This window comes from Thermobia domestica, chromosome 6 (genome assembly GCF_964235325.1).
Source record: "Thermobia domestica chromosome 6, izTheDome1.hap1.1, whole genome shotgun sequence".
In the NCBI taxonomy this organism is placed as follows: Eukaryota; Metazoa; Arthropoda; class Insecta; order Zygentoma; family Lepismatidae; genus Thermobia; species Thermobia domestica.
The window spans coordinates 127,258,238-127,834,953 of record NC_137459.1 but is presented as its reverse complement, the minus strand read 5'-3'; the positions used below and the strand labels follow the sequence as shown (position 1 = coordinate 127,834,953).

The following is a 576,716-nucleotide window of genomic DNA, read 5'->3' as shown; positions in this document are numbered from 1 at the left end:
CAGGAAACATGTTGCAAAGATAGCCCGTAGTTCATTTCGTAATAAAAACATAAATCAAGCGGCGGGCTATTCCCATCGACCGTCCCACTAGACAAAAGTTCCACGAGGATATAGTCCATCGATCGTCCGGAAAGCGAGAACCTAGAAGCGTAGGAGATTCATGTCGTCTTCTAGAAACAAAAATGAGTAAATTAGGAACTCAAATCTGGAAATGAAATTAAACGAAATCTTTGAGTTTTACGTCCTACGATTATGCCGGCTAGGCTAAAGGAGACGATGATGAGAAATGAATGAAATGATGGAATGAATAAAGTGAGAGGAAACGGAAGAACCCCGAGGAAACCCACGCACACGAACTGAAATCTGGAACATATTCCACATCCACTGGCACGTTAATAGAATCTAGGCATAAAATAATTACTATGTTCTTTAACCGATTTTCATCGATTAGTTTTTTTTTTTTTTTTAGATATATCCCATTTTATGTCGTTCCATCAATTTTTAGCGAGCTATTAGAATACACAGAAATGACATTTGTGCACCAATTTTAGACTCTTTTTTAAAATAAATATTTTCGTATAATTTATCATTTTCTAAAGCTTTTTTTGTTGTTGTTGTTGTTGTTGTTTCCAAATACATTGAATACATAAGGGTACAGGTGAGAGACACGAGGATTAAAATTATGCAGTTTAATTGGATTCTAATTGCATGTACTTCCACAGGGAATCGAAACCAATTCTTCCCAATGAAAGGTAAAAGCGCCAATCATGTAGTCATGACGAAACTTAACAAAGAGCTTGTGAGCAGAATTGTAAAATAAATTAAAAGAAAATGCATTGTAAATAAATGTAATACAACTAGCAGTGTATTCATTTTTACGACAATATTGATAATGTATGACAAAGCAATCAATATCGTATAATGTATTTACTGTAGTATCTTACAAATGTATGATATGTATTCATTATCATATTTCATTAAAATTTCATTTTTTTTGTATGATATATTTTATATACACCAAACTTTCCATGCTACAAACCTTCCGAAATATCGTTGCCTTCCGTAGAGCAAATTTTCCGTACACCAAAATTTCCTAGACCCATTTCCCTCCGTTTTTACCAAACTTACTTGACCTTTCTTAAATTTTAAAATAAAGAAGATTACATCGAACGGAATTTGGAATAGAACACACACACACACACAAACACACACATACACACATACATATATATATATATATATATATATATATATATATATATATATATATATATATATATATATATATATATATATATATATATATATTCTTTTCAATGGCTTCGGCAGGAGACTGATCAGCTTCAGCCTTCCTTAATATTGGTGCAGGGCCGGATGAAGGAGGGCTTAGGGGGGGCTATAGCCCCGAACCTCCAGTGGATATGGGCCTCCACTCTGATTAAAATCTGAACTGACTATCTGAAAGGAATCATACACTCATCATCATCAAAGAAAATAGTCATCATCATAAAATAAAGATGACCAAAAATATGAAACATATTTCCTTACTTTCCTACTGTACAGAAATATATTAGGTGAAGTCAGCAGGGGCCACATATTTTCTTCTAGCCCCGAGCCTTCAGATGGGCTAATCCAACCCTGTATTGGTGATATAGAAAACTGATGCTGCTTACATGCATTAGCTTACATACATTATATTCCATTTATGATTCCCAATGTTATGTTGATGTTTATAATTTCTCTCTCTCTTATAGACATGCGATAAGAAACGTAAAGCCACGATCGATAAAAAATAGCTGGATCTTTAACCCTACATAAGATTTCGAAAAATTGTTATATAGCTGTACTGTGTTGTTAATATTTTTGTGCTCTTTCTTATTATCATATACGTCAAAATTTACCATCTGTGGGTGCGAATACAGACCATTAAAGAAAGAAAGTAAGTGTTTAATTATGGTAAAAATATACATCACCGAGTTCTCGTTAGCCACAGTGTTAACGCGCACGACTTCGATGTGCGTTGTCGCTGGTTCTATTCCCAGTGTGAGAACTAATACTTTCCAATCAACTCAGCAACATCCAGCCTCTCATGAGGCGATGGAGAGATGTCTAGATTAAGAGGAGGTAAACTCCAATTTAGAAATCCAAAAATAATGGTATCTGGTAGCCGATGCTCTGGTTATACATCATTCAGTTGAACCAGCGCTCTCTGGCCGACCCCATTTCCTCACATTTCTTTCGTTCATTACATTATCACCATACACTGCGTTTAGTCACCGATTTCACCTTTCAAGCGTTCGGAAATCGAATCGTACTCCTTACTTCACAGTCGGCAGGATTTTCAATCACAGTTCATTTTGACACCCCAACTGTAATGCATAAAGGCGACTTCTTGCAACCTCTACTCAATGAGAAGTGAGCTCCGCGGCTGAAATGCGCGAGGGGTCTTTTGATTGAATGCAGTAACCTGGTTTAATGAACTGGCGGCAGCAGAGTATGACATGAGAATTCTGAAGTTTCTGAGTAGATACGAGAAATTTAAAGGGGAAGGTGTTGATTAGGTAGAGAAGTGTTGGAAGCTTCAGGTATGTAACAGAATCGTTTATTCCAATAAATGTGTTTTTCATTTGTGTAACTAAACGGTCTTCATTTTCCGGATGACCCTCGTATATACATAGTTGATTAATTCGTGTGGCAATTTCATTTATTCACTGTGCAAAAGTGGTATGAGATAAAGCCGTGCAATTTGGTGTAACTTTAGACGAAGGACATAAGTTTTGTTTCGCCATAGAAGCATGTCACTTGTACTGAAGATTGAAGAGATATAGGGTCAAAGGTCAAATTTCGATTTTTTTTTTTCCTTATGGGTTTGCAATGGTAAATTCTGAAAGAGCCTGAAAAAACGTAAATCGAAGTGATAACAAAGAAAAAGCTGTATGGTATGATTCTATGTCGCAAGCCGACCAAATATGCGTCAATCAAGTGTCATGGTCAGAGCTCACTGTCAGATCTAGGTCACAGGTCATCTTGAGAACCCATTTGATATGATAAGGTATGGGCATTGCGTTGTTTTCAGTGTATTCAAATGGGTTGGTTGCCATACAAGGGGGATTTTCCCGAATTCAAGTATTTGTTCTTACTTTGAGCGTAGGCGTGTGAAAGCTACGATAACTTTCGAATGAATTGTCCGATTTTAAAGGGGATTGGTCTAAATGCATATGTCAGGTATCTGTTGCTCTTGCTTACTTTACCATATTTGATTTTGTATATACATAAGATGCTGTGCGGCTCTGGGGCATTACTAACCTCAGATTCAATGCGTACCTGTGAGGGGGAATGCGGCCGAAGCGTGGTGCCGACAACACCACATTCATCCACGACTGAGATCAAGAAAGTTTGGAGAATTAACTCCACACTCCTTATATGCAGGGATGTAATGGAGGGTATACGCGGACATATGGCGTATACTCACCTCGAATTTTTGGAAACTATCGTATAGCCACCTAAAATTTAGGAAGTACGCGGGTATACGCTACATTCGATCAATAGTATACTCACAACAACAAACAACAACTGGAACAAACAACAATTGCTTTTCATGTACTTTTCAAGATAAAAATACCTCACTAAACAGCTGGTCGTCAGGCTGTTACCGCGAATGATGTCTAAATTCTTTTAAAATATTTGGGTTTTCGGGACGTGGGAATCAAATTTTCTGAGAATGTCTTCTATAATGGAAAACAGCGCTCTGAGCACGCAGTGATTTTTCCACAAGATGTCACATGCGTTGTCCCTACTTTCCAAATTCCAAATTCAATTCGAAGTCTGTCGATTGGATACAATTTGAGCAAGGCAATATGAAATAGAAAAAGTTCCTTTCTAATCGCGGAAGGAGGTTCCGAAAAAATGTGGTCTTTTCTTTGAGAGTTAAGAGGGAATTAAATGAATGTATATGCGCCAAGATATCGTTGGCCTCCACAAATGTAACAAAACATATCACCTATCGTTTAGTTTGAAGCATTCACCGTCGTTCCCAATACTACCAAATACAACAGCAAACCTCGGATCAGTACTGTTTATTTGTAGCCGCAATTGACATCAAAGAAAGGAGCGATTGATTTCGATAAATACTCAGCAGCTAGTACTAGTAATAGTTTTTCATCAACCTACTGAACAAAAGAAGGGACGGAGTAAAAATAAACATTTTTCTTTGTTGTTTCATTTTCTTTCAGATAAAAAAGAATATTGAAGAAAATTTGTTAACAGGAAGGGGTAGAAAACAAAAGTCAGGAAAGACTTGTAGCGTATGAGCATGTCACACCAATCTTTAATCATTTCGATGAAGTCGTCACTTCGAAAATATTTTCTTAGTAGTGTTTAACCCTTTGGGAATTTATGGTACGAATCGGTACCATGGAATAGTGTTGTGTTTAAACGCTTATTAACCCCTTACCACATGTTGTGCCATATATGGCACATACCCTTTTTTCACTTTAGCTTTTTTTTATTTATCAAAGGCACCAAATGACTGTTTTGTTTGCTGTGTGAGATATTGACGTGTATGAATAAGAGATTTTGGTGTCATCTGGCATGTTCTTTGAGGCACCTACTTATTTCTCGTCGGAATTAAGTGAAAAATCTGAAATTCAAGTTTTAATTCATTTTTCAAGTTCCCATATGAGGATTTCCAATACTGATTTTTTTTTCGCTAAAGCAGAAAGGGATTAAGCTCATATAACACGTACTCAACATTTTAACTCAAACGAGATATGTGTATTTCTCTGTACATTAAATGCATCCTTTGAAAGTGTCACAGTGATAAATAGGACCAAAGGAATGAGCAAGGTGGCGGAAAAAAACATTGGTCCAAGTCATTTTTTTTTTCTTCTTATAGTTATCAGTCACACAAGTACAACCACTTCTAGAGCCTGACCTACTTAACGCCGAGAGCTAAATAAGGTTTCAAATTAATCTATAACATAATAGGTAATCTTTTTCTTAATCTCTGGTTGATAGGTTAAGTGGTTCGGTAACTGTTCTCCAAGACATAGCTTTCCATTCAGACTTCTCTTGCTATTTCATATGCATATCCTACTTGTTATGTAACCGTTACGAGCAGAGAGCTAGTGTGAGTTGCCTATAAGCATGGACATTCCACCATAACTTTTTTTATGAACTTTGAACTTTAAATATTAATAGTGCAAAGACTAATAGTATTGAACACCCTACCAACCGTGTGTGTGTGTGTGACAAGGGATGAAGCGTATACGCACCTAAAAAATTAGCATTACATCACTGCTTATATGCCCTTATGGCATGGCGCTATGCACAAGGGAGAACTTTACATATGACATAACAAAGACTAAAGGAAAATGAAATGAAATGAAATCTTCCAGTTTAATGACCTACTATTATTTCTGTTAGGCAAAGGGAGAAGTATGATTAAGGCAAGTGAATGATGATGGAATAATTGGTGGAATAAAAATGTAGGAGTAAACGGGAGTACGCCGAGAAAACCCACGGACACGATGTTGCCCACCACAAACTTACTTGGTCGGGGATCGAACCAGGGAGGGACAAAAGGGATGAAGAGGAAAGGGGAGAAAAATATACATGCTCTGGCTTACATTTCAATTGCTCTGATTCAATTTCCATATCAAATTAAAATAACTTCCGATCAGTTCTTAAGGACAAAATGAAAAATATTGATTCCTCAAGAGTTCTCTCAACTGCTTCGTATATAGTTGCAAACATCCTTTCAAAGAAAGATGGTCGTGCAGTTACTTGCTTTGCAGTTGTTGAAAGAAATATTAGACCCTATCTCTCCTGTCGTGTCCTGCATACAATAGACTACTTATCACTGTGTCCTTCTTTTACGAAACAAGAAGCCAATGTCTTTGAAACCGATTGCGATTACATTGCACTTCGGTTGTAATCAGATTTTTTTTAATGGGAAATGAGGTTATACTGCTAATTCAAGCTGAAACGGTGCTGGAAAGTGTGTTTAAGTTACTGTAGTGAAAATGTCAGCGAAAAGGTCATATGGGATATTTGGATCATTCTGAAACTTGGATATTTCGATAGGGCACATACTAGTTCCTAAATAAAATCTTGACCCGACTACGGTAGATCCTATAGTATTGGAGCTATGGACCTATAAAGTTCATTTATTCATGTTTTCGGCAGCCTATAATTCCAAAAGGAAGCATTTGTGCACCCAGGTTGGTTTATACTTTTTGTTTTATCTTGGTCTCAGAATAGGGTTGCCATATTTTGAAATTAGAAAAGCGGGGGATTCTAAACCGTAAGTACTGAAGTGAACTTGTGTATTACAAATACTGACGATCCTTCTGACCATTTTTTTTTTTTTTTAGTGATTTCTTTGTTAAGTGACACTTCCAATGTACTTTTCTAACAAAACTAAAGCAAAGCAAATTTAGTTTTTGCCTTTAATGTTTTATTAAGTTCAACAAATGTGACTCTAGAATTGTAAAGTAAATATTAAGTAAGTATTATAGTAAGATATCTCTAATAAGGATATCTGTAAGACAAGTTGTTTTCAAAAAAAAAAAAAAAAAAAAAAAAAAAAAAGCAATACACGGCAGATGTTCATACGGTTTTCTCTCTAAGAAATACAAAATAATTTCTAAACTTTTATCGTAAGAAAGTTAAAACATATTTAGGAGTCTTGGCCCATCTCTTATATAAAATTTCTAATTATAATCAAAGATTTCTACTTGAAATCATACTAACATACGAAATTACCACAGTTTCACAATATATGAAATACAGTATAAACACTTTAAAAGAAAAAAATACTAATAATGAATCTAATCTAAACAAAATGCTAAGGATACCGTAGTTCAATTTGCAATCATTTCTGAATATATAAAAACTAATTGAACATATAGATTACGTAACAACATAGACTTGTTCAGTTGAACTGAACAGAATGTTATGAAAGAAATACGCACCCATGAGATAATACATTAGTATTCATGGGTTGAACCAAAATGTGGATGATTATGCCATTTTTTTTTTTTTTTTACATTTTTCATTCCCTTTAACTTTCTTTAAAAAATCTCGCTTCCATAAAATATTATCATAAAATTCTACACATAACACGTCTTTCATAATGTACAAAACCAATAGTAATAATTTGACAGTTTCTACGTTCATCTTGTGTCTGTCATCTGTCCACTCGCGATTGAGATTGACACAGAAATGTAGCGGTTTACGTCGAATATAACAACACTTTATCAACAATGTCGTCTTAGCTTTTTCTCCAATCCAAAAAAGCGGATCGCTTTTCGTGATTGAGATATGATTAAGCGGGGGACGAATATAAGACGTGAAAATCTGGTGGTATCCGCTAAAATCAGGTAATATGACAACCCTGTGTCAGGAATCGCCTCCCAAACGTCCTCCTGAACAACCCCCTGAAATCACCACTGATTTGACTAACACTTATTTTACTGAAAGGCTAAAGGGGGATTTTGCGCCCAAAACACCATCATATCTGATTGCGGCAATGTGTAAACTAATGGCCACTAAGAGAAAGCAAACGCGACAGAAGATAACACATTTGGCTTAAAAATAAAATTTTGCTACAACATTTTAGCAACACCGTACGTGATTGATATGGTTGAGGTTTTGGCCATATACTACATGGTGTCCAATATACAATGCAACCCTGAGTTTGAGATAGTAGAACTTTTGAACCTGAAGTGACACGAATAATGGTTATACCAAAATGAAGCCTTGTTCATGCATATATTTTTAAACTACGAAGCAACGATTGAAGTACACTAGGAACCACACAGTGTTTCCAGATGTAACCAAAGGTGTAAATATATATATATATATATATATATATATATATATATATATATATATATATATATATATATATATATATATATATATATATATATATATATATATATTTACAAAACATGTAAATTGACTCATAATTCATACGTGTGGATGTTCTGTCGTTAATATTCAGTTCGTTTAGTTGGAGTAGCTTCGAAACTATGGAGCAGAAAAAAGATTTTTTTTTTTATTTTCACCGAAACTAATCGGATGAAGCCTCTGTAAGAGGTAACAAGAGAAATCGTAGTTTTCATAAATTAACACTCTGAGCTGGCAACCCTGCTGGTTTCAGTGCATCAAACGGTGTGTTAAGGAACTGTCTACATTATGCAATTCCTGAAACAATGAAAAGCAAACTTTGAAATTAGCATGATAAAATTTTTACTTACATGCACCCGGCAACATTGATATTCATTTCTATGGGGCTATTTAAAGCAAATGGTATACAAGAACGATTCTCGAACTATTCAAGACCTGGAAACGAACATTTCGCAGTGCCATTGAGAACATTAACACTTCTAATCTTCGTAAAGTTGCTGCCAGCCTGATGAAACGTGTGAACCAGTGTTTGAATCAAAACAGGGGACACTCCCAGCACCCGATGTAGAGCTTGTAACTCATTTCTGATAGTAGCAGTGTTGCCGGGTGCATGTAAGTAAACGTTTTATTATGATAATTTCAAAGTTTGTTTTTCATTGTTTTCAGGAATTGCATAATGTAGAGAGATCCTTAACACACCTTTTGATGCACTGAAACATCAGCAAAGTCGCCAATTCAGAGTATTAATTTATGAAAACTACAATTTCCCTAGTTCCCCCTTACAGAGGCATAATCCGATTAGTTATCGGTTGAAATGAAAAATTCTTTTTCTGCTCCATAGTTTTCAAGCCACTCCAACTAAACAAACTGAAAATTAACGACAGAACATCCATACGTATGAGTTATGAGTCAATTTACATGTCTTGCAAAAAAATTGATTTACATCTTCGGTTACATCTAGCAACACTGTGTGGTTTCTAGTGCACTTCAATCGTTCCTCTCTAGTTTAAAAATATATGCATGAACAAGGCTTTATTTAGGTATAACTATTATTCGTGTAACGCAAGCACAAGCGTACGACACAGACTGCTGTCTCCAAGAATGAAGCAAGGTGGTGGTTCAGTGATGAGTTGGGCAGCCTTATCCTGGTATTCTGCCGGATCCATCATCATCATGCGTGGAAATGTCACTGCAAGGACTACGTAACCATTTTGAGTGACGAGTTGTATTCCATGGTGCAAACTTTTTCCCAGATGGTAATGCCGTGTTTCAAGATGACAGAGCCCCTGTTCATGCAGCTCATATTTTCCAGGACTGGTTGGATGAACACGAAAATGAAGTGTCACATCTGCCATGGTCTCCACAATCGCCAGAACCCAATATCATTGAACACTTGTGGTTAGTTTTTGATATCAAGGTGCGGGAACCTAGCCACCACCGTCCTTTCTGCAACAACTTGCGGCTGCTTTAGCAGAAGAATGGTACGACATCGCTTTGACAATCATTCGCGACCTGTATTTCTTAATTTCCGCTCAATTGTATATATATATATATATATATTAATTTGTCTTCTTGCCTTACGGCCACTTTCAATCAAGCGTGGACGGCGGTTGAGATATGAACGTAAGTTTCTCTGTGAGCGAGATCATTTTGAAGCTAAAAACTAATTTTCTGTGGATCAATTTTAGTTGCTTTTAACAAGTAAGAGACGTTCTTAGCATTTTCTGCGCGGTTTCAACTGCATTTTTTTTGCTTCGTGGAGAAACAGAACCCGTTTCGCTCTTGAGCTTAAGAATTTACTTACAGCACTTTGAGTAACAACACACTTAGCGGCAATCTCTCTTTGTGTTAGGGAGGTGTTTTCGTTCAAAGTCACAATAGCTTGCCTCTTTCTTAGACTAATATCCCCCTTGTAAAATGTATCATGAAATGAGAATGTGATCTTTCACATACAAAACTATCAAGTGTACCAAAACTCGCCTACAACCACATCTAGCTACAACACATCGTTCTTACAAATACTACTCAACTTCCAGTTTTCTGAAGCAAACAAAATACTAACGAATAACAGCGTTGTCAGTTGCGAGAATCTGATAACGATGCAAACTGAAGTTTGACTCCATTAATTTGTACAACGGTGTATCTTTCGTTAGAAAAATATTCCATTTGCACAATAAATTAGGGTTATCAGGCCAAATTAACCGGAGACATCTAAATGTTCGATATTAATTTTAAAGAGAAAAAGTAAAATACCTATGCCCCCTAGTTCGCTATGTCCATGGATCGTTAAGGTGGATCACCACCCGGAAATCAGTACATATTTTAGCTCATTCCTTTTACTACTGCGCAATGAAACGTTACATACTATAAAATATTGTACTATAAGATAGTGTTATTTTTTAGCTGCAACACAAGACACTTATTCATTTGGTTATGTCTTCTGATATCGAAAAAAGTACCAAATAAAATAAAATATTTGTTACGTTTTACAATGAGCACATAAGATGGCACTTGCTGCTAGATTTCACTAGAAGTGCTCAGTTTTATGAAATGTTTGTTTGTATGGATAAAGTATTTTAAGGTAACCACCTTATTACGAAGTAGATATATTGTTTGACCGTTTTTCCTGTTAAGTTTCACATTTTATTTAAAAGTTAATTTGCATTTAAGGAAATAGATTTTGAGAAGAAACTTGCGCAGAACGCTATAATGCGTTGTTGCCAAATTTGTACGAGAAGCGGAACTTAGCTGTGAATTGCGGTAAGGGTCGAAAACTAATTCCTCCCATAAATATCCAAGCAGAATTCCATGATTCCATGATTACGCCGCACTATCTAGCATAGCACCGAGAACACCTAGTGATCTACCTTAAAAATTCCTTGGACATAAATGGGTTATTTATTTTCAGTTTATCAAACAATTGTATCGTACCGGTATGGCAACTTTCAGAATGTAATCGCCTTATGACGGTATTTGCAATGAAGTATGTATGTATGTATTATTATTATTATTATTATTATTATTATTATTATTATTATTATTATTATTATTATTATTATTATTATTATGTTTTCTATAAATGTTATTAGTTTGCATTTTAGTCATCTATCTTTCATTTTCCTATTATTTTTTTCTTTTCTTCTAGGTTTAAGCTTTTACTTCTTTTGGGATACTGCACTTTATTATTTTTAAAATTTTAGCTACGAGTCTTTACCTACATGTCATATGTAATCTTTTTAAACCTTTTGTATGTTGAGTTTATTATTGTTATTACTATTACTTTGTGATGTCGATTGCATGTATACCTTGTATTGCTGGTGTATTCTGATTCCTGTTAAATATAATCTAAGATTGTTGTATATGTAGGATTGCATGTATCATGGGCCTACTGTCTGGGCGTACTACTGGCTATGTATGCTGTTTGCTGCCTAATAATAATAATAATAATAATAATAATAATAATAATAATAATAATAATAATAATAATAATAATAATAATAATAATAATAATAATAATAATAATTATTATTATTATTATTATTATTATTATTATTTATCATTATTATTATTATTATTATTATTATTATTATTATTATTATTATTATCAGTGGCGTATTTAGGATTTTGTTTCGGGGGCTATACGCAACACGAGGAAGCAAGAAGGCTATTGACAATCTGAGTTTGAGAATTAAATATATTTTAATTGATTGTCTACTAATATACTAGGAAATAACGTAAAATTCGTATGTCAGTGGAGGATATTATTACCCACAGGCAAATCTGAAATGACACTCCTGCAAATACACGTTGAATATTTGTAATCTCATTTCAACTTAACTAATAGCATTTTAGAAAAATATCTCTGTACATTTTTACCTGAAAGAAAATGTTGAGACAAGTTGAAGCTGAAATATACTGATTGCAGTTTTAATGGCAAGAATTTCAGACTGGTGAATCTTATGTGATATGATACAAAAATTTAGCAGTAAATCTTATCTTTTATTCTATTCATAGAAGAAAAAGGAAGCATCCTCTTGGCCTATCTAATTTTCCGAGCTACTTATTTCCGCCTCTTGATTTTTTAAAGTTCAAACATTTACCTTTCTTTATAACTAAACGATGTAAAAATATTCCTTTGATATAATAATCCTTAAAGTCCCGTTATGTTGATATCTGTGCAAGTTGGTATGGAACTCCAGCTTCAGTTATCAACTTCTCTTACAAGGGACATGTTTGAGTTCGAACGCGAGCATCAATATAACAAAACTTGGCATATATATACAGGAAACTCACCTGACCACTATAGGGTGAGTCATTCCCGTGTAAAATTTGTTTTGCGCAGGCAGCACCACCTACAGACAAATAAAATCAATTTAGTTCTGAGGCAGGAAAACAAGAAGTTTGTGTGCGCACAATGACAAGTATAGTAATTGAACAAGACGAGTAATTACAGAAGTTCGTTATGTTGTTAAGAAAACAAATGGGAATCAACAATAGTGTACATGCGGGTCTAGAATGAGATGAATGAAACGTAACGTAACTTTGCAGTACGAACACCTCAATAAAAGCCAAATCTTCGCACTGCATTTGTTCTTCACTTTCATGTCCACAAAGATCAAGTCCAAAGTTGAACGCTACGTCAATCACGTTTCGGAAGCTACCAACTAGAGATTCAACCTGATACCCCAATTTTTACTAGGCATAGCGAGGCTTCGGTTGATAAGCTGGAGCTGACAGTTGATTATAGATTACACAGTGAATGTTTATTATGAAACACTTATCATGCAACTTCACTAGGGGCTTATCAAAAGCGTAAGCGAACATGGTCGGTGATTGTTCTGTAGCATCGAGTGGCTGAACATATTTGGTGGTCTTGGAAGAAATTATTTTCAAATCAATATGCTTCTCGGGAATAGTCTCTACGAGCAAAGTGACATCCTTACGGCCAGACCACGAATCACAAAGTAATAGAGAGTGTTTGTCCATGTTTTCTGAGAGAGCACTTTCATAAATTGCTTCAAATCCTCTTTGGTCATTTTACTAATACTCCTAGCGTCGACAAACAGATTTTGGGGATATCGTTGGTGCACATTCACTGACACCTGTGGACCAAAGTGTTCTTGCGGCTTCTGAAAAGAAATGTATAACTTCTTCGCAAGTTTCCCATCCATGTATATCACAACATCAATGGTATAGTTAAGATTCATGCTGGACATTGCCTGGATAGTTCCAACAGTGTCTTTCTCCCCTTTTTTCGATAAAGTAGCACGAGATGACAGTTCATAATTGAACTCACTCTGGTCACAATTCTATACACTGGCTGCAGGCAAACGATGCATATGTATGTAATGTTTTATTTCACAAGTGAACGCCTCACCACTTACACGAATATCTGCATCTTATGCAATGTCCTTTTTTGTTTAAAAGGTTTTAGTCGTTCGTGAAATAATTCCTGCTTGTTTCTTAAGATTTTCAATGAAAGTCGGCGACGCTTTGAAATCCGATAAGCCCATTTCTTTTGCCGCTTGGAGAGCTCAGCACTGTAAATGCCAGTAATGCTTTGATGCTCAATGCTCTCGTGCTTCGTCAAATAATCTGATGTCTTCACATTTCACTGTTTGGAGTTTCATTTCCCGATTCCCGTAGCGGAGTTCGCAGACAGCGCGTGCTCATAATCCAAAATAGTTTTGCAAATACTTAACGAAATAATTTTCTTGTGTCGGGCTAGAAGCTTTCTATACGAGTTTTATCGTTCTTCATGATAATCTTCGTAGATACTGCGGATTTCCTCGTCCGTAAACTGCGATAAAACATCTGTTCTTTTCAGTGTTCGTGCTGGAGATACGTCGTATTCGCTTCTTATTCCTGCTCTGGACTGCTGTCTTGTTCCAGCTTTGAACTGCTATCATACAGATGGTGATCAGAAAAATGGAAACACCTGCACGAAATTGCAACTTACCAGATTAATATGGTGTCGGGCCACCTTTCGCCTTCAGAACAGCCTTGATACGACGTGCGATGGAGGCATAGAAGTCGTGAATGGTAGCAAGTGGAATTCTACACCATTCCTCGTGCAGGGCATCGGCCAGTTCTGTGAGAGAGGATAGAGGTGGAAATCGTGGCCGGAGTCGTGTTTCCAAGACGGACCACAGATGTTCAATTATGTTGAGATCTGGGGATTGGGTGGGCCAGGGGAAATGTTGAACTTCATCCTGACGTTCCTCAAACCACGCTTCAACAACGCCAGCTGTGTGAATCGGTGCATTATCATCCTGGAAGATGGCGTGATTGTCCGGGAACAACATCTGGACCATAGGATGCAAGTGGTCTCCTAAAATTGCGACATAATCGTTGGCAGTGATTCGTCCGCTAAGTGTGACCACAGGACTCAATGAAAACCATGATATGGCGGCCCGCAGCATCACCGAGCCATTGCCATGTTTCACAGTTGGGCGGTGACACTGCAGATCATAAGCTTCTTTGGGCGTTCTCCACACATAAACACGGCCCGTGGTTGGGAATAGGGTGAAGGATGACTCATCCGACCATATCACACGTTTCCAGTCCTCAATGGTCCAAGTTGCATGGTCGCGGCACCATTTGCGGCGTGCGAAAGCGTTATGGTCCCTGATGAGCGGTTTGGCTCGTGCAACACAACCCCGTAAGTTCATCTCATGTAATTCGCGGCGGACTGTGATTGTCGAAACAGGGTGGGGGAGGTGCTGATTGAGTTCCTCCGTCACTTGCTCCGCAGTGGCACGACAGTTCTGCGTGACAATGCGCTTTAATACCCGGCGTGACCTGTCACTCATGATTTTCTTCCGCCCACTGTTCCGCTTCCCCGATGTGGTTTTCCCGTGTGTTGTGTAGGCCGTCATCACCTTCGACACTGTCCCACGCGACACACCTCACACAGTAGCCACTGCCGTCACACTCACTCCATATAACCGCGCACCAACAATTTGCCCTCTTTGAAAATCTGAGAGGTCTCCCATTTTACACTACCTCCATCTGCTGCAGCCACTGGACACTGCTGTTCCACTGCGCCTGACGTAGTATGGAGACCGACCTAACACACCATCACCAGCGGTCCGGCGCTGCGAACGCCACGACACCACTGCCAACCCATACATCTGACGGGTTGCCAACTATAGGTGTTTCCATTTTTCTGATCACCATCTGTACATGTCTTCCTGTGCCGTGTCATTTTCTTCATCATCTCTGTCGAAGGTCGATGTGTGTATCATTTCTAATGATTCATTTTCGTTCTCACTGATAATTAAATTGCTAAAAAAAAAAAAAAAATCGCAAATGACTCATCTTCCTCTCCAACTGACGTTTGATCCTTAAATCTGCGCCTTAGTTTGCCTTTTAACAATTCAACTACATGAAGGAAGTTAATGCCAACAGCTTGCACCATTTTTTCCACACTGACTACAACACCTAATACTAACCAGAGCTTACTACCTCACACTAACCACTGACGTACCTGACTGATCTTCACTCAGCTCCTATAACGCGGAATCTAACTGCTAGTGTTTCAAAGGATGGGTGGCGCTGTCGGCAGGAAACGAGTTTTACACGGGAATGACTCACCCTACAGTGGACAATACTTAGTCCTGTATATGTCTACCAAGTTTAATGTTGAGCCTCGCGTTCGAACCGAAATGTGTCCCTTGTTAGTTTCGGTGTTACTGACGACGCGACTTAAATAACAACTAAACGGTTGAAAGTATGATAGGAGAAACGAAAGAGTCACAACTGAGGAAAAAGAAACAGAAAGGAGAATTGACGAAAGATTTAAAATAATAAAATAAGAAGTTCTTACATGGAATGAAATTTGAAAATACAGTATTATATCTGAACAAAGGCCATAAGAAAATTGAAAGTCAATGAAGTTCTTCGAAATGGTAAGAAGGATTATAGTACGTGAACTGTGAAGAACTAACTAATTTATTTCGGGGAGGCTTGTGCCCGATAGCCCCTAAATACGAAACTTACTATTATTATTATTATTATTATTATTATTATTATTATTATTATTATTATTATTATTATTATTATTATTATTATTGTTTTATTACAAAATATTGGGAAATCGCATACACATATGTCCTGTACTGTGATCCGCTAAAAAAGGTCGCATATACTGTAAGTTCCAGATTTTCATTAGTAATTCAGTTTTCTTCATTTATAATATACCTAGGTAGCTTCTTTGTGCTTTCTTTAACAAAGCAGTGTAGTAATGAATAATTATTGATGATTTTTGAGAAAAATAAAGCAAAATAAGAAAGCAAAAAAACTTTGATTGTTATGAAACTTTAGTCTGTCAGAGAATTACGCGAAGAATATTCCGCGGGAAATTTAAGGGAAAATGACTCCACACACTGCACAGATATTAGAAACACTCACAAATACGTAAAATTAAAATGTATTTTTGAGATTAGCATAAAATTCACACTTCACGCAAAGTTCCAACATGTGAAATCAATCAATATCTTAAGTTGAAATTACTGAAAAAGACAGAAAAATGGCTATTTAAAACTTCAAAGTGTAAACCTGCGCTTGAACGATTTTTTTAGCAATATCACAATCAGGGATGAAAATTTTCCGGAAAATTTTGAAACGGAAAATTTTCCGATTCATAAAAGCATACTCCACTTATTCCTACATCGTTGTTTAGTCGAGATGTGAGGTGGAAAATTTTCTTCTATATTTTTCCGGAAAATTTTCCGTTCTTAACAAATATCAGTGATTAAGTAACAATTCGTCAGTATTCATAAAATTGATTGAATTCATATATGGAAATGTTAAAAAGTGAAAGATCGTTTAAAGGATCTGAAAATTTTCATGGCTTAGACAATTTTCAGTATGATGTAGGAACTAGTGGAACAATTTTTCATTAATTGAAAAGTTGTCCGTCCTGTACAGTGATGAAAATTTTCCGGAAAATTTTCCGATTCATAAAAATATATTCCACTTATTCCTACAACGTTGTTTAGTTGAGATGTGAGTTGGAAAATTTTCTTCTATATTTTTCCGGAAATTTTTCCGTTCTTAACAAATATCAGTGATTAAGTAACAATTCGTCAGTATTCATAAAATTGATTGAATTCATATATGGAAATGTTAAAAAGTGAAAGATCGTTTAAAGAATCTGAAAACTTTCATGACTTAGATAATTTTCAGTACTATGTAGGAACAAGTGGAACAATTTTTCATGAATCGAAAAATTGTCTGTCCTGTACAGTGATTAAAATTTTCCGGAAAATATTGAAACGGAAAATTTTCCGATTCGTAAAAGAATAGTCCACTTATTCCTACATCGTTGATGTGAGGTGAAAAATTTTCTTCTATAGAGAGAGAGAAAAACTGTGGTAAAATTTTATTTCCCAACTTAAAATACAAAATTTTCCGGTTCCCGAAAGCTAATTGGAAAATTATAATTTGTTGCTGACTAACTTTCCTCTACTGAAATTCAATTTCGTAGCTCTATGACAAGTTAAATATAGTGGAAAATTTTCCACCTAACATCACTATACATAATATCCAAGTTTGTCAGGCCTATGAAAAGTGTTTTCCACTTGTTTCTACATCGTGATTAAAATTTTCCGATCTATGAAAATTCCTCTCACTTGTTTCTACAGAGCAATAAAACTTTCCGATTTAGAAAACAGTTGTTTTACTTCTTGCTTCGAAATGATGAAAACTTTCCGACTCATAAAAAAATCTTCAATTTTTCTATATAAGGCAGGAAATATTTCGATTCATGAACAATTGTTTAACTTGTTCCTACATAGTACTGAAAATTGTCTGAGCCATGAAAATTTTCAGATTCTTTAAACAATCTTTCAGTTTTTAACATTTCTATACATGAATTGAATCAATTTCATGATTGCTGAGGAATTGTTACTTAATTACTGATATTCTTTTAGAACGGAAAATTTTCCGGAAAAATATAGCGGAAAATTTTCCGAAATGGAAAATTTTCCGCGGAAAATTTTCCGCCTCACATCACTAATCACAATTCATCTTCGTACGTTGCATCCGTGGTCAAGCGTGTTTAATAATGCTATTGAAGTTCAAGAAGCAAAGGGCAATGGTTAGAGCCTGAGTACAGTAAGTTCTTTTCTTTCTTTTTTTTTTCAATATAGGAATGGGTTTCTCGATATGTAAACTCCCAAAATATAAACTTCTATTTTGAAGTGCTTGAAAAAATAAAAATCAGATGACCTGTCACGTTTCAAAGCTCAGTCTTATTTATTCGCTATGCCCATCAAATTTATTATACGAAGACGTTAAAATAAGGAACGTTAACATTCTTATAATGAGAACAGATTTCGATTCCCGGCAGGAGCTCACGTGGTTCGTTTTTTACGTTAATCAATACGTCCACGTTTCATATAGCCTTGCTGTTGAAAGAAACGTTAAACTTCAAATCAACTCAACTAACTGAGAACATATTCATGCTATCCTCCTGATACCCATTCCTATATTCAAGTATATATATATATGTTAGGGTGGAACGAAAATGGCCTTTTTTATAATTTATTTTTTTTAGTGTTGTAATAGTAGAAAAAGTAACATTTTACGATCAAAAAGAAGAAAAAAATTGGTTGTTATACCACAACATCTTGTGGTGCAAGTAGTAATGCAAGTAGTAGTGCAAGTATTGCCCTACCAGCCTTGCAAGAGTGGACACTTCAAATTGTCAATCCCATCATCCTAATTATTTCGCTTCAAGGTTCATGGAAACCACTGTTCATGTTCATATTCCAAACTGGTGCCCGAAATGCACTGATATACCAGGTGAAAGCTAGCAAATAGTCGTTGCTCAGACGGTAAAGTTATTGGAATACTAACGTGGGTGTTCGAATCTCGCTGTGGTCCTTTATTATAATTTTTCATAGTAGTTGGGATTCAACTGTTACGAAGCATATTTTCACTTCTCCTGAAGCATTTGAATCTCTTCTATTACTAGCAGTAGCTTCTATTTCTATCAGTATGTGAAGTTGTTTGCTCCAACAGCTCATAAAATGGTAGTTTTTATTTGCTAAGAACCAGGAACAACTCCTTATTTCGATATATATTGTTTGATATAAATTGAGCACTGCTCAGCTGTTTAGTAAGTGATAAGATCTAATGTAGTATTCTGTTCTATTTCCCTTCATGCAATTTCTACACGTTAACAGACAATATTGTACTGACCGTGTAAGTGCCTCTAGGTATAAGACAAAATTAATGGAAATGTTTTACTACAACATACTGTTCTGTGACTCCTGGTTAGTAGAAGTAACTCGTAAAGGTAGTTCAACCCTTTAGGTCCAAATTGAGACTTCTGGCGTTAAGAGAAGGTCATTTGACAATAGGTCTTTGTTTACAGGAATGTTGTTTATCCTTGAATGTTCACGTACGCAGGTGGGAACAATGCCGCAGATGTGTGTATAATGTAATAAATTATTGTTAATGACATGTCGGTTTCCTTTATTCTTTGTATTTAGGAAGGTGGTTGAAGAATCTGGTGGGTGGGGTCAGAGAAGTGCATATTGTTTATATTATTTTTATTGTTTACAGAGTAGTAGTTTGACCTTGCCCATATACATGAACAATAGATGTTTTTGGAATTTCTAAGAAAATCTTATGTTGATTGGGGGAGAGGTAGAACAAAGGTGTGTGTTAAAATTTTTCTATTGTACTCAAGAAGGTAGTTGAAGAACGTTGTGGGTAGGGGTGAGAGAAGTGTACATTGTTTTCATTATTTTTATTGTTTACAGAGTAGTAGTTTGACCTTGCCCATATAAATGAACAATAGATGCTTTTGGAATTTCTAAGAAAAGCTTATGTTTGTTTGGGGGAGAGGTAGAACACAGGTGTGCGTTAAAATTTTTCTATTGTACTCAAGAAGGTGGTTGAAGAATCTTGTGGGTGGGGTGAGAGAAGCGTATATTGTTTATATTATTTTTTATTGTTGACAGAGAAGTAGTTTGACGTTGAATAGCCACGTACGCATGGGAAAAATTCCAAGATTTTTTCTTTTAATGATCACGTGATAGGGAGACTTGTATGAACTTGTTGTTGTTAGGACGCCATTTTGTTGTGACGTAAACGCTTAAATACAGAGTTTGAGGAGAGTGTTTTATGTATTTCGCTATGGCTCCCGTACGAAAGTTAGTTTTTAGCGAACTTGACGACGAGGAGACACTATCATCGCCTCCTGCGGGAACTAAGAAGTTAAAGACCGACAACAGGTCGGACTCTATTGAAGTAGTCTACATATCATCTTCGGATGATAAAATTTATTCATCATCTTCGGATGAAGAAGGCGAATTGGAGGAACCAGAGACACCATCTCCAACGGTGTCGCCAACGCTGCATGCAACACCATCGCTGTTAAGCCGATCAAGTTCAAGATTTTGGAGTTTAAACTGTACATGTTCTACTGAAAAAGTGGATCGTGATTGTGTAGTTGATGCAATTCTTAATTGGGACACTGACAAAATATTAATTTGTGGTGGATGCGCAGAAGCACTGGCTAATCAAATGGGACATGACTGTTTGTTTTTGAGTCCAGGGAAACTAGAAGATCGCGCCTTGAAATCTCTGCTGGACGTCGAAGTGGAGGACTTATTTTATGTATATGCAAGAACGCACATTATTGGCATATTTACGCAAGAACTCTTTTATGAAGCCTTTTTTGATTTAATTGAAGAAAAGGACCCTATTTTTTTTGAGTGAGTTAGTTAAAATTTTTGAAAGTAAAGACAAAAAGAAGGGTTTTGCAAAGTGATTGTGTGTATGTAAATAGTGAAAAAATTGTATGCAAACTGAAGTGACAGTGTTTGAAAAAAGATGTATTCTCATATCAGTGGTGGTGGTGATTATATTTGTGTATCTTGTAGTGACAATAATATTAATGAACTGTGTGTTTTAAAAACTATAAATGTATACTTACGTTTAAATATTATTTCCTGTGAACAATGCACGTTGAATCTTCAAGACCGGTGTTTGCTTCTACATGATAATGGAACTTTTGCTGTACAGCATTTATCCAATGAAATAACTCTTATTGATTTGTTCCAAATGTTTGAAGAACATCATAGTGAAATCTCAAGTATAAACTTTATACGAAAAACGCGAGAATGTTTAAACAACATGGAATTTGTAGGACAAATAATTCCGTTTTTGTTGAATCGTAAACATGAAATTTCACCATGTGTTAATGAATACATTATGGACATACAAGGTTTTAAGATTTCAAATAATGAATTTGTTATTCGTGAATTTTTTAATTGCATGTGATGATACAGTAAATTTCCATTGTTTAGTAAAATCTCCGATTGAATACAATCAATTATCTTTAGGTTGTCAGAAACAAGTTGGTTGGTTAACATCAAACTTACATGGACTTGCCTGGAATAATAAAAACGGATATACTGTATCACATATACGTAACCTTGTATATCAATTATGTGTGCAAGATGCAACTTTTTATTGTAAAGGTGCAGAGAAATCCATTTGGATTAAGAAACTATTTTTGTTAGATAATGTTATTGATCTTGAATCAAAACAATGTCCACCATTAAATGAATTATGTGCAAATGTTATTAACGAATATTGTTCTTTTCATGAACAAAATATACAACTTGAGAAAAAATCAGGTTGTGCATATCGAAATGTCCAACAACTTAATTTATGGTGGAAGTTTCAACGATCAACAGCATTAACTAACACGTTTTCAATGATGTAACTTTACTTTTTTGTTTCATGTTTGTGAAATGAAACATACGAAGCAAAATTTGAAACTTTTATTTTAAAAAATCTTTTTTATTTATATATTTATGTACATAAAATATGCAAACAATAAACTTATTAATTCAGATAAATATGTATTTTTCTTTTTAAAAAATTATTTACATGGTTATATACAATTTTATCATTCTTTTTTAATTTTGTCTTATGAAATAAACTTAGTTTTTTTTCAAATGAATTATTGCGTACTATATGATAAATGAAAAATAATAAAAAATATCCACACAACACGGATTCTTCGTGTTGGTATGCTTGACTATTTACATAATAAACTTTAGTATTTTTACATAAGAATGAATGCATTTCTTTTGGGACAGGCATTCGTAAAGTATCGAAATAAAATCCTTCATGATTTTTGTTTATGAATAGTTCAACCCAATGACTTCCTGTGGAATCTGATGTATCAAGATTAATGATTAGTCCAACAGGAGTTTGCACTGTTTGGGGAATTGTATCAATGGAATAGATTCTATTCACATATGATACAATTTGTTTATCATTGGGAAGAACTTTTAAAATTTCGTCTGTATACATGATTTTTATTTCTTTAACGGAGTAGGAAAATATTTATCACTGGAATTGTTCACAAACAAAACATAGTCATACACTTTTAGATATTCACTGTATAATAAGGCTTCATGCACACTGCACTTGTAATGTCCAAAGCGATGATTATAATGAGCACACTTTGACACATGAAATCCTAGTGATGTATACCGTGGACAGTCCAAATCCTCGAGATTGATAATATCACGTTGAAGAATTTCCTGCAGAAAGTTCTGACGAGTTTTGCCTTAAGTGTAAACAAATGAAATGTTTGTACAATATTTGCGAAGAAATTCTTTAAGGTGCGAGAATTCGACATCTCCTTCATGCCATTGGGTTCCATAAAACTTATCACACAGGTATTTGTTTGCTTCTATTATTATTTCACACAGTTCAGTAGTAGCGCACGGAGGTTTAAATATCCAGCTTTGAATGAATGGCATATCTGGATTAGCTATTGCTAACTCTTTAACAATAAGTTCATCGTCGTCTTCCCCACGGTAAGCAGAGAAGTGAACAACAACCCTCATGCTACTCAACTGCTTTAAATTTAAAATTAATTATCGCTATATACATTTCTATCTTTATCTATTTGTATGAGTGAGTCTAATTGGGCATACACAATATAAGTGATTGGTTGTTTTAATGATTCTTTGAATGATACTTTTAAATTAACGGGAGCATCGCGCACAACATCCCATGTAGAATCATCCAATGTAGCAGTAGGGGATAGAATAAATGCGTAAAGAGTGTATATATATGTGGATATTCATCATAGGTAACAGTATAGCCATCATCTTTATAAAATATTCCTGTACCGGAGAACAGTCTGGTAACTTAGAACGTATAAATTATTTGAAAAATCAGGGGATAGGGGGTTGGGAGGAAATGATTTTGAGCCAACTTGTAGTTGCAACTTGTTAACGTTAAAGTTTTGGAATTCAAAAAGATTAATTTCTGATTTCCCATTAAAGGCCGCGTTAAAGACAAATCCGATAACGATTGCTTTAAGTACATTTCCAAGGAACAGATTATCAAGATTGTATAAATTTACTTGTTGAGGTATTGTATATGATCGAGTTTCAACTCTTGTAAGAGGAAATTTGGCCGTTTCATGCACCATACCTGAATTAATTTCCATACCAAAATGTGCAGATGTGTCAACACGTCGTTCATACATCGTAACTTCTTGAAGCACTACTTTTTAAGATGCATTTGGAGCGTGCATTAAACAAAACATATCTTTTGTTCAGTGTAATTTAATACGAACACCAACTTTGTTTGAAAGCACACGATCTAAACTTGCAATATCAACATGAATACGTCCGTACATTTTAAATGGCGCACTATTGTTAACAAACGCAGCACGTTTATTAAATCCTGTATTTGTTTCATCTAATGTATTAAATTGTTTTGCGGTATCTTTGTACCATAAAGAAGATGTAAGATGTGTTTGCGAAGCATCGTTTGAATAATTTAACAAGGTTTCAATATATGCGCGATAATGATAAGATCCAGATTATGAACTAATTAATTTATCATTTAATGAAATATCAACTTGACTAAATAGTGAATGTAAAAAGTTATTTACTGGTGCAACTACATCGTTTGCATCTAAATTATTACCATTCGATTTTGTAATTTTACAACTTAAATAAAGATAAGTAGGATGAATAAATTCACCTGTTTCACCAGGAATAACAAATTCAATAGATCCTTCTGAAGTTAGTGTAGAAATAGGGCGATATTCCACATGAGAAGTTGCTTCTATAGCAGTCTGTGTCATTGAAACGGAAAATAAGTCAAATTCTGAAGTACAACACTCATGGCTATTTGAATTAAGTAAAGCCATTATGAAAATATATATCTTTAGTCTTCCTTCTTTTCGTTTTACGTTTAACAGTACGATAACGTTTACGTTTGATTGGTGGTCCAATTCGTATTACAGGAGCTTTACGTTTTCGTGGCCGTCTCTTACCGCTACCAGATAGTAACTGACCAACTTTATTAACAGCTTTTGTCTTTAATGTTTCACCAGCCTCTTACACGTGCGCGAACGGATTCTTTTAATGGACGATTTTCTAATACATCGCCTGCAACTTTTATACCTGTTTGTAATGCTTGACGACCTAATGCTTTTGCACCGTGTTTAAGAAATGTTAATGCAATACGTGCTAAACCCTTGAAGAAACTCCCGACGTTGATGAACTGGTCCTGAAAAATAAGGTATTCCACGACCACGTTGATAACATATACGTCTAGATTTCATTTTTTATTTAGGAGCAGCGCGTTTAAAATGAAGTGTTACCGTCAATGTCCCGGAACGAAATGGCAAATTTCGCCCTGCATGGTCCCTTAGTAGTACCTCGATATTGTTAAAACAAAATTTTGAAACTGGTAAATAATGAATATCTTGAAATGTAATTTTTTGCACTTTACCGTATTTCACATTGCAAATTGTTGCAATACGAATTAATGGTGCTTTGGTATCACCTAAATATTGATATTGCACAATATCACTATACACAAAAATTTGATGTGGATAACCAATATCAATGTAAGATTGTTTAAATCCACGTTTATGTAAAACAATATCTTTATTTTCGGGAAATCCTAATTGTAAAGACAATGTTGGTGAGAACGTAAGTGATTTAACACGTGGATCACAATCTGCGAATACTGTATTTGACACATTAAATCTTATGAATTTGGAAACTTTATTTAGTTCTTCGATTAAATGGTACACGGTTGGATAATATCCCGGTGTAATTTTACTTTTCTGAGGTTCCCCATCTTTTAATGTAAACCAAACAACATTTTCACAATCGATAACATTATGACATGTTAGCGGAATGTGTATTTCACTTAAACCAACATACCAATCGGATTCAGATAATCGAATAGTATTATTTAATTCATTAATAAAATGTGACGGAGTATTTTTTTTATTTACATCAGTACTAGCATTTGAAACGAGTGTAATGTTAAAACTATCATCAATACTATCAGAAATCATTTCTGCTTAAAGTGTAGTGTTAAGTTTGAAGTTCCAAATTGAAATGGTAGTTTTTGCTCGTGTTCATCTTTTAAGTTTACTTCTATCGTGTCAAAATACTTTTTCTCTACTTTAACAGTCTTTAATTTCATCACCATTGCAATCGTTTAATTTATAAGTTACTGGATTTGATGTAATACATCGATCTACAACGAATATTTCTTGCGACCATTTTGGTAAATATCCTTTCTCTAACTTGTGGTTATATTTACTGACACGAACATAACCACCCGGATGGAATTTACATTTTTATTTCTTTTTCGCGGTTGATGTTCCATATAATGTATTCCATAATTGATTAATGTTTGAATCATTTACTTCTGCAGGTGCCATTTTATAACTTCTGTGATACGAATGATTATAGTTATGTACAATTTTATCGAGAACATCAATATAACAATAAGAATTATTTTGCTGTAAAGTATCGATACCATCTTTCTTTTAATGTTCGAATAAAGCGTTCTGCTAATGCACACTTAATTTCCGAATGCAGACTATAATGATTAATTTCATTTTCTTTAAATAAACGTTTTAAATGTTGATTATAAAATTCACCACCTAAATCTGTTTGTACATGAAACACGGATTATTTTAACTGTTTAAAAATTTTTGTGATAGCTTTAACCATTTCACGACCCTTTTTTGTTTTTAATGGAACGCAATACGCATACCGTGAGAAAATATCAATACAACATAAAATATATTTATAATAATTATTATACTTTGCATATTTTGCAATATTTTGCATATCTGATAAATCCATTTGTAATGTTTCATTCGGCGCACTAACATAATATCTCTTTCGCTCAAAAACTTTTCTTGCTGGTGCATGCAAGGTATACGCATCTTGTGATGCTACCCATTCTTTTATTTTCTTTTGTGATAATTTAGTTTTACGTTGCAATGTTATAATACTAGATAAAGAAGAGGAATTTGAATAATCATAATATATTTTTGATAACTTTGTCATTTTTGTAAAATTTTTATACTTCCTAACCTTTTAAAAATCTGGCTTACGAATTTTACTACTAACAGCTTTAGGTCTACTCACAGAAGTAGAAATAAATTCTTTAGGAACAATAAGTTCTTCTAACAAAATTTTAAACTCTTGAATTCCTACTGATTGTCTTGAATATTTTTGGATACGAACAACATCATTCACTAAATCTATAATATTTGAACCTGGAATTTGTTTTCCATGTATCTTTACTGTTCCTGATTGATCCCAATCTATTTTATTTGAATTTACTAATTGTTTTATTAATAGATCTGTTTTCCTTCGATGTGTTTTCGGTACTGATTGTAAAATGTCCGATACAACAGGCAATATAGAATGATTCTTTTCTTCAGATGATGTTGATCCTTGAATTTCTTTTTCAACAATAGGTAATGTAACAGGTTTTTGTGTAGATGAATATTGTAAATATTGATGTAATGCTTGCTTATACATTTTCCATTTTTCTTCAACACTAAGATCACGACGTTGTAAAATACTACTCGTTTCTTCATCTAATCGCGATTGATGTGTATCTATAGACTTAGCATTTGATTGAAATTGATGCATTGCATTCTCAGGAACTAAAATTATTTTATGTAAGCCTGACATTGATGCACAAAGCACAAAGCATTGATGATTAGGTTCTACGTGAACCTAACAGGTCGCACAAAAATGTTCACCACACTAATGTGCAACTTTTCGAAGTCTACTGTCAGTCATGCAATTACAGTCGGGACAAAGCTTTACATAATGACATACACTAAAGCCCGCTTTATTACGTGCCAAATGATTATTAAAACACTCACCATCAGTAAACTTTCTATTACATGTATCACATTTGATTTTTTGTAATGTCGGGTTTTGGTAATGTTCCTTATTGCAATCCAAACACCACAATTCACACTTATGTTTACGTATTTGTTCATCGTATGCTTCCAAACATTTAGTACAGTACTTTCTATTTTCTAGGAACGATATAATACACTTAATTGGTGCAAAATGGCCAACTGTAATACCTCTTTCATAATAAATATACATTTGCTTTGGTGCAGGAGTTCCAGGGATAAGTACCTTATATTTACGTTCATTAACGGATTCATCTCTTATATAAACAACAATTTGATACTTTCCTGAAAAATATTTCTGAAAAGAATCAAAATCGCTTAGATCGCGACCATTCTTTGTTTTAACATTAACATTTGCATCCCTACAAAGTTGCTCTGCTTTGCTGTTCCAAATTTTATCGTTATTTCTTTTCAAATTATACACTGTAAGTTTACATCCTTCATATTTCTCCAGATACCAAACAATACTCTTTGGCAAGCAGAGCATGTCAGACCCGTTAATATAAACAATATTGCGGTTAAGAACTTTTTCCATGTCTTCATAACAGGCGGCATTACAATCTTTCGTAATACCTTGCCTGCTTACTTTTTTAACTATATGAAACCGAAATTGGAGTTCATTTCCAAGCAAGAACTCTTCATTGGAAATTAGTATATTTTCCAATGAAGTTAAAATGATTTCAGCACTTAAATCACTTTTCCTTCTCCACGGAATATAGCTCGTTTTTTGTTTCTACTGTTCGAGCTATCGATACAGAGACCAACGTAATCCTCTGCTCGTGCGTCAGCGAGAACCTCGTCTAACGCAAAGTTAACTTATTTCTTAATATATCCTTCCGGATTTTGAATACTGTGATCACCGGTTGGACGAACAGCGATTTCTCTTCCACGAAGATTAAAATTCGTGAAATCTTTTGTGCTGTCTCTTGCGATTTCGAAGTTACCATCGTCCGATTTTTTAAATTGTTTGTGACCAACTTGGTCGCGCCTATGCGACGCATTTCCATGAGATGGTCCTGCCTGTGGAGATACTGATCCATAGCCAATAGTATCCCGTGAACATTGCAAATCTGGATGAGCCTTGTTTACAGGATTTGTCCCTTGGGTTATTTGAGCAGATGAAACTGCATCTATACCCAACTCTTCTTCTACAATCTTTCCCAGTATCTCCATATAATCATTATTATCAACGGAATTTTGATTATATTCTTGTTCTTCATCCTCTTAAATTTCCTTGGGGGGTATTCACTATGGAATTGTTACATGACGATGCTAGAACATTACGTTGAGCCAAAACAAAACGCGAGCCATACTGATAAAATTCAGTTACCTCTCTATCATTTACTCTATCAAGTTGCCCTTCTCCCCTATTAAAATAATGAATAAAACTCCCGTGCGCTAAATGATACATGTTCTCGCCTCTGAAAAATCCTGCAGAAAAGAGATCTAAGACATCTGCAGAGGAAAGACATGTATTCAAAACTTTGTGTTCATTAGAACCAAAATACTGGTGTAATAATAAAAGGAGGCACTCACACCTTTCACTTCCTCTATGTCCATCCTTATATAATTTTACAATTTTCTGCCAAGCCGCCAGGACTCTTTCACCATTATGCAGACCCTTCAATTCTTCTTGGAAGAGGTTTCGTCCACCACATTAAATTCTAAGTTGAAGAACTCCATCTGTAATCAGGAATTAAGTTTCTTAATATGAATATAATAATAATTTAGTGTTTTGTGTGTTAATACAGTTACTTCGAGTACAATATAATCTTGTTTAACACAATAATTTCTTCTTATGTGCAATTTTAACTTGACTAATAACATAGAATAATTAAAATTTGAGGATGCAATAAAATTACGTCATGCAGGTATCCTCGTCAGCATTCAAATGATTATAATTGTACAACAATACAGTATATATAGATTACAAAGTATGACGTCACACAAATATAGTATTAAAAAACTAGTTTCAACATGTTTTGTAAACAAACGAAATGGGAGGAAATCAAAGCTATAACGTCTACAGTAGGAGAGGAGATCAAAGGAATGCCGACTGAGTGGGAGAGGAATTGAAAGTTAAGCCGACTGAGTGTGAAATAAAGGCAAATTTAAGCCGAGTGGGTGGAAGGGGATATCAAAGAAATACCGCCTACAGTGGGAGGGGAGATCAAAGTTAAGCCGACTGAGTGGGAGAGGAATTCAAATGAATGCCGACTAAGTAGGAGGGAAAACAAAGGAATGCCGAGAGAGTGAGAGAGGAAAACAAAGGAATGCCGAGTGAGTGAGAGAGGAAAACAAATTATTTATCAGTTCGCACAAAGTGTTCCGACTAATTTATTTGTAGAATATAAGTAAGAACGAGTTTCCAAAGGAAACGAGAGACTAAATAAGCTGAGTGGGAGGGAAGATTAGTCATGTCGCCTATGTGTAATTATAAGGGTGGGAGAAAACCTTACACAGGCATCTTTTGAATGTTAGTAAAAATATTAAATTAATATGTTGGAATCATTATAGGAACTCCAAAAAGTTAGAAAAAAACATAAAATGAGAAAAAGAAAGAAGTGAACATGTCCGCCTGGACATCAGGAATAAAAATATTTAATAGTGTAGTGAAAATCAGCACAGGGACGCCAGGACATTGGAAAAACATAAAATGAAGAGAAGAAAAAAGTGAACATGTCCGTTTGGATATCAGGAAAAAGAATATTTAAATAGTATAGTGAGAATCATCATAAAGACGCCAGGACATTGGAAAAACATAAAATGAAGAAAAGAAACAAGTGAACATGTCCGTTTGGGCATCAAGAATAAGAATATTTAAATAGTTTAGTAAAAATCATCATAGGAATGCCAGGACATTGAAAAAACATAAAATGAAGAAAAGAGAAAAGTGAACATGTCCGTTTGGACATCAAGAATAAGAATAATTAAATAGTATAGTAAAAATCATCATAAAGACGCCAGGACATTGGAAAAACATAAAATGAAGAAGAGAGAAAAGTGAACATGTCCGTTTGGACATCAGGAAGAAAAATATTTAAATAGTATACTTAAATTCGGTATAGGGACGCCAAAACATTGGAAAAACAATGTCCTGATTTTAATAAAGGAAAAAATGGAATAGTAGCGGAGATATTAACATTTTGGTTTATCGGCTATCATGAAAGATACTTCCGGCAACATTTTATTATAAGTTCCCGTAAAAGTTTGTAGTTTGCATTCACGTTTGCACTCAACTCTGTTAGTACTGCAAACTCAGCTCTGTTAGTAGTCTTTTCTTAGTATTGCATAACACGTAACTATATCCTCTGCACACCCAATTTATTAATATATAGCTTTTGCGCATAAAGAATGCTATAATATGTGCGTGGCGTGGAAATGTAAACGCTGATCTTAAGATTGGCTGCTAACATAGAATGTACCTACTGCGCAAACATGTTATGTACTGGTACCCTTCGCGCAGAAAAAATGGAGTAATTTCAACATGGCGGGAAATTGTACGCGATCACCTTAACACTGGTTGTTCACTAACATATAATGTACCTACTACACAACCATATCACGCACTGGTAGCCGTCGCGCAAAGAAATGAACAAATTTGTGCTTGGCGGGAAATGTACACGAGCACCTGAAATGTAGTGACTGTCAAGCAGTACGCAAATCTAGCCTGTACTATCAGTTACTGAATGTCTTGCGTACAAGAACAGCAAATACTACATATCGTACCTATATGAATATCACTACTGAAGTCTTGCATACAGGAGCGGTGTGTGTAGATACCATATGTTGTCTAAGGATTACTGATCTTCGCGTAACAAGTACCTGTCCGCGCGCGTCACATTACAATTTTCGTCTTCGCATTCGCGTGTGCGTCCGGACGCGTTTTCCATTCGCGCACCCCCGTCGCGACGCGTTTCCGCTACCGGGCACCCGCGTTGCCGCAACCGGATATTAATGATTACATATTGGCATGTAAAACAAGTTCCTACTTGTGCAAGCAAATATCTTTTACGCAGAAGTCTTTAGGTAAGTGAAAAACTGTTTGTATACTCAAATGATATTAAAATTGAATTTGTGTATAGGTATAATACATACAAGACAATATCACATAAAATCATGTGTACCATTGCAGGACAAAGAACAATGTAAGTGCACATACATACAGATGCTTACCATTGCATACAATACTACACCACATACAAACGGAAAGTTACAATACACATCCACACATACAAACATGCATATGTACACACACGCATATTAATATGTCACCACACACCAGCAAACACAAAGGGATAACTACCAAGCCATACAAAAGCAAACCTATGTACAAACACAGTAATGCATCACCACACACACCTCATAGATACGCAGAGCGACAATAATACTCCAGCAAACACAAAACGGAGGCCTACCAAGGCCTACAGAGGAAAACGTATGTACAAACACGATAATGCACCACGACACACGTCACATACATACGCAAAGCCACAGTAATACAGCAGGAAACACAAAACGGAAGCCTATCAAGGCCTACAGAGGCAAACCTATGTACAAACACGATAATGCACCACCACACACGTCACATATACACGCAAAGCCACAGAAATACAGCAGGAAACACAAAACGGAAGCCTACCAAAGCCTACAGAGGCAAACCTATGTACAAACACGGTAATGCACCACAACACACATCACATACAAACGCAAAGTCGCAGTAATACAACAGCAAACACACAGGGATGACTACCAATGCCTACAAAGGCATGCATTTGTACAAACACGGTAATGCACCGCCACACACACCACATACATACGCAGGGCCGCAGTAATTGCACCAGCAAACACAAAACCAATGGCTACAAGGTCTACAGAGGGAAACCTATGTACAAACACGATAATGCACCACCACAGACATCACATACATACGCAAAGTCGCAGTAATACAGCAGGAAACACAAAACGGAAGCCTACCAAGACCTACAAAGCCATGAATTTTTACAAACATGATAATGCAGAGCCACACACACATACACACATACAGGCATGCACAGAGAGAGGGAGAAAAAACAACAGACAGATATTCTTGTAAATGGATGCCTACATATGTACATAAATTCATATAAACAGTTGCGGGCAAGTACATATAAACATATATACACATATACAAACAAATATATATGGTCATAAAGCAATAACATAGTCAAATACCCTCAAATAATGGATTCATATCAAAAGTTCATACAAAATATACTACAAACTTGTCTTGATATCGTTCTCCTCCCCTTTCTCATTCCACTATTTCACTCACCATAAAGAAAACTGCAATAAAACAGTTCAACATGTGTATTCTTGGGACGTAAATCTAACAGATGTCATTTACATGTTTGTAAGATACAAATATAGCAGTCACCCCACCGTAAAAATATCATACTACCCCCTAAAATGCGTATAGAACATTTTCTCCTATCTCTTTCATGAATATTTAATCTTTCTAGCCTAATTTTTTTAAAAAGAAAAATATATTCCGATGAATGAATGAATACTCATTCCATTTTATTCAATCAAAACAGGAAAAGTCTTCCTTTTTACGGCCGACCATCATAAATACTGACTTGTCAACAATCCTTCATTCAATGGGGATTCCAGCCAGGAAGGAAGAAGAAAAAATGTCAACAATAACAAGCAAGTAAGCCAAAAGCAGGTAAACCTGTCTCATTCATTGATAGTTTCGTAGCCCGGAAAGGGAGGTTCTAGGGGAAGGGCTGTCTGGTTCATTTACGATTTTTGCTACTATTTTTTCTTCTTTTTCTATCGTTGTAAACAAACCCTCATAGCTATTTCATTCACAAACTTGGAGGATTACCTGAGTCTCAGAAAAAGAAAAAGTATACCTTCTATGCGCCTGTAATTCCATGGTCTATAAGAACACAAAAATGCCTTAATTTGCCTATATTTTAGCATAAAATGAATAAAATTAACATAATTCCATTTTTTATCTTTCATCATTTCCAAATAATTTTCACATCTCAATGGATCGTAATAACCCAAACATTCAGACATATATTCGTCTCATAATAGTACTTTACTCTTATAAAAGTCCGTATTTTCATTGAAAAAACTGTTAAGTTATGATTCTATCATTTATATTTCCAATACAAGAGTTCGAACACCGATATCTACAATCAATAAGTGTGTTTACTACAGTATTATTCCATTTCTCAATCGTACGTATAATAACTATCTGTTTTCTTTGCTAAGGATGACACGGTGGATCAGTAATAAAGCGTTTACCTCTGGTGCTTGGGGTCCCGGGTTCAATCCCCGGCCAAACAAGGTTGTGCTGGACAACATTATGTCTAATTTTTTCTCGGGATTCCTTCCACTTTCATTAACTGCAGTTTATAATCTAATCTAATATGTTAGTCTAACCGGAATAATTGTGGGACGTTAAACTGAACAATTTCATTTCGCTTTGCATTCCTACTATTAATCAATCAATATATTCACTTTCATTTACTTCAAACGAATTACAAATCGCAGTAATTTCAATCTATTAAACATCAAGGATATATCAAACGTAAATCCGTATCACATAACCTCCCGCTGGGATCAAACCCGTGTCTTTCCTTATACAATCAAGTGTTGCTCCCTCTAAAAACATATATACAAATACTCGTTGATTCAAAGATATGTCTGCTATAAAACTGATTTCCTTCCTATCTCCACATTTCTAATGCATAAAAATAATAAATATTCTTACCTTAATGATGAACTAATCACAGGAGCAATGAATATATCAGCAGCAAAGTTTCATAAAAAACAATAACAGCGAGTAATACCACACAAATAATATCAATCAGGCAAGAATCACCCACTCAAAGAAACAGAGATCAAGTACGAACGGTATACTAGTTCAATAATAAAATGTTCGTTTCTTTTCGTAACAATTTTATAAACCCGTCTTCCCGCCAAAACAAGTTTGGGCAATTCATTTCCCCGCCTTTGCGCTATTTTTTGTTTACATCAATATTGGAATTCCGGGAACCTCTCGTTCTTTCTAGCGGTCTCAAGCAATAAAAGAAAGAATGTTTTAAAGTTTCGTTTCAAGGATAGTATCTCAATACAATCTTTACAAAAACTCAAGGAAAACAAATTCATGTAACAATAAACTGCATAACTGTTACGTAAAAGGGGGTCAATACATGAAACTTTTCAAAGTTCAATGTCAACTTGGTTTTTGTTTTCTTTTTTTCTGTAAGGGAGTAAAATAATTTCTTGAAGGGCATTCACATTCCTAGAATGCAATCTCAACAAAAGTCTCTAAAAAGTAGACAATAATCCCTAACTTAACATTTCTTTTTAACGGTAAACTAAATTTTATTCCAAATATTTCAAAAATCTTTTTGAGGGCCACTCTGGCATTTATGTGAAGGCCACTCTGTAATTAAATTTGATGGTAGTTGTAAACTTAAGTGATGTATCTAACGGTGAATCCTAATTTTCACGGCTCCTTTCGGGTGAAGGACAATATCTTATCATAAATAGCAACAACTTATCTATCCTACAACAAAGATAGGTAAATCTTCAAAGAATTCTTTAAAGAATTCGTAGATAACCAATAATGAAGCTTTTTTTTTCAACTTGGCCTTGCATCAAGTCAAAGACGGCTCTAAGTATAATTTCTAAGAATTCAGGTGTTCTATTACAAAAAGTCAATAATAATTGATCAAACAAGCTACCAAAACACAACAATAAAGTTTTATTTTCAAGATAACCTTCAGTCAAATTGTATTTTCTAGGAATTTTAACTTTCACGGCCATAAATTGTCATTTAACACATATTTTCTACGCAATATATAACATAAAAACACTCATAAATGGCGGACATCCCTCTAATCAATACCAAACGCGATTATCTTAGCGCCAGAAGTCTCAATTTGGACCTAAAGGGTTGAACTACCTTTACAATTTACTTCTATTCTGATTCAGGATAGGTTTAGATTTATGTTTATTTCCTAAATTTCTACCATGCCTGCTTCCTTTAGAAATGACAATTTTTGTTTGGCCCGTATAGTGAGCTTTTACATTCTAATCATAATAAATATTTAACTCAAAATTAGATATAATTTCAGCATAAAAACGTTAAGTGGATTTAAATCAGCTCAAGCCGAAATTATTCCTTCAATCAGGATCGTAGATTACAATTATCATGAAAAGAAATTGAATGCTCATACCCTAAAACTGATTTTATCGAGCTTGATTTAACATGAAAAGACAATTAAACTCAATTAAACAATAAAATGCATTTACCCGTTGAGTTTTATTACACAGGTTTACTAAAATATTATGTTTCACACAAACTAACAGTTTCAACGAGGAAGTCGGAAATCGAAATTGGAAGGTTCAATTCCAAAGTCCATGTGCTAATCACTTGGCTATGCTAATATTTACTTTAGAGATTAACGTCGCTGATCATTAAGACTATATGGGAGGTGGGCTTATATTCTAATGATGGTTCCAAACTTTCGTAATGTGTTCAAAATTGTTTCATATTGAAGCGAGCAGGGAATCTAATGTGTCACAGACACAAGCTTTAAGGTAATCTTATAAAATGTTAAATTTGACTTCTCGTCACTGCTAGATCAGTTTTTGTATGTTTCATATTTTTATACTGAATTCAATGAAGCAAAATAAGTAAAATTATGGGATTGACAAATTTGAAGTGCCCACTATTCCAAAGCTTGTGGAACAAGTAAATACACAGTTACACAAAATCTATTTCAAATACAACCATTATTCCATACTTCATTTTCAAAAAACGTGTTCTTATAGCAACTATATCGATTTCCTAATTAAATTCAATTTATAGATAACTGTGTCTTATATAGTAGCTAATACTAATGGTATAAAATATAAAAAATAAGAACAGTATCGATTTAATTGGATTTAAGCAGTATATATTTTCTACATGATTGTTGAAATTGCTTTATAAAAATTCAGGTAATGAATTACACTAACTTATTAAATTAAAAAATACAAGCATATATATATATATATATATATATATATATATATATATATATATATTCTCTCTCTCTTTCCTGATATATATGTAAGTAGCAATAGGTATCGGGAACATGAATAATTTTCATTTTGGGCATGTGGTTTCAGGCACTCCATTCATAAATATGTTCTCATTATAAGTGTTAAAGTTCCTCATTTCAGCGTTTTCGTATATGAATGATGGGCATGGCGAATAAATCCGACTGAGCTTTGAAACGTAAAAATTCATCTGGTTTTGTTTTTTCAAGCACTTCAAAGTAGACATTTATATTTTTAAAAATGGTTCCCTTATTTAAAAAAAAACTTCCGGTACTCAGACTCGAACTTCTGCCCATCAATTACAGAACTTCAACAGCACTACTAAACCCGCTTGACCACGGAGGCAACTTACGAGAGAATGCGTTGTAATATTACAAATAGAATTGCTCCAAACGAAAGTTTACACTTGGACTTTTAAATAGCCACTTTCTGTCTTTTTCAGTAATTTCAACTCAAGATATTGATTGATCTTACAATTGGGCATGTACATGAAGTGTGAATTGTGTGTTCAACGCAGAAATACTTAGCTTTGTCCTCTAATCTTCTTTACACTTCACATATATATTTTTATGGGTGTTCCTAGTACCTGTGCAGTGTGTCGAGTCATTTTCTCTCTAATTTTCCCCGGAATATTCTTCGCGTAATTATTTGGCTGACTAAGGTTTCATAACAATAAAGGTTTCCTGCTTATAATTTTCTTATTTTTCTTTATTTTTCTGAAACTTCATAAATAATTATTCATTACTACACTTCTTTGTTAAAGAAAGCACAAAGAAGTAATAGCATATGAAGAAAACTGAGTTATTAACAAAAATGTGGAAGTTACAGTATATGCGAAAGTTTTTTTTTTTTTTTTTTTTTTTTTGCGAGAGACGAAACATTTTATGTTGAAATCTACTTCGAGCAGTTGAATATGGAAGACGAATGTAACAAAATATACTGTACAAGAAACCAATAATGTATATACAAAAACTTCACATTACCTATTATAGTCACTATGGCGCTCACTGTTCAAGTCAAAAATCATAATTTACACCATTTCTTCTTTGAAAAGAGGAACAAAGAGCGAAATAAAACTCATCCTTGGGACCCTGAATATATATCAAAAAGCCACTCACGCTATCTGTTATATCTTTGTTCTATGGAAATCAATGTTGAAACCTTATGTGGTAGTGGATTTCTATCACTTCCGATCTTGTGGTATAGAAAAATGTGTGAAGATGGAATCTATTCAGGGAACACTGAATCGATTACAGGAAACGACTTCACATTATCTATTTACGTTTTTGTTCTACGACTATCAACTTTGAAACTGTAAATGGTTGATTTCTACCACTTCTGGTTTGAATAGAGGGTTAATGGGGAGAAGAAATCTATTTTCTGGAACGATTAATCGATTAAAAGAAGTATATGAGTATCTTACCGCTTTCTCTGATACTTTTCAACAGACAGACGAACGGATTGACTGATGAACACAACCGTTCAACAAGATTTCACACACTTACCCACAGTGTACTTTGTAACCTTAAATATTATTAATTTAATTTTTATTAATTTTATGTTAATTTAAACAATAATTTGACATTTTCCCTTTTCACTATATTTTGCTGTTGTTAATGTTATTTTATTTTCTTTCTTGCAGAAGAAACTGAAACTATGAACATCTATGGACAGAAGCCAACAAATCACGCTGAAGGATGGATTATTCCATCATAACAAGAAACCAAGTAATCTTCATCTAACCACCTACAAGTTTATACATTTTCTGAAGCAAAAAAATCAGAACAAAATGACAGTGCATTAACTTTTGATAAGATGCGTCACTAGGCCAAGTAAACTAAATAAGCGTTAATGAGACACTGGAAACATTAAATGAAATCAGATTTATAAGAAATGTATACATGCCAACAAAAGTGCATTCACATTTCCAATTTTCACATCATGTGAACGTTAGACAACCAACTTTTCAGTAATGTTTGGTTGGTTGAGAACTAGGTAAGGCGTTCTACAAGGGCTCTAGTTCGTTCAAAAGATGTCATTGTAGCAAACTGCAAAAAGGTAGAATAAAATCCATGCCTGTGCACCGAATAAACAGTCGGGAAGAACACACTGTTTAGTATCTAAAGAGCGATTGATATCTTGACTTCTATCTTTGTTTTTCGAAAATTTATGTTATGCGAAAAGAAATCGCATTTTTTTTATTTTTTCAACAATAAGTATTATTATGTCATTTGGTAACACATTAAAGCTAACAATAATATTTTCCCTTATTATATTATTGGTTACCAGAATGTTCGGAAAATGAAATGAAAAACCAAAGGACAATCTAAGAAAGTAAAAGCGAGATGTGCAGTTTGTGATGTTTTAATTTGCCAAACTCATTTCATCAATAAGAAACAAGTCATACGTTTCAAATTTGACAAATACTAAAAATGTATATCTGAGTTTTTTTTGTAAGGACATGAGTTTTTGTAATTTAATCTCCAATTAATAATACAAGCATGTCTCCATTAGAAATTTTTATGAGATCAAAGGGACACGAGTTCTCTATTGTAGAACGCCGTAACATATCATTAACTATCCCATGCTATATTCTAAATAACAGAGAACTGTAACTTCGCAAAGAATAATAAACAAAAATGGCCTAAAATATAATCAATTATGAACATGAATGGCTGTTCCTGACAATATTTCAATAAGATTTATATCCAGGCTCCCTTTCTCTTGATTTATATGTGCATGATTATTGCATCTCATGTCTAGACGAAGAACTTTGAGCAAAGAGCATTTATAATTCACCGGGTAAGAACAAATTAAATTTAGAAGTTCTACTTTTCAGTAGAGTGGATTTGAACTGAAGGTCTTGGGATCACTAGACAATCGCCTATAACACCTCGACTATTCTTCCACTAATGGCAGAGTCTCCTTCATAGTTGTCTTCTAAAATGAAGGCCGGAGAGACAAAGAACTAAAAAATATTCGAAAGAAAAAAAAACAGAAAAAACACAGACACGTTTCGCTTTCTGAATGAAGTTTAAAGTTTCCGAATGTAGGTTAGGACAACCCTTTTGAAACTAATGACCTAACAGTAGTCGGTTAATCATACTTTGCTCTTGTAGCCTATTTTTGTGATACTAGTTACCGAGAAAATTGGCAAAAAAAAGTTTTTACCAAATTACTCGGTTACGTTAGCCAAGAAAAAGAAGCGTTAAACTTTTAATTTGTTTAAATACACTCTTGAAAGCTATTCTGTCATCCACTCGGTAAAATTAGCAAAGGAACTTTGCAAAGGATTGGTATGATGAATTTTTCTGCATAAATTGTGTTACATTTAATTAATATAACTATTACGATATTGGGAACGCAGGGCTTATAGTGGTCTGGTCTCTTGCAAATAGTTGAAAAGTGACCAAAAGCACACGAAAAAGTTAAAAAAGTGACCAAAAGCACACAAAAAAGTGACCAAAATCTCATCACATCCATTTTTCCTTTGTCAATTTCTCCATCACCTCTCTTTGTTTTGTTTCATCTTTTCTTGTTCTTTTTGAGCTTCCTGCTTTCTTAGGTTTTCTAAGTAAGGTTTGTAGTTACGATAAGCAGACTTAGCAGATGTAAGAAGCTTCTGAGTAAGTGGAACCAGTTCTAGCCTATTTCCGAATTTCTTCATCCCAGACATTATATTTAACTTAGCACTGAGAGTTCTCAAAGCCATGAAATATTCAAATTCATCACCTACTCTTAAGCATAACACAAGACAAACATGATGAACCACACACATACACACACACAACGTTGAGCGGAGCGTTAACTATTACGAGAGAAAACTCAAAGACTATTATGATAGAAGAAAGAATAGACACAGAAGGGTTCTCAACTAGTGGTGGACACAAAAACCGGTTTTTCGGTTTTCGGTTTTTAGAAAACCCGAAACCGTTTTTTGAAAATTTTCAAAAAACCGGTTTTGGTTTTTCACCGAAACCGGTTTCGGTTTTCTTCAAAACCAGTTCGGTTTTCTCCGAAAACGGTTATCGGTTTTCTCCAAAACCGGTTCGGTTTTCCACCTGATCCGGTTTCGGATTTCTTCAAAACCGATTCCGGTTTTTATTCAAAATATGTTCTATTTCTGACCAGAATGGTGTTTCGTTGTTCTCCGGAAACCGAATCCATTTCCACAAAAATAGTTTTTTGTGCTTTCGAAAAGTTTTCACCGAAACCGGTTTCGGTGAAAAACCGAATCGGTTTTGGAGAAAATCGAACCAGTTTTGGACAAAACTGAAATGTCGGTTTTTTGGGTTTCGGTTTTTATATAAACCGGTTTTCGATTTTTATAAAAACCGGTTTTTCCCATCCCTATTCTCAACTCCACCTTGAGAGCTTAAGCATCCACCAACTATCCACTGTGCTTTCGAAAGAATAAAACCTGAAGTGAGAATAACGCTGACTGTTTCACATGTGGCAGCAAGTACTGAAGCTTTCAGAAAACTAATGAGTAACAAGTTTCTGCCTTTTTCCATTTATTTTTATATTTTTCTTAGAAAACTGTCAATGCAAAACATAAATCACATGATAGAGTCACTTTACCTCCCAAAAAATTAACTTTTAGTGACAGATTTAAAAAAAAAAAACTTTTAGAGACTCGCTATGAGCCCTGGGAACGTATTTGAAGTCATGCATTATATATCCAGTTGGCGTTAGCAGCTTACACTCTGTTCAGGAAAACCTAGAAAGCCTTTCAGAGACTAAGTCCAAAAAACTGACTAGATACATCATAATTCCTCCAGATCTGTACGGAGGTAATTGCATTTTTCCACCTTTCTTATGCAGATAGAAGCTGCAAAAAGTACTTGTGCCGACGGTAGCCAAGCGTGGTGAGGCATTGAGTGTTCGTAAAGAACTTGTGAAACTTGAAGATCTAGTGTTCGAAGCGCAGTCTCATATTTTTTATTTATTTTTTAAACAAGAAGATATGATGAAATAATTGAAAGTGTAATATGTTATACATGTAAAATTCAAATATAATGCTTTAGTGTTAAAATATTAGTTTATTGCTATATTTCATTTTTTTCTTTTTTTACTCTTAGTTCCAACCAAATAAATGAACTCTCGCTTTAAAATCATTAGAACTATCACTGACACTAGGTTGGGTGTGAAATTAGACAAACACAAAGAGGTATTTAATTAAAAATTTATACGCAAAATTAATTTTATATCTGACAAAATACATTCCTAATGCAAACATATTTAATAACAAATCAACCATACAATACTGAGAAATTATATATATATATATAAATGAAAGTGACTATTTTTGTGACTTCGTAACTCTTGAACTACTTGACCGATCTCGATCAAATTCTCAACGTAAATGAGGTTCGGATCTGGGATGGCTTTTATGTATTCACTTTGACGGTGCGACTTAGGGGAAGAACAGGTAGAACGGGAAAGATATATAAAATGATCAAATATGATCAATATTAGTGTCCAATCCAAAGATTTTGGGTGGCCCCGCGTAGCGCCGTCGCTAATGCTCTCGCCTTCGGTGCGAGCGGTCCTGGGTTTGATTCCCGGTGGGAACACTGGGTCGAAAAATTGTGAAACGCTTTTCAGGTCATCCATCCATCCTGAATGAGGTTTTCGTGGGTTTTCCTCATTCACACCAGGCAAATGCCGGGGTGGTACCTAACTTATAGGTCCCAGGCCGCTTCGTTCCTTCTCCAATCCTTTCTTTCCTCCATTTACCCGGATAATGTGCTCGCCGAGGGACGTCATCCCTCAAACGTGACGGGCTGAATGGCCATCGATGCCGAAAGCCCAGAAATCTAATTCCTAATCCTAATCCAAAGATTTTGGGGTCGCTGAAATGAAAGTGACACTTCGATGCCATTCAAATCCAACTTCAGCACCATGATTTGGCGGAGTGGGAGGGAGTACATAGATATATAAAAAATATAATTAAAAATGAAAGCAACTACATTTGCAACTTAACTGTTAACCAATAGACCAATTGCTACCAAATTTTCAACAAACATGAGGTTTGGGCATGGGATGTTATTTTTTATAATTTCACTTTGAAGTTGCAACTTAGGGGAGGAAAAGGGAGGTGATATATAGAAATGATCGAAAATGACCAATATTAGCGTCGAATCGAATCGAATTGTCGAATATTAGTTTGGAAGTTCGCTGAGATGAAGAGTGACATTTCCGATACTGCTTAAATCCAAATTCAATGTCCCCAAATTGGGAAAGGCGTGAGGGAGATAGAGTAAAAATGATCGAAATTGACCGATACTACTATCGAATCCATAGATTACGGCGTCACTGAGATGAACAGTGGCACTTCTCGTGCCATTTAAATCGAAATTTGCCTCCCATTAGTGTTTCTAACGAGGGATGCTGACGTAAAATAATTAAAAATGATCGACATTTGTGTCGAATTCCTAGTTTTTGGATTCATAAGTTTATTGGTGAAAGTTAAGTCCAAAGTGAAACGTGTTCTCGTGCAACTCTATCCATCACGACTCTGGAACTCACTAAAGCAATAATAAACACTTCTGACCAGAGTATATACACTTGTTTATTAAAAACTAAATTCCAGTGTAACAGTTTCGACAACGTTACGTTGTCGAAACTGTTACACTGGAATTTAGTTTTTAATAAACAAGTGTATATACTCTGGTCAGAAGTGTTTATTAGTGTTCTCCTGGTGCGAAAAACGGATCTTCTGCTAGGTTTACACAAAATACACTCACTGCAATGAAGATAATTTTATTTTATTTACTATTACAAATATAGATATCCATCACTCACTGTAAAACAAAGAGTTTTTTTCCCAGCTTTATGAAGAATTTCTATATTCTTTTCGCCTTTTCTTAAATAATCTTCAAATATAAATTTTTAAAATATTAAGTTATTTGCTAATGAAAAGAGGTAAGGAATTTCCACAAATAAGAAAAATAGATCTCTGCCGTGGCGTAATGGGCCAATGAAAAATGTGAGACAACTGTTCAGAATATAAATCAATTTAGAATATAATCAATGTAAATAAATAAAAATGTAAGATATTACAGATTACTGGCATTGCGATTTAATCCAATTTTAATCAGTACATATTTTCTAAATAATTATTCAAATTGCTTTATAAGAATCCAGATTATGAGGTACCCTAAGTTTTTGTAATGCAAAAAAAAAAAAATACAAGCATATATATATATATATATATATATATATATATATATGTGTGTGTGTGTGTGTGTGTGTGTGTGCGTGTGTGTATTTTAGGGGACCTGCGGGCTTGATCCCCCCATCGAAATTTTATGTTTATTCAAATAAAATATTGTAAAGTGAACGAAATACCTTGTGGAATGTTCACATTTCCAAGAATGAAGTTAGCAAAGCCCCCCGAAATATATATATAAATAATTTTCATTTTGGACGTGTGGTTTTAGGTATTCAACTGTGTTCACATTTCTCATTTTTAGCGTTTTCGTATATGAATTACTAGCAGCGTTCACCCCGCTTCGCTGCGGTCACCCCGGAACGCAATAAACTTTGTTACTTAGATAATTTTTACTTTTTCGCTTTCAAATTGCAGTAAATGTTAAAATTATAGCGCCTGTCATTTATGTTAACCCGCCGAGTCACATGGTCATGCGGGTTGCATATAAATACGTTTATTTTTACCTATGATGAACTAATAACAAAGGATTTGTACGTATGGACACTTGAATGGTCAATTATCTCAAGACACTGGTAATTAAAAATTAAAGTGATATGATAAAAACCATCTAGGGTCCAAATCCTAATAACCCCCCAAAAATGAAAGAAATTGGTTCAGCCGTATTAGCGTGATGAGTTCACAAAGCATTTGTGCGTTCTCTTTTATATATATAGATGGACATGGCGGGCTAGTAAATGGGACAGGGATTTGAAAAGTGACAGTTTGTCGGATAATGTGTTTCCAATCACTTCACAGTAGAAATTTATATTTATAAAAAAGTTCTCATATATTTAAAAAGGAAGAAAAACTTTAACTTTTCGCACGGAGGCTCGAACCGTCGCCCTTCGTTTCAGAAATGTCAGTAGCAGTACTATACCCGCTTGACCACAGATGCAACTTACAAGAGATTGTGTTATAATATTGATAATAGAATCGCTTCAGCACATGTTTCTACTTGGATGTTTAAATATCCATTTTCTGTCGTTTTCAGCAATTTCTACTTAAGATAATGGTTGATTTTGCACATTGAAACTATGCATGATGTGTGCAATCAATATTAATCTCAAAAATAAGTAGTTTGATTTTGTTTTTACATTTTCACATCGCTCGGATGACAGTACAATTTGTAGTTAGTGTCTATATAAAGAACGGCGGGAACATGTAATTCCCTGTCTATAGATCTGCGGGAATTGTGACGGATCTAGGCTCACTTTTTCGGACTTAGTTTCTGAACGTGTTTCCAGCTTTTTGTGAACAGGTGTGTAGTTATTTCCAGTAACCTTGAACGACAGGGACACGAACACACATACATCGAGGACATTTAATATTTCAAAGGCTCTCCCACCGGGAATCGAAACTGAGACCCCGCCTACTGAACTATCTGATGGGTGGGTTTCCTGGTTCGTTCCCAAGGCAAGTAAGCTTGAGACCCGTCTCGGGAAGTAACGTAACGCAAGTAACGCGTTACATTTTTCCAAAGTAACTGTAAGGGTAACGCGTTACAAATTTTTAAGTAACGTACCTAGTTTACGTTACTCTTTTCGCGTTACATTTCGGATGAAAAATGAAATGAAATCTTTGAGTTTTACGTCCCACGGTTATGCCGGTTAGGCTAAAGGAGACAGTGATGATGAGAGATGAATGAAATGGTGGAATGAAGAAAGTGGGAGGAAACGGGAGAACCCCGAGAAAACCCACGCACACGGTGTTTGTCCAACACAAAGTTCACTTGGCGGGGGCTCGGATCGAACCCGGGACACCAAGCACCAGAGGTGAACGCTCTACCACTGAGCCACCGTCGCCTCTACATTTCGGATGAGTAACTACAATATATGTATATTTTTTTGGAAACAAATGTTTCATTCCTTTAAGTGAATTTCTCAGAATGAAACAATCAAGCATGAACTACGTATGTCAGTGACCGACAGTCACAGACACACAGAGAATCAGATAAGTTCGTAGTGCAACTTGCTGTTTTTGGAAGATCAGGAAGATGAGATGACAAGTGTTCCTTTTTAAAAATTATAACCGAAGGGCACTATTATGTGCAGGACTAATTCTCTCTCTTTCTCTCCCTCTCTTATGTTTCACAAATATTACATGTTTAGGACATTTTTGAATATTAGCTATGCTTTATGTCTGATTATTTGGTAGTAGTTTTTAGCAGACGGTTCTTCCAAATAAATCTTAACTAACACAGTAGTAACCAATGATTTATTTACTGATTTTCTGGAGGGGAAAGAACTTAGACTCTTGGCTAGCTCTTGGCAACTTAAAAATTGCGGCTCCCCTCCTGGGCCAGGGGTGGCCATTACTTCAGCTGCTTGAAAAAAACAGGTATGTCTTCAGGTTTTGGTTTGGAGGCGGTATTAACTGTAGCAAATGAAGTTTCATCACTGCAATTCCATTATACATTTTCTCCCTATGGATATATGCCTGTCTTTACAGGTATTTCTTTACCTTATATCAGTAACGAATTTACAAGAAACCCTTTTTTATTAATCTCGGAATTGGAGGAAAGGAGTGGAGTTTTTAAGCATATATATAGCTTCTCTTTTTCTAATAAGCTACAGTATAATTCTCAAATAAATATGAATAATTTACCCAACATTCACATTTCAGTTGCTATTTTCTTCCACTCTCTATTTAAAACGTGTCTATTATGATGTTTTTGTGTTTCTTATTCCATATTGCTGAAACATTCCTCACTAGTTCTATTAATATGTCTTTCATAATCACATTTAACAGTGCAGCGAAACCTCTCGAGTATAGACATACAGAATCCTCTGCAGACGAAATTTTAAACAAATGAAGACTTTATTCCTTGCAGCGCTTTAAGGATAACCAAAGAGAACATGAGCCACAGCGATGCTTCCGCTGAACATCGATGTAAGAACAAACTCGGTTTTTTATCATCGCGACCACTGATTTTCCCTCGCAATGTAGCGTACATATTCCGCATGTGCATACCCATTTGTATCCATGCGTTTTTGCCAGTATCGAGAGTGACACCTCGACCTCGATCGAGAGGTCTCTTCGGTATCTTTCTACCCTTGGGTCTTATTTTAACAACTTCTGCAAATGTCCGGAGGTTCCAGACCTCCTGGCTACGCCACTGCTTGGTAGCATGCATTTTTCCTAGACATCATCAGTCTCTGTTCACTTCTACCTTCAGCCATAATTTTATTCTTTCAAGCCAAAGAGAATACAATCGTTCTCCTTCGCATTTGGCGTTCTTAAAAATAAAATTATGTTATAATTAAACGTGCGATTTTGCCATTTTCAATGTAAATTTCTGTCCCCTCCTCCGCAAAACAAATCTCATGGGCGCAACTTGCGTGTATGGTCCCCCTGTTCCAAATAGAAGAATTGAATTTTGTTTTCTGCAAGACTATTCCCGAGATATAGAATTTCATATCCAGTATTTCTGTTTACTTGGTACTGGAATTAATAGAATTGGAAGTAATTGTTTTGTGTAAGTATAATTGTGCAGAACAGCCATGGATAATAGGGTGTTCCGAAAAAACCTTTTTCCCGAAATGTTAAGGTGGGTAGTGCGGAAAAGTGGCCATTTGTGACCAAAAAGACACCAGATTTTTTTTCAGATTTTTTGGTGATTGTTTAGGTGGCGCGCATCGACTTTGAAGTTTTGGTTATGCAACCACGCACAACAATTTCACAAAATTACCATTTTGCCTTTTTTTATGTATTTATTTCTACTTTAAAATCGTGTTTCTTTTGTTCATGGCAAATATATTAAATTTGTGCCTCAGGGAAAGGATTCTATGTTGTTTATATCGGTGAAGCGTGAAGAAAAGAAAATAAGAAAAAGTAAAGCGACTTTAATGTAAAAAAAAAAAAAAAAAAAAAAAAAAATACAGTAAGAGATTTAGGCGGGGAAGGGACTGTGTTATCATTGTTGGGCAGAGAGAGAGTAGGAGAAGGGGTTGGTAGTGGGAAGCAAACTTTGGTACTTTCATAGAGGTTACAAGGGGGGTGGGCAGAGGGGTTTGTATGTTTTCAATAAGAGACGCTTAGTCTGACTTGAGCTTTGTGGCTGTCCACTGCTAGTGTTCCGCGTGTGTCGATAATTCAATTGCATTACATTTTGTCGTTGTTCAGTGTTCACTTCGCACTTACTACTAATTTGTAATTCTTATAAAGTGTTTTTCCAATGAGTAAGAAGAAAGTGTTGCGTCAGACGGACAAGGACTTGCTATTTGGTTGGCCAGAAGAGCTTCCCGACAATATACTTCCAAGTTATCGTGATGTTATGAAACATTTCCTCTGGGAAAGAAACCACAGAAAGGATGTATTTGGTGAAAATCCTTTCCTCACAGATTTGACGAACGCTACCGCGAATAAGACGATACAAATCTGGACAAAGGCTTCGATTCCTACAGTTTCTAAAAAAACGAGTGGTGGACATGATTTTGGATTATAACAAATATTCAGTGAATTTGCGTAAATCTGCAAAACGTGCTTCGACTCAAGAAAAACTACAACGTTTTAGGGATAGTGGACACAAATTCTTTGATATTGTTCGTGCAAGTGTACCGACCCAGAAAAGTTGTGTAACTGTGACAGAATAAAAAAAAGTGTCAGCAGCAGAGAAACCATTTCTTATGGACCAACGAACGAATAGAAAAATGATAATTGGAAAAGTGGATCCTGAAATGACGAAAATAATTTAAAAGAAAAAGGCTGAAAGAAGGTAGAAGAGGTCTGCATCAGAAACAAGTATTTCAGATACTAGTATGAAGAGGAGAAGGACCGGATCTCCGGTAAAAGAAGACTCTTCAAGTGCAACTGATATTTCTGGAGCAAGTGATTCGGAGTTTGAGCCAGTGGCATCAGCCTCAAAGTCAGGAAAACCACAGAAACGTCTAGATCTAAAAGCCGTTGCTTCAGCTGCTTATAGAACAGGGGCTTCAAGGAGACAAGTTGCTACTTTGGAAGATGTGGGAATGATTTCACATGACAACAAAGATAATGTTGTTGATAAAAACAAAGTGGCGGGAGAAACGAAAAACTTCGAGCTGAAATTGAGTCTACATGAAAACCAGATCAAAAACCTATCAGTGGACTTTACTTTGATGGGCGTAAAGATAAAACTTTAGCAAAGGAGCAAAAAGGAGATCATTTTTATCGGAAAGAGGTCTTTGAAGAACATGTGTGTTTAGTAGAAGAACCAGGGTGTGTTTATTTAGGGCACACAACGCCCTCATCTGGAACTGCCGAGGAGATTAAAAATAGTATTTTTCATTTTATTGTAGAGAACAACATTGATTTGTGTGATATACAAGTGATCGGATGTGACGACACACCGGTAAATACAGGATGGAAAGGTGGAGTCATCCGTTTGATTGAAGAAAAAGTCGGCAAACTACTGCAACACGCAGTTTGTCTTCTTCATTTGAACGAATTGCCGTTTCGCCACTTATTTACAACATTAGATGGCTCCACGAAAGGTCCGTCAAAACTTTCAGGAGCGATTGGAACAGCCATACAAACCTGTAAAAATCTTCCAATTTGTAAGTTTGAACCTATCACAATCCCCTGGGTGAAAGTAATGTCAGGTATAACAGATTTAAGCACAGATCAACAATATCTGTTGGATATCTCTTCAGCTGTTTCGAGCGGCGTTTGTCCTCGCAGTCTAGCGAGGAAAAAGCCTGGGCCACTTGTTTAGTCACGATGGTTAACGACAGCATGCCGTGTTCTTCGGCTGTATGTAAGCACACCCCACCCCTCTGAACAGCTGCAACTTCTTGCAAGGTATATAATGAACATGTACGCACCGGTGTGGTTTGAGATCAAGAAGAAACCATTGATAACTGACGGAGCCCGACACCTCTTGAATATGATCCACTTGTCCCGGTTTCTTCCAGACCACTTGAGAAATCTGACTGATAGGGTCATTCAACAAAATGCATTTTTTGCTCACCCTGAAAATCTTCTGCTGGCTTTAGTAACGGATCAAAATCCAGACATCAGAAGTCTTGGCTGGAGAAGAATTAAGAAAGCAAGAGGATTGACAAAAGGCAAGAGAATACGAACTTTTGTTTTACCAGTCATCAATTTTATTGTAGAGCAATACTATGAGATGATTGATTGAGCTTCATGCTCCCTCTACGAGCCTCCGCTGACCAAGAAGATGACAAATGAAGAAGTAGATGAATACATTAAAAAAATAGAATTTCAAGACCCCATGTCACACCCACTTGTGAAAATTGTTACAGAGGCTGCTTCTTCCGTTTTCGGCGCCAGCGCACGTGAGGGCTACATCAAAGCAAAATTGAAATCTAGAGGACATATGCCGACATTTCAAACAAAAAGTGACTATAAAGTTAAAGCAGAAAACTAAAAGAAAATCCTGGCTAGCCTCTTAGTAAACTTCTGTTTACTATGATAATTTGGAGTGGGTGGGTGGGTGGAGCTCGCAGTCCTGCTACCTCCTCGTGGTGAGCTCTGGGTTATTTTCATAGCACAATTAGCAATGAAAATAAGCAAAGAGCTGGACAGAGACTGAGAAACGGTAATAAATGTGAACGCTGGAAAACCGTGTTTTAGTGTTTTATGTCGATAAACTATCGAAAAAATTCAAACTGAAAAGAAATTAGAAAAAATCCATAGAAAGAAAGGAATTTTAGCCGAAAATCACTTTTCTAGCCAAAAATAATACGTAAATAACATAGGACCCCCCTTGAGGCAGAAATTTGATATATTTGCCAGGAACAAATGAGAAATTCCTTTAACCTACAAATAATTACATAAAATAATCAATTATTAAGAATTTTGTGAAATTGTTGTGCGTGGTTGCATAACCAAAACTTCAAAGTCGATGCGCGCCACCTAAACGACCTCCAAAAAATCTGAAAAAAATCTGGCGTCTTTTTGGTCACAAATGGCCACTTTTCCGCAATACCCACCTTAACATTTCGAAAAAAGTTTTTTTCGGTGCACCCTAATGGATAAATGTGTTGTGCTGCTATATATAAATGTATGAAAATTGTTAGGAAAGTTTATGGAGGGGTGGAAAATATTCTTCCCAGGCTGGGACAACTGTAATTAAGTTAGTGCCAGGGAAAGAAAAACTAGAGACGGGGAATTTCCTTAGCTTTCTCCCTTACAAAAACGTTTTGTAACAAACGTTCTGTATCTGACGTATGACTGCCTAGCGTTCAGTGTGGCTCCGTGGATGAGTGAGTAGAGTCGTTGCTTAGTAATCGTAAGTTTGATGGTTCAGGGCAGTCCAATTTTTTCATTCTTGGTTTCCCATATCTGAAGATGTTTCTCCCCCTCCGTAATCATCTGATGCTCTCAACTGAGTTCTTCACTTGAATTCAACAATTGGTAGTGGGATGCTCTCAGGTTTGGGTAAGCTTTTACATGTCTACTTACCAAATCAAAATTTTCGACAAAATATGGATGATATCCAATCATTTTGTCTGAAATTCTAAATTTGCGCATGTGACTGTATCTCTCTTTCATCATATTTGCATCTCTCGTTCTCCAATGTCATCAGCTATGGCATGAGATGGCTTGGAAGCAAAACTTGAAATCATAAAAGTGCCGTACCAATGGGCTCACTCTCACTAAGCATTTCATTAAATGTATGTGTTTTCACAGTGAAGGAAACTTTTATCCGCTCTTCCTACCCTCCTGAAGTGATAGAATATTTATTCAGACTCTGCAAAGTCATTTCATATCAAACGACAGAAAGAGTGTTCATTCCAACAGCAACAGGATTGGACTTTAATTTTTTGTTTCAATTTATCTCCACAAATATCAAGTAATATATTTGCCATAAGAAGTATACGTCTAACAAGGAGGGTGTCCGAAGTGTGAATCTCAAATTTCAAAAATGTTTGTGCAGATCGTTAGGGGGGCTCATGGAATAAAGATCTTCACAACAAATTTAGGCGGAACCCCATATTTGGGTGGGGCAGTGTCCCATTTGCGATTTTCAGCTTTCGTAGTAAAAATTGGCCTTTTGATTTGAAAATGGACTTCTTGTTGTCGACAATCGTTATCATTCGTCTTCATTTGCGTAAAGATACTTCAATTGTGGGTCAGGGATCCTTGTGTGTGAGGAAGTCCCTAGTGGCGGATTTAGAAGGTAAAAACTGAGGGAAGACGACTCCAGGCTATGATACTATATCATGAGTTTACCAGAAACTTTCAAGAATATATAAATAATAGCTTCAATTATTTTTGTCACTAAAAAAACTGGGGGATGCCCCCACGGCCTCGGGCTAGATCCACCAATGGAGGTCCCCCTCACAAGTGTGATACATGTTCCCCCTTCATTTTGACGAGCTGAATTCAAATAAGTCATTAAAAGTTTTTTTTGAGAAGCACATGTGCGGCACAGGTCACTACCTAGTTTCTGGGATGCCGAATCACAAGTTGAAAGATAACTGAAGGGCTTGAAATAGAACTCAAGGGCTGAAGTTTGGCAGAATTCCTGCTTACTTTATGTATTGTATGTTTTACAGAAATAAAACTGCTCGGAAAAGTGTTCCGCGCAAAGGCTTTTGCAGCACCAACTACATTTCTGGAGTGTTATATCTTCGCACTCATTGCATATGATAGTGTCGTTTAAGAAAAATGATTAACAAATTCTGGCGGATTAATTCAGTGGATTAACAAATTCTGGCGGCCTCGCATCTACATATCCGGATTTATACCAACTATATATGAACACATCATGGTACCTTGGCGATGATAGTTGTTAACAAACTAGCGATTGCAATTTTATAATGTTGTTACGTTGGTGAAGTTGTATATCAATTTGGTGTAAAATTATGAAATTCTTATTTTCCGCACAAAATTCCGTATTTTCCATATTCTAAAGCCCCAAATATCCAATGGTTGTACAGCCCAAGTTGTTCCCGGTGGAATCTGTTTACATAACGTTTTTTTCGTCCAGAATGTGTTGCTGCGTCTCTCTCTTGTTAAAAGATGACCATAAATCTAGGAACAAAACACTTTTGTCCAATATGTTAGGAACCAAAACGTCACGGATCCACTCCTCCAAATGCAGCTCACCCATCTTTCCAGATTTTGATGCAGAAACCTTAACATTTTGGGGCTGGAATAAAGTTTTCTTGACCTGAGCTCCAAATTTTCCTGTCGGTTCTGGGAATACAATCTATAATGGCCCAACTAATTTTCCACTGGCAGACATAAGGGGTATTATTGTATAGCTATGAGATAAGAAATTTTTGGATTGTGCAGAAGCTTCTACTTTTTTTTGACCTTGTATGCCTAACATACAATTACAGTGCAGTTTCATTGCAAAACCACTTTGATACGAATTGTAAGTATTGTCTATATCGAATTCCGGTAACGTATCCCTGACTTCTAACTGGAAAAATATGGCCGAAGTTTCTATTTGTTCTGAAGTGTCAACGTCTGCTCGCGACACGAATTTTGTTATTTCTCGCTACATAATATTATGTTTTCGTTTAAAACGGGTGCATCAACTTTTGGAACCCTTAAAGTTTTCAAGATTATTTTTTTTTCGCTTTTTCAATTGCCCATTTTCGAACATCCATGTCATGTACAGGCATGAAATCTCTTTTAGCTTCAATCCATACAGTAAGCACTGATTCTGCCAAACTTCTCTTTCAAGCCCTTCAGTTCTCTTTCAACTTGTGATTTAGCATCCCAGAAACTAGGTAGAGACCTGTGTCGCACATGTGCCCCACATAGAACTTTTAATGACGTATTTGAATTCAGCTCGTCAAAATGAAGGGGGAACATGTATCACACTTGTGAGGCGGACCCCCGCACACACAAGGATCCTTGACCCACAATTGAAGTATCTTTACGCAAATGAAGACGAATGATAACTATTGACAACAAGAAATCAATTTTCAAATCAAAAGGCCGATTTTTACTACGAAAGCCGGAAATCGCAAATGGGGCACTACCCCACCCAAATATGAGGTTCCGCCGAAATTTGTTGTGCCGATCTTTATTCTATGAGCCCCCCTAACGATCTGCACAAACATTTTTAAAATCTGAGATTTACACTTCGGACACCCTCCTTGTAAGATTCATTTCATTTGGAGAAATGATGCTGTAGACGATAGTGGGAATTTCGCCCAAGTGTACGGGAATTTTCAGTACCTGGCGATTATGCCACCCGCCTTGTTTTAAAGTTAATTCGGTTGCAATACTTCCCGGCAAATGCTTCGGACTCAACTGGTGGAGCACTTTAGCCGTAAACCTCCATATGGCTGTACCATCCAGAAGTGTCCCTTACTGTACCTCTGACGAAAACACAAATCAAATGTTATGAATACTCATAATCAGATGAATTTACTGATTGCAGTATTTCAGTACTCCCAGAAAATAGCATGTTGTCATTTGCACTTAATGAACCGTAGCCTGTATGACAGAAATGGTGGATTGGGGAATTGAAGACATCAGTCAGGAAAATAACGATCTTTTTGGTCACTTTTTCCATCTCCATTGCCCAAGAACCTCTTTTAAACTATGTACGAATGACAAAGTATGGGTGCCAATCCAAGGATCTTATAAAATAGAGGATCTGCCCTTACAACAAAATCTTGAAGCCATACGTCACAGTTTCGCCACCCCTACTCTGCCCACTCCGCCCAATAGGATCGCAATGTTTTGAGCCAACAATCATGGCGGAAACGAAAGTAGCCAATCAGACGATGGCAGAAACGAGAGTAGCCAATCAGACGTTCCGATGCTCGGTTGTTTTTTTGGCTTCATCGATTTAATAGGATAAAGATACATATGGGCAGACCCTCTATTTATTATATCCTTGTGCCAATCACTAAGGTTCGCCAGAAACTCACACCTACTGAGTTCACAACTCCTACAGGTCGTACTTTCAATATCAGTGTCAAACTCTGCACAGAAATTAGTCAACTACTTACCTCACTGATGTCTTAACAGCAGCGCTATAGACAGAAAAGAAAGAACTGACGACTTTCGCTTTTTGTACAAGATATGATTCTTAAATTATGCACACTTCACCTGTTTAACATTACTTTCGTGTTATTTTGACTTTTGCTACAAAGTTTATATTCACTCCAATCAATGGCGTTTCATGATATTAAGTCTCAGTGAAGAAAACCCTTATAACTCAAAAGCTGCTCGAGACTCAGTGATGCAATTTTACCCACTTGTTACTGCATAACTATCATCTATTTTGTACAAATTTGGGATTTTTCACTTTCGTGCTTCCTGAGATATTTGTTGGTGAAAATACACGATTTTCGAAAATTCGCAAAGTTTTAAAATTTCCAAAAAATCAAGTATATAGTTCTCAGATCTGAAATTTGTTTAGGATATTGTCTATTATCTGGCCCCTATACAGACAACGAATTGAAGGTGAATTTCATTCATTTAGTTTCAAAATATACATTCCAAAATTGCAATTTCTAGGTTTCCAACCTCAATGTTCAGAGCTTCTTTTCTCGACGTTCTAAAGTACGTCTCAATGTGCACAAAACATAGAATATTGTCCATTCCATTACCTTTCCTATGATTTTGGTTTGAACTCATTATCTTTGAAACCTAAAAAGTTACAGCGTTTAGCGGAATGCACTAAAAGGTTCAAAATGTGCTCAGGCGCCTATACAAAATGGCCGCTACGACAAAATCTGTGCTGTTAAAAAAATAAATGAATACCCGTTCTCAACTCCCTAAATGTGGTACAAACGTAGGTAAAGAAATTAATTAAAAAATAATAAAAAAAACTAAATTTTGTCAGCAACCATCATTGGTCGATTTCATTTGGATTGGCCCAAGAAAGATCTTAAGATCTAGAGAATTAAGAACTTAAAAATCTTCAGCTTTCGAGACGGGTTTCGAGCCATGACTTTATCCATTCAACCACAAAGAACTCTACGCAATCATTCATATACTCTTCCTTTAGCTATATGAGAAACTAATAGAATGGAATATTCCGAAAGTTGACTTAGTGGATGTTCCGTCGACGTTGAACGTAGACCCCTTGTAACTTAGTTACAGGGTGCATAATAAACTTCCCCTTCTTCAGGAACACTTCTTAAGGCAGCAAAAGTTTGTGACTACTACATTAATTGAGTTATATTTGATAGAACCGTCTGATAAAGGAGTACCAAATACCCAGACGTACTGGTAACTTACCTTTTGCGAATCTCTAGTGCAAAAAGAAACAAATCGTCGTAAACATGTTAGACATTTGAAAAGACTAAGTATATTTTTTATTCGGGCTCGAGCCAAACATTGTTAAAAGTTATATGCCACTGGCCAAATATCTTCAAAACTGCTCGGCCCGGGTTAAGAATTGTCAACGACTCGAGCAAATCAGCTCACAGCTCATCCAACCGAGTCGGCTAGAGCCCTTCGCTCAGTTGAGTCGAACCGAGCAGATGGCTCATCCCAACCAAGGCAGCTCGAGCCGATGGTTCACCCCACGTGAGCCGGCTCGAGCCATCGGTTCAGTTAAGCCGAGTCGAGCTAAGCTCGTTATAAAAAAAATCTCTTGTAGTCTCGCTATCGAGACGAGACGAGATACGAGCAGTGTCCTCTCTCGTGAACGACACTAAAATATTCCATATTAATTCTTAGCTTACATTTCTCATGGCTTTCGCTTTCCAGTGTAATCAGGCCATGATTTCAAAAACGAGTTGAAACGAGCGAGCCATTTATCAAACTCGACTCGACTCGAAACTCGCCAAAAACAGTGAATCGGCTCGGAACTCGACTCGAGAATATTACTTTTGACTCGACCCGAAACTCGACTTGAATTCGAGTCGAGTTTTAGCTTGAGTCGTGAACATCCCTATGCGTTAGAAAAAATGGTTGCTTATTATTATTCTGCTAAACTAATTATATAATAATAACAATGTTGCTATGTAAAATTAAAAATATAGAATATAGAGAAACATTACACTACAACTGACAAAATGAGAAAACATGAACTGGCTGTTAATCAAAACTTGCCAATAACTCTAAAATCGATACATGCCTTTTAAAGCTAGTTGTTCCAAACTGTATAATCAATGGGACTTTAGGATACGCAAACTGATCTAAAAGAACTCTAATATTACATACCATCAACATTACATCAATAGTGCTGTGGCCTGTGCATCAGAACACACTTTATTCATATTAACCCTTACTGTATGTCGTTAATTATGGCACCCTAGTTGTTGATAAATATTTCCCGCCGGGGCACCACTTTACTTTTAAATTCTGTTCACCATCATCTTCAGCTTTTAAGAAAAAGTATTCTTTCAAATGTTCGATCGATAAAATATTTTCGTTCTCCATCATGAAAACAACACCAATCAAAGTAAAATAGACTACCAGTACCACTGCACTTGTAGTTCACTCACTGACTGTATTGATTTGGAGCTGTCAAAATCTAAGACAAAATCTTCGAGGTGCATGCAATCAGTACACGTGATTTCCCTGAGGCTGTCCTCATCTTCCAAAAACAGCAAGTGCACTATATTTTGTTATATAAATAAACAAATCAAATTGTATCTATGAATGTATTTGCAAGCCTACCAACATCAAGTTCATAAGGCGAAACGGGAAAATACACATCATTGCTAGAGGTCATAAGGCGAAACGGGTAAAGGTGAACAGTGCAGGAATCGTCGGTCACTGACATCGTTCATACTCCATTGTTCCATTCTGAAAAATTCACTTACAGAAAAGAAACATTTGTTTCCGAAAAAAATATACATATATTGTAGTTACTCATCCGAAATGTAACGCGAAAAAAGTAACGCAAACTAGGTACGTTACTTAAAAATTTGAAACGCGTTACCGTTACAGTTACTTTGGAAAAAATGTAACGCGTTACTAGGAAACGTTACTTGCATTACGTTACTTCCCAAGACTGCCAAAAAAATGGCCAATTTCTAGCTATTTAAGGAGCCATAACTCAGAAACCGTAAGTTGTAGAGAGATGATATTGATGTTGACCAATACCTAAGAGGATGGAAAAGATTTTGGTACTAAATAGTAACCGGTGGCCATTGTCCAACTGAACGACTGGTTTGGCCAACGGCCAGTTGGCCAGTGGCCACCAACTAATATCGGTACCAAAATTTTTACCATCCCCTTAGGTATTGATTAACACCAATGTCATCTCTCTATGACACAGTTCTCGTGATATTGGCCAAAAAATGGCCAATTTCTGGATATTCAACGAGCCATAGATGGGAACCATAAGTTTGAGAGAGATCATATTGGTGTTGATCAATACCTAAGAGGATGGTGAACATTTTAATACCAAATAGTAACCAGTGCCCACTGATTAACTGTCTACTGGCCAACTGGCCACCGTTCTCCAGATATTGGCCAAAAAAGTTCAAATTTTTAGATATTTAAGCAGCCATATCTCGAGAACTGTAAGTCATAGAGATATAATATTTTACTAATTTTTGCGAGAGAGAGAAGGTGCGGATAAAAAGATTTAGTTTTACATCTAGGAACAATGACAAGTTTTCCTTCCCGCTGCATCTCTCCATTCTTTTTAAGTTCGTTCTGGCAATGCTCATGGAGCATTCTCAACTTTTTTTTTCTTTTCAAAATAGTTTTTATTTGTCAACGAACATGTTTACATTATGCTAAAGCAACTACAAATAGTGCAGCACACACTGTAAAAATTCTACTTTTTGTAAGTGTGAACTGCAACGACTTTTCATCATTTCCTTATATATATATTAGGGTAGAGCGAAAAAATCAAATTTTCGAGTATCGAATTCTAATAGGGCTCAAAAGTTGCGTATTCGCATGCTAACCAATGGAAAAATAACAAAAAAAAAATTGCAGTTTGGATCTTCGGTTTTTGCAAATGGCCCAAAAGTTTGAAAAAGATGTCAAAAAACACCAAAATTTACCTTTATGCCAAAAAAAAAAACTCAGATTTTCGAGTATCAAATTCTAATAGAGCTGAAAAGTTGCGTGGTAATGAATGGAAAAATAACGAGAATAATCACACTTTGGATCTTCAGTTCGCGCAAACGGCCTAAAATCTTAACAAAATTTACCTGTATGCGAAAAAAAAATCAGATTTTCGAGTATCAAATTCTAATAGAGTTCAAAAGTTGCACATTTGTGTGCTAATCAATGGAGAATAACGAAAGTAATCACACTTTGGATCTTTAGTTTGCACAAATGGCCTGAAATTTGAAATGACAAAAAACACCAAAATTTATCTTTACGTAAGAAATAATACATATTTTTTTTTTTTTTCATTTCTATAGCGTCCAAGTAACATGCTTACGACGATTTGTTTTATTTTCCACTAGAGCTGCTGCAACATGCTACTAACGAGTTGTCTGCCATAAAACAGCCACACAACACTTCACCGATGGCTAAAGCTGGACTTCCATACTCACTGTCATTGTCTACATATGCAACTTACGCCACTTGATCCTGAAAGTTATGCTTTCCGTATGGTCCTGTGTTCCCTGAACTCACTGCTCTGGACTTCTGATTTCCTTGGACAAATATTTTCTAGTACTCTCCAGCAAACACCATCCAAAATCAGCCAGGACCAATGTGCAGTGTATCGGTATTTTTTTTTTCGGTCATGTTAAGTGGTTAGTTTTTACGTTTCTCCTCTTTCCCGTATCTACAGGTGAAAAACCTTGTTTCAATTATTTGTCTTGCCTCTCCTACACGTGAAGTAGATTGTGCAGCACACATGTATTGGATTACGAATTATATTATACAGTAAACTTTCAGCGCTCGGGCTTCGTGTCGTGTTCCGCCCTTTCGTTTGCCAGCTTTATGTACGGTGTCGAACGTAAACCTTAAACGTTGACTTTTAAGCACCTGGTTTAAATTTCTTTTCCCCCAGAAGAGGGAATGTGATAAACTAATGCATATTAAAATTTATAATTTTGCTGTAAATGTATTATTTTGTATCTAAAAGAAACAATATAGCAAAGCTCACATCCTAGAAAGCCCAAATTGTGATAACAACATACAAGAGTGATATTGAAATAGGAAGGCAAACAAGTGAAAACCTAAACTAATGTGTATATAAACTGTCTTCAACATAAACAAAAGGGGCTCACTTGGTCTTCTATGGTTCAAACTATCAGCTAATCATTCATACGATTATACCTCAGAAGAACTCAAAGGCTTGAAGCGAGAATAATGGCTATCAGTGGTCAGGAAGCAGCATCCTGGATTGTGTTGACCTTTTATTATTATGCTAAAATCTTCGAACATGAAGTTCCAGAATGCGGAGGTCTACCGCTGACAGATCTATACTCTTTGCTTAATTTCAATTCTGTAAGTTACATGTTGCATTTCATATCGTTGTTGTAAATGGCACAAATCAAAACGGTGTAAGCTATATTTATTCTCTTTGTACACAGTTTACAAAGATACATCTGATATTCTCTATACTACTGATGACCAAAGGTTGTATGTTTGCTTAATCAAAAGATCAATCAAATCATCATCTATCTATTTATACCATGTATTAATCAATTTTTATTTTAATTTACGAAACACACACACACATACACATATACAGGGTGGTAGGTAACTCCACCGACAGACTTTGAGAGGTGATTCCTTATATGAAATGAAAGAAAAAGTTCTAACAAACATAGGACGAAAAACGTCTCATTTCAGAGTTATGAACCGCCGAAAATTCACGTTTCAAGTCGCTGTACCTTAGAAACTACAGGATCGATCCCAAGCGGTTTCAGGAATTACAAAGGAACTAGTATGCAAACTATCTAAATATCCATGTTTTACCATCCTCCGTTATCGGCGAAACGAACTGTAAAAAGGAAATTGAGGTATAGGGATACTCCTTTAAGTACTAATAACGCGTTCGTTTCGCCGATAACGGAGGATGGTAAAACATGGATATTTAGATAGTTCGCATACTAGTTCCTCTGTAATTCCTTAAACCGCTTGTTATAGGTCTTATAGTTTCTATGGCAGGGCGTTTCGAAACATGATTTTTCGAATTTTCGGCGGTTCATAACTCTGAAATGAGACGTTTTTCGACCTATGTTTATAAGAACTTTTTTTTTCTTTCATTTTATATAAGGAATCACCTTCCAAAGTTTGTCGGTGAAGTTACCTACCACCCTATATATAAAATCCCCCAGAAAGCAGAAAGTGCTAAGCGCCACTTTCCTTGATTTCCAACTAATTGTATATCCTGACTACCCATTTCATGTTTAATGTTGTGCAGAGAGGAGACGCAAGTGGCAGGGACAATATGAAAGGTCTGCAGTGAAAACTGAATTCTAGAAGAAAGAAAGAATCGGAATTAGTGTTTTATTCGTTTCTATGCATTCCTGAGGAATTTGAATATTGAAGCTTAGCACCTTTCTGCTTTCTGGGGGCGATATATATAAACTGATTTATTTTAATGTAATTATTTTGTGTACTTACGCATTCAGGATCGTATCATTAAATACCATGTACTTTTGACCCAAACGAGAATTGCACTCATGACCTTACAATTAGAAACATAACTGCATTTCAAAGACATGACATTCAAATCCGACGCAAAAAGTGTAGTTTTCCTCTTTTTTTTCAATCTAGTATGGATGCAAGAGGTATGTTTGCTCTTATTTCTTTCATTGGAAATGTTCTTTTACATATGGAAATATAGATGACAAAACCATGTGCTCACATGTATACATACTTTGGAAGTATTCGATGAATTTATCTTTTTCTACACTTAATAAAATTCCAACATGTTTTATTATAAAAGAAGAAAATCACTACTGCACATTTTTTCCGGATTACGGAGTTTGGCTTGAGGCTCGAACCTGGCACGCTTGGTTTACTGTTTCTGAAGATACTCGATGTTGGACTTAGAGAATTTTGAAGCTCAAAGTAGCCATAATCAATGCGCTCATTCTTTGGAGTAGGATGTACACTCATGTCCAAAATTATTGTCGCATATCTATAACTGTCTTCTTGTAAGAATATAATTTGATAATGATTTTGCAGGATACTTTTAATACTGATACTAAATGTATACAGGGAAATCGGGAAATGTGATCAGAAAAATGGAAACACCTGAACGAAATTGAAACTTACCAGATTAATATGCTGTCGGGCCACCTTTCGCCTTCAGAACAGCCTTGATGCGACGTGGATGGAGGTCGTGAATGGTAGCAAGTGGAATTTTACACCATTCCTCGTGAAGGGCATCGGCCAGTTCTGAGAGACAGGATGGAGGTGGAAATCGTCGCCGGAGTCGTGTTTCCAAGACGGACCACAGATGTTCAATTATGTTGAAATCTGGGGATTGGGCGGGCCAGGGGAGGTGTTGAACTTCATCCCGATGTTCCTCAAACCACGCTGCAACAACGCCAGCTGTGTGAATGGGTGTATTATCATCCTGGAAGATGGCGTCATTGTCCGGGAACAACATCCGGACCATTGGATGCAAGTGGTCTCCTAAAATTGCGACATAATCGTTAGCAGTGACTCGTCCGCTAAGTGTGACCACAGGACCCAATGAAAACCATGATATTGCAGCCCACAGCATCACCGAGCCGCCGCCATGTTTCACAGTTGGGCGGAGACACTGCAGATCATAAGCTTCTTTGGGCGTTCTCCACATATAAACGCGGCCCGTGGTTGGGAATAGGGTGAAGGATGACTCATCCGACCATATCACACGTTTCCAGTCCTCAACGGTCCAAGTTGCATGGTCGCTGCACCATTTCCGGCGTGCGAAAGCGTTATGGACCCTGATAAGCGGTTTGGTCCGTGCAACACGACCCGTAAGTTCATGTCATGTAATTCGCGGCGGACTGTGATTGTCGAAACAGGGTGGGGAAGGTGCTGATTGAGTTCCTCCGTCACTTGCTCCGCAGTGGCACGACGGTTCTGCGTGACAATGCGCTTTAACACTAGAACGGCGGCTGGGTCATTTTTGACCCATTTCGAAATTTACGTTTTAACAACTTTTCTATTTTCTTACGAATCGGATCGAATTTTTGTGACTTTTACTCGTTCTCATGAAGAAATATTTGTACTAAGTATCACTCTTATCTACACTTTGCCTTTTGAAATAACAAACAATTATACTAGAACGGCGGCGTGAGTCAATTTTGACCCAACTCTTTTGTTAGTGATATTTTGTTGCATTGTAGCAACACTGCTGGCTAGTGTCTTTATCTTGCGACCGTTCTTTCTCATAATACTCTCCCATTCCATCTCGTGTTCAAGACCAGCTTCTCAGCAATTTTGTCAGTTTAGTTGGAGTTAGTAATACTTTACAAAGTCTGTTGATTAGGAGAATCTCATTATTTTCGGACTGATGTGCTATTTCAAACACTCATTATGAGTAAGAAACTGATGACACTGGATGAAATACTTGCAAATTTCAATGACATAAGTGAGGCTGAGTCTGACGCTGAATGCCTTGATATTTCTTGAGATGAAGAGTACCTGCCGAATAACAACGAATATGATGATTCGGATGAAATATTGAAAGAGGAAGAGATAAGCACAGAAAACCATACTTCTGCAAATAAGCGTCGTAAAATAAGTAAGACTATTATTATTATTATTATTAAACACAAATTATATGTCTTCCATCGTAACAAAATTACAATCATTTTAACAAAAAATTTGCAAATATTTTGCATGCTATTGTGAAAATATATAGCTAGTGTGTTTTTTTTTGTTTGTATCACTATGTTGAAATGTTTCATGAGAAGACGTTTATAGCACAAATAAATAATAATAAATAAACCACAGCCATATTCGATCCACTATTGGATGAGGCCTCTCCCCGGAGGGAGGACTTGGTCTACTGCTCCCACGCTGACCAGACGGGTTGGGACAAGGTTCCTATATACCAGACGGGTTGGGAGAAGAAAACCGAAGCTCTCACTGCGATCGCCACTATATGACCGCCCCGCTGGTCTAGTGATGAACGTGGCTGAATACGGATTGAGGGATTCCGAGTTCGATTTCCGGCGCTGCAAAGAATTCTTAGACTACTAGCCTGTGGTGTAACGAGAAATTTCAAAGCTACCGAAACCAAAAAGTTTAGAGGTCTAAATGGGAGACAACTTACTTTCTCGTATGTTTGGATAAATTATATTTCAACCAAAGAAGTAGAATCTCTAAAGGAGTTGTTCGAAAGAACAGGTAGTTTACCATTCTTTTCATGTCAGAGCTTTCATGATTAGAACCTAGCAAATCTTAATTATAAAACAATCAGTCTATGCTGACTTTTTCTGGTTTGAACTACTGCAACTTTACGACTGAGTATGCTATTTTAGGTTGTCAGGTTATGTGTTTCCACAAATTCTAAATAGGGAGAGGAAAGTTATAGAAATACATAGATGCATATTACAAACATATTAGTAAATTTTTTTGTGTAATATGTCACGTTTATATTTGTAAACAATGTTTTTGTATGATCCTTCTCCTTGTAGAGGAGTGACTGAACTTTGTTCTGTGTAAGACTGCAAGTTTAGATGTGTGTAGATTAGGTTAGTTTAGTTCAGTTAGGTCATGCGCTTGAACAAAATATCTAAGAATAATAACTATCTAGGAATTAGAATGATATATAACATTAGTATATAATAAAGTGACATTGTATATAATACATTCAATAATATCATTCTAATAATATTATATTCATAACAAATAGCATATTTCTTAAAATTGTATTATTGGCAAAAAACACATTTATCAATTAATATTAAGCTAGAGTTCAAAGAAGTTTTTTTTTGTTTTATTGAATGAAAGTCACGTTTTATTATGCAATAAATATTAGTGGTTTAGAATACAAATATTTAATAAAAATGGAATGGGTCATTTTTGACCCACTCCCGCCGTTCTAGAGTATCAAAAGCACCGCCGTTCTAGTGTTAATACCCGGCGTGAACTGTCACTCATGATTTTCTTCCGCCCACTGTTCCGCTTCCCCGATGTGGTTTTCCCGTGTGTTGTGTAGGCCGTCATCACCTTCGACACTGTCCCACGCGACACACCTAACACAGTAGCCACTGCCGTCACACTCACTCCACATAACCGCGCACCAACAATTTGCCTTCTTTGAAAATCTGAGAGGTCTCCCATTTTACACTACCTCCGTCTGCTGTAGCCACTGGACACTGCTGTTCCACTGCGCCTGACGTAGTATGGAGACCGACCTAACACACCACCACCACTAGGTCCGGCGCTGCGGGCGCCACGACACCACTGCCAACCCATACATCTGACGTGTTGCCAACTACAGGTGTTTCCATTTTTCTGATCACCATCTGTATGTGTGTGGTGAATGTCATAGGAAAAGAATTATAAATACAAAAATTATAATTAGTATAATAAAATTGCTAAGTGGACAAGAAAATTTTATTTTCGTTTTATTGTTCTTATTTACTGCTCTTTTGACATGAAATTTGCCACATACATGTCTTTGCCGATTATACACATACTAACATTTTAAGAAATACCGAGCGAATTCGTTATAAAATTATATTCCTACAACAACATATTTATAGACATGCGACAATAATTTTGGACATGAGTGTACACTGATCGACTTCAAAATACCCAACACAACAATCCCACAGAAAACAGAGAAAAAAACAGTTGAGAATGATCCATGAGCATTGCCAGAACGAACTTGAAAAGAATGGAGAAATGGAGCGGGAAGGATAACTGTCATTGTTCCTAGATGTAAATATTTTTATCTGCATAATCTCATTCTTGCAAAAATGAGCAAACTATAATCTCTCTAAGACTTACAGTTCTCGAGATATGGCTGCTTAAATATCTAGAAATTTGAACTTTTTCGGCCAATATCTGGGGAACGGTGGCCAGTTGGCCAGTAGACAATCAGTGGGCACTGGTTACTATTTGGTACCAAAATGTTTATATCCTCTTATATATTGATCAACATCAATATCATCCCTCTATAACTTATGGTCCCGAGCTATGGCTCCTTAAATTTCTAGGAATTTACCACTTTTTTTTGGCCAATATCACGTGAACGGTAAGTCATAGAGAGATGATATTTGTGTCAATCAATTCCTAATAGAATGTTAAACATTTTCGTACCGATATTAACTGATGACCACTATCCAAGTAGCCACTGGCCAAACCAATGGCCACCAGTTAATATTTGGAACCAAAATATTTAATCATCCTCCTCTTAGGTATTGATCAACATCAATATAATCTCTCTACAACTTATGGTTCCCGAGCTACGGCTCCTTAAATCTAGAAATTGGCCATTTTTGGGCAATATCACGAGAACATTAGGTCATAGAGAGATAATATTGGCGTTAATCCATCCCTAAGAGTACGGTAAACATCTTGGTAACTATAGTAATTGATGGCCACTATCCAACTGGCCACTGGCAAAACCAATGGCCAGTTAGGCAATGGCCATCAGTTAATATTTGGTACCAAAATATTCACCATCCTCCTCTTAGGTATTGATCAACATCAATATAATCTCTCTACAACTTATGGTTCCCGCGCTACGACTCCTTAAATATCTAAAAAATTGGCCATTTTCTGGCCAATATCACGGGAACGGTAAGTCATAGCGAGATTATATTGGTGTTAGTCAATCCCTAAGAGTATGGTAAACATTTTGTAACGATAATAATTGATGGCCAATGGCCAAACCAGTGGCCACCGGTTACTATTTGGTACCGAAATATTTACCATTCTCTTAGGTATTGATCAACATCAGTATCTCTCTACAACTTATGGTTCCCGAGCTATGGCTCTTTAAATACCTAGAAATTGGCCATTTTTTGGCCAGTATCACGTAAACGGCAAGTCATAGAGGATGATATTGGTGTTAATACCTGAGAGAATGGTAAACATTTTGGTACCGGAATTAATTGGTGGCCAGTGGCCAGTTGGAAAGTGGCCACCAATTACTATTTGGTACCAAGCTATTTACTATCCTTTCAGATATTGAATAACACCAATATCATCTCTCTAGGACTTACGGTTCCCGAGATATGGCTCCTTAAATCTCTGAAAGTCGGCTATATTTTGGCCAATATCTCGCGAACGGTAAGAGTGACGCGAAAAATTTAATCACTTTCTCTGATAGGTTTTGATGCTCTATGGAATACAGGGTTCAAAACTGAAAAAATTGCAAATAACAGAAAGGCATAGAGAATTCAGTAACGAACTTTTTAAAGTTTGTTGAAAATAGAAAAATACAAACTACTAGCCCAAATCACAGGCCACTGGAAAACCAAAATGTGAAAATAAAACTAATAGTAATACTAGATACTCAAGTGACGCACAAGAGGCTAAAAGTGGCGCTTGAAACTGCAGGAATTTTGAAGAGAGAAAAAAAAGGAAAGCGTAATACTGAACGCATTCAGAACTGTAAAAAACTTCCTGCAAGCCTCAGAATAAAGGGAGAAAAAACAAACAGTAACATACTTAAATGGCCCGTATATTACTATATTGCCTGCTCAGATGAGGAGTGGAATAAAAAAGTGCAAATACAGAAAACAATCTTCTGTAAAATTTCAAATTTGTTACATGACCTCTTATCCAGATCACCTTTCATGATAAAAGTGAGGCCGAGTTTGGATTCATTTCCCTCAACTGGGCTCGCTCGCACTTATTTCACTGGAGCTCGAGCTCACCCGGGTTCCATCTTAATTATTGAGCCAGAGCCGGTTACAGCATGAATGCTGGGCTCACGAGTTTGGACATCTTTGGGATAACATTGTGTTATTGGACCTCTTGGAGATCTCCCATTTCCTCTCATACCATCACCTTACCGATTCTTACATAATAATCCACTTTTCATTAATCATTCGGCCTCTAGCCTACAGGCTTTAAAGATAGGACATAAACTGAAAGATTTTGAACCGCATGCAATAGTATTATGTACAATAGTGTGCTAAATATACGTACTACCTTTGTAAACTATAAGTAAAATGCGTGATACTTTTTTTTTCCATAAAGAATATATATATAATCACATTTTCAAAACTAGAAACTTCAGTATTATTCAAGAACTATAGTTTAAGAACAAAAATCGCAGTGGCGCACGCACACAGACAAAACAAACAAACCAAAAAAAAAAAAAAGTCGTCGGGATGGAATTAGAAACGAACCCAGTAGTAAATATCAGTATCTATGAATCTAGTTAGGTACCCCTGGTGTTCGTTTAAATTTGAAACTATCGAAACTTCAGCAGAAAAATTTATAGCAAACTTTTTCTCCAGATTTTTCTTTGTCCGACGTTAAAGTTTTGCATAGTATAACCTCCTCAGCTAGTTACTCAACTTCCAATTACATGTACTCATTCAATGAAACAATCAGCACTCAAAGTTCCTCGACAAAGAACATTGGTTCGTTGGTTTAACATCCCCTTCAGCATTGACACTACATGAAATGGGAACCTACAACATGAGATCAGAAATACAAATACTTCCAATTGAATCGGATCCAGGTTCTCCCGCCGGTGGCGCGTACAACACTAACCATAAATCCACAAGGAAGCTCTAGACTAAGGGTGTGCTCACATACATATATAGTAAAACCTGCCTTCAACGGAACCTTTATTAAACGGAAATTTGTCTTTAATAAAAATATTTCACGATTAGGTATATTACACAATACACTACGTAGTCAGCGAAACAATGATGTGCAAACCGAAACATACAGAAGATACACAGATGTTTTCATTACGAATTATACAGAGTCTGAAAGAAGGGGAAAAAGTGTACTAAGATGAAGATGGCATTGAGTTGGAAGAAAAGCGTAGGCTAAAGGTTTATTAAGAAGTTTAAAGGAACTGCAACCATTTCCCTTATGTCGAAATTATACTGATATACTTAGTGTGGTTTCTCAGGCTAAAGGGTTTGTGGAAAGTCGAACAGCCAAGCAGCACTGTTCACGAAAGACCTTTCTTGACTATTGGAAAAAGTAACACCGTGTGTATAGTATTCTTTTTTTCTGTTCGCTGTAAATTTCGACTGTATTCATCTCAGAATGCCCATTAAATGCATGTTTTTTTTTTTTTGTTTTTTGTTTTTTTTTTCCCGCATAGGTCTATCTTAGTTAACGGAAATTTTTGTTGGTCCCGTCCGATTCCGCTAAAGGTAGGTTTTACTGTATCATATATCTTGCAAGGTGAATGAAAAGAAAATAATTCCAGGGCAAATATTTTATTTTCTGTACATACAAATTTTCCAAATAAATTTAAATTTTTTATTGATTTACTTTAGTACAATATTTCAGTTGCCGTCTTCAACGAACATATGTAGAAACAGTATTTTATCACTTCTTTTTTGCTCTCATTTCAGTAGTGACATAGATTCTTAAGTGGGGCAATGATTCAGTCTATCTACTGAAAAGAGAGCTCAACAGTGAAGGTACCTAACAAACAAATATACAGAATACTACACACAGTTTTTGTGAACACAAAACAGTTTTACTTCGAGATTTAATACTTTAGTCAGGATTATGACGGTCCTGAAAATATTAACTGTGCCTTACCCAAGATAATATATACGAAATATACTGTTCGAATATCCCTATACTGCATCAGTCCTTCTCTATTCATTGTGTCTATTATAGTGCTGATGCTCCTGAAATGATTTCAATCAATTCACGAGTAATTACAGCCTGTCTAGTTCGGTTGAATGTCAGCGTGAGCTTGTCGATCATTTCACCTGAAAATAATAGAACACAGTTAATAGATCTATCATATAACATTATTTTATTCTTACGACGTATGAACGTATGTAACATATCCTTGTGTACGCAAACTATCTTAATATCCAATACTAAATCAATTTAACATATGGTTTATTACTTACAGATTTATCAAACTTCATGGAGTAATGCTCCTTACTTTTCTCAATGCTTAAAACTCATCAAAAAGTAGTGCTGAAAGGAATCAAACATGATTTCTAGTAAAGGGCAAAATTTTGCAAAGAGTAAAAGATTACTAATGCCTTTCTCTATTCAATTCGAAAACCTTATAACATTTAGATGAAAACTTTACCTCAATACACAGTTAAAAAAAGTAATTTGTAGCAAAACAAGCGCCGTTATTTTTACATTAAGATCGTTCTCAGTTTTTTAATACGTTAGTTGTAGAATTACTAAAAATGATAAACCTAATACATATACATGAACAAACTTCGAATATAAGATATGATTTGAGAGGCATTCTAACTAACGATAAGTCATATTGGATTTCGTTTGTTTACCCGGAGTCATAAATGGCCATTTCAAGCTCTACCTTAAAAGTTTAGAGTACAATTTCTCCCAATATTGCACATATCAAAAGTTAATCTTATAATTTCTCAGCATAATTGTCCAATACTTACAAAATATCTGACACACAGCGTGTAAGTGTATTTCTGAGTAGCATGTCGTTAAAGTGTACAAAATCATAATTGATTTGAAGAGATTTTCCATCTAAACTTAATAAAAGTATAATGAACCACACGCATTTATATCACCGTCATGAGGACCTGAAGCGTCCACAGAGCCCGTTCTTATAATCTCTAATATACGAAGTTAGCTTATACTTCGAATTTCCTTTTACTAAATGGTATGTACATATATTATTATAAAAAAATAAGATACGAAATTTTTTCAGTGGTTAAACAACGATTATAATATTTCCAAACTTTATATCATTTAAATTGATTGAATCATCCTTACTTATACAGACTTTTATGCATTGCAAATTAAAATAAATAATACTGAAGTTTAAATCAAAATAGTACGTTCAGTCAATTGCATTATCGTTCTATGTAACGCAATATTGTTGATTAAAAAAAAAAAAAAAAAAAAAGTTGCTGTAGCAGACCCGATAATATTACCGCTGACGTTATAAACTGGTCCTACAGGTGCTTGAGTTTTAGTATTTTCACATTGCATTCCTTTATTTGAACTATAATACTTTGTTATTTCCTGAAATAGCTTGGTCTACATTAGATTTTAAGAAGTTATTACCATTAAAAATAAAATTTCAGAAATTTGTTGTGGACCTAGTAGACGCCACTGTTCAAAAATTACGTTTCTACTTTCTTTTGAGCTACGGGCTACTAGATTATAAAGTAAGAATTCAACTGTTTTTAACTGTCTAAATTTGTCTTTTATTAATCCTCTTCGGTACAAACATTTGGAAAACTTAAAATGCCCTAGTAGGAGCCACTGTAAAAATTATAAACTGCAACTCTCTAGACCTTGGACTAGCTAACGCCCTAACTTTTTTCATTTTTAACGTTTCTCGTGTCCGTAAGGTAAACACATAAGGAAGAATACGACTAATACGTACGTGCTTGGTATCCATCATTATCGATTCCATGCTAACAAAATTTCCATTTGGTTATAATGTGTAAGTACCCATGGGAAGTTAATCTGAGGTCAGTATAATTTATGACGCAATTGGTAACTTTTACCGTCCATTACATCTTAAACCTAATAAATACTTTTTATCCAGTACATTAACAACATTTTTCGATATCATCATGATTTTTTACTGTAAACTTATTAGATTCAAAAATAATTAGGCGAATTATTCTAGTTTCTTAAGTACAATCGAAGTATGTACAAATTGTTGCCAAAATACTGGAAACACTTAGACAAAATGCAACTTACTTGATTACAAGTAATAAGGCGGTGAAGGCCACTGCAAGCCTGCAGAAATGCTCTAATTCGTCGTGGAATGGAGGTATATACGTCATACATGGGTTCAAGAGAAATAATATACTGTTCTTCATATAATGCCCCACTCAGCTCCGTCAACAAGGATGGAGGAGGATATCTGCTCTGAAGCCTAGGCTACTGAAATGGCCAAAGGCGCTCAGCACGCGGACGTTTATGAAACCTCATCTCTCAATACCTCCAGTAGTGTCACTTGGCACGTTCTCATCTTAGAAAATTGCCACTGACCGGAGACGACATCTAACCATAGGATGCACGTCACCTAAAATGTCCACACAATCACTAGCAGTAATCACATGACAAACGGAACAACACGAAACTGGGGACAATAGCATCACAAATGTTTTTTCACCGTAGGGACGAGAGAATTGAGAGTGGAAGCTTCTTTAAGCGTCTGTCATACACAAACACGGCATGTTGCTGGAAACACAATGAAAGAGACTCGCCGAATCACATTACGAGTTTCTAATCATTAACGGCCACTTTGCATATTCTCGGCGCAGTTTCTTTCCGTTACAGCGTTGTTGCCGGTGATAAGCGGTTTGGAAATAGCAACCCGACAGCGGATATTCACGTTTTACAAATCATGTCGGACTGTAATTGCCAAAATAGGCTGTTCCAGATGCTGAGTTAAATCACTTTTTCCGCATTCGCTCTACGGCCCTTGCTGACAATCGTCTTAAAAGTTTGGTGATACGTGTGTGTAAGGCTTCTCTTCCGTCCAATATTAATCTTCACCGATTTGTTTTTCCTAAGTTCTTTAGGTCGTCATCACCTTGGACACTGTTCCTCGTGACATACTCAACTCACTGGCCATCTTAAACACAGTTACGCCAACTACTGCCCACCCACAATTTGTTCCCTTTGAAATTCAGGTTTTTCAATTTTGTATCAACACACGACCCCGTCTACGCAGCCTGACGCAATACAAGCGATCAAACGATCAGTTAACACATCATTAACAACGGGCAGATGCTGCACATACGAGGTGTGTTAGGAAAGTAATGAGGTATCTTCTGTTAACGATGAATTTTACTATTTTTACAAATATGCTATCCCCTTCAAAATAGTCCTCTTGGGCAGCTACAAAGCAATGGAGGTGTTGTTTTCAGTCTTCATAGCAGTGCTGGATGGCTTCTGGTGGAATACTTCTCAACTCGTCGAGTATGCTCTTTTGGATATTATCCAAAGTACCACAACGGTTTTTGAGCAAGGGAGCCACAAAGAAAAGTCAGTCCGGCGAATAGGAGGGCTAAGAAACTACGAGAACGCCTTTTTCTGCCAAAAATTCGTTGATGGAGGGTGCCGTGTGACAAAGTTCTTTCGAACCATACTGCGCACACTTTTCTGATGTCCAAATCATGTGTTAAAATTTGATGGACGGTAAACATGTTCAAACTTCACTCATTACCGATCATTGTCACCGTCAATCGGCGATATGGTATCACAAGAGACTTCCCTCTTTCCACATTGTCATCCGTTTTGGAGGTTGAAAGTCTTCCCACGCGAGCTGGTCTTCCACTTGTTCTCGGCCTTTTACAAAGAACTTGTGCTGTGCATAGGTAATGTTCTCCATAAGCCCTCTGTAACTTTTGGTAAGTCACAGTAGCGCATTCGCCAAGCTTTACACAAACTTTCATAGCAGAATATTGCTAAACTCCATTGCTGGTTGATTTTCTTAATACAACTCTCAAACACAATTTCACTTCAGACATTCTCAACGATCGTGCAGCAACTGGAGCAAGTTCAACTTGTACTGAGTCAACGATAAAAGTTAAATGCAGTGTGACACTGGAGGTCAGCTCCTGCACAGTGTTGTGGGTCTCATCATCCCTAATGTTACCAACTTACACATGTTGCAAACAACAGTTGTTTCCATCATTTTGATAATCTAAGTTTCTAGGATGAAACAACGAAACGTAGTCTTGTTGAACACTGTCTAGTCAAATCTCCTAAAAAGTACTTATCCGTAAGGGGAAGCATATCAAACGAATGTGAAACTTCTTGATTGGGAAGTATGGATTTCGAGTCAAACTACAAAATTGTTTTACTTATTTTTCTGAGAAGAGGGTCTTGTAAAGAAATGGACAGCATTCCTTTTTCTATTTTATTTTTTACAGGGCTAGATTTCTCCTGTGTCACTAATGAATGATATCAAATTTGGGCTTCATAGTGGTCTATACTTTTGATTTCGTAACTTCTGAGAATTGACTAAGGCATGTAAAAAAAGGTCAAATTACTAATAAGATACTGCCCTTTGTGTTCAATTATTTTAAAAAACATTCAAAAATCATGAATTCACGAAAAAGACCTACTCGTAAACTGAAGGGTGTTAGATTCAATCCGAGAAATCTATCTTCACTGAGAATCATACGAGGATACACGAACTGAACTAAGCGTGATAGCCATTTAGTCATAGGCACAAGTAGTTCGGACATCACTTAAAAATTCTGCTGATATAAATGGTGAATTGATGCATGTGATTCACCAGCTGTACCAGCGACTGACGCATCTTGTACTCGTTAGTCTTGACTTGAGTTATACAATCAGTGTTCAAGCAGCTCGTTGGTTGATTGAAGCATTCTTTTCGATTTTATATGAAACGCTACGTGTCTGAACGGATAGTATAAGTAGAGCATAATGTGTCACTTCACACAGCCTAATTCAGCTGATCCCTCACCATGTATTAAGTCAGTAAAATGGAATAAAAATGAAGTATTATACATTAGACTACAGAATATAAAAGTACACTCAAGTTATTGCCAACGTAATGAAATGAACCGGAAATATAATAGTCACTAGGCTACAGCGGCGACCCACTCTTAAAGAGTTTTTGATATAAGGTAAAATTAAAGTGAAACTTGTTTCTGTAGGCCACCATCGACTTAATTTGAAAACCAATAAACTTACAGAAAAATAAGTATCTTTGATGTAAAAACTATTATACACGATGATACACGCATTTATAATGTAGTATCTAATTATTACTTATGCACTAGTAATAATCCAAATCATTTTGTATTTTCTTAAATATTATTATAATCTATAATAAAGTGCTGTCTGTAATATAAACACTCTGTATAAATAAGTATCTATCTCAATTTGCCATTCGAACCCTATAGTTCAAATTTGTAAGTTCAACACGAACATTACCTATAAAACCCTGGAGTAACTCCTTTACTTTGTCTCACATACGACGAAACAACAGTAAGACGGTGAAATCAAATTAAGTAGTTGAAATATACATGCTATGTCAGCCCTCTAAGTCAGGAATCAACGAAAGTTGTGGGTTTACAAACAGTTCCACTTACCGTGCTAATGGGTATTTACCAGCAAACTGAAAGACACTAGGACTTGAATTTTTCTTTTTTTAAATTTCCTTTTCACACTTTGCATGAACTCGATCGTCACATGCAATAAATTTCCTCTAAGTTCACCAAAACGAAAAATCTTCGAACAAAGGGCAACCTAACTCAAAATTACCCGTCTGGACTTGAGTACGTAATGCCTTGCAACGCAGAATACGAAGAGCGCCAATCTGTTCATACATTCACCGATAATAGACATGAGCAATCAACATTGACACCACCGACTGTATTTCTGGAGATTTACTTTCTGTGAACAATTTCTCCCCTTTCTTCCTAGGTTTCCAAGACAACTATAATTGCTATTTAAAATGTTATTTATTACATTTTCATTGTGTCCAATAAATTGATTTAGAATTTGATTGTGCATTATTTAGGAACGAGAAGCCTCCAAATCACAAACTATTTGCTGAACAAAACATCTACCTATTAAAGTGCTACAATAGCAATTAAAAACGCCTGAGTTCCAAACTATAACTGACTTTCAAATTTTTCATTTACGGTTATATGTGATTTCACGTTTAACAAAGAAATAATTTATTTAAAGTGCACACACTTAAAATATTTCAATAGATCTTTTTCATAAAGTTTGTTTTAAAATCATTGTTCAAAGCCTTTGTATTTTAATAAATCTTCTCCAAAATCAATGCAAATGAATCGTGCCGTCATCTTTCGAGTTCTTTTAGACTATATGTTTGTGGCCAATCCTTTCGACAATGAGATCTCGGAAACTACAGGCTCTAGAAAGATGACGTTTTCACTGATCGATTGCAAATTTTGCGTAGACTGTCCAGTTTTAACTGAATATTAAAAAAAAACATGGCCATTATTTCTTTATTGCATTTTTACGGGAACACTGGAAGTGTTCAAATTTAAAAAAAAACTAAAGCATCATATCCTACGCGTTATGCATTCCAACACCACATAGTTGTATATTGGGATTGTATGTGTCTCAGGCGTTTGTTTCATGACCAAATAATAATAAAAAATGAAGGATTACCATCTCTCCAGTCTAAGATGAATCTTTACTTTTTGAGTGTTTTGCCCAATGAACATCATATATCACGGACATTATAATTAATTGGATATGTAATGTATTTGCTTATTACATACTGCGTGCAAGAAGAAAGGAAACACTGGTCATACATGAATTAGAATCTCCGACGGGAAGTAGGCTCAAATCTTGCAAACGGTGCGAGATAGAGAAAAAATAATCGAAAAAATCTCCCCTTTATGATACCCCTTGCCGATTTTTTTTTTTTTTTTTTTTTTTTTTTTAAATCAAGACGTCTTTCACTTGTGTCTGTAAAGGGACATGTACAGATGTTGCGAGGAATGAGAAGGAGATTTATGCTCATATGCGAATGATGCACTGTGTAGAGAGGACAGGTTCAGCTAGTATTCACATAAAAAACTACATACGTGTTACAGTTTCGCCAACTAACACTTTGGCTTCATCAGACACTGAGATACAGGAGAAATGTACAGTCATATACAAACATGAGCTGAGACATCTTGCTTCTGATTGGCTCCTGGCAGCAGCCAATCCCCTTCAAGTATTCTGATTTGAATATTCCTATACCTTCTACTTATGGAAAATACTACAAATCTGTTTACTATTGTTTTATTAGAAATTATTATTAAGAACTATTGAGAAATTATCTTCACAGGTTATGATAATTGTTTATACACTTAAATTCTTTCTCCAAACGTCACAACGTAAATAGATAATTGCTTTTAATAATTAGGATGAACATTTATTCCTGCAAAAAGAAGTGAGTGAGCAATAAGAAGGGAAAGCCGTTCTCATCTTTCAAACTACAGACCAAGATAGATATGTTGTTACCGAATAAATTTTGAAATTGGTATTTGGTATGAAGTGGAGATAGATTTATTTTAAGTTTAAAATGGTTTTCTTCGTCCTAAATACATTATATGCTGAATGAACACAAAGAGCTCGTAAACTATCATACGTGAAATAGAGTTCACAGACCACTTTCCGAAAATGAATTAACTAAGTAAATTCAATAAATTGACTGAGAAATCGAAGACTATTTTGCTTTCTGAATACAATGATAGAGATTAAACATTCCGCTGAAGTCAAATTTGACAGGGTCATTACAGGTCTGAGGTCCTGTGATTGCAAATGCCCCTGGTCGTGGCGACATTAGTGGAAAAACTGAAGAAAGAATCGGGCGTGGAGGATCAAGGTCAGTAAAGGGCGACACAAAATGTCAAAACTAGACAGAAAATTGGTGTCTATGTTGCTGCTCACCAACCGAGGAAAAAAAAAATAGCCTAATATCAATGTACAGTTGAATCGTTTCCTTGTATTTGTTATAAGTTTCGTAAGTACATGAATGTAATTTATTTCACCCGTAGGGTTCATATTCTAACGCCAATGACTACGTAAAAATGAAATATTTCACGCACCACGTATAAAACAAAATACGATACTTATACATAGAAAACACACACAAAATTATATACTGAGAATTTCGATAAAAAAAAAATAAAAAAAATCCGTCAGTACTACCTAAGATAAATATTATAGCCTTTTAAGCAACAAGCTTCATGTGAATTCTCTTGTAAATTTCTGTTTTCTTAGAAACAATATACTTACCAGCATTCTTGCTAGCGTTATCCATAGCTGTCATGCGCGCTGACTGTTCACTGCAGGCACCTTCCTTCATGCAATAATACAATAAGGACGCCAGTGAATACTCGATATAGGACTGAATAACTTCTGCATCCAAGGAATCATAAACTGATAATTTTGGAGTAGACACAATTGACGGTAAACTGAAGATTGGAATTTCAGCTGTAGCATATGAAACAACGGACCTAAATTAGATAAAGAAAAAAGTTATAATTAGTTTGGTAACTAAAAATAAATAAATAAAATTAATTTTGTAATGCCCACTTGAATATCACTTTTGTACTTTAGACACACAGACAAGAAACTTGAGGGAACACAAAATTGTAACTTTTAAAAAGGGAAACTTGATAAACACACGCGTTACCTCGAATGCTGGCGATTTAAGGCTAAGCCTGTGTCCGAAAGTGAGAAGTTCACACTGCGAATATGCGCGCTCGGAGTATACAATTGGAGTGCTAACTTCCTCAAATTAACTTTAGATTCGCATTTCGTTGCAGCACCTTACCCTGGTAAACCATGAAACACGGATAACAAAAGGAAGGAAAATTGCAACAATAGGTACTAATTAATAAATAAAATCCACCAATATACTCTGAACTGGAATGATTAACGACTTTCCGTTATTTTAAACATATAAAAATATCGCGTATGTTAAGAACACGGGACATATAACGACTGAACAGTTTTATTTTTATTTTTTAAAAATATCAGTTAACAGCTTCAGATGTACTTAATTGACGCATCTAGAAAATTTTATCATTTCGCACCTTCCATATGCAGATTATCAAAACTAGAACACAAAGTTAATGACTACATAGACTACATATTGTATTATGCACAAAACCAGCTCCTAATAACTTACAACTAACAACCTATTGGCAACTTGCCACTTTTACTGAATATGCTCACACGAAAGAATGTTTTACGATCCACCAGGAGGAGAGTAGTACTGAGGGTTACGGCGTCGGGTGCGTTTGGTATGGGTACTACTCACATCGATATAACTTAAAAATTACTTACGGAGTTCATAGAGGGCGACGGTGAGAAAGTAGCAAGAGGGTTAGGGCAACAAGAGCGCCGCGGGGAGCACTATCTACAGTGAATATGGCTATAAAATACTTAAGTGCATATTGTATAAGGTGTTAAGTTTGTATTATAATTACCTCCGTTGGGACGGATTTTCTTTTCTTTTCTTTACGATGATAACGAATGAAGTAGGAGGAAATAAGAGAACCTCGAGAAAACCCACGCTCACGGAGTTTGTCCATCACAAAGCTCATTTAACGCGAGCTAGAATTAGCTTTAATTAAACAGGTGTGGCGCTATTACATTGAATTCATTAGACGTTACTATAGTTTTGTGAATTAATTTATTCAGTTATATGTATACACACACCTGAATAAACTAATTCACAAAACTATAGTAACGTCTAATGAATTCAATTTAATAGCACCATATATCTATATCTATCTATCTATATATACAGTGAAACCTCCCTTAACGGACACCTCTTTAATACGGACAGAATTTTTTGTCCCGGCAAAAATATATGTTCTCTTACGTAACAAAACCCTCCCTTTTACGGACACTCTCAGATACGGACGCGGACAGTCCTTTCTTGTCCTAAAAGTTTCAATAACCTCTTGATAACGGACAGGAATTATTCTCGGTTCTGCGATATATTGCAGTAGACAGAAAAGTTTTTTCCCCCACAAGTGTATCTATCATGAGTCTGGACCTGATGAACCATCAAATAGAACAGCTTCAAGCTGAACTTGAAATTCTTTTTCCTGCCCGCAACAAACAGCTTTCTGGTAGAAATCTTAGAAAACCTTTAATAAGCAATAATACTCATGCATGGTCAGTCGTATGGACAAGAATTCTATGCGAAAGATATTCCCTTCCCTAACAAATTTAGTCCTCTTTCCCCTGGGCTTGCAGTTTACAATAACATTTTCAACGAGCAATGTTTACTCTCTTACTTTTTTGGAAAATCAACGTTTTTCTTTTACTTATGATACTGGAAAAAGTCTGGGTTAGAGTTTTCCCGGCTTCCTTTTTCACTTTCTCTACGAGGATATTCCTTGTGATTAGGGATGGGTCCAATAAACATATGCACTCCTAATAACTTGCCCTTTCATCCATCCCGTTGACGAAGATGCAGCGCCAGTAAATAAACACACATACACATACATGTTTCTTCCGCAACCGTATTGAAGATCCTCAGAGGACACTACTTGCTAATGAGATTTATTACCTTTGTAGAGGAAAAAGCATGCATTTTTCGCTAAACAAAAGAGTTCAGCCGGTCAGTGGGTTCCTTCCTAACACATCTTTTGAGAAGGTTCTGAGAATTTGAAATAAATGAAAAACACTTACCCTAATTAATTATCCCTAATTAACATTTAACAGAAATAAATTTCTCCTTCATCCCTCCCAGGTATTCAAATACGTACTGAATAGAGTATTTTCATATTGAATTTTACGTATTTACGCTGATACATAATGTATTTACTGTATATTACTGCATACTGTATATTACTGCGTTGTGAGAAATTAAATTTCTGTAACCTCTTTGTAACGGACAAAAATTCGTGTCCCATTGGTGTCCGTTATTCAGAGGTTTCACTGTATATTATATATATATATATATATATATATATATATATATATATATATATATATATATATATATATAACCTGAAAGTATGACAGAAAAAGAAGTGTGGAGCAAGACCAGGGTTCCTACTGATCTCGAGAAATCTATTTCTCTGACCTTTCCATGTCTTTCATGACAGGTGTCGGATGACTTTGACATATAAATAAGAAAAAAATGAATTCTTTGAGTTTTACGTCCCACGTTATGCCGGTTAGGCTAAAGGAGATGGTAATTATGAGAAATGAATGAGATGGTGGAATGAAGAAAGTGGGAGGAAACGGGAGAACCCCGAGAAAACCCACGCACACGGTGTTTGTCCACCACAAAGTCCACACGGCGCGAGCTGGGATCGAACGAGGGACATATAAATAAGGAATAAATAACGGTGAATATTTATATATGAGAACATTTATTCTATAGACAAATACTAATCAATTGCTCATACCTACATTCCACTTACAACCTATAAAAATCTGAGCAACGTTCCAAACTGTGATCATTAATGGTTGGCAAAGCTGAAATTGGTGTACAATTAATGTTAGAAAAAATATATTTTATAAAACTTCCTTGACTTTCCCTGATTTCCAGTCTTTTTCCCTGAGTTTCCCTGATCTGCACGATTTTCCCTGACTTCCCTGACCAGCAGGAACCCTGAAGACTGACAAAATTTACGAATAAAATATATCATATGAAAGACCAATGTAGAAGAAATGAATTTGTGTAGGCCAAATACCTCTATAATTAAGGATAGAAATAACGTAAGGATTGCTATCCTATAATTCTGTATAAAAGAAGCCCTTGACACTGTATAGCTTATACGTACTTCAGTGTGATATTGTAAGGCACAGTAAGTGGACTGCCAGACTGCGCATTAGGTGCCGCGTCCCTCAGTTGTATTCACTAGTTTTCACTTTTTTGGCTCCCAATCTTTGCAATGAGTACCGAAACAAATCCCATCGTCCAAGCATATCTAACATAAATGACAGATTAAGATCCCTGCCACAGACTAAGTCCAAGGAAAAATATGCACTGAGTTTTAATTCCCAAGCAAATAACTGCAGTACCGATAGCCTAATTACAAAAGTGCAGAAGTTACATGTTATATTTAAATAAACACAAACATCGTAACATTATTAGAGAGATTATTTAATACTTAACTTGGATTATTTTAAATTTCACTGTGTACTCAGAGAATGCTACATGTATGAACTTAAGTTATATTAGGAACATTTTCATATTCAAATCACAGAATTACAAATTATCGTATTTATTAAGAAAATATTACAGCACCAGCTCCAGAAATAAACGTGCTTCGAGCAGGAATTAAGATTTCTGTGCTTTTGGCATCCACGGACATATGACGGATGACGTCCCTCTTCGATCACATTGGCCGGGGAACTGAAGAGGAAGAAAGGAATGGGAAAGGAAGGAAGCAGCCTGGAACCATTCTGTGAGGTACCATACCAGCATTTAACTGGCACGAATGAAAAACCTAGGAAAACCTCACTCAGGATGACTGGCCTAAAAAAGCTTTTACACTTTTTCGATTAAGTGTATGTACCAGGAATCGAACCTGGGACCGATCGTCCCAAAGGGAAGTGTATTAGCTGGGCCACATAAGCGTGCTTCGAGTGCTCACTTGTATCTTTTGGAGCTGGACAAAGATGAAGGCAAACGATTAGACATAACTCGACTCACTTTTCAAAAAGTTGGTTTCCACACAATGCCAGTATGTATAGAATAGAGTTCGAAAAAAGTACAGTAAAGCTGATCTCTTGTCGGTTTTACTGATATTCGTCAGTTTCGCTTTCTCCCTTTCTTTTTCTATACAGACTCTACTCAAGTTTGACAAATTCGATTACGTATAAAAATATTACAGAATACAGAGCAGTGAACTTTGTAATATCACAACACCATACGTTTGTTAAATGTCAATCATCATTAATAAATAATTTTTGATGTCGACTGAACAAATACGAAATGTTTTTTCAATGCCATACTCCAATTCATACAACGGAGCCACGGTGGCTCAGTGTTGGAGCGTTCACCTCTGGTACGTGGGGTCCTGGTGCGCCAGCTCGCGCCACTTTGACTATGTGATGGACACACATTGTGTACGTGGGTTTTCTCTGATGTTTGTGTCTGATGAAGAGGACGTTAGGTCCTTGAAACTGTAACACATTGTAAGTATAGTTTTTAATATATTTCATTCTGCTCTGGTCAGAACTGTGTTTTATTTGTTACACTAATTACCTAATTCCGGATTTTTTTTTTAGATTTCTGGGCTTTCGGCATCGATGACCATTTACCCCGTCACGTATGAGGGATGACGTCCCTCGGCGAGCACACTATCCGGGGAGAAGGAAGGGAGTGGCCTTGGACCTGTAAGTGAAGTACCACCCCGACATTTGCCTGGTGTGAATGAGGAAAATTGAGGAAAACCTCATTCAGGATGTCTGACCTGAAAATGCTTTTTACACTTTTTCGACCGAGTGCCCCCACCGGGAATCGAACCCGGGAAAATTACTTAATTAAATATATCGTTGAATAAATTACCTTTAGCTTACAGTAAAGCCTATATTAGTCGCAGTCTTGATTGATGCAGCTCGTGAAGTTTTCTGAAAATAGTTATCACTTCCTGACGCAGCACAGCATTCAGTTGTGACTAGCAGCGTTCACCCCGCTTCGCTGGGGTCACCCCGGAACGCAATAAACCTTGTTAATTAGATAATTTTTACTTTTTCGCTTTCAAGTGATATGATAAAAACCATAGTAGATTGCAGTAAATGTTAACATTATATCGCCTGTCATTTATGTTAACCCGCCGAGTGACACGGTCATGCGGGTTGCATATAAATACGTTTATTTTTACCTATGATGAACTAACAAAGGATTTGTACGTTATGGACACTTGAATGGTCAATTATCTCAAGACACTGGTAATTGAAAATTAAAGTGATATGATAAAAACCATCTAGGGTCCAAATCCTAATAACCCCCCAAAAATGAAAGAAATTGGTTCAGCCGTATTAGCGTGATGAGGGAACAAAGGATTTGTGCGTTCTCTTTTATATATATAGATAGTGATGATGAAGGAGGAATTCTACACCGGATTCACTGCTCTAAATTTGACCCATATGTTCAACATTCAATTTATTTATTTAAAAATATTTTTGGGCATTGCCAGCATCTATGGTTTTAAGCCCATGACGTATGAGGATGATGTCTCTAGGCGAGCACATGATCCAGGGAAGCAGAAAGAAGGAAGTGGCCTGGGACCTGTATGTTAGGTACTCAGGGAAAATTCCCTGAGGATGACTGGCCTGGAAAAGCTGTTACATCCTTTCAACCGACTTTCCCCACCGGGAATAGAATCCGGGACCACTCATACCAAAGACAAGAGAGCTAGTGACTACGCTACACGGGACCACTCAACATTCGAGTGTGAAAGGACGAGTTGCTGAAATTTATCCTGACGTTCTTCAAACCACGCCTGTATATGTTTGTATTGGCCAATGTTATCACAGGATATCGGGTCATTGTTCTGGAACATCTGGTCTATAGAATGCAACTGGTTATCTATAATCTCCACATAGTTACTGACAATAATTCGTTCTTTGAGAAAACGACGAAGGGAATACCATGAAATAACGACCCACACCACTACAGAGTAACCATCATGTTTAACTGAATAAAGTACGTAAGTGTAACTATATGAAGTAGATGCGCCATACTGTTGTTGGGAACGATGAGTAATATGATTCGTCAGATTATATTACTTTCTCACAATCACTGGTGGTCCTTGTTTTATGTCCTCGAAATCTTACTTTTCGAATTTAAATTATAGAAAGTAATATTTTCAGCTGCTCATTTAATTCTGTACTCAATAGGGCCGCATCAGCTCTACCGCTCTTCGATACAATCCTGTTCAATATTCCGAGAGTCCTCTCACTTAGACTTGGCTTCCGCCCCCTATTGTCACCTTCTCAAATTGTGTGTGCATGCCCTCAAAACCTCGAACACTGCTGCTCAAACTAACCGAAGACCAACAATTTTTCCCCTCTTTGAAAATGGAAAAACCTCCCTTTTGTATTACCAACGTCTGGTCTATTCACACACAACTCCGTACATTCTTTTTCCAAACATTTTCCCCTATATTGTACGACATTTTTCTCTTCATTTATTATTCTTTCATTCTCCTGCCTTCCATACAACCTTCCCGTCCCATTATTTTTATCTTTGTCTACTAAACTTCATCTACTTATAGCCTGATAAAATTACCGATACTATATTCCAACATGGCATTCATCAGGACACTTCTCACGTTTTTCTTCTCCCAACTATTTCTCCTCCCTATCTGATTAACTGTTTCCTTATATAAAGGAAATCCCAAACAGGCATGGACAACAAATTTCTTACTATAAATCAGAACATTAGCATAAAACACAAAGAAATATGCACTTTAGCTGTTGCTTCATTATACAGGGAGAGAGAATACTAGGAAGAAATATTAAAAACTGACGAACGATTACATACAGCGCCGTACTAGTTTTCTAAGTGGTACTAGGGAAGATAGCTTCAAAGAAAAGCTTTATATTCGATGGAAGTATTCTTCACAACTGAATTGTTTGAGAAGGCAAGTACTCTTTGTTGGAGAAAGCTGTTGAGATATCTTGAGGTATTTGTTGGGAAACGCTATAGCAGATAGACAAGGCTCTTCAAATGGTTAATAGACTGATCAACGAATATACTAGACAGTTATAAAGCGGTTTGTGAGAAGGTGAATGAGTAGACAGGTTAAAAAGAACAATTCCGTACAACGACAGAACGGATGAGTTTGCCTAGCATTTAAGCATTTCTACTCAAAATCTGACTGCAGTTAGGCAAAACAAGAACACTTTTTTTTTCTTCCTAAAATGGTAGATACAAATGAGCCACGCGTTTCCTGCTCTGCTGATTTACTGGATTTACTGGGGGTCCGTACCCCCCCCCCCTCATCCCGAAATCCGGATTTTTTTGTAAATTTAGTCTAATCTTAGGGGCAATTTTAAAATTTTTAATATAATTTAGACTGAAATTGTGTTTGGACCCTCCTGAAATAAATTCCTGCGTACGTCCCTGATTCAATAGGTATACTGGCATACGCAAACGGGAGGGGGGGGGGGTTATATATATATTCCAGGTTTTAACTCTTTCTTGAACAAGATATTATTTATGGAAAAATAAACGTTTGCCATATTGATATGTGTATATAAAAAACGTGTGTGTCATGAACCGATATGAGTCTCGGTACTCGAACTCCTCCCCTTCTGATGGTCTGTGTATACTGTTGAATAACTACATTAAGTAAGTGAATTACATCTTCCTTCGGAGAAAAATTTCTAAGACAAGATCATAGGATGTTAACCGTACTACAAAATTTATTTGGCCAAGAACAAAGTTTGCTTGACAATGACTGCTATTAGTTTTGTTTTCCCTGCATAATGGATTACCGGAGTTTCCATATAACATTTACCATGATAATGATTTAATTGGTTCCTATAACATAATTCACTTTCATTTTAGCGTTTAATATACCTCATTACTAGTTCTTAACAGGGAGCAGGAGTAGATACAGCTAGCATATATTAAAATCATATATAATCCGGTCTATGTCTAACGATACACACTACCAGATACATGGCATCTCTAACGCTCTACTTACCTGAATCGGTTATAAATAATTTTCCCGGAACTAAATTCGTATCCGCTCTCTAAGATTTGCTGGGCTATCTTCGAAGCATCTTTAAAAACTGGTGGCCGGCGTCCTACCTCTGAACACACAAAGAGGAAGCGACTGCCGTACAAACTGAAAATAAAATTTATAAAATTTCGGTTAGGAATTTCATCCAAATTTACAATGTTTGTAACTAATTACATTTATTTATCGAAATGTTGAAAAAAATACGAAGATTTGAAGCTAGTTGATAAAAGTAATTAAACTTTGAATTTGCTAAATTAGAACAACAAATGATTTCATGTAAATTTCTTAGTACGATTCTTTAAAGATTACGCATAGCTGAGGTAACATGACGTAAACATATTGAATTAATCATTGTACCACATGCAAGAAGTCCTTGATTATGGACAAGATACGTTCTTGAGAATGTCTTTTAAATCAAATTTGCATTTACATCAGCATATTCAATTATAATGAGCTTTCTCTTGCGATATGCTACAGTAAGCCGTGTTGGCACAGCTTTGGGTTTTCGCATTGTTTGGAAAAATGTTAAAAAGAATATTATAACTTTTCCCAAATCAACACAAAATCGGTGTTTTGGAATGTGTTTAGGACATATTGTGATACAGTTTTAAAATATCTTCTCTACCAGAAAGTAAACTCTCTCTCGACAACTTTCAATTTAAAGAGACAATAATAATAATAATAATAATAATAATAATAATAATAATAATAATAGCAGTAGTAGTAGTAGGAGGAGGAGGAGGAGGAGGTTGTTTAAAAAGTATTGAGCATTTAGAGGTCAAAGCTGAGAATACATTTGTTTATTTGAAAAGAACATTACGAAATTACATATGCACTATTTTGTTCGGTGACCTGCCATTTTCAGGCAACACCACAATCCCGTCGATATAGATTCACTATTGGTGGATTCACTAAAAACCTCCCAGGCAAGTTCTTGAAATTTCTGGTGAGTTTTTAGAAACGTATGCAGTCTAGCGTTGTCAGCGTGCTATAAGGCACCATTTCTGTTGGCCAGTTTTGGGAGTTTCTTTTAAGTTGCTAGGTACACTCGAGCAGACTTTCATTATCAGAATGCAATCGATTATTGCTCTTCTTGTCAACGGATATATTGGTGCAAAACAAATTATGCATATAACAGATGACTAAATAAAGAAAAATATACACAAATTAAATACAAAATACAAAGGAAAAAATATATAGAAGGAAAATGACAGAAGAAAACTAACACCATTCTAACAATTGGCCTTATTCCAGGCAAGACAGGCTCATTCCGTACATTTTACGCATTCGAATTCTCGAACGGTGCGATTCATCAACTTGAATAGAACAACAACAACGAAATAAGCAAATCCACTTAACGCAATGCAACTATTGCGCAAGAATAATCAACCCAAAACATTTATACGGAAGTTATCGAAATACAGGTATTATTTAATAGAGAAAATATAAGGGATATATGTAGATAACTTATAATGAGCTTACTTTAAACAATCTGGAACAGACAGGGTATGTTAGACTTTTGATAACGTATCTTGGTCATAAACACAAATTTCTTCACAGGCCTGTGCAGCACTTGAGCCTTTGTTGAAATAAAATTGTAAACTACACTCCGGTTTTGCTCAAAATTCACTTATGTTGACAGCGCAATACCTCATGCTTCATTTTAAGAATTCCAACACTTTCTGCACAACCACTAGCTTCAACTGTCAGCCGTCAAATGACGTTAGGCCTCATCAGCTGCGACTCATATACCCTGAGATCTGGGGCACTAACGCCGCCTCTTTGCGGAAAAGACTCAACATCTTTTAGACAAAGAGATAATAATAACAATAAATAATGTATCCACATTGTAATGATATGTTAATGAATTATTGTGTTTATTTTTTTGTTAAACAAGAACTCCAAGAAGTTTAAAAAGAAGAAATTTCTAAGAATATTAAAAGGTGATACGGCTCACTTAATATTGTATTTTCAATATTTGCTTATTGGAAGGAGTAATTTTGATACAAGAAGGCAACTAAACAAACCCATGCAGGTAATTTATTTGCGTTAATGAAACTAGGTTCCGAATTATTAATTACTTATTATCCTTATGAAGAGCCCATTCAGAAGTACCGAACGATCAAACTCAGAAAGAGTACACTTAAAATATAATGCTACTGTTATATATAGCAAAACATTTTTGTTACACTCATAGATATACTTTAGATGTATGTCAGAAAGATATTACCTCAACACATATTGATTTCTTTACTTACCTGATCCTACAGGAGACATTGAATCGGTTGAACTGTTTTTGAAATACTCCGTTCATCACATGCTCTAGTTTACACATTTAAGTTTATAACAAAGTAATTTCTTTCAACAAAAGAGACTAAGGTCTTAAATTGTTGACGTCCATTACAAATACGACTGAAAGCTAAAATTCATACGGACATCAAGTACGTACTTTTTATACATTAATACAAAAACTAAGTAATACTTGAGACACATTACCTTTGAAGGAGGGCTCTTGATTTGTCACCCACACACACAAATTTGAAGTTTGCATCATCTACTGAAATATCCTGTTTAATCCTTCTTGCAACTGATGAGTGCACAGCTCCACATAAACCTCTGTCCGATGTTAAAGCGATTACCAATTGTTTTGGTGACTCATCAGGATCAGCAACTTCAGCTCTATCATAAAATGCCTACGAAAAAATAGGGTAATAAGAAATTAACGAAATCAATTGCAAGGTATTAATCTCTTGTAAAGCTGCTTCATTTTCTCTTAAGTGTATCACTCAAGCTTGCTTAGTGTGATCAGCATGTAATAAAAGCAAATGTCTTTCCCTAATTTTCTCTAAAAATCTTGTTACATTCGCAGTAATACTACTTCTAAACTTACTACACCTTTCCCGAATAGCGAGATACGATTTAGCACAAGGTAAGGTACACTGTTAGAAAAGACGCCTAACTTGAGGAACGTAAGTATGCTTGTCCAAGGTGCTCCTATCTTTGATTCATCATCGGACTATATTTCGGTCAGAAACTCCAAAGGTAAGTACTCTAGTACTGAGGAAGTACTCTACAGTGGTGTCATTTGCTTTAATCCATATTAAGAAAACGACTTTCAAGAAAAATATAATGAAGTAACGGGAAGCGACTCGAAGCATTATATTTTCAGCATAGGATTCCTAACCCCCTCCTCACTGTTTTGAACTGTATTATGTGCATAAATTTTCAACTAAACTTCCAAACCGTCAACAAATTTTGCTGCTTCCTAATTACTATTTTATTTACGCAACACTTGACACATTCTCTCGTCATTGTAAATAAGTGATGACAGATTGATGCGTCCGATTAGTCTTACAGTGAACCAAAGTGTAAACTGTAAATTTGACTTAATATACAATCCCACGATGCATTCCAAACTTCATGAAATGAAAATAAGTTTATGCATCAAAATATTTTAACGAATATAACTAACTAACTAACTCTATGGCCTATGGAACCCGGAGGTTCAATGCCGCGTTCACAAAAGCTCTCCACTGACTTCTATCCTTAGCTAACTGCATCCAGTTTCTACTTTGTATTCCAATCTCTGCGAGATCCATCTTAATATTGTCCTCCCATCTGCGCCTAGGTCTTCCTAATGGTCGTTTTCCAATTGGTCTTCCTGTCAAGACTTTGAAAGCGTTTCTACTTTCTTCCATTCTAGCTACATGACCCGCCCACCTAAGCCTCCTAGACTTCACGACCCTAACAATGTTGGGTAAACCATATAAATTATGTAGTTCCTCGTTATGAAGTTTCCGCCATTCCCCATTCCCGTTCCTCTTGGGTCCGAATATTCGTCTTAGGATCTTGTTCTCAAATACTTTCACGAATATACAGTTCTTAAAAGAACTGTGTATATTTTTTCCATTTTGGAGACAGTACAAAAGTGTCATTTAATTAAATTAGGCCTATTAGATAACCAGAAAAAAAAAATAAATAAATAAAGTCTAATTACAAATAATTATTACGATAAGAACAAACCTTTGCTCCTTCACCATATGGTCGAGCCATTTTTAGCTCTCTCTCAGCGCGTGAATATTTTGCTGCTGACACCATCTTCATTGATTGTGTAATTTTCTGGATATTTTTAACTGACTTTAGACGGAGAGAAATGGCCTTTAGGGTGGCCATTCCTCTCACTTGCTGGCCACTGAAAAAAAAAAAAAAAAAAAAAAAAACTTTTAGCTTACATATCCTACACAAATACACACACAATTTGAGTTACAAGAGGTATTCGTGCAAAACGTTCACAGAAGGAAATAACGTTAAATTAAAATGAATAAATAAATAAATTAATTAATTAAATAAATAAATAAATAAATAAATAAATAAATAAATAAAAATACTTCGAGTTTGTTATTTGTTGCCAAATTAATCCGAAACATGAAAATACTTTCCGAGTCAAGTGCACTAAAAGTCAATAATTGTAAATGTGGTTTCTCTTAATACTTCTAACGAGAACTGACTACAAAATATAGTGAATATCGCCTTCTTTAGTTTATCACTCATCTACATATTTTTTGGGACTCTAGCAGTAATCAAGAAAGTTTTGAGGAGGTACTGTCCACATAGAGAACTACTACGTAACATTTATTGACAGAACATAAATAATTACAGCAGGGCGCAAAATTTCAAAGTCAGACGAACTCGCCAATCCGAAAATGGTGGTCGTCAGTATCTCTTTAGGCAGAACTCATTCCTACTGAACACTGGTCGTCAGCTCTAAATTCTTAGTCGCCAATGGCGACCAGGCGACCGGAAATTTTGCGCCCTGATTACAGGAATTTCTGTAATACAACTTCACGTCAAACACTAGCTCTGTTAGTGGCGGAGTGGCTAACGCACATGCAGCTTTTACGAATGTAACGTATTCCCCCAATCTTCCATGTTCGGTTTCATATCAAGAAATTTGGTCACAAGACGGATATAATTTTTATAACAATTACATGTTTTCGTAAATTCGGTGCAAACTATGATGAACTCTACGTCCCAATTTCGAGCCACGCTAATTAAGTATAGTGATACAGTTTAAGATGTACAAGCAGAAAAAGTGAAACCAGTTTTAACTTAAACCAACCACAATTTTTACACTCTTGCTCTCCAAGAGGCACTCTATCAAATGAAAGAGGATTCACTGATGGTTGCACCAAGCACTAAAATAGCTAGAGTGCTTTACGGTATCAAGACCAGTGAACTGACTCACAAGAATCACTACCATCCAGCCTAGGTAAATTGTAATCTCTGAACCACTAAATAGTCAGAATTATAAGGCGTAATTTTTCATAGTCACTTGAACTCAACTTCAAGTAACCATATGTTCCTCAATATTTGTATTCGTTATAATGGTAACCTGAATACCCGGCACTACTTCTGTTTCATATCTAATCAATACATACTGAGTTACGAAAAGTGGGCCTACATTTTAATATGGAATAGGAAAGCATGTATGCTATTTATTTAGTTAATTGAGAGTAAATAACGAAATTACAGAAAATATATTGTAGAGTGTATACTCCTTAAAAAACACAGATGACTTTTCAAAATGTTAGACCCTTTAAATTGATGCATTAGCACTCAATGATAATAGCTTTAATAAACACACTGATAAATGAAAGTTAATAATAATTGAACGAGATTGAAGTTCAGCGCCATTTTCAGTATCGAGGCTATAAGAGACGTGGATCTACATTTTATCGTAGAATTCAAACAACATGAGCTCCCATCATGAATAGAACCCGGGTCTCCTGCGCCAACGCTAACCATATAGCCACGAGTGGCCTCAAAATTAATAATAGTTCAACACTGACTTATCCACACATACATACGAAAAATATTTCAGAAGAGGGCTGCTATATCTATGCTTGCAAAATAATATGGACTTCCACTCAATGTGATTTATGAACACCTTCATGAAGATGTCCATCCTAAACAGCACGAAAAAAATGACTGCAATAATTATGGAATATAAATTTATCATCAACACATTGGTTTGTAAGCACGCTACTGCACAACAAGACAGACTGGGAAAGTCATAACCGTAAAGGAGTGTTTGACAACTTGCTAGTAGTTTCTCTGGTGTTGTAGGATAGTAGTTTCTTTTTTTTTTCTTTCTTTCTTCGATTGACGACACGCTTTACTGAACGCCCACAACATCGCGACACATTTGATTTTTCATTAATAATAATAAATTACAATAGTGAAGCAGGTGTCATACACAAGGGGGAGTTCGAGGTTTACTCCCCTTGAACAAAATAATATGGAAAAATAGACATTTTCTATAATAAGAAAAACCCTTGTTCTGAAAGACTGAGTACTTGAGCCTCCTTGATGAAACTCTACGTAAGCCAACAAGTTTCTATAAAGTACTGAGCATTGTTGCTGCCGTTGGAGGTGTTGATTAGTACAATCTGCTTCAAAGTTGATTTTAGCTAGTCATTAAATAGCTTGATTTTTAAATTTCGCCACACTCCCTATGAGACTGTGCGACACACTAGCGTGTTAGAAATCACTGCTGTGGAGTACGAAAATGAAGCCAAATTTCGATTTAAAAAAAAAAAATCATAACGATCTTAAAATAACATTGTTAGTATTAAATGCATTTTTAATTTCGCTAATTTTACAAACTAGTAAATAAGTATAAATTAGTAAATAATTTCTGCATTTATTTTTTTAAAGAGAAAAACTTTAGTATAACGGTGTGTACGGATTGCAGGGCACACGTACACTCATGTCCAAAATTATTGTCGCATGTCTATAAATATGTTGTTGTAGGAATATAATTTGGTAACGAATTCGCCTGTTATTTCTTATGTTAGTATGTGTATAATCGGGAAAGACATGTATGTGGCAAATTTCATGTCAAAAGAGCAGTAAATAAGAACAACAAAACGAAAATAAAACTTTCTTATCCATTTAGCAACATTTTGTTTTACTCATTCTAATTTTCGTATTTATAATTGTTTTCATATGAAATTTACCACAAATACACATTTCCCGATTATACACATAGCATCAGTATTAAAAATACCCTGCAAAATCATTATCGAATTATATTCTTACAAGAACACAGTTATAGATATGCGACAATCATTTTCGACATGAGTGTACGTGCTGTTCGCATAATTCACTACTTTTAAATAATTTATTTTTTCTCATTCACAACTTGCAAAAATTTATCGTTAGACATTTGGTCCTGGACGGTGGTAAACTGAGAGACCTCCATTAGCTTATAAACACACAGCCTGATGATTAAAATGACCAGCGTTTTTTTTTTTTTTCCTTTCTTTTTTTTTCATTTGAATGTTCCACAAACCATGATTTGAAACCTTTAACCTATACACAAGTGTGTTATTGATAAATAAGAACAGACAAGTGTATACTACTCAATGCACAGGATACTTAGAGATCCGTGTCAATGATGTAAATGGCATAAACCAGTGCTTTTTTTTTTAATAGGATCTCAATGTTTGATAAAACATCCATGACTGAAACCCCGTTCCAAATTTACAACATGTAAACCCAATTTTATATGAATTCATTAAAAAATAAAAACTTGATATACTTTATCGACCAGGTAGACACGCGATTATACGCAGCAGATACTCAATGATTGATTTCGATGTTCGGGTCCTCATCAACGATATTCAGCTTCGTTAACAAACATTCACCATATGGACTTCACTACTTCTTCCTTATATTACATAAAACATCTCGGGAGTTAAAAGTGATGTAACTATAGAGGAACAAAACGAAAAACTTTTAACGTTTTATGATGACACAGAATTCTTAAGAAGTTCGACGGAACTAGTGAAATTTATGATAAAACACGTACTGTATTTAATCGTATTGTTCTAGAATTATATTTCGAGGAGGTGGCTCAAGGTCTCCTGGATCCTACCCCTGGGTTGCGTCTTTACTGAACTCGATCAATACGGCAGGCAGACAAGGATATCGATGGCGGAGTCGATAGTTTTGCTGACGTACCATTTGTGGATTAAGAACTACCTGTGCACTGCCAACACTTTACTCCGCTCCGACGCTATACATCAGCCAGATGGAAACAATTGGTCATTGGTATTTTTTTTTACCTATTCACACGTGAACTGAGTTGATTTTGAGTTTAAGTCCCGTTCAGCAGCGAGGCTATATGACACGTGGACCTACTGATTAACGTGGAATCCGAACCACATGAGCTCTCGCCGGGGATCGAACCAGGACCTCCCACGCCAAAGGCGCGTACGCTAACCGTTTAGTCACGAAGGAGCTCCCTTTCACAAGAGTTCACAAAGACAACAAGGAATAATAGCTAGTACTGTAGTTGGTGGTCGGACTAGCCACTTCGTTCTAGTAAGATTCGAGATCCCTTACAAACGTTTCTTTCTTCACATTTACAGCGAACTCAACGCGAGCTTCATTTCCTTCCATATTTCAGCACAACTCGTGCCAGGACAAAACTATGTTAAATATACAGGTAACAGTTTTGTATGACAGCACTAATAAATCGATTAATGACCTATTAAAGTGTGGAAACACTAGGTACGCTGAGAGCTAATGTGGACGAACAATGATAGCAATGGATATATTTTCAAGACTGCAACAACTACTCTTCAATCGAAGTATATGAGAGCGCGTCTCCTTCACTTCAGCTATCATATATTTCTTGGGTATTTCCAGCTTCTCAGTTACAAGAGCTCGAACTTCATTTTAATGCTGTCATTATTGTTGTGCTTCACCAACCATTTACGGACTTTGAGAAAGTCTATGGGCTTAGAAAGCTTAAGCGTAGAGATATAAGATACACCACGTGTTTCCTGACTTAGAAAAATACTTTCTTTTTTAATTATAAGGTGCCGAAAATGAAAAAAAGTTTTCAAGGACTACACCTTGCAAACTATGGGCAATACCACAAGGGTTTCCATAAATTACACATAAACTAGTACAATATACCTAAATATCGAAGTTTGCCAACCGTACCGTATTTATACTATTCATTTCAGAAAACACGTCCGGCTATCAACAGGAATTTTTAGTGTTAAACAATTTACTGATAAATTCGTTGTAGTAGCAACTGTAAGTAATGGGTAGTCTCAGGACTAAGTTTTTCATCAATATAACATCTTTTATCATACTATGATTGTACACTGTACACTACGCTCTTTCCTTGTTCCTTGTATGTTTAGTTACCAAACGACTGGACAAGTTTGGAAGACTAGTATGATATAAACGCTACAACGCAGACCTACCGATTTTGCTTATAACACTATCCAACACACGACAAATGTGCAACTAAATGGTTTAGATACATTGTCTGATTATTCCTTGTTCTTGGAATAACTTAAAACCCTATTTTCTCTTACTTGAACATTATTATTATTATTCCCAACAGACATAACCCACACTATCAACTGATAATGTATTTACTTCGGTTTCAATTCAAACTGTTCTAAACGACTTTGAATACACCAGCATGTTAGCTCATTAGAGCTCTATTTCTACGATGTAAGATATAACTGTAGCCTTAACAGAATATTTTATATACAACATAAGACACAAATTAGAATTGCAATCGTAATCAGTGACTTTAGAATAAAAGAATAATTTTAACAAATAATACATATACAGGTTAGACAATTTATCTTGATACGCCCTTGTAGCTTTTAAGCCAATCAAAAAACGTTGAAATTTTGTACAATGTAAACATCAGCAGGAGGACAATGTTTGATGTACTCTGTCATACTAACAGGTTAACCTGGTGCCAACCCAACATAATTTTTTTTTTTTTCCAAATGGCACTACGACAGGTTATTACATATTCCACATCTACATGTCAAACAAAACTCACAATATTACATTTGATATTCAGTGTTGCAAACTAAGCACGGTAAAGTATCACAAACATCCAAATTTTCGTGACCGCTACACCAGTACTAATGCAAGTGAGACGGGCAGGTCAACGCACATCTGAAGTACTTTGGTGTCCGATACTATGACCATATAGGTTATTAATAAAGTTCGATGTGTAGTGGCTCCCCTATTAAATTTACAAATCGACTGAACATTTTGACGTTAAGAGTGCACTTTGATCAGAACAAGTGATTTTGTCACACGATGTGGCATTGTTCACATAAAGTAATATAGGGATAAGTAGGGTTGGGTCGGGTCAGCTTAGGGTCTGGGAAGTTTGGACCCATTTTGGTAAAATTAATACAGTGTAATTTCTCGTATTGCTATTTATTGTGAATCGGTTTCTATGAATGCTCTGCTCAAAGTGCACTTTTGTCCATTTTGACTAAAGTTACTAGTTTTGATCAAAGTTACCATTTCAATTAATAAATGAACTGAAAAGTGCAATGTTGATACGAAAAATAATATCGACACTTGGTACCTTAAAAACAGTATATAAAAGCAATGTTGCATTCTCCAATCCAGATTTACTTTCGAAGAGTATAATCATCATAACGGTTATGAATCCAGCGTTTTGTGCACAAAATTCTACTCAAACTGTTTTTAAAAAGTTATATTATTCAAGGTTGTTTCCACGATGGGATTTGTTTGGTGATGAGATAAGGGTTGTAGGAGCCTGAACGATCAAGGAAACGCGAGTAGTACAGAGGGTTGGGCGATAGATTGGGCGTAATATAAAGTATTTTATTTCAATTAACCAACTTTGAACTTGCATGAGCTCTGCCGGTACATGCTTTTACACCTTTTCTGAATACATCTCGTGTCCTTCATTTCATCTGATCTCCGACAATAGCATGCAATGCATCAACTCTCAGTTATTGTCAATAGTGTCATTTATTCGTAACAGCTATCACATCAGCAGTCTTTCCGTATTTGCTGACAGTCACACACATGAATATTTCAAGATAAAAACACTTCGAAACAAAAGGAGGCAGCAAATCTCCATCGCTGAGAGAAAATAATGTTTTTGTTATACAAGATTAAAGCATAATTAGCAAGAATTTTGTCCCCTGAATTTCTTCACCATTATTAACTTACAGATATATTTATCTACAAATTACATAATTCAGCAATAGTCTTTCCTTATATAACACATTACTTTTGTAAACCTTTCAGATGCTGATACACTTGTTCTTAATCATTACCCTTAAATTCGACTCTATATTATTATGGTAAATTAAAAGATAATACAATTTCAAAATACTGGCACCCTCAGTTAAACCTGGCGTTTTATTTTATTGGCGAGATCTTTAGAAAAGGGAAATAATTTTCTAAAATGATTTTCCAGGTGGGTGCACGGATTAGCATAATAAAAAAGGTCAGTAAGGTTTAGATTGGATTATCTTCAACTTTAATTAACTAAAAGGCGGGCAACAAGATCACACATTCATCTTCTTTTCGTGTGCAAGTTGCGAACCCTTCTACCCCTCTCCTGTCGATTTGAACGATGTCACTTCTTGTAGCTCCTTTTCCTGGTAGTGAACGATGTTCACGAAAAAGCTGTCAGCAATGGTTGAAGAATTCTAAACACAGCACTTTCGAGCGACTTACGTCACATTTTGATAGATAACTCACGTAACGACTGCTGCAGATTAAGACCAAAGGAACGTGCTCTATTTGCCTGGTGGAACTGAGGAACCTGGCAGGACGGCCAGCCTCAGAATATGAACTTTCGAGCCTCAGAATATATGAGTTAATGCTTGCGAAATGCAAATGCTAACCACTCACCCACACTCGCTCAGTGTATCCTAATACCGTCCAGAATGTATGCAGAAATAGTGGGAGACACCTGATCTTATAACCTATACTGCATTATGAATTTTACATTAGAAAAAGAAATCAAATCAGAAACTGTCACCGGAACTACTAAATTAGCTATTCCATAAAATCATTATACGAATAGTACGTTAACATCATGTTACACGCTCCACTTCACAACCTTACGAGAACATAAAAATCGAAACTAGTTCAGAATTGTTCTGCGACAGATGGCGTTGATGTATATTTAAAGATAAGGCATACCTGATGCAATGTGCAAAGAACACTCACCAACTTGTGCTTGCTGGTCACTTCCAGTTGAAATTTGTGAGAGTGTACGTGTCAGTATAAGGATACCAACTGAAGCGGGCTTTGTAAAGGTATGCCAAAATAATAATCGTAGACATGAGTGTGTTACGTGGTGGTTGTAACAAAATTTATAGTGGGAGTGAGATGTAATTTTCAATGAACATAAAAAGTTCGTTACAGAAATCTCTGTGTGCGCGTCTGCCTGTTTTCAAAATTTTTCAATTTTAAACCCTCCATTCGATAGAGCACCAAACACTATCTGAGAAAGTGATGCAACTTTCCGCATCACTCTTAGTTTCCTAGATATTGGCCAAAAAAGTTCCGATTTCAGGAGATTTTAAGAGCTATATCTCGGGAACGGTAAGTCACAGAGAGATGATATTGGTGTTGATCAATACCTAAGCGGATGGTGAACATTTTGGTGCCAAATAATAAAAGGTGGTACTGACCAAACCAGTGGCCATCGGTTAGGCCTACTATTCGGTACCTAAATGTTCACCATCCTCTTAGGTACTGACCAACACCAATATCATCTCTATGACTTACCGTTCCCGAGACACTTAAGAGAATGGTGACCTTTTTGTATCAAATAGCACAGGTGGCCACTGGCCAACTTGCCACCGTACCCCAGATATTGGCCAAATTTTCGGGAGATTTAAGGAGCCATATCTCGGGAACTGTAAGTCACAGACACACAATATTTTGAAAATATTTCAATTTTGAGCACTACAATGATTAGTTTGATATTCTTTAACAGCCGCTTTACATGTTGATTATAAAATTCACCACCTAAAACAGTTTGTATGTTAAACACGGGAAACCTAATTTTATTTTTAAAAAAAAGAAAAAAATCGTTATTGCTTTTATAATTTCAGAGCCATTCTTTGATTTTAACTGAACACAATATGCATATCGTAATAATAATAATAATAATAAAACAATACAACGTAAGATATACATTTGTAGTTGTTGTTATACTTTGCATATCCGTGAAATCCACTTGTAATGTTTGTCACCTTCGTAAAAACAACATATCGTAGAACGTTTTAACAGAACTCGCAAATAAAACATGTGGAAAAAATTTAGCACTCAAGGAAATTATAAATGGATAGATATATTAAAAGAGTTGTTTAATGAGTATAATAATAACGTACATAGAACAATTGGTATAGTCTGCAGAAATTAATAAAAATTTCAGGATTCGTTCTGGCAATGCTCGTGGAGCATTTTCAACTGGTTATATTTGAATTAATGCTGATCAACTTTAGGCAGACTACTAGTTGCCAAATTTACAGGTAAAATTCAACAATGCATGAAAAGACATAATTGTAAGGAACAAATTTCTACAGGGGGCAGAATTAAATAGTAATATATATATCGGGTGTTGCAAAATAAGTGTTACAACTCTTGGGAGGTGACTCCTACCAATGAGACAAGAAAAAAAGTTCTCTTGAACTTTCGCCTATTGGACACAGTTTCAGATCTACAAGGTGCCGAAAGCGTGGGAAAATGACTTTCGGACGCCAATAGTTCGGAAACTATCCAACATAAAGAGGGCGGGTAAAAAATTCAAAGAAGTCATACCTGCTGTATTGAATTTTGCATGTTTCACAATCCTACCATGCACGCGCAAGGGATTCCCCAAAGGAACGTAGAGTGTCCCGGATAATCTGCCAAATGAAAATTGGTCTAAATGGATATGAATTGATAGGGTTTCTACCAGGTAACAATAATTCGTTTGTATTAATTCGATATCTGGAACAACTACAAAATGGCGGACACCTTCATGCACGTTGTGTGTGGTTGCATAATCGCCAGGTACGGAAGCTCTGAGTATTAAGTGTAGCAAATTTGTACTCAAATGCTCTAGAAAGACATCTGGAGTGTCGGTAGAGCACAACAGATGAAGCAGGGTGATTCACATGTGTGGAAACACGTAACGAAAAATGCCCAGAAATGAACTTATACTTAGTAAACGTGAGTTCAAAGCGTCAGAAATGTAAGGATTAGCGCCAAGAACATGAAAGCCAATTCACCAATAATATTCCCTCAAACCGAAGCAGTATGATGTGCACGGTTGCATACCAATAAGGATGAAACAACTGAGACCAAGTTGAAATTGTGCAAGGGGATTCACTAAGAAACTGAGTAAACTAAATGAATATCTCTAGTGGGGATCGCATGATCGATATTGAAATGTGGTTAATGTGTGTGTTGATATCGACATGTAGCTAATGGACAAATGTGAACATGTTCCACTACTGCTGGGACACCGTCCCACGTGGGAAAAATAGGCAATTAACTACTCTGGTCTTGATGCTGAGGCCGTGGGCTCCCAGTAGGATTGGAAAACTGCGACCATGCGAGCGAAAGCGAGTACTCTAGCCCTGAGGCTCGAGGGAGCCTGACTTTCTCTGTATTCATTTCTTTAAGGAGTACCCACTTTGTTTGGCAAGCGCTCTTTTACAGCCTCCCGACATGCTTGTGTGTTTCATTTTGTTACTTCTACTGCACAGTTGTAAACAATCAGAGGTTTAAGACGTTTTTCCTATTTCTCATGTCGTATTATTTTCCATATGTATGGTGTTCCAGCTGTAGTGTTACATGCGCCAAATTGGTTCATTTTCGTCTTTGTCTTGGCATGTGCACTGTGTGTAAGATACACATTTATGGAGGTATATTCCTATATTTCGAGTACGTCATATGCCCCAGAAGACGTGGGACATGATACAAGTTTGTTATTTTCACGCTCTTTCAGAATTTAAACCATGGATTAAGAGATTTCTTTTCATATGTCTCGACTGCGGGACAATGTCCCAAACAAAGAAGGACATTGATACAATCGTGTTGTAGTTACGTTCTACCAAAAAGTGCACCAGATGTAATAGCAGAATGTATTTATTTTCCCAGTTTTCACACGTGAGACGGTACCCCAGCAGTAGTGGAACATGCTCACATTTGTCCATTAGCTACATGTCGATATCAACACACACATTGGCCACATTTCAATTTCGATTATGCGATCCCACTAGAGACATTCATTTAGTTTACCCAGTTTTTTTAGTGAGTCCTCTTGCACAATTTCAACTTGGTCTCAGTCGTTGCATCCTTATTGGTATGCAACCGTGCACATAATATTGCGTCTGACTGATGGAATATTATTGGTGAATCGGCAATGGCTTTCATGTTCTTGATGCTATTCCTTACATTTCCGACGCTTTGAACTCACGTTTACTTAGTATGAGTGCATTTCTGGGCATTTTTCGTTACGTGTTTCCACACATGTGAATCACCCTGCTTCATCTGTTGTGCTCTACCGACACTCCAGATGTCTTTCTAGAGCACTTGAAAACAAATTCGCTACACTTAATACTCAGAACGTCACTGTTGTCCAGCATCCGTACCTGGCGATTATGCAACCACACACAACGTGCATGAAGGTGTCCGCCATTTTGTAGTTGTTCCAGATATCGAATTAATACAAACGAATTATTGTTATCTGGTAGAAACCCTATCAATTCATATCCATTTAGACCAATTTTATTTGGCAGATTATCCGGGACTCCCTACGTTCCTTCGGGGAATCCCTTGCGCGTGCATGGTAGGATTGTGAAACATGCAAAATTCAATACAGCAGGTATGACTTCTTCAGTGAATTTTTTACCCGCCCTCTTTATGTTGGATAGTTTCCGAACTATTGGCGTCCGAAAGTCATTTTCCCACGCTTTCGGCACCTTGTAGATCTGAAACTATGTCCGATAGGCGAAAGTTCAAGAGAACTTTTTTTTTCTTGTCTCATTGGTAGGAGTCACCTCCCAAGAGTTGTAACACTTATTTTGCAACACCCGATATATATATATTAGTATGTTATGTTTACAAATGTAGAGTTACTAGTGTAAAATAATTACAAGTGCTATAGAACGGCCAAAATTAGCGAGTGCATATGAAAGATTCTTTCGCCGGAGAAGAATTTCTGCAAGTGTACAAAAGCTGTACATTATGATTACAAGTGCAGCGTTACTAGTGTGAAACAAATATAAATGCTATAGGAACTCGTATCACTGCGAAAACGCACGCGTTCTCACTACCCTGGCTTATGCGTATACTCATCGTCGCTTACGAGCCTGGTCCTTTTGGACGCACAACCGCGTTTCCGCTTGGGACCACCAGCTTCTTCCTGTACTGACTCGGTTAGAACTTGTACTTTTTAGTGACTTTGTACAACAGGACCTTTTCTTACACTGTCCGTTTTACGGCACATGTTTGGAGGGAAGGTTCTAGAATGGAGGTCCGCACACACACAGGTGAAGTGGTAGTTCTTTTCTTCACCAAATTTAATACTCAATTTAAATAGTAATGCCGAGTTAGCGATAGCGAGTGAAGGCGGGTTATTAGCCACGTTGATTGCTTTCTTTGTTACAACTTAACACGGATGGGGACCAGTGTTCTAGAACCTTGCCATGTCCGGACGCTACATTTATATGCAAATCGTGAAAGGGTTGTAATTTTTCAACAATTACTTCTACTGGTACCCTCGAACTTCATCTATGATAACTCGGGTATTGTCATCTCGCATAAAGCAAATTTCTTCGAGGACTATAAGAAGGAACTAATGAGAGGATTATAACTTTTGAGCACTTAAATCGAGTGGTGTGTGTAAACTTGACCTGGACGATTAGAACTGTTTTTTTTAACACGGTAAAAAGTGGGACTATGTTCCATTGACTGATTGTCGAATATGGAACCTGTGACAGTGTGACGTATAACACCCATTTTACAATATTTGGTCCTAGTTCTATTCTCTTTCCAGCCTTAGAAAAAAAAGCACATGTAAACAAACCCACCTGACTACCAGTGGGTCGATGACAAGTGATTGGTTGTTGGCCTCACTGCACTAGTATCCTATCGCAATATTATCCCTACTAAAATAATAGTTTCAAATAAAGATATCTGAATTTATCCTGCATTTTGTGCTAATAAACGCCATATATATAATATTTAACAACAGATGTAGCTTTATTTCAACCTCACCCATATTTGGGCCCGTAGCCTTACACTTTGGAAATTATGCGACAATAGTAAGTAAGCAGACGATCTTGCGGTAATAGTATACAACAGTGCCTCATGATCTGTGCGCGTGGATACTTCCTACTGTTGCACTACGTATAAAAATGATTTTATTACATTTAGAAGTAGTAAGAAGCATCCACGTGCACGTGACATGCGATATGTTTCAAATCCCCCACATATACTCATACACTACGTACAAGGGCACATTATTATTCTTCGCATACCATAAAACACAACGAAACGCAACGCAAACCGACGTACATTTTATTTTATATTACTCAGTAATTAAATGAAAGTCGCATTTTTACCTCATTTTCAAGTTCCTATATCCTCAATGAATAATCCTTAAAAGACTGCACTTCGTGAGTCCTCGCTAAATGATGAGGCACTCTCGTATACTATATCCGTATTTTGTTCTAAGGCTGGAAAGACTTTAGTAGCGTATTAGTGAAAAGTACATTACTCTCAGTTCCGATGAAATAACGGAGTAGCAACTTAACGTTACCTAACAACAGGACTGGCATCTGGAGAGTGTGATTCTTACGTAAGTTTCCTGGTGGCGTCTAAAATGAAGTGGATTTTCTTCGTAATGTAATAGTTCACAAATGAGGAAGAGTATAGTATAGTATAGATAATTATCCATAACCACTACATACGAAATTTAGCAGTTATGCACATGGATTCATGAAAATGATGAAGTAGGCAGTTCAAAACATATTTGACAAATTATAGGGTTACGAGATGCTCTCTTTTTGGATTACAAAAAAAAAAGGATATAGTATACGAGAGTGCCTCATCATTTAGCGAGGACTCACGAAGTGCAGTCTTTTAAGGATTATTCATTGAGGATATAGGAACTTGAAAATGAGGTAAAAATGCGACTTTCATTTAATTACTGAGTAATATAAAATAAAATGTACGTCGGTTTGCGTTGCGTTTCGGTGTGTTTTATGGTATGCGAAGAATAATAATGTGCCCTTGTACGTAGTGTATGAGTATATGTGGGGGATTTGAAACACATATCGCATGTCACGTGCACGTGGATGCTTCTTACTACTTCTAAATGTAATAAAATCATTTTTATACGTAATGCAACAGTAGGAAGTATCCTCGCGCACAGATCATGAGGCACTGTTGTATACTATTACCAAAAAAAAAAAAAAAAAAAAAAAAAAAAAAAAAAAAAAAAAAAAAAATCCGGTTCGGATTCTACGAAGGCAGGGAAATGTTCACCTTTCAGGGTGCATATCTAACTCCGTGAACTTCACAATTCGTAATATACACATTTGCAAATAAGCCCTTCGTGCCGGAAAATAGTCCAGCGTGGTAGATTCGGTTTTGTTTCGATATTCCCGGACCTACTCTGAGGAACGTAACTAATTGCCAATATGCATGAATGTTCAACTTTCAATGAAATACGCTTACAAAACATGCAGGGGGTGAACTTTACAATATCTACTCCAGCTGGTATCTTTACACACTCAATTACTTTTAACAAGATGGGTCCAAACTTCCCTAAGCTAACCCGATCCTACTCTTAAAAATTCCCTCTACTCTACCCTACTATATTATACACTTTTAAAGCGGTCTACCTAATCGATATGCAGCTGTAGCGTCTATAGTAAAGTTTACCACTTGCACCAACATTGAAGGATACATCGAATACCTTAAATCTTCCTTGTGAAATCTATAAATGTCTTTCTTTTAATACGGTATACGGTAACTAGACAAATGAGAAATTACTGGTTTGTAAAAAGACTTTTAAAATTCTGAAGTTATTTTATTAACAACGCTTAAGTACAGGGCATACTAAGCTACTTGTTATACCCTGTTACAATAGTAAAATCTTGAAATTAGCAAGTATCTTTGTCATAATTTTCACAGCTTTATCCTGCATGCATAAAATGAGTACAATTTTAGCCTAATATATGAAACTTCCATACTTGCTAGCCCACAGGAATCTAATGTTCGTCATTGCTGCTCAATAGTTGTTTAATAGATTATTATTATCCGTCAGACATAATGCACACATAATGTATATCCACTCTGGCATGTAACTTTTCTTTAAATTATTTTTCTACTCACCATGTTTGCCCAAATTTCCCCAACCGCACTATCATCCCTAATGTGCCGACCCTTGCAATGGAGGAAGGACCACAGAAGGAGGATATACAGTATTGTAACTTCCAGGATCTCACCAGATCAACTTGATTTCAAATGCAGAAAAATGAATAGTTATTACAAGAAACTGGAGAGTGACTTATCATCTACGCGTTAATAGCAATTGTTAAGAACTTCGTTATATTCAAAATAATATCATAAAATAGCTCATAAAGCATCAGTTTTCAATCCGAACATCAAGAGTGCCGAAGAATAGTTCACTGTATGCACGCTTACTCTGAATAGTTTTCGTATGTTGCCAGGCCAAAGAAACAAGAATATAAAGTAAGTCTTAACAAGAAATAACTTCAAAGACCTCATTCCTTACCACCTACGCAAGAATTGCGCAGCAGAATATATGCAAAAATCAATTAAGCTGCTACGACAATTATAATAATGTTCGTTACAATAATATCTATTACAATAATATTACCTTACAATCCGTTGCAAATAATATTAACTAATTATTCAATTAATTTTTTTAATTTTAAATTCATCAATTATGCTTTGCAGTCTGTCATTTTTTTTTTTTAAATATAATGGTTAAGAGTCATAACAATGAATATTTCCACTGATTTTTTTATTATTATTATTATTGTGCTATGAAATACTTCTGAGCTATCTGATGACGGAAAATACTTCTTTTCGCTCGTGCGTTGATTCTAACTAGTCGAAATTTGCGATTGAACTTATGTCTGTTACTCATGCGCTTTAATCCTTTTACGATTTCCACTTTTTGAAGTAAATATTAGACTTTCACTCAAACAGCTAATGCTTCCTTACTATTTATCGTAGGATCATAGTTCATACCTCGCATTATTATTATTATTATTATTATTATTATTATTATTATTATTATTATTATTATTATTATTATTATTATTATTATTATTATTTAAGGATAAAGCATACTTTCCAACGGTACCACTCGCGTCTTCGCATTATATTCCAGAAACGGAAAAAATGGGGAAAACCAGGAGATGTTTCGAACTTTATGCGTCCCTCTGGCAGGAAAGTAGCCAGAGTTCAGAATTACAACAAAATGTAAGAGGAGGAAATATCTTCAAATATGATGTTTTGAACCAAAAGTGAAGGATTTTTTAGATCGGAGGAGCCGTTTGGGCTGTACACTCTTTATGCACCCAATGTTAATTGAAAATGCAACGTTATTATTTACCTGGACCCACAACGTAACTGAATGAGGTTTACTGTCTTTTACGCTGAATAAGAGTATGGTGAATGGGGGCATGTTTGAAATTGGTTCTGGCCATCGACACATCAGCGTAGAAAACAATAACTTCATTCACTTATGTGGGTTCAGGTAAATGACAACGTTGCATTTTCATGTAACATTGGGTGCATAAAGAGTGTACAGCTCAAACGGCTCCTCCGATTAAAAAAAAAAAAAAAAACCTTCACTTTAGATTGAAAACATCATATTTGAAGACTGTTTCCCCTCTTACATTTTGTTGTAACTCTTATAATAACAGAGTTACCCTATGACAGGGGAGTTTTGAGACACCCTATATATACATATACAGGGTGTTTCAAAACAATACCGACAACGTTTGGAATGTGATTCCTGACATTAAGATAAGACGAAAAGTATAGACCAACCTTGGTGCACAAAAGCTTCCTTTCGGAGTTATAGGCTGCCGAAAACATAAAAAAAATGAAATTTAAAGATCCATAGCTCCAAAACTATGGGACCTGTCCTATTTGGGTCAAGACTTGACTTTGGAAGTAATATGTGCTACATCCAAAAATACATGTTTCAGAATCCATGTTGCGCTCCATTCAAAACACAAGTAACGTAAGTAACCCATGTAACGGGCGTTACATAAAGTACTCACGCTACAATTTTTATAGAGGCAATTTGGCTATGGGCATATAATTTGAAGTACTCACTAACTTCCTCTATAAAATTGTTGCGGAAGTACAGCAGGATTCTGAAATATGGATATTTTGATAAAGCACATATTAGTTCCTAAATAAAGTCTTGGCCCGACTACGCAGGATTTTCCAGCGGCATTCAGTTCACTTACAATGACATTGACGATTTCCTCACCGCAGCATAAGATAACTTCATTTTGAACTTCTGGGGATAAATAAGTGGTATTCCCTGGTGCTGTATAATTCTTTTATAAAGGGTCAAAATGTCGTAACAACTAGAAAGTTTGCAAGAAATTCAATTAATTTAAACTGCTGTCACCTTCATCGTTGCCTCGGAAAACCAGTCCCTGTCGACCCAAATGGATCATAATCACCACTATACATTTTAAGCACCCGCGAATTTCTTCTCTAGATGAGTGGTTTTGCAGATCCAGGGCATATCTAGTTTCTTTGGACCTCTGAAAAACAGTCATTTATATGAATGTTTTGCTATGAGATTCTAGCGAATTCCTTAGCTTCTTCTTTATCAATGGTGTCCGAATGAATATTTTCCTCAGCAACAACATGCACCTTATCAGTTTCGCTGCAGGTATTCACCAATTGCTTATCACTTTTTCCACGTGAAATAAAATATCCAGATTTTATAAATCTCTCTATACTTAACTTAATTTCAGGAACACATACATAGCAAATTTAACACTGCTCAGGGGTCGTGGTGGCTCAGTGGTAGAATGTTCACCTCTGGTGCATAGGGTCCTTGGTTCAATTCCAGCTCGCGCCAAGTGGGTTTTGTGGTGGACAAACACCATGCGAGCGGGTTTTGTCGCGGTTCTCCCGTTTCCTCCCACTTTCTTCATTCCACCATTTCATTCATTTCTCATAATCGCCGTCTACCCTAGCCTAGCCGGCATATCCGTGGGACGTAAAAGTTAAAGATTTAATTTAATTTCATTTAACACTGCACACTCCACGTGTAGGAAGAAAATAGACTGTTTACTGCTCGGCTGCAGTGTTGCCAGCGCCAGCAGATAAGGGTATAAATAATTTGCATACCATCCTCCTCTGGTTTGCCAGAATCGTTGTTAAATATAATAAAAATAAGAAAGTAAATTTACACTCAATATTTTCTCGTAAATCAATTAAAATATAAGATATTATTTTTCAAAACCCAGCAGCGAGAGGGTATACTCCTAACCTCTGAGTCGAGTCGACCTTTCAGTTTTATCTTAGTCGGTTACAAAAAGTGCATTCGCATAGATTTTTAGCCCTTAGTACCTCAAGGCGACTATAAAGCTGGAATCACTCTAAGGGCTGGAAGAACCTCGCAATGTTAACGAAGATGACACCCGGCTCCCAAAGTTACTGATCTTATACTATTATTACCATTCACTTAATGTTTAAGGAATAACCTATAAATGGATTTAAAAAATAACCTTTCCTTAGAAGTATGAATAATTTCAGTTTACTGGGGATATTTTTTTCATTTGTTATCGGATAAAAACAATTTGTAACATAAAATTTTAAGTAAATATTTGGGGGCCAAGCCAAGGTTTGGGGAGACCAGTTTAGCTACGTTCTTGCCCTCTGGCCCGGACCTGAGTTGACGTAGGGGTCTGTTTTCTTTCTTTTAAATAAAAAAAACGTTATGTACATAATACGTGTGTGAAATTTCAATCTTGTATCTTGAAAACTAAGGTCGGGAGAAATTTTGAAACTCTGAAGGTGACCCATTTTTCATACATATAATAAAAATTTACTGCGTCATTACTATTTTACCTAGAGTAATGGTTCAAAGTCATTTTCTTCAGTATAACGAGCCCAGAAACTCAAAAGGCATGGTCCTTTTCCCCAAAAAACCGCAAAACAGTACTCAAATAACGTCAGCGGCCAACTCTTCCGCTGGCAAAACCGATCCATCAATGCTTTTACAACTTTGCTTCATGTCTTTTCAAATTGTCAAGAAAGAGACGGTCTGGTCAGTGCCTATTTTTCCTTTTTCCTTTTTTCGGTCATTTTTTTTTTTTAAATTCACAACACACTTTTCTTTCACTTTCCTGTAACTCAGATAAAGTAAACATTTTCCCGTAAACTAGAGCAATGTAACACAATAAGCATAAACGTCTCCCTTGAATACTGATTAAATACTATAGCAATAGAATATAAGCGTTATATAAATAGTAACTTGTGAAATGCAGAACTATCTCTGTTCTGCATCTGCATATCGTAATGCAGATTTGCATATCAAAATGTAAAATTGTTCTTCTGGCCTATGATGTTTAGAATTAATTACTATATTTAATATAAGAATTTTGGGAATTAATTATGTACAGTTCCGTGACATACGACAGTAACATTATAAATAAATAGTATTGTGTACTACTAGGTATTTTATGTAAATAGTCAATACTTCGAATATCGACGATAATGAATTGGAGGAGATATTTCAACTTCTATTAATTATTTTGTAAAGAAAATGTGTTTTTATTTTGACTCATGTTTATAGAAGAATATTGTTACTGTCGTATTACACTGAAATGTTCTTGGAATCAATAAGAAAAATCATAAATTGCCTTATTTTCGTGGTTCCCAACGTCTAGAGTGTTTATGCGCTACATTTATTTAATTAAAAAGAGCTGTCGAAGCCGCTCTCGCAAGCTCCTCCAGGAAGGGATTTGCAGGCTGACAATGCAGATGCCAGACTATTTACCAACAGAAGAAATAAATCAGTAATTGTACATAAAAGGTTGTCATGTTATAAGTAATATTGTATGATCTACTTTTATATTTGTATTATGTGTTTTAACAAGAGAGTTGTTTATACTATGTTCAAACAGTCCGCTATGAAGAATTTTACATATCAAAACAGACAGTGTATCTATAGGAGGCTTGACATTTTACTTTTAACTCCTCTTCTTCTTCAAGAAGGCAGATGACAGCAACGGCTTGTTGTAGGTTTTTTTTTTTTTTTTTTTTTTTTTTTTGTAGGACGGCCTCCACTGGAAAGTTTTGATAGAGATGTTTTGTGACTGAGATTAATATGTAGAATCTACATATAATATTGTGTTGTGGTATATGTATTAATCCAGAAGAAACGACAAAGACGCTGATATATTTCGTTCCTAAGACAATTCAATATGTAAAAGGCTACAGTTGAAAGAACTTAAAAATTGTTAGTTTTCCTCATGTTTGCAAGTTCCCAAAGACCACCAAAGATGTTTCGCCTTGGGCTATAGAGCTATTTGCGGACCGAGCGCATTGGCGGCAAGGGTCGGTGAACTCTAGGGGAGGAAAGAAAGGGATGGACAAAAGAGGGGTTGTTGAATTTTGGCTTCGATAGACGAGACCTCGCGCGAAGTTTGTCTCCTTTTTTTTTTTTTCTTTTCGTGCTCAAAAGTACGAGAGTGTTGTGTTAAAAAAATAATTAAAGAAGACGCGAATATGAAAAACGTTTAAGTGCTAGGCTCTTTTGTTGTCACAGCCTGTGTAATTAATAAAACTGAATTCCAAACTAGTGAGTGATCCTGTACTGGCAAGAAATGCTATCTTTAAGTATCTGACACGCACTTCTGTTAATGGGGAGTACCAGTTAGTACAGTCCAAAGAAGAACTGAATAGTCTTGGAACTGTATCAGAATTGCTCTACCGAACAAATCTACTAGTAGGGATATGCCTACAACATTTCTTGTCTGGGTTACACTTTTCGAGACAGAAAGAAGTTTTTTTTTTTTTTTTTTTTTTTTTTTTTTTTTAACAGTGAAATTCTCGAAAAGCGTCTCATATGTGAAGTGTATTTTTCATCCTTTCTGTAAAGGGAATTAGCACCACTGCTAGTTGATTACAGTGACGGCCTTCAATACTTTAGTGATTAGGGGACGAACAGTATGTTGGTGTTGTTTTCACCATACAACAGAATATAACTACATCAGGGAATTCAATGTCAAAGTATGCCTGCACTGAATGCCACCGACCTTACGGCGTGAGAGAAAATTCAGTGACCAGAAGGACATTACTACAGATCACCTGAATGCTTCAGTGGGAAGAGAATGGACTTCTGAAAATTTACAGAATACTGGAAACTTCCAGCAATCGTCAAGGAAGACAACTATAGACACGGAAGGCACATCAGAAAGTAGCCGGCGGACACTACAAACAGTTTTCAAAAATTTCTTTTCTTTTTTTTTTCTTTTTGCGTACTCTGGGATTTTAGATGCGATTACACCAACATATCCATTCTGTTATTCAGTGTTGTATTTTGTTTCCTTTATCCTTTCTGAGATTTATCCTATCACTAATATAAGTGTTTTATGATATAAAATCCATCAGGAGGAAATAATAACTTACCGTACGTGTTTTAATGGTGCACCAACGTAAGGAAAAGTTTATCAAAGTATTGTGTGTTCTCTTGTTACTTGGGAGGAAATAAATGTTATCATCATTTCATCTGGAAATTGGTTTTATCCTTTTCTTCGACTTGGTGGTAAGTAGAACTGCAATGATCTGTACTGTTGGTATGTGTTTCTTTTTCACGACAGAGTTTGCGAGGATTATTTTCCTTAGGTCCCAGAACTGCTGACTACTCCCTCTTATGGGGCCGGAGGGAGCTAACGCCCAAATGAACCCTAACAGTGCTACCTAGTTAGTTGATTTAAGATATATATTTACCAAACATACGTTGCACCTTTCTTCGGGTATTGTTTTGGTGAGATTGGTGAGTAAACCGTTGTGTGTGTGTATTTTGATTATATTAAAACACGCACCTCCTCCCTCTATCTTGTGTTATGCTCGAGATAACTAACTAGATGAGTTTCTGGATATCAGATAGTACTGTTCCTGAGATCAGCCAATATGTGATAGGCTGCAAGAGCAATAGTGAAGGTAAGGGCGGCTCTTGAGGGAAGTCCCGGTGCAAGACTTCTACATTAGTTAATTAATTAATTATTTTTTTGTTTTTTTTATTTACCCCTTTATTCTCATACACCGCCTAGCCCTTCACAAAATAATTTGGCGCCACAGCATTAAGGGCCATTCAATTTTCACCTTATCCTCGGTGACATTGAATAAAAGGAGTCAGCAACCTGAAGTTTATTATTATTATTATTATTATTATTATTATTATTATTATTATTATTCGGTTTAGAATGTTCTCCCCAAAGTGATTCCAAGAGCAGCATAGTTAAATTATTTCTTGTGCATATATGTGTTTATTTGTGTATTATTAGAGTAGTATGCTTAAATGAAGTTTCAAGCATTAAGTGTTTGGGGGGGGGAGATAATTTACTTACTGATACGGTATTAAGTTGTTAGGATGTGTTGTGTAAATTCTTAGTGTATTGAAGTTTAAGAATTTTTCGGGAGAAGTAAATTTTCCATTAAGTTACTTTTGTTGTAAATGGTGCGTACTAGACTGCAAGTAAAATAAGCTATGGAGGACGATTTGAGAGATTTGGATTTCGCTCGTTCAAATGAGCAACTGTCTGATGAAGAAAATGTAGTAGGGACTCCGCGTGATAACATTGCAGAAGACACTCCGCAAATAACTATAGAAACTTCAGACAGCGGTAGTAATAATAGTCTCAACGATACTGACAGGGTCAATGATACTAGCAGCATGGCGTCAATGTTAGAACAGATCTTGACAAAATTCACCACATTGGAACATAGCCTAAATCAGGTCAGCGCCGAAGTCCTGGCGTTAGGAATGGAGTTACGTCTGTTAAGTCTGATCTCTCGAGCGTTGAACAAAGATTAACGTCAAAGTTAGAGAAAAATGAAGAGACATGCCGCGAGACTAAGATTCAGTTAGAGCAGGGGTTACAACAGGGAAATTAGAGCTGAAGTGGAAAAGAGTAATGATCAAATAAGTGGGGAACTAGTACAGACCAGTGAAGCCCTCAAGGCATCAATCGAACGCACCGATGAGAATATCGAACGAGTAGTGGAAGCCGTAGAAAGTAATTGTAAAGAGCTGTCAGGCGGGTTGCGTGATATAGGAAACAGGGTGGAGCAAAACGCAGATAGCGTGAATAAAATGAAGGACCACTTACGGAAAGTGGAAGCGAGCGTAAACACAGAATTAGCTCGGATAAGGGGGGAATTACTCCAGGACACGCCTCTTGAGGAAGTAAGATCTGAATGCAACGACAGCATCCAGAAGATACAAGAGACAGTAGACGGTGTGAGCTCCAAGCTTGAACAAAAATTGGAGCAGTGGAAGGCGTCACTACAAAAGGATACCGCTGAAATTGTGGAGAGTAGGATCGCTACAATTTCTGCTGTCCCCAGTCCTACTGTCTCACTGTCGATGCCACTGCCTCCCTCAGGACGCGACTTGGGTAGTTCTCAACCTGAGAACGTAGCAAACACCCATGCGCAGCCCTCCACTTCACAAAAATGTACACACGATAACCGTGTACCACTGGCGACAGCCATGGAATTTCTGCACAGAGATCTTACACTCCCGTCCTACACCGGAGTGGAAGATGAAGTAAATACATATAATTTTCTGGTAGACCACGAACGGTATTTTGAACTTACCGGAGTACCGCAGGAATTACGCCTAAATCTGATATCTAAATGCCTCAAAAACAGTGCCTTGCAATGGTTTTTGGTGACGAGCGCTAGGATGTCGGATTACGACACGTTCGTGAGGGAATTTAAGGCCAACTACTTAAGCAAGGAGCGCTTGACCAGTTTGAGAGCTAACAAATTGACTGTGCAGTATGATTCAAAGGTACACAAAATGCCAGCAGATTTTCTACTGGAACTGTTGCATAAAAACAGTATTTTGGAACCGCAAATAGAGGAATCCACATTACTTAGCATTCTTCCTAGGAAGTTTCCGGCGTGGCTCTGTAGGACAATCATTTCGTCGAAACCAGGAACAATTTCAGAACTGCTCTCTCTTGTGAATGAGTTACAGTACACGATGAAAGATAAAGAGGTCTACAATCAACGGAGAGGATTTAATATGCTACAGGTAGAGCCTCAAAACGTAGCAAGTGCTGGAAATTCTGGTGATAATGGAAATAGTCCCTGAAAACGAAATCGAAGGCAAAGGAATAACCGGCAACCATACTCCCGGCAGCGAGAGCGAGAAGATGCAAATTACGCTAGGCGTTTCGAGGGCAACCAGCGCCAGTTCGGAAATAGGTCACATGGAGAATCGGAAATACAACCCCGCGAGAATACGAGGGGAAACCACAGAGGGGCAAGGTGTGGAAGTAGAATATATCACAATAGCCCCGGTCATGTAAATAACTCTAGATACCGCAGTGAGGAACAGCTTCGAGTACTTGAGTCATATGACCAGAGAACCGCTAATCAAGGAAGTAATACTAATAGCGAAGTGAATGTGCGTGGCGGGACCTCATCTAGGGAATGAGGATTTCCTGCACACATTCAGGAAAACGATGGGTTAGAGGAACAAGTGAGTGCCCTGACTGAAGTTGCGAATTATAATTCTGGGTGTGTGCAAGTAAGAAATAGTAATGAAAGTATTGATGTTCACGAAACTAGTGTAAAAGAAATAGTGCCAAGCGAACGTGAATGCTTACAGTGTAAGCGAATCATTGAGAAATTACTTTGTAGAAGGGATTCAAGAAAGCGAAAGTGTAAATCACATTAAACTATTATCCAGGGATGGAAAGCATATAAATTTAAACAAACTTCATTTTGATAAGGTAAATTCGATTTTTGACAACCTTTTAAATACTAGTGAAGATCCAGTACCAACTAACAATGTCATAACCCTCCCTGAAGTTCACGTCATTGTGTTCGCACAATCTGTTTTCGCTCTTCTTGATTCTGGAGCTATCATTTGTGCAATTTCTGCAGAGCTGTGGGGTAAGATAAAGGATTGTAAACCCCCACCTCCTTTTCTTAAAGCCAACAACATTAGAGTGACCTCTGCATTTGGGAGGAAAACGGCCACGATTTTAGGTCAAATCATGTTAGAATTGATTGTTAATGGGAACAGTTTTATACAGTAGCTCTCATAGTCAGTGGATTAAATCGATCGTTAATTATTGGTTCAAATTTCTTCGCAGACAGTAAAGCTGTGTTGAATTATGAAAAGGGCATGCTTCAGTTGAATAAGCCGCACCAAGTTGAAGTAATGTTTAAAGATATTGACGTAAATGACGAAGATCTAGTCATTAGAAACATAGAGTGGGAAATTTGTAGTGGCGATTCTTGGGTAGTGAATAGTGTAGTGAGGAGCTCGGGGGATTCGGTCGCATCAAGTAGACGTATTGCAGCAGAGACGTTGGCAGCGTATGGAGAGGGGGACACACCCGAATATGAAGTAAGGTGGCCACGGCTGGTGTTGGATGACGGAAAATTTCCAACAACCATTGAGCTTGCAAATCATGTATACCCGCCCTCAGAATGGGAAAAGGTACACACCCAAGCCACTGTGGAAGAGATTCAAAATTACGTACAGGAATGTTCCGACTTAGATAGTGCGCAGAAATCAACACTAGAAGCATTGCTTATGAAACACCGACCATTATTTGACTTGAAACCTGGATGTGCACTGGGCTATGAACACACCATTCAAATAACGGATCACAGTCCAATAAGAGCCAAAATGTATCCGTTCCCATTAAAATATAAAAATCAAGTGGCAAATGAAATAAACCGTTGGTTAGCTTTTGGTATTATTAAGAAAATGCCTAACGCTTTCTCAAATCCTTTGGTCATAGTACCGAAGAGAGACGGACGTATTAGGGTCTGTATAGACGGTAGGCGTCTGGGTATGATAACTTTGTCAGAAACGGACAGGCCAATCCCACAACTTGCTGTTCTGCAGGACTTGAGTAACAACTCCTTCTACTCTTCGTTCGATTGTGTCGAAATGTTCTTGCAAATTGCAGTTAAAGAAAGCGATCAGAGATATCTTGGTTTCTTGCACGAAGGTATTTCTTACGTTTTTGTTAAGTTACCGTTTGGTACTAAACAAAGTTTAGCGTCATGCGTTAGAGCGCTGGATCAGATTTTAGGCCCAGAAGTAAGAAGTTTTTGTGGATCTTATGTGGATGACGTAATAATTGGAGGGAAAACGTTCGATGAGCATATAGAACAATTAGACAAAGTTTTGACATTGTTAAAAGAAGGTGGTCTAACTTTAAGGCTGAAGAAAAATTAAGTTTGGCAGAAAGAAAATAAATGTTTTGGGTTTTCAATTGTCCAGCGATGGCATTGGTAAGGATCCCCGCAAAATTACTAAGGTAATGGAGTTTAGAACCCCCAGAAACACACGAGAACTACGGCAATTCATTAGTTACTGTCAGTTTTACCGTGTGTTCAGTCAGAGGTACTCACAGGTACTCCATCCTCTGTTCGAACTGTTGATAAAGGGAACAAAATTCAAATGGCTTCCTTGCCACCAGAAAGCCATGGATGAAATTAAACAGATATTTCAAGAGGAAATAGTTTTGCAACAACCTCTTCCTAACAGAGAATCAATATTAGAGACAGATGCCTGCGATGTCGCCTGTGCATCTCATCTTTATCAGATTGATGATAAGGGTAACACTAGAATAATTGGGTTTACTTCTCGTGTATTCAACGCAAGTGAATACTCTTATTCCGTCACGGAGAGTTAATTCGCTGGACTTATTGATGGTGTAAATAAGTTCAAACATTATTCAGTAGGCACAAAATTCAAAATACCTTCGGACCATCAACCGTTAAAATTTATACTAATGTGCAGGCTCACCAATCAAAGGATTACAAGATGGGTCTTAGCGATGTCAAATCTCGATTTCACGTTTGAGCATGTCAGGTCAAGTGAGAACAAGAGTGATTACCATTCTAGATATCCACCTTCCTCGGCAGAGTCTACAAATAACTAGAAAACCAGTCCTGAATGAGTCACTTATGTCAATATTGTCTGATGTACCGTGCGAACTACGGAAGCTGATTGCTATCCTTCCGGAAATGCAGACATCTGATCCGGTTTATGGCGATATAAATAGAAAAATTGAAGCACGGGAACCATCTGGAAAAGTCAGTAGTTTGCGTCACCGTTTTGAATTAGTCAACGGAGACTTTGCAAAAGAGATAGGGATGGTGTCAGAATATGCATACCAGAAACTCTGGTAACACCACTACTCGAGTACTATCACAACGATAGGAGACATGTGTCTGCTAGTAAGTTGCTTCCTACATTGTCAGAATTTTTTGTTTGGCCGAAAATGAGAGCGTGCATTAGAAAGTTTTGCGCTTCATGTGCGGTGTGCCAGATGGCTACGCCACCACACACATATTTGAGTGGTCCTTTAAATCCAGTAGTAGTCGACAAACCTGGAAGGCTTCTCTGCTTGGACTGGTGTGGTCCGCTGACAACCGGAGTAGAAAGAGTGCAATATATTCTTTTATTCTTGGATGCATTTTCCAAACTCGTGTGCTTATATGCTTGCCGTCGGGCAACCACAATAACGGCCATAAGAAAACTTAGAGAAGTTCTAAAATTATGCCCTAATATTGAAACAGTCCTGACAGACAGAGGGACACAGTTTACCTCCCAGCTGTGGAAGCGTGAACTGGAACACTTAAATATTAGACATATTATGTCTACTGCCTATTACCCACAAGGTGAGATGGCAGAAACAGCAGTGAAGGCCACTGTTAGGATGCTTCGCAAATATTGTTATGACAAACAGTGGAATTGGCCGAAGTATTTGGAGAAAGTCGAAAAATGCATCAACTCAACGAAACACTTGACTACATGTCTTTCGCCGTATGAGGCTCATTTCGGTCAGTCAATGACAAGAGATGTTGCCAAATTATTCGAAGTCCCTGAAATAGAGAGAACGAGAAACGCGCAATACTACCTCGAGGTAGCATCCGAGAATTTGAAAAGGAAAGCGGCTTCGCGCAAGAAATATTATGACAAAAATCACAAGACAGTGCAGTATGCAATTGGGGACCTTGTGTTAGCAAGAGTATTCCCAAAATCTCATGCATTAGCAGGTGTGTCATAGAAGTTGATGCTTCTTTACAGTGGACCGTACAAAATAGTGATGAAGATAAATACTAATGTGTATACCTTGGCAGATCCAAGCTCCCAGGAAGTGAAAATGAAAAGAAATGCGTATCTACTGAAGAGATATGTAGAGAGAACACATATCGAAGTACGCCCATAACGAGATATAGGGAAATTATTGAAAATGTAATTTATTAGATCATTAGTCGTAATCGCAACGAAATATATATAATTCTTTTCATTAAGTAATATTTCATTAGTAATGTAAATTTTCTATGTATTGGATATATGAGTATTACTGGACAAGATGCTCAGTGATTAACGTTTTCTTTGATATGCACTTCTCTGGAAATGTGCTCTGTGTTAGTCACCACATTTCACATTGCCAGGGGGGACATTGTGAAATGCAGAACTATCTCTGTTCTGCATCTGCATATCGTAATGCAGATTTGGATATCAAAATGTAAAATTGTTCTTCTGGCCTATGATGTTTAGAATTAATTACTATATTTAATATAACAATTTTGGGAATTAATTATGTACAGTTCCGTGACATACGACAGTAATATTATAAATAAATAGTATTGTGTACTACTAGGTATTTTATGTAAATAGTCAATACTTCGAATATCGACGATAATGAATTGGAGGAGATATTTCAACTTCTATTAATTATTTTGTAAAGAAAATGTGTTTTTATTTTGACTCATGTTTATAGAAGAATATTGTTACTGTCGTATTACACTGAAATGTTCTTGGAATCAATAAGAAAAATCATAAATTGCCTTATTTTCGTGGTTCCCAACGTCTAGAGTGTTTATGCGCTACATTTATTTAATTAAAAAGAGCTGTCGAAGCCGCTCTCGCAAGCTCCTCCAGTAATTGATTTGCAGGCTGACAATGCAGATGCCAGACTATTTACCAACAGAAGAAATAAATCAGTAATTCTACATAAAAGGTTGTCATATTATAAGTAATATTGTATGATCTACTTTTATATTTGTATTATGTGTTTTAACAATAGAATTGTTTATACTATGTTCAAACAGTCCGCTATGAAGAATTTTACATATCAAAACAGACAGTGTATCTATAGGAGGCTTGACATTTTACTTTAACTCCTCTTCTTCTTCAAGAAGGCAGATGACAGCAACGGCTTGTAGTTTTTTCTTTTCTTTTTCTTTTTTTTTTTGTAGGACGGCCTCCACTGGAAAGTTTTGATAGAGATGTTTTGTGACTGAGATTAATATGTAGAATCTACATATAATATTGTGTTGTGGTATATGTATTAATCCAGAAGAAATGACAAAGACGCTGATATATTTCGTTCCTAAGACAATTCAATATGTAAAAGGCTACAGTTGAAAGAACTTAAAAATTGTTAGTTTTCCTCATGTTTGCAAGTTCCCAAAGACCACCAAAGATGTTTCGCCTTGGGCTATAGAGCTATTTGCGGACCGAGCGCATTGGCGGCAAGGGTCGGTGAACTCTAGGGGAGGAAAGAAAGGGATGGACAAAAGAGGGGTTGTTGAATTTTGGCTTCGATAGACGAGACCTCGCGCGAAGTTTGTCTCCGTTTTTTTCGTGCTCAAAAGTACGAGAGTGTTGTGTTAAAAAAATAATTAAAGAAGACGCGAATATGAAAAACGTTTAAGTGCTAGGCTATTTTGTTGTCACAGCCTGTGTAATTAATAAAACTGAATTCCAAACTAGTGAGTGATCTTGTACTGGCAAGAAATGCTATCTTTAAGTATCTGACACGCACTTCTGTTAATGGGGAGTACCAGTTAGTACAGTCCAAAGAAGAACTGAATAGTCTTGGAACTGTATCAGAATTGCTCTACCGAACAAATCTACTAGTAGGATATGCCTAGAACATTTCTTGTCTCGGTTACACTTTTCGAGACAGAAAGAAGGTTTTTTTTTTTTTTAAACAGTGAAATTCTCGAAAAGCGTCTCATATGTGAAGTGTATTTTTCATCCTTTCTGTAAAGGGAATTAGCACCACTGCTAGTTGATTACAGTGACGGCCTTCAATACTTTAGTGATTAGGGGACGAACAGTATGTTGGTGTTGTTTTCACCATACAACAGAATATAACTACATCAGGGAATTCAATGTCAAAGTATGCCTGCACTGAATGCCACCGACCTTACGGCGTGAGAGAAAATTCAGTGACCAGAAGGACATTACTACAGATCACCTGAATGCTTCAGTGGGAAGAGAATGGACTTCTGAAAATTTACAGAATACTGGAAACTTCCAGCAATCATCAAGGAAGACAACTATAGACACGGAAGGCACATCAGAAAGTAGCCGGCGGACACTACAAACAGTTTTCAAAAATTTCTTTTCTTTTTTTTTTCTTTTTGCGTACTCTGGGATTTTAGATGCGATTACACCAACATATCCATTCTGTTATTCAGTGTTGTATTTTGTTTCCTTTATCCTTTCTGAGATTTATCCTATCACTAATATAAGTGTTTTATGATATAAAATCCATCAGGAGGAAATAATAACTTACCGTACGTGTTTTAATGGTGCACCAACGTAAGGAAAAGTTTATCAAAGTATTGTGTGTTCTCTTGTTACTTGGGAGGAAATAAATGTTATCATCATTTCATCTGGAAATTGGTTTTATCCTTTTCTTCGACTTGGTGGTAAGTAGAACTGCAATGATCTGTACTGTTGGTATGTGTTTCTTTTTCACGACAGAGTTTGCAAGGATTATTTTCCTTAGGTCCCAGAACTGCTGACTACTCCCTCTTATGGGGCCGGAGGGAGCTAACGCCCAAGTGAACCCTAACAGTGCTACCTAGTTAGTTGATTTAAGATATATATTTACCAAACATACGTTGCACCTTTCTTCGGGTATTGTTTTGGTGAGATTGGTGAGTAAACCGTTGTGTGTGTGTATTTTGATTATATTAAAACACGCACCTCCTCCCTCTATCTTGTGTTATGCTCGAGATAACTAACTAGATGAGTTTCTGGATATCAGATGGTACTGTTCCTGAGATCAGCCGGTATGTGATAGGCTGCAAGAGCAATAGTGAAGGTAAGGGCGGCTCTTGAGGGAAGTCCCGGTGCAAGACTTCTACATTAATTAATTAATTATTTTTTTTTATTTTTTTATTTACCCCTTTATTCTCATACACCGCCTAGCCCTTCACAAACTATTGACTGTAGGAAAACCTAAGGCACCTACTGTAATAGACGCACTCTCCAATTTTGATAAACACTGAAGCCTATTGTGTAACACAGTTCGAATACTATTACCAATATAATAATAAATACGTCTGATATAGTGGTGTTCACGAGTCGACACGAGAAATAGGGTTTCCTTATCTAAATTTTGTAAGTCACATCTCGTCTCTCTTCTCGAAGAATTTTTTTTCTCTAGTTTCGATTAGCGAAAAAGATGTCCTCGTCTCGTTTCATGTTGTAAATTCACATACAAAATTTATGACCTGATTTTTTAGATTTTCAAACTATGCTATTCTTAAGTGCCGGAAGTCTTACAGAACGGGTTTCTCCATCCATTCGTCTGTCGTCAGTTAGTACAGCCAAAACAATAAGAGATATCGAGATGCGGATTTTGCAATCGATTCAGCACCCCAGAAACAGGTCATGTCTTCTCCATTAATCCTCTATTCAAACCAGAAGTAATTAAAAATAATCATTTCGGGTTTCAATATTTATCGCCATAGAACAAAAGTAGTAATAGACAGCGAGGAACATTTTTCTGCAATCGATTCATGGTCTCAGGAGTATATATATATATATATATATATATATATATATATATATATAATCACAATCTGCAACACTATCGAAACCGGAAGTAGTTCAATCTATAGTACTTCTTGTTTCAATACTGATTTTCATAGAGCAAGAACTGGAAAATATATTGAGAAGCACTTCTTTTGCTATCTATTCAGCGTCCCAAGAATAGATTCTGTACGCTCCCTTAATCCTCTATTCAAACTGGAAATGATCCAAATTAACGATTTTTGGTTTCAACATTTCGCCACAGAACAAAATCAGTAAGGAATAGCGAGAAATGTTTTATATATATGGACTCAGGAACAGGTTCTTTCTTTGATATTATTCCTCTATTACATCCAGTAGTTGTAGATGTAGCCGACTTACTTCGAAGTTTTAAGTATTGTATTCGGATGGTTTGGAAGTATTACATAGTTTCAACTATGAAACAACATTCACTTGTTTTAATTTCATCTAGAAGTTACCAGAATCCTTAAGCGTAAGAAGAGGTTCATGAAGGGAATGATATAACACTCAAACCATATTTATCATTGGAGTATATGGCGTAAGACTTGCGTATCTTTATAAAAATGATGGATGTTCCACACTGTGTTCGTACAATCATTCTATCAACTTATGATTTTATGTTATGATTCATGTGAGATCCTGACCGCTTATATTGTTTCATACAATAAGTACGTAGAGATGGAACAACGTAGAGTTCCATCTCTACATAATAAAACAATGTCTGAGAACTAAGAATGGATATACTAGAGTTGCCCGCCAGACTCGTGAAATTTATCGTCTTGTCTCGATTCTAGTCTCAAAAATGAGACGAGAATGGTCATTTTTCTAATCTCGTCTCGAATTTAAAAGATATTTTTCATCTCTGGAGCAACACTAGTCTAATACTATATATCCTAACAATAAATTACGCTTAATTAGTCGTGTAGGAAAGACGTAGAATTAAAGCAGCACTAGGAAAATCTCTAGGAACTAGTGGAAAAAATATAAAACAAAATAAGTTCCAGTAGCATTTTGCTGAAATATAAATTAGAAATGAACATCTGCTTGAATTCATGTTATTGTGCTTTTGTTATAATTATGAAGGTTTATTTCCTGGTCTGCACAATTCCAATTGCTTGTCTCTTAAAGTCATTACAAATTCACTAGTTAATAAAAAAATCATATGTGCTCATTTAAAACCTACTTAGGGAATCTGTAGGACAAACATAATACTTAAATATGGATAATGATTATTATTATCAATCGCTAACCACTTCTCTATATATTAGCAGTTTTGCAACCGTTTCCTCGTATACAAAATTCTTAGGTATTATGTTTTAATGTAGTTTTTTTTTTTTTAAGAAAAAGACCTGTAGAAATAACATAAAAGGGAAAATGTGGCAACAACAGATCTGTCACCCTCACTGACTTTCCTTCGACCAGCCATAAATAAGCCCCCATAGTGAGTTTGGTGACATCCTACACCACCCGCGGTGTGTCGGCATCGGACAGCAACTGTATACCAGGATAGCGGACGTACTATACCACTTACATGTCCGTATCATACACCTGAACCGGAAAATTCGGGAAAAAAGCCGGTATTTGTTTTCAAAAAGCAGGCCAAAACACTTTGCTCCTCTGGTCCGGGCTTGGGTTCAAGTAGGGATCTGAAATAATAATAATAATAATAATAATAATAATAATAATAATAATAATAAATACGTTGTTATGTACATAATACGTGTGCAAAATTCCAATCTCGTATCTTGAAAACAAAGAGCGGAAAAAATTGTCGAAAGTCTGAATTTATTCCATATATATATATATATATATATATATATATATATATATATATATATATATATATATATATATATATATATATTACAATAAAAATTTACTGCGTCGTTACTATTTGGGCTACAGCCATGGTTCAAACGTCATTTTCTTCACTATAACGAGCTCTTTCCAATCGCATCATATACTTGAAACGGAAAAGTCGGAAAAATCCGGATTTTTTCTTAAAAAATCACCTCCTCGGAACACTTGCGTCCCTTGGGCCCGTCCCCGGTTTCACGTAGGGATTAAAAAAAATTAGAAATACCCAAAGGTCCATACAATTCGTATGCAAAGTTTCAATCTGATATATTAAAAACTAAAGGCATGATTTTTTTTTAATTTGCCTTAAGAAAAAGAAAAAAGTCACGCCTCTTACCCCCATTTGGCGCCGCCAAATTGACCATCGGGTTTCAAAATGCATCTGGGGTGTTTTTTGGTCCATGCTTGACTTGAACAATAAAAAAGAACCGGCTTAAATTCCTGTTATAGAACACAAATAAGCGATCAAAGACGATACTACGCCATGGTAACAAAAGCTACCACAAATCCTAAGAGGGTTAAACAATGACCGACATGATTTGCGTCATCTATCGGTTCAGGGGGAAATACTTGCCCCGCTCAGCGGGGAAACGACTTGTAGGAAAATACACGATGCATGTTTCTTCAAGTTTGTAAAACGTCGCTAAGAAAATGAAGAATAAAAAAGTAACAAACATAAGGTTTCTTTGAATAGTAAACTATTTGTATATTTTTTGTAATTAATTATTTGAATATAGACGAATAGCTAAGGACAATGTTATAGTGTATTAATTTGCAAGATTATGCAACAAAGTATCTAACATATATTTCTGAAGTATTATTCAGTAATAAAGTGAATACACTGAATTTACTAAACCACTTAAATATTTAGCTAGTATTACCTACCTGAACAGTGCAACGCAATCAGCATCTATGAATATACGTACTCATCCAAGTTTTCCAGTTCTTTTAAAAGCTATAATGTATGCTACAAGTATAAACACACAAAGGCAATTGTGATAGTAATTTTATTTAGTATCTTTACTTAAATAGTGTTGTTTGCAGCCTGAGTTAGGGAAGACCGGGGTATTCACGAACACTTAAACTTTGATTATAAATAACTATTTTGTTTCCGAGATAAAATTAAGATTACTTGTGTATAGAAAGCTTGGAGATTTTCCTGCTAACTAAAGTGCAGAGGAAGTCAAAAGGAACATTTTTCAACAAATCGGTGAGATGTTTTAAAAATGTACCTATGTTCGGGATTGCCCCAGTGGTCGGGATAACCCCGAACATATTGTTTACTTTAAACTTTCCTTTACGAAAGAAGGAAAATGCATTAAAATACATTAAAAATATACCGTAATTTATTATTTAAATTTTTAATAAGAATTATAATTACAAATGTAACTCAAGCCAATGCAGGAACGAAAATAAGGACCCCGCAGACCCTGCATTGTGGGGGGCCTCAAGCCATCACGGGGGCCTCAAATCGTGAAGTGGGACGTAGAGAAGGGGCCCCGCTCCACGCTGTCTGCTGGAGGGCTCCCAAGCCTTTAGTTACGCCACTGAGTCAATGAGAAACATGACTAGACCTCATCATCTTTGAAACTAATACAAATGAAAGCTAATAGATAATAGACTAATAAAAATGTACCCTTATGAAACAAATTTTAAAAAAAAACTGTATATTTAGTAAAATATTCATTAAAATGAAAACATTATTTGGAGTTGTAGAAATCACAAATATAGGCATTAATGTTTTGCTCCCAATGACAGTATTTTTTTATTAATCCAATGTTCAAATGTAGTTAATAGGCTGAACAAAATTGGCAAACTGCTAATGAACGCTACTAGGCTAAATAAATTTGTAAAACACTCTTGTAAATCACATACAGAAAAAATGCATGAAATACTTTCATGGAAATGAAAAAAAAAATTTTGAATTAGCTCTACAGAAGTCACACACATATGGATTAGCTTTTTGTTCCCAAGAACTGAAAGCTTTATGAGTCCAATTCGTACAATAGTCGTTTGAAATTTATACCATAACTCTCTATCTTTCCCAAACTCGCCACAAATACAACAAACTTCTTCGTTATTCTCCTCTACTCCATCTAGTCCTCGAGGTCGCTTTCCTCGTCACTGACTTCTGTTGTAGACATATCTCTTTCTTGTAAAGAAGTTTCATGTGACATCAGAGCAGGCACGTAGCCACAGTGGTTTATCCAGAATTTTGAACTTAGGGGGGTGTTCAAAAAATCTAGGGCATGTAATCTTGCATTAAAGGTTTTTTTTTTTTTTTTTTTTTTTTTTACAAATTTTAAAATTTGTTGATGCAACGAACGATTGCATTGGGTTTCCTTCCTCAGTCAGAGACAATTAGCGTCGACTTTCTCATGCTTGGTTTGACGTCGAGATTAAAAAGTTGGCAATCGATTGATCAAACATTGTTGTGACGATCACAGCCGTGTAAAGTTTGATTTCCATTCAATCTTGCGCTGCGTGCTTTGCTTGAAAATTTATCTTGTCGAAAGTAAGTTGTTTCATTCTATTGGCACTTAAAAACAAGAATTCAAAATCTTTTAAAAGCCAAAATAGCAAGATTTTTAATGAGTTTTCCCGTTCTGCCTGAAGGCCCTCCAGCACTTTGTACAAAATATTTTAAATGATTTTATCTTTAGGCAGAACGGGATTTCCCGTTCTACCTAATCTTTCGAGAAGAGGAATTCTGTCCAGGGAGGGATTTCTTCAAGAGAATTTTTCTTTAGTAATTGTAACAGATTTTGTAAGAAGAATAACTATTTCTTAAAGTTTTATAATAAATTTTGGATGTTATTCTACTTGTTCTTCTAGGAAAAATGACTAGATACAGTTCTGTTATTAACAGTGTTATTTTCATCTATTTCAGTAAAAACGAATGTGATTTTTTTTTTAAAAAAAGGTTAAATGCCAGGGGCGTACATAAGGGCCCCGCAGACCTCCATATGCCAAGCCATAAGGGGGCCCCAAATCGTGATGTGGGACTTAGTGAAGTTGCCCCAATCCACGCTGCCTGCGGGGTGGCCCCGAAGCCTTTAGTTACGCCACTGCTACCTGCATAGAAATGGAAAATTGATTGACTCAGTTGCAAGAAAGCCGTTTGACATCATAGCTGAAACGAAGGTAAAACAAACTTACTTCGGTTTAATATCAAGTCATTTCACAACAAAATTTTATTCAGTTTTCCAATAGTTCGCCTCCTACATGCTAAGGCTCGCAGTCAGGGGCATCTTTAGGATTTTAATTTTGGGTAAACCCGCTCCCTCGCGTATGGATACATATACACATTTGATTGATTAATTACAATAGGAAATTACTTTTACAGTAGTGGTTGATGCTGTTTATTAAATAATTATTTACCATTAATATAAAAAGTGGAAAATATATTTACTCTTTATTGCATCTTTTAGTGTCTATATATTTTTCAAAATTTTTGGGTAGGCCCGTGTCTACCCGCTAAAACTACCACTGCTCGCAGTACGTAAAAGGTGCCACAGTTCACATCCTTAAGACATGTTTGGCCATATATTGAGCAAACAATGCAAAAGGATGCGTAAGACGGACCTTAAACCCGATTATCTTACCTTTTGATTTGATTGAAACTACAAAAAACATACAAGTATTTCGATATTGGTATTGATATTTTGTACTGCTGCTATTTACATTGGCAATATAAGTATGAAAACAGAAGTATATATGATACTATTGCATATAGTATAGAATTATGTATATAAGACAAATCAGCTGATAAGGTGATGCCGAAAAAGGAGTTGTGATGTAGAACACTAACATTATTTCTTAAGAGTCGCCTTATGCATCCTCTTGCATTGTTTACTTAATATATGGCCAAACATTCCTTGAGAATGTGAACTGTGGCACCTTTTACGTACTGCGACTCTTAGCATGTTAGAGATGAGCTACTGAAAATGTGCGTAAAATCTTGATGTGAAATAATTTGATATTATACTGAATTAAGTTTATTTTATGTTTGTTTCATTTACAATATTAAACGGCTTTCTTCCAACTGAGTCAATCAATTTTCCATTTGCCCGAAGGTATTTTAAAAAAATTACATTCATCTTTACCAAAGTAAATGTGAATAACACTGCTTATAAAGAACTGTAATCTCGTCATTTTTCCGAGAAGAACAAGAATAACATCTAAAATTTATGATGAAACTTGAAGAAATACTTATTCTTTTTACAGCCTTTGTTAGAATTGCCAAAGTGATTATTACGAATGCAGGACAAAATTCAAGAGGACAAACCCAAAGGAAAATTCACACAAAACAGACTAAATTCAAGCGACAGAATCATAGGCGCAGATTAATAAAATAATGATTATTTTTTCTTCAATTATTATAATCTTCAATTAGATTCATATATGCATCTAAAATGTTATCTGAAATTCTCCACTTCACGGAAATAATATCTTTAAAAAATGCTGAAAACTCAATGAAAGACGTAAGATTGTTATAGTAAGTATATATTTCACATTTTGATCTTTGCTAAAAAAAAAAAAAATCTTGATCAGTATTTCAGAATTAAAATAGTTATACATTACTCAAAATAAAAGACTGCTATATGCTACCATAGAAGAACGACCTTTTAAAAATCAAGTAGTATCACAGTTACTTTTCGTAATGAAAATGAATGGTCTAAACGTATTTCAAATATATTAAAGATATAATAAATAGGAATACCCAGAACTTTTCATATTGGTATATGTGAAAGTAATTAAACCTAATCTGCCCTTTAACATTTTTACGCATTTTACGAGTTGTCAGCATTTTAAAATAAAGAAAAAGTTATTTCAGTTGAAAAAATACAGATAACATTTTAGAATATATGACAATTGAAGGGGGGAAAAAATAATCATATAGGGTGTGCATTGATACATCCAATATATATTCCTGTGATTTTGTCCTTTGGATTTTGCCTTCGTCAGAATTTTCCTTGCATTTTGACCGCTTGGATTTGGTTCCCGCGCTCGTTACTACAGTCATTTTATACATGAGTTCCGATCTGCATACAAACACGCTAGGAGTCAAGCTTTTCGGTGCTGCATTTTCCTAAAAATTTCCTCCTCGTATAGAATTCCCTGTCTCCAAAGATTAGACAGAACGGGAACTCCAGTTCTACCTAAAGGTAAGATCATTTAAAATATTTTCTACAAAGTCCTGGAGGGCATTAGGCAGAGCGAGAATGAATCTTTTTAATATTGCACCCTCTAGTTCCGAAAATTTTAGGGGATGTGAGGAAGTGGTTAGCCTCAGCTGGTTCCGATTTTTACAAGCGGGGCATGCAGGCTCTTGTTCACCGTTGGCAAAAGTGTATAACGAATGGTAGGAACTATGTGGAAAGTGACGGTCTGAAGCTGAAATATTGCTTTGTTTAGCTGTGCTGTTATTATTTATGTATCTCCATTAGGTTCTATGAAAAAAATAGGAGTCATTACTTTCGGAACGTTTCTCGTAGATCTCCAGCCTATCCTTTTTTTTTTTTTTTTTTTTTACTATCTCGTCTGCCCTTTTGTCACAGCAGGTCAGATAGTCGGAAGTCAACTGTATATACATTTACTGGACGAGATAAGACGAGATCTCTATTAAAAAAAAATACGAAACGAAACAAGAAAACCTTATTTTTAGGTAAGTACTCGGGGATCTGATCGAAATTTTGTGGGCAGGTAGCTCATCGTCTGAGGGATGTAAATCATTATACTTGGTGGTCAAGCTTGGCCAGAGACAGGCTTCACTCGGCTATAGAATCTGTGTTCCACAGCTTTGCACATCGTAAGCTCCTGAGTTTGGTTCACTCTGCTTGTTTAATATTTTGCAATATATTGAGTATTATAAATTTAATTTTGTGGCTAGAAGTCGGCTGCGAATGCCTCCAAAGCTTGAATTATGCTAGCACCTTTGACTTTTATTACCCTTTAAAGTACATATTGAAAATGACTCTGCGACAACTAAAAATCATATTTTATTAGAGATTTTACACTTTTGCTTGGGGTATTTGGGTAGCGGCTCCTTATCGTAACGTTCAGAATTATGCTCATTGAAGTCTGAGTGAAGTGTGGTGAGTCAGATATATTTCCAGAAAGGTTTTGCACCCCCGAAGATGATCAACTGACTTTTCCGGGGCAAAGATAAATAAATTGCGATTACGTCACTCTTATGTAGGATACGTTGAGTTGAGTTGATTTTGAGTTTAACGTCCCTTTCAGCAGCGAGGCTATATGAAACGGAACCGACTGATTAACGTAGAATCCGAACCACATGAGCTCCCACCGGGAATCGAGTCCGGGTCTCCCACGCCAAAGGCGCGTACACTAACCGCTTAGCCACGAAGGAGCTCTTATGTAGGATTCGTTTTTTAGCACTTATCGATTTATTGAATCTCCTGATATTTTGATTTTGTCCGGACAAAATTCTCTGGAAGAATTCCTGGAGAAAGTAAGCCGTGGCATACAGGTTTGTAGAAGGTGAAACTTTTTACTTACACTTCCTCTTTTTCAACAGTTTCGTGATGGTTTCTAGTTCCACTTATCTAATTTTCTCTTTCTTTAATAAATCCTTATTTCATACTAGAAAAATACACTTGCGGAATTGCAGTAATAGATTTTCAATTTCTGCACTGTTTTGGGAAACATGATAAATAAGATATGCAAGTAAGTATCCCTCTAAGCCAATCACGCACGAGGACATCGCTATGCATAGTTTGAGAACTTCTGTTTTGAACGATTATATAGTACCTCACAGCTTGATTTGTATTTAGATATGTGTTCACTTTACAATTTTATGAAGAACAGCGACGAAAAGAAAGAGAAAACGGGAAACTGACAGATTGACCAGTACGTCTTCTACAAATAATTAGGAAGTCATGCAGTATGAGATTCAGATACGATCAACAATATGATTGTTTTCCTATCTATTTCATTCAAGCAAGGAGTTGATTGATACTTTACAACAGAAGAATTGCGAATACTTCCCGATCAATAGCTACAACACAAGAGATAACAAAGTAGAAAATGTCTTTCTTAAGATTAAATATTATAGAACATGAAGAAGAACAATTTAGAGATCTTATTGCATTACAGAGAGCTTTCGAGAATTATGCATTGATATGCTTAAGCAAATCCTTTCACCAATGCCTCTATTTCCTATACAGTAAAACCTGTCTATGTTGGACATAATCGGTTTGACTGAAAAGTGACCAACTTACACAAAATAAGTAAGACCGATGTGTTTTAGACCAGAACTTATCATATTAGTTGCTACTAAAGTTTTCACAAGCAATAGAAAGACAGCTACTTTTAAATAAGTTATACAGAGTAAAACAGAACAATATGTAGTACTAAGAAAATTGCTATAGTATAGGCCATATATTTCCCCAATATCAGTCTAACAGAAAAGGAAAAGCATATGAACAATCATAAAATAGAAACATGTATGCAGCGTTTAGAAAATGAAATTAGAGATGCGCACGAAACCAGACGAGACAGAAGTTTTCTGACAAAATTCGAGTCGAGACACGCTCTTCCAATAGAGAAATATACACTTTTCGAGTCGAAAGATCACTTTTACAGCATATTTTCGAGACGAGACAGCCTCAAATCTTGTCTCGTGCGCATCCCTAACTGAAATTATAGACACTGAATTATTCAGATTGAAAACAAAAAAAGCACGAAAATCATTAATAAAACAATGTATATGCAGATTATGGGAATTGATTATACTTTACACGTTTTTTTAAATGTTCTTTTCTATCGCAAAACAATTCCTTTTTTAAATTTTTATTTTAGATTACATACACTATGCTTCACATCAAATCGGTTGTTAATAACAATTTTATTCACGATGGTTCATTATATACGTATTTATTTTGTTCCTTTTCTCCCCATATACATATTCCAGTTTGGACTTACCACCTGTTATTAATGAGCTATAATTGACTGCCCTGAAGGAAAAGCCACTTTGACAAAATATTAAAGAAATCCATAGCTCAAAAGTTCCGCTACCTGTTGACAAGCTATTGATAATCCGTCAGGTGCCATTGTGGTGGTTAACTTTAATCTCGAGAATTTTCCCAAAGTACTGTAAACAAACAAACAAACAGAAAGGTTTCATGCCGCTGACACTGATCGCAAGAATCTTGACCCCTCCTAGCCATCCCCAGCTACGGGTTTAATTTCAGCCTATCCATTTCGAAACTTCATGTGTCAGGATCAAGCTTGGTATGGTGGTAGACTTTGACCAGCTCTGTAAGCGTATTAAATGTTGTGTTGTGTAAGCTTACGCCTCCCGAGTTGTGGGTGGTCGAATTTTACGTCATATTTTTGGAAACAAAATCGCATGCACTAAACTCATTCGATCGGTATTAAACTGTGGGTCATGCATTCCAAAACAAAAAGCCATACATAGAAATCATCCGATCGGGATTGAACTTGGCATGGTGGTAGACCTTATTCGTTTATTAGCGTAGGTTCTCAGAGTTATGCACAATGAAATTTCTAAATCGTTGGGCATAGTAAAACCAAAATAAATACCCTTTTAGTAGCAATGAAAGGTCAGTCTTGGACAGAAAAAAAAATCTAATAAGAGACGATTTTCTAATGACTATGCGTACCGTAAGACGGGGTTACTTTGCTCAAGAATTAAGGAATTTTAAAGGAAATCGCACGCAACTTACAAGCATAATGATTTAGAACGCTGTATTTTAAACATATAATAGCTAGATATATATATAAGGAAAACATTTGTGCAAGAGCATTAGTAAACATTCAGATAACCATAGTTATTGAAATATAAACTTTGGTGCAAAGTAACCCCATAGGTGGGGATAGTTTGTACAACATACAAAAAAAAAAAAAAAAAAATGTGTTTAACATACGAAACATGTTTCTGTGCAACGCTTTTCCTTCAGTATTTATACATTTCACTTCGTAAGCAAAACTACATGCAGTCTACAAGTATTGATATTAGAATGATAGTGCTAGTACCAGTACTTAGTATGAAGTATCGACATTTCTAAAGAAAATTAGGTATTTTCTGGTACCGGCACAGGAACAACATTCTGATAGTTTAGTATGTGGCCCACAAAAATGCCAACTCAAGAACATTAAAAAAATCCCCGTAAAGTTATTTGTCTTGGTTGCTCTTTATGTCTGAGAACATCATCCCAAACGTAATAAGAGGAATATTTACGGAGTTTTGAGGTTTTCAGGCTGAAGTCCACCAAAATTGCATGATTTTAAAAAAAAAATCTAAGTTAGTCATTCCTATTCCTATAAGCCCCTCAAACGTCTAGTGATTGCTTAAAAAAAAACTAAGCTTTCTGAGTGAAGGCCCTTTCAAAGTAACTTTTTGGTTCCGCCACTGTTCGTAATTTATTTCGCAACAAGAAACCCATTCCAGCATCTACCTAAATATAAAATTTACCTAAAATTAGAAGGCAGGCGGTACAAGCAATAGTAATTTCCTATCTAAGGGGTTACGTTGGACCGGCGCAAAGTAACCCCGATTATAGGCTGAAACCGCCTTTCCCAGTTTTATTTTTTATGACTTTGAAACGTTTCACACTTCAATTTCAACTATTGTTTCAAAATCCCATTATACACAGTGGTAATTTACGAAACTGACAACTTTGACGGAAATTCTTGTAGGTGATATCTTTCAAATTTTTTCGCCCTTTACGACTGCTTTCCATACCTCTTCAACAACAAATCTTTCCGGTAATTAGAACTGAAGTTAACGACCAAAATTATAGCCAAAATACAGTTAGATGTTCTATCTAAAGCCACATTGCCAATTTAAATGAATCTTGTAGCTGTCATAAAAAAAAACTTGCAACCCGATCTTTCTATTTACTCTTTACATGTTACAACTTCTTGAAAGCAAGAAAGGTTTCTTCACACATAAAGCACTGCACTCTAGTAGACAAACAGTGAACCTCCTCATTAAAACGTGTATTTTGACGCACTTCCCCTTTCTGTCCAAAAGAATCCGTTGTTTCGGAAGCAGCGAAACTGTTTTTTCTTTTATGTCAGCGGGAGGGCGATAGCAGGTAGCAAGCAAGACGTCCCAGAAAGTTGCACATCGTTCAACTCCTTGCAAGATGGAAAAAATGTTTTATGACCCTCTCAAGACTATGTGTACATGGTGAAATATGGTAGGGTTTCAAGGTTTTTTTTATGACAGCTACAAGTTCTTCTAACGTGGGAATGTGGCTTTACGGTGGCAGTTGGAACTTTCTCTTTACAGTTCATGGTTTTACCAACAGAAGGCTGTGCAACTCTTTTCTTATTTTGTGCAAAGTAGCCCCTGATGTGCAAAGTACCGTCTTCCGGTATTTCATTTGTCAGTATTACAGTATATACTATGCCCTCTCTCTCAAATGATGGAACTAATTTTACATCATTAAACTGTTAAACATACCACTTTTTTCGAAAAGAAATCATGCTTTTTGTGAGAGAGTTGCAGTAATGTTTTCCTGATTTTTCGAGTTTTGATTCTGGTGCAGTTAATAGGTTTTGCAATATTCACTCAGTCCACAGAAACGATTCAAGAACCAACTTGTTAAAAATAATATTCCAATTTTCTAATCTACAGTACAAATGATATACTTTAAATTTGCGTCTTCTTTTTCTTTTTAAAAAACAAAAAGTTGTAGATATACTACAACAAATTTTCACTCTGCAACCACTAAAGAAGGCGTGTCCTTCCGATGTCTGCATTATATATATATGTTTGGTCAGAAATCTGGAAATGAAAGTGTATAAAGAGAAGAAAATGCCTTATTCATCTTGCTTACAGCCTGGAAATGACGTCACTGTGGGTTGCAACTCTACCGTGCAAGAGGAAAATCATATGAAAAAAAAAACTGTATCCATCTGTAATGTTTTCTTCTACACTGTACTAGTGGTAAGTGAAAACACTTGTAATTTCCACTCAAGAAGCATATAATCAAAACTATTATACTGCAAAAAAATGTCTTTTGTACTTTCTGTTTTTTCCTTAGTGGAAGTTCAACGCTTATAGCTTACCTCAGTCCATGGGTAATTTAATATGTATATAAGGATTTGTTGCAATTGACTACAACAATATTCTTTCCCTAAATTTAATAATAGTTTCTTTATTCATATTTACATTCTTCTTAAAGTAGATCTTAGGAAAAGAGAAAGCCGTATCCTCTATTAGAAATATGATCCTCGTTTAGCAATACAAAGTCGAGAACCCTGTGTGTGTCGTTCTACTTCAAGTTCACAGTAAAAGTAAAATGTGTTTTAATTATGTTTCATGATGTTTGCCAATGCTAACTAAAACCCAATTGGGATCAAAGTTAGCATGGTCGTGGACCTTGACTAGCTATATAAGAGTATGAAATAGTGTTGTTCACACTCTTGGTTCCCGAGTTATAGATAGAAGGTCAAATTTTAGTCATATTAAAACAAGCATACTCCGAACTCATGCGATCGTAATCAAACTTGGCGTTGTGGTTAACTTTGACCTGCTATGTAAGTACGTGAACAAGCACGTAGCCAGGATTTCGCAAAGGGGGGGTCCTGGTCCGTGACATCAAATACTGTGGTCATCACACCAGTTATTCGATCATTCTAAACTATTTTACTGGCAACATATATTGGTTCGTTTAGCAAGGATTTCGTAATGGGGGAGGGGGCGTGACGTGAAATACTGTGGTTATCGCACCAGGAGCTCGAGCAATCTAAACTATTTTAGTGGCGACATATATTGCTTTGTTAGGACAATAAACTGAAGATATATTAGTAAGTATTTTAATAACAAACTATGAAGAAATCTTCAGTAAAAGAAGATAAAAAAATATTGAAAAAGATTTTACAATATCTGCGTGTCTTCCTCTGTTCATTCAAATATAACAATTTTCATTTCATTATGACCTTAACTATTATAAAAAGTAAATATCCACTATTACAGAAAGTATATATCCAATAATGTATTGTAAAATATTTTACAATATCGGTGTTCCTTTCTCTGTTGAATCAAATGTTAACATAATTTCTTTCCACATAACTTATTTGTTTTCAATATTCCGTCACCTACTGTCTGTTCCAAATGACAGGTTAAAAGGCAATAGAAAACGGTTTTTGAAGTAACATGTTTGATATTGTAGAGAAGCGATGGCGAAAAATTATGATTAAAAATGTCCACACTGTTACAGAATGGTAGTATGCTTTCGAAAGCTTGAACTTCCCTGATTAATAGCCGAAATTCTGAGAATAGCAATTAATAGCAATTAAAAGTCAATTTTGGACAATAAATAAATAAACGAAAGATGGCTTTTTACGACTATGCGCATTTCATTTCTTATTTGATTATTTCCTTCGAAACTATTTACAAACGAATTAAATGACAAATCGTGTCCTCTTACTATGTTAAGAGAGCTAAAACTTTGATCTCTTAACATTTTTTCCTAAAATCATTTAAAGGGGGTAAAATCAGGGCCTACAGTAGAAATATTTTTGGACATTGAAGACATGTTTGGGAAGGGGAAACAACTGATGTAGAGGTCTGAATTTGTGTGCATGTAGTCCGGGATCATAAACTAATACACAAAAATTTACAGACCAGTAGCTGCTCCCAAATGTCTTTAAAAAAATCGTATATTTGTGGAATTATGCCAATTTAGCATATTTCACTGTCCAATATCTCCAATGGGCCTGGATTAAAAAATCTGAAATTTTGGGAATAGTTAGTCCTTTATTATACCATAACACACAACAAAGCGCGTTTTGTGTTTTTGAGCAGAAAGGGGTCAAAGTATTAAGTAATGACGTCATACACTAGGAGGTGTTTTGTTCATAAAATCTCAAAGCATTATGTCTTTTTCTTTTTTTACAGAATAAGCACATCATGCTGAGTCAAGTGATAGTTTGGGTTTGGCTATACTATATGTGGTTCTCTAGATATGAGGCATACAAGAGAATTTTGATTGAAATATATTGGATCTTTTGATCCAATAAAAAAGAATTTTAACATTTACTATTTTGAAGTTACGTAATAGAGTTTTAGGAATTTTTTCTTAGGTATAAACGTACTTTTTGAAGAGTATCTATGCTCTTTTATAGGGTATTTCATGATTTAAGGGACATTTTATAATTTATTTTTCAACTTCAGATATATATATATATATATATATATATATATATATATATATATATATATATATATATATATTTACTATTAATTCTCCAGTTTTTGCTATTGTGAAGGTTAATAATAATAATAATAATAATAATAATAATAATAATAATAATAATAATAATAATAATAATAATAATAATAATAATACCTAGTCATGTTCTCTTAAATAATTGCAAAATGTACTTTTTTTTCTATTGCAAGCTGGTAACCCTACTTTTAGGTCAAATATAAGCGGTTATAATGCATCATTGAGAGCGTTACAATTTTTCGCTTCAATTAATAGCATTTTTAAAAAAATCTACATTGTATACTTCTAAAACTGCCTGTTTTCCATTTGTTAAAAGAAAGTAGCTGGTGAGCATAGAGTAATACCTTAGACGTTATTTTCATTTCTCCATTGCCATAACTGATGCTAATTTTTTTGTGTACATACTTATTGTAACTCGTCCTTGGAACTTCCGTTTTCTTGTTCTTTTCTTATAATATATTTTTTAGTTGAGCCCCTGTGTCTATTTCCTAGTGGCTTTATTCGCAATTAAGGTACAGCTAAAGAAATAGGACCTGCTTCCAAATGGAACGGAATACTTTATTTCTTTGCAGTTTGAGCAGTTATGTTAATGCAGCAGTAACTGTTAACAAAGCTTGTTGAAATTCCGCGAAGCCTGAAAGAGCGGAGTACAGACCGTAAGCTTCCTAATACAAATCTCGTATCTACAAATGTCAGCACCGTGGACACGCCCGCCGCTCATCTGAAATGCTGGATTTCGTTTGCGTATTCAGTGGACAGACACACACTCCTGGTCAGTGTTAGATGGAAAAAGATAAAGGAAGACAATGTTTCCGGTCACGACTTTTTCCTCTTTTTTTTTTAAATACAAAAAAGTTTTAATTTATCTACTAATTGATGTACTATCCGTTTAAGTTAATGGCTTTTAAGAGTGTGATTATAGTTCAAAGAATTTGAAATAATTATATATAATCAAAGATCTCTCAACTTCCGTGGTTCAGTGATAGGTGAGCCTCACTAGTAACCTGTGGAGCGAAAAAAGCGAATGTTTTTCTTTTCCTACTATTGTTGTATATGGTTTGAAGTAGAAATGGGCACGAGCGAGTTGGAGCAAGATTTCTTTGAAACTCGACTCTACTCGAAACAGATATATTTGAGCTCGACTCGAGAACTCGGCTCAAAAACTTTCCAGCAACTGGACTCAAAATCATATCGAATTTCGTGTCGAGTGGAGCCAAAACGAGCCAAATCGAGTCAAAAATCTCCTGTGTGCAGTTTCAAGTACTTTCTTCAAGTATCCTACATAGACAATATAATTATTATCAATGATACTACTGCTATTACAATTTAATAATAATAATAATAATAATAATAATAATAATAATAATAATAATAATAATAATAATAATAATAATAATAATAATAATAATAATAATAATAAGTGTATGAACATGAAAGACAGGCGGTGTGCATACAAAAAAGAAGTTGACTGCCGGCCTCGGTTGTCGTGAAGTCTAGGAGGCAAGGACATCGATCACGAGGTTCTGGGTTTGAGTTCCGAAGGAGTAAGTATTCGGGATCGAGCCAAAAAAAAATGTTAAAACTTATAGTGCGTCGGCCAAACATATTCAAAACTGCTCGACCCGGGCTTAGGGTTGTCAATGGCCTGAGAGACTCGGCTCATAGCCCATTCACTATCGAGCCGAACCGAGAAGTGAGTCGAAACAACAGGTCACTCAATCGAGCCGGCACGAGCCCTCGGCTGAATTGATCGAACTTAGCCGATGGCTCATCCCAACCGAACTGGCACGAGCTGATGGCTCGCTTGAGCCGAATCGAACCGAGTTGATGGCTCACCCTAACCGAACCGGCTCGAGCCATCAGCCCAATTGAGCCGAGTCGAACCAAGCCGATGGACTCGTTTGAACCGAGCAGCTCGAGTAGATGGCTCACCTGAGCTGAATCTGTGGCTCATTCCAACCGAGGCGGCTCAAGCCATCAGCTCAATTAAGCCGAGCCGATGGCTCATCCCAACCGAACCGGCTCGAGCTGTTTTGCTGAGTTAAATTGAGCCGAGCCGGTTGACACCACTACCCGGATTGAGCTTTTGCTTCAGCTCAAAAATTTGATCATGCAGTTCCTAGCCTTAATGGTAAGAACTATAGTATATACTTATATTGGTGCTCACGGCATTAGAGGCTATCTCGTTAAACAAATTTATTGTCATCTCGTTATCGAGACGAGACGAGATGCAAGCACTCGAGCAGTGTCCCTTCTCGTGAGCAACACTAAAAGTATTCAACATTACTGCTTATATTTATCATAGCTTTTGCTTTTCAGTCTAATCGGACCATAATTTAAAGACGAGTTAAAACGAGCTGAAGGAACGACCCATTTATCAAACTCGACTCGACTCGAAACTCGACCTCAAAAACAGTGACTCGGCTCAGAACTCGACTCGAGAAAATTACCTTTGACTCGATCCGTGACCATCCCTAGAAAAGTTAGTGGTAGTTTCTTCTGTCAATCAAGTTATCTCATTTTGCAAAAAAAGTTTTCCAGATGCTCACTAGAGTGTCTATCGAACACATTTAATTAATATCTATGTTCATACGCATCCAATGTCAGTAAATCAAATTAATGAATATATTAACTAATCTTTCAATAAATGCTGTTATATTTTGCGAGCATTTTGATTCTTTAGGACGTTACTATGGTATTAGGTATGCTCAATTTTCATAACCTCTCAATAATACATTAGTGTAACATCACATTTTAAAATCTGTTTGTGTTTGCAATTCTGTAGAACACGGTTCGAATGTGTTGTTGTTTCTTTTTGAAAGGAGCAGCTTTCTAATAGAAAGTTAGCCCAGATAGTTAAATATAATAATAGTCTTATTATTTATATCATCTGTTTCCAAAATAATCATCTTGAAGTGGCAGAAATTAGGTTTTTCTGTGTTTCTAATATATATATATATATATATATATATATATATATATATATATATATGTCATTTCCTACAGTCCCAACCACAGAGATTACACGAAGACATACGACAGACTAGTATGTATCAGTGTTGGAAAAAATACAGTTTTTTTAAAAAAAAAAATAAGAACAAAACATGTGTTTAAAACACGAAAATGTTTTAAACATGTTTTAAAACACACACACACACACACACAAAAATTAAACATTTTGAACAGTTTAAAACATGATTTTAAACATATTTCAAAATCGTGTAATAACGTATTTATTAAAACTTTTTTGCTCTTGCAAGCGATCTTTTCGTTTATTTTATTCTCGTTAAGACTACACTGTGTTGTGTGCAGAATATTTCAGTATAGATTAGTAACTCTCAACTTATTTCATATCACGACCCCCTTTTATTACATCCTCTTGCCAGTGACTCTCGTAAATACCTTCTTGGTTGTAATAAGCTTTTTAGGTAGATTTTAAAATCTACCTACTATGGAGATTTTACACAATCTCAATATACTTTTCAAAACAAAAATCCTCAAAATTTGTGTTGAGAACGGGTTGAGGAAGAATGATGAAACTTGAAAGTCATCTGACGCATCAGATGGTGCTATCAACCATCATGGCGGACATCTTTGCTTGGTATTCGAAATTTCAAATGCAAAGGGAGTCATGTTACATGTTTTAAGATTAGAATTTTACCAGAAATACGGTTGTGCGGTTATTTTACCCCAAAAGCAAGTCATTTCGGAGTTACCGCTTCTGAAATTTTCTAATTATGCCTTTAGGGGCTAAGCTCGCGTTTCGTGGAGGCGGGTGAGATTTCTGTTGCAAAATTTGATTACTATTTCAAAACACGATGCTAATAAAATTATTTTGAAATAATAAATTTTCAAAAAGTAAAGTTTGAAGCACACTTCATAGTGTGCTACCTTTAGAATATTTTCTGCAAGCCTTTGTAATTGGTTGTTTTTTAAGTCAACAGTTTATTGAATAAAAGTAATATCTTGGGCGTTCGGTGCACAATGGATCCAAATCCATTTTCAAAAAAGTTCAGTTTTGCTCAGCAAATGAATTCTGTTTCAAAACGTAATATCTTTGCGGTCAAGAGTTCAAAACAAATGTAATTAAAACCATGCGAAAAGGCGTGGGATATTTAAATAGGACAGCCGCTAGGCAGGGGGGTCAGTGGGACTGGAGGGCAACCGCTCCCATTCCCACCCTAAATTTCAGATTTTGGGGGCAGTAAGGCAGTTTTGTTTTATTTATTATTATTATTATTATTATTATTATTATTATTATTATTATTATTATTATTATTATTATTATTATTATTATTATTATTATTATTATTATTATTATTGATAAGCAAAGTCCAAAAGAACAAGCTTGAGGTCATTATACCAAATAAATACGGAGAACATACAGATGATTAAAACTGGAAAGTTGCTTAGGCCCAATTTCCAGAATTCTAAGCAAACCCAAAACTCCAAAGTAGAACCACCTTTGGAATCCGTGGGCCAAAAAATATACAAGACAGTAATATTGGCCTATAGCTCCTTACGGTTAATGGTAATGGATTATAACTGATCAAAATTCGTATTTATTCGGTGTAAGGGCTTCAATTTTTTTCTGCTGGACTTTGCTTAGCAAAAGGTTTTTTAAATCTGCATTACTGCCTTCAAACTTTAAAATTTAAAGTAAGGGGCGGATGGCTTCTAAACAGACGCCCCTCTAACGGCAATCATACAGAACTCTAGATTGCATCTTGCCACATAGGTTTTCTTTCTTTCGTTTCGGATTCGTGGTTGCGAAGATATGACGTTTTCCGTCACTGTATTCTTTTTAATACGCCATGCATTTACGTAACATAATTATGCATCATTGACTATGACATTCGGAACTTGACTTGTTAATCATTCCCACGCTGTAGCGTACACTATATAATGTTACTATCTGAAATTTATGACAAAGGAGGGGGAAATAAGCTCTTCTCTCCCATTCCATCAACGCATTTGCCTAGCGGTTGTCCTATGAAACTCTAGTCCACACCCTTTCACGTTGTTTTTGTTTCATTTATTTCGGACTCTTGGCTACGAAGATACTACGTTTGCTGAGCAAAAGTGAACCTTTCTGAAAATGGACATGGATTTCTTGTGCTCTAAAAATATTTTATAAAAACTGAGTTGGAGCCAAATTTATCCTGCAATCCAAGTTTGTTCGAAACACATAAAATTAGTTTGTTTAGCATGGTTGATTACAGCCTTGCATCAGTACCAAGGCTATTTGAGACAGGGCGTTTTGTTTAAAGTAGGATTCGAACCACTAATTTTGAAATTTTACGTCAGATCGCAATCAAAATCTACACAGCAAATTCCGACGTCTTGTGCCTCTACCTTCAAAATTTAATGATAAAAGACCGAAAATTGCGACCTGCAGCCTGGTGCATACATACAGACAGACGAACAAATTGAGATCAAATTGTCCCAGACACTGACATTCGGCACTGATGTTACAATAAGTATCACGCTTTAATGGTTAGTTACGCGGGAGACTGCCATACCTTGTGCATTCTCGCGTGGTCCCTTCATCAACCTTTGCCAAAGTGTAAAGTTTTTAAGAATATAAGGAAAAAATTGATGGTACCAAATTAATTCTTATCTGAAATTTCCAGTTACATCTCAACCAATTCACTGACGTTAGAATCATCAGAAGCAATTTTCGGATCAACACTATTACCATTTGTTTGAGTTTCCAGTTTTTTCACAGTATTGCATTTTTCATAATGATTCTTCATTCTTTGAACTAAACCAACCATTTCTTTCTTACACGTTTTGCAACGAGCTCGTATGGCCATTTTCCTATCTGATGGAGTTTGAGTTTAACAAATTTCCTCCAAATTATGTACTTTTTTCTTCCCGTAAAACTCATGTTAAACGATTCCAAGTGTTACGGAAACTGAGAACCAACATGTAGAGGGTCTACTTTATCAACAAATGCCTGTGATATTTTAATTTCATAACCGCAATTTAGCAAATAACCTTTTGTTTGCTTTCTGAATACAAAGCAAAAAATTGTTTCAATGATAATTATTGCATCAAAAGATCCAATATATTACAGACAGAAATTTTCTTGTAGGCCTTATATCTGGGGAACTACATATAGTGTAGCCAAACCAAAACCACCACTTAACTCAGTATGATGTGCTTATTCCGTAAAAAATACGAAAACTTGATTTAGTGCAATTAAAATTTTTTGTGGACCCTGATCCAAAAAAATCAAATGTTTTTCATTCAATTATATTTTTTTTTTGTAGGCCTTATATCTCAAGAACTACATATACTGTTGCCAAAACAAACGTACCACTTAACTCAGTATGAAGAGCTTATTCCGCAAAAAATATGAAATCTTGATTTAGTGTCCAATCAAAATTTTTGTGGCCCCTGATCCAAAAAATTCAATATATTTCATTCAATCAAATATTTTCTTGTACGCCTTATATCTGGAGAACTACATATAGTGCAGCGAAACCAAAACTATATCACTTAACTTATTATGATGTGCTTATTCCGTGAAAAATACGAAATCTCGATTTAGTGTCCAATCAAAATTAGTGTCAATTTTGTGGGCCCTGATCCAAAAAATCCAATGTTTTTCATTCAATTACAAATTTTCTTGTACGCTTTATATCTCGATAACTACATATACTGTAGCCAAAGCAAAACTATAACTTAACTTAGTATTGTGTGCTTATTCCGTAAAAAGTGTGAAATCTCGATTTAGGGTCCATTTAAAAAAATTGTGGCCCCTGATCCAAAAAATCCAATATATTTAATTCAGTCAATATTTTCTTGTACGCCCTATATCTCGAGAACTACATATAGTGCAGCCAAACCAAAACTACCACTTAGTATGATGTCCTTATTCCGCAAAAATACAAAATCTCGATTTAGGGGTCATTGAAAATTTTTGTGACCCCTGATCCAAAAAATCCAATATATTTCATTCAACCAAACGTTTTCTTGTAAGTCTTATATCTGAACTGCATATAGTGTATCCAAACCAAAACTACCACTTAACTCAGTTTGATATGCTTATTCCGTAAAATATACGGAAACTCGATTTATCTAGAGGCCGTTCAAAAATTTTCTGGCTCCTGACCCAACATGTAATTATTAGTCAAAATCGCAATCTTTTGATCAATTTTTGGATCACTCCTAAAATCCTTGTTTTATTTATTTTTTAAATATCAGTTCTACTAGTAGTCCAACCTTAGACTACGACACTTTCTCGCACGTGAACTGAGAAGCATTTAAACAATACAATATACATTAAAAATAAGGGGGGGAAAGACAAAATAAATTGTAAATCACCACATTGACTTGCTTTATCCACGAAAACTCAAAACATTAACATAAGAAGAAAATGGTCTTCTGAATAAGAGCACTTTTTGTCAATTTTCTTTCTCTGGCAGTTCTTTTCACAAAAATAAAATAAAATAAAAATAAACGTGTTTAAAACAAGTCTTAAAAATACCCAGGTTTAATACAAAATGTTTAAAACGTATACATAATTTGTTTTAAACAAAATCACCCTGGTATAACCCTTATACATTACAGTAAACAACAAACACAAATCTAAAAAAATAAATAAATATTATATACACCTTTTTGTCAGGAAAATGATATGAAAATCTTTGAGTTTCATGACCCACGATTATGTCCTTGAGGCTACGAGAGTTAATGCAAATGAAAGATGGGGTGGAAGAGGTGATGGAATGATATTGTTGAGGTATACAGAACCATGGACATGATGTTATCTACCACAAATTTACTATGCCGGGGATCGAACGAAGGATCCGACGCACCAGAAGTAGGCTGCTTTATTAGGAATCAAGAAAATTCTCCGTAACCTCTTCAAGCAACTGAATTCTCAAAGCTTTAAAAAGATTTTCGAGGCTTCTGCTAGGATCATTAATTGCTTCTGTCTCCAGATGTGACTTTTATTTATCTTCGTATTAAGGATGGGCAAAATCGTTTTTTTAATAATAATTTTTAATCGGTTTCTGAAAAGGACAGCTTCAGTATTACGTTTCGTAAGCATTCTATTCTTACTGAAGTCAGCATTGTATCAAATTTGTTCTATCTTGATAATATCTTGACGATGTATTAAATTATGTAATGCTGTATTACTTGGAGATGCACTCTTGAACATAGGCGACGATCGTGAGAGTTCTGGGGATCGGGTCTACCAGAAGATTCCTAGGGCCTACGTATTTGTATTAGACTGCTGACTGAAGTCTTATTACATATTTGACATAGCTGAATGTCCCTCCTCCAGAAACATATATATGGAAACAGGCACCACTGCACTTCAACTAAATTTTATTAAAATTATTATACGCGCCTTTGGCGCGGGAGACCCGGGTTGGTATCCTAGTAGGAGCTCATGTGGTTCGGATTCCACGTTAATCAGTAGCTTCACATCTAATATAGCCTCATTTCTGAACTCAAAATAAAATCAAATTCAAAATTGTTAGAGGTATTTTGAAATTATAATTGAAGTGTTTGCAAAAATAGTATTTCCGAAGACACTGTTGATTAGTTTTTGCAAAAGTGACACGGAAATTTCCTGAATATTGTTAGAACTGTTTTGAATATAAATTTTAGAGAATGGACCCGATACTCATCTATACAATAATATTATGCACTAGAACCTCACGAGACGATATTTGAAGTTTGAAAGTTGGATATTCTTTTACCTATAGAAGGGAACAAGATGTATTACTCGAACTTACAGGAGTACATACCATATTTTTATACTGCCAGGACAAATTTTTAAATTTGGCAATTTCCAGAATTTAAGAAGTGGTTTTATGCGCCCCTCACGAAAATTGAGGAGGTGAACCAACATTTTCATTGTCAAAATTGAGAGGTTGTGGTCCTAGGTACCCGTGCAAAACGGCCTCTAGACCAGGGACTCAGAGGCACAAAAAATTAGGTGAAGCGACGCACTTAGCATTGCTTTTCGAATTATTTTCTACTTTGTAGCGCGTTTTCAAAGCTTATTAATATTTGTTTTAGAAAATAGTATCTTATACTGTATATACGAATTGAAGCATGCATGTTTACCAATCAAAAAAAAAAAAAAAAAGTTTCATTAAGATGTCGAACATTCCAATACGGATGGATCCTTTTCATTCTAAGACTACATGAAATTTATACGCAAAAGCTTTATTTCTAACAAAAACACACAAAACATTGAGATTAATTCCTAATTAATATTTGTACGTACAATATATTTATGAGATACCATGAAATTAATATAACTTATTGTCCTCTGTATTCTACACTTCGGTCAACTTTTAAACAATTCAGAATCCCGCTAGAGTGAATGCTATTAATGTGTTATTATTATTTAAGCTTCTTCTCAAAAGAAAATGGGAACCCAATATATTCAGTGGGAATAATCTATATACATATAAAATTGAAAATCACAATGTTTGTGACTCTAAATCTCCTGAACCGTCCGACCGATCTCGATCAAATTTGTGACATGGATGGGGTTCGAGGTTGGGCTGGTTTTAGGCTATTCACTTTGATGGTAGAGCTGAGGGGTGGGGGAGGGTATATGCAAAAATAAATAAAACATAATAACTCCTGAACCACTCAACCGATCGCGATCAAATTTTCAACATAGATGAGGTTCAGACCTGGAATCGTTTTTATGATTTGAATTTGACGGAGCAACGTAGGGGAGCAGAAGGAGGGGGAGATATACAATTTATAAAAGACTGAAAGATGCTATTTTTGTAACTTAATAACTCTTAAACTACCCGACCGATCTCAATTAAATTTTCAACGTGCATGTGTTTTGGGGGCTGGTATTACTTTAGGCTATTCACTTTGACGATTCAACGTAGGGGAGGGGTGAGGGGGAGAAATTTAAAAATGATCAAAAATGACCGGTATTAGTGTTGAATCCAAAGTTTTCGGGGTCGACGAAAGAAACAGTGACGCTACTGATGCTGTTTCAATCCACGTTCAGCCTTGAGAGTTAGGGAGGAGGAGGGTACAACGTAAGGGAGGGAGTAAACATTTAAAATGATCCAAAATGACTAATATTAGTGTCGAATTCTTAATTTTAGGAGCAGTTGAGATTAACAGTGACAATTCTGATGCCGTGTGCCGCAGCACGGTCAGGGGAGGGTGAGCTCTATATATAATAATAATCGAAAATGACCAATATTAGTGTCTAATCCATAGTTTTTGAGATCATTCAGATGAACAGTGACATTTCCGATCCAGTTTAAATCCAAAATTAGCCCCGTCACTTGGGGGAGGGGGAGAAAAAGATATATATAAAAATGATCGAAAATGGCCACTATCAGTGTCGAATTTATAGTTTTCTTGGTCGCTTAGATGAACAGTGATACTTTCGATGCCGTTTAAATTCAAATTCAACCCCGCAACTTGATCGAGGGGGAGGAGGAGATATTTCAAAAATGATCGAAAATGACCGATATTAGTGGTGAATCCACATTTTTTGGGGATGAACGGTGACACTTTCGATGCCATGGCCCGCAACATAGTATATATATATATATATATATATATATATATATATATATATATATATATATATATATATATATATATATATATATATATATATATATATATATATACAGGGTGGTAGGTAACTCCAGCGACAAACCTTGGGAGGTAGATTCTTATATGAAATGAAAGAAAAGTTCTTATAAACATAGGTCGAAAAACGTCTCATTTCAGAGTTATGATCCGCCGAAAATTCGAAAAATCATGCCTTAGAAACTATAGGACCTATAACAAGCGGTTTAAGGAATTACACAGGAACTAGTATGCGAACTATCTAAATATCCATGTTTTACCATCCTCTGTTATCAGCGAAACGAACGCGTTATTAGTATTTAAAGAGTATCCCTATATCTCAATTTCCTTTTTACAGTTCGTTTCGCTGATAACGGAGGATGGTAAAACATGGATATTTAGATAGTTCGCATACTAGTTCCTTTGAAATTCCTTAAGCTGCTTGGGATCGGTCCTGTAGTTTCTAAGGCAGAGCGTTTCGAAACGTGAATTTTCGGCGGTTCATAACTCTGAAAGGAGACATTTTTCGTCCCATGTTTATTAGAACTTTTTTCTTTCATTTCATATAAGGAATCACCTCCCACAGTTTGTCGGTGGGGTTACCTACCACCCTGTATATGATCGAAAATGACCAACATTAGTGTCGAATCCAGGGTTTTCGGGGTCGCCGAGATGATCAATGATCTTTCCGATGCTGTTTAAATCGATGCTATTAAAAACTGAGGTACACGGAGAATATAAACTTTTGCGTCTAAATAAATATACAGGGTTGCAAACCAATACATGAAGTCACCAGAAATCTACAGAAAATTACACTTTTAAAGGGGCTGTATTTTGGAATAGCATGAAGTAGAGGGTTCGTAAGTTTTGTGCTGAATACTATTGCATGTAAAGAGTCTGCAGAAATATCCACAGCTGTGATACTACTGGAAACACTGATAACCCACCCTTTACTTATTTTCTTTCACGTTTTCTGCCAATTGTTTTAATGCCATAGAATTGTATACGTTCTATTTGAAAAAAAATATATAAGTTTGTGTTTGGGTGGCAACACTGCTTGTGTGACACTACTGTCGTGTTCTTGGTCAAGTGTCCCCCTCTCGTAGGTATCAGATTACCTGCACATATTTTTCATTTTCTGCCTTTTTCTGGCGTTTTGGTGTATAGTTCGGCACAGTCTCATCCGGTCACTGTCTGGTATATGTATTATAATTAGCGGATAAACAAAGCATTTCCGCACCGTGTGACTGTCACCACGATAATTGACTATCCACAATTAGTCAGGGTACCAATTTTCATAAATATCTACCTGTCAAGATTTGCATGCGTCTCTTGTAAGAGTAGCATGAGCGTCACGTAGGTCTAACTTTTGCACCAATAGGTCCCTGGCTCAGAGCCCATGGTCTCTGACCCATCAATGACCTAGAGGTACATAGGATCGCCCATTCTAAATTTTGGCAGCTGTACTATGACCCATTCCCTAAATTTTGGGAAGAGTACGTTTAATCAGTACCCCTTGAATTTCGGAAAATGCCAAATTTTAAAAATTTGTTATGTTAGCTTAGGACCGAATTATATAACTATAAGTTTGAGTGATCCATCTGATTCCGCTTTATGGGTAAATAGTTGACAAAAATTTACCTTTGCAGTGTTTTGAAGGTGAACTTTTTGCCTCCTTTACGGGTCTTTGGGAGCTTTCGGATCCAGGTATGGAACCTGTTTCTAAGATCCGATTCTGGAACCGGGTTTTCGGATCCAGGTTTGGAACCGGTTCCTAAGATCAGGTTCTGGAACCGGGTTTTCAGATCCAGGTCTCTATAGCTCTATAACTCTTCCAGAGGATAAAAAAGTTTCGTAAATAATATGGAACAATATTACTGGGCTTCGCTGTACACTGTCTTATTAGCCATTCTAAGTAACCTACGATTTTCACTCGTCAAGACCAAATGACTGAATGACAAGTTGGGAAGACAGCCGAGGTCGTGGGCTCCCGAAGAAAATTTTCTAGGGGGGGGCTCAAATCCCTGGGTGCTATATTACGTTTGGTATTTATTTTTTTTATTTGTATTAATAGAATCTTAAGAAATTTAATACATTTTCGTGAGCCTCCCATTCGAGCGCCCATGGCCGAGGTCATTCCCTTCTTCCCCCAAAGCAAAGAATAGTGTTGCCACGAGACGAGACATTTCTCGTGTCCCGTCTCGTCTCGTCTCGTAAACGAGACGAGACACGAGACGAGACGGAACCCTTTTAGACGAGACACGAGACGAGACGGGACGTCTCGTGTCTCGAAAATGAAAACGCTGGCGGGAATGGCCAAGATTGAAATTACCAGTGCTCATATAGATTGCAAAAGGAAAATCCCCTTTGTGAGAAAACATGTTGAAAAGCCTTCATAGAAAAGTGTCCTCTGTCTATTGAATGAATCAATCGTGATACATGAGCTTCCAGGAATATCATCCTTAATGTCTTGTCCCCAATTCCCCTTGCTGTAAACTGAGGAATTCTCATTTTTTTTCATTTCTGGCTGGAATGATGACAAACAAAATCAAAGACAGGGAAGATTTTTACAAGGTCAAGAAACCGAACTACCATCCCATCTATTCAATTTGAAAACTGGATAAGGTCTACACTCATTACAGGCTGTAGTTGAAAGTTCTGGTTGAGATGGCGGATTCTCTGGTGGCGGTATTCTTTTTGCTATATGAACCGAAATTAACCGAAAACGGCAATTGAAGTATGCCATCTTGCAACTAAAATTTTGTCTTCTCTCTCGTTCTCTCTCTCTCTCTCTCTCTCTCTCTCTCTCTCTCTCTCTCACACACACACACACACACACATACACATAAAAATACACTTTTACCATTTTACCAAACGCTCGCTTATTATACAGCAGTCATGTTGTAAAATTCACCTCTTCGTTTGGAAGGCGGGCGCAGGACAAAAAAAGCAGATATTATCGACGAACCCTTCAAATTGTTTGCTTTCAGCAAATTTATGATACTAACAATAACACATTAAATGAAGAGGATTTACAGGGGGACCTTCGTTTTGTTACGCGGAAATGTTTGATCTGACCAGTGTGCGAAATTGCCCTCTGCTTCCAAGATTCGTCGACCCTACTGTTCCTTTCCTCTTCTAAGGTCGCGTCATAACTACCCTTCTTTGAAAACCGAAGATGCAGTAAAATTGTGACGTCACGGAGGGAGCAGAGACAGCTTTCGCCCAAGGTCCTTGTCATTCACCCTTGTTTGTTTCTTTGATTTTTGCAGGAAAGTGAGTGATTCTTGCTTTCCTGTATTAAGAAAACATTAATTACTGTGGTGGTGGTGTTAGCCTATAAGCATGTCGAATTCTACACTAAGTACTTGTCGCAATTATAGTAGAAATACTACGGGTTCCAAAGTTATTTATCATGTATTTCCCTCGGTTCCTTTGCGGAAAGTTTGGCAAAAGAAATGCTGTCGGAAAGACATCTTTAAAGTTGAAAACGCCAGCGTCTATTCCGATCATTTTATTCCCGAAGCTTATGGACATAATTCAAAATGTGAGCTTCTAAATATTCTACCCAAGAAAAAGTTTAAACAAGACGTGCCTTCACTAAACTTACCTTTACTATACGGAACCGTGTTGATGTAAATACTGAAAGAATTAAATGTACGGAAGTTAAGTGTTTAAAGAAAAAACAAATCAGACATTGGGGTGCAGCCAGATGAAATAACTATTGAAACTGAAATAAAAAATAACTCTTTGTTTATGTTATTTTTCGTTTGTTTTGTGGAGAGTGAGGGGCATAGACCAAAGGAAGAGCTCTCCTTTTTGCGTAAAGAGAACGAAAAACTGAAGTCTAACAGTATGTACAAAGCCAAAATAATATGTTTACAAACGAAGTTAAAAGAATTGGAAAGCAAATATAATAAAGAATTAATTTCAAAGGCCAGTTCTAAAATATAATATTGTGATCGTTTCAATAAAGTGGTTAATAACCGGTGGTGGATATATTACGAAAAAGTTTTATACAGGACCAAGTAAATATGCTAATGAATGGCAAGAAAAAACTAAGATGGATTGATTAAGATATCATTCGTGCATTAACACAACACGCCTCATTGATAAATTATACAATCATCTGTGATTACAAGTTCGAATCCCCGTACCCAATGTATCGACATTTCGACGTTGTATGCAAAAATTACCGTTTTTTCCCGGTATTCCTACCCCAGTTTTGAAAATTTTGACTTAGCAAGGACGCTACTTAAAGAGTGTGGAAAAATTTTCAGTGCTTATATTTGATGAATTGAATGTTAATAGGCGTGTATGCTATGACCAAAACGTTTATTTATTTTTAGGACCACACAGAAATGTACAGGTGCCAATGATTCGAGCCTTAATAGATGTGTGGAAATAGCCAGTGTATTATGATTTTGATAAGACTATGAAAAGTAAAAATTACTCTTCGAAATCATATCGAAAGTTGAAGTCTCAGGATTCAAGATAGTTGCGATTCTTTCGAAGTTCAATGGTGGCAATATGAGGCTATGTGGTGGTCTCGTTTCACCTTCTTCCAGGTGGATGGAAGCAATAAAATAGTATGAAGTTATATTTCGAATATTTCACAAAAAACTGTGAACCGAAGAAAAAAAAAAGAATGTGATTGGCTGACCGTTTTATGTCCTAAGAAAGACACTTCGATCTTGAAACTATTCGTCAAGGCTAAGACATACTTCAGAATTCGGTTTTTGAGTAGAAAAACACAGGAACTGCGCAGGAGGAATGTTCTTTAAGACAGTGGATGCAAAGCTGTTCTTCAAGTGATACTCAATGCTATAGTGAGTACATATTGTATCTGTATGTAATCTTTACTTTTATTGCATTTAAAAATTTGTTTTCCTTTGCAAATCGCTAAGGCGGAACATAGGCTTACCACACGATATTTGTCCCTGCTTCACCACGGTGTCGTTACACTACAGCTGGAGAAAGTGGCTACGCAGAAACAGCGAGTTATGAAGGGACCTGTAAAAGCGCGGAACAGTAGGGTCGACGGACCTTGCTCTGCTTTCATGTTGAGAGGAGGGGAATACTTCCCTTTCCTAGTGAATAATATTCATTAGGACCTAAATTATCTTCAGAAATGGTTTCTTACAGAGTAAAGAACATTTGGTATAATATTCATGGAACTCCATAGAAAGCAGAAAATATCATGAGAATGATTAAAATTCGAACATTGAAGAACATAATTAACAGAAAAGAAATAGGATACCCAAACCATAATTTTAAACCTGCTATAAAATGTATATCCTATATTTTTACTAATTCCTTACTCTCATGAAAGTATCCTGGGGAGGATATTCTCTCCAATTTTTTCAGACTGAAATCCTTTTATCCCGTACGATTTCGCCCCCTGACACAATACGAAAAAACAAATGCTGTTAAAATCCATACACATGACCATTCCGGGACTCAACCCGGAACCCGGAGCCGATGGTCTATCGCCGCAGACCGCTCAACTTGGTATGAAGATGTACGTTGTATGATTGCGAATAGATCACGACAATATAAGAAACTTTAATCCAAAATGGCCACCCAAAAATCAACTTTTTTTTTTAGACCACTAGCTAATGTGGGTGTACTGTCATGAGTTTGTTACACAAACGGGGCAACCACCATATAGTGGCACACACCCCGCGGTTATGATAACAGATTTGTACCATGGAGGTGAAGACTGGCCCCAAGCATTCTTTGGTCCGATGTGTCGTTCAGCTCCCATTACTATGGCACTTACAGCTTACTGTGCAGTAACATATAAAATTTCAATCAAATACTTTCCATTACTCAATAAAATTATTTGGTTCCGAGCTTTTTTTTTTAAAAAAAATAATAATTGCAACAAATCTAAACATGCTAAAATGGAAAGTAGTTTTTGGATTGGTATGGAAACCTAAAGGCTGGAATATATGAAATCAAAGTGTACACACATATCTATCTCTCTATTTATCTATATATCTTTCGATCTCTCTCTCTCTCTCTCTCTCTATATATATATATATATATATATATATATATATATATATATATATATATCGTCGGCGGCAATTCAAAACCTGCTATGTGCATTTTGCAGGAGAAGCGAAAAACAGTATCCTGGTTAGCTTTTTGGCTTTATAAAAGTGATGTTATAAGTAATATTTGATGCTGCACGTAACTGGTACCTTCTCAAGTTACTTGAAAAGGTATCAAGTTACGTGCAGCATCAAATATTACTTATAACATCACTTTTATAAAGCCAAAAAGCTAACCAGGATACTGTTTTTCGCTTCTCCTGCAAAATGCACATAGCAGGTTTTGAATTGCCGCCGACGATATATATATATATATATATATATATATATATATATATATATACGATAGTGTCGTGGATGGTGACACCTTTACATCGAACTTGGCTTGTCGTGTAAACATTATTTGACATTAGTGTCTTCATCTTCGACGTACCTATGAGCAATTTACTGTATATTCGTGTACTGAAACTGGTGAAACAAATTTCAATGTTTCAAAATGAAAAAAAAAAAAAAAAAAAAGCAGGGTCGAGAAGCCTCAGACAACTAACAGCAGAGATATATTATCTTTTAAACTATTTGTCCTTGCCTTGTGAGCTTATTTGAATTTATTTTTAAGACCTTTAGGCAACTTTGGCCCACCCCGAATGGATGATGATGGGAAAATTAGTGGAATGAAGAAAGTGGTAGGATACTAGACAACTTCGAGAAAACACAAACATTCGAAAAATGAAATTAAATTAAATTAAATCTTTGAGTTTTAGGTCCCACGGTTATGCCGGTTAGGCTAAAGGAGACGGTGATGATGAGTAATGAATGAAATGGTGGAATGAAGAAAGTGGGAGGAAACGGGAGAACCCCGAGAAAACCCACGCACACGGTGTTTGTCCACCACAAAGTTCACTTGGCAGGGGCTGAGATCGAATCCGAGACCCCAAGCACCAGAGATGAACGCTCTACCACTGAGCTACCGCGGCCCCCACACACATTCGATGTTTGTCCACCACAAAGCTCACATGGCACTAACCGAGATCGAACCGACTACCACATACACTAGAGGTGAAGGCTTCACGGTGTAGTTACCATGACATTTCTTGTCTTTGTGTTCTGGTTAATACTTGTAACTTAGTTGTATCTTGATTAGCATGGTGCAGCCTGCTACATTTAACTTTCGTTCCCATGGTATGCTGCTATATTTTTTACGAGACAAGACGAGACAAAACGAGACAAAAGAGACGAGACGAGACGAGACGGGACAGAACCTCTCGAGGGAGACACAAGACGGGACGAGCACATTTTTTCGAGACGGGACATGCTTTGCATGAGACGGGACGAGACAGCCTGAAGTCTCGTCTCGTCTCGTCTCGTGGCAACACTAGCAAAGAAAAGGTTTCATCCGGAAGAGGTTTGGCAGAGATGGTTCCGAAGTATGTTTCACATATTTTCCAAGGGTACACTTGAAACAGAAAGGCTCTAGGTAGTACGAATCGATTTAACTGAGCTATAACTTAAAAAAAAAATTAGGAGTGACTATAGAAAAATTTCACCTCGGGTCCGCAATGATTTTGATGAAATGGAGTGAATTACAGTTTTTTGCGACAGTTTTCAAGTTTGTGGAAAATCATTCAGAAGAGTCTCAAATGAAACTTATTCACAGTTAATGTTTTTATTAAATGAAAGGAATCTGCAATTTACAATTTGGGTGCTAGGAAGTGCTTTAGCTAGGTCTCGTTTTTGGCAAGGAGGAAAACGCACTGTAAACCTTTGATTTAGACACTGCAGCAAACACATTTGCTTTTAGGGAATGTCGTTTATTAGGGGTGCGCACGAGACGAGTCGAGACAGGATTTTCCTGACAAAATTTGAGTCGAGACACGGTTCTTCCAATAGAAAAGTATACATTTTTCGAGTCCAGACATCACTTTTACAGCACATTTTCGAGATGAGACAGCCACAAATCTTGTCTCGTGCGCATCCCTATCGTTTATGTTGCACTGTAGCGTGTGATTGTTCAGTACCTCAGATACGAATACTATGGGGATTAACCTTACCACTCAAATGGAATGTCGCTTCGTCACTAAACAGTAGAAGGTCAAGAAAACCATTTTCCTTCATAGCATTCTACATGGACTTAAAAATTTATATCCTTTATCAAAGTTGGCCGGTTGTAAGATTTGCAATACTATATGCAGTACGGTTTCAGTCGCAATCGGGTTCGAGAAATTTTCCGGGCTGTTGGTAGCGGAACATTGATTTCCTTATTGGTTCTGTGGGCTGCGTACGAAACTCGCCCAAAGTCACTTTTCATCAGAAACGGTTGGACGTTTTTTTTGTCCCAATGCTGGCGATTAGCCAGCAACCGTGAGAAGGTTGCGCCTTCTGTGCGGTACTAGATGTAAACGTATTATTGGAGGTCTATATTTTTGATGGGCTAAGGGATGTTCGGAGAGCTGGAGTAGAAGTTTCTATTTTGATTGCATTAATAGGGATTTCGGCTGTATAGTATTGGTTTACTGTTGCATTTGTATCCTTTATCTGTAACAGGAGAGGAGAGAATGAAGAATGAAAATGGGAAACATGAAGTGCAGTGTAACAACACAACACATAGATAATGATTAGTGTGACAAGTGAAATCTATCTTCTGTCCAGAGGCGACTCTGGACGTAATGAAGACAAAATGGGTTTCCCGTTAATACATGAGGTTCTTACTGTGCAGTAAATGATGGTGCTATGTATGGGGGAGCTATGAATGTTGAAAATGCTGCAACTGCGTCCAAATCCGGATGATCAGGAGGGAGTGTATATCGGTAAAGTGCAAACAGAAGGGATAAAGGCGTTTCCAATAGCTTGCGAGGTGGATTGTATGGAATGTCTGCTTGCATGGTTGCGAGAAGTAATGGATGTCGGGACTCAAATCTGCTAGTAATATACTTCGATCGCAAAGCTTCAATATGAAATAGAAGGCGTGGAAAAGGCAGGACTTCATAAAGCTCTTGAGTAGGACTCGGGAGCTTTATTCTATAGGCTAGTCGTATGGCATGGCGTTCAAGTATCTTCAGTTTTTCATAATGGGGTTGGAGAGCGGATATCCATGCTGTGAAGCCATATGTCAGGACTGGTCGTAGGAATACTTTGTAGGTATTAAGAACAGTATTAGCTCGTAGTCCCCATGTAGTACCTGTGAGACGTTTGAGAAGATTAAGCCTATTATATGCTTTCTGTATTACATTCTGAAGGTGAGGGCGCCAAGTGAGGTGTTGATCAAAAATAATTCCCAGATATGTGACATGTTTAGTTGGATGAACCCGCGTGTTATGTACTTGGATGTTAAGTAGCGAAGGATTTCGATGTACACGAGATCGGCGTTTTGGCGGGAGAAAGACTATAGCTTGGGCTTTATCTGGGTTGAGTTTCAAACGTCATTTCGTACACCAGGTGAGAAAGCTTTGAATTGCTGCATTAATTTCAGTACTGATGCGATGGATTGTTCGGCCCAATGTAAGAAATGCAGTATCATCTGCATATTGAAAAATGTGTGTGTTAGGTGGCAACGGCGGCATATCGGCTACATATAGAAGATAAAGCAAAGGTGATAAGGCAGACCCTTGTGGTACTCCAGAGAAAATAAATATGGGGTGTGAGAGAGTGTCATTAAGAGCGACATATGCAATACGGTTGTGAAGAAAATTATAGATAAATCTGATGTATGATATGGGAAGTGTCAGACGGATAAGTTTATATATGAGAGCTGCATGCCATACCTTATCGAATGCCTTTTCCAGGTCGAAGAGCACTAGACAAGATGGAAACTGTGTATTAAACTGGTTGGTAATAATATTAGACAGACGAAGTAACTGATCATTGATACTAAAACCGGGGCGGAAGCCAGCCTGATGTAAAGGGATGATGTTACGTTCTGATAGATAAGAATGGAGGCGTCGGACAATAATTCGTTCAAGAATTTTGCAATACACAGAAGTAAGCTGAATAGGTCTATAAGAGGAAACAGTATTTGGTGGTTTGTGCGGTTTGAGGAACATGAGAGTTTTTGAGATCTTCCACTCACAAGGAATAAAGCCTGTACGAAGGATGAACGTATAAAGGATAGCTAGAAGGTATAACAACTGATAGGGCGCTTCTTTAATATGACGATAAGTAATCTCATCAAAACCAGGTGCTGTATTTTTCTTGTTCTGGACAGTGCGAGTGATATCAGTTACGGTAATTGGTTTAGTAAGTTCAGTATTGTGAGAGATAGTATGATGGATGTCAGGTTGGAGACGGAAGGTGTCGAAATTAAGTCTCTCAACCGGATGATGACGCTTAGAAAAGGCAGGCGGAAGCGGAGTGAAGATTCCCTGGAGATACGCTGCAAATGCATCGGCTTTATCCTTGTCATTTTGTAGTGGAGTGTCGTTATCTATTAACGGGTATGAAGTACGGGTGGTTTTCCCTGTAAGTTGATGGAACCGCTTCCAGTATTGTGTAGGATGAGCTGTTTCAGCAAGTGAGTTACAGGCTTTTACCCAGTTTCGGAGTTTATATGCTTTAAGGTAATTAGAGACTGTGCGATGCATCTGCCGATGATGCCGAAGAGCTTCTTCGTTTCTGGTATGTATATATTCTTTATAAAGATCTCTCGAACGTCGTATGAGAGGTAAGTATTGCGGAGGTAACGGAGGACGGCATGGAAAGTTAGCCCTGGTAGTAGGGATGTGTTTCTCCCCGGCGTTTTTAATTGCCGTGCTGATAGCATTTAGTGTATCATACAGTGCCTCTTCGGTTTCAGGACTAGGAGTTTCTGCCAACGCAGTAGTTATGCCATTTCTATAGGCGACCCAGTTCGCTTTATCGAAACGTAAAATGCGTCGAGCAGTAGAATCGGATCGGATTTGAGCAGATTGCGGGCACGTGATTGTTAACTTAATTGGTAAATGATCACTTCCCAGATTCCCCAGAACTGTAACATTACAGCGAGCATAAAGGGAGGCAGAGGTAATCACAATATCTGGGGTAGTTTGAGAGATGGGTCGTGTATGCGAGGTTGGACGTCCTGTGCGTTTACCTTTAGCCAGGTTGTAAATGTATTTACATTGTCAATACCATCTAAGAATGCTTTGGTAGCGTGTCGGTGTTAGGTTAAATCTACTTATGGAATGCACGCTGTACGGTAACAACGACACAGACACAAACTTCTCATATTCCATAACAGAAAATGCTGTTTGTCTGTTGAATAGATGCCATTTTGAAAACTAGGTTTGTGCTGCCATCTGTTGCCATGATTATGAATTTAAAAATTCACAATACAGATGCGTTCTTTCATTTCATTATTAGCACAAACATATTTTATTAATAGTTTTCGACATATTCTATTTAGAGCCCGATGCATCATTTAGAATCTCCCTTTGTAACGCAAGGACTCGCTTTAAAATATTTTCGAATTTCACGATGAAATTTCTCACCGAATTTTTAGCGTAGAAAATTGTGGATTCCGGAACTATAAAGATCTAATCAAAACTTTATTATATTTGAAGTTTCAAATATGATATATTTACAATTATAGAAACCTTCTTTAGTTTGGGTCTTTACGGTGTAAATTATATTATCATCATTAGATTCCGGATTCTTATGTAATAGCAACCCTCTAAATATATATATAAATACGTAACAAAAATCGCTTATATAAGAATATGTAATATTACATATGTTACATATTTATGAAAACGTAATATTAACACGCGTATGAGTATGCAATATTTAAACGAATTATGAAAATTAAAAGGAAAATCTACTACACTTTATCCTGATTAATGCAAGTCCCCCAATGAAGTGAAATGCTTGAACAGTTGAGACCCCCATACGTCACTGACGTGACTGATTGCAGGATAATAAAAGTCAGACGCAAATGAAGGAAGATGTGAATCGGCTAGAGAGAAACAGGAAAGCCCCGAGAAAAGCAATGCATACGGCATTTGTACGTCAGGAATCTCATGTGGTGTGGTGTAGTCCCGTTTCAAATCTAGTACCTTTTACACTAAATGCGCATCCGTCACCACGGCCCAATCTTGAAATGAATTTACGCAAAATACAAATTTAAATACTAAAAGCAACTTAAGACGATATGTATTGTTTTGTATATATTTATTTCATGCAGGGAAAAGCAGTCCTATATCTTTTAAACAATACCAGCTGAACTAAGATTGAAGAATATTTCCACTAATGAACATTTTTAATTTGAAATAAAGTACTTACAAAAGATGTGCCTGCAGTTTAACTGTGTGTTTTTACACAATGGGTTACAAGGTACATTTCCAAATGATCAGAAGTAAAATTTTGTCGGCGATCGGATAAAATATTATTGTATGCAGAGAATGATCTCTCCACATCACATGAGGTAACAGGAGCGTATTTCAACAGGGGGTGTAGTTGGCGGAAATATCTTCAAGGGGGGTTATTGTTTCACCACTGAGAATCTCACACACTGACAATAGTCTTTCTTAACCCGGGTCTCTTTCCAGCACTGCATTTAGTTTCTTTCGAACTTTTTCTCCTACATCTCCACACACACCTTGCAGCAGTCTCTTTGCATCCTCTATGATTTCCATGGATTCCGGAAGAGGCCGCCCAACAGTCTCTAGCTTTTTAATGCTTGTAGGTAGCCAACCAAAATTGCTGTCTATGTATGAGATATCGCACGCTACTTTTGAGTCATTAAAAATTTTCTGAGCAATGCCAACTGACACAGCAGACTCCGGTGGAAATGAATGAACAACAGGCTTATATTTTTGAAAATGATCATTGTAGAAGTGTGCTGTCTGTATCCAAGTGCCCCATTGCGTTAGCACAGGCTCCGGAGGAAGTGGCACGTCTGGCAGTTGATCTCTGTAAACTTGAACACGTTGTGGCGCCTTAACAAACTTTTTTCTCGTGGTGGAAGAAACTAGTTGATTTACTTCGCAAAAGTTGTCTCTCACCTCTTCAGCAACACGCTGAAGAGCATGGGTCATACAGGTGAAATGAATTAAGTGAGGGTAAATAACTGTAAGTACTCTAGCCGCTTTTAACATGTACGCTGCACTGTCTGTAGAGAACAAGTACTTTTTCTTCCTGAACTCCTCCCGGCCACAACACTTTAAGACCATCGTTTACAAAACGAGCAATCGTGGAATGGTTCGTGCATTCCAGCAATTTACTCGCAATAAGATAGCATTTAGATGGAGCATATTCACTTAACTTTCCAATCACTAAATTTGCTACATAACGTTCCAAAACGTCTGTTGTTTCGTCCACAGAAATCCAAATATATGAACTACCTATTTCTGCCCTAATGGTATCTATAGCTTCCCTCTAACAAACTTCGAGATAACACTTTCGAAGAGTGGATTCGTCAGGAGTTCGACGCCCGCAATACTACTCCAGAAAAGCACGATATTTTGGCACTTAAACTTTGTTTCAATGATTGTTTGCTGCTATCATTGCTTGGCACAAGTGTTTGAATAACTCACTCACTGAAGTATCTTGATGCATTTGTGTCAAGAGTACTTGTTTTATTGCAGTTCGCAAATTTTTATTTCTTGCATTGAGTGCACTTCTTACATGTTGTTCTAACTGAGGTTTCATTGAACATACATTTTTTTTATCACACACTTGGCACTACCACTTTACCGTCCGTAGTAAACGCATCATCCCACGACCGCAATTTCGCGGATAAAGTTGAGGCAACCGGAGCCATTTCTAACTTCGACGGTCAATACAGAACACGTGCGTTTTGCAATTGCAATACTAGAGTACTGTCCTCCTGTCATTCAATTGAACAAGAGAAGTTCTTTGAAAGCTTAGGTTATCTGCTATGATATTGCCGTTGTTGCCAGCTTCTTGAAACGAACTCTTGCAGTAAATTCCTGGAAGCTCACTAGCGTACAGTTTTAACTTGAATTTCAGGATTTGCTTTCATCTTTTTTCCCGTCCGAATTCCGATAACAATCAAATAGACTTCATATTAGGAATTTCTTGGCCAGTCGCCTGTCAGACACGTGATCTGTCTTCCTCCAGAATTGAGAATAAAGGGCGCTGCTAATGTACCCCGGAGGGAGGATTTTTACTTGTTTCTTCTTATATTTCTTTTGTTATCGGCGAAAATTCTGCAAAACATGGTTTGATAAACAAAAAAAGAGGGAGATATTTCTCTTTCGGTAAAGAAACGAAAACACAGACATGACAAGATTGAATCTAGATGCAAGCCTTGTACAGTTGGAGAGTTTATTTTTTTATTATTATTTTAAATTAAAATTTCAGTAAACGCAAAATTTTAAGACGGTTTTATGTAAAAAAAAATGTATAAACCATAGAGATATGTAATATTGGTCAAAATATGTAAAAATATGTAATATGAAACTTGAGTTGAAGCATCCTACAGGTGTGAATCAGAAACATTTAAGGATTTGACGAACCTACATATGAAGGAAGAAATAGGTAATTACATACAAATCCGGACATTAATTATCATGTATTCACATCGTACTCAGTATTAAAAACATTGATGTGAAATATTTTAAGCTATCATTTCTTATTACGTACAAATTGCTAGTTAGAGCCTAGGTCTCGTTCTTTTAAAAAAAAAGTGCCTTAAAAACTATAAAAATAGTATTAATCACATCTATTTTACGTTTGAAAATAATAAATCTATTTTAGGTTTGAAAATAATGTCTATACGTAAAGTACTACTTTGATCAGTAGTGTAATTTTCATCCATAACTTGAGTTCTTCATCGAGAATTTTAATATAATATGGACTTACGAGTAACTGTTATTGTAAGCATTCATATGTTTAAAGTCTTTAGTAAATGTATCTAGAAGCGTCTCGTTCCAGTTAACATTTATACAGAAAGTGGTCGTAAAAATGAACATAACCACTCTTTATGATCCCAGTTTTCAACACAAAAACGAACTCTTAATGCTTTTAATACCGAAAGTGAGGTTACTAATGATGAAACAGATGAATTATCCTTCTTCATTATATTCTGTGAGTTTATGTAGTATACACTTTTCTACAAACTGCGCTCCATTAATATCGCCAGTGTCTTAATCACAATAGTAGGGCTTGTTACAAGAGTACTTAGGTTACAGTGTTTCGTTATCTATCATATGAATGATACTAGACACTTAAAAGGAAAAAAGAATTACACGAACTTGAAGTAATAAGTGACAAATTATCTTATATGATAGTTTGAGATATAACTTTGGATGATATAGTAAGAAAGTAAAGAGTAAAAGCATTCGAAAAAGTTAACCTCACAGAACCGAAAGTATCTTGATCTGGCACTAAATTGATACGAAATGTCAAGAGGAATGTGTTTTAAACCAAGGACAACTATTTCAAATTTAAATGCTTATCCATTTCCTTATGCACCAGAACTTAACCAAATTTGATTAGAAATTAGATTTCTGGGCTTTCGGGAGCTATGACCATGCTAGCCCGTTACGTATGGTCCGTCCCTTGGCAATCACATTGCCCGAGGAATTGGGGAGGAAGAAAGGAATAGGGAAGGAAGGATTCGGCCTGGGACCATTATGTTAGGTACCGTCCCAGCATATGTCTGGTGTGAATGAGGTAAATCCAGGAAAATCCCACTCAGAAAGACTGATCTAACAAAAACCTGTTGCACTTCAACCTTGATAACCATAGAGCAAAAACGAATAATAAGAAGCGGTTTCCTCGTGTCGGTATAGAGTTCCAAAAATAGATTCTACCTTCATCCTTATGTATCTACTAGCAACTGAAAATAGTAGCAATCCATTATCACCTCTGGTTTAGGGGACGCGGTGGCTCAGTGGTAGAGCGTTCACCTCCGGGGCTTGGGATCCCTGGTTCGATCCCAGCTCGCGCCGTGTGGACTTCGTGGTGGTCAAACACCATACTCGTGGGTTTTCTCGGGGTTCTCCCACTTTCTTTATTCCACCATTTCACTTATCTCTCATCATCACCATCTCCTTTAGCCTAACCGGCATAACCGTGGGATGTAAAACTTAAAGATTTCATTCCATTTTTTTCACTTCTGATTTCAGTATTGATCTCCATAGAACAAAAATTGTAAGAGATGATGAAAAACAGATGTTTAACATGGATTAATCGCCCCAAGAACAAGTTTCATATCGACTGCTATCCCTCTATTCAAACCGGAAGTGGTGGAAATTTACGATTTCCAGTTTCAACACTGATCACCATTGTTGGAAAACGGTAAGACGTTCCAAGAAGCAATTTTCTGATATGAATTCAGAATCTGAAGAAGATATGATATGTTTGACCTTATTCCTCTATTGAAACCAGAAGTTACAGATCTATTACTTCCAATTTCTCTCTTGTATAATTATTTGAGATACTTAAAATGTTTGGTATTTACCGGAATATTTCTACAAAATTTCAAGTTTTATCCTCAAAATGTCTAGTTTCAGCAACTCGCTGAATGGTGATAAATTCGTCTAAAGTTTACTATTTCCCCTTTGGGTTTGTATCATATTTCTCAATACTCTGTCTTGAGGTCACGAAGAACAGTTGTACAAAATTTCAGCTTCCTACATCAGCTATTCTGAACCTATGGATCGCGGACCTACTGGTGGATCTTGAGGAAGCGTTTGCTATGTCGCAAAGTTCTCGTAGTACACTAAACTCAACGATTTTTGTGCTAATAGGAGATGGATATTCAGCTATTTTGGATGAAAGAATTAACCTTACAATGCATGATTTTATTTCCTGTAAAAAAAAAAGTTTTGCAAGAAAATGAAAATGAAATGAAATCTATAAGTTTTACGTCCCACAGTAATGCCGGTTAGGCTAAAGGAGACGGTGAAGATGAGAAATGCATGAAATGGTGGAATGAAGAAAGTGGGAGGAAACGGAAGAACCCCGAGAAAACCCACGAGCACGGTGCTTGTCCACCACAAAGTCCACATGGCGCGAGCTGGGATCGAACCAGGGACCCCAAGCACCGGAGGTGAACGCTCTACAAAAAAGTTTTGCAAGAGAAAAGAACAAAAAGAGTAACGGAAGTACCGGTACGCTTAAAGTGTCATCTAAGCTGAAACTGTGGAATTACAATTAGCTTCTATTCCCAATCTAGTTCAACATGCATTAGCAACTACATACCGTTATGTAGGAAAGCACAGTACATTTACCACTATGACCCATATCTGTCCCACTATGCATTCTAGGGTTAGGTAACTCTTACCACGTTTAGGTGAAACCAGATCATGTCTTGAATTAAAGCCGAAATCAGTAGAGATATTAGATTCATGCACTTCGATGGGTTTTCAGATTTGATCATATTTGGACTCAGGGAGAGAGCGAGATAGAACGAAAAGCCCAGCATCCACACAAATTCTCTTTATATAAAGATGTTAGGTTTTAAATCTCAGCATTGGTTAATTTGAGGAATATAGTTTCTGAAGTAACAAAGAAAATTCCTTTTCACTGTAAGTGTAGACATTCTTTGAGATGGGACACAAACATGAAAAGATTGAGAAATAGTGTCCTACATCCTACGGTTTCGGAAATTTAGTGAACATATATATTTTTTATTTTAAAAAGTTAAAGTTCCACCTACCCCTCTCCTCGCCCCTACGGGTCGCATTTCGTAAAAATCCGCCACATTCTTAGATTAGAGTTTATAGGGAATACATGTACAAATTTCAAATTTCGGTTTCTGACATCGGCTACTGAGTGACTCAATACATTTATTCTCTCTCTCTCTCTTTCTCTCTCTCGCACACACACAAACATATATATATATATATATATATATATATATATATATATATATATATATATATATATATATATATATACACCACCCCTCCCATACATATAGGTGTTTTTTTCTTATTTTATTTTTTTTTTTTAGATGTTGCTTTTTCTGTTACAAATTGCTAAACAAAGGCTATAGCCGGATAAGGCTGTGAAAAGTGCCTTTACACTGATTGCTATGATATTTATACCAAAGGTACCTCATATCGAAAGATAACGTTGCCCAGAAAATCAACTTCAAATTCCTTCGAACTTCGAAGTTATTGTTGAAAATTCGAAAATCAAAAAGTGTTCATATCTTGGAAACAACTAAAGTTACGAGGTGGAAACAAAATATGAATATACTTTGTTTAAAGGCCTTTTCAAAGCCAACAAACAATGTATTTTGCCCTTCAAATTTCGGGCGACAAGGGCGTCGAAAATATCCGAATTCAAATATTTTTGCTTCATGTTTGAGTGATCACCTTCTGTTTTCCACCATACAAATAGCACCAACCCACGTATAATATATTTTGGCAATCGTTTCATAGCCGAGGTGAAATTTGGTGTAAAACGAAGAAAAACAAAGTCCGATACGCCTGGAAGATATGGAACCCGCGTTACGCCATAAATGTTTTGATCGGCACAAATATTGTCAGAAGTCAAAGATGGTTGAGTTTGAGTTTCTGACTCGTCATGAAGGGTTCTACGTGGTTCGATACTTGGCGGGAGCTCGTGTGGTTTGGATTCCACGTTAATCAGTAGGTCCTCGTCTCATATAGCCTCACTGCTGAAAAGAACGTTAAACTCAAAATCAACTCATGGAATGATGAATGAAGATAACATCATCAATCTCCATTTCCTGAAAGAAAATACCCACACCATTGAGGTGCGATTTTGAGATATTAGTAGGAAAGATAAGACTGTTGGGAGAAGGCCCCAAGTACACCTAGGGGCGAGGAGGATTGAAGACATATAGAAATGATGGAAACTGGTATCTAGAACCAGTAAGTGGAAATTGGTATATAGAAATAGGGACGAATCCATTGCTTTCGAGATTAATGAGCTAATTGATGACAGTTCCAATACCCTTTAAGTCCAATTTCATCCCGCAGTGAAGGTAACACCTCCTAGCATACCTAGGGGAGTAGAGAGGATGAGATATAAAAATGATCAAAAACGGCCAATAAGAGTGTCGAATCCGTAGTTTTCGGGCTCCCTAAGTTGAGTGGTAACAGTTTTGAGGCCCTTTAATTCGAAAATCAACTCCCAGTTGGGATAAGACCCCCTAGCACTCCTAGAGGATGGAAGAGGGAAACATTAAATGATCGAAAGCGACCGATATTAGTGTCGAATCCATAGTTTTCTGGTCGCTCAGATAAATAATGACATTCTCGATGCCGTTTTTAAGTACCATTTAAACCCTTATTGGCACCTGAGGTGATGGTGAAATGGTGACATGTAAAAATATCGAAAACGATTGATATTGGTGACAAATCATTAGTTTTCAGCTTCGCTAAATTAACTGATTGGTGGCAGTCCTGATGCCGCCTAAGTTCAACTTCCAGTAAGAAGACCCCCTGAGTACTCCTAGGAGGTGCGGGGGGGGGAGGTAGTAGACATAAAAATAATAAGAAACGACCAATGTTAGTGTCAAATCCATATTTTTTGAGCACGTTTAGATAAAGAATGACACTCCAGATGTCATTTACAATCAAGTTCAGCCCATATTAGCACCCTTGGTGGCTAAAATTGTGACATATGAAAATATTTGAGAATGACCGATGTTAGTGATGTGAAGAATAGTGCCAAAAATGACTGAGATTTGAGTCGAGTTCACAGTTTTCCGTGTCGGGAAAATATCTGACCCGTTTTGGAAGATAGTTAGTACCCACTTCAAGCGGAGTTTTTAAACTTTATCAATTTAATTCAAGATTTATTATGTGAGGGTTGAGTGTTTTAATATTTACGCCAAAAGTAGAGTATCTTCTAAATTGTTATCATTACACTTTCATTGAAATAAATATAAAGAGGAAAGGGATTAAAATGTTCCCATATACCTATTCTCTCCGTGCAAAGAACGGGCGCTTCAGCAAGTATATATATATAATTGGAAAAATAATGAAAAAGTTAAAGAATTAAAATTTAAAATTTTAGAGAAAAAATTATTAAGTTAAAAAATTAATGTCAGAAAAAGTAACAGTTAAAATTAAAATTAACTTCAAAATTAACAAATTGAAATTTAAATTGAATATGACAGTTTTCACTATTATGCAGTGGTAATTCCCTTGAATTATTAAACTACATGAACTGACATAAAATAACTAACATTTTCGGCTGATATGGAAAGTTGAAAATCGACATGATTGTAGCTTTCTGGGACTAGCACACAGGAAAATTTCCAAAACTCAACCCCCAGCTACCCAAAGACTAGTTCAATATGTATAATTAAAAACATGGGAAATTTAATGTACTAAGTATTATGGAAACTGATTGTTTTCAAACGAAACTGATAATTATTAAAAATAAAATAAAATGTCATATAATTTTAAAAAAAAACAATAAAAGTTACTTGCTTTAATACAATAATTTGACATATATATATCACTGCGTCTTGTAGCTTAAAATTCTTACGTGTACATATATCTACGTAGAATATAAAGATGCTTTAAAAATGTCTGATTTTTATATCTTAATTTTACAGTAAAATAGACATAATGATAATCAATATTTCTTAGTGATTTGTTTCTTGGTTTTTCCACTTTCTGTAAACGTACGAAAGTAAGCTGCTATTGTTTGTTTTCAAATGTCATCGAGAGTCCCACAAATATTGAATTTTAATAACAACATACATACAATACATTGTTCACATAATGTTCTTCAGAATACTAGTCATACTACCAAAATGTTCTACAAACCTCTACTAAAGTAATGGTTAAACTTTGCGAAAAAAAATCTTGTCGATGTTTTCACTTAATCCTCTTCCTAATTATGAATACAAACAATTAATTGGATGCATTAAAATAGGAACTCAGTAAAAGGCTTCTCACCAGAGAAAGCACAGAAGTGGAGTTTCAATAGAATTTTCGTATTGGTTTTCAGTTAAATTCAGTTCAGTTCAGTTTAGATGAGGAAATATTCAGTTCTCATTAAAAGGTGCCGGTATCGTTGCGTACAGCCAGAAAAAAATCACCATATATATATATATATATATATATATATATATATATATATATATATATATATATATATATATATATATATATATATATATATGTGTGTGTGTGTGTGTTATTGCAGAATATCCATGTCACATTTTTTTTCGAGAAAAACTATTAATTTTTTAATCGTTACGGATTATCAATTAAATATTGATTCCTACAAACTTTAATTAATTAAATTAGCATAATTTTTAACTGATTAATCATTAATTAATCATTAATTTCTTGTGGATTAATTACAATTCTGTACGTATATTATTAGCTTAATGGAGTACAATAAACACATAAACAAAGAAAATCCTTTTTATACTGAAAGCAAGAAAGAGTCTTGAACGTAATATCCTTTAAGTTCGGAGATGAAATTAGCATAAATCCCAGTCTGTATTGAATCTCCCTTTAGAAGAAACAAATCGTGGTTGGAAGGTAAATTATTTTTTAAAAAAATTTCTTTCAGATTTATTTTTGAAAACTCATAACATAGTATTGAATCATTGGTTTACAAATAACAGTCAAACCATTTTTTGCGCCCTAACTCCTGGTGTAGTGGCTAGCATATGAGAACTTCGTGCAGGGATCCCGGGTTTGATTCCAAGCAGGAGAGCCTTGAAATTTGAAAGCATTACGATGGTTTGGATTCCGTCTTAAATTGTAGGTCATCTTCTCATATAACCTTGGTGCTGGAAAGGGACGTTTAATTTCAACAAACAAACAAACATTTCTTTCAGTTGTTGTTGAATGTATAAGGAAATTATGCTAGTTTAACTTTCTGTTTGTTAGTTGAAGTGTAGCGTCCCTCTTCACCGTGAACATTATGTGACACGTCGACCTATGACTAAAGATGGAATCCGAATCACTGTAATGCTTTCAAGACTGCTGGCCCACCGGCAATTGAACACTGGGCCACGAGCATCAAAGCCGCTTGGTAGCCACCAGACCATCAGGGAGAATAAATTATTTTCTTGTTGTATGGTTCTTCCGGTTCTTCTGCCATAAATGCAACTGAATGATCATGGAATATTTCAGTAGAGAAAGAGGAAACGTAAGAACCCTTAGAAAACGCACGGTCATAATCTCCCCTACAAGCCACATACACTGGAATCGAACAAGGAAATCCTTTAAAGTGCCGCTCGCTCAACACTGAGCTACTATATTTTCCTTTGCCTGTATCATTACGGGACTTGCATAAAGCTTGAGCATGCAACCTCAAGTTTACGACGTCAGCAGCCTATCCACAATTCACAAAACACATAGTTAACAAATATTACTTGTTGCCTTGAGGGAAAGTAATTGCGTATTAGGAATTATTGGCTTAGATCAGCAAGAAGTTCTTCAAACGGATTTTTCTTTCTTTCCGTTTTCTTTCTCTTTTTCTTTTACGTTTAAGAAACCAATTTATTTGATTCGCCTTATTACATGTAAAGAGATGCTCTAGTGGAAATTATTGTTGTTTATTATTAAAAAGCAACAATTGGCCCAATTCTGCATCTGCAGCCTTGAAAATAATTTCGTGCATTTGAAGAAGCAAAAAAATTTCCGGAAGATCAACACACGTTCTGCTTGATGGCCAGCCACCGTCCGTATTCCCTGAGGGCGTTGGCACAGCACTATGTAGTAACAAAGTAGATGTTATTCGCCAGTGACTGCTACACTTCAAGGAAGGGGCTGAATATGAGAAGCCTCACCGGAGCGGCACAGAGAAAGTTGGTCGGCAGTAGTTTGAGTGTTGAGACGGCGTGAGACAGACGTGCGTTACTTCGCGTTGAACGAACGATGGAGGAGCGCTCTCGAGGAGCGTCTTTCGCCGATAGGGTCCTGGGTTCTGGCTGGAAGTGATTGAAGAAAAGTGAGTGTGAATGAGTGCCTTACGTTACATCCATGTGCATTCTATTCAGAATGGTGTTGTTGTTGTGGTGGTCAGTGATGTTTCTTGTGACGAAAACCAGTGCATATAGCAACAGTGCAGTGATTATTAAGGGATTACACGACCATCGTCGCGTAATTTCCGCCGTGGAGAAAGATGACAGTGACAAAACCAAACCGAGGGGCCCTGGGGGCTCTTCAATTACTTTTCTAGAGCGATATGCGGAAACTGTAAGGGAAGCAGCAAATAGAAATAGCCAGGGACATTCTATTATGGGAAGGACTTTTGTTGGGAATAAAACAGTGGCGGCGACAGCGTATCCGAGTCGCGAAAACACAACCTTAAGTACCGTCTTAACTGTCATTCCGTTTCAAAGAAATATTCAATCCCAAAACACTGTTTCTACCCCTACGAAAGACACAGAAAATTCATTTTCATCCTTCAGTCATTCATCCGACCAAAAGCCCAGTTCCTCGATACTAATTCCCCAGAATGAAAAAGGTTCTGTTCATTTGCAAAGGGGCGATACAACTGAATACCCATTACAAAGTGAAGAACTAGACTATGCTGAATCAGATAAATACGAGGTCAGTTCGTATCCAGGTGATTATACAATTCTTGAACATGCATATGATTCACCAGCGTATGTCTATACAAGTGAAGACGATGATAAACCTCATTCCACGAGAGACATTGTTCAGTATGGTAATGTGCAAGGTGACGTATATTCTGGACAGCTATATTCCACCGCCGAAGAAGAATATCCGCAAGCAACATATCCTGAATATTTACGCGTTTCCGATTATGTGCCCATGAGTTTATCAGACTATTATCCTTTGATTACATCAGGTGTGGAATACAGTCAATATCCCCCAAAAAGGCTAGTGGCAAGATATTCGCCTCAATATTCGGTGTCCACTGTTACGGAAGATAGAAAAGAAGGAGACCGGCAAATTGCTTTCGTATCACAACACAAAACGTCACCAGTGATGGCTTCGTCACAACCATGGGAATCTAAGATAAAGACAAACACAAAGAAAAATTTTCGGCCAGTGAAACATGCTATTCTATCTAGCCAACGCAGATTTCATATTTCACCCCACAGTAGTAGCCACTACCAAAGTTTTCCCCAAGAACAAGAGCCGGCAATTTATGTAATTGCTCCTCCTTCATGGAATCCTGAAAATGTAAAGCATCCTGGTTTTCGAAGACATTCCCAACCTAAAGATAAGTCCCGAGTTTCTGTTCCTGTATATCGCCTTCCTGATTCCCATAGTTCTAACAGCGCTCCTCGACCTTTGATTTTTCCTCACAGTCATCGGAGAAAGACTTTAGTACCTAGACCAAGTTTCAAACAACCTCCTCCACGTTTTATGAACCCAGTTCCTTCTTCCCCATTGTTAGCATATACAACAGACCCTCTTATATCCAAAGGCGAAATTACCGAAATCATGTTGTACGGAAACATGGAATTAGAAAGACTCAACAATTTCAGAGGTCACACTCTTGGAAAAGATGGTCAAGTTATTCCTACTGAGCGATTATTCGTAGCTGGCTATAAACAACACCAAACAACGTATACGCCTCCCACAAATCTTGAGTTTCCACGAGTAACAGTGAATGCAAAAGACAGACTTTCTCAATCAAGTACTCCAGTACATAGTTTTTATAATAGAGATGACGATTACACAAAGAAAAATAAACATTTCTATATTCAAGATAATGAACCTCCAGTCCAAGAAATACCTGGAACAGTGGAAACTAATTTTGTTGACAATATAACGGAGTCCATTAACGATTACAGACCTTTCGATACAAGTAGTACAACGACAACAACTCCATCCACCACGACAGCTACAGAGGATTACAGTTTCAGAACAACGGAAGAAAGCATAACAAGTACAGAAGAACAAGAATCTGTGACAAGTGACACGCGCTTAGATAACGATGATATATCAGATATCATATCTCCTAGAACTATTACAAAGCCTCAAGAAACAGTGCCTGTGGTTAACGATAGTGATATATTTCCCACGCGTTCATCATCTTCCCATTTAAATAGACATAAAAAGCGGCCAACATTAGAGGATTTGTATGGGTATTCAAGGAATACTTTGCTGAAAGATGTTGAGAAAATTACTATGGAAGAGGTACCCATCTCTACTACCACAGACTCCCCGCAGAGCACAAGTAAATTTTACGTTACAGTTGTTCCACCAGTAACTGAATTGCCTGAAGTTGAAACGACGATTTGGGCAATTACAACAGAACCCCAGCCAAAATTAACGACTACGCCACGAACTACTAGTTTGAACCCACCTTCAAGTACAGAACGAAATTTTTGGCACACTAATTTTTTTAATGCATTTAAGCCTCGTATTACAACTCTACCAGAGACTACAACTGAAGAACCATTGCCAGAACTTGAAACTCATTTATTTTCCACATCGTCACATGGAGCCAGCTCTGGAAGTTTCTCAGTGCCTTCCATAACATCAGAAGTCAATCTTCGTTCTCCAATCGTTGTTGATGACGTTACTAATACTCCCCCAAAAGGCAAGGGACAATATAACGTAATACCAACAAGCCACCGACCACATGGGCTACCAAAAAGTGATGTCTCTAGAGGTGAGGACAAATCAGCTGAAAACATGGCATACTTGGTTGTGGGTGGCTGTTGTGTTTTGTCTGTTATTGGATTGGGTGCCGTAATTATAACTTTGCGTATAAGAGGGCGATCTCGTTTAAACCGTTCAATGGATGCAATAGCTGATGACCCTGGAAATGAGTCCGATGACGAAGGAACTTCCTCAGGTCTTCCTCAGAGACTATTAAATCTCATGAACTCAAAATCTCAAGAAGCATCAACTCATAAATTAGGATCATGGTTTACTGGTCGACATACAACTCTCAATGGAAAACCACGCGGTAACATGGCCTTCCCTGCAAGTAATACATTAGGTTTTGCTTCACCAAGTAAAACAGATCATTTTTTAAGTAGTGAAGTTCGTACATCTCTCAGAGATCTTCTGAGTCTAAATTCAACTCGAGATACGGAAGAAGTTGCCACTTGTGAATTTGATGCTGAAGCGGAGGATTCTCCCGATAGTTTGAATGCATCCGGCCCAGTAACGGAACATCCAAAGGAACAGATTGGGGAATCACAGGGGAAAAGTCCAGATTATCTGGGATCTACAGATGGGATTATATTTTGGACCTCGAACAATGAAAGACTTGTGTAATATCTTCTTGTGTGCAAGAGCAACTTAATAGGTGTTGTGTTTGGGGAAATATTTCAGGGTGTCAGTGTAGTGTGTGGAGAAATTGGTGTGGACGGGCTCCTCTTCAAACTTGTCCTCAAGAATTTAGTCGAAATTGTTTTCAAGAGGATGTTGGACGGTAAGTTCCCTGGTGTCAGTGTTGCACAAGAAAAATAGAAACATATTATTGTTATGTATACATTTCTGAAAATCTTTCCGGTGATTTAACATGACTCAAAAATATTTTGAAAGTATTGGCTGTTGTATTTTCACAATCAATCGTTTGATTCTATAATCTATTCAAATTTCACTGGTATTCCCGCTTTAAGTGATTTAGTACGGGAATTAAAGGAAGCGATTTGGTATTGTGAACAATTTTGGAAATGCCATTTCGTTTCGTGATTTCACACACACAAACAAAAAGAAACGTGACTACTTTTAATGACTAAAATTGCCAATAGCATGTGACAAATTACGTGACTAATTCTATTTCAATATACATGTAGCATTAATTGCACGATATATCTCTATAAGTTAGTATTAGACTAAATGCAAAGAAACGCGGTTCTTTTTTTTAAAAAAAATAACAGACGCCAAGTTTATAATTATTGTACAATTAATACACACAAAATTCTGATGTCGCTTCATCTAATAGTAAAATTCTTGATTTTCTTTTGGTTATGATTCTCTTGCATGAAAAATGTACAGCTTATTTCCTAGTAATGTATTAATCATTTTTTACATTATGTGAGCATAAAAGTATGAACGTGTTGGCAGACGATGTAAAGATTCCAAATGGCTAATGCATGTGCCTTCTGTCGCGTAGTCCCAGGTTAGATGCCTGATCAGCTTTTGCTTCAAATAAAAACTTCACTTCAAAAAGTAGATTCCGTGTCATTCAGCACCTTGGTGGTGAATAGAAACGTTGCACTCCAATGAATGAATGAATGAACACACTAAGTGGGGATATAAGCATTCATATAACTTGATTCGTCTTTCGAATGACTAATGTTTCACATTGAGTTTCAAATTTAATTCTCGCAGTGAGCCATCCCCATTGAAACACATTATCCCACCAGTCAAATCTAATGAATGTTTGAATAGTACCTTGAAAGAACATAGAGATTGTTTTCTTCTTAAATTTGCATTTTCTTCTTTGTAATATATGTCTACTGAGGGGTGTAAATTTGCTTTCTACGAATGGAATAATTAAATCACTTTTTGGGGGGATGGAAATTATAGTAAGGTAACATGTACATTCTCTATTTCAGTTTAAATATTTATTTTCGTTGTCTTGTTTATGGCAATTTATGTTGGCGATTGAAAATGGAAATTTAAGAAATATTTAAATATTTTCTGCATTCACCAGTAGTGAATTTATATTAGGTACTTTCACAAGCTCCGAAAACGTATTTGTTGTTGTTTTTGTTTCTAAGGGTACTTCCAATGAATCTAGAGGCACCCAGAGGGAAGTCATGCTTGTAAAATTTAAATTATTTGCTCGAAATTGGAAGAAGAAAACTTTCTTAATGTAGCAATTGTTATACTAAACAATCAACACATTAGATTACTTTCATTCCCTTAGTTTCAAGTGATAAAACTTTAGTTTCCAACAGTGTGATTTTCCTCACGAGCCGCCTCTGGTTAAGCCATAATTGAAACATTAAATTTGTGTACCAGTTGTTATGTAATCTTTCTTCAACGGAAGTGCAGTGGTGCTAGTGGTTTCTTTCATATAATAGTTCACGTTGAAAAGATAGCATCACCATGCGACAAGAAAGTAAGAAAATAAGAGTTTTCTCTCAAGAAAAAGAACCTGTAACAGTTTTACGTCTTTTGTTCAGAATCCTTTAAGTTTATTACGAAGAGAAAAATATCTTAAATAGTCCCACAAGTATTGGTAGCACACAAAAGTATTTCTTTAAATTTTGTTTTCCGAAATCCTTTAGAAGGTATTACTTATAGTTAAGTCAAAAGTTTTAGTGATGATTAATGGGAATAACCAGGGCCAGTGGTATGATCCTGTAAGCCAGTTCTTTTGGAGGCAAAATAACAAGGTGGGGAATGCCTATACTGTGATGTTGATTTGCATGATGTTCTGTGCATTCGCGAGCTGCATCGGATTCAAATCTCGGTTGTAGATTCGGTACCAATATTAATAGTAAGTCCCGTCAGACCTCAGTATTGCATAAGGATGCAACACACAAAAAACTTTTAAAACAAAAAAAAATACGTTTAGAGAATCGTTTTCCTGGTAGCCTAGAACAATGGTTCTCAACCTTCTGAAGCCTAGCATCCCCTTGGATAAATGTTATTGTACTGAGCGTCCCTCATCATCTTAACCCAGTGCACCCATTCACAAGATGTGTCCCATAGATCTACGTTGAGGTCTGTTTGTGATACGACCAGTAGCGGCTCTTAAGGAAGTCATATCGATGAGAAAATAAACTTTCATTGTTTCAAACTGAGGGAAAAAAACTTACCTAATATTCTAATATTTGTGTTACTACGTTAGGAAAGTTTTTCTCCCTTAGTTTGAAGCGATAAAAGTTTAATTTTTATTGATATGAGTTATCTTAAGAGCCGCTATGATCATGATGGATTTTGTGAGTAAACACCGTGTAAATAGGTTCCCTTAGAATACTTCCAGTTTGTTCTAGTTTCTCACTCCGTGAACATGATGAGGTGCAAAACTAGAATTTCTAATCACCTATACCAATACAACGTATGTCTGTCTGTCATCAATTTTTTGCAAACAAAGGAGTCTCCTAGAGCCACCAAATTTTGTACACATATTGATCTTCACCAGATCTAGTGGCATACGGAGTCGTTTTATCGATTCTCGACTGGAGGAAGACTGGATGATCAATATTGATGCAACTTTATAAATAATATGTATATGTACAGTGAAGTAATCAGCTCAACTATATTTCCTATGTTCCAGATTGCATACCTTTCAAATTTGTGAATTATTGGCATTAACCTTATTCTTCCCGACCGGAGAACAAGTATGTCAAAATTGATAGAGACAATGCCAAAGACGTAGTTCGTCGTTATATATTTCAGGCTTTTCTTCATTTTCAGTGTTTTTGCATAATCATTATTCTTCCTGTGCAAAGAAAAGAAAGGGAATTTCCTGCTAATTATCTATAAAATTATCTCAGAAAATAATCTACAAACTTAGAGATAATTAAAAGAAGGAAAATAATTATTTTAAAAAAGAAAGTTAATAAATGTAACAAAGGGCTCAAAACCCAAAACCTATATTTCTCCGTGTCACAATTGTATACTTTTCTTCTGTCATGTATTTTACCATCGCCTCCTCTAAGATTTAATAATGTGGGAAATTACACTAAAAATTTCGTCCTTCATTTCAAATTCAGCATTTCTTGGAACACTTATACCCTCTGTTTCTTATACTTCCAAAAGAAATCGATTTTCTGTTTTATATTTACAAGCATATTTATTTGCTTATTTAGAGGTCCGCTACAACTGTCACTGTATTCGCGAAAATACTATGTTCGTGTTTGTTCAATACGAGTTAGGATAATCTAATTCAGGGTGACGGAATAGAAGTTTGAATGAATACACAAATGATGAGCAGTACACAATTTAAGAATACCTTCTTGTATAATTGTTTGTAGTGGTATAGTTATGCAAAGGTATATTATTATCAAAGTACGATACAGATTAACAGTTTGGCTGCTGTGAAAATTACAACAGTTTCGTACGGTTTGGTTCTTTAGATAAATTCTAGCCCTGTTTACAATGTTCTCTATATTTTAAGGTTAGCCATTACAATGTTTTTTTTATGAGAACAGAGTGCCAGTACTCATCACGAATATATTATTCTACACGTTCTGATTGGCTGCAAAAGCAATCACCAAAATCTCAATAAATGGAAGAAAATAATAGGTGTAGCTACCTGTTGATCTTACTTATTGAATGCACATAATATACTTTTGTTCCAGACTTCAAATAGATTTAAATTGAGAAATTCATTTCATACATTCAAAAGTTAAATAAACGGCTGTAGAAATTGCTATTTTGTAAAAACTCAAAAAAAAAAAAAAAAATATCCTGGTGGGATGTACCGTTGTGTACCGTCAAAAAAATGAACTGGCCACATCAAAGCAAAACCTAAGCAACATTTCTTACAGAGATAAATAATATGGAATCAATTTCATTGTTAAGTTGCTATAACTCTTTTCTTAGTAAGATATTTGAATGAATTGAGCTGCCATTTTTTGCTCTACTGTCTTACTGACTCCACCCAGTTAGGTTAACATTGGAAATATCCTCTTCTGAAAGACAGCTAATGGTAACTATTCCCTACTGTCACGCACGGTGTTACAAGTTAAAAAAAAGTAATGGAAATTAAGTAATGAAAGCAGTAACACAAGCAGCTATTAACAGTCACATATTTGAGGAATCAGATGAGGAAAAAAAAAAGATCTCCGCTGCTATTCGTAATCATTTAGTTTACTACTTTTATATATATATATATATATATATATATATATATATATATATATATATATATATATATATATATATATATATATTGGAGTTTAAGGTTTCTTTTAGACCAAGGAATATGGAAAGAGGCCTACTACTTTAAATTTATTAGTTCTATATCCAAAGCTTGTAATCCTACTAGGAATTGAACCCAGGACCACATACAAGGAAAGCACACGCATTAGCCACTTGGCCACGGAGAAACACTGAAATAGCTATTTGCGTTAGCTCGGCGAGATTTAATGATGATCATATATTGATGAGGATTATAACTAATATTTTCACTGTCTATTCGCCAATGCTTGCCAATGTACTGACCTGGCTACATTGCAAATCAAATAGATAAATAACTTAAAAACATCACATTTATACGGTCACTTTGAACCCAGTTGTAGAACTTACTAATATATAGTCTGTTAAAGAAAATATCCTAGCTATACTGAAATCTATTATAGAAATCTCGTTCCTGCTTACAGCCATATTAACTGTTGATATATTGTTGAGTCATGTTATCTAATGCACGTAAGAAGTAATGTATATAAGTATATTGAGTATTATTGCAATATATGTATTTGTTTGGTGTTATGTTAAAATATATATTAGGAGCTGTTTCAAGCTTAGAAGTATGCATCGTAGTTGTATATGTCGTAGTTGTGTCTGTACCAAAGATATATATATATACTAAGCAAAATGTTTACTAGACATATATATTTAATGTGATTTTACTACTGTGTTAGACACTATAAAATGAAATATTTCACTAGTTTACGATATAATGTTAATCTTTCTACTTTTTAACATCACTAGATCTGTGATGGCTGTAGCTAAGTGCAATATCCATGTACGGAACAAAGTAGTGTAATTCTATACATTAATATTGTCAAGACTTGATGAACTATTGGACAAAAATTATAGTGACTTATACGATGCGTTACATTTTAATATTCACCTCATTCAAAAATTGTGAACTTTTATTTGAAGAAGTACACCTGACAACCAAGAAAAAACGGGATTTTAATGTCATTCTATATGCAGAGAAAAAAGAAAACAGTTTGTTATGTTTTGAAGCAGCTTAATATGTGTATGTATAACCAGTGTAAAGAAACACACAATTCACTGTATTATACTGTAACTGTTTCAAAACAAGCGGTCTTTTTATTCAATACTCTAGTTAATTTAGAAATTCCATATTCTGAAACCTTAACCAATAGGAAGACCATGTTCATGGAGATTTTTTTTTATTATTATAAATATTCCTATCATCTACTAATATGTGAACATGAATCTAGTTTTGTGCTTTTATGAGCTATGCGTTTAATTTTCTTTTTTAATAAATGCAACCACCGACGTATATCCAGCGACGTCCTGTAAGCGCACTGACCCGGAGGCTCAGCACGAAGCATGAGCGACGGAGAGAAACGGTTACCGCACACCACAGAGAGAACGCGGGGACAGAGGAGTAGCATACTCTTACATTAGTTCAAATGCTCACAAAGACTAATGTGCATTTTTTATAACAGTGATTTCACTGAATATGCATATAAAGCTTATTTGTAAAACATGGTATATGATGCTGATGGAACAGCAAAATGAGCTTATTTGTCTTCCTTGGTTTCTAATTTGGTTAATTTTACAGATGCAAATGAAACTATTCGTTTGAAAACATGATGCAGTCAATTGTCAACAACCAAAGCACAAGGAACAACATTAACAAAAAATAATAGACAGAAGAGTCTACCTGTTGTTAGATCAGCGTACATGAATACAGCTTGTTGTCAATCTAGTGACTGGTAGAGCAACTTTCTATTTTTGTATACATACAATATAAAGATAGATCTATTCACTAACATTTATTTGAGTTCGATCCCAGCCCCCGCCAAGTGAACTTTGTGGTGGACAAACACCGTGTGCGTGGATTTTCTCGGGATTCTCCCGTTTCCTCCCACTTTCTTCATTCCACCATTTCATTCATTATTCGTCATCACCGTCTCCTTTAGCCTAACCGGCATAACCGTGGGACGTAAAACTCAGATTTCATTTAATTTCATTTCAACATTTATTTACAAAATAAATTTTGTACACCCTGTTACAAAAAATACATTTAAAGAAACACTTTTATTTTGCAGAACATTTGATTTCATACTATTCTGGGACTGTCTCAGCTTCATACACTAAAATGTTGTATGCTATTGCTGGTAGATCACAAGACGAGACGGGATTTGAGACAATTTGTTTGCGTCTCGTAAAAATGCTGTTTCCTCTAATTATCTAGTTTCGACAAGATTGACCTGTATCGTCGTGTGAAAACAATACAAGTTAAAAGAAACAGTAATATTAAAAGAAATAATAAAACAAGGTTCGGGGCGCCGCGTTAAACTTTTTCGGTCCAAATTCAATCATGAATCCCATGATGTAGAGTTAAAATATTCAAATATTTATTTATGGAATATGTTTTCGAAAGTGTTTGTCGGAAGAAAAATCATCATATCATTTAACCACTCCCTCTGAATTTGATTCATAGCATATGCTGAATTTTTTTATACGTTTAGGGTTAGTAATGAAATATTTATTTTAAAAAATGAACAAAATCGTTACAGACTTGTCACGAAATGTCATTTAAAAAAAGACTAACTATACCAGTTAAACCGTCTATTCTGCACTTTTCAATTGCTTGCTAAATTGTTCGGAGTTTAACGCCCCTTTTAAGCACGGAAGGATTATGATGGTGAATTTTAAGAGAAAAATGATTTCTACCGTGTAATATTGTTAATGAAATATTTATTTGCATAATATGAAGAAAGTCAGGGTTGTATTCGAAAAGTCATCCCTGCCAATAAACTACCGCTTCTGGTATTTTGTGAAAATAAATTATTATGCTGTACCGTAGAGTAATTAATTAAATAACATTCATGAAGTACGAACAAAATCTTCACAGCCGTTTTGCAGAAAATCATTCGAATGTAAACTACCCTTAACGAGTTTTCTTACAAAACTGGACATGTAATGAAATCTTTCAGTTTTACGTTCCAGGATTATGCCATGTAGGCTAAAGGAGGCGGTGATGATGAGAAATGAATGAAATGGTGGAGTGAATAAAGTGAGAGGAAACGGAGGAATCCCGAGAAAATGCACGCACACGGTGTTTGTCCACCACAAAGTTCACGTGGCGCAAGGTGGGTTCGAACCAAAGACCGCATGCACCAGAGGTAAACTCTCTACCACTGAGCCACCGCGGCTCCTTTACAAAATTATATCTTCAATTAAAGATCCATGAATTATGACAAGTGCTAAAAAGTTATTAATGAATCGCTGGAGATGTTTTCGAAATGAAATTAAATCTTTCAGTTTTACGTCCCACGATTATGTCAGCTACGGAGACAGTGATGATGAGAAATGAATGCAATGGGGGAATCAATAAATAAAGTGGGAGGAAACGTGAGAACCCCTAAAAAACCCATGAACACGGTACTTTTCCACTGGAAAATCCACTTGGCTTGAGCTGGGTTTGAACCAAGGACCCCACGCACCAGAGTTGAACGCTCTATCACTTTATAAAAAGTTAACTGATTCACCGAACTTGCCTCATTAACTTGCTTATCTACTTATTACTAGCTTCTATTTAATTTTCGTCGCTTTTTACTTCTTTAACTCGCATTACCAGTAACCTAGAACGACAGGGACACGAACACAGAAACATCGAGGACAGTTAAAATTCCAAAGGCTCTCCCACCGGGAATCGAACCCGAGACCCAGTACACCAAAGGTGCACGTGCTAGCCACTAGACCAGCGGGGAGGGTATCACTGAACTATCGTGTCCCCTAGAGTTGTTTTCGAGAAAATATTTTGAATTAAACTCACTCCCACTAAGTAGCGGCTCAAGAGTTCAATAAGAGGGAAGCCACATCGGTAATGGCAGTAAAACCTGCAAGAGCCCTCGCCTTTGAGCCCTGTACTGATTTTTCATGTTGAAAGCATTCTTTAAATTTTGATATGAAACACAAATATTACAGAAAAAATAACAACGAATTTGGCATTACATAATCACGTATCCAAATTTGGGTTCGATTCACAGCGGGAGCTTGTGTGGTTCGGATTTTACGTTAAGCTGTAGGCCAACGTTGACCTATAGCTGTAAAAGTCTAATCTAAAGGCTGTTCTACACTCTCCGTCTTGGCAACGATTTACCTGCGCAGTTTTAAGACGTTGCAAGCAAAACATAGCGTGTAGACAGGAAACTTGTGCAGTTTTCCGAACTGAACGAAGATGGAACACGGAGCTAAAAGACTGAGCAAATTAGCACAAACACTTGCAATGTGTTGAGACAAGCCGTAGCGTGTGGACGGTCACTCCGTCTTCAGTCAGGCATTTGCTCTATTTTCGTGACAATTGGGAGGCGATGGCTGATCTTCGGTAGTGTTTCAGACAAAGTTTTCCATGCCTATGGCGTGTTAAGTCTAAAGAATATAGTGACCGGGAGAAAAAAAAGTCAGGCTTATGATGTCCTAGTTAATAAGTACAAAGAAATCGATGTCACTGCCAACCGAGAAACTATTGTGAAGAAAATTAGTTCTCTTCGAAGTGTTTACAGGAAGGAATTGTCTAAAGTAAACAATCTATTCGATCTGGTGCTGGAGAAGCTCAGATATACAAGCCAGTGTTGTGGTATTATGATTTGCTTGCATTTTTGAGCGACCAAGAAACTCAAAGGAAATCTAGGAACACGATATATGATGATCCTAAAGACTCTGAAGATATAAGAAAATTGCTATCAGTAATGATTTCAGGTTATTTTCCCCGTGGGGAATTTCAGTGCACAGACGTGGAAAAAACTGCTAAAATTTGAAATAAAAAAATTGAATCGGCTTCAGAAACAATTTGAAATCGACAAAATACTTGTTTTCTTTGACTTGCGGTGACTGTAAAATTTCCCTGAGGTTGCTTCAATTTTTATCTATTTTGTGAAATAATATTTTCAATTTTAAATATGATCATCGCCACGCATTACTTTATTAACCCTAGCAATACCAAAGAGGGCCTCGGAGTCCCACAAATTATATTTTTAGATTTTTCTAACATTTCTAATTCGATAATAAATCTGAAAACAAAATGATATTGTCAGGCCTCACCCTGTTGGTCATACAAAGTGCTTTCTTTCTTTTTAGTGTTTGTTTTTCATTTATAATTAAATAAAGCGTTTTGGGCCTCAGAGGCCTCCTTTTGGCTGTAGTAAGGGGCTATTCACAAAATACGGTAACTATTACATTACAGTGTTTTGGTAATGAATTTTGTTTTGCTTCGAAACAATTTTGGTATTACGTCATTGAGGGGTACTCTCTTTGCATTGAAACTATTACGCTGCCTCAATGTTGTCAACTCAATATTTTGTTTTTATCGAAGTATTTTATCTTCTATTTGTTTATTTCTTCAAAGTCCGATAACACATAAATATATCACTTTATATTATTATTAGAGAGAATCTAGTAAATATACTGGACTGCACTAAGGTGCGATTGGTACAATTGAACGTTTTGTTATAACGCCATTACAATAAAACGAGTATTATAGTCCGCGTCATACGAATTGGCGTGTGGCATCAGCCAATAAGCTCACAGTGTCCTATTACTAAACCTTCAGGGAGGAATCTAATCATTCATAATTGTCTACAAATACGAACAAAATCAATTGTGAATGATTAGATTCCTCCCTGAAGGGTTAGTAACAGGGCACTGCGAGCTTATTGGCTGATGCCACACGTCAATTCGGATAACGCGGGCTATAGTAGGTATAGTACGGCCCTCTTCTGATATCTTCTAAACAGCGAGAGATTTACTTTGCGCAAGTAGATAGTTTGAGGAGCACTGTATATTTGTATCACTGAAACAGCAATGTTCCCAATCCAACACAGTTGCTTTTCTTTATAAATAGCATTAGCGTACCAAAAGGGCAATTTTATGTTGGCAAAGCTACTTCGGTAAGGTTAAGCTATAGCTTTCAATTCCGACCTGTCACACTCTATCTTTTGCTGAAACTGAATTTAAAAATCTCTCGCTGTTTCAAAGATTCTGGGGGTGGACGAAACTATATCTTGTAATATTCGTGATGCTGTAGTGGTGTTAGTTTGCAACACTGGTAGACAAGTAGAAGGTTGTTTGATTTTATTTTACGTGTGCATTGTATAGGTGAAATAACGAGGTAGTGTTATTAGAAAAACGGTAAATTGATGCTGGGTTGGCAACACTACTCCTTTGGTGACATCGCCCTAAAGTAGAGATGCAAGGGCTCGGAAAAAAACCGGCTTTTTTGGAAAAAAACTCGGTTTTTTCTGCTTTGCTTTTTTGCTTGGGAAATTTTGGGCTTTTTTCAAAATACTGCTTTAAATTGATAAAACAGACTTTGTATCGCTTCTATATAACACAAAAAATCATTTAATTAGTGGTTGATGCTGATAATAATATAAAACATCGAAAATAAACTATGAATTTCGAAAAAATATTTCAAACAATTTTTCTTCAACATATTTACATTATGAATTCCACAGGATTATGAATGTATATAATAAGAATTTTTTAACCTCCTATATACAAAAGTAAGCAGAGTTGGCAAGAACCGTTGTTGTTTTTGAAAATGCCAAAAACCGGTTTTTTGGGGGATGTTTAAACCAGGCTTTTTTGGTTTAAACCAGGCTTTTTTGACTTAGATTTTTTGCTTTATGTATTTATATTACATATTCACAGAAATAGCCTAAGTTTGTTTCGCCTTGATGTTATTATGCAACAGCGGGGTTATGCCGGAAGAACTCCCATAAGCTTAAAGAAGTGCGGTCAGTAAATTTCTTAAGTTGAGAATCTCCCGCCCTAGCCATTGGGAAAATCCCGTCATTACTTGAAATGTAAGACAATAACGGGAAAATCCTGTTATTGCTTTGCATGTAAAATTTAAAGGTCAACGTACCATAATCAGTACGCTAAAACTGAGGTATTAAATTACAAATTTAGTACCGGTACGTAGATATCATTGAAAGTCCAATCCAAGCTAATGTTGGAAGCTACGTAGACAATCGATAAATTTTGCCAATTTCTATCAATATATTTAAGCAATATTGGCTTCTTTATAAAACAATACGCATTTAGGCATGCAGAAATATACAATTTGGTTTGTTTCGTATATTTAGGCTTAACATCCTTACGAAATACCGAGGTTATCAAGGAGAAGACTTTCGCTTAAACTGACATCCGAACCGCTACTTGGGTTACGCATGAAAGAAGGTTTGTGGTTCGACCGAGAATTGAACATGGGACACCTTGATTAAAAGGTGAAAGGGAAATAAAACTATTGCAGGTGGTTTGATATCTGGAAACGTCACCATGAAGTTCACACGATTCGCATTTTTCATTCTTTTTATTTTTGTGGTTTAAACCAGTTATTAAAAAAAAAAGCTGGTGTAAACCAGCCAACCCTAAAAGTAAACACTTCTTTTTAAAGAATACACAAATAGCTAGCAAAATAGTATGTAGTATTTTTACTTCAAAATATTCCATACCCTCTTTTTGAAACAAAATAAAATTAAAATAAAACATAAGAGAATATGATACACTTAAAGGCTGCACATCTAGAACTTTTGGTTCTGTATATTCTTGAAATTCTACAGTTAAGTTTTATAGAACCACCATCACAGTTTACCCAATCCTCAAGTTTTCTGAATTTTTAACAAGAGGGATTCAACATATCATTACGGAACTTCCCCCCCCCCCCCCCAAAAAAAAGACTACGGAATATATTTAAGTTAAGCTAAATACAACTGCACAACAAACATGACTGAGTGATTAGCTTTTGAGCTTCTATCGGGAAGTCCGGGATTCAATCCAGCATTCGACCATTCTGACAAAGCTTTTATTCATTCCATCTGTGAATGTAGAAATAGTGCATGTACTGTGAGTTGGGCGACTTCCTTTTTTATTGTTTTTAAATCGTTATTATTACTAATTACCAGCAGTGACGGTTTTGCGAAGGTTAGGGGGGCGGTCTTTCGGACTGAAGCCCGTTCCCCAAAGTTACGGAATGTCTGCAACAAACGAAATATCTATTATTTATGCCTTTACTCATAAACTTTAAGCTCCCGTCAAATAAAAATTACGAATGTTTAAAAAAACTAAACATTAGTAAGAAACCATTCCCAAAATACTTTTCTAAATCCGCCACTGATTCTCAGTATAAAATGATTTTTAAAGTTGTATCCGGAAGATTATTGCTAAACATATAAACGAAACGAAATATTAGTTATGCCTGTACTCATAAACTTCAAGCACTTCCCAAATAAAATTAGGACTTTTTAGGAAACGAAACAATCAGAAAAACCCCTTCTAAAGTACTTTTCTAAATCCGCTACTGATTATTTGTATAAATTGGTATTCAAGGTTGTGTCCGGAAAATTATTGCTAAATCACTTCACAGCTACAGTATAACAGAAATGTGGAAGTACGGTTTGACGGATATATTGAAAAACGTACGCTTTGACGGATAAATAGAAAAACGGGCAAGTTTAACTTTTGCGCTAGAAGCTAGAATACTAAAAGCTCTTAGAAATGAAACACGGATGACAAACTAGAGAAGAAAAAAGATGTCGATAACTCAAAAGTTAAAATAAAGTTAAATAGCCTCTAAAATTACCCTCAAATACTACATTCTTCATGTTAGCTTTAATTCGTAAAACATGTGCTCCATCCAACTTGATGGTGAATTTCAGAGCGAAATATCACATTCAGGTCATGGAATTCTTATCTAACTATAGAATATACTATAAGAAAGCTATTTAGATAGAAAAATCATGAAGTTGAAAAAAGCCAAAATTTCCAAAATTCTCGTTTTTTTCCCAAAAAAGCCGGCTTTTTATGTGAAAAAAACCATCGATTCAAAAAAGCCGGCTTTTTTGCATCTCTACCCTAAAGTGCCAAGTAGAGGTCCTTCACATTGTGTATCTTCTTGCGCAAACAGAATTAGGACGTCTTTCGCCATTCCAAAAATAACAGGGATGGACGGTATTATAGGTTAACCCTGAATTCATCGCGATACTGAAATTTTACTCACTTTCCACATCACTCTACAGAGCCGCAGTGGATCAGTGGTAGGGCGTTCACCTCTGGTGCGTGGGGTCCCTGGCTTGATCCCAGCTCGCGCCAAGTGGGCTTTGTGGTGGACAAACACCGTGTGCTTGGGTTTTCTCCCGTTTCCTGCCACTTTCTTCATTCCACTATTTCATTAATTTCTCATCATCCCGTTTGCTTTCGTAAAACTGAGTAGCAAAGACGGAGCGGTGGGCTGTGCTGTGTAGACACACACGAATTGCAACGTTTTGTTTGCAACGGCTTAAAACTGCACAGGTAAATCGTTACCAAAACGGAGCGTGTAAACCAGCCTTAACCATCATCTCGTCTCGTCTAGAATTCTGCAAAACGTATTTCGTATGGTGGGCTTGATACTTACATTAAATGGAATTTTAAAAATTCTGCGAAAACACATTTTTATGGTGAAAAACTGCTTTCCATTGCAAAGTGTGTAAATCGTAACCTCCGTTAATTTTATACGAAAACAGAGATTTCTTGGAAAATAAAAAGAGGGTATTACCACTCACAGTAATCCCCTTGATGCTCTAGGCTACCGTTCCTCAAACTTTTTCCGAATGGTGGCAGCTTTTGTCAATCACAACTTTCTATGTACAGCCATGTTCAAAATGATTGTCGCATATCTATAACTGTCTTGTTTGGGAATATAATTTGATAATGATTTTGCAAGGTAATTTTAATACTGTTACTATGTGTATAAAGGGAAATGTATATTTATTGTAAATTTCATAGGAAGAAAATTATAAATACGGAAATTAGAATGAGTAAAAAAGGTTGCTAAATGGACAAGAAAGGTTTCCTCGGTTACATACTGTTCTTATTTACTGATCTTTTGACATGAAATTTGCCACATACATGCCTTTGCTGATTGTACCCATACTAACATTATAAGAAATACCGGGCGAATTCGTTATGAAATTATATTCCTACAACAACATATTTATAGACATGCGACAATCATTTTGGACATGACTCTACCATTCTCTCCTTGTTCCCGTTGAAATCAAACTTATCATCATCAAGAATTTATTTTATTTTATTTTCCAAAAACTTCTTTATATATTTACTCTGTCCGTGAGACAAGGAATCTCAAGAACTAATTGATGAATCACAACCATCGATTTGTTCAGGATGTAAAGGGTTAAAATCAGGAATCAACATCGTTGATGGAGGTGATTCATCTCCAAAAGTGGCAGATATAACTATTTCCGATTTTAACGCTGATCACTACAGAGCAAAAACTGCGACAAATAGCGAGAAGCAGTTTCTTGCAATTGGTTAAGTGTCTCAAGAACACATCTAGTCTCCAGCTTTATCTCTCTACTGTAACGGAAAGTGATAGATATCAAATACAACTTTTAGTTCCAATATTCATCTACATAGAGCGAGGAATCGATTTAGCGTTTTATGTAAAGTACCATCTTCTCTCTTAATCATCTATCCAAACCGGAAGTGGTATAATTCAAGCACTTCCAGTTTTAACATTGACCGCAATAGAGTAAACATGGTAATAGATAGCAAGAAATGGTTTTCTGCAATCAATTAAGAATCCCAAGGACATATTCCATCTCCATCCTAATGTTTCTACTAAAACCAGGAATGGCAGAGATCTAGTACTATTTCCGGTTTCAATATTAATCGAGAAAATATCACGCCATTAGTAAGTCTTCAATATAATAAAAGTCGGTTCCCATGACAACACATTAATTTTTAAGTGGAGAATAGAGGAAATGTACTGTCGACTTGATTTGATTTTCAGTGTAACATCCCTTCCAGCAGCGGTGCTATATCAGACATGGACCTACGACTAACGTGGAATCCGAACCACATGAGCTCCGGCCGGAAATAGAACTCGGGTCTCCCACATCCAAGGCACGTACTCTAACCGCTTAGCTACGCTCGTGTGTTGACGAGAAGAGACTGGAGGCGGCGTGCAATGTAAATGTGTACTGCTGCTTTAGTCTCCTCTCAAATGTCAATACATCAAAGCTTTTATTTTATTTTATTTATTTATTTACATGGAGAGTGAGGGCCAAGGAAAAATGTGGAGAATTGTCGACTAGCAGCAATGGCAGAGAATTTCCAGTATTGAGTCATTAAAAATATCAAATTTCATTCTTTAATCTTGTGTAACTGTGACAAACCAAACTCCTTCAAGTAGTATGCACTGTGACACTACTAGTTTGTTTTGAGCATTTATCCCTATATCAAGTGTAATTATTATTATTATTATTTTTACAAATAGTATTGATTAAATTTCCTTGTTTTCTTGTTTTTGTTAAAAGAAGAAAATTCTATTCATTTTTTTCTTAATAATTGAAAACTCTCAAAAATATTTTACCTAGAGGACCTCGAGGACCACAGTTTGAGAAACGATATTCTAGACGAACCAGTTCATGCAAGAAGTCTTAGTATAGGTCCGTAAGGAGAAATTTGTTTTGATGGATCAGTTCATACGCATTGAAAATATTTATGAATTTTTTAAACATTATTTTTTTCTCTGTGTTTAACTGGCACTTGCAATATATTTCATAAAGTAGTTAATACGTACCAGATGCTCTCTATTGTTCGTGTACTAGGTTGTCAGTTCGATACCTAAGCCTATAACGTACATGATTTGATGACATCTCTTAATAATAATGAATATCTTCTCTACACTAGTTGTTTAAAAAAATATAATGTGAGAACTAGAAAATTTCAAAGAAATGATGGTATTAGTCTTTTTGTTTTGTACTGTAATTTTAAAACAATAAATAAAATTAAGGACTACTGAACACATTCAAATTGAATAATGTGACCAATTAAAACTGGAAAATATTCCTTTCTGATTCAATAAAAGTATAATTATTTAATCTACGTCAAATAGATTTGAACTTGTAAAAGGTTGTGGAAGAGTTTGTTTGAATCTCTAAAATGCGCTTTTGTAAATGGGTCTGAATAAACACTATTGCCACGAGAAGTTACACACTAGGTTTCAGTACTGAATAGAAGAGTTATGTTAGTTTGAATCCAGTAAGATTCAACGGATGAATACATAACATTCTCCATATAAGCCAAACATATAGTAAATATAATTAAAATTAATGTTTCATGTACTTATACATTTGCCATTTTTTGATAATTTTGTATTAATCTCGTCAAACATTACCAAAGATTGCACGAACCTTAAATTTCTCCCTAGCAGCTTCATTCAAATACATTTTCCTTTAGTTTACGGATATAAAATAAAAACAAGTTGAACGAGGTAATTATTTGATTTGAATTTAGCGTTAATGTCTGAAGAAAAGCGTTAAGTGTAGCTTCCAACATTATAAATTATTCTAATGGAAATAAATGCCAATTGTATAAATTTTATGCGAAAGGAGGTGGAACAGGTTTATGCTCATGAATTTAAATCTAATTCAATTAAGTTATATTTTTTGTTTTCTTTCCTTGTCGTGCCGGTTAGAAAGATCTACGTATAAATAGTGTTACTTTTATTGATGATGTCTTAAGCTGTAGAACTCAATACTAATACTAAAATTTCAACTATTGCTAAATATTCAGCAAATAACAAAACTATATGTTTTTGACTTCAGTGACATGTAAATTTGCATCCTACCAGATACGTAAATGTGAAAAATAGAGCCGAATTTTCCAACATTTATCATATTGTTGGACCAGAAAAAAAAGATATAGGTCTGAAACGATGCCAAGTTTTGTTTAAATTCGGAAATCGGAATGTAAAATTTGCAAATTTAGTGCTGACAAGAACTTGCCTGGCAAAAGTCTCTCGAGGCGATACTGTATAGAATTTGTTTTTAGCGCAAAACTTGCAAACTTCATTTTCTAGTTTTCGGATTTTCATAGAATTTCGAATCATTTCAGATTATTTACACAGAAGCTTTCAATTCTGTCAAAGATAGTATGCCAATTTTGGTTGCACTATTTTCATGAGAAGAGAAGTTATGGATATTCGAAAAATACCGAGTTGTTTTGTGTAATATAAACACTGCGTGCCCAAGCCGAAGAACTTGATTGACATATTATCGTGCACATTGATCCAATCAAGAATTCATTTCAAACGTTGTAAAAGACATGGCAATCAGATACATGCCAAATTTAAGCTTGTTGCTGTGTTTTTACTAGTCAATGTAGGAGATATTTTAGCAATTGATTGATTTATGTAATTTAATACAATTAGTAACATTTCAATAAAATTATTTCTCAATTTCATTCGGTTCAACAATCTCATTCGAGCCAAACAAACAAAAAAAAGAAAAGAAAAAAGAAAAGAAAGAAAAAAGTGAAATGTGTCAAATGACACATCACTCCCTTAGGTCATCGTTTGATATGCTTTGTGTTATGAGTGAAAGGACAGAGCATTCTTTTCTGACATGCACCAATCTTTACTAAAAAGAAAAGTAAATGAAAAAGATTCTGAAAAGAAAAATTAACGGCAAAAGGTTTAATTTTAGTTTATTTTATGTTACGTGGTTTTCTTTAAAGATTCGTTGATTTTATCAATAAAGCTGTGTAAAATAAAACTTACCATTTTTTAAAAATATAATAAAACACACACACATATATATAGCTTATTGTATAACCTGGATGGGTTACAGTACCTTGGTTTCATTTAAAAGTAGCTAAAGTATCTTCTCCCTTTAAGTGATATGATTAAAGTAAATCATTTGAAACATATACAAACTTTGTGAAACTCATTAACAGAGTTCAAATTCACTGCAATTCTGGAACTCACCCCACGCCAAAGAAGTCACACTTCAATTCAACGATCTACAAAAGGTTCCTTTTCGTCTGTGGCAGCCACATTTAATTAATGCAAGTGAAAGTCCTCATATACTAATTTTCATAAACGCTTCCTTTATTTCCTCTGGTCCTTGATATTGAATTTGCCCTCCTTCTCACTTGTGAAGCATTCTTTTCAAAGTTCATAGAAGTAGATGAAATGCTCGTGTTCTGTGTATTAAAAACTGCTATATATATATACCAAAGAGTTAGTTGGTGAAACAGTAACACGTGTTGAATTTTAATGAAAATATATAGTTTTGCTCAGCAAATAATTAGTTTGTATTTAATTATAACAAAGCAAAGCTTCTACTTATGGAAAATATCACTATTTTTTTTATTCGATAATCAGAGAATATATAAAGCCGTATTATAAATTGCCAAAGCTTTCTTAAAATAGTTCAGCATCATGAAGGCAACATAATCTCGTAATACTTCATAAGTACAGTATTTTCAGATCCATGTTAACGTAACTATGTTTCTTATGTGATTGTTAACAATGCATTCCTAGAGTTTTAGGATGTATATTAGAAATATCTTCTATACATAAAATAATACTTTGACATTTAACTTTAATAAACTAATACGGAAGTCTAATGTAATATAGTCATCCTTGCAAATTCCTTATATGCAACTTTAATAATAATAATAATAATAATAATAATAATAATAATAATAATAATAATAATAATAATAATAATAATAATAATAATAATAATAATAAATATCCATCTGGAACACAATAGGATTCTGAATATTAAATTCTATACAATATTATTACTGAAAATATTTTATCTAAAAACTAAAAATTAATTAACAGTATTTAAACATCACCATTAGATTTCAGAGATATTTAGCTTGAATTTAGCTTTAAACCAAATTCTATGTACTATCGTGTATTGAAGAAGACTCTCCGTAATATATTAAAATAGCAAATATTATATCCAATATTCATTGATATTGGCTTCAACATTCATCTACTAGTGACATAATTTCTCTAACTTTTTGGAATTATTTTAATTAAGTTTATATGAGAATTTTATTTTAAACATTTCTAAACTTAAATGTAAAACTACGTAGGAATTTTCGTTGTTAGTGTAGCCCTTTGATGATGATGTGTGTTCAGTAACCATTAACCAAAAGATTAAGTTTAAAGTTAAATATAACGATTTTACCGCTACTTTTTAATAAAATATAAATTAATAAAATTAACGAAAGGTTCCACTAGCTGTTAAAACGGGATCTTAAGCGGAAGTACCTTATATATATCTCCCTACTCTTTTCGTTTTAAGTTATGCGGAAATTAAATGGACAAGTCAGCAAATGTTTAATGTATATATTACATAATGAAGAAACGATAAAGATATTATAATAAAGATCTTGTCAGCTTTGGTGATGAGCACGAAACTTCTGTATTATGTTATTAAGTCACGTTTGCCTGTGCATTGTGACTTTAAATTAATTATTGCTTTGTCAGATAGGAAGATAAAGATTCGTCAATTACATAATTGAAGTTACAAAAAATAAAATAAAATTTATAACCTTTTCTTCCGTTAACATTATAATTAGCTTGATAGTTCAATTAGCATGAGCACGTTACGCAATATTTGCAGTACAAGAGGTCTGCATTAATTTAAACAAGCTATAATGTACTTTCTACAGTGTAAATTTGAAAAGATGTTAGAACTTGATATGGTTCTGTTAGACGATAAGAACTTTTAACCTTTCACTACCAGATTTATAATTGTAAAACTTCGTATGAGAGATTTCACTTTTATAATATATAAATGTATATTGTACTTCGAAAATTATTTTTTCAAGTATTGTCAGCAACATTAGTGTTTCTATTATTCTAATCATGGTTGACTGGTTTGAAAAAATGAGTTTAACGTTCCATGATTATTCTCTAAAGCTAAGAGAGACGAAGGTAATGAAAGACAACGAAGAAACTGATGGAATGAAGAAAACGAGAGAAAGCAGGAAACAAGAAGAAAATCCACACACAGGTGTTAATCACAAAGTTCACTTTTCACAAGCCAAGATCGAACTAGGGACCCCACACTCCAGACGTGAGTGTTCTACTACTGATCCACTGCGGCTCTGTTTAGATTGTAGTTTAGCGTCCCTTTTCAGCACTAAGACTATATGGGACGAGGATCTGCAGTTTAAAATATAATTTGAACCACTGTAACGCGTTCAAATTGCAAGGCTCTTTCAACTCGAATCAAACCCGAGACCTGGTATACCAGAGACGTGCGTGCTAGTCTAGTAAGGTAGGGCTATTTTAGTTATGAAGTGAGGTAACAGGATATAGGGAACAACTACACTGATTTTTTACCTGGTTTCCTCCCATCCGTAAGCAATGGTGCTTCGTCAAAATTGTCAGTGATAGCAGCCAACTAAAGATAAAAAAACACTAGAAAATCTATAGGTTACCCTTTTCATAGCACATATGTAAAGTTATAAAGTTTACATGTGTTACAGTTATAGCATAATTAAATTATGAATACACATGAACTATATTCTAGTTGTCATTGACAGAAATGCAGGTTTCATTTGAAAGAAGATATTATTTTGCTTGGGATAAAATTACCAAAAAAAAAGTTTCGTGCAAGGTTACGCCAAGAAGCTCCTACAGTTATTTCAGAATACGATACATGGTGTGGAACCATCTGAAATGGAACGCAAGATCTCATGCATAAAATACCCGCAACCGCAGCTATGACATCACAAGCAAAACCACACGAATTATGGAGATGTCAACCGATATTACCTAATTCCCGACTGATTCAATTTTTAAAGAATTTCTAGCGGAAGTAGAAGCAAAGGGCCAGAAACATGTTTGAGAAAATTACTGTTATAATAAAGGCAGACCAGACCAATATTTTTAGCCAAATCAGTTTGTGTGTTCTTCATGCAATATAATCATGATGATGTGCATATTATGTACAGTACGGGTTCGTAGGGGCGTATTCGTTTTCTGAGAAAATTGATAACTATCATATACCAACTTTACTTTAATTGTAACCTAAAGTAATGCTTAAATTACAGGGGAAAATATGGATAATATATGAAGTGACTTTTAATTCAAGATGTAGTAACCACGTATGTTAGTGAAACTTAGATGTAACAGACTCAGAAGAACGATTCAATAACTTCCAATAGATCAAAAAGATATAGAAATTATAAAAATTAGTCCTTTGGCATATACTTATCAATATTAGCAGGATAAAACATTGAGCACCAATTATATATATTGAATCCCAAGCTATAAGGTATTATCCTTCACTAGATCTCAGAAAACTTTCAGCCTAATAACTTAGTTTTGTATAATTTCTTCTCTCACTCCAGGGTTTCTTAACATTTTCAAGTCTGAGTCTTATCTTACACACAAGTCTGAGTCTTATCTTAAATGCTACAGGACCCAGTAATAAGAAGAAAACTTATTGTGTTACTTCAAAAACTTAATAAGTGTACATAACAAATATTGAAATTTAAAAGCAAATATATTGATTCTCTCAAAATGAGCATGACTTGGCTTTTCTTTCCTTTTCTTTTTTTTCTTAAGCTGAGTGCTTAATTGGAATTATCTTAAAACTAATTAACTCTATGGCTTATAAAACCTGAAGGTTCAATGCCACATTTACGAAAGCTCTGCATTGACTTCTGTCCTTAGCCAACTGAATCCAGTTTCTACTTTGTATTTCTATTTCTGGGAGATCAATCTTAATATTGTCCTCCCGTCTGCGCCTAGGTCTTTCTAATGGTCTTTTGTAATTTTGTTTCCAGTTAAAATTTTGAAAGCGTCTCTGCTTTTTTTCCATTCTGGCTAAATGACTGCCCACCTGAGCATTCTAGATTTAGTGATCCTGATAATGTTAGTTAAATGGTATAAAATGTACAGTTCTTCGTTATGGAACTGTATACAGTATACCATTCTAATCCCTATTGGATCCGACTATTTGTCTCAGGATTTTACTTTTAAATACTTTTAGTCTGCACTCTTCCCTCAAAATAAGTGGCCATTCCCAACCACACAACAGAATAAACATAACTATCGTTTAATACATTTTTAACTTAAAATTTTTCGACGAAGTTCGCAAAGTCAGCAGAGTTTGGAGTGAATAATAACAAAAATTACCTTCTTTCCATTGCCATTACCTAAAATCCCGAATCTATAAATGCATCAAAGTCTATTTGGTTTGAGTTCTTAGTTTGAATCCAAGAATATATTTTTTTTCATCCGAAAATACATTAAAAACTGACACGACCTACTTAATGTCTTATCCGCAATTTCATAATGTTTATCTTTTAATGACTTTGTCGATAAGCTAATTGTAAAAGTTCATTCTAAGACAAAAATTTCGCGATCTACCAATCTTTCCTCTAGGACCCACCAGTGGGCCAGTACTTGTAGATTCGGAATCGAGGCTTTAGACCATGCACTATTTCTAAAGTGGAGTTTTGAGAAATTTAATTTCAGAGAGGAGAGAAAGAGGGGTTAAATGTTTTCTATATTATTACATATCTCGGTTGAAATGCTGAAAATACAGGAGTGAAATTTAGTATACGGGTGGTTTTTGATATACAGAATGTAAATGTTTCATTTTCTCTACAACTACTATATTTCGCAATTGAAGGTGGACAGTATAAATGATCTAACCGTCTGTGACATGAAAAGTAATACATGCTCATCAGCCATTGCTTTTGATGTCAATTATTTTCCTACGAAGTGATTGGATCAGTATTCTTCTTGTAAACCAATGATTTTCATATCCTTTCTCAGCCCGCAAGTCACTAAGATCTAGTTTGGAATTCTGAACATTATTCGAGGTAAATATTGATGTGTATTATGCGTTTATACATGTTACGATTCTTGCTGGAATGCATACTAAATTATAAGTAGTATGTGCGTAAAGGAGTTTGTGTGCCACAAATGGGGAAAGACGAACATCAGGTACAAATTTTTTTTAGTTAACAGTGTATTTTGCTACATATTCAGTACATAAATAAATAATTTCTTGCAGCAAAATAAAAGAAATGCCAATCATTGAAATGAAATGAAATCTTTCAGTTTTACCTCCCATGGTTCTAGGCTAAAGGAGAAGGTGATGATAAAAAATAAATGCGATGGTGGAATGAAAAAAAATGGAAGGAAACGGGAGAACCCCGAGAAAAACCCCACACATGGTGTTTGTCCACCACAAAGTCCACGTGCGCGAGCTGCGATCGAACCAGGGAACCCATACGCCAGAGGTGAACGCTCGATCACTGAGCCATTAGGGCTCATATGTCAATTATTATTGGCAAGGAATGACATACATTTTATCGCCACAAAATTTAGCTTTTTTCTATGTTCTCAAAAACTACGCATGAGCATTTACTCACATACACATTTCTTTATTTAGCTCAATATGATCTATCGGCGTATATATGTCTTATCTTTGGATAATATTTTATTTAAACAGAAATTAAAATTTAAGAGTTAATTTTACTTGTAGGCTGTATCTCATTAACCAAACCATGTGTTGTTATCCTGCTAGTGTCGTAATGAAGAGCTTAATGTTGGTATATTTTAGTATTAGTTTTACTTCAGTTAGTGGTATGGTTTTCGTGCAGCATCAATTTTTAGTTTTTGATGAAAATGAATTTTCCTCCATTTTCTCAAAAAACTTCGCATAAACTTTTACATTGACACATATCAGTTTGTTCTACTTATTGAGATCTATTAATTGGCATACGTCTCATCTTTGAATATTTTTTTTCTATTAAACGATTGCAGAATTTCAATAATTTCCGTAATTATTATAACCACTTAAGTAGATATTTTCAAAAATAAAGAGTGAGTATAGTTTAACTAAGACTTCCTAACTATGCGAATTCAATACTCAAATTTGAAGTAGTACATCTATAACTACTGGTTGCAATAGAGGAATAAGACCAAAGATAGAACCTGTTCCTTGGACGCTGAATCCATATCAAAAAGCCATTACTCGCTATGCCTTACTGCTTTTGCTCTATGACGATATCGGTTGAAGCAAAAAATCGTTAATCTGCATCACTTCCGGTTTGAATAGAGGATTAAGGTAATAGACAGAACCTACTCTTGGGGTGCTGAATGTATTGCAAAACAACACTTCTTGATATCTTTTACAGTTTTTCTCCATGAAAATCTAAAACCAGAATAGGGTAGTAAACACAACCACTTCTTGTTTCGATATAGCGTTGTGGCTTTGATGATATAGCCTATATAGGATTTAGATGTTTTATCAATTGAAAAAAAAACGTTTGTGACTATTTATTACTATTTCTGTTCTATGGTGATAAATTTTGAGACAGAAAATGGTTTATTTGAACTACTACTTCCGGTTTGAACAGAGGATTAACGGGAAAATGGAACCTATTCTTCGCAAGGTGAATCGATTGTAAAAACTGCTTCTCGATATTTGGTAGAATCTTATGAGTTGCAATGATGTGTTCTCTTGGGACAATGAATCGATTGCAGAAACCGTTAGTCGTTATTTATCACCATTTCTGTTCTATGCTGATAAATTTTGAAACAGAAAATTGTTAATTTGAACCTCTGCCGGTTTGAGCAAACGGTTAACGGAGAAAATGGAACAGATTCTTGGCAAGCTGAATCGATTGCAAAATAAATAAATAAATAAATAAATAAATAAATAAAAACAAAAAACTGGTTCTCGATATCCTTTAATGTTTTTGCTCGACATAAATAAGTATTGGAACCGGAAGTAACAGTAACTTTGAACCATTTCCTGTTTTGGCAGAGTGTTCCTGAGACTCAGAATCGTTTGTAAAACAACCAGTTCTCACTATCTGTTACCATTTTCGTTCTATGACGATAAACGTTGAAACAGGACATGGCTAACATGAACCACTTTCGATTTGAATAAAGCTTCAATTGGGAAGATGGAACCTACTCTTTGGACACAAAATAGATTGCAAACAGCTGCTTCTTGGTATCTTGTACCGCTTTTGCATTACAGAAATCAGTATTGAAACCGAACGTAATAAAAAATTCGAACCATTTCTGGGTTTGGTACAGTGTTCTGGATAGTCATGACATGTTGTCTTGAAACGCTGAATCTTTTACAGGAAACCACTTCTCGCTATTTGTTACCTTTTCTGCTCTGTGGCGATGCACGTTGAGACCGTAGATGTCGAATTTAACCAATTCCGGTTTGAATAGAGCATCAATGGATGAAATGGAATGTATTTTTGAAATGCTGAAAAGATGAAAAATTGCACCTCGATAGCATTTATAATTTTCGCTCTGCGGAAATCAGTATTGAAACCGGAAGTAATATTAAATTCGAACAACTTCCGGTTTGGATAGAGTTTTGTGATGAATAGTTATGATACGTTGTCTTCAGACGCTGGATCGTTTGCGAAAAACGCTTCTCCCTATCTGTTACCGTTTTTGTTCTATAGCGATAAAACTGGAAACCGGAAATGAGTGATTTGAACCACTTCCGGTTCAAATAGGGTGTTAATGGAGGAGACAGAACCTATTGTTGGAACGTTGAATCGATTCCAAAAAAACGCTTCTCGGTATTTCTTACGGTTTTTGTTCTGATACCTGTCGACAGACGGACGTACGACAATGCCGTTCTATAAGGCTTCCGACACTTATGCATAGCATAGTTTGGAAGTCTAAAAATGATAGAATATTAAGTTTTCAAAATCAGAAACATCTTTCGCGTTGATGATTTCCATCGCTTATTATTCCCTGTTTGTGTCGTATTATTGCGACGTACCAGTGGGTCACGATATAGATCAGTTAAAATTCTACATTCTGTATGTTCCATACTTTATCATGAGATGTATAATTTCTCCGTGAAATGTCCATTTTATTTCAGTAAAATGTTGACCTTTTGAAAACACGTACCTAATTCCATTCACCATTATTTTACAAGAGAAGTGAATGACGTCAGAAGGAAGCTGAGTAGTTCATGAAATAGTTTGAAACCATATTTTGCTATTTATATTACTATATGGTGATAAAAGAATGAACGAAATAAGCACGTATAAAGAATCTGAAAGTAGGAGATAGGATCATTATATGAGAAAATTCGTTATATTTGTTGTATAGGGAAAAGTCACTTAGACACAAATTCAGAAAACATACTACATAAACATATTATAAATTTAACTAGAACTCAACCTTAAAAGAAATCCCTTAGTTGCGACTTCAAGGAATCCAATTTCGAGGAGATTGTAGATTTTGCTTACCAATTTTTATAAAATGAATGAACCTACCGTTTCACGGAGGAAGATAGCAATTTAAGTATGTTTTAAGTATTAAAGAACTTACTTAGAGGGAACTTTGTGATGGCCCATTTCTGGAGGGACCTAATGACGTTGCCTTAAAATTTCCATTAAAAGAATGATCTACCGTTTTCAGATGCAAAACGTGACTTAACTATGTCCCAGTTTCGTTAAAACTTAAGAATTATTTAAGGAAAACTGATTGTCAGCAACAAATTATTTGCATGGAATGGGATGAATCTATCTTATAGGGTGTGATAAAGTGATTTAAATAGGTCCTGCCTTTACGAAAGTCATTTAAGGATTATTTTCTGAGAGACTTACAAAGCTTTAGTGAATTTAAACTTGCTGAACAAGTAACCTTGAACTAGAAGATTGAATATACTCAAAATAATTTAGATTAATCTCATCTTATTTCGTGCAAAAAAGGGACATTTTTCTAGCATTTCTATAAAACTGTTTCCTTTTGGCGACACCCTATTAGTATCATCATTGAATGTTACTCACTCAAAACTGTAAAAATCAACATCTTGATCTCGCAGTTAATGATCTCCTGGACAAAAAGAAAATTTTAGTATTATTTTATCAGAATTTCTTCATTCGTTTTATATTCTTAATTTAGAACAAAATATCTTATGACATGCAAGTTGAAAAGCTCCGACCTAGGCTCTCGTGAGTCTTCAAAACTCTTAATGACAATGAAAAAAAAAAAAAAAAGATATTTAGATATCAATAACCTTAGTTACTTAGACAACATTTTCACAGACATCCAAGTCAGTAATATTCAATTTTTTTTTTTTTTTTTTTTTTTTTTGTAATTCTAACGATAACTTTTCATTGAAGCACGTATCTCCAGATTTAAGGAACTTTTAATTCAAATTATAGGAAAATATATCAAAAATAATTTCAAGAATTTATTACATACTAGCATATATTACCCGCTTCGCTGGGTTGGAATAAATAATTTAAATGTGCATCTTTGTATCTCATGTATTCTATTGCAATTTTTCTTACCTTTTTATATTTATATCTTATGATACGAACCATGTAGCTTGTCACCAAATTCCGATCACATAGTACGACGTTGTAGATTGATAATAAGTTACATTTTATGCTGAAGTATGATGTCCCCCTTCCCCAATCCCCGAAGTTGTAAGACTGAATTTGGATCTATGCTGCATCGGAAGTACCAATGTTCATCTTAGTGACTCCGAAAATTATGTATTCAACACTGATATTGCTCATTTTCGGTCATTTTAATACATGTCACCCCTTCCTTATCCCTCAAGTGTCGGGGCTGAAAATGGATTTAAACCAAGAATCTTATAAAATAGAGGATCTGCCCATATATATCTTCATCCTATTAAATCAATGAAGCCAAAAAACAACCGAGAATCGGCACGTCTGATTGGCTACTCTCGTTTATGCCATCGTCTGATTGGCTATTTTCGTTTCCGCCATGATTGTTGGCTCAAAACATTGCGATTCTATTGGGCGGAGTGGTAAGAGTAGGGGTGGCGAAAATGTGACGTATGGCTTCAAAATTTTGTTGTAATGGCAGATCCTCTATTTTATGAGATCCTTGATTTAAACAGCATCAGAAGTGCCACTGTTCATCTCGGCGACCACCGCCGTTTTATCCAGTGTAAAGCAGGATTGAAGCCCATTTTATCCAGGGTATACCTGAGCGTCAAGTGGGGCTATAGCCCCTATAGCCCCCTTGGATCCGCCTCTGTATATATATATATATATATATATATATATATATATATATATATATATATATATATATATTCCCCTCCCACATGTTGCGGGCCATGGCATCGGAAGTGTGATCGTTCATCTCACCGACTCCAAAAATGCGATTCACCACTAATATCGGTCATTTTCAATGATTTTTTAAATATCTCTTCCTCCCCCTCCCTCAAGTTGCGGGTTTAAATTTGGTTTTAAACGGGATTGAAAGTATCACTGTTCATCTAAAAGATCCAGAAAATTATAAATTCGACACTGATAGTGGCCATTTTCGATCATTTTTATATATCTCTTTCTCCCACTCCCCCAAGTGGCAGGGTTAGTTTTGGATTTAAACCGGATCGGAAATGTCACTATTCATCTGAATGATCCCGAAAACTATGGATTAGACACTAATATTGGTCATTTTCAATCATTATTATATATAGCTCCCCATCCCCCTCCTCAGTGCTGTGGCAAACGGTATCAGAATTCTCACTGTTAATCTCAGCCACTCCTAAAACTATGGATTCGACACTAATATTAGTAATTTTCCATAATTTTAAAATATGTATCCCCCTCCCCTACGTTGTACCCTCCCCCACCTCAACTATCAGGGCTGGACATGAATCGAAACAGCGTAAGAAGTATCACTGTTTCTCTCATCGATCTCGAAAACTATTGATTCAACACTAATATCGGTCATTTTTGAACATTTTAAAATTTTCCTCCCCCTCCCCAACGTTGCATCGTAAAAGTGAATAGCCTAAAGTAATCCCTGCCTCCTAAAATCATGTATGTTGAGAATTTGATTGAGATCGGTCGAGTGGATTAAGAGTTATGAAGTCACAAAAGCAGTCATTTTTATTTTTATTTTTCTATGTATAGCTTCCCCTCCCCCTCCCTACGTTGGCTCGTCAAAGTAAAACGATAAAAAAAAACACCCGAGGCCCGACCGTCATATATGTTGAAAATTTGATCGAGATTGGTTGGATGGTTCAAAAGTTCTTGGGTTGTATTAGTTTTTATTTATACGTCCCCCTCCCCTCCCCTTTACCTAGTATCTACCGTTAAAGTGAAATTACAAAAATATTTTCAGATCCTAGCCTCATGTATCTTGAAAATTTGATTGAGATCGGCCGTATAGTTCAAGAGTTATTAAGTTACAAAAATAGTTACTTTTAGTATAATATATATTTACTACTATATACTAGTATAATATATATTCATATATATACCTCTTTCTCCTCCCCTACGTTGAATAGTCAAATTTAAATAATAAAATCGATCCCAGGCCTGAACCTCATCTATGTTGAAAATTGATCAAGATCGGTCGAGTGGTTCAGTAGTTATTAAGTTTTATTTATTTTTAATACCCCCTTCTCCACCCCATCCCTCAATCCTACCATCAAAGAGAATAGTCTAAAACCAGCCCAGCCTCGAATCTCATCCATGTTACAAATTTGATCGAGATCGATTCAGGAGATTTAGTATCACAAACATAGTGATTTTCAATTTTATATATATATATAAATTGATAAAATGACCCATGTGTGCTCCAGGTTCAATACCGCTTATCTATGTGACCAAATAATGCTGCAAGAGGTCAATACAAAAGTAAAAACGTATGAAGGGTCAGGGGGAAGAACGCTTTCAGTCCATTTAATGAAATTTTTCACGAGAGGAAAAAGACAAGTTATTCATTAAATAACCATTATAATTACATTGTTAGAAAAATAGTTTTAAGTTTATATCATGGTAAATATTGTATATATGTAAAGAAAAACTTATTTTTACAGCAAATTAGAAAATTGGTGTTGGAGATACCGATTTTTTCTGGACTGAAAGCGTTCTTTCCCCTGGTCCTTCAATATAGTTAAAATGAAAAAGAAAAGATAAAATAGATTATAGTTTAAATCAAAATGAACTTATTTTATCGAATTGTATTGTATAGGTGGAATATTCACCTTGCATGCAAATGTTTAAATTATCTATGGAACATCGTTCAACTCTTCCATTGCTTATTAGTCTGTCTCATTACCATAATAGAACTAGTATATCTGACTATCGTACCTGCAAGTTCAGGGTCAAAGATAGACAGACGAACAGAATAACATTTTACTAGCAATTGATTAGAATAGGCTTAAAAAGTCATTTGCATCAGTAGTTTGAAAGACAACAACTGAAAAAGGAAACGTATGCTAATTAAGAAATAATTTGTAATCACGCTAGAGAAAGTTCCATCATTTTCTCAATACTTGGACCAATCGTCATACACTGTTGTATGTTGATAAAGTCTTCGGTTCTAATAAGTACTGTAACCACCTTTGAAGCGTTAATTAAGATTAAGACACCAGATTACATCATAGTACTTAGGACGGTAACAATCACATTGCGCAAGATTTTATTCGCAGTTAGGCTTCTTTTTCCTCTTGATACTAATTATGATCATGGAAACTTCTTGTTAATTGTTTCAGCAATATACAATATCATAGCTAGTTGTTATCACATTTCCAAATCGAATTTAATGAAGGAGTCGTTGTAGAGCTTGTTGTTTCTCTGTGTTTGCTTGGTAATGAGTGTCTGTGTAATAGGAGTTGAACACTTTCAAAATACTTATTTTTCTTTTCGTTATGTGAGAAACCTGAACTTTTCAAGTCAATATCTATGCTGTAGGTCTTTCTTCAACATCGTGCTTTTTAAAAATGCAATAGATGCTTTACGGTCTTGAATGTCAACTTGCAAGTATGTCATCCTGTTGCTGGAACCAGTTCTAAATAATACTGCATTTCATGTAAATACTTTTAAAAAAAGTAGAAAGAAGAGTTTTTTTTTTAAAACGCAACGTTTAATTATGCAGTTACAATGCCAACGGCATCCTTCAAGTCAACATAAAACACTGTCAGTAGGCTAACAATAATTCATACATGTTTACATAGCCTTGTTTTCAAAAATAACTTCAAAGATACTTAATTGGACTCATTTTCACTTTGAATCAGAAACGCGAACAGTTATCTAAACTTGTTCTTGAGAAAAGGATTTTCAGTGGTTTCCCTTTCATGTTTCAAAATTAAGAATTTTCTTGTTTTGTTTTTTGTGTTACATTTGATAAAAAAATAGTGCATATTACGCAAATTTACGCCCAGAAACTCCCACAGGACTTTTTTTCTTCAAGGGCGGGGTCAAGAGATCGGCACACAAGCAAAGTTGCAAATACACAAGCACTTATCCACATAGTACTTCACGCAAAGCAACAATTATTTTCCTACATTACGTAACAGTATTTGCTACAGCAAATACTAGTGGTCGAATAAGCAAATAGAGTATGTTTTGGCATTTGAACTTCGAGAAACCGAACCCCATTAGAAAATCCAGGGATAGGCAATTTCCCCTTTTTGTCCCTTGCTGCGTGTGCCCATGCTTACACCTTAACGATTTAAGATCTGACATACTGTTCTCAACTGAGTCAAAGTTATATAAGTTTATCACTACCAAGGAACTTCATTTATTAATTGTCATCATGGCTTTCAACAGGTGTTGGAGACATTGTTGTCAATTAAATAACAATCAACCTATGTAGGTGGTAAGCTATTAATTACAAATACATTCAGAGAAACCGCAAAATACAACTGAAAAAGAAATGAAATTTTTCAGTTTAACGTCCCACGAATATACCTGTCAGGCTAAGGGAGACGATGATCAAAGCATGTGAATGAGAATGGAAGTGGTGGAATGAGAAAGTATGAGGAAAGGGCAATACCCCGAGAAAACCCACGAGCACGATATTGTCCACCACAAACTTACTTGTCTGGGAATCGAACCAGGGACCTCACACACCAGGGGTAAGCGCAATACCACCGAGCCACCGTGTCTCCGGAGTACAACTGAATGCATATGTTTCATTCATTTATTTTAAGGAGATTAAGACTTATGACACATTTGTTGTTGTTTTTCGGCGCTCTTGCACTGAGAAGCGTCCATTTTAAAAAAAACAAATGATTTGGGGTGCGACGGCGCAATGGTCGATTGGTCACATCTGACGCTGGAAGTCCCTGGTTTGATTCCAGATTTAGGATATTTGTAATGGATAACATCGTGTTTGTGGGCTTCCTTGAGATTCTTCTGTATTCTTCCCCATGATCCTCCCACCAATTCTTTCATATTCACTTTCATTAATCATCCATTTCCTTCAGCCTAAAGGACATAAAACTGAAGTATTTCATTTTACATTTTTTTTTCGAAAATTGATTTATAATCTTAGAGCAGGCTGAGGAGAATTAAATAAATGTGCCATCAGTTTTCCATGTCAGTAAACTTAAAGAAGTAAGCTCTTCTGACTGCCATTGTGGAACATAGAGAGTATATAATAACATCAACTTTACAAAGATTCTAGATATTTTCACTGACGACAATCACATCAAATAAGCCTACTTCTAGTAGTTCATGCAGTATAGAAACAAATGAAATATTGTACATTTTCTTATTTAAGATGAACGTATTTACAATCTTACTCTCAATCAATTCAACCTCAAACAACAGGAATATTCCTTAAGCTTCGAAATCAACATTCGTAATGTTTCAAAAACATTATAAAAAAAAACATACTCTAAAAGTTAGATGATATACCTGCTTTCCTCTAATTCATATCAAACCGAAGCAAACCCTACACGTTTAAGGAAACTTCACATGCTTCATGATATTCAGACAATGTATATATAAAGACATGCATATATAGGCGTGCATAGACATGCAAATATAGGCATGAGTTGAGTTGATTTTGAGTTTAACATCATGTTCAGCACCAAGGCTATATGAGACGGGACCTACTGATTAACGTGGAATCCGAACCCATGAGCTTCCGCCGGGAATCGAACCCGAGTCTAAAACATAGACATGCATACAGTAACATTAAGTAATATGTATGTTGAGTCGAATGGTAGAATCTCATCTATGTTCGATTTAGTGAGTGTACCAAATATCAGGAATTCAAGGATAAGGAACAAATAGTCCAGTAGAATTATCCGGTATCTCTCTTTGTTCTTTTAGCTTATATAAACAGTAAACGTTTAGCTACAACCGTCCAATCGGTACCAAAAACTTAGTCTCACTTTAAAAAAAGAAAAAAAAGAAAGAAAAAGTTTAAAATTATAAAACTTTAATCCCGGCGACGGTATCATCGCCATGAAGACTACAGTACCTGGATGTTCACTAATGGTAATGGTGCCGTTGAATGCTCGTCAGATTTCGCAATATGTCTTTAAAAGTTAGATGTTAAAAAATATCGAATATACTATTTTCTATCTAAAACCATAAATATGATACTCCAGCAGATTACAGGACATTTAAATGGCTATGCGCTTTAAAGGAGTGCGATTTCGATATGTATTAAATGGCGTTCTTAACTGCACATGTTGAGTATAATTTTAACCAGATATTTTAGAATGTCGCTAGTTACAAATATTGAACAGGTATCTCATGAAGATTCATAACAATTGCAATATGCATTTTAGTTTTATAGAGAAAAGGATTTGTTATTTAAAGAGTAAAAATGCACTGATGTGATTCAAGTAACGAAATAGTCAAGAACGTTTAAATGTACTGTAACTTTGATGTCTCTTGTAGTCGTAGGATATATATATATATAATCCTGTGGCACTTCCGCAACAATTTTTGTAGAGGTAGTTGTTGAGTATTTCAAACTATATTACCGTAGCTAAACTCATTCTATAAAAATTGTTGCGTGAGTACCTTAGAATTGTGAAACATGTATTTTTGGATAGCGCACGTACTAGTTCCTAAGTGAAATCTTGACCCGACTGCAGTACGTCCCATAGTTTTGGAGCTATATGGACATTTAAAGTTCAGTTTTTCATGTTTTCGCAGCCTGTAACTCCGAAAGGAAGCATTTGTGCACACAGGTTGGTCTATACTTTTCGTCTTACCTTGATGTCAGGAATCACCTCCCAAACGTTGTCGGTGTTGTTTTGAAACAACCTCTCTCTCTCTCTCTCTCTCTTTCTATATATTGAACAATTCTTATTAGTACAAATTACCTATTAAGTACGTATATACGATATATTTAACCTTTTTCTTAAGATTAATTATTGTTTGCATTTAGAATTTACTTATTTCGTTCCTCAGAGTTTGTCTCGAATGATATATTTTATTCTCTTCTTCTCTTCGCAAACACATTTCCCGGAAAGCATAAATCTCAATGACTTTTGTGGACAGATCTTGGATACGCTTGTAGGTTTAACGTTTCCTACGGATATGCTAATAAAACGTGGATTTACATGGACAGAGCAAATAAATAAATAAATATATAAATACAATTTTAAATTTGACTGGAGTTGAACTCAGGCCCATTTCAAAGGAGGAATCTTGTTTCAATTTCATTTTACGAGCTAACGTGAATATTTGGACTGAGTACACATGTTAATTTCTTCTTACTCGGAACATAAATTTCATAAATGAGGAATTGACGTACTAGTACACGTCATATGAAATACGTTGATCTTAGTTCTGACTCAGGTGCATGGCAAATACTAAAAACAGAGCACTGAAATGTGACTAATTAAATTGAGTATATACATTAATTCTGCAATTCTCAAGAAAAACATACCAAAGCACGTCATTTGACTACTTGCAATTTTCATAGGTATTACACGACATGGTCATTTTTTATGAGACATGTTTATTTCATTTTAGTATATAACGTGTTACTGGAGTCAAAATAATGATTGTGTGTGAATAGCAGATTTGAATGTGATACAAGGAAAAGTTTCTGCAAGCTACTGCTAGCAATGGCGCTGGTATTCCGCCATTATAACATTCGGAAGAATAGATAGAATAGATCTTTCTACGTTAAAATTGTGTTTGATTTTTAAAGTAGTTTAGCGTGAGAAATGTAAATTTCTCGCGAACACTTTTAGGATATATATATATATATATAAAATTGAAAATCATTATGTTTGTGACTCTAAATTTCCTGAACCACTCGACCGATCGCAATCAAATTTTCAACATAGACGAGGTTCAGGCCTGGTATCGGTTTTGTGATTTAAATTTGACGGAGCAACGTAGGGGAGGAGAAGGAGGGGGAGATATATATGGAAATCAATTTATATAAGACGAAGTGGCTATTTTTGTAACTTAATAACGATTGAACTATACGGCCGATCTCAATCAAATTTTCAAGATACATTATGTTCGGATCAGGAAACACTTTCGTAATTTCACTTTAACGGTAGATCGTAGGGATGTGGGAGGGGGGGCGTAAAAATGAAAACTAATAAAACCTAATAGCTTTTGAACCACCCAACCAACCTCGATCAAATTTTCGATATATATGAGGGTCTGGACTCGGGTGTTTTCTATCGTTTCACTTTCACGAGCCAACGTAGAGGAGGGGGAGGGGGAGTGGGAGATATATATGTAAAAAATAAAATAAAAATGACTGCCTTTGTGACTTCACCACTCTTGAACCACCCGACAGATCTCAATCAAATTTCCAACATGCATGCGTTTTGGGGGGCAGGGATTACTTTAGGCCATTCGCTTTGACGATGCAACGTAGGGGAGGGGGACGGGGAGACAAATTTAAAAATGATCAGAAATGACCGATATTAGTGTTGAATCAATAGTTTTCGGAGTTGATGAGAGAAATAGTGACATTTCATATGCTGTTTTAATTTAAATTCAGCCCTGGTACTTGGGGAGGGGGAGAGTACAACGTAGGGGAGGGGATAACAATTTAAAAATGATAGAAAATGACTAATATTATTATCGAATCCATAGTTTTCCGGGTCTCTTAGATGAACAACGATACTTTCGATCCCGTTTAAATACAAATTCAAACCTGCAACTTGGGGGAGGGGGAGGAAGACATATTTAAAAATCATCGAAAATGACCGATATTTGTGCTGAATCCACATTTTTTGGGAGTCGCTGAGATGAACGGTGACACTTCCGATGCCATGGCCCTCAGCATGTGGGAGGGAGAAATATATATATGAATGGTTAAAAATGACCGATATTGGTGTTGAATCTATAGTTCTTGCGGTCGCTGATATGAACAGTGACACTTCTGACGCTGCTTAAATCCATTTTCAGCCGCGACACTTGGGGGATAAGGAGGGGTCACATACATTAAAATAACTGAAAATGAGCAATATCAGTGTTGAATTCATAATTTTCGGAGTCACTAAGATCAACATTGATACTTACGATGCAACATAGATCCAAATTCAGCCATACAACTTGGGGGACTGGGGAAGGGGGACATCATACTTCAGCACAAAATGTAAGTTATTATCAATCTACAACATCGTATTATATGATCTTCGGAACTTGGTGACAAGCTACATGGTTCGTATCATAAGATGTAAATATAGAAAGGCAAGAAATATTTTTCGGAAACGATATAGGTGTATAAACGAAAAACTTGGTTATATGTTGAAAAGTTGATTTCTAGGTAAAAATCAACTACAAAGAAATATATTGAGCTACGCTAAAGTACATCTGAACCGTGGTATTAAATGAAATTTGGAAGATGGTGATAAGCCGTATCGGAAGCATCATACGGTATAAACATAGAATTGAAAAAGTTTTTCGAACCGAAATAGATAAACAAAATACAAAGATGTGCATTTAAATTATTTATTTCAGCTCAGCGAAGCGGGTAATATATGTTAGTATATATATATATATATATATATATATATATATATATATATATATATATATATATATATATATATATATATATATATATATATATATATATAATGATTCCAAATATAGTTTAAGATTTAAACAATGCATGGAATGACTTCACTTAGCATTTAGATATGAATCACTATGCAATAAGACTGTGTAAAGTGTATTGGTTTTCCGAATTCCAGCATAGTTGCACATATCCAAATGATGAATTTCGTAAAGGTCGTTATTGTTACCAGTAACGTTCATGCTCTGCATGGAATGGTTGAGGGAGATCGGCATGTGTCAGTACTGTGAGATTCAGACATTCTTGCACATTGACATGAAAGCAATATATATGATTTTGCATTGCCACCTGAACGTACAAAAGCTTTCAAGCCGCCGAATTCCACACAACTTGACTGAAGCGCGTCAATTAGTACAGTATAAAGAAACGGTTAAGTAATTCAACTGAAGTAAGTCAGATTTGGTGTACTATATCGTTACAAGGAAGTAAACTCGAATATACTCATACGAATCCGAAACTACACAGAAATTCACATTTTGATGTTTCAAAGTGAGCCGAAACCAACAAAATTGGTTCGTTTGACGAGTCCTACCAATCAAATGGTTGCTTGTTTCTTCGGTTACACCTGACATATGGCAACCGTAGCTTTAGAATATGGAAGGACTGTATATGCTGAGCAAAAGAAATTTGCCAGAAATCATTAATGACTTACGTAAAACAAACTCATACCATCGCATCATTTTTCATCATCACAAAGCCATTCCCACTCAGCACACCAAATTATTGTTTTTTTTTTTTTTTTTTTTTTAGTAAAAATGTTAAATTAATGACTCATTGTCCGCGCTCATCAGAATTAACACCTAAGGACTTCTTTCTGTTCTCACTGGTGAAATATAAGATGCATGATGAGCTACGTGTGTCGTCTGAAGCAGCTGTTATGACACTTCGAACAGCTTTTTCTAAAGCACTTCTTCGAACTGCTATGAAAAATAAATAAACAGTCTTAAACAAACAAAGAAAAAGATAATTTAAACATAAAAAGATTCTATTCATCCGAATTTTAAATCAAAACTCTAGCTCTACTGTATATAGTAGTTTGCAGAAACTTTCTCAGCAGTCCTTGTATACATCAGGTGGCATAATTCAACTGCGTATTTAGATTTTTACACAGATTAGAATCACTTGAGCTATAAATATACTGCATGTGTACAAACGTTATCATATCACAAGCCTAGTATTTTCCAGACCATCAGATACGACCAGCAAGCCATTGATCAGCTTTGAAAATATTCAACTGGCAAAATCAAATCAGAATCATCGACTCTGAGATTCGAGTCCAGATCCTACTTATAAAAAGGTGCGCAGAAAAGGTTCGTGCACATAATTCTGATAATTAGTAAATGAAAACAGTAATTAGCTTCATTCATTCAATAAAAGTTCCGTTTTAGAAGTGACACAATAAGAAGTGTACTTATTATTTAAAAAGAAAACAATATTAATTTGAAGTTAAATAATAAAAGCAAGTGAATTTCGTTTCACAGTTGTGAAACCACTGTAGGCTTTGAAACTAGTGAATTCAATGTTGAAACACATATGTAAGTTTCGGCTATAATAGAGGAATAATGTGGGAGACAGAATTTGTTCATCTGAATCCAGATCAAAACAGGTGCTTGTTATGTCTCACAATTATTACTATATACTTCTAGGAATTAATATTAAAACCACACTTACTAGTTTCGACTTCAATAGAAGATTAAAGCTGAGATAAAATTTATTCTACTGAATCCACGTAAAAAAAATCGTTTTCGCTCTACGGGAATTAATACTTAAACTAAAACAATAGTACTTCTACAATTGTCTGCTGCAATATGGAAGTAAACTCGGAGATGGAAACTTTCTTGCGGTACTGAATTCATGCAAAAAATAAGTAGTTAAAAATAAAAATAAAAATCTGCTTCTCACTATCTACGACCGTTGCCACTATAGTGTCTAGCCTTGAAATCAGGAATTATATATTTCCACCACTTCCAGTTTGAATGGGGTGTTAAAGATGGAAGTAAAACATTTCTGAGACGCTGAATCTATATCAGAAAGCCATTACTCGCTGTATTTTACAAGTTTTGCTTTATGATGATCAGCACTAAAACTATAAGTCGTACTAATTTTTTACCACTTTCGATTGTAAGAGAGAGAGATGCTAAAACCTATTCTTACGATATTAACTTCACATTAGAAAACAGCTTCTCCTTATCTATTACAATTTTGCTCTTTTGTGATCAGTGTTCAAACCGGAACTCGTAGATTTCCACCAACTCCGGTTGACATAAAGGAATAATTATCCAAATTAAATTTATTCTTGGGACCCATCATGCATTCCGAAACAGTGCTTCTTGGTATCTTAGTGTCTTTGCTCTAAGAAAGACCAATATTAAAACCGAAAGTCATAAATGTCTACCACTTCAGGTTTTAGTAGAGAGATACATGAGAAAATAGAATATTTTATCAAGATGTTGAATTCATTCCAAAAAAACGTTTATCACTATCTATTACCGCTTTTCCTGTTCTATGGCGATCAACATTGAAACCGAAAATTTTTGTTTTCTAATACTTGCTGTTTGAGTAGAGACTTTGAACGGGTGAGATAGAACCTTGAATACATTTTTTTAAAAAATGCTTCTCTATATCTCTTCCCGTTTTACTCTGATACCGTGCCTCTCGACAGACGGATAAAAGGACGAACTGACAGACAAACGGTCATAGCTTTTCTATAATAATTCCGATATTTATGTAGTTTCGAAGTCTATAAAATAAATGAAGAAACTAAAGTTCGTTATTTATTTGTTAATTCCTAACTATAAAGAAGTTACTGCTCTAGTTACAGTAAATGACGAATTAAAACGTTCTGTACAATTTAACTATATAAACCTGTTCTGTACTTTTAATTAAAAAGATATACGAACAAGAAAAATACTCATGGTCGTACAAGAAGTTGTCTCTCATTTGAATTTTATTTTTTCTATCCAAGACTGGCTTTGTTTAATATTTGAACGACATGAGAGAAAAACTTTATACTTATATTCTCTATTGAATTTAAATTCAATAAATTTTCAGTAAATTTCGGAAAGAGGTATTCTCATATATCAATGGTCTTATTTGAATTACTTTATTTGATCTTTGTTTATAAAACTTTTTAATAAAAGTAAAACTTAATTATTTCACTTAGTTATATTAAAGTACTGTCAAGTATTTGAGATATTTTGTGTGTGTGTGTGTGTGTGTAGGTTTCCTTAGCTAACCGAATTCTGGCCAGAAGATTTGCTTGTTTGATGTTTAACATCCCTCTTTACCTCCAACACGATATGAGAAGTGAAGCTAGAGTTCAACAAGGAATTTTCCACCAAAAATCGAACCTGGATTTCCCGTGCTGAAAGTGAGAATACTTTTAAAAAAAACTGTGAGATCTCTGCAATATAGATTGTTCCGGAGGCAGCATCAGAGGTACACTCATGCCCAAAATTAGAATATTGTCGCATGTCTATAAATATGTTGTTGTAGGAATATAATTTGATAACTTCTTCGACTGGTATTTCTTATAGTTAGTATGTGTATAATCGGCAAAGACATGTATGTGGCAAATTTCCTGTCAAAAGAGCAGTAAATAAGAACAATAAAACGAAAATAAAACTTTCTTGTCTATTTAGCAACATTTTGTTTTACTCATTATAATTTTCGTATTTACAATTATTTTCCTATGAAATTTAACACAAATATATATTTCCCGATTATACACATAGTATCAGTATTAAAAGTACCCAGCAAAATCATTATCAAATTATATTCTTACAAGGAGACAGTTATAGATACGCGACAATCATTTTGCACATGAGTGTACACGTGAAGCTCCTGTTTGACTTAACTAAGGATCATAAATGAAACGAATTCTTTAATTTCGCGTCCTTTTAATAAGATTTGCATGCTGAAGAAGACGGATAATGAATGGAAGAAAATGGCTATAATGAAATAATTTAGGAAGTACAAATAAAGAGTGATATATAAGAACAGAACCCCGATGTAATCCTCCTACACGATGTTTGTACGATTTAGGATAAAATCAAGGATTCTTCACCCGGCAGATGAATGTTCTATCGCTGAATTGTTGTTTTTCACATGTTCAGTTACAAGCAATGAGAGTTGAAATTACATACAGATTTTGGCAAGTAACAACTGTTAACATTACTTAATAGTTTTATTACGTTTCTGGAGTTTTATTAAGTTAAGTATTGTAATTTAAATAAGCCAAAAGAAAGGCGGAGACCGAAGTTTGATCTCTGAGGTATACCAATCAGAGCATCATACATAAATTATGCTTCCTGATTAAACATAATAAATTGTTTACAAATATCTAGGTATAAACAAATTATAATAATGTGTTAGGCAAACCAGAATTTGATAATTTCTTGAGAAATATATCGCAAGTTATTTTGTCAAATACATTCAAGAAAATGATGTAAGTAGCGTCCTCAGATTGGTCATTTGAGTAAAGGTATTCAAATTAGTGGTAGTCGAACTTTAAGTATGGAAAATATCTCGAAGCCGCGACAGATACTATTTTGATAACTATACGTTCAAGAAAAGCATCTCAACAAGCACTACGAGAGAAAGAATTTTCAAATCTATGAGGAATAGAATTATTTTAAGTAATTACACGTTATTCTTGCGTATGAATAAATTTTATAATATTCATCTCCATTGAAAGGAAGTCGGATTATGTATTTTTTAAAAATATAGCATGATCATAATACGGGAAATTAAAAATAGTGCTCACGATTTTGTCTTAGCTCCCTGTTTTTAAACGGAACTTCCATTTAGCTATTATATTGCAATTAAGTGTTGGTCGCACAAATGTCCTGCGTTACAAGCTTTCTATTCCGATAAAAGGAAATAATAGAAAATCATTCTCCTCATATGAGATTTCTCATCTGTCATACAAAATAAGGATACTGCGAAATAATTACTTCCAGCTCGAGTCAATGACATCCACTTTTTTTAAATATTACCATTTAATGACCGAATAAAAGAACACCTTTAAATTACCACATATTTAGTAATTTATATCATTACAGTTAACAGTACAAGCAACTGCATGAAACTAACGTTCCTTGAAGTTTGAAAGTTACCGTCTTTTAAAACATGTTGCAGAACTAAGAATAGTACACAAATGGCTGTTTTGCGGATAGGATCAGCACGTCCTTAAGATAACACTGCCACGCAAACCTCTTACTTTGTGCTTAGAAAGCGAATACATTATTAATTCTTCACATAAGGTTAAATGGACTGTGGTAAAACTAAATTCTCTGTAAGAAAAATTCGTAAAATCCTTTCTACGACGCATTAAACTATTTAAATTCACTTTTCATTTAATTTACATTTATAGGAATATCCAGCTTCATGCTTCCTCTTGTCTTTGAGGCATCATATCCATATACAAACATTTTACGTATAAAAAGTGGGAAAACAGCGTCTATAGCAAGCATTTGTATTTGATTAATGAGACTAAGGAAAACGTGACAAGACTCAGACAAGATATTTGGTTTGAAAGCTATCGAACCAAATACTACCTATAGCCTAATTTCCAGCACTAAGCACCACATTATTTGATCTTCAAGAAGTCCAGCATGTCATTCCAGCATTTACCATTTGCCGTTCATTCTTTACTTTTGACAATCTTTGTATCGAAGACTTTCCAGTTTTTCCACACAATATAATAACATCTTTTCGTGATTTAAATATTCTCGTTTGAAATTTAAGTAAGCTGATTTTATGAGCATATTCATATAACTTTGTCTACAACAGGCCTCATAACTTTGACAACAAGTCATTAAAACTTGTTGTCAAAGTATGTGTCATAATGTGCATTTCAGTCCTAAAATCGGGTATATATCGACTTCATCTCTTCAAAGTATTCAAACCTAGAGATTAGACATACTCATTTTATCCACAATGTGCAAAAATCGACATATCCCAGTTTCGATTTCTTATTAGAGATTTCCAAGTCTTTCTCATCATTACGCGGATACCGTAGCAGGATATAACGGAAATTGAAATTACTGCCTAAAACTTAGCCAAGGGAGAAACTTCATCTACCAAGTATATAACACGCTCAAATGTGACTAGAAATAAAATCTTTCAGTTTAACGTTCTACAATTGTGTCCTTTAAGTTAAGGAAGATGATGATTAAGGCAAGTGAATCATGATGGTGGAATGAGAAAGTGGGAGGAAACAGAAGTAATTTTAGCAAATTCACGGACACGATATTATCCACCACAAACTTATTTGCCCGGGGATCGAACCAAGGACCTCACGCACCTACCAATCTACCACTGAGCTACCGTGTCCTCCCTCAACTGTGACTAGAAAAATCTTTAAGTTTTACGTCCCACGATTATGCCGGTTAGGCTAAGGGAGACAGTGACGATGAGAAATGAATGAAGTGGTAGAATGAAGAAAGTGGGAGGAAACGGGAGAACCCCTAGAAAACCCACGAGCATGGTGTTTGTCCACCACAAAATCCACACAGCGCGAAGTGGGATCCAACCAAAGACCCCAAGCACCGGAGGTGAACGCTCTACCACTGAGCCACCGCGCCTCCCAACTGTGACTAGAGTAGCTTACAAAACTAAGAACGTTAAATTGAATAGGACAAACGTAGACCTGTTTGAAGCGGAGGCATTTATGCTAGCATTTTTATTGTAGCATGTACAAAGTGTTTTAAAAACATACTGCGAATCTTCAGAGACAAATTTTTGGCATACACATTTATAATTGAATGTAATGATGTTTGTCTCTCAACTTCTTCTAAACCACTTAACCCATTTTGATTACTTTCGGCACCTAACTTGATCCTTGCCTAGCTTAAGTTTCTATTGCAATTGAATTACACGAAGGGCAGCCCCGCGTAGCGCGGTAAGTAACGCTCTTGCCTTTAGTGTGACTGAATCCAGTTTTGAGTCCCGGTAGCAACACAAGTCGAAAATGTGTAAAAAGCTTTCTCAAGACAGCCATTCTGAGTGAAATTTTCCTGGGTTTTCTCTGATTGATTCAAGCAAATGCCAGGATGGTACCACACATAATGGACCTAGACCGCTTCCTTCCTTCCCCATTCCTTTCATCCTCCCCAATTCCCCGGCTAGTGTGATCCTCGACGGGCGTCATTCCTCACATGTGACGGGCTAACACGTCCATAGATCCCGAAAGCCCGGAAATCTAATTCCTGCTTCTACTCTTAATTGAATTACATGAAAATGTTCAAATACATTAAGAATCTCAGTACTCTTAATTTAAAAATAGTGAAGAAAAGTCTATTTTGGGGATCCTTTTGTAATGAGTTAAGAAAAAAAATCACGAAATGTTTCGTGCAGAGTATTCTACTGTATGGACCAGAAACATGGACATTACAAAAATGCGATGAAAATAAACAGTGGGCTCTTAATGGAAGTCACAACTGTGAAAAAATAAACTTCTATCGATTCAAATTAAGAGAATAAAACTTACCTAGTCTATTAATTGAGGGTGTTAGAACAACAGTGGTCTAGCCCACATTTTTAAAAATGGAGAAAAATCAAGTTAAACACATGTGTTTTTTTGTACAGTATATGTATATACAATGTATGACATATTCAACCACTTGTACTTGCTTTTGTTATATTGTACAAAAAACCACATGTATTTAATTTGATTTTTCTCCATTTTTAAAAATGTCGGTTAGACCATTATTGCGCTAAACTCCTCAATTGTTGTAACACCGATAAAGCAAAAGTTGTGAATTGTATCAAGTGCTGCCAGTAGCACAATTCATCTAAATAAGTGATGAAACAAGGATAAGAATTTTTATTATTTCACATTATAAGAAATTCCACCAGTAGTTTTATTTCAAGCTCCATCAGTTAAAATAAGCAGATCAGTTAATTGATCACTTCTGCGGGGGTGTACTTTATATTCAAAAAATGCTCTTATCATCCTTTTAAAACTCTTTGAAAAGCACACCACCAATAACACTTTACTTTTATATTACTCAATATATACAGAGAAACCACATCAAAAGATGAAGATCGCTGGATAACACCATCTGTGAATAGCAGTTTTAAGAATAAAACGTGTTATGCTTCTTAAATTTGATATTACCGTTTGGAACATTGATTGCAACAGCACTGGTATGCGGAAGGAAAATGGAACTAAAAGTGATGAAACAAATCAAACATTTGATTCTGAAATGTTCTACATTTTGCTTTAGTTAAACGTACAAACAGCAAAAATATTTCAATAAATAACCTACTTTAAACAGGCCAGGCTACTCTATAATAAAATACTATAGTGTAGTTGCAGACAAATTATTACATTATTAGCAATATACACGTTAGCAAATACAATAGCATAGACATTTCCGATAGTATTAGACGAAGTGTAATATAGTGTGTTGTTTCGTTTTAGTTTATATTATTTCAAGTCATGATTTAGGGTACTATCTGACCACAAACTCTTTCTAATAACACATCAAGCTGGTTTAGATGAGAATTATATCTACCAGTATTGTTATAATTTATTTTTTTAACACTTTTCCTTTGATGCAGGAGATCCGAGCTCCAATAATAATTAGCGCTAACGTGTTTCGAATTTTTTCTACATGTTTATATCTCACATAATATAGGTGCTGGAAACGGACATCCAACTATGCACAAGTCAAAAAAAAAGATATTCTTTGTAAACATCTTGACAATTCTTCAAGCTATTTTCCATTAGTCCACACAAGCAGTGAATCCTCAGACCCCAAGGTGAGGGGGAAAACCTTTATGTGTTCCCTCAAGACATGAAACTCGACTTACATACAGTTTTTGAGTTTTTTTTTTTTTAAGTTCTGCGGGGCGCGCAGGGCTGGTTTTCACGCCGCTGCACACAAATATATTTTTATTATTGATTGCACTATTAGCGGAAGTAGTATTAATATCAAGTGTTGTTGTAAAAGTGGTTATTTCTGTTGTTCATAGCGTATTATAAAATAAGAAACTTCCTGAACACTTGACTTTCCATTTGGTTGCTGAAGAACGACTCTTCCTTCAGAAGAATCTTTCTATTCTTTTGAACAAAAATATTTAATGACAACTATATCCGCTACAATTACAACCAAGTGAGACAGAATACACTATAAGGAAGTTTTGAAGTACTTTTTCCTCGTATATTTGTTTGAAGTTGTGGGCACATCATTCTTGAGTAAAATTATAACGGTTTGTCGTAATGTATGCATGCATAAGAAGGCAAATTAGAACAAGTTGTACTTGTAGAAGGGAAGTAATTAAAAGTTATAATAATTATAAACGGAAGAATCTCATTATGCATAGAGAGCCGTTACTGGACCTTAATGTAGTCTTGTTGATGTCCTCTATCTTCAACCACTGAGTGCCATAATGAAGAAATAATTTACATTTGATTTGCAAGAAGAAAAGAAGATCACTTGAATTGTATAAGAAAACAAACCAACAGGAAAGGAACTAGTATTTGTAAGGCATTAGGGCGCTACAAAATGGAAAACATGTAATATTGATTTTTGTTTTCGTGGGAAGAGTAAAATAGGGAAAGTAACATAGTCGCTTTAAGACTGTTGCAGTTTATATGACATTCACAAATTTCAACGTAACGGATAGACATATAATTCTACCATCTTTGGCCTTTCCTTTTCGTTGACTAACAACAAGAACTTTCCGTAAACTAGTATGTTCCTTCGCTGACTTGTTCGTGTTAACTTAATAATTATTCTTTTTATTCTCCTTTCCTTCCACAAGTTGTCTTCTTTTTCTTCTTCTTTTCCTTCCACTATTCATTCTCTTACGTTCCTCAGATCCCAATTTCTTACCATACCATATTCTACTTTCTTTTTCGCTTGATAATGTCTTAAATGTTATCTTTCTCGAGCTTTCCAACACTTACTCGCAAACTCTGAAAGTTTTATAAACTTTATTCTTCTTCATATCCATATCTTAAAAGCTTCTTGGCGTTGCTTTTTCCTTTGTCAACGTTTCTAACCTGTACAGATAACACTCAACATAAAATATTTGTTCCATATTTGGTACATTCCATTTCCGACATGAGCTCATGCGGTTTGGATGATATCATAATACGACTCTACGTATCATAAAACGAGCTTCCTTGTGTCTATATAATGAGCATACACGTCTTCAGCACGGGCACGGGTATAGTCAAGGGGTAGGTCTATAGAGCTCAGATCCCCGAAAATTAAGGTGAAAGGGAAAAACTGCTACTTATAGAAGATTAAATAGCAATTTTTACGTTAAATTTTACAAGTGGCGACAGTTGGGCCCTCTCCGAAATGAAATTTCTGGCTACGGGCCTGAGCACGGAAGATCTTGGTTCCATTCCCGGGATCCAGCAAATATTAAGTTTGCTTCAATTTCCTTGCGAACTAAACACAAGTAAGAAGTTTCTATTTTAGTATGAATCCAAGAAAGCGAAACTCTTCATTGTAGTGATATGTAAAATTATGTCAATAAATCCATTCTGTGTATTTACAGAAGTAGATAAATATACATATGCTTGATTAACAAAAAAATGCTTAATATCAGAAAAACATAAGAGGCTTTCTAAATTCACCCAGAAAATGTAAATGTGTAACTCGAACACTGGTATTAAGTTACCTTAATGGAACTCATGAACACAACAAGTCAGGAAGTTAATTAATTAGAATGATATGTGATACTTAATCAATTATAATTACATATCAAGCAACACTTTCCTAAAAGCACAGACATGCTGCATGATTCAAACGTGGATAAAAATCAGAATGATATAGCCACAGCATATTTCATTAATTTTTTTCTTTAAGTTTTCTCGAAAATTTCTATCTAAATAAACATGCTTAGGTAGACATAATAATAAGTATTCTGAAATAAAAGAACATGTAAATAAGTGAGGATGTACTTTGCTTTGTGTATGTGTTAAATTTAATGATACTTTTTTCTTCCAGAAAATAATAGAACATATAAGTGAGTCTCTTACATCACCAAGCATGCAGATACACGCATGAGAACGTATCTATGGCAATTTTATTCAAATGGTGACGAGGAACTGGAGCACACATACATTTAATCAACGATGTGCTTGAATGATAGTGTTTATCAGGAAGCTTCGAGTGGAAAATCAGGTTCGCATTTTAACGAACAAGTAAAAGAATCCGTAGCCACCAACCTTTTGTGTTGCTTCGGTTATTTATAAGAACATTTATATAATATGTTATTAATTCTCGTCGTTCCGCAAGAAGTGGTCATTTACTTCAAACAAAGACTTTCTTTGGCAGTAGCCATACGGAAAAATAAAAGAAATCCTTGAAAAATGACGTCATCATAAGTCCTTGTTACGAATACGTTTGAACGAAGTTAATTTTACAGTGAGATAAGTTTAAACCAAAAATCTTTGTTCTTCAATTTCTCGAGACAATAAAAATGTAATGAAAAGGAAGACTTTCATTTAATACACTTTTCTTGCAAGGACTCTTGTAGATCTTGTTGCAAGATCTGATACAAATGTTAGAGTATGTTTGAAGATCATTGTCTATTATTTGTAGATAAAGATGAAGAAGATATTTAAACCAATAACTAATCGCATTGTCCTGAAGTTACAACATAATTGAATTGCAATAAAAATCATTTATCCCGTAAGTACGTGTGTATTAATTTTGGATGTTTTAATTTCAAAATCTATAACACGAAGATACCTCTAATTTTATCAATCTGTAGTGGATAGCCGCATGTGGTATTATGAAGTATAAAATTAAAACAAAATATGCAATTAGTAATTAGTGTAAGTATAAACAGACCAGCTACTTATTAAGTCATCATCAAATTGTACTTGATGACGGCGCTAACGATCACAAGCTATGTCGCCAGGCTTCCTGATGCTTGTAACTAAAACTTTGGCCATGAAACACCCAAACATTGGAGGACGATCTTCGATACCTATGGGATATCGTCTTCCCCAAAATGATAATAATAATAACTGTTCGGCAGTATCGTTGTAACAACACTCTTACACACACTTTCCTGAATTTTAAATTTAATGAAAGTATTTACTCCTTTATATATACCGTCGGTAATTTCACAAACTGGTGAATATCCTATTTCTCAGATGATTCTGAAACAGATTGATTTAAAAAAAAACGACGTTGAAAGTCGTACGTTTTATGTTACTTGCGAATTACCGAAAAAAAATCGATGCTTCACACTCTTCAGAAGAAAGTACAGGTTGTTCCAATAGTAACAGCAACACAAAACTCAAAATTTCAAATTTTGCACATTTGCCGGTTCGTGATGCGTAAGAGTTGGGATATTCACCAGTTCATGAAATCATCAACGATATGTATCTAAATAAGGATACAGAATTTGATTAAGGAGAAGCTAGAAACGTACATGTGTTTAATTTTCTTCATTATAAAGTGTTATTAAGTGCCGTAATTTCGCTTTTATTCTATGTAAATTTGGATCTCAAGTGCGTATCTATAGCTCTATAACGCCCTTAGACCCACATGGATATACAGTTGCTGCTTCGAGTTTCAATTCGCTTTTAAATTCAGAGAGGTACAGTTTATTTTCAGAATTTTATTCCATAACTTAGACTCTAAATTCTGTACTGAGAGTTTTGTTGTTACTATTGCAATACTAGAGTTGATTTAATACTTTTCAAATGTTCATTTCGAGCTTTTCTTTGTAACGACTTTAATCTAACATCAAAGTAACTCGTCTATTCACAGTTTCCGCTGGATTTTCAACACTACATAATAACTTTTGAAACCACTTCTTTACTACAAATGAAAATTAGAAAAGTAGTGTTGTGAACTGTAAAATGTTTAAAAGAAAGTGCCAATCTTATAAAATATAAGAATTTGACACTGTTTTCTTTCTTTATTGCGACTGTTTATAAATTTTCCAGTCCCATCCGACATAAGTGTTTTTATTTCCATTGACAGGAAAATATATTCCATATGTAAACTCTGATCAGAAGGTCGTAACTAATTAACTTAAACAGGAAGCCTACGCTGGTAAACTAAATTGTTATTTTTCCGGACTTGTAACATATTTAATAGCCACAGTTAGTATTAAGTGGCTGTTAAATAAACAATAGTTTTCTCGCATCATTTCCAGCACAATTATTATAAATTATGAACGTTAATTGCAAATCGTATTCTACCTGCTGAATTGAAGCACAATGTTAAGGGGAAATGACATTAAGTGACTGACGTCACGATATTCCGCTTTGTTGAAGAATATCCAGAAGCAATCATAGGTGACCAAAATGCATTACTCACAGACTAGAAATGATCTGCTGAACAGCGGTCTCCTTGGCTTTATAAATCCATTAAGACTTACGGTAGATCAGATGGTGCACATTTAAGGGACCAATGTACTGTTAGTGCATCGACTTCAAATGTCACTATTTATAGACTTTCTAGAACTAAGTTCGTTATATCTTACTTGAAGTAATTCTATATTACTTCACAATTCTGGATCCATATTAAGATATCTGTCTCTCTCCCGGAAATTGATTTATTGGTTGGTTTGAGTTTCATGTTCCTTTTCAGCACCAAGTTGAGGCGTGTCGGTACTCGAACTAACGAGCTCCTACTAAAAATCTAATCCAGCTTTTCCGTGCCTTAGCCACACACGATAACCATTCGGCTACATATGAAAACTTTTCACCAACGATCTGAATCTATAACTTAAAGAACTCGAGGGTTCATCAACAAGAAAACAAAACTTGCCAACAGATCTTTTGCCAGAGGTTTTCCATTCCAATTAACATCCTTTGCACAGAGCGGATATTTCTATTCTAGTGACTTGTCCGCCCATTTTTGGCGCCTCGATTTATTTATTATTCACGCTGTATTCGGTGGCAGATATATTGTGACTAACAATCAATACCACTCCAACTTTCAAATTAATTCTACTATTATTTCCGATATTTTACCCAATTCCATGCTCATTTATGATAGCCACGTAGGGTATTTAATATATGTATGAACACTATTCAATTTTGGATTGACGTTAGTGTAATCTTTGTTAAGAAACAAATTTAACAATGAATTTATATATATATATATATATATATATATATATATATATATATATATATATACTTCAGATGGTTGACAATAGAGACATACCTAATAATGTCTACAGAAATAGTAAATCCCGTAACATCAAACTCGGAATGTGGTATCTAAATTCCTTGACGAAAGAAGTGGTCACACACTCCAGCGTTTTCAAAATTCTGCTTTTAAGGGGGAAGAGGCAAAAGGGTATTTTCTATATTTCCTACGTTGTACGTCTTGTCATCACGTTTAAAATAAATTTGGGAACATAGCATTTGGCTCGATCTGGGATTTTATCATGTCATTTTCATTAAAATGTATATCTTAAGGGGGGAAGGTGATTAAGCATGTATGCCAAAAATCTAGTATCTTACGAACTTACTACATTTCATGCTAGGGAGAAGAAACTCAGTATTTAAACTTTTTATTGAAAATAAATGGCATGTGGCCATTCGTTCTCGAAAATTCCGCCTCTAAAGGAACTTACGATTAATTTCTAAAATATTTTAATTTTTCGTTTTGTATTCATAAAATGACAACTGAGGAAAATTTTTTAACCATTTAAAATTAATTTTTGAAAGTAGTTAACATTTGAGTCAACTAGGGATTTTATCGATTCGCTTTGAATGAAAAGTATATTCTAAGGAGAGAAGGGAAGAATTTAAATTTTTCGAGAAAATAACGGTTGCATCATATAAAATGTATTTCTGAACACAGTTAGCACTTGGCTCAAGTTTTTGTTTTCATTTCACTTTGATTCACGTAAATATCTTAAGGGGGACTTAAGGGTGTTCAAATATACTTTTCAAATATTTCCATAAACCTACTCCTCCAGTGTGAAGAACGGGCATTTCAGCTAGTAGACTATAAAATTTGAAAGTAATTTAAGAACACAATTTCTTTATGTAGAAATAAATTTCAATTAAAACCTGCCTATTTTTTCTGATTTCTTCTTTCTTCAGAAACTCTTTTCAGTTTACAAGAGTTATTCAAAAGTATCCTTATGATTATTTCATTATGACTTCTTAGCTTTATTTTCGACACATAAGAAAACGAATATAAATATACAAGTATAAAATTTGTGTTTCGAATTTTTAAACATGGGAAATGGAGAAGATTTTAACTTCAATTTTCTTTTTATGACAAATCAAAAGTAGTTTTTTTTTTTTTAAATCTTGTATCCTCGTTTAAAGTAGGTTTCTCTAGGTAGAATAAATACACACTGCTTTTCACTATTTTTTAATTTCTTTTTTATTACCAATTTGAAGACATGGAAAATTTTTATATGTTCATCTGAGTTGTCATTTGGTTCTTTGTTGTTTTGCGGAATGAAACAGCCTTTACTTCTTTGAGTAACAACTTTGAAAGTTTATACATATAACTAGAGCTAGATTATTTGGTGGAAAAAAGTAGTTAAATTAGTGGGTGGAAAGTGGAGGAAAACACCGTCTTTAGTGGAAATTTGATGGAATTAATCTATATATTAAAATGCTAGGTTTATATATTAGTGATCAAGAAAAGTTTGTATGTTTGTGGACGTTTAAATGTTTGTGGGCGTTTATATGTTTGTGAATGTTTATATCTTTGTGAAAGTTTATATATTTGTGGCAAATCCTTTAGACAATGAAATATCGGAAACCACAAGCTCTAGAAAGATGCCGTTTTCACTGATCAATTGCAAATTTTCTGTAGATTGTTCAGTTCTAATTGAATATTTTTTATAAAATGGCCGTTATTTCTTTATTACATTTTTAAGGGGTACACTGGAAGTATTAAAATTTGAAAAGTAAACCACCATATCCTACGAGTTATACATCCCAACGCTACACATTTGTGTATGAGGTTAGCATATCTCTCTGACGTTTGTTTCATTACCCAATGAAAATGAGAAACGAAGGATAACCATTTCTCCAGTCTAAGATGAATCTTTATTGTTTGGAGTGTTTTGTCCAATGAACACCATATATCAATGACATTGTGAGTGTAATGTATTTGCTTATTACATACTGGATGCAAGAAGAAAGAAAACACTGATCATACATGAATTAGAAACTTCAACCGGAAGTAGGCTCAAATCTTGCAAACGGTGCAAGATTTTGAAAAAATAATCGGAACAATCTCCCCTTTATGAAACTTCTTGCCGATTTTTATCAAAAGGTCTTCCACTTGTGTCTGTAAAGGGACGTGTACATATGTTGTGAGGAATGAGAAGGAGATTCATGTTCATATATGAATGATGCGCTGTGTAGGGAGCGCAGGTTCCTCTAGGTGATAATAAAAATGCCAGTTTTGTATGTTAGGGTCAAAACTTTGTGGCCAATCCTTTTGCACAACGAGATCTCGACAACCACAAGTGCTAGAAATGTGCCGATTTTGCTGATCGGTTCCAAATTTTGTGGAAATTTGCCAGTTCTCGTTCAAATTAAAAAAAAAATCGTCTGTATTTTTCTATTCCACATCTTAGGGGTCGTTTTGACCCTATTATTTTAATATTGCTACTAGGGCGTCATGGTTGATACCCTTGTGAAGGGCAACCCGTAGAGGAGCTACGTATAGCGGGTTGATGGACATTTCAGGCGCTTTGTGTTAATCTGAATGAGAAAAGCCTATTGCAAGCTGGCAACTTCGAAGGCTTGTGAACCCACAATGAGGAGTACTCGGGCATGGAATTATAAGAAAAAATATTTGCATTCGGTATCACCTATCACTTATCCAAGTTTGCAACAAACTCACCCCGTTGTTTTACATACTAAAATACTACATTTATATGTTTGTCTATAGAAATTCACTCCCTTTGAGAGTCTACCTGTTCTTTACTTGCTTCCGTAAAGGGACTTGCACAGATACAGTGAGATGTAGGAAGGAGATTCACGCTCATATTAGAACTATGCGCTATGTAAATAGTGCAGGACCAGCTAGTCTTCATTGATAATTATACTACATCGTAAACATAATTTTAAATTTTTTGTACTAAATTCTATATTTCTACACATTTAGTCACTTAAACACATGTCTTTAATTGGATGTCAAGAAACATAATCGAATATCAAAATTTAACCTTTGATTTGTTGACATTTCAAGAAGGCTGAAATAGAAACTATTCGAATTTTACAACTTCATAATCTCAATGTTGAAAACTATCAGATTCTCTCGGCTTGTAAGGAGTACTTTGTACTATGGGAAGGGACGTTCAAAGTCTACGGATACCAATGGAGCATACTTTCGTTTTCACGGCAAATTCCAGGTCCATCATATCGGAGTTTTTCTCCAAACTATTTTCAAGTCTGAGTTTTGCTGATCTCTGCAGACTAAATTTTGGAGCCTGAAGTATGTTTCATTGTTCCTGCTTGGAAATGCACTGTGTCCCCAACTTGTTATGCAGTCGGTAAGCATTTTGTAACCATGAACTTCATGCAATTACTTAATAGTGTCTTCTTCAGCAATAAATTTCTGAGCCTTGTTCACGGACTCTGCCTCTGACGGATCAAGGTTTCCAAGGAATACTTTATTTTCTTAAAATTTTTACAATAACGTGTAGATTTTCCTCAGTCTAACAGAGGCTAAGAACTTTTTTAGTTCTCTGCCTCATGATTCCTGAGCTTGCGTTTTGATACTTTTCTATGATTTTCCAACATATTAAAAAAAAATACGTGCAATGTTGTAGATAATGTAAGGATTCAATAAATCTACGTTAATACAGAAGGACAAAGAGAAAGAACTGAAACCTATATTGGTACTATATGCATGGATAACGAATAAAAACTTAAAATTTGGTGTAAATTTCTTAATCAGGGGAGAAGGTTCTTTTAGATGAAACTTAGTGGACATAAATTTCGAATTAGCAATCCCAAAAGCCATGCACTAACTTGGAAACGTCGTTTTAACAAATTCTGTGGTTTGGTAGAGCACTAAAAATCCTATCCCTACATACAACTTCGGATTTTAGAGATGATATGTAATTGTGTTTGCACTGAGACACTACACAAAAATTAGGAATAGTTTCATGTAGCACAAACCAACTAGATATTTCATTTCATTTCTTCAGAGAAGTACCATAAAGACAAACCCCGTTCTTTCTGAGTATAAACAAGTGGCTTTTTCCTCGAGAAATAACCATTCTGTAAATTGTATTAGCTGATCCCAAAAGCAATGTTGTTTTCTCGATGACCGCTGCAATAACAGCATCTGACGAACAATTAGTGAAGTAGACGGCAAATGTCATAGCTGTGTCATATAGGACACTTCATTGTGAAGAAGTACGTTGGAGGAGAACGGTCTACTTCACGTTTTGGAACTGTGGCTTGTATTTGATTATGACAATGTCGGAGGACCACATACGGGATGCCATGCTATATGAATTTCACAGGGACATTCAACCAGTATAGTGGCATGAAACATCAATCCTGCATGTGGCCAGGGCGCTGTGGGTGAGCAAAACTATCAAAGATGGTTCCAGATGTTTCTGTCTGGGAACATCAACCTCACCGATGTCACGAGAAGGGAGTCCTGTGAAGCTGGACATGGATGCCATGCGAACAGTGATGGAGGCAAATCCAATGTAAACTGTTGAAGAACTGGCAAGCACACTTTGTTACCCATTAGACTGTTCATCGCCATCTACAGGACCTTGGGCATGTGTCGAAAATCGGTAAATCGGTATCCCATACGTTAATGTCTCAACAGAAGCAGCAGCGAGTAGACATCTGCAGTTCTCTGCTCACCCGTTACAGACATGATGATTCATTGCAAGGGTGTATCCATCCGGGGTGATAACGCGCGCCAACATACGGCAAGAAGGACTTGTACCAAAATAGAGGAATGAGTATCCCTCACCGTTTTCACCAGATTTTGCACCAACAGACTACTGCACTTTTCGCAGGCTGCAAAACAACCTTTTCGGAAAAACACTTCAAGATGAGGATGAAGTGCGACGAACATTGACTCAGTTCTTTGTCTCTAAAGCAGGTGATTCTTACAGCAGGGTTTTGACAATTGGTTAACAGGTGGCAGAGAGTTGTGAATATTTTCCTGACTAACGGTATTGTTCTATGTAAGTAATCGTTCTTTTCCTCACAGTGCAAAACTACAACATTACATATGAAATGACCCCGTACTTGTAAATTATTTGCAAAAACAGTTTTATTGTTATCATATTGTCTTGCTATTACCCTCCACTAAAAATGGCTAGTGGTATTGCCCACGAAACAAGCCAGAATTTTCGTGCATATATTCGAGACAAGAAAGAGTTCTTCTAATAAAAACAAATATACATTTCGAGACGAGATTGCGCTTTAATGACATCTTTTCAAGACAAGTTAACCCCAAATCCTCTCGTGGGTAACACTAGTTATAGAAACACGCATGTAGTATAGAGTTCTAGTTGAGAAGTCCTTGTTTCTGCAGCGATGCACGTTTATGTTTCTTCTGGCATACAGGACAATTAGATATTATTATTATTATTATTATTATTATTATTATTATTATTATTATTATTATTATTATTATTATTATTATTATTATTATTATTATTATTATTATTATTCTAATGCCAGGCCATGACAGAAATTGTTGTAGAAAACAGCATATTCGTGTATTATTGGGGAGTGTTTATATTTTTTTTATTCTTTATTATTCTACAAATTATTTCCGTTTTAGTCATTTGTATTTTTTTTCATAATTTTAGTTTAAAATAAGAAGCTTGAATACTGGACGTAAATTTAAAGTTTTCATTTCGTTTGATACCAAGGTAAATGAAAATGCTAAAAACCAAACGCTATTGAATGTAGGACATTAAAAAGAGAAGAAGAAAAATTAAATTTAGAAAGAGGACGGTACTTCTAAATAAGAGAGTGTCTTAACATTTGTGCATTATTATTATTGTAATGTTTACACACACAAACATCCATCATTTCGCTTTCCCTTGTTCTTTCCTTTGAGTTCACTCTACATTCTACTTTAAACTAGAATAAAATTTAAATTACAAACATGCAGGGATTTATACACAAGAGACGAAGTGTATCAAAGAAAGTACAAGTTACATCATACGCCATGATTTACCGTCAGTATTCTGATATTGGTATAGTTTAACATCTTGAGTTTACTTTCATAAGGAAGCACGATTATTCACACAACGTTTTGGTAAATATGAGGAACTTGTCTCTGTAATGAAACGATCAAGCAAGCAACACTATTTAGGGAATATAAATTATATAATTTATCACTATAATATCGACTAATGGTGGTGGACCATTTTAATAGGCCGCTGTATTCATTTTAGAAGAATAATTCGAATCTTCAGAGAAATTTGTATGAAAGGATACGTTAACTTTTGGAAATAGACTCCTCGAATTTTTTCCGCATTGCTCGTTAAAAGCATATTGTTACATTGCAATTTTCAAAAATTTTGCTTCTTACTGCTAATCAAAACAGGCAGATGATTCTCGGTGTTGGCACATTATAGACACATTTATAAACAATAAAGAAACAATGCCAGTTACGTGAATTGTTGAATTAGTAAACTATGCAAATGACTTGATTATTCTCCCAGATTATATAGTAAATACAATGCACTAATCCACGAACCTAAATCTTAAATAAATAAACTACAAAATAAAATTCCGCTTACCTCTTGAAAGGAGAACAATTTAGCAATGCAGACAAGCATATGAACAAACTAATTTTGTGAGCGGTTCCAATGGACTACGTAAGTGACCTGACTTCATTCATTTGCTGAAGCTGATAGTAGGAAAGTAACGAAAGTGAAATTGCGCTGAATGTAGGAGTATAATTTTACATGAAAACTATTTTTATTGCTTAGTTTATGTGCTTCATCTAATTTCATTATTTCTATATTTTACCACACAATTTTTTCAAAAATATATAATCTTTATTATCGACAGATAATGTATATAAATAAACATCCACCACCCCAAAAGAAGGAAAAACTGCTGTGGTATAATGAATAGTGAAGACGACATCTTTAGTTTCTTGTAAGAAGATGCTTGTTTGTGTCACATGCTGAGAAATATGGTCCCGGAAGTCCGTCCTTCGATTACAGTTGACGTCATTTCCAATACTCTATTTTTTTCTTATCCAAGAAGAATTGAACTTATGAAGACTAGTCCAATCTTTTCAGTAATATCCTATGTTCAGATGAAGCCGTGTTTAATATTGGGGCACAAAGCCAAAAAACTGTTGATGAATTGAAGAAGCGAATCCGTCAAGTTCTTGTAAACGTACCGCTAAACAGGGGCGTAAATAAGGGTTCCGCAGATCCCGCTTTGCGGGTTGCCTCAAGCCATCAGCCCCCCAAATCATGCAGTGGTACGTAGAGAAGGAGCCCCAATCCACACTGTCTGCGGGGAGGCCCCCAAGACTTTAGTTACGCCACTGCCGCTAAAGTATCTGCTGAAGGCTGTCGCAAATATCCCTAACCGTTTACGAAAAGTGGTAGATAATTGTGGTGCTTATCTAAAATTTTAGCAATGCGAAACAATTCTACTACTGTAAGGAAGAAAATGTTTTTTGTTACATGAAAATTGGTTAAGTATTCAAAAAGTTTATTAGGGAGTTAATTCTCACTCACCTTATACATAATGTATACTTGCGTATCAGTTGTCCTGTCTTCTGTAGGTCGTAAATTAAAACAAAAATTGGAAAGATTACTATTCAATTTATGATAGTTCCTTTGAAATTATTTATGGAACTTAGCTCTGGTCTATACACTGCCCGCACAGTTTTAAAGAATGCGGGCACTCAGAAGGAAGCGCTTGTGTGATTTATCTGTTTTTTACGAAGAGGATTTCATTTCAACGTTCGTCCAGCACGGAAAATTACTGTAAAATACTCTAAGTCAGATAAGGCTGTTAAGTTGGTAAGTACATATAAATATAAATCTGTATACTTGTACGCAATCCTCCATTGTTGAATATTTACTAATACTTGAATTCAACTTGTATAAAAAGTATTTCTCATTACATTTTACTAATTAAAATTGCAGAATATATTCATGAAGAAGAAAAATAAATAGGCTATTATAGACAAAAGGAAAATTAATATAGTGTTACACAAAATTAGGAGAAGAGAAAACATATATAGGTCTATATATATTTTAGAATAAATGTACTATAAGATCAGTGGCGGCGTTGGACGTTAAAAGTGGGGGGGGCAAGGCATGATCTGAATATTTGTATATCAATGTTATTTTTCCTGGTTGCTTGTAACAATTTGTTTTACGAAAGGTTGTATAACTATTAGGATACTGTCTTTTTCAGTTAAAATACCACATATCGTGTTACATATTTTTAAAAGTAAATTGACAAGAGCAACGCAAGTAGATACTAGCCCTTTGTACTCTTAAACAACGAAGATGTAAGACGAGATTTGATTCGTTGCTCATGAACGTCTTAAAATTCTATCTGGAAAATTGTGTGATCAGATTAGGGGCCTATTTAATAACGAATTTGCAAAACAAATAAATAGAAGGATAATATTAATCAAATAATCATAGTAATGAATAATTAGGCTGTTTTGCGAAAGTTATATTGGAAAATGGGAATTAATGAACAACTTATATTTTTAATTCCACGCTTGCTATTATATGTGTTATTACTCTTTGAAAGACAGTGAATACTACAAGCATATGCTGCGACATTTAAAGAAATACTTTTGCAGCTTCCCGAAACATGTTCGTTGCCATTAGGTAGAGTTTTCACTTTCTTCGAATACATCAAAACTCAACAATACTTAAGAGTCACTCCACATTCCAGTTATACAAAATAATCCTAAAACCTAGAATTATATTGAATTCACTAAATTTAATTGTACAATGAAACCTCTCTAAAGCGGACAGCCGTGGGGAATCAAAAATTGTCCGCTATAGAGAGGTGTCCGTCTTAAAGAGGTTTCAATATTTTCTTACGTAAATTAATAAACAAGGTAATATGGAATTAGAAAAAAAAATATTTTTGCATGAATCACATATTTATGAATATTACCAAAATGTTACTGTACCTGCATTATCTTGCGCCATCCAATTCCAGGCACAACATGGGAATAAGATGTTACAGTTCTCTGCACTTTACACTTATCGCTACTTACTACGTTTTCGGTGCCGCTGTAATTTATGAGTTAATTGGAGTCCAGCAATGACTTTTTCTTTTTTTTAAAAAAAAGACAATATGCGTACTCGTGGTCAAAAATACCAAACTTGTCTTCTGTTTGGTTAGAGATTCCAGCGGGACAATAGAATGATGTGTCATTCCTAACAGTGGGCAACAGTCAATCACTTGTGTTTCTGAAACAGGTTGGGCGGGAGTGGAATGCAAGCAAAGGATATAAGGGTATTGTGAAACAGATACCTCTCCTCTAGGTTGCTGAATAGACAATTGAGAAGGCAAAATGTTGTCACACCCACATGTTCTTCCTTGGTGACATACGTATGAATTACTAAAAGTGTATTTTTACTGCACTTTCCAACTTGTTTCTAGAGAAAGTGTCCGTAATACGGAGGTAAATAATACCTATAAAAGACAAGAAAGACTGTCCGTGTCCGTACTAGAGAGTGTCCGCTTTAGAGAGGTTTGCCAATATGTTTTTTCCTATTACATTGTTTGGGGATCACAAAATATGTCCGTTATGGGAGGTGTCCGCTTTATAGAGGTGTCCGTTAGTAGAGGTTTCACTGTATATACAATGTATATGTATGTTAATTGTATATGTATAAATTGTATATGTACACTCCTAAACTCGTATATTACACTGCAAAACAATGGAAAAGATAGAAGTTGTTTCTTATTACTCTCTTTTTAATTAATATTCCTTACTGAGCTCCTTCGTGGCTAAGCGTTTAGCGTACTCGCCTTTGATGTGGAAGACCCCTGTTCGATTCCCGGCGGCAGCTCGTGTGTTTCCTATTCCACGTTAATCATTAGGTACACGTCTCATATAGTCCAGCTGTTAAACTGGATGTTAAACTCAAAAAAATCAAATCAAAATATTCCTTACTATTAGAAAGAAGAAAAGACATTTTAGGGACTGTCGATTTTTGTACAATTTAAAAAATAACTTATGAAGAACTTTTTTCTTTTCTTTTTTTTTAAATGTTATCTCAGTTAGTTCGAAAGCGGCTGACTGACATATCGAGCCCTTGTAAGAAGAAATGAAAGTACGCTCGAATTGTGGCTCTCCAATAGGTTAATTTTTGGGCCATTTTTTCGTGGCAATTAAATCGCAATTCCTATACCTTTCTTAACTCTACGGGAAGACAACCAATACGTACACACAAAACGGCAAACATTTTATGGCACCATTTTTATTCTATGAACCAATAATACATACAAAACTTCATATTTCCACATGAAACTATATACATTAATGGGTCATTTCAAAAAAGTGGGGGGCAACTGCCTCCCTTTGTCCGCCTAATCGCCGCCCATGTATAAGATCATTCACTTTCATTGAACTTAAAAAGTTGTTACTGAATTCTCTATGTCTGTGTGTCTGTCTGTTATTTGCGACGTTTTTCAATTTTGAGCCCCCCCTTTGATAGAGCATCAAGAACTATCTGAGAAAGTGATGAAATTTTTCGTGTCACTCTTGCCGTTCCCGAGATATTGGCCAAATAATGACCGATTTCCGGAGATTTAAGAAGCCATATGTGGGAAACCGTAAGTTATAGAGAGATGGTATTGGTGTTGATCAATACCTAGGAGGATGGTGAAAAGTTTGGTACCAAATAGTAACCGGTGGCCACTGTCCAACTAGCCACTAGTTTGCAACCAGTCAGTTTTTAGTGTGTGCGGTCTCTGATTGATTTTTCGCTGGACTTATATTTCCACTACCAATTGTATAATGAGACATAATTAAAAACAATGGTGGCCTTTATATAAGGCGAACCAGGCAACGCTTGAGACCCCACCTATGAAGTGGTCCCATGCTTCGGAGTACTGTTATTGATTTTTGGAACATTTATGGACAATATATTATTCGGTGTTCAATAAATTTCTGAAGTTTACAAAATTCGAGAATAGCTAAGGTGATTTCAGTTCAGTAAGTACCCCACTTACAGTACACCAACACATGGACCATGGATAAAAAATGTCATTATTTCCTTCATCTATGTTCAATGTTTTAGTGAATCCTGTTGCTCGTCAATTTATCCTGCAATATTTCTGTATAGATGGATAGAACAGTAAAATTCAAATCGTATTTTCTGATCAGCCTTGCAAAAACATCTTTCTGTAACGGTATAGCATCGTGCAAATAAATTAATAATTTTCCAATACTAGTTCAAGTTGTTTTAGTGTAAAGGAATGACTGGAAAATATTTTTGAGAGTCTTCTTGCCAGAGTTCGAATCAACGCGAGAGATAAGGAAAAATTTCCGATAGAAAAAATAAAACAAAAACACATATTGGTCTTATATATATCCTTGGTTTTCAACTCCAATCAATTTATGAAACTCATTGTAAAAGTTGTAATAAAACAATTACTACTTCATTGTTCTTGATTCTACACGAGATGTAACTTGTGTTAAGCAGCTATCTGCGATATTGCGATTATTAAACAAAGACATAGTTGAAATCGAGAATTCAACTAAATTAAGTATGTTTGTTTGTCGATGTCTTGACAGACGATTATCTATTTTCGACACTTTTACTTTTAATATTGTGTCATGAAACCGACAAAATGCAATGCGGAGTTTCCTCACCCAAGGCCCCACAAAGACTAAGGCTGCCTCTGTATAAAGTTACAAAATATCTCACTCAGTAGGTTGATCTTCTGAACATAACATGCCGAGTTTGACTTCTGGTAGCGGCTATTGTATGGAGGTATTTCTTGTTTATAAAAATGGAGGATTAACAAGAAAGCCAACATTTTTCCTTTTTTTTTCATCCATAGGCATTAACGTGTGACAAGTGTAGGTCACATAAATTTAATTCAACTTCTACAGAGAAGTTTGTTTTTGTGCCATCAGCTAAGAATGAGTAAGGGTTTTGTGAGTGTCTAATTTCTAGTTTGAAGATGTGATTCCATCTAAAATAAAAAGCTGACAACGCTCTCGGTTTCAATAATTGTGAAGATTTACTTACTATTCATTTGCTCTACTTCTTACACACTGCAATGTTTTTCTACATGAATCAACTTTGGATTGCTGGAAAACAGCCTGATAGAGCACCGTGAAAAATTGTGAATTGTGCCACGAGACCGGTTGGTGAGTGGTGGAAAATTGCGCTGACAACCATGTCGTTTATATGGCTCACTCAAGGAGAAAACAAACACTTATTTCAGATAAGCAGAGACCAGTGGCATGCTAACTTTTGGAAGAAAAAAAGGAGGAGGAGGAAGAGAAGAAAAAACACTTAGGGATGATTCATCATTCAAATCTTTATGGTTCAGGTAAGAAATATTTAGTCTTAATTTTATGTTGCACAACAACACAATCTGGATTCTGATCGAAATCGAACTTAAGGCAAAAGACTATTCCAACAAAGGCAATGGTAATAACTTCTCGACTACCTCGGATACCAATCTGTATATTTCTGAACATTCAAATAATAATAATAATAATAGTAATAATAATAATAATAATAATTCTTGAATCTTTCCTTTTGTTGGAGTCATAATATTTCACTTTTTTTCACAATTAACCATTTTTAGTTTAAAGCTATTTAACACGTAGCTATATAATATGTATTAATTGGATTTTAAACAAAACAATAGGTAGTAGGGCAGAAGTGTGACTCAATTTAGCTACTCCTAAGATATTTTGAATCACCATCCGTTGATATTTTAGAACATCAAAGCATAAAAATAAATAATTGAACTGAAGATATTTTCGTCAGTAGTGCGGAATGGTCATATTATATAAATGATAGCAAGTTTATTACGTTGTATATTATTATTATTATTATTATTATTATTATTATTATTATTATTATTATTATTATTATTATTAATATTATTATCATTTAATACGTAATATGCTATGAATGGAGGACATTGCTTCTAATATATGCTAGACTTGGACCAGCATTTTATTACCTGGAAAGTCTTGTCTATTGGAATGTTCCTTACTTCATATATTACTCACATAGCATCGATACGTCCAAGGAACGCTAGTCCCGGATATCGGAATGTCCACAGAACGTCCCACTTTTGGTAGTAGATGTCCCGTGGCCATCCTTGGAAAATCCATATATCTAACAATGTCCTGGAAACTAGACTTTTTGCAGGATTCCTGTGGAGTATATCTGGCCTCTCTGGAGACGACTTTTGCATATTCAAATATTTTATTATGACAATCACATACCAATGAAATATAAGGGAATTTCCGTGGATATTTCCCTTCTAGGAGGACACGGTCTTTCAGCGCGGACGAGTAGTGACGTATAGCTAGTGTAACTGATCTTTTCACGACATTGGTGTCCGTATTGAAACGAGTGCGGTCACAGTGCAGTACATATGGATTCGACAGCTCCACGAAGGAACTAGGCAGCTACACGCCGAATCACAATGTTCACGCTATAACAGGGACCTCGAGGACAGGCGGCTTCTGCGTATGGGTGTGGCAAATCGGACAGTCGTCTTTCATACTATGACGCAAGCACTGGAGCCTTTTGTAGAGCGCCCAGTGTCCCCATGGCCGGTCCCATGCCCCTGCTGAGAAAGAGGAGGGATCCCTGTGGTTGACCAGGTCAAATGCCTTGTTGTGGCCTGATAGCACTCTCAGGTGGGGAAATGGCTTCGGGAGTAGCGTGGAGACACGTTTAACTCTCTTCTATCCTGTGCCAAAAGCTGGTAACGTATACTAGTTGTCAATGCATATCAGTATAACCTACCGGCACAGGTGAGACTCTGCTTTCCTACGAAATGGGCTACTAACTCGTGCTATTGGAACCAGGAGAGTACGAGTGACCTTGTCACGTTCTCACCAAGGTAGGTAGTCTCAACTGTCGCAACTACCGGCTGAGGTGAGGCCTATTGCCTCGACTATCCTCCGAAACTAGGACAACTAGGCCGTGCCATTGGGTCCACGAGATAATGGTACGTAGTACCCCAACACGCATGAGAGAGTGAGCAGTTGGTATGCCCAGGAGGGCAGATCCAACACCCTATCGGGAGGATAATGTAGGTACTGCCCTCAAAGAGCGTGTAGTGCGTGCTTTTAGGTCCGTGATGGGATACTTAATATCCTAACGCACACTCGTCTCTCAGGAGCGCTGAGGCAGTGAAGATTATGCCGAGGGAATAGAATTTACAATCGTTCAATGGGAACTGCCACTCCCAAATAGCCATTATCTTTAAAGGGAGACAGTCTACATCAGCCACTCGGTCTGATAATGTACGGTATACCTCTATCGTAATTAGAGGAAGTTCTGTATTGATTGAACGGCTCTACCGAGGGACAGTGTGGTGGTCCCTCCCAATTGTGGCCTCTATCTACCATTCGTTTCGGAATGTAGCTTAGCTACGACATGTACGTAGTACCTAGACACGCAAAAGATAGGTAGCCCCGTATCACTTGGGCGAGCCTACCAGGGGAGAGCTTCTCCCCCTCTCCCAAATGAATATGTCTGTTTCGGCAGACAATCCACATCAGTTATTGACTCTGGTAATGTACCATGTACCACACGATTGGAGCTAGTGGTCTACTTTCACTCTTTTATCGCACGCGGACGGTATGTGCTGCGGCCGCTCGGCCTCTTTGATGAACCGGTTTCACTAACTTAAGCGCCCGGTCCGTAGTTCCTCAACCTGGACTGTAAGTGAACGTGCACTCAATGCACCGCCAAAATTTGTCCCTTAACCTTGACGCCTTAGCGTGTAACCCCATATTCTCGAAGGGAGTGGTAAACGGCCACTGCGCGGCAAAACCGAAGTGCAACCTACCAGTTACCTACTTGTGGAGGCGGACTGCTAGCAAGCCAGTCCTCCCATACTCTGCAGGTACACTGCCCGAGCGCTTCAAAGCAAGCTCACCTCCCCCATGCTCACCGTTACCCAGGTTTCTGGGATTGACTCCCATGAGGTACCGAATCCCACGGTAAGAACACAACCCGGTGGAGTCCAACCCAATCCGGGAGCCCTAGGCATGCCCGAGGTGGCTTGTTCAATCCCGGCCCCGCCTACCTCTAAATTTCAAATGGCAGTCGACTTCGCGTGTTGAGGTACCACGCACATGTCTAGATAGTCCCGTATCTCATCCCGATCCAATGGTACACGTTGAGTCACCATTTGAGTTTGATGCCAGCTAACATCCCACAGTTTCCTTCCTTTCACTTGGATCAAAAACCGTTAGCCAGATTCCTGAGAATGGCATTTTGCCCAGTCGCCGTCCCTTCCGGTAGGATCGTCCAAGCAATACGAAACTTCCTCTAATTACGGTAGAGGTACACCGTACATTAGCAGAGACAATGACAGAGTAGACCGACTGTTCAAGACAGACAGTGTCATTTGAGAGCCGTATCTCCCTTGGTAGGCTCGCCGATATGTCAGGTATCTCTTAACCCAGCGAAGAGGCATCAAGAGCACCAGTCTGACCCGGAGCTACCGATCTTTGACGTGTTTAGGTAACACGTACACGTTGTAGCTTAGCTACCTTCCGAACCCAATGGTACGTGAGAACCACCATTTGAGTGGGATCACCACATCCACTCTCGATAGGAACGTCCAAACAATACGAGACTTCCTCTAATTACGGTAGACATGCATCGTACATTATCAGAGCCAATGACTGATATAAACCGTATGTTCAAGACAGACATTGTCATTTGGGAGCCGTGTCTCCCCTGGTAGGTTCACCCAATCAACACGGAACTACCTATCTTTTACGTATTTAGGTACACGTACACTTTGCAGTCAAGCTGCTTCTCCGAACTGAATGGTACGTGTAAACCACCATTGGAAGGGACACCTACACCCTTCCTCGGTAGGATCGTTCAAGCAATACGGAACTACTTCTTATTACAGTAGAGGTTAACTGTACATTACCAGACCCAATGGCTGATGTAGACTGCCTACCTTTAAAGACAATGGCCATTGGGAGTGGTGGCTCCCCTGGTATTGTCGTGAATCCTCTCGAGAATGAGGCGAGGAACAAACTCAGAAGGAAACGCTTCCTCAGAACTCTTGAGGTACGAGTGTGCATTAGGATACTAGGAATCCCATCCCGGACTCAAGAACACGCACTCCACGCTCTTTGAGGGCAGTACCAACATCATCTTCCCGGTAGGGCGTTGAATCTGCCCCACTGGACACACCAAATATCCACTCTTTTATAGGTGTTGGTTTAGGACGTACCCATATCTCGCGGACCCAAGGGCACGCTCTAGTTGCCCATCTCGGAGGATAGCCGAAGCCTCACCCCCGCCGGTAGGGATGGCAGCCCAAGACCACTTATCTCACTGAAAACGTGGAGAGGTCACAAGTACTCTCCCGGATCCAATGGCACAAGTTATTCGCCCATTTCAGCGGTTAGCCGAAGCCTCACTTCTGCCCGTAGATTGTTGTCTCAGTTTGGTGACATGTAACTTCATACGCAGCACCGTCAACCCCACGAGACACTCTGATCTCCCTCTCCGGTGATGAACTGCCGCAATGCATGCAGTCCAAGATGAGGACCAGAGGGGTCTTACGGTGTACCACAACCGTAATTAGCGTACGCGGCGTTGGCGTGGGAGACCCGGGTTCGATTCCCAGCGGGAGCTCATGTGGTTTGGATTCCACGTTAATCAGTAGGTCCACGTCTCATATAGCCTCGCTGCTGAACGGGAAGTTAAACCCAAAATATACTCAACAACCGTAATTAGAGGTAGTGAATTCTATTGCACCGGGTCGGGGACAGCTCTGTGTGCACGAAATCGCGACACTACCAAAGGAGCCGCCTCTCCTAAATGGTCATTGTCTTTAAAAGGAGACAGTTCATATCAGTGATTGGGTCTGATAACGTACGCTGTACCTGAACCGTAATTAGATGAAGTCCCATATTATTTGGACGGACTTACCGAGGAAGGTTGTGGTGCTCCCTCCCAAATGGTGATCTACACTTACCAGTGAGTTTGGAAGGTAACTTTGCTACAAAGGTACGTTGCACATTAATACGTAAAAGATAGGTAGCTCCGGGTCAGCCGATGTTCCCGTTACTCGTGACACGGTTGAGTGCTCCCTGACATATCGGGCGAGCCTATCAGTTAAGACACGGCTCCCCAGGGAGATACGACTCCAAAATGACAGTGTCTGCCATGAGCAGACAGTCTACATCAGTCATTGGCTTTGGTAATGTACTGTCTACCTCTACCGTAATTAGAGGAAGTTCTGTATTGCTTGGACGATCCTATCGAGAGGGGATGTCAGATTCCTGCCTGCAGGGAGACTCAACGACGACTGGGGAAAAGTACCAATCCCAGGGTATCTGGGTAACGGTTTCCGGTTCCAGTGAAAGGGAGGAAACTCTGTGGGATATGGGCTGGCATCAAACTCAAATGGTAACTTAACACGTACCATTGGATCGGGATGAGATACGGGAGTATTTCGACATGTTCGTGGTACCTCAACACGAGAAAGAGGTTGCCAGTTGCACGATAGAGGTAGGCAGGGACCGGGATTGAATAATCCCCCTCGGACATGCCTTGGGCTCCCGGATTTGGTTGAACTCTGGCGGACTGTGGTCATAAGGTAGGTTTCGGTACCTCATGGGAGTCAATCCCACGAATCTGGGTAACGGCGAGCATGGGTGGGAGATGAGCTCGTCTTGAAACGCTCGAGCACCACGCCTGCAGAGTATGGGAGGACTGGCTCGCTAGCAGTCCACCTATACCAGTAGGTAACTGGCAGGCGGAACTTCGGTTCTGCCGCGCAGTGGGCGTATCTCACTCACTTAGAGAATTAGAGAATAGGGATAACACGCTGAGGCGTGAAGGTTGAGTGACAGATTTTGACGGTGCACCTCGTGCATAAGGACTGAAGTTCAAGAGAGAAGAACTACGGGCAGGATGTCTGGTTTAGCGGAACCTGTCCATCAAATAGACTGAACAGCTGCGGATATGCCATCCATGCATGCAATAAGTAGTGTGGTGGTAGACCACTAGACTGTATTTCCTCATGAACAATTCTACGTTGTCTGGCAGAGCAGGAAAAATTTACACGGCGCTCATTGCTGGGATTCCCGATGACTGTAGAGCATAGGTATGTGACAATACAATTGTGTACGCACGTCAGGTATAGACAAATGAATGGCAAGATTCCTTTTTCCGACGAATACCACTTCTATCTACAGCATCATGAAAAGCAACATCCGTATCCGGCGGTATTGTCGTACTAGGGTTAGTGTCTTCGTTTTGAATGTCTTGGTTAGTCCGGAACCGGATATTACGATGTAAGCGTTCCATTGGGTTCCGTGTCCGTTCATGCCTCCTACGCATTTACGAACATTTGACCAGTCAAGGTATACTGATAAGGTGTTGGGTCATTTGTGGTCCGTTTAGTGCAGGTCCTTCCTGGAACTGTATTCCAGCAGATCACATACCCTCATGTTGCACGCTCTCTTCTATACTTCCTTGGACAAAACGACCCTCTACTTCTTTAACCGGCGCCTTCGCCGATGTCTCACCGATTGAACATGATTGATCGATGGCTACGCAACGCCTCTGACATTTGCAAACTCCAACAGCTAAAGCTGATGAGTTGTGGCATCATCTCGAAGACGTATGGCTTGCCATTACCTAGGAGAACATCCAGGGGGTCTCCTTTTCGATACCTCACCGTATTTCAAAGGTTCTTACTGCCCACGGTAGACCCACAGACTATTTAGTGCCACCAGCTACGCTTTACTGTCGGTACGTTGACATACACTGCAGAATATGGTAAGTTTAATAATTTGACTTTTACCATCATATCTCAGGCTGCCAACTTTGAGGCTGCCGTTTTGTCTCCTTCGTGTTGCATTTTTAATTGCGAGCATTGTATTAATATCTCAGACTTTAGTTCATAATTTACATATATCTGAAAATATTGCAATTAAGCCTTTCAAATAGCTTCCGGAACGATGTTTCGTCAAGATGTATTACAAGCTCTGTATTGTTCTCCTAAACTGGGTTAATTTAACAACATATAGTGAAAACATACAAGTTGAATGTTATATGCGAATATGTGAGTAAAATATATAATATGATTATATCCAAAAGGAAGTCCAACACACATAGAATCACTCAAATATCAAAGAATTGCAATTGTTGTATCTCTGTTAGGCCTTTGCTGTGTGTCATTGATCCAAAACATTCGTTTTATGTGTAAAAGTAGAGGGAATTGCCAGCAATATTGTCAAAATAAAAAGTCCTAATTCTCTGTTGTTGTTTCTAAGTTGCTTTAATCTTAAATATACTTATTTTTTTAAGACAAGAAACTTAATGTCGGAGAAAGTCCACCATCAAACCACGCTCCAAAGAGGTCAATCAGTCACTAAGGTATACATTGCAAGGTATGTATTCTTCAAATAAGTTATATTCACATTAAACTTTGGAAGAATTTTGACTGAAAATCAAGAGGATAGGATCTGTTATTTATTTTATTTCAGGTGAGTAAGTAGTGTTATGGAACAACTATGCTTCATTAAATTGGAAGCTATAAATTAGTTTCAAAATCAGAAAATAATACTGATCAGAATGGCTGCTTTTATTGCATATTTATTATTATAATTAATGAAATAAAATGAAATCTCTCAGTTTTTAACGTCCCACGATTACGCCCTTTAGGCTAAGGGAGACAAGATTATTATTATTATTATTATTATTATTATTATTATTATTATTATTATTATTATTATTATTATTATTATTATTATTATTATTATTATTATTATTATTATTGGAACAGAAGGATTCCTTTTGAGTTTTTAAAGATTTCACACTATCAAATGCATTAGAGTAGACATTAATATTCCACCATAAGTATTTGTAATTAGTAAGGTTGAAAATGACCCGTACAAATAACTTGAATCGTTTTATTTAGATACCATTTAAACTACTTAAAATAAAATCCCTAGTTATTTTGAGTATTTTGTTTTTGACTATAAATTATTTTCCCAAGAATTAGTATTGTGAAGGCCTGGAAAAGAAACCGGAAATTTGGGTTAAAAAACAGTTTTTCACACCATTCTCCCAAGCTTGAAAAGAAACGGAAAATTTGGGAAAAATTTAAATTTTCGAATATTTCACTACATTATGCTTTCAAAATGAAAGTTATTACATTTACTAGTTTACAGTTAAGATCATTGAATTGATATGTTTTTTGTATTAGAAAAGGAAAAATTTGAGGCAATAAGTATATGTGTAGCACTCATCCTCATCCAAATACTTCAAAACTAGAACCGTGTTCAGTAAAGCGGCGATTGGACGTTAAAAGTAGAGGGGTAAGACATGATCTGAATATTTGTATATCAACAATCTTAGTTTCCCTGCTTTCTCTAACACTTTGTTTGACGAAAGGTTCTAAAACTAATAGGATACAATCTTTATCATTTAAAATACCGTATATCGTATTTCATATTTTATTAAATAAATTGACAAGAGCAACGAAAGATTATATAAAAGTCTATGTCAGAATATTAAATAATAGTAACTAGATGTTTTAGTCCATGAGTATTAGTGTAATTTGCCTACTGCTCTCTCTCTTTAAGAAGTAATTTGGTTAAAATTAATCAAATTTTACCAGATCAAAGAGTACATTACGAACTCAGTTTTATTCAAGAGCCCTATTTGTTGCAATAGAAACGCTTCATGATGGTAGATGTGTATGCAACTGTTAAAGTTATGTAATTAATGCACAGCCACGAATAAACGACTAAAAAGCACATAAAGGAAATAAGTGCAGACTGTTACTTTTCAGGAATAATTAGAACAGCAGTTTTATTTTCAAATGCTTCTTTTTTTTAATATTTGCAATATTGAAATTTCTCAACATACATTTTTCACGTGTTCAAAAAAAAAGAAAGAAAGAAAGAAAGAAAACAGCCCCATTACAGTAAAATTAACCTAATACAAAGATTTTTTTATTTTCCTATTTTTTTTTCAATTTTCGGGAAAGAAACCGGAAAAGTACGGTTTTTACTAACAGGTTCAAAATTTCCGGAAATTTTACAACACTATCAAGAATATTCGTGCAGCAAAAGATATTTCTAGTTATAATTTAAAAATCGAAATATTACGTTGCATTATATGAGACTAAAACACAGGTGTTTGCTAGATAATGCTAAATTCAATTAATCAATATTAGGTAGTATTTTGCAATTCTGAGAATTACTCATTCACGCCATTAGCGGGTCCAAAAGGGTTGTTTGGGAGGAGGGGACCAGGATGATAAACGTAGGCTGGAGCTGTGTAAAACAAATCGCTCCTCTCCAGAAAAAGAGTTGTATCTAATTTTTTCAACTTTTCCAGAAGCTTTTGTCATCATTTATTCTATCGTGTTCTGTTAAAATTTAATTTGATCTGATAAGTTCTATACCTGAACCGAAGGAAATTAAACTAAATTTTAAAAGAATACGATAGAATAAATAATGAGAGGTTTAAACTTTTCTCCTGGAAAAGTTAAAAATGTGATACGCCCATTTGTCTCGAGAGGGACGAAATATTGTGTCTGAAACAAGACAAATTTTATACATAATCCTATTTTTTTTTGTGTGTGTGTGTGTGTATGTTTTTGGCTATTGGAAATACGAATTTAGCGCCTAGATAATTTCAAAGCAAAATATATTGCCTTGTGTAATTCACATTCGTATATTCATAGACATCCATTGTCAATCCACTGCTGAATGAAAATCTTCCAACTCTTTTTTTCACAACAATCTATCTCGGGCAATCCTTTTCTACTTTCCAGTGCTTATTGATTTAGTCACACCATCTTCTACGAAAATATTTTCTAATTTCTTCTCTCTTGGTATCCAGTTCAAGAACTGCTTTCCACCATCGATCAAAACATCTCCCTCGTATATATTCGGCTCATTGTCACCTCAATACCTTTATTTTCATACTGTAACTCCTATTACTGTCTAAAGCCTATTATACATCGTCATAGTTTTCCATCAAATGTTATATCAAACTTTTCTTTGATAGTAATTTGGTCAAACAAGTTAGTTAAAACTTTTTTGCAACGATTATAAAGATCAAATTTAAAAATAAATATCCTTGCTCATTTGTTTATATATATATATATATATATATATATATATATATATATATATATATATATATATATATATATATATTCGATTGTTAGATTACTTGAAGGTACGTGTGTAGTTTTATGGTTGTACGTAGTCGAGTAACTATAATAAATGAAGTTGTAGAAATGAATGGAATGACTACTCACAATTACTTCGATTCCTGGCGGGAGCTCATGTGGTTAGGATTCCACGTTAATCAGTAGGTCCATGTCTTATATAGCCTAGTTGCTGAGGGGGGCGCTAAACTAAATCAACTCAACTCAACTTTGATGCAATGTTGGATGAAAATACAAGTCCTATTTTAGAACAGTTGTATCAAATATTGTAAGCAACCCCAAAATTGCATACATCTTGGTATCGTGCACGTTCAAATTCCACTTTGATGAAATATTTGATACAATATATAATGGAATATTTGATCGTCTATAATAGGCTTAATCCATATGGTTGTTTCCCTATCTTTGCGGGTGATTCCCAGGATATATCTTCCCGTTCTATATTTTGTAGTTTCGAGACGTTGAATGTCTATTTTTATTAATGTGTCCTTCTCTACCCTTATGTCAAGACAGGCAACGTTGAATCATTGAGAATTTTGCCCTTTAAACTTACTTGTATTTAATTTTCAATATAAGCTGTTACTTCCAAATGTGCTCCAGCCGACGCCTGTTAATTTCTTCTTTAATGTTACCCCACATGAATATCTGTATTAGGTAGACTTAAATATTCACTTCTAATTCCGTATTTTTATTAACTTCAATCTTGTATTTGCTTGCGAAGCTGTTTTGTTGAACATCACTTTCATCTTTTGTATATTGACTTTCAACCCGACTTCCTTCCTCTTCAAACTACCTATCATATTTTGCTAATGACATTCGGACAAAATCCCCCCCGAACATAATCCCCCTAAGGTTTTTCGTTAAGATAGAACATAATCCCCCTACCAGAAAATTGTACTAGAACATTATCCCCCCTGACAGTCAAAATTACCGGGGCGGATTTTTTCTTTTATTTTAAATACATAATTTTTGTTGTCTGGATATATTGAACGAGGGAAAGTGAAAGGTGTTTGGGAACAATTAAATGGGAAAGCTGATGCCCTTGCGTTTCTGCCAGAGGATGATGTAGGGATTGGAATGCGACACTTAATCGAAACTTCTCCAGAAGAGGGACAAGACCTACTACAATATTTTGATGTAACGTACAAAACTGGCTCGTTCCGCCACATCCCAACAGATGATACTATCCGATTGCAGAGGATACCTCCAAAGTTCTCTCCATGTATATGGAATGTGCATGATTCTACAATCAACGGGGAAAGCAGGACAAACAACATCAGCGAAGGTTGGAGTAATAAAATAAAGAAGACAATTGGGTATTCTCAGCCCAGTATATGGAGATTAAGGCTAGTTTTAGACGGAAGCATTTATCATAGCATTTCTTGTAGCAGATGTGCTGCCAAAAATTTCATATAATATTCTATGGCATCAAAAGTATATGGTGCTTTTAAACGGTAGCATCTGTCGTGACGTAGCAAACAAATCACTGGAGAAGAGCGCAATTGTGGCTCCGAAATTAAGCGTGAGAAAGCTAAAGCTATAGTAATTGTAACAACAGTTCTCGACGGTCATATTAAAAAACGAAAATCACAAAGAAGCATCCCTACTCCAAAGAGGGATGGGCAAAAAGCAAAGAGCATCCCTACTCCAACTCATTTTTCTTTACTACAATTCAATTTCCCACACAAAACAAAGAGCATGGATATTTGGCACTAGATCTTTCACTTCTTTTTAACACACCACGGCGCTGCAATCGGACCAGAAATGCTGGGGAAAATGCTACGAAATAGAGCAGGTTCTATCGACAAGAAATGCCATAGGATATGCCATGGCATGGAAAATGCTATTGCATTTGCTACTTTACACGATAGGATATCGATTATACGTTTTTTGCTACGAGAAATACTACGATAAATGCTTCCGTCTAAAACTATCCTTATCGATGTGCTCCTATGCGACGCAGAGGCTGCGTCCGTAGTTTGCTATCAAAACAACTGTGTAAGGAGGAATGCTGCTATAAAGAAGGTACTTCCTTACCAACGGCAGTTAGTCGAAGTTTGCAACAGGTATAGGCGTAAAGAGATTGGTGTAAACGAGTTTCTCAAAGCTGTAGGCCATATTGTCGGGAATTTTTGAGATAGTGTGTCAGCTTATCGTAATAATGGTTGAATGTTTTGCTTTTTATGTTATCAAAACTGTGTTATGCTAGTCTGTTCATATGTATATGCATTCGTATTGTGAACTATGTGTATTGTGCCCATTACATGAGATATTTTAAAATGTAAAATTCTGAACATCTTTTTAGTGTAATTGTTACAGTCTGTAGCATTCGCTTGTAAGAAAATGTGTTAAGTATGAACGTTCAAATTGCGACCTCTGTTTAGAGGATTAATGGTGGTTATTGTAAAAAATAATATATATGGATGATGAATAAATTTGGTAAATTTGGGTGGCGAGTAGAGTGGACTAATGGTGAAATAAAAGTAATGCCTGAGTATTTATTTGACAGGCTCTGAAAATTAATTCAGTCTGTTTCAGAAATGGTCAAGTGTTTTTAAAAGCTCCAATATTTCTGTTATATCAGGTTGCCTGACATTCCTCATCTAAAAGAAAGTTAGTTTTGTCTTCGACTTTTAAGGTAAGCGAAATAACACAATTGAATTTTATATTTTTGATAATCATTTGCTTATACAATAAATTATGTAAAACCATTTCTTGCAATTAGTTTATTTGCGCTATGCTCAGGTTTTGCCCAAGTAAGATTTAGTTTTAATCTAGTAAATGTAAGGAGAATTATGTTCCGTCAAGGAGGATTATGTTCGCTGAAAGGGGATTATGTCCGGGGGAGATTAAGTCCAGGGGGATTATGACCGGGGGAGATTATGTCCAGGAGGATTATGTCCGGAGGGGAATTATGTCCAGGGGGGATTTTGTCCTAGATTCTTTGCTAATATATGTTGTTGTTTGCAAAGAGAGTGATTTCATCTGCGAAACGGAGGTGGCTCAAATGTTTCCCTTTACCACTATAGCTTCGTTCTTTCACTTCAGAAATGGAAACGTTTGTGAGAAATCCTGGGATAAAGTATCACTCTGATGTATCTATTTCCTCTCTCTCTCTATCCTTATAGATTTTCTACAGCCAAACAGTTGGATTTTTCTGTAGCTTGGTTATAGACATTGCCTATAACATTTATATAAGCTTCTCTGACAGCACTTGTTTTAACAGTATGAAGAATCGCTAAGGTCTTGATGTAATCGGAACCTTGTTCAAAGTCAATTAACTCAACGTATAAGTGTAACGTATACTCGTTTGACCATTCTATCAATTTCCCCATTACACTGAGAAAAAGAATTGTAGGTGACGTACTTAAAAAGATAGGTTATTAATACATGCGTAATTCCTGTAGTTTTTGGACTTAACGTACAGCAGACGTATAACTGAAAACGCATGTTTTATAATACTTTCTGTTTAAGTGTTCCATCTATACGTACTTTCCGTATGAAACACTGTAGGCGGTCAGCATTTCACATAAAAATGGACGTATATAACATATAGCTGACGAAGGTAACATAAGGATATGCATGTGATATACTGGAAACTGTTAGATGTCAGACATCCTGCAACGGCAAGATGTAACATCTAAGGGCAGTGCCTATGTAGCATATGGATAACGTATGCTCCGTACTGATTTCTATAGTAAGCAAGAGGATACCGTATATTTGTACGATATAACGCTGTCGGATATTTCTCTGTGCATGATTTACTGTGCTGTAACATTTTTAAATGCAGCCTGTTTCTTGGTTGGGCGAGGTGTAAATTTTCCCAATAGAAGCGTTTTCGATCAGAAATCCCAGGATTTTTAAAAAGAAACTTTGTAAATCTCAGGAAGTACATTTATAGGTCTGTAAGTCCGGAGGTAAAATGTGTGACCTTTTTATGCAGCATATGATCATTCCACTTACAATTTTACTTTTCTGGGGTAAAATCTCCATTTAGCTTATACCATATTATCAGGAGAGGATTAATGGCGGAGTCAATGGAGCCCAGGCTCTGGAGCTCCCAACCTCAGTGGGCCCCCCAAAATCCCTCTCTTTAATACTAAAATATAGCAATCAACTTATATGATAGTCTTCAGACCCATGTTAATTATTTTTCCCTCGCTACCTTCATGGTATCTCTAGAGTAAATCTTCTTCCACCAGCGTTTTCACGATAATTATTTTGTGAGGGAGTGAGCTATTTTTGGCCCCAATTACAAACCAAGTTATTAGCTTGTGTAGACAATTCTTTGAAATATCTCTGTCATTACTTAGAGCAAATCTAGGAGGTTTTCCAAATCTCATTAACTATAAAACGTTCCCATTCAAATCAATACTAAATAGTCATTCCCTAACAACATGTCTTGGGAAAAATTACTTAACACACGAAAAGCATGATGAAATGTTCTTCCATTAATTTTGAAACGTACAATTGCTATCTTGTTTATCAAAAGAAAATTCTGTGTAATTCCTTTTATTCGTGTGTCGATATTCAATATCTTATCCTTAGGTGAAACTAAATCCTCTCTAATTATTGATATATGTGAAGCAGAGTCTAATACAGCATCAGCATTCTTATTTTCAATCAATAATGGCATTAAGATCATATTATTTCGTGTAGTAACGGAGAATTTTACAACATGGCCTTTATTTCCTAATAAGAAAATGTATACGCTGGAATTATTCTTAACATATGGCCCCCTTGAAATAGTCGGCTCCAGGGTCACAAAAGCCTTAATCCGCCCCTGCATATTACATTTTCATGGTCAGTAATATTATAACATATTAATGGTAGATGTACTTTACATTAGTCTACGTACCAATCAGTTTCTGATAATTCAATATTATTTTAGTTAATACACAAAATGTGATGGATTAATTTTAGCATATATATCACTACTAGCTTTTGAAACTAATACATATAATGTAAAAACTATCATCTATGCTTACAGAAAACATTTTCGTTTACAGTGAATTGTCAAGTTTGAAGTTCCATATTCAAATTAGTAATTTTAATCCGTGTTCTTTAAAATTTACTTCTATCGTATTAAAATATGACTTTTTCGACTTTAATATAACGTGATGCGGGAAAAAGAATACATTTTCCACGTCTATTTTCAACATTACATGTACAAATTTTACAAAGTATCGATCCAATACTTTGCTGTTGTTAGACGGAAATTTAGGACGTGCTAAAACTGAAGTTTTCTCATTAGTAGTTTTATAAATACTAGTTCATTACTAATTCATACTAATCCATTAAATTCACTTGTATGTTCATTAATAAAACCAAATAAATGTTGTAACCCACGTGTAATACCAATCATACAATGATCCTTTAATTTTAAAGAATGTCTTATAATAACTTAAGTTTTATTTTAGCATGTATACATGTTGAGGAATTATATCTAAAATAGGTTGAAAGAAATGATAATATCCTGGTGTTATATCAATATCATTCATTTCAAATTTATCACCTATAATAGTTTTAATTACAATTTTTCGTTTTCACGTACATTACAAAAATTAAATGGTATATTCAGTTGCTTTAATGCAACATACCATTCGCCTTCACTTAAATCAATATGCTGTGCATATTCCCAGTATTGAACTCAGTAGAGAATTTAGATTATTTTTACTTGAGGAAATGTTTCCTCCGGAGTAAATTTCCTCGAGCTTCTCCCTGAATGTATTCCTTAATGACCCTGCAATGAACTTGCATGCCAGAAATTATCATTTGACTATCAAATCCCCGTGCTTGTATATTATTGATTTTCTCGTAAGTATGAATAAGATTTCGCTTCAGTTGGTGAACCAAACATAAGGACATAATTTGTGTATTAACTCAGGCTTCAAACAATACCCATTTACGTAAAGGTACTAAATAAAATTACTATCACAACAGCCTTCATGTACTTATATGTGTAACTAATATTACACGTTTTAAAAGAATTGCAAAACTTGGATGAGCAGTGCACGTATGTTCAAAGGCACTGATTGTGTTGTGCTGCTAAAGTAAAACTAGATACGGATGTAAGAGGTTTAGTAAGTACAATGCAATGATTTTACTACTGAGTAATAATATTTTATTATATACTTTGTTGTATAATCCTGCAAATTAGTACACTACAACTTCATGCTTAGATATTTAAGTATATTCAAATAATTGGTAATAAACTAATAGATAAATAGTTTACTTTTTAAAGAAGTCTTATATTCTGTTATTCTATTGTTATTATTATTCTTTGTCTTATTACCAACGCCGTACATATTTGAAAAAACATGAATGGTATCTTTCTCTAAGCCGTTTCCCTACCATACTGAGCAGCGCAGACAGCTTTGTCTGAACGGCAAATGACGTACATAAATGACAATTATTGTTTTAAGCGCTCGAGCAACAGATCGAAAATCAATCGCAAATTTCGACTATTTAGAATCAAGGCATGAGCAAACCAAAGTGTTTTCCGTAATCAGCTAACTCTGAAGTATTTTATAACACAATAAAATAAATCAGTGGAAATGTCATTTACAACAATCTGATATCTCAAATTGTTTGGGATATATGATTAACATTGGTAAAGTGTGAAACGCTGCTTAAAATGACGTATTTGTGGAAAAATTAAAATGATTATTGCTTTGATTTAAGCCTACGTATAACTGTACAGTGATAGTGTTTGATAGTCGTAATTACAAAAAAGTTCTTAAAATACATAATTTTAAACAGTGTTGCAATGTTTATCACATCTCCGGAACGGTTTGAAATATCAATTTTTTGTAAACGACATTATGGTTATTTCGTCTATTGAAAACCAAATAATTTCATTGATAAGACACTCATCTCTCCACTTTTTTCGAAATATTGCCTTTATTAAAAAAGAATAGTAAAATTTTCAATTCTTTGTGGCTTTGTTCCAATTTATTCGAAATGCATGTCCCGTTTATCTCGGTTGTGTTATTACTGTTGTAGATTCCTGCAAATTTTTGACGTTTGTGATACTATAGCATCCTTAGTTTACAGAATGAATAATAAATGTTCAATAAATGAAAAATTAATGAAATAATATATGAAAAATAAATATAGGGTGGCCCAAAAGTAAGTATACAGTCCCGCACTGATCAACTCTTTGCTTTTTATATAATTTCTTATTGTTATTCATCAGGTTGACTTAGTTTCTTTATTATTTGTTCTTGATGTCTTTTTACTTATACTTTAAGCTCGGAACAGCCGAAGCAAATAAACTCATAAAATAGGAATGTTATACTTCATCAATGCAAGGGTGTATACCTACTTTTGGTCCACCCTGTATTGTCAGTTTTATTTTGCATGTAAATCTGAAATGTGTATAAATCCTGACGTAGTAATATATATATATATATATATATATATATATATATATATATATATATATATATATATATATATATATATAACTTAATTTGGATTAGCAACACTGCTTATTTAATAGCTACTTTCATCTCACAATTTGTTTCACACAAAAATTTCAAATCTTTCTGTCAACTAGTTTAGAAGTTACAAGGGGTGGTTACTTTAAATGATTCACCCTGTATGTAAATAAATGCTGTAACTGTCATAATTGCATTTATCAATACTCAGAGTCAGAGCAAATTAAAAATCAAATAGAAAGAAGAATCGGGTACGGTACATTTGAACAATCATTGAAATAAACTAATAATACCCTATAGAGTCAAAACAATGAAACGTAAGACTTTCGTGTAGATTTGAAGTTATCTGTTGGAAAGCAATGTGTCAACAGACAGGTGAAATTTGTATAATCTGTTAATTACGCAGGATGACATTCCTTCAACTTTCCTGTTTTCGCTCTGCTACCTTGACACATGCTTCCCAACTAAAAAAAAGAGCTCAACAATTACGTGACAGGACAATACATTGACTTGTCACTAAACACTGCGTGTTGCCACATCCTGCATCAAAGCGACATCTATTGTTACGAAATCTTAACAAATTTCTCATCACAATTATTTCAGTTTTACAAAACAATGCTCCAATGTTTAGTTGCAGATTTCTTTTTGTTTTTCTTTTTACATTAAGGTGGAATTTATTTTTTTAAGAAACGTAATCGTTATAACACTTTCTGTCAACAAGCTGAACGCTAGAAGAGGAAGGGAAGTGCTTTCAATATTATCGTGTCATTAATGTACTACTTTATAAAACTACAATATAAAATTATGTCATTTACTTGTAACATTGTTGTTGGTCCAGTGCTTTTTGTTGGTGGTAGGCAACGGTATACACTACCGGCAATTTTCCTTAAAGTTTTCTTTCCAAGAATTGATATTTCTCTAGACATTGTTATATTGTACACTTCTGCAAATGCCTGCATTAACAAAATAGCAAAAGAAATAAGAAATAAGGACATGTTTGTAGTGTGGAGTGAGTTACTGATATTAATAGTGAGTACTAGCCCTTACAAGTCTGCACGGGCTCGGGCCGAGCCCGCGGGCTGTATATATCACTTCGGGCCCGGGCCCGGGCCCGGGCCGGGCTCGGACCGTAAAGTTTTAAATATACAACCACATTTCTCGGGCCTAACTTTGTAAATATACTGTACAACGATATTTATTAGATTGTTCTTTCTGGAGAACTTTTGAAGCACAACTGCAAAATTAAACCTCTAATTGCTGTAAATAAAAATACAATATACTTAATTATTAAGTTTCTGTAATTCGGGGTTATTTCGGGCTCATTTGATTATCACACGTGCTCGGGTCGATCTTGGGCCTAAATGATAAAACATATTTCGAACTCGGGTCGGGCCTCACATTGTAAATTCACGGGTAGAGCCGAGCCGGGCTCGGGCTACAAATTCTGGCCCGTGCAGACCTCTACCAGCCTTTCCCCTCCCGAACACACTGGTAAATCTCATTGGCTTCTTCAGAATTGCATTCTTACTTCCATCCCAGGACAATAAATTGTTGCATATTTACATCAGTGCAATGTTACTTCACACCGCCATAGAAGGAAAGATGGAAGAGAAGCGAGGGATAGGAAGAAGAAGAACACAGCTGATCGATGATTTGAAAGATAGGAGAAAATATTGGGAGTTAAAAGAGGAAGCTGAAGATCGACAAAAGTGGAAGTAACACTTCCAGGCCCAAATCTAAAATTGAAAAAAAAATCCTCATTAGTCCCAGAACCTGCCGAAAGGCAGAATACCTTATAATAATAATAATAATAATAATAATAATAATAATAATAATAATAATAATAATAATAATAATAATAATAATAATAATAATAATAATAATAATAATGTTACTTACCTTCTTGAAGGCACGCTGGCTCAGTGGTAGAGCGCTTTCCTCTGGTGCGTGTGGTCCCTGGTTCGATTCCCAAGCAAGTAAGTTTGTGATGGACAACATTGTGTAGGTGGGTTTTCCGGAGTATTCCCGTTTCCTCTCACTTTCTCATTCCATCAATTATTCCATCGTCTTTCACTTGCCTTAATCATCTTCTCCCTTAGCCTAAACGGTATAATCACGAGACGTTAAACTGAAATATTTCATTTCATTTACTTACTTTCTTGTTATGTGCAGTCTAAATGTTAAGACCATCGGTTCATTCCCTAAGCTTTACTTTTGAAACACTATTTCATACTCGATAGTTATACGTCAATACCAGGGGACCGTATGGCATGCTAGACCAGCGTAGTATTGGCCTATTTAAAATATAAAGACTAAGTTTGCAGTCAGTGGCGTGCCGTGACTTTTCTCACAGGGGACTAGGTTCGCAGAGAATGTGTGCTGTAGAGTGGAGGTCCTGAGTAGTATTGTTGACACCCAAATAACACAATTTATATGTTTCTGTAAACGCTTCTTGAACCAAGCCTCTTTCAAGAAATGGATAATTTCAATCACAGTTTTATTTGAAAAATCTAAAAGTCTGTAAACCTATATTAATTCACTCCGCAAATTGTTAAAATTAAAAAAAAATACTCCCGTAAATTGATTTAAGGGTCAAAAACAAGCAATCAGGAAATCGAGATTTCAAGCACTGAAAATTCTTTAAATCTAACAGCTCAAGAAATTGTAACTCACTGAGATCTTGAAATCACAGTATCAATAATGTCATTGAAGAGACGCACGTATTTAATTTCTGAATCTGTTGAGTCATCTACTTTACGTCTTTTATTAGAAGATTCCCGTTGTCATCCAATTCTACTTTTCTATAAATCTTAAAAATCGTTTCTTGCATTTCTAAGTTGAGATACCATCTTTTGTACTTTTTGGATGCAATATTTCACATCCAAGGTTTTACTTTAAAGAATGTTGAATAGTATATCCGTGTGCGAAAAAAAAAATGACTGAAAACTTTTAGTAGAAATGCAAAATCGAAATCCTTCAATGATAACTCACACATTTTTTTTTCTTTTTTCTCTTTTTTGTAGTCATGAAAGCTTCGGTGTAGCAATTATCTGAATCTTCTACAATGTTCTTAGAACACCGTAAGAGTTCTATTTGATTTTCATTTACTGCATTCACAATTTTGGAATTGTAATTCCATCTTATAGTGGCAACCGTTGGAAATCGCTTAGTTACTTCTGATTCAGCAAGCGCGTTACAGCGTTTCGATGAATATGAAAAGAAATTTGGAATGCCACTTATTCTAAAATATATTTTACATTCCTTGATGTGATTAAGAGACTGTGGAACAGCGAGATTTAGACTGTGAGCATACCAGTGTATGGTGAGTGCACTCAAACACCTTTTCACATAAGATTGCAAACCGTTCAAATGTTGAGAAAATGTGGCAGCTCCATCCATAACCTAGTGCTACAAGCTTTTGCTTACAATTAAAGTGAGAGAGAACTTGAAAAGCATGCTCACTTAGTGCAGTCGCAGTGCAATCATTAGTAACGACTGTAAAACAAATATATCTTTCATGAATTGCTGTCTTTCACCTACCGATTGAATGTTGAGAGATCTTTGCAATGTCCGTAGTTTTGTCCAACATTAATGCTGTAAGAAGTGTATTGTTTATTTCTGACTTAATTTTATCCAGAATTACTCACCAACACATTTAATAATATAATTCTGAATTATGTTTGATGTTCCTTTAAACACTCCCATGCTGTGAAGATGACAAGTCAACATGGGCGCCCGAACGAGAGGGCAGGGTGGGGCCCGGACCTTCCTCTGGCTCACGAAAATGTATACGTAATATGGCAAACCAGGTACATTAAATACCAGAAATACCAGACGCAACATAGCAACCATGGAGATGGGCCCCTCCCTAGAAAATTTTCTTCAGGCGCCCCTGCAAGTCCATTTAGTGTCGTACTTAGAAAGTAACTGAATTACTTCAATATAATTTCCCTAATTGACAGAATCTTCCTGTTTGTTATGACTTCTAAATGATAGCTCTTGTTTAGCCATAAAACAAGAGGAATAAATCAATCGGTTAATTAGTTCTCGGTTTGAATCAACTTCTGCATTGCTTGCTCAATTGAAAATCAATTCTGGTTTCCCGAAAGTTTTCAATTTAGTTATTGTGGACAGGTGTGAATAACATTTTTCTTGGCCCAACTTGGGTTTGTGAAAATTGTTCATGTCACAAAAGCCATCATTCTTCCACACGTCCTTTTCTATGTGGAACAGAATACAAGGCCAGCAATACAGTTTGTTTCTTGTCTTACATGCAGTTAACTATTTCGAAGAAGCAAAATAATCCGTTTTGATATTATGTATATAATCTTTCATTTTTGTCTAAATGGAAATGCTTGGAGTTGTTCTACCACTGGTTATTATTTGTTGCTTTTCTTGAAAATTAAGGAATCCAAATGATACCATGAATAATTGGTCCAGAATACAACACTGAAACGGCCGATTCCCACCCCTACTGTCTCCTGTACCAATTGAAGTAATATCACTGCTTGCGTCATCGCTTTGCTGCAAGGGACTCGGTTTCTCAAACGAGTCCCCTTCCATACTTTATTCTTTGAGTCATTTTCAAAATATATTGATAATCTAAAAAGTTCACACTTCATTAGATCTCTTAAAGTGTCAAGATTAATACTGTAAATTTAATTGCGTTAAAACTATTAACTGTAAAAAGCAAACGAGCATTAAATTCGCTTACGACAGAACGCCCGTGCTTAGAGCTTAGACAACATAATATGAGGACTAGCTGGCTGGACCCTGTTCCCTTCCCCGAGAAAACCCGAGCGTTTCCGATCTCCACTTCGCTGTCGCACCCAGAGCACGGGCGCTGACTATAGTTGTGTCAGAACAATTGAAATAGTGCTATTTTACGAAAATAGAGAAATAAAAATAATGTTTTCGTTTTCTTTGGTATATATTTATCACAAAATACTTTAATTAAAACGCCAGGGGACTAGCCTAGTCCCCTAGTCCCCTTGACGGCACGCCGCTGTTTGCAGCCCATATTTAAAAAAAAGAAAAAGAAAATGTGATGCGAATTTAAAACAAAACCAAAATATTACCTCTTTATTTCTAACTCCTACAACTACGAGTACTAAATACAGTACAATCTTTCTACGTTGCTCATCACTAAAGTCTGTTTCAGTTCAGGCAACCTGATAGTAAACTCCCCTACCTCCCACTACTTACTACTGCAGAAGGGGAAGGCAAGTTGTTGACCTTCACAGGGAGGGAAGCTTTTCAAATAAACAGAATCGTGTAAACTCTAAATTCGTACGTCAATTCGCTCGCACCTGATGTTGAGAAAGCACTGCTGTTCCTTTTGGCTATCAAACCCGAGTGGAAGGCGGAACACCAACATTCACCCGTACTTGAGCGTGGTGGGGGGAAAACTTCTTCTTTTTCCTATCAGGTTATGTGAAACAGATTATAGTTCCATTAAAAAGTAGTCAACTTAGACAGATGGTCAAGTTACAGAAAATAAATTTATGTTGAGGCAATGTCTATAAGGTTGTCTAAAAAGTATTAAATATTTGGAGGCCAACATTGAGAATAAATTTATTGTGATTTGAAAATAACATTATGATACCACATGTGCACCATTTTATCCGATGATCTATATTTTTTTCTTCCAACGCCATAATCCCGTCGCTATAGGATTTCTGTGGTTTCTGGTCAAAAAAATTGTGACATGTGATTTCACAGGCATCTTTTGAAAATTAACTTAACACCATCCATTGCATTCCGCAGAGACAGAAAAAGATATGATAGTCTTACAAGGCTAGGTTTGGGCTATACGGTGGATGTATTTAAATCTATCAGCCACCACCACCATCATCATAGGTATTCTGCTATTATTGGCAGGTCACTTGCCGCAAATTTTCTGTTTCGTCCATCAATTTTTGCTTATTCTACCCTCTCCCTGTCTTTCCCGCCACCATACCCTCATGATACAGTCCCTTCTTAGCCAATGCCTCAACCAGTTTTTTTTCCTCTTCTCAATAATATCCAAAACTATTCTTTGCTCCCCAATCATTTCCAACACTCTCTCATTCATTTTCGTTCGACCCAATTAATTCTCTCCATTCTTCTCTACACCACATTTCGAAAGCTTCCAGTCGTTTTTCATCATTTTTGCGTAATGTCCATGTATCTGACCCATACAGTATATACTCCACACTAAACATTTATAAGTCTTTTTCTCAACTCTTTATTCTAAGGCCCCACAAAACAGATTTCTCTTTCTTCTAAAGGCTTCTTTCGTCATTCGTATCCTTGCTTTCATTTTACGTTCACACTTCATATTATCACTAATAACACTATTCAGGAATCGAAAGCTAGCCACCTGTTCTATTTTCTCCCCTCTATTTCTATATTTCACATCGGCCACTTCGTTCCAATCATCATGGCTTTTGTCTTTCTAGCAATTATTTTCATTTCATTTTCTTCACAGCTCTTTCTCAAGTTTTCTAACATCTTACTAATTTTCTTTCAGTTTCAACCATAAGTGCCATACATTTAATCCACAAACCGTATACATCTAATCATTCTACCTCCTACTGAAATGCCGTCTTAATTATGTAGGCTCTTTTTCACTATATCTTCTAGATAGATATTAAATAATGTTGGGGGGAGACAGCATCCCTGTAGAACTTCTCTTCCAACTACACCCTCCCCTGTCATTCCCTTCCCTATTCTAACACTTACTTCTTAGTTCCTATATAAGTTACTTATGAGTCTTCGATCCTTACATTCCAACCTAAACTTCTTTAGAACTCCCAACAACAATTCCCAATTCACGTGGTCAAAAGCCTTTTCTAGATCAATATATACAACATGCACCTCTTTCCCCTTTTCTACAAACATTTTACTAATTACCCTTAATAATCAAATTGTATCTCTTGTGCCCTTACCTCTCCTGAACCAAAACCGTTCTTTCTCTACTTTTTCATTTGTTCTTTCATACAACCTTCTGTTAAGATTCGAAGCAAAATTTTTGCTGCATGCGATATGTGATTAATAGTTCTATAATCCTCACATTTCTCTGGGCTCGATTTCTTAGCCATCGGTATCATGATAATCTTCAGGAAGCTTTTTTGGGGGGCACTCTCCTGTTTTGTATATTTCATTGCAAGGTAGGGATTATTCTTCCTTGCTCTTACCTCTCACGTTTTTAATAAATTCCATAGGTATCTTATCTATCCCGGTTGCCTTTCCATTCCTAATGTGGATATAGCTTTTTCAAACTCATCCCGGATAATACTTAACCCTTTATCATCTTCGCATACTTCATTTTCTACTTCAAAATCTAGACCGCATGGTTTATCCCTGTTATCATGTAAATCCTCAATGTATTCTTTCCTTCTTTCGCTGACCATTTTAAGATTCTTATTTTCTATTACCATCGTAATGCCACCTTGTTTCCTCTGACGTTCCATAGATTTCACTTCCTTGTATATTTCCTCATATTTCTCAACTCTTTCTAATGTCCTCGCCTTTACTTTTGTAAAATTCTTCCCTTCCTTTGTCTGTTTTCCTTCCTAACTCGTTTAACTTTCTGTATGTCTTTCATGTTTCTGTACATCTTTCATGTTTCATGTATCTTTCATGTTTCCATGTCTTCCTTTCCCTTATTTTCCGTAACATTTTTTTCTTTACCCATGGTTTCTTAGCCGTTTTTTGCTCGTGGTAACCTACTACTTCTTCTGCAGCCTGATATATGCAAAGTTTAATATGCTCTCATTGTCTGTTACTACCTGCATTTATCCTTTCCTCGTTTGAGTATTTTTCTTCGAATTTTTCAATGAAAAGATTTGTTACTTCCTTATTATTATTTTTTTTAATTCCGTATTCAACATCTTGTTGGCTACTTATCTTCTGCCTACATTTTTTATTTGAATATCCACTTCGGCCAACACAAGTTTATGATTAGAGAATGTGTCGGCCCAGGGGTGTTATCTCCATTTCCGAGGAAACCCACGTACACGGTGTTTGTCCACCACAAAGTTCAATTGGCCTAGGCTAGTATCGACAAAGTGAACGCTCTCCCATTGAGCCACCGCGGCCCCAAAAATATAAATTTTGTAAATAACTAAATACAACATATATTATCAGATATTATACATGAATTATTAATTGGAGGTAATTTAGAGTTTACGCTGGTAGATAATTTAAGCACTCCGAGCGCTTCCGCCTGAGGTAGGACAGACGATAGACTAACATCTCAAAAGGGAAGGTCATGAACTGGCTCAGCTGAGATCCGAACGAGACAATTGTGTTTGCATTTGATAAGTTATAACTAGACGAATCCCAAAGTTATAAGTGCCACCGTTCGGGATATCGTGAGTTAGAATATATCTTGCAATGTAAAATCTATTACCTGGCAGAATATTTTTAACCAGGTCATTTGTTCGGAAACGGTTGTGTAGATGAAAAACTCGACGAACACGTGTCCATCATTTTCAAGGGCACATATTTTGGGGTAAAAAAGTTTGCCCCAGGGTCACCCGCAGGGTCCCAGACGGGGTCCAACTCAAAAGTTTTAAATGGCAAGGGGGGTTAAGTGGCACATCGTTTGAAAGATGTTGTGCAATGAAAGAAGATGTAGGAAATCTCGACTCTCTACGACAACCCTATGCAAAATGGCAGCGAGTTAAAATGCAAACTAAAATTTAATTGAAAGTTCATAGACACCCCTATAAATCGGAAACAGTGAGACAAATGTGAAAACAGGGAAGCATATATGGCATTATTTTCGAAGTACAACGATTTAAAGTAAAAAAAAAAATCTTGTCCCAAGGCCCCACAGGATCCCAGGTAGGGTCCAACTCAAACGTTTCGAAGGAAAGAGGTGTTAAGTAGCGCACCGTTTGAAAGCTGTTGTGAAATGAAAGAAGAAGAGTTCACAATGAGGGACCAATTTATGCATAATACAAACAGGATAGAAAATAAAAGTGAGAGTAACAAAGAAATAAGAAATAATCGAAATGGTAAATAAATAAATAAACATAGTAGTCTCCATTCTATGATGCTTTCAATCGTCTGCTGCGGTGGTTAGAGATGCCGCCTGGTGCAACAACTTCTGTACTTCGGTTGGGCCACTCGTAGATATCTTTATTTCAACGGGTCGAATGAATGAAGATGCAACATAATTGTCAACATTTATATACAAACTCATTTTTCACGATGGCAGTCATATTGGATTACAGATGATACGTCTTTGACTTTTTGTGTATTTTTACTGTCAATCGTGGATATCTACAAAAAAGGGGGGTCAAAAACGTATCATCTGTTAAATACCACATTTTGCTACTCCAGGTCCAGTGGTTTGATCTGTACATGTGTGTGATACATAGTGCGGTATTTTGAAATCAAGATATCGCGTTTTTGAGCATTCCGTATATTTTCGTTACCTATGCTTACAGATCAACATTCATGCAAAATTTGGTTTTCCTAGATTCAGCAGTTTGGTGTGTCTATACTTTCGACATAGGTTTTAAGCGACCATCTTGGATTCAAGGTGGCCATAGACTTTCAATTAATTTCGTGTTTACATTTTGACCCTCTGTCATTTTGCACAGGTTTATCGTAGAGAGTCGAGACTTGTTCCATCTTCTTTGATTTAACAACAGCTTTCAAACGATGTGCTACTTAACCTCCCTTGCCATTTGAATACTCTGAGTTGGACCCCACCTGGGACCCTGTGAGTGCCCTGGGACAAGACGTTTTTACTTTAAACCGTTGTACTTTGAAAATAATGCCACACATGCTTTCCTGTTTTCATATTTGTCTCAGCATTTCCGTTAGGGGTAGTCATAGATTTTTCAGTTAAGTTTTTGTTTACATTCTGACCCGCCGCCATTTTGCATAGGGTTATCGTAGAGAGTCAAGACTTGCCCCATCTTCTTTCATTTTGCAACAAATTTTAAATGATGTGCTATTAAATACTCTTTGCCATTTGAAACTTTTGAGTTGGACCCCGTCTGGGACCCTTCGGCGGATCCTGGGGCAAACTTTTTTTAAACCATAAAATGTGTGCCCTTGAAAATGATGGGATACGTGTTCGCCGAGTTTTCCATCTACACAACCGTTTCCGAACAAATGACCTGGTTCAAATTATTATGCCAGCTAATCGCTTTTACATTACAAAATATATTCTAAATCATGATATCCCAACCAGTGGCACGTATAACTTTGGGATTCGTCTAGGTATAACATATCAAATGCAAACACAATTTTCTCGTTCGGATCTCAGTGGAGCGAGTTCGTGACCTTCCCTTGTCAGAATTGATTTAGGGGTAAAATCTATCCCCCACGTGGAGCTACGAATTTCCCCCGGGGCCACATCTCCGATCGTGCTTAACGTAGTTACCGATATTTTCACAGTAAGACCACTTATAAAAATTTGAACACCTGTGTATTGAAATTCTCTGGAGGAAATCTCAAATCACCACTGTTCCCATTACGGCTAACGATTTTATCAGGAAGGAAATACACAGGTGTTCAAAACTTAAGCATAATACAAGAAGTTGCATGTAAAGTTTGGGAAGGGCATCGAGAGCACAGGAATTGTGGTGGATGGTATGTATTGCTTGTGAGGAACATTGAACCGGTTATGACAAACGTCGGTCTGATCTCCTATGGCAGCGTTTCCCAACCGGTGCGCCGCGGCACACTGGTGTGCCGCGAGTAAATTTAAACAAAATTATTAATTCTATTACAATCAAATTGCAAGACATTGGGAAAAAACGTATATTTGTATTTCCCATTACTATGAACCTCTACTGTGAATCTACAATTTTAAGTTTCATACTCTGTTACTATTCTGTATATTTTTAATGTTTAAAAAGTATATCTTATCAGTTATCATTGTTATCACCATTATTGCTTCTTTATTGTTGCAGACTATTTCGTAACTTGAAATTTTAAAATATCATTCAATCCCTTCGACAAAGCAAACATGCATACGAATTACCTACATTTGTGTCTTAAAAGTACAAGATATTTCTTTGTTCGTTGGTTATTTAGTGATCTTTCTTCTTAGTGAAAGATTGGATACAGTTTTCGAAAAAGAAAATGTATTTTTAAAAACCTGAGTCCTATATTTCATTGTAATTGTTTTCTATTTTTAAATTAGAATGAAAAATACGCATAATGATTTACCACGGGGGAAAACCAGTAATCGAGCTTTCTTCCCTCTGAAAAGGAGATCAGTAATCACAGAAAAAATATTCCTGTATTTTATATTTACAAATAATAATAATAATAATAATAAAAATAAAAATAATAATAATAATAATAATAATAATAATAATAATAATAATAATAATAATAATAATAATAATAATAATAATAATAGCTATATGAGTGCCGCGATAATTCAAGTTACACCTGTAGTGTGCCACAAGTTGAAAAAGGTTGGGAAACGCTGTCCTATGGGAAGAAAGCGAACGCTAGTGCTTGGATTCGAAATTGGCGCATTCTGTGTGTGCAGTGAGTGGAGTGTTGTAGTGAACGGAGGGTACTGCTGAGTTGAATATGGCAATAGATTAATGGAATATGACACAATATGACGTCATTTGGAAACGTTTACCAAAGACTGGATCATCAGATGCTTGGAAAAAGGTAACACACAGACAGCAGTAATACGAGCCATCAATGTGCCACAAAGTGTCGTGTCTAGGTTGTGGAAACAGTTTATTAACACCGGAGTCATCAGCAATAGGCCCAGTGGAGGACATCCACGAGTGACAACTAAACAACAGGACCGATACTTGTCCGTAACTGCGCGTCGGAACCGGACCATGCCTGCAAGACAACTGTCAGCGGAGCTTGCAACCGCCTCAGGTGTGAGAGTGTAACGCCATACTGTGTACCGGCGACTGAGTGCCAGTAGTCTGTATGACCGACGATCAGCAACATGCGTTCCGCTGACTCAGGCACACGAAAAGACCCGTTTACAGTGGTGTCGAGAACAGCACCAGTGGATTCCCAACGAATAGGGCAGCGCACTGTTGACGGATGAGCGCTGATTCAATTCTCAGAGCGTTTCCCATCGCACTCTGATCTGGCTCAAACAGGGGACTCGCTTACATCCCAACAACATCGTGGAAAGGCATCGGTATTGTGGTAGTGACGTACTGGTCTGGGCAGGCATTATGATGAATGGTCGTGCTGACCTGCACACCTTCGAGGCTGGGTCCATCAACGGCTAGAGGTACAGAGACGAGATTTTCCATGCCCATATGCGGCTTTTTAGGGGCGCACTTGGCCCACAATTTCTGCTTATGGATGACAATGCCCATCCACACCGAGCCAAACTGGTTGAAGAATATCTAGATACGGAAGACATCCAACATATTGAGTGGCCAGCTTGATATCCTTTCCTAAACCCGATTGAACATGCATGGGACACATTAGGAAGACGTGTTGGTACCCGCTAACCGCATCCAGGACACACCAGGAGGTCTGTACTGCTCTTCATGAGGAGTGCAATCAGCTACCCCAAGAGCTCTTCCACAACCGGATCTTGAGCGTATAACGTCGTTGCTAGACATGTATGGCTGTTCGAGCAGATCATATCCCATATTAACCTGTTTTCGATGCCGTCAGTGCGTCTCACAATGTTTTTGTGGTTATAAGTATTTTGGTACCAGGTTTTGAGTTTGTGTTGTATAACCCCTTCTATCATGTTTTCCTTCAAATTTCGCCTGTTCCGTGTTAAGTGGCCTTTAGGTATGATATGTTGGTCTGGTGGTTCCACTTGGTGTGACTTCTTTACGTTCTTCGTGCCCTATGCACTCGAACAGTCATTATGCTTAAATTTTGGACACCTGTGTACTCCCTATATAGAAGATCTGACAGGGTTTCCATACTTATACATAAATGACAGAAACTTACATACAAAGTCCACATTTATTTCAGCTAAATATAACATATAAAATATTTCAAATATACAAAAAATAACTTACATAAAAGAAATTCAGATATTCCAGAAATCCAGATATTAGATATTCCAAATACAAAATATCTTAAATTACTACAATCTTATTAACAACTTATCATAATGAAGAACTAAGTTTGCTGAAAAAAACTGTCATTTCAAATAACTATAACAAAAGATATTTCAAATATAAAATATTGTAACTATAGAGTGTGAATACACACACAGTCGTCCGGCAGCAGGCATAAAATTAGTTAGCTTTTGTCAGAAGCACATCACAAATTTACAACGTAGATATTACATTCGCTTCTACGCGGTGAGCACTTCTGAATCACACATATGTACGTACATAATAGCATATAGCGTCTGTATAAGAAAATAAGGAAATTTCTTTGTTTCGTATTCTGTCTTTCACACATTGATTCTATCATTCAGCCTTTTCCACTTGACTTTCCAATTGTATGGCTGTGTAAAAATGAAATGAAATCTTTGAGTTTTACGTCCTACACTTATGCCGGTTAGGCTAAAGGAGACGGTGATGAGTAAGGAATGAAGAAATTGGGAGGAAACGGGAGAACCCCGAGGAAACCCACGCACACGGTGTTTGTCCACCACAAAGTTCACTTGGCAGAGGCTGTATGGCTGTAATCGTTGCTTTTGTCAACAAGGGCTTTTAAATGAAAGTGTCTGTGAGTTATTTATGTATAAGTATGGAAACCCTGTCAGATCTTATATATAGGGAGTATTTCCTTAATGATAAAATCGTTAGGCGTAATGGGAATTAGGCGAAGTGGGAATTGGAATTTCACGTAAAATGGTGGATGTGATTATTATCTGTGATTGACAGCTGATAAAGTGTTAAGCAAAGTGGGACAGGCCAAATGACGAGTAAATCTAATCATATAGCCACCCCATCTCACGTGTAGAAAATACATGTGTTTCAGCTTTTTTGATGATCATTTGTGTGTGTATATAACGAAACCAATAAACTGGGTACTTTTAAACGTGTTAATCCAAACCCTATTCCTCAACTTCTCTCTTCATTTAATCTCCGTAATTGACAGCGTTCTACATACGCCTTAGAAGCAAAGAGAAAATGAACTGGCCGTCCTACTCTTGCATTAGTGACATTACCTAACTGCATCAGGATAAGAACAATAGAACATGCTTCGGGCGTAACATTGTAGAAAAACAACGTCTTTTCAATATCAATGTTTTCTTATGTAAGTCAGGCGTACCCAGAAATATTTGTTAGGGATTCAAATTTGAAAGATCACAAGGGATCTGGACCAGGTGGACCCCATGAGAACGTCCCTGGTTAAGACAAAACATTTTCTTTTTTTCTTTTTTTTTTGGCGGGGGTGGAGGCGATGAACCCCGTCTGTGCATGCAGCCTGCATGCAAGTACATAAAGTCTCGGTTCAGACGTGCAGAAAAGTCTGTTGCGGACCCGCGCGAGCCGGAAATACATTGGTTCTTATCAGTCATGTCAAACGTGCAGACTTTCCCGCACGACTCTGCTGCGGACCCGCAGCGGGCAAAAATTGAGTTGCGGGGACTGCTGGCTCGCAGCGAGTCCGCACAGGTGTTGCGGGTCGGAAAACCATTGCTGGCAATGAGGCAAGCCACACGTGCAGACTTTCCCGCGCCCGCAGAAATGGAAAGCGAAGAACTGAATGAAGAAATATTCATTAACGAAATACAAAAATATCACGAGATATGGAATTTAAAGTGCGAAATGTATAGAGATAGAAATAAAAAACGGGATGCATGAAATAAGGTGTGTGAAACCTTATGTGAGAAATTTAATGAAAAAACAGAAGAAGAAAAAAAACAGCATTGGTATATTATTACTTTTCAATGTAAAAATCTAATATTCATGTAGTGTTTACATTTGATTTTCGTTTAGCGTCCCTTTCCAGCAGAGAGGCTATGAATACTTTTTTGTGATAACAATAGACAACAAATACGCTTGGAGAAAAAGCCTTTATTGTTAATGCAGTTTCTTTGATGAGATTTCTTGTCACTTACTCCGGAATGAACCGACTGTTTATAACGTACGTTGCATTATACTTTAGATCGAGGCAAGGGCGCCCATCAGGGGGGGCAAGGTGGGGCGTTCCCCCCCCCTAAGAGGAAATTGTACTTGGGAATATCGAAAACCCAATAGAATTTTTACATTAGTTGCACCAAAAAATGAAACTATATTTGAAAAGTCGCTTATATTTGCCCCCCCCCTTTGAAAACCACAACATGGGCGCTCTTGGGTCGAGGTCACGTATTATATAGCTTCTGTGCACAAAAGGGACACTGAAGTCCAAAACAACCATCAACATAATAGCAGAAGAGAAAAGAAAGAAGAAACATCGTTTTTCAGCTGACAATTGTTGTTAGGGATGCGTACGAGACGAGTCGAGACAGAATTTTCCTGACAAAATTCGAGTCGAGACACAGCTCTTCCAATAGAGAAGAATACATTCTTCGAGTCGAGACATTACTTTCAGAGCACATTTTCGAGACGAGACAGCCTCAAATCTTGTCTCGTGCGCATCCCTAATTGTTGTCTTTATTTGTTAATGTACTAAATTTAAAAAAAAATAGAGTTAACACGAAAATTGTTGAACATCAGGGTACTCATGTGGTTAAAAAATAAAAAAAGCACGCTCGAGATGTAACAGAAATATTTTTGTTTCTCGTGCAATTGATAATATTGTGCACAGTTATTCTAGAGATAACAACTGAATGTTTTCTTACAACTTAAACAAAGTTATCTTGCCATGGAACTCTACCTATGTCGCTTACAAAATAATCAGTCCATCTGTTTCTGCTTCCGTTTGCTGCGTTGCCTCATTTTGGAGTGCTACACGTATTGGGGATTTCCTCAAAACCTTCTATCGTTAAAATGTCACAATTATAAAAATGTTTCCTTTTTCTCACCTTAGAAATGGATTATTCGGAAACACTAAATCCATTATTTTTATTTAAGAGTTTACATTAAGAATCTCACATCTCCAATCTAAGCGAGTCCTATATTTTCTCAATATATAACGGGAAATGTCACTACTATAGGAATGAAGTGAAATCCTTGAGTTTTACGTCGCACGATTATACCGGGTAGGCTAAATGAAGTAATGATGATGATGATGATGATAAAGGAATGAAATGGTGGAATGAATAAAGTGGGAGGAAACGGGAGAACCCCGAGAAAACTCACACACACGGTGTTTCTCGCACCACAAAGCCCACTTGACGCAAGCTGGGCTCAAACCAGAGGTGAACACACTATCACTGAGCCACCGGATCCCACTACTATAGAAATCCCCCATCTCCCCTTCAAGAGAAAATTTTCAAAGACGCTGAAACCTGTGCTCCGTTATTTTTAACATGAGTTTACATGCCGAATTTTACATCTCTAACTGAAGCGAATCCTCACATTCGGTAATTTGTGAATAAATAAAGGGAAATTTTACTATTATTGAAGCGCCCCCTCTTGAGCGAGATATTCGGGAAGTCTCAAATAAATGTCTCATTTTTAATTTAAAGCCACCAACTATATCAAAAAATCGAAATTAGTCACGCAATTGTTAAACTACGCCAGTGGCCGCTAATAAAGTCTGAAAATGTCTATGAATAGGTCTCCGAATGTTTAACTTTCTGTGCTCTTACAAACGATAATTAGTTAACATAATTAACTTATCTTAATGTAACAGCCAGAGCTCCTCCGTGGCCAAGCGGTTAGCGTACCCGCCTTTGGCGTGGGAGGCGCGGGTTCGATTCTCGTCGGGAGCTCATGTGGTTCGGATTCCACGTTAATCAGTAGGTCCAAGTCTCATATAGCCTCGCTGCTGAACAGGACGTTAAACTCAAAATCAACTCATTAATTTAACAGCCAACATTTCAATTGGTGGTATCGCAAGTCTTATGAAAGTATCTTCTGCTTTAATTTTATCACTTATTTTCGATAAGAGTTTATCAAATGAAGTGATGCTCATGCGAAAATAATTAAAGGTCTTTTCTTCGTCATTGCGCAAATCAATAAACATGGAAGAAAATTCACCTTTAACAGTCGTGAGCTTACGTACGGATGAACCCAGTATCGTCTCTGTTTCTTCCTTAGGATTTTACTGGCTAAGTATACAAAAACAGCACGTTTTCTTCTTTCAATTTCCCGTCTTCATTCAACTGCAGCTGAAAATAAAATGAGCTGCTTTCTATGTCTATGTGAAGTGGTTGATCTTTGACGCCCGCACGAGTCTGCTGCGAGTCTGTGGCGGGCCCGCAACAGACTTTTCTGCACGTCTGAACCGAGCCAAACTTGGTACGATATAAAACTTGCTTTTGTTCGTTTATCTTTAGGCTATATTCCAGTAACTGTGTAACAAAGATAAAGGCTAGGAAATCTACTCTGATTTTGAGTTTACGTGTGAATGACCTTCCTTTTGTGTATACATAAAGAAAAATCAGGAAAAAATGACGTCATAATTCGGTTTAAAGTCAGGACAGAAATTTCTTTCAAAATTATTGCTTGTAAAATTTGTTTTAAAACATGAGTTTCTGATCATATCTTCTTGTAGATCAAAATCATGAACTCTGTTTAAGGGTTAAGTTAATGTGCAAAGAGCCGTAAACATACGTATTGTATTGAGTCCACTGGACCACAAAGACGCTCTCTCTCGGTGTATTATATATTCTGTATAAAGATTTCACTTTCATTTCTCCTGTTGTTGCTGATCCATACTGTTCCATGTGATTCACTGAAACATCAACTTCTAAATTTAATAAGTGACTTCAATTAAGTTCTATCTGAAGAAATCTGTGTTGGGAGTGTTGTCTTAGTAGAAAGTTTCCTTTCAATGTACACAAAGGATTACATTGGTTTTTGTTGTTGCTGCTCTTGGCCTTTTCTGTTATTGTTATGTCTCTCTTTGGTTGTTTACGGAAGACAATAAACTTTAACGCCAAACATTACAGAAATATTCTGCTCGGTTAGCACTAACACGGCATGCAACATAGCATCAAGGCGAAAAGAGAATCATAAAAATGTTCTTGATATATTCTACAGTACACTTTATTCTTTAGTTCTAATCGGACTAATGGAAAAATAGAATGAGTTAAGTGGAAAAAATGATTGAGTAACAGGGAACGGAGTGGTTTAATTCAGACATTACCATTCTAATAAGTTAACAAAAGTCGGAAATAAAAAATATATATATATATATAACACTTTATTAGCTTAGCCTTCAACACTAACTAGTAAAATTCTTACAAGTTTCCGTTAAATAATAAACCTTGAAAAAGCTGTGCTTTTCGAAGGTACCTATACAAAAAATTTAATTCACTCTGAAACTCAAGGTGGAGTATATCATGGTTGCTGTGATGATCGTTTGCACGAGCGTGTGACAGTCCTACCGGCTTTCTCAGTGACAGCTCAGGGTGTCGTGTCACAAACGTGACAGCCAATTTTGTTGTCAATTCTGTATCAGTACTGGAAATTATGTTTGACAATACTATAAGTAGCCATTAGCATGTTGGTATATACATACACACAGCATTACATTACGTCCCGTAACGTCAGTAGAAACCCTTTTGATTTCAAATAAATTATCCTCTTAACAAATGTTTTTCCTTGGTTATTGTCAAAATTGATTACTCGTCTGAGTGGTAATGGTATCACAGATTCCATGGTTCGAGAAAACAAACTGTAACGACCCCCTCAAGTTACGAAACTCAATTCACACAGGGCGTGTTTTTTAGTTGTGTTGGGGAGGGTGCAGAACTGGTTTATCCGCCACTGCATCTAAAGGTACCACCGTGAAGTTGTCCCCCCATAGGAGCACTAATGGTCTCTTCTAGTGCAATCGTTAGTGCTTTATTAGTACTTCTTAGAACAACAACTCCCAACATTAGTGCTTCAATAGTTTGGACGCTAGAAACAAAAAAAAAAAAAAAAACTATAGGAGGCCAACTTCACGTTAGCCGCCCAGAAAGTACTAACGATTAAACCTAGTGTAGTTGATAGTGCTTCTTGGAAACACTAATAGTTTTGATAGTGCTTCACTATTAGTGTAGATATGCCGAACTATATGTCACGAAACTCCCATAAGAAACAATTGGGGAATTTTTCAGCCCGTCTAATTCCCGCTAAAGTCAATAGTATTAATGATCTTTTTAGTGCAATCGCTAGTGCTTCGTTACTGCTTGTTAGTACACCAACTCTGAACATTAGTGCTTCTCATCATGAATAATTTTCTGTAGAGATGCAAAAAAGCCGGCTTTTTTGAATCGATGTTTTTTTCACATAAAAACCCTGCTCTTTTTTAAAAAGCGGAAACATCGGAAATTTTGGCTTTTTTCATTTTCATTATTTTTCTATCTAAATAGTTTTCTTACAGTATACTATATAGTTAAATAATATTTCATGATCTAAAGGCCATATTTTGCTCTAGAATTCACCACCATGATGGATGGAGCACATCTTTTATGAATTAAACATAAAATACGTACTATTTGAGGGTAATTTTAGAGACTATTTAAGTTTATTTTAACTTCTGAGTTATCGACATTTTTTCTTCTCTAGATCGTTTCATGTTTAGTCATCCGTGTTTCATTTCTTGGAACTTACTATAGCTTCTAGCAAAGCTAAACTTTTGGTTTTCAACATATCCGACAGAGAGTAGTTCAATATTTCTGTTATACTGTAGCTGTGCAATGATTTAGCAGTTATCTTCCGGATACAACCTTGAACACATTTATAAATTTATTTGTAAACTATTTTATACAAATAATCAGTAGCGGATTTAGAAAAGTAGGTTTCTCTGATTAATGTTTGTTTTTTTCTTTTTAAAAAATCCTGATTTTTATTTGGGAAGATCTTCAAGTTCATAAGTACAGGGATAACTAATATTTCGTTTCGTTAGTATATTTAGCAACAATCTCCTGTATACAACCATACAGATGATTTTATAGTGACAATCCGTGGCGGATTTAAAAGTATTTTGGGAGAGCATTTCCTTATTAATGTTTACTTTTTCAAAAAATTCCTAATTTTTCAGGAGAGCTTAAAATTTATCAGTAAGCTAACATTCGTTTTGAAATTCAATAATATTTCCTTTGTTTTAGAAATTCTGCAATTTCGGGCAACATCTTTCAGTCCGAAAGACATCCCCATAACCTAACTACTTTTGCAGTCAGTAGGTGCATAGACCATTATACCCTCATAGTATAGACTGTTCCCTACCACGCTATGCAGCCTCCAAGAGAGCTGGATCACAGGACCACGCCACTGAGAACCTATGACATAAAGACTGTGATTTTTCACAGTTTGACGCCATTCTGACCTATTATTAACATGGAATAAGAACCATGATCGGGGCTTTCCTCCAATGTAGTCAGCAGGTGCAAAACCCTCATAGTGTAGACAGTTCCCTACCACATTATGTAGCCTCCAAGAGAGCTGGATCACAGGCCCACGCCACAGTGCACTCAGCAGGTGCATAGATAATCACACCCTCATAGTATAGATCGTACCTTGCCACACTTTGTAGCCTCCAAGAGACTCGGATCAGAGAACCACGCCACTGGAGAACATATAAGGTAGGATCTCTGATCTTTTCCAGTTTGACGCCATCCTGACCTACTATTAACCATGACCGCAGTTTCCATCCAGTTCAGTCAACAGGTGGATAGACCGTTCCCTACCAAACTATGTAGCCTCCAAGAGAACTGGATCACAGGACCACGCCGCTGAGAACCTATGAGATAAAGTCTCTGATTTTTGCAAGTTTGAAGCCAACCTGATCTACTATTAACTTGGGATAAGAACCATTACCGGAGCTTTCATCCAGTGCAGTCAACAGGTGCACAGAAAATTTCACCATCATAGTATACACGTTCGTACCACACTATGTAGCCTCTAAGACAGCTGATTCACAGGAACACGCCACTGGACAACATATCAGATAAGTCTCCCATTTTTCCCAGTTTGACGCCATCCTGACCTACTATTAACATGGGCTAAGAACCATTACAGGGGTTTTCAAACAGTACTGTCAGCAAATCCATAGACCCACAAGATATAGATCGTTCCCTACCATACTATGTAACCTCCAAAAGAGCTGGATCACAGCAAAACGCCACTGGAGAATCTATGACATAAAGTCTCTGATTTTTCATAGTTTGATGCCTCCTGACCTAATATTAGCGTGGGCTAAAACCATAACCGGGGCTTTCATCCAGTCCAGTCAACTGGAGGATCGAGCATCATAGTATAGACCGTTCCTTACCACACTGTGTAGAATCCAAGCAAGCTGGATCACAGGACCACGCCACTCGAGAACATATGAGATAAAGTTTCTGATTTTTCCAGTTTCAGGCTATCCTGAACTACTATTAACGTGGGCTAAGAACAATGACAGGGGCTATCATCCAGTGCAGTCAGCAGGTGCATAGACCATTACACCCTCCTAGTGTAGGCAGTTCCTTACCACACTATGTAGCCTTCAAAAGAGATGTATCACGGGAACACGCCACTGATAAACTATGAGATAAAGTCTGGGATTTTTCCCAATTTCACACCATTCTGACCTACTTTTAACGTGGGATAAGAAATATGACCGGACATTTCATCCAATGCAGTCGGCATGTGCACTGACCCTCATAGTGTTGACCGCTCCCAACCACACAATGTAGCCTCCAAGAGAGCTGGATCAGAGCACCACGCCTCTGGAGAACGTATGATATAAAGTCTCTGATTTTCCCCGTTTGATGCCATCCTGAGCTACTATTAACGTGGGCTAACAATCATGACCGGAATTTTCATCCAATGCAGTAAGCATGTGCACATACCCTCATAGTGTATACCGTTCCCTACCACACTGTGTAGCCTCCAAGAGAGCTGATTCACAGCAACACGCCATTGCAGAACCTATGAGATAAAATCTGCGACTTCTCCCAGTTTGACGCCACCCTGACCTACTCTTAACGTAGGATAAGAACCATTACCGGAGCTTTCATCCAGTGCAGTCAGCGGGTGCATAAACCCTCATAGTACAGACCGTTACCTACCACTCGATGTAGCCTCCAAAAGAGCGGGACCACACGACTACACACAGACACATTTCCAAGGGGGGTCCGGATTCCCCCTTCGAGATAAGAAATGAAAAAAGTAAGGAAGGATGAAACAAAATGAAATGAGAAAAAGAAGGATCAGCGTTAAAAATAAATTACAGGAAGCTTTTGGTTACTTTTTCTTATGAGAAAATTTGTGTTACTTGCAATACATGGTTGTGAGGTGAGCAATATATCCTGGAAGAGTCAGGGAATTTGAAATTTCTAGAAATGTTGCGGAATTCTCAGAATTTCTGCTACTAGTCAGGGAGATTTCGAGCTTCCAAAAATATAGTGCCGTTGTGTAACAGCGTGGACATTTTTTATCATAATTTTTTGTCATCGCATTCTTGCAATATGAAACATGTTATTTAAAAATGAAATGAAATTTTTGAGTTTTACGTCCCACGGTTATGCCGGTTATGCTAAAGGAGACGGTGATGATGAGAGATGAATGAAACGGTAGAATGAAGAAAGTGGGAGGAAACGGGAGAACCCCAAGAAAACCCACGCACACGGTGTTTGTCCACCACAAAGTTCACTTGGCGGGAGCAGGGTTTGAACCCGAGACCCCTAGCACCAGAGGTGAACGCTGTACCACTTTTTTTAGCCACTTTTTTTTTATTTCCGGAAAACATGTTACATGACCAAGCTATTTAGCATATCACATTGATGCTTGGTAGACGTGATATTGTCACTGAACAATGTTAATTGACAAAGAAATTGAATGGTACAATAAAAAAAGAAAAAATCAATTGTCAAATATTACCTGTAAAAAGCGAGCGAAGAGTTGTTCTTGAGATTGAGTGAAAGTCTTTTTTCTTACCCTGTTAAGATACTCTACATATAGGCGAGGATCACAATAAGGTCTGTATTGGTCTATAAAAAGAATAGTAGTACCAATTAACCAAACTACTGCCCGTCGTTTCATAGGAGGATACCACTGAAAGTCAGGGAAGAAGAGAATAGTAGATGTAAAGGCGGACGCTGGACAGCGGCAAATTAGTCCGAGAAAGCCGCATAGCCTCTGCCACATAGGTTGAGTGTCAACACAAGAAGTATAGCGATGCTCCAGAGTATCTATGTGCGAACACAAGTCACAAAGTTCGGATGTACTGCGGCATATTTTAGCAAGTCGTACGTTGGTAACTACTAGATTATTCACAATGCCATACCAAACGTCCGTGGCTCGTCCCATGAGGTATGGTGCATGAATTGTTTTCCAAATAATCATCCAATTACGATCTGGTGTTCGTTGCTGGCATAGGGGTATGACACTTTGAATAGTCGGCGCAAGTAACACAGTATAGAGGAGTTTTGGGGTCCAATGTTCCGGCATATCCTCAAAAGGCACTGTGGACCAACCACTGAGCCACCGCGGCCCCCAACATGTTATTTAAAAAAGAATTTTCTACTGCTCCTTTAACCTGTCATTTGGAACCGACAGTAGTTGACGGAATATTGAAAACAAAATATATATGTGGTAAGAAAATTCTGCAAACATTTGATTCAACAGAAAAAGGAACGCAGATATTGCAAAATATTTTACAAGACATTATTGAGTATGTGCTTTTTATAATAGTGAATATGTATTTTTATAATAGTTGACTTCATAATGAAAGAAAAATTGTTATATTTGAATAAACAGAGGGAGGATGTAAATATTGTATATATTATTCAATACGTTTTTTTTTTTTTTTTATTTTTATTTTACTCGAGATTTCTTCATAGTTTCTTAAAATGCCTACCAACATATCCTCACAAACCAATATATGTTGATAGTAAAGTAGTTTAGATTGATCGAGCTCCTGGGCCTTTAGAATTTCATGCCCCCCCCCATGTTACGAAATCCTGGCTAAACGAACCAATATATGTTCCAGTAAAAATGTCTAGAATGATCGAGCCTCTGGCGTGATGACCACAGTATTTCATGTCACAGACACCCCCCCTTCATGCAATCCTGGCTACGTGCCTGCTACACAACTGGAGAACATATGAGATAAAGTCTCTGATTTTTTCCTGTTTGAGGCCATTCTGACCTACTATTAACGTGGGCTAGAAACCATTACCGGAGCTTTCATTCAGTGCAGTCAACAGGCCCATAGACCATTACACCCTCATAGTATAGAACGTTCCTTACCACAGTCTCTAGCCTCCAAGAGAGCTAGATCACAGGACCTCGCTGCTGAGAACCTATGAGATAAAGTCTTTGATTTTTGCAAGTTTGTCGTAATCCTGTCCTAATATAATGTGGGCTAAGAACCATAACGGGTGTTTTTATCCAATGCAGTCAGCAGGTGCAGAGACTATTACGCCATCATTGAGTATACCGTTCAATTCCACACTATGTAGCCTCCAAGAGAGGTGGATCACAGGACCACACCACTGGAGAGCTTATGAGATAAAGTCTCTGATTTTTCCCAACTTGACGCCATCCTCACCTACAATTTACGTGGGTTAAGTACCATGCCTGAGGTTTTCATTCAGTGCAGGCAGCAGGCGACTAGACCATTACAATCTCATAGTATAAATCGTTCCTTACCGCACTCTGTAGCCTCCAAGGGACTTCGATCATCGGACCACGAAACTGAGAACGTACGAGATAAAGTCTATGATTTTTGGAAATCTGACGCCATCCTGACCTACTATTAACGTGAACTAAAAAGCTTAACTGGGGATTTCATTCAGTGATGTGAGCAGGTGCAGAGACTATTACACCATCATAGAGTAGATCGTTCCATTCCACGTTATGTAACTTCCTAGAGAGCTGGATCAAAGGACCACGCCACTGGAGAACCTATGAGATAAAGTCTCTGATTTTCCCCAGTTTGACGCAATCCTGACTTACTATTAACGTGGGCTAAGAACCATCAAGGGTGTCTTCATCTAGTGCAATCAGCAGGTGCATTGAGCCTCATAGTATAGATCCTTCCCTATCACACGATATAGCCTCCAAGAGAGCTGGATCACAGGACCACGCCACTTGAGTAACTATATGATAAAGTCTCTGATTTTTTCCAGTTTGTCGCCATCCTCACCTATTATTAACGTGGGTTAAGAATAATGGCCGGGCCTTTCATCCAGTGCATTCGGCAGGTGCACAGACCATTGCACCCTCATATTATAGACCGTTCCTTACCACACTATGTAGTCTTCAACAGAGCTGCATCATAGGACCACGCCACTGGAGAACGTGTGAGATAAAGCCTTTGATTTTACCAGTTTGACAGCATCCTGACCTACTATTTACGTGGGATAAGAACCATTCTCGGGGCTTTCATCCAGTGCTGTCAGCTGCTTCATAGACCTTCGTAGTAAGACCGATCCCTACCACACTATGTAGCCCCCAAGAAAGCTGGATCGCAGCAAAATGCCACTGGAAAACCTATATGATAAAGTCTCTGATTTTTCGAAGTTTGACAAAATCCTCACCTACTATTAACTTAGGGTAAAACCATTACCAGGGGATTCACCAAATGCAGTCAGCAGGTCCATAGACCATTACACCGCCATAGTATAGACCGTTCTCTAACAAACTATGTAACTTTGAAGAGAATTAGATCACATGAACACGACACTGGAGATCCTATGAAACTATGTATCTGATTTTTCCCAGTTTGACTCTATCCTCACCTACTACCAACGTGGGGTAAGGACCGTAACCGAGGCAATCATCCAGTCCAGTCAGCTGGTGCATAGACCCTCGTAGTATAGACAGTCCCTTGCCACACACTGTAGCCTTCAAAGTTACCTGAATCACAGTACCACGCCACTGAAAATCCTTTAAAAATAAAGTCTCTGATTGTTCTCAGTTTGATACCATCCTAACCTATTATTAACGTGGGCTAAGAACCATGACAGGGATTTCATCTAGTCCAGTCAACTGCTGCATAGACCATTACAACCTCATAGTATAGACCGTTCCTTACCACACTATGTATCCTTCAAAAGAGATGGATCACGGGACCACACCACAGAGAACCTAACTGATAACGTCTTAGATTTTTCTCAGTTTGACGCCATTCTGACCCAGTATTAACGTGGGACAAGAACCATGACCGGAGCTTTCATCTAATGCAGTCAGCAAGGGCACAGACCCTCATAGTATAGATCGTTCCTTACCACACTCTGTAGGCTAAAACATAGCAGGATCACAGCTCCACTAAAATGTAGAACGTATGATATAAAGTCTCTGATTTTTCCCAGTTTGACGCCATCCTGACCTTCTCCTTTAGTCTAGCCAGCAAAACCGTGGAACGTAAAACTGAAAAGAAACTGCCATCCTGACCTACTATTAACGTGGGCTAAGAACCATTACCGGGACATTTATCCACTGCAGTAAACAGGTGCATAGACCCTCATAGTGTAGAAAGTTCCCCACCACACTATGCAGCCTGCAAGAGAGCTGGATCACAGCACCACGCCACAGGAAAGCCTAGAAGATAATGGTTCTGATTTTTCTCAGTTTGACGCCATCCTGATCTACTATTAACGTGGGCTAAGAACCATTAACGAAGCTTTCATCCAGAGCAGTCAGAAGCTGCATAGACCTCATCGTATAGACCCTTACCTACCACGTGATGTAGCCTTCAAGAGAGCAGGACCACAGGACAACGCCAGTGGGCAACCTATGAGATAAAGTATCTGATTTCTCATAGTTTGACGCCATCCTGTCCTAATATTAACGTGGGTTATGAACCATTACCGGGGCTTTCATCCAGTGCGGTCAGCACTAGCATAGACAATTACACTTTCATAGTATAGACCGTTCCCTACCACACTATGTAGCTTCAAAGAGAACTAGATCACAGAACCACGCCACTGGAGAACCTATGAGATAATGTCTCCAATTTTTAACAGTTGACGCCATCCTGACCTATTATTAATGTGGGTTAGGAACCAATACCGGAGCTTTCATCGAGTGCAGTCAACATGTGCATAGACCATTATACCTTCATACCATAGACCATTCCTTACCACACTATGTAGCATCCAAGAGAGCTGGATCACAGCAAAACGCCACTGAAGAACCTATGAGATAAAATCTAATTTCTCCTAGTTTCACGCCATTTGCCCTAGTATTAACGTTGGCTAAGAACCATGACCGGGACTTTCATCTAGTGCAGTCACCAGGTCCATAGACCATTCCACTTTATAGTATAGACCGTTCCTTACCACGCTATGAAGCCTTCAAAGGAGATGGATCATGGCACCACGCTACTGAAAACCTATGAGATAAAATCCCTGATTTTTCCCCGTTTGATGCCATCCCAAACTATTATTAACGTGGGCTGAGAACCATGACCGGAACTTTTATTCAATGCAGTCAGTATGTGCACAGATCCTCATAGTGTAGACCGTTCACTACCACACTATGTAGCCTCCAAGAGAGCTGATTCACAGCAACACGCCATTGGAGAACCTATGGGATAAAATCTATGATTTTTTCCAGTTTGATGCCACCCTGACCTACTCTTAACGTATGATAAGAACCATTACCGGGGCTTTCATCCAGTGCAGTCAACAGGCGCATACACCATTACACCGTCATAGTAAAGACCGTTCCTTACCACACTCTGTAGACTCCAAGGGAGCTAGATCACCGGACCTCGCCGCTGAGAACCTGAGATATAAAGATTTTTGCAAGTTTGACGCAACCCTGTCCTAATATAACGTGGGCTAAGAATCATCACCGGTGCTTTCATCCAGTGCAGGCAGAAAATGCATAGACTCTCATAGTATTGACTCTACTCTACAACACTATGTAGCCTCCAAGAGTGCTGGATTACAGGACCACGCCACTGGAGATCCTAGAAAATAAAATCTGATTTTCCCAGTTTGACTCAATCCTGATCTACCATTAACGTGGGCTAAGAACCATTACCGGAGCTTTCATCCAGCACAGTCGGCAGGTTCATAGACCCAAACAGTATAGACCATTCTCTACCACACTATGTAGTCTCCAAGAGAGCAGGATCATAGAACCACGCCACTGGAGAATCTATGAGATAAAAAATCTCTGATTTTTTATACGTAGTTAACGCCTCCTAACCTAATATTAACGTGGGCTAAGAACGATCACCAATGCTTTCATCCAGTGCAGACAGCAGGTGCATAGACCATTACACCCTCATAATATAGACCGTTCCTTACCACACTATGTAACCTCCAAAAGAGCTGGATCACAGGATCACACTACTGGAGAACCTATTAGATAAAGTCTCTTGATTTTTCTCAGTTTAACGCTATTTTGCCCTACTATGGGCTAAGAACATGACAGGGGCTTTTATCGAGTGCAGTAAGGAGGTGGATATACCATTACATCGTCATAGTATATACCGTTCCCTACCACAATATATCGCCTCCAAGGGAACTAGATCACAGGACCATGCTACCGGGGAACGTATGTGATAAATTTAGAGAGATGTGACATATATCAAAGCGGATGGGTACCGCTAGTAAGTCGCATAGCATAGTGTGCCAGAAACAATTGTAGTGCAAAAAGATTTTTTTTTTTTTTTTAAGTTACAAAAGACGATTTACCAACTTCAATTTCAACCAATAGGAGTAATTATGAAGCTTCCAAAACAACAGATACTTTGTTTCAAGTTTTCCTTTCTTCTTTTCTTTCTTTTTTTTATGTAACCTTGAAATATGATCTTAAAGTTAAGTCGAATTTTCTTGCTGCATTTTAGTGACACAATTAATAAATCACAGTGTTTCTAAACACTGGAAATACAGATTTAGACCCCAATGAAAAGAATGTCACTCCATTTGTAAGGTGCTTAGGTAATATTTACTGTTAATATTTGGTATGAGAGGTTAGGTGCAGGACGATTTTTTTTTTTTTTTTTTTTTTTTTTTTTTTTTTGTGGTGGCACAGTCGATTGACAAATAAATCGGACTTACTAAAAATCTACTCGCTGTTGGTGACGCCTTGATACCTCTTTACGAAATCAGATTTTATTTTGATGACGGAATTTATATTTTAAAATAATTTGCACGTAGAAAAAAGAAAAGTCTGCCGTAATTCATTCTTACAATGAACTACTGTACTGTCGCAGTTATGTGCTGATCGCGAATTTTAGAACTAGAGCAAGTGAATGAATCATGCACAAGTTCTACATTACGGAAGTCTTATAAATCAATTAGGTACAGTAGTACTAATTGGTGGAAGTCCTATAAATCATTTAACTTCACAAGACCTAAAATTCGGGACTTGTACTCATAATCTTAGATCTCATGCCGTTTAGAACTTAGGAACGTTACCCTATAATTTCATATATCTCCTTCAATACAGAAGATCAGTTTATTTGAAATTGCTCTCCTGTAAAAGTTCTAAAAGCTGGACGTTTTTTCCTTGGACCTTTCACAGGTTTCGTGAGAAATACCAATCTGACGTGTTTAAAAATATTTTATAGTGTATAAAAAAATTAGCCTTTGCTATTACATTTGCCTCTGTATCCACGCTCTGGAGATGAGTTTTAGGCAAAAATTTGAAATTAAGATATCCCGCTATTCGGGAAAACTTCTTCATTATCAGAAATTTGCAACATAATTTTAACTCCGAATGAATTTTGAGTTAATCACTAGTACAAAAATTATTAGTATATTGATGTTGCGTTGTTATTATTAAAAGCTACATAGAATTCTCAAGGAATTATACAGTTCAAATTCATATTATATATATGCTGTGGGGCTGTGGGGAAAAGTGCATAATTTCAGAGCTAGGGCTGTCCAAAATTGCGAAAATGCCAAATTTCAAGAGATCCTATTTTGAATTCCAGTAACTGTGGATGGTGGTCCTTATCAGCGTAAACGAAGTCACACATACGCAATCCAAAAATGCATATTTCATTAATATATACAGGGTGTACAGAGTATGCTGTGCAGGGTGAAATTCCCAGACATGTCACCAACCGAATTTTGAGATATGCTCTAACTTTATGATTGATCCAAAGCAGGCAAACGATAAGCCTTGATAGCAGTGAACACGGAATCCTTTGGCACGATGTCGGAAGTGTTAAGGATCGTCAGCAGCACGGTCTCTCGTACTCGGGAAAACGCATGCTGCGATGTCTTCTTTCATGCTTATAATTGAAGAAAAAGTGAAATATACCGTGACTAAATACATCGTATCATACGTTATTCCGAACACAAAAAAACATGGAGCTGCCGGTTCCTAACACTTCCGACTTCCCTCCGAAGCATTGAACGCCCATTGTTATCAAGGCTTACCTCCTGACTACTTGGGACCCACCTTGAAATCGGAGTATATCTGAAAACTATTGAGAGCATATCTGAGAATTACACTCTGTACACCTATTAAAAATTGACGACATATGCACTTTTGGATTGTGTACGCGGGGCTTCCTTTACGCTAATAAGGACCACCATCCACGGTTTCTGGAATTCGAAATAGGGCCTGTTGAAATTTGGCTTTTTCGCGATTTTGGACATTCCTAGCTCTGAAACTATGCACTTTCCGCCATAGGTCCATATGAACTTTTTCTCTTATTTTGTTGTGAGGAATCAGTCCTTACAGTTTGTCGGTGTAGTTCACTAACACCCTATATATATATATATATATATATATATATATATATATATATATATATATATATATATATATATATATATATTATGAAACATTTCCAGATGTAATTGTAAAGATTCCGTTTCTGAACTTGACTGCATTTTTCGTCATTTATATGACGAAGACGCTACGAAAAAAAGAAAAAAATGTAATCTTATATTGCAGAGCAGGTTGAAGATACATATATACCGTACTGTTTCTCTTTAGCGAAAACTGACAATTCTACAGAAACTATGAAACACAGAGGGAGATGCCGCTTTGCCACAAAGTAGATCCGCACCAAAAGAGTATATGAAAGAATTATTTGTACCTCAATTTTGGCGTTTCTGCCTCTTTGTCATACAAACGACAATTTGACGTGTTAGGAGGTAAATGCAACCAATAAAGCTGTTTTCATTGTTTGAATGTAATATTTCACTCCAAAAGTAAATATGCAAACAAAAACAATATTTTTTTCTCATTACATTTATAAAGGTCTTCATGAAAATACATACTGATAGCAAGAAAATTTTTTCACTCGGCATATTCAATATTTATGGCTTCTATATCTGGATTACATGTCAATGAACTTAATCCGGTAAATACGAATAATAACTCATATATTTGATATATTTTCAAACAATAATTCTTGACAATAATAGTTTTTATATATGTACTTAAAAGTATGTTTATTTACAGAATATTTTTCAAGAAAATTACAATAACCATATTCCTTACTTGGTCTTTCAGCTCTATCATCTTCTAGACGCAATTAAAAAGAACATAATCATCAGAACTGCCTACTATGACATTACTCTCATGGAAGATCAATTCATAGTACCTGACGTCAACCAAGCCAAAAACATCCAACTTTTGAGTGGAAAAGAATTCTTGTATAAGATATACATCTGTACATTCATTCAATTTTAAAAGAAAAAAAAATTACCTAGGATAAGTGCATGTATGTGAAGAAACAAATGCCACTCAGCGGTGTCTTCACAGACTACATGTATTACTTTTCAAATGTAATTTGGTCTTTTCTAGACGTGAATGATTTGTTTATCACATACATCTACTAATCCTACTTGACTCATTCTCACTTTTATGTACTCGCATTTGAATTTTTGTTTATCACAACTGCATACATGTATTCATTAACAATAAAATTTTATTCAGTATGTAAGAAAATCTCTTTTTCATTTCATTCCTCTCTCTATCTCTCTCTCTCTCTCCTACTGTGCAATCGGCTTTTTCGCATGTCCTATTTCTTACTTGAGTTACCATCATTATTTAAAAAATGAATAACAACAAAAATTAATTGCAAACGATGACTCTTATAATCCCCTATTTTTTTAATGAGACACTTATACTCGATCTAGGTGGTAGCAAACGCGTCTGTAGTTATATGCAATTTAAAGGTATCATAAAATTATATTATTATTATTTTACAAAAGAACTTATGAAGCTCTTCTACACATTTACAGAATCATAAACTTACAAAATACTTTGCAACAGTACTCACAGTAACATAAATAATTACTCTTTTAAAAAAATGACAAGCTAATTTTACAGAAACAGTAAATTCAGTAATTCGAAAAAAATAAAGAGGTGCCACGCAATTATTGTTTGGATGTTGTTTTTGTAAACCACAAAGATACACAGATTATGTTTAAGGCAGAAAATGTTTTCTTGCACAAAGGCATGGACTCCGCAATTATACACCGATGCTCCTTTTAGTTTGTTGGAATCGCACGAGCATTATAAAATCAGACACTCAATCTAAAATCTTTGCACTTACATCTAAGGGCGAATTTGTTGACCTAATAGGCAGTGCCGTGCCTTGAGGGGGGCGTGCGGGGAGACAGTCCTGGGCGCCGAAGTAAGGGGGCGAAAAATTCGGGAGGAAAAAAGAAAAGAGGGAAAGAAAAAGGACAGAGGAGAAACGTTACTCATGTTAGGAAAATGCATGTGCACATATACAAAATGGAAGGAGAAAAGTAATAAAAAGTGCTCAAAATCAAGGAAAAGCAGGATTTATTTTTGAAAAATTTCTTACGCTTCACGCCAACCATGGTGGCGCTTTGCGGCTGGTTTGTCGACCTCACTCATATGTACGGGAGCACCGCCGTATACTCTCGCCCCGGGCGCTGATTTTCCGCAGCACGGCACTGCTAATAGGTGCGCGATGAAGACACGAAGTAGTCAAATAAAAGACGCTTTTGTATCATACTATAAGCCTAAAAGAATAAGCGCATAGCTTCTAGAAACAATGAAGTATCCTTTTCTTAAAAGGAGAATGAGTGTATTTTTACCGTACGCACTTACTTTCGGGGTCACTTCTTTTTTCGGTTTAAAGAAACCAATGCAACAATTGCACACACTTATTAATCTACGTTTTAAATATCAGGCTCACAAAGACCTCAAATGTTTGTTGGAAGCTAAGTTCTTTTCTCTCGTTTCCTTTTTCTTCTTAAAAAAAAATAATCTGTCATGAAAACCTCATGAACACTCATGTCTTTGAATCACTCGTTCAATATGTTTTCATCACAATCAATCATCATTCAGCAAAATTTTTACTGTTAATACGATACCCGTAACAAGAAGCGTAGTTTTGATGGAATACAATGTGAGCCAAGCCCTACTATAAAATAAAATACCGGGCAGAAGGTAGAACAGGACTTCTCAAGTTATTTATATTTTAATTTCTGCCAGAGTAATCTGTTCTCATGTAGACACTTCGATATAAACGCTGCTTTTTCAAGCACATAGCTGTAATGTATTTTTCCTAATATTAAGCTGTTATTGGCACTTACAAAATGGATACATATCATGACATAAACTGAGGTCTTCTTGAACCTGAGTTTAAAATATTAGAGTAATAAAGTGTTTACACCTACAAATACTGCATTAATAATCTTAATTACAGGAATTCAGTTTTAATGCTGCAATAATGTGATTCTGAATATTTCAGAAAGCATAGTGTTTTTTGTACTTCGCTTTCATCCGAATTTCTATTCTTACTATAAGCATTTTTTTTTTCACAATCGTAGTGTAATGACTAAGGAAAATAAGTCACATCATTCATTTACGGTATTTCAACATATGGAACTGAAAGGTAGCAACTTCACGTTCAATCAAGTATTTTCAAGCAATCCTTCTCGAAGGAACTTAGAAAAGTGATAACTGGGCCCCCGAAAGCTGTGTCCAGTTGTGTGGACATCTATATATTCTGAAATTATATTCCCCCGCCTCACACTGGATTTAATATGCTACAGACGAATCTACCGAAGGTTGTGATTTCCATCTCAAGTGAAAACATTTCGAATCTGAGTATCCAAGTAGTAGTTCTGTTTTTGAAATGTGTAAACAACTAAAAAAAAAAGTCATGTCCAGAAAAAAAAGTCATATCTATCTTACATCCCATGGCCTGGTAAACTTCCCAGACTACTGTCACCTTTATATGGTTCTTTCCGGCTCCAAATACACTCATGAGCAAATGAATCAGGGATAGCTGCCGCTGTGCTTGGCCCGGCGAATATAAAGGAAGCTTGGCATGTAAAAACGAGGACGCCAGACCTCATAAGGGCTGCATGAGTAATAAGCTGACTACAGGATAGGTAAGACACAAGACTTTAGCGCATTTAATCGCTGCCTGACGTATGGGCTGGGCCATCCATCTCTGAAGCCGTGTAGGCACTGAGTTTTCCAAGGGCCACCGTATCAAGAGTGTACCATGAGTACGTGGGTTTGAGCAAAGCCATCGCCGCAAGGGTCAAATGTCGTGATCTACGATGTGTTGATGACAAGGGTGGCCGTCAGCTAGCTCGGATGGTAAGCGCAGATGGTTGGGCCTCAGTGAAGCAGATCACTCGTCAATTCAATTTTGTATAACAACGATGTATGAGCAGCCATACCAGCCACAGTTATCTCCTCCCCACGAGGGTACCTCTGCTGAAAATCCATCACAACGTACAACGACTGACATGGGCAAAGGAACACCGCCACTGGACGCTTGAAGCATGGAAAATGGTGGCCTGGGGAGTCGAGTTGAGGTACCAGTCGGTACACACTGATGACCGAGTACGAATATGTCGTCAATCACATGAGGCAATGGATACTTCTCGCCAGAAGGGTACAGTTCAGGCCGATGGTGATGATATCCTCCTATGGGGATTGTTCATGTGAGATGAAATGGAACGTCTGGTACATCTGACAATGTTCTTCATCGGCGAAAGTTACAAGAACTTATTGCCAGATCATGTTCACTCTTCTTGTTTGCCTCGAGCATTTTGCAAGCAATCTGTATTTACAGCAAGATAATGTTCCATCCCATCGGTCCCGAACTGTGACTGATTGGTTCCATGAGCACTTCACGGATGTGGAGATGATTACTTGGCCACCGGGGAGCCCCGACCTCAATCCCATTGAGCACATCTGGGATGTTGTCGAGAGGAATGTGCGTACGCTGGACCCTGCTTCGGCCAGTCTTCGTGGATTGTGGGAGGTTTACAGCGACCATGGATCAGTATGGCTCCCCAAACCTTCTGGTGTTTTGTGGAGTCCATGCCACGTCGCATAGCTGCCATCATCAAGGTAAAAGGGGATGCTGCATGCTATTAGCCAGGTATCTCTAATTCAATTGCCTAATGGAAACGTAAGTACTGATAGAAATACACAAATATCATCAGAACTAATACAATGGAACATCTTTGTATTTCGGCTGACAGATAGGTACAAAATTAATAGTTTAACGTACAAGGATATTAATAATTGGCCACTCATCTCTCTTTAGTAGGCTTCTAGTCACAATCGCAGGTAGGATATTTTCCAACTAACTAAAGAAAATTCATCATGTTTGATTTGGTTTCATAGGTAGATCCCAGATTTTCTTGAACACTTTTATACAATGAAACAAACCCACCTGAGAAGAGCACTAAACAGTATACGAACGTAATTCACAGACAAGGCCTGTAGGATGGTTACTATTGAATGTCAACCCTTTCTATAAAGATTACTAGTATCAAGAGCAATGGGCTCATACCTATTGATGCTCTATGAAAATATCTTGTTACAAGATCTCATGATTCAATGTTTGAAACCAGACCTATTAATGTGCAGCGATACAAGATTACTGATGTTGATGTGATTAAATAATAATAATAATCAAAAGACTAAGAGCAGAAGTATTGACACTAGATTTCCAATCAGATATTTTCAGAGATAAACGGCAGCATAGATCAAGAAACAACAGAAACTGAAATTTTTGTGTGACTGTTGTTTGTAACTTGTGTTTAATTACAAAACTTTAACAGAGAAGTCTTTTAAAATACATAAATAAATAAATAAATTGCATTCTTAGATTTTGATGTGCTTTATCATTTACCTCATGTACGACAAAATATTTTTTCCTGTATACACGAATTCCATTTTTTTTCACACCACCGATGATGAAGTTGTAAACATTATTTAAAAGAAGAAGAAGAAGAAGAAAGAAATGAGTATCTTCTCTGAAGAGTTGGTACTTGTGAAATGCAGTACGAAGTCAGGAGAATCAGTTAAAGACGAGCTGATTCCTAAATAAGAGTTAACATTTTATTAACTGACGCTCTATCGCCTGTCCACTGTTAAATAGGGAGCAACAATACTGTATGGTTATTATGAATCTTTCTTTGATGATGTAATTATATTCCTGCTAACTTCTTTCTAATCAGAGAACCACAATACATCTTTTCTCTAGTCTAAGCTCTGTATTAAAAAAAAAAAAAAAAAAAAAAAAAAAAAAATCCAAAGCTGTGAAGAAATAGAACTTGAGACTGTGATAACAGCAGTACACAATGTCAAAGGAAACTTTTTAAGTCAATGAATCTCTGAGTTTATTGCACACAAGTATATTCATGAGAGCTTCGAGAGTCAAAACAAATTGAACATGTCCAAATGACGTAAGTTATTTAAGTGGAAAGTGAAGAAGACGGTACCAAGAATAACTGCGAGAGCAGAAAGAAAAAAAAAGAAGCAAACAGACAATACGTAGCTGCAAGGAAAAATTCTGAGGCATAACTGAAAGGCTCGAAGTAAGAAAGAATGAGAAGAAAGTAAACACACTCAAGAAGAAAAAACCGAGAATCTTAGGACCAGAGTCACTTTTAAAATTTTAGCCACGTTTCGTAATTCACACAAAGAAAAACTGTAACACTAAAGTATCACTTCATTGTTCTGTGAAAGAACTTCATTCTGCATTTCTACGTGAAAATTTTTGTTATTTTTACATAATTGTCATTTGTAGCGAATAAGTAATTTTTTTCAAGTCCTACATAAATAAAAATCATACACAATATTCAGTTATCTGATTACTTTTGTCAATGCTGCCATTATATACACACACTTGTATGTCAGAATATGTATAAACCTACGAGAAAAGGAAGAAAAAATAAAAGTTGGTGAGGTAACGTCGATGAGGTGGAAAATTACTATTTCAAAGGATTTTTCCTGTGGTTATAAATTTCTGTGATCAATCAAGCATTTTTTTCCTTTCCTTTTTTGGTCAGAATCTGTAGAATTCTGTCATAAAAAAAGGTAAAGGCGTCCCCATTCGGCGACCCCAAGTTGAAGTAAAGCTCCACACTTTCCAGAGCTCAGACATCCAGAATTCACCACGCTCAACCCACTTTGTTACCAAGGTTTCCCCAAATACTCATTTCACAGAAGATGTGTGAACGCCTGAACCGCGCTGGAACGAGAAACAATTCCCACCATTCAGTTGGTTGGTACAGCTTATCGACTACTTCACTGTATACATGGTCTTCAAGGATTTATATTCCGTAAGAACTTGGAGTGAGGAAGTAAGGTGTGGGGTAGTATTACCTCGGTTACTTACGGAAATAATTACGTAGAATAATGAAAAAGAATATCATTCCTCTTCCAGGAAGAGGGGAGGGGGAACAATACAACAGTGTAATTTCTTAATAAAAATAGCTGTTGTCAAGAAATATTTGAAAGCATGTAACACGTATATTACAAGTAATTTCATTTGGATGTGACTTATTCAGCGATTTCCTTTCATAGATTTTGTAAAACAAAGAGAGTAACCATATTATTTGAAGCAAAGTATGTGTCTTTACCTAAAAACAAACCTACAAGTGAATATCTACCTCACTTATATCTACACACACCCACATAACTGGGAGAAATACACGGAACTTTAAAATTTCATTCAAGTAACACTGTACTTTACAAAGGCAACAAAACAAATACCGAAAAGCACTTCCTGAGCTACAGAGGAATGCAGTAACACATGAATTATACGAAAATAACAAAATAAAATATAAAAAGAAAAACTACTGGAACGTTGTCCGTTTCAAGTTTATGCAAAATATTGAATATTGTTCAAAATATATAAACTACCTCAATTACTGTAACTTCATTATTACCTATGACATATTGCGCCAAGCACTACAATGGTATGCTACAAACGCACTTTCATTAGAAATTTAAATTTCTACTGCAAAACTGATAAAAATTCTTCAAATGTCTCACGCGCATATGAGCATACTGTCAATATAATCAACAGCTTACAAGCCAAAAGCTATTTATAAAGTACAATTTTGAAAAATATTTATTATATAAGCATGAATATGTCTACAGTAACAAAATACATGTTGAAAATTAATTCAATAACAATTATACACGTCATACGAGTATCACCATAGAAACATCTACTTTACCTGTTTTAAAATTTGACCAAGTTCCTCTCACATTTCCAGATACGACCAATGATTTCAGCACAATTATATACGATAATCAGTCTTCTGCTGTTATATTAGTGTTAGTAAATTCAGTACTAAAATACTGACTTCATTTATACATACGAGTGCGTACACTTTTAACAATAAAATACTGTCTTCTGACTTATTTTACCTACGAATTTTAAATTATTGGAATTAAAAACTGCTGCAGAAACTGACGCAGAAGAAGTGTACTATAATGGCTCACTACAGAAGCTGACAAAGGTAAACTTAACTATTTTGCCTAAAATTATCAGTACTTGGTACTATTTCCCATAAACTTTCATTCTAGTTTAATATTTCAGAATAATTTACAGGAAGGTAATGCTGCGTAATAAAAATGTACACAAACTTCACTTTAACAATAAAAGTGAAAAATCAAGTGCACTTAAAAAAAATAGCTGAGTGACTATTGATAAATTTTAATCGTTTTCTTAATACTTCTTGCAACTGTATCTATACATTCAAAACATCGCTGGTTTAATTCAACATTAGGATAATTAAGGAAATGAAATTGAATATTCAAATAACCAAATAATATATTAACTATGCTATCTACTACTATACTCAGACAATCTGAATCGTATGTTTATCATATCCAAAACTCAATTTTCAGAATCAACCCTACGCCATAAAGCGTAAAAGGGAATATTTAATGAACTTTTCTGGAAACGACGTTTTTGACGATATCCCAGTATTCAATTCAAGTCACCGAACTAGTGGAGTGATATGTTCACTTATGGAGCAATACAAGAAATAATCTCTTATAAATTACTGTATTATAAAAGTGTATTTACAAGATGAAAGAATGAGTCATCAAAAGGTGACAGGAATCTGTATTAAATCACAAGTACTTGACAGAAGACGTAACAATAATAAACTTGTCGCTACAATCCACGGACGGTTGTGGGCGACCAGATAGCGCACCACAGTTGGGTGATGTGTGGCTTGAATGAACTCTCAAAACCTTTATTTCTGGTTTCATATACCAAACTGTGCTACCTTTACATCAAGTAGTTCCCCTATTGCCTCATAAAGCTGGTCAACAATATACAAATTCCAGGAATCAACCTAAAATCTTCAGTTTAACGTATCAAAATGTGCCCCTTATGCCAAAGAAGATGGATGATAAATTCAAGAGAGTGCGAGAAAACGAAAGAACTTGTGTGTGTGTGTGGGGGGGGGGGGATTTCGGACACATGATGTTGTCCATCAGACTCATATAATTTGTGATCGAACCAAAAACTCTTATCACAGAGCCAGTAGTCCCCCTCACCGAGAATGGTCATGCAGACGAACCACTAAGGGAGAACTAATAAGTGAAAAGAAAATAATATCTAAAGTATGAATGATCCATTTAATGACTGATTTAGTCACTGAAGCATAACATTTTTCTTTTACTCATCAACGGGATCTATTGGTTAAGGTACGATCCGAACCACAACTCGGGTTTTTATCTGAGCACTTCTAGTGGGGATCAAACCGAAGACCGAGGAGAAAGTAGAAGATAAGTAAATTGGAGAACAGTTACAATATCTAAGACACAGACGAATAGAGAAGAGGTATTTAAAAATCTTGCTCTTTGACATGTTTTCTTCTAAACAGGACGTTATTTATTTTCTCATAGGAGGTAACTCAAGAGTCTGGAAACAATTATTAAAATAATTTAAGCTAGGAATACCAAAATCAACACTTTTAACACACCATTTAATATATATATATATATATATATATATATATATATATTGTTTAAAATACAATGCAACGTGGCTAAATAGCTCTCCGCAATATCTATGGCCAAAAATGCGCATCAATGTTCAAAAACTATGCTGCTAAAACTTATCAGTAAGTGAAGAATTCTGCATCGGGACGAGTGAGTAGCTGTCCGCCATCTTAAAACGAAGTAAATAACTGCGTAATCTGGAATATCAAATATTAATGTTAATGAATTTTATATAAAATATTCTTTCAGTATTTTTTCGAATACTGTAAAATGATTTCATATTTATTTCGATAATTAATACACTTCTATTTTTGTCTAATTCCAGATTAGGGACAAATTAAAACTACATTGTTTAGAATTTCTGTGTTACACTACAAGAGAATTCTCCCGAAGAATTACTTTCATGCTTTACAAATATGCAAGCTGAAATTTACAAAAATAGAACCAAGCACGAATATCACTATTAAATCAAGATTGAAAACAAAGTAAAAAGTGTACCGTTTATTATAAACGTGAATTAATATCCTCAATGAAGATGGTGTCAATAAAGGTGATATAATTAGCTCTTTAAAAGATAAAGGTATCAAGACATCATCCTCCTTGGATTGCTAACCAAATCTACTTATATTCCTTATTCGATGTTTAGAGCAACGTATACAATTTGTATATACTAACTTATTCGTAAGGCTGTGTCATGTATTGCACAATATTAATACTTGAAAACACTACTGTTACGACGAACTACAATAACACCAAAATTATTACATCAATATATACTTAGTAACTAAGTCTTACTTTACAATCACCATTTAAGAATTATTGATCTGATTTCTCTCTCTGGCCCTGACATATCCTTCTTGGATGGAATGCGTTCCTGATTTGTAAACTGAATTTCTATGACTACTACTTCTCTTCGAAATCTTTGATAAGAGCATAAAGTAAAATATATAACAAGTTTACTCTTGTATATGTAGCAATTGAAGCAAAACCTACCGACATCAACATAAAGCCTTGTTGAAGATTTTTTTTTCTTTTTTTTTTTAACGGCTGAACCAACGAAATTCAGAAACTAAACAAGAAGTGAACAAGAAACCTACTCAAGCTATCAAGTAGTCCTCCTTCCTCCCTGTTCAGTCCTCCGCTGTTAATAAACCTAAATTGACAAATGTTCTCCCTTTCAGAGAATACAAATATGTATACACTAAGCAGTATTAGAATAAAATTTACACAATCTGTTCTCGGTACTGAAATTTCCTTTTTTCTTCTAATTTTATTACTGTCTCACATGTTTTGAGAATTTCAACAGAAATATGCTGAAATGTTGGTGGCATGTGATTTTTCTTTAGTTTAACACGATCCAGTAGAAGTACCATGCCTTGATCTATCAAGAATATATGACATATTTAGGGAGCTGACGAACATTTAGAGAGTGACTTTATACAAGATATGTCAAAAAAATACTTCTTCTATTGTTATCCTTTCATGCACACTGATCAAGTCCATTCATTATTATAATTTTTTGTTACCAGTTAAGTTTACAGAAAACAGGATGTTCACACTATTTTCTATTCCGTAAGAGCGAAGAAGAAAGATTCTGCAGTTCTGTCAATGACATGCCTAAAATGTGTAAAAATAACGTTTCCTGTGAAAGTTCCCGTGAACTCAGTACGTAATCAATCAGATCGCTTCTACTCACATGGATTTCTTCAGTTTGGGAGTATTTGAAACAGTTAGTACGACGCTGAAATACTGAAAATTCCAAACTACGAGAAATGTCCTGATATTGAATATGATACTGTCCTTTGGCAGGATTAACCAGAAATTCTGCACGAGAAGTCAGATGTTCTGCATTATATTTGTCAACAATTCCTGCACTCTGGTCCTACAGAATTAGAATTTACGACTAGCCTGTAAATTCAGTCAACCTGTTCAGAAGTTACTTGTCTCTCGACTAGAGCCATGGAAAGAAGGCAAGTACTATCTGGGTCTGTTTCACATGATTCTGTGTGTAAGTAAAAAAGTTAAATCTCGGATTATATAAGCTTCCTCATTTCTGGTTGGCTTCTTTATTGCTGCTGTTGTGCGAATAAAAAAAGTAAGTGTATCTATAAATTTCAATGAAAATATCTAGTAAGAAGTCAGAAGTTCACGTATTGTAATTGAGAGAAATACTATCAGTTCCTCAATTTTTGCTTCAGATTTGGAATGTATTCAAGAAAATAAAGAATTTTGGTTTAAAACATTTTCTTCCATAATGCTTCCTTACACTTAGGATGACATAAAAAATTAGTTCTCTATTTAAAAATGCTCATCACCACAATTCCGATGCTATTTCAAGGACAAAGGTTTTACTTTCGAGAAAGCGTTTTGCGCAGAAGTTTCTTGTTTTGCCGTATATGTTCCGAGTCGGAATAAACAATCACATTCCATTTCAATATTCCAACTTCCGACAAGAAGAGACCAGGCTTTCAGAGAGAATATACCACTTCCGATCTGTTGCGGAAATTGGAAATATCACCATTTTATAGAGCATCACGCTATATTTGGTATTTTGACAAAATTCACGTTCCTCAAATTAGAATGGAAAAATGATTAGTATATTATGTATTAAGCTTTATATTCTATTTTCAATGTTAGTTTTAAGGTAGTCATTTTAGAAGAAAAGAAGGATAAAAGACTGTTTGAAACAAAAGCCTTTTTTTAAATATATAATTCCAAATCTGTATTAAATATTGCCTCTCCGTTTGAAAAATTTATTTTCGCTTCGAATAGATAACTTCCGGTAGGTTTCAGAAGCTCAAAAAGCCATAATCATATTTGACGCATGCGACTTGATGTATCTTGATTTTTTTTTTTTTTTTTAAGAATTAAAAGTCACGTACAAATTAACGTCCTCACCCAGTATTACAATATAATAATAGGCAGAAAGAGAGGGCAAAAAGACGTATTTACTGTATGTCTTGTATATAAAGAAAAACACTAAAACGTAAGAGTTTCGAACGGTACATCAATAATGAGGCTACTCGTAATAAGAATATTCCAGCTATTGTGCTTGAAACTTCTCTAAGACCTTTTCATTTCACGAAAGATACTATTTTTATAATACTAGTGTAGAACTGATAAAATCTTTTTTTTTTCTTTCTTTTGCAATTCTATGTACTATAAAATGGTATGTTCATACGATAAATTAGAAGTCACAGCACTAATATTCACAAAATACTTTTACTGTTGTTCTAAAGTTTGTTTCATAATATTATACAACTGTAAACTTGTATCTTTAGTAAAACAAGCTCTGACCATCCAATTTCTTACAAAGAGAGCATCCTTAAAGGAATCACTATATTTTATTTTCTGCAACCTATTTCCCAAACTGAAGGATATCATCCCTTTGGTGGGTCAAACTAAGATCTACCTGTCTTCTCACAAACTGCTGATATTGTGCCTTTCTAGTGCAGTAACATTCATGATTTTCTCATGGGTTGCATAGTCGTAAAAATTTTATTTCAACTCTCATGTATTTCCGTCTAGAAACTAAAGATATCCCTCAAGCTGGTTTATCGCAGTGTCTATCCAAAGGCTGTTACCCATTAATTTGGATATCAGGAGAGTAAACTTATTTGAGTCCTGGAATCTCTTTTACATGAGTACAAGGTTTCCGATACTAGCGTAGAACTGATGACAATAATAATTATTACTTGTATTATAGAATTACAACTATACATGAAAAATTAGAGGTACCTTCACTAGGATTTACAGTTGGTTTACTATTGTACCGACTCTGTAGAAACAAAAGAGGTTCTGTAAACCATTTGAAATATATTTTGTAAAAATGACTCTCGGACGCTTTTCCAATCTGAATGAACCAGTGCCAAGTGTTCTTGCCATGAGACTACCAGGAAATCTGGATTCACTGTGGTATCCTTTAACCATTTACTTGTCCATATAATAATTTAAGTTATAGAAAGCTTGTAAGCTGAATAAATCTTTCCCTATCCTCTCGCTTCCCACACAGTATGTTTGCCAAGTAACATCTATCTCTGACTTCGGATAGGCTACAAACTTGATTTAATGTATTGTTTAGTACAATAAGAGGCTTAGTGAAAAACACTGTTGGGATATTTAAAGAAATATAGTTACAATTTGTCACTGCGCTTACAGGTTCCATAAAAAAGCACTCTGAACATCATTTATGTTACATTGTTGTAGCTACAAAATCAGAATTTTGCTAGACTTCAATGTAGTCGGTTTGTTAAATAAATCGACTCTAATACAAACAGAAATTAGCGTGATTTAAGGACACTGCAAGTGTTTTAACTTACTCAGAATTTATTAGTGGAGTATGAAGAACGTGTATATTTTGTTAATTAGTGAAATTAAACAAGATATCTTAAGTAAGTGGGTGAATATGACAAAAATAGGCTTATGTACAGGGTTGACAAGGTTATGGCTTATGCTTCTTATTGCTAAACTAAGATTATCAATAAGAGCACCTTAAACAATTTTGGATCTTAACAATGGCACAAGTCGATATCAAGCATATACGTCTTGAAACACGAATAATGCAAGTATTTTTAATACATCTGACGTGGCAAATGGTAAAATAAATAATTATCTTGAAAGACATGAGCAAATGTGTCTAGCAGCGAAGGTGAAAGATGATACAAAAGTTCTAACACTTCTTACAGTAATTAGTGATATGGCCTATGAAGCTCTCAGAAATCTCACATGGTCTTATGCTCTAGTGTCCAAAAAATATTAATCAGTACGATGGAAAAAAAATGTATTATGAAACGACATATATTCCACAAAATGATAGAGTAGCACAGAAAATAATCCAGTATGTTGTAGATTTACGAAGGCAGGCAGCTCACTGTAAATTTGTATACGTTGTGAGATCAGTTTGTGTTTGGTATAAGACATGAAGGAATTCGAAGAAAAATGTTAAAACACTACAGATCTCACCTTCCAAGGAGTAATAGATAGTTCATCAACTTTGGAGCAAACAGATAAAACATGAGAAAATTTCGTGCTAATAATGAACACACTGGTAGTTTAGATCAAGCCGGATTATGCTAAACAAGAAGTACGCAAATCACAGGGTAGATTCATAACTACTTGGGACAAACAGGGGGAACAAAAAGATGTCATCATTTGTCCGAATTGTGCACGTTTACATCGTCGAGGATAATGTCTAGCCAAGATTTTTTTTTTTTTTTTTTTTTTTTTTTTTTTTTTGCGCGGCAAAGAAAATCACATTTCCTCGGCGTGTTGACAATGTAAGGCATACAACAAAGCATAGGATACCTCGGTCTTATCCGAAGATCACAAACAAGGAGAAACACAATTACATTGTGTTTAGATGCATGAGGTGTTACAGTTATCTATTACAAGGAAAGGAAATTACTGCCAAGCAGTTACCACAATGTCAAGCTCAAAAAGGAATTCACGCTACAAGTTTTGGTCCTTATTGACATGAAGCAATATGACTCGCAGGAGCAACCGGATGATAAAAGCGAGTTGGATGCAAAGGAGGGAGTTGGTACGTTACAAGAAAGCTTATAGGAAAATGATGCAGTACCCAATGGCATAGTAACTGTGGAAATGGAAAATTGGTGCTCTGATTTATTTACAGGAAATGTCGAAATAGTACCTCCGATATGGAATATTTTTCTATGGGAAAAAAGAAGAGGCTTTGAAGTTGTTATTAAAAAGGGTAAAGATAAGAACTACATAAAAGACACGCTCCAGAAAACCAAGAATTCCAAGTACGTTCAGAAAGGGGCAAAATTTTGGAACAACGAATACAAAAGAACAACGAAAATCTAAACGAAAAAAAAGTGAAAGGTTTCATTTTCTTGCCTTGATATGTTCTCGTACTGCTGCATTATTTTCTTTTGTGTAAAGGGGTGAACGTTGGGATATAAAGAAATATAGTTGCAAATTGTCACTGTGCTTGTAGGTTCCGTAAAGAAGCACTCTAAAAATAATTCATGTTACGCTGTTTATTAGTTATGAAATCGGGATTTTGCTAGACTTTAATGTAGTCTGTTTAGCGTGGTTTGAAGGACGCTGTGAATATTTCACCTTACTCAAAATTTATTAATGGAATTTGGAAAAGTGTAAATCTTGTTATTTCGTTAAATTAAAGAAGATATCTTACAGAAGTGGCTGCATTTATGTCGACAAAAAGGCTTCTGTACATGGTAGACAAGGTTATGGCTTACGGTCTTTATTTTAAACTAAATTAATCAATAAGAGCACCTTAAATAATTTGGATTTTAACAAGATTTAGCAATAGATGAGATTGAGGATAGTCAGATAAGGCTGTTGAACTTGGGTGAACAATGTCACATAATGCAATGCTATTAAAATTCAAGATTTGTTTCATTTACGGAAAGTAAACTAGTGGTTAGAATATTACCTCACAATTGACAGAACTCTCGTACGTATGCGGTAAAAGCCATCCTAACTGAAGTTTTTATGTATGTTTTACTAGACAAATACTAGGATGGTAAATATAGACCTTGGACACCTTCCTTCCAATTCTTTTTTCCATTCTTCTTGTTTTCGTTGTGATCTGTGACATTTTAGTGTACACTGGGATGGCAAGCTGTATGAGAGTTTGTTATACATAAGCATTTTATAATACACTAGTACGAATGGTAGCGCTCAAAGATTACAAATATGAAAAAGAAAGGACTTCATATTATCAAGTATATATCCTTTCTTGACAAATAATTGATAAGATTACGCAAGGAAACCATTGCCTCTCGTACACTAATGAATGAATTGAGTCTCATAATTAGAAAAAAAAAAAAGAACGAAACAAACAAAAACAAAAAAAAAAAAAAAAAAAAGCATCATAAGAGGAACGTGGAACACAACTGGAAAGTGAAAATCACTTAGTTGACACTAGGTATAAGTGAAAATCAACTAAGTTGGTAGCCATCAGAATATTTCTCTCAAATGTTTCTTTGTATACATATTAAATTACAACTCATGCTGTAACGTATGTCATATGGTAGCACAATAATTTTGTACTTGGCTGAACTTTCAACTGGATTGATTTTCCCTGTTGCTTACAACCTATCAAATAGTTTCAGATCATGTAAGACTACACTCATTTATTACATATCGAGGAGACTTCAGCTTTTTTCAGAAACTGAAATCAAATCTCTAACTTTTACGTCCCAGGTTATGCCGTAAGGGCTAAAGAAGACGGTGATAATTAGAAATGAATGAAATGGTGAAATGAAGAAAGTTGGAAGAAACGGGAGAACCCCGAGAAAGCCCACGCACACGGTGTTTGTCCACCACAAAGTCCACTTGGCGCGAGCTGGGATCAAACCAGGGACCTTAAATACCAGAGTTGAACGCTCTACCACTGAGCCACCGCAGCCCCGAGCTTTTTTCAGCTTTGAACTTATTCCGGCGTTATGAGTTGGAAAAAAAAAATGAAATGAAATTTTTAGTTTTACGTCCCACGAATATGCCGGTTAGGCTAAAGGAGACGATGATGATGAGAAATGAATGAAGGGGTGGAATGAAGAAAGTGAGAAGAAACGGGAGAACCCGCACAAACGGTGTTTGTCCACCACACAGACGTATATGAGTTGAAAACGACAACTATATTAAATAATAAAAATGTCCGATTTGGGCATAAATGATGGTTCCAAATGCAACTTGTCAAAATACTGAGCTGAGCATGAATGATACAAATGATTAATCAATCATGAAAAGATAGTTACAATGTTTTAAGTAATATATACGCTTTTTGCATAATAAAAGAGAGTAAGTCAACGTACTTTGCGTATTCGTGGTATGTATAAAAACAATGCATCACCACAACTTAAGGTATAAGGGTCAATTGTAAGGAAACATAAGTACCACTTGAGGTATTAACTCACAATTTCGAAAAGATTACATTGTGGCAGAAGTAGTTTTCTCTCTTAAGAAAAAGACATACAAGAAAATAAGAAAGGAATTAACTGTTCTAAGAATATGTACACAAAGATTTCAAGTACCAAAATGCAGGTGTGCAACTTGATCTACAACTTCTAGGTGATATGAGCCTTGAAAAAGACAAGAGGATTTTAAGGTGTAGCATAAATAAGCCTTCCAAATACCAAGAAGTACGTTGAGCTGTTTCTCTTTTATTATATCAATCAATTATTTACATTTCAAATACACTTTCTTCAAGAAAATTAATCATTAGGCCACAAATTGAATGACAAAATACGGACAAGATTTTCACTGTCTCCATTTTGAAATGAGAAATAAAAGAATTTAAACTTTCCTTCTCCTTATTACATGCGGAAACATAAATGCATTCGAATTCGTACTCTTTTAATAAAAAATATGTAGTTGGGTACCTTCCGTAAACAATATCGTTATACTATCTTTCAGACAAGGGAACAATTCTAGCTATAGGTTGAGACAATATTTAGTACGTAAATGGTTGAACGAACAACCAGACAAAATCCGTGAAAATGGATACTTCAGAATACGGAAAGCGATATTTTCATTTAAAGATTGACGTTTCCTTTAGTAAACTCATTAATTCTTTTGTTCATTCATAACAGAAAGGTATGTGTGATATGCAACATCATATTCGTTCCCGTTCAATTTTGGAAGTCTAGACGGTTTCGCAAAATTTAATTAGTACATATGCTCTTGTGTATATATGAAATCAGCTTTACAATGAACATACTACATTTATACATGTGCACAGGGTTTGCATATACCGTGTATTCTATAGTGATTTACGCAGTAAAACTTCCATAAATTTTTGGTCATCTTATGCTTCCTTATTTAACACATCCCGAAAATTAATACATGAATGAATAACAATATAAACTCAATTAGCACGTTCTTTCTGCAACTGCACATACTTTCCTTCCGCAGACAACACAAAGAAGCGTTATAAACTAAAATAAGTCTATTTACCGAAAAGTATTGTTAATCAATTTAACAGCGCATACATTCAATATGTTAGGGCCATACAATAAAGAATCTTAAAAAGTGATTATTATATTTTTTGACCTCATAGATATTGCAAATCACATTTAATTATATCGCATATTTCCACATCACTTAATTATCTACTGCTTTGTGCACAAAGCTGGAAAAGCAAAATTTGACAGTATACTCTTTCAAGAAAAAGTTCATAAACGGTTGCATAAACTAATCACTGCAAACAGAGTATTTTGTTAACTTGCTGGATGACAATTTGGGGTTTATAGGTTTATATATGGCAGATGGAGAATCTTGTGTTATAATCATGTTTTAATAACAGTTGTCTTTTAAATAATAACAATAAATAGATATATAAAGTTTTCGCACACAAATATATATATAGTATATTTATATATAGCAAATTCATCTCTTGCCTTCATTTAATCTGATTTCACCACAAAATTACATTCTCAAGACCCTGAATCCAAATCAACTCTTAAATACATAAAATAAACAAATACATAATAATGAACAAGTTTGTACATATATATGTAACAGGTTCATAATCATTCTAGTTATCATACAATGCACGGGATAATTTGAATAACAAAATTACACTACCTAAAGTATTAGCGGAAATTAATTTTTCACCTATGCACAATACAGAATGTGAATAATGTTTCGATATATTTAATTTGAAAAATTTTGTTTTAGACCTACGAAAATAACTTAATGTCGATATTTGGCATTTGATTGCTGAACAAGAAATATGAGTATGCCTGCACAATCAGCCTTCATCACTTCCTTCAGCATTAATTTCTACATAATACACACTAACTTCTCCTGCACTGCAGGAATTTATATATTATTATATAATTAACTAGACAGGAAATTTCTTTACAACTGCATTGACCTGTTTCAATGCTTTAGCTTACTCTTTTTCGCCTAGACTGCAATAACTTGCGAATTCTATGACAAAATCTAAAACTGGAATTTAACTTCCACTAGAAGTTAACGCGGCCACAATACATCTTATACAAAAACAGTAAATAGCACTAAACATTTGCAAGTGCACTTCCAGAGCACCAAAATCATTTATTTCACTGCTGTGTAATAGACAAATTCCTTTCGTTTCTTCACAGAGGAAATTAACTTCACTAAAGATGTCCTCTTCATGGAACTTTCTAACTTCATTCTGTATCTTACAGCTGTTGATATGGGTTAAGTTTATTTTGTAAACGGAGAACATTCCAAAGTGGAACACGACTACAAGTTCTTTACATTATTACAGTACAATGGGCAGATCCCACACTAAATGCTGCACTATGAGCCACTAGATCCCGGTGGTGCTGCATATCTGTATTTAGGATCTGCATCACCTTCACAGATGTATTTTCCTAAGGAAAGAAATTTCAATAAATCGTTTCAGATAGAAAAGTTACTTGAAAGATATTTAGTAAATACTGTAGGATAGATGGGTAAGTAAGTCACAAAATACATTCTGATTTATTATTTACATTAGAATAGGTACATCAGAAAAAATCAGTATATTACGATAGAAGATTGAATTACACAGACATATAATATAATTACACTAATACGTGGTTATAGAAAATAATAAGAGCTCTTTCGTGACTTCGCGGCAACGGCGGTACGGGAAACCCCGATTCGATTCCCACTAGGAGTTCATGTGGTTTGTATCCCATGCTAAGGTGTAATTCCAATCTCATATAGCCTTAGTGCTGAACTTCAGAAACAACATGTTAACATTTTTTCCACGACTTCTCAAATAGTCAAGTGATCGATGCACTCGTCTTTCATGCGCATTACCCTGTGTCCTGCGGAAACTTACATTATTTGATACACTTCTCTTGCTTTATTTCTGGCCAATATCAACCCCTGATTTCTACTGAAACATATTTTTAAAGGAAAAGAATGATTGTTATACTAGTAAAATTTCTAGTTCGAACTGATTACTCATGTTGAGTATTGGAGAAACATGAATTATGAATGTTTATGGGTTATAATACGTTTGTGTTACTTGTTACCTGCGTACGGTTTTGAAGCTTTCAGTCACTGCGCCCCTTGCTGCATTTATTATGAATACAAACTGTACTCCTACATAGCACAAAACAAATGACTGGGCACATTTCAATCGTGTGCACTAAAGAAAGTGGCAACAGAAATGCCTCGTGACATTTTCAGAATGTCTGGTTTACAGAAGCGAAGAAGGAATGGAAACATTCTGTTCAGATTCGCTGAGCGAATCATGCGAAAACCTTGGCGGGCAAGCTCTAACAGGTCAAACGAAACGTATTATAATTTACCTTTTTACACCGTTCCCAATACGCACGGTCGTAATTTGTGGGGAGAAACTGCCCCCCCAGGGAAGCTCCCCGCAGTTCGAGGGGGCCCACTTCAAGACAAGATTTTCTTACTCCATATACGATACGAACATGAAATTAAAGGGAAGCATCAAACAGGTTCACTAATAAACAAAACAGCACATAAAAAGTAAATAAAACAAAAATGAATCGTGGGCCAATTTCAGTAAAAACTGTCTATTAATAGAGGCCCTAGAAATAATATTTATTCGTATGGCTTTAAGATTTTCAATATTGTCCCCTTACTTAATTTGTTATGTATGGAATGGGCCCAGGGGCGTGCAGGAGGGTCCACAGGCTTCCGGAGGATCACAAAGAGTAAGAGAAAGATGGAACGAAGAAGCCTATTTTCGAATTTTGTTGGAGGACCCAAAACAACTTTTTCTAGGGGGCCCAAACATTAATGCTTACCCCCCACAAAAAATCTAAGTTACAAATTTTATGTTACTAAAAGTTGTACAGCTGCTAAACTTATGGGAGATTTCAGTATTTATGCAAACGCTCTGCAAGGCCGAAATTTAGCATATGCTCTGACAAAGAAATAATGATCTTAGCTTACCCAGTGTTGGGAAGTAACGTAACGCAAGTAACGCGTTACTTTTTTTCCAAAGTAACTGTAACGGTAACGCGTTACAAATTTTTAAGTAACGTATCTAGTTTGCGTTACTTTTTTCGCATTACATTTCGGATGAGTAACTACAATATATGTATTTTTTTTCGGAAACAAATGTTTCTTTCCTGTAAGTGAATTTCTCAGAATGAAACAATCGAGCATGAACTATGTATGTCAGTGACCGACAGTCACAGACACACAGAGAAACAGATAAGTTCGTAGTGCCACTTGCTGTTTTTTGAAGATGAGGACAGCCTTAGGAAAATCACGTGTACTGATTGCAAGCACCTGGAAGATTTTGTCGTAGATTTTGACAGCTCCAAAACAATACATTCAGTGAGTGAACTAGGAGTGCAATGATACCGGTAGTTTATTTTATTTGATTGGTGTTCTTTTTATAAAGATGGAGAACGAAAATATTTTGCCGTTCGAACATTTGAAAGAATACTTTTTTCTTAAGAGCTAAGGATGATGGTGGACAGAATTTAAAAGTAAAGTGTCTGAAGCCCTGACGGAAAATAATTATCAACAACTAGGGTGCCATAATTAACGATTTACAGTAAGGAATTAATATTAATAAACTGTGTTCTGATGAGCAGGCCTAATTTATTACTAGAAAATAGTTTGCTGATGGTATGTAATATTGGAGGTCTTTCAGATCAGTTTTCTTATCCTAGAGTCCCGTTTATTATAGAGTAGTGTAATGTTTCTCTATATTCTGTATTTTTAATTTTACATAACAACATTATTGTTATTATTATATAATTAGTTTAGCAAAATAATAAGCAACCATTTTTTCTAACGCATAGGGATAAGCACGAATCAAGCTAAAACTCGATTCGACTCGAATTCAAGTCGAGTTTCGAGTTTCGAGTCAAATCAAGGGTAATATCCTCGAGTCGAGTTCCGAGCCGATTCAGTTTTTCGCGCCGAGTTTCGAGTCCAGTCGAGTTTGATAAATGGCTTGTTCGTTTTAAGTCGTCTTGAAATCATGGCCTGATTACTCTGGGAAACGAAAACCATGAGAAATGTAAGCTAAACAGTAATATGGAATACTTTTAGTATTGCTCACGAGAGGAGACACTGCTTGCATCTCGTCTCGTCTCGATAGCGAGACCACAAGAGATTTTTTTATAACAAGTTCAGCTCGGCTCACTTGGAGTGAACCATCGGCTCGAGCTGGCTTGGTAGGGATGACCCATTTGCTCGGTTCGGCTCACTTCTCGGTTCGGGTCGATAGTGAATGAGCTGTGAGCCGGCCAGGCCGAGCAGTTTTGGAGATATTTGGCCAATACCCTATAACTTTTAACAGTGTTTGGCTCGAGCCCGAATACTCAACCTAGACCCTCAACCCAAATTCAGAAGCTCGTGAACAATGTCCTTGATTCCTAGACTTCACGACTACCGAGGTTGGCAATCAACTAGTTTTTTAGTATTCAAATACAAACCGCTTTTCTTTCATTTTTTCATTTTTATATACAGTGTTTAATAATTAATTAATTAATTAATTAATTAATTAATAATAATAATAATAATAAAATAATAATAATAATAATAATAATAATAATAATAATAATAATAATAATAATAATAATAATAGCGGTAGTAATAGTAGTACGGAAAATTGAAGTCATAATTTGTTTCACATTTTTAAAGTTTCGGACCTAAAAGTAACGCGTTAATAACGCGTTACTTTCGAAGTAAAGTAACAGTTACTTTTTGGGGGCAAGTAACGCGTTACATTTTAAGAGAAAGTAAAGTAACTTATAACGCGTTACATTTTTACAAGTAACTTACCCAACACTGAGCTTACCTGAATATATATAATGTTAAAAGTAAAGAACTATGTAATCTTTGTGTACGCCGAGAAACAGAATTATCTACTTTGCTTTATCCTCTTTAAAGGATTTACTGTACTGTTCGCCAAGTAAGTGTATAACTTGGGACACAACTTCTGAATGAACTGCTCCAGTGAAGTACAATCTTCTCTGTGCTAAAGAACATCTACATGTAAACAATTGGTGTTGGGTTTTTAAGAGAAGGGAAAGTGAGTGTTCCTGTTTCGGAATACAGGAAAACAAGACGTGAATCTCTCATAATCAATTCAAACTCAAACTTACAGTTACTACGAAACTTCAAAGGGGGATTAACAGATTTAGTAGATAAAATATTAGGATTTTTGTGTTTAGGGCCACAACCGAGACAATTTCAATTCTTAAAACTATTGCGCAACATTTCTTTATTCTTAATATCATATAAACCCATCGTCACAATATTGTGACAAATAAAAATAAAATAAAATAAATACATTTAAAATGTTGTCTATTGACTCTATACGTTTTAGCACCACATTTTGTGATTAATACTTTAAATGACCAAAAATCGATCTAATACCTGACACAAATCGTCGTTTCACCAAGGACAACCTGTAGCCTGGCCCCACAAGTTCAAACTCCGCTCCAGAAAGAGTTGTACCCTCGCAATTAAATTGGGTAGCAATGGTCCCCTGAGAACTTGGTCCATTGGTAACTTCAAACCGCGCCCGAAGTGACCCAACACCATGATTTTCACTATGCTGAGAAAGTTCAGTAAATTTCCATACAGCTCGATTGCTTTCCGGTATCCTGCAGAAGAGAGAAGCACTTGATTAACCTCTATAGAACTGTTTGAGTATTAACAAATCGTGAAAACTGAAAATGACAACGTACAAATTTAATAAGTATCAAGATGACTGATTTCACTGCTACAAAGAAGACTCTCCATGGCTATACGGTTAGTGTGAGCCTTAGTAGAGGAAAATACGAGTTTCATACTCAGTAAGTGCTCATGAGTTTTGGATCCCACGTTAAGCTGTAGGTTCACGTCTCGTATAGCCCTGATGTTGAAAAGAGACGTTAAACATTAAATCAGTCAATCAACCATGTTACAAGTTATTTGTTTATTATTACTTGGATGAACCCTCTACAAAATTGCAAATCCTTCTTTTTTTCTTGATGCAAAAAATGGGAACTTAGTATATTGTATATCTGTAAACTATAAATCTTTAGTAAGAAGTTACAACAAATGTAGTCATGATAAATAAATACAAGACTGGCCGTCCATCTATCATTAAAAGGCACTATTTTCACAGCTGTACGTAGGATAATTTAATATTTTGATATGAAATAAAAACAGCCAGCCAAAGAAGATTCCCAGTTATCTGATTTAGTTTTATTTAAGGATGAAAGTAGACGTGTTTTTTAAAGAGAAATAGTGGATAGGATTTTTAAAACAATACTGTAGACTTAGCACGGTGGCTCAATGGTAGAAAGCTTATCTCTGGTAAGTGGGGTCTGTGGTTCGATCCCCGGCCAAGTAACTTTGTGTTAGACAACGTCGTGTCCATGGGTTTTCTCGGGGTACTCCCGTTTCCTCCCACATTCTAATTCCACCAATTATTTCATCATCATTCACTTGACTTAATCATTCGTTTCCCTTAGCCTAAAGGGCATAATCGTGGGACGTTAAACTGAAAGGATTTCATTTTCACTTCATTGCGATACTGCAGACTTAAAAATTCAATGCCAATTTACTATATCACACGCCCTGTTGATGCTCAGCTTAGTGAGATTACAATTCATATTAATCTTGTTAATTAAAATTACAGTTTTCAAACACAATTGAAAAAAATGTATTAACTATCTTTCGTTACATTTTAGTCAATTCAAAAATTCTAGTTGTACCAATGTATCTGTAGACAACCTGTCTTTTGTAATACTCGCTTTTATTAAATATTATCTACAATTTTCAAGGTTAAAACTAACTTTACCTTTTTAAAGTGATATGATTAGAATTAATTATAAATGAATTGAGTGAATTATAAATAATGAACTAAAGCACATGGGAATACAAAGAAACTAAGAAAGGGAAGAAATACTGCACTATGTTGCAACTGAATGAACTGTTGCCACCAAAATTCGTTAAATGAAGAGAAAACGATACTACCATTGCCCTGTTGGTTTCGACTGCATATTTTTCACTCCTCCATCAACAGGAACTGCCACGGTGAGGTTTAAAAGCGGAGAGGGGGACGCCATTGCGTGGCTATTGTACTTGTAATCAATTTTAAGATCAGTATGGTTAACTTCACACTTCCAGTAACATACAAGCTGGAATGGACACGAACTTGCACCACTTTTTGGCTTTATCTGAAAGAGAAAAATGTATTAATTTAGGTTAAATTAGAATTATTTTCCCAACTCTTTAAATATAGGACTTCTAACATTACTACGAGTAATACCCTGTGTTGGAAAGGTGAGATAAACAAGAAATGAGTAAGTCCTATGCCATAAATATAAGAAATTCTCTTTTCTGTGTTTTCGTTCACCGTTTCCTTATACTGCACTATGTTTACAGTTCTATGTACCGTTTGCTTTTTGTATGTTAAGATCAATAATACCTTTTACAAATAAATTTGGTGTTACATAATCTTTGTATTATTATTAGAGACTGTATTTCGAGTCGCTGTCAACAAATTATACGGACTTTTTCATCGTAATTTAACGGGAGTTCACAAAATAAACATGCAGTGAAAGAAATAGCATACATATCAATCATCTATAACAGGCATATCAGCAAGAGGTACTTAAACAAGGGTCTAGTGCACCTCGATCGAATTAATACCTTGAGAAAGTAAATAATTTTACTTGATAAAGGTCACTTCCACTTTGCCCATACTACTTCCCAGGTAAAATCAGAGTTTACTACCTTAGTTATTTCTCTAAGCTCTCGTGTAGCCGAATGATATGTAGCTCCAGGTTTAATTCTCGATAGGAGCACACAGTGTTCAATATTGACCTAATATCACGAAAAAAATGCAAAATTACTTAAATTAGAGGTAGCGAACACCGGTTTAGAAAATCACAAACAGCAATATATTACCTAATGTGCTTTCTTATGCACAATAGCCTTTTATAGGCTGTCACGCTACGAAGTTAGTTTAATTATCTTCGTCAGAGAAAGTGAAATGAAACTTCTTCACACTTGGAGAAATCATGGTGTCTCACTAGCATGCACTGAAACTGAACTAATCCATGAAAAGTATATATACCTTTCTCCGTTAAAAGTTACATCTGATGTGGCATAACATCAAATTCCTTGCTAAGATAATGGTGAAAAGAGTTCTTGCTGACACAATTTTACAATAGTAATACCGTTGTTTAATTATGATTTCAAGCTTTGAAAACGAACAGAGAAGATAAAAATCAATATCACCTCTTTGGTTTATTAGTGGCCTATTATGAAATTCCATTAATTAAATTTCATTTCAAGTGTTGCTTACAATGGACAAATATATATTCTCTGTATATTGTGCAATAAATTGAGTTTAATGGAGATCACTGAAAGATACATATTACATCCAACTGTTCTTTATGTTTCGTGGTACTTTGTAAGATATGGATTACTAGTAAACAAAGTAAATTATGTTTTTATGTTTTATGTGTAAAATTTGTAAAAAGGTATCTTGAAAATACATGCATATTGTTGAACATGTCGTGACATACGTTAAGAAGTAACATCAAATGTCGAATATGCATTGGGGGAAACGTACTTAAAAACATTCTGTACATAGCGCCCGATTTGAACGGAATTCGCACCACAGAATGTGTATCTAAAGAGGGCATGCTAATCATCATGTATAACCAAATCAGTTGTGAGGGGATTACAGTCTATGTCTGAAATGCCAAGACGATGCCACTGAACGTCAATTGTGTGACTGACTTCGAATGTTTTTATATAGAAGGGCTGAGAGAGGCCAGGTACTCGCCCAGCAGTATTGTGAGAATGAGTAATGGCATGTGTGATTCATTGGCCGGGTGGACGAAGAAGACAGAGGGTTCCCACAATAGACGTGCCCCCCTTCCAGTGTCCCTGCGATACATTGGAGAGTACCTGTTTACAAGGATTGTTCGAGACGGCCTGTCAGGACGGCGACCATCGTGTCCCCCGCATGTGCGTACAAACACGGTTGTTGTTCAACGCAGGTCTCGTACAATTATTCCTGAAAACTGCCTATCATTAAGCACATCTTCGGTGGTATAGGAACAGACTGCAGTAGCGAGGAGAATAGCGATTGAGGATACTCAACAATGCTAGTCGTTTCTATCTCGGGAAAAGCTGTCGACGCTTACATCTCTAGAATACAGGACAGCGGGAAAATCCAGTGTTTGTAGTCGCCATACACGACCAACAACTGGCATTTTGATAGGGGAGGCATTGAGTTACACATCATGCTCACCTCCGGTCTTTATTCAGAGACATGTGATTACTGCGGGTCGTACTTTCCTGCCATCGTCAATTTCGTTCTCTGTTCTTACCAGAATACTTTGTGGGACCCACATCTTCTAGCAAGTTAACGCGCGTCCTCACTCCGTCAAGGCAACCAAGCATGCTAGTCGGTATTCGTCTTCTTTCCTGGCCTGTTAGCAGGGCTTCGGCAACAACAACAGCTACGTCGAATTCTAAAGTAAGCATGGACACAGATAGACAGCACTGGTAATACTGGTTACCTGATAGAACTTCTACTTGTGTGACTCTACGAAAGAGCTATTAAGATAAGTATTGCACAATTTTGAACATCCTATATGTCAAGTCTCGGATGTTTCAAAAACGCCATATTGAGAACACTAGTACCTACCATCACTTCCTTTTCGTGTACCAACTTTGAGCCAGATACGAGAATTCATACTGGATGTTCTTAAATGCAATTTCATCACTGCATAGTTACCTGATATTTTAAGATGTCCACATTGAAATATGATGCTGATGGATTTTGTTCCGATTGTCTTCTCAGCAGTGCTGTTAAGGCACTCATGTTGAACTCGAAAACAGTACTCTCAGCTGTAGACTGAAGGGAATCTCTGAAATTGGACAAATAAAACACAAGTCAATACTTTTCTGATTCACAAATCAGTTTACGAGATCACTTCTTTAATAACACTTCAATTCTTCTCTAAATAATGAAACTAAGATTCACTAAGATTGGTTGCATGATGCACTCCCTTTTTTGGAAAACTACTTTATAAATTTAAAAAAAAAAAATAAATAAAATTCAGTCGACAAGAGAGGAAAAAGAATAGAGTACAAGTCACCCAACACATCTTTTCACAAATCACCATCATTGAACATCTCGATTTTAGTACTGGGTCATTAACAGGGAAATTCAAGTAATTTAAAACTGCAATTCCAGTAGCCCAATGAAGATTGTGCTTACTTTATGAATCAAATATGCGACCATACACAGAAGGTAAATGTCTACTAGGAAATGTGTGTGCTTCAAAGTTTGAATCCTCATGAGATCTCACACGCTTTGATGTTGACTAGCATCATGGGGTTTCCTTGTACATCAGTATGGCATGCATCCGAGCGTCCTACACATACCATTTAAAGATGTCAGCGCTTTTTTTTTATTATTATTATTTTAACAAAAGAGACACTGACCAAAGCTTAAAACTTTACTTTATTTTAAATTATAATTTGTAACTGTTTCGGATATCTAGCATATCCTTCTTCAGACACGATCGAAATTAATGAAAATACAGACATATATATAAATGTTGTTATAACAGAGTTTAAATTGTTTAACCCTTAAACTCTGTTATAACAACATTTATATATATGTCTGTATTTTCATTAATTTCGATCGTGTCTGAAGAAGGATATGCTAGATATCCGAAACAGTTACAAATTATAATTTAAAATAAAGTAAAGTTTTAAGCTTTGGTCAGTGTCTCTTTTGTTAAAACAATTAATCCAAAGCCATGAATAGTCTTATTATTATTATTATTATTATTATTATTATTTTTTTTTTTTATTATGCACAATCGATTCTAATATTTCAGATCTTTACGCAACCTTTTGTAAGCATAAAAGTGCGATGACAAGAAGGCACGGTGCAACAGAGGTAAACTTGTAAAAGAATGAAGAATATAGAAAATAACCACAGAAATTATAAAAGACAGCAGCACTTCTCTAGTCTCGTAAACGATAACGTCCTCACAGTCAATAAATTGTGCTCTTTTAAATTTCTGTCTCCTCGCCACAAATTCAAAATATGCTTTACTAACTTACTCTTGGTTTAAACTTCCACCATCTAAATTTAACAGTAGTCTTTTTATTTTATAGTGTAGACCTGAATAATTTGTCAGTAACCCTTTTATGAATTTTAAGGATTCTCACGTTTTATATCAGTAATATGCTTAAAGAACTGTACTTTGCTCCACTGAAAATTTATACTTTTTAGTTCTTAGAATTAAATTCAATTCTTACCTCTCACTCTTGAGGAAAATCTCAAAATGAATGTCTTCATAAATATCCAATACGAAAATATTTATAGGAGACCAGGAACTGAAGAATATCATCTAACACGAGTTTTATGAACCACAACAGCATGTTTCTTACACAAGAAAAAGCCTATATATGAACGATTCCTTCCCAGTTAATTATACGACCGCGACCGTAGCCACAATGAACGCAACGAGTTTCAGAACGAAGCCAACTCCTATGTCTAATCCATCCTGGCTGTGGTAACAGAATAAAATTAACAACGAACTCGATTTTCGTGATGGTTGGCCTGCCTTGGAGGCCGTAAGCCCAAATAAGAATACGAATCCACATCTTCACCGTCAATGGTTGGGCAGTGAGTCATAGATCACGTCGCCTTGTTTAATGGTGATGTTTGACGTGTACAGGAAGAAAAATAGAGCACCTCGCATAACTTATTGGTCACGTGTGAACAAAAAATTACGTAAGTTTATACATAATATTTGTTGTTTTATTTTCAATTGGCTCCCTTTCATTGTGACGTCATGCACTACAGTGAGAAGTTCCACATGTGCACAACGCAAGTGCGAATCTATATATATATATATATATATATATAACTTGATTTTATAGAAAAATAAAATTTGTTCTCGATGTATTTTCAGCAATGAGAAGAGTAAATGATGATTTGTCCGAATATTCTCACTTGTAAAATGTTTGATTCTCAAAACTAAACATTCTGACTTTTAACTTCTAATGTATCTTCAGCGCAAAACCATTAAGTCTCTTTCTTTGAATTATATACTGAATGTGAGGCGCCATCCGCTAAGACACAAGAAGGGCTAGCGTATGTGGGGAAACTAGACATTATCTTGCTCATCTTGTTATCAGGTGAACTAGGACTTGATCATGTTACTTGAGTTCTCCTTCAACTAAATAATAATGGAAATGTATCTCAAAATTGCCAGAAAAGTTTTCTTTTCTCTCCCCTTCCCCATTTACTCTGACACAATAAAAAAGTTGTAAAGCTATGTTTTAAATACAAAATAAATTCTGCTAATACACTAAAGAGGATCACACGACGCCTGTATTTTTGAAAGAATACTGTAGGCTTGCGTTTATAATAACGATTAAGAATATCTAAATATTTCAGCCTAGATGTTTATACAATCTATAACTCTAAATGCTTTCAGGGTTACATACATTACGCGAAACGTACATCTATGAATGAATAGGAAGTGGATAGCCACCGTCACCCATGAAGATGTGAACTGACTGACTCCATTCACAAACTTGGTCCAAATATTGATCTAGCTATCTATTGCAAAAAGCAGAATCTAACAATTCGCATCGTGTGGAGTAACGGACGGGCGGACGTGGTAATATAAAGATCTTATAAAGCCCACTAGCATCATCTTAATAAGTGCAAGCATTCCAGGTTTGATTGAAACCCACGTTTCTCCTCAAAGCTCGGTACTCTACCTCATAAAATAATATGATTTACCTTAGCATATTCCAAGTTTTTATTGCACGTCTCGGTTTATGATAAAACCAGATTCAAGTAAGAGTGATGTATTCAATAATGTGTTATAGTTGGTTATTATTACTTTTTCTTTGGTAACGATAAGGCGCTCTTTAGAAATACCAAACAAGTATTGAATTTCTAAAATCATTTACACTGTACATCTCGCTACCTATATTGATTGTACACATTTATCATAAGCTTCTAGCTATTCAGAAGGAATGAAATGCCTCTTGTATTATCAATCAACTATCTTCAATAGGTAATGAATGTCAGGAATGTAAACATACGAACAAAAGCATTCCTCCTGCATTCCAGTTGCTCAATAATAAACCTATGACATCCAGCAAGAAAATTATTATTGTTATTAGTATTGAGATTTCATCGCAGAAAACTTCTTTGACATCAATAAATGGATTATTTTTACCAACTTTACATGTCATTCCTTTCTTTTTATTCTTTTTTTTTTTTTTTTTTTTTTTTTTTTTAATAAAGTCAAGAGACTATGACTCATCGCACAGGTTGGAAGGGAACAAGACCGAAAAACTTCGAGAGGCGATTCTGCAAGTAAAAGTAAGGAAAAAAAAGTTTAAATACAAGGTCTGTCCCGAAATTAATGCGCTCCATTTTCTTCTGCCGCGACTATTCATCGCACAGCGTTGCCGCTTGCACGGAAGGGTGGGTGGAGTCTAGGGAACACAGTGCGACCAGCGCCAGTCGGCTTCAAGCTCCTGGAGAGTCATAGTGCCAGTTTTAGTGAACCCTTGTGTGAGTGCACGATCGAAATCAAGATGGAAAAAATTCTGGAGCAGCGACACGCGATAAAGTTTTGTTTCAAACTTGAGAAAACGCCGTCGGGGACTTTTGAGTTGCTTCAGAAGAATTTTGGTGCGGAGTGTACGTCATATTCACAGTGCAAAACGTGGCATAAAATGTTCAAGGAAGGTCGTGAGGAGGTCGCCGACGAACAACGATCAGGCCCCCCACCCCTCAACGTCGCGAGATGAAAGTTCGGTTGAAAAAGTGAATTGTTGAACTCTGATCGAAGAATCAGTGTTCGCCTAATATCAGAAATGCTTAACATTCCGAAGACCACTGTGCACAAGATTGTGACAGAAAGCTTACAAATGTGGAAGGTGTGCGCCAAACTTGTTCCGAGTGTGCTCACCGATTGCCAAAAGAACAATCGAATGAAAGTGTATCAAGAATTGTTGCAGTGTTGTGAGGACGATCCGACTTTTTTGGATAATGTGGTTAAGTGATGACGAATCTTGGATCTTCGAACACGAACCAGAAACAAAAAGGCAAGAATGAGCAAATCGAAGGTCAAAGCGATGCTCATTGTTTTTTTTTTTTTTTTTTTTTTTTCGATTCCACGGAAGTGGTATATTTTGAATTTGTTCCACTTGGCCAACCAGTCACCGCCAAATTCTACATCGGAGTACTGAAAAGGCTAAAGCAACGGGTCAACCGCGTCAGGTGCGAGATCAAGAATTCCTGAAAGCTGCACCATAACAACACTTCCAGCCACACCGCCTTTATGACGACCGACTACCTGACCAAGGCCGGCATCTGAACGCTCCCTCAGCTGCCTTACAGTCCTGATTTGTCCCCGTCCGACTTCTTTTTGTTCCCGAAGACTAAAAAATCCCTCAAAGGACAGCATTTGGGGACCCTGGAGAACATCAAGGTGGCTACGACGAGGTTACTAAAGGACATCCCTGTGACGGACTGCCTGGACGCATATAAAGCATGGAAATCGCGTTGGAACAAGTCTGTTGAAGCAGGAGGAATATATTTCGAAGAATATTGAGCAATTGTACGAATCGGTTCAATAAATTTCTTAAAATAAAAATGGGCTCATTATTTTCTGGACAGACCTACATAGGTCCAAAGCGGCGGCATTTTCAAGCGGCAGCCGTGCGACGTTTCACCGACCTCTTTTCTAAGCGCAATATCTGCCTAAAAAATAGAGATATTACCGTCGGGTCAAAAGAGTGTAAAGAAAGTTATACCCCACCAAAATGATTGCGCAAACATAAAGGAGCAGAGCGAACTGCACAAGCAGCCGTGCGCCAACATTTTGGTAGAGTATGACTTTCTTTACACTATTTTGACCCGACGTCAATATCTCTATTTGCTCGGCAGATATTGCGCTTAGAAAAAGGAGGCCGGTGAAACGTCGCACGGCTGCTACTTGAAAACGCCGCCGCGTTGGACTTATGTTTATTTGAACTTTTATCCTTGTTTTCAACTGTAGAATCACCTCCCGAAGTTTTCGGTTTTATTCTCTTCCACCCAGTATATACAATATTACAATTTAACATTACGACGAAGAAAGCAAAAATCAATTTAAAACTTATGTCTTAATATTGAACTTTAGGAAACAGAAAGCTTTGTACAGAAGTGAATATCATAAAAACAAATTAATTTAAATTCTTGCCGCATTTCTGTTCTACGTTCTAATGTTCGCGACATATAAAAGGGATGACGTCCACTAGAAATAAAAAACATATCACAAGCAAGGAAATGAAGAAATGGAAGAAGCAAGGTATCTAATCTATATAAAAGTACCATTTCAGTATTGACTTGTTTTGACTATAAAAAATAACATGCCTGACTACTATGTTAATGAGCTCAGAGGCATCTCAGATTTGCACGTGCAAAATTGGCTATTAGACCACATAAGCTTTATTTGGTTAACTGTCCATATCGTACTTTTTGTTTGCTTTGAGGTCAATTCTTTTCCAGCACCGAGGCTATATAAGATGTGGACTTACAGCTTAACGCCGGATGCAAGCCACATGTACTCCACTGGAAGTCGAACCTAAATATCCCGTTGCGACATATTTACTATATTTATCTGAATAATTACAGGATCACGAATACAGCAAATCAGTTGCCTTTCATTGCTTTTGTTGAAGTCGTTATTCCAAACATCCGTTGGTGTCTTAACGCAAACGTACACTCAGACAATTAACATGATGACCACATGATCGTGAAATAAGACCATTTTTTTTTTAATATCTTTATGATGACTCATATCTACTAAGACTAGCAAAACACAATGGTTTTGCTTCTATTGTTCTTCGCTTACAAAACAACTTTCTTTTATGTTTTCTTGCAAGCACTTATGTAATTCATTGTTTTTCAACCATAGAATGCCGAGACAAAAATAATTATTTTTCGCTACAATCAATGTGTGCTATTTATTTGTATTATTATTCGTATTATTTTGAGTTGAATATCCCACGATTATACTCAGAAGTTAAGGGAGAATATGAGGTCAGATGGGTGACAATGGTGGAATGAAGGCTAATGGAAACGAGAGAAGCCGAGACCTATACACACGGTGTCTGTCCACCACAGAGCCCATTTGGCGGAAGGTGGGATCGAAACAGGGATCTACGCACCCATCGTGGTCGCATATTATAATGTTTTCTCAAACATTTATTTTTCCTATCATTGATTAAAGCTAAATTTGGGCATCAAATTCTGAAGAAAACTCATTTCGGAATATTTATTCTTCAGGAATGGAAGATCAGGATATAAATTTATACTCATAGTACGTTCCAGTACTTCTTGTTATTTCGAGAAATGTACGCAAAATGTGGCCTTTTATTTCTTCGAGGTTATCTCTAATAAAATTATCAAATGAAAAAAAATTCATGTAAATTTAAGAAAAACGTAGTGCTTCATTACAGTAATTTGCTGGACAAAACTTAATTCGGATATTTCAAACATAACAAATAAGGAAAGAAATACAGTGGAGTCCCGCTAATCCCAACTAACTGGGACCGAACCCTGTTCGGATTAGCCGGAATAACAGTAAAATCGCGGTTTGAAGCGGGTAAACGGGTCCTTTGTGTTGTAATACATAGCGTGTAGTATTTCAAAACACGTTTTCTGAGTACAACATATGTATTGTACTGGAAAAATGTTAAAAAATATTGGAAAAACTTGATGCTTTTATTCTATTTCAAACTTTGTGTAATTATCGTAATGTGCCTTAAGGCTTAAATACAAATATTAAAGAGAAAAACTATTTACCGGAAGTTTACTTTGTTTTCTACAAAAGCATGCACCCATTTTCATCCTTTTAGTTATTAATTTCCTAAAACTGCGTATTTTCGCCACAAAAAATTCCTCCCAGACCTGTTCGGATTACCAGGACTCCAGTGTATCTCAAAACTAACATGAGGTATAAGCTCAGAAGTAAGTACATCCAAAATAGTGGGGGTCAAATTGAAAAAAGATGGATGTGGGTTTTGGGGAATATTTAACGGTCGAACTAATGTCGAGAACACATTCTAGAAGTAGGCTTTTGACTCTGCATTGTAAGGAGGAGTCTAATTGTTGAGTTGATTTTAGTTTAGCGTCCCTTTCAGCAGCGAGGCTATATGAGACGTGGACCTACTGATTAACGTGGAATCCGAACCACATGAGCTCCCGCCGGGAATCGAACCCGGGTCTGAGTCTAATTGTTGTAAGACTGTAGTCATTCATTCGCTGGTCCTCAGAAGGATGTTTCAGAATGTGAATTAAGTGGTGAAAAAGAAATTAATGTAAGGTTCTATAAGAAATTATGACTGCTATAGTACTATGTGATAGGAGATCTGAATAAATCACTTTTCACAACTGGATTTTTTTTAAAGGTCTGAAGTTAATTGGGAAAATTGGACCAATCAAATCTCCTCACTTTCGTCCGGAATCAATGTCAAAGCACCATCATACAAACTCTGCCCTATTTTTGACACCAGTTTGGTTTCTGAACACTCCAAAAATTCAGAAAATATACCACTTCGCCATTCCGACAATCCTATTTCTCATATCTCATATTACTTTCAAAATGCGCTTATTGTTTTGCATTTTATTTGAAGAAACTTAAATTCCTCTATTTACACGCATTAACAATCACTGCTACTCTTGCAATGTTCAAATTCATAACTGTACCCGAACATACATATGATCATAATTCCACGTCGATCGATTTTTTGGTATTATATATACAGGGTGTATTTTTTAAAAGTAGCCAGTTCATTTACTACTAAATCAAAAAAGGTATTAATATTCTGATTGCGGGAATTATATAAGAGTATAGAAGGAAGTATTTTTATGATATTAGTGATGCGCGGAAACATCGCCCCACTTCCCTATCACTCCATCGTTAAAATCTTGAATTGGAACATGTGTCTCTTGACACCTCAAATAAAAGGGCATAAAAAAAGAAACATGTAAAGAAAATATTTAAATCGGATGGATGGTTCTCTAGTAATGACACAAAAGATAATTGTTGTGGCTAAAAACGTTTCCTCTTATAAAATTTCCCAATTGGTATTTGTTTAGTCCTAACTTGTTTATTTAAATTGTTTAGTTTTGTTTAAAGATGTTTGTTCAATGTAACTTGTTAGCTGTAGAAGAAGAAGAAGAAAGGGTAGGTGCTTATTGAAACTGTGTATAGCAGCAGTGTGTGAGTGAGCGCGTATCCTAAAGCTGCAGCATCGTGGTGTTCAATGTGCATTTTATTTAACTCGGGAATCGTAAGAAATATTAACAATATTATTAAACCGAATTATTAAAGAACGAACCAGCGTTTGTGTGATACAGTCCATCATAAAGATTTGGTCCTCCTACCCAGATGTTAATACGTGTTTATGTGTTTTATGTGACCTACGTGCTAGGACTTGTGTCTTAACAACAAAGAAAAAACTGTGTGGGCGACAATGGAAGCTTACAATTCCCGAAAGCGTGTTTTAAAAGGCAAGGTCACTCGTGCTGAAAACTGCATAAACAATATCACAGAACAGGAAGATATTAGTGTAGTTCAAGTCTACAAAAACAAAGTGAGTGAACTGTCACGTGAAACAAATGAGCTTTTGTTGCTAGCCAGTAATTTGTGTGCCGAAGAAGAAATTTATTTGGTGCAAGAAGAAGAGCTTGCTGCTATTGAAGATAGACTTACAAAGCTTAACGTGAAATTAGTGGAAGCGCAGGGTAAATTATCTCACGCTTCTTCTAGTGATGTGAATAATCAAAAAAACACAACAGAAATTCGACTTCCAAAATTGCAGTTGCCATGCTTTAGTGGGAACTTAAATGATTGGCTTTCGTTTCGTGATTTGTTTATCGCAGCAGTGCATAATAATGAAAAATTGACGGGTGCACAAAAACTTCAGTACTTAAAAACTAGTCTGCAAGGTGAAGCAGCAACACTTATTCAATCTATACAAATAACTGACGATAACTATAAAGAAGCTTGGGACCTGTTAAATTTAAGGTATCAAAATAAACGAGAATTAGTCACGTCCATCTTGCGGCGCTTTGTGAGTCAAGGTCAAGTGCAGCAAGAATCAGCTGGCGCGTTACGTCGGTTGTTGGATACAAGTGTTGAGTGTGTGCGATCGTTATCAGTGTTGGACATAAAAGTAAACGAATGGGATCCTTTGCTTATATTTCATATAACAGAGAAACTAGACAGTGAAACAAAAAGACAGTGGGAACTTTCATTGTCAGACAGTGAACTACCAACATTTGACCAATTGGTGAAATTCATAGATCATAGGTGTCGCGCATTAGCAAGTAGCACTTCCAATGCAAAATCAATCCCACCCAGTGAGCCAAACAAGAGTAATAAAAAATCAACAATAGCGCATCATGCTTCAGCTCAATTTTCGTGTTGCCAGTGCAAAAGCAAAAATCATCCTTTGCATAAATGTGATGACTTTCTTTCGCTGTCAGTTGACGAACGTCATTCTTTAGTGAAAAACAAAGCATTATGCTTTAATTGCTTACAATCTAATCATAAACTGTCCAGTTGCAAATCAGCATCGTGTCGTGAGTGTGGCAAACGTCATCATACTTTACTTCATTTTCCAAATAAAAAGAACTCAGGTGTTTCAGTGGGGACTCATTTTTCAAGTGTCTTTGCCCCGATTAGAGCTCTGTGGTGCCTTGCTATTAGCTAAAATTATGAATCTCATATTAAATTCATTACGTTTGGAAGTGCATGATGTAATTGCCTATTCTGACTCTACTGTTGTGTTATCGTGGCTGAATTCAGATTCAAGCAGATGGAGTTTACAAAAGACCAGTTGTGAAAGTATCCCCATTGCCATTTGATTGAAAAAGACATTTTTCATTTACCGTTTTGTTTTACTTTTTTTATGTCATTTCAAATATTACTAATTCATTTTTGTGTGTATCTTGAACTAGATCGTTCAAGGGTGGGGGCTATGTTTAGTCCTAACTTGTTTATTTAAATTGTTTAGTTTTGTTTAAAGATGTTTGTTCAATGTAACTTGTTAGCTGTAGAAGAAGAAGAAGAAAGGGTAGGTGCTTATTGAAACTGTGTATAGCAGCAGTGTGTGAGTGAGCGCGTATCCTAAAGCTGCAGCATCGTGGTGTTCAATGTGCATTTTATTTAACTCGGGAATCGTAAGAAATATTAACAATATTATTAAACCGAATTATTAAAGAACGAACCAGCGTTTGTGTGATACAGTCCATCAGTATTATTGATCATTACAAATGATTAATGTGGCTGACGTATTACGGAAGTACTCGAACAATTTGTTTAATCCAATGTTTTTCAGTGCAACAAAACAACTAACTCTATCATAACTTATTATGCTACCATAAGTGTTCTCCAACAATTTCTTACCGAGGTAAGAAAAATACAAATAAGAAACGAAATGAAATTAAATCTTTCAGTTTAACGTCCCACTATTATGCCCTTTAGGCTAAAGGAAATATTGATTAAGGCAAGTGAACGATTATAGAAAAGAAAATGAAATGAAGTCTTTAAGTTTTACGTCCCACGGTTATGCCAGTTAGGCTAAAGGAGACGGTGATAATGAGAGATGAGTGAAATGGTGGAATGAAGAAAGTGGTAGGAAACGGGAGAACCCCGAGAAAACCCACGCGAGCACGATGTTTGTCCACCACACGGCGCGAGCTGGGATCGAACCAGGAACCCCAAGCACCGGAGGTGAACGCTCTACCACTGAGCCACCGCGCCCCCAGAACGATTATAGAACTGGTGGAATGATAATGTGGGAGAAAACGGGAATGCTCAGAGAAAATCCATGGTCACGATGTTGTCCACCATGAACTTACTTGGCCGGGGATAAAATACAAATAAGAAAACAATTACAACATCTTTTAGTGCGGCATTTCAAGTAGCAATTTGTCGATTTATGAAAAATGAAATGAAATTTTTCAGTTTCACGTTCCACACTTATGCCGTGTAAGCTAAAGGAGACGGTGATAAAGAGAATGAATGAAATGGTGGAATGAAGAAAGTGGGAGGAAACGGAGAAGCATGAGAAAACCCACTCACAGAGTGTTTATCTATTACAAAGCCCACTTGGTGCGAACTAGAATCGACCCAGGGATCCGACGCACCAGAGGTTAACACTGTACCTCTGAGTCACCTCGGCACTACTTGTCAATTTATGAATCAGATCCTAAATGAAATGCACTCATAAAAACTAGACGTGATGGATTTTTTTTTTTAAATATAATATATACTAAAATAGTAATATTAAAATTAAGATATTTAGACATGAAACACAAATTAGAAATAATAAAATTAAAATAACTACCTCTGTCAAATGGAATAAACAAACTTCCTCATGAGCGAACGGAGTCTATAGTTGAAGGATCCATAGGTGTATGAGGCAAAAGACCGTCAATGAAACTAAACCCGTAAACCGCCAATCAAATTAAGCTTTCTTGAATCCATCTTGCGATCCGTCTCTATATTATAATTCCATCTTGTATTCGATCTACCCAAAGGTCTTTTCTTCAATATTTTTAACAATTCTAGAAACAAGTTTATTCTATTTTAATACCCCACTTAAAAGAAATACTTTTTGCACACCATACGTGATAGTCGGCCATTACACCAAACAGCATCTTCATCCTCAATGTAGTTTGGGTCTAGGATACATCGTCAATTTGTGTTGACGAGGTCCATAAACGACTGTTATCTTTTTATGTTAAAGTTCATTGAAAAATTAAAGTTTGTAAGCTAAAATACGAGCAAGTATTCTATTTTCATGTTATGTGACTATTTTCGAATAATGTCGTAATAGTTTATCATATGCTGGTAATCATTTGACGAATACGCTATAAAAAAAGGTTTTCTGACTATAAACTGAATTGTGTACAATCATAAAATAATTATTAAAATTAAGTCAGCCTGTAACGCATTTAGTTACGAATCAAATAACCTTGCGATCAGAATATTTGTTTGTGACTGATTAATTTTCGTTTTTTCAATTATCTTCATAAAGTGAAAAGTCGAGAAATGTTCCTGCCCTTGTCCTGCTAAGTATTATTATATTTCAGCAGGATATTAACAAACTGACTGAATCATATTGAATATAGAATGTATACTCATATTAATTTAAATCGCAAAAAGCTTTAAATAGGTAAGTTTTCCATTATATAATACTAGCTGAAATGCCCATTTTTCGCAAGGGGAGAATATGTTTATGGGAAGTATTTGAACTCCTGCCCATTGAAGATACCCATGAAGGATTAATTGGGTCTTTAACGCAATCGGGGGTGTCACAACTTATCTCAGTAACCCCGAAAACTATAAATTGAACACTAATCATTCGTTTTCGATCATTTTGAATATCTCCCCTCCCGCTCGCATCTTTTCTCCCTTGCCAAAAATGTGCTAAAAAAACTAAGTTAGGCCAGGGCCAAACATATGCAAGAAATCATAAAAACTGGTGTAGTGGTCTAGGAGGAATTAGCGAGCAAGCATCGATACATTCATTTTTATTTATACCGATTTTCTAAGTGTATGTAATTCCGGTCAGGATAGGAAAGGACAAACGTATGGCTAGAGGACGAGAAAATCGAAGACGTTAAGACGTTCCGCTATTTAGAAAGTCTAATATCCTCGGATGGAAGAAGTGAAAAAGACGTTCTAGAATAGCGCAGGCTAAGCAAGCATTCAATAGGAAAAGAGAGGACTGCTAACATCTAGAAATGTGCCGTTGGACGTTCGAAAACGATCTATTAAGACTCTGGTATGGATCAGAGACGTGGACATCGAGATAAGATGAAATATCCACGCTGGAAGCATATGAAATGTAGCGTTGACGAAGAATGTTGCGCATATCATGGACTGAAAGGAAACCGAATGAAGACGTACTAAAGGAAGCTAATGAAGGATGCCAGATCATGAAGATAATAGGAAAAAGAAGAAATAAATCGGCACTCCGATTGCATCACCGTGTTAATAGAGGGAAAGGCAGAAGTAAAACCAGGAAGAGGAAGAACAAGGATAGAATATTTACATACAGTTACGAAGAATAGACCTTTTCAAAGTGTAAAACAGCTCTCCCAAGGAAGAGAAAAGTTTTAAAATTTCCATGTTACCCACCAACCTATGGTTGAGGATAGAAAGAAGAAGAAGACAGACAGACATTTTCACTTATACATGTTACCTAAAATAATCTTAAAAAATGGAGGTCATATTATATTCGAGGTTGTACTATATTCATCCCAATACGACACTTTCCCCTGCTTTAAAATATTTACGGTCATATCGCTATGGCTAACAGTAAAAATTCAAAGTCGGCGCAAAATAATTTATTAAAGCTGAATATAGAATTCTCATCTACATCACTGTCCCGCAATTTCCTTCTGCCCCAGGACCCGCAAATCTTGAGGACGGCCCCGTTGTCAACGACTAGCAATACAAGTGTTACAAAACAAAATGGAAGAGAGCCAAAATTAGAAAGAGGTCAAGCGAGGGACTGCGGCTATAGCAGTTACTTATATATGAAGGTTTCACTTGGTAATTTGTTATTGTCTTCAACGAGTGAAAATCCTAATAGGATACCAAGAAAGGAAAAAAAAAAAAAATCCCACTGCCTTACATTATCAACAATATGGCAGGATGTCGATGACAACCAATATTATCACCACAATCACCATACTACTACTACGCTTCTTCGTGACTGACTATATTCACGAGACCAGGGTTCGATTTTACAAGGGAGCTCATGTGGTTCGGAACACACATTTTCCCTCTTCTAAACGTGACAGTCACTACGTTGACTTTATCGTTATTAGATTCTGGCGCGGAGTGCACAAAATCACACACACACATATATATATATATATATATATATATATATATATCATACATTTATACCTCTTGAATGAGTTTCGATCAAGCATGGGTCTAGTTTTCGTAGACCCGGTTTACTTATTAACAGTGTAACTGTAAGATAGAAATACTTACATGCTGACAAGCTGCTTATTGGGAAGAATGTTCTCAAGTCTGTGAATATTGCGAACTCGAAACGATAGCTGTGCTGGACTGGGATTATTAGCAAGCACTGTAACGATACCTGCTGGGAAGGACAGCATCATATCTCCTGATAATTTTACTTGACACCTACAAACATAGAGAGTTCAATGTTATTATTTACGTGTCGTCTTTAACTTACAGATCATTTAAACATATACAACTCACAGTCACCACAAATGCTCTAGTGTTGCAATATGAGAACTGAAATTAAATAAATAAATACTACGACTTCAGAAACGTTCTAATATGTATAACTTTCGAATTGCTCCTGTCAGACCAGTTTTTGAAGCGACCACAACCCTAAGCCTATCGTAAGTGCATGTCTAATTATACTGAACAACAAAATAATAAATATTTTCACAAATGTGCCCAAAGGTGTATCAGACGGAGGTTAACAAAATTCTTTCTTTTATTAATATTTACATTTATTACACGTACCTGATATTTTTTTTTTAAATCATTACTCAGATGTATACATTATTGTATTCTTTACATTAATTCCATGTGCACCTATTAACATATACTTTATGATTTTGTATTTATACTGTGCAACCTAACAATATTTATACAAATACGCCTTATAGTAGGATTAGGACTGCTAGTTTCTTGTGCTCCAATTACAAAAAGTGAGAAAAGCGATTTGAATTACTTTGTACTTTTTAAAGCAATTCTCAGGTATTACTTTATATATAATACACTGATTCCTAAAAATTATTTTATTAGGCTCTTCCACAGCACACGAAGCTGATATATATTTCTGAAGCAGATATTATATACCATAGACGTAAGCAAGCAATTAATGCTGTAAAACATTCCCACAAGTGGACACACTTTCACCACTGGTTCTTTATCGCGGTCTGATTGCAGAAAATAAAAAAAGTACAAATTACATATAAGTAGGTACCTAAATTATATGTAGGTGTTCTTTGATTTTCAAGTCCTATAAAAAGTAAGTGCAACAATCATTTTAGTCACGTCCGCTTCAATATCTTCATTGCTGACTAGCTGCATGAAACCTCGTACGAAGAGAGACAACTTTAATCTAATGGGGTTTACACTTAACTAAGTTTGTTTCTAGGTTTAATATGTTCAAGTTTTCAGTTTGAACTATGTGAGGTCTGAATTTTATTTCTCATTATTCAGTTTGAAATTAAGAGATTGAGTGCGAAAATTATAGGCAACTTACATTACCAGTTCTTCAGACATTTCTCAAAAAAAAAATCATCTTCTTTGTTATAAATATTGCGGAGCAAATTTGGTGATGATTGGTTCAACCATTTTGTTGACTCCCGAATGAAAGTCATAAGTTACGAAGAAACAAGGAATTTTCTCCACTGCGTGTATTTCAGGCCACTCCCATGTATATAGGTGAGGTCTTAAACACGCACCTCGAACTTCAAAAATCCAACACACAATTCCTAATCCAACTTGTTCATTTTTTTAGCTATTTAAAAAAAAAATGAAATGTAGGGCACTCGTATGGCCCCTTCATACGACAATATATTAATGATGAGCCTGGAACAACAAATATTCTGATCACTATTTCAACCTTTTCCCTGGCTTCGATTCATAGTCATTTTCCTGATATGGACCTACAAAAAACAGAACTGGAGCTTTTCCTACAGTCCCTAAACAAGTGCGCAGTAAAATTCACCTTGTCCTTCTCCAAACAGTGTCATCCTCCTAGATTTGGACCTCATACTTGAGAATGTATATCTCGAGACTGACATACACATCAAACCTATCAATGAGCACTCACTCTCACCACATCCAACGTTCCGTACTTTATGGCCTTGTCCGAAAGATACAAGTGCGCATTCGAAGTACGCTTATTTCCGGAACTGACGTCAACTAGTATGCGTCAAAAGGTCCAAGTTCACAAGTCTGCGAGTGCATAGTGCGTAATGTGCGAGGATATATATACTATGCTAGTATACTTGTGTGCTTAACATGGAGGTTTCTCGTAAAATGACCTAATAAAATTTTAAAAGGCATATTCTTAATATTTTTGTTGAGGTGAATATATTTGTGGGCTGATCTAATAATAATTTACTTGATAAATATCGTCGCTGCGCCTCGAAGAACCGCTATGTGACTTTTTTTTTTTTTTTTTTTTTTGTCGAAAATGAGTTATGTCGTGCAAATAAACCAAAACTGTCAGACACCGTCCCTTATAATGTGACAAGTGAATATTCAATTGTTTTCCCAGAACAATGAAAAATTATAGACTGAAGCAAATAACTGTCTTGAAAAATACCGTCTGCTCCGAATTTCTTGACCCAATACTATCCCAGCCTTCACTCCCATCAGCTACCAATGAATTTTGCCTACTCACACGAAACCCAAAAGTCGTTCTCTACCCAACCGACGATCGTTTACCGAAGGTCCTCTAAACGTTTTATATTCGATACCAGTTTGACTTTCCAAAACACTTCCCAACAACAGCACATACTTTCCACCATTTAGGTAACTGCGATTCTTCCAGCCTCATTTATGCCCTTAAATGAACCCACCGTCTAGCTTTGTTCATTAGTGAAACTTTTCTTTTCATCAGCATAAGCAATCAGCGATAGTTATGAAGCAATAAAATTGCTAATCAATTTGCCCCAAGAATACACAGCCCTTCACAAAAAAGAATATTTGACCACACCTTCCGCGTTCATGTTCTCAAAATCCTTCATTAACACACTTTAATGTCCCTCAGAAAAAAAAAAAAAAAACTTACATTGCTATCCTATCGGGAACCACTCCTGTCTTAACTGTCTATAATACCCTCCCTCACTACACTTCATTTGTTCCTCTCCCACCCACGCACAATTATTTTTATTTTTGTCAATTTTCTACATTTTTTTTTCTTTCTACATTATCTCCCAATACAGGTTGCGGTAAAAGTCTGGATACACCCCTATAAAAGTCGAACGGTGTGAGGAATCATAATGTCGTTTGGTATCGGGTGTGTATAGGTGGGGGCGCAACTTATAGGAGCTATGGCGACAGCGGTGACTATCTTGAAAACCGCCATTTTGGATTTGGGTCATGTCGCATATCATTTTACACAGTCTTTTCCTGAGGAATACACCTGTGCAACCCGTTTTGCGGTATCTTTATTTATTTATATTTTATTACCATTTATTTATTTATTCTGTGCCCTTTCCGTCAGCACTTAAAAGTTTAATGAATACTAATGGCATTTTTTCTAATTCATATTTCTGCGGCGAATCACAAAAATAGAGCGAAATCTCACACTTTCTCTTCTAAACACTATGTGTTGACTGTCGCTCACATTTCCCGAAGTTTCACGAAAGGCTACTCTTAGCTTCGTCTGTCTTCATCGCTTTGCTTTGAATTTGTATATTAAACTCAACTCAACAGTCTCTTCTGCTGGAAACGATGACGAAGTGATCGTGTCTCCGCCCATTCTCATGAAATGAAGAATTGAGTTGCTTTTGTGTTTAACGTCCCTTTCAGCAGCGAGGCTATATGAAACGGGACCTACTGATTAACGTGAAATCCGAACCACATGAGCTCCCGCCCATCATGCAATAAATAGGCTACGAAAGGATACTCCTCATAGTGTTCTTAAAAGGCCTAAATTTGAAAGGCAAGAAAAACTGTTTGCCTCATGTTTATACGGAGAATTATAAAATATTGGTAAATCATATATGAATAAAATACAGTATATTAATGATTAGGAACATTATTTTGAGTAAATATTTAGATAGGCTTAGCCTAATAGTCTTAATGGATCCTACGTCCTGTCCGTGACATCATTATCCGAGCTGACTGGAAAACGCTATTGCATTCCCCAATACCTTCTGGATATTACACCGGTGGATTTCCATTTGATCCATTCGTTAGATAAACATCTGGGGGTGGGGGTGAGAAATTGTTTCGAGCCTTCGACAAAGTAACCCACAGGGTGACTTGTTTGACTAATGTTCTGCTGACTTTTACCATGTGGGATTCATAGTCTGCGCAAGAATTGAAGACGGGTTACTGCTACTGACGGGCACAATTTCTGATTTCCAGGGTACATTTTACTTCATGTTTTAGCCATTTTCTTTGTAGGGTCAAAATCTGGCATAGCTTTTCTGGGTAGCTACTACATATAAGCCACATATTTACAAAAATAATTTTAATTCAGAGTAATTTATACTGCCATTTACGAAAACATTTACTATACATTCAGAATAAATAAATAAACAACCCCTTTTCTTAAATGAAAACTACGAAGAAAAAACAAATACTCACTTTGTTTCGTCGCTTCCTCTGAAATATGAATGCACAATTTCATGGAAAGCCACAGCCAAGGGTATTGTATCAGCCATTCCTATTGTAAGAGGAGAGGGGCCCCGAGAGGACCCTACAGGAACACCTGAGGTACGGAACTCCAAACTACCCACACTGTCAGCTCTGGTTATAGGAGCAGGACTCATTCGTCCACGCGGAGAGGGACCCTGTTAACCATTCAGGAAGAATTGATTTATTCTGCATCAACAATAATTAATAGCACAAATATCTTTTTTTTTAATGGTTTACTATTACTACTACTACGAAGAAATCAACTGATGATTGTAAGTGAATGCCTGAAAACTGTGTGCCAATCTTCTTATGCCAAATTTACAACACCTAATATAGCATACTAAAGATACTTACTTACTGTGTGGTATTTCGACGCCAAAACTAGAACTCAATCGACCTCCTCCATTAACACACTGAAAAAGTCATACGACTCAGTTGACTGGCTCCTTTTTAGACACTGATGTTGGTGTTTTGTGCCTACTCAAACTTTGAGAGGAACGAAAGTGCTTGTGTTTAATTGGTTATAGCTATATGAACATGGTATAGATACTTAATGGATGTTTAGATGTTTAAACAGATCAACTTCTCAGATAATAGTATTACATTACTTTCATTTTATTAAATTATTAATTCTTTGCCTTACTGAAATCGTGTTTTACTATTATGTTACAAAAAGTTTCAGGAATAATGTACGTACATCTTTAGTTTATAAAATAATTGGAAACAATTATTACTTTTGTGTTTATACTTGATGCCTATCAACACTCTGGCGCTACAATCTGCGAAAGACTGTGGCCAGACTATACTGGTTGGGTAATGTATTTTGGATATCAGCTACCACCAAAACTATTCCTGGCTTTGTAGATCGAACTTGCAAGTAGCATCCCAATTCTGGCACACGATGTTTGATAAATACCAAAAAAAAATATCTGTAATTCTAATGGAAAGACAGGTGTGCGGAGTACAAGTTTACACGAGAGTATACGGTCTACAGGCACGTCACGACCCATTCTCTGTTTCTTAGACAACGAATGAGAATGGAAGAGGGCTTATCATTTAACTCAAGATACTATCTTGCACTGTCTGGTGTCATCTACGAGAAACGAAGGATAAACCTGTGCTAAATGGTGGTAACGAACAGACTCAATCAAACATCTGGCGAGTAAACTAATGAATAAGTCTGGCTAATTGAAAAAAAAAAAAAAAAAAAAAAAAAAAAAAAAAAAAAAAAAAAAGCTGACTGTAGTCATTGGATCCCCATAAATAAATTCAGACAGAGCAGTGATACACAAGAACTTAAAAAACACTATACCCTGACTTTCTACTTTATGCATTTTTTGCTTACAATTTCATCTGTATCATAATACTAGTTTGTATCTGCGTCTTCTGTAATTATCGTAATCCAGACATGAAAAAACAGCGTAGCTATACTGGAAACGTGATTATCAAAAACAATTTTCAACTCTTACACAAACTTACGAAACTTACGAGTGTATTCATCAATATCAGAAAATTATTCTTTCAATATTTGCCATTTGAATATTATTCTGGCGCCTACCTTCCAAAAAAGGAAAATATCTGACAGTCAAAATCTGTATATGTATACACAATAAAATATAGTAAAATTAGAGAATAAACTACTAATACATTAATCAATCAATAATATATAAAACTACATGCAATGACGTAAAATAAAGGGGTACTTCCGGTTGACGTGGAAAGTTTAAATTTGCCATCATTGTAGCTTTCAGGGACTAACCCACAGTGATACACAAGAACTTAAAAAACACTATACCCTGACTTTCTACTTTATGCATTTTTTGCTTACAATTTCATCTGTATCATAATACTAGTTTGTATCTGCGTCTTCTGTAATTATCGTAATCCAGACATGAAAAAACAGCGTAGCTATACTGGAAACGTGATTATCAAAAACAATTTTCAACTCTTACACAAACTTACGAAACTTACGAGTGTATTCATCAACATCAGAAAATTATTCTTTCAATATTTGCCATTTGAATATTATTCTGGCGCCTACCTTCCAAAAAAGGAAAATATCTGACAGTCAAAATCTGTATATGTATACACAATAAAATATAGTAAAATTAGAGAATAAACTACTAATACATTAATCAATCAATAATATATAAAACTACATGCAATGACGTAAAATAAAGGGGTACTTCCGGTTGACGTGGAAAGTTTAAATTTGCCATCATTGTAGCTTTCAGGGACTAACCCACAGAAAAACTGCCAAAAGCGAATATTTTTAATTTTTAGGGGGTCTAAACGGAGAGAGGAATAAATTCCCTATGTTATTTAAATGGACCTTTTTTGGAACTATAATCTCATGTTTTAAGTACTTGATATTGGAATAAAAACTTGAAATTCGGTATGCTCGTACGCTTTCTATAGGATTATTTTACAAAATCACTAAAAATATAAATTTCTAACTTTAACGGGATTTTATGGGCAATCAAAAAAATCTTTCCCATGTTATTTATATGGAACATCATCTACATCCAAAATTATTGGGCACTTCTTGTAGGGCTACAATGATTAAACTTGACATGATTGTACCTTATTAGGACGAACCCACAGAAAAATTGCCAAAAGTGAATATTTTTAATTTTTATGGGTCTAAAGCAGAGATTAAGAGATTCTTCGTGTTATTTAAATGGATCCTCTTTTGGACGTATAATCTCACATTTTAGTTACTTGGAATTGGAATAAACACTTGAAATTAGGTATGCTTGTACGTTTTCGTTGTAACGAAAACGCACGTTAGCGTTACCTAACTAAATCACCAAAAATAAAAATTTCCAACTATAGAGTGGTCTTATGGGGAACTGAAAAATCTTTCTCATGTTATTTATATGGGACATCTTCTACACTCCAAAATGTTTAGGCACTTCCGCCAGGATTAGAATGATTAAATTTGGCACGGTTGTAGCCTTCTGAGACTAACCCACAGCAAAACTGCCTAAAGTGACTATCTTTAGTTTTTAAGGGGTCTAAAGGGAGGGATGAAGAAATTCCCGTGTTATTTAAATGGGCGTTTTCTCGGGATACAAAATCTTATCTTTATTTAGTTGAAATAGGAAAAGAAAAGAAACTTGAAATTCGGAAGAATTGTGGGTTTACGATGTGCGAGGCTGTAGACCGAGGAAACGCAGGGATCAGGGAGCATATCTATCTATCTCTCTCTATATATATATATCTATATCTATATCTATATCTATCTATATATATATATATATATAGTGGCGGATCCAAGGGGGGCTATAACCCCCCTGCTTGACGCTCAGGTATACACTGGATAAAATAGGCTTCAATCCTGTTTTACACTGAATAAAGCGATAAACTATGGTTTAGACCCTCCCTTTATCATATCCTGGATCCACCACTATATTATATATATATATATATATATATATATATATATATATATATATATATATATATAGGGTGTCTCACCTAACTGCGACCTGGAATATTTCCGCAATGACAAAAAAATGTGACAAATCTAGTTAAGCAACAATGTACCCATGTCAGGGGCCTATAAAATTTGGCGAAAAACAAGTGTCTCAGGGGTCCCATCATCCTGGGGCCAAGCTAGAAAATTTTAAATGGAAACCCCATATTTTTATTGTAGATTCGAATTCTGCGACAAAAAATGCGCAAATTTTACTTGAAGTACTTTTTCGTTATCCTACTAGATGGCGCTGTAATCGCAAAAGAATGAATATAATCATAAGGACGTTATCTAACTCTGCGACCTAAAATATTTCCAAAGTGACGAAACAGGTGATAAATCTAGTTACGTAACAATATACCCACGTCAGAGGCCTATAAAATTCTGTGAACAACAAGTGCCCTCAGGGGTCCGATCATAAAGCCCTGGGGGCCAACTTGTAAATTTTAAATAGAACTTCCCTATTTTTATTGCAGATTCAAATTCTGCGACCAAAAAATACGCAAATTTTACTTGAAGTATTTTCCGTTATCCACATAGATGGTGCTGTGATTACAAAAAAAGAAATATCATCATACCTCATCTGAGATTGATGATAAACTAAATATCTCGAGAAATACACGTGCAATTAAAGAGCACGAGATACATGTTCAATACTTTAAAAAGGCTTAGCATAAAATTGCTTTCATTTACATTTCAATGAGACCGTGATAAACCATTACGATCTAAAAAGGGAAGATTCTATACTTTGCGACAAGAAACATCTTGCCTAGAAGTTTAAAGGACAAGTATACCAATATGTTCGTTAAATATCACGTGACACGGTAAGAGTAAGTAAAATCATTATTTTACAGCAACACGTAAAAGTACAAATGACGAAGGAGATTTCACAGGAGAACGAACTTACAAATCGTGGATAAAGCAGAAAGAAACATACAATACAATAGAAATTGATATCTAGGGCTATTGTAAATGATCTATACCTGATTTTAAAGGTTAATATATTTTATATATATATATATATGCATCTTATATTGCTTGTCAAAGATGTTCAATATGAGTGCCGTTTGTAATTCAACACACATCAATGTGATAGTTAAATTCTTGGCACACCTTTTCAACACCCCAGACTCAGCAGATCCACCTGCTTCTTAAATACGTTCTTAAAGTTCAGTTAAATTGTTAGGGATGGGTGACTGATACACTTGGATTTAACATAACTCTAACTTCGTTGAACACTAACTACATTCCGCTTGACGTGAAATTTGAGAATGAAAAACATTGTCTCACCTTCGTTTCCTGCTATCCTGATTTACTGTTACCCTAGCTGCGGAGTGGGTAACTACTCATCAGCTTTAACAGTCACGTAGTCTTCCCTTTTTTTTCTTTTTTTTTTCGAAGAATTAATTAACGTGGGTTCCCTTGCCTTTCACAATGTGGTTGCCTACAAAATTTGCAGGTGAACAAAGTGTAACTGATGTTTCACAGCATGTGCTCAAACTGTGCACCTTTCTTGATTTGACAGTGAGCTATTCGATGCTAAAAGCCAAATAGTGCATCCATGATGACGTCCAGTTCAATAAGTGCGACTTCACCAATAACCCTTTGACGAAGATTATCCAAACTGGCTAACACCATTTGGTATATACGGATTTTTAGATAATTCCAGATAAAATAGTTCAGTGGCGATAAATCAGGGGAACAGAAAATAAGTTGGCTACCCAATCTCGCCTCTTCTGCCAATCCGTTGTTGAGAAAATTCCGTGTCAAGAAATTGCCGCATATTTACACTATAATGCGGTCCTGCACCATCTTTGGGCAAAATTGTCTTCTACAGTATTTCTGATTGCTGAAATTGCCTATTTCGTAGCATCTCCTCATACAGGTTAGAAGCCAAATTATCATTAATAAGAAGAGACCAATTATTGTATTATTTGGTACTGCAGTCAGATATTCAACTCTTCAGGATATACACATGGGCGGAGCTAGGGGGCATTGGCTCCAACTTTTTGACATACACACACACACACAAAAGAATTATTCATATTAACTTCACACTCGTCTAGGAAGTATTCCACAGGTCCGAGACCGACCAAAAGGTCTGCCCCCCAGCAGACAATTCCTAAGTCCGCCCATGGATACAGAGTATGTGTTTCAAAGGACTAATGAGATTGCTGTGAAACCAAAACCTGCAATTATGTCTGTTAATGTAATCGGTTAGGTGGAACGTTACTTCATCAGAGAACACAATGCTGGGAAGAAAAGTAGGATCATCATTGACTTGTTTCATCATATCTTCAGAAAATTCTAAACGGCGATCAGTCATCTTCATTCAGCTGGTGTATCACATGAATTTTGTATGCATGGAACTTAATTTTCTTCAACATTCTTTTAGCAGACATATGACTAATGTCATGTTATTCAGCAGATTTACGAATGCTAAGGTGATGATTTTCAAAAAATGATTGCAACATCAAGCTGTTTGTTGCCGATTTTGGTCGACAAGGAATGTAAACAATCCTTTATAGTTACCGTTTTCTCGAAGCACTTGACGGTGCGCTCGACAGTAGACCTCGAAAATGGAATGTGAATGAATTTTTTCGGTAAGAATTATCCTTAATTCAGCACATGATCTTTGGCGATTGCTCCATTCTCGTATCATCGAGAGCGTTAACTTTACTTTGAGAGCTCTAATACAAACGGCTGAAATACATGAGCTTGAGTGTTCAAAGGTTTTCTGCAATAATGATTACAAGTATCAATATCTAATGGCTTCTACGTTGCTGGACCTTAATTTACAATCAACCGTAAGTACAGTGTTGTTATAAATGATGGACCCATTTTTAAAAGTTCGTAGTAATTAAAGTACAAATCCAAAATGAACAATCTTCATACCAAGGGAAAGAGGAAGGTTGAAAGTTTCGGTGGGCAATGATGGTTCCCGAAACGGCCGGTAGAGTTCGCGCGGCAATAGACCGCAATTCGTTTCTCTCTCAATTGGGAGTGAGATGGCTACCGTGGAGTACAAGGTTTTCTGCGTTCTTGAGTTCGCAAGAAGTGAGTCACAAATTGTAGTGCAGCGGGCATTTCGTACAAAATTCGGTATTGAATCACCAACTAGAAAAAGCACTAAGCGTTGGTGGTTAAGCGGAATCGTATCACAGCCGCCGTGCACTCAGTAACAGTAGATACACTTGCTCGTGTGTGGGACGAGTTCAGCTACCGCATAGATGTTTGCCGTGCAGCATACGGTGGACACATTGAACATTTATAATGTATTGCAAAAAACTTTGAAACTTCCACTTTCGATTGGTATAAAGATTGTTCATTTTGGATTTGTACTTTAATAAATACACATCTTTAAAACTGGGTCCATCATTTATAATAACCCTATATTTACAGAATTGTCATAGGATGACAGATACATATATCTTCTGATCAAATGTTGTTTATTCAACTAATTTTATAACAGAACATTTGTTCTCTTTTCTAATGAGTAATGACTAGTAGATTTACGGGTCAACTTTACATGTTCACATTTACTATCACTTCTCAGATGGAATTGCAAGCAGTTTCAAACCAGATCATAATTATGCACATCTACATAACCATAACAACAAAATGATAACCTTTTAGGATTTCCACTTTTTGAGGTAAATTTTAGACTTTCACTCAAAAAGCTACTGCTTCCTTACTATTTATCCTAGGTTCATTGTTTATACCTCATTTCTTTTAGAATAGAGCGTCCTTTCCAACGGTATCACTTTCTTTTCCGTATTATACACCAGAAACGGGAAAATCTGGTAAAACCGAGAGTATTTTCGAAAAAAATAAAATTTACGCCCCTGTGGCGCGGGCTTGGGTTCACATAGAGATCTGAAAAGTTCTTGAAAAATACATAGTTATGTACAAAATGCACGCGCAAAATTTCAACATTGTACCCTGAAAACAAAGGGCGGAATTTTTTTGAAAGTTAAAAGGCGATCCATTTTATATATATATTAGTGCTGTCGAAATCGGCTTTTGAAAAAATCGAAAACCGGTTTTTGAAAAAGTTAAATTTCATAAAACCGAAATGTCGGTTTTGAAAACCGCTTTTGCGGTTTCGGTTTTGAAAACTGTTTTTGCGGTTTCGGTTTTGAAAACCGTTTTTGCGGTTTCGGTTTTGAAAACCGCTTTTGCGGTTTTCGCTTTTCAGAAAACCGGTTTTCTCAAAAACCGAAAACCGCAAATGTCACAAAAATTCAACATCTAAGGGGGATTAGGGGCCGCGGTGGCTCAGTGGTAGAGCGTTCACTTCTGGTGCTTGGGGTCATGGGTTCAAACCCTGTTCCCGCCAAGTGAACTTTGTGGTGGACAAACACCGTGTGCGTGGGTTTTTTCAGGGTTCTCTCGTTTCCTCCCACTTTCTTCATTCAACCATTTCATTCATCTCTCACCATCACCGTCTCCTTCAGCCTAACCGGCATAAGCGTTGGACGTAAAACTCAAAAATTTCATTTCTAAGGGGCGCTATAGCCCCCCCTTGACGCTCAGGTATACACAGGATAAAATGGGCTTCAATCCTGCTTTACACTGGATAAAACAGCAAACTATGGTTAATCCCCTCCCTTGATCATATCCTGGATCCGTCACTGTATATATATATATATATATATATGGTCATGGCTCAAACGACATTTTCTTCCGTATTACGCGCCCTTTCCAACGGTGCCACTCACATGTCCTTCAGAGATGGAGTGGGCCAGTGGGTCAAGTTTTTTAAGTGGATCGTGGGTCAACAGCATGTAACCCACTGCGACCCACCGGCTCAATCTGATCTACCGACTCACTCTGCTCATTGCATTGTAGACAGTATCTTCTGAAGACTGGTAAATTTGTCTTCGTTTTACTTTCAAGACCTTCATTTCCCTTCCTTTTCCACTTGTTTCTGTCTACTTACCTGAGGTGAGTATATCTAACCAAGTGAAAAAAGAACTTCAGGCACTTTTGGATATTGATATTTTTAATAGTAATAATAGCAATAGGACTTACCCTACAACTTGGCTTTCGAAGCCTGTGAGTTTTTAGAGGAGCTAACTACTGGGAAAAATACATTTTTGAATCACTGTAATATATAAATTATGATATAAAAAATTGAATGTAACTACGTGTGCCCGATCATCACGGCCAAATTACAAAGTCAAATGAAATGACTTTTGGTATATAGTTAGGCCTTAATCCAAACTAGGATGTTATATCGCTTTCATTATAATACATATCCTAAGGAGGTAGTCGGATCCGAATTTTTGCGAAACAAATTGAGTATCTCGCAAGCTGTTAAACTTACGGAGCTGAAATTCAGTGTATTAACTCTTTATTGAAAATAAACAGAATGTATCCTAGCATTTCTTAAAATTCTCCTTTATGGGGGGGGACTTTCTATATATGGAAAATTGGTAGTGAGTTGGTTTGTAAAAATGACCGAGAACGATAGATATTAGTTGAGAAAAAAATTCAGAAACAAAAAATACACTGCTTCGCTTCATATATCCATTGCTTTCTACTATAATAAGTTGCTGAAACTTATGTTTATAATATGGAGCGTATACAGTACAGGGCAATCAACCTATATAGTGGTGAGAAAAATAGACATGAAATTTGTACTGTAAGCTTAATTACACGGAAATTTTAAGTTTGGATTGTACGCATAATTATATGGAATTTCTTTCGCTTTACGTTGGTCTATTTACCTTGATTTGGGACTTTCAAATTTCATCCTTTTTTCCACTGAAAAGTATCAATAATTCTACAAGGAAATAATTATACTATGATAATAAAATTGAAATTCATCGTAATCTGGCCCATGACAAACAGCAGTGTGGTAATTGAAGGGAGGAAATTTCCAGGCACCTCTGAATACCTCCCAGGAACCTTGTTCCCTTTTGCTTTATCAGTTCATCAGGCTTTAATTGATAATTTATGCATAAGATTCCCTATCGAAGGTATGGTAGATGAAGTTTCTGTTCTGCATGAGTCGACATTGGTAACTGACATGGTCGATATGGAAAAGATGTTGTATGGTAATAGAGAGGTGATACCTCTTGTGGAGTATTTTAAAACTGACCGAGAAAAATCGTTATCAGACTTAAGTCTAAGAAGGAGATTGTCGATGAGGAGTTGCAGAAATGTCTACGTTGGATGGAAATATTATCAATTTCCACGACAGAGTGCGAACGGGGATTTCCCCTTATGAATTTACAGATGACCGATATTAGAATTAGATTAAGTGCTCAAACATTGTCTAACTTACTGTTCATCAATGTTAATGGACCACCGTTAGACAAGCCAAAAGTAGACGAGCTAGTTATTTCTTGACTGAAGGATGGACATCATTCCGCTGCGGATGATTTACCACGAAAAAGTTCTGGAGGCCAACAGGAAAGAAACCCGATTCAGATTTGGTTTAAGGTGGCAAATTACGAGTTATGGAAAATGTATACTTGTATTACTAATGGCTTATTTGTGTTACTCAACTTTGTACCTAATTTTTAATGTCTCTTCTTTGCTTTTTATAAACTAGAAGGTAAACTGCTTTGAATAAATATTCATAATAATTGCAATTTTGCATATTTGTAACTTAAATTTAACGTGGTGTTTTTGTGATTACACAAATTACAATTATGAGCATACTTTATGGAGATGCTCTCAGAGAGGGTACCCGACCACCTTTATACGCTATGAAAAACTGATTTTCAAGTCTTCTGTATGAAAAATACTGTGAACTGAAATATCATAACCTTTTCCATATTGTACAGGGGTATTTTCCTCTAAATAGAAGTTTCTTTTGGAATGCGTTGAGAAATTAACACTTGCAAGAATACTCTCCTAGCACAAGTATACGCCTTTGTCTACAAGTTACAACGTGCACTTGAAGCCGATCCGTGAGATTGTGTTAAAAATGGCAAGTGGCAGTGATGTTCGGAGGCGAAAATGTGTGAACAATCCAAACTCACTCTATTATATATGTGGTCATTATACAATTAAAGGTCAGAAGCGAAATATTACGCCGTTTATAAAAAGCTTGTACTTGGCATATTTACCCATGAAGTTAGGTGATCAGGACAAGAATTTCGCATATTGTGTGTAAAACGTGTGTAGAAAACCTGCGGTTTTGGTACAAAGGGTTGTTGTCTTCAATGCCATTTGGAATCCCAATGCCCTGGCAGTAACTAAGAAATCATGTTGACGGCTGATATTTTTATGTATGTAAAAAGTCCGGCTTCAATACGAAAAACAAAAAGCACATTTTGTATCCGAGCCTTCCATCAGCCATAACCCCCGTACCAAACGGACACGATATTCCTGTCCCATAACCACCAATACAGTTACCAGAGTGTGTCTTCGTCATCTTCAAGTGCGGAGGATGGTTATGATGATACCTTTATACCGCTTGTTGAAGATAAAACTCCAGGTCTTTATAATCAGTGTGACTTAAATGATTTGGTGCGTGACCTAAGCCTCACTAAAGAAAAGTGTGAACTTTTAGGATCAAGATTAAAAGAGAGAAATCTTTTACTTCCTGGGAAAAATTCATATTGTTACAGAAATCGGGAGGAAGAATTTAGGCAGTTTTTTGTTCAAAAGAACTTGTGTTTTGCTGTGATATCCCTGGCTTGATTCGTCGTCTTGTAATTATCTACCAAGCAAAGGACTGGTGTCTATTGATTCGAGTAAAAGAAGTCTCAAAAGTATTCTGCACAATGGGAATAAAGTTGCTACAGTGCCAGTCGTCCATTTAACATTTCTTCGTGAAAACTATCGCAATTTATGTATGGTTTTGAAGAAACTGAAGTACAATGAACAAAGATGGCTACTGTGCTGTGATTTAAAAGTGTGCGGTATCCTTGTTCCCGTGTTTTCTGTGTGAGTGGGACTCTCGGGATAAGGATAGACACTGGTTAGTTTCTGAATGGCTCAAGAGGATACAGTTCGTGCCAGGAGCATAAAACACTGAAAATCGTCCATTATTTGATCCTAAAAATGTGTTATTACCCCCTTTACATATGGAACTGGAAATTATGAAGTAGTCCTTGCTTTTGGTACCTGTCAGAAATTTCCAGGACTGTTGGATGTTAAAATTAAGGAGAGTTTTTGACGGCGCCAAATTTGGAAGCTTATGAAGGGTCCTACATTCACTAAGACGATGAGCGAAACACAGCTTCAGGCATGGCAATCATTCAAGGATATTTCCAGCAAATTTCTGGGTAATGTTAAATATGACAAATGCCAAGAGATGATCGAAACCATGCTGTACAACTTTCAGAAATTAGGTTGCCACATGAGTTTAAAATTACATTTTCTTCACAGTCATCTGGACAATTAAATCGGTGAGTAGAAAAAGGAGAATATTCCCCAACACGTTACATTTGAAAAACGAAAAGTAAAACTGCTTACCGGAAATACCAATGCTTACGTAAAATATCTGTATGGGAGATTTGTAGCGTATGTTAAGACCTTTCATTTCTCAAAATTCCAAAAACGTAATGGAATTGGATATTTAGTTATAGAGCAATTGTTATCGTGGAACGTTATCCTTTATTTTTGAAATGTTCTCTTTTTTCTTCTCACCGATTCAATTTTCCTGCAAATTTAGGAGTATTCCACAAGGAACATGGCAATGGGTTTTATCAAGACATAAAAGAAATGGAACGAAGATATCAGGGGCGATGGGACGTCTCCATGATGTCAGATTACTGTTGGTGTCTAGTGCGAGATAACTCAGGAGCACAAACGCAAATCAACATAGTATTCATTCACATCAAAGCGCAGCAAAAATAGTATTCTTATAGAGAGATTCATGCTTTCTAGCAATGAGCATGTTACATTAAGTAACGCTTTTTTGTATATTCGTTACAATTTGATCATGTTCTATTCACATTCCAGATATTGTCCATTATGATGAACCTTGTGTTGAAATTAAAACAGTATAAAAATGATTTCATATAGTAGCAAACTGTATATGACAGGCAATATTATAATGTACTTGTGGTGAGATTTATACCTTTCACAAATGAAACTTACATAGTGTTTTATATATTCGTCGCAATTTGATCATGTCCCATTCAAATTACACATATTGTCTACTAAGTGTGTTCTATCGAAATAACAGTATAATTTTTTTGTTTGCAAATAGCAAAAAAAAAAAAAAAACTACGAGATAGGCAAAAACGGTTTTGATATTTGAAATTAGCACACCTAAATTAGGTTAAACCACATCCTCAATGTTTTGCCGGAGAAAAAGTTTTATTTCGCAGGCCGGTGTTATCAATATTTTGAATCAGAACTATTGAATATAAAAGTCCCGGAACAAGTGCAATTGATGGAACTGCGTAGGATGATAGAGTGCAACCAAAATCAATTTTACCATCAAGAAGCCAGTCCAGCTTGCAATTTGAAAAATTATCCTGAGGAAAAAAATCTTCAGTTAGACACAACGTGATCGGGATGATAAAAGAATAACTTTTGATTATGAAGAGTCAATTGGGTGTAATGAAGCGAATACTATAAATAAAATATCGGTGGATATGGCTATGGCTTCAACTTCCAACTGCAACTTAAAACCTGAAGGGACATGTGGATTGGTTGGTCCTGATATTGAAAAACCTAAAAAGGATGGCGAATGTCAGCTGTCGCCTGAAATTAAAGACTAATGTGGAACATAGAGAAAACAATTCATTTGGTTTGAAGGATGTTGGTTCAAATCCAGAACAGAAGAAAAGAACGAATATAAAATCTTCAGTGGAATTACAGAACAAGAGGATTTTAGAAGATTCTGTTGATTGTGCTAAAACGGCAAAATGGGAAATCCAGCTAATCCCAAACTCTCAACAAAACTTCGAATAAGGAATCACCAAAGGAAAATTTAAAGTATGGTGATTCTGAGGCATCGTATGCTGATTTGGAACTTGCTGAAAATTTCCACAGGTTGATTAAGTGAAACAAAGTATATTTCCGAGGGAGTGATAAATCTTGATGATGAATTAGATCGATTTGAACAAGTGAAAACCATAAAGACGTAAGGGTGAAAAACCAATATTTCCCTATGAGAAATTGTTTTATCGGGATCCAGATGTAATATCTTTCATCGAATCAACTAAAAAGAATTATTCAGATGTGATTTCAGATAGGTTGTATTAAAGATATTGGTTGTATTAAAGATTTGGAGAATTTACCTAAAAGTGAAACCATTTAAGCAAAATCCTTTCCTGGTCCCCCAAAACAAAGAGGTTTTTGATGAGAAGATTGAGAAATTGATCCGCCAAGATATTCTCGTTGAAGTAGATTATTTTAATTTTCCTAGCAGCTGTCTTCTCGTTAAAAAATAAATCATATAGGATTGTAGGAAATTAAATTAAGGTCAATGGAGTAATCGTGAATGATGTGATTCATTTCCCCAACCCGGAAGCTTGTATGACAGGTTTGGAAGATAAAACTGTGCATTCGAAAATCGATTTAAATAAAGCTTACCACCAGATTTATCTGCATATAGATTAACGAGACTTTACCACTATTGTAACTCGTAAAGGATAGTATCAATATACGAGAATTCCAGTTGGTATAAAAACGGGAAGTAATGTTTTGGTAAGAGCTATGCAAAAGGTGGTCGGAGGTTTGGAAAGTAAGATGTTAATACTTATTTCGATGATGTGTTAATTTCTTCGAATAGCGTAGAACACAAAAAGACTATTGGGAAAGTGTTGAAATGCTTCAAGAAGTATAATAAAACTATCTCGCCGGATAAATGTGTTCTTTTGTAAGAAAAACTATTTAGGGTATACTATAGGTGGGGATCAAATGGGAATCTACCCGACGAGAGTAGCAGGTATTAAGAATTATTCCCTCCTCCTAGGAACAGGAGAGGTCTTACGAAAATTCTAGGTTTATTCAGCTTTTATGCTAAATGCTCTTACGAAATCCAAGAGATTCTCAGACCGCTTAGTTTTTTAATGTCGGTCAACACTAAATTTGTATGGACTTCTGAACACGAAAATATTCTTGATAAATGGAATAATATTTTGGTAGACAAAGTTGTTCTGAAAACTAAGGATCTTAGTAAGCGGTAGGGATACGCACGATTCGAAATATAAGCCTGTCTTGATAAAATGTTGTCTCGACTCGAAAATATGTCTCAACTCGACTCGAATTCGAGACGTCTCGAAATTCGAGTCGAGACAATGTATAAGAGTTAAAATATGTGCACACATTATGAACATTATAACTACCTACCTAATTGTCAGTATCTACACGTTCGGCATGGATAACAATGGCCTCGGCGTCTCGGCATGAACGCAATGATCCTTCGTAGGTCACTGGAAGGTAGGTCCTTGGTAGGTCACCTAATTCCCGTAAATTCCGGGGAGAGGCGATGCGCTCTGACGTCACGTTCAATCACATCTTTGAGGTGTTCGATTGAGTTCAGATCCGGCGAGCTGAGGGACCAGCATATTACTTGCAACTCGCCCCTCGTGTTCCTCGAACCACTCCATCACACTCCTGGCTTGTGACATGTTGGATTATCTTGTCGAAAAATGCCACTTCCGTTGGGAACATGGTCGTCATGAAGGGGTGTACGTAGTCTGCAAGCAGTGTGTGATACGCCTCGGTCATCATGGTGCCTTGCTTGAGCTCCACTAGACACATGGATGCTCACGTGAATGTTACCCAGAGCATAATTAAGCCGCCGCCAGCTTTTTTACGTTCCACAGTACAGGTATCAAGGAGCTGTTCAATGAACAATCCATATTTCTTTAATGTTGGGAACCAAAACCATAACTTCTGTATGGAGTTTATTGTTTTATAGTTTAGCGTTTACAAAACTCCTTTTAAAACTACGTATCTGTAGGAGTGAAAGGTACCTATCTGTAGTAGTTCATGGCATACAAAGAGCCCATTTATTGTAATATACTATGTAACATAGTCTCGTATCATAGTATGTGATGTACAAAGATGTTATATTGTAAGGTTCCGCATGTCTTCGCACCAGGCTGTAGCCATGTGTTTATTACATGTGTTTGCAGTAAATACAGCGCAGACGATAGTACCGAAGAGGAGTCGCCCATCATCGCAACAATGTACTACGGCCATTACTATCAATGAACTAATATATAAATACTAATTGTAACCACCAGAGCCTCGACAGCCTCTCCTTTGACGGAGATGAAGTATTGTTTACGGATCCTTCTTAGGTTAGAGGACAAACTGTTAATACTTCAACTTTAACTTTATCTGTGTGATAGTGTTGTATATAGTGTTTCATAAGTGACCACTGCTTTTAACTTTGTGTTCAAGTGTTTCAGTGCTTTTACAGTGCTGCTTCCAATATGCGAATTCCAAACAATGGCAAAAATAATCTTGTGGCTTACTTTTTTCTACGCCACGGGGGTGAGAGTCCGCATGCCTTCACACCAAGATGTAGCCATGTGTTTATTACACGTGTTTGCAGTAAATAAATACAGCGCAGACGAGAGTACCGAAGAGGAGTCGCCCACCATCGCCAACAGTCCACAAGACTGAGATCAACGAAGGTAGCCGACATTTTCGGATAAAAGACTGCAGCACACCTCAATAATCTTCAATCTCTCCAGGTTGATCAAACCACCAAAGCCCTAAGGCGCTTGGCCATTGGGTTCATTTTCTCTCTCTCATGACGCCCGGTCACCCAGAGACACCTAATCATACTTTCATTCCCTCTCACGACGCCTGGTCAAAGAGAGTAACCTCACCTACAAAGCCCTACGACGCCTGGGCATTGGGCTCCTTACTTTACCTATATATTAGAGAAATCTATTGTAATATACTTTTGTACACAAGATCTTTTTATAATAAAAGGTAATGGGAAAGTTCAACCTCCCGTGAACGATAATTGCTCTACCCTATATAGAAAGAATTTTACAATATGCGCAACTCGTGATATACTGAAACACATTAAAGCCTCAAAATAGTTCGGGAAGCAAATTATCAACAAGTTATGTAGCCCTATTCCGTTCATGCGAAAGAAAACATAATAATTATAACTATGCTAAATTACTATAGACTGGTAACTGCTCATTCAGAGAATTTATAAAGTTCAATTTATCACAAGTTTTATACAAACTAGGTAATCAAATATTATTATAACTATTTGATGAACAATCAAATATCACATTAATTAAGTTCTGATTGACTGAATTGAGCTGAAAATTAAATATTGATCTCGAATGATTAAAGTAATAAATGCTGGAATTGCTTTCAAGGCTGTTTTTGAGCGAATACTTTCTTCAAAATAATATTAAAAATTATAGAAAGATTTTCGAGACATTCGAATTGAGATTTTTACGAGCAGTCTCGTCTCTACTCGACTCGAATTTTACAGTGTTTCTCGACTCGAATTCGAGATTTGTCTCGACTTTTGCGCATTCCTAGTAAGCGTTTCTTTGTGAATCTTGACGGGAGTGATAAGAGCAACGCTGGATGTATTTCGCAGGAAAACAGTAAGGGAGACCTTCAACCAACAGCTTTTTATAATAAGAATCTTTCAGAGGCCGACAAGCATCGCAGCATATGTGAAATCGAGTTTATTAGCGTAGTGAAAACCATTTCCAAGTTTTGCTATTATATACGAAATGAAATGAAATTTTTGTTTTACGTCCCACGGTTATGCCGGTTAGGCTAAAAGAGACGGTGATGAGAGATGAATAAAATGGTGGAATGAGGGAAGTGGGACGAAACGGGAGAACCCCGAGAAAACCCACATACACGGTGTTTGTCCACCACAAAGTTCACTTGGCAGGAGCAGGGTTTGTTGCCATTATATAGTTAAGGTGTTTGATGTGCTTACAGATAACAAGGTCCTCACATTGATTTTTAGTAATTCAAAACGTTTATTGAAGTATGGTCTGCTAGTTGAAACTCTTTACCAGTTTGAATTTGAAATCAAACATATCAGGTCTGGTGAAAATCTGGTTGCGGATATCTGAAGAAGAGTTCATGATCCATTTGAGTTTAGTGTTATCGATGATCCCGTTGGTTTGGTGGCGGTTAAGAGAAACCTTCAGTTTGTACATTCTTGGAGATTGCCATTAATCAAAGAATCTATTGACTTATTGCGGGGAGAAAATCCTGATTAAAAGATTATTATTGACAAAATAAAAAGGGGATAATCGTGACTTGGATATATTATTTCTAACAAGATCCTACTGAAAACGACAAATTCTGATCTAAATCCATATAAAATAATTATTCCTAAGGATTTGAGACGGGTTAATACTACTACGACGATAAAATAATTGGTGGGCATGCTGGAACACATAAAACCATAAAAAAATAATGAAACAATTCACATAGGAAAAGATGGCAGAATATATTGGGCAATACTTAAAATCTTATGACAGATGTCAGCCGTCTAAAGATAGCCGAAGAAAAATAAGATTACTTATTTCAAATTATTCTAAAAGAATTAATTCCCACTGGAGGTTTCATGTAATTGGGACCCTACCGAGTTGTGAGCGCTTTAAATACATCCTAATAGGCGTGGACAATCGTTTTGTTGTTTTAGAGAAATAGAACTTTGAGCTCCTCTGTTGCTGATAAAATGGTGTATATTTTTAGCACCTTAGGATTCCCAGAAGCTATTTCCACGGATAATGCTTCGAGCTTTCTGAGTATTTCTCTGTTTCTTTTTGGACTTGGAATAAATAATATTGGGCTTAGTCCGTATCATCCAGAAGGGAATACAGCTGAACGATTTATAAATACCCTTAAATCGTCTCTCAGGTATTATTTTTCTGAAAACGGCATTTTTGGTCATCACTACTTCCTGATTTCTAGTATATGTTAAATATTAGTGAGCATGCGGGTCTAAAGATGTATTCTATCTAGGATTTCTTAGGACATCCGAATTACGCTATATTAGAGTGCCGATGGAACAGAGTTGGCACGCATTTCGCTAGTAAATCTACTCAAGATTTATGGAAGGCAGCCTTGGAGAAAATGGAGAAATGTTAGAATCTGAGAAAGAGGATAATGATGCAGAGGAGAGAGCTAATTATAAACATAGGAGATGAAATGTTGCTCCGTTCCCATGTGAAATCATCTTTGAACAATAAAATAGCAAAATCCTTGAAATGACAAATGGCATAAGAGTTGTAGCCAGAAGGTTTTTAACGCCTAATACGGTTCTAGTTTCAGGTGACAGTAATTCAGTTAACTCTTACCGACGTAGTCCCGTGTCGGAGGTTATATGGCGAACCTAGACATTAGCAGAATTACTATCGTCTAAAAACATCAAATTCTGAACATTTTTTCAAAAATGTGAAGAAATACTGAGATGTGAATATATATATATATATATATATATATATATATATATATATATATATATATATATATATAGACACTATTATTATATTTGTATTTGGTAACGTATAATAAGATTTTCATATATATTTTGAAGTTTTTCAATTTTAAATAACTTATGAATTCTGTCTACTGTTATTATCATTATTGTTTGTTGTAATTATTTATTTATTCTTAATGTAATTACTTAACTTTCTTTGTTGCATGTACAGTTATTAATTGTTTGAATTTTTCTTGATGTTTAACCGACAATAAAAATTCTATTCATGAATCTTTTAAAGCGTGCCAGTGGATGTATCGACCACGTTACATGTCCAGTTAGTGCCGATAGCATATATGCATTTTGCACGGGAAGAACTGATCATTTAAAAAATATTGTAAATACCTGGCTTGAAATTATTTAATACTTATTTTGATGTAATTTCTTCTTGAGAGTATTGCCTGTTGTTTAGAGTTGTAATAAAAAGAAATAAGTAGGGAAGTGTGAGGTTGTGTAGTAATTGCTTATTTCAAAAGGCAAGTTTTCCATCTTTAGGTCGTCTTCTCGTGCGTTGAAATGGTGCTAATCTTGAATTTCTACTCCACCACTCTCCTTAATATTTTTTCCTTTGAAACTTATTTGATAAGTTACCGGAATTGAAAAATTGTTAATCCAATGGCTGCTAAACCTCTCCTATAGGATTTATTTGCTAACGATTTTGTGTACAAGATAGTTGAACATTGGAACACCGATAAAGATTTTGCCTCAGTGGAGCTGTTGCATCCCGGTATTGTCTCAAAAAGTCTAGTCTGCAGGATTTTTGGGTGGGAGATCGAGATAAAATTTTCTTTATTTTGATAGTCTCGATTTCTCCTGCCTGGTCTGACGGATAGTGGCGCTTACAATATATATATATATATATTAAAAATTCCTACAACATTACTATTTAACCTAGTATAATGGTTCAAACGTCATATTACGCGCCATTTCTAACGGTACCACACACATATATTCATATCATATTACTGAACTAGGAAATTCGGGAAAACCGGAATTTTTTGAAAAAATGTCATCCACTCGGAACATTTGCGTCCCTCGGGCTGGAGGCTGCGTTCACATAGATCTCAAAATACAGGAATACCATAAGTTGCACATAGTCCGTATGTAAAACTTCTATCTGATATTTTGAAAACTAAGGATGGGAAAAATTTTTGAAATTACCCTTAAGAAAAAAAAATTCATGCCTCACCGCACCCCACTTGACGCCGCCAAGTTTGTCATGCGGTTCCAAACACATCTGTGGTGTTCTTTGGTCTATGCGTGACGACCAAAAAAACCGGGTTCAATACGTATCATATGACCATAATAATTATAACATTACTTCATGGTACAGAATCGTACCATAAAGCCCAAAAGGATTAAACTCTTATAGATTCACCAACGAACCATAAGTTTTCACTTTCACTTTTACTTGGCAGAAAAAATACATGGCCTATATTCAGATCACATCACATCTATGAAACCATGACAAAAAATGATTAACTTAATAATTCTTTTTTGACACTGTCCGATTACTTAATTGACACTTCATGTCCCAACGGAGAGCTGGCGTTAATCAATTTTCATAGTATCCACAATCTCAGAGAAAAATCTCAGATCTTGAAAAATATTACAAACGTGTTCATAAGTTTGTTTGCAAGTCTTACCACCAACATCACACTGCATGTTCAGTTTCTGAACTAGCTTTTCATTTATCAACCTCATGTGACGTACGATGGTATTACTATTATTATTGTGATTAATGTGCTATCTAAAAGAATAACGAAAACGTATTAAAAATAAAAAATTAACTTATTTTCGGTTGCAGAGTCCGAATCTGCAATAAAAATTGAGTGTTTCTATTTAAAATTTTGGGGAGATTAGGACAACTTCATTTTATGTTAGTTCAATAGATCTTTTAAAATTATTGGACACATATTTAAATTGGAAATGTATATCTCGGGATACTTAGTTTCAGCATCAGGTGACGTACGATGATATTCACTTCTTGCGATTACAGCGCCATCTAGGAAGATAGCGAAAAGTCAAGTAAAATTTATATATTTCGTTCGCGGAATCCGAATCTTCAACAAAAATAGGGAGTTTCTATTTAAAATTTTTAAGTTGACCTCCGGGGCCATATGATTGTACCCCTGGAGGAACTTCTTGTTTACAGAATTTCAAAGGCCCCTGACATGGGTACAATGTTGTGTAACTAGATTTGTCACATATTTTGTCATTTCGGAAATATTTTAGATCGCAGAGTTAGGTAACATACGTACGATGATATTCATTTTTTGCGAATACAATGCCATCTAGTAAGATAACGAAAAAGTACTTCAAGTAAAATTTCCTTATTTTAAGTCGCAATATACGAATCTTCAATAAAAAAGGTGGTTTCTATTTTAAATTTTCAAGTTGGCCCCGGGGCCATATGACGGGACCCCTGAGGGCACTTGGTGTTCACAATTTTATAGTCCCCTGACATGGGTACATTTCTGCATAACTAGATTTGAGTTAATTTTGAGCTTAACGTCCCTTTCAGCAGCGACGCTATAGGAGACGGCACCAACTGATTAACGTGGAATCCGAACCACATGAGCTCCCGCCTGGAATCGAACCCTAGTCTCCCGGTTAAAGGTGCGTATGCTAACCGCATAGACACGAAGAAGCTCCGTAAATAGATTTTTTACATTTTTTGTCATTTCGGAAATATTTTAGGTTGTAGAGTTAGGTGACGTGCGTACGATGATATTCATTTGTTTGTGATTACAGCTCAATTTCATAGAATAACGGAAAAGTACTTTAAGTAAAATTTGCTTATTTTGGTTGCAGAATTCGAATTTGCAATAAAAATAGAGGATTTCCATTTAGAATTTTCACGTTGGCCCCCGGGGCCCTATGATGGGACTCCTGAGGGCACTTATTGTTCACAAAACTTTATATGTCCCTGACATGGGTACACTGTTCGTTAACTAGATTTGTCACATTTTTTTTGCCATTTCGCAAATATTTTAGGATGCAGAGTTAGGTTACGTACGTACGATGATATTCATTTTTTGTGATTACAGCGCCATCTAGTAAGATAACGGAAAAGTATTTCCTGTAAAATTTGCTTATTTTCGTTCGTAGAATTCGAATCTACAATAAAAATAGGGGGTTTCCATTTAAAATTTTCAAGCTTGCTCGCGGGGCCCTATGATGGGAACCCTGGGGCACTTGCTGTTCACAGAATTTTATAGGCCCCTGACACGAGTACATTGTTAGTAACTAGATTTGAGTTAATTTTGAGTTTAACGTCCCTTTCAACAGCGAGGATATAGGAGAAGGGACCTACTGATTAACGTGGAATCCGAATCACATGAGCTCCTGCCTGGAATCGAACCCGTCTTTCTCAGGCCAAAGGCGCGTACGCTAACCGCTTAGCCACGAAGGAGCTCCGTAAATAGATTTTTTACATTTTCTGTCATTTCGGAAATATTTTACGTGAGAGGTGACGTGCGTACGATGATATTCACTTTTTTGCTATTACAGCGCCATCTAGTAGAATAATGAAAAAATACTTCAAGTAAAATTTGCTTATTTTCGGTCGCAGAATTTGAATCTACAAAAAAATAGTGGGTTTTTATTTAAAATTTTCAGATGGTCCGCCGGGGCCCTGGTGGCCGTTGGTGTTCACAGATTTTTAAAGGTTCTTGCAATATCTTTGCAATTCATGCTGTGAAGAAATTCGGAAAATTTACAATGCGGATGTATATCTCTCACTTCCGCTAACATTCGAAATCGAATATAGCAGATCCATCTAGCGAGAGAACAGAGGCAACAGTTGAATGTTGTCATTACCGCAAACATGGCGGACACATGTGAATTGCGTATGAACGTGTCAGCGTTAAAGAAAGTGGATCCTTATGTGAATGATTTAGTAGCAACTGTGCGACACGTTGCTTTATATACATTTAATACGGAGGTAAATGAGTGGGAAAGAACAGACGTTCAAGGTCCATTGTTTGTGTATAGTCGCAATGGTGAACCCTATCATGGGATTGTTATTATGAATAGGCTAAATACGAACAATTTGGTGGAACCCGTTACGTGCGGACTTAAAATGCAAGTTCAAGAACCATTTTTGTTGTACTGTAATGAAAGGTATTGCATATGCTGTATCTGGTTTTATGTTAAGGACGAGTGTACTCGGATAGCATCGATACTTGATAGTTTAGTAAAGGACCTAGGTAACAAGAAAAGAACAAGTAACATGGTAAGACCGAAAGGTGTTAACGTAGACATAATTACAATGTTAAGTAAAGCACAAGGTGATTATACACTGAAAAATTCCCAGGGAAAAGATCACGGAACACAAACGTGTAGCGACCTATCCAAATCAGGCAGTGTAGTGCAAACTTCGGAGAATGTAAAGAAGAAATACTGCAGGCTGTAATGGATTTTTTTGCTACAGCTAGCTCTACACATTTTCCTGTGGACTGTGAACATAAAGGACTGAAGCAACCTATGGTAGGTCCTGCAGTGTAATTATCGGTCATGTGCCTGAAGCAGTAATGCCAAAAAGTTTGTTGTGGGCACCATTATGTAGTGAATCTTACTCAACCTCCATTAATGCCTCCTGTTATGGTTACGTCGTCGAAAGAAGAGAATGAACCAAAACCTTCGAATGTTCACCGAAGTAGTGTACACTCCAACTCAATAGGTTTGTCACGCTTACATTGTACAGCCTAGTTTGGATGCATTGGTACCGGAATTAACGCCTCTTACGAAAGATCAGTTACTGCAGGCATTTAGATGCTTAATGCGGAATGATCCAGACTTTGTAATGAGGCTTCACGAGGCATATGTTAAATCATTTAATGAAAACTTGTTAAAAAAAAAAAAAAAAAAAGACATGAGAAACAGGTATGGAACTTTCGTGTTCGATTAGTTACGATCAGAATAAATAATATATTTTAACTTACTTTGTGTAAATATTACTTACACATCTGAGTTTCTGGCCTAGATTGTTTTGTACATTGTAGGAAAATACATTTTGACTGAAAATATCAACATGTTCGTAGTTTTTATGTTGATATTGCACAATAGGCCTATGTTACTTGTATCTGGGAAATTGTTTTATACATATTATTGGTTATTCAGCGCAAAATTAATTGTATGAGGTAAAACTGCTGTGAATACTAAATTGTATTTCATCCCTATGACGCTATGAAGCATGCTTAAATGGTGTATGATTAAATATTAAGTTTTATGTGGATAATAATTGAACAGGCATCTTGCTTGCTATGTCAGGAAGCACGCTATTTTTGCTTTAAAATGCATGGTAGCTTTCGTGTATTTTTTTGTTTTTGTAGAGAATAAAACGTAAATAATTTCATAGTTACAAGTTGCACCTGCTAATGTTGAACACATTAAAATCTGAAAAATTTGGTATAGAAAAGTTACGTAAGTACAAGGCTGATTTAAGTGCGACTAGAGTTTCAATTTCTTACGAGTTTCGCTTCGTACAAATTAGTATATATATAAACCTTGATATGTTTTTGAACTTCGCAGGAAGTTAAATGACCGAAATCTTGCTTTGCATACAGCATTGAGTAGTAAATAAAACCTCTCTTAAGTACACGACTAGTTGATGTGGGCGTGGGTTCGGTTCATTACATTTTGTAAGATTTAGATGTAAAATTGAATGCTTTACATGAAAAGACATAATTATAAGGAACCCATTTCAGCAGGCGACAAAATTAAATACAATGTTATTCAGCTGTACTTCAGGTTTGCAAGTGTAGGGTTACTAGTGTAAAATCATTACAAGTGCTTTACGATGGATAAAATAGTGAGTACATATGAAAGATGACACTATTACATGCTATTTTCCACCGGCGGTGTACTTTTGCAGTGTACACAAGCTGTATTTTGTTTACAAGTGGAGCGTTACTACTGTGAAACCATGACAAGTACTATTGAAACTCGTACCATTGCGAAGACCCACTTCTTGTAAGTACCGTCGCTTATGCGTATACCCACTATCACTGACGCGTCTACTACCTTCGGACACATCCCCGCGCGTGTTCACCAGCTTCGCCCTACTGTGACTCGGTTGGATAGCATTCATGCTTTTTTTGCAGTATAGTTGTTATGCTACATTCGGAAGCCGCATTTATACACAAACCGTAAAATAATTTTACTTTTTAAACAATTCCTTCTGATGGCCCCCTTAAATTTTATCTATGTCAAGTGAGATACGTTCATGTCGTCCACTGCAAACCTTTTTTGATACAAAAACAAGGAAGCTAGTGAAAGAATTATATTTTTTCAACGTTTATTTCTAGTATTGCGCCAAAAGTAAATCTGCGCGGGGTATTTACGTGTCCAAACAGCTTTTACAATGTTTCACGTTATGACACTTGATTACAGACAATCACAATAAGAATTCCGTTAAAACAACTATCTGTAATACAAGATTATTTTATATCTCGTGTATTGCTCCATAGGCTTATGAAGTCAATGAGAAATATAAATGGGTATTGAAGACAACATTGACTAAGGATGTTATAAAATAGAGGATTTGCCTATAGTACAAAATCGTGAAGCCATACGTCACAGTTTCGCCACACTTACTCCACCTGCTCCGCGCCACTGAGATCGCAATGTTTCGAGCTAACAATCATGGTGGAAGCGAGAGTAAGTGCCAGCCAGCTGAGACGATGCTCGGCTTCATTGGGTTCATAGGATGAAGATACATATAAGCAGATCCTCTATTTTATAACGTCCTTAATACTGACACAGAACATAAATGAAAGAGCTGCAATATTTCGGTAAAATCAGCGTACATAATGTTGGTCAACAGCAGTTTACATGGCATGTCATACAATACACCTCAAGGTAAGCTAAAGAGGCATTCTTTCTCTATTGTTTTATTTATTGTTTTATACCCATTTCTGGGCATTACCGGCACCTATAGCCTTAAGCCTATCAAGTATGATGGATGATGTAGTCTTTTAAGCAAGCTTTCAACCACGGAGAATATGTAACGAAAAAGATTACAAAACAATAATAAGACAAATGGTAATATGTAAGTAAGTAAAAATACATACATCCCCTCTCCGTGACGGAGGCCTTGGTATTGTAACTGTTCCTGGAGTTGGTGTTGTGCTTTGTCTAGACTGCTTAGGAGGAAGGGCAGGCTGAATGTCTCCAATTTCAGAAAACAGATCTCCTACATCTGAAAAGTAAAGAAAGCGATCTTTGAGGAAAAATATAAACAACAAAAGCGCAGGAACATCTGAAGAAATACAACTGAAACAACAACAAAAAGCGAATACAAAACTTAGGAAAAGTGAAACAAACTTTGTGAACTCCTTTAACTGCAAACAGTCCAAATTATAAGATTCTGTTTGATGCGATTATGTGTTTTCCTTCTTTGTTATTTTATTTATTTATTTATAGATATTTTTGGGCATTACCTAAACTTACTGCCTTAAGTCCGTCAAGTATGATGAATGACGTCCCTCGGCGAGCACACTACCCGGGAAAGGGGATGCAGAAGAAAGGAAAAATGGGACATGTATGTTAGGTACCATCCTGACATCTGGTGTAAGGTAACCCAAGGAAAAACTTCACTCAGGATAGCAGTCCTGAAAAGGGTGTTACACCTTTCCGACCGAGTGTCCCACTGGGAACCTCCTCCTTACGCGATTCTAAGACGCACTTTTTTGCCTCCAAAATTAAGGTGCGTCTTAGATTTGAGTTATGCAAATTTATGCCAGATCAGACGGAGTTTTGCCAAAAATTACTAATCACGATTCTGTAAAGAATCTGTATTTTGCGTGTACGAACAGAATGCACAACTAAACTCGTGCATTTTACGCGAAATAAAAACCCTTTAAGACTGACGCAAGCAAGTGTTGAACCGTAATTACATTAGGGAAAAAAAGTACTGGCAGATGCACATGAATATACCATAAATTCCAGCAATAAGTTCAATGTTTCTTTATTTTCTCATAACATTATTTGTTTTCCCATGTTTATTAATTTTTTTTTTAATTCTTTAAAATCAATGCTGTGTAAGTTTTCTTCATTTTCGAAAAGAGCGCGTCTTCCATTCCAGGATTTTTTTTTTTTATTTCTCTCAAAAATTGGGGGTGCGTCTTAGATTCGCGTGAATACGATAGATCCCTTCGATCTATTATATAATAACTCAGAATAGACTACGATCGTTATTTTCCCTGAACTTCGCATTCATTTCCATAAACAACTAAAAACGTAATATTTACTATAATTTCGACTCAAGTAATACGCACTGGAGTTATATTTTATACCATTTTCCTATACTATACATCTACACATACAATAATACTCTACAAACAGATTTAAATATACACTAGCAGGAAGTGTCCTTCCTCGAACGGAAGAATAAGATTTCATAAATATAAAACAGGAATTTTAAATATTGTAGAAATTGCTCCCCTTTATCCCCTAGAAGATGAATTTCTAGAAAAAAAAATAAATAAATAAGATGCAACACTTGTTTGCTCATTTCAATGACGGGTTTATATACGGAATTTCACACCTTGAACTTACGTGAATCCCCACATTGGGCAGTTTTTGAGTAAAGAACCAGAAATTTGATAAACGTAATTGTTCCCTTTTCCTTCTTAAGAGAGGCATTGTTGAAAATGATGAAACATCTATTCCTTTATTTTTAACCAAGAATTTATATTCCAAATTTCTCATCCTCAACTTAAGTGAATATTGAACAGTTCTGAATAAAGGAAGGAAATTTTTAATATGAGAATTGGATTTTTTTTTTTTTTTTTTTTTTTACCTCCATAGGAATGGAATCTTCGAAAACACAAGAACATGCTTTCAGTTGTGTTTAATGAAGAGTTTATATGGCAAGTTTGATGTCCCTAACTTCAGGGATTCGTTAGATTCTCAAAATACTTAGAATACACATTTAAAAAAAAAAAAATCCTTCCTCTCGTAACAAAAGGCATATGCTGTCCAAATTGAATGTTTCTAGGTATAGTAGTATGAGCTTGGCGTTGATGAGTGAGCCACTTTTACTTTTCTATATAAAAGTAGAGATAATCCTAATCTTAATGGATAAAGTAAAAGCTTGTATTTGTCGATACTGGCATAACTCTTCTAAATATTCCACTCATTTCCGTTTCGCTATGCATAAGGCTGTTGCTTTGTTGAAGAATAACTGAAATCACTACAGAGTAAACTGTACTTGAATATTAAGAATTTACTTTGATCAAAAATAGTTATAACAACTTTATTCCTCAAGAAACATATGATATAATGAAATATTAGATGAGATCGTCTTGTAAATTTACAAAATGCTAAGATATGGTAGCCAAATTTTCTCTCTGGCAACATAATAAAGCACATTACAGTTTTATTCTGTCAGCAACATTATCTTAATACTATCCCTATCAATGTATCTGCTTCAACGTTTTGTGTTGCCTCTTAAAGTGTTATTACACAAAAGTATCATCAACAGTTTGAGTTATTCAGAAAGCAAAATATATTTTTAAAGGGCGATAGAATTTTGGATTCGGTTGTAGGGTTCTCTCTACAATGTATTAAATGAAACTGGATAATCTAACACACACACATATATATATATATCTATATCTATATATATATATATATATATATATATATATATATATATATATATAAAACTCGTACTTTCACTATTTTTAACCACAAATTAAACAACTTCAGTCGATACATTTCAAGTGCACCGTTGCACGCATAACCATAACTAATGCAAAACGGTTACAAAATAAAGGCCGTGTCCAAAACTGCAAAGTACACACTAGATAGTGTACACTTCGTCAAATTAACTTTTGATCCGCACTTCGTTCATCGGGTGGAACATAGATATCAAAAGGAGGATGAATTAGAAAAAATAAACTAATGCTTATATATATATATATATATATATATATATATATATATATACTAGCTGAACCTGCGCTCTGTACTCAGCGCATCATTCGCATATGAGCATAACTATCCTTCTCATTCCTCACAACATCTGTACATGTCCCTTTACAGACACAAGAGAAAGAAGTCTTGAAAAAAGTCGGCAAGGCGTATCATAAAGGGAAGATTTTATTCATTATTTTTTTTCTCTATCTCGCAGAGTTTGCAAGATTTGAGCCTACTTCCGGTTGGAGTTTTTAATTCATGCATGACCAGCGTTTTCTTCCTTCTTGCATGCAGTATGTAATAAGTAAATGCATTACATACACAATTATAATGGCAGTTATATACGGTGTTCATTGGGCAAAACACTCCAAAAATAAAGATTCATCTTAGACTGGAGAAATGGTTATCCTTCCTTTTTCATTACTATTTGTCCATGAAACAAACGCCTGAGGCATATGCAACCCATATATGCAACAGTGCTATGTTGGAATGTATAACGCGTAGGATATGATGCTTTAATTTTTTTTTTTTTAATTTCAATGCTTCCAGTGTACCCTAAAAATGTAATAAAGAAATAATGGCCATGTTTTTTTTTTTTTTTTTTTTAATATTCAATTAGAACTGGACAATCTACGCAAATATTTCCAATCGATCAGTGAAAACGTGATCTTTCTAGAACCTGTAGTTTCCGATATCTCATTGTCTCAAGGATTGACTACAAACATATAAACATCCGCAACATATAGTTTAAAAGAACTCGGAAGATGGAAGCACAATTCACGTGCATTGATTTTAGAGAAGGCTTATTAAAATACAAAGGCTTCGAACAATAGTTTTATATCATAAACTTTATGAAAAAGATCTAGTTAACTAATTTATTTAAAGTACACATACTTAAAATGTTTGTCTCTGTTAAACGTGAAATCTCACACAACCGTAAATGAAAGATTTCAAAGCCAAAGTTATAGGTTGCAGCTCAGGCGCTTTTAATTGCTATTGTAGTATTTTAAAATATACTATCTGAACCTGCACTCTCTACACAGCGCATCATTCACATGGGGCATGAATCTCCTTGTCATTCCTCACATCTGTACATGTCCTTTTACAGACACAAGTGAAAGACGTATTGATTTTAAAAAAAAGCCAAGGGGTATCAAAAAGGGGAGATTTTTTCGATTATTTTATTCAATATCTCGCACCGTTTGCAAGATTTGAGGCTACTTCCCATTGGAGTTTCTAATTCATGTATGACCAGTGTTTTCTTTCTTCTCTCATGCAGTATGTAATAAGTAAATACATTACATATCCAATTAATTATAATGTCAGTGATATATGATGTTCATTGGGCAAAACCCTCAAAAAGTAAAGATTCATCTTAGACTGGAGAGATGGTTATCCTTCATTTTTTATTATTATTTGGCCATGAAACATACGCCTGAGACATATACACTCCCAATATACAACTATGTGGTGTTGGAGTGTATAATACGTAGAAATGATGCTTTAGTTTTTATTTTCTTCTTAATTTCAACACTTTCAGTGTACCTATAAAAATGTAATAAAGATATAGTGGCCATGTTTTTTAAATATTCAATTAGAACTGGACAATTTACATAAAATTTCCAATCGATCAGTGAAAACGTTATCTTTCTAAAGCCTGTAGTTTCCGAGATCTCATTGTCGAAAGGATTGGCCACAAACATATGGTTTAAGAGGACTCCAAAGAAGGCTTTGAACAATAGCTTTAAAACATAAACTGTATATAAAAAAGATGTATTTAAATAATAATTTATTTAAAGTACATACTTTAAAATATTGTCTTCGTTAAGCATTAAATCATAAATAACCGTAAGTCAAAGATTTGAAATCCAAAGTAGTTAGAGATTGGAGTTTAGGCGTTTTTATAGCTTTTGTAGCATTTTAATATATATATATATATATATTAGGGTGGTCCATAATTTTTGATTTCCGAATTTCTTTGAACTCATCCTCTAAAATGGTTCCATATGGGACTAAACTAAGCCAGGAGAAAAATTAGCTTCATTGAATAGTATTAAATGGTGCCCCAAGCGATCTAAAATTTTGAATCCGATTACAGTACATAGTATATGGAAAAAATCTGGAATAAACTCATGTAATTTAGAAACGGCTAAAGGGAATACAAAGATACCCTGGATAACAGAAATAGAGGAAGAAAGATACCTAATTTTGTATAGTACTGTCATAGCAGCCATCTTGAAATCCGCCATCTTGGATTCAGGTCAAAATTTTCAAATAGGAAGAGGGTCATGTGACATCGTCTTGAGGTAGCGTTTTACCAGAAGCACAAATCAGGCACTATTTTAAAGATAGCTTTAGTCGTGTAAGAACTATTACCTGTAAAAAGATTTCTCCTTTTCAGAGGTAATAACGCTTACACGGCTAAAAGTAAAGACATGAGTTTGACGGGAAAAGAACGCAAGAGATATGCATGGCTTCAAAAGGAAGAGGAACGAGAAAGAAAATGCGCTTCTGACAATGATTTGTTTCAACATTATACACCAAAAGACATGGAGCAGTTCAAGTAATGAAGAGGAAAACCCAGTTGAGAATGTTAGAGAAAATGTAAATATGGATGCGTGTGTGCCCGAAACCTCCAAGAGATATAAAAGGGGAAAAACTAATTTTATTATTCAAAGACTAATTTTATTACTTTGTTGCTCTTGATCGATAAAAGATCACTGATAGAGCAGCAATACATATTCTGACAGCGACGGCAGAAGCATTAGGCCATAATGTAGAGGAACTAGTAATAAATGGGTCTTTTATTCACCGATGCTGGAAGAAAATTCGTAGCGAAATTGCACAGAACCACAGGAAACAATTTCAGAGTGCATCAAGTGCGTTAGTTGTGCATTGGAACGGAAAACTACTGCCGAATTTGACTGACAGAGAGACTGCCGACAGGTTATCAATAATTTATTACAGGTGATGGTCATGAGAGGCTAATTGGTGTTCTCATTTTGTCATCATCAAGAGAAGAACATGTTGCTTTTACTATAGTACATTCGCTTGAAGAATGGAACTAGATAAAGTTCGTGCAGGCAGTTTATTGTGACACTACTCCCTGCAATATGGGTCATTTCAACAGTGCTTGCATTCTGCTAGAGCAGTAGCTCAAAAATAACCTTCTATACCTTCTTTGTAGACACCACATTTATGAATTAGTTTTAAAATGTGTATTTGATATGTATTGTGTTTCGTTTGCATTTGGACCGGACGTTCTCCTATTGAAGTGTTTTCAGAACGAGTGGTCTAAAATAGATTGCACTAACATTATTCCAGGAATTGATGATGATGATGTAAGGAACAATATTTCCTATGTAAGAAATGAAGTGTTGAATTTTGCTATAAAACTTGCAGAAGCAGGACAGCAAAGAGACGATTACAGGGAATTTCTAGAACTGACCATCATATTCTTGGGTGGCATACCTCCTTGAGGAGTTTTCTTTCGTTTGCCTGGAGCAATTCACCATGTAAGGTGGATGGGAAAAGCAATCTACTATTTAAAAATATTTCTCTTTTGCCAACAATTTCGTTTAACGAAGCAAATAGAAACGGGTCTTCGGAGAGTATGCATTTTCTGATACGGCTATATGTTCAAGCTTGGCTTAAATGTGATCAAGCATCCCATTCATCATTACAAGACCTGCAATTTTTGAAAGGTTTGTACAGTTATAGACAAATAGATGCTGAATTATCTGAAGTGACTTTTTCTAATTTTTCACGCTAACTCTGGTACTTGACGGAGGAACACGTAGCACTGGGGTTTTTTGATGATGGAGTTACCATAATGGAAAACCAAAAAATGGTTGAAAGAATTAATACTGTAAGGGGAAACCGTGAAGCAGCAAAGAGGCTTGACGCAAGAGGTGATACCATAAAAATTCTTGTGAAAAGAAAAATTAGTGATTTTGCTACAACAAACACAATTTTTTTTCGATAAATTTAAAATACCCAAAGGGTTTCTTGTGTGTGATCCGATTTCATGGTCAAATAACAATGACTATCTTCAATGAAAGACAATAGTTAAATTCATCCACGTAACAAACGGTACAGCTTAAAGGGGAGTGTAACTAATAGAAGATTACAACAACGTTCTTACGAAAAATGAGAAGCAGACACAGTTTCTTTTGCAGATAGTGAATCCCCACAGACAATCTTTTCCTAGATGCGACAAAAGTGAACTATGTAGCAAGTAAGATTCATAACTTACCAAAAAGCTACTACATAAATAAGGGATATTTCAATTTCTTCCAAGTTATAATTTTTCTTTTTCCTCATAATGGTCTATGAATCATCTTGATGGAAAAACTTATTTGTAGTTCAAAGCGAAACAAGGAGTTTGTTTCAGTTTATGTAAAAGACTTTCAAAATTCTTACAAACCTGTGTTCCATAACTGTAATAAAATAACATCGAAGCATTTTGTTTTTCACACGTAATAACTCTTACATGAATATAGATAACTTGAAAATAATACCAGATTTGCGCTTCTGGTGAAATGCTACCTCAAAAAGATATGTCACATGACCCTCTTCCTATTTAAAAATTTTGACCTGAATTCAAGATGGCGGACTTCAAAATGGCCGCCATGATAATGCTATACAAGATTAGGTTGGTCTCTTCCTCTAGTTCCATTATCCAAGATATCTTTCCATTCCCTTAAGCCGTTTCTAAATTACAAGAGTTTATTCCAGCTTTTTCCCATATACTATTTATTGTACGCATTCAAAACTTTAGGTCGTTTGGGGCACCATTTAAAATTATTTAATGGATCTAATTTTTCTCCTGGCTTAATTTGGTCCCATATGGAACCATTTTAGGGGGTGAGTCCAACGAAATTCCTAAATTTATTTTTCCCCATATAAATATGGACCACCCTAATATATATATATATATATAGATATATATATATATATATATATATATATATATATATATATATATAGATAGATAGATAGATAGATAGATAGATAGATGAATGTCTTTCCGGTTAGAATTGACTTGCTTAGAATCAAAACTGGAAAATTAGAAATATCCACCTACGAATTAATATCTGCAGCTGTAGCTGTAAATAACCTAGGTATTCATTATCCTATGCTAAAGCTTAACATTTTAATCCATATGCCATTAAAGTTTGTAATTTACGTGGAAATAGCTGCATTACGGACAGTCTACTTATCACAATTAAGTTACATAAGGCAGGTATTATTTAAAAGCACAGATGTCTTTACAACATTATTAAAAAAAAATATTTGGTTGCTTTCCATACACTATTTTAAATTATATTGCATATTCAAGAGAGCATAACATGAACACGTTTCGTTTGTTATTTGTGTCAAGTAAATTATTATAAGATCAGTTCACAAAAATATTCACCTCAACAAAAATATTTAAAATATATTTTTTTTAAAGTTTTATTAGGTCATTTGGATAATATCGTTGTTCCTACTACGAGTAACCGCCATGTTAAGCACGCAAGTGTACTAACGTAGTGTACATCCTCGCACACTACGCACTATGCACTCGCACACTTGTGAACTTGGACCCTTTGACGGACACTAAATGATGTCAGTTCCGGAAATAAGCGTACTTCGAATGCGCATTTGTATCTTTTGGACACGGCCAAAGATTCAAAATACCTTCGGAATTATAACACGGTCAATTAAAATTATCAATTTATTTTAATTAAATGTTTTCTAATTTTATTCCCAAGTATGTTTTTTTTTTTTTTTCGTTTTGCCCTACTCCTGATGAACGACTCATAATATACCTTTTTCACTAGTAATTTGCATTCCCACTCTTACATTACTAAAATAGATACTTTCAGTTATTTTGAATGCAAAAGATCTTGATCATCTTGTAGTCTCTTCAAATAACGAACACAATTATATCACATTGTTTAATGATGTAAACTAGAAATTTTTATCAATTCCTTCTCTTTTTTTAAAACTTTTAATATATTTAAAATTGAAATTCTTCAAGACGTATAACCCTTACCTGAATACCGAGAGGAAAGAGCGGAGTCTGAGCAAGGAACTGGCGGACTACTTAGTGACTGCGTCGTAGGACTCTGCAGAACAGGAGGACTCTGAAGAGGAGCATACGGATGAATGCCTGTTGGAGTGGAGGCACTCGATGCAGTGGGGCTTTGAAAAAGATTCAAGCCAAGTAAATCACTACTTGGTTTACTGAAACAAGAACATATGCATATACTTATTATAAAAATAGAAGCTCGATTTACACCTAACTACCATCCAACGAGTTTACAACCAACTTGGAGAAAAAAAAGGACGAAATACACAAAATAATAAAAAGAAAGAAAAAAAACGGAAAACAGTATAACGAATACCATATCAAAAACAACAAAATTTAAACAATAAAATGATACGTTCGAGTGTTAAAAAAATTGAATGGCCACAATTTTCCTCAACAAATATGTGAAGACTAGCAGTCAATTGTGAGATCACTGACAATGTCGAACCCACTATCCAGAACTTCCAATGTTCTTACGATATAAGAATTTCACAGTACATACAGTAAAATCACAAGAAAAACTGATCAGACTATGGATTTTATCTTCTTTAGCACGTACTCTTCTTTCATGGACTTCAAAATGTTCGTTTGTAAGCCTTTTGATCAACATTGTCTTCAAGAAGGCCCTTTCAGAAAATGAGCACTTTAGAGACATATTACAAGAACAATAATTATTTAACACAAAACACTAACATATTTTTCTTCTCGACTTAAAATTACAAAACACATCTTTCCATGTTTTAAAATTAAGCGGTTTAAACTATATATTTTGAAGCTGTGTGTTGCAGACATTGCTACAAAGCCGAAAACCCTGTTCCATTAATTATGAGCCTTTAGGATTTATAACTGTAATGGATTGTTCAGTTTTGCTTAATCATTCTTTGTTCTTTATTTATTATAAATAATGGTATACAGTTACTTCATTTCGAATTTCTGTACTTTATCTACCATGTAGTCTTAACTACGCGAACGTCGCAAATATATTTGTTTCTTACGTTAGTGTTACGCAAACTTTAAAAATTATAACATAATACTTATTGAAAAGTAATTCAAATCTCTCTCTAAATTATAAAACTGGTCTTTTTTTAAAGTCCTTAAATATAATACATTCGAACAAAGGCACATATTTTTGGCCCATGTAAGGAATTATTACTAGCCTAATAATCAAATAATAATAATAATAATAATAATAATAATAATAATAATAATAATTGTGGTTGACAAGAACGACGAAAGAAATATGGATTAAAAATACACACTTGCGTTGGGTGCTTTCCTATTTATTTATTTTAATTGTATTTATGAGTTTCCAGGCAATGACCTACACTAATTAGGTAAATGACAAGGCATGGAACCAATTTGACAATGTTCTCTAGGTATTGCCTCAATATGCGGCTAGTGAGACAGAGTGCAATATAATTTGAAGCTAAGAGAACTCAAGTGTCTCTGTTAGTAGATGAGCAGGCTACAACTCTATAATCTTGCTTCTATTATTATCTTATACCTTTAAACTTTAAGTGTAGAGATGAAATGATCTTTTTGACAGGGTACAACTTCTGAATACGTACGTCGTTTAAATCATGTGTCTTTAAGAACACAATTCACCAACAAATAAACACTAACTACTATTTAACAGGAATTCAGATCCTAGAAACACACACACAAACTGGAACAAAGATATGAAGTACACGAAACAGCATACATACATCTGCAATAATGTAGAAGAAATTATCAGTTCATGGTTACTTGTAATTGTGAACAAAAGGTACGAGCCACCGCACTAAAATTCTCGCTCCAATTTTTTAAACGAAATTATGTTGTGCTCCAGTTATCAATGAAACATTTTCTTGTGAGATACGAACAAAATTATAAGGAGTCATTCTACCCTTCTCATTTTTTTCCCAAACAAATGACAGTATGGGTTGTTACCGAAAAATTGATTCTGAAATATAAACAAAATTGTTGTAGCAGTTTTTGAGGAAATAGCAAATTTTAATTTTCACCCTTCAGTAAACTACCTTATTTTTAGGAGTAAGGAAAAAAAATGACTCTCCACCCTCTGTAGAATCACAAAAACTAAATTTAAAATTTGATTGAGGTCATTGAACGTCATGGCCTCTAAGCGAATGTACACTCATGTCCAAAATGATTGTCGCATATCTGTAACTGTCTTCTTGTAAGAATATAATTTGATAATGATTTTGCAGGGTACGTTTAATATTGATACTATATGTATAATCGGGAAATGTATATTTGTGGTAAATTTCATAGCAAAAGAATTATAAACACGAAAGTTAGAGTGAGTAAAACAAAATGTTGCTAAATGGACATGAAAGTTTTATTTTCGTTTTACTGTTATTATTTACTGCTCTTTTGACATGAAATTTGCCACATACATGTCTTTGCCGATTATACACATACTAACATTATAAGAAATAACGGGTGAATTCGTTATCAAATTATATTCCTACAACAACATATTTATAGACATGCGACAATAATTTTGGACATGAGTGTGCATCAGGACGAACAGACGGACAGATATAAAAAAAAAATTTCGGTACAAATGGGCCACGCAATCTAAATCCACTGAAATCTCAAATTCGATTTTTTCGATCACTATACTTTCTTTCCTCCTTTCGTAACTCAAAAGTAAAAAAGAAAATGAAGAGTAAGTCTAATTTGAATATAATAAATACGGTAAAATCACTAGTATAGTGAAGTAAGAAATATTTAACCAGATATAAATTAAAGGCAGAATTGTATCTAATTAGATTAACAAATATAATTTCTGCAAACCAGAGAGTATAGTTCAAAATAACTGACAGAATTCCATTCAGTTTTCAGAAGCATCTACTTTGTTCTCAAATAATCAATCTAATAATACTTACCCACCAAGCTGCTGCGAGACAGACTGTGATCTCTTCATATGGTGATCTGTGTCTGCATTAGAACCTCTTCTACCCTAGAAAATCCAAAATAATTCAGATTAGATGGTTGCTTCACAACTGAAACTTTGTAAACAAAAAGTTTTTTTTTTCCTAACTGCACTATGTATCTGCACTGATAATCAACGAATTCAAGTCGTGATAAGTGCCACTAAAATTACTTTTATTGTATTGAAACAATATATTACTATAATATTGAAATTTAATTCATGTTTATACCCACCAAATCGTATTAACATTTAACGTTAAGTTGAACATGAAGAACATTGCTAATATTCCTCATTGCTAGTATTACGTTTCGAGAATTTGACAGAATATATTCATGAATACTATAAAAAAAATTCACGCAAAAAACAAAAAAAAAAAAAAAAAGTTGTATATAGTACAATCAACTACGTGTTCTGAACTCTGTATTCTCAATGTATAACAACATCATAATACGTTAGGGCGTATAACACAATCGAGTAAGTTTCCTTACTTATTTAAAGAAAATATTAAACAAGTTTATGCATGTCGTGGTCTGTCTTTCCTTTACAGTTGAATTTTCCTTCACCTCATTTTGTACTCTCGCACACATTATTCAGTTTTACGGTCATGTTCAGAAGCTGTTGGTCAGCTGGAATTTCTTTTGCCACTAAATGGGCAAATTAATGCAAATCTTTCAGTGTGTTACAGGAAATTACATTACATTTAATTTCTACAACTCTTCTATAATAACTAGAAAAACAAAATTTTTTCTATCATCACTTCTAAACATGACTGTACTTAATAAAGTATCGAACAAAAGTACACACAGTTACCGCTGAAATGGATAAAATTTTCATTAACATAAATGCAAGGAAACTCAAAGAAGCAAATACTTGTATTTCGAAACGCTTATCACATATAGAATGTTACATGGTAAGTAGTCACTGTTGCAGAGGGATATGCAAAAGATTTGGACAATACAAAGGCATCAAGATAATAACTGCATTAGGTATGAAAGGAGCGAGGAAAATTAGTACATGCAAATATAATGTTTTAAAGAAACGTTTCTAATTGCAAAACGCATATGACACCAGGACATACAAAAAAGTATTAAAATATACGAAATACATGAAATTTAGGGTTGGCACAAGAGAAACATGATCTGTATATATATTAAGTATAGAAGAAAAAACATTGTCCGTATGGATGTTTATAAATATGTTAAGTACAAATATGAAGCATATACACGTAACAGAAGCTAAATATGTACAATTTATCTGCGAAATATTAAATTAAAAATCTTAATTCTGATGGAACTTTCCATTTAATATATACACACAATACAATGATTGAGTGCATAAATAACTGACGTATCCTTAAAAATTGAAGTCGAGGAATAATATGTAACTCACGAAACACAAGATGCATAAAAAGAACTTATTTTTCTTATAGCAGGCAGTAAATTGCACAGATCGAGGTATTACAAAATACAAACACGACTTATTTTGATCATTTTAGGTTAATGAACCATCTCAACAGCAGAAGTTACATAATTGATATTCTGTGTAGAATTTAGGGAGTAAAATAATCACGGAGTAGTAATCATAATTATAGATTTCTTTTTATCATAAATTCCTGAGTCTGACGGTTGAAAATATATAAAAACCAGATTCTTTGACTTTACAGCCCTCAAACAACTGTGACTGACCGAAAATTCACATTTAAATTTTAGAAATTAATAAATCCTGAAGAACATTGAAGGTATGTGCATACCTGAAAATAAAATGTACACATATGAATTTCTCAGTCTCTTAAAAATTAAAACAACAATATACATGATTGTTGCCTCCGATATCCATAATAATAATAATAACTATTATTATTTTGAGCGCCTAATTGTGTATGCAACAAAATGAGCATTTTAAAAATTAACTTCATTCTTTGGAATGGCATGCGGGTTGAAAGTATTTCTTTTTCAATAATAATAATAGTAATAAATGCGCACAAGTAATTCAATTTAACTTTAGAATATCTGCTTTACATTTTTAGGACATTTTCTGGATTAATATGTTCGTTATTTGACGTCAATCGGCAATTAGAGGTACCTACACTACGTGCCGATGATGTTCTTCAGTTTTTTTTTTTTTTTTTTTTTTTTTTTATTATTATTTACCGCAATACAATTGTACGTAAAGTATTTGAACCAAATCTTGTGGTCGAAACATTGTCACTCAAAATTCCACAGACTAAAACACTAATCTAGCCAAAATCTCGAGGGACAAAATCTTGCTGGGTCAAGTCAAACTCTTGCAAGGAACCTTAAAAAAATCAGATGGATGATTATTTCACGCTTTCACCTCCCACTGATTTCAGACCTGTAAGAAAAGTCTGAAAGAAAAAGACACCGTATTGCGTTAAAATCGAATACTTTTGGCGAAAGTTGCCTGGAAAAATATTTTCTCATATAATTTACATAAGATAATTCTGAATTTCGGGAAACCTTCCCTTTTACCTGTTTATCTTTGACCGATTCCAATCGCAAGCAATGGTAATGATGGGGAAGTCACAAATAAAAACATAAATACATTGTTTCAAGATCTATTATTTACGTTTATTATACATGGAAATAAAATGATTATGACCTAATGCAGATTTACAAATTTGCAAAATTGGGGTGAATTTTCCGACTTTTATCCCTTTACTCGTAACAGATTTGAACCATAAACACTAAGCTTGTTTCCGAAGGTTGGGGAAAGTACATACCAAGCCTTAATAAAATCTGATACATCGTAATAGGTATTGAGTATAGGTATTCACTCAATGCATCCAACTTTTCAAGTGCCCCTTTGGTGCTTCACGAACTCTCCTAAATTTACCGGACATGTTACCCCTTACCAGCAGCACCCGCTTCTAAACTAACTTACGGCTTTATCCTGCAGCACCCTCCCCCAAACTGGATACAGCCTTGATTAAAACGTGGTGTTCTTGTATTAGTTAGATCTTGCATATTTAAGTTGCACATAGCTCCACCTTATTTTCCTCTGACAACCTCCCTAAAAGCTCAATGGGATATCCCCACTCAATGAACACTAATGTTAGTAAAAGTATTTGGCGAACATAAACTGTGAAGTTTCATTTTTTTTTTTTTTCATTACATTAGTTTATGCAGGGAAGTAATTTCTTTTTCCTTTCTGTAAAATTAAGAAATTAATATAAAATTATTTACAATTATTGTTTTTCAAGGCCGACTGAAATAACATTGGAGAATAATAAAATTGCTTTTCAGGAGAAAGTACCTAATTCTGAATGATTGATTGATTGATTTTGAGTTTTACGTCCCGTTCAGCAGCGAGGCTATATGAGACGTGGACCTACTGATTAACGTGGAATCCGAACCACATGAGCTCCCGCATAATTCTGAATGAATTGAATATGCTGAACATGAATATCACATTGAGAAATGTTGATTGACTCTCGTTGCATAGATACTGACGTTTCGTCAGTTGTATAGATGCTACTGCATAATAAGTAGATTATAGTGAAATTACCCTAAGATCACGTACGTTTACATCACATTGCATCACCCTCACAAGCGAAGAGGTTAGTGCATCATATGCGCTAAGTTTTGACAGAGGGTATAGTGAAATTGCACAATAGGTTATGTATAAACACGTTCCATCACAATATCTTTCAGTTCGTCTGAAGCATACACGAGTGAGTGTTTGTTGACTCAGTAATTGTTGTCGAAGTTGTAGCAAGTGAGTATAAATTCAACAGTAGCAACTTCTCATAATTGCATTAATAGTCCTAACAACTTTTGTTATATTTGCAGCGAAGTGGCATTTTCTGTACGGAAAGACCATCAGTACAACTGTTAAGAAAGCTTATCACATTTGTATTTCGGTTGTAAGACAGACAACCAGGACAAAGACTGGGCTCCACACGTATGCTGCTGCACTTGTGATGTGCACTTTCACAGTTGTTTAATGGCAAACAAAAGGCAATGTTATTTGCTGTGCCCATGATTTGGAGGGAGTCTACTGTTGAGGAACAGGCACCCCTGGTTCTTCCTTAACTTGAATTTTATTCACAATTTGTCTCGATCCCGAGATACTTGAAATTGGAATCCAGCTGAATGATAGAAGCTGAGCAGCCATGGTCATTCGCATCGCGTTCATACATCCGTCCGTCTTCATACACTAACGTTTATGTACGCCACGCAGGAAACGTTATACTTTGGTTCTTTAACTGCAACCAAATGAAATTAATTCTCTGTTAATTAAGCCTTCGCCGCATGATTTGGGAATACTTTATAATGTAAATTAAGCAAATAAAAGTTAGGAAAGCAACTATTACAATACAAGCCTTTTGCCCAAATTTTCTTATTACCGACTTGCAACTTTGCTTCCGTCTTCATGCCTGGTGCTTCGTTTATTCAACTATCCTGAATAAACTTAAGGACAAAGCCAATGGCTTCGATTGCTTTATTCTTCCACGTCATTCCGTTTTTAGTTAGGCTATGACTATTTCTCTTGTATTGGGTTAACCAACTACACTAACTGAGTGCTTTTCTTCGTTTCTTAGGTGACATCAGCTCTCTGGTAGATATTTCTCAAACTTAGTCTAGAGAGACTCTCAAGCACCGAATTCCACCTTGGTGATATGTGTCGACCCCAGCTTATCCTGTAAGAATTGAAAACTCATCTCCTGCCACAAGCTTTCAGCTCAAAGCCCTAAGGTGCCATCTAACCGAGAAGATTACATCGACAGCTGACACGAAGGTTTGGAAGTTTCCATGGATTGGTGTCGCCATTCACACGTGGAATTATCTCATGCTCACCCGATGATACGTCACGACCCGCGTTAATATAAACTACTTCCATTTCCTCTCTTGGTGGATTCTACGTCTTATATTCTGATGACGCGTCAACCGTCTTTCGTGTGTCTGTGCCTTTACTGTTTCACGAACTGGACTTAGTTTCTGGACATCATGTGATGATACTTTACTAATTTTAAGTTGCAGTCATCATTGTTACCTTTTCCTAACTTAAAACACTAGCTTCTACAATCATTTGTAACTTTTTTCACAGTATCTCTGATTTGATTACATATTTGAGATTCCTAAAACTACAACCCATTTGTCTTTTGTACATTGCATTATTATCTCTGATAATATATTATCATCTCTAGCAGATGCTAGTGGTGGAGATTATTCTCTCTCAAGTTACTTTTTAGTATTATTAAACAATGAGAATATTTGTTTATTATTCAGCCTTTATTATTCATGATTTATGGCTTTCTGTGAGTGTTCGCATTTACTCATAAGCAATTACCCGTAATAATATGTGCAATTGACCTTAGGCCATTACACTTTGGAATCGAACTCGCGACACGATATACCGATACTCTGATCCGTTATACCCTCACATTGTCACTTTACACTTCGAATCATATGAGTGACTGTTATTTTTGTATGGTGCCACCAATTTCTGCAGGCATCACCAAGAAAAAGCAGTGGACAGTATAATCTAACATACCGTCTGCTCTACGACTTGTCTTGCATGGCACAGGTCTCCCTATGCCAGAGGCCCCGCAGTTTTCTATCAGTTCAGATGAGAAAGGCCATGCGTCCGCGAATTCTCCTTAACTATCAACGTCAGCATGTGTTGGCAGCAAAGATAAAGGCTCCTCGTGTTTTTATGAAATATCTAAGCCACATAAAATAACCACGCATGAATTGAATGGAATATCCTGTTTCCGATTTGGGTTTGTCCAAAAGCAAAGTGAAGACACTAGTCTCATGACTTTTGAAGTGAAAGTTTTTCGGAAAAAAAAAAAAAAAAAATGTCCGAGTTATTTCATTTCGCAAGCGTTATAAGCAATTTGAATCTTTCTTTAGAAAAGAAGAAAATATTGACTCTGCTGCGATACTGATGGCCTACTATAAGAATTCGGCACTGCAGAGCCCCATGAATGGTGCCTGTTTATAGACGCTTCAAACTGTTTCAAAGTGGTTACATTGAATAACGGGAACCCGCTTCCATCCATATCTATCAGACACATTGTCTAGATGAAGGAGCCTAACGACAATCTAAAGCAGATATTAAAGAGAATTAACTACAGCAAGTACGGCTGTCAAATTTGTGCTGATCTGAAGGTATTTTCTCTGTTGAGGTTTGCAGCAGGGATATACAAAAGTATGTTGTTTTCTTTGCCTATGGGACACCAGAACAAGCGATTTGCACTACATCACGAAAGACTACTCTCCACGAGCATCTTTAAGCCTGGAGAAACGAATGTACAGCACGTGCCATTACCAGAACCACACAAAATCATCATTCCTCCTTTACACATCAAGCTCGGCCTTGTCAAAACTTGATTAAAGCCGTGAACAAGAGTGAAGCAAATTAAAATACCTCTATGAAAAATTCCCTTGACTCAGTGAAGAAAAAATTAAAGAGGGTGTTTTTGTGGAGCCTCAGATTAAACAGCTCTTCAGAAATCCCAGGTTTGAAATAATTCTTCAAAACAAAGAGAAACAGGTTTGGGACGCGTAATGTCAAGTAGGAGAAAACTTCCTTGGGAATAACTAGAACGAAAACTGCAAGGATCTGTTTGAGAATATGTTCGATTTGCATCATAAATTCGGCTGTAAAATATCCCTAAAGATAAACTTTCCTGACTCCCACTTGGATTTCTCCCCTGATAACGGTGGGCAGGTAGCAATGTGCACGGCGAACGCTTTCATCAGGATACTGCCAAGATGGAGTAACGTTGACAGGGCAAGTGGTTTACGTCAATGCTAGTTGACTAGTGTTGGACGCACATCAGAAATGATCTCCACGTCGATTACAAGTGACAGTCCAAAAGGAATCGAAAGTTCGACTCAGATTAAGGTATGTTTAACATGTATTCTCATATATTTACACAGATTCCTATTTCCTCAAAATGAGTACACACTACAAAGAACCCGTAGCCAATTTTGCTCTTTTTTGTCATATTTGTATTTAGCACATTGAATTAATTAAGAAATGACTATTTTTATCTCAGAAGCTTTTGAAAATTTGTTGCCTAGTGTAATCTTCCGCAATTATTTCACCGTAATTATCTGTCACTACACACAAGCAGCGACATATACCATTCTGCACTTAATAAATCGTTATGGCGAAATTAGGTCCTGAGGTTTTGTTCTAGGAAAAATTTCGTCTCGTGAGATTTTGGCTTGGTGTGATTTTGTACCCAAACTGTACACAAGATTGTTGTAGTTTGGTCCTTCTTCCATAGCATATGGATTGGGTCACTTAGTCAGATTATACGTAAATAAAACCTTGTTTTTGCCTTGTGTGGACGGAAAGAAAGTGTTGAAACTACATTAGAGAAAAAATTGATTTCTTCATTCACATTATATACATGTATATAAAACAACGTGTGTTACTTATCTCGAAACGCCCTTCTAACTTTTAAACTAATAAATAAAAGTCGGTAAAATTTTGCAGGGTGCAAATTTCCGCAGAGTACATTATTTGCCATAATCTGTAGTACCACCAGATTGTCAGTATTGTCACCGAACATGAAGTTTTATTTTTTCCAATAGTACTACATCAGATTATTACATATTTCAAATCTACATGTTAAACGAACACTTGTAATACCAGACCAATTATTCAGTGTTACAATCCAAAAGCGTTAAACTATCACAAACATCCAAAATTTGGAGGCTTCTAGAAGAGTAATAACGTAAATGAAATGGACAGAGTAACGCACATCCGAAGAAGTACCCTAGAATTAAATGCTATGGCACTGACAGGGTGCATCTCGAAAAAATAAGAAGAAAGTTAGGGGAAACTGATTTTTTTTTTTTCAAAGGCTTTATTTTATTTTTATTTTTTAAAAAGGTACTTAGATAAGTATCGTATCAAACTACACAGAAAATGTGATATTTAACTAAAATGTGATATTTTTTCGAACTAAAACCTTTTGAAAAAAGTCAATTTTTCAATCCTTTGTAACTTTATTTATTAGAAATTCACCATATCATGATCATAGTATTCAACAATAAACTTTTGATGTGCACTGGCACGACTGTTTCACTTCTTCTATTACTGTTGGAAGAGGCTTCCAAAATTTGGATGGTGGTTGTTGTTTGTGATGCAGTAGCGTCCATAATTTGAAACACTAATTAAAACGTATGGTATTGTAAGTTTTCGTTAGACAGGTTTCGTTGTCAACACTTAATCTAGTATTACTGCAGAATATATCAGACAATATCTTTCAGTAGACATTTGTATCCTCCAAAATTACAGTCATTTCACTCTCTGTTTAAGAGTTAGAAGGGAGTTTCAAGATCCTTGAATCGCTTACTCAGCATATATGGCTCACATAATTATTAAAAAGATGCAAATGAGAGAAATTGACGTATATTTGTAGTACTTCTCTGAAATACACTTTGAAATCTCAAGAATCAGCAGCTATTTATGTCACCGCAGCATCGTCATCATAAAAAAGAAAAAGAAAACCTGCAATTTTTAATAGTCTGCAATTTCAACTGTTATCTTTCAATTAAAGTATGTCATATTTAATCAAGAAGAGATTTTTCACTCATTACAAGGTATACTACAGTCCTTGACACACACTAAGAATATTTTTATCTTATTTTCATGCTAGCTATTGTGCTAAGTCCCTATACTACATTCCCGTACTTAAAGACGTACTAATGTTTTTCTTTTTAACGCGACATTAGAAATATTCTGATTTACATTTTTGCCAGTAATATAACTTTTTTCTCCCTCTTTAAAAAAAATAAATAAAATAAAATAAAATAAAGTAGCGGTGCTACGTGTACACAATGTGAAGGAGTTTGGTTTGTGTGTCGTGCTATTTTCTCAATTATTATTGAAACCGAAAGTGATAATATATATGTACTACTTCCGCTTTTAGTAGAGACATTGACATTACAGTGGAGATGAAATGTACTTGAAGCACTTAATCTATTTCAGAAAACCGCTTCTTGCTATCTGCTATCGTTTCTACTCAACGTTTAAAACCAGAAGTGATTGATTTCTGCCACTTCCGGCTTTAGTAAAGATATTATAATAGAGACGGAATATATTCTTGAGACGCTTAATTGACAACAAAAGACAAGTTCTCACTAACTATTATCGTTTTTGCTCTACAGCGATCAACGTAAAATCTACAAATATACCACTTCTAGTTTCAATATCGGCCCCATAAACGAACTTAGTTCCTAACATCCCTCTACATTCTGACCAAAGGGCCTACCCGGTGTCACGTGATCAGGGCCAAAGACACGTTGCGTGCTTAATCGAGTTTGGAAATTCCAAATTCATATGTGAGATATTTCAAGCAGGTAACCTCCGCGTGAGGTGCCTGGTTAATTCGCACTAGATGCATATACTTTATCATTATTATTCATTTTATTCAAGTAACTTCACTTTTGACAATGTTCTATCTATATTTACCTTACGTGCTTGTTTTTAAGCTCTTCATTTTGTCTTTGTAATAAGCTTTCAATTAGCCATCTCCTTATTATAGCTTTTGAGATATGTGGACGACTTCATTTTTTCCATTGATTTTCTATTGACATTAATGTTAACGTTTCATCTTTTTTGACCGTTCCATCCATTTTTGGACAATTTGCTATTGGAATATAGAATCTACATAGCCTCGTCTACATTTGAGCTGAATTTCAGCCATCTCCCCCTAAGTCTGTTCACATCATTGCAACCGGATTGGCCCTTTAGTGTTGATGCATCAAGTAGTTCTTGATTTTTTTGCCTCCCGGATAGTTGGACAGGGTAAATACATATATAAAGGAATACTCTTAGTAAACCAAACTCCTCAAAAGCGATAGAGTCACTAACTTTCTTCACTCGAGGAATGATTGGCATACAATCACGGAAAGACTGGGGTCAGCATACACTGTCATTTAAAATTCTGTTTTTACGAAACTAGATTTAAAATATATATATTAAGAGTCGAATTAATTTTCTGTCTTCCTGAATCCATTCTCTCAGTTCATTAGTGATGTTTTCAGAAAACTGACAGGAATACTGAATATGAATAATAACTCTTAGTTTAAATCGCCTTCACCTTTTGACAAGCTTTGGTCTAAAGGAGTATTAACATATTAGCTACATAATTAGTGTGCTCCTCAGTACCTACTAAGAAACTAAAAGAACTATTTACTCTACACACTTTACTTCAGCTTTATTTTAGCACAATATTTATTACGGTGACGCACACACTTTTCTGTCTATATGGTGCAGAAACAAATTTAGAATTTCTTCCTATAAAATTAAAACAATAACTTTATAATAAAATCAAGTCAAAATTTACTACAGTGTTTTGTGAAGTACAAAACATGAGACAATTACTCACTATTCTTCAATCAAGTGCATATTTAGTAATGTTTCAACAGCCACGTGTGACTCAGTAAAACGGACTATTTAATAACATTTCGCAAATAACTAATTGAGAGTACAAATCTGAAAACGGAAACTGACTTTCAGAATTCATACAAGATTATTTATTAAAAAGGGAAGGTAGATCCATACTGCTAGAATGTTAGAAGTATTATTTAACTTCCTGTCACCGCATTTCTGACTAATGTTGCCATGTTCACGAATTTTTTATTCGATTGCACGCACTGATAACTTACTCTTTTCTATTCGATTCTAAAATGAAATGCATCATGCTACAAACAAGAACATAGCTTTTCTTCCTTCTGGCTTCTGACTTGACCACACCAGAGGTGCAGCAACAACGGCCGTGGATCATGCAATATATCAATTGTCGAATGAAGAAAAAAACAAATATAGTATCTGTTCAAACGTACTTAGTTTCCTTTCATTGGTCATCCATTTCATGAAGCAAACAAGCTTGATGAAGAAATGTAAGCAAAGATTTATAGCGGCTCAACTACAAGCAACGGCACTCTGGGCAACAGGTATTCAATTTTAGAAAGGAGTTTTGTTAGACTCAAACTGATACTACGGTACTTATATTCTGCCCATCTTCAGTGGATTAAAACACAGTAACTAGTGTATAATTAAAATTTACGTAAGTTAGTTAAAATTTTGGGAGAGCAAGCAACTCTCTTCCAAATTAACTCAATGTGGATTATCTATTCTGAAAACACCACGAAGTCACTAGTTTATAGAATTTTGTTATTAATGAAGTTGTTTCTTTATTGGTTTTAATCTTCGGTGCATTACGAATTTAACAAAAGAATACTTATTCTTTAAAGATAATATATGAATTGTCTTGTTTGTCCGATTTTTATTTGTTATTTTATTTTACTTTTTCTTTCTTACTTTCTTTTTCTCTAAAGAAGGGTTCTGAGAGTGAGATGTAAATTTCCTAAATGAAACACAGAAGCAAGCTCAATCAATGCAACTTTAGTGTAACTGAAGCAAGGGCACAAGAGGAGAGGATCGGGGATTAAGACAATAGAATGTTTTCGAGCTAATGTAGCGTTTAGTGTTGCATTAACTTCAGAATAGCACATTCACAGCTAAAACATTTATTCTGTTATTAGAAAAACGAGCAACACCAAACAAAAAATCATTTACCTTTCCTCTGTCTTGAGTTAATATTAAATGCTTTGGTCTTGCACCTGGCTAACAAAGAAAATAAGAATACATTCACTTTAATAATAAGTAAACGCCATTTCAACAGAACCTACCATGTGGATTACAGACTTCAACGTATTCTCATAAATTATCATACAAGATTCACTTGTTTCATGGAAAATACAAATAAAATTATAATGATACATAAAACTTCAAGAAAATTCAACCTTTCGTTTGCTTCTAGGAATGAGAAAAAAGTGAATAAATAATAATAATAATAAAAAATAAACAAAAGGGAAATCGAAAACAAAATTGCAACGAAGGATCCTTCTATGACGTGGAGAATGCCAAGTGTTATTTCTGGTCTCTTATCAGCTAAAACACTTGGCTTTAAACAGGCGATGAACTATTCTCAAAATTCGTTTTCGAATCTTCTGTTTCTGGGGAACACTGCGCCTAACCGAATGGCATTTATTATTTCATCATATAGTAGAAAATTATGAAGTTGTGGTTCTGAAACATTTTGTAGTATACCTCGAACTTGATAATAACCATTTCAATATAAACTCTGACCTTTTCTGCACGACTACCGTTACCACAACATAATTATAATTTGATCTACACAAGTCATGATGTCATCCCTGCAAACGACAAAAATTCAATAATTTCTATATACTTACTGGTCTTCAACATTCATTGTGATTTTCTTCAAGAACACTGAATTACAAGGCCATTGAGTATAGAAGCGGAGAATCGTTTGTTCGGCAAATGCAGAAGTAATGCAACAATATTACTTTATAACATTACAGAAACTTAATAATAATAATAAAAACTAGGTTTTGATACAACTCTCGCACGAGATCTCAAAAACAACAGCAAATAGCAATGTTTAATTTTTTGTTACAGTATACCGACTGATATGAGTATATACAGGGTAGACAACATTTATCTTGATATGTCCTTGTAATTTTTAAATCAATAGATAAAAACGCTGAAATTTCGTACCATGCAAACATCGATAGAGGGACGTGGTTTGAATACACTGCAATACAACCAGATTAACTGTGTAGCCGACATAACATAAACCTTTATTTTTTTTTAGATGGCACTACAAGCAAATCTACATATTAAGTGAAAACTTACAAAACCACACTTGTGCAGTATTGCAAACTAAGGACGCGAAGTATCACAAACATAGAAAAACAATCAAAACGTTGAAGGCTTCTACAACAGTAATAACACAAGTGAGATAGGCATAGGCAGGGCAATGCATATCCAGAGTACCTTAAGAGTCTTCATCCCGGCGAAATTAAAATACGGCTAATTTTACAGTAATTGTGTGATATCTTCAAATAGATAAAAGATAATTGAAATATGGAACAAGAGCGCCCTAGACAATATTATTTTGCGTGAGGTACCGTTATCACAAGTCACCTAGTGGCTTTCCGTTTTCAGCTCTTTAGAAACGCGAAAATAAATACCGATTTTCAAAATGGCTCGAAATCGAAAGCAGATAAGTGAATCGTGATAACGGTTTCTCATGTAAAATAATATTGTCTAGGGCGCTCTTGTTCCATATTTCGATTATCTTTTATCTATTTGAAGATATCACATAATTTCTGTAAAATTAGCGGTATTTTAATTTCGCCGGGATGAACACTCTTAATGCTGAATACTGCGGTCATCACATGACGTATTTCGAACAAGTAGAAACCAAGTTACAAGGAATTGACAATTTTACTTTCTTCAAAGGATTTTATTTCAAAAAAGTGCTTAGATAAGTATCACATCCAATTACGTAGATGTTTTGAGACATAAAAATCATAATGCCAATTACGCAATTTGATATTTCAAAATTTTCAAGAGACCAAAAAAAAATGGTAAAAATTACTATATTGCTTAAAATGGAGTATTTGTGGGAACTTTTTATAAAACCAATGTTGTCTTCTTTTGCTTCTATAGCATCCCAACAACAGTTTCTGACAAGTGTAATTATAAGTTCTCGACATAATATAATTTCGAGCAGTGCTGCAAAGTTTACCGTTGTTTGTCATATCTCCAGAACGGTTTGAGATATCAAACAGCTATAAACAACATTATGATCTTAACATATATTGGAACATATCTCGGTTATTGGATGAGGTACTTATCTAAGCACCTTTTCGAAATGAAGACCTGAAAAAAGTCGAACTTTTAATCCCTTGTAACTTTATTTCTATTCACTCGATGTAATATTAGACACCAAAGTAATTTAGATGTGCTTTGGCCCGTCCCTCTCACTTGCGTTGTTACTGCTATAGAGGCCACCAAAATTTGGATGTTTGTGGTACTGTAGCGTTCTTAGTTTGCATCACTAAATCACAAATGTGATATTGTAAGTTTTCGTTATACATGTAGATTTGAAATATGTATCAACTTGACGTATGCTATTTGAAAAATATAACTTTATGTTCGGTTGGCAACACTGTTAACCCGATAGTATCGCAGAGTATGTCAAATAATATCCCCTTGCCGATATTTAAATGATACAAAATTTCAATGTTTTTTCTTTATTAGTTTAAAAGTTACAAGGATATATAAAGATAAAAGGTACGGGCCACCGCACTAAAGTTTCTTGTTCCAGTTCCTTAAACCAAGTCATGTTGTGCTGCAGTTATTAATTAAACATTTTCTTCTGAAATTCGAACAAAATTATAAGCTGTTTTCGGAAAACTTCACCAAAAGAAAAGTCATTCTTGAGAGTAAACTAACCTTGGAGATATTTTCATAAGAAATTGACGTTGTTATGCATTTTTTATTTTTATTCTTAAGTAGAGTACCCTTATTTTTAGGGGTAGGACGAAAATTCGAAATCCTTTCCCCTCGAGAATCACATAAACTTTAAGTTAAAAAGTGGTTGAGATACGTTGAACGGTATGGCCTCTAGGTGAATGTAGATCAGGACGAACGGACGAAAAGAGGTCGAAAAATGACTTTTTGGTGTCTATAGGCCATGAAACGTGTAAATTTGTTGAAATCTACAATTCAAATTTTTTCACAATCATCATACTTTCTTCTCTCCTTTCATCCCCCGAAAGTAATAAATAGACCATCCTTTAAAAAAAAAAAAAAAAAAAAAAAAAAAAAAAAAAAAAAAGAGAGAGAGAGCGGGAATTCGTTTCTTTCTAACACGACTGTAGTTCCTTCACTTATGAAAAACTTGGGAAAACGACTAGAACTAGGAAAGAAAAACAAATTATCTACTAGAAATCAGAATGAACTCAAAACAAACAAATTAATTCTGATATAATATTCGTACTATTTTCTGGTAAGTAATTTATATAACAAGTGAAGCAGAAAATATTATAGTGAAGTTTTATGCAGAACTTCTGCAAAGTGGTAGCTCCCAAGCAGTGCTATGGTTATACTGCTGCATGAGAAAAGGACATAGAAAGAAAACCTACGCAAATACAGACTCATGAATTACTGCTGAATGTAACATTCAGTGAGAAACAATTGTGTGTAGCATTCATCAATTATAAAGAAACGTTTGATTCGATGCAAACTCGGAGTTATTAATGGTCGTAAGTGGTTTCGAGGAAGCTCCTATCAGTTATAAATAACACTATAAGCAAGCCAGTACCAATATCCCACTGTTTGTTTGTACAAAGACTAAAAATAAAGAAGGGGATACGAGAAAGTGATACTACTTCTCTCATTCTTTTTACAAACCTAACTGAATGCGTGTTTCGACCTCTCAGTTGAGAGAACAAAGGGTTACATGTAAACAGGGAACAGTTGATTCATCTTTGTTTCGCTGATGATATCATTCTCTTAAGGAAGGAAAGTGCACTAAATATGAATATGGAAAAGCGAAAATGACGTTCAGCAAGTTTTCAAGGAAGTTGAAAATACGGGATTACGAGAAAGTGAGATAGCAGATATCAATGGACGGCAGCATTGAATAAGGAATTAACAGACGTATTAAGCAAGATTGAATGCATTTTGAAGGAACAGATTCATATTAATAGGTAAATGTCAAAGAGGCTAAGGTGTAACATTTTTAACGAATGTATTCTGCCTGTTTGGACATATGGGTCGGAAACGTAGTCACCAAAAAAATTAAACATTTCCCGTTTGCAGACTACACAACGAAGTACAGGTAGAAGTGTGCTGCGTGGTACACACAAAAGATAACAAAAAATCACAATGGTCATAAAAATAACAGGAGTGGTGGATATTATCGTGAAAATAAACTCACTGAAATGGCAATGTATAACATGTATTCCAAGAGAAAACGATTAGTATAGAAAAACGATTTCTGACTAGATAGAGAAAATTGATGTATTCTATTTTGAATCTTACGGGTCTACTTCTTAGACAGAAATAAATGATTAGAAACGAGTGGTGATAGTGAAAATAAATGGCGAAAGAACATAATACTACACTCTAAGCAGGATTCGAACACACGATAAGCAGGACTTACAGTTAGGACTGCCAGCCTAACGTCGTAGACCGCTTGACCATGCGAGACGATACTAAAAGATAAGGAGAGACCTATAAACGTTCTTATATAAGATAGTGAGAAGAAATCAACGAAATGGAGTAATATGGAAAAGACTTGCCCAAATTGATGATTTGGGGTAAGTTGGATACAGATTCATCCACTGGAACATATGATGTGATTTTTCTTTTTTAAATTAGAACATTTCTTTCCAACATCGCGCTTAGACCTATAGCTTAATGTAGCTTCCGAAGGAACCACATGATTTCTAGCAAAATCGAACTTGGATCTCTTGTGTTGAAGACACAAATGCTAACTACTTAACTTAGAGTGAGCTCTTGAATTGGAAGTATTGTATACTATTTCGTAGATTTGATGTGTACTTGAGATTCAAGACGTCGATTCTCAAGTCTGACGTCCACCTCTAGAAGGTTGACTATCGTTGGTAAAGGACCAGGTAAATTTTTGGCAGGTATTTATTGTGTAGAGATACGAATAGTTTCAATTACGGTTGTCTGTGTGGTCTGTATTAGGAATATACCGTTTATGAATCAAAGCCAGAAGAGAGGTTGAAGTAGTGATGAATAGATCGTCTATTGTTCGAGGCATCTCATAAATATTTTGGCGTATGAAGGGGCCATATGGAACTCTCAGCCCTTGGTTTGAAGATAGTTGTTATTTTCATATGTAAAGTTATTCATTGCTGAGGCAGAGCTAATTGGATTAGGATTTTTACGCTCGGCTTTTGAAGTTCGGGGCGTGTGTTTAGCAAATCTTCAAGATCACTGAGGCTATGCGTAAGTTGAATACTGCTGTATAATGAAATTACACGTACGAAGCCAAGGACGATAGTAGGGGGTAGATTTTCGGTGACAAAACGAATAATGGATACGAAATAACTTTTGAATATTAGTAGTCTTTGAGTGTCTTGGAGATATGATGGAAGAGCCTAGACGTAGACTTGGAGGTGGCAGTCAAGGAAAATTGATTTGTGTGGCTATCACTACTTGCTGTGGCTGTGTTCGGTGAGGCTACCATTACTGGGAACAATGGGTCTTCTTGTGTTGTTGGATTTGTGGATTGTGGACTTTGAAGTCACCACTCTATACCTACGCCATTTATAAACTTCTATCTGTCCCATTACACAATCCCTTAACAACTATATCAAAAATTTTCTCCGTAGTATTCTCTACAGGGCAACCCCTTCCCACTAGTAACAGCACACAGTAAATCGTGCAAGAAAATCACACACACACAAGTTACTATAGAACCCCGTACTCTCAACTTCTATACCCAATATCTTCCCAGCCCACATTCCTACAATAACTACTGAATCTTGCCTATCTAAGAGTCACCACTTTACTTGACATCAAAGACCCCCTATCGACCTGCCATGAAACCGCTTACACAAAGCTCTTCTCACCCCCTCCGCAACCTCCACACTTTCATTACGAGAACGGGCCTTTTGAAAGAAAAAAAAAATGAAATGAAATCTTCCAGTTCACGTCCCATGATTATGCCGGCTAGGCTAAAGGAGACGGTGATGATGACAAATGAATGAAAGCGTGGAATGAAGAAACTGGGAGGAAACGGGAGAACTCCGAGAAAACCCACGGACACGGTGTTTGTCCACCACAAAGTATATTTGGCGCAAGCTGGGATCGAACCAGGGACCACAACTACCAGAGGAGAACGCTCTACTACTGAGCCACCGCAGCACTCTCTGACTCAGATCTGGCCACCACATGTTGAGAACTGAATCACACCATACAAGATGGCCAATTAAGACATATTCCCGTACCTGTTTTGTTCAGAATTTGTATTTCCGACAACAACATATTAATCTTGAAACCAAAGTGTCTATTATATACTTTTTTTCTTTTTCTTTTTTTTACCATAACGTATCGTTCTCCTTTGACTTTTCATATCTAAGGGACTGATTAATCTTAGATTTTATAATAACCACTGGTTGTTTTTACTTTTTTCTATTCTATCAGATCTTTCTTCTCCATTTATTCGCAAGGATAATTTATTTTTTTAATCTACGGGGCAAAACAGGGGACTTTGATCTAAAGAGTTCATTTAATTCTATATTCTATTGTTCTATTGTTTTATTCACAAAACAATAATGGTGACAGAAATGGCGTCATTTCAGGCTTTGATTCATTGACTGTTAATAGTTCAATTGGAACATTTCGGGTTCCGCTTGGGAAGAGGAAGGGGGAGGACAAGACTCTCCGCCGACTTAAGTATACATTTTTTATTAATATATTACAATATTATTGGTTAACTCAGTTCTCCCTCCCTCTTCCATGTCCTAAATGACGCACTTGCTTGTAATATTTTACATTTATATTTACGAAAGTTATACATAGAGCAAGACGTAATATTGCATAAAAATTTATTAGGTTTGAACATATGATCGTATTTCTTCATAATACAAACAAAACAAATAATAATATTAATAATCGAAAAAGCAGATTGGCATGAAACGTTATGAAATAATTTGTACACAAACCTAAAATAATATCAATACTTACTGAAACTAAACTAACTGGAGAAATGGACAGATTTTCAACAGTCGCTCTAAGCTCATCTACACTGGCACTTATTGGAGCAGAGCCATTACTTAATGGCTTTATTTCAACATGAATTTTCCTCTCCCGCTCATCATCTGAAATTGATTGGCGAAACAAGAGCCATTACATTAAGAATAAACATAAACGTTTCACATATTTTGAGAAATAGCTATTGAATATGAAAGAGGATATACGAAATTCCTTTGAAAATGGCCTAAAAATAGATCTCAGTATCGTAATGAGAGTTTGCAGTGCTTCATAAAACTCGCAATATTATACTGAATTTTACTAAAGTATCTTTAAGGCACTTTTCAGAATTTCGTATATTCTCTTTCTACATGCAATATGTACGAAACTTCTGAAAGAAAATCTGTCCTTACACTAGAATAATTAATAATATTCATACAGCAGGAGCTCATGTGGTTCGGATTCCACGTTAATCAGTAGGTCCCGTCTCATATAGCCTTGCTGCTGAAAGGAACGTTAAACTCAAAATCAACTCAACTCAACTCAATATTCATACACTATTCTGTACCATCATATTAAAAAAAATAACTGTTTACTTCCTTTTAAACAAGTAATAGTATCACGTACACACCACAATATTGAAACCGGAAGTGGTAAATTTTACCTCTTCTGGTTTCAATAAAGAGGTTATAATGTGCATGAAAGATACTATTGGGAAGCTTAATTGATTGCTGAAAGCTGCTTCGTCTATTATTACCATTATTCTTATAACGATCACCGTTAAAACCGGAAATGGTTGATTTTCTGCCACTTTCGGTTTTAGTATAGTGATCAGAATTGAGATGGACCATATTTTTGGGACGCTTAATTGATTACAGAAAACCGCTTCTCGCTATCTGTTACCGTTTTTACTCTGTAACAATAACGTCGAATCCCGAAGTTGTTGATTTCTGCCACTTCCGGTTTTAGTAGAGAGGTCAAAATTGAGATGGAACATATTTATGGAATGCTTAATTGATTACAGAAAACACATTCTTGCTACCTATTACGGTTGTTATTCTATGGTGACCATAATCAAAACCAGAAATTGTTGATCTTCTACCACCTCCGGTTTTAATAGAGATATTAAGTACAGATATAATATATTCTTGAAATACTTAAATTGATTGTAGAAAACTGCTTCTCGCTACCTTATACTGTTTTTACTCTATAACGATCAACGTAAAAAAGCGGAAACGGTTGACTTCTAGCACTTACGGTTATAGTATGGAGTTAAGGATGAAAATGGAATATATTCTCGGGACGTTTACTCGATTGCAGAAAACGCTTCCCGCCATCTGGTACCGTTTTTACTATGTAGCAATCAACGTAGAAAACGGAAGCGGTTAATTTTTGTCACTTTTCATTTTAATAGAGAGTAAAGGGCGAGGACAAAGTATTCTTCGAATGTTTAATTGTTTGCAGAAAACAGCTTCTCGCTATCATTATTTCTGTTCTATACTGATTAACATAAAAACCAGAAAAGGTTTATTGCTACTACTTCTGGTTTTGGTATCACTTCCATCAACGAATTCGAATTAACTTCTGACTCTCTATATTCTGACCAAATTTAGTGGTGATTCATGAGTAGGCATCGAATGTTTATGCAAATACATATTTCAATTGCTTATAGTCTTCTCTGTTAAACTTGGTAGGGGTTTCTAACAACAGTAATATAACTTGAATTTAAAGTTTTGTAATACATAGAAATGCATATTTCAAAGGTTAGAACATATATCAGTGCTTAAGAGCATATCTGGCATATTCTATAAGCTTTTTTTTTTTTTTTTTTTTTTTTTTTTTTTTTTTTTTTTTTTTTTTTTGCACGCGAGGATGGAAAATGTCTCACTTAATGAGGACCAATAATGTTAGCAACCGATCAGAAGAGCAAAGACGCATACAATTGCCACGACATTAAGATAAATCTGATAATGATCAAGACATTGTAATATCGTGTCGACATCAATTCAGAAACAACAGACGCGGGAAATGCTGCTCAGTGAATGCTTAGCTCTAGTTGATGAAGTTTGGGACAAGCTTCAATCAGTTTCTGGTAAATTTGGTGCTCTGTGAAAAAGAAATTGATGGATGGTATTGGCAGAAACTGCGACTATAAAACAATTGAAGCCATGGGAAAATACAATCAAAGGTTAAATTTCAACTTGTCAGAAAATACAGATAGTAAACTTGCTTCTCTCTATAAATATTGTCCAATAACATCTACTGATGTTAATATCATTTTCTGGGTACAAATATCACAAACTGACACCAAAAAATGAAGAAAAGCATCTTGTGATATATTGTAAGGCTAATTACAGGAAGGAGTAAATCCTTAAAAGTTCTTGAAAGCTAAAGTACACTTTCGATGTTATATTTCACCTACAAAACTTTGGAACAACTTTGATGAATGTTTGAAAATGTTCTCCTTTATTGCATTGTTAGTGCATATTAAGTGCATATTTTAACACATTTAAGAACATAGTTGCATGCATATTTCATGAATTTTACGAGCATAAAAATCCGATGTCTATTCATCATTTGGTTTTTGACATTGTTTGCTTCCTGTACGGACAGAGAAAATATATAAAATAGTTTTGGTAATCCAAACTTCCTGAAAAAGTTACTCTATCAAAATTGTTAAAAAAAAAATGTAATTTAGAACTATCCATTCAAGATTTGACACACAAAAAATACCTAGGTACTAAAATTAGTTTCAATTTTGCAACTTTACATAAAGTATAAATATAGGGTTGAATCAAATTAGACTGTACAAGCACAAGGTGATTAATTTATTAAAAAGAAAAAAATAATAATAATAATAATAATGTTGAGAAGAAAAAAAATGCAACCAATGCAGCATATCTAGGTTTCGAAAATTTGCTACATAAAGCTTTAGCTGCAAAAAGACAACTGCATCAGAATGAAGGAAGTCATTTATTTCTTTCCTTTTCTTAATTTTGAAAATTAATCTCAGCATAGGTAACACGTACAACTATCACATTTAAAAATATGTATTTATACAGTACCTGAATCCGTTTCTGAACTAGAATAAAAACTGCCTTTATCGTTTTCCCATGGATCTACTCGTGGTCTAATACTGTAGCCTTCCTCGTCGACCTCTGGAGTTGGCGTTTCAGATTTTCTACTGTCTTCCTTTTCTTCACTACAAATAAATTTAACGATTAATAACCCTCAATCATACATAAACAATGGCTAGGCATATTTAAACCCCCAAGCAAAAGTCCTAAGTTGATTTTATTTTCTAAACTTAAGATTTTTAGTTTCAGGGAATTCTGATAGTGCTCCTCCTCTTTTCACTCTATGTATTAGCAGAAAAAGAAATCCTATCTCATGCACATCAATCGACCTGCAACTTACATATTAAAATAACTAAACGTTTTATTCCGTCTTTTCTTATTCGTATATAAGAACAAATGCTCTTAACTGTTTTGTTTTTGGAAATATTTTTGTTCGTATTAATCAGGATGGTACGTGACTTCGTGACTACATTTAGAGCCGCCTCTGTGTAAATAGGGTTGTCCATTTATCTTTATATGCCCTTGTAACTTTTAAAGTAATGGATGAGAAACGCTGGAATTCTGTACCATGCAAATATCAGCAGGGGAACATTGTTCGGCAAGGTTAACAGTGATGCCAACCCAACCTAAAGTTATATAATTTTGTATACTGTAGCGTTCTTAGTTAGAAACAGTGTATGGTAAGTGTGGCATTCTGGTTTTTGTTTTGCACGTAAATTTGAAACATGTAATAAACTGGCGTAGTGCCATTAAAAAGAACTACTTTAGGTTGAGTTAGCAGTATTGTTAACTTCGTAGTATCACAGAGTATGCCAAACAATGTCCACCTGCCGATATTTGAATGGTACAAAATTTCTGCGCCTTTTTTCCATTAGTTTAAAAATTACTCGGGTGTTAAATGGTTCATTCTCTACATATATAGAGAAAAAGAGAGTATTCAGAAACAACGCCAATAAACTTTGGAGAATGATTCCTCAGACGAAAACATGAAAAGGAAAAAACAATAGACCAACATAGGTGCATAAATAGTTATGGCTCATTGAAAATTTGTCGGAGCGGCACAACACAACGCACCTAGAAAAATATGTCAGATTAGGAACGAGAATAAAAGAGCTGATGACTCTTTTACACTGTGAATTCCAGGGAGTGTGGAACAGGAGCGAGGCAAGGGTTAACCACAAAGAAAAAATATAATTCATGAGATGTTCCACAAAAGTATAATAATAACTCAGAAACTGTAACGTGATGCACATTTTCGACTCAAAAAATGATGTGCTGGATAAACTGTGGGTGACAGATGAAGCGTACTTCCACCTCATGAGAGACGTAAACAGGCAAAATGTCCATTTCTGGGGACTGCAAAATCCACACGTGATCGGGAACACTAGCCTTCACCCGGCTGTTAGTGTGGTGTGCACTGTCAACCACCGGGTTGATTGGTCCCTTCTTCTTCGATGGACATGTCAGTGCGGAAAATTACAGGAAATGTTGGCGACCTTTTTTCTTCCTGGATTGCGACAGTAAAGGTTCCCATTACGTCGACAGTCGTTCTAACGGAACAGGGCTAGATCTCATACGACTGCAGATGTACACAGTTATCTTCATTATCAAGTTCCAAGACCGAGTGGTATCAAATCGGTTTCCGGCGCTCTTTGGTTGCGGATTTTCCTGGCCATCCACCAGCCCCGACTTGAACAGCTTAGATTTTTTCCTATGGAGATTCCTGAAGGAGAAAATGTTCGCTAGGGCTCCTCGTACACTGCAAGACTTGCGGACTGCAATCACTGCTGCACACTTGTCGACAGAGATATCTGTAGACGAGTTTTCCAGAACTTCCCAATTCGCATGCGGGAGGTTCGCAACAGGCGTGGGGGACACATTGAACATGTCATACATTTTCTTTATCAGTAATGAAACTCAGAACAGTACTCTTTACAGTGATCCTTTGGTTATTTGTATACGTTAATTCGTTTGATCACAGTAGTAATAAAATGAAAAAAAAAAAAAAAAAACGACTAATTGACTGAAACATCCTGTAGTATTCGCAAGAAGGCACAAGGGTTTGTGGCGGATGTAAACAAATACATAACAGACGGGAACAGTGACCAAAGTCGATTATGAAATGTCTTGTCAATATTATTTCACAGAAGCGAGAAAACTACACCTGGTGTGTTGCAATCTGTCATAGCTCTACACACAGCTATACAACTTATGTGATTTTATCAGTGAATGGCAATACTTAACAAGCTCTATATCTGTTTTCAAGAGCCATAAGGCACTTTTGTTCCAAATGTTTCAAAGAAACTCGAATCAACATGTCCACGAAGTATTCATGTGGAGGTAAGCAAAAGTGGCAAAATGACGAAAGAGCATATGAAAAGTTTTAAAACTACCGTCCTTGGTGAATATGTACGTGACGGTGCGAAATGCCTACTGCTTTGTGATTCCTGGTCAGGTAATAAAAATCATAGTCTGTTAGGTGAAAGTTCTCCGAACAAGGATGTTACGCTCAAGAAATTGACACCAAAAACAACAAAATATTGACAACCTCTTATTGTGTGCTTCATTAGGCAATATAAGATCTACGAGAGAAGGATCGTTGATTTTGTAAAACTCACAAGTAAAGTTACACGATTGTCATTTCATCATCACTGCACCGAAGTACAAGCCTACGTTACAATAAGCTTGGTAAAGGTATGTGGTGTTTGATATTCAACTGCTTCAATGCAGAAGTGCTGTTGAATGTGAAAAAGTGGCTTTAGCCAGGTGTACATTTTATTCTGTTCCACTTTGCTTTGATCACTTTATTGACATCATACACCTGCATTTTGAGTACTGAATAGCGGGACAACACTGTCAGGTCAGTGAAAAAGGTTTGTTGTTCAGATAGCGTGATTATTCTAAGCAGAGAGAAATACAGCAACCGGTTCCGACATTGCAATATGTGTGTTTTTGGTTCTATTATATTGATATTTTGTTTCTTCGCTTTACCAAAGTTCCTCTCTTAGACCTTGTATAGGTGAGCATTCAAATGTTACTTGTACTAAGACGAGCAGTTTTACATGCGAATGGCTCATAACACTGTTTTTGGGATCAGTGATTTATATTCTAAGCACATTTTCGTGAGGTTCTGAGCGTTCGAGGTCCACGCATCCCTTGTTAGTTGAGGAAATGTTGCAAACAAGAAATCAAAATTTAATGATAAGTACGACAAAAAATATTCCTTTGGTAATTCAGTAGGGTTTGATGTACAAATGATTATTAGAAAAGAAAATATTTTGAGTAGTTAAGTAGAGAGGCCTGCTTATCAATTACAAAGTTCAGTGTGTAGTGTCCTGGAGTTCACATAGTCCTAATAACGGCATTGTACCAATGTTGTCAAATTAAAAATTTCTGTCTGTTTTGTGGCAAATGCGCACATCAGGAAAGAGTGTGCATGCGCAAATTACCCCAAGAATGGTATAGAAACGCTAAGATGGCACTTTTGAAGCCCATTCCTGCCGTACTTCTACACCGTAAACTTGTATTATAATACAGTAAATTAATCATCAAAATCAGGACTCTCAAACTCATCGGCTACTCCAGATTTTTAGACATCCTTTAAAGGTAAGTCCGTAAGACCAAGAGATGAGTGTAATTAGCTTCTGTCACAAAAGTTATTTTTCCGTACGTACAAACACTGCGGAAAAAGCATTAAAATACATATAAATACAATATGCAATCACGATCAAAGTATAAGCACATTGCACGTCGAACGATAGATTACAGTAGTGTTGCACAAAACACAAAACTCTTCGTAATTTTAATCAGCACCTTCCACACATTTCATTTTGAATGTGGCCTAGTAAAAGACCTATCAAGTGTAATAAATGTGACGAATGGAAGATATGACACTCATCTCTGGAAGTGCCTTTATAGATGAATTTCTTTGATTCCGGGCAAAGCGAGCACGGAGAAAGAAATGTGCTATTTCAGTTCTAATATAAATAGCGACTGTGGTTTCTAAGGGTACCTTCGTTTAAGCGTATAACCAAAGACGCTCTGCGCCGGCTTCCTACGGAAGAACTCCCGCACGAGCCCGTCACATTCGCCCTGCCCTGAACCGGAAAATATACAATTCTTGAACTTAGTGTGTTACTTTAAGAAAGGAAAATAAAATAAAATAATTGTATCAAGTAGACGACAACTCGTAAAACTTTACACTATGCTGTTTAACGATACTCTGTTATCCTCAAAACTCTAAGTAAATAAAAATTTGGTAATTTAGTGTCTGTTACACTTAAACACACACATTATACGTTATTCTTCCACAAAACGCACACCGCAGTAGACACCACCTGTTCTCTTAGTGCATGAATTCGATATGCAAATTACAATTCAGACACAAATTAACGTAAAGTTGTCTAAATAACATTACATCCATTTACTTTCATAAATTTTAAACATTGTTTCAACTGCACTGACAAATATTTCACCACTTCAAAGTCTGGAATGTCAAATATTCCGTTACTACATAAAATATGTTTAAATTATCTTTTGAAAATATTACTTTATCTATGTTGACTGAGAGGAAAAAAAAAAAAAAAAAAAAAAAAAACTTTATTTACCAAAGACAGTAATCAACTAAGAAGCTCAAGGTAGTCACATAGGTTATCTAGAATTCACTCGAACAAGTTTTATAAGTGGCTTGATAGCTGAGCGTATTAAATTATGATTAATCGACACTTATTTTGTACCTTTAAAAGTTCGCTTTTACCAAGTTTAAATTCCATTGTATTCTGACAATAAAAAAAAAAAAAAAAAAAAAAAAAAATCTTCCATGATCTACTTGTATAATTAATGTATTCATTTCAAATACCTATATCAACTTAATTTTGCCTTTTATGAGGAATATTAAAATTTAAGCGTATATTTTGAGATCTCACTGAGATATTGAACTGAGGTGAACAGTACTGAAAGATTTATGCAATGATTAAGAATTAATTTATTACGAGACTTGAATTTAACAAGTAATTTTATATGAGTAAATTTCTGCTTTTATATTAAAAGAAAACTTTATTTGTGATCTATATTCATTACGAAACAAGATTACACTGATTTAGTTTTAAAATAGGCATTTTTGTTGCACCTCTATTAGCAAGTGAGTTGTAATTTTTCTTTCCATCGACGCTAATAGATGTTGTAGTATCAACGTATGCGTTAACCAGTCGATGTAAGAGTTGATCTATGTGGTGGATTGAAAGATAAAATTTTTGGTCCTTTATCCACGAAGCGACGCGACGTTGCCACATAGTGAAATTTGCGTCTTCACGAGGAAACGAAAGAGTGTACAATTATAAAGAGTCAATGTATAATACAAAGGGGCCTACAAAATGGGTCAAACACGAGGTTCCCTCTGCCTCCATTTTGGGGGAGGGAGAGTACGTAAAATTTTCAAACGGGAACAGGTCGGGTAATACCATTTTAAAACAGGCTTGTCTAAAATCAAAACAAATGATGTACTAAGCTGTTTGGTTTTCCACGATCTATCAAACATGATATCACTCGTCCCATGTTGATATTTGAAAATTCCACGTACCCCTCCCCCCCTCCAAAATGGGGGACGGAGGAAGCTCGTGTTTGACCCATTTTGTAGGCTCCTCTGTATTGTACATTCACTCTTCACATTTTTCTTATTAGATGCATAGTTCGCGGGATATTGGCTTGTAACATCCAATTTGACACACCCTATATATATATATATATATATATATATATATATATATATATTCCTCTTTATTTTGACCTGTAGAATAGTGATGTGTTCTATGAGCGCCATTTTATCGAAAATTATATATATATATATATATATACCGTATATACATACATATATATACAGCAGGAATAGTTCTAGACTACTTAATTTCATCAACTGCTGTGCAAAAAGACAGAAAGTACCCATACTTAAAGCAGTGAAATGAGAACAGTATAAAACACGTTAGTAAAGAAATAATGTAATTGCCCTGTACATTTTACTGAGGAGCTGTAACAAAATTTGACTGAAAGAAAAGGGACAAAGAACTTAACTAACTCACGACTTATGAAACCCGGAGGTTCAATGCCATGTTCACGGAAAAACAGAAAACTAAACTCTTAACGTAATTTTTCTACCCTGTACTTGCCCATTATAGGTTAAACAGAATATCAGTGAAGTGATTCATTAACATTTCAGTACTACAATAAAAGTGTTTCACTTACGCATCAGACTTCTCTTCTTTATTACTCGTGTTATCCGAATCCTTTTTCTTTTTTGCTTTCTTTTCTCTTCTCTTCTCTCTCCTGCTTTTCAAAAACCCTGGAAAGTAAGGAAGATTTTAATAAAAAATATCTAAACACTTTTGCACTAGCTATTTGCTGAGTACCTTCACTTGACATTATTAGTTTAATGAACGTATGATCACGTGTGAAGTTTTTATGGTTTTGTTAGCTTTTATAGAAGAGGCCAACAGTTACACCTTATGACGCAATGTAAGGCTTGGGAGGGAAAAATATAATTTTGCATTCCTAACAACATTACAAGTAAATACACTGTAGGTGTAAAGAAAAATCAAACATGGAAAAAGATAGAATTTACTACTACAACCCCCTGCGAATAAGTAAATTTAAGAATAATTAATTCGTAAATAGGACCTGAAAATTGCTAGTGACATATCCTGACACTCACGCTAAATGCCAGTGAAATTTTGAACATCACCTGAAATAATGTTGTGGCCTCAGATGTATCAGATTAACCAAGATTTGAAAAATACAACTCAAAGAAAACGAAATCAAATTTTAAAATAAAATTTCTTTACAGCAAGCAAAAGCTTACCGTTATTACAGGGTTAAGTACAATCACAAAGTATTATCAAGTTTATTTTAAACTTTAGAGGCGATGATTAGTACTTCCTATTGATTTGGAAGAAAATTCCATATGCCATTTTAACACGTATCGTCATATTTTCGTGCCTTTTGGCAACTGACCATAGGAATATTTTTTCACACATAATTCTGCTTTTAACATATGTATCTGCTTCCCCTCTTTTTTTTTTTTTTTTTTTTTTTTTTTAAAAAAAAAAAAGCTATTTCTGTAAATACTCAGTATGTTTTTATAGCGCTTTTCTGACGACGAAAGTAGAATATTAACAAATTCAAACGCTCCCAAGTAGAATACTTTCCTCAGATTAAATATGGTTTTTATTTTCATATTCTTTGAACCCGTTGTAACATCCCTTCATTTACTGAAAGTTCTGATTTCCGAACTATCTTCTTCTTGTTACAGAATCAATATTCAAGTATTTGCTTCTATCTAACTACAGCAACAGTCCCACCCAATCTCTAAACTATTCTATAAGGATACAGTAGTATAGAATAACCTTTTCTCTCCTTTATACTGACTAGGATACTGCAGTTTCTATGTTTTTGTTTGGTGTGTGTGTGTGACTCCCAAATTGTAAGTTTATGTATTATGTTAATCTTTTTGTGTAGATTTACTTACAGGATATCATTATTTTACAATTATGAATCAACATATCGTACATTCATTCAGAAGCGTTTGTACTACTTTGTAACCAATACATTAAGGAATAAAGCGCTGGTAGTTTTAATCACTTTAAAGAATTACTCATGTTACGGAAGAAACTGATAGTGCCCTAGCATTTGTACACATGTTAGTTGAAACGTTTCTTTCAAAAAACTGCAGCTTAAGGCAAGAGCACTATGCTTTGATACTATTCACATTAAATAAAAAAAAGTTGCACAAAAGTACGATACAGATTGGACGAAACTCACAACACAAGACAACAATACGTCACAGAAAGGCATATACATACATAAATATACATATTTCAATACAACAGTCACGTCACAAGTTAAAGTTCTAGTGCATCTTGAGGAATATGTAAATCATTGATACAAAATTCGCTACTTTAATTTCTATTTATGATCAAAACAGATTTCATGTTGAATTTTGAACGAATCTCCGCAGAAGTAAAAGGGATTCTCGAGAATGGAGTGATCAGCCTATGCACTAACGGTGTGCATGGTCCCGAATTCAATCCACAGTAAGAGAAAGGCAAGGGATAACTAATTCATATCATAAACAGAATAGAACACCATCTCAAAACAATTGTTTATGAAAAGAAATCCTAAGGACTGTTAATGTGAATCAAACGAAAGGAGAAAATACCAAAAAAATATCAAAAACAATTACTTCTAAGCGGACGGAATCGCTGATACAAAAATACAGACAAGAAATTACACAGCTCGACAGAACAAAGACGAACGCAGTTACAATCGCTACCAAAAATAAGAGTAGAAAGACCGAAGAAAATGACGATAATTTTGAAATTTCCTCGCATCACCACTGTGTATTAACTATCAAAGTGCTGTTGTACTTCTTCATGTGTTTCTTTCACTCAAAGTGCTCTCTCTGACAACATAGTAAAAGTTCGAATATAAAGAAGAATATGAAGAACACTACATTACGACAGCTCTATCATGATTACATACTACACTTTTTATGTGTTTCGACACTGAAAACCAATTACAAATTCAGAGATACAGTATAAGTCGCATAACCTCCAGAACATTCAGCACCCTGATGACTAGTATTCGAAATCTTTCTTTCTCTTTATATTAATAGTCACCGGTAAAGAATGAAGTAAGAGCAACTTTGAGCGTTATAAACAGATTTGAAAGGTTGTGTTTGATCTTACATAATACGCTATAGTAATTTACCCCCATATAACTGAACGTTGGAAGTTCTGTGGTCTATTATTACGAAGATTCGCTTCCTAGGTTAACCATATTTAATGTTCAGGCAACATATTTCCAAACTTTAAAAACAGACCGTTATTCCTAGTTTTGCCAATTACATCCACAGAAATCAATGTCTACTATTGACACAATCTAGCTCAGCTATAATATTCATCTGTCAATATTGGCTAGTCACCTACAAACAAGAAATATGTATTTAGAAACCTTAACAATCTCAATGACTTCATCAAATTGCATAATTTGATGACTTTTAAAGTCAACTGCCGCGACTGCTTAATGCTTACTGCTTAGAGTACATCACCCAATATTTTGTTAATAATTATAGAAAAAGAAAAATCTAAATAAAAAAAATCCTATCTACACGCCATTACTAATATTTTAATAATGGCTTCCATTACCTAAATTTTACTTATAAAGGATTAAACTAAACTCATATATCTACAATTCTGACAGTTAAAAAGCAAGTTTCAAGTATGTCTGGAGTCTACTCTTTGCATGATACTATTTCCCTTTAATTGCATTTCTTTTGTCAACGAAGAAAAAAGAAACACACTAATCGGAACTCCATTAAACATAGTGACATCACAATTACGAAATATCAAACAAAACGACACAGTTCATATCTGGTATACTCGTTATAAGCGCAACACTTAGATGACAGTATGTTGGTGCAGCATCAATCAATCTTTCCTCACCCCTTTACTATCCAAAATTAGTCTTACTGTCATGTATTTCAAATATTACGATACATTTTTAGCAATTCCTTTAACATTCAGAAACTTCCGAAATATAATGCTGAACTACTATTTTAAACCTAGTGCTGCAGCACGCTGATGTTAACAACATGACTAAAAGAAAAGAAGAAAAAACTTAAATTCCTTTATGTTCTGATTACCAAAGAATTCAACGTAAGGCATATCATGTTACTCAAACTGTCCAAAATAAATTACCGATGCTACAATTTTAATTTCGCCAAGCTAAAATCCAAAATACCATTTCATAATATTCAACCAAAATACCAGCCAAAAATCTCATGTGACTGAGTGAGACTACTGTAAGGTTATCAATTCCATTATTTTCGAATCACTCCATGGCTGTTCTGGACTACTGCTTCAATCTCAACCATTTGTGTCCCAGTGGTTACGCCATGAAAGCACCTTTTACAATGTTTTCTCTCTGTTTCGCGATGTCACATGATGAAATTACGTTGCAGCACTGATTATTGTTACCATCAGCTGTAGAGAAATTCAACTAACTTATACCTAGACCAGTACGTGAAACCACGTACAAAAACAATAGTAAAAAATTATAAATAATATTTTCTATATGGCAAGGTTTAAGTGTCACTTTAATTGCAAATACGGCAAAAATTATTTTTTCTGAATATTTTTATGCATGGTCAAAGGATTAGGTGTCACTATAAACCACTGATTTAATTTGCCTTACATAATTATGTCTTAAACTGACCGCATGAATCTTAAGACAACAAAGAATACATCCATTAATTTCAGAACAATTACGCCTAATATCTAGTAAACAATCACAGAGCACATTATACATATGGAATGGAAACACCTGGGGTTGGAAACACGTCAGATGCCTGGGTTAGCAATGAACACGCGGCGGCCACAGCGCCGAGTTGTTGGTGGTGGTGTGTTAGAGCAAGTTCCGTACTACGTGAGTACAGTAGAATGGCAGTATGCAGTGAACTGAACGGACGGTGATAGTACTGGTGGGCCATATTGATGGGACATATTTATATTTTGAATATTGCGAACAATAACAGCCATGCATGCTTTTAAAATACGTTAACAGGAAGTGTATGGAAGGGAGTTAGTGATACATGTTCCTTTCATTGTTGCAGGGAATCATCGTGACGTGGACCGTCGTTGAAACTTGGTACATCGTGGAGGCGTTGTTCAATAATAAAAGCACCATCACAGCACAACGACGTTTCAAACAACATTTTAATAAACGGGTAGCACAATCCCGAAATATCATACTGCGAGCTATTCACAACTTTCGTGAGACCGCAAATGCGAACAAAAAACGGTTCCTTGGGAGATCTCGAACGTCGCATAGTGAAATAAACATTGAATGTGTGTCCAATGCCTTGGACCAAAGTCCAAAGAAATCAACTCGGCAATTGTGTCATCAAGTGCATATTCCATGTACCAGTGTGCGGCAAATCCTTAAAAAGGACTTACAACTGTATCCATACAAGCTACAGGTGGTGCATAACTTGTTCGACCAAGGTATAGTGTTCAACGAACCACATTCTGTGATTCGTTAATCTGCAAAGATGATGACTTTTTGCAACATGTTATCACGTCCGACGAAGCTTGTGTCAGTGGTGATATCAATTCTGGGCTAGACAAATCCGCAAATGTAGCATGAAACGCCATTGCACAGTGCCAAGGTTATTGTGTAGTGTGCAGTGAGACTTTTTTTTTTTTTATAGAACGAACATTGTGACACAGTCACAGTCACCGCCGAGCGGTACAACACAATGTTAAGAATATTTTTCACTCCCGAAATGAGACCATTTGGCCCAAGGAACATGTGGATGCAGAAGGATGGTGTCACCAGTCATACTGCAGTAGTGTCAATGACAACCCTTCGAAGGCACTTGCCAGGCCGCCTCATTTCCAGATTCAGTAATGTGCATTGGTCACCCAGACCCCCCGGCCTAAATTCACCGGACTATTTCCTGTGGGGTTACATAAAGAAGAAGGTAAACACCACAAAGCCCACTACCATCAATGAACTGAAGGCCCTCATTCGAAGGGAGATACCAGCCATCCCTTTCGAAACCCCGCGCCAAAGTATACTGAACATGATTGTTAGGGCCAGAGAATGTTTTCTTCAAGGTGGTGCCCATCTAAGGGATGTAATCTTCAAACACTGAACGCAGTGCACAAATCCCGTCCTTTAGCTATGTGTTACATATAGTTGATAATGTGTTCAACATGCTCCACAAATGTATTTTAAATGTGTCCATCATTATCGCCCACACTGTATGGAATGGGCGTCCTCTCTGATTTCCAAAGAGGGCAAATTGTTGGCACTCGGTTATATGGTGCAAGAGTGATGAAAGTGGGACGTGTGTCGCGACGGACAATGTCCATGGTGATGGCAGTATATAAAAGTCACGGCAAAACCACATCGGCGAAGAAGAACAGTAGTCAAAAGAAAACCTTTAGTGAAGGGTTCTGCCGAGCATTAAAGCAGATTATCATTCAGAGCAGTTCAGCGACTGTGGTGGAAGCGACGTGAGAACTCAAGAAGCACCTTCCACAACCCATGTTGATAATCACGGTATGCCTCGAACTAGATGACATGGACATACGGAGTCAAGTTGCACGAGCGTAACCGTTGATAAGGGACTATAACACTTCCGCACAATACCGATGGTGCCACGAACATGCAACATGGACAGTTTATGACCGAAAACGTATGATATGGTCGGATGAGTTTCCATTCACCTTATTTCAAACTATAGGCTGTGTTTATGTGTGGCGGGCGTCCAAAAAATGTCAACTGTAAACCATGGCGGTAGTTCTGTGATGAAGTGGGTTCCAATGAGCCCTGTGACGACGTCCCGCGTTACTGCCCATTATGTAATTTTGTACACATTTTATGGGGACATGTGCATCCTATGGTCCAGATATTGTTTTCGGGCAATGGGACAATTCCAGGATGATCATGCGTCCATTCACAAAGTTACAGTGTGGTTTGAAGAATATCGGGATGAAGCTGAACATCTCCCCTGGCCCAACCAATTTCTTGACCTAAACGTAACTGAACATCTGTAGTCCGTTTTAGGGATACGAATATGGCGCACATTCTCGCCCCTACCCTCTTTTACGGAACTGACTAGTGTACTGCACATGGAATGGTGCAATATTCCACTTGCTACCACTCACGACCTGTATGACTCCACTACACGTCGCAACACAGCTATTCTGAGGGTGAAAGGTGGTCAAACGCTATATTAATCTGGTATGTTGTACTTATTTTAGGTGTTTGTATTAAGTTAACAAATATACGTACATGCTTTTTTGTAAACTGTTTTTATATTTTTGCATGTAACTTTTATACCGATGTTCTATTATGCTAATTCACTAATTCAACACTTCAGGCGTGAAATAGTTATTATTAACATTATGCTGTATCAAAACTCATACGAGTCAGAAAGTTGAGTCACAGAGTCATTGATACGTATTCAACTTTTTTCTCTAACACTGACATTGAATTCAAGTTTTGCTTAAGTGTTTTATTGGTAAAAAGTTCACATGTTTATTTTATTCACACATATTTTATAATAGTAGAACTGCCAATTACGAACTGACTGCTGATAGCAATTGGGGTTACAAGGGAATAATGCTATGACTGCGAAATTTAAAAAAATAAGTTTTCTTGAATCAATATTTGTGGTATGTCTGAATTTTGTTTTAATTCAAAGAGCTGAACAACTCATCCCCTTATGTCTGTATATAAAAATAAAATAATTTTAGAGTATGGGTATCTGATTATACAAATAGAACATACGATTACAAAAGTCTTCATCTTGGTGAGCTCCCCCGTGGCTAAGCGCACGCGCCTTTGGCGTGGGAGATCCGGGTTCGATTCCCGGTGGGAGCTCATGTGGTTCGGATTCCAGTAGGTCCACTTCTCATATAGGCTCGCTGCTGAAAGGAACGCTAAACTAAAATCAACTCAACTCAACTCTTCATCTTGGTGTAGGCTGTGTTGGTTGATAAATACGTTAAAGATCTGTACCAGTAATACAGCGCGCTAAACTGAACGACAAAAATGAAAATAAAATGCCTGAGAATATGCGCAAACGTACAAAAAACACATGCGTAGGCTTGTGTAATGAGAAACTGTTCTAAAAGAAAATATCACACATGAAAATTTATAGCTACAGCTGTGGATATCGACAACAGTGCTTAATGAGCATGCCGTACTTAATAGGTTTGCAGAAAACGAATAATAATACTTGAAAATTAATGCATGCCAGTAAAAAGAAAAAGTGTGAATAAAAACACAGGAAAAAATGTAATGACACCCATTTACACAGAATAGGCTAGATATTATTAAACCAAATTGACTTCTCCGAACAATAAGCTAACATGGTAATAAACTATCAAGACATAACGGTTTAGGATTTTAGGACATTTTGAGCGGTAGGTTATTATGTATTACAAAAGGAAATTACGATATATCATAATAAATATTACGATTACGATTTTCTTTCACGAAATGATACACTTCTATACAATAGTTTACTAAATATTAGCGGGATAATAAATTTCTTTGCAAAGATTATGTTTCTTATTCGACTACTTGTCATATGACATCACTTTCCACGACGATTTTTTTACTTCTTGAATCAAAATTCGATGTTGAAAAACGTAGAATATATATCATACTCACCTTGCGACAACAAATTCAACTGGTAATGTTTCCAGGACTACATAAGAATACATTTACTGAAAATGTACATAGATATTTTCGAAAACAGTGTATTCAAAAATTACCAGTTACTGGTATAATAATTACGGGATGGAATCATAAACCAAATCATGCATGAGTCAACAGTATTAATAAGAAATAAAATTATGTTCATTCCCGCTTATCAGATCTCTTAACAATGAGATTTGAGTCTGTCTTAGAGTTTTATTTTAAATACATTTAATATTTTTATTTAATAACAATAGTCATATTGACACTTGTACTCAGCACAGTTGCAAACGATGGTTTCACCTTCTCAGTCAAAGTTTCTTTCTTTCCTGATTTCCATCATTTGGAAGTTTTTCTACTAATTAGCTTCAGTAAAAATAAATAAATAATTAAAGTTTTGTTTATAATCTGATTGAATCATAATGTTTTCAATTAAAACTTTAAAATGACAAATCAGTATCCATAGTTTAATCGAGAACCAGAAATAATGAAATTGGCAGTCAAAACGTTAAGAAAAAACTTTACTCATATTTTAATTTACTTAAGTTACGTATTCGATTTAAATAATCTTGCCTACTTACTAAACTACAAAATTTTAATGAATATTCTTCTGTTTTACTGTTAATTTGTGAATATTACGAAGTTTATCTTGAAATTTTACATCAAATTTACGTCATTTACAAACTGATACAGAGCATTCCAAGTACCACACTAAAACCATTTTCTGTTGAAATTACTACTCTACTTATATTAATGAAAACCTCATTTCTTTGAATGCTTTTGCTAGTGATTTACTCTGTGTTTACTGCTTCCATGTTTGACAATTCTTCACACCTTATTTATTGAATTATAATATTTGTAACTATTCTATATTTGTCTAGCGATGCTGACAGTGTAACTTTAACCAGTGGTCATTTCATGTAACTTACAAATATCTTTCCATAATGTCAAGTGACAAGGTATTGTAAACATAAGCCAATAGGTGGAAAATGAAACATAATAAAGCAGAAAGACTGGCAAAGAGCTTGAAGAATTAAAAAAAAAAAATAATATTCCTCTTGGCACTAGAAATCAAAATCCTTTTTTATTCTTTTATTTACTTTGACGTATAAATACAAAATTCTTTCAAAGCTTAAACTTAAAATATCAGGAAGAAATTTTAGTGAAAAAAAAATAAAACAAAAAAGCTTCTTGCAATGACTACCAGTGCAGGTGCTTGGGAACCACAATGAAAAATTAGATCATATCATTGTTACATATTATGATGGCTGAAATGTTGATTCAAGTCTTGTTCTTCAAACAAAACATTGCAATTTCAATAGGCTGCATTAGGTTCAACCAAGCAGGTGCACTAAGCAAAAGAGCATGAACAGAAACCTGCAGTCCAAGATGACAGACTAGAATAGGGAGACCACGATGGAGAATCCCCTGATTCCATGGGTCAGCAAGAAAAAGAAGAAAATTAAATACCTTAGAAGATAATCTAGAACACAAATATCTACCTAAATAATCATTCTACAACATAAGACAGCTACGTTAGCTAATTCTAGGAACTTGCAAATCATCCCGCCAACACTAGGTAGCATATTTCAAGGTAGAATAGGTAGCAGTGGGGGAACCTTTGAGGACAGAAAAATTAAGGAGCATGGGACTTCCTCCTGTTACCCTCTCGTTTTCTTCTAATCAATTATTGAAACTTCTTACGGCCCTGTTTTCTAAAAATATTAATTTGTATTCCACTTCTCAAAAGCAGAGTTGTCTTCTTATTAATCGCACCGCAACTGCAGATCCATCACAATGTCCAAAGCTCATGTCTGTTGAAAGAAACATTATACAATGGGAAATACACATCAAAAAATACCCACATCGGGGAAAAAGATCAGCTTAAAAAAATCCATGTGCTTTTATTTCAGTGACGCTTAAAAAAACAGCTGGTAAAGGCAAACACTACTGCAAATACGTGACACTAATGACTACTCAAGGTTAGAAACTGTAAATTAACAAAGGGTGTTGTCATTACAGTGCGATCAAACTGCATTTAAAAAGAAAAAAAATGGTAAATTTGGTGCAATAACATCAACATAGAATCAAACGCAAATTAGAAAATACTGATTCCATTTAAATTGAGTGCGCAAACATGGAATATACACTTATAACCACCACCAGCACCTAGCATTCACACAAATGGTTACATTTTGCTTAAATGAACGATATCTTGATAAGGAAATCATTAATCCCACATCCAAGACATAAGAGACGGATACAAATACAATATTCAAAAAAAGTGACGCATATACTTTGATCAATAAAAGACAGACAAGCTTAGGATTGCCATATTTCAAAAATAAAAATCCGAGACGCTACAAATTACAAGAATCTTTGAAATGATTAAAATGAAAAGAAGTGTTACGTACTAATTTACATTTTTCCATTAGATAGAGTTGTTCAAGTATTACGAAGTCACACTTTTAATCATTTCTGTAGACTTTCTCCTCCCTAGTTAAGCAAACGTACGTAGATGATTTACCCCCTTTCCCCTGGTAAGCAATATCTTTCATTTTTCTTCTAATTTCTCAGGATCTGTTATGTTTCGTGGCTTTCAGAGTCGGTTTTAGCTCATTCAAGGTATGATGTTTCCTTTCACACGTTTTCCTAGCACCCACCAAACTATATTTCCTTCCTTTCTTCTTCACTGAAATCCGGGACATTTAAGCGTCCCGAGAAATATTTTCGGAACACCGAAACGTAGATCTCGATTCCGTGACGGTCTCGGATTTTCCGGGACGAATGGCAATCCTAGATAAGCTGTCAATCACTATACACTATATGATTTGTACTTCAGATAATAAAACAGAAGTCCGCTGTTTTTAGTTGGTGCCGTATTGAAATAAAATAATTCCCGCATCTCCTAAACTTTAATCACAGAACAAAATACGCGATACCACTAGTTTACTTCGTAAAAGGCAATCAGAAAATACAAAACTCAATATTACTGTAGAATTCAAGGTATTTCATATTCTTAGTATAGAGTTGAAAGTATAACTTTAATTTGAAGCTCTCGGAAGTGTAGTGTAGTACTCTTAAAATTCGAATAATTCATTACTTGAACGTTCGTATAATGGATTCTTCGAATATTTATTTGAAAAATATTCGTTATTCGAACAATTGTTACAGTAATTATTCGGATAAAGAATAATTAATCGAACAATTATTCGGATAAATAATATTTATTCGAATAATTAACAAAAAAAAAAAAAAAAGTAACTTACCAATATATCCTTCCGTGGGAAAACTAAATATTCTTCAATCGGAACACCAAGCTAGTTCCGATGAGTCTGGAGAATATTTAGTTTTCTCACGAAAGGATATATATATATATATATATATATATATTTAAATCATCCTCTCGTGAGCCTACATAATTTTAATAATTCGAATACCGAAAACGAATATTTGAACGATTTTAACAGCACTAGTGTGGCGTATACAGCGGCATGAGTTACAAGCAACCTTTAATGAACACGTATAAATGCGTTTCTTATATAGTAGAGCAGTGAAACTTTATTATAAAATCGTGGTTTCATACGAGTTAACGATTAGTCGCTTCACACTACATTTATTAAGCATACAAAAACAAAATGAAGATGACAAAATTTATAATATATTGAATGTAACGAAAGAGATCTGTACTATGAAACGAAATAAAAAGCGAAGAATAAAACATAAGTTAGTAAATGAAAGTCTTGGGTAAAAGTTTACAAATAAACCTCACTTCGTAATATCCATTGGGTGTTCACGTCTGCTGTTTGTATAACATGTATGCGCCAGTAAGCATACATTCAGAAAATCCAACATTACTGTCGGATAAAAGATGTGTGACACATACGAGCATTCTTTCAACAACAACTTACTATCTGGGTACTCAACACAATAGGGATTCCGTTTTACAAACATCTCAATGCTTTTGCGAATGACAATAAATGGCGTAATAATAGATATTCTGACAACAAAGAGTTCATTTATAAGGATAAAACTATACTTTTTTAAGCGTTTTGCATATAGAAGACTAGAACGTACTCGTAACGAGATCTATATCTGCCCAAAAGTATACAACGAAAGAGAATAATAATTGTGACATAGCTACACACGCTCTCATTGATTCACGTCTAATGATATACGATAGAAACTGATGTTGGTAGTTATTAATACAACACACATACAGTATGTATGGAAATGCTTTTGTGTTACATGGGTGTCAGAAGTATTATCAAAATTATACAAAGTAACACATTACAATCATTAACTTCGAAAATAACTTGAATTCTGAAGAGCGAATGCAATACAAGAAGACGTGTAATCATACCGTATTTTCTTTAAAATAAATATCTATCTATCTATCTATATTACATCTCTGAGAGCTAAACATAAACAGCTTTTACTAATAATTTGTGTCTAATTTTCTTTGTAATGATCTTTTAAAGCACAGTAGCCAACCTATAAAACAAATACTCGTATGCTTTCCTTGATTCCGACTTCTATTTTTAATAACATGCTTGATGTTTGTATCAAACTTTGCATTAATACACTATCATATAAGATAACATCAATCGTAACGTCCATAAAATACGATTTCTTTTTTTATTCAGTATATGTGCACAACTAATCTATAAATATCGAATTTAAAGTTGATATAACTTCCTCTATAAAATGTTAATTCTAACATTGCGCAATATTGGTACATATTTTCACACATTTTCTTTCATTTAGCTTAATTTTGAGGTCAATATTTTTTTTTCAATAATATTTCGAAAGCCGCAGTCGCTAATTTCACAAAAATGTATAATTTGTTGACCGGTTCAAGATAAAAATATAAGTTGTAGAAGAACTTTGCCATACCATTCTCATATTTTGCATACTCAATCTTAGTATGTTTGCACACAGACACCTATTACGAAGCATACTTATGATACAGCTTTCTCAGTAATTAAGCCTATTTTTTTCCTCATGTACCAGTCATATTGTACTGGTTGACTTGCGTCGTCAGTAAAACTATCACAAATACTTTCAAAAAATTTGTTAAGTGCAAACATATAATTTTCTTTCTAATCCATCCTGTCAGTTTAAGGTAGAATATGATCGTTTCAAAGGACGTTGCTACATGGATCACAAACAGATTAGATAAAAACATTTGTTTTGAACAGGTACCTAGTAGGAAACGATCGAAACTTTATTCTACAGGAATCAGATTTCGCAAAATAGTGAACCCCAAATTTCATTTTCTCTTCTATATTAATTTTTTACATATTATAATTAATGACTCTATATTAACATAAAGTTATTCGATTTTTCTTTATATAAAGGTAACCAAGAAAGTTCTGTCGCTTTTTCACCCACCATCTTCGAACATCGATATTGCACCCAAGACGTACCTGGAAGATCAAAAATAGTCCCCGTCAGCATCGACAACCTTCTCCCAACATTCTGAAAGGCCATGGATTCCATTGCGGTAGAACTTGGTGGGCCGTGAAGCGTACAGTCACGAAAGGAAGTCTGCTTCAGTTGACAAAATTTCTTTCCCTAATAACTCAACAATAAGTTAACCTATTGGAGTACCGATTTTGGCAAGTTATCAAATTATAATTATTCTAAGGATAACAACAAAAAGATCCATATTAATTCATTTGTTCCCGAGTTATTAACAAAATAAAATTTGTCAACTCTCAAATACTTTCTTTTCCGTGTACAAGGCATCAAGTGCATTTTGCACCTCTACTAGGGATTTGAACTGCCATCATCTAAGGTTGAATGGAATAGATGATAATCGGACGGTGCAATGTCCGGGGAGCACGGCGGATGCAATAATGTTTCCTATCCAAGACGTAGAATGGCGTCCCGGGTTATCCTAGCCGCGTGGGGCTTAGCGTTGTCCTGTAACAGGAGGACCCATTTGCGATTCATAAGTGCTGGTTCCAGAATTTTGAATTTTTCTTGAACACACGGTTCAACTGCTGACAGTGCCCAGTTGCATTGATGCTCTGACCAGCTGGCAGCAGTTCCTGATGCACGAAGCCGCGAGTAGTCTACCAAACACACACGAGTAACTTCTTTTGGTGCAGTGCTGGTTTCGGCTGTTTTGGAACCGATTCATGGGATGATAACCAGTAATGACGGCGCCGTGGAGCTTCGTACATGACCCACTTCTTGTCACATGTCAACACACTGTCCAGAAATGGTTCCTTCCTTAGACGAGACAGCAAAGAACCACAAGTATCTGTTCGCGTTACCTTCTGACCCGGAGTCAAATCATGTGCTACCCAACTTGTAGTGCTTCCCAAGTTGATGAAGGTGCTGTCGAATGGTTTCTCCACTCACATTGAATTGTAGTCCCAGTTCCTCACATGTCTGCCCACTGGTCGCCTCAATTTCTGCCTGAAGATCTTCATTTTGTACACGTATTGGTCTTTCGGCACGTGGTGCGTCTTTGAGTGTTTCATCACCGTCCTTAAACTTGTTAAACCATCGCTGTATTGTCCGCGTAGTCACGACACCCTCACCAAAGGCCTGCATATCTTCTGTTCCGCTGCAGCGGCGTTTGACCTCAGTTTGAACTCGTACAGCATACACGCCCTTATGACGTTCTCTGGAGTTCCCATGTTCACTCTGTCCTTACGCAAGTTCACGGTGTAACTGAACTGCTACAACCAGGTAGTATGTTGGATGTACCCACACCAACAACTGACCTTCGTCTTATCTCCATTCGCATTCAACTCACGGTATGAGGGTCAATGCAACACAGACCTCCACAAAAAGCGACAGAACTTTCTTCGTTACCTTTCCATTTCGTCTTTTCCAGCACATTATAAACAAGAATACGTGTGTTTAACTATCATAAGCTGTCTTATAGGTTGATTTCTGGAAATTATGCATGTAACCCAGCATCATCATCAAATAATAATACTAAAATATAATGGAAGAATTAAGAATTAGCAAGATGTTCCTTAAAAATAAAAAAAAAAAAAAAAAAAATATCCAAAATAAAGGCTGGAACGGATTTTGTGTTTCCCCATATACTTTCTACACCTAAGGATTCATTGCAACACCAAATCAATGTTATTTGACTTCAAATAGTCTTCTGAAGTTTAGTTAAACAATATCTAATATATTTCAATTTCGTAAACTCATGCATACATTTAAACTGGACATAAAATGGAACAATATGAAGTATTAATGAGATGTGGACATTAATGCAATGTAAGTGATATGCAATACATTAATGTAAGTGACATGAAATACATGTGTCGAAAGTAAGTTACGGTAATTAGCAATCGAAATTGGTCATATATTCCTCCCTCCCTCCCCCCAAAAAATCTGACACAAAACCAAAATAAATATACCTATATTAAAAACAAAGGAACGAAGAAAGGAAGGATATAACCAAAAGAAGGTAACGATTGCCTTGTGCCTATCAGCACGAAGATTAGTGGTGAATATTATTAACATATATATAACAAAAAAGTGGAATATTAGAATCACGGATGTGTATTAATAAATAATATTTCATGGTAAATTTTATCAGCAGAAACTAGAAACTTATAATGAAATACAGGTTTATATGGACTGAAATATCAAATAGAAAAGAATGCTCTGGGAATAGCAGTTGACAAATACTTATTAGTAACCCATCAGCCGTAATCGTAGCACAAAATAGTTGCCGTGAGTTATCTGCAAAAATGAGTACACCACTTTTTTCTGCTGTCACACTCTGTGTAAATGGCTTCGAAATGACTCCATATATATATATATATATATTTATGTACGCGGAATATAATTCCCTGTACAGCATGGAGAACTGTATTCCAATTTCTGGAGAAATTGTTGACAAAACAACATGTAAGGTTTGTATACTCATTTTTGCGTGACTGTATTATCAATCAAAATCAAAAATATTTATGACGAAATGAATACAATAATCAGTACATCAGTCCAACCTACAAGGAAAGATACGATGTTACTTGACCAGGAAATATTAAACGCGGATTGATTAAGATTGAAAATGAAATGCGGTGAAACAGTTATGACGATTGAAATACATATAAACTCATTATTGAATTGGTTAGCCCAGTAATACGAGATTTCCGCTTTCTTTCCCGCAAATTACACGTATAATGCCTATTTACAAAAAACTTTAGCGGAAACCGAATGCATGAATACAACTTCTCTGCCTCTTTTCTTCTGTATTATCCACTGTAGTTCATTATTTATTTTCAAGTTCCTATTTTCAAAACCCTCATTTCCGTTTCCCTTGACATCTAGCTGTACAGAGGATTATTTCCCACTGTTTAAGATAACATATATAATGTAATGTTACGGAAATCTCAGGGATGTTCAAATGAAAGCATCGTTACTTCATTAAACTACGCTTCGGGTTTGTGCCACTAGAAGGTGTTGTATGTCAGGAAGTAGCTAGTAGGTGGGACGGTGTTAATATGTTATTTACATATGGTGAAACAGGTTGAATAAGTTCGTTCAAGACGATTACTATGTCGGGCCTGTAGTTATTCAACTTTTGATGGCAAAAGATGTTAATGGAACAGATGAGCATCTGTCACAATATTCAAAGATGTGATGTTTATTGTATAAAGATGATAAAAATGTGCTGTGACGCTTCCTATGAGAAGTCCTCAATCATCCGTCGTGGTAATTCCGACTTATCGTCGCACAACTATCATGTCTTCCAGCTACTGCAATAAGCTCTGGAACATCATCCATTCGTCAGTGACGCTGATCAGGTCCGTGACAAGGTTGGAAACTATTTACTAGCCAACCATGGACATTCTTCGTTCATGGTATCCAAAATGTAGTAACCCACTAAAGACACTTGCTTCAACCGAAGTACTGAATATGTATAGCTTACATATAAATCCTTGATTTCTCTTCCTCTTGTATGTTCTCATATTCCACTTAATGAACTATCAAACGAAAAAAATCAAGGTCTCTATTTTATTTGAGCAACCTATATACATAAGCGTTGCCCGTGACAAGGAGACTTTGACTACAGCAACATTGTATCTAATTGAAGTTAGCAAATATGCTTGGCAATAGATAACGTGATGTGATTCCCAATATGCTCTTGTAGCGAACGGTGTCGCCTACTATTTCATCAGTCGGGAAAAGTTATTTAGAGCGTTTAGGTGCCTTGTGGGTTCCTCCAAATCAGCGCAACGAGCTGTTATCCAATCTCTTCGCGCAGAAGGCATGTATGCTTCAGAAATTTGTCACAGGCTGCAGGAGGTGTACAGCGAGCAGTCTCACACGTTGCTCCATGTTACGTTGGTGTCAGGCCGGACAGGAAAGTATCAATTATCCATGAGCCGTGCAAACGCACGTTGTTATTAACTTATGTGACCCCGATATCTTCAACCCCTTAAAAAAAGTAACTGAAAGGTCAACGATTCACTTGTGACAAGCAAATGCAGAACAATGTGAAGCAATGTATATAAGCAATCCAGGGCTTTCTACACTGAAGGCATTCATCCCTTCCTACGCGCTGGGATCAATGCAACAATATCAATGGCAATTACCTATCTGTCAGTGTCATGTTGCACATCAACTGTACTTTCATATTCTATAATAAACCTTCTTTAGATATAACTGTAGTCTCCTTTCCATTTGACCAAAAGAGTTGTTTCCACGTTTTTCTTAATCCAGAAATAGTTTCCGTTCATATTAACTAAATTTGTAGAAGCTTCTCTTCACTCGAAATGTAGTAACGCTTGAAAAGAAAACACCACAATTCTGACGCAATAATGTAATTCATAAATAACAAAGTGAAGTTTACATATGCACATCTTCAGCCGAAATTAATAATATACTACCTCATGGTTTAATAGTGTAAGCTCTGCTTTTGAAGTTGATGATTACTGATCGATTTCCGGTTAGAGTACTTCTTCGGATCCCACGTCCAACTATAGCTCATATAGTCTAGTTGCTTAAAATGATCGTTGAACTCTAAACAGATAAAACTTTATAATGTAAAGACCACATACAGTATAATAGCAACACCAAAAACCACACACCCTTTAAAAAAAATAAAAAGGAACTCCTGCTCACATAACGATGGAAGCAAAAACAAAACAGTTCAATGCACGGGCACACGAAAAAAAAAAAAAATACATGCAACAGCTCACATTAAGAGAAAAGAAACTGATGTGTAACAGACTGAGGTTACATTAATAACTGACATGAAATTAAAATGCAACCATCTGAGAAATATAATACAAAGAAAAAGAAAAAAAAATGTCAATAAAAGACCAAAAAAAAAAAAAAAAAATACAAAGCATATTTCGCAATACAAACGAAAAAACAGTACCAAAAAGCACGAATATCATACATGTAGGCGCATAGCATATATACGCAAGAATAAAAAATAATAATAAACAATGGCTGTCGTACTTTTAATGTAATTAACAGATTATTAATTACAAGTCAGTCAAGTCATGAACTTAAACTTGTATAAACTTATAAAACAAAATAGATTATTAAAAAAACAGTCGTGTTGCTGAACAACATAATTGGTCTTTTCAAATAGCACTGTTATAAATTCAGATCAGATGGGATGAGAATGCACTTTTACTAGTGTTTGTACAAAAGTCAAGGGTCGAAAACTGAAAATATTCTGTCGCATACTGAATCCTTATGTAGGCAGTGACAATCAGAGTATTATATTTTCCACGCATTGTTATTTCACTATCATTCTCTGAATAAACTTAAATACCGCCTACTAAAAACAGAAAATTACAATAACGCATTACAAATTTATGAAAACGCGGGGAATTAACAGGTTTCGACAACAACTAAACTTCAAATGAAATTTAATGTGGTATAAAAGTAAAAATGAAATGAAATCTTTGAGTTTTACGTCCCACGCTTATGCCGGTTAGGCTAAAGGAGACGGGAGAAATCCGAGAAAAACCCACGCACACGGTGTTTGTGCACCACAAAGTTCACTTGGCGGGGTCTGGGATCGAACGGTATAAAGTAGTTAAGTAAGAAAAGAGTTTAAGGTTTCCCAGGTTATTAAGACACTGAGAATACCTTACCCTAGTATAGTGAAATGTTGCTACACGCTACAAGACTCGTCTTCTGTTACTAACTGCGATTTGCTTTCGCACTGTTAATGCTTAATTTCAAATATAGAGACAATCTAAGTGTCAATGTGCAACCAGCTGCGTAGTGAAGCACTCCCTATTTGAATGCTCGATAAACTTGTCATATTTTCTTGCCCTCATCGATTATTTTTCACTTTTTATGACAGTACAAGCCCAAGGCTATCTTTGTCCTTAAAAACACTTCCTTCAACCACTTCTTGAGTAATAAGTTGTATGCTTTAGGAAATAATCATGCATCTTTATTCCTATGGAGAATAATGGGAGTCAAGACTGCCGAAATTCTTAAATATGCATAGGATAAACTATATTTGACGTTAAAACTCTCCAATAACGATGTTTATATTTTTCTCCTTCTCTTTCTTACTGTTCTGACAGAAACTTTCATCTGTGTATGATCCCATTTGTACATCCTGGAATCCACTTTATAATTTCACATTGTTTATTGTAATCAATCTATTTACAGAAAATCGTAATGTAGTTTACATTCATGTGTATTTTGGTTGCATGATCAAGATGCGGTAATTAGTATGAATTACCCGAAAATAAATAAGTTTGTTTTCCGAATCTTACAACGTGTAATAAATCAAGAACATATGGGGATAGACACAGACAATTCATAACTTGTATGATTGTGAGAAAAAGACTATGACTGCAACACCTGTTATTACGTGAACATAAATTAAGTATTTCTTTATGGTTTGGTGATTTATAGTTTATTCTACGATTCATTAAATTATATGTAAAACGAAGTACTTAGGTTACGACATGCATAATACAGAACGAAATCAGATCTATATTAGCGTTACAGCACTGGTAGTAGGCGTAATGCGTATATACAAGTATTTAGTACCAATCTACACTTACTATACCTATAAGTAACTGTAAATTTATTTGTTGATGTACAGAAACCAGTACAAAATCCTACGTGATCCCCTCATATATAAATGTATATATAATCACTAAAGCTTCCGTGAACATTACTCAACGAAGTTTAAATGTCAATATAAATGATATCAGTAAAGCACGCAGTAATATATATACACACATAGAAGTAATTTATGAACATGTATTTATTTATTTTTAGATTACATGCCACAGTTCTGTCCTTTAGACTATAGAAGACGATGAGAAATAAATGGCAAAAGAACGATAAATAATACCTATTCGTTGAGGGAGGAGGTCGAACCTACGGCAGATTGGTCTTACAATCGCCGTAACTTAAGATTGCTCGACTATGCCAACAGACAGCCTTTATATACAACACAACACTAAAGAAATGGATGCAATCTTAACATTTAGTGCACACACAGTTCAATTTTAATCTGGTGTTGCTTGATGCATCCATCATGCAATTTCAGATTGCATTTTTCACCATATTTTTCGTTATTCTGAATTCTTCCTTACCAAACATAGAAAATAAGTTTTCTGTACTTGATGGTCTATTTGATTATGTAGTACGATACAATACATGTGACTTAAGCTACAAATACATAGTTTCAAATACTTTCAAATTCACTTATCGGATCTAACACAAAAGCAAGTATCTGGGCTAAAGTAGCATTCACTGGTAACTTGGAAGGTTGTATTGGAATAAAGCAGACGAAGCGAGGAAATCTGGTATCGCTTTCTTACTTCTGTAATATTTTCAGGAAATCGGAATAACTATGTAAAAAAGCACCTCCTAGAGGCCAAAATCATGAGTGACTATAGAAAATGGTACTGATTATCATTTACAACATTTATAGCGTACCAGTTAATCGTAGTGTGCCATCAGAGTTCCCTGAAACGACACTTTCCTCCCACAATTTAATTTCTTTCTATTTTTGTCTGGATTTCTAGGATTGCAATAACTGTAACACATTAGTACAGTAAACTTTAGTTCATTCTAATTACAACCAGTAAAAATTTTGACTATCGGATAATCAATAGTAAGTCAATAAATAATTATTTCCAACAACTCTTCCTCCCCCACGTAAGTAACGCTCTTATGACATTACACTTTTAGAAAATAAATATACTTGTCCAAAACAACTTCTATGAACTAACTTGAAATGATTATAAATCATAATACTGGCTATCATTTACAAAATTAGCTGTACGTGCGTTGCAAGAGTTTCCTTGGACAGTTGCTTGGAGGGAATTCTCCTCCCAAATATTCCTAGTATTGTATATTTTTTACGGCTTACACCATAATAACAACGACAAATTGTTGCTACAGAAGAGGTGGCTCATCTTGATAACGTATCATTAAAAATTCTTGAGAACTGGATAGTCACAAATACGTCAATAAATAACTATAACGTTCTATCAGCAAGGGAAAATTTTCAACGCAGTTCTTCGACCTTAGAAATTGATTATATTACTAGGTACTATAATGCAGAGTTCAAATCATGATAATGAGAATAAAGGGTAATTAATTTCTTTATCGATGCCAGTTATCAAAGAAACGGACATCATGTTCATTTTTATATTAAACTTTATCACATTACCTACGCTTCCTCGTGCTTTACTCGCAATTTTAACTTAAACAGCAACAGATTATGAATACAATAAACTTCATTTCTTTCAAATATGACGAAAAGTATTAGGTTGGTGAAACTGAAATGTCTGAGTCTGGTGCGTCATTTCCAAAGAAGAAAAAAGGAAACCTACAATACCTGGTTAATTAAAATAATTGCCGTTTGCAACCGCACACTTCCGTTATCGCCCAGCCAATGACTGGATTCCGTGAAGAAGGAACTCTGGAGTATGCTATGAGAAGAAGTTCTATACCGCACACTGCACAATTCGATCATCAGGGAAGGTCTTTCCTTTCCAAGAAGCGATCCAGATGCTGGAAGAGGTGGCAGTCAGAAGGAGAGATATCGGAGGTATACGATGGGTGAAGAATGGTTTTACACAGCAATCCATGGACAGCCTACATTGCCCTTTGCGCGACACGTGGGCAAGCATTCTTGTCCAACATGAGGACACAATATCGGTTGACCGTTGCTAGATATTGTGGATATGTCTGCAGTACATTTAATGGAGTTCAGCACTGTAATAATTTGTATTGGTGGTTTCAAGTCGCCAGAGAAAGACAAGAAGAATCACTACCACCACACCAAAGACCACCATACCAGCAACATCTTTAGTGGTTGGTTTAGGAAACAGTTCTGAACGTTGATCAAGATCGAACTATTTTCCTGACCGTTTACGGTTGCCAAAACAAATTCATTCTCATCTGAAGTGACAATCCGATGCAGGAACTTTCCAGGTTATTCCTTACACTCAGAGAACTGCATACTTCCAGACGGCGATTCTTGTTGGCCGGTGTAAATTCATGTAGCATCAATGGTCCAATTTTTGACCTTACCGACTGCACGGAGCCGCCGGATGACAGTAGTATGGTGTATGCCTAGCTTGCCTGTAATGGAACGAACACTTTTCCGACGGTTTGCAACTACGGTGTTCTGAGAAGCTCATCCCAATGTAATCTTGGTCGGTTCCCACGGAGCTTATTTTGCAAAGCTGTGTCAACGGAATGGGATTTGACAAACTAACGGCAAATGGTACGTTCATATGCCATTTCTGTCCCAAATCACTGTTACTGTTCGATGAAGCTTGCTATGTTGCACGTTCCAGTTCGAATTCGTAAAGGAAAATATCTCGCAACTATGTTCATACGACCCTGTTTGACAATGCAATACCTTGTGATTGTCTTGGTACCCTAGCTAGACATGTAGAGAACTTGTGACGTTAGACGCGTGACTTTACTTCATTCCTGTGTTGCGTTGCTGAGGTGTTTCCCACCAGACATCAAAGCGGACATTTCTTTCCCACCAACCTTAATAAGTGAGATATTATGATTTTTGTGGAATCAATTTAGAAATTTATGTGGTACGTTGTTACTTGAAATGTCTGCCCGCCGTGAAATAAAGAATTATATTCTAAAATGTTTAAGCTCACCCTCATAGACGAAGTTAATCGAAATCAACGAATCGAAAGGCTCATTGTTGTGTATCTACCTCCGAATACAATGCCAATATCATTAAACATATTTTTTTTTGTTCATATATTTAAAAATCGCTGAAACAGCTAACAGCGTATCCTTTTATTATTCCTTGCATACTTATCTGCAGCGTGAAACTGTAATACATGAATCAATGGCTTTCACGGAAACTATTGTACAAAGAGAATCAAATACTATTGTATTTATCGAGACAATTTTACAAAAATAATGTGTAAATAAAATAATTAATTAATTTCCACCACCTATAAGACTCTATATTAAACTAAGCTTTACATGTAATTTATATAAACACAATATTTGCATCAATGTTTCCTTTACCGCTGTTGTTAGTAATTTTTCGTATCAATAATACAAAAAAAAAGTTATATGTATTAGGAATAATATGCTTTCCTCTTTTGTACAGCTAATTCACACAAGAAACACACTAAGACAAACACGTAGTCATTCACACATGAATTCTGTATTTGAGTAATGAACAATATTTACAGTTGGTTTACTATTTCTCCTCTATTACTGTTCCTAAATGAGTCTTGCAAGTAAAAATAATAAATCAATAAATTTCTTTTCATAACAGCTTTACTTTCACGAAATTGCTGTAGAGTCAACTGTTCGTTCACGCGTACATGAATGCTACCATAATAAAATGCACATACATTCATTCTGCTTATGTAATGAAACACACTAAAATCAACTCAATAAGTAAAAGCAGTGTAAAAACCAAAATACAATTCCTAATGACGAAAGAAAATGAAGAATGCGGATCCACAACACTGTCTTATATTATCATTCAATTGTGAACTGTGAGCGAAAGTTGTAGTGGAATTTTCGAGTCGTATTAATATATATGTGAACAAAATTGTTAGATCTAGAGGAAAGCTAGCAATTTTAAATTTTCACGAATTTCCATATAAGGAAGTAGAACAATAAAGATGAGACATCTCTAAAAAATATCCTACAATCTTAAGTTTCTATTATTTTCTGAGTGGCTGATAGTGTCACTAGCACGCCATCAAAATCTTGATTTTTCTGCGTGTAAAAATACGTACCGCCTATATCCGTCAAAAAATGTTTTTCCCCGGTATTTAGTTTTTTTTTTTTACTTTTTCATGCTTACGGTTGCAAGAAAGTGAAAACTGAAAATTGCAATCGTTATTTTTCTTACGCATTCATTTCATACGAATACACAATTAATAAAGCGATATTCTTCAACTGCTATCTTTCGATACGGTCGACCTCCATGGCTGAGAAACAACGGTTATAGTCCGCGCCACCAGAATTGGCGTGTGGCATCAGCCAATAAGCTCGCAGTGACCTGGTACTAAACGTTCATGGAGGAATCTAATCATTCATAATTGATTTTGTTCGTATTTGAGGACAATTATGAATGATTAGATTCCTCCATGAACGTTTAGTACCAGGGCACTGCGAGCTTACTGGCTGATGCCACGCGCCAATTTGGGTGACGCGGATTATAATTCAGTTAACTAACGAACATCGTCTGATTTTTTTTTTTAAAGCTTCTTCATGTCCGCTTTTATTCTACAAAAAATGCGTGGCACTGCTTAGGTGATATTTACGTAAGGTGAAAAATCTACATTTTATTACCACTCTCTCAACATGCAAACACTCACAAAATGTTAGGAATCCCTGAGACACGTAAAACGAATAGGTACGCTGAAAGATTAATACCATTTAGTTAAACCCTTTTTCTTTTAATGCACAATGCTGTCAAAAATAAACCAACTGCAAATCATGTTCATTCTGTTGAGATAATCATTAAGTCATCTATTATTTATGCGATGTCAACAGCTGGTGAATTCACTTCAAGTACGAATTTGTTTCACTGGGAAACAAGATTCAGATCCCAACAAACAGAGGCTCATTTACTGTAAAAAAGAATTGCATCATAAGTAATGGCAGTTTAATTTCTTTTTCTAATTACACGGAATTACACGGAGTAAAAGTTAATTATAAAAGCGAGTGTTCATGAAATAATGAATATAAGATTCAACAGAAAGTTATAGATAAAATGAGGGATATTCATTAAATATTACATCGTTCCTTCGGTAAACCTGAACAATAATTTCGAGAATATAATTAACAGTTACAAGAACTTTCTAGTATCCCACTTTTCTTTATTCTATGACTTTCCACTGAGTATACTCATTCACATACTTTCAAAAGCTGCTGCTTATTTTAAATTTGCCACCGTAAATACGCTCTGCTTATTACTATATATTTTCATAGGTTGCGACCATTTCCACTGAAAAAAATACTCACCTTTTGACTCTCAAATAAAATACTGAAGGTTGAAACATCTTATTTTAATGTTACATTTTTCCTCGTGTGCCAATTATAGTGCACTAAGCTATTAAACGGATTTTGAGGCTGTATTTGATTATCATGACAATGACGAACAAAGCAAACAAGAACTTTAGGAATGATCAAAAAATGGATCAAAAGATTGCGATCTTGGCCAAGAACTTTAGGAATGATAAAAAAAGTTTCAAAAGATTGCGATCTTGGCAAATAATTAGTTTTTGGATCAGGGGCCACAAAATTTTTGAACGGCTCCTAAATCGATTTAAAAAAAAAAAAAAAAATAAGAACATCATACTGAGTTAAGTGATAGTTTGGGTTTGGCTACGCTGTATGTAGTTCTCCAGAAATAAGACGTACAAGAAGATTTTTGATTAAATTAACTATATTGGATTTTTTGCATTAGGGGACACAAAATTTTTGAACGCTCCCTAAATCGAGTTTTCGTATCTTCTTACGGAATAAGCATTCACTGAGTTAAATTATAGTTTTGGTTGGGCTACACTATATGTAGTTCTCCAGACATAAGACCTAGAAGAATTCTTTTTCCTGAAATATATTGGATCTTTGGATCCAAATACACAATAACCTTAATAAGAAATGTAGATTTATATATTCACATTGAACTCCCACCACATCCTAGCAAAATGTACTCAAACAACGAAGGTAGAGTATACAGTAAAACAAGGAGTGTGCACACAACTAAGTTTTCCCAGACAAACAAGATTAAATGTCCTAATTCTTTAAATTAATCTACACTTTAGAAAGTGTGTGTGAAGTTCAAACAGTCTGCTTCACAGGACTAACAAACAAAGTTCTCAACCTTAATGTCACAGCTGCATAATTCTAAAGAGGCAAGCGTATATCACTTTTAACGTCGCTACTGAATCTCTATTTTTTGGGTGGCAGGGTCCCAAGTTACATTGTACCGGAGTAATTACTTCTACAGCACATCAATACACAGAGGGCAATCGAAAGACCACGATTTAAATTTTGTATTGTGTAATCAAAGCAATAATATACGCACTGAAACTCTTATTCACCGGTCTGGATGTACAAATTTTGAATACATACATCAAATATTAAAAATTATTATTATTTCAAATAATTATTATTTCAAATACTGACGGCAGAACCAGGACCAGCATAGGGCGCGGGAGACGGGTTGCGATATATACTACTGAACGATCATTTGGAGCAGGCAGGAGTAACGAAGATGCATAAATTTAAACTGTTAAGAAAACAAACGAGAAACAGTGTTCACATAATAAAACCAAAATTGTTTTAATCAATTATATGTAAGTTGAGGTAGCTGATAATGTGCAAAGAATTAGTTTTAAATAAAATGCTGTTTGGGAGCACCAGTATGCTTTCCGAAAATTATGTATTCTGCTGAATTGGTTGTAGATTTTGCAATAACCTATCCTTTTATATTACTCAGTCTTCATTATGCTTTGTATATTATATAATTTTATCTCGGTCTAGAATCTATCAGCAAGGCTTTAGGAGCTGTCCAAAGAGAAAATAATTGTGTTTAAACTATTTTAAGCAAAATTCACCATGCCAATATGGCACTTAGAAAATAGAGATATTCAGAGCAGGGAATATCCCAAAATATTTAACCACATCTACACAGACCACTCTCTTTCTGCCACCTAGTAATGACCACTCTTCCGAATAACAAATTCGATTGTTGCCATGTGAGTTTAGCAATGACGCAGCTGCATCCCTTTACTGCATATTTACAGGTCTAGGTAGTCAGTCAATTCACGCATGGTGGGTAAGCGCCTAGTTCTATCAATGTTCAGCATGAATGGTCATTTTATCATGCAAACGGCTACACTAGTGGAATGTTCGAAAATAGCCATAGTGAACTCAGCCTTCGTCAAGCCAATCTGCACCCAATAATGCAACTTCTTCTTTAAGAAGCACTTTCTAAGGATGTAAGAGTGGATATTTTGTAGAATATCTTTCCGAACATGCAACAGAAAAAGCTAACATCGTTCACGAATTCTTGAAAATATATCCTCCATCGCAGTGAGAAAGTAAGGATTTATTGTTTTTGTTATTTGTCAATAGTGCGTAGTCTGTAACACTTTACAGGTACTAATTTTGCGCAGTAATACAATATAGATGAATGCATATTTAGTCAAGAGCAAAGCAAGCATGAAAATTAGAAATATTTGTGATTAACGGTTAGCATTGAAGGATGGAAATGAAACAAGAGCACTGTAAGTAACGTATACTAAAATAACAGTACATAATTAGTAATACAAGTTGAAAACAGGTTCATGTGGATGTCATCAGGAACTGCCATCAGCGGAAGATTAGCTGTTTTCTTTTAATTTTCTAAAATATCAGAATTTCGTAGAATGTGACAGTTTGAACTCGTTTGATATACATATTCTTTCTTTGTAAGGATTTCGAATAAATCGTAAGTCTAACATGAAAATAATTAACAAATCTAACATCAGTTTACTATGATTTCAAGAAACATTTTTTTTTCTTGCATTATCATAAGCAGAAAGAATATGAAGTGAAAATTTATTATAGATATGCAATTGATACTTTGTCAATTATTAATTTTAACCGGGAATTAACATATTACTGGATAACATACTGTTCAATATAGGGATAATATTTTCCATCCATTAAGTACTCATTTCCTTTCTTTCAGGAGAATGGATGTTAACAGATGAGTGAGATCCATAGAAATTTCTCCTGTATGAGGATAGTCCAGTCATCTGAGTCCAGGATTATAATACTGTCAAATGATATTTCCCTTCGTAAGCTTACTGAGTCAATTTGCTTTATAGATGGCAACTTTTCGTTAGCCCAGCGCGGATTCTTGCAAATATATGTGATTCGTGTTCCGATAGGAGAAATGGCAGTGACAGCAGTGTATTTGTTGATGGAAAACAAAAATCACGAGAATTACGAGGGATTTTTGAATGTTTTATCTAGGAAGTGTAAAGAATACACTAAGTTTTTTTTTTTTCCTAATTTGAACAAAGTGATGTTGGATTTTGAACTAATTGTAATGCAAGCAGTTTTCGGGTAGGACGTTACTCTGCAGGTGTGGTTCTGCCACCTACTCAGAATACATGGAATAAGAACCAATCACTCAAGACACAATACGTTATCTCACAGATAAGATATCACACGATTTTCTACCAGACTGACTCTCTAGCATTTCCTCCTACAGAAAATGTGAAAGATGAGATGCAGTATCTACGTGACATTAGTCCCCAAGAAAGCGCTGAGTTGCTGGATTATTTTGATTTTACTTTAGTTAATGAAGCATACCGGAGAATGGGAAATAATAGAAGAAATAAAGATTGAGGAGGTTTGCTCCGTGGTTTTGATTTAATATTCTTACTGTATTAAATTCCGTGTTCTTTTCTTGATATGTTATAATTTTCGCAATTTTCTTACTATATCATAACTTTCTCAGTTTTTTTAAACACGTTATAATCTCCGCCCTTTTGTCTTCTATATACTAATATATATATATATATATATATATATATATATATATATATATATATATATATATATATATACTATGTGATCAAAAGTATCCGGACACCTCCAAAAACATATGTTTTTCATATTAGGTGCATTGTGCTGCTACCTACTGCAAGGTACTCATTATCAGCGACCTCAGTAGTCATGAGACATCGTGAGAAAGCAGAGTGGAGCGCTCCGCGGAACTCACGGACTTCAAACGTGGTCAGGTGATTTGGTGTCACATGTGTCAGAAGTCTATACGCGAGATTTCCACACTCCTAAATATACCCAGGTCCACTGTGTCTGATGTGATAGTGAAGTGGAAACGTGAAGGGACACGTACAGCACAAAAGCGTACAGACCGACCTCGTCTGCTGACTGACAGAGACCGCCGACAGTTGAAGAGGGTCGTAAAGTGTAATAGGTAGACTTCTATCCAGGTGATCACACAGGAATTCCAAACTGCATCAGGATCCACTCCAAGTATTATGACAGTTAAGCGTGAGGTGAGAAAACTTGGATTTCATGGTCGAGCGGCTGCTCATAAGCCACACATCACGCAGGTAAATGCCGAACGACGCCTCGTTTGGTGTAAGGAGCGTAATCTTTGAGTGATTGAACAGTGAAAAACGTTGTGTGGAGTGACAGATCACGGTACACAATGTGGCAATCCGATGGCAGGGTGTGGGTACGGCGAATGCCCGGTGAACGTAATCTGTCAGCGTGTGTAGTGCCAACAGTGAAATTCGGAGTTGGTGGTATTATGGTGTGGCCGTGTTTTTCTTGGAGGGGGCTTGCACCTCTTATTGTTTTGCGTGGCACTCTTACAGCGCACGCCTACATTGAAGTTTTAAGCACTTTCTTGATTCCCAGTGTTGAAGAGCAATTCGGGGATGGCGACTGCATCTTTCAACACGATCGAGCACCTGTTCATACTGCACGGCCTGTGGCGGAGTGGTTACACGACCATAACAACCCTGTAAGAACTGGCCTGCACAGAGTCCTGACTTGAATCCTATAGAACATTTTTGGGATGTTTTGGAACACCGACTTCACGCCAGGCCTCACAGACCTACATCGATACCTCTCCTCAGTTCAGCACTCCGTGAAGAATGGGCTGCCATTCCTCAAGAAACCTTCCAGCACCTGATTGAAAGTATGCTTGCGAGAGTGGAAGCTGTCATCAAGGCTAAGGGTGGCCAACACCATATTGAATTCCAGCAGTACCGATGGAGGGCGCCACGAACTTGTAAATCATTTTCAGCCAGGTTTCCGGATACTTTTGATCACATAGTGTATATACAGGGGATAGACAAAAAATCTAAAAGCACTTTATACAGGACACGTAAGTTTGGCCCTCCACTGCACAACACGTGTTGCGGTTGCCGATCGTTTTTTTGTTTTCAGTGTGTCATGTGGACCTTCCTCTTCCGTCAGCAGTAACCCGTTCACCTGTGAGTGTCGTGGTGTGAAAGTGGTGCGGTAAAATTGGCGACCTGACCGACTTCCAAACAGGCATGAGCGTTGGTGCCCGTCTGGTTGGAGCTTCAGTGGCAACAGTGGCGAACATTGTGGGGGTATCGAAAGGCACTGTGTCTAATGTCACGAGGGCATACACAATTCATGTGCAAACGACGTCTGCAAAGCACAACAGTGGTCGAAAGACAATTCTGTCAGACAGGGACCGGAGAGCATTAAAACGGATTGCAGCAGCTAAAAAGAAGAACACTGCAATGAAAATTACGTCTGAACTCAATTTCGGCCTACAGAACCCGGTTTCATCGAAAACAGTGCGACGGGAACTTCATAAAATGAAAATTCATGGCAGGGCCGCTATCGCCAAACCCCTGGTCACAGCAGTAAATGCGAAGAGCGTATCAAGTTGTGCAAGGACCACAAGGCGTGGACTCATGAGCAATGGAAACACGTAATATAGTCCGATGAATCGACCTTCACCTTGTTTCCAACAACCGGTCGTGTTTACGTATGGAGAACAGACTGTCTGCTCCCAACTGTAAAGCATGGAGGTGGTTCTGTTACACTATGGGCTGTGATATCATAGTTTTCTGCAGGTCCAATCATAGCCCTGCATGGAATGATGAATGCTAAGGCGTATGAGGCCATTTTGGGGGACCAGGTTCTACCCATGGCTCAAATATTGTTCCCTGATGGTGATGACATCTACCAAGATGATTTGGCACCTTGTCACGCTGCAAAAACAGTGAAATCATGGTTTGAGGAGCATAACCAGGAGTTATCACCCCTCTCCTGGGTCCCAAAATCATCAGATTTGAACATCATTGAGCCATTGTGGTCTGAGTTAGAAAGACGTGTTCAGTCTCATTATCCTCTACCAGCATCCCTTAAGGAACTGGAGCATGTTTTGGAAGAACAATGGTACAGAATTCCACACACCACGATTCAGGAGCTATAAAAGTCCATTCTACGTCGGATCCAAGCTGTTTCGGACGTAAAAGGAGGCCCCACACCATACTAGGTATGATTTTCACACTTTTACAAACGTTTCAGATTTTTTTGTCTAATATATATGTATGTTGCAGGCTTATTTCTTCAAGGCGATCTTTTCCGAGATAATTTTTCTGGGTCTTTGTTTCCAGGAGCAATTTTTCCAAACCTCCAACGTCTCATACAGTATCTTCATGACAAATAGGCGTAATCGCCAAATTTCGAAAATTCGTGATATTTGGCCCAGTAGTTTAAAATACATTATAGAAAACAGGTGTATATGTATCATTATTTGTTTTCTCTGTACAAAAAGCTTTAAATGAGGCGTAAACGACACCTACGAAATAGTATTAGATAACAAATTGACATTAGCAACAGAGTGTGGTGCATACGCCTATATGTGAAATTATTATTTCTCAATGTATGCGTTATAGGCCCCATTGTCCTCTCCCATCATTATTGAAGTGCTGTAGAAATTTTCAATTTTGTAATTGGCAGTTGGTGACAGTGGAATGAAAAATGTTTTCTTCAGCAATTACTAACGCTGTACTTAACGCCCGTCCAGTTTTGTAAGGAATAATAAGTCGTTGATTCACGTGATTTTTTACAATTGTTTGATGTCATATGTTTATTTAAATATAATTTGTGTCGGTATAATGTGCGTGAACAGTATAGAGAATGAATATGCTAATAAAATTGGAAGACTGAACTGTAAACGTGGTGCTATAAAGCGAAACAGAAACCGTGGAGGTGAATGATAATTACGTAATAACGTTAAGATAATAATAAATGACCACGGGAGAAAAATAATACTTTGGGACAAATATTGCAGTGGAAAATCCTGATGAAAACTGCAAATCAGATGGCAGACCGTTTCAGTAGTCAAAGATATGTGCATATACAGGTACAAACAGTAATGAAAATCAAACAGTTAAAGTAGGAATAGCTTACGCCCATTACGTAAATCGTTACACAGATGGAATTGGATTACGTTTATTCTGGTAATTCAGATCAGAATTCTACTTTTACACAAAATTATGATCACTGTACGTGCAAATGTGATGCTCTTCGTTGCCTTCACTGCGGCACTTATTGCGTCCTAATCAATTTTCTGCAGCACAGACTGCAACAACCATCACACATATCAAACAGACGATTATGAATGTGTTTAATACCTTGAACAACGGAAGGTCTTTGCTCTCGATACGTTGGAACTGAAGATGAACCTATATCCAGTACTTAAAACTATAAACATGAAGTAGACGGTGAAAAGTAAGATGTAATTGGAAAGACAAGAGTAAAAACAAGAAATTATTAACTTCTTCCCTTCGAGCTGCACGGAGAAACTTTGTCGCTCCTTTTATAGGAAGGTTCATGCCAGTTCGGACCTTGAAATCTTTGTGCAATGGTGATTCGAACACCATGAATGAAAAAAAAAAAAAAGTATCTTCATCGCAGTTAGATATGAAAATCTTGTCAAGTTTCAACGGAACAAAGAAGCTACAGCTGCAAAAGGGATAAGTCCTGCGGTATTTTCCAAGATCAATTGAGAAGGGAAGAACAGACTTCAAGGAAGTCAAACATTCTATTCTGTTACCTACATCTCAACAGTGGAGTCATGTCAGTGTATAAAACTATGTTCCTTGGGACCTTAATCATTTCAGAGAAGACTGTGCACAGCTCCCAAAAAAGAACCCCACAAAATACCGCTGACTTGACAAATCGAGGGTTCAGAAATTTGAGCCAAACAGTTTACATTTCTTCGAGCCTAACATGGACAGAGTGAAGGATATTCTGCTCATAATACTACTTGAAAAGCAATTGCAACTGCAGGATAATACCTTGCCAATAGTACCTATATTGCGATTTACTCGCCGGTCGCAGCCATGCATTGTCGAAAATTCGCTGAAAACATTTGTATCCGATTTTTACATCAGTTGGAAACAGAAACAGTACGTTGGACTACAATCAAAGATATACCGGTAAGCAGGAATAATATCATGTGTATGCCTGAAACTTATGAAATATATTCTTAAACTAAACGCCTTTGAAAGATTAGAAGATCATGTATCAAGATGAATTATTGTGTTCCTGAAACTAGTGATAAATAAAACCACCTGCAAGTTTTATGCTCAAGATCAACACCTGTTGTTCGAGAAAACACTTTTCGAAACTTCTGTAAGAAATTGTCACATTGCTCAACAAAGAAAAAAAATCAACTATGATATAATTCCCAATATTTACTTGTGGCACTAGATATTTAGAAAAGTTTTTTTTCTTTTAATTGCCTAATAACCTTTTGAAAAACCCATAGTACTGTTGGGCAACTTAATGTGTACACTTTTCTGAGAAAGAATATTTAAAGTTTAGGTTTCCTATGCCTTATTTAAAGTTAAGATTTCTCTTGTAACTTTATCTAAACGTATTCATCTTCAAATAACAAATAATAAATTAGTCAAGATATCTCCGACAATAAACACACTTTCATAAAAATGGAGGACATTGACTGATTCACGTCTATTGGAAACCATACTATTTCCTTACTCTTCTAAGTCGCTTACATTAATGTAAATAATTTCATCCAGCGAGGGACCTAGAATCAATGAAGTCTACAAAGACATATCTGACAAAAAAAAAAAAAAAAAAAAAAAAAAAAAAAAAAAAAAAAGCATTATCTCCATTTCTCGCCCTTCTAAGTACTTAAATGTTTGATTTTAACTTACCTAAAATTGATTTTGAGAAGTGCTTCTTCTGTAAAATAATCAGTATTTAAGTTACGAGTATTTTACATTTCAAGAGAAAAGGTTACATGACTTTTTTTTTTTTTTTTTTTTTTTTTTTACTTAAAAACGTCTTCTGTAAGGAACTTAGCTTTGTCGCTTACGCCTCTTTGTTATAAAGTGACGCTGAAAGGGGCGCTAAACTCCAATCCAACAACAACAACAACAAACTGTCCAAAGTTATTTTACGGGGGAACTAAATGATACAAATACTTTACTAGTGTACTGTATGAAGCTCATGTCAAGATTTTGGAAGACTTTACCATCCTAACCTAAATTACATGATTTGCTGCAATATTTGATAAATGAAATGAAACATTTCAGTTTAACGTCTCACGATTATGTTCTTTACGATAAGGGAGATTATGAATAAGGGAAATGAATGATAATGGAAGAATTGGTGGAATGAAAATGCAATATTTAATAACGAGTTTCATGTGATGAAGTTTGGAGCATGGCAATTCACTCGCGTTACAAGAAAATGGCGTACTTTGCATATTTTCATTTGCCACCGCGTTTCTGCACTCTATTGTACACTTAACACCAAATTTATGCCCTAGAAGCAGACTTAAGTTCTAGGTTGCTTTTCAACAGGTTAGGATTAATTATGTAAATTACTCCAAGTGACGAACAATATTATAGTAGGGCGCAGACTGAAAATATACATGCAATAAAATTGAAATTTTACAGGCAAAGAAACCAACATAACACACTACATACTGTAAGGAAATTACAGTCAAGTCGAAAATGAATATATATAAGTGTCCACGACTGGAAATAGCAATACTTCACGTATCCTAAGAACTGAGAGTAAGATCAGTTTCCTGTGCTTCCACACTCACTTAGGTTCCAAAACTACCCGGAGTAAGGTCCCGGAAACAATCACTTGGAAGGAAAAACGCCAAGTAAATGTGTAGCATCAAAACGAGTACAAATTTTTAAACTAACACCGAATTTTGCAAAATAAATAAACAACATGAAAACTTACTATGTAAAACTAGTTTCAATGTATTACACGAACTCTCATAATCGATTGTCATACACTATTAAAAGATGGAGTGTCAATAATAAAACACGGACTTTGAAGCCTTTACGATTTTCTGCAGAAACCGCTATATTGGTAGTCATAATATGTATTAATGTATTTACATTCATAACATGTATGCTGACCTCTTGTCAATGTGCACAGCAAAGCAGGGACGGTGTAGAGATGCTTCTAAAATTAAAACTTAAAATTATAAAAACAGCCTTTCGCAAAATAAGAAACAAGAAAGCTATATTTGTAACAACGTTGTCTTATGATATTCACAATCTGCACCGAAAGCATGGAATTTCGTATGTTGTTATCACATTCTAACCTGTGGCTTGAGTTGAAGTATATTCCTCCTCTTCCATCACTATAATACTTTCATTATACTATATTTTAATATTAAGTATCATTACTCCACTATCACTCTACTGTACAAACTGTTCGGATCAAAATGAGAAAGGAAATGACCATTAGAGAAGAATGCGGTTGCGCTGTTGCCAGTTCGTTCTTACTGGCGTGACATCTGCAAGTAAATATCAACAACCACCACTTCACGCAGTTGGGTTCCTCCCACCTCAACTGAAATATATATATACTTCATAACACGTACTAGAAGGCGGGAATATTGGAATGTCGTTATCCTTTCCAGAAGAAACCATCACTAGCAACTACCGTCGTAACGTTTGTGATTGCCTTCTCTCTTGACGACTTAACTACCATGACGTGTATTCTCTTTGCAATAACAACAACAACAACAACAACAAAAGTCTACGTACAATATTTTTCTTTTTTCATTCATTCGACCTCGTTGCTAAACATATGGAATATTCTCCTATCACGACATCTTTGAAATTACTCGTCGATTTGGAATCAACCAAAGTAGAGCAAATAGATAAAAGAGGACGGTTAGAACCCGGAACTTCATCCCTTGCGTACGCCACTACAGACAACTACCGACATATTACTACATCCGAGCTCTCTCTCTTGGCTATGTGTATAGTGTACATGCCTTTAGCACGGGTGGCTCGGGTTCGATTCCCAGCGGGAGCTCATGTGGTTCGGATTCTACGATAAACTGTAGGTCCACTTTTGATATAGGGTGATATCAATAAAAATACGTAACTACTCCTGAGAAGTCCTGCTCGAGAATCGGAGTAACCACACATGGATTAATCTCCTCCCTCAATTTCGTATCAATAAAACAAGCCACTACTCAGGTCTAGACTGCTCCAGATTTATGAACGTTCACTCGCGTTTCCTCTGCGCGTAGCAGTGAGTCTTATCAATAAAAGGAATGATTACTCATTTCTCCCATCCGTCGCGCGATCACTTCGTTGTTTTTAACCTATGGCTTAGTATCCTAAACGCTACAGAACGAGCAAGTAGAAACGAAAGTTTCAATCAAAGTACAGTTGTGGATATTATAAAAGAGTTTCCAGTGGTACTTTCAAAGTCACAGTTACCAGAAAGTAAACGAAGGAAATCCGAAGCTTTGAAGGCAATTACAATGAAATGCAACGAAATATCAAATACATCTACGACTGAGACACAAATCCAAAAGAGAATCTTTAATATTTGAGCGAGAATAAAACAAAAATAAAACAAAAAGAAAAAAGAAAACAAACGGGAAATAAGAAAGTAACACTGAAACCATGAGAACGAACCTATTGGAACTGATGGATGTTGATTTGAATCCAGTAACATCAAGACTAACACGACAAGCACATATCACGTGTTGTCCAAAGTCTTTGTAAATTGTTTGGCTTTAAGAACGGAATCAGACACTTGGCCCCTTTGTTTCCTTTTTTGAAAAAGTCCAGCCAGTCACATCATAAAGCACGTCCATCCGATTGCGTTTTCCACACCATACGTGTCCCCTTTCGCCTTGCCATAAAAAATACATTCTCATGTATACACCCTTCCTATCAACGTTAAGTTGATTTTGAGTTTAATATCCTTGTCAGTAGCGAGGCTATATGAGACGGGACACACTGACTAACGTAGAATCCGAACCACATGAGCTCCCGCTGGAAATCGAACGCGGGTCTCTCATTCCAAAGGCATGTACGCTAACCGCTTAGCCACGAAAGAGCTCTTCCTATTAGCGTACTCGTCTCCAAAATACTAGGTTTCTTTATTGCCACGTGTGTATAGTCAAGTGCTCCGATAGCACCCGGAAATGTATATTGTTCTTGCCACTCTGCATTTGATGTTTGCATATTACGCACACTTCCGGAAACAATCAATTTTCAGATTTCGCAATAATCGCATCCATTACACTTGTAGCAGACACAGACACAGTAATTTGGAGCCACAAAAGAATTCCCTGACATTCCGACATGGAATCCCGGATCACTCACGTAACGCAAGAAAACCCGCATCTTTTCGTCATTACGTAGTGCACCGCCCCGAAATTCGGTTGATTCTCCTATAAAATGTTGTGCTAACCACTCTACACTTTCTTTCATGAACCTGTAATGTTTTTTGTAATATCCATTTGCAACATTTCTTGCAGTTTATAAGTTTTTCTACGTAGCGAAACAATCATATACTCTGCCATATTTCGCACGGAGTCACCTATTCAGCTTGCTCCACAAATTTGGAGAAGTTACTAGCATCACAGAGGAGTCTTTGATTTTTATTGATATCAAACGCGTAGTAAGTTACTCGGCTCGAGAATAGAGGTGTGTTTACTTCAAAAGGACGGAGCTTCCCCGAGGTCAGCCGAGACGAGTAGTGCTCAGTTCTCTTTTTATTGATACCAATGCGAGTGACTACTACAAAATTGGGAATAATGAGTAACTTCTCCGTTTTATTGATATCAGCCATAGGCTCGCTGTTGAAAGAGGCACTAAAATTACGTCCAATTCTATATTCTACTACATCCCTGCCACGTTGGATCACCAATGTGCGGAAGGATTACTTACGACGTTGTTAGGTAGGTTGCAATAAGTCAATAATCGGTCGGTATATATACACTGATAGAAACGCGTTTAAGAACACCCAACAAGAAATCACGGATCTGTCCCAAAGTTGGTACACAATATGAAGCTGTTCTTAGATACTAGTGCTCCCATATCACAAACGTGGGATATTTTTATTTAATAATTAAAAGATATATATATATATACACCTCTGTTTACATCTTGCGTAGCTCAGTGGTAGTCGTTGGCAAAGCTCACTTGATAAGCAGACGTCCTCCCACCACGTCGCACACGTTCTCGATAGGGCTAAGATCTGGAAGATTTAGCAAGCCACGGAAGAAGGCGCACATTCAGTAGAGGCTACTCTAGCGGTATACAGAAATGCATTATCCTGCTGGAAGACGGGGTTCTGCAAAGTGTCCATTGAAATCGGAAGATATTGCTGATAACACCATGAATATAAGATGCAATAGTCACTATCTTGAATGAAGAAAAGAGGTGAATGTTAGAATGTCAGCTGTCGGTCTTATATGGCAAGTGCAATCATACGCTGAGTTTTCCCGCTCGACTTTACGTCTACAGACATAAATATGGATGTCACTGTGTTCAAGACAGCGACGATTCTCATTGTTGAATAGCAGTACTTTCATTTGTCTCGCTACTGCAGTCTTTCCAGATATTACTGAAGGCGTTCTTAGTACGAAGCAAGTGTTAACGGCAGTCGTATACAAGGAATGCAAACTTGCGTCCCATAATCGATTTTGAGAGTTTGTGTACTCACATGGTGGACACACTAGCATTGATTGCATAACAACAGTCAGCCTGAGAGTTACGACGGACCGAACGATCCTTCTTTACAAGCATCCTCCAGTGTGTAGTAGAACCCATTTTCATTCTATTGTTATGAGTTTTTGTTTTTCGTCCTCATGTAATACCGAGGTTATGAAGGACGGGAACTTCTATTAATGGGCTCCGAACCACGACCGATGCTTGAATCCGGTACTTGGCGGGTGCATAGACCAGCATGCAAGATCAACTCTTACAACACACGCCATTGTCCACCACACTATCTCGACTCTAAGGGAGTTGGATTACAGGACCACGGCCTATTATCGTGTATACCACAGACGGACCATCTGACATATCTGCGTCAATTCTAGGGAATGACCAAACGGTCCTTCATAGACCCAGTGTACGGGTACGTTTGAGATTATTTAATTTCATAATAGGTAATGAGCTCCCACCGGGAATAAAAGCCAGGTCTCCCGCTTCGAAGGTGAGAACGCTAACTATAACAGAGGACAGTGACTTATCACGTTATTTTGATTAAGTGAATTGGAGTGAACACTGATTTGTTGTTTTCTGTAGCCCTACAAGTATTTGTGGTTTATGTTTCCACGAAGAAATGTATATAAAGGAAGAGCGGAGGCGTGCGATAAACTTTCGCTATACATATAAGAAACCTGTAGGTCTTTTGCAGGAAGCTTACAAAGCCTAGGAAAATCAAAAGTACATTGATAGTTCAAAGAATGAAAGGCCTGAAATGACTGTAATAGCGGCGAATATCAATATTAGAAGAGCTATTATATGAAACGATGGACATTTAACAATTAAAGGAGGACAGAACAGTGCTGCAGACATTGAGGAACCATATGGCACGAAAATAGACATGAAAACCAATTGGCCGTTGCAACATGATAGTGCCAGATCACATACGGACAATCAGTTATTTCTTTGTTACAGGAAGTGAATGTCACTGTCATGCCACAAATTTTGTATAGTACAGATTTGTCGTCATGTGACTCTTGACTACTTCCGATTTTAAAAAAAGGAACAAAATGTGACTGGTTGTCAGGGGTTCCTATACGAAAAGAATACCAGAAGACGTTTGAAAACGCTGGAACACTTGCATTTTATTCAATGGATAGTACTTCGAAAAAGATTATCACTTACTTGATTAAGGCATATTAATTTCGCAAAGGGAATGCCAAGGAAAGCGCTGGTTCAGTGGTAGAGTGATCACCTCTTGTGCGTGAGGTCCCTATTTCGATCCCAGCTTGCGTCAAGTAGGTTTTGTCGTAGACAAACACCGTGTGCATGGACTCCTCGGGTTCTTGCGTTTCCTCCTACTTTCTTCACTCCACCATTTTATTCATTTCTCATTTTATTCATTTCTCATCATCACCGTCTCCTTTAGCCTACACACCATAACCGTGAGACGTAAATCTGAAAAACTTTATTTCATTTTACTTGTAAGAGGAAGGTTATAACAGCTACGCCCAGATGTTAAAAGGTACGATATTGCAATCCACCTACCAGAAAACGTATAATTTTGCTAAATTACCCCAAACTGTCTACTAGCATAATGCAATTTCTTTCTTTTTCTTTTTTTTTTTAAAAAAAAGTATGGTGTAGTACCATATTATATCAACTACACTGAGTGCTCACTGAACTGCAAACACCTAATACTTCGTTGGTCCACCTTTTGCTCGAAGAATGGCCTGGACACAGTGTAGCATGAATTCTGCAACTTTCGAATATTTTTTCACGAGAATCTGACACGATATTTTCTTGATGGCATCGATGTCCCACATATGTGGGTGTAGGACTCATGGCACGAAGAGCTCGTTCCACAACATCCCATAGATGTTATATAGGATTAAGGTCCGGTAAGTTAGGAGGCCAATTCATATGCTGCAGCTCCGTGGAATGTTGTTCAATCCAAGCAAGTACAGGTGTCACCGTTCTTTGTTGTCCTGAAAAATGCAGTCTCCGTGTGGGTAGAAGTGTTGCATTGTAAGGTGTAGTGATCTCCTAACACCTGCAGATACATAACGGATGTCACACTGTAGTCCATGCACACCAACGGTCTCGGCCCATGCTAATAGAAACATTCCTAAACCATACAGCTTCCCCTACCTGCTGTACAGTACGCACAATACACGAGAGATCCAAAGCTTCGTGCTGTTGGCGCCACACACGTACGCACCCGTCCGAGTAGTGCAGCACAAACCATGGTTCATCGAACCAACACACCATTTTCAATTCATCAGCAGTTCAATTTGCATGCTTCTATGCCCAAGCGCGACGAAGTCGGCAGTAACGGATCTTAAGGAGTGGGTCGTCTGATGTGGAACTTCATGCGGGCCTGTGTATGCCACATAGTTGCATGGGATATGGATGTTGTGCATCCACTATTGTACTGAAATGAAATGAAATGAAATCTTTGAGTTTTACGTCCTACGGTTATGCCGGTTAGGCTAAAGGAGACGGTGATTATGAGAAATGAATGAAATGGTGGAATAAAGAAAGTGGGAGGAAACGGGAGAACCCCGAGAAAACCCACGCACACGGTGTTTGTCCACCACAAAGTTCACTTAGCGGGAGCAGGGTTTGAACCCGGGACCCCATGCACCAGAGGTGAACGCTCTACCACTGAGCCACCGCAGCCCCCACTATTGTATTGGTCACGCAATTCTCGGATACTGATGGTTCATTTGTGTGTCACAAGCTGTTTGATGAGACGCCCGCCTCGCGGTGTGATCTTACGTATGTCCCTGCATTTCCATCTCTCGGACGTCGTTACCCCATTTTCTTACTACTCCTTGTACGCCTTCACTACACTGGAACGGGCGCATCCGACAAGTGTTGTTGTCTGGGTTATAGACGCACCTGTTGATCGGGCACCAACAATCATGCCCTGTTGGGATGCGGAAAAATCCTACATACTTCCCATTGTAACAGTTTGCTGTCTGCCAATATGAGCCTCGAGTGTGTTCTTTTTCTGCAATACTCCCCATCGGGGTATTCATGTTATCAGATTGGCTGCTGGCCACGCCTTCTTGAGTGGAGTGGTGGTCACAATTCAGTGAGCACTCAATGTAATATTACTTAATCTTTTATGTTACAGTTACTAATTAATGGATGAAAACTTCAGCACAACACGTGTCAGTAGTTCTAAGGCATGTGTCTCTGATATATATGATATTTCTGAAAGATATATGTGAAATCGATTATCTAAAAGACACACTAAATGCCTCACGGAAGTAAGCCTTTAAAATCGAGTGAAACTATCAATAATAAAGCTTTAGATGAGCAAATCACAAACACGGAAAGAAACAATTTTACATTTTAAAAGTTGTAGGCATTTCATTCAAAAAGCCTGTTTATGTTAGTCTGTATTTAATCAATGTCACACATTCCATAATACGTTTACGCAAGCCATTCTAAAGATAGTACTTCTCTCCTACAAACAGAATCCTTGCAGAAAATACTACGTATTAAGCAACTAAAAGGCACAAACTGTTGCAACATATTTACGTATTAAAAAAAAAAAAAAAAAAAAAAATATGAAGCAAGCAGAATCTGATTTATTTATTTTATTTTTATTTTATTCTATTTATTTATTTATTGTTGAATATGCTGTTTTTTTTTGTTAAATTTATTTATTTTTCGTAACTTCTCCGTACTTCCACAGCAGAAGCACAACTCCACAATGATGTTCAAATATTTAATTTTTATCTTGGTAGGTGTCCCTTTCAAACGCTAGACTATTTGAGACAGGAACTACAGTTTACTGTAGGACTGAAAGTACATAAACCTCTACGGAGATCCACATCCTTCTCGAATAGTAACGTAAGTTTAACTATGTAAATGGTTTTCTAATTTTGAATAGACTGAACATACAGTGAAAACGATCGCTTTTTAGAACTTCTGTTACAAAAAAAGCACGCATTAGATAGGTAGCAAATTTAATTTGCAACAGCCTTCCACATGAACACTCACTGCAATGAAACAACACATGTTACATAAACTATTAATGAAGACATAACTTGATTAGTTACCATTCTAAACAGAGTTAACAATAACCAGTAATTATAAAGCATTAACACTCGCCGCATGCATATTCCAAAACAACAATCCAATCCTTAAGCAAACACGCATACGAAAACAGGCATTTAAGCACTACGTTTAGACCACAATACCAATGTTGCTGGTCAACTGCTTTGTAAATAAAGTGCACTGCAGAAAATGCAAGTAAATTTAATGTACCTTACTCAGCGCCATCTCATATATAAGAACATTCGCGCTAATATTATTAGACTACGTAGAAAACTCAGATAACATGTTACATTCCGCATAAGATTACATCATGGGGGTTAGTCTTTCTCTCTTTTTCCTTTCTTATGATCTATAGACGATCGTAAAAATTACATATATACAGTATAATGTGTGGATATACTTCTCGTGGAAGCAAGGATTCTTCATCAAGGATTTGTTGCAAAGTTTCATATTGCAATACGTATGGTGACATCTCTACAGAGTTCCTGGCGCCTGATCCCCGGAATCTCTACTATTGTGACATCGCTGCCTCCGGCATCTCAAATCAATTATCTATGTACACTGGCCTAAAGCTGCCTTCAGCGACTCGTATCAATAACGCTTATGTAATTAATCCTTCGACAAATGCAAAACAACTATTTTTTCAGTTCACAAATGCACTCAACTCTAGCTTAACTATACCAGGAAAGTTGAATGTTTAATAACTAATCTCTAATATTAATATTTTTTCTTTCAACTCACCCAGTTATTTAAATACAAACACGAAACTTCGTTAATATTAAATTGCAACAATGATGACAACTACAAAATCTGGTAAATAATCTTTCGCTTGTTGTCAATGGACAAGAGCAACAGCATTTGGTACTCTGAAATATCTTGCTGCTCTTCCGCAACTAATTAGTATATAGGTGTAGATGTATAGATGGGGAAAGTGCTACCACTTGTGGCGTCATCGCGGCAAGGTAAGAACTACGTGATACCACCGAAGTCCACAGCGACATGGCTAATGTTTAGTCGGTGCAATATACGATTATATTGTATACAATATCTGAACTAACTATACGTCAAGTATTTAATATTTCATATACATACGATGGTTGTTACACAAGTTCTAAGCCTAGCTACCTCAAAGAATGTCATACCAAATTAAGGTGTTAATATTAGCATGTTCTGTTTTCGGAGGTAAAGACAATCGAGTGAGCGACTTTTGACTACACGGAGAAACTGATAACAAGAGTTGTTAATAAATATCTCCACAAGAAGGGTTTAACACCAAATGATATACAGGCCAACATGGTTATTACATTAGGCAATAGTACCACAGTACGGAGAGAACTAGTATTGAAGAAGACACTCGATCAGCAAGGCCCGTTGAAGCATTGACCCACGAAAGCATCAACAAAAGTGTCATATGATTGTCCGTTGACTATCTAACAGATTGCTGGGACAATGGATTATCAACTGCAAACATTGAAAGAATTACACTAGGCAGCGATGGAAAAAGTGTTTAGAAGTTAGTAAGTGATTCTTATAGATTTCGGGGTGCTGATTTCAACGAAATAATCGAAAAAGTTCTATCACGTAAGGTTTTTTCACAAACGCACATCTTGCTATACGCTTTGGCTCCTCCTCTGAACGCTGTATGAGTTAGAGAGCATATGAAATACTTTCTCGCTATGTAGCAGGAAGAATAATGGTAATGTAGTTTTAAATTTGCAAGATGAACATACAGGAAACAAACATATTATACTTCCTACTAATTAAATTTACTTTTACTAAGCAAAATTCATGCACCATTCTCTATTAAATTAGATTTTGTGAAATTCTGATGGCAAAGAACGCCATTTCTTATGATAGGATTGTCAGATTTTTAAATAAGTGTAACTATGCTAAGGTGAATTGACAGCTTTGAATGAAAATGCTGATTGGTGTGCGGTATACTCTTCATAGTGTTTGGGAAGTGGTCTAAATAGCTCCAAGGGGTTGCTGGAATTCACCAGAATCGTGTTTTTACGTTTGTGGAGAATATGTAGCGAAGGAATATCAGCAGAACATAACAGACTTTCTTAGAAAGGTGTATTTCGCTTACTTTGGTGTAAAACTAGATGGCCAAGATAAGTTCTGAGCTCCTCACAAAGTGTGTTATCCATGTGTAGAAGTATTTTGAAAGTGGTGGAAGGGAACAAAATAGTCTTTCCGTTTTGGTGTGCTTATGATCTGGAAAGAACCCCGAAATCATACAAATGAGTGTTATTTTTGTTCGTGCAACATACAGGGGTTCAACAAAAAATAAGAAGCACATTGTTTATTTAAATGTACAGTCCGAAGCAGAAAATCTGCAACATGAGCATGTAAGTTCATTGTGAAACTACGCCTAACAGCGCAGGGAATCAACATAACGTCTAAGTGGCACGAACCACTCCAGGAGAAACCTCGGCGTTCTCCCCTGCACACTTATTTTGGAGCAAAAGACTTCATCGTTTCACAATAAGCTTACATGCTCATGTTGCAGGTTTTTTGCTGCAGACTGTACCTTCAGCAAGATGCCCCGTATTGCATTGCTCAGAAACACTTACTCCAATCTGTCCAGAAACATTAGTGAATACCAACTCAAGTTCTGAGGAAGATGATGATCAGGATACAGACGAAGTTGTAGCTATTGCACGAAATAAGGAGCTTGAGCTATTTCCGCGTGCAGAACTTAATAATTTAGTTAAGAGATTTGGATCTTACAAAGGAATGCGCAGAGCTACCGGGTTCTCGACTAAAGGAAAAAGAATCTTTTGGCACCATGTACTTATTTTCTTCGTCTAGAAAATGAGAAAGAGATTTCATTCCTTGCTTTTGTGAAGGAAATAGCTTAGTATTATTGCTATGTCGCTGGATTGATGCAGAAATTGAATATACTACATGAGGTTAACGAATGGAGACTATTCATCAACTCTTCGGAAAGAAGCATTAAAGCAGTCGCTTCATAATGGAGTAGAGAGGCCTCAGTTCCAGCTATTCACTCTGTGTTTCTAGAAGGAAGTTATGAAAATCTATTTGTAATCTCACAAAACTTAAGTATAATGAACATGGCTGGACAATAAGCGATGACTTAGAAGTTTTTTCAATGATTCTAGGATAACAAGCAAGTAACACCAAAGATCCGTGCTTCTGCAAATGAGATAGAAATGAAAGAGTTCATCACCGGACCCAGAATGTTTGACCACCTTGAACATTGCTACAACCTGTAGGTAAAAATATTATAGGGAAAGCTTAATTGATGCTAGTAGAATCCTGCTCTCGCCATTTCAATTTAAACTTGGCGTCATGGAACACTTTGTAAAAGCTGTGTTAAAAGAGGGAGAATGTTTTCGATATTTGATCGAAAAGTTTCTAGGGCTTTCAGAGCCTAAATTGAAAGAGGATGTATTTATTGGTCCAGACATCAGTAAACTAATAAAGATAAAGTGTTCGATTATGCGATGACCGTACCTGAGCAAGAGGCTTGGAATGCATTTAAAGAAGTCGTTCACAAAATTTCATGATAACTTTAAGGATCATAACTTCAAGCCCATTGTAGAAAACATGTTAGTAAAATTCAAAGATTTGTGATACAACGAGTTTACAACAGCACTTCCTTAATTCACATTTCGACTACTTCCTGGAGAACCTAGATGCGGTAAGTGACGAGAGAGACAGCAATTCCATCAAAGTACCGAGAATATGGAGCGAAGATACCAGACAAGATGGAATGTCAACATGCTAGCAGATTGCTGTTGGATCCTGCAGAGAGACCTTCCGCAATCAGCCTACAAAAGAATATGCCAAAGACGGAGTTTTCACGCAAAGAGGCAACATGAGGACCTGTAAACATATCTGTTCGAGTTTTGTCATTAAGTATGTTTGTAAAGAATATAAAAGCCGTTTTCCTTGCATCGATGACTCTTTCTTTATACAGAAACCTTACGTGATACAGAAATATGAATGTTATTTTTGGAATTAGCGAACACAAATACATAAAGATCAGTAATTATATTTTAAACACTTTTTAGTGACCTTAATTTTGCAAGCTAGTGTTATCATTCAGCACCTAGGAATGGAAACTTTCAGGAAGGTAAGTACCCAATTTCTTAATCCCTGACCGAAAGATGAAGAGATGCAACATTTCAAGTAATTTCTAGCTCTTTCTGCCAAATCAACATTCCTTCTGACTCCATTCATAACTATGGATGAGATGTGAGTCTACTATTACTAACCCGAGTCAAAACAAACATCCAAGCACTAAAACACTGCTCATTCTAATCCTGCAAACAACGCGAAGTTAAGGACCCAGCAGGAAGAATGTTGGCTACTGTTTTGGAGAAATCGGACAGGGGTAGTGATTGTAGATTATCTTCCAAAGCGGAAAAATATAACCAGGGACTACCTGCAGGCCTCCTACCCACACTATGTGATCATATTTGATAGAAGCGTCTTTTCCCATCAGAATAGTGCCCTTAGCCCCAAGTTGGTTATTGTCCTGGTAGTAATTCAAGACTGCGACTTTGAATTGACCTCCCATCCACTTTCTTTGCTCAACATGACACCTAACTTTCGTCTGTTCCCAGACTTTGAAGGTGTTCATTTTGACACCGGTGATGACGTCATGTGTCCCGTGAATGACATTCTGGACGGCTTCGAAAAACTTTTCTTACCAGCAGCGTAAACACCTTGAACATCAATGGATAAAATGTTTTGAATTGTCTGGATACTATGTTAAAAATTTACTTTTTACTTGAACTCTCAGCTTCTGTCATCTGTCATAGTTACGTGTTAGAACTTTTGTAACAACCATCGTATGTTCTCAAGTATTCTTTGTAATCATTGCTTTCTCAGAAGCACGTATTAGAATCTTATTCTAGAACTACAAAATACGTAAAAGCAACATGTAAACCTTAATTGACAAACAAAAAGTAAGAACCTTAAGTTCGGCACGCCAGTATGTACTAATGTTGTATAAATAATGAGAAACTTCGGTGGTAAAAGAAATTGCCGTAGCTAAGCAGCATCTTATTTATAAACCTTTCATATTGACTTGATAAAACGCTCACTCCACATTGTATACCTAATATGGAGTTCCAGATCGATGTAAAGTGGTACACAGCAAATTCAAACAGTACTAGATTACTGAAAAGCTTAAATTATGCCCTCAAAGTGTGAAAAGATACCTCATTTATTATGCAAATGGCTCGAAGTAAGGAGAGTTACGAAGTTAACTGCTAAAAGAAGTAGTAGTAAAAGTCATCTCTCACTTCTAAAATTTTACAATTTGCATGCAAATGCTTACAATAATTCAAGGTCATAGAAGAAAATAATACTAGCAAAATAACGTAGAAAGATGAAATAAGCAGGAAGATAGGACACATTATTAGCATGCTTCTGTTCTGCAATTGTTGTGAAGTAAATGTAACTTACATATTTTTATTTTTATTTTTCTGCCTTGTGTTTCTCATTCTAATTCAGTTAATAGTTCGAAATTTCAACCACAACAGTTACATCGAGGTAATTATTTTCTAGTATCTTCAAGTTTAAAAATAAATACATAAATAAATAAAAACTTTTGGTTTGAAATGTATCTAACGGAAGTCCCATTTTCAACTTACAATAAGATGATTTATTTCCATAAATCAGATTTACTTCGTTGTATATTAAGTAAAATTGTATTTACTATTTAGAACTGCAATTGTGGTTTGCCACAATACGTAAGAACCAGCAACGTAAGCTAATCAAGGTTTCGACAGCACAGTTCTATTTATCAATTAATCGTATATGAATAACATAAGGATGAAATATTATTACTATTAATTCCTTCAACAGCAAGCGCTTATTACTTTTCTCACTATGAAAATCTACCTAACATGTATTAAAACAAATGTGAAGCGAAAAATCTAAAGGAATAATACAAATTCTACAACGATGATATATATATATATATATATATATATATATATATATATATAAATAACACTAATCCACCACAGAAGAACATGCTGTAATCTACAGATAAATTTCAATTTCAGCGCCTAATATCCACAAAATATATATACAAGTATTGCTATAGTCTCTCTAATCGGGTTAACAAACAAATTTGTCAAATTCTCTCAGTATGGCTAAAACGGAATGATAGGAGAATGCGTTATTGACTTACATTTATTTCTGTTACAACTTAACTTTCAATTACCAGCGCCTAACACTGCACATTCATGCGTGTGGAGCCACTACATCCGTCCGAATTTATGAAATGCAACTACGTCCACAACCTCTACGAAGCGTCTATTAGATCAAGAGTTCTGCAGAAAGTATTTCACTTCACAATCACTATTACCAAATGCAGTAATTTTTTTCCATTACTATTATTATTAACATCTGATCATCATCCTTGGACTAACGCAATGAATTTTCAAAAATGCGTTCTTTTCGCAAACTATGGAAAATTTACACATATTTTCTTCGTTTTAACGTGATTAAATATAAATATAAAATGAAATTACGGTCGTCTCGAATACACTGAAGTTTGGCATCCTCTTTCACCACAAAGGGTAAATAAGAAATGGATCTACAGCTCATATAGTTTAATGTGGAATTCAAACCGAATGAGCTCCCACGGGTCCAAATAATCTGTGTTTCCCATACTAACGCCTGTCTTCAATAAGATAATCACTCTATCCAAACTGCAAAATCATTCCGTCGATACAATTTTCTGAATACGTATAAAGTATTGTTAGTTCAACAGATTTATGAAAAGTGAGAAAAAGATAAAGTTATAAAACACTCTAGGGTTTTTGTATTTTAGAAAGTGACCATAAGTAAAACTTAGAACAGTTTTTAGTTTGGATACAAAGCTTCAGAATATGTTAATTTGCAAGCTCTTTTAGTGGGGTTTCACATGCTACACAATAATGTTTGTAACATTTAATCAATCTCAAAATGAAATCCAAATTTTCTTTGTTGGAAATAACACTATGAAATGTGCGTAAAAAGGATAATAGCAATTCTCTAAAAATCCAAAAAAATACACCCGTCTGAAAATATTATTTCCAAAACTGCGGGAAAAAGTTATTTTTTTCTACCACACTAGTATCAGCTGACAATTTTTTTTTTCTTGGCAGAATTTATTTTCGTTTCTAAAATAATAATTTATATCCAAAGTAAAATATTTGGATAGTAACCAGATAGTATATTCAAACAGCTTTCCAATGTATAATACGTAAATACTTTCTGCTAAACTCTACAGAAACCGATATTTCTTACTACAAGGTATCGTAATATTTTTAGTTTTCTATCACTGAAGCATGTGCTGCTTCACTAAAAATTACTATATACCTAGCGCGACTAACGTATACCATTGGATATAATCTGCTTTATCAGCACTGGTAGAAAAACTGCCATACTTGTGAAGCAACTATCATTACACTTATGGCAGGGAAAAAGCCAGCATAAGTAACATGTCAGAATGTCATTAAATGGAACAAGAGAAAACAGCATTAGGATGAAGACAATTAAAAAATAAAATTCGAAAATGGGTAGGTCCAAGAAAGCAGGGCCAAAGCTACTAAACCCCTCTCTATCGCTACCAACGAAAGGTGCAATTCCCCAGAGGATGCAGGAAAAAGTAATAAAAAGGTAAAAGAAAAAATCCTCTCAGGAACAAGACATATCCCTAACATAAAACTGCATGGAATTGTTTGAGATTACACTTTGATCCTCTCAACGGGTTCCTCACGAGTGAAGATGCATTTCCATTAGGTGATGTACCACTGGTTGGGCTGGTAGGGGCCGAGGTGGGGAGACCACCTCCTTCAGAATTACCACTGCTTTCTTTGCTTCCTGTAAACATACAACAATGCTAATGGATTGGCTGCTACCCAAAAGAGGCAAAATCAGGGTAACATAACTGTAATGTAATCATGAATACCCTAAGCAGTTATTTGTCTAAACCAATAGCAGTATAAAAACTGCAGCTGAATTAGACCAGGAAATTTATTCATATATTTATATGTATATATATTCAGATTACTGTTACAGTTACAAAACTTTGCTATAAATGCCTTTGTGCCATAAATCAATTAACCTAATTCTGGAATTTGAAAAAAAAAAATACATATATGCAAACAAACAAGTTTTTAATTCAACTCTTAACGTTGTGACAAATCAAGTAGTTATATAATTATAATTAATTACACAAATATAACTAATTGTTTTCATGAAAACTATTGTGAAGTATGTTACATGATGGATAACAGCTCTCAAAGAAGAGAAATACACTCACTCACTAGTCAAATCATTATGACCACCCGCTACTTTTTAAACGAAGTCGTTGGACTGACGTAAGAGGCATGAAGCACAGCAGAACCGCTCGCCAGATTGGGAAAGGGATCTCATTCGATCAGTCTGTGGTGTCTGTGTGCAGAATAGGGAAGTCCATTGATACATAAGAGTTTGATTGGGGCTAGATTATGATGGCCAAACGGCTTGGAACAAATATCTTGGGTATCTCGGAAACAGAGCGACTCGTCGGGTGTTCGCAAGCTGTCGTGGTTAGTGTCTTCCGAAGGTGGGAAAAGATCGACCCAAACGACAAGGCGTTGAATGGCCACAGCTCTAAAGATTCGGACATCGTCGACTGTCAAAGTTGGTAAACCAGAATAGGGTGCAAACGGTGGAACAATTAACAGCGAATAAAGCACGAGTGTGTCTGAGCGTACAGTTCACCGTACACTGTTGAATACGGGCCTCCGCAGCCGACATCCCACACGTGTAACAATGTTAACCACACAGCATCGTCGATTATGGCTGGATTGGGTACGTGTCCATCGTAATTGGGCCCTAAGCAATGGTACAACGTTATGTGGTCCGATGAATCACGATAATACCCTCATCACATCTATGGTCGGATCAAAATCCGTTGTCTTATGGGGAAACAGTTGCTCGAGATGTGCACAGTGGGACGGCAGGTCAGCGATGGCTCCATTATGACGTGGGGAATCTTCTCACGGTTATCCACGGGCTCAGCTGTGCATATGGAGACTACCATGAGGGCTCCTAGCTATTGGAAGATCATTACTGATCATGTACACCCATTCATGTCGGCCATGTTTTCAGCTGGTAGTGATATTTTTCAGCAGGAGAACGCTCCTTGTTACAAGGTCAATGTTATATTGCAGTGGTTCGAGGAGCACAGTGGTGAATTTCAATATATGCAATGGCCCCCAAAACTCACCTAATTTTAACCCAATTGAATAACTTTGGGATGTCACTGAACGTCAGATGCGAGCTCATCACCCCCTTCAGTGGAATTTATAGGAATTAAGTAACTTGTGTGCGCAGATGTTGTGCGCTATGCCTCCAGCCACCGACCAACGCATCATTGGTTCCATGCTAAACCGTTTTGCTGCTGTCCTGCGAGCCAAAAGTGGACATACCAGATATTAAATACGTGGTCATAATGTTTTGGCTGGTGAGTGTATCCTTCCATTGAGTGGAATACGGTTTTTCGTGCATTTGTGATTTACATATTACTTTGCAACTATTTCTCAACTATGTGGTAAGTGGTTTCAAAATAATTTACATCTAAATTCCAAATCTACGAGCACAAATACAAATCTCGTCCTCTAGAAATACAGAGTGGGCCCCAAGTCTCTTTCCTCAATACATGTTTCCTTATTTGTTTTGGGCAAAGCGACTTTGTGCTCACCCTGTATATCAACTGTTTGAAAGTAATATTCAATTCAAGAAAGCAAATATAAATTACACCTACAACTGTTTCATTGAAACTGATTGAAATTCATAGAACGAAATAAATAGTTGATCAAGCTTGTTATTTGCTCAGCCAGAACAAAACAAGTTTCTGATCATACATCGCATTATATAATTAACAGTATTCGCCTTTCTGTTTATTGCATCATTAACGAACTCATTTTTCTCGTGACCAGGAGAAACTTCAGACTGATGGGTTGCATATACATGAAATGCAAAGGACTCAGTACAGAGCAGACGCAAGTTGCACCATCGAGACATTGGTAAGTGATGTGTTTGCTAACGAAGTACTTGTGTTGAGCGAAGTCTAATGGTGCCGAAATGAATCGATTCTGGGAAGGCTTCATCGTCGCGGTGTCAGTTGTTTCAATATAGTTAAACAGTGTCATGAATACGGATACCCTGTTGGATGCTCCACTGTGAATGACAAAATGCTAAGAAATACAGCACGACTGCCCCCAGACTGTATTACTGACTAAGGTACATTCTAATGAAGCTGATACCACCGGCGTCGCGCGGAAATAAGGAAATGACGGCATCGCAGAAGCAACCGACACAACCTGCTATGACCAACTGATTCCATATGTCCCAACCAACAACTCATCATGCCATTCACAAAAATTTATATCTTAAGCGGCTCATAAAGCGAATGTTCACACGTTCTGAAATGAAAACTCAACTGCAGAAAGCTGTGCAAGTGTCAACTGGTGTAGGATCAGTATTTGTTTTCAATCATCCCAGACAAGGCGTGAATATATTTGACAGATCGGGAAAAGATTCGAGCAATCACGAATAGAAGTGTTGATGCAAAAGAACAAAGCGATTTCGTTCGTCAATGTACCGAAAGTTATCAATATGGTTTCTTGGCTGTGGCAGTAGTTTTCTACAGGGGGAAATCGTGTTGCCAACAAGGCGAAAATGCTACGTATTATCAGGAACATGTTTTAATGAATATTTACAACAATGAAATTCCCAAACTTTATAAAATGGACACCAACCGCGTGCAATCGCATCAGTGCAACGTATCCAGTTACACAGGCTGGCGTTTTACGGACGTATGGAAGCTAAAACCGAGTGTGTTACTATTCCCTTCACTTACATTTCAGCGGAGAGTCCCGACACTAGTCCAATCGACTACTGTATTTTGGACATCTGAAAGACTACTTTTCTTCTTCTAAGGTGCGCACAGTTTCCAACCTCTGGAAAGGATCCAACAAGAATGGAACAAAATAAGGTTTATATTACCTGCAAAGAAGTCTTCTAAAATGGAGAGTGCGTTGTCAGGTAATGGTCAAGTCCTGATTGTTGGATAGAACACAACCGGTGGTGGAACGGCAGACTGCCACAGGTGAGTGAACACTTCAAAGCTGTCTATATGGAAAACCATCAGATTTTGTGCTACATACATCACCGAACACCGTTTCCCATTCTACATATACCGGAGGTGAAAAAAGTAGTATTCATATTCTATAAAGTATCAATAATGTGTTTCTAAATTGGAAGAATTGTTTCATTTGATTTGATTTTTAGTTTAGCGTCTCTTTCAGCAGCGAGGCTATATGAGACGTGAATCTACAGCTAAACGTGAAATCCGAACCACATGAGCTCTTGCCGAGGACCAAACCCGGGTCTCTCACACCGAAGGCGCGTACACTAGTCGTTTAGCCACAAAGGAGCTCAAATTGGAAGAATGACTAAGCTACGTGCAGTAAGATTGTAACTCCAGAGGTACAGTCAAACGATTCGAATGTCAGTGTAGAATATTAAACAATGTCAAAAACACAACTGTCGTTCGAGCAGAGCAAAAACATTCTTAAGTATGTTCACTAAATCCATACCCTCCTTTTCACTTTTTTCAAAATATTGCTGAAATCAAACAACAATAATTTCTCTGTGTAATTTTTCTACAAAATACAATATACTACAAGTACAATATTTTTTGTAATAATATTTATTCTTATCTAGTTCACCAAGTATGTCGTCATCACTGACTTAAAAACATATTTGTTCACAATGAGGAACATATCGACATGACAACAAGAACTATCTCATTAAATAATATCTTCTAAACACCAAATAATTACACAGAGAAAATTTAGTGATATTCTTGGATTTTTACAGTATTTTGGTATATGAGAAACATGAATAATTGGGGTCGGGAATGATAAGCATCCTTGAGTGGTATCGGACATTTCAATACGCTGTTAAGGTAGAATGGCAATGGAGGCGTGAGTATGCAACTAAATCACGAACATGCCAACAACTGCTCGTATCTGCGATCACTGTGATAAAGTGATAGTACAGTATGGTGTGTAGAATGGACCATCTAGCAGGCTTTACGCAGTAAAAGGAACAATTTCTAGATTCTCTGCTATGGTATTGTAATACTGCACACAAAACTCAACAAAACGGTGTGAACGTGAGAAAGAGCGAGCAGAACAGGTATGCGACGCAATACTGAAGACGATCATGACAGACGAATGTAATACTGTGAACTGTTCCTAAACGTACAAGAACATGGTTATTTTACGAATAAAATAATATGGCGTGTATTGGGCTCCACAAACTCAAGATGTTCATGTGAAGCAAGTAAAAACACTGCACACTTTTAGTTTACCTTCCATTTGTACACTGATCGGGACTGATCAATTTTACAAACAAGAAGATGGCACCTCAAATTATTACTATCAAGACGTGCATTCTTATCCCAATGCAAATTTGCTAGGTCTATGGATCAGACGAAGAAATGCTACTGAGTTTCTTACATGTTCTGACTTAACAAATCTCGACTTTATCTATGGTGAAACTTCATGGACGTAACATTGGAAACCAGCTACGTTGGGAGAATTCTGGAGAGAAATTGAAATACCATGCACAACAATCCTAGCCACCGAAGCAGTAATTCGCTGTAGTCAAAAGTGTCTGATGGTTGTTGGTAACAATTTTGGGCATCTTTTACAGTTATAAGACGCAAATATGACTTGAATTCATCATCTATAGGTGTTTGTATGTTTCTGTATTGATGTACAGAGAGCGGGTTCATGCCAAAACACATGAGACTTTTTTTTTTTCAATAAAATAAAATACAGACCAAGCAGAGCCTAATGGTTTTTGTTTTGTGTCTTTAAGTACACTCAGAAATAAAATATTACATTTAAACTAAGATACCCTCCAAAACAAATGAAGATTGATCCACGTTTAAGAAGTTTTCTGCATTTAAAAAGACCGCATGATTATATCCCATTAATGAGCAATTTACACGATAAGCATCAATGATGAGCAATTAATTGCTATTAACGATGGGCAATTTACACGTTCCGTGCCCTGCATTGAAAAAGCTATCTTCCGTCGCGTTGGCATCACCAATTTCCAAAATACTCACTACCAATAACTTCCTATTGATATATGGGCCGACATTTTAAGTGATACTTCACTTGGGCCATACATGTTAACAGATGGATAGGAATTACATACAGTTTTTGTACGAAACATTACTAGTCCGTCTAGAAGAGACATCATTGGACACACGACGACTTGTTTGGCTTATGCACAACGGGGTTTCCGCCCACTTAACCAAGAATGTTCTCCAACATTTGGGGCGGACTACCCTGGCAAATGAATAGGTCAGAATGGTCCTCGCATATTGCCTGCACAATCGTCGAACTTGCATCAACTTGATTATTATGTACGAATTTGTCTAAAAACGTTCCGCAATCCCAACCTGTGCTACATCAGCAGCTACAACACGGACGCGAGTGCAACTATTCCATACTCCGAGCATTACTGTGATACCTGCAGGTCAGTGTGTTCCTTCTCATTATTCAGTTTACCACTGCAGTTTCTGTCGTGCTTCTGAGTTGAGTTGATTTTGAGTTTAACATCCCTTTTCAGCAGCGAGGCTATATGAGACGTGGACCTACTGATTAACGTGGAATCCGAACCACATGAGCTCCCGCCGGGAATCAAACCCGGATCTCCCGCGCCGAAGGCGCGTACACTAACCGCTTAGCCACGGAGGAGCTCAGTCGTGCTTCTGTTCCTAACCTTGCATGTACCGTAGCGTTTCAGTGTACCTGCTTTGACACGCCACGCCCCACGTCCCATCCTGCTCCTATCGCTGGATTTCATAGTCGAATTGCTCGCATGTGCTACTGTACCCAGATCAGGAACTACTTTTTCTGTGTGCGGTTGGCAACACTGGCTAAAGCTTTCTCGCTGGATATCAAGTGTTTTATTGCTTCTGTGACGAGTAGTGGTTATACATGTATGGTAATATTCCGTGTTTCGGTAACATGACCGATTTCTCTCTCTGTCTCAGCCTGATTCTACGTTGCCTATGGTAATTTCTCTTTGTGCGACTAATATTAATTCTTGTTGCGTGGTGACCCATCTGCTTCCATCTATACGACACTGCATTTGTCAGCTGCAACTTTTTGTGTAATCTTCTGACCTGACAGCGAAAGCTTTTCGTGTTTGTGATATATTTGGCATTTCACTGCCTTCGCAGCTTTTTCTACGCCTGTGTGTGCAGCCTTCGATCATGTTCATTATCTTTTTGTTTTTCTGTTTGGCTAACTTCATGTCTATTATCACCTCCTTGAGATTTTTATGTATTATCTTACCACCCTATATATACTAAAACGATCTACGAACAGCAGTGACAGATGAAAAATACACAATATATGAGTACTGCTAATAGCGAATTTACGGCTGTTGCGGAAACGAATCCAGTGACCTAGGTTCTTAAATTATTTATGGAACACACCATGGTCAAAACTACTTGAATTTTCTGTTAAAAATATACACAACAACAACGAATCGTGACATAGAATTGTAAATTATAATTGTCTTACTGGCTGTCTAATCGTTAATACTGGCTTTCTAAACGAGAGTTCACTACTTCTTTCTTTCAAGTAGTTTTCCAATAGTCCTCATGCCGCTGGGTGAATGTCGAAATACCAACATTATCGGGTGAGTACGAACAGTCACCGATCTTTTCTCTGACTAGATCCGGAACTGCCTGACTTTACTCGTCTCAGGGAAGAGGTATTCCAGTGCGGCTAGGATGTTGGCTATATTCGAACTGTCAAAATTAAAACTATACTGTGTCTAAAGACTATTTTGTAAATTTTACTAATTCCATAAATTATAAAATACAACAAAAACTTATCTTATTCTTTCCTATGATAATAGGTCCTTTGTTATGGTGTTGGAACCGCGAGGATTAATGAGAACATTTAAAACATCTAAAAAAAAATGAATAGGAGAATACACCGCAGATCACCTACTAAACAGACAAAAGTGTTTTCATTAATGATGAAATTCTGTCAAGCTAATGGGTTTTTCTTCTACCCAGAATTCCAAGACATACGAGTTCACTTAGTATGTGTAAATTCTTAAAGTCTACACACTGAAACAGAGTTTCAGAAGGGATCACATTTTAAGTTCCATCGTCTCAAGTTCTAGTGCAATATAATTACACCGTGGTTTAAGATATATTGGTATAATTAGATGTTAATGGAACTATATATGCACAGGACTAACATGTATTATTTATTATTTAATGGGACTACTTTCCCATGACTCGAAGTCCTTCATTGTATAAGACAAATTTGAGTCTTCTTACGCTGTATTGAATATAACCATCCATTAGACATACTGTAGATTTCATCTTTCTCACGCCTAAACTTCTTCCGGTGAGCCAAAATGCCCAATGGTAAAGTTATGGCACCTGCTGCTAACCCGTTCGTAACATTCACACAGAATATGGACTGAATAACTGACAAGTAATGTCTACTTTTTTCCTTTTTTCTTAACATCACTCGCCCTCCCTGCTAGTCTAGCGGCTAGCACATGTACCTTTGGTGCACATGGTTTCGGGTTCGAGTAGCAAAAATTTAAGTTGAGTTGATTTTGAGTTTAACGTTCCGTTCAGCAACGAGGCTATATGAGACGTGGACCTACTGATTAACGTGGAATCCGAACCACATGAGCTCCGCCGGGAATCGAACCCGGGTCTCCCACGCCAAAGGCGCGTACACTAACCGCTTAGCCACGAAGGAGCTCTAGCAAAAATTTAATTTCACAACCATTCATTTCTATTTATCAGTCTCCTTTAGCCTAAAAGGTATACCGAGGGGCGTTAAACTAAACTAAACTAAAAACAGCACTCACCAACTACCAATCAAACTTCACTTGTATTTATCTTAAAATGTCACGCAACATCAAAACAAATGAGGATCGCAAAGGTCATACTTTTGGCTATCATCTTTGAGATATTAACTAAAATGGATTAAACATTATGAATTGTACTTTCTTTCTAAACTCAGATTAATAATATTGAGTAGAAAAAAGAAATAACATTATTTTCACAAAAGATTTGATGTTACTTTCTGATTAATAATTTCTTGTAAATCAAAGTTACTATTTAGTTTAATAGATATAAACAGAAAGTGCTACTGGCAGTGCAGCACTGAAAAATTAAAGCAAGAACTAGCACTTTTACCAATATTATCATAAATACCAGCACCAAATTATGTTAAATTTTCATCGAAATTAGATAAATTATCCTAGAACATGTGAAACCTATAAAAGTGATTGTGTGGTGCTTGGGGTCCCGAGTTCGATCTCAGCCCCCGCCAAGTGAACTTTGTGGTGGACAAACACCGTGCTCGTGGGTTTTCTCGGGGTACTCCCATTTCCTCCCACTTTCTTCATTCCACCATTTCACTCATCTCTCATTATCACCGTCTCCTTTAGCCTAACCGGCATAACCGTGGGACGTAAAACTTACAGATTTCATTTCCTTTCATTTCAAAAGTGATTGTGCTACTTCGTATTTTCTTCGCATTTCAAACTACTTTTATGAACCTTACACAACACATGATTTTTTTAATGAACAAAGTATATATAGTACTTTGAGATAAAGATTAGAACTATCTATATAATTTCCTTTTGGTATAAATTTCATTAAATCTATTTGTCTGTCTGCATATTTATTGCAAATTCCAATTTACGAGATATCATCTATTCAATTTTGCATCCAATTCGTGAAAAGTGCACATTGTTATAAAGCGACGTAACTTTACAAAAAAAAATTAAATGAGGTGGTATAAAATGGATCTCTTTTAAAGTGTAGCTCATCAACTTGAATTTTATAACCATAATTGATAGAGGCTGCAAATTAACTTATTATCAGATAAAATAATACTATTAGATGATAATAAAATAATAAGTGATAATACTACGCGCAAGAGAAAGCTTACCTATTACATCTATTACAGTCTGTTTCTATACAAATCTAAGTAACAGAGACCGAAGTCGATTTTGAAAACATCACACGAAATATTTACTTATTTAATTAATATATATATATATATGAGGGATTATAAACCATTAACACGACACCAAGTATACTATATATAAGCTTTGCCTACATTTCCAAAAAACGTTCATGGTAAATTATGCTTTGAGTAGAGTTTGATACTCAAATGATAGGATGGGCCGCGGTGGTTTAGTGATAGTGATAGAGCGTTCACCTCTGTTGCATGGAATCCTTGGTTCAATCCCAGCTCGCGCCAAGTGAGTTTTGTGGTTGACAAACACCGTGCATGTGGGTTTTCTCGGGGTTCTCCCGTTTCCTCCCACTTTCTTCATTCCACCATTTCCTTCACTTCTTATCATCACCGTCTCCTTTAGCCTAGCCGGGGGACGTAAAACCGAGGGACATAAAACTTAAAAATTTCGTTTTCATTTTTCAAATGACTGGATTTGACATAACATAATTTGTTCTTTTGCAGACTCCTCTACCTCACACAATCTATGAGTTAACTTTACCAATTTATCAAAATACTCGAAATTATTCTACAAGAGAGACAAAACGGCCATATTATTATTTTTGATGGTGCAAATATCTTCGATAAAGTTCGCTTGTTCAAATGGGAAAAATCCGCATCTTTAGTAATATCGATTAAGAAAATTTACACGTGACACAACTAATGCAACAATCCAACTGCCTAATACTTTAATTAAAAGTTACAAAAATGTTTAGTTAACTGGATTCTGAATTTCACTATTTTCTAGGACCCGCATGAACTTCTCCGAACGTGCTATTTAACGTAGTTAAAGAAAAAGTATAATAACAGCGAAATTGTTTGATTTGTCACAAGAATAAGTATTCAAATGTACAGATTCATAATGGCACAAAGGTATGAAAAGTTCTGATAAATTTACACTAAGTTGTTAGTAAGCTTAATAATGCTAGTACACAATAAAGCATGCAGTGACTGGACAAAAGCAAATACTATATACTTATAATAAAGAATACAATTATAATATTTGTCTGGGCACGGTGGACTTTACGAAGTTATACTAATGAGACATATTTCATAAAAGAGCATTTAAGAAGTACACAAAGGTCAAATTTCCTTCTATATTCGACAAAGGTTACAGAATGGATTGTTAGAGCAGATAAAGCAATTATAAAAAAAAATATATTAATGTTTAGTAAACCCCTTTAGAAGCTTTAATTTTTTTAATTTTTATTTTTTTTAAAGCCAGCGAGTTAAATGCATTCATTTTGAATTTTGTTCACCGCTTACAACTCAAGAAAGAAAATATTGATAATGTGATGATTTTGGACAATGATAGTGAATATTGATGGTAAAATACCTAAACCTTACGATGCATTATTAAATCACGCCCATGAAAAACAGTGACCAAAATTTTAAGTTAATTAACTTTCTTAATACTAAAATTTGCATTAAAACACATGGAAAGATCATCAGTAAGCAACTATGACCCGAATTCGCATATAGACAGTGGAGGGTATTTTCAGTATGTTTCGTGCACTGCCACTTAGTAACAAGGACAAATATATATATATACATGTAAATTAGCCAGTGAATACCATCAAACTGTGAGTAAGGACGATACATGGCAGATTATTGTCTCTGGAAAAAATCAACAATGTGAACGGACCTCGTTATTTTATTTTCAAAGAAATTAAGTATATACAGGGTGGACAATTTTTCTGGGACATCCGTGATAACGGAGAAACCAGAAGAGGGAGAAAAGCGAAACTTTGCATGGAGCAACTATAAGAAGGGGAACATCGTTTTACGTATTAAACAACGCCACCCAGTGAGCAGTGTTGCCATCCCAGTATAAAGTTATATTTTTTCAAATGGCACTACGTAAGATTATTATATATTTCAAATCAACATGTTAAACAAAGACTTAAAAATACTACATTTATTATTCAGTGTTGCAAACTAAGGATGTTATAATATCAAAATCATCCAAAGTTTGGAAGTCTCTATCACACATACAGCACAACGAAGATGAACAATACAACGCACATCGGAAGTACCTTAGCGTTGAATACTATGGGCATAGTATGACTTGTTTTGAATGAATAGCAACGAAGTTACAAGGGCTTAAAAATTTGAAAGGCTTTATTTCGAAAAACTGCTTAGATAAGTATCGTATCTAGTTACCTACTTGGTTTGCTATATATGTGTAAATTATTTTGCCGCTTACAGCACTTCGATATTTCAAAAAGCTTCGGAGATATGATAAACATTGCTGAAGTTTGCAACACTGCTTAAATCATGTAATTGCGAGGACTTGTTGCAATGCTATAAAACAACAATCAGTTTAAATATTGTTCAGAAATACGCCATTTTCAGCAGTGTTGCGAACTTTATCAATGTTTATCATATCTTCGGAACAGTTTAAGATATCGACGTGCTGTAAACGACAAAATGATTTGTTTGCCAATTGCAAACCACACAAGTAATTAGATATGATACTTACGTAAGCATGTTTCCGAAATAAAGCCTTTCAAAAACAAACAAAAAAAAATCAAATTTTTAAGCCCTTGTAACTTCGTTGCTATTTATGCAAAACAAGTCATACTATGCCGATAGTATCCAATGCTAAGATACTTCCGATGTGCATTGTCTTGTCCATCTTTGTTGAGCTGTATGTTGATAGAGACTTCCAAACTTCGGATGATTTTGATATTATAACATCTTTAGTTTGCAACACTGAATAATAAATGTGGTATTTTTAAGTTTTCGTTTAACATGTTGATTTGAAATATGTAATAATCTGACGTAGTGCCATTTGAAAAAATATAACTTTATACTGGGATGGTAACACTGTTCACTAGGTGGCGTTGTTTAATACGTAAAACGATGTCCCCCTCCTTATCGCCGCTTCGTGCAAAGTTTCGCTTTTCTCCTTTTTCTGGTTTCTCCGTTATCACGGATGTTCCAGATAAATTGTCCATCCTGTATATGAAATTAATTCTTTTTAGAAATAAATAAATTGTGAATGGAACACTTTTTGGGAAGAAATTTCAACGGAACTTGTTCTCTTTTCAAACAAACTAACAATAACAAAAAAGTTTTTTTTTTTTTTTTTTTTTTTTTTTTTAAGAAATTTACTACAAAAGGATAATTATTATTATCGTTCATTTGAAGAAATTAACTACGAATGAAATTTCTTTTAAGGAAACGAACATGAACAGAAAAAGAAATTAAATCTCTTTTGAAAGAAATTTCTGGTTACAGACAAGAAGTGTTGGAAACAAAGCGGTAATAGAAATATATATAACAGCAATTAGGGGAAACTCCTAATCACTTAGCATAAGTTCATCTTTTGATAAACATCTTTAAATGCCCTGTTGGATAATTTCATTGGGTTTTACTTTTACAAACTAAAATAAGAGAATTTTCAATCATCATATTAGTTCATCATCAAAGCTTAATAAAGTGCACACGTATATCGAAATATACGCAAGATCATCATTGTATGTAATTTTGTATGTCTCCTCAGCAGCATTTAAGAAATAAAATGTTTGATTTTAACAGTAGCAAATTTAAAGCTAGCCGATAAAAATGATAATTATTAAGATCAATTATAAGGATCTTTAACTTCCATTAATCTAATTTTCGTTTATAATTTATTATTCTAATATATGAATCAGTCAATACTTTAATTTTGTTACTTGTTTAACTACTCTTTGTCAGAAACATTGAAACTGTTTAACTCAATTCAACAACACACCATTAATATAACTGACACTTCACACTGTTAATATTAATAGATATAAAAATACGCTGGTCGCTAATATAGTACCAATGGAATGATTACCCTTAAAACGAAACGCCAATATTTTAAAATGTTCTCATATATATATCAGTATTTACGTTTGTCCAATACCTGCCTTTCAAATGATATGTTAATTATAAAATTATAATTATTTTACATATACACATAAGAAAACATCTTTCTCATGCACACATTAAACAACACAGTAATCTCTACACATCCTGAATTCTGAATATCCAGCTATAAACATGAAAGTACCAGATGACTGAAGAATTTTAGAAATTTATACATAAAAAGTATAGAAAGTTATTTTTCTGTACAAATCATGCCTATATTAATTGTAGTTAATAACTATATATATAATACTACTTTATTCAATTGATTTTCTATTATACAATAATAAAAGTGGGGTATTTTACAGTATTCTGCTCATTAGTTTTTCAAATGTATTCGAAAATATGAAACTAGAATAGTTAACTTTAAATGGAATTAATAACACTGAAAAATCGAAACATTTAGTAGTCGTTAAGTATTTTTTTTTTTCAAGGCTATAGTAAAATGTTTAAACATTCTCGTGTGATAGTCAATTTTCACTGTACTATACGAGTCCTAAGCTTTCACTCTCTTTTCAGATCTTGAAAATCCTAGTAGTTATTAATTAATGTAGTTTCTGACATCTTTTAGGTTTTATTCACGAAAAAAAAAAAATCCTTTCATTTTCTATATGGAATTGTATGTAACAAAAAATTACAAAATTTTAACATTAGAAGGGCAAGATATTTTAAGAACTCAAGATCTTATCACGTTCAGTTTGTTAAGTTGCGATTAGTATTGTACATAATGGTAATGTATTTTAATTACAAGTATTAACAAGCTAAATATGAAGCAATTTATTTATTCCTAAGGTGATCGAAAGCTGTGAATCAAATTATTGTAATCAGGTTGCAAAGTAAACTTACAGATTTTATGACAAAATCTCTGCACATAACATGAAAACAAAAGCACAGGCGCTTTTCTTCGGAGAAAGTTGATTCCTTTTCCTATCTTTTTACATTTATATAGATTCCGGATTGTTTTTCATTTTAACTGACGTGAATGAAAAGTAATGTTACTTATTCACTCTCACGAAAAATGCATCTGAAATGTAACGTATTATTGGTGTCTTTTGGATTTTGATGTATGAAAATATTTTCGTCCTAAATTACTATATTGTGACAAGCTAACAGAAAGCTCTTGAATGCATAGTCACTTTATACATGTACTCCAATTTCCTTCAATACAAGCAAGCTTGTACGTCACACACATTTATTAAAATTAAGGAATAAAAGTGAATAGGTTTTAGGTAGCTAAGAATTTAGAAGGAAGCTATGCCGTAGCTGATATCACAAATTACACTTCCTTTCTTTAACGAATATTATTTCTCAATGGAAAAATGTCAAACGTAGGAAGTATAGCAAATATAAAAAAGAAAATAATATTTTTTCCTACAGTCAATTCACATATACAGTTAATTTTATTTTTTATATAGTAAGAATATTTTTTTCTTTTCCTAAAATTTTTACTGTACTATAAAGAACAGAAATGCTGCGACAAAGATTCTTAGAGACAGAACAGCCATAATGGAAATCCTTTTTCAACTCATGCATCAGGATTCCACCTGAAGCAATACAAGACAATCAAATTTGCTATAAAATTATGGATAAGGACATTGTTAAAGCAATCATTAACTGAGTTCCAGCCAATAATACGTTTATAGTTTACGCATTCAAGTGAAAGAAGATACAAACGAAATTTTTAGTACATATAAAAATGTGCAAATTATACATTCATCAACTGGTTTTCAGAAGCCAGGAAGATAGTTTACACTTTTCACCAACAAAACATATCACAACATCGTATCATCTACACCCAACAATCAAATAATTTACAGTTCTATAAAAACAAATAACATCAGACACATTTATAACTTTCTGTTCTAAATTAAATTTTAAACGTCCAAAGTATAATAATAATAATAAAAAAAAAATCTGAACAGAACAGCTATATAACAGAACTCAAAGCAAATATTAACAGCCTCCACCATATTTTTTTGTCTCTCCAGACTATTTATATATAGAAAGCAAAAAGAAATCTAATTAAAGAGCATTCATTAAAATATTTTAAACTTCTTCTGCGCGTTACAACATTCAACGTATTCAACGTCACAATTCTACACAGAAACGTCGTACACAACGATATTGTTAATAGTAAGAACAACGGCACACTTACCTTTTACAGATAACTCTCTCGGGGACACGAAAAGAAGGGTTACACACAAAATCGTTCTGCTGGTAGTTTGGATGTTTCAACTTACAAAGGAACTTGTAGTTGAGCGACTCGGATCAAAACAACAAAAGAACACGGAAAACAATACAACAAAATTGGAATACTAGATTTCAAATGGACAAAAAAGAAAAAATGAACAAAAAGGGTGTAAAATCAATGGAGAACGTGAAAAAATAAGTCAAATAAACAAGACGCGAAAGTTTCTTCGCTGTTTTCACCTTAATTAAAAAAATAGTTTAAGGGTGAAATCTTAAAAAGAAAAAAATAATAAAAAAAACGGAAGCTTAGAAAGAACGCATTCATCAAAAGCAGTGATGTTGAAATATATATATATATATATATCTTTAAGGCTTCAATGAAAAGAAAGGCATTGTGTGTATCTGGTGTATGTATGTATGTGTATGTGGAAACAAATACACGTATTGTTACATCACCATGGAGATGGAAGACACACTTTGTTAAGTTGTTAACAGGATGGAAATGTAAGCTATTGACTAGGATAAAAGTACAATGACAGGTATTCAGTCTCCTCATAACTTTCCTTACTGAAGTTTTCCTTATTGAAATAATAACAATGGAATACAAATCAACTTCTCAAAACATTTAAGTTTGAAGAGGAATGAACAACGTACATAAAGGCAACTGTGGTCTTTAAAATTTTGGGTCGAGACAAAAATACGACGAATATTACAAGGTAGTCGTGTTCACATTAACCTTGATCACTAAATATGTACACCACTCATGTTTTATTTTTTCTCCAGAAATGGAAATCAACCATACTTAATGAACGTATTGTAACGATGTTCATTATTAAAATTTTCAAAGCAAACCACTGTCAAAGGAGGGATGCGCACATCACGCATTTCGACACCCTTGAATGAACGAGAAAATAACACCAAGTAATGATTTCTATGATTAAACAAAGAAGTCTTCTTTACTGAGTAACTGAATATGAAATTTAATTATTTAATTATTTGTTAGCACTAAAATCTAGATTACTAGTACGTAATTTTCTACAGTTAAAAAAAAATGAAGCCCGATTCTTTTTTTTTTTTTTTTTTTTTTTTCGAAAGTCTCCACTCGCAAAACTCAGGTCTATATTTTGATAGACAAACTAGAAAGGAAGTCCTGTAAGTTCTATTATAATAGGTACATTATTCTACCTTAATATTTCAGTGCACAGCTTTTCAAAGACAGGTCAGGACTAGTAATTCAAATATTGATTTACATGTTGAAAAAGAAAGTGAATACTTTTCATTCAGAAGCATCACACACTTACCCTTAGATAGCATTGAAAAAAAACTAGACATAGACTCCGTACGTCTACAAAATTTTCCTTACAAATCTATACGTCAGAATATACTACTTACAGACGCAAGAAGGAAACTTCTAAAAATGAGTTCAAGTTTTCCTGATATAAGCTGAAGTAAAGACCGGAATAAGTTTTGAGATGATGTTGGATATCCTCTTTAATATGCACTTCTAAATCAATCTATTAATGGATTGTCTATCCCATATCAAATACCAAGTAGATACAAATTCCCGGAGATAAATTTTCTCATTTAATGAAGAAAGATATTAAGAAAGAAATGTATTTCTACAGCAGACATAACACGCATTAACATTGCTGGTAAAACTGTATACACTCTCCGACTATATTTCTTAAACAATAAATTAATACACTTCTTCCGCATTAATCATTCTTTCCCTATCCTTCAACAACAAAATAAGTTCTATATTTCTTATGACAGCTGTTCATTCACGTAGACACAAACACAAAGCTAAAGAAAGCACAAGTTAAGTTCACAATATTGCAAAGAAAAGTGAAAAGCTATCTTTAAATGATTTCATATCATATAAAACTTGCATTCTGTTGTTATCTTGTTATCTATATAAGGAATTTCTATTTGTGTGTGTGTGTGTGTGTGTAAACTTTATTTTTTCTTGAAATAAAACAGTATCAGTAAAAGGTAAAGACTTGGCAGCAGTAGACACTAAGAAAAAGATTTGGGTGATATTTCGCTTACAATAATTAACGTCGATTCTTAACATTAAAGCATCAGGCAACATTTCACACCAATTCTGTTAATGCCTCTATCTCGCTTGAGTATCGTAAGATACTAATACATAAAGAAGTATGTTTGAGAGAACTTTATAAACTGACAATTAAGCAAGGAACATAAAGAAAGCTAGAAGACAATAGGAAAAATCTGAAAGATAAAATCATACTAAGATGCGAATACCTAATCCCTAAAAACGTAAAATTATTTGTTTTATGCATGACACACAATTCATTAAAACAGTGCCTTTTCAACGGTATAACGGATTATGAAAATCACGAATTTCAATTAGAGTATCTTCTCTCATGGAAATATTCCGCCGTTTCAAACGAATACTTAACTTTATTCTGAACGAGCATAGAAAATCCTATTAGAAAACTTAAAAAAAAAAAATAGATATAGTTACACGTATGTTGTATTTTTCTATCAAAACTTATTTCTACTGATGTGAAATTTTATTTGCAACACATTAACTAAACCCACAGATAATCTACACATCGTACACAGAGAAAAAAAAAAATATTTATGAGAAACAAATACTGTGCTTAATTTCTTTTACAAAAGAAATGTTAATTGAAGCCAGAATGAAAGCTGTGCGTCATGTAAGCAGTGCAAACACAATTTATATGTATTTAAAATACAATTATTACCATGAGCAATAGTATCCTACTATGAACAGGAAGACACCCTCACACTAAAACCAGGCATGTGAACACGACTAAGGCTATGAATAAATTCCCTAAGCCACATTTAGTGCCACACCAAAAATTTGTTAGTAATTCTGCTTGATTTCTAAAAATTCCAACAGATTGCCAAATAGTCCTAAATGTTCTTTTTTTTTTAAAAAAAAAAAAAAATTTTGCTTGACACAGAAACGTGCCTCTGTACATGCATTTAACAACAATGTACCTCACTGTCTTCTTAAGATGCGATGGTAGTAATAACTTTCAGTAGCAGCCTTGAAAACGGTATGTAAGGCCACAGTCCGACTGGAGACTTTTCCATAGAGAGAGGACCATGAAACAAAATAACAGCAACAATAATATGATGAAACACACACATACCCTGGGAGTTAGACATGAAGAGGTTCAGAAGGGAGGTAGTGCGGCGGGATGTTTTGCTTGGTTTTTGACGACCAGGCTCTATATTACCTTCTTTTTTGGAAGGCTTATCACCGTTTGTAGTTTTTTCTGAGGAATCAAGTGTCTGGCTATTGCTTGTAGATAATCCAGGCACATGGATTTCCTCAAATTCTATTGCTCCTAGAAAAGATAAAAGAAGTAAGAATTATAAAACACATGAATATCATTGCACATTTTAGTTGCTATCGTTCACAATATAGGAGAATTTATTAAGTTGTAAATTTATCTCACAAAGCTATGATTAGAAAATTAAACCTGACATAGGGCATAAATATACAGGGTGTTTCAAAACAACACCGACAACGTTTGAGAGGTGATTACTGACAATAAGATAAGACAAAAAGTATAGACCAACCTGAGTGCATAAATGCTTCTTTTCGGAGTTATAGGTTGCCGAAAACATGGAAAAATGAATTTAAAGATCCACAGCTGCAAAACTATGAGACATACGTAGTCGGGTCAAGACTTCACTTAGGGACTAATATGTGCCTTATGCAAAAATCCATGTATTAGAATCCTAAGGTACTTACGCAGCAATTTTTATAGGAAGAATTTGGCTACGGGCTAGGAGTTTGGCTACATAATTTGAAGTACTCACCAACTCCCTCTACGAAAATAGTTGTGGAAGTACCACAGGATTCTGAAATATGGATATTTGGATAGGGCACTAAGTGAAGTCTTGACCTGACTACGATACGTCCCATACTTTTGAAGCTATGGGTCTTTAAAGTTCGTTTTTTCATGTTTTTGACAGCATATAACTCCGAAATGAAGCATTTCTGCACCCAGGTTGGTCTATACTTTCTGTCTTATCTTGGTGTCAGGAATCACCTCCCAAACGTTGTCGTTGTTGTTTTGAAGCACCCTGTATTATACATATAACATTCTAAGTTTAATTTTTGAGGCCACATCAACTTCACATTTCTTCCATGGAGACAAGATGGACTTCTTGACTGAAATGTTTATCTTTTCTCCTATTTGTTTCGTGAAGTTATATAGTGCTGAAAATGTTCCAATAAATACTGTTTGTTCATGTATATTGATTGGACGGTTAGTACATTGTGTATCCTAGAACAAGTTTGTTCTCCATTAACTTTCGAATGAATAGCCGAGTAGGTCGAAATTCTTAATTAATTTATTTATTTATCTCTCAATGCTTCTAAACAACTATACTTGATTTCCTGATTACGGAAAAATATTAAATATCACATGACCCTACTCTCCTTTGAAGTAAAGCCATATCAGTAAATTTCAATCAATATGAGTTAATTTAAGCAAACTTGTTCTTGAATATGATTGTTCTTATGTTAAAGTTTTGTAAATTTCGATTTAGGAACACAAACTTTTAATAAAATTAAAATATGTTTTGTCATTTTTGTTACTCAGTTGCATGTAAATTCTATCAGAAATGGACAAATTCCAATACTCGCCAATGGAAGATTTTTTCAACGTTCCTTTTGAGCACTAAGCCATAGAATTTCCTACAACTAAATGTGAAATATGAATCACATTATTCCTGTGAGGAATCTAACCCAGGTCTTCCTATTATCGGCAAAAACGCTACCACTAGTTTACCTCACTAGAAAGAATGTGTTGGATAGAATTCCAACTACGGCATCAGGCCGTGCATACGTTGACTTGCCAATATATTTATTTGTCATTAAATGAAATAAATTATACAGTTCATCGACACCTGTGACCTTATGCGGAAGATGAATAATAAGAGATACTGAGTGAAGACGACGTAGTAATGATAGTTGAAGATCACGGAGAAATAATATTACCTTCCAAAGTTTGAATTAGTTGGAGGTTGAACCCTTCATACCAAGAAGCGAGTCTTCTAATAGCAGAGGTGATGTTTCTCACGTCCTGCTCTTAGCATGAGATTTTCTTTCAAAAGGAATTACCGGGTTTGTCCGGAAAGTAATAGGACTGAGTCGATTTTTAAAAAAAATATTGAGCCAATCGTTACAATTCTTTAAAAACTTTCAAAATAGGCTCTTCCTGCGTCGATGCAGCGCTGCCAGCGCGATTTCCAAGCATTGAAGGCGTCACGGAAGTCATTCTCCGGAACAGCCTTGAGAGCCGCGGTGCAAGCTGCTTGGATCCCCTCTGTCGTCTCAAAATGCTTGCCTTTCATCGGGCGTTTCAGGCGAGGAAACAAAAAGAAGTCGGGGGGGGGGGGCACATCTGGGCTGTAGGGGACCTGCGGAAGCGTTGGGATGCCGGCCTTGGTCAGGTAGCTGTTCACAAGAAAGGCGGTGTGAGCCGGGGCGTTGTCGTGGTGCAGCTTCCAGTCGGCTCCGATGTCTGGTCGGACCCGATTGACCCTTCGTTTGAGTCTCTTGAGCACTTCCACGTAAAACTTGGCGTTGACGGTTTGTCCAGGAGGAACAAATTCACGGTGGACGATGCTTTTGATGTCAAAAAAGACAATGAGCATCGTTTTCAGTTTGGATTTGCTCATTCTTCCCTTTTTTGGGCGAGGAGACGCCGGCGTGTGCCACTCGGAAGATTGCCTCTTTGTCTCGGGATCATATTCGTCACCTGTAATTACGTTATTCAAAAATTGGGGGTCACTTTCACACATGTTCAAATTTTCTTGGCACAATTCCACTCGCCGCAATTTCTGGTCGTCAGTGAGCACTTTTGGGACAATCTTCGAGCACACCTTGCGCATGTTCAAATGCTCCGTCACAATTTCATGAACCACAGTTTTTGGTAAATTTAACATCTAGGCAATTAAACGAATACTTAGTCGACGGTCTGAGTTCAAAACTTCGCGCACACGAGTCACATTGTCGGTGTTTGTCGAAGTCGAAGGTCTTCCAGCACGGTCTTCATCGGCGACCTCTTCCCGGCCCTCCGAAAAGGCCTTGTGCCACCGAAACACACCACTTCTTGCTAAAGCATCATCTGGGTAAGCCTGCTTGATCATATCAAACGTCTCTGTTGCAGATTTACCGAGCTTAACACAGAATTTAATCGGGTACCTCTGCTCTAACGAACGCTGCATTTTCGGCTTGCACCACTCACAGAAACACGTCGCGCGAAAAAGCCTGTCCTGACTCTCCGTGTGCTCGGAGACAACTGACCAGCCGCTCGTTCGTTAGCTAGGAACGCCCTCTACCGGATCCAGTCGGTGCGCGCACGCTCCGAAGTACAGTCATGGCGGAATAAAATCAGTCCTATTACTTCCCAGACAAACCCTGTATGTATATATATATATATATATATATATATATATATATATATATATATATATATATATATATACAGGGTGTAAAGAAAGGTTGTTTACAACGCTTGGGAGGTGATTCTACAGATGAAAACAAGTAAAAATGTCTAGGTAACACAATGTCAATCTCGGCCTCCTAACCGAATTACGGACGTCCAGAAGGGTGGGAAAATGAAATTTGAAGGCTAATTCTGGCAAAACGACAAGAGATAGAAGGGCGGTGTTAGGCGGCCCACACAGACTCTCAACATGGACTATCCAAAGATACTAAAATTAGATGTGTACAAGGCGAGCGCAAGGGATTCCCCAAACGATGCGAAGCATGCCGCGGACATTATGAGGGCAAAGTGAGGTGAGAGGGTGTGCGTGAAGTGTTCATGCATGCAGAAACGAATAGCTTAAGTTTGTATGCGTATGCAAGATGGCGGGAGGAGTGCGTGGTTGCATAACCGTACAGGAAAGAAGCGCAATTTCGGCAGGTTTATTCAAAGCATGTGTTCGAGAAAGCAGAAAGGGCAGTCCGGCAGTGGGATAGGGACATACAGCGCTCTACATAGGGTTGACAGTTGAACGAGGAACGAGTGCACCCTTTTAAGTTTCAAAAGGTTCAGGATTTTTCCCCTGCAGACTTTCAACCGCGTGTGGACTTCTGCCAGTGGTTTCTGCAGCGCACTATTGCTGCCAGACTTCCCAACAGTTATTTTATGGACGGACGAGTGTATATTCACCAGAGCAGGTGTACTAAACGGCCACAACAGTCATGTATGGGTTTAAGATAATCCTCACGCAACCCTTGTGCAACAGCATCAGGGTGAATGTCTGGTGTGGCATCATACATAACTACCTGATTGGACCGTACATCTTACCTAATCGTCTGACTGGTGGCAATTATCTTACCTTTTAGCGTAAGGTCTTACCTCTACTTCTCGAGGATGTACCCTTGGCATTGAGACAGCGGCTCTGGTTCCAACATGACGGCGCGCCTGCTCATTTTAACCAACGTGTACGGATATTTTTGCATGAAACTTTCGGTAATTGATGGCTTGGTAGGGGTGGTCCAGTATTATGGCCACCTCGCTCGCCAGATCTCACACCCATGGACTTCTTTCTCTGGGGTGACATGAAACGGATTGTCTATGAAACGCCTGTGCAAACAGCCAAAAAACTCGTGGCTCGAATTTCGATTGCTGCGGCGCGAATTTCCGATACCCGGAAGTATTTGGCCGTACCAGGCAGTCTGTTATTAACCAATGTCACTTGTGCAATGCTGCTCATGGAGGACAGTTTCAACACACACGCTGAGTGTCTCAATGAATCTTTCTACGCATGCGCACAGAACATTGAGAGGCACATGACATATTCTACATATACATCTGTAATATTTAGGGAGATATCTATACAATGCTGGTAGTGACGGTGCTAATACTAATATAATAATACATTAGTTTTATTCGTATTCCTCACCATTTTCTCCTTCTCCCCCCACCACCATTATTATTATTATTATTATATTATTATTATTATTATTATTATTATTATTATTATTATTATTATTATTATTTATTATTATTATTATTAAATGCTTATCGAATTGCCCTTTCACTCTCCATACGCAGAATCACACGTTGAATCTTGGATGCCAGTTCAAACTTTTGCTGTGCCTCGCCATCTTGCCGTACTGTGGTGTGAATCTCTTTACTCAGTTTTTCATTATTTTTGTTTGTATTGCAATTGCAGTAATAAGCTGCAGCTTGTCTTCTACGAGTACTATCACCGGAACAGGTTTCGGTTCCTCTATCGTGAACGTTGCATCACCTCCCTATTAGCGCTTTCTAATTACACAACTGTCGACCCTATGTAGAGCGCTGTATGTCCCTACTCCACTGCCGGCCTGCCCTTTCTGCTTTCTCGAACACATGCTTTGAATAAACCTGTCGAAATTGCGCTTCTTTCCTGTACGGCTATGCAACCACGCACTTCTGCCATCTTGTATACGCATACACACTTCAGCAATTTGTTTCTGTATGCATGAACACTTCACATACATCCTCTCACCTCACTTTGCCCTCATAACGTGTATATATATATATACACCCTGTTCTTTATACGAGATGAAAGAAAAAGATCTAATAAACATGGATCGGAAAACGTTATGAACTACCGAAAATTCGAAATATCACGTTTCAAAACGCCCTGCCCTGGCTTAGAAACTATAGGGCCTATCCCAAGCGGTTTAAGGTATTGCACAGGAACTGATATACGCTCTATCTAAATATACATGTTTCAGAATTCACCGGTACCAGCGAAACGAACGCACCATTATATCTTAAAGGAGTATCCCTATACTTCAACTTCCATTTTACAGTTCCTTTCAGCTAGAACACATACTAGTTCCTGTGTAATTCCTTAAACCGCTTGGAATAAGTCATATAGTTTCTAAAGTTAGGGAGCTTTGGAAAGTAATTTTTCGAATTTTCAATGGATCATAACTCTAAAAGGAGACGTTTTCCGGTCCAAGTTTATTAGAACTTTTTCCTTTCATTTCGTATAAGGAATCGCCTCCCAAAGTTTTTCGGTGGATTTACCTACCACCCTGTATATATATATATATATATATATATATATATATATATATATATATATATATATATATATATATATATATATATATATATATATATATATATATATATATATATATATATATTATGTAATCAAGATTTTATTAATTTCGGTAAGTCACCAAGCGTAAACTTACGGGGTAAGCCTTATAGTGTTTAATATTTTGTAAAGATGAGTTGAATTATTTTGTATGTATATTAAAAAAATTGAATTATGGTATTATATTGTAGTTGGATACACTGAGTGTGAAAAGTTAGTTCAATAAGTCAGTTGGAGAGGTACGATCCTAGTGTTAAGACGTCCGTGCGACATTGTAACAATTGTAATAGCTAACGCCAAAATATACTTATTCAATATATTAATGAGCAATAATTTAACATACAAACATATTAACCCGTCCATGCGAGCATTTACTATAATGTGCTATCGAAAGAGATTTATATAAAAGAAATTTAGTGAAGTCGGATTACAGAGGACGTTATCCTTTCGATAAAGAAGAAAAAGGAACCTTCAAAAGTACGTATTGGTTCGGGTGGCATTCCTGACGTTTGTGAACTGTGGAAAAGTGAGCTATTAGATTTAAGTGGCCACGTTTATTTTGATAACAATGTCGGACACGAGCACGGAAGCTGTTTGTTGTGACGATAGTGGACTTTATGTGGGTTGTGATGTTTGTAATAAATACTATCATTTTAAGTGTTTAAACATGAGTGAAGAGGAGAAGGAGTATTATTCGCAACCAAATACTCCATGGAAGTGTGACGAATGTACGAAAGAAGACATACGCAAGGAAAAGTCGGTAAAAGATGACAAACTGGACAAATTATTAAGTTGAATGACAGGACTCGATAGTAACAACCAAGAAGTTCGTGCTGAAATAAAAGAAGAGATGCAAGGAATGCATAAATGATTAGAAGAGAATGTACTTGGGTTCCAGCGCCAAGTTAAAGAATTGGAACTAAGAATAGTCTCTAATAGAGCTGTTTGCAGAAAGGAAAGTGATTAGCTTCAAAAGGAAGTGGAAAAATTAACGGAGAAATTTGATTCACTGGAAAAACTTGTCAAAGAGCGGCCAGACGACTTGTGTGTTCGTGAAAAGGGAACAGCCAGTAAAAGTAGAATATGTCAAGAAGATGAAGTGGAAGACCAGGGCTCAGAGATGCCAAATGAGCTCGAAGAAAAGCAGGAAGAGGCGTTTTATTTGTGTGCGGATCAAAACCGCCGAAGGAGGAACACTAACCAAGCTGTAAGTACATCTTTTCAAAAATGAAATGAAATGAAATCTTTGAGTTTTACGTCCCACGGTTATGCCGGTTAGGCTAAAGGAGACGGTGATGATGAGTAATGAATGAAATAGTGGAATGAAGAAAGTGGGAGGAAACGGGATAACCCCGAGAAAACCCACGCACACGGTGTTTGTCCACCACAAAGTTCACTTGGCGGGGGATGGGATCGAACCCGGGACCTCAAGCACCAGAGGTGCACGCTCTACCACTGAGCCACCGCGGCCCCTACATCTTTTCAAGGGGCATTTGGCAACGTACCGCGGTCCAATGATAATACTTTTGTTGCCGACTGTATTAGAAGTTTAAACTCTCATGTTGTGGCTAAAGCGAAGAGCCTGGTTTGTTGCAAAATTTTCAGAACGATAATTTTAAATCAAGTAACTTTGGGCATGTAGGAAGTAATAGTTCTTATTCTGGTTCTGAAACTCATGAAAAATTAACAGAGTGTATGAGGTCAAGGGAGGAATTGTGCTCAGCTGGTTGTAAGAGACGTGAGGGGGAACATCATTGTGGCTTTCCTGCTGATTCACGTGCAAGGGAGTGAAACTTGATACGATCGGTCGAAGAAAAAAAAAAAAAAACAGAATGCGATTGTTTCAAGCTGGAAAAGTCAAAGAAATAAATATAGGTAATTGTTGTCAACCAAGAAGGGGTTGTGACAAGGAAAGGGATTGTATGTGTATGTGTAACCATTCAGTGTTTCCTACTCACTATGCAGATAATGATCAGTTTAATCCTAATAATGGGGTTTTTGATAACGATAGGATATGTTTTAATAGACATTTTGGTAATAATGTAGTAGCATATACGCGAGTTAAACTAACAGAATTAAATGTTTACCCTTCGTTTTCTGGCGATATCATGACTGAAAGTCCGGGAAAGTTCTTGGAAGAAATGACCTCATATTTTGAGATGGGATGCATTAATGAAAGGGATAGTTTATTAATTTTGGAAAAGAAACTTACTAATAGTGCGCAAAGTTGGTTTTAGTCGATGAAGAGTAAAATAAGGTCTTATAACAATTTTGTACACTATTTTCTTCAGAAGTATACTGATAAAAGGATTGTAGCCGCACAACTTCGTGCTTTGTATCAATCTAATTTTAAATCTTCAGGGTATAAATCACTTGTTGATTATGCTTGGTCAGTGTATCGAAAGTATATGAACTTAGTGTGTCTTGTCTTGACGAATTTGAGACTGTGGATTTATTGTTATCAGTGTTGTTGTATGATGTACGTAAATGGTTATGACTTATTAAAATACAGAGCGTGTCTGATCTCATTGAGAGATTAGAACGTTTGGATAATTCCAAGCTATAATAGAGTGGTTGATAGTTGTAAGTATTACGATAATGATAAGAGTGGTAAGGAAACAAGTAGCCAAAATGACAGGTATGCTAAAACAAACAAATATGAAAGATGATGAGTTGAATTATTTTGTATGTATATAAAAAAATGAATTGGTGGTATTATATTGTAGTTGGATACACTGAGTGTGAAAAGTTAGTCCAATAAGTCAGTTGGAGAGGTACGATCCTAGTGTTAAGACATCCGTGCGACATTGTAGCAATTATAATAGTTAACGCCAAAATATACTTATTCAATATATTAATGAGCAATAATTTAACATACAAACGTATTAACCCGTCCATGCGAGCTTTTATTATAGTATGCTATCGATAGAGATTTATATAAAAGAAGTTTAGTGGAATCAGATTACAGAGGACATTATCCTTTCGATAAAGAAGAAAAAGGAACGTTGCAGCCTAAGTAAAGAACATGGACTCCAAAAGATAAGCTAGTTTCCAATGAGTATCAACTGTTCTAAAATCCTGAGACATATATGACTTCTACACTAAGTCAATTTGCAAGGGCATTTGATATTTGTCTTCTATCGTGCTTCTTTATGTAATTTAATATTATATCATATATTGCAAACCTTGTTGCGAAAACAGTATTTTCCCTCATTGAGACACACACAGAAATAGAAAAGTTAAAAATAAACATCTTCCACACTGATTTGTGTTGTATACACATTCATGTTGATCGAGCAAAAATTGCGTTGGTACTAAGTATAACATATGTCTTGTGGTACTATCTGTCTAAGAAGCACCTATGCATAGACGTACTTGAGACAGTTACACAAATATACATTTTGAGTTACCAAAACTCACGTGATCTTGAACACATCTCTCTCTCTTTTATACTAAATACCAAAGAGAAGTCACCCTACCTAGAACGAGGCCAGTTTTTATCGTTATAAATGGGGTTTCATTTGTGCATAACTAAATGATCCATCACTACTGACGTATGAACATTGCAGTTGAACTATTGCATTGTAGTAGCTGGACTGAACGTGTCAGCTGGTTGTATGGTAACAGCTCGTCAAGATCGGTTCATGTTGAGATGTAATAGAATGGCGAAAAAGGCATGCAGTAAAAGAAGATAATCGATTTGTTGGTGTATCAAAGCAAACTACAAGAAATGTTTTAACATGCATGTAACACAAGGAAACAGCGTCACAACTGTGTAGCAAAAATAATGTTCACTCAGAAAGACCGCCGACGATTTCATGCCTGGCAAATAAAAATCATCATATTCAAACTCAACAGGAACTGCACTGCGTAAATATAGGTTCATCCCAACTGATTTTCGGAAGAACAATGCGAAGGGACATTTCTTACTTGGGCGCATAAATCTGTACATCATCAATGCGATAGACATGCTCATCTTCCAAGATGACAACTTCTGCGTTCACAGGGCTCAAAACGTTTGAGAATATTTCAGAAACTGTAACAATTGTTCTGGCTTTCAAAGGCTTAAATCTAATTGAAAATGTGTGGCACTAAAGTCCTTGAAGCAGCAGCTAAAACGCAGAAGTATGTATCCTCGTGCATTACTGTAACGCAGAAGTATGTATCCTCGTGCATTACGGGATCTACTCATGAGAGTGAATTCGATGTTACAAACCTGCAACATCTCGTGAAATTGCTTCTAAACATAATCAAGGCAAGAAGCGGTGTTACCCCATATTAGGTAAGTGGCATGAGAAGTGAATTTTTTTCCCGTTGTGTTTACATATATATAAAACAAAAAGAATTTCGAAGAGAAGCGGGAACAGAAAATGAGTTACTTACTAGAAAATAGTATGCCCATAACAGCAACACTAAATATAATGTACGAGCCACTGCACTAGACTTTCTAGCTCCAATTTCTTAAACCAAATCATGTTATGCTCCAGTTATTACTGAAACATATACTTATAAAATATGAACAAAATTATGTTTTCGGAAAATTTCTTTCGAAGGAAACAGTCCCAAAAATAAACTACACTTTGTGGACTTTTCATGTGAAATGACTAGCACCATATATTTGGGTTATTAATGAAATATTTGTTTAAGAGATATTAACGAAACTGTGTGAGTTGTTTTTGAGAAAATTGTCAGAGGAAAATTCACCCCCAAGAGTAAACTACCTCTTGTGAATCTTTTCAGAGCAAATGAGTTATGAAATAGTGTCAAGTTATTAATAAAACGTTTATTTGTGAAATATGAATAAAATCGCCTGAGTCCTTTTTCGAAAATTGTCCAGAGAGGACTGCCTCTCAGGAGCAAACTACCCGTCGTGTTTTTTTTTTCTTAAAAAAAAGAAAAAAGAAACCACTTACGCCACAGCGAACTGTTGTTAATGTTTTTCTGAAATATGAACGACTGAGTCGTTTTTGAGAAAATCGTCCAGAAAGAATCAACTCACGAAAGTAAATCACTTCTAGATTTTTCCTAGAGAAACGACTAATTATAGGATTATTAACGAAACACTTATTTATGATATATAAGTAAAAACTTCAGAGTAGCTTTCGAGAGAACTGCAAATTTTGATTTTCACCATTCAGTAAATTACTTTTAGCTTTGCAGATAGGAATAAAATTCGAAAAACACCCCTAAAGCTTACTGAAACCTTGAAAAACTTTAAAATTCAGTTTCGATATGTTGGACAGTATGGCCTCTAGGGGAGTGAACTCATCAGGATGAACGGTCTGGCAAACATCCAAAAACCTGTTTTTCACCATGTAGGGGCCATGAGACGTGTAAATCCGTTAAGATCTTGAATTTGATTATTTTTTTTCACGATCACTATACTTTTATCTCTTATTGTGGCTTGTAAGCAAACACACCACTATGAGCACCTTCAATGAAACACTTCATTACAGAGAAAACAACACTTCATTACGTACGGAGAAACGCCGAAGGTGGGTGTCACGTTAGAATGCAATATTATGTGATTACGTGATAGCGTTACCAGGCTGTAAGTAAATGGAGTTCGGTGGAGATAGATTAACACTTGTCGGACGGATAAGTCTAAAAGTAGGAAAGCGAACGAATAATAACTTAAGAGAAATAAAAGGTACAGTACAAACCACTGCACTAAACTTTCTCGCTCCAATCCCTTAAACTAAATCATGTTATTCTGCTGTTACTAATGAAACTTTTTCTTGTGAAATAAGAATAAAATTATAAGGTGCTTTTGGAAAATTTTGCCGAAAGAAAAAAAACACTCAAAAGTAAACTACTCCTTGTGAATATATAACCGTCACCAGGTTATAGAAATAATTTTTGCGGACGCTCTGTATATTTGGAAAGACAGTAATCATTTTTCGATTTATACCTTGTTCTTCGACGCAAATAATTTCTTCCTTCGGTGGAAATTGTTTCTTTCCCACGCAATTGAACAAAAAAGTATTTTATCGTTCATTCATATATTTATATATATATATATATATGAAACGCTTTTTCACTGTGAGAGGATTTTAGTGAGCGACAGATGTTCTCACTGTTTCTTCCTGACTTATTAATATGCAAAAACTATGTTCTATGGTTATTTGGAACTGAATTAAGTATATCTTCCAATCATTTATGGAAATATTGCACACCAGGTGTCTGAGCGCCAGAGCGACGACAACTATATCGTTCTGCCAGTTCGTTGTCTGAACGTTCTCACAACCAAGCTATCGCAATGTCTTGTGCGTCGTGGCCAGTGGACAGAAAATTAACGTCAATTCTTTTGACATTCAATTTGAATGTACACACAGGTGATGGAACCCGATGGTATTTGAGAATGAACTTCCAACATTGACCAGTTTGTCAATCCGGCTCGGATCTCGAGTGCTTCAGTTCGAGGAGTCTTACTCCGTATTTCGAAGCAGCAACCACGTACGTTGCATCGGACATCGAGCATAATGTTGTGTTAAGGGGCACACGTTATTAGCCAGTCAAGGACCTAGTTATGGCTAGCCCCAATCAGTAAAGTCCCAGGTTCACATACCTAGTGCGTATCAGTTGTAAACGCGACCTCCAACATTCTCATTCCATTTTGGTGACTGTCTACATTCTTTTGAGGGAGACTAACGTAAATTGTGGCGAATTTGTGCAGCAGCAACAAGCTACTTCGTGGGATTATCCCGATGTCACTCTCACAGTGCTAATCCCCCATGTGCTTTAATGGTGTGAGAAAAGCATCTATAGTGAGATTCCAATCATAATCTTGCACACAAATATACAAAAGTAATAAAAGGGCTATAGTATAGTGAAAAAGCAAAGTGTGATTTTATTAATGAAAATAATTATATATATATATATATATATATATATATATTCAGTGTTGAGTGTTATGGTTGTTTCTCACCGTTATTTTTTTACATAGTATTTTAATAAATAAGTATAGAGTCATTTTATTCAACGTGTTTTTGTTATATGTATGAACAATATTTGGTGCGTTGTGGTCTAAGTGACCGTCTGATCGTCCATGAGAATTTCTAAAAGGAATATCCGAACCTCTTGGTGCCTAATGCTCATCTCATTATTGAGACCGGTGGGCAATTTGAGAACAATTCTGTAATCCCCTTTTGGAAGTGTCCCTTGATGTCTTTACCAGGTAAATTCAGGTCTCCTGAAAATACTCGCTATTGGGACAGTAAGGGGGGAAAGTCCGGAAGGCAGTTATAAATATTTTCAGAACAAACTAATTATGCCATATTATCAGGTTATTAATGAAATGCTTATTTATGAAACAGTACAAAATCGCCTGAATTGTTTTCTAAGAAAGCGTTTGGAAAGAACTCACCCTGGAGAGTAAACTATCCCTTCTCGATTTTTCCCAGAGAAATGACTTATGCCATAGTATGGGATTGTTAATGTAATATTGACTAGTGAAACATAAGCAAAATAGTTTCAGCCATTTTCAAGAAAATTGCAATGTTTCTATTTTCACCCTTCAATACCTAACTTTATTTTTGGGGGTAGGAAGAAAATCTGTTACTACAGCTAGTTAGAAGTAACATATTTACACTGCTTACCTGGTTTTTCTAATCCTGTGTATTTAGATAGGACGAACTGTTCTAGTAGTTTATCTACTGTCATTTCCAAACATTGTCGTTTAAATTCTACGTGAACCTGTAATGAACAGAAATATACAATTGCTTTTATCACATATACCATTTGTTTTACTTATCAGAAAACTGTAACAAGCAGTGTCAAACAACAACTTTTTCTTTTAGCGAGCAGTATGATAATGTTCTTCTAGCTAAAATAACGAAACATGAAAAGGTTCGTGTCATTTAAATACGATGGAAGAGAATGGAGGTAGTCAAGGAATTTAAAGATGCATTCGCTGGGGCAATAAACAATGTGTCTTCCTTGGCAGCCGGGTTTCTGCATTTTAGGAAAACAGAATTTAGGGTTTCTGGAATAAAATACAGATATTTTCTTGTGATACGTTATCAAATGGACGATGGTTAGCTAGGTAAAATTGGATTTTAAATAAGGAAATCATTGGCACAACCTTTCTCCAAAGGTTTTTAATAGAAGGAATTGAAAACTTGCTGTAAAGTTTCCGATTAGTATTCTCTAGTAATTCTGACCACTGTATTGGAGCCACTATCTGCGTGTGAGTCATAATGCAATGCCGAGACTGCCCTGCGTTTGACAGGTGTGTCGCTATTAATGATGCAAAAAAGCCGGCTTTTTTGAATCGATGGTTTTTTTCACATAAAAAGTCGGCTTTTTTGGGAAAAAAACGAGAATTTTGGAAATTTTGGCTTTTTTCATTTTCATGATTTTTCTATCCAAATAGCTTTCTTATAGCATATTCTATAGTTAGATAAGAATTCCATGACCTAAATGCCATATTTAGCTCTGTAATTCACCATCAAGATGGATGGAGCACATGTTTTACGAATTAAAGCTAACATGAAGAATGTAGTATTTGAGGGCAATTTTACAGGCTATTTAACTTTATTTTAACTTTTGAGTTATAGACATTTTTTTCTTCTCTAGATCATTTTAGTTTGTCATCCGTGTTTTATTTCTAAGAGCTTAGTACTCTAGCTTCTAGCACAAAAGTTAAACTTACGTTTTTCTATATATCCGTCAAAGCATACGTTTTTCAATATGTCCGTCAAACCGTACTTCCACATTTCTGTTATACTGTAGTTGTGCAATGATTTAGCAATAATTTTCCGGATACAACCGTAAATACCAATTTATACAAATAATCAATAGCGGATTTAGAAAAGTACTTTGGGAGGGGTTTCTCTGATTGTTTCGTTTTCTAAACAGTCCTAATTTTATTTAGGAGGTGCTTGAAGTTTATGAGTACAAGCATAACTAATATTTCGTTTCGTTTATATGTTTAGCAATACTCTTCCGGATACAACCTTGAAGATCATTTTATACTGAGAATCAGTGGCGAATTTAGAAAAGTATTTTGGGAGGGGTTTTCTTACTACTAATGTTTAGTTTTCCTAAACATTCGTAATTTTTATTTGACGGGAGCTTAAAGTTTATGAGTAAACGCATAACTAATAGATATTTCGTTTGTTTTAGACATTCCGGAACTTTGGGAACAGGCTTCAGTCAGAAAGACCGATCCCCTAACCTTCGCAAAACCGTCACTGCTGATAATTAGTAATAATAACGATTTAAAAACAATAAGAAAGGAAGTCGGCCAACTCCTACACTCCTATAGGCCAGTACACGCACTATTTATACATTCACAGATGGAATGAAGGAAAGCTTTGTCAGAATGGTCGAATGCTGGGTTGAATGCCGGACTTCCCGAGAGAAGCGCAAAAGCCAACCACTCAGTCATGTTTGTTGTGCAGTTGTATTTAGCCTAACTTAAATGCATTCCGTAGTCCTTTTTTTTTGGGAGGGGGAGGGGGAGTTCCGTAATGATATGTTGAATCCCTCTTGTTAAAATTCAGAAAACTTGAGGACTGGGTAAACTGTGATGGTGGTCAAGGGCGCCCATGTTATTGTTTCCAAGGGGGGGCAAGTATAAACGACGTTTCAAAAATAGTTTCAAATTTTGCTGTAACTAATGTAAACATTCTATTGGATTTTCGATATTCTGAAGTACATTTTCCTCTAGACGGTGTGCGCCCCCTTGCCCCCACTGATGGCAGCCCTTGATGGTGGTTATAAAAAACTTAACTGTAGAATTTAAAGAATATACAGAACCAAAAGTTCCAGATGAGCAACCTTTAATTGTATCATATAAATCTAAGTATTTCTCTTGTTTTATTTTAATTTCATTTTGTTTCAAAAAGAGGGTATGGAATATTTTGAAGTAAAAATACTATATACAATTTTGCAAGTTATTTGTATATTTTTTTAAAAGAAGTTTTTACTTTTAGGGTTGGCTCGTTTACACGAGCTGTTTTTTTTTTTTTTTTTTTTTTTTTTAATAACTGGTTCAAACCAAAATAAATAAATAAATAAAAAGAACAAAAATGCGAATCGTGTGAACTTCATGGTGACGTTTCCACATGTCAAACCATCTGCATTAGTCTTATTTCCTTTTCACCTTTTAATCAAGGTGTCCCATGTTCAATTCTCGGTCGAACCACAACCCTTCTTTCATGTGTAAACCAAGTAGCGGTTCGGATGTCACTATAAGCGAAAGTCTTCTCCTTGATAACCTCGGTATTACGTAAGGATGTTAAGCCTAAACATACGAAACGAAACCAAATTATATATTTCTGCATGCCTGTTGTTTTATAAAGAAGCCAAGGTTGCTTAAATATAATGATTGAAATTGGTAAAATTTATCGATTGCCTACGTACACGGAGAAAAATGTATAATCCAGTCGGCATGTAAATGCTGTGTTTACCAGGTTACGCGCGTCACCACACTAAGTAATGTTGTTTCATCCGTAGTACGATCTACACCACCGTCCAGTGAAAATTTTGTGTTGTGGGCCACCATTTCAAATCTAGAATCAACGCTATACCCATTCCGATGGTGGTAACTTACGTATATAATGTTGTTACCACCTTCCTATGACTGTCCCCTCTTGGTTCTTTCTAAATCTGTGACTCCCTACCTTACGAGAGTAATAAGACATATTCTGTGAGAAGGAAAGAGAGGAAACATGTTTTTAACACGAAATCCAGACGCCGAACTCCAGACTTGGCATGGTGTTCCCACCTGCTGTACTTTTATACATGAAATTACATTACTTAAGGAGCGCACCCGCGTAAATACGATGTATCCACACGGAAATCCTAGTCCTTTTTTTCTTAGTGTAGCTTCCAACATTAGCTTGGATTGGACTTTCAATGATATCTACATACTAAATTTGTAATTTAATACCTCAATTTAGCGTACTGATTATAATACGTTGACCTTTAAATTTTGCATGGAAAGCAATAACAGGATTTTCCCGTTATTGTTTTACATTTAAAATAATGACGGGATTTTCCCGATGACTAGGGAGGGAGTTTCTCAATTTAAGAAATTTACTGACCGGACTTCTTTAAGCTTATGGGACCTCTTCCAGCATAACCCCGTTGTTGCATAATAACACCAACGCGAAACAAACTTATTTCTGTGAATATGTAATATAAATACATAAAGCAAAATATCTAAATCAAAAAACCTAATTTAAACCCCAAAAAAGTCTGGTTTAAACTGCCCCCCAAAAACAGGTTTTTGGCATTTTCAAAAACAACCATGGTTCTTGCCAACTCTGCTTACTTTTGTATATAGGAGGTTAATCTTTTTTTATTATATACATTGGTTAATCCTTTGGAATTCATAATGTGAAAATGTTGGAGTAAAATTGTTTAAAATATCTTTTCGAAATTAATGGTTTATTTTCGAGGTTTTATATTATAATCGGCATCAACCACTAATTAAATGACTTTTTGTGTTATAGAGAAGCGAAACAAAGTCTGCTTTATCCATTTAAAGCAGAATTTTAAAAAAAAGCCCAAAATTTCCCAAGCAAAAAAGCGAAGCAGAAAAAACCGAGTTTTTTTTCCAAAAAAGCCGGTTCTTTTCCGAGCCCTTGCATCTCTAGTCGCTATGGCATATTTGGAGGGTGTTCGGAGAACAAGGGTTGGCAATTTGTTTGGATATAATATGTCTGTTTACAGTGGATAATTGTTAGAAAAGGGAAGGGGAATTCTTCGTGGACAGTGGGAGAATTTCTGGATGGATTTCCGTATGAGAAGCTTCGTAGATCTATCTGGTTGGGTGGATCAGTAGTACTGCCAGCATAGGTGTGGAGTTCAGCTTCATTGACTGCGGTGAGAAGGAAGAAAGTCAATATACAAGAAAAAACTCCCTCTTTGGTCGGGATGAGGAAAGAGAGAGAGAAATTGCTTGTGGTAAAGGAAATGCGTAACCAAAAATATTTTAACAAGACAAGTTTTAACAAGACAAGGTAACGATAGTTTGGATAGATGTTTATTCCGAAGTTGTATGAAATGATGAAAAATTTCTAAAAATGAATTATAACTTGATAACAGGGAGTGATGGAAGAAATAAGACGAATTTTTAAGGAGACTGGATTTTGCTGAGAAGAGATTTTGGCATAAGATACGTGGTTTGTGAAGTTAATGCTGTAATTTGAACGACAGGTGCCACGGTACCTCAGTGGTAGAGCGCTTACCTCTGGTGCATGGTATCCCTGGTTCGATCCGCGGCTAAGTTAGTTTATGATTGACAACATCGTGTCCGTGGGTTTTCTCGGGTTACTCCCATTTCCTTCCGCATTGTCATTCCAATAATTCTTTCATTACCATTCACTTGCCTTAATCATCTGTCTTCCTTACCTTAAAGGACATAAACGTGAGTCGTTAAACTGAAAGATTTCGTTTCATTTGAACGACAGCGGATCGGAAAAAAAGGTAGATTGCAGGATGGGTAGTAGAACAACACGAATAGTGTATTACTTTAGTGTTCTGTCATGATGTCACTACTTTCTGATATTAATTCTTCTTCCACAGCCAATTCGGATTTACTTTCTTTCAACTATATGTATTCGCAGTGCAAAACATTGTAACAGATCAAAATTAAACTAAATCTTTAAATTTCTGTCAACAGTAGCAAACGTTATGATCACTGAACAACAACTCGTTTAAAAAAAATTAACAGCTGTGACGATATTTAATCAGAATAAAAAATCACCTGTTAGTGCTACATTTCGAATTTCAATATAAAGTACTGTGCACAGATTAAACGATAGTGTTAATCAAAAGTAATTTATATATGATGTGCAAAAAGGATGGTTTGGAGTTTAAGGTTTCTTTCAGCACAAAAGGATATATATATATATATATATATATATATATATATATATATATAAACATAACAATAACTTAAGTGGAATATAAGCCGCATGAGCTCAATTTGGAAGTCTATCCCAGAATTTCCCACGTAGTCACGATGGAGTTCAATATAAAAATAGGGAACCTACACATCAGTAAAAGTATTTCTCAACTAAAGAAGTTATCTTGTAGCTTATCTGTTACTTACTTGCCCAACTAATTCATGATTGCTTTGCAACACTTCAGCGTACGTATTTAAAAATTCTTTCATCTGTTTTAGATGTGCCTCCTCTACATCTTGGAAGTGCTAAAATGAATCAAACAGAAGAAAAGACAAAAAAAGATACAATGTAATTTAATTTCTCTAGGAAGTATCAAAATATTTTAGTTGACACAGCAAGCATTTGCATTACAGTACAGCAAGTTACGACAAAATGAGGCATCATGTGTTCTGAATTTAAAATAAATGTATGTAATATGTGATCTTAATATAATGTTACTAGTAAATCATACTACTTGTAAATTTCTATTCTTTGGTGAGAGTTTATCGCGTTCAATTCAAAGTTAAACTGAGTCTCATTAGCATACAGTGCATAAATACGGAACTAAAATGAAAGTAAATAAACAAACAAACAACAAATTACAAATACGACTGTCATGATTATAAGAAAATACAGTATATCTCATACTAAACAAATTGTTTACTACAGCATTAAAAATGATGACGTTATACAGAAATATTAGCATAAACTTTAGGAACATTTTTGATGAGTAGACTATAAATCTCAAATTATAGAGGTATTTGTAAGTATTAGCTATAGCCAAAATATTTAACTGAAAATGACTTTATTGTTTTCTTACAAAAATACGAAATAGAGCACGAGTTATTACTTAAGCTATGTTCAGTCATGTACTAAAATAACTAAAGCATTACTTTGAAAAAAAAAGGAAGTAGAGAGAAGCGAGCAATGAGGAAGATTTCATGAAGTATTTTTCGCTTCTCCTTTCATTTTACACTCTTTTAACTTATAGCGTGGTTCCATCTTCTCTTTAAGTTTTCTCTTTGGGTCTCGAGTAAGATAAAAAAATTTGTTACACTGTTTCTCAACCCTTGAGCGCATACCCAAGTATTCACGGTCAACTACAATCTCCGCTTTGTTTGGGTGCGCTGAACTAGACTACATAGTTTTTCACTTCATACCAGAATTATTAGAAAGGAGTTCAACACTGTGCCTACAGCGAAGTTTTGTGCAGTGTCCTCCTTGTTCTTTACTGTAAACCTCGCAATACACACGACGTTTAAATACGTAGAGAATTTGCTACACATACCCGGCACGCTAATGTCATTTTCTTTTCAAAATCATCTTTAATGGCAGTGTATTTTTCTACTAAATTTTTATAATCTTCCTGAGCTTTCTTGAACTTGGCTTCAGCTTTCTCCAGTTCTTTTGGCGACGCATTTTCTTTCCTCAACTTATCGAATTCTAATCCTTTCTGGGTATAGGTATCTTTCGCCTTTTGTAGAGTTAGTGTTGTTGACTGTATGGCCTGGACCACTTCCAATGTACCTGATTCTTCTTCTTTAACCTACAAGTATATAAAAATATAAGAAAATATATATCTACTACAATTTATTCTTATCAGAAGAAGGTAACACTTTATTTTATAAGATAATTATTGAATTTCTGAAGCTCACATACACCGAACTTAACACATTTGATTTGTTTGTTCAGTGACGAAAAAGTCATGAAAGTAATTACACTTATGTGTATTAATTTCATTCTATAATTTACCTACTATTAATAATTTTCCATTCTATAATCTGTAGTTTGAACAGAAAATACATTAAGAGCAGATCTGAACAAACGTTCAGCGTAGTTCAAAGAACATGAATATATACCATCATTTTAAAAACATTTAACAAATGGTTTTAGATAGTATGTTCCTATTTCTTATTCTTGTGAAAAAGACTCCAAAGAGACAAAAAATATGAATATATATATACATATATAAAACAAGTTAGAACACAGAGCTTCTGAAAGAGATACAATTTCAAGTTTTTAACAAAGTAGCTTGTTACATTCACTGTTTCGGCGTTCCTAACATTTTATGTCTTCAGAATAAAGAAGGAATTATCAACAGCCTGCAGATTCCAAACGTACCTCATAATTTGGGATATTGACCCAAATTTTCTAGTCGGGAAGCAGAACACGTGATTATTATGTTTCGTTCAACCCGAGAGAGTAAAAGCAACCGGTGGTTCTAAATCATCAAGTCCACTATCCTGATCATTTCTAGACCGCCGGTCGCTTGATACGAGCGGAAGTTCCCCCCGTAAACCACCTCCCCCTTTACTGAAACTAGAAAATGAGCGTTTCTAATAAAAGGCCATATCTCCAAAACTAATGAAGATATTAATGAATTTATTTTTCTCCTTTTATCTGTAAGGTGTGCTTTATGATTTTGTTTATTCATGCTTTGGATAGACCCAATGGTTTTTCGGAAAATTTAACAAACATTAAAAACTGACATATTTTGACCATAATATTTTCTGTTTTGCTCTGTATCTCCCCAATGAGTTGAGATATGGAAATAACATCCCTAATTAAATTTATAGAGCATTAAATTATCTTTCCAACGGTACAAATATTGTTAGGTTTATTTCAAGAAGTAGCCCTATAGCGAGGTAAATTTGAAGACAAGTGCGCTTTGATTCGAATGCTGATGATCCGAATGGTACCACTGAATTGCAGCTCATGTCAGTCAATGAAGGTTTTGTTTCCTAGATAAAAGCTGATTGTTTTCCAATATTTGAAGAACAGTTCTCATCCTTCTCCCTTGAGTTCTCCTGCACTGTCATGATCATTTTTAGATCTCTGGTCAATTGATACGACCGCGCATTAAGGATCACAAAATTTTGAGATTAATAAAGATGTGTTTTATAGTGTTAAAATCTATTTACAGTTGATATTCACGATAATTCCGATTTCTCAACACTATTTGTGTGAGACATTTCTACCGGTCGTTGAAAATAATTCCTTATTTCTTTAACTAAAATATTTATTTTACCATAATGAAAAAGCAGAAAATATAAATAATGTAAGAACATATGTAAAGATGTCTTAAGTGGGATGGGCAAACACCACTTAAAGGTGATATACAGGGTGATTGATAAACATCGTTGTACACCTGAAGAGTATTTCTAAAATCACGAATGAGCCTGTATTCTCTCAATGGTCACTTTAAAAATGTTTTTTGCAGAAACCTCAATAACTATATTTGTATACAATTATGAGAATATTATATCGAACTTGATTAAATACTTACTAATTACTGGAAACAAGCAGAACTATAATAATATTCTATACTATCATATCAAATCTGCGCAAAATATTTGCAAAATTACATATTTCTTTAGTTTTTTGAATCCGCTTTAGATGGATCATTTTCGGGTACATAAGTGTTTGTAAGTGTATTATAACACTTGTTCCCATTACAGCTTCAGGTTTCCGTGCTTTACAGCTACTGAAGCCCACACACACTTGAATTTGTTTGTGTAGCACATATGTTTATATGTACAAGACTTTAACCTTGGTTTACTTTTAGGCATAGGTTCCTTAGTGGGCACCAATTTTCCATTCGTAGTTTGCCAACCAAAAAGTTCGGATAGAAGGAAATGAAATCTTTGAGTTTTACGTCCCACGATTATGCCGGTTAGACTAAAGGAGACGGTGATGATGAGAGATGAGTGAAATGGTGGAATGAAGAAAGTGGGAGGAAACGGGGGAACCCCGAGAAAACCCACGAGCACGGTATTTGTCCACCACAAAGTTCACTTGGCGGGGGCTGGGATCGAACCCGGGACCCCAAGCACCAGAGGTGAACGCTTTACCACTGAGCCACCGCGCCCCCCTCGGATAGAAGGAAGTCAATATTTGACTCGCTGGTGTGCCGCCAAATGTATTCTTTGAACAGGACTGGATTAACCCATCTGTAGGCCCGGGGCTAGAATAGATATGTGGCTCCTTCTGACTTCACCTAATACATTTCTGTGAAAGTACAGTGGGAAAGTTAAGGGAATATGTTTCATATTTTTGGTCATATTTTATTATTATGATTGTATCTTCGTGATTCTTTTTAGATAGCCAGTTGTGATTTTGATCCGAGTAGATGCCCCTGTCCACCTGGAGACCCGGTTCTATAGCCCCCTAAGCCCCTCCCTTAATCCGGCCCTGTGTTTGAAGGTGTGCTCGTTTGATGTTTAGCTCTAGAGCATCCTCCGTTGGTGGAGGTTTGTCTGGGTTTCTGTGACCGACTATATCAACACAGACAGCATTGAACGAGAATTTTTGTGAATCGGTGTAGAGATTCACCACAAATTCTTCTGCACGTGCTATTTTCTCATCATCCACATTACCAAATCCAATGTTACTTAGGAATTATGATTTTTTTAAATATGCATTCCATGCATTCTTTTTGCCAATTCCTGCGAACTGACTGGTGGTATCGCCTCCAGTACATGGACTGCTGGCAAGGAATGACATATTTCATCGTTGAGCTCATTCACAAGTGTGTGGATGGGAATACATTGTAATTTTATTGCTGTTTTACTAGACATCCATATTTCTTCTGCTTAAATGTTTTAAAAATGTATAAGGAGACGAAGAACATCGGTCTTTGTAGTCAATGAGCAGCTGCTTACAACCACAGCTGGAAGCGTGGTATGTGTCAAGTATTATCCTCGTATCAGCCTATTCATGATTAGATTTCAGAAATGGTAGGTCTTGTCCCTGTGATGACTCCACTTGAAGTAAGTCTGTAAATCCAACTGATATGATAACAAACTGTTCATCTTTTATTGTTTATTGTTTGCTCTAAAGAAAGAAATGGTGCGAGATCAGATTTGTTTTCAGGCAAATCAATAAAACATTTCCACTGGTGAGGAAGCAAACAATCTCGACCATCAACACTTTTCCGAATTAGTTAGTAAGTACTTGCTGTTCGCCTATATCTTGCATCTCCTTTAATAGAACATGGACGAATAAACCATCAACTCATGAGCACGCCCTGTTTAGAAAGTTCACCATACATTTTACAATAGTATTCACCAAATCACCACCAATAAGTTCACAGAAATTGAAAAAAAGAAAGCAATGGAATGTATGTTTTAAAAATCATACTTGTTACGTAAATTAGGCTCTGATAATATGGATGGTGAGACGATAGCACGTACAGAAGAATTAATGGTAAATCTCTAAAATCTTCGATCCATGTTGTCTGTGCTAATTTGGTCGGTAATAAAAAAATATCCTCCACCAATGAAGGGTGCTCTAGTGCTAAACATCAAGGGAATACACCTTCAAACATACATTTCGCGGCACGCCAGCGACTCGAATATTGACTTCCTTCAACCCGAACTTTTTGGTTGGCAAACTACGAATGGAAAATTGGTGCCCACTAAGGAATCTATGCCTAAAAGTAGACCAGAGTTAAAGTCTTGTGTATCTAAACATATGTGCTACACAAACAAATTCAAGTGTGTGAGCTTCAGTAGCTGTAAAGCACGGAAACCTGAAGCTGTAATGGGAACAAGTGTTATAATACACTTACAAACACTTATGTACCCGAAAATGTTCCATCTAAAGCGGATTCAAAAAACTAAAGAAATATGTAATTTTGCAAATATTCTGCGCAGATTTGATATGACAATATAGAATATTATTATAGTTCTGCTTGTTTCCAGTAATTAGTAAGTATTTAATCAAGTTCGATATAATATTCTCATAATTGTATACAAATACGTATAGTTATTGAGGTTTCTGCAAAAACATTTTTAAAGTGACCATTGAGAGAATACAGGCTCATTCGTGATTTTAGAAATACTCTTCAGGTGTACAACGATGTTTATCAATCACCCTGTATATCACCTTTAAGTGGTGTTTGCCCATCCCACTTAAGACATCTTTACATATGTTCTTACATTATTTATATTTTCTGCTTTTTCATTATGGTAAAATAAATATTTTAGTTAAAGAAATAAGGAAATATTTTCAACGACCGGTGGAAATGTCGCATACAAATAGAGTTGAGAAATCGGAATTATCGTGAATATCAACTGTAAATAGATTTTAACACTATAAAAGACATCATTATTAATCTCAAAATTTTGTGATCCTTAATGCGCGGTCGTATCAATTGACCAGAGATCTAAAAATGATCATGACAGTGCAGGAGAGCTCAAGGGAGAAGGATGAGAACTGTTCTTTAAATATTGGAAAACAATCAGCTTTTATCTAGGAAACAAAACCTTCATTGACTGACATGAGCTGCAATTCAGTGGTACCATTCGGATCATCAGCATTCGAATCAAAGCGCACTTGTCTTCAAATTTACCTCGCTGTAGGGCTACTTCTTGAAGTAAACATAACAATATTTGTACCGTTGGAAAAATAATTTAATGCTCTATAAATTTAATTAGGGATGCTATTTCCATATCTCAACTCATTGGGGAGATACAGAGCAAAACAGAAAATATTAAGGTCAAAATATGTCAGTTTTTAATGTTTATGCTAAATTTTCCGAAAAACCATTGGGTCTATCCAAAGCATGAATAGACAAAATCATAAAGCACACCTTACAGATAAAAGGAGAAAAATAAATTCATTAATATCTTCATTAGTTTTGGAGATATGGCCTTTTATTAGAAACGCTCATTTTCTAGTTTCAGTAAAGGGGGAGGTGGTTTACGGGGGGAACTTCCGCTCGTATCAAGCGACCGGCGGTCTAGAAATGATCAGGATAGTGGACTTGATGATTTAGGACCACCGGTTGCTTTTACTCTCTCGGGTTGATCCAACTCCTTATTTTGAAGAGTTTTCCAGATTCTGCCTCCCGACTATTCATCTTTTTCTCGTTTTTTGTTTGTATGTCTGAATTTTAGTTGTATCCTAATTTTGCTTGCCACTTAAATTTTGCTAGAGCAAAAGGTTTGGCCCACTCTAATGTTGGTATTTTTTCTGTTTTTATGGCCTTATCTAAATTCTAGTTGTACACAAATTTTGGTTGTTTCTTCTGAATTTTGACAGAAGTGCACATATATGGCCGACCCAAATTTTGGTGTGTTTACTGACTTTTGATTTTTATGTTCAAACTTTAGTTGTCTTATCCAAATTCTGAGAGATACAACTAAATTTTGGTAATATGATTCACTCCAAGTTCAGTAGCTTTTTCCCCTTCCGTGTACATTTATTTAAATTTTAGTTGATCCATCTTAAACTTTGGCCCGGATCACACAGTTCGAGAAATTTGTTGTCTTGTGTCAAAAGCTGGTTTCATGTCGAATAGTCTAAATTTTAGTTGGTTCACTCAAAAATTGGAATATATAACAATGGGTTCTTAATTTCGGTAATGGCTCATCTTTCTCAATTCTTTTTTACGCAGGATCACCATATTTCGACAGTTTGAGCCCTCAAACTACAAATGTAACATGAGTATTATTTTCCTCTTCACTTACAAATTTTGATACCCCTTAATTTACATGACTACTTTGATAATGTTCATGAGTGAACCTAGAATTGTTGCGTTTGATAGTTATTTTCAAAATCTTTTATCTGTATGTTTACACCATGATGTTTGTATTAATTTCACCTGACATTTCATTTTTGTCACAAGAATGGATGTTGGAAAGATTTAGCATTTATTCAATCATCTAGGTTCTAAGTTCATAGTAGTATACGAAAAATTTGTTTCCTATGATCGACTCTGCTTTTCTGATTACTGTTCTTTTCCTGGAAGTCACAATGTCTGGTTGTATGGAACCAGTCAGCTACTTGAAATAATACATTGTTTTATTTTTACTGTGAATGTTAAAAGCGAATGAGATTACTATAATTCCATAATAGAAACTGCCCATTTAACGACACTGAGTTCTACGTTGTAGGGTCGACCCACCTTGAATAACCAACCAAAATGTTGAAAGGGGCACTTTCAAATTTTGTCACTTTTGTCGTCTTTAGTGGTTTATATGACTAAATGAAGTTGACCCATCCAATTTACGATAGTTTTATGGTTTGTGTGATCAAATTTTAGTTGGTTTACCAGAATTTTGATGAAAAATATGTTAGTTTTCATCTGGCTTTTATGGTTTCCAACGTATTACTTCAAGGACTATCTGCGAAATATTGACAACTTAAGAAACATCGTATTAGAACCATGAACCATTGTGTATCTGTTCTTTACAACATTTATTACACATAGCTTTACCGACGGATCACTCAAAAGTGATGTTATTTTTCTTCTGTCTCTCTCGAAATATGTTACTCTAAAGATAAAAATATTTCAATAATTAGTGCCACGAAGTAATTAAAGCTTCGAAAAACGTAATATTATAATATTTTTGTTAATTGTAACTCTCTTTGGACCAAATTATGTATTCCTGCACTTCGGCATCTTGAAACAATTTCAGAATCTCTGTAGCAATAAAATCCAAAATCTTTAGAAGGAAAATAAACTTAGAGTTTTCTTAACTAAAATTCTTTAAAACTTTTTTTTTTTTCATCATTTCTTTTTTTCTTTTTTTAACAAAATTGAAATGTTAAATTTAATTCCAAGTTTCGGAAGTTTCAATTTTAATGACAGTTTCTAACAAAATATTTTATTTCAGGTTCAAAGTCAGTAAGCCTGTCATTAAAATTTGATGTAGGAAAAATTTTAATTTTAATTTGGATCATGCATTAACCAACAATAAGAACGAATGATGTGTGTGTTAAGCCAAACTTTTCAAATCGAGACCCTCTAAGATTTGTATGTATTGATCTTGAAGTACAGAAAGTGTAAATATGAGTCGTTCAGAGAATTATTAAAAAAAAAAAAAAAAAAAAAAAAAAATCGAATCTTAGAGTTGTCCTTTAATAGTCACTTGTCTTGAAAGCAAACCGATGTGTTTTATTTCATTCTAACTTCACTAACCCGGTGGGGGCACTCGGTCGAAAAAGTAAAACGCTTTTTCAGGCCAGCCACCCTGAATGAGGTTTTCCTCATTCACACCAGGCAAATGCCGGGGTGGTACCTAACTTATAGGTCCCAGGCCGCTTCCTTCCTTTCCCTATCCTTTCTTCCTTCCCTTTCACCGGATAGTGTGCTCGCCGAGGGACGTCATCCCTCAAAACGTTACGGGCTAAATGGCCTTAGATGCCGAAAGCTTAGAAATCTAAATCCTAAATCCCCCCTAAATCCTAAATCTAACTTCACTAACCCTAACTTCACAAAATATATTTATCTGCTACCAAATAGATGTTTATGACGTGATACGAGTGAAAAAAATACAAAAAATTAAGATGAGACATTGTCAAAGAGGTTCTCGAAATTTAAAACGGGATGCACAAAAATTTAAGGGTCTACACATAATGTCTGAAAATATAAGATATACACATATGGGATTCATATAAGGTTGCACAAAACTCGACACAACCATATCGAGATCCAATTGTGTAAGTTTCTCATCTTTAGAAACTACATATTTCGGGAAAAAGAACAAAGGTAAAGTCCACTAGCAGTCCACTTGTAGGGAGTATGTGATAAATATTGTGACGAACATGTACGAAGTTTTATGCTCCAAACACAAAGGACTCTCAATTAGCCAAAATTCTTTGGGTGATTCATAAAACAATATCTCGTAAGCGGTACGATAGCTGTAGAAAATAAAACCACTTTTATTTAGGTGAACCATCTAACATTTGGATGAGGCAGCTAAATACATGTATACAAGTAAAAGCCACTAAAGAACAAATTTTCCAATTTGAATGGACCAAATATCCTTCTTACCAAAATTTAGGTAGGTTAGATAAAATTTGAGCAAATACATCATTACATATTTAAAATTTGAGCACGCATAAATCATTAAAATTAATACAAAGCTGCAAAAATTTGAATAGGTTGGTGACGTACGCTAATATATATATAAATAGATAGATAGGTAGTAGATAGATAGATAGATAAGTATTTGCCATTACCAAAATTAAGTATCGACTGTTAAATATAAGGGACTGGAAATTGAGTTGAGTTGATTATAGTTTAGCGTCCCTTTCAGCAGCGAGGCTATATGAGACGTGGACCTATTAATTAACGTGGAATCCGAACCACATGAGCTCCCGCCGGGAATCAAACCCGGGTCTCCCACGCCATAGGGGACTGGAAATGTACCATTGTCAGATTACTAGGTAAGCCAATCAAAACAAATTACTGGGTAATCCAAGAACATACAAATCATGAAAGGAAACAAAATTTGGGTATATAGAGCATTGACAAAAATTCGAAAATCTGGGTTTGCGATATTTGGGTGGAAACTAAAATTTAAACATAAATACCCATAAAAGGAATACAATTTGCTAAAATTTGACCTATCTTACATGTTGCCTACTTAAATTTAGTGAATCAACCAGAGTTTGGGTGAAATGTAAAATTTAAACATGTAAACCATGAGGGTCATTCTACATGCCGAAACTGCCTAGCAAAATTATAATTTGATCATACAAGCTATGAAAGACAGCAAAACTGTCAAATTTTGGTTGACCATATGTGCATCCGTGACAAAATTTAAATGAATTTATCAAATTTAAGTTACAACAACTAACCATAAAAATGGGACAAAGTCGTCAAATTTGGATGAGCTAAACATGTACCCTTGTAAAAAGTTGGGAGTGGTCACGTTTCTCAGCCTAAACCCCTGTCAAAGCTTCAAATTTCGCGCTAGTTTCGGTACTACCAGCGTCCCCAGGAATGTATTCTGTAAATTCCATTTGCCCGTCCATGGTGTCTGTAACGCCCTAAATCTTATGACCAGAGGGCTAATACAAAACCTCCTAAGGTTCGGAATCAGAAAATTCGATTTACTCTGCCGCTTTCAATGCAATAACCTATCTGCTAGTTGCTTTACTAGGGACCCATACTGAGTGTTTCGGTTGTGAGACATTCGAGAATGAAAAGAGCTATCAACAAACGGATCTTGGACACACAAATTCACTAAGTTATTTTCAATGTTATGCCTAATCCCTCAGGGGCATTGCTAGACTCGAATTTGCTGAGACCTTCTACTAAAACTTGAGAACAAAGTGAGGTTCGAGAAAATGGAATTCTCATTCCAAATCAGCATTTTATCCTCAATTTAGTCGAGCATATCAATGCCATGGTCTGTCTGTAAGCAGTGTCACTAGGAACCTATTTTCGGACTTTTCGACTAAAAGTGTGTTTTACGCCAATTAAAAACTGGAAAAAAAAATTGGGTGAAATGTGTGGATTTTAATGTTTCTTTTCAACCTCAATTATCCTAAAACTTAAGGGAAAAAAAAAGAGATATAAACCTAAAACTTAATGTGGGGTCAGAACCAGACTAGCTCCCGCCGAAAATCGAAACCAGATCTTCCACGCTAAAGAAGCGTACGCTATTCATATAACAAAGAAAAACATATGCAATGAGTTCACACCCCTACTTAAGTGGCTATTGCCGTAAAGGGGCTCTATGCAGGCGAGTCGATAACGAAGCTAATTGAACTCACTTTTATTTTGAAAAAAATATGGCAGATGTCAACGCGTTTTTATTTAACCAGTATTTTTGTTTGACTTAGTATACTTTCCTAAACATGCATGAGAAAACATTTATGCCAAAGTTTCGAGTGAAAATTGTGAGGTATTTAAATGGAGATTAATAGTGTTTTTTAATATGTATACAATGGAGATTCCAACTTACCATTTTATGCTTCTTATGAAGTTCATCTGCATACTTTGTAACCTCTTTCAGTAATTCCTGTACCTTTTGCACCATTTGCATATGGAGATTTGATAACTTTTCTGAGGAAGTTTTGAGCACTTGCCATACTGGTCCAAACGTTCCCTGAACACATCCGCTCCCAGCTTGTTTGGCGAGTTTACTTAGGAGTTTCGAGTGACACTCTTCAGCGTTCGATCTAAAAATACGTGAATACGTTAACTGCAAGAATAAACTTTTTTTTTTCTATAATAGCACAAACTTACTAATATAACTTATTTCTCATTAAAAAAATAGAAAAAAAAAAAAAGAAATACGTGCTTCTTCTTTCAACCACCGATCATCTTCATTAGATGGCCATGGCAATTGACAATTGCACGACATCAGAGCTTCCATTGATGGAGGCTTCTATTCAACAAAGGCTGATACTTTCCAGAATCAATTCAAGTGTTGTGGCTAGACGTTTTGTGAAGTTCCGTTTTAATAGCCCAAAGGCACGGAAGTCCATGGGTGATTCATTAGACGATTTAACAGGGATGTGTCTACATGGGATAGTCTTAACATCTGTCTCTTGTTCTATACGAACTATGTAGACCACTGTTGTTTTGGTGGGCGGTCTCGTTGTCATACAAAGCAGCCATTTTGGCCCTATATGGTATCTAAGACGTGCTGTATATAGTAAGCAGGATCTATCTTCACATTAAATGCTACACTGTGTATAGAAAAAACTCCTCTGGGTACAGAAACCTGCCACTATCATAATCTTTCCTTGCACGTGCTAATTCACTTTGCGTTCCCTATTCTATCAATAATACGATAGTAAATCACACGCATGTGCTTTGACATGGTCAAATGAACACACGCTAGGTAGTGTTCATACAAACATTTACATGCCATTCTTCGTTAGGTGTTGTGTGTTGGTGTTAGAGCATTGACCAGGCATTTGTGCGTCGTTCTCTGACCTAATTCCTGTCAGATGATCCGATTAACAGTTGCTTGCTGGCCATCGTCGGACACGTGGTACTACCACGCACCGTACTTTAGCAATGACATCTTGAGTATGCTGTGGAACTGGTTGCCTCTTCTGCGGCTTTTGATCGGGTTTTGTATCCTTAGAGAGGCTGAACATTCATTACGATAGATTGTTGCATACATCTCCTTACCAGATACTATGAAACCTTTGCACTTACGCTGCTTTTTAATTTGGCTACAGCTATAGCTTTTGTTGAAAAGTGCTACTATGTAGCCTTCCCAAAACGGATGCATTTTAGGAGGTATGATTACCGCAGAGACAAATACTGTCTTCTACCTTGCAGATAACTGTCTACTTCACGTATAACGAGTGCCATATAGTACCAAGGCAAATACAGCACCTCTGGCGCCGCCTGCAATTCACAATTACAAGGACGAAACACAAACTGCAAACAACTTTTATTTTTATATTCTATTGCAAGTTGAATGCCTGGAAGTAACTACTACGGAAACATTATCACATAAGTTAAATTTACAACGTACCTTTCTCTGAAGAATTCAGCTAATTCCTTACTGGCAACAAGGCCATATTTCATATTATGATATAGCACGTCGAAACCATTGTTCTTCTCTCCCTACAATATATTAAAAAAATAATTCTTATTAGACTATTATTTCTCAAAAATAAACTAAAATATGAAAAAAAAAAAAAAACTACGAGTTCCAAAAGTTTAACTGTTATCAGTATATATTTACTGTTTCTATAAATTATTTCTAGTACGTAAAGACACAACACATGTGTTTTCGACTTAATGAATAAAAATGCAGCCTTTTACAAATTCGAAAATTTGATCATTCTTGATTGCCAACCATCTCTACAAAACTAAGATCAACTAAAAGGTAAACCAATACAAAACCAAGGTAAATGGCTTTAGAAGCTCTAATATTTACTACTTTACAGTAACTTCCTGTTATGCAAAAAACACCTTTGAGTTTTACGTCCCACGATTATGCCGGCTAGGCTAAAGGAGACGGCGATTGAGTGAAATAGTGGAATGAAGAAAGTGGGAGGAAACGGGAGAATCCCAAGAAAACCCACGCACACGGTTTTTTGTCCACCACAAAGTTCACTTGGCTTGAGCGGTGATCGAACCAGGGACCCTACGCACCAGAAGTGAACGCTCTACGACTGAGCCACCGCGGCCCATTCCTATCATGCGTTTTTGTTATAAATTTCTCGAATTTCATCTTTTGTGAGATTAGAAATATTGCAATCTTAACAAAATTATTTTTAAATTTGAATAAAGCTGGAGGTAGTACTTCCCTTAATTCAAATAATTTTGGTTTTCTATACCTGAAAGACAAGTTTCCGATTTCATTCTTTATTATAATTTTCTTGTATTAGGATAATCTTCATTCGCATTTTCTTCCTAACCTGTGTACACAGCATATGGTTATATCAAAATTTTGTACATGGGGGAGGGGTAAAATGTATATCGTAAACTTATATTAATTTGTAAATAATATTCGTTACATACATTTTAATGTATACAGGGAAACTTGAAGTTTAGCATTTAGATTCAGTGTGATATTATTTTGCTTCAGGATTTAGTTGGGATAAAATGGTAAAAATAACAAAAGTAAAATCACAGAAGATTTATTATGACATGATTATGATAAGATTTTATTTTCGAAAAAGAAGCCAAAGGTGGAATCTCTTAATGTTCTAAAAGAAATGAACAAGAAAATAATAAATACAGAGTGGCCCAAAAGTAAGTATACAGACTAGCATCTATCAAGTAGGACATTTTAATTTATTAATATAATGAATTTATTTGCTTCGGTTTGTTCCGAGCTTAAGGTATAAGTGAAAATAAATTAAGAACATAAAAGGAAAAAACAATCAATCAATACTTGCGTGGATAACAATAAGTAAATGATATAAAATGTCAGTACGGGACTGGATACCTACTTTTGGGTCACCCTGTACTTAGAAGTGTATGACACAATTATCTCATACTAAGATGTAAATTATTTTGGTGATAGAAATGCTTCAAATTACTATTTAAAAACTTTAAATGGTTCGAGAAGAGAAAATAAATCAATATATATATATATATATATATATATATATATATATATATATATATTGCATTTTACAAATGATTTAGAAGTTCGTTTAGAATATATGAATGAATTACGTAATTAAGAGTTTTCCCTTTAGCACAGGAAAATACATTTTTAGTATAAAGGGATTAAAATTACTAAGAAGTTACATTAATAATAAATAAATAAATTTTTAGTTTTAAAATTTACTCAAATTCGAAGGTTTTAAAACTTCAAATACCTAATCGATTATAAAAATATGTTTATTTCAAAACTGAAGTGTGGGTGAAAGTGAAAATTAATTTTGAAGAAGGCATTTGTAAACTAATTAATAATTCTGCTTTTGAAAAAAAAAGAGTAGGAAATATAAGAAATACAGTAATTTCTAATAAGAAAAATTAAATTAATTGCGAAACCAAATAATAAGTGCACAATTATTTTAATGAAAATCTGTTTGCTCTCCATGTGAATGCAACTCAGGTTTTCTTTAATAGTAACATTTATACTGGATCGTTTATCTCTACAACTTTTAGAGGTGTCAACTCATAAAAATTATCAGCATAAATATAAAATAATCGAAAGTTATTAATGTGACATCTCCGGAAGAAAAATGGATATCCAGAAAAGAGGGATTTGGAATCTATATGAAATTCTAAGATGTTTAAAAAACATATTTTTTCGTAACTCAAAAATAAATTCCCAACATCTTCCGAAATTCTGATTTGCTATGCCCGTTGTTTATTAGCGTATTTCGAAAATTTGGAAAAAAATTATAGTTAGAATGTCAGATACAATTTTCTGAAAGTGTGATATTACATTACATTTTGCATTACTAACATTATTATTCAAAGAAGAAGCATTACTTATCAATCAATTTTAAAAATCAGAACCACTTTTGAAAATGAGGATAAGTTCTACTAAATTATTAAGACTAAATAAGGAAAGCATCAAACTCGTTAGTTTATTTTTCTGCAGATCTCTTCTTATCATATACTGAATGAGGAACAATTGATTTATTTTTAATCCACGTTAACACACAACTTTATCTTATATTGATGAAAACAATCTTTATAAATTTTCATTTGTGACCAGCAATGTTTACAGAAATCTTTACGTTCTATTTTTGCAAATGTTTCATTTTTTGGTCGGATGTAATAGTCATTGATATCAGTTTTACTTATACATTTTGATTTTCAATAGAATATTTATGCTGATATTTGTTTATCAACAAATCATTACAAGAATTATCAAATTCTAACCAAACCAAACCACTTGGCGTAAGGCCCGATTTGTGGGCCTGAGCCGCTCCACGCCATCTGTTAGCGATTGGTGGAACTATGTCCAGCGTAGCAACGAACGCATGGTCAATGCGCCGCGTTGCCCACTAACACTGAGTTACCATGTACCCCTGTTCCCCCCACGTAGCGAACAACAGATTGTTTACAACGTATGGGAGCTGATGACATAAAAGCTACAATACTGGTTATGTAACAAAAAGAGGAAAAAGCCGTGTTAAGAAGATAGTTATCTTGGGAAGAGTTGGTAACTTATCCTCCTAGATTTGTTTTAAACAAACTAACATTCCACAGTGTTGCCTCAGGCTAAAGGAGGTGGATAAGTAAAGAAATATGAAAAGAGTTGAGAGAATGAAAATGTGCCCTACAATGGAAGAATCGCGAGGAAACCCATGGACACTTCTGGAAAGATGCCTGCTCAATGCGATGACCAACATGGAAAGTTTCTTGGCCATGTGAGTCACGTGTAGTTATAGGGCAGCCAGGAAGTGAAGGTATCTGACATCTCGCAGTGACGGTGCCATACTCACATATCAAGGCTTTTTTCGGTGCTTCTATAGTGGCAATTTAATTAATGGTGTAAAACAGAGTGAAAGTGGTTGGTAATACTAGTACCAAAATAGGGGCTGCATTGTCCCTTTGCATGTGGTAAGAAACGTCAGAGACCATCTCTTGTTGGCCCTGCTATAGTAATAGGAAATATGACGCATGGTATTGCCAGGAGTAACAATGGTGAGAGTGTCATTGACGGATCAGGAGTACCCGGACATGCCTGGGAACAATCTACACTAAAAGTAATCCCCCTCCTTTCACCTCCTCCTTCCCTCTTTGATGTATGAACATACGAGGTTATCTCATGGACAGCAAAAGCAAATTCCAAGTTAATTGAACACCCAATTTTTTCTAATAAATCTTCTCGGGCTATCAGTCAGATGAAGATACTGACATCCGACGTTATTTGTAACATTACAATCCCTGAAGATGAATGCGATGTCTGCACTCGAAACATCGGATGTCAGCCCATTTTCTCGCCGATTCTCATTGGATCAATTCTTCCAAAATCATTACGTATCATTAATACTCCTTAACCACACAGGCCATGATTGTGGGTCATTAACCAGCAGATGTAATGATTTTACTTAATTTCCTTTTACCTACTAAATTCAGTCTCAACTGTAGTTACGCAACCATGCACAAAACACAAAAAATCCTTCGTTATCTTGATTTTGTTCATCCACCCAATTTGTAGTGCTTCTCAAGTTGATGGAGGTGCTGCCGAATCGTTTCTCCACTCACACTGAATTGTAGTCCCAGTTCCTCATATGTCTGGCCACTGTTCGCCTCAATTGCTGCCTGAAGATCTTCATTTTGGACATATGTTGGTCTTCCGACACGTGGTGCGTCTTCGAGTGTTTCGCCACCATCCTTAACCTTGTTAAACCATCAATGCACTGTCCGCGTAATCACGACACCTGCACAAAAGGCCTGACATATCTCCCGCCCCGCTGCAGCGGCGTTTGACCCCAGTTTGAACTCGTACAGCATACACGCCCTTATGACGCTCTATGGAGGTCCTATCTATGTCCACTCTGTCCTTAAACAAATTCACGGTGTAATTGAACTGGCACAACCAGGTAGCATGTTGGATACACCCACACCAACAATTGATCTTCGCCTTATCTTCATTCACATTCAACTCACGGTGTGAGGGCCAATTGAACACAGACCTCCACAAAGAGCAACAGAACTTTCTTGGTTACCTTTATATGTGTTGTGTGTGTGTGCTACTAATTTCAACTTGAAATAATAACTTTCAAGTTCCGGTATCTTCTACATTATAACAAATCCATTAGTTTAGTTTTATTATTATTTATTGTTTATTAACATACACACTTAGTCTGATTATATTCTGAAATGAAAACTTTTTTTTTTTAAAAAAAAATACATTACACATTGTTTAGATGGATTGTAGAGTTTTGCGTTCCAAAATTCAAGTTAAGAAATGGAGTGAAAATAAGTTTCATTTTGTACGACTTCAATAATAAAAGGGAGTACTTTTTTTTTCACTCAAAGTTTATTTTCTGTTCCTTCGTGACTTCTGCACAACAAATAAAAAAGACCAGGACAAGCATTAAATTGTTCAGGACCAGTGTTTCTTCGACGCACACAATTTGGAGGTCCACCGGAGTTGACAAACTTTCCCTCCCTCACCTGAGCTAAGGAAAATTAAACTGCGATTACTTGTCACTCTTTTGCAGGATGCGTCCTTTAGCAACTAGTGTCGCAGTCCCACACTTTGATTTTGCCCTTTTTTAAAGTGTGTTCAGCTGCTTGCAGGGAGTGTTTCTAGCTACTTAGTCTTGCTGAAGTAAGAGCGCAGGCAGATATTTTTAAAGGAGGTAGCTGGTATTCACAGTTTTTCATAACGTACTAACTTATAACTTCCGTTCTACAATTTATTGACCATCTCTATATAATTCAATTTGAAGTCACTGGCTTTGAAACTATGTATCTCTGGCCACTCTGAAAAGGTCTATGTTTATTTTTACTTTCAAGCGACGAAAGAAGAAAAGGAAGTATGATTTATACGTTCCATGGCCCACAGATACCGAAAAAGTGGTTTTTGACATTGTTCGTCTTGATATACACTCACCTAGAGGCCATATCGTTCAACGTATCTCAACAAAATTTTAAACTTAAGGTTTCTTATGTAATTCTCCATGAAGTTTCTCAGATTTTCTTCCTACCCCTTAAAATAAGGGCAGCTTACATAACGGTAAAAACTAAAAAAAAAAAAAAAAAAAAAAAATCGATTTTCTTACAAACGGCTATAACGATTTTGTTTATATTTAATAAATCAATTTTCCGAAAACAATCCGATTATGTAGTATAAGTCATATCTCTGGGAAAATATCGAGAAGGGGTAATTTACTTTGAGGGTGAGTTTTCCTTCGGACGATTTTCTCAGAAACGACTGCAGCGATTTTGAAAAATCTTTGAGTTTTACGTCCCAAGGTTATGCCGGTTAGGCTAAAGGAGACGGTGATAATGAGAAATGAATGAAATGGTGGAATGAAGAAAGTGAGAGGAAACGGGAGAACCCCGAGAAAACCCACGCACACGGTGTTTGTCCACCACAAAGTTCACTTGGCGGGGGCTGGGATCGAACCCGGGACCCCAAGCACCAGAGGTGAACGCTCTACCACTGGGCCACCGCGGCCCTTGCAGCGATTTTGTTCACACTCCATAAATAAACATTTCATTAGTAACATGACACTATGGCTTAGCTCACTTGTCCTGAAAAATGTACAGGGGTAGTTTATCTTTGCGGGTGAGTTATTTTCGGACGATTTTCTCAGAAATGACTCACGCGATTTTCTTGATATTTCATAAATGAATATTTCATTAATAACCTGATAATACAGATAACTCATTTGTACTGAAACAAGAATTTTAGGAATAATCCAAAAAAATGCATCAAAAGATTGCGATCTTGGACAATAATTAGTTTTCGTGCTTTTTACAGAATAAGCACATCATATTGAGTTAAGTGATAGTTTGGGTTTGGCTACATTATATGTAGTTCTCCAGATATAAGGCGTACAAGAAAATGTTTGATTGAATGAAATATATTGAACTTTTTGGATTAGGGGCCACAAAGTTTTTTAACGGTCCCTAAATCAAGTTTTCGTATTTTTTTACGGAATAAGCACATATAGTGAGTAAATTGTTAGTTTTGTTTTGGCTTCATTATATGTAGTTCTGAAAATATGGGGCGTACAAGAAAATGTTTGATTGTATAAAATATATTGAATTGTTTGGATCAGAGGCCACAAAATTTTTGGAAGGCCCCTAAATCAAGTTTTCATTTTTTTTTACGGAATAAGCACATCATACTGAGTAAATATTTAGTTTTGCTTTGACTGGACTATATGTAGTTTTCAAAATATGGGGCCTACAAGAAAATGTTCGATTGAATGAAATATATTGAATTTTTTAAGATCAGGGGCTACAAAATTTTTGAACGGTCTTTAAATCGAGTTTTCGTATTTTTCACGGAATACGCACATCATACTGAGTAAATTGGTAGTTTTGGTTTGGCTACACTATATGAAGTTCTCGAGATATAAGGCCCACAGGAAAATTTTTGCCTGAAATATATTGAATCTTTTGATCCAAAAATGTAGAGGGGTAGTTTATTCTTGGAAGCATTTTTGGATGATTTTCCCCAAAACGACTGAGGTGATTTTGATCGTATTTCATGCATAAATATTTAATTATTATTCTTATAATGTTGCATAAATCACTTCCATGAGAATATCTACAAAGGATAGCTTACTCTTGGGGTGGTTTTTTAAATATAAAATTATAAAATTTTTGTAAAATATCAATCATTGTTATTATTTTATAAACAAATATTTCATTAATAACCCTAACACATGGCATAAGCTATTTTTTATGGAAAAATCTGCAAGGAGTAGTTTACTTTTGAGAATGAGTTTTTTTTTTTGTGAAGTTTTCCAAAAAATGTCTTAATCTTGTTAGTATTTCACAAGGAAATGTTTCATTAATACCTGAAGTACTACATGATTTTGTTTAACCCGGGAAAGCCCATGCTAATTTTACCCTTAAAAGGCCCAATGGGTGCCTCTGAGACTCCCTGATGCATATAAAAGCTACCTGAACCCACCGCGACCATTTGTATTTTCCATCATTAATAGGAAAGGCTTTGTCAATGGTAATAAAAAATGAACAGTATCAGATAATTAGAAAACTACATATTTTAATGGGAGCCTCAGAGGCACCCCTTAGCCTTAACATTAGTATAAAAATAACCCTATTTTTTCTGAGATAAAGTAAAAAAAGAGCTTAGAAAACGCAATCAGATGGTGTATTTCAAAGAGATAGGTGAATTCTAGAACGCAGGACACGGCACGAAATACCTATTAAGAATAATGGAATTAAAAGTTGACCAGGGTGCCTCCGAGGCACCCCTTGGGCTGTCTCGGGTTAAAGAATTGGAGCGAGAAAGTTTAGTGTGGTGCTCCGTACCGTATATTTTGGTGACAGGGATGACGAGACGTATAATCGCAAAAATCGTCTCGAATAATTCTTATATTATTTTTCCGTATTTTTTGAACTTCGATGTTAGGAGATTTATATTCCTTCATTCATACGCAAAAGGATAGAAGATTCGGGGGCGAAACATATTACTCATGTAACACTTGGGAATATTAAGCTAGTTTGCACTAACAATAAACTGAGAGCAGATTATTGATCTAATAATGACACAAAATACTTAAGTCATCTTATGTTGTTGAAATAACACAAGAAGAGATATTTCGACGGTACTTTGCAGCTATCTCGTGGCCGAGGTCACTCCGGAGATGTTGCTCTTGGTTTTCTTGGATTCCTTCTGTTATTGAGTGTTTTGTATCTCAAAAACAAAACACTACTTTATATCTCATTACAGACGTCGGACTTCGTAGGCTGGGAAGACTGGTAAAACAGGACAGACGGCGAACTGTGGCGGAACTAACATCAGACTTTAATGCTGGGCAAAGTACAAGTGTGTCTGAACACACAGTGCACCGAACACTCCTAACGATGGGCCTCCGCAGCCGACTACCCATCCATGTGTGAATGCTAACACCATGACATCAGCAACTACGACTGAAATGTACACGTAGTCATCGCCACTGGATCTTGGCGCAGTGGCAGAGAATTGCATTGTCTGATGAATCCCGATGCCGCCTTCATCATGACGAGGGTAGGGTGCGAATCCGTCGTGTTCCAGGGGAACAGCTTCTTGACACTCGTACTGCGGGACGGAGACAAGCTGGCGGCGTTTAATTTTGCTCTGGGGAACATTCCCGTGAGCATCCATGTGTCTACTGGAGCTCGAGCAATGCACCATGACGCCCGAGGCGTATCGCACACTGCTAGCAGACTACGACCACCCCTTCATGACGACCATGTTTCCCAATGATAGTGGCATTTTTCGACAAGATAATGCACCATGTCACAAGGTCAGGAGTGTGATGGAGTGGTTCGAGGAAAACAAGGGCGAGTTCCAAGTGATGTGCTGGCCCCCAACTCGCCGGATCCGCACCCAATGGAACCCATCTGGGATGTGATTGAACGTGACGTCAGAGCGCATTGCCCCCTCTCCTGAATTTACGGGAATTAGGCCACCTGTGTGTGCACATGTGGTGCCAACTCTCTCCAGCGATCTACCAAGGATCATTGCGTCCATGCCAAGACGCGTCGGCATTATTATTCGTGCCAAAGGTGGACATACTGACAAATAGGTAAGTAGTCAATGTTCTGGCTGATGTGTGCGTATATTTTAATTCGTATATTTTGTCTCGACTCAAATTTCGAGACGTCTCGTCTCGAATTCGAGTCGAGACATTTTCTCGGGACGAGTCGAGACAGACTTAAATCTCGACTCGACTCGACTCGTGCGCATCCGTAAATGCAATGTGTGTATGATGTTTGGAAAGCATCTGCATCAATATGTACCGTTTCGCTACTGAAAATCACAAATAAAATTACCGCTGAAATTTATTCGGAATGTAACTGTGGACAACATTTCAGCGAACCTCATATTCTATCTCCTAAATTTCCCTCTCGAGTATTATTGGTTACGTTGAAAATGAGCATGCATCCTGCTCCGCCCATTATACCTAAGATTGTCCTTGTCTTTCTGTTCCACTACGGAAATATCAGGATGCTACCTTCTGTACTGCCACGGCCGTTGATTTTCCACAACTTTACACACTAATCCGCGATCTGTGCATTAGACAACTGCACGTCATAAAATAAACTCATGTCACGTCAATTCTCGTTCAACGTTCGTGAGTCTCTTCGTGAGGCGAGGGGACTCAGGGAGAAAAAACACCCCGAACGTGAGACGTGAGGAGACTTACAAAGAAACAGCCCTAGATATGACATGCAAGAAGACACAGAAGAAAAAAAAATCGAACCAATATCGTGCAAACGACGATTGAACAAAAGCAACGTTTGTATACATTGTTCTATAAACTGCATTGTTCGAAATTTTATTTCGAATTTCAGTTAATTCATTTTTGCATGAAATCATTGCCTGCAATAAAAAATGAAGGTACAATTTAACACGAATTTTACCTATTTTTTCTTAATACAGAGGCATTTATCTCGTATAAAAGTATATTTCAAATAATTTTGTTGCGTATATTCAATTTGCAAAACCTAAGGTTCTAATTTGAAATTTCACCGTTCCTTTCCGCTTCACCCACTTACGGAGGGAAGTTGCAGCTATAATATTCTAGGAATCAGATTTCCGCCTTTGCATTATAGCACTTTACTCTAGTTATTTCTTCCTCTGATGCAACATTTTCGAGCCGTGGAACAATAAATGCCCTCTGTGGCTTCCTATTCGAATTTTTGTTCTGTTCATTTATCTTGAACTGTTTTCATTCTATGGGCAGTGGACGTTTTATCTGATGCAGGTACTATGTCTTGCTGGTCATTTTGAAAACAGTGACCCATATGAACAATCTCTTGCCACAGCGCTCTTTAGTTTCAAAAGATCTATCGAACGAAGTAAAACTCGCTCCATGTTTCCATTTACAATTTTGAAGTTGGGCCCTGGGCGCACCACGACAATACCATTCGATATGTTCCATGGCATTTCCTGTTTGAGTTTTTGTTCGGTTATTTATTTCAACCGTTTTCATATTACTGGTACTGTATGTTTTATCTGATACAGGCACCATGTCTTGGCGGCCACTTTGAATACGGTGACCGATATGAAAAATCTTTTGCCGCAATGCTTTTTAGTTTATAAAGATCTACCAAACGAGATATCACTTGACCCATGTTTCCATTGACAATTTTAAAGTTGGGCCCCATGAAAGGCGACCCTAGGGGTCACCGCGACATTATTCGACGTGCCCTATGAAATTTTCCTTTTTTACTTTTTGTTTTGTTCATTTATCTCCAACTATTTTCATATTAGTGATACTGGACGTTTTATCTGATACAGGCAATTTGAATAGCTACAACTCTGTTTAGTTTGAAGTTCTATCAGATGAGGGTGTCACTCGCCCCATGTTTCCATCTAAAATTTTAAAGTTGGGCCCTGGGCCCCCATGAAGGTTGGTCCTGGGGACACCGCGACAACACCATTCGATGTGCCCATGGCATTTCCTATTTGAGCTTTTGTTTGGGTCATTTGTGTTTAACCGTTTTCGAGATATTTCCGTGGAAAGATTAAAGTGGGCCACCCTGTATTTTATATATATATATATATATATATATATATATATATATATATATATATATATATATATATATATATATATATATATATATATATATATTCCATAGTGGCCAAGAAGATACGGGATAATATAAAACAGGATTCTAGGGAAGTAGGTAACAAGATTCATGACTGAACTAGCATTCCATAGCAAGCTTATGTTTCTGCGGTGATGAATATTTGACTTTCTTTGGTTATACAGTTATTCGTCAAGAGATAAACTCTTGATCGCAGCGAGTTGGATGGTACAATGCGACTTAATACTCTCATTTCTACCAAATCTACTACTTAACTTATTGAGTTTATGATAATTCATTGTGTTTCTCTTTGTTCTCTATCAGCCTACGTAAGAGAGAGATGGTGGAATAATAAATTATTAATTAATGATTTTGTAACCACTCTTCAAGGAAAGTACCAACAACAACAAAACTATTGCTAAAATCAGTAGTAATGAAGCCAACCGGGTGTGTAACATTATTATCAAAATCCCCTACTTCCGGCCACGATAGCACAGACACTGTTTTATTTTCGCTTGAGTGCAGCTGGACTTTTCATTTCTATAAATAAATTCTCGTAAATTTCCACTTCAAACACTATGCTTAATAAAATGAAATGTTTACTGTCCTTCGTTTTTGCACTGTAGGTCAAAGGTGATGAAGATAAAGAAAATGAATGATGTCTGAAGGAATGATGAAACAAAGTGAATGAGAGGGAACAAAAGAGATTTTAGAAAATCCAAGGGCAAGAGTTATTTAACGAACTTCCACATACAGACAACTTATAATGGAATTATTAACAACCCACATTATCATCATCAATGGAACGGAGGTGGAAAGCTGTCACTCACCAGAGTATATATTTAAAGATATTATTGGATGTTAGGAAAAACTTTAGTCATGATAGCCGAAAACCAGATTCGAATACGGCAATTTCAAATTGCGAATCAAGATGCTAACTAATCAAGAGTAGCTACGCTCACTCTTATATGTTGTCCACCAACTGCTCACATTGACCTGGATCGATGACCTGTTTAAATGTAATTTTTAAACTCACTTTGTTATCCACTTTACTTGAACAATGACTCAAGATCTGCTTGAAATTCAAATACAAAATTTTGTGATTCAAAGACATAATGACCCAAAATACATCGACTTGCACCATTAGTTTATATTTAAGTAACTTCGTCCTTTACTTATTCTTTGAAACTACAGAAAGCTTACATTTGCGGCAGGGTAACTCAGTATACGGTAAGTGTAATACTAGAAGGATAAGTCATAAGCCTTGCAATATTCTGGCACACAACACAACTGTATTTATTACAGTACAGTGAAAGGTGGTTAACATTCAAAGAATAGCTCCTCCTGTTGGACTGTCTGCGGCCACCTTCCTTAGGAACAACGAAATCAGTAACCGCTGTTTCCTCCTACTGTTGGTTGGTGAAGTATAATGATTTCAGGAAGTGTATCATGGACCGAAACAGATAGAAATCCAAAGTAGCAAAGTCAGGACTATATGAGGTTGTGACAAATTCGATGCCATTAAGTTCCTGTATTTTTTCAAGCTTGGTTTGAGTTTTCCTGTTGCAGCAGGGAGCGCTTTCGGTTCACCAATGCAGGTCATTTTTGGTGTAGTGCACCATATATCTGCTCCAACTATTTGGAATAACGTTCGATATTGACAATCCATTTGTAACTTAGTCTAATCATCACTTTGCTCATTCAGCGTTGAACATCGACTTCTTTGGTTGTGGTACGTCGGCAGGCTGTCTTGGTTTGACTAGGTTTTTATGAGTGTATTTATGAAAGGGAATGACTCGAGGAAAGGTTCGGACCTCCAACTCCGTGGTCATATCGGTCTTTTAGGTGGGTCTAGGATTTGGAAAGGAACTGGACCTGGCCTTCTAGAAGATACATTTCCGGCCTTCGTCTGGTGTAAGTGAAGAAAACCAAGGAAAACCTAGTTAACCCGATGACAGAGTGCCGACGTACCACTATCAAACAAAGTCTGTGTTCAGCTTTGAGTGTTCACAGTGATTATCACGTTTATTTGGGATAAGCATGGGTTATTACTACTTCCTTTCCAGGCAAAGGGTACCACAATTATCAGGATATACTATGCCTCTCTGCTGATTGCATTGTAGGATTCTGTGAATTTTCAGAGCATGCCATGCTGACAAATGGTGTCCGCCTCCTGGAAAACTACGCACCTGTTCATTGCCCGAATCTTGGCCAGATAGATGCACGACCCTGAGTATGAAATCAGATATAGTTCCCGTTTTTTCTAGACTGCACAACACCATCTTCATTCCACCTCTCCCCAACCATGCAGTTATTTCCTAGGGGCAAGTACTTCTGCGATGTTGCCGCGCTGCTTTCTGAGGTACACTCATGTCCAAAATCATTGTCGCCTATCTATAAATATGTTGTTGTAGGAATATAATTTGATAACGAATTTGCCCAGTATTTCTTACAGTGTTGGTATGTATACAATCGGCAAAGATATGTATGTGGCAAATTTCATGTCAAAAGAGCAGTAAATACGAGCAATAAAGCGAAAATAAAATTTTCTTGTCCACTTAGCAACATTTTGTTTTACTTTTTCTAATTTTCGTATTTATAATTCATTTCCTATGAAATTTACCACAAATATACATTTCCCGATTAAACACAAAGTATCAGAATTAATAGCACTCTGCAAAATCATTATCAAATTATATTCTTACAAGAAGACAGTTATAGACATGCGACAATAATTTTTGGACATGAGTGTACATTAATAGATTTTGAACCACTACACCTTACTTCACGCAGCAATGGTATAACACAGCAATGGTACAGCATTACGAGCTGTACATTACCACATGATCTAGGTAGGTATGCAGAATTACAAATGTAAAATTTCGTCGCTCTACAATATGTGGAAGTGGGTCAGGGTAAAACTTTCTCGCGCACCTCTCGTTAGCCGGCAAATTTTAAAAAAATCACACATGTGCAAATTAGTCAAGACACTATTGATTTGCGACCCCTGGTTCATATAGGTGAAAATGTTCCAAAGTACTTGTAGAATATCCCCTTGCAAGGAATGCATAGCATTACTAGTCACACTGAAAACGGCGATTTCTTGTCAATATTTAAATGATTGTTGTTTTCCTTCTGTCTTATAGCACTGCAGGAATAACTTTCAGTAGGTGTACTTACAACAAGTCCTCGCAATTACATGGTTAAGCAGTGTTGCAAACTTCAGCAATGTTTATCATATTTCCGGAACGGTTTGAGATATGAAAGTGCCGTAAACGGCAAAATAATTTGCACATCCATTGCAAACTACAAAAGTAACTAAATATGATACTTATCTAAGCAGTTTCTCGAAATAAAGCCTTTCGAAAAAATTCGAATTTTCAAGCCCTTGTAACTTCGTTGCTATTCATTCAAAACAAGTCATGCCATGACCATAATATTTAACGCTAAGGTACTTCCGATGTGCATTGCCTTGTCTATCTTCGTTGTGCTGTTTGTGTGATAGAGGCTTCCAAACTTTGGATGTTTGTGATAATATAACATCTTTATTTAGTTTGCAATACTGAATAATAAATGTGGTATTTTAAGTTTTCGTTTGACATGTTAATTTGAAATATGTAATAATCTGACGTAGTGCCATTTGAAAAAATATAACTTTATACTGGGATGGTAACACTGTTCACTAGGTGGCGTTGTTTAATGCGTAAAACGGTGTCCCCCTCCTTATAGCCGCTTTGTGCAAAGTTTCGCTTTTCTCCCTCTTCTGGTTTCTCCGTTATCATGGATGTTCCAGATAAATTGTCCGCTTTAGTTAGTAATTGTGGAAACACGTTAGACCGAGGGAGAACATTTATGGTGCGCGACCGCCATCTTGATGTACGTCTTTTTAAATCTCGCTCGAAAAGTATAGATGGGAAGAGGGCCATGTGATATATGAAACAGGGCTTGAATTTTAAGAGAAGCAATAGTGTAACCAGATCTATAAACTTATTATCAGATGCAACTCAAACTTGTCTCTCATTTCCAATGTTACCCATGTCATTAGCCAAAGCCGACCGCATCGAGATCGTCAAGATGTGAGGTGGTAGAAGGGCTCATGCTCTAGTTTTGTGGTCTCAATGAAGGACCTCCTCCTCAACATGCTCCAGTTTCTCACGTTCGAAGAGAGAGAGAGGTACAATCGAGGACAGGTCACGATCAGCTAGGTCCAGAATTGTCACTGACGAAGGCAAAACTACGGCAACGCTGGCATCGTTTGTTAAGTTTCCACAGCGCAGCACACACTGTTTATCATTGGAATGTCAAATCAGTCAAACCTCCATTTGCAGGGTGTTAACGGTGCATAAGTGTCAACCTTACAAGCTGCAACTGCACCAATATCTTTCTGAGAATGACACAGATCGGAGAGTGTAATTTTGTGAGTGGGCAGTGGAATAATTGCGGCTGGACCCCAACTTTGCAATGGAAATTTTACACACCGATGAAGCGAATTTTTATAAATCTACACTAATGGTCTCCAGATAACCCAAGTGGACAGATCCGTGTAGAATAGTTGGTGCAGGAAAAATCATGGTGTGAGAAGGTATCATTAGTTCATTTGTTATCCCTGGTACCTTAACTACAGAGTGTTACTTAGACATGTTAGAACAACTCCTTTTTCCCCCTCAGTGTCGCAGCTCGGATGGCAGCTTTCCTCTATTTCACCAACATGATGGAGCGTCGCCTCATTATGGACTGCAGGTTCATCAGTATCTGGATGAACAATTTCCTGGTTGATAGAGTGCTCGACGTGAGCTAGTGAAATGGCTTGCCTGATCACCTGATTTATCATAATTGGATTCCTAACGGTGGGAAAATCTAAAGTAATCTATGGCGAAAATATTAGGGGTACGGATCATTTGAAGCAGCGGAAACAGGATGCATGTGCTCAAATCACATCTGAGACATTGCTCCGTGTTCATACAACTTGGGAAGCACGTCTGCAAATATGCATAGCGCAATACTGCCAGCGCACTGAACACATTTTGTAACAAATAATCTGACAAGTAAACCTTACGTTTGGGTGAATCGAGTTGCTGACTGAGACACATATGAAAAAGTAGTACTAAATGTGGTCAGTATTTCAGTGAAGTTTTAGGTGCGAAGCTCCAGGGGTTTAGGAGATATAGCTACCAGAACATTACATGGAAGTACAGAATAGTCTTCATGCAGTTGGAGGTAAACGCTCTGTAAGACCTCTTGTAACGACAAAAGATGAATAACAAATATATGGGTACATATTAGGACTAGGGGGAAGTCATATAGTAAGGGTATACCTGACGGCGGCCATCTTGAAATCCGCCATTTTGAATTAAGGTTAAGTTTTTAAAATAGGAATAGGGTCATGTGATACATGATTTAAGGCGCAAATTTAATCAGAAGAACAATGGTGACATTAATTTTGATTTACGCGCAATTGGTAAAAAGTTACAGGAAAATTAAATATTGTTGCAGCATATGTATTAGTCCTTTACCCCACCTTGTAAATTTTGTGTTAATGATAATAATTAAATAAAAAGCAGATGAATAAATATTAGGTCTATGGTAAGAGTTGCCTTGATGGCGGCCCTGTTCAAATCCGCCATTTTGAATCAGACAAAAGTTTTAAACAAAACGCATAACAGTGACACCTTATTAATAGCAAATTTTACCATAACTCCAACGGTATAACCATTTTTGCTTTATCATTAACCAGCACAAAATTAAATGGATCGCTCCTTACGACTACTGCTTTGACGGAATTGTTAACGACAAATGTGTCAAGTGTAACTCGATTGCCTTTGTCAGGTGTGCTCACTGTGAGCAGAGCATTTGTGCAAGTCATGCACTCTTTTCTGAACTACATATTGATTGTACTAATTGAGGACTTTTCTGGAAGAAAGACCCAAGTTCAATTATGACTCAATTCCACTTTGGTCATTTTTCATTAAATTAGCAACTTGTTTATGCGATAACAAGTGCTGGTTAATGATAAAGCAAAAATGATTATACCGTTGGATTTATGGTAAAATTTGCTATTAATAAGGTGTCACTGTTATGCGTTTTGTTTAAAACTTTTGTCTGATTCAAAATGGCGGATTTGAACAGGGCCGCCATCAAGGCAACTCTTACCATAGACCTAATATTTATCCATCTGCTTTTTATTTAATTATTATCATTAACACAAAATTTACAAGGTGGGGTAAAGGACTAATACATATGCTGCAACAATATTTAATTTCCCTGTAACTTTTTACCAATTGCGCGTAAATCAAAATTAATGTCACCATTGTTCTTCTGATTAAATTTGCGCCTTAAATCATGTATCACATGACCCTATTCCTATTTTAAAAACTTAACCTTAATTCAAAATGGCGGATTTCAAGATGGCCGCCGTCAGGTATACCCTTACTATATGACTTCCCCCTAGTCCTAATATGTACCCATATATTTGTTATTCATCTTTTGTCGTTATTAGAGGTCTTACAGAGCGTTTACCTCCAACTGTATGAAGACTATTCTGTACTTCCATGTGATGTTCTGGTAGCTGTATCTCCTAAACCCCTGGAGCTTCGCACCTAAAACTTCACTGAAATACTGGCTACATTTAGTACTACTTTTTCATATGTGTCTCAGTCAGCAACTCGATTCACCCAAACGTAAGGTTTACTTGTGAGTTTCATGTGATTATAGCTTCATAATTGTTACAGTTATGTGAAATCTGATTACAAAATTGATTTCCTCTAAAAATTGTAGCCCTGTTTCATGTATCACATGATCCTCTTCCGTTTGAAACTTTTTGAGTGAGAATCAAAATGACGGAAAGCAAAGTGACGGCTTTTCACTTGGCACGAACTCTAAAGAAGGTTCTCTTCGGCCTCACGTGTCCCTACAATTACCAATTCCTGCTATCTACACTCGCTTTCATGTTATAAGGAGTAGTTACGAACTTTCGGCTCACCTTATATATATATATATATATATATATATATATATATATATATATATATATATATGTGTGTGTGTGTGTGTGTGTAAATGATTTGATCGGTATCAAATGTGCCAGAATCTATTGGAATGTGTATAACATTTATCTTATTCCATTGTACGTACATAATAATGCAATACACACCTGTTTGAGAGTTTCAAATATGTATGTGATACAGAGTTCACTTTAATTTTATTATTCTTTTTGACTAGTGTTCAATCTAGGAGCCACACTTTTGGTCTGCGGTCACAGTTTGAAGAATATCGGTCTATACTATGAATAAGTTTTAAGTGGGACAGTCACGATCGATCATGTCCTTGAAGTAACCAATATATTAGTTCATATATTAGGTAATAGATTTTAAGATTATATAAAGCTACATTGTACGATTTTGCACAATGATATCAGTATCTTCGCTCCCTCACCTCAATTTTTCATCTCAAAGTATTTCTCCTTTGTTCATTAATTTACGATTCATTTATTTTATACAGTACTGGCTGAAATGCCCGTTCTTCGCATGGGGAGAATAGGCTATGGAAAATATTTAAACATCCTTCCCCTCAAGGATACGCATTTAAATGAAAGTGTACTTATAAAAACCTATAACACACTAATTTTTGCATAAATTTTGAACTTCCCTAGCCCCTTAGGATGCGCTCGTGAATCAATGTGATATGATAAAAGAAAAACCGATGCAGGAACTATGTTCGAAGTTTCATTTCAAACAGCTCAGTCGTTTTCCGTGATGCTATACACAACACGCAATGTCTACTACAATATGGCGAAAAAACAGAAATTGCACCTCGCCCCTTAAAATGGGAATTTTGGAAAATGTTGGGTCATGTGTTAACTTATTTGTAATGAGGAGTTTATATACAAATTGTCATCTTTCTAACTTAAGAGGACCATGAGACGCTATTTTCTGCATTAATTTTGAACCGTTGTACTCCTTTAGGTTACGCCCTTTAATTAAAGTGGCGATTCAAACCTAGCTCGAGGTAGATACTAAATATATTCCAAACTGCATTTCAAAGTTTTCAGCCCTTTTATCGTGATGCGATCCCACAAACAGATAACATCGCTTTTAATGCGAAATAAAAAACAATAATAGAAAACACCCCTTTCCTCTAAAAGTCGGAATTTTTAAAAATGCTGGGACACGTGTCCACTTATGAGGTGTTTATATGCCGAGTTTCATCTCCCTAACTTCAGGGATTTATGTAGTATTCTATTCTAGCTAACACATTTGAACTTTCTTTACTCCCTTAGCATAGGTAAAATATATATATATATATATATATATATATATATATATATATATATATATATATATATATATATATATATATATATATATATATATATATTTGGTCTAGGAATTAATTCGTGCGGGTGGACAAGAGATGGCGCAACGAACGGAGCGTCCCACAGTTCCGTGTATCCACACATGTGTTGCAAACCCCTGTCATCGCGTATCGTTCGTAGTATAGGGCAGTGGATTAAAGCGTCAACAACACCAGTTTGTAGTTAAGTGAACATGGCGCAATTTGTGCCTGATAAAGTGTTTTTGCGGGGTGTCCTGCTGCATTACTTTAACATGCAGAAAAGTTCGACTGAAAGTCATCGTATTTTGGTGGAAGTGTATGGTGACCATGCTCTAGCTGAGCGAACGTGTCAGAAGTGGTTTGCACGGTTTAGAAGTGGTGATTTCGGCTTGACAGACCAAGAGCGAGCTGGACAGCCAAAAAAATTTCAAGACGAAGAATTGACAGCATTGCTCGAGCAGGATTCGTGTCAAACGCAGGAACAACTTGCAGCAGCATTAGGCGTTGATCAAACAACAGTCTCCAAACGCTTGAAAGCCATGGGAATGATTCAAAAGATGTCACATTGGGTTCCACATGAATTGAAAGACAGAGACGTTGAAAGACGAAAAACCATTTGCGAATTGCTGCTTCAACGACAGAGCAGAAAGGGGTTTCTGCATCGAATTATTACGGGTGATGAGAAGTGGATTCATTACGAGAACCCTAAACGAAAAAAGGCCTGGGTGAAACCAGGTGAACCAGGTCCATCACAACCAAAACGAGATATTCACTGTGCAAAGGTTATGCTGTGCATATGGTGGGATATGAAAGGTGTGGTGTACTATGAGCTGCTGCAACCGGGTGAAACTATGAATGGAGAACGTTATCGACGACAATTAATGCGTTTGAAGCAAGCTCTGGCCAGAACACGACCAGAATGAGAGAACAGACATGATAAACTTATTGTTCAACATGATAACGCTCGCCCACATGTCGCAAAACCGGTCAAAACCTATTTAGAAAATGTCGGATGGGAAGTTTTACCCCACCCGCCGTATTCACCAGACGTTGCTCCTTCGGACTACTACTTGTTCGATTGCATGAACAACGATTTGATTGGACAGCGGTTTACTTCTTCAGAAGATATCGAAACATGGGTCTCTGACTGGATCGCTTCCAAGGATGAGGACTTTTTTTCGCCACGGAATCCGTACATTGCCTGACAGATGGGCGAAAGTGGTGGCTAGCGATGGACAATATTTTTCTTAAGGTATTTATGTATTTTGTGTTTGTACTACAGCTTCAATGTGTGCGTACCAACCGCACGAATTAATTCCTAGACCAATATATATATATATATATATATATATATATATATATATATATATATATATATATATATATCCTTTCTTATCCATTGCTCTTGTAACAAAATGAGTCTTGTGTCCAAATCGCACGTTTCTAGACATATTAATATGACCTTAATTTTCGGTGAATCACTTTCACTCTTCCATACAATCATGCATATGTCCCTGTCCCCTTCCCCTTGCAGGGGGGATTTTTCGTTAACTCTGAGATGTGTTACTTTTAATTAAGAGTTTATGTACCGAATTTCACGTCTCTAACTTAAGCAAATCCCCATATACGGTACTTTGTGAATAAATAAAGGGAAATTTTAATATTATAAAATTTCCTCTCCCCCCCCTTAGGAGTGGAATTTTCAAAACTGCTGAAACACATATTCTCTTATTTTAGTTGAGAGTTTATAAACTGATGAAAATCAAAATACTAAATAACACTTTCGACAAAGTGGATTCTTTCAAATATCAAGGATAAACATTAAAATGGCCAAAAACATATCCACGAAGAAATTAAATGTCGACTAAAAGCAGAGAATTCCTATTATTATTATTATTATTATTATTATTTATGTATAGTCTTTTGTTTTTGCAAACGCTGTCGAAGAATTTGAAGCTTAAAAATATATAAAACGATAACTTATGCCTGTTGTACTGTACGATTGCGAAACAGTGGCTTACTTTAAGAGAAGACGCTAACTGAAAGTATCTGAAAATAAGGCGAATATTCATGCCCAAGATGGATGGGAATGGGAAATGGCGTGAAGTTCATAGCGAGGAACTGCATAATTTATACGGCTTACCTAATATTGTTACGGTCATTTAGTCTTAGAGGCTCAAGGTGGGCAGATCATGTAGCCAGAATGGATGAAAGTAGAAACGCTTTCAAAATTTTAACTAGAGTTGAGTTGGTTTTGAGTTTAACGTTCCGTTCAGCAGCGAGGATATATGAGACGTGAAGCTAGTGATTAACCTGGAATCGGAACCACATGAGCTCCCGCCGGGAATCCAAAAAAAAAAATTAAGTGGAAACGCAATTGGAAAAAGTGCATTAGGGAGATGTAGGCGCAGATGGGAGGACAATACTAGGACGGATCTCGCAGAAATAGGAACACAAAGTAGAAACTGGATCCAATTGGCTAAGGACAGAAGTCAATGGAGAGCTTTCGTGAATACAGTATTGAACCTCTGTGTTCAGTAAACCATAGTGTTAGTTTATAAATAAAATTTCACAATTCCATCTTAAGCGAACCCTCACACTGGGCACTTTCTCAATATAGAAATGGAAAGGGTATAGCCGGATAAGGCGGTGAAATGTGCCCTTACACGGATTGCTGTGATATTTATACCAAAGACACCTCATATCCAAAGATAACTTTGGCCAGAAAATCAACTTCAAATACCTTTGAATTTCGAAAGTATTGCTGAAAATTCGAAAATCGAAAAGTGTTCATATCTCGGAAACGACTTAAGTTACGATGATGAAACAACGTGAATATGCTTTACTTGAAGAGCCTTACCGGAAACAAGAAACATTGTATTTCGCTCTTCAAATTTATGCGAAAAACGCGTCGAAAATATTCGAATTCAAATATTTTTGCTGTATGTTTGAGTGACCACCTTCTATTTTCCACCATAGAAACAGAACCAACTATTCGCCTATAACATATTTTGATCCTGGTTTGATACACGCGGTGCAACTTGGTGTAAAATGTGGAAAACCAAAGTCAGAGACGCCTGGAAGGTAAGCAACTCGTGTTACGCCATAAATGTTTTGGCCGGTACGAATACTGTCAAATGTCAAAGATGGTCAAGTTTAAATTTCCGACCCGTCATGAATGGCTCTACATGACAGTATAACTCTCATAATCGTACCCGCTGAATCGAACTATCACTTAACTGCTGTTACGTTTTTCTATAAACTACGCACTTGCTAAATGAATAGTGCAGGGGCGGATCCAGGACGGACTTCTGTAGGGGAGGGGCGATGGGTTGTAATACTGCTACTTAGAGCTCCAAACTCTGGGATGGGTTTTATTTATATATAAAATAAGAAAGTTTCCTCTTCTGGGGGGCGATCGCCCCTGGAATAGTGTCAGTGCTGCAATTCTAGGGGTAGAAAGGGAACAGCAAGTTCGGATATGTGTGCATCTGTCATGACGTCCTTCGAAAAAAAAATACCCTATAAGTTTGGAGTCACGGTCTGTTCGCGAAAGGAGCTCATTACAATTGAAAGAGCTATTGTGACAACGAAATTTCACAATACTGTTGACCATTTGGTATTAACTTTTGATGGAAGATAACTAGACACGGGAAGAGGTCGAATAATGAGTATGAACGAAAATCGTACTCTAGACAAGAAAAGAAGTTTCCTCTATGGAAGCCATTTACTATTTATACTACGACCGCTTATATTTTAGATATGCTGGGGTCATATACTGCAATCACAAATGACGCAGCAATAGTAAAATGTGTGTTTCAATATCGAAACGAGTTAGCGATTCTCATGGCACAAGCTGATATTTATTATATGAATCGCGGCTTTCAGCACACAACTGAATATATGGAAGAAAGAAGATATAAAGTTTTAATGCCTACACTGAAAAGTAAGCGCAGGTAATTGACTACTGCAGAGGCAAACTTTTCCCGCTAGGTTACAAAATTTCGTTGGGTTGTTGAGGCCGTTCATGGCATTCTTGGGCAAATATTGTCTTCTATGTCATCAACTGAACAAGTTGATTCCTCAAGTTGGAATGTTATGCCGGATAGCTTCTTTTTTACATAATACTTTTGGTAATGGTCTTAATTCTGACGATGGCCTCGATGACGAAGTTCAAGAAGTAGAATGACAGCACATGGCAGAGGACACATTAGGAATAGAAGTAGAAAAGCACGGTTGGGACAGGTGTACACACTCTTTCGCAAAAGTCACATCTGCGGGCATCCTTGACTTCCCGGAGTTGACCGAAAGAGACTTAAAAATTCTTTTTACAGGTTCCTATCAGTTGTCTCACGGAGTTTCCTACTCGGCTGAAATTATGAACGAGAGCTCCCTTCGTAGCTAAGCGGTTAGCGTACGCGCCTTAAGCGCGGGAGACCAGGGTTCGATTCTCGATGGGAGCTCATGTTCGGATTCCACTTTAATCAGAAGGTCCACATCTCATATAGCCTCGCTGTTCAAAAGGAATGTTAAAATCAACTCAATTCACGCAATGATGAATGAAGATAACAGAATCAATCTCCATTTCTTGAAAGAAAATGCCCACACCGAAAAATTCGATTTTGATATCTTACTAGGAAGACATAAAGGGCATAAGGTTATATTGATTTTGTTCCAAATACCTAGGAACAATATGGTATTCGGGTCTAAAGCCGTAATATTGTGAATCTGCACATGGAAATCGAACGGTTTGATGTTGCTCATGTCGATGCTGCTCAGTACTTTGCTAAGATTGTGCGGAATATAGAGATTTTAAGCAAATTGTGTGTTGCCGGTCTTGTCACTCAAGTAATAAACTCACATAGTGAAGATTAGTGAAGAGCGCAAGAGTCTTGGTCTTGCAGTTTGTGCAAGAGTCTTGCATGCAAGACCAAGACCAGGAATCCCGATGCAAGACCAAGACAAAGGGTGAAAGAGTCTTGCACAAGTACAGGTATTACTTGATTTTTTTATAGAATGTAAAAAGCGGAAAAGTCATTACATCTTTCACTTGAATTTCTTGGCTTCAGTAAAAATATCGCTGGAGCGAATATGAACCTAGTATTTTATGGAATTCGTGTGAGTCGATATGCCCCTGTAGCATATAACTATAGTATGTCGTTTTCTGAATCGGTTATTTGCGTTTTCTGTAGTTATGATAATACTCGTTTTCAAAACACAAAAGTGTTATTCTAATCAAATCTTGTTGCATACAGAGAAATGTGTCATTGGTGCTGGGTTACAATGCATTCGTGTGTTTTTAAACAATGATTATTTTTCAGGAAATCAGACACTATTCTATAGGTGTGTTATCTGGAGTAAATTTAAACCATTGAACTTCGAGCTGGTAAAGTTTGTCTTCTCGAGGGATAAATATAGCAAAAGAGAGATTTGTTTTTCACCCTTCAGTTGCTTCAGGCGTGGTGACTCAGTGGTAGAGCGTTCACCTTTGGTGCATTTGGTTCCTGGTTCGAACCCAGCTTGCGCCATGTGAGCTTTTGGTGGACAAACACGGTGTGCGTGGGTTTTCCCATAACCTCCTACTTTCTTCATTCCACCATTTCATTCATTTCTCATCATCATTGTCTTCCTTAGCCGCGGTGCATAATCGTGGGACGTTAAACTAGATATTTTATTTCATTTCAAAACATATTAGTGGTGGTGTTCTTCCAAAACTATAGAGTAATGTAGTATTGAACATCCGTAATTCCGTACACCATAGGTGCCGATTTCATGGGTATGACCTTGGTTCCGAGGCTCAAGCATCCGTTGGAAATTTTTAATGTGTGCTCATAAAATTAATATCGAAAAAGACATTTTCTTGACATTTACAAAAACTTAGTGCATGTAACCGCAAGTTTGATTTCATGGGCAAATGCTTATACGTTGAAAAATTGGGTAATAGTTAAGAACAGCTACTTCTCATCTCCCGTGCAGGAGGATACATCTTACTGTTGCACTACCTAAACACACTAAGTACAAGGGCAAGAACTCAGTCTATTACCTACTTTTTAACATCCTAGATAGTCAATGAATAATTCCTGAAAGTATGGCGTTTCTCGTCCTTCCCTAAATGGGAAGTACGGCTCCTTAACTATAACCAAAAATTGTTTATCAATGTAACCTTTAGCCTCCTTAGGTATACGGTACATTGAGGATTGAGCGATATAACATTATACAACAATAAATAATCCATATTCACAAATGAGAGTGATTTTGTACAGCTATTTCCAATAACTTGGAGTTTGTTGCCATTATTTTATATGTCTAATATAGGTCAAAAATATTTATATAAATTGAGTTTAAACAAAAGACATAGACAATAGAGTATTTTCAATTTTCATTCAAATTATTCTAAAATATTACGAGGTTTGATTTTAATCATTATTACTTTAATTTTATCTCTCTCTTTTTTTGGCAAATCGTCGCTGCGCCTCGAAGAACAGCTATGTGACATTTTTCTGAAAAATGAGTTATGTCGTGCAAATAAACCAGAAAGATGTCAGGCAGCGTCCCTTATAATGTCATAACTTAATATTCAATTGTTTTGCCCCAACAATGAAAAATTATAGACTGAAATTTTAGGCTTTTGTTCTCATCACGTACGCATTGATTAATGTATACAAATTCTCTATGTGCTTATAAAGGCGCAAAAGGTGCTCCGTAAACACAAAAATAGTAATATAATACTTTTGAAGCAAGCTACAACAATGTGCAGTGCATAATATACGCAGAACCAATTTTATTACATTTTTCAAGTGTTTCCGTGTATTTGGCAACATTTTAAGAGTTCGGAATGTTTTTTGCCTCTCCTGAAAAGTTGTGGTTTTAACACATATCGGTTCTTCGAGGCGCAGCGACGAAATATTGCTGAACATATCATCATCATCATAGCTGTTCTGTTATTATCGGCAGATGACTTGCTGCAACTAAGAAGCTTCCATGTACGCTTGTCCTCAGCTAGTCTCTTCGTCTTGATGTAACAATTTTCTGTTTTAATACCTTCCTTCAACTACAGTCTCCTTCACCCCCTCCCTCTCTTTCCTTCCACCATACTCTCTAGCACGTCCCTCATAATACAGTTCCTCCTCAGCCAATATCCCAACCAGTTCCTCTTCCTCCTCTTAATTACATCTAAAATCCTTCTTTTCTCCCCTACTGCTACTATTTCTAACAACTTCTCATTCGTTTTTCGTTCAACCGAGCTAATTCTCTCCTTGTATCTCCATGGCCACGTTTCGAAAGGCTAAATTTTTTCCACCGCTTTTGCGTAACGTCCATGTTTATGTCCCATAGAGTACATATTAGAATATGTAAAACAAAATTTCAATATTTAATTGGAAGTTTGTTCAATACAAAGATTAGGTAATCGTGGTTGAAAAAAAAAATCTGACGCCTTTAGAGTGTAAAAGTAATTTTGAAATTCTTGATATTTCAGTAATCTGTGCCGTCTTGATTTACTTTCATGCGTCTCAGGAGTAGTCTCCCCAGTTTGTGAACTAGTGGAGACTGAATCTGTTAAAAAATATAAAAAAGATTACAAAACGTTGTGATTTATAAGTAGTGAAGCGTGGGCACCCATTGAAAAACATAAAGGTCATTGCCTATGTTGTACACTATCATCAAACACGAAGACAAACTATTGCATTTAGAAACATACATTGTATTTCCGTTAGTATTGGCTCATAGAAGAATTTATAATCCCCTATATCCTGAATAAAATTTACTAATGGAAAGCATATTATTTCTTATAAGCAATACTTGCAAGACACTTGCAGGCAAGACCAAGACCAAGGGTTCCAATGCAAGGCCAAGACCAAGACCACCCGGGTCCGGGTCTTGGTCTTGGTCTTGCATTTGCTCATCACTAGTGAAGATTGAAGGTTCCACATACCATGTCCTTCATTCTCCTTGTGATATTTTCTAATACAGGAAAGACACTATAAAAACATTTTGAATATTTTTGTAGTAACATCATCTTGTGTATTATAATATTTTGTGCATTATATCAGTGGCGTCTCGTGACATAATATTTCGGTAGTTCACAGTTGTTCTCGTGAAATAATATTTCGGTAGTTCACAGTTGTTAAAAAATTTTATTCTAGAATTATTTCAGTATTCTAAATAAGAAAAACTATAAATAATCAATGGAAGTAACCACACATATATATTTACACATAATGAAATGTACCAATTTATAAACAAATGCTCCATTTCGGTCGTATATGAAATTACTTCTCATGTTTTTCTGGGCAATCAACTTGTCAATAATTCTTCTGAAGTTTAGTTTCTTTTTTTTTTAATTTTTTTTCTCTGTTGATACTATAGCTAATGCACTGAGACTATTTTAAGCTACGGTACTCCTGTAAATGCTTTCATATTCTTTAATATCGTAACACAACTTTCAGTTTCTGAAGTCAACTTCGGCTTATTTGCTATAATTTTCACGAATTTTGTTGTATGCCATTCTCTTTCTAGAGACTCACCATCAATTTAGCAATATACTAAATGTAATCTCCATTAGTTTCAAGACTGCAAACGTCTACTATCTCGTATATTTGAAGAGCTCCTTCGTGGCTAAGCGGTTAGCGTACTTGCCTTTGGCGTGGGAGACCCGGATTCGATTTCCGGAGGGAGCTCATGTGGTTGGGATTCCACGTTAATCAGTAGGTCCCGTCTCATATAGTCTCGCTGCTGAAAGGGACATTAAACTCAAAATCAACTCAACTCTATTTGAATTGCAATGTACGTTCTTTAGTGAACTGTTCACAGTATACACGAAACATGCAATGTATCAAATTATTATGATAGTTGCAGAGGCACCTTTAAATAGGAACGCTTTGTCCATGTACTTTGCATTGTTACCTCAAGACACTTCATTACTGTTCCGCCCCTCTCTAAAGAAAAAGACCTTTCCGGTTACAGCTGGACGTAAATTACTGCATATCTCAATACTCGTCCTTTTCTATTTTGCGTGTGTTAAAGGTCAATGTTGAAAATAATCAATTCCAAACTTTTCTTCAGGTTCTCACAATACAGAAGGTACGATTTTACCATTGTAGTAATATTACCATGTACAGCTTGTTTTAATAAGCTATTCGCTTTTCTTGAAAATCGTAGCCTAAAGAAAAATCAGAGATTATACATATTAAAAAAAGTCTTGAAAATAAATTAAAATTTAATTTTATTCAGCATTAACTTAAAAATCTTTGGAGAGGGGTTCTAAACCTCCCTCTCCCCTTGGTAGGACCTCGGAAAGCCATAATTTTGTTTGCTCCATTAGTGTATTTTCATTACGAAAAATTGAGAGAAAAAGAAATGTGGATAACTGATTGGAAGAATGAGTTATGTAGTAGTACTATATTCTTCTATATATTTTAAGTTGCAGTTCATTGTTTGAATCTGTTTAAAGCGCCACGTTACTGGAAATTAGTCAACAGCTGTCAATGCAGAAGTTTATGCTTTGATTCTGTTTAAAGTGCCACATTACTGGAAATAAGTCAACAACAGTGCTGTTAACGCTGCTCGTGCAAATTTTGATTTGAACGTCAGGAGACCGCAGTTCCTCCCCTCAGCTGCACGCGTTTCCCTTGTGTACTACACACAAAGAAGCCTATCACGCTCGCTACTCTGTTGTGAACGTGGTGGTGTGATGATAGAATGCATATACGCAAGGGTTAAAGCAAGCGATGAATAGAAACGAAACAACAATATAACAATATTCTAAATATTATTAAATATCTTAAGAAGCAACAAACAGTCCGCAATACTTGGTGGTTCACGTGCTCTTGCGAACTGCACAAGGCGACGCCACTGCATTATATATGAGTCTACATTAGGGATAATCTAAAATGCTGTTTTCTTTAACTTAAGATTTGAAATACTGGTGTCCTACTGAGACAGGCTGAAAACGAATGGCACTATTGCTCTCACGCTGTTTCTGGAAGAGATACGGTTATGGGAGTTATATTCCCACGTGGAACCATTCATGACGAGTCAGAAACACAAACTCGACCATCTCTGACTTCTAGCAGTATTCATACTGGTCAAAACAATTATGGTCTAACGCAAGTTGCATATCTTCCAGGCGTATCCGACTTTGGTTTTCCTCATTTTACACCAAGTTGCACAATGAGTATCAAACCATGGTCACTCAAACATAAAGCAAAAATATTTGAGTTGAGTTGATTTTAGTTTAGCGTCCCCTACTTCTACTCTTCCAGATAATATGGTTGTATAGATAAAATATTACGTTTTGGAGGCTTATGATACCCGAGATATAGACGGTCGAATTTTGCGTAATATTTTCAAAACCAAAAACCCACAGACTAAACTAAACTTATCGGATTGGGATAAAATCTGGCATGGTGGTATAACTTCATCTATAAAAGCGTGAAAAATATTATGTTATAGTCTTATGGACCCGAAGTTCCGGACACTCAAAATTTGCGTCATATTTTTAACAACAAAACCTTATATGTAAATTATCTGATTGGGATCAAATCTGCCATGATAGTAGATCCTGACCAGCTGATAAGCATATGAAATATTATGCTATGGAGGCTTATCATTACCGAATTATAGGTGGTAAAATTCTGCAAATATATACAGGGTGTTTAAAACAACATCGACAACGTTTGGGAGGTGATTCCTGACACCAAGATAAGACAAAAAGTATAGATTATTCTTGGTGCACAAATGCTTCCTTTCGGAGTTATAGGCTGCCGAAAACATGAAAAAATGAAATTTAGAAGACCATAGCTCCAAAACTATGGAACCTACCGTAATCGGGTCAGGACTTCACTTAGGAACTAGTATGTGCCCTATCCAAAAATACATATTTCAAAATTCTAAGGTACTCACGAAGCAATTTTTATAAAGGGGGTTTGGCTACGGTCATATAATTTGAAGTACTCTCCAACTGCCCTTATAAAACTTGTTACGAAAGTACCACAGGACTCTGAAACATGGATATTTTAATAGCGCACATATTAGTTCCTAAATGAAGTCTTGACCAGACTACGGTAAGTCCCATAGTACTGGAGCTACGGACCTTTAAAGTTCGGTTTTTTTTAATGTTTTCGGCAGCCTATAACTCCGAAAGGAAGCATTTGTGCACCCAGGATGGTCTATACTTTTTGTCTTATCTTGGTGTCAGGAATCACCTCCCAAACGTTGTCGGTGTTGTTTTGAAACACCCTATATATATATATATATATATATATATATATATATATATATATATAGTGGCCCAAAAGTAGGTATGGGTGAAAAGAGAATAAGAACAAATAATAAGGAAACCAAGTCACTGCCTGTATGGATAACAATAAGTAAATTATATAAAATGCCATGAGCCGGTCAGTACGGGACTGTATACCTATTTTTGGGCCACCCTGTATATATATATATATATATATATATATATATATATATATATATATATATATATATATATATATATATATATATATATATATTCAGAAATAGAAACCCACACACCGAACTCATCCCATCAGGATCAGGCTTGGCATGTGATAGACCTTGATTTGTTTACTAGTGCGTAAAATATTACATTGTACAGGCTTTGAGTCCTTAGAGTTCTGCACAGTCGAATTTCTAAATCATTGGGCATTGTAAAAACAAAATAAATACCGTTTAATAACAAAGATCTGTCTTGGACAGAGAAAATAAAAAAAAAAATATCATAAAGGACGACTATGTGTATTTCACTTATATATACACACAATAAGTCCGTTGCCACCCCTATAATTCCGGAACAGTTGAGACCTGTAACTATTATTTTAAGAGGTTTAAACTCGTATTTTAAACTAAATGGATTCCGGCGACGCGAGAGGGGTGGGCGGGGACAATTCAAATATTTAAATAGCAAATGGGGTGGAGGAATATATAATCTGAAAGAGCGTGAGCAAAGAAATGATGTGGTACAAATTTCAGGTTGATTAGTGAGATCTACCAACAATGGTAGACCAGTCAATGAACAAAATGCCGTTGCCATCCCTATAATTCCGAAATGGCTGAAACAGTGGGAAAACTATCAAGCATATCTTCAATTATTTCTGATGAACTAACTACCTCTACGGCCTATGAAACCCAGAGATTCAATGCCTCATTCACAAAAGCTTTCCACTGATTTGTCCTTAGCCAACTAGATCCAGTTTCTACTTTGTAGTATTTCTGCTAGTTTCATCTTAATATTGTCTTCCCTTCTGCGTCTAGGTCTTCCTAATGGCCGTTTTCCGATTGGACTTCCAGTTAAAAGTTTGAAAGTGTTCCTCCTTTCTTCCATTCTTGCTACATGACCTGCCCATCCGAACCTTCTAGACTTGATGATCCTAACAATGTTTGGTAAACGATATAATTATGCAGTTCCTCGTTACGAAGTTTCCGCCATTTACCATTCCTGTTCTCTTGGGTTCGAATAATCGTTTAAGGATCGTGTTCTCAAATACTTTCAGTCTACATTCTTCCCACAAAGAAAGCGACCATGTTTCGAAACCATACATCATAATAGGCATGATTATCGTTTTATATTTTTTAAGCTTTAAATTCTTCGACAAAATTCGCGAAGGTAGAATATTTTGAACTGAATAATAACACGAATTTCCTGCTTTTAGTCGACATTTAATTTCTTCGTGAACACGGATTTGGTGTGTTAATATTGATCCTAGATATTTGAAAGTAGCTACCAACTTTGTCGAAAGTATTATTTGACATTTAACCGTAATGTGCAGTATTACGATCCCGACGAACTTCCATGTATTTAGTATTCTCTGCATTTACTCCTAAATCTATGTCCCTGCAAGTGTTAAATAAGACCTCTCCATTTCATTCAATTGTTGTCCTATCATCCCCTATTATATTTACATCATCAGCATACACCATAACCTTGTGAATACCATTCAGCTCTAGGCCCTGGTTGCTATCTTTTGATTTTCCTTATAGTGTACTCCAGAACAAAGTTGAATAATAATGGCCACAACACACCTCCTTGTTTCAGGCCATTCTCGACGTGAAAACTCGTGAACAAGAATCTTCCTACAAGGACTTTACTTCATCCTACTTGGGATTCATTTAGACATATCTTAATTAATCTACTAGCTTTCTATATATTCCAAATGCTGTACGAATGTTGTACAATATTTCCCTCCTAACAGAATCGTAGGTCTTCTTAAAATCAATAAATAATTGATGTACCGGAGTAATGTATTGTCATTTCTTTTAAAGAATTTGTCGAATGGTAAATATCTGGTCAATAGTTGATCGATTTCGCCTAAATCCGCACTGATAGTCTCCAATAATTTCAGCTGCGTATTAGGTCCATTTTTCTAATAAAATATTTGAGATGATTTTATAGGATGTTGACAGAAGAGAAATGCCTCAATTCAGTTTTGTCATCATTCTTGTGAATTCGGACAATAATTGATTCTTTCCACTTGTGGCAATTCCTCCTTGTTCCAGGTAAGGAGAATGAGTTTGTGTATCTTATTCTACAATTTCTCCCCTCCAGCAAAAATTAATTCTGTCAGAACTTCGTCTACACCCGGAGATTTGTGTTTCTTTAATTTCTCTATAGTGATTTCTACTTCTGTTCTGTTAGGCTCTGGAATATACGGTTCAACTCTGTGCATTTCCCTTTTTCCACGAACATTAATTTTTGGCTGCGTGCTAAGCGAATCGTCAATTTTTTTTTTTTCATTAATTCAAAATGGTACCTGCATCAGTGAGAATTGTGCCGTCGGCTTTCTTTAGTATATAAGCGCGAAGGTGATAGCCTTTCTTAAGTTCGTTGATGCCTTAATACATTTACCGAATGTTTACTATTATCTTCAAGTTCCTTTATTTTATATTCTTTTAAAAAATGCGTTTCTTTGTTCTAAAAGTTTTGGAAGTTTCATTTATTTAGCATAAAAAATTTGATGTCAATTAGATTTTATTGTGAAACATGGTTTTCAACGCTGGAGACAGAAGTGTATAATCTGTCATAATTGTGCGGCATAAGTATAACAATACATTTAAATTGTCAATCGATTGTTGGCAAATAACTAATAACTCTTAGGCATTTCATTAGTACAATGTTTGTTGCATTGTTCAGCTTCACGTTTCTCACTGCTCCAGATGACAATTTTCCTTAAACTTTTAACTTTTTTCCTTAGGATTTCATAAAGCAATTTCCTGTAGTTGAAGCATAGGCGTCTCTGGCACGTTAAAACCGAGGAAGGGGGACAGGGACGACTAGGATGTTATCAAATCCTAACTAAATTTACGTCAAAATTATGAGTAAATGTGAATTTGCTTGAATTACGAGCCAGACGGGATCCTCACATTAGCTTCACCAGCACAATGGATAAAAAAGACGTATTTCCGTCGGTAGCGGTATTTGTTTGTTGTTCATTTGTTTCTACCGGGTTCCAAAGTCGTGAGATGTATATTTAACTTACAGTTGTTATGTTTTGCATGGTCTTATCAATGCATTATAATGAATGAGACAATTGAAACATTTGTTTAATTTTCTGAAAGAGGAAAATTTAAAGACCAGATAGATCAGTGATCACCAAACCGTCGCTCGCGGAGACATTTTCAGTAGATCGCGTTAACGCTTTGGTTGGCTAACCTCGGTTCCTCCACTGATTTCTCCATAAGTATATGTAAGATTTTTAAAAAAAACAGGTGGTAGTTCTTTTGGGTGTAGCTCACAGTAGGATTTAAAAAAGGTATCATAGCTTAAATGCTTCATAAGTTTCGCGACCACTGAAATAGATCAAAGATAAGTAAGAGAACGAAACTTATTTACATGAAAATAAACAGAAACATATACCACCCTATGCCTTCTGTACGTAGCAGACATACTGTTTGGAACCTAAAATGTAAGATTTAGAATCTTGCACTTAAGTTTAGCGTAGAAGTGATAAAATCACTTAGCTCATCCGTTCACCATAATATATTTTTTTTCATTACTGCCTCAAATTTAAGTTTAGAAACAATATGATTCTCAGGTAACTTCTTCGTCTTGACATATGAATTATGCTTTTAATACTTTAATAATTAAATTTAAGATCCATTAATTTGGTCTTTCTCTTCCTTCCTTGTTTTCCTTCTGCCATGGTTTCTACATGTCATTCGGAATATTTCTTCTCCAACAATATCTTAATATCATTTAATTACCTCCATTTATATTCTTGTAATCCATTATAGCAATGCTCCTCATTGGTTAATTATTTCAAGTTTTACGTTCATCTCGAAATAGAAAATTCGAGAACTCTTGAATTGCAACGTTCTTGCAATGCAACGTTTTTGTTTTTTACAACATCCGAGTTACATCTTACTGAAAGAAGTCTTATCACGACACTCTTGATTTGATTACAAATAAATAAAGTACGTATATTTGTAAATACGGTCTTTTTGTTTTTCATTTCGTACGTTTTTGACTTGTCTCTCAGCATCACAATTCCTTTGCCATTCTCATTTACTTCGTTTTCCTAAGGTATAATAATAATAATAATAATAATAATAATAATAATAATAATAATAATAATTATTATTATTATTATTATTATTATTATTATTATTATTATTATTATTGCTATCATCCGGCTTCCCAATGTGTTCCGGTTTCCATCATCCTTAAGCTGCAATTTGCTCATTAAATGTTAATTGCTATCTTTAGAGTTATATTGTCATAGTAGTTCCCCCTTGCTACCCTTCTATTTCCATGAAATTTAGCTTCATATATATTATTAATATTTCTCACTTTTCCTTCTGTTGTATATCCCCTTGTCTTTGTATACTTCTCTTCTCAATTCTTAGATCAACTTCTATACATTGTTTCCCTTCTTCAGACTTCCTCCGCGATAGAGTTCAATCGTTACTGGTTAAGCAGTGAAAAAAGTATGCGACTGCAAAAAATGAAATGAAATCTTTAAGTTTTACGTACCACGGTTATGCCGGTTAGGCTAAAGGAGACGGTGAAGATGAGAAATGAATGAAATGGTGGAATGAAGAACGTGGGAGGAAACGGAAGAACCCCGAGAAAACCCACGAGCACGGTGTTTGCCCACCACAAAGTCCACACGGCGCGAGCTAGAATCGAACCAGGGACCCCAAGCACCGGAGGTGAACACTCTACCACTGAGCCACCGCGCCCCCCGTATGCGACTGCAGCCCACACTACTTTGACTAACCAAGAAGTGTAGCTTAAAAAAAAAATCCTTGAAAGTGGCACATCACACGGACATTTTAATCACACCAACCTAATATTTAAAAACAGATACAACTTTATTTGTTCTGCCTCCCTGTACTTCTTCCGTATGGATCAGCATTGATCCATTTCACCTCCTTAACAAAATATTGAGGGGACACGTCCCCCTGACCCTCCCCCCTCGCCAGAGTCGCCCGTGAGTTGAAGTTTAAAGAGTAAATTTCATTTTGTAAATTCAAAACTGTCATTAAGGATTAATATACTTTAGTGCACCTGTTTTGATGATTGTAAAGAAGTGGCAGTAACTAGTAAATACAACAAAGTGATCAATACGAGATCAGTTTCTCATTTTTAGCACAATGTATTTATTAAACTCAGGGTTGGCAAAAACGATGGTTTTTATTGAAAAAAAAAGTGTTTTTTTTTAGTTTAATCCATTTTTTGGGGGGGGGGGTAAATAATTTGCTCTATGTATTTATATCACAAATGGACAGAAATAAGATTGTTTCGCCTTGGTGTTATTATGCAACAACCGGGTTGTGTTGGAAGGGATCACATAAGCTTAAAGCGGAATCCAAACCGCTTTTCGGTTTACATCCAGAGAAATTGTCCTCGATTTGAACTCGAAACCGGGACTAATTGGTCACAAATACGATACGTCTGCCGACTCACTCACGAAGGACTCCTGATAAAAATACGTTGTACTGATCTCTACATAATCTATATATATAAAAGAGAACGCACAAAATCCTTTGTCCGCTCATCACGCTAATACGGCTGAACCGATTTCTTTCATTTTTGGGGGGTTGTTAGGATTTGGACCCTAGATGGTTTTTATCATATCACTTTAATTTTCAATTACCAGTGTCTTGAGATAATTGACCAATCAGGTGTCAATACGTAAAAAAAATCCTTTGTCCGCTCATCACGCTAATACGGCTGAACCGATTTCTTTCATTTTTGGGGGGTTGTTAGGATGTGGACCCTAGATGGTTTTTATCATATCACTTTAATTTTCAATTACCAGTGTCTTGAGATAATTGACCATTCAGGTGTCCATACGTACAAATCCTTTGTTATTAGTTCATCATAGGTATAAAAATAAACGTATTTATATGCAACCCGCATGACCCTGTGACTCGGCGGGTTAACATAACTGAGAGGCGCTATAAATCACTTGAAAGCGAAAAAGTAAAAATTATCTAAGTAACAAAGTTTATTGCGTTCCGGGATGACCGCAGCGAAGCGGGGCGGGTTGGGGTGACCGCAGCGAAGCGGGGCGGGTTAACATAAATGACAGGCGCTATAATGTTAACATTTACTGCAATCTACTATGGTTTTTATCATATCACTTGAAAGCGAAAAAGTAAAAATTATCTAATTAACAAGGTTTATTGCGTTCCGGGGTGACCCCAGCGAAGCGGGGTGAACGCTGCTAGTTGTTAATATAATTGTCAAGAGTCATTTCAGAAGGACAAAAAGATAAACAGTTGCACAAGTGAAACCATTATACAGAATTACACATGGACAATTTCAAAATACTGCAGAGTACAAAAGAACTAATTTAGTTCAACTTAATTCACGACGACTTTTATTAGTACAAATTAAAGAAATACAAGGACTTAATTTGCATATCAGTAAGAAAAGTGAATAAAGATACGAATTATTTGAGTCCACTTTGGTTCAGACTAATTTATACATAGACACCAGAGATACTTCTGATTTCAATAAATGTCTCTCGTGGGGTTTATATAACCCATCCCCTCAAGAAAAAGTACGACTTTTCGATGTATTTTATCAATAGTAAACATTATTAAAACGAAAATATTTAGATTTTTTCTTTGATTGCAATTGCATAATAAACTATATAAAAAACATGAAAGAAACATTCATAAAATAAAAATGTTGCTTTTGTAGTATATTCTCTTTGGGTAATGATTGGAGGAATTTAGGTTTGAATATAATGTGAATAATATACGGGAGTGAAACGTGATAACCCACAAATGTGTGTTCATCAAGATTTTACGAACACTTACACTTGCACCAATTATTTTTCGTTTTTTGGGTTTAAACCAAGGTGGTTTAAACCTTGGTTTCAACCAGCCAACCCTGATTAAGCTTATTAGTGAATGTAGAGGATATGCAGAATACAGCTGTTAATGCGCTTTCGTCCACGATAGTACATTTCCTTCCGATGGATGAGTCTGAACAGAGATACTTCACACTTAGGCCTATATCATAGGGAATTTTGAGAGTTTCCGGTAATTTTATTTGCCAGAGTTGGCAGCCCTATTGGTTGGATGTGTCGCGAGAGACAGTGTCCAAAGTAATGATGGCCTACAAACTTACGACAAACCACATCGGTGAACAGAACTCGACTTGAAGAAGACCCTTATTAATATGTCCCGTCGAATATTAAAGCGAATTGTCACTTAGAACCGTCGTGCGACTGCGATGCAAGTAACAGATGAGCTCAAGTACTCATCCCACAGCCTATGTCGACAATAATAGTCCGGCATGAGTCATATGTATGATATGGATACTGGTTCGGGTTGCACGGACGAAACCACTGACGTGGGACTAGAATGCATTAGCACAACACTAATGGTGCCGCGAATATGTAAAATGGACCGTTGGTGACAAGAAACATGTAATACTATGTCGTATTTGTGTGTGGCGGGTTTACGAAAAAGAATATGATCCGCACTGTTTTCGTCCAAGGCGGAACATGGCTGCAGCTCTTTATGCTGTGAATGTGATGACACCGCTTTAGTGCGTCCTTGCTGATGTTTATCGGCCGCATCACTGGCTGTGATTATGTCACCATCTTAAGGGACTATGTTCATGTTCTGGTTCAGATGTTTCTGGGCAATGATGCCACATTTCAGGATGATAATGTACCCATTCATTCGGGTGGAGTTACCGAGACGTGGTTTGAACAACATTGGATGAACTTGAACATCACTTGCAGCCTGTCCAATCCACGGACTTGGGACATAATTTACCATCTGTGGTCCGTTTCGGAGACACGATTCCGGCGCAAATTTCAGTCTACATCCACTTACAGAATTGAATGATGCAATAAACATGGAATGGTGTAATATTCCTCTTGGTATCATCACGACCTCTCTCACTCCATTCCACGTTGCACGACATATTAATATAGTAAGCTGGATTTTCTTCATGTGTTTCCATTAAATTGATAAATATATATATACATGAATGTATATGGTGGGAAACTAAAATCACTGACTTGGCTTTATCCTTCAATATCCTATGGTGTTGATCTAAAAGATACGAACAAAATTGAAAATGAAATCTTTCAGTTAGTCTCTCATTATTATGCCCCTTTAGGTTAAGGGAGACGACGACTAAGGCAAACGAATGATGATGGAAGAGTTGGTGGAATTATAATGTGGGAGGAAACTGAAGTACCCGAGAAAACCTCGTGGATATAACGTTGCGCACCACAAACTTACTTGACCAGGGATCGAACCACGGACCCCACTCATCAGAGGTAAGAGCTTTTACAACTAAGCCACCGTACACGTAAGTTCCCCACGAAACAAAATGAATAAATAAATGGTTTCCATTGTACGTGTAGGCCTGAGGGGTATATGTTTTGCGTTTGTGCAGAAGAAAATTGGTCATGTATCAGCGGGTTAAACATAGCCTCCTGTTGGAAATAAGGTGAAAGAGGACTAACAAGACCATTTGGCCTTCCTACAAGAGACGTTGGCTAAAAGCGTTCTCTTCTCTCCCATTCGTTTTAAAACATCTTCGTTTATTACTCTCTCTGTCCATTTTATCTTCTCCACCTTGCTCTAGCACCATATTTCGAAGCTCTCCAAATATTTCTTCTCTAACTTCCGTAATGTCCGAGCCTCTGAACCATTTAAAAGTATGTTTTAGTCACATTGTCATCTTAATTTACTGTCTCTTCGTAGATTGCGTTTTCGGGCGTTCATACAGAATATTTTTGTTTTACTATAGAGCAGAGATGTTCACCTTCGCGAGGGTGGCCCTCTCGAGGGCATCCTCACCCTCAAGCTCCCTCGCCCACAGTGACGCGAGGGCGAGGACAAGTTTTGGCCGCGAGGGCGAGGACAAGCTTCGATGGCGAGGGTGAGGGTGCGCGAGGGCGAGGACAAGTTTTGGCCGCGAGGGCGAGGGTGCGCGAGGGCGAGGACAAGTTTCGATGGCGACGGTGAGGGTGCGCGAGGGCGAGGACAAGTTTTGGCCGCGAGGGCGAGGACAAGCTTCGATGGTGAGGGTGCGCGAGGGCGAGGACAAGTTTCGGCAGCGAGGGCGAGGATAAGCTTCGATGGCAAGGGTGAGGGTGGGCGAGGAAGAGCTTCGACGAAGAGGGCGAGGGTGCGCGAGGGCGAGGACAAGTTTCGGCAGCGAGGGTGAGGATGCGCGAGGGCGAGGGCAAGCTTCGATGGCGGGGGTGAGGGTGCGCGAGGGCGAGGAAAAGCTTTTACGAAGAGGGCGAGGGTGAACGAGGGTGAGGGCCAAGTGTTACTGCGGGAGCGAGGGTGCACGATGGCTAGAGACAACTTCCTTCAGGAGAACGAGGGCACGCGAGGGAGGAGGACAAGCTTCCTTAAAAGCAACTGTTTTGGAGTTTGCTGTTTGACCTCTTTTGGAGAGAGGCAAAATTTAATATATCATCTGCCATGTCCCCTAGATGAAAAGTTAGTGTCATAGCAAGGTTATACATTAATCGTATTTTTCCTTTCAATTAATTGCAGTAGACAATTTCTCGTGTGTACGTATAATTATTAAAAATAATAATGCAAATAAGAATAATATTTGATTTTTCCCATGAAAGTTTCCGGGTAGAAATAGCGCTACATTAAGAAGTAAGTGTGCCTCATTGTTGCCCTCCCTGTGCTGGAGACGTTTTAGATAAGAAGTATCTACTACACTGTCATGTTTAAAGAGTGTTGGTAGACAGACTGTCTGTTGGTATACAGATCTGTCTGTATTCTGACGTATTAGAGTTAATGTCCCTTTATAATTCATCACCGATGCCGATGCTAAATGGTACGTGAATCTATAGTTTATGGTAGGATCCGAACCACCATAATGCGTTCAAACTTCACTCAAGGGAATCGAACCTGAGACTTGCTGCAAAGCAGACATGCTTGCTAGACACTATACTAACTTCCTTTGTATATTTCAATATCATTAACTTTCAGTAATCACCAGTAATCGACCCATAACCAGAGTCGAAGTCTAAGAGGGAGTTATTGAAAATGTGTAATTATCCTAATTTTTATGTAAATATTTCACTTTAGAATATTAGCGTTTAAATACTCCTCTCCCCCATACAACCATTACATACGCTAATACTATGTAACAAGCAGTAACGACTACATATTATCAGGTGCAACATTTAATCAATCAACATATAACATATAAAGCTTATAAAATTTTAATTAGTCAGCTGGATTACATCTTATGAAAAAAGTTGAATAATTTCCACCGTATATGTTAGTTGTTTGACGTAACGTAAGGATGAAGGTAAGCTTAGATCTTTGTTCGAAATTCACATTGAAATGATATTCGCAAAGAATCTTTAGTGGGCTGAATCTCTTTCGTTCCAGGTTGGCTACAAGACTGCGATAATCGTAGGACGTAAAAATGAAGATTTTATTCCCCAGTCAGAATTTTTAAACTATCCTATCTCTTCAAGTCAATAATTGTCTGTTTTGCATTATTACTTTTCAACCACAGAGCAAAATAATTCAGTCACTCTACTCCTGTTTTAATGATGTATGGCAGCGTGTAACAAATTGTTGCGAGGTCCTGGGCAAGAAAAATTTGTGATCGCCCTTTCAGTTTTTAATTGCTAATTATAATAAAATTTCTGGAAATCAATTAATCTACACATTTAATTATTTGTGCTAAAGAAAATAAAGGTTCTTTCCCGTTCCACCATTTCTTTCATCATCATTCACTTGCAATTTCATCCATCTCCTTTAGCAGTTACATAACTCTGGGGCGCTAAACTAAAGATTTCATCTTTTTTTTCATTACTACAATCTTAAAGTTTGCACGTATTAAAGTTTGCACGACATTATTAATTGTTGAATTGGTGGATTTATAAAAGTCAGTGCTAAATCATTTTAGGCTCGATAATCTTTCCAAGGCCCCTGGAGGCGCTAAGCTCTGAGCGTGCCATTTAGGGAGGAACGGTGGCTCAGCGATAGAGAAATTACCTTTGTTCGAAGGGTCGCATGTTCGATTCACGTCCAAGTAAGTTCGTGGTGGAGGACATCGTGTTCGTGGGTTTTCTGGGGATTCTCCAGTTTCCTACCACATTCTCATTCAACTATTTCTTTCATCATTCACTTCTGTCTCCTTTAGCATTTAGCTTGCATAATCGTGGGATCTTAAACTAAAGATTTCATTTTTCATTTGCCTTTACGTATTTGAAGTGTTAGGAATCCTTGAGACAACGTTTGAAAGATATCATTTCATAATTGTGGGAATTACTGAAAATAAACTTTCAACAATGATAGCTGCCAAAAATGAACCAAGACCAAAGTGATAAAGTGCATAAATTGGCCCCTAGGGTAGTTTCTTAAGACAAAGTTTCATATTTATGGCAATTATTGAAAAAAATTAAAAATTTTAACATTGTAAGGTATTTTAAACAATGTCCCCCTTCTGATATTTGTATGTTGCAAAATTCATACATTTTTACTGATTTCTTTAAAACTCTCAAGAGAGTTTCAATATAAATGGTCCACCTTATATATATATATATATATATATATATATATATATATATATATACTGATGGTTATCAAATAGAAACACCTTGAGTTAAATACATGTCACATGTCTGGGTTAGTAACGATCAGGCGGTGACCGCAGCACTGGTGTGTTAGGACAAATTCATACTACGTGAGGAGCAATAGAACGCTAGTGTGCAGTGAACTCAGCACACGGTGATAGTGAACCTCTCTGATTTTCAAATAGGGTACATTGTTGGCGTTCGATTACGTGGTACAACCCTGAAGAAAGTTGCAAGTCTGTTCCATGTGCCGCAAGCAAGTGTCCAAGGCGATGACGGCCTACAAAACTCACGGAAATATCACATCGGTGAATTGGAACAGTAGTGAGAAGAAACCCTGTGACAGGCCCCGCCGAGCATTTGAGTGTACTGTCACTCAGAACTGTTGGCAACTGTGGTGTCAGTGACGGAGGAAGCAGCACCTCCCACAGCTTGTGTAGACAATCACAGTCCGCCACGAGTCACATGACACAGACATACGGGGTCAAGTTTTGAGGGTGAAACCACTAATAAGGGACCATAACGCTTTTGCACGATGAACATGAAACATGGTCCACTGACTAGATGGAAATGTGTGATTTCTTCGAATGAGCCATCATTCGCTTTATTTCAAATCACAAGCTGTGTGTGTGTGACAGACACCCAAAGAAGTGTATGATCCGCCGTGTCTCGACCCAGCTGTGAAACGTGGTGGAGAAGGTAATGGTGTGAGCCACAATATCCTGGTTTTCAGTGGGTCCTGTGCTGATGTTTACTGATCGCGTCTCTGTCCATGATAATGTAACCATTTTAGGGCACCACGCGCATCATATGGTCCAGATGTTGTATCCAGGAAATGAGGCCAGTTTCAAGGACGATAATGCGCTTAATTAGTGAACTAATGAATATACATAACGAACTGTACCGACATTCTTTAAGAACTGATTCCCCATATCAACATAAGAAAAAATACATATGAACCTGTCGGAAAAAAGCACGTAGTATCAGAGGTACGGCAGTTCAAAAGCGTGAGAAAAAAATTGCAACACACGTTAATTCGAACACGAGGAACTGTGGGGTGACTGTACAAATTGGCGTCAAGATAGTCACATGCATGCTATCCAAAAATGCATATTTCAGCAATGTGTAATGGGTGTGCAAATGATTCTCCATAGGGCCCATAATTCACAGATATGCATGGACTTGAAGTGGGTTCAAATTAGGCCTTGACAGCAGTCAACATGAAATGCGTCGGCAGGAAGTGTTAGGAACCTCCAGCTTTGCAATTCCTTGTGTTCTGAATACGACTGCGATGTATTTTTTTTACATTTTGGAAGATCTTCAAAACTATGCACTTTTCTCCACCTAAACTTTTTTTCTTATTTTGATGTGAGGAATCACCTATTAAAGTTTGACGGTATAATTTATTAGCATCATGTATAAACTCGAAACAAGAAGTACAGTCTCACACAAAAATCTTGAACACCATTTTCGTTTGTAAAAGTTGCACACCTAGATGATTTTTTTCTTTTTCAAATAGAAGGAAGAGATAGTTGAACGGGTTAATTGACCACAAGAAAGCTATCTTATAAACTGGGTAAGATAGCTTTTCCAATTGCCTTAAAAGTTAAAACCGAAATTTCAGTTCCCCAACCGAAAATAAAGGTCATTTGAAATAAGTGTTTAATTGATTCTTGAGATTATGGGTGCAGTAAAACATAAATCAATTAAAATAACTTTAGCTTCAGGAGGGAAGCAAACTCCCTAAAAGTGTACCTAAAAGAAACAATGCTGGTAAACTTACATTTGTTTCCAGCAATCACTGCATGAGAACTACAAAGATGGGCCTGCAAAATTTCAGTTTATGGTTTATTTATCTACACAGCTCTTACATCAAGTTCTTATTATCAGAAAGCACTGTATGAACGTTTATGTTAAAATAGCCGCATAAATAACTGAAACTGCAATACTTCCAACCCGCTGCCAACTTTTACGTCAAAGTGGTAAAATGCAATTCATTTGTAACGAATGTGATTGCGAGGCTTTTCATGACAATAAGATATCAAAATTACAAGTATTGTTTTCTAAGCTCTAAATATAAACAGAAGCAGCATGGTTAAGATATGAGTTGGTGGGATATGGTGGTGAGTGAAACATATTTCTGAATCTGGACTTCTATAAAATGTCAACAATTCAAATTAGGAAGATACATTGCTAGCATATAATTCTGTCATCAAGAATAATCACTTGCGGGAATTAGGAAATGTAATGCAGTCCACACATTATGTGAGTCTTTTATTCTTATTGTTGAACTTCTCTGATTATTTGCTATAGCAGTATTAGAACATTTCTAGATATTAGAGTTACAATTGTGAAATTGTGCAACTGATGAATGGATACTTTATGATCAAGGACAGTAACTTTTGCTACTTTTACAACAGTTCTAGCTATTTTGACTTGTGTGTGTATTCAAACTGATCGACTTACCGATTATGAATCTTCTTGTTTAGTAGTGGATAAACTCAGAAAGCATCGATTGCCGAAAAATTGTGAGAAAAATATTCCTGTAGTATAAGCAAGACTTTTTTTTTTTAAAAATCTTCCAGTTTTACATTCCACGCTAGTGGAACGAATGAATGAAATGGAAAGAAAGGGAGAACCCTGAGAAAAACCCATGCACATGGTATTTCTCCACCACAAATCACTTGGCGCGAGTTGGAATCGAACCAGAAACCCCACACACTAGAGGCGAACGCTCTACCACTGAGACAAAGCGGCTTAGTTTTCTGTGAATATGATGCCAGACAAAAGAGTAGCTGACAACAACGAATTTTGATATAAATACAGAATCTACTGTAATGATATGGATACTGAGTTCGCAATAAATTCACACAGACTGTACAGATGTCTCAATGACGAAAAATAAACTAATTCAGTTGGGTGTATTAGGAACCGTTATGACGCTGCATGTACGTGTTAAATTTGCTAGTGCTCATACTTTATAACTTTGCCCACACTTGTTAAATTTTACTTCACTAAGTGTCCGGTATACAGTCACTAGCGAAAGTGGGTATTCACTACATAACTTGGCTTCTCGAAACCAGAATGAGTAAGCCGATTTAAGTATAGTTTGCTGTTACTTGAAGGACAGGTTCTCTTGAAATTACAAAAAGTTGATCATTTCGAAGTCTTTATTTTATAACAACATAACAAAGTAAGTGAATATTTACTTAATGCCAGATGTATTTATGTAGTGATTTTCATTTGCTTCATGCGAAAAAGTGACAGGAGTTGTTTAAAAATTTCCCTCTGTTTTATCATTCGATGTTTTAAATATCAACATTAAAATTACAACACTATTTAAGAGGAAATCGCAGTTATTTTCTACAAGTTTTATATAAAGGGAAAAGAAGTATAAAAAATGGAAAACGAAAGGTAGTCTAGTACTAAAAAGTATTATAAAACAATTATACACAAAGAGTGAAAAAACGCACGGCTGGATCGAGATTTGAATTAGCGTCTTCGGCTTACCGTAGCGATGCGCTGACCACTACATCCATACATTCTATCACTCTTGAAGTCAGTGATCAGACACTCAGACCATTTGGGTTACTCTCCATTTTTACCCTTTGTGTATAATTGAACTTGCATCTAAGTAGGTATTGGTGTGATATAAAGTGGATTATTTCATCAGTGTAGCAAGCTATAACACTGTGAAGTAAACTAGTCTTAAGATATTGTTATTCACTACGTAATTCGACCAGCCGCCAAATAAAGTAAAATTACGTAGCAGAGAACAATACCTGAAAAGAACATTATTACGTCAGCGTTTTCCAAGTATTCGACCGTTGTCTTTATGTATCTCTGCGTAGCAAAGTGAGTAACGCACATACTTTTTGTGTATGTGCTCTGCGGTATGATCCTAGTAGGTATACTAAGTTTTGGATAGAAACCCAAGCAGTGCTTCAAATCACACTTTAAGTAGCAGGCCTTGTTCCATGTGATTCCGGTGCTAGAAAGAGATGTTGACTTGTAGTAAGAAACCAACTACGCAATTCAGCGGATCGTTGTTTTTTTAAATGTTACTTTCTCCATAGTTCCTGTCCACATCAAGGTCTGAATTAATAAGTAACGACTTATGGTAACAGCTGACACAAGAACTGCTCATTTTTTGACTAGTGTTTTAAGTTACTAGGTTTACAATTTTAACTTCTATTTATTTTAATTTCTTACTACATGAGTCACTGAATTTCAAACATATTTTTCATGTGAGTTTAGCTTTGATAGAGTCTACCTACGAACATTTTGTTCATAGGTATAACAGGAAGTTCGGGTTCTTCTTGTTAGTACTTTCTTTCAAAGAGCTAAATTGTAGGTCTTATTATTCTGTTCAATTCTATAGATATTCGGTACACACTATAATTGGTTTCAGATAAAAAGAAATTTTCAAACTTAAACAATTAAGAAAACATTCTCTGTCTGTTGTGTGGATGAACTTGATGTTCGTTGCTGTCAGACATAAAAAATAAATAAATAAAACAAAAAATGGCTCTTCTTCCCGAAGGCTGATTATATCCTGTTTGAATAGCTGGGGCCACTTAACACAGCGGAATAGCTGGCCAGTTACATTCCCATGGGATTCATAATTGATGTGAAAAGTAGAAAACATGATAAAGGAATAGCTTGGAGAGTAGGGTAAGAGTTGAACCCACCACATACCAAAACTGATTAATGGCTTCATTACACGTGTTTTAGTTAATATTTCTTCGATATAAGGAGCTAAGTAATTGCTTTTTATGGTATGTAGCCTTAAAAATGTTTTTTAATTATAAGGAACTGATTCAACTCCCTTGGCGAGGTAATTCCTGTAAATGGCATTCTATTTTTCTTCTTTTTAGAAGAGTGAGGAGGGCTTATCGGAAAAGAGCTGGACCAAAACCTATTCCTGCAATACGCTATTGTTCCAAACATATTGACTTCGGGCGGAAACTGAATATCTGTAGTGTTACTTGTACAACGGTAAATCAAGCCTGACTGCTAAGAACTGTCTTCTTGCTTGTATCCAAACGAAGTCTAATTATAATCTCCAATTTCATTACACATCCATACACTATTTATATAATTATATGCTTTGTTTATCTATGACCAACAATTAAAATAACGCGAAGCAACATTGTGTATTTCACAGTGTATATATGTTAGCTACCAAATATACACACAATTAAGCAATAAAAAATAAGGAATTAGCAACAAAATAAATGATTGGTAATTTAATGAACTAGACATTCATTTTATACAAATTATGTAATAGCAGAAATTAGAAGTTCATTTTCATTAGCGTGATTTTATGACACGGGACCTACCATGAAGTGAAATTCAAAACACCACTCGTGTTTTTATCCGAGTCAAGCACTAAAACAAAAAGTCGAACTCGAGACTAAAGCATAAAAGACACGTTTATTGGCACTCGTGTCACGAACGGAATCAGAATATTCTTGAATTTTCAGTTGAGCAATTTACACTACTCTAGTAAGACCTGTAAAATATTCTAGCTCCTTAACATTCCGACACGAATGGGTGTTCATGGTCAGTAATGATATTCCGATAGCTAGAAGTCCTCATGGTGCCCACCATACGCATTACTGGACACATGGGTGAACAAGTAAAGGTTTCTCAGATCACAATGGAGCCATCATCATCTTGTCGTCGTACTACTGTGCACGTTTTGAGCAACTATTCCCCCAGAAGAGGACGGATCCTGACCCGGCCATCGATGTGGTGAAGGCAGTATTGTGATTCATTCGACAATGGAACGTTGTCTCATTGCTCCGTGGTCCAATAGCGATATACAAGTACCCATTCTAGTCGTAATCGAAGATTCCGTGAGGTTAACACTGGTACAGTCACGAACATAAATAAGTAGAGGTTAGAGTCTTTATTTCTTACGGCTTCAACCTCTATTTATGTATGTTCGTGGCTGTACACGCATGGGACGTCAGCTGTGGAGATCCATATCGAACAGTGTACGGTGAACTGTGTTCAGAGGCACTCATGCTTTGTCCACTGAAAATGTCTACTGTTACCTGTGCCACAGTATGAACCCTAGAGTGTTTTACGATCTCCACAATTTACAACGACCGACAACTTAAATGAGGTGTGGCCACTCCACAGCTTGACGTTTGGTGCTGGTTTTACTGTACTCTTCCCATCTTTGGAAGACACAACCACGGCAGCTTGTGAATATGCGACAAGTAGCACTGTTTTCGAGGTGCTCGTTCCCATTCACCTAGCCATCACAATCGGGCCCCCATCAAACTCTGATATATCGCCGGCCTTTCCCATTATACGCACAAGCATCACATTGACTGAGTGAGTGAGATCCCTGTCACCGTCTGGCGAGAGGTTCTGCTGTATCTCGTGACTCTTATGTCGGTTCCTATGACTTCGTTCAAAACGTAGCGGGAAGTTATAGGGATCTGGTCGATCAGTGTATATTTCTAGCGATATTAACAACAATCTATTTGTTAATATTACATATAATGTGTTATGAAAAAATGTCAACTACATCAAAAGTTCATTCTTGTTTCTTTTGAATGACTCTTACGTGAACTGTGCAGGGTTTACTGTATGAAATTGGCCATTGAAAATTAGTAAAGTGTCATTCCGGAATTTGTTTTATTTAATCTTTATTGGTCTTCATTATCCTCTAAAAGCATAATTAATGTTCTATAAAAGGTGGAGTAACTGCATAAACAAACTTCAAATACATATCAAACTTAAACTGGAAATAAATGTAATTTGAAGTGGTTTATACTAGAACTCAGAAAGTAAAGATTTTTTTTTTTTTTAAATTCATATATACAGATTTTAAAGATTCTTACATCCTGAAGTAATTTTACATTAAATGTATCTACGGTATATACATGATTCGTAGTTTTTGCCTATTCTAACTATTAAAGCATAGAAAGATTTGAACCAGTTGCCGGATATTCCCAGAACACTAAGACGTTGTATTCTAAGATGAATTTGAGAGGAGAGACACTTATTTGCAATCACACGCATCACATGCAAGTGTTCCAGCCATAAAGGTCCACGGAAAGTGTCATTTGGCACTACACTACGGCGACGAGCCGGTGGACGCTTGAAAGCTAAGTATCCCTATTTAGTGTTCTTTTTTTCGCATGCCTGAAATCAAAATGAGTCATACAAGTCTCAGTGGAGGAAGAGACAGAACAGGCCCGTATCCACGGAAGGGCTACGGTGGGACGGGCCCCCCTAAAATTTTCACAGTAGGCATACAAATGAACTATAATATGGTGATGAACTATGGTTGGATTGGGCCCCCCCTCACTTCTACCGCCCCCCCTACATTTTTGGGCTGGCTACCGGCCTGAGACAGAATAAACTCCTACTTCATTAATCAAGAAAATCCTTGCCAAATAGACGGATATCAGGAATTGTGCAGTGAAGTATTACCCTAGCAAAGCTTAAACAAACCATAATAGCATTGTCTGCACAATGACACATTTCCGAAACATACTGAGAAAAAAAAAAGGCAGTAGGCAAAGTACCTTGTACAGACTTTTAGTAGAAGTCAAACCTGGTAACTCTCAACATGTCCAAGTACGGAAGAGACACAGAAAAGAAAAAGAGAACAAACGCCAGAATTTCAGATACCTGAAGTTTTATTGGAAGGTGTCCTATGTTAAATGGAAAAGCAAAGTTGTTCATTTGGACCCTTACCATAAAAACAACACAACATAATTGGGAAACAGTTTCGAGGTGTTCCAGGTTCCCCCACACAACAACATGCACCTTTCTCAAGTCATTTTTGCGTGCCATTATGTTCCATTTATCAGCCTGCTGAGCTGGAAACACTGGTTTCTCATTTAACATTGGGGGCCTTACCAGTGTGGAACCCAAACGGATTGAAAAAAAAATACCATTTTAGACTGAAATCCACTTATTTCCAACAACCTTCTTCAGTTTCCATTTTTTTCGTATCTTGACTTATAACTGAGTTGGCTAATGGCCCTGGACTTTTGATACATCCATTATACTGTATATATATATATATGTGTGTGTGTGTGTGTGTGTGTGTTTGAAATTTAACGTATCTTTTCAGCACCCAGGCAATATGAGAGGAGACTTGCTATTTAAAGTAGAAGCGAATCACCTTTCTAGATTTTAATTGGAGGGAAATGCTCCCACAGAGAGTATTCGAATCTGAAACCACCCATATGGAAAACACATCCCTTAGGGCCATATGCATAGTCGACCACGTAGGGGTCGCCTAGACGAACCGTACCTGTGCGATACCTCAACCTTTCCCTTGACTGTGCAATGCATATAGGTTCTAAAGTGATCTCTCAGGTACGGTTAACACTGAGGACTGGTTGGTCTATCCACACCTCGAGCGAGGCTAAAATTTTGTCAAAAAATTTGAAGGTAAAACTCCGAAGCTCAATTCTACTATGATAAAGCATTAACATCGTAAGCAGCAACTGCATGGATACAATGTATGCTATATCAAAAAATGAAATAAATGTTCTGAACTTTGTTCTTGTAAAGGTGGAAAAATAACGGTGTAAATTAGGAATACAGTCCTTTTTTAATTTTTAGATAAAGTCTGTTAACTCCCACAGAGATATGAGGGGGATATAGAAAAGCGGAAAAATAACGGTGTAGACTAGGAATACAGTTCTTTTTTAGTTTTAAAGTAAAGTCTCGCAAAAAGAAATAAGGAGGATATCTAGCTAGAAAACGTGAGAGGCTGTAGCTTTACAATAGAGATCCCACAAGAAATAAATTGCATATATACCTTTTTTTTTTTTGACAAAATCAGCCCATAGTATTTTCGAGAATGTATTTTCTAAACAATTTTCCAGAAAAAGTTAACCTTAGGAGGGCATAAAAGTTATGTCTATAAATACAGTGTTTTTTTTTTTGGGGGGGGGGGAATTCCATGCAAATAGCATAAAACTTATTATATACTTATTCCTTGAGAGTTATCAACAAATTGCGTACAATTATATAAGATACATACATACTTAGCTAGTACATATAATGAAAGCGACACGTCTCATAACCACGCACCAAACTTTGCAATCTGTTCATTACAAGCAATTTTTTTGCATCTATTACGAATTATGCCAAATGAAACTGGAGGGCTATAGCCGAGGTGCATCCGTAGGGAATGGGCTAATTTGCAGGCGGTTCTACGAAATAGAAAATTTATAGGTAAAATACAATGGGAAGCCCTACATTTCTCGTGAAGGAATGAGTGTGGATAAAAGTGGTTACGATCAATGACAGCATATTGAAATGAATTTTAAGTGATAATGAAAGTATTGTATGTGTAAGTGTGCTCTTCCACTAACCTCTTATATACGTATGCCGCCATCGCTGACGCGCCTGCTTCCTATAGATACACCTGCTCGCTATCACTCGGGCCCCCCCCTAATGAGCTCCTACTCTAACTCAGATAGCATTCGTGCTTTTGGCCACATAGCACAAGTTGATTAGTGTCTTATTTATTGTAGTTTTTATGCCCTACGTCCACACTGTATTTATACTGAGCTCTCCTGAAGAGAATCTGCAAGTAGTAATGGAGCTCTTTATTTAGTGCATGCTCTACTAAAAGAAATACAAAGCTCTAACCTAACCTGAAAATGTAAGAAATGTGTTAAATTTGGTAAAACTGTCTGCTCGAATAATGCTCAAATTAATTCGTAAAATATGCATCAATCTGTAATAGGTGGTCACTAGTACCTAATTTTGCATTATAATTGCATAATTATGAACCCTACTTTTTTAACACTGTTACCATAATCACAGGTACACACATGTCCAAAATTATTGTCGCATACCTATAACTGTCTCTTTGTAAGAATATAATATGATAATGATTTTGCAGGGTACTTTTAATATTAATATGTGCATAATCAGGAAATGTATATTTGTTGTCAATTTCATAGGAAAAGAATTACAATTACGAAAATCAGAATGAGTAAAACAAAATGTTGCTAAACGGACAAGAAAGATTTATTTTCATTTTATTGTTCTTATTTATTAATCTTCTGACATGAAATTTGCCATATACATGTCTTTGCCAATTATACACATACTACAACATAAGAAATAAAGAGCGAATTCGCTATCAAATTATATTCCTACAACAACATATTTATAGATATGCAACAATAATTTTGGACATGAGTGTACATGTGAACCGATGCCTACTTTGAGCAATTACAGGAGCAAAACAGGAGGTTGATGATTGCCACACTTGTCTTTCCTTAGGCATACACCACCATCGCTAATGTGCCTGCTTCTACGGACAAAATCACGCTCTTTGGGGGGATGGCCTCTCAAATTGTGCCCAGCTTGAAATCGAAATAACTGCAAACTTAGCTTTTGTTGGGCACTTAGCACACATTCGTGCATGGTTTTCGCACTTATTTATTTATAACATATAAGTTTGCAAGCACATTATAAATGTGTACGCTGCTGATGGATAGGTAAGAAACCAAGAATGCAGAAGACGTTAGATCATAAGTGGAAAAAATGGATGGTAGCACTCTTCCACTTTACTTATGCTAACTAGGAAATGTAGACTAACACCAACAGGGAAAAGGATGTAAAAGACATTAGAATAACAATTTCACGATTAAATATGCATAACTGTTGAATCAATTTTCCCCATCAGTGATGATTCTTTTTTTTCTTTTTTTTTTTTTTGGTGGTGGCGAATTTTAATATACTGGGGATGAAATGTATTAGTAACGAAAAAACTGGGAATCCACATCGGGCATGATAGGTTATGTGGTCCCGAGGGAATGTTATGGTTATCGGGGAGAAATCCCCCTCGGCTGTTCCCTGAAATAATCACTGGTCCCCGGAAATCAATTCTTAAGCAAATCTACAATCTAATCTAAAATCTACTATCAATATTGTAACACCAAGTATCACTTGCTTATTTTATTTCAGGTAGAAGTTGTTAGTCCACTCTATGATGTAGTATTCAATATTTGTACTAGCGGGAGCAAAATATCCTGCAATCTTCTTTCAGGAATTGGTATATATTTTTAAATTTGTTGCCATCAAAATATGACATTTATTATCGCTTAATCAGCTCAAGAATTCGGTAAACTCATTAACGCACACAAATATTTCGTCGGCACGGAGCATATGAAGGAGCGGAGGAATTAATTAGTATTTTCTGATTTGTGACATTTCGTCCTACTTGATGCCTAGATTCATAAAGGTCGGCAAGCACGAGTTCATAACTCAGAAGTCGACCTCACTCTAACGAAGTGAGTGAGTCCAAGTGAGTCTAATGCCAAAATGATGATGTGTGACAAGGAAATTGCATTGTGTACGTGAAGCCATGTGAGTATGATGTCAAGCTGGTGATGTGAGCATCAGGTCGAAATGCAGTATGTATGATGGATTGATGGCGTGAGCGTGAGGATAAAATCCGAAGCGGGCACCTTTGATCCTGAATAGACTGACAAAAGAATAGAACCCTCTGGTGGGCTTTTAATGCCATAAACTTAATCACATGAAAGATTCTGTCACACCAAGGATTATTTTTTAAAAATTCTATCCTACTGGATTACCTTAAAGAGAAAGTGTGTGCTGTAAAACTATGACTATATGAGATTTTGTCTGCGTGGAATCACATATATAAACCGCACCCTTTAACCGAAGTGGATTGCATAACTCATACGTAATAATTAGTAGTTAATAAAACTTTTATTCGCCTCATAACTCAACTGACTCCAGATATATAAGGTGCCTTCCATTTCAACTCAGGCAAAAAAATATAAAATTGTACCATCACCATCCCAGATATTGTTGAAACTTTTTTTATAGCAACTAGACATGTTTTTAAGAGACCCATATTTTTTTGTTTTGTCGAAAAAAATTTTCCCGCCAAGTAATGGGCCATCAAAGACGGGGAGTACAATTTATGAATTGTAGAAGACATGGAAAATGGTCAATTTCGGAGCCTCACCATTCGGCTATGGAGACAGGTAGAGTTATAATTCTTGTTGTGGTATGTACATAGGGATATAAATAAACTATATTTTATTATAGTTTGGTTTGCGCATGCGTATCTTTTTGTACATAAATTAACAAATGAACGTCAATTTATCTGAAAAGTCGAAGTTTGCGAATTTTTTTCGAGCACTTCCGGTTCGAATTTTAAAATTCTGTTTTCACGGTTGGTAAGACCTAGTTACCCGCTTTCCGAAAAAAAATTTGTATCGCTTCTGTGGCCAACCGTTTTGTCGCAAAAAATTCGAGAAATTGTAAAATTTTCAAAAATCGCCATTTTTGGGCGCCATTTTCTCGAAAACACCATTTTTTAAAATTCTGAAATTTTGTCAGATGGTTCAACTTTACCTGAATAATAAACACACCAAATACCATTCTCGACCAATGCTTCATGGATTAACTGCAGCCTTTTAAAGTTAGCGAAGTTTCGCTAATTTTGATGTCACAGTTAGCAACACTGGGAACAATGAAAGTGCAATGATTTGATGATGTTTGTGGTTCACATTCATTAAATGAAGAATAAATGGTTTTCTTGGCTGTTTTTTTTTATTATTTTGATTAAAAAGGCTCTCTGAAATAGTAAAATGAGCCTCCCTCTACTCCTCCGTTTTCTTAAACTGAAGTAATCTGAGGTGGAAATTACGATTACGAAGCACACAAATTTCAAGTTCACTTACTTAAAATGGTCTTCGGAAAAAAAATTTCATAGATTTTTATTTATTTATTTATTTTTTTTAAATGGACCAATCATTTGCTTGGTTGTTGTCTTCTTTGCTAATAGCATGTAACCGTGCATATGCTTCAATAGATTTTGGTTCACTCATAACTCATCCAGGAGTGGATCTAGGGGGACGATTGCCGCCCTCCCCCCAGAAGAAGAAACTTTCTTATTTATATATAAATAAAACCCATCCCAGAGTTTGGAGCCCTTAAAAGTAGCTCTAAGTAGCAGTATTACAATCCCCCCCCCCCAGAAGTCCGTCCTGGATTCGCCCCTGCGTAGCACATTGTCGATAGTCACAAAACACTTATTTTCACTTCTCTTATGCTCTTCTGGAAACCTGTACCCTGCTGAAGGTTCATGTGGAAGCATAAACAGCACTTAAACTTCACGTAATTCATGATTTATTCATAATATTTCTGCTACGCACCACTGGTTATCATACATATATGTATATAGCAAAAGTTCATTTTTGCAGATTTCTTAAATCTACACTTTGAATTGCAAAAGTTCGATTTTGGGGGAAGTATGAAGTTAGTTCATGGTGACCTGTTACTGCCATAAAAACTTCGCAATTTTCCGAAAGCCAAAGATAACTTCGTTGAATACCAGTTACCGGTCGCATACTTTTCCTTTTTTCTTCCGGAAGTCGTCGAATTCAGTTCCAGGTAACAAAACGAGAGTAATATCCGGAGTTTGTACTTGGACTATACTCACGAATTCTCCTGCGATTTTAGTGGGGACGCGGTGGCTCAGTGGTAGAGCGTTCACTTCCGGTGCTTGGGGTCCCTGGTTCAATCCCAGCTCGTGCCGTTCTGCATTCCACCATTTCATTCATTTCTCATAATCACCGTCTCCTTTAGCCTAACCGGCATAACCGTGGAACGTAAAACTTAAAGTTTTCATTTTTTTCTTCTGCGGTTTTAATACTGTGTATCTGTTTTAGCCTAAGGCTATGACGCGTTGCCACATTCTTTGCCCCCCCTTCCCCACTACCGTCGCAGAGACCCGTGCATGGCCGGTTTCACTGCAAAAACACTGCTTTATCGGACCTGTCTGCATCTCGAACATCTGAAAGCGATTTTTAAAGTGGGATGCAGCACCATCAGAAATCACTGACACGGTTTGGGAAATTGTAGACACCTATTTTCACGTATTCAAACCTTTTTCTATAAAATATATTTTCGCTTTTCTTCGAGTATGTTTAGAATCTTGTCTATGACTATGAGTACATGCGCCGACTCGTGTGTTTTATCGTCGTTTATTACAACAAAACTGTCAATTGTTTCATATTTCGGTGATAACTCTGAATTTCACTTTGCAGAATAACAGTCCAGTTTTCAACGAAGTCCACATGAAGTAAAATAGAATTTGTATCTTGAAATTTTATACGGTGGTTTTCGGTAGCAATTGATTCTCTTTGGATTTTCTTGATGTAGTCATGAATTACAGTTCTTACAGTTAAACCAGCAATGTACGATACGAAAACGGAAAGTGGCACAGTTTTTTTTTTTTTTTTTTAACGAGATCATTATTCTCCCATATGGCATACGTAACCACTTTCATTTTCATCAGGATCAATAATTAAAGACACCACACACATTTCTTCCACTCCAGGACATTCACCACACTCTTGAAGAAGACAGTTGTCATTTTCTACGGATCATACTACTAAAGGAAATAGATCACTCATGACAGCTTCAATACAGGTTGCACCTTTGATTTGTAGCAACGCAGTAGCAGCTAACTTAAAATTTGCACAATACACACACACACACACTTCCCTCTCAGGTTGCGGACTGACACACTTTAGTCGAATACTATAAAATTCCGAGTGACCCATTTTTATGCTGGGATTGTTCTGTTTAAAAATTCAGTAAATTTCTTTGGAACGCGTAAGAAAACGTTTCGATTTTTTTTTTTTAACTTTTTGTCATTTTTCGATCACTGTAATGACATCGCACTTAATTGAGACTGTCTGGAGCATTCCAAATCATACTGAGGTAATAGTTTAGGCCTTTTTTAGATCATCAGAATTCATTGGATGGCCATTTCAAGTAAACTTAAAATTTGTGTTTCGTAATCGTAATTTCCACCTCACATTACTTTGTTTAAGAAAACGGAGGAGTAGGGGGGGGGGCTCATTTTACTATTTCAGAGAGCCTCTTTGTTCAAAATAATAAAAAAAAACAGCCAAGAAAACCTTTTATTCTTCATTTAATGAATATGAACCACAAACATCATCAAATCATTGCACTTTCATTGTTCCCAGTGTTGCTAACTGTGACATCAAAATTAGCGAAACTTCGCTAACTTTAAAAGGCTGCAGTTAATCCATGAAGCATTGGTCGAGAATGGTATTTGGTGTGTTTATTATTCAGGTAAAGTTGAACCATCTGACAAAATTTCAGAATTTTAAAAAATGGTGTTTTCGAGAAAATGGCGCCCAAAAATGGCGATTTTTGAAAATTTTACAATTTCTCGAATTTTTTGCGACAAAACGGTTGACCACAGAAGCGATACAAATTTTTTTTCGGAAAGCGGGTAACTAGGTCTTACCAACCGTGAAAACGGAATTTTAAAATTCGAACCGGAAGTGCTCGAAAAAAATTCGCAAACTTCGACTTTTCAGATAAATTGACGTTCATTTGTTAATTTATGTACAAAAAGATACGCATGCGCAAACCAAACTATAATAAAATATAGTTTATTTATATCCCTATGTACATACCACAACAAGAATTATAACTCTACCTGTCTCCATAGCCGAATGGTGAGGCTCCGAAATTGACCATTTTCCATGTCTTCTACAATTCATAAATTGCACTCCCCGTCTTTGATGGCCCATTACTTGGCGGGAAAATTTTTTTCGACAAAACAAAAAAATATGGGTCTCTTAAAAACATGTCTAGTTGCTACAAAAAAAGTTTCAACAATATCTGAGATGGTGATGGTACATGCTCTGCCTGAATTGAAATGGAAGGCACCATAATTCTCTCCCGTGATTTCTTCCTTTTCTTTTCCACTGTTAGCCGAGTGTGTTCTAGCTAGCTTTGAGAACATGAAATGAAGTGAAATCTTTGAGTTTAACGTCCCAGGTTTATGCCCTTTAGGCTAAGGGAAACGGTGATTAAGACAACTGAATGATTATGGAAGTGATGGAATCGAAAAGCGGGAATGGGAGTAGCCAGAGAAAACATACAAACGATGTTGTCCACCACAAACTTACTTGGTCGGAGACTGAACCAGGAACAGAAGAACAAGGCTAGAATGCTCAACTCAGGTGCGTGAGGTCTCTGGTTAGAGTCCAGCTCGTGCCAAGTAGGCCTTATGGTAGAAAACTGTGTGCATTCGGGTTCTCCAGTTTCCTCTCATTTTCTTTATTCCGCTATTTCGTTCATTATCATCATCGCAGTTAAATTAAAAGAAGCAGAAAGAACATTGACATAACTTGCATTAAACATTCGACATTGGTGAAACATGGGGCTCGAGCAATGGAAGAGATTTTTCAGACTGGAAGAAAACGCTGCAAGTTTCATCACTATCGAATAATCCTTACGACAGTTATACAGTGTCTTATCTGTATTGGCGCAGCACATGATTGTCACACCTTACTGGATCGTTCGTTTATCCAATAGCCAAAGCTTTCCTAATGGCGGTGCCGCATTTATTACTGCACTATTCACTCAATTTGGAAATTATTTTTTTTATAATATGGTGCTTGAGAAATAGCTACTAAAAAAATACCTTAATCATGCATCTGATAGTTTTTCAAAAATTATAGAAAATTTGCAAAGCAAAATGCCATACGATGTATAATTCTGCGAAGTACATTAGGACATTATTCATTCAAACCTTTAGAACTTTAAAAACATGATATTTTAACAGAATCTGAACTATAACACACAGCTGAACTACAACAGAATGAGGTGTGAAATATAGAAGAATATATGTAGTATATTATCATTATACTAAGTACATTATTATTCCAAACTTCGAGTGTTTCTATGAACGGACTTCTTGAAATATTGAAACTCAATAATGTATCTTTTTATTATACTTTGGGTACAGTAATTACAATGACGGATTGAATCAACTTATGCACTGTAGTACAGAGATTAACGCACCAGCAAAAACAGTGAGAAAGAGTCAACTCTGAATCACTTGTTTAAATTTCTATACAATGGAAAATATTAGAAAGGTAAAGAAAAATGAATTACTGCAACTAAGGCTTTATTCCTATTTTGCAATACTACTGGATCATTTTTTTTTTTTTAACTATTTTTCATATTGATTAAAACCGAGAATTTTATTTTTCAATAAAAATAGAACAGTAAGATCAGACTCTATACTTTTGAAGCAACTAATATTTCCATCTTTAAGTATGTCAAAAAATAATAATATATATTGTAAATAGGATACAATAAATAAAGTAGGGTAATATAAAGTTAAGTCTTTTGGTAATCGAATAATAATTCTAGTTAGATTAGCATGGCATACAACAAATATTTTCTTTCTGCTGCGATGACCTTACAGATTTTTTTTTGTTACTGAGCAAGCCGCTTAGTTGTATAGCTTTAGTGTAATAGCTTGTCTAATTTTCAAATAACTTACATAAACTACCTTGTTATATTTCTAATTGGAGCAACTATCTGATTGAATTCAAACAAATTTCACGTAACGAATTGTTTCCCGTTAGCTGAGTAAGGAGAGAAAACGTCAGTTTCGTAAAATTTTACCCATTCTTTTAGTGAGGGCAAGGTAAAAACCTGACATACCAAAAATGTTAAAACTCAGGAGTTACAACTGACAAATTTGTAAGAAAAAAAATACGAAGAAACAAACAATAGCAGTACATGTATTTGATGACTGTACTACCTGTAGGCAAGATTAAAATGTCTGGAAGAGATATCTGTTCAACTTTCGGAACTAAAATAACTAAAAATCGTTTTCGAAGTACATTATTTATCTTCCATACGATCTGATTATATGAAATTGTCTAAAGAAATAAGTAAAAAAATATATAAAGTTCAAAAAAGGTCTAAATAAAATATAATTAGTAAATTAAAATATTAAGAATTTAGTAAATATATAAATAAATCGAAAGATAAGGAATGTTTTACGATGTGTTCCTAGTATAATCCATAAATTTACCAGTAGACTAGTTTGATACACCTTAAGTTCAACAAAAGTAATGCTCATCAGCCAACAAACGGTATTTCTACTATGATTGAGACAAGACAAAACATATACTAGTACTCTGAACACATTCTGATGAATTATGTGATTCGGTTTAGGGTGAAATATATTGTTTAAATATGTATCGGATTCTAAGAGCACACATAAAGCTCTCGTGTACCGAAACAAATTGTACATTTAGATACTGGGATACTTGAAATGAATTACTTTAAAACTATGTAAATAGTTTACCAAGGAAAATCTTTCGAGCAAGAAATACTTGTGAAACAGGACCAGAATAACTGGTGAAGCTCTCAATTCTAGTCAATAGAGGTATCATATTTGTGAATTTTACACTATAAGTGTCACTAAAAATCACAAGACTGGAGTAAAGAAGCTTCGAATACGAACTTTTTCGATTTTTTTATGCAAACTAATGATTGAAAAAACCCCGCTTATATGTAAGATATACTGGGCAAAAGTACACTCTTACCGATATACTGTATCACCATTCTATATTTGTTCACAGTCATAAAAAAAAAATACTGCAAGTTACTAAAACCTACTTTAATATTCAAGGTTCTGCGAATATAAGTTATAAGTTTATCCGAATACATTTCCATGATTTCAGCAATTGTTTAAATCAGCCAATTAATTAGCGAAAAATTTGTTAATTTTTAAATTGTTCATTTTAAAACTGTGTGTTGGTTTTTAAATTTAATTTAAAAACATAAGTATTTGTACGTTGAAAGGAAGATGATATATCAAAATAAAAATATTTGCTTGTTATGGAAAAGCTGTGAAAAATAAAACCTTCAGAAAGGAGGTGGAGTTTTGAAACTACGTAACTCCAACCATTACGGTGTTCATAATAAGGTTCCTCGTAAAGGGAAGTTTTAAGTGCACAGTACCTTTCGTGATGCTGACTTTGAACTTAATACACATTTTACAGTGGATGCCACTAAATTTGTCTTTTTTGTTGTGTATGACCTCTTGCAAAACATAAACAACTAGCGTAACCTACTTGTGTCATCAATAAGCAAAGTCACAGCCATCATTTACATGATGATTTCAAAAAATATATATTGGGGATTGCGCGGTTCTTACCCAGAAATAGTCACAAAAGTCCACCGTCATGATGATATTATACCCATAACACTAGTAATAATATAAATTTCCACACACATTCACATATCTTCACACAATAACATGTAACATGGCGACCAGCTTAGTGTTTCATAGTAACACCAATGGGTGTCGCAGAACACCAGTGAAGTGGATCTTATGGGCGGCGCCATTTTTCAAGCGAATTTAATAAATTCGTAACAAGGTATCAATTGTAACGTTTGATGAAGGCAGTGTAACTTTACAATAATTTGTTGCATTTTGGGTCTTGAATATTGACGAGTAATAAGATTTTATATAGAATAATTATTAAAGCTAACTGTTTCCAAAATTAATGGAACGCAATAATGAAATACCAGAATGGAATGGAATATTCGTAGAGCTTTTATTATCTTGTGATAATCTTGAATTCAGCTACTTCAACATCGGCTATAGGTGAATTTCTGTAAGAATTTTGGTGAAATTTTGTAGTCTACGTTTTATTAAACATTAAATATGACGAATTATTCACTAGTACTTCATATTCTGATGAATTGTATGATTCAAATTAAGGCGGAATATTTTAAATGTTAAAACATGCCGCGGATTCTTAAGAACGTACTTGAAATTTGTGTTGCGGTAAATCAACATATGTATTTGTAGGTTAACGGGAATATTCTAAGTATATAGGTTGAAATTCGTGTGGGCTATTTAAAAATTTACGAACAAGTGAGTTTCGTTTCACAATATAAAATACGGTAGACTTTCAGAGTGTGCAACTTGAATACTCAACCCCGAAGTAGTAGGCATACATCTATAACTTCCAGTTGCAGTAGGGGAATAAGAACAAAGACAGAACCTCTTCTTCGGACGTTGAATCCATATCAAAATGCCTTTAATTGCTATCTGTTATTTTTTGCTCCATGGAGATTAATATTGAAACCAGAAGTGTTTATTGATGTCTATCATTTCCGGTTGCAATAGGGGAATACAATTGGAGGTGAAACATATTCCTGCAATAATGCATGTCGCTATCTACTTTCGTTTTATCCATTATGAGATTAGTGTTACAACTTGAATTCGTATTTTCGCCACTTCCGGTTTGAACAAATGGATAAAACTATTTTCGATACCTCTTACCGTTTTTGGTCAATGGAAATAAGTATTGAAATCACAAATACAAGTAAATTTCAACCACTTCCGGTTATGATAATGTTCCAGGTGGTGATAGTATGTTCTCTTTAAACGCTGAATTGATCGCCAAAATCCACTAGTCGCCATCTATGACCGTTTTTGTTCTATGGCGATCAACATTGAAACCGGAAACGGTTGATTTCCACAACTTTCGGTTTAAATAGAGGGTTAACGAAAGAGACTAAACCGATTCTTAGGACGCCGAATCGATTGCCAGAAACAGCATCTCGATATCTCATCGTTTTTGCTGTGATACCTGTCGACTGGTGTACATTGCCGTTCTACTTCTGACACTTATGGGGCGTTTACACTTGGTCGATTTAGTCGCACGGCTAAATCGACTCGCCGCATTTGCGACTAAATCGAAGCAACTAGGCCGAATCAGATCGATGGATGTGTTCAATTGTTTCAACCGAAATTGAATGCTGCTTGTCGACTCGCTCGCCTCTGGTCGATTCGAAATCGACTGGCAATTTTAAAGATGTCCAAGCAAATAGTAATTGGTACAATTTGCGGTGTTATAGCAGAAGAAAATAGAATCGACCACAGAAAATAGAACGTCTTTCAATTCAGTTGCTAGTCGATTAGTCGCTTTCGATCAAAAAGCGATTAAGTTGAAGTCCTGTTTACACGGTCGATTAAGTTGAAAGTGACGTCAATTCAACTGAATCGAACGCAAATCGACTAAGTGTAAACGCCCCATTACGGATATCATAATTTAAAAGTCTAAAAAAGTAAAACATTGTAAGACTGGAAGACAATAAAATTATTAGTGTGGTTCTGAACTGCAGTAAATAGAAGTGAATGTTCGATTTATGAATTTTCTCGAGAGAGGGAGAGAGATAGTATATAATTTTAAGCAGGAATCACACAGTAAAGTAGAAATGTATGTAGAAGAACAAGTCAGTGCTGCCAACTTGATTTTAAAAGATCAAAAGGTACTATCTTATTTTAGAAGAGTACATTTCACATTCATAAATTATTAACTTCTCTTAGCATGAAATGCACTCTTAGTGCCTTAACAAGGGTTTCTTAACGAAGGAGTTGACGCAGATAGACTTTAGGAGAGCTAAGTATAAAACACGAATCAACTTAAAAACACTAATTAACTCATGGTAGGTGGCCACTAAAGTAGAATGCTACCTAATCGAGTCAGGGCAGAAGCGCAACAGGGGGGCCGCGGGTTTCGTCCGTAGGGAGCAGGTGAGCCAGGGGCGGTGATTATATGCTTAAACGTGGATGGTGTGAAAACATTTCATATGGCATAAAAACATGACTTACGTGTGACACAGCTTTGCGATACTTCAATGATTATTTTCTACACTGCCTACACATAGTACTTCACTTCATCTTATCTTCGTTATGGAGTACCGTGATGAAGAGGACGCTTTGCATTTCATACTTCTACCTTATTACACAAGGAAGTGATAACATTTCGATATATTTTGATTACTTATATAATCATATTGTGAAATCAAGTAACATATTTCTTCCGTAGATTTTACAAATGTATGCCCCTTTAAAACTGAATAGCACCAGGCAAAATATAGGGTGGGGTACACTAGTACCCAAAGTAGGGTCTCAGGGTTAAACTCCAGTTCATCATCACTAGCCAGTTTGGTAATTTAAGAAATGACAACAAAATAATTTATATCGATTGCGAGAAAAACACGAGAATCTTTTTTATCTGAGCTATATTAGTAACGAAAAAAGGAAACAACATGAATATTTAACAAAGGGGACACACTAGATCTCCTAGCATACTGCAAATGAAATGTCGGTACTATATCTCAAGCAGGCGCGCACTCAGGAATTTTTGTTGGGGGTACGGGCGTCTCTGGCGGGGGGACAGGGGGGACGCGTTCCCAAATATTTTAAGTATGAAATAAATGGATCAATGCTGAAAGTATTTCGATCTAAATGGAAAAAATAAAAACATAGGCAGAACAAATTAAAGTTATGTCCACTGTTCGAAGTGGGAAAAAAGCAGAGGCGGTATGTTTTATTAAGATTTTGACTCAACATACCTGCTATCTAAATGTTGAAATACAATGAGGGTATGTTGCCTAAAATATTGTATTTCTATTTACATAATGACTGAAAACCACTGAAGAGCTTCTCTTTAGTTACAGGGGGGAGGCATGGAGAGACTTTGGTTCCTTGCCAAAAACTTTTTGAAACAAAAAATAAATAAAAAGTATCCCCTTATGTTGTATTACAGAGAATTATACACAAAAATGTTCAAAAACCAATTTTTTGTGTTAACAATTTCCTCTCAGAAAACTTCCGAACCCTCACTTGTCTGAGGGGTAGGCCTATTCCAAACCACCGGAAGATCCGTCTTCCATAGCAGACATCCCCTAAAACCGCCAAGCTCAAAACACGGTATTTGTATGCATTAACCCCTTCCGGATCCTATGGTACAATTTGTACCATTACGCATTTTTCATGGTACATTGCGTTATTTCTCTTCTATTTGAGCTTTTTCGTTCGTTTTTTTTTTTTTTTGTTTTCCAAGTCCAGAGGCCTTGTAGAAGACATTACGTATGGTTTCAGACCGTCCTGCGTCCAGACATAGGAGGTGATGACGTCATAAGTCAAAAATTTCTTTTCTCATTTTCTAAGCGTATGTTCAATATTTTTTGGCGGGCTTATTTTTCTACGTAGAAGACTGAAATTTTGCACAAACATTAAGTCCACCGAGTAGTATTTACCAGATTTTTTGTTCCGATGTCAGTGCTAAAACAGGGGGGAACCAGAGGGGCAAAGTGGTGAAAAAGGGATATTTTTACCCCCAAAATCCCGTTTTTCGTCATTTTCCCGCCTCACATACATGATGGGGACACTTGAGTCATACCGTCTGAAAGGCAGTACCATTCTGAAGAGAATGACGGTCGAATTATTATTCTAGTGTAATAGGGGACGTCTCAGTAATTTTTTTTTTCAAAATATACTTCTGTATAGGGTAACATGGGGAAATTTCTGAATTTTTTTTTCTGGCGGGTCTATTTTTGCACCTAGAAGATTGAAATTGTGCACAAATATTCAGTCCACCGAGTGGTATTTAACGGATTTTTTTCAGATTTCTGCGTTAAAACAGGGGGGTCCAGAGGGGCTAAAAGTTGAAAAAAGGGAAATTTAGACCCAAAAAATCCCTTTTTTCTGCAATTTCCCGCCTTAGATACATGATGGAGACATGTGAATGGTACCGCCTGAAAGGCAGTTCTAAGCTGAAGAGAATATGGGCGAGAATAGGGTAATTAGGGATGTCTCAGGAATTTTTTTCCCTGAGATCATAGTGTTTTGTGGTAATTTGGGGCATTGTGGGAAATTTTTTATAAAATTTCTCACTCCCTTACTATTCAAGATAGAAACTTGAAATTTGGCACACACGTTCAGTATACCAAGTACTATTTCTCAGATTTTTTTAGATGGCTACGTTCACACAGTGGGGTCCAGGGGGGGGGCAAAGTTCGAGAAAAAAAATTCCCTCCGAAACTTTCACTTTGACATTTTTTCCCCGCTTCTGGTATATGGTATGCGCATGCAAGGGGTACCATTTGAAAGCCAGCTCTATTCTGAAGAGAATGACGTATGAACCATGATCCTAGGATAAATAGTGACGACACAGTAGCTGCTTGACTGAAAGTCTAAAAAATAGCCCAAAAAGCCAGGATCCGGAAAGGGTTAAGGAAAGAAGACACACACACACACATACATAAGAAAGAAAAAATTCAATATGTTGCATCAAAATATAAACTAGATGAACTTCTTTGAAAACACCTCATTTTAAAAACAAAGGGTAGGAAAAACATAACAAAGATGTTGTTAATAGAAATTATCTCTACATAAGAAATAAACCGCCTTATGCAGAGTCGTTTTGATGTTATGATTAGCGTTATACGAAATGTCTGACTATTGCAGGGAACAGATGTTAGTCGAATTCTTTAGTATACCACTAATCACGCATCAAAACGACTCTGCATAAACCCCAAAATCTTTTTACGTGCAAAGCTAATCGTTAGTTATTATGTATAAAAATGTATTTATTAAAGGTGTTTAGCTACTACTCTCCAGTGACGGTATGTCATGTCCTGATCACTGAAAAACCAGAGGCGCTATGCCTTCATCACTAAAACACCAGAGGCGGTATGGCATACCACCGCATATCGTCTCACTTCGACCACTGGTTATGTCTTCTTAAACATTAGGTTAATGTGATTCGAATATCCGCGTGACGTGTGTCACTTTCAAAGGAGGATTTTTTTTTTTAATTACGCTTCTTGGTTAGTCAATGTAGTCTCGGTTGCAGGCACATAATGTTTTCATTGCTATCAGCAAGAATTGGTTTCGATGGCAAAGGGAGACTGAAGAAGGAAAGGAAATGATGTATAGAAAGTTTATCTGAAAATTAAGAAGGGAAATCTACATAGACAGGGAAATATACAATAAAAGAGAAGGTGACAAGAAGAATCTAAAAAGATAGAGATATTTGAATATTATATGAGAGTAAATTTCATGCGAATACCGTAGAAGGGCAAAAAGGGACAACTACTATGACAATATAGAAACTAAAGATAAAAATGAGTGTTTTATGAGCAAATTGAGTTTGAGGAAGATGGAAGGAATACACAGAGGCGTCATTTAGGGGGGCAGGGAAGGGAATTTGCCTCCCTGAGTTTGAGAAGTATATAGATTTTATCAATAGAATAATAGTAAGTCAGTGAAAAACGCGAAATTTTACTTATATCAAGGGGTTTTGCCCCCTCCAAGCAAAATCTGAAATGACGCTCCTGGGAATACATTGAGGAGCCGGATGACAGCAAGAATAAACTATACATTTTAGACATTAAAACGGAAAACGAAGTAATCGAGGATGGTTCATTGGACGAGTTCAAAAACATACAGCAAAATGAAGAACAAAAAGGTAGATAACATACCTTTTGAGTTCATTAGGAATACAGAAGAAGAATGAAAATAATAATAATAATAAAAAAAATAGAAATTCGCAATCAAATCAAGTGTCATCGTAAGACTTCTTTCAGAGAGTTAAGATTTTGTTAGCTAAAAAATTGAAATATATGAAGACTATAAAACTAGACTGCTGCCAATGCATTTAAGAACACTGAGCAGGAATTCACCGGTAGGAATGTCAAGGTGACGAAATTCCTTAAGAACCATAGTAGAGGAAAATGGATCGATCTGGAACAGTGTTAAAACATATTAGGCCAACTCAGGAGCCCCTGGGAAATCGAACACCTTGAACCGTCGACCCACGGTCTTTTACGACCTCCAATTTAGGGGTGTATTTGTTCCCTTTTATGAGCACTTTTTAGGGGGTGTACTCGTTCTTTTTTATGAGTAAATTTTAAGGGATGGGCTCGTTCCCTTTTATGAGCATATTTTCCAACCCCTATTTGAACATAGCAGAAATTACGAACACATAGCAGAGCAGAAGACTACGAAACATAGCTGGGGTGTACTCGTTCCCTTTTATGATCACTTTTTCAACCCTTAGCATAAGACTATGTAACATAGCAGAGCTAATACAAGAGTATGGCTTATTTTCCAACCCCTATTTCAACATAGCAGGAATTACATAAGACTACGAACACATAGAAGAGCAGAGAATACATAAGACTCATTCCCTTTTATGAGCATATTTTCCAACCCCTATTTTAACATAGCAGAAATTACATAAGACTACGAACACATAGAAGAGCAGATAACACATAAGAGTACGTAACATAGCAAGGGTGTATTCGTTCTCTTTTATGATCACTTTTCAACCCCTATTTGAACATTTTACCATAGCAGAGAATACATGGAGACTACGAACACATGGCATAGCAGATAATACATAAGACTACGTAACATAGCAGGGATGTACTCGTTCTCTTTTATGAGCATATTTTTCAACCCCTATTTGAACATAGCAGATAATACATAAGATTCATTCCCTTTTATGAGCATTTTTCAAGGGTAGACTCGTTTTCTTTTATGATCACTTTTTCAACCCCTATTTGAACATTTTACCATAGTAGAGACTACGAACACATCAGACTACGTAACATAGCAGGGATGTATTCATTTCCTTTTATGAGCATTTTTAGGGGTGTATTCGTTCTCTTTTATGACCACTTTTTCCACCCCTTATTTTACCATAGCAGAATTTACACCGAGACTACGAACACATAGTAGAGCAGATAATCTTTAAGAGGTGGACTCGTATGATCACTTTTTCCACCCCTATTTGAACATAACAGAAATAGCAGACAATGAGCACATTATAGCAAAGATTACAATCGAACACCCTGAACCGTCCACCCACGGTCTACAGGGGGTGTATTCATTCTCTTTGATGACTACTTTTTCCACCCTTAAGAAAAGACTACGAACATAGCAAATTCGTTCCACCTCTAATTGAACATAGCAGAGATGTATTCGTTTCCTTTTATGAGCACTTTTTAGGGGTGTACTCATTCTCTTTTATGAGCTTATTTTCCAACCCCTATTTTAACATAGCAGAGAATACATAAGATTCATTCCCTTTTATGAGCATTTTTTCAACATAGCGGACAATGAATACCTATGTAACATAACAAAGTCAAATGTCACAGAGAGTACATAAGATTACGAACACACAACTGTATTTGTTCAACCCCCTATTTTAACGTAGCACAGGTTTCGTTCCCAACCCCTATTTTAACATAGCAAAAATGACACAAGCATGTCCCCAAACTACTGACCGTCGTGAACAAAGGTCAAACTCGTAAACGGAGCCACATTTAGTAATAGGTTATCAAAGACCACATGTCCCAAAAGTGTTGACCATCGAGGTCAAAGGTCAAACTCGGAAACGGAGTCACATATTGAGGTGGTGTTTCCACATTTAGTAATCGGTCATCAACTACTACAAGTTTCAAAAATAATGTTCACCGAGGTCAAAGGTCAAATACTTAAAGCCTAATAACTCGAAAACGGAGCCACATATTGAGATGGTGTTTCCACATTTAGTAATTGGTCATCAACTACTACAAGTTCCAAAAAATGACCATCGAGGTCAAAGGTCAAAATACTTAAAACCTAATAACTCGAAAACGGAGCCAGATATTGTGATGACGTTTCCTCATTTAGTAATTGGTCATCAACTACTACAAGTTCCAAAAATAATGACCATCGAGGTCAAAGGTCAAACTCGTAAACGAAGCCACATATTGAGATGACGTTTTCTCATTTAGTAAATTTGTGTGATCTATTCAATTTTGTACCAAGTAGAAAAAAGTGAAGAAGTAATAATTTTAGTGGCTTTTTAACTTTTGTATTAACGACCAAAAATTTAAGAAATGTCATTTTAACTACCTCAGAATTTCTGTACCTTTTCGGGTTATTCAAATAAAACGAAAAAATGAATTTGGATGCAGTATTTAAACTAACCAGAAATACAGAAAAAAGGACCACTTTGTACTATTGCAACAAACAAAGGGAAGACTTTTGAGTGAGTTTCCAATTTTGTAGCAAGAAGAAAAACCACTTTTTAACTAACTCAGGATTTCATATCATTTTGCAATAAAATAAACGAAGAAATAAATTTGGATGGAGTATTTACTTTTGTACAAACCAGAAAAAAGTGAAGAAGGTCCATTTAACTAGCTCAATATTTCTGTACAATTTTGTACTACTCAAATAAACGAAGGAATGCATTTTGTACCAATCAGAAGGAAAGGAAAGAAGGGCCATCTTAACTAGCTCAGCATATTATACCTTTTCGTACCATTTAAAAATACTGAGAATAACTTGAGTAGTCTGCTTTTTTTGTTGTACCCATCCGAAGAGAACCAAAGAAGAATCATTTTCACTAACTCAGAATTTCATATCATTTTGTAATACTCAAATTTGGATGGAGTATTTAGCTTTGTACGAACCAGAAAAAAGTGAAGAAGGTTCATTTTAACTAGCTCAATAGTTCTGTACAATTTTGTGCTACCCAAATAAACGAAAGAATAAATTTGGATAATCTATTTTATTTTTGTACCAATCAGAAGAAAATCAGAGAAGGGTCATTTTAACTCGCTCAGCATTTTATACCTTTTGTGCTATTCAAATAATAGAGGGAAAAATTCAGTGGTCTATTTTATTTTTTACAAATCAGAAGAAAAGCAAAGAAGGGCTATTTTATATTTTTTGGACCATTAAAAAACTGAGGATAACTTGAGTAGTTAAGTTTTTGTACTCATTCGAAGAAAAGCAAAGAAGAACCATTTTATAACTTTTTTGCCATTTAAGGAAAGGAATAAATAAATATGGGTGTCCTAATTCTTTTGTACCAACGAGAACCATTTATAACAGGTTTAGATTTTTATGCCTTTTTGTAATATTTGTACCAAACAGAAAAAAGCTACACAAATAAACAAAAGAATAAATTTGTAATAACCACAAAAAGCAAAAAAAGACCATTTTAACTGGCTCAGCTTGATATACCATTTGAGCTACTCAAACACATTTGAGAGGCCTATTGAATTTTGTACCAGCGAGAAATCTCATTTCCAGGCAATGTTTTACTATTTAAACAAACGAAGGGATAAATTTGATAAAGCGAACATGGACCATTTTAAATTACTCAGAATTTTATATCATTTTGTAATACTCAAATAAACGAAGAAATATATTTGGAGGGATTATTTTGTTTTGTACCAAGCAGAAAAAAGGAAAGAATTAATACTTTGTACTAATCAAGTAAACAAAGGTATAAATTTGTACTGACCAGAAAAGCGAAGAAGGATCTGCATTCTATACTTTTTTGTGCCATTTAAAAAAATAATAAATTTATTGGGGTGTCCCATTTTCTTTTGTACCAACGAGAAAAAAGCCAAGAAGGACTATTTTTAATTGGCTTAGAATTTTATACCTTTTTGTAATATTTAAACAAACGAAGGGATAAATTTATACCAAACAAAAAACAAGGAAATACCATTTAACTAACTAATAAGTTTTGTGCTACACAAATAAACAAAGGAATTAATTTGTACTAACCAGATAAAGCGAAGAAAGAAACGAAGCTACACATTTGAGTGGTCTACCCAACTTTGCACCAACGAGAAATGCCTTTTTAACTAGCTCAGAATTTCTTGACCATGTTGTACTATTTAAAGAAGCGAAAGAATAAATTTGAGTGACCAATTCAATTTTTCACCAACGAGAAATGTCTATACCTTTTTGTATTATTTAAACAAACAAAGAAATAAATTTTTACTAACCAGAAAAAGCGAAGAAGTTTCATTTTAACTAACTCAAAATTTTATATCATGTTATAATACTCAAATGGATGAAGGAATAAATTTGTGTTACCTATTCACTTTTGTAACAAGCAGAAAAAGGAAAGAACTAACATTTTCTACTAATCAAATAAGCGAAGGAATAACTTTGGGTGGCCTATTTAGTTTTGTATCAACCATGAAAAAGCGAAGAAGGTCCATTCTTTAACTAGCTCAATATGCTTTCGAGGGAATTTTGCACTAGCGGAGCACAACTGTAGAGGGAATTTCACGATTGGTAGTATTGTAGTATCCAGAAGTTGAATCAGGGAACTAGAAAGTGGAGTAAAATATCGCATTTATTGCTTTAAACGTAGGGTGTAAATTCCTGCCAAATATAAATGAGTTTCTGTAATCAAGATGTTGTATGGAAATATAGAAACAAAGAAGAAAACTGTTTTCTTAAGTTTGGAAGTGACATACTCTATAGCCATGAGCATTTATTTGTTAAGAAAAAGACAGGCAACAATGTAGTCTCTATGGTCAAGTGGGTGGAGTGGCGAACTGGTAGTTCTTATACTGTTTTGACACCAGATCGAATTCCATTCCATCCATTTTATTTTTTTACAAAACATTATAGAAAGTGTATATTTTTATGTTAATAAGAACCGAAACAATATAATAAGGAAATAACTTTTTGTTTCTTCTAGTGACGTATTTATTCAGAATAAGTACTATTAGTAATAGCGATTGTTTTCAGTTTATGCTATGATATGCCTTTTCCTCCCCTCTCCGTTTTTGCACAGCTGAGGAAACTTCAACTCACTTCGAGTGGGTCTGCTAGTCAGGAACAGAAAAAGAAAACATGTGCGACCTCCAGCCTTACAGTCGCAGAAAATGAAGTAGAATAGCTCGTTGTCAAAAAAAACTAGTGTTAAATTATTGTTCTAGTGTGTGTGTGCTTCTTTTTAGATTGTTGACTCTCTCTGTCTTTTCATATCCACAAGTGCAAGAAATGTAAGGAATAAATAATGCTTTCTTTAAACAAAATGAATTATACAGCTCTACTTGTGAGGAACACGAATGCTTGCAAAATATGCCATGGATATCGTCGCTTATATGACGTAGAGACGTAAGGGTAGTTTTAGACGGAAACATTTATCGTAGTATTTCTCATAGCAAAAATCGTATCATCGATATCCTACCGTGTAAAGTAGCAAATGCTATAGCATTTCCCATCCTATGGCATTTCCTGTTGATAGAACCTGCTCTATTTTGTAGCATTTTCCTCAGCATTTCTGGTCCGATTGCAGCGCCGTGGTGTGTTAAAAAGAAGCGTTAGATATTGTGCCAAATATCCATGCTCTTTGTTTTGTGTGGGAAATTGAATTGTAGTTAAGAAAAATGAGTTGTAGTTAAGAAAAATGAGTTGTAGTAGGGTTGCATTTTGTCCACATACATCTTTGTGATTTTTGTTTTTTAATATAAACGGCGAGAACTGTTGTTACAATTACTATAACTTTAGCTACCTCACGCTTAATTTCAGAGCCATAATTGCGCTTTTCTGCACTGATTTGTTTGCTACGTCACGACATATGCTTATCACAATGCTACCGTTTCAATTCACCATATACGTTTGATGTCATAGAACATTATATGAAATTTTGGCAGCACATTTGCTACGAGAAATGCTACGATAAGTGCTTCCGTCTAAAACTAGCCTTATTTTTAAAAATTGAGATATTTCAATTGGGAACTCTTTAAACCTTACTCTATCATCTGACAAAGGGGAGTAACTCTATTTCTAATAGTTTTTCTCCAGTAAGAAATGTTCCACTGGCGTAAGCGTCACTCTTTTATTACTTGTTGTTTTACGTAAAGACGTAAGGGCCATTTAATGGTTATTACTAAAGTATTTATGAAGCCGACTACTACAGACAAAATAATAATGTAACAATCCGGGAACACTTGCAGTCAGATCATAAACACAGTCAAACAGAGATAGTCAAGAATTAACCACACGTTGTTTCTCTCTACTGGTTACTGCACAGTGAAGTCTTTAGTAAAGTGGGAAGATGCCTCCTTGAATGTAGTATCATCCAAATATATTGAACTTTTGATAACAATGAATTATGTAAGGAGTTGGCTGCCAGAAAAAATATATTACTATGGAACTGTGATTGAATATTCAGCATAGGATCCTGCATGAGAACGATCCGAGTCAGAATTTATATATGTCCCTCTCAGTGTTTTGAAGAAAACTGCACAAACGAACGTACTGAAAATAGAATAACTCAGAAGATAAGAACGTAAGTGACAGTCAGTGTGAAAATCAAAATAACAACGAACGTGGTGGTTATTCTCAAGATGTAGAAGAAAGTGTTCAATTACCTGATAGTGATGATTCTGATAGTGACCTACCGCACATACAGGAGTGTGAATTCTTAAACTGCAAACGTGAATATCAAAATATTCTCTTTGTAAATGTTTCTTGTGCTTCAAGCATATTGCCAATATTAAAAACTGCAGAAATGATCAATCAGGTTCTTCTAAAGAATTAGAAATCAGACTTTCTCCACGTAAGAAGGTTGCACATGATGCTAATTGTGGTGAATTGGCGGTTCCAAGTACACCTACAGTTCAATCAATTTCTAATACATGGCTCGTTGTGGGCCACCATATCATGTCCACTCAATGAAAGTTGAAGATTTTAAAGACTATAAGAGTATCTCGGAAAGTATATGTATTAAATCTCTGAGAGAATTTGATTCTGGTATTAAAGTGGATTGGATGATGGTTCGGGAGGTAATGGTGATCAAAGAGGACTTATCAGGGATTTTCATTATAAACAAGTCACCTCAGTCAACATTCTGAGAAGCTATGGCTGAAAAATACACTGCCCTAACTTAATGTATTCAAAATTATTGGTCGAGAAATACAAGGATTTAATGCATCTGTGCTCAGGACTAACACTTGTCAACCGCGACAAAAATTGTTAAAAATTTTATGAAGACCTTCCCCACTTATAAAGGAAGGCAAAGGCATCTGATCAATATTTCAGCATTATTATTTTCATTTACAATTTTTTCAAAACTATTAATAAAATTAGTAATACACTTATTTAAAAACTGTCAACTGAATTTGTACTTTGATTACATATTCAAAACGTAGTATTTGTAGTTGTGTTAGCAATGTCAAATTTATTTTACATCAATTCTAAAATTCCTTTGTATCGGCAATTTGTACGAGTACCTAATAAATATATAGTTAAATAAACTCAAAACATTTATAAAAATCGACGTTAAAATAAGATACTTTAATCATGTATTAATAGATCTCGGGGAGGCCAATAGGTAAGTGCGCTCGGTTTTTGAGAGCGTGGGTGCGGGTTCAGTTCCTGCCTGAGCCTTTTTGAGCATAATGGATCAGAGCCTACTTTACCAAAACCTATATGTCAAGTTCTTACAAGTTCCCAGTTTGTTTGGGATAAAAAAAAAACATCTAGTCATTTATTCATGTGTTAGTAAGGTTACAAGCAATTAAAGCATGTACCAAATGTATTAGATTGCATATATGACGAACAGGCGTATATCCATGTAAGGCAAATTTCTAGCGTGATGACGTCATATTAAACGAGCACGCTACAGGTATTCTAAAGAGCCATCATATATCATTTACACAGGGCAATTATTTTGAAGCTATAGTTTTTAGCTGTATGTATAGAACAGTTCAATTGCACTTAAATTTCTTGAACAGTTCATTTTTGTCTCACAATTCCGTAGCCAATACCCCCCAAGGACATTCAAACTTGGGTAATATGATGGACGACAGAATGTTTGTTGATGCTGAACAACAAGAATATATTCAAAATTCCGTTAATGATAATGATGATTATATGCAGATACTGGGTAAGTTTTTAGAAGAAGAGTTGGGTATCGATCCAGTTTCATCTGCTCAAATAGCCCAAGGGATAAATCCTGTAAACAATGTTCATCCAAATGTGCAATGTTCACGGGATATTATGGCTATAAATCAGTATCTCCACAGCCAGGACCATCTCATGGAAATGTGACGCATAGGAGCGACCAAGTTGGTCACAAGCAATTTAAAAAATCAGACGATGGTAACTTCGAAATCGTAAGAGATAGCATAGAAGATTTCACGAATTTTAATCTTCGTGGAAGAGAAATTGCAATTTGTCCTTCCGGTGAACACAATATACAAAATACGGAAGGATATATTGAGTAGGGATGCGCACGAGTCGAGACATGTCTCGAATCTCGACTCGACTCGACTCGAATTCGAGTCGAGATTCGAGTCGAGACACACTTTGTAAAATTCGAGACGAGTCGAGACAAACGTATTTCTCGACTCGAATTTTTGAGTCGAGACAGCTGTTTAAAATCTCGACTCGACTTGAATGTCTCGAAAATCTTTCTATAATTTTTAATATTATTTTGAAGAAAGAACTGACTCAAAAGCACTCGGCACGAGAATTTCGGAAACTGCAGGACTTGTCAGGTGTTCGAGGAGTGCTGTGGTGATTGTCTTCAACAAGCGGCAAAACCAAGGGGAAAAGACGTCCAAATGTATAGGGGTTGGGCGCCCTCCACCTCATCACAGATGTCGGACGTCGTAGGCTGGGCAGACTGGTAAAACAGAACAGGCAGCGAACTGCGTCGGAACTAAGATCAGAGTTTAATGCTGGGCAAAGTACAAGTGTGTCTGAACTAGTGTTGTCAAATTTCCGGAAATTTTGAACCTGTTTTTTTAGTTTTTTCTCGATTTTCCCGAGAAATTGAAAAAATAAATATGTTTGTATTAGGTTAATTTTACTAGTAATGATATCTGTTTTTTTAAACACGCGAAAAATTTAAGTTCAAAAATTTCAATATTGCGAATATTAAAAAATAGCAGTCGAAAATAAAACTATTCCAATTAATAACTATATTAAAATACTAGGTTTACGCGTATATATGTTTCTCCTCACAGAAAAGTTTATATGTTTGTCTCCAATCCTTTCAACAATGACACCTCGAACCCGCAAGTGCTAGAAACATGACGTTTTCAGTTGTCGATTCCTAATTTTGTGTAAATTGTCCAGTTGTAATTGAATATTTAAAAAAAATATATGACCATTAGTTATTTATTACATTTTTAGGGGTACACTAGAAGTACTGTGGGGGCGCGGTGGCTCAGTGGTAGTGCGTTCACCTCCGGTGTTTGGGGTCTCTGGTTCGATCCCAGATCGCGCCGTGTGGACTTTGTGGTGGACAAACACCTTGCTTGTGGGTTTTCTCGGGGTTCTCCCGTTTCCTCCCACTTTCTGCATTCCACAATTTCATTC

General features: G+C 36.0%; 3 protein-coding genes across 8 annotated transcripts; 1 reads left to right on the top strand and 2 right to left on the bottom strand.

Annotated features, from left to right (window-relative positions):
* Window positions 1–68,643: 68,643 nt before the first annotated feature.
* ATPsyngamma (ATP synthase, gamma subunit) lies at window positions 68,644–104,989 on the bottom strand. The gene is made up of 6 exons (XM_081762070.1): window positions 104,831–104,989; window positions 89,627–89,795; window positions 88,100–88,296; window positions 85,565–85,708; window positions 77,166–77,386; window positions 68,644–69,166 (listed from the first exon to the last, which is right to left on the bottom strand). Exons 1-6 carry the CDS (start codon window positions 104,863–104,865, stop codon window positions 69,066–69,068), a joined length of 867 nt encoding a protein of 288 aa, XP_081618196.1. The 5' UTR covers window positions 104,866–104,989; the 3' UTR covers window positions 68,644–69,065.
* A 64,991-nt stretch (window positions 104,990–169,980) lies between these two features.
* Window positions 169,981–222,112, top strand: LOC145688194 (uncharacterized). Of its 2 annotated transcripts, XR_014131853.1 has the most exons (2): window positions 169,981–173,565; window positions 221,631–222,112. XR_014131853.1 is itself a non-coding variant. In XM_081762069.1 (1 exon), exon 1 carries the CDS (start codon window positions 170,181–170,183, stop codon window positions 173,406–173,408), a length of 3,228 nt encoding a protein of 1,075 aa, XP_081618195.1. In that variant the 5' UTR covers window positions 169,981–170,180; the 3' UTR covers window positions 173,409–174,968. The 2 variants fall into 2 exon arrangements, 1 of the variants encoding a protein (XP_081618195.1); XM_081762069.1 differs by lacking the exon at window positions 221,631–222,112 and having other exon boundaries at window positions 169,981–174,968.
* A 64,747-nt stretch (window positions 222,113–286,859) lies between these two features.
* Window positions 286,860–561,117, bottom strand: LOC145688193 (F-BAR domain only protein 2). 5 transcript variants are annotated; one of them, XM_081762063.1, is made up of 21 exons: window positions 560,925–561,117; window positions 499,303–499,394; window positions 497,770–497,986; window positions 487,356–487,613; window positions 486,235–486,333; window positions 480,767–480,863; window positions 467,192–467,389; window positions 448,564–448,695; window positions 407,168–407,218; window positions 397,766–397,862; window positions 391,517–391,653; window positions 388,446–388,579; window positions 369,808–369,881; window positions 366,881–367,071; window positions 357,990–358,117; window positions 331,970–332,175; window positions 327,650–327,805; window positions 313,324–313,456; window positions 310,542–310,744; window positions 308,952–309,181; window positions 286,860–304,957 (listed from the first exon to the last, which is right to left on the bottom strand). In XM_081762063.1, exons 1-21 carry the CDS (start codon window positions 560,952–560,954, stop codon window positions 304,884–304,886), a joined length of 2,937 nt encoding a protein of 978 aa, XP_081618189.1. In that variant the 5' UTR covers window positions 560,955–561,117; the 3' UTR covers window positions 286,860–304,883. The 5 variants fall into 5 exon arrangements, with proteins under 5 accessions (XP_081618189.1, XP_081618190.1, XP_081618191.1 ...); XM_081762064.1 differs by having other exon boundaries at window positions 366,881–367,029; XM_081762065.1 differs by lacking the exon at window positions 407,168–407,218 and having other exon boundaries at window positions 560,925–561,116.
* Window positions 561,118–576,716: the final 15,599 nt, after the last annotated feature.

What these genes read in the sequence shown, in the direction of transcription:
- LOC145688193 (XM_081762063.1), bottom strand. Translation starts at nt 560,954, where the DNA reads ATGACGGTGGACTTTTGTGACTATTTCTGG. An exon ending in CTCCGTCACGGAGAGGGGAT is followed by an intron (nt 332,176 to 357,989) that starts GTATGTATTTTT and finishes AATGGTTAACAG; the next exon opens with GGTCCCTCTCCGCGTGGACG. An exon ending in AATAAGCAGCTTGTCAGCAT is followed by an intron (nt 313,457 to 327,649) that starts GTAAGTATTTCT and finishes GTCCAATTTCAG; the next exon opens with AGATTCCCTTCAGTCTACAG.
- ATPsyngamma (XM_081762070.1), bottom strand. Translation starts at nt 104,865, where the DNA reads ATGATAGTGCGGTTGGGGAAATTTGGGCAAACATG. An exon ending in GGGAAATTTGGGCAAACATG is followed by an intron (nt 89,796 to 104,830) that starts GTGAGTAGAAAA and finishes TTTTTTTTTCAG; the next exon opens with TGGCCAGCAAGTGAGAGGAA. An exon ending in TCAAGAGCCCTCCTTCAAAG is followed by an intron (nt 85,709 to 88,099) that starts GTAATGTGTCTC and finishes TTTTATTTTCAG; the next exon opens with TTTGTACGGCAGTCGCTTCC.
- LOC145688194 (XM_081762069.1), top strand. Translation starts at nt 170,181, where the DNA reads ATGTGCATTCTATTCAGAATGGTGTTGTTGTTGTGGTGGTCAGTGATG.